The 449,023-nt window shown below is 51.6% G+C and overlaps 7 protein-coding genes and 2 pseudogenes across 40 annotated transcripts; 5 read left to right on the top strand and 4 right to left on the bottom strand.

The window, feature by feature from the left end:
• The first annotated feature begins 31,562 nt into the window (after positions 1-31,562).
• Positions 31,563-235,532, top strand: LOC105489797 (cadherin EGF LAG seven-pass G-type receptor 1). 5 transcript variants are annotated; one of them, XR_011614219.1, is made up of 36 exons: positions 31,563-34,784; positions 116,716-117,354; positions 141,163-141,385; positions 144,630-144,745; positions 147,786-147,874; positions 170,568-170,725; positions 172,635-172,798; positions 173,309-173,434; positions 174,013-174,179; positions 182,994-183,179; positions 184,258-184,371; positions 185,099-185,273; positions 186,159-186,300; positions 188,631-188,751; positions 191,123-191,306; positions 191,654-191,755; positions 192,463-192,557; positions 193,773-193,982; positions 196,835-197,018; positions 198,457-198,600; positions 200,769-200,973; positions 201,838-202,005; positions 204,067-204,193; positions 208,031-208,231; positions 212,094-212,268; positions 215,367-215,479; positions 215,925-216,004; positions 217,355-217,481; positions 218,062-218,187; positions 218,695-218,789; positions 219,166-219,269; positions 219,474-219,623; positions 220,124-220,348; positions 220,603-220,858; positions 221,589-222,660; positions 222,790-223,621. XR_011614219.1 is itself a non-coding variant. In XM_071080762.1 (35 exons), exons 1-35 carry the CDS (start codon positions 31,979-31,981, stop codon positions 233,983-233,985), a joined length of 8,355 nt encoding a protein of 2,784 aa, XP_070936863.1. In that variant the 5' UTR covers positions 31,563-31,978; the 3' UTR covers positions 233,986-235,532. The 5 variants fall into 5 exon arrangements, 4 of the variants coding, with proteins under 4 accessions (XP_070936863.1, XP_011753199.2, XP_011753200.2 ...); XM_071080762.1 differs by lacking the exons at positions 221,589-222,660; positions 222,790-223,621 and adding an exon at positions 233,928-235,532; XM_011754897.2 differs by lacking the exon at positions 221,589-222,660 and having other exon boundaries at positions 222,975-223,621.
• LOC139358965 (protein FAM136A pseudogene) lies at positions 98,899-99,321 on the top strand (annotated as a pseudogene).
• LOC105489796 (tRNA mitochondrial 2-thiouridylase) lies at positions 227,439-250,330 on the bottom strand. 10 transcript variants are annotated; one of them, XM_011754887.2, is made up of 11 exons: positions 250,198-250,330; positions 248,099-248,264; positions 242,000-242,106; positions 238,881-239,003; positions 235,053-235,225; positions 233,392-233,445; positions 233,236-233,302; positions 231,109-231,209; positions 229,151-229,295; positions 228,708-228,790; positions 227,439-227,938 (listed from the first exon to the last, which is right to left on the bottom strand). In XM_011754887.2, exons 1-11 carry the CDS (start codon positions 250,277-250,279, stop codon positions 227,774-227,776), a joined length of 1,266 nt encoding a protein of 421 aa, XP_011753189.1. In that variant the 5' UTR covers positions 250,280-250,330; the 3' UTR covers positions 227,439-227,773. The 10 variants fall into 10 exon arrangements, with proteins under 10 accessions (XP_011753189.1, XP_011753191.1, XP_011753190.1 ...); XM_011754889.3 differs by lacking the exon at positions 250,198-250,330 and adding an exon at positions 249,784-249,905; XM_011754888.3 differs by lacking the exon at positions 250,198-250,330 and adding an exon at positions 249,397-249,743.
• Positions 250,331-255,409: 5,079 nt separating this feature from the next.
• LOC105489802 (G2 and S-phase expressed 1) lies at positions 255,410-290,045 on the bottom strand. 5 transcript variants are annotated; one of them, XM_011754917.3, is made up of 12 exons: positions 289,922-290,045; positions 288,557-288,656; positions 280,634-280,691; positions 279,902-280,526; positions 277,207-277,371; positions 275,518-275,641; positions 273,096-273,476; positions 266,363-266,435; positions 262,559-262,777; positions 257,347-257,548; positions 256,655-256,864; positions 255,410-256,191 (listed from the first exon to the last, which is right to left on the bottom strand). In XM_011754917.3, exons 2-12 carry the CDS (start codon positions 288,633-288,635, stop codon positions 256,108-256,110), a joined length of 2,220 nt encoding a protein of 739 aa, XP_011753219.2. In that variant the 5' UTR covers positions 288,636-288,656; positions 289,922-290,045; the 3' UTR covers positions 255,410-256,107. The 5 variants fall into 5 exon arrangements, with proteins under 5 accessions (XP_011753219.2, XP_024651149.2, XP_011753218.2 ...); XM_024795381.2 differs by lacking the exon at positions 289,922-290,045 and adding an exon at positions 289,105-289,215; XM_011754916.2 differs by lacking the exon at positions 289,922-290,045 and adding an exon at positions 289,027-289,105.
• Positions 264,887-265,188, top strand: LOC112428024 (small ribosomal subunit protein eS27-like; annotated as a pseudogene).
• On the bottom strand, positions 289,922-325,866 carry LOC105489801 (tetratricopeptide repeat domain 38). 4 transcript variants are annotated; one of them, XR_011614218.1, is made up of 15 exons: positions 319,380-319,531; positions 318,861-318,938; positions 315,013-315,094; positions 313,372-313,543; positions 312,038-312,211; positions 309,004-309,079; positions 305,981-306,100; positions 303,668-303,727; positions 302,429-302,467; positions 300,585-300,666; positions 299,167-299,332; positions 298,177-298,336; positions 297,839-297,912; positions 292,802-292,968; positions 289,922-290,046 (listed from the first exon to the last, which is right to left on the bottom strand). XR_011614218.1 is itself a non-coding variant. In XM_071080754.1 (15 exons), exons 5-15 carry the CDS (start codon positions 313,539-313,541, stop codon positions 292,875-292,877), a joined length of 1,215 nt encoding a protein of 404 aa, XP_070936855.1. In that variant the 5' UTR covers positions 313,542-313,543; positions 315,013-315,094; positions 318,861-318,938; positions 325,446-325,534; positions 325,707-325,866; the 3' UTR covers positions 290,988-292,874. The 4 variants fall into 4 exon arrangements, 3 of the variants coding, with proteins under 3 accessions (XP_070936855.1, XP_011753216.2, XP_070936854.1); XM_071080754.1 differs by lacking the exons at positions 289,922-290,046; positions 319,380-319,531 and adding exons at positions 325,446-325,534; positions 325,707-325,866 and having other exon boundaries at positions 290,988-292,968; XM_011754914.3 differs by lacking the exon at positions 289,922-290,046 and having other exon boundaries at positions 290,988-292,968.
• Positions 325,867-331,304: 5,438 nt separating this feature from the next.
• On the top strand, positions 331,305-338,975 carry LOC105489800 (polycystin family receptor for egg jelly). The gene has a single exon (XM_011754912.3). The coding sequence runs from the start codon at positions 331,325-331,327 to the stop codon at positions 338,075-338,077; it is 6,753 nt and encodes a 2,250-aa protein (XP_011753214.2). The 5' UTR covers positions 331,305-331,324; the 3' UTR covers positions 338,078-338,975.
• Positions 338,976-340,522: 1,547 nt separating this feature from the next.
• Positions 340,523-347,012, top strand: LOC105489799 (cysteine rich DPF motif domain containing 1). 11 transcript variants are annotated; one of them, XM_011754907.3, is made up of 4 exons: positions 340,523-340,590; positions 343,264-343,376; positions 344,329-344,444; positions 346,294-347,012. In XM_011754907.3, exons 2-4 carry the CDS (start codon positions 343,264-343,266, stop codon positions 346,716-346,718), a joined length of 654 nt encoding a protein of 217 aa, XP_011753209.2. In that variant the 5' UTR covers positions 340,523-340,590; the 3' UTR covers positions 346,719-347,012. The 11 variants fall into 11 exon arrangements, with proteins under 11 accessions (XP_011753209.2, XP_070936862.1, XP_070936860.1 ...); XM_071080761.1 differs by having other exon boundaries at positions 340,524-340,590; positions 343,264-343,374; positions 344,329-344,440; XM_071080759.1 differs by lacking the exon at positions 340,523-340,590 and adding an exon at positions 341,260-341,415 and having other exon boundaries at positions 343,264-343,374; positions 344,329-344,440.
• A 704-nt stretch (positions 347,013-347,716) lies between these two features.
• Positions 347,717-447,835, bottom strand: LOC105489798 (peroxisome proliferator activated receptor alpha). Of its 4 annotated transcripts, XM_071080757.1 has the most exons (9): positions 447,708-447,835; positions 446,379-446,460; positions 398,803-398,931; positions 391,665-391,911; positions 376,902-377,062; positions 373,836-373,974; positions 371,923-372,125; positions 359,551-359,998; positions 347,717-356,311 (listed from the first exon to the last, which is right to left on the bottom strand). In XM_071080757.1, the coding sequence occupies exons 4-9, from the start codon at positions 391,870-391,872 to the stop codon at positions 356,067-356,069; spliced, it is 1,404 nt and encodes a 467-aa protein (XP_070936858.1). In that variant the 5' UTR covers positions 391,873-391,911; positions 398,803-398,931; positions 446,379-446,460; positions 447,708-447,835; the 3' UTR covers positions 347,717-356,066. The 4 variants fall into 4 exon arrangements, with proteins under 4 accessions (XP_070936858.1, XP_070936856.1, XP_011753203.1 ...); XM_071080755.1 differs by lacking the exon at positions 398,803-398,931 and having other exon boundaries at positions 447,708-447,834; XM_011754901.3 differs by lacking the exons at positions 398,803-398,931; positions 447,708-447,835 and adding an exon at positions 447,197-447,583.
• Between the last annotated feature and the right edge of the window lie 1,188 nt (positions 447,836-449,023).

The raw sequence follows: 449,023 nt of genomic DNA, 5'->3' as shown, positions 1-449,023 counted from the left end.
GATCTCAGACTTTCAGCCTCTGGAAGAATGAGGGAATGAATCTCTGTTGTGTAAGCTGCCTGTCTGTGGTGTTGGTTACACCAGCTCTAGCAAACTCATACAAGGGCACAGGCTCAGAGTGGCCGCCAGACCCTGAGGGTCACATAGCTGGTGATGGCAAGGCCACCGCCGGCTCCCCCCTCCTCTGCTCAAAGCAGAACCGGACACAGGGATGGTGGGACAGGACTGCCTCGAGTGGGCACGGCAGAGCCCTGAGCTTGATGGGTGGCCTGGGAAGGAGGCTTGGAGCCTGCTCACACCTGGGGCCAGCGGGGCCCTCAGACCCCTGCCTCCCGGCCTCAGAGCCTTGAGGGGAATCAGAGGCAAGGTGACAGGACTCGAGAGGAACCAATGACAAGTGGAAGCAGGGGTCTCCATATAGCCTGACACCCCCGCACCGTCCACTGGCTCTTCAAGGCCTTCCTGTTACGTTTGTCTGTGGCGAAAAAAAGGCATGGAAATAAGTCGGTGAGTGGCAGGGGCGTGGCAGGGGCAGGCCAACCTGAGTTCACATCCCAGCCCCCCCCTCACATTCTGAGATGGGACCTGGCACCAAGCAGGTGCACCTGGAAAGTTCATACCTTGGCATGTAGAATCCAGGCTGTCATTCCACACACACACAGAACCACATATTTTATTACACGGGATGCCAAGGCACAGAGGGCTCAGGAACCTGCCCGGGGTCACCAAGGAGAGGTGAGAAGGAAGCACTCCAAGCCCTGGGGTGCATAGACTCTGGGTTCCAGGCCATTCCCCACGTCACCTCGTCACCACCCCCGAGATGGCAGCACCTGGCACCAAATGGCACTGGGAAGTGCCGGCAGTTGCTATTTTCATCCTGATTAGGGGAGAAGGGGTGGGGCCAGGGCTAGGGAGGAAGGCCCCTGGATCTGGAGTGGTGAGAGGTTTGGGCGAAGAGTCCCAGGCTGGGAGTCGGGGTTCCTGTAGGAGACCGAACAGAGCAGCAGCTGGCGGCTCTCAGCTCTGGCCCAGAGATGGCGGTGTCCCAGCCAGACAGCTGAGGGGCCCAGTCCCACTCCTCAACAGTCAGGGCTCCCAGGAGGCAGCCTCACCCTTACCTTTGCTAGCATCACTCCTGGCACCGGGTTGCTGCCAGGAATCATGGGAAAGTGGTGCTTCCTTAACCCCTCCTGAGCTAACACCTGCCTCCCACCCCTGAAAATTCTAGGAGCTAGAAGTGTTTTAGCTCTCAGATGCATCTGGGTCCTTGTGCCCTGGCATGGGAGGGTCAGCGGGCAGTACACCCCCAGTCTCCCCTGCTACAGGCATGTGGGAGGCACCCCATAAGGGTCATGGCTGGGAGAAGGGATCCAGGGCAACCTCATCTTTTTTTTTTTTTTTTTGAGACAAAGTCTTGCTCTGTCACCGAGGCTGGAGTAGTGGCTCAATTTTGGCTCACTGCAACCTCTGCCTTTGAGTGATTCTCCTGCCTCAGCCTTCCCAGTAGCTGGGACCACAGGCATGTGCCGCCATGCCTGACTAATTTTTGTATTTTTAGTAAAGACGGGTTTCACCTTATTGGGCAGGCTGGTCTTGAACTCCTGACCTCAGGTGATCCACCTGCCTCGGCCTCCCTAAGTGCTGGGATTACAGGCCTGAGCCACTGTGCCCAGCCAACCTCATCTTTTTTAGAGAATCGAACTGAGGCTGAGAGCACCCCAAGGACAAACTTATCCTGACCTTTCCTTGGTGCCAGGCCCTACGCTGTTGACATGTGGCAGGGAGGAACACTCAAGATGGTCTCTGGCCTCAGGGAGCTTCTTATCCAACAGACAGACAGAGGCAGGCAGGCAATGAAGTCACAGTGTGGTCAATGATAAGACAGAGAGCCTCAGAAGGCTGGGGAGGGTTTCCTGGAAGTGGTGATACTCCAGGAGAGGCCAAGGAGTGACCAGAGGTTAACTAAGATAAGATCGTAGGAAGAGGCCGGGCACGGTGGCTCAAGCCTGTAATCCCAGCACTTTGGGAGGCCGAGACGGGCAGATCACGAGGTCAGGAGATCGAGACCATCCTGGCTAACACGGTGAAACCCCGTCTCTACTAAAAAATACAAAAAACTAGCCGGGCGAGGTGGCGGGCGCCTGTAGTCCCAGCTACTCGGGAGGCTGAGGCAGGAGAATGGCGTAAACCCGGGAGGCGGAGCTTGCAGTGAGCTGAGATCCGGCCACTGCACTCCAGCCTGGGCGACAGAGCGAGACTCCGTCTCCAAAAAAAAAAGAAAAAAGAAAAAAAGATCGTAGGAAGAGGATTCCAGGCAGAGGGAAGAGCATATGGAAAGGCCTGGTGGGAAGAGAGAGCTCCACTTGCTCTGTTTAGCTGGGAAAAGGCAGGAGCTGCCATGAAAGACAGCCCATATCCCAGGGCAGGAAGGTGCCATGGCCGGGTTTCAAGCAGGAACAACAGGATCCCTTCAGTGCTTTAGGTAGAGAAAGGCTTCTGGGTGTAGACTGGAGGCCTCTGGGTAATAAGCAGGTGGGAAGGGGTGCTATGCTTTGAATATTTGTGTTATATGTGAAATGTTTATTTAGAAACAGAATGCTTGTTCCCTGGTGCTGCAAAGAAATAGCACTCAAACATAAATTTAATTATCTCAGCAAGGTCATTTTTACTTTCTGCAGAAAGGGTGCTCATTGCAGATGGAACAATGGCGAGAGCACACCTGAACAAAGGAGGGAAGCAATTTTTATCCTTTACGCAGTTTGTCCCTGCTACTGTGTCCTGTCTCTATTGGCTGGAGCCAGATCTCACAATCTAAACTACAACCCAATTGGCTAACAGTTTAAAACTTTTCTAAACAGGTAAAAGTAACGGCAAAACAAAGGAAAAGAGGAAGTTGCTTATGCCAAATAGGGAAGGCGCATAGGCTGTGATCTGGAGCGTGCCTGTGAGCAGGTCCAGCACAAATATCTTGGTTAAGGTACAAGGATGTAGAGTGTAGTGGGTGCCTGTGAGCATGTTTAACATCATCTACATAGGATGGGGCTTAACAAAGAGTTGTTAGCACTTTGAAGGAAGTTAGTTTTTCAAAGAAACTATTATTTTTAACACATGATTTATTCTTTAACAAGAAGGGACACTTTGAAGAGAAACTTTTACTTTCTACTTTTGTCCCCTCCAAAACTCATGTTGAAATTTAGTCCTCGGCCGGGCAAGGTGGTAATCCTCGTGCTTTGGGAGGCTGAGATGGGAGGATTGCTTGAGGCCAAGAGTTGGAGGCTGCAGGCCGGGCGCGGTGGCTCAAGCCTGTAATCCCAGCACTTTGGGAGGCCGAGACGGGTGGATCACGAGGTCAGGAGATCGAGACCATCCTGGCTAACACGGTGAAACCCCGTCTCTACTAAAAAATACAAAAAACTAGCCGGGCGAGGTGGCGGGCGCCTGTAGTCCCAGCTACTCGGGAGGCTGAGGCAGGAGAATGGCGTGAACCCGGGAGGCGGAGCTTGCAGTGAGCTGAGATCCGGCCACTGCACTCCAGCCTGGGCGACAGAGCGAGACCCTGTCTTTAAAAAAAAATTGATCTCCAACGTGGGGAGTATCGAGAGGTGGGGCCATAAAGAGGTGATTGGATCATGTGGGCTGTGCCCTCATAAATGGACTAATCCATTCATGGCTTAATGGATTCATGGGTTAAGGGATTAATGGGTTATCATGGGGGGGAACTGGTGGCTTAATAAGAAGGGGGAGAGACACTTGAGCTAGCACGATAGGCCTCTCAGGCCCCTTGCCGTGTGCTGCCCTGCGCTGCCCCAGGACTCTGCAGAGGCCCCCCACTCCCTGGCCAACAGGAAGGCCCTCCCCAGATTCGCCCCTCGGCCTTGCACTTCTCAGCCTTCATAACTGTAATAAATAAATTCCTTTTCTTTATAAACTACTCAGTTTCAGGAATTCTGTTATAAGCAACAGAAAACCTACTGAGGTAGGGATCTGAGCAGCTCTTACAAAGCCCTTCCCACGCCCGGAGATGTGGGGGGGTGCGGAAAGCAAGCCCTCCTCACACTGTGGCTGTTGCTCCCAGGAGAAAAGCCATTCGAGGCTGTGGCAGGGCAGGGTGAGGCCCTGAAGAGCAGCTGAGCTGGGGGAGGGAGCTGTGGGCGCAGGGCAGGTGGGTGTGGGCAGGCCAGGAGGGCCCTGGATTCTCTGCCTGCCACGGAGATCACACAATCCCCATGTGGGCATTGAGGGCCACCCAGGAGCTGGCACACTGATCTCGGCACCCAGCTCTGGAGAGATGGGGAAGATTCAGGGACAGAGAAGGGAGCCCAGGGGCCGGGACTGCTTGGGGCCTGGGTTCCGGGCCATGCCGTGGAGCAGCACCCTGGATCCCCTTCCGTGAGAATGTCCCTGGAACCTTCTAAGGCCCCAGGGCCAAACCCAGGCCTTTGGCAGAACCCAGTTTCCCAGGCTTTGGGATAAAGCACAGACTCCCTCTGCGAGGCCTGCACCATCAGGCCTGATGGACATCCAGCCTCAATCCCAGTGTCCCCTGCCAGGCCCTAGGCTAGGGGAGCACTGGTGCAGGCCCAACCCCACCCCAGTGAGCCCAGAATGTGGGACTGGGAGTTAAAGGAGATTTCGCTCGGGCTTCAGACCTTCCTGTTGTTTTCCCTGTGGGGTTTTGGACTTACTTGGGACCAGCTGCTCTTTTCTTCTTGCCTATTTGTCCCTTTTGGCATGGAAATGCCTGTCCTATGCCTATCCCACCTCTGCACGTTGGAAGCACGAAACCTGTGAATTTCACATGCTCGAAGCTGGAAAGGGATTTGCGTTGGAATGAATCACACCAGTAACAGCCATATCGAATTCTCACATGAGACTCTGGACTTTAAACTTTGAGTTACTACTGGAATGAATTAAGACTTCGGGAACATTGAGCTAGAATAAGTGTATTTTACATATGAAAAGGCATTAATTTGGGAGGCCAGGGACAGAATCCTATGGCTTGAATTCGTCCACTGATGTTCCTGTGCTGGAAACTTAATCCCTGAGGCAACAGCGTTGAGAGGTGGGATCTTTAAGAGTTGATTAGGGACGGGTGCACTGGCTCATGCCTGTAATCCCTTTAGGGGGCCAAGGTGGGTGGATCACATGAGGAGTTTGAGACCAGCCTGACCAACATGGTGAAACCCCCGTCTCTACTAAAAATACAAAAAAGCGAGCCGGGCGTGGTGGCACACACCTGTAATCCCAGCTACTCAGGTGGCTGAGGCAGGAGAATCACTTGAACCCAGGAAGTGGAGGTTGCAGTGAACCAAGATTGCACCATTGCACTCCAGTCTGGGTGACAGAGCAAGACTCTGTCCCCACTCCGCCAAAAAAAAAGTTGATTAGGCCATGAGAGCTCTTCCCTCTTGAGTGGATTAACACTGTTATCTCTGCAGTGAGTTAGTTACCATGGGAGTGGGTTAGTTACCATGGAAGTGGGTTCATTATCATGGGAGTGGGTTAGTTATCTTGGGAGTGGGTTAGTTATCATGAGAGTGGGTTAGTTATCATGGGAGTGGGTTAGTTATCATGGGCATGGGTTATCTTGGGAGTGGGTTAGTTATCATGAGAGTGGGTTAGTTATCATGGGTGTGGGTTAATTATCTTGGAAGTGGGTTAGTTATCATGGATGTGGGTTAGTTATCTTGGGAGTGGGTTAGTCATCTTTGGAGCAGGTTAGTTATGGGAGTGGGTTAGTTATCATGAGAGAGGGTTAGTTATTATGAGAATGGGTTAGTTACCTGGGAGTGGGTTAGTTATCATGGGAGTGGGTTAGTTATCATGCGAGTGGGTTATCTTGGGAGTGGGTTAGTTACGAGAGAGGGTTAGTTATCATGAGAGTGGGTTAGTTATCATGGGTGTGGGTTAACTATCTTGGGAGTGGGTTAGTTATCATGAGAGTAGGTTAGTTATCATGGATGTGGGTTAGTTATCTTGGGAGTGGGTTAATCATCTTTGAAGTGGGTTAGTTATGGGAGTGGGTTAGTTACCATGAGAGAGGGTTAGTTATTATGAGAATGGGTAAGTTACCTGGGAGTAGGTTAGTTATCTTGGGAGTGGGTTAATTATCATGGGAATGGGTTCATTATCATGGCAGTGGATTAGTTACCATGGGAGTGGGTTTATAATCATGGGAGTGGGTTAGTTATCATGGCAGGGGCTAGTTATCTTGGGAGTAGGTTAGTTATCATGGGTGTGAGCTACTTATGGGAGTGGATTAGTTATCATAAGAGTGGGTTAGTTATCTTGGGATGGGTTAGTTATCTTGGGAGTGGGTTAGTTATCATGGTGTGGGTTAGTTATCTTGGGAGTGGGTTAGTTATGACAGTGGGTTATCATGAGAGTGGGTTAGTTATCATGGGAGTGGGTTAGTTATTTTGGGAGTGGGTTAGTTATCATGGGTGTGGGTTAGTTATCTTGGGAGTGGGTTAGTTATCATAAGTGAGTTAGTTATCATGGGAGTGGGTTAGTTATCATGAGAGTGGGTTAGTTATCTCGGGAGTGGGTTAGTTATCATGGGAGTGGGTTAGTTATCTTGGGAGTGGGTTAGTTATCATGAGAATGGGTTAGTTATCATGAGAATGGGTTAGTTATCTTGGGACTGGGTTAGTTATCATGAGAGTGGGTTAGTTATCTCAGGAGTGGGTTAGTTATCATGGGAGTGGGCTCATTATCATGGGAGTGGGTTAATTATTATGGCAGTGGGTTAGTTATGGGCTTGGGTTAATTATCTTTGGAGTGGGTTAGTTATCATGAGAATGGGTTAGTTATCTTGGGACTGGGTTAGTTATCATGAGAGTGGGTTAGTTATCTCAGGAGTGGGTTAGTTATCATGGGAGTGGGCTCATTATCATGGGAGTGGGTTAGTTATTATGGCAGTGGGTTAGTTATGGGCTTGGGTTAATTATCTTTGGAGTGGGTTAGTTATCATGAGAGTGGGTTAGTTATCTTGGGAGTGGGTTAGTTATCTTGGGAGTGGGTTCCTGATAAAAGACTGGGTTCAGTGCACACTCTCTTGCCCTTCTGCCTTCTTCCATGGAGTGTCACACGAAGAAGGCTCTCCCTAGATCCTGGCACCTTGCTATTGGACTTCCAGCCTCCAGAACTATGAGCCGAATAAACTTCCATTGTTTACAAATTACCCAGTCTCAGGTACTCTGTGATAACAGCACAAAATCACCTAATGTACTTTATTTATTTATTAAGATGGAGTCTGGCTCTGTCCCCCAGGCTGGAGTGCAGTGGCACGATCTTGGCTCACTGCAACCTCCGCCTCCTGAATTCAAGCAATTCTCCTGCCTCAGCTTCCTGAGTAGCTGGGATTACAGACGCACGCCACCATGCTGGGCTAATTTTTGTATTTTTAGTAGAGACAAGGTTTCACCGTGTTGGCCAGGCTGGTCTCGAACTCCTGACCTCAAATGATCTGCCCACCTCGGTCTCCCAAAGTGCTGGGATTACAGGCATCAGCCACTGCAACCGGCCACTAATGTACTTTAACAAACACAACAAAAAATAGATATAGTCTTGCCATGTTATCCAGGCTCGAATGCAGTGACTACTCATGGGTGCAATCATAGCTCACTGCAGCCTCGAACTCCTGGGCTCAAATGATCCTCCTGCCTCAGCCTCCCAAGTAGCTGGGACTACAGGTGTGTGCTAACACACCGAGCTACCTAATATGCTTTTGCTGTCTTAGATCCCATGCAGGATCCCGCAGGACATGGATTCATTGTCTCTCCTCAGGCTGCTCCTGGCTGTGAGAGTTTCTTAGGCTTTCCTTGTGTTTGATGACCTGGACAGTTTAAGGAGGATTGGTCAGGAATTTTGTAGATGTCCCTTGATTGCAATGTCTGGTGTTTTTCTCAGAGATAGACTGAGGTTTTGTGGAGGAAGACTGCAGAAGTAAGGGCCCTTCTCATCCCATCTTACAAGGCGATATGCCATCAACATGACTCCTCACTGCTGGTGTTGACCTTGGTCATCTGGCTGAGTTGTGCTTGTCAGTTTCTCCACTGCAGTGCTTCCCTTCCCATTCTGTATGTACAATTCAATGGAAGTCAGAGCCACCTTTGTCTATTAAAATTTTTTTTCTTTTTTCTTTTTTTTTAGATAGAGTCTTGCTCTATCACCCAGGCTGGAATGCAGTGGCTTGATCTCAGCTCACTGCAACCTCCACCTCCCAGGTTCAAGCGATTCTCCTGCCTCAGCCTCCCGAATTGCTGGGACTACAGGTGCGTGCCACCACGCCCGGCTAATTTTTGTATTTTTAGTAGAGACAGAGTTTCACCGTGTTGGGCCAGGCTGGTCTTGATCTCCTGACCTCGTGATTCACCCACCTCAGCCTCCTAAAGTGCTGCGGGCATGAGCCACCATGCCCAGCCTATACCGTGCCCGGCCTATATAGGCAGGAGAATCGCTTGAACCCTGGAGGTGGAGGTTGCAGTGAGCTGAGATCTCACCACTGCAGTCCAGCCTGGGTGATAGAGCGATACTCTGTCTCAATAAATAAATAAAATTTTTATCTATATAAAACACCATGAAAAATTAATGTTATTCTATGCAGCCAATAGTTACTTAGATTTACCCACATATTTAAACATTTACTATCTTAGCCATTTTGAGGTAACATGAAGTACATTCTCATTGCTGGATGCTGATATAGTTTGGATGTTGTCCTCTTCAAATCTGAGGTTGAAATTTGATCCCCAGTGTTGGAGGTGGGGCCTGGTGGGAGGTGTTTGTATCATGAGGGTGGACCCCTCATGAACGGCTTGGTGCTTAATAGTGAGTTCTACCTTTATTAGTTCCCGTGAAAGCTGGTTGTTAAAGACAGCCTGGCACCTCCTTCCCCCACTCCTCCCTCCTTCCTCTCTCCATGGGATGCCTGCTCCCTTTCCCCTTCTGCTATGAATGGAAGCTTCCTGAGGCCTCACCAGAAGCAGATGCTGGTGCCATGCTTCTTTGTAAGAGCCTGAATAACTCTGAGCCAAATAACCATCTTTTCTTTTCTTGTTGAGATGGAGTTTTGCTCTTGTTGCCCAGGCTGGCATGCAATGGCATGATCTCGGCTTACCGCAACCTCTGCCTTCCGGGTTCAAGTGATTCTCCTGCCTCAGCCTCCTGCGTAGCCAGGATTACAGGCATGCACCGCCAAGCCTGGCTAATTTTGTATGTTTAGTAGAGACAGGGTTTCTCCATGTTGGTCAGACTGGTCTCGAACTCCTGACCTCAGGTGATCTGCCCGCCTCAGTCTCCCAAAGTGCTGAGATTACAGGTGTGAGCCACTGCTCCTGGCTACCGTCTTTTCTTTATAAATTGTCCAACCTCCGGTATTCCTTTCTAGCAATGCAGCAAATTAAGACAGGTACCAGCCCCACCATCCATCTCCAGAACTGTCTTGGGCAGGACCTGTGGTCACCTCCACTGGCCTTTGTCATCAGCACCTACACGGTGGGCCTTGGATTGATGTCACTCTCTCCCTTTAGATTCCCCTCTTGGAAGGAAAGGTATCAAGGGCCTGCCCGCCTCTCTGCTCAGGATCCTCCAGACAGCTGGCCTCCAGGTCATCCCCCCGAGCCTGACCTCCGGCCACCTGGTGTCCTGCTGTGCCCCCAGGTTCCTCCTCTGTGGTCAGATGGTTTTCACTTCTCTGGCCTGAGTCAGGGGCTGGTGGGTGGGGCAGTGGCTCACACTGGGTTCACCTGTTAGAGTGCAGGGGTAGGGGTAGCTCCCCAAAAGGAGGGGCAACAAAGATGGACACACAGCAAAGCTGTGGGCGTGTCTGCCACAGGCCAGTGTCCCTGGATGCCTTGGGTGGGGTGGGGCTGAGGCAGGCAGCCTGGCAGGTCAGAATTTCTGAGGACCTGGCCCTGGGCATCTGTCCCTAGAGATGCAGTGAGCACAGGCCTTCCTAGAAGGGGGGCTAGCCCACCAGAAGCCCAGACCTGGCCCCTGCCACCGGCCTGTCCTTCCTCAGCCCCTAGATCCAGCCAGATCCCCAGAGATGAGTGACCCTGATGACCAGCAAGGCTAGCCCCACCGTCCTTCATCTCCCTCCTCTCGCCCGGCCCAGCCTAGAGGAGAAGTGTGGTGTAAGCATAGCCGTGAACAGTCAGCTCCCCTGGGCTGAAGACACAGAAATGCTGCTTCAGGGCCCAGGCAGCCCTGGTCTGCCCCATGTGGCTTCCAGGGGCACAGCCCTCAGCACAGAAGGCTGTAGGTGTGGCCTGCAGCAGGGGGTGGAGGCTGGGAAGGGCTTGGGGGATCCAGGGGATGGGTCAAGGCCTGTTCAGAGCCAGCCTGCAACCACCTGCTCCGAGTCAGCCCTCGGGCCCTGCTCTGCAATAGGTTCAGTTGCCCTGTGTTTGCCTTCCTGGCCCCAACCCAGGTAGGAGGATCCTGGCACACCTGCTGGCTGCAGGCTGCCCTTCCTCCTCCTCAAGTGAAGAGATGCCCACTCGGAGCTGTGCAGCTGGGAGCCAGGGTGAGCTGAGCCCCCACCTGCTGCCCCAGGGGGACCCTGCCACGTCTCTCTTAGCCTAACTTAGCTGTGCAACAACCTCCCACCTGCCCTGCACTGGCCGGCCCCTGGGCTCACTGGGGCCACCTTGTGGCTGCTCACAGCCACAACCCCACAAGTTGGGGCCTGAGTTCCACACCGCCTGCATTTGTCCTCTGTGGACTTTTGTCCTCTGTGCCACCTTCTTGGGTGGCACCCGCCACACGCTGTGCTGAGCTACTTCTAAACCCCACGGGGGGCCAGACGCACTGGCTCATGCATGTAATCCCAGCACTTTGGGAGACTGAGGCAGGTGGATCACCTGAGGTCAGGAGTTCGAGACCAGCCTGGCCAACATGGTGAAACTCCATCTCTACTAAAAATACAAAAAATTAGCCAGGCATGGTGGCGCATGCCTGTAATCCCAGCTACTCGGGAGGCTGAGGCAGGAGAATCACTTGAACTTGGGGGGTGGGAGGTTGCAGTGAGCCGAGATCGCGCCACTGCACTCCAGCCTGGGCTACAGAGCGAGACTCGGTTCCCCCCCCCAAAAAAAACTAAACCCTATGGGGGAAGATACACGTTTTCGTTTATAGGCTCTTCCCGTTTCACATGAGGAGCATCGCAGGACGCATCTGTTCCGACACGAAGGACACCAGGTCGCTGGGGGCAAAAAGAGGGATCCTGAGAAGCCGTCTGGGAAAGAGAGAACCGAAAGACAGTGACAGCAGTGACGATGGCTCACAACTCCTGTGTGCCAGGCACCGTTCTGGGCACTTTATACGAACCCGTGAAGAGAGTGGCTGTCAGCATGAGAGGAGCTCTGGGGACACGAGATGGCTCGCAATGGGGCTCCTTCCTCTACCTCCCCACAAAGCCTTTGGTAGACCCCACAGTCTTATATGCCTTCAGATGAGTTTGTGTGGAAGTGGAGTGTGGGGCATGCAGGCCTGAGAGCCGGGGCAAGGCCTGTCCCCTTGGGGTCACTTCACCCTCACAGGGATGCTGGAGCAGGCCTGGGATCCCCCCATCACGTGGAGGGAATAACCAGGGCTCCCAGAGCTGGAGCACAGTGCCCAGGCTGTGGCCGCAGCATGACCCAGGCCCTCTGGGGGCGTTTCTCCACCCGCCATGGCCCTCCCAGCCCCCCTTGCTTTCCAAGGCTGGCCCAAAGCCCCAGGCCTCTCAAGTCTCCTACATCCCCAGCCCCCTAAGGTCCCAAAGATTTCCCAAGGTCCCTTAGGCCTCTGGAGGTCCCCTAAGGCTCCCCAGGCCCCCAAGGCCCAAAAGATCCTCCAGAGACCCCTCAAAGCCTTCCCAGGCCCCTCAACGATCCCAAGGCCCCCCAGGCCCCTTAGGCCTTCCTAAAGCCCCACAAGGTCTCCTAGGTCCTCTAAATTCCCAAGACTCCCCAAGACCCTAGGTGGCCCTCAAGACCCCCAGACCTCCCTGCATCCTCAGCCCTCCAGGAGACCCTGTCAGCAGCTGCCTTCTGGGATGGTCAGGCGGAAGTTCCCGGGGGTGAATCAACCTGTTCAGCTCCTTGCTTCCTGACACCAGCTATTGGTCCTGGGCTGACCTATGGTATGGTGTCTTGGGATCACATGACCACCAGGCATCATCACATGGTGTCTAACATGGCTGCCTACAGCACCACCATAGGAGAGACGGAAGTGAGTTCTTCTGCAGCACCCCAGAGCCGGCCTGCAGTCAGGGAGGTCTCCCCAGAGGCATCCACGAAGCTGCCTGCCAACCTGGGTGCCCCAGGCATGGGCCCCTGTAAGCCTGCCCTAGGAGGAGAACAGTTTGTGTGACACAGGGGGCCGAGGCTGGGTCTGAATCTTTTTTTTTTTTTTTTTGAGACAGAGTCTCACTCTGTCACCCAGGCTGGAGTGCAGTGGTGCAATCTCATCTCACTGCAACCTCCGCCTCCCAGGTTCAAGCAATTCTCCTGCCTCAGCCTCCCTAGTAGCTGGGATTACAGGTGTGCACCATCACACCTGGCTAATTTTTGTATTTTTAGTAGAGATGGGGTTTCTCCATATTGGGCAGGCTGGTCTGAACTCCTGACCTCAGGTGATTCACCTACCTCAGCCTCTCAAAGTGCTAGGATTACAAGTGTGAGCCACCGTGCCTGGCTGGGTTTGAGTCTTTAACACTTCCCCTCTGCTCCTGGAGCCCCTCCCATAGCCAGCCCTTGCTCACCAAGGGGGAACCAGCAGCCCCTTCCTCACCCCTACATACCCCTCCTGGGGGTTGGGGTCTCTCTCAGCAATACCAGTGCCATGATGCATCCCTCGTCCTCTCTGCTCCTTTCCCTCATCTGGAGGCCTAGGCCCAGTCATCCAGCCAGCCTCCACCCAGCTCCTCTCTCTGCACACAAAGACTGACCTCATCAAGCTGCACTCCTGAAACACACCAACAAACCAGAAACTCAGTCTCCCCTTTGCCCACAGGATGCCCACGGGCAAAACTGTCACCAAGAGGAGGAAGGAGGGGCCCAAACCAGTTCTGTCTCTGTGGAGAAAGAGCCTGCCTGCGGCTGGACCCTGGTTGTGTGGCTTCAGGTATGAGTCCCTTCCCCTTTTGGGCCCCAGTCCCCTCACTGCACACCTAGGGTGATGGCATGTCATGGCCCAGGGTTAAGAGCACAGACTGGAGAAGGACTCCCTGGGTTTGACTTCTGGCTCTGCTGCACACTGGCTGTGCGACTCTGAACAAGTAACCTAGCCTCTCTGTACCTGAATTTTCTTGTCTGTTAACAGGGATCAAACAGAATATACCATTGAGGTCGTTAAGAAGAGTCAGTAAATTAATGTTTATAAAGTATTTATTATTATTATTATTATTATTTTTATTTTTACATAGGGTCTCACTCTGTCACCCAGACTGGAGTGCAGTGGTGCAATCTTGGCTCACTGCAACCTCTGCCTCTCAGATTCAAGTTGAGTCTCATGCCTCAGCCTACTGAGTAGCTGGGATTACGGGCCCTGCCACCACACCCGGCTAATTTTTTATGTTTTTGGTAGAGACAGGGTTTCACCATGTTGGCCAGGCTGATCTCAAACTCCTGACCTCAAGTCATCCACACGCCTTGCCCTCCCAAAGTGCTGGGATTACAGGTATGAGCCACTGTGCCCAGCCAGGATGATTATTTTTTTTTTTCTTGCTGATTTGAGTTCCTTGTAGATCCTGGGTATTAGTCCTTTGTCAGATGCATAGTTTGCAAATATTTTCTCCCATTCTCTAAGCTGTCTGTTTACTTCCGCTGTGTAGAAGCTTTCTAGTTTAAGTAGGTCCTGAATATTTACTTTTGTTTTTGTTACATTTGCCTTTGGAGCCTTCGTCATAAATATTTAGCCTAGGCCAATGTTCATAAGAGTTTTTCCTAGCGTTCCTTCTAGAATTTTTATGATTTCAGGACTTAGATTTAAGTATTTAACCCATTATGAGTTAACTTTTGTATGAGAAATAGGGATCCAGTTCCATTCTTCTACATGTGGCTATCCAATTTTCCCAGCACCATTTATTGAATAGAATGTCATTTCCCCAATTTATGTTTTTGTATACTTTGTGGAAGATCAGTTGGCTGTAAGTATTTGGCTTTATTTCTGGATTCTCTATTCTGTTCTATTGGTCTGTATATCTACCTTGATGCCAGTACATGATACCAGTAGACGCTTCCTTGATACTGTCTTGATAACTATATCCTTATAGTATAATTTGAAGTTGGGTAATGTGATGCCTCCAGATTTGTTTTTTGCTTAGGATTGCTTTGGCTATTCAGGTTCTTTTTTGATGCCATATGAATTTTAAGATTGCTTTTTCTAATTCTCTGAAGAATGACGTTGGTATTTTGGTTGGAATTGCGGTGACTCTGTAGATTGCTTTGGGTGGTATGGTCACTTTCAAAATATTGACTGTTCTAATCCATGAACATGGGATGTATTTCCATGTGTTTTTGTCATCTTGATTTCTTTCAGCAGTGTTTTATAGTTCTTTTTGTGGAGATCTCTCACCTCCTTGATTAAGTATATTCCTAAGCATTTTACTTTTTGTGTCTAGGTACTATAAAAGGGATTGAGTTCAAACTCCTGACCTCAGATGATCCATCCGCCTCGGCCTCCCAAAACACTGGGATTACAGGCATGGACCAACCTGGTGAAACTCCATCTCTACTAAAAATACAAAAATTAGCCAGGCATGGTGGCGGGTGCCTGTAATCCCAGCTACTCAGGAGGCAGAGGCAGGAGAACTGCTGAACCTGGGAGGCAGAGGATGCAGTGAGCCGAGATCGTGCCATTGCACTCCAGCCTGGGCAACAGGAGTGAGACTCCACCTCAAAGGGGAAAAAAAAAAAAGGGATTGATGTATGGCAATGCTACTGATTTGTATACATTGATTTTGTAACTTGAGACTTTATTGAATTTATTTATCAAATCTAGGAGTCTTTTGGAGATTACTCATATCATTGGCAAACAGAGATAGTAAAACTTCCTCTTTTCCAATTTGGATGCCCCTTCTTTCTTTCTCTGGCCTGATTTCTCTGACTAGGACTACCAGGCATTGCTGCCAGGTCCTCGCTAGGCCCTGAGTAGACAGTGATGAACCAAAGGAAAATACAACATACCTACAAGTAACCACATCCCACGGCAGCCTGGGGTCCAGGTTCAAAGGGTTGTTAGAGGCAGAATAGAACATTTATGCCTTGGGTGATTAGGGAAGGGTTCTTGAAGGAGAGGGTATTTAAGCTGGGCATGGGAGCCTGGGCTGGTAGTGACAGAGGCACAGCGCACAGAGACCCATGCAGCCCACTGATCAGCTGATTGATCTGCAAGAGACTGAACATGGGTGGGTGCCAAGTCAGCTGGCAGCAAGAAGCTGAAACGACTTTATTATAGAGCTAAGAGCAGATTCTTGAGCCCACTTGGTTTGGTGCCCTGCACATTGCACCTGCCTGGCAACATGACCTAGGGGTGGCCATGGCACTGGCCATGCTGGGGGCCAGGGAGGGACAGGATGGGCTGGTGACCTCCCGACACAGCTCCTCTCACAAACCTCAGTGGATCCTGAGGTTGGAGGTCCTGACACCGACGTGACTCATGAAATAAGACCCTTGGAGGCTCGCCTGTCCCACCCTATGCAGTGCTTCTGAGTTGTCCCCTCTTTAGGCCTCCTGTTCCTGCTAAACCCTGAGGCCCTCAGAAGCCGCTGCTGAGAGCTGACCTGGGAGCCCAAGGCCTGCCTGGGCAGAGGCTCTGCCCAGGAGCCAGTGAGCTGCCTTGACTCCTGGGAAGGCAGCCAGCACCTGCACCAGCCTGCCCGGGCGCACCTCTTCCCTCCAGCCAACTCTGGTGCAGCTATCAAGACCCAGCCTGGCTATCACCTCCCATAAAAAGCCTCACTGACTCCTAGACTGGGCCAGGTCCTCCCATGGGGTCTCCAGCCTTGGGACTTCCCTCTGTTTCAGGGACAGAGAGCAAGGAATTACACATAACAGAAAAAAAACAGCTCAGACCAGCTCAAACAGAAAAGGAAATCTATTAACTTCTGTAACCATTATGTCCAGGGTATCTTTAGGATACTTGGATCTAGGGCTCAAAGGGGGCCTTTCTTTATGTTGGTTCCATCTCATAGTGGTTCCAGACTAACATTCTCCCCTGTCTGCACCCCTGGGTGAACCAGAGATTTCCTCTGCCCAATGGTTCTACCAAAAGTTTCAGAACTGGACCTCACTGGCTGTGATTAACCTGGTCGAGGTCCCATGTCCATCCCTGAAGCGTGAAGGACTGGGGCTAGCTCTACCTGGGCCATGTGGCCTGAGAGCTGGAGAGGAGAAGTGGTATAGTTAGCAGTTGAAGGGGAAATGGAGTTGGCCAGGCAGTAGCATGGCTGTCCACCTCACTGTGGCTGGCTCCCCACCAGACTGCCTACTGCTCAGGCAGGGACAGTGTTTAAGCCCCATCTGTGCCCCAGCATTGCCCTGCATAAGGCAGCACAGGGCAAGGGCTCTAGCAGAGCAGCTTTGGTTAGGTTCCTCAGGGCCTTGCACATGCTGTTCCCTCTGCCTAGAACAGCCCTGCACTGCACCCCTACCCATTGCCTCCACTTAGTACCACCTCATCCAGGGATGTGGAATTCTAGGAATTCTGATTAGATGTACATTAGACTCACTCATTCTCTCCTCCCAGCCTTCTTACCTTTCTTTCATATTTTCTCTCTTCTCATCTTTCTGTGTTGCATCCTAGGAAATTTCTTCAGATCTGTGTTCCAATTCATTGATTCTCTCTTCAGCTGTTTAATTCATAGTTTCAACATTTGCATTTTTTCACTTGTAAAAGTATATTTGGTTCCTTTTCAAATCTCTCTGGCCTTTGTTTCTCCAATAGACTCTTTTGCCTTTTTGATCACCTTCCTTATTCCATTAAATCTTCCTTAATTGGCTGGGTGCAGTGGCTCATGCCTGTAATCCCAGCACTTTGGGAGGCTGAGGCAGGCAGATCACCTGAGGTTGGGAGTTTGAGACCAGCCTGACCAACATGGAGAAACCCCATCTCTGCTAAAAATACAAAATTAGCTGGGAGTGGTGGTGCATGCCTGTAATCCCAGCTACTTGGTAGGCTGAGGCAGGTGAATCATTTGAACCCGGGAGGCAGAGGTTGCAGTGAGCCGAGATCATGCCATTGCACTCCAGCCTGGGCAACGAGAGCGAAACTCTGTCTCAAAAACAAACAAACAAAAACAAAAAACTTCCTTAATCAGCAGGCAGGTTTAGCTGGAATTCCTTAGATGGAATAAGGAAGATGATCAAAAAGGAAAAAATTGGTAGATGAAGAGACTTCATCTATTTCTTTTCTTTTCCCTCCCTCCCTCCCTTCCTTCCTTTTATTTATTTATTTATTTTTTGACAAGATCTTTCTTACTCTGTCTCCCAGGCTAGAGTGCAGTGGCACTATCACAGCTCACTGCCGCCTAGACTTCCTGAGCTCAAGTGATCCTCCTACCTCAGCCTCCCGAGTAGCTGGGACTACAGGCATGCTCCACCACATCCACTAGTTTTTGCACATTTTTGTAGAGATGGGGTTTTGCCATGTTGCCCAGGCTGGTTATGAACTCCTGGGCTCAAGCAATCTGCCCATGTCGGCCTCCCAAAGTGCTGGGATTACAGTCGTGGAGCCACCACACCTGGCACTTTATTTATTTATTTATTTATTTATTTATTTATTTATATTTTGAGATGGAGTCTCGCTCTGTCGCCCAGGCTGGAGTGCAGTGGCGCCATCTTGGCTCACTGCAAGCTCCACCTCCCGGGTTTACACCACTCTCCTGCCTTAGCCTCCTGAGTAGCTGGGACTATAGGCGCACACCACCATGCCCAGCTAATTTTTTGTATTTTTAGTAGAGATGGGGTTTCACCGTGTTAGCCAGGATGGTCTCGATCTCCCGACCTCGTGATCTGCCCACCTCGGCCTCCCAAAGTGCTGGGATTACAGGCGTGAGCCACCCTGGCTGGCACTTCATTTATTTCAAGCAGTTCTCAGAGGTCTAAATCAGTTTGTTATTTCTATTGAGTCTCACCTTATGGTGGCTTGTCTCTTTGGGTCTGATTGTGTGTGTGTGTGTGAGTTCGTATTTGGTTGTGCTTCATCTGTAGGAATCCTGAAGGCCTAAATTGGGATGCTTTCCTCCAGAAAGAATTTCTGATTGCTTCTACCAGTTTATCACTGACCAGAACCAATTTAATTTAATTTCTTGAGTGGGGATTTTCCTGTTTATGAGGATAATGTAAATTTAACTTCAGCATTGCAGGAGAGCAAATGGTTGCAAATCCTCCAGGGACATTATTATTGTTCTTAAATGTTTTCACCTGGAGCTCTGAAGCAGACACCCAGGTTTCCCAGAGGGATCCCTGTCCTGGCAGGCAGATTTGTTGGAAACACTCTCTCCTTAGGGGGGTAGCCACCTTTGAGGGTCTCAAGTCAGTGTAGGAGTCTTAGGTTCACTCCCCCCACCCACCACTCTGCATTTGGCATTACCTAAGGAAAATGCTTGTTGCTCATCTCTGGTTCCAGATAGTTTGCTTTATTTATTGTTTCTTTCTTTTGTGGAAGGAGGGCTTCCTTGTGATCTTGGCAGTGCAATAATGTTATGTCTGTAGACATTTACTTGCAATCAGATAGCGGATGGCATTTTAGGGTATCTGGTCACTATGCTGCCAGAAGTCAAGTTGACTCAGCTCATTCTGGGAGTTACATCCTTGGCTGCCAACATGGCTCTCATCTTGCTCCAGGGTAGTAATTTGGAGAGAATCAGAGTGTACATTTTCTGGCTAGGCCATGGAATGGGGCCTGGCCCCTGCTGCTTACTCCTCAGCTCTCATGCCTGTTTCCAAGCTTTGGGGCCCTGCAGCAGTCCCCCTTCCTGGTGACCTCATAGGTTCCTCTGAGGGGAGCCAGTGAGATGCTGCGACTCAGTGCAGCTGGAATGCATAGCAGCAACAATGAAGGGGCACCTGTGTGTGTGTGTGTGCTGGGGTGCACTGGGGTGTGTTGAGGGTGTTGGTGGTGGGAGGAGCCCTAGAATTGTTCAAGCCGGTCATCTGGATTGGACGTTACCTAGAAAACTCCCAGATTTCCTCTCCATTTTAGGAATCACAGATACAACCTAATGGGATGCTTTGCACATGGCCAAAGTGAACAGAAACATTTGAGTGCAACAGAAAGCAACCCCACATGCCCTCGGAGACAGGCCTAAGCTCTGCTTATCCTGAGGGCTCTCCAGCCCTCACATCCTCCTCCTCTCCTCTCAGGCACATTCAGACCCATGCTGTCCACATTCACTCATCCCCAGTCCAACCTTGATACCTGTGTCCCTGGTTGGGGGATCTGTCTCCCTAGTAGATGCCGCCCCTCTGAAGGTGGGTGGGTTCTGGTGCCGTGTGTTGTTCTGGGCAGACATCCTTTCAGGATGGAAAGCTGCCTTTTCCCGTGTCCTCTGTGGGCATCTGGTTCTGTGCTCAGCTGGTCTCCTCCCCAACCCCTGCTCCTCCCCAGCCACCCATGCTCTCAGATGCACAGCTGACCTTGTGCCTCCACAGCTGGAAATCCCCAGTGCCTGAAGTACGAAGGCCAGACCCCTTAACCCACCTCTGCCTACCTCTGGCCTCATCTCCCACCCGCCTCTCCACCCCGGCGATTTCACCCCTCAGTATTATTAAATTGCTTATAGTCCCAAACCCTCCCCTGCCACACAGACTCTGTTTGATTCCTCTAGGTCTTTGTATACGCTTTTCCCCTTGGCTGGAATTCCACATTCTTATCTGCCTGGTGAATCTTCAAAACCCAGTTACCCTGGACAGCTTTCACAGACAGCCCCCTTCACTGTCTGTCTAGAGTGACCTGTCCCTTGGTTTTGCTCCACAGTACTTGACCGAGTATGTGTGTATGTCTGTCTCCCCAGCACAGCAGACGGGGCTGACCAAGGGCGGGCCACACATTTCAAAATGAGGTGCCGAGTCCAGCACAGGGCTGGGCACAGGCGGGCCCCCAACAATGAAGCATGACCCAGATGAAATGAAGCAGCCTTCCCCGAGTCTTGGTGGCCCCAGGAAGCATCTCTGAAGTGTGAGGATTTGGGGGTCACAGTGGGTACCCTCAAAGGCCAGCCTTGGGAATGCTCCTGGCTTCCACTCGAACAAATCTCCCCCTTCTCCTCCCAGAACACTCTGGCCAGGAGTGACACTGATGGACCATTCACCCTCCTGCTGACTGTACAGCCCCGTCCTGGGCTCTGGCAGACCGTGAGCACTGCCTTCCCAGCAGAACCTGGCTTGACCCCCACATGGCAGACATTGTGATGTCAGCCCATGTAGAGACAGCCATCTCAGACCGCTGACCTCTGCAACCAGCAGACAATCAGCGTCTTGTTTAAGACTAAGTTAACTTTAAGTTTGTGTGGCCTGGCACAGTGGCTCATACCTGTAATCCCAGCACTTTGGGAGGCCAAGGTGGGTGGATCACCTGAGGTCAGGAGTTCAAGACCAGCCTGGCCAACATGGTGAAACCTCATCTCTACTAAAAACACAAAAATTAGCCGGGCATGGTGGCATATGCCTGTAATCCCAGCTACTCGGGAGGCTGAGGCAGGAGAATCGCTTGAACCTGGGAGGTAAAGGTTGCAGTGAGCTGAGATCGTGCCACTGCACTCCAGCCAAGGTGAGAGAGTAAGACTGTCTCCAAAAAAAAAAAAAAAAAAAAAAAAGACTAAGTTTGTAGGATTTTATTACATCAACCAGAGGAGAAGACTGAGGCCCAGAGAGGAAAACAGACTTGCCCAAGCTCCACCAGGCCTCCTGACTCATCACCCAGTGCTCCCTGCCTGTCCTGCCTGACCTCCTCACATGACAGGCACAGAGGCCCCAGCTCACATGTCCACTGCTGATTCTGCAGAGGCAAAAGATTGGAAAGAGCAAGCCAAGTCCATTTCTCTGGGTGGGCGAGTGAGAAAATTCTGTGGTCAGAGAAGCCCGTGTGCCCTGAATCATGCAAAGGAACCAATGAACCAATTTTAGCAGAAGTTAGAACTTGCAGGAATCAAACACTCTGCCAATAGCTCCTCCTTGTCCCCTGCGTCCCCCGAAGCAGGTGGCGGTGTGCCACGATGTCAAACTGGATTTAGAGTTTGTTAGCTTCGTGAGAACCCAGAACACACACCGCCTGCGTCCCCGAGGCCAGCTGGGTGGCTCTGGCCTATTTATAGTGTCCTCATCCATCTTCTTTTCTTTTGATCAGGGCAGGACCTGATCTCCTCGGAGGAGCTGCAAATCTCGGCATGCTCGACAAATTCCAGCAGGGCGTGAATCATGGGCTCCTGCCTCGTGAGGGCCCCCCACTGCCAATGGGACTGGTGGAGCTCCGGGGCTCGCCTGCTGCCCAGCTTGGAGCCAGAGCCAGGCCTGATGGAGTCCTCCCTGCACATTCCAGAGGAGCTCAAACTAGCTTTCCCTCTGGGGATCTCACCTGACACTGCAAGGCAGAGTGCCCCATGAAGGGAGGGTTTCCTTCGCTTGCCTTTTTGCCCTGGCAAGACTGGCAACCAGGAGTCCATGAGCACTGGTGCCTCCTCAGGGCTGGCACCTCTTTCTGGGAAGCCACACGGGTCTCGGACAGCTGTGCCCTTCCTGTTCCCCTCCAGCTGCCAGATGGCCAGAGTTCCCATGTGCCCTGGAATGTGGGACTCTCTTTGAGACGTCCACTTGGGGACCTGTCCTCAGGCCCTGGGGTCAGCACACAGGTGGCCAGTTTCTTTGGGCTCAGGGTCAGGCTTCCACTGGTGGGTAGAGGCAGCCCTTTGTCCCACGTCCTGCCCCAGCGTTCCTGAGTAGCGGGCTCCCTCCCCCATCCTCTTGGCAGCTGTCCCTCCCTGCTCCCTCCCGGTGACCACAGCCAAGCCAAGAGGCCTGTGCTCTGTTCCCCACACGTCCACATAGAGCGGCTGGACACCGGTGTTGAGTGCTGTGGAGGTGGCTGTGGGGAGTGGACATTCCATTGTAATGACGGCAAAAATAGCCATGATCTTTCAGCCACTGCTGAAACTGCTGGAGTTGGGCCCTTCCCAGGTATGATTTGCCCTCCCCGATGGTGCCTTTGTCTCCCAGATGTGCAGATGTGGAAGCCAAGGTCCTAGGGATCAGGGGAACCTCATGAGGGAGGAGGCAGGGGGCCAGGACTGGCTTCTGAGCTCTGCAATCCCAGTGTTATGGTCTGTCTTTTAATATTTAAAAAGAAGATACAATGATATAATTAGGATGCCGCAATCCCAGCACTTTGGGAGGCCAAGGCGGGCAGATCACTTGAGGTCAGGAGTTTGAGACCAGCCTGGCCAACATGGTGAAATCCCGTCTCTACTAAAAATACAATAAAATTAGCCGGGTGTGATCTCAGCTACTCAGGAGGCTGAGGCAGGAGGATCGCTTGAATCGGGGAGGCAGAGGTTGCTGCACTCCAGCCTGGGTGACACAGCAAAATCTCAAAAAACAAAACAAAACAATAATAATAATTAGGATGCTGACACTGTACCTTTTCTGGGTCTCTCCCATTCCTGTAGAATCGTTCTTGCCCACAATCACCTGCCCATCTCTCTTGCACCCCAGAAAAGTTTTGCCAGTTGAGGAAGAGAAAAAAATAATCTGATACATACTGTCTGTATTCTCCCATGACAATCATCTCTCTATGGGGGGAGGGGGTCCATGTGTCCGTGTCCACCATGGTGTTGAATGAATATTGAACAAATGGCTGAATGTGCATGAAGGAAAGGAGATGGTGGGTGGTTCAAGTATGGTTCTTGCTTCCCCATTCCAGGCAGGACATAAGCGGGGGGCCAGGGAGGACATGGCCAGGCTGGAAGAGTGTCATCAACCCGTGGCTGCTGGGGTGAGTGGCCCTCCTGTCCAGCCACAGTATCAGGCGGTGGGTGAAGGTGTTCGGAGGGGACAGAAAAGCAGGGGCCACTGGCTTCCCCCACCCCCCACTCTGCCAATCCTACCTCAGGGCAGTTTTTTGTTTTTTGTTTTTTTTTTGAGACAGAATCTCGCTGTGTCACCCAGGCTGGAGTGCAGTGGCTTGATCTTGGCTCACTGAAACCTCCGCCTCCCTGATTCAAGCAATTCTCTTGCCTCGGCTTCCTGAGTAGCAGGACTACAGGTGCGCACCACCATGCCCAGCTAATTTTTGTATTTTTAGTAGAGATGGGGGTTTCACCGTGGTGGCCAGGTTGGTCTCGAACTCCTGACCTCAGGTGATCTGCCCGTCTCGGCCTCCCAAAGTGCTGGGATTATGGGCATGAACCACCACACCCGGCCCTCAGGGTAACTTTGGTGCTCCTCCCTACATCCAGCAAGGGCAGAGGAAAGTCCCCAGGGAAAGTCCTCTATGAACCATCGATGACGGCATGGTTAGTAGTAGTTACAATGCCAAAATTAAAAAATAAAATAAAAAGATTTTGTGTGCAATTTTGCAGAGGGAATGTCTTGCCCTTTTTTTTCCACTCAAAAGGAAAGGAGGTTATTCAAAACAGTCAAAAAGTGGGAACAGCCCAAATCCCCACTGGCTGGTGAGTAGATAAACAAACTGTAGTGTATCCATAACGTTACTCAGCCTTCAAAAGAAGGAAGCACTAATTTATGCTCCAATGTGCAGGAACCATGAAACGTGGTGCTAAGAAAGAAGCCAGGCGCAAGAGGCCACATAGTGTGTGATTCCACTGACACAAACCACCCAGGATAGGCCAGTCCACAGAGTCAGGAAGCCAGTTGTCAGTTGCTGGGGGCTGGCAGGGGATTGATGATGACTTTGGGGCTTCTTTTTGGGGTGATTCAATGTTCTAGAATTAGATAGTGGTGGACTGCACAACTCTGTGAATATACTAAAAGCATTGCATTGCACACTTTAAAGTGGGTAATTTTTAAGGTATGTGAAGTGTGTCTCATTTTTTTTTCTTTTTAAATTTAGTTTTTGGGCCAGGTGCAGTGGCTCATGCCTGTAATCCCAGCACTTTGGGAGGTCGAGGTGGGAGGATCACGAGGTCAAGAGATTGAGACCATCCTGGCCAACATGGTGAAACTCCGTCTCCACTAAAAATACAAAAACGAGCTGGGCACGGTGATGCACGCTTGTAGTCCCAGTCACTCAGGAGGCTGAGGCAGGAGAATCGCTTGAACCTGGGAGGTGGAGGTTGCAGTGAGCTGAGATTGTGCCATTGCACTCCAGCCTGGGGACGGAGTGAGACTACGTCTCAAAAAAAAAAAAAAATTTTTTTTTTTAGAGATGAGGTTTCATTATGTTACCCAGGCTGGTCCCGAACTCCTGGGCTCAAGCGATCCACCTACCTTGGCCTCCCAAAGTGTTGGGATTGCAGGCATGTGCCACCGTACCTGGCCCTCGCATCTTATTTTTATTTTTATTTGAGACGGAGTCTTGCTTTGTCACCTAGGCTGGAGTGCAGAGGCACGACCTCAGCTCACTGCAAGCTCCGCCTCCCAGGTTCACGCCATTCTCCTGCCTCAGCCTTCCAAATAGCAGGGGCTACAGGCACCCGCCACCACGCCTGGCTAATTTTTTTGTATTTTTAGTAGAGACAGCATTTCACCGTCTTAGCCAGGATGGTCTCGATCTCCTGACCTCGTGATCCGCCCGTCTCGGCCTCCCAAAGTACTGGGATTATAGGTGTGAGCCACGGCGCCCGGCCTCATCTCATTTTTAAAAGAAGGCCAAGAATGGTGGCACGTGCCTGTAATCCCAGCTACAAGGAAGGCTAAGGCAGGAGAATTGCTTGAACCCGGGAAGCAGAGGTTGCAGGGAAATGTAATAGTTTAACTTAAGAACTTAAAGGTAGATCACTCAGACTTCTCTTAAAGATGGAGATGGCACACAAAAATGCAGGTTTTGCCGGTCGCAGGGGCTCATGCCTGTAATCCTAGCGCTTTGGGAGGCTGAGGCGGGTGGATCACCTGAGGTCAGGAGTTTGAGACTGGCCTGACCAACATGGAGAAACACTGTCTCCACTAAAAATACAAAAAATTAGCTGGGCGGGATGGGGCATGCCTGTAATCTCAACTACTCAGGAGGCTGAGGCAGGAGAATTGCTTGAACCTGAGGTTGGAGGTTGCGGTGAGCCAAGATCATACCACTGCACTCCAGCCTGGGTGACAAGAGTGAAACTCTGTCTCAAAAATAAATAAATAAGGCCAGGCATAGAGGCTTACGCCTGTAATCCCAGCACTCTAGGAAGGCAGAGGAGGGAAGATAGCTTGAGGTTGGGAGTTTGAGACCAGTCTGGGCAATGTAGCAAGACCCTGTCACTACAAACATTAAAAAGAAAAAATTAGCCAAGCATAGTGGTATGTGCCTGTAGTCCCAGCTACTCAGGAGGCTGAGGCAGGAGGATCACTTGGGCCCAGGGGTTTGAGGCTGCCGTGAGCTATGGTCACGCCACTGCCCTCCAGCCTGGGTGACAGAGTGAGCCCCAGTTTCAGGGAAATAAAAGGGAGGGAGGTATGTAAAGAAGAACAGTAATCAAGTGAGACAACATTCCCCTGTATCGGCTCCATGATGACGTTTATGTGCCTCAGGTGTGGGGCCAGGAAACAAGATGGACCACGACCATGGTAGTAATAGTGATAGGAGCAAAGATATCCAGCAGCGTGAACTCAGCAGGTGTGAACCCTCTTCTGGGAGCACTTGGATCCCCCTTCCCTGAACCTGGAGTTAGCAGCCCTCCCAGTCACTGCCCCCAAATGCAGCTCCCGTGCCCTCCTGGGGCTTGTGTGCTCATCTGGGCCCTTCATTCTTGTTCCCTGGGACCAGATGGAGGTGCGGGGCGCGGGGGGAGCCCCACCTCTGCGCTGTGCACTCTGAGCCTCTGTTTGCTGTGCGTCTTGCAGAGCTGGGCATCCTCACCCTGCAGAGAGTGAGGGGCTCGGGAGTCCCAGGAGCAGCGGGCAGTATGACCAGTAGCCTATGTGGCCGGCCACTGCTCGGGGCCAGCAGCATCCTATGTGTGGGTTCGTGCACAGGGTTCACTCTCAGCATGGTAGCCACGGAGCCTGGGGCTCAGGCTGGTCTCTGCTCTGCTCAGGGACAGTGTGGTGGGCACCTGCACAGGGAGCCAGGCAGGCACAGTGGGGTAGAGCCTGTGCTTGGCCACTAGGGGCCAGTGCAGCCCTGAGATGGGCCCAGCGGGCACAGGCAAGGTGGGTGAGCGTGGGGCAAGGGCATGGCCACTGGACCCTGTTGTTCCTCCCCACCCAGGCTGCCCAGGGAGATGCAAGAGCAGCTCTGGACACAAGACCTGAGCCCATCGCCCTGAGCCCATAGCATTTCCAGGCAGGCTGGAGATTCGTCTCGGGCTTTTGTGCATGCCAGCTAACCTTCCTGGAGCTTTCCAGAACCTTCTCAGAGCTAAAGCCTCCCTGGAGCAGGTTGCTCAGATGCTGGCATCTCAGGGAGCACCTGAGGGCGCCGAGCTCCCAGGAGGAGCCTTCACGAGGGGGCCTGGGTAGCTGAACGCGACAGCCCATGGGCAAGAAATCCCAGCATTTGTATTAGACAAGTTCTGGCAACTTCCAAGCAGGAAAACATTTTTTCTTTGTAGTCATAACGTTATCCTGGCCTTCCAGGGAAGCGCTAGTACATAAGAGGTGCTTGATTAGGATCTAAATTCCCTGTAGCCCCTTGCCTCTATTAACTCTATGTCGAGGCTTCATTTTTTTCTGTGTTTTAACTTTCACAATTTTCCATGTGTCAAACCCCACCAACTGTAAGGCACTTGCGGGGAGGGAGGCAGAGGGGTGCAATGGGCCTGTTCCCAAGAAGCTTCCCCCTGAATTCCAAAAACAGGGCAAAATGGAGCTTGGTCTGGACTCACTCGGCTTTTGCCTGTGGGTGATTTCTTGTGGCTCCTTGCTGTTTAACGACTGGCCCAGGAATTTATTGTGTAAGGAGCAGATGCCAGAAGTCATGTAGCTTCTGGTTCCAGCCCCTGGCAAAAAGCATTTTGAAGAGCTTTCTACAGTACGTACAACACTAGAAATCCATCGTGTCTACCTTCTTTTTTTTTTTTTTTTTTCTAAATTCTATTTTTGTTTTAAAAAATGCTCACTTCCCGTGAAGCACCTCCGGGCAAGTGCAAAATATAAACATCAATTACAATCCATTGAGCCCAAGAAAGGCCGCAAGCAGCAATTCTAGGCACAAAAAACTGGTCAGTGGCTCTCAGGGTGACAGGTGCAAGAATGACCCAGTTCACTGTTACTCAACTCCAAGCCCCCTCCCTACCCTGAGAGTCATGAGTGGGCCACTGACCCCCAGAGATGGTGGGCACATGGGGGTCAGGGAGGAGAGACCCTACTCCAAGCCAACCCCAAAGGGGAAGGACATGGGCCGGGCAGTAACCTGTGGGAGCCACAGACTCAGGCAGTGGACGAGCCCACCACATAGGTAGCTCCCCTTTACAAAGCCCCACGTATATCCCTTCCACTCGCCAGGAACCAGTTCCACTTTCTGCAAACACATTGGGTGGACTGGATCAGTGTCTGAGTACAGACCCCTTGTGAAATCAGCTGAAAGCTGCCGCCCCTGCCTCTGCTCCAACACAGAGGTGTGACCACATTCAATTCACATAATGAAGACAGAGAGGATGCAGCCTTGAACTTATGCTAGGAAACAGCAACTGTGATAGTAGTAAATGCTATTCCTGGCAGATCCATGCCTGAGCCAGGCCCTATGCCAACTGCTCCGTGCAGATTGTCTTGTTAATCCTTCAGCAATGCCAGCAGTCTAGGACTATTGCGTCCAGTTAGAAGGAGGAGTTAGGCCTTGGCGAAGGTCACACAACTAGTTAGTGGCAGAATTAAAGCTCAACCCCTCGAAGGTGCCAGTCATTCTAAACTTGTGATTTCTGATGTGGCCGGACCACCAGGCCATCTCAGCATAAGCTGCAGCCTCTGTCTTTTTAGTCCCTCTCCCCTCCCCACGTATTTAAAATTGTAGATTCTAGGCCAGGTGTGGTGGCTCACGCCTGTAATCCCAGCACTTTGGGAGGCTGAGGTGGGCAGATCACCTGAGGTCAGGAGTTCCAGACCAGCCTGGCCAACATGGTGAAACCCTGTCTCTACTAAAAATACACAAATTAGCCAGGACTGGTGGTGTGTGCCTATAATCCCAGCTACTCCAGAGGCTGAGGCAGGAGAACTGCTTAAACCCAGGAGGCGGATGTTGCAGTGAGCCGAGATTGTGCCACTGTCCTCCAGCCTGGGTGAGAGAGCAAAACTCCATCTAAAAAATAAATAAAATAAAATAAAATAAAATAAAATAAAAACTGTGGACTCTAAATAGGGTGCGGTGGCTCATACCTGTAATCCTAGCACTTTGAGACGCTGAAGTGGGAGGATCTATTGAGCCCAGAAGTTTGAGACCAACCTGGGCAACATAGCAAGACCCCATCTATATTTAAAAATAAATAAAAATAAAACTGCATACTCTAGATGCAGGCATAGGGAAAAGTACACAAATTGTGTGTAGAGTTCAATGTATGATCATGAAGCCCACACTTGGGTAACCCTCAGGTCCAGAAGGGGACGCCCCCGCCCCCCAGAGCCATCCTGAATGTGCGCATAGTCACCTCATCGCTTTTCTTCTTTCCTATTTGTGCACACCCCTAAACGTTATGGTGGAGTTAGGCTTGCTGTCGGTCTAAGTGTGAATGGAATGACCTTTTGTCTTTGCTGGACGTCCTGTTAGTGAGATTCATTCATCCTCCCATCCCTAGGACCTGGAAATGGTGCTGGGCAGTCCCTGTGGTTACCTCGCAGCCTGCAGGTGTCTTATTCCAGAAAAGCAGGCCCACACCTGAACGCACTGGCTGCAGCTGAGTTTTGTTTATCCAAACCCAACCCACTCTGCTTAAAGCCTTATTGCAAAATATGCGCTCCTGGGGTTCTCTGGCTTTCCTGCTGCCTGGGTTCCCTTCAGGTCCTCCCAGCAGCCTTCTACTGGGAGGCTCCAGGCTCAGGGACCCGCCCTGCCTTCCTGTCCCAGAACTGTCCTTTCATCCTTCCCCGGACAATTCCAGTGGAAGGGTATATGGGGGGTGGGGAGGTCCTGGACCGGTCACATTAAGGGATGAACTTTTCTCCTTCCTCCTCTCCCTCCACACACACATTTCCCAACAGGACTCTCCAGTGGAAACCCCGAATTAAGAGGTTCCAAAGCAACTCCACCTTTTAGATCAATATAACCTCTTCAAAGCCTTGCTACTGGGAAGAAAATGCTCACGTTGGGCTTCAGCCCAAAGACATTGTTTCAGCAGCTTTGAGCGAAGTTGGCTGAGTGTGCGTGTGACACACACACACACAGATCGCTCCGGGGGAGAAACCCCTCCGGGTCTCCACAGCCGCCCACGGTCCTCGTCGAGACTGGACTCATCTGAGCTCAGCTCAGAGATCTGGCTGCAGGATCCGACCCTCTCTTGCCAAAAAGACCCGCTCTAAGGGTGACTGCGCATTACTTCCACCCCCACCGCTCCGACCGGCCCCAGGAGAAGCCTTTCTAGGAGAGGCGCCTCCCACCTACCATCCCCGACCACTGGGAGGCCTAAGGGTTGCACTGGATTCCCGCGCCGCCAGCGCCTCCGAGGGAGAGTGCGCGCCCTTCCCGGGCTCTGGTTGCACAGTCCCAAAGCCCCGCCCATGCGGGGGTCGCGAAGTCCTAAGCCCCCACCCCCTCCATGGCTGTGCACCATCTGGAGGCAGGTGTACCCGTCACGCAGACCTAAAGCTGTCCCCGGCCCCCGGGGTTCCCTGCAGGAGGCGGGGCTGTGTGTCGCTTTTCTGAACGCTCTAAGGTCTCTGCCCCCGCCCCCCGCTGTCCTCTGTAGGAGGCTGGGCAGGGGCTGTGGCACAGCTCTAAATCCCTGCGGGTGCTTGCTAGCCCCAGGCGGTTTCCAGAGCCCCTGGTTCCCGCTCCCCCGCAACCCGCTTCGGGAGGAGCCGGACTCTCTGGGACTCCGCTACACGTCCGCGAACGCTCGGGCCGGGCCGCACGCGGGACCTGAGCGCGCCTCCGCCGTCCTCTCCAAATCCCTTATGTCAACCGGGGTTTCCTTCTTTCATTTAAAAGTTGCGCTTTAAACCAAGTGGGACGCAGATCCGGTAGCTGCCTATTGGGTTTCAAAGTCCACGGAGTTTTAGTCGGGGTGAAGCATTTTAGCCTCCGTGCGTCTTGCTGTAAAATGGGTAACCCCCTCGACAGCCTCCGCAGTCCTTAATAGGGGGGCTCCCTGGCCCCTCCGCCCCGGTCCTCCGCCCCCGGGTCCTACCCGCGCGGCACTCCTCGCGGCGGCCTCAGTGGATCTTTTTGCCGGGGTGGGGAGCCATGCTCTGAGCCTCGGCCCCGGGCCTGAGGTGCGGAGCCACCGCCCCACGGGTAGCGGCCACCGGGAGCCCGAGCCCCACCTTTCCCGGCCCTGTTCCCTCGGCCCCGCCCCCCGGGAGGTTGGGTGGGGAGGTCTCCGGGGACTAGGCCCCCAGCCCCCGCCCTGGCCGCGCCCTCGCGTCTCCATAGCGATCCTCTCGGCGCGCACCTCCGAGCCGGCTCCCCCGCGGGCCGAACAATACGCGGCTGGGCCGGGGGCGGGGCGGGGCCGGGCCGGGGGCGGGGAGAGCGCGGGTGGAGGGGGTGCGGGCCAAGCGCACCGCCCAGGCAGCAGCCGGCCGCCGGGGTCTACGCGGCGCGGAGCTGCCCAGCCCGCTCCGGGAACTCAGCCCCCGCCCCGCGCCGGGCCCGCCCCGCTTCCCACGCCCGTCCGGCCGAGCCCGCGCCGGAGCCACCTGGAGCTGCCTGGAGCCGCCGCCGCCGCAGGTTGATGCGCGGCGCCCTCCCGGGACGCGCGGAGGAGCCATCTTGAAACCAACTTCGCAAACTTTCGCAAAGTGCTCTCGAAGTGGAAGCTGCGGGGGAGGCCAGGCGCGCGGTCCCCACAGTCCCCGCCAGGGCCCCCGGGGAGGCGGGACGCGGACCGCCCCGAGGGCCGGGCGCCAGGCTCCCGCAAGCCGCTCCCCGGCCGCGCCGGGTGGATGCGGAGGCGCGCCGGGTGCATGGATTGTGTTTGGGCGCCCGGCTCGGGCTCGGGCTCCGGGCCATGGCGCCGCCGCCGCCCGTGCTGCCCATGCTGCTGCTTCTGGCCGCCGCCGCCGCTCTGCCGGCGCTGGGGCTGCGAGCGGCCGCCTGGGAGCCGCACGTACCCGGCGGGGCCCGCGCCTTCGCCCTCGGGCCAGGCTGTACCTACGCGGTGGGAGCCGCGCGCACGTCCTGGGCGCCGCGGGAGCTGCTGGACGTGGGCCGCGATGGGCGGCTGGCAGGACGGCCGCGCGTCTCGGGCGCCGGGCCCCGGGGCTGCGTGCGCCTGGCTGGGCGCCCGCTGCCGCTGCAAGTCCGCTTGGCGGCCCGCGGTGCCCCGACGGCGCTGAGCCGCCGCCTGCGGGCGCGCGCGCACCATCCCGGCTGCGGAGCCCGTGCCCGGCTCTGCGGGGCTTTCTGCTTCCCGGTCCCCGGCGGCGGCGCGGCCGCGCGGCTTTCCGCGCTCGCAGCTCCGACCACCTTACCCGCCTGCAGCTGCCCGCCGCGCCCCGGGCCCCGCTGTCCCGGCCGCCCTATCTGCCTGCCGCCGGGCAGTTCAGTCCGCTTGCGTCTGCTATGCGCCCTTTGGCGCGCGGCTGGCTCCGTACGGGTGAGATTAGAGGTGGAGGCAGCCACCGCGGGGACGCCCTCCGCGTCGCCATCCCCATCACCGCCGCTGCCGCCGAACTTGCCCCAAGCCCGGGTGGGGCCGGCGCGACGGGCCCGGCGGGGCACGAGTGGCAGAGGGAGCCTGAAGTTCCCGATGCCCAACTACCAGGTGGCTTTGTTTGAGAACGAGCCGGCGGGCACCCTCATCCTCCAGCTGCACGCGCACTACACCATCGAGGGCGAGGAGGAGCGAGTGAGCTATTACATGGAGGGGCTGTTCGACGAGCGCTCCCGGGGCTACTTCCGCATCGACTCCGCCACGGGTGCTGTGAGCACGGACAGCGTGCTGGACCGCGAGACCAAGGAGACGCACGTCCTCAGGGTGAAGGCCGTCGACTACAGCACGCCGCCGCGCTCGGCCACCACCTATATCACCGTCTTGGTCAAAGACACCAACGATCACAGCCCGGTCTTCGAGCAGTCGGAGTACCGCGAGCGCGTACGGGAGAACCTGGAGGTGGGCTACGAGGTGCTGACCATCCGCGCCAGCGACCGCGACTCGCCTGTCAACGCCAACTTGCGCTACCGTGTGCTGGGGGGCGCGTGGGACGTCTTCCAGCTCAACGAGAGCTCCGGCGTGGTGAGCACGAGGGCGGTGCTGGACCGGGAGGAGGCGGCCGAGTACCAGCTGCTGGTGGAGGCCAACGACCAGGGGCGCAACCCGGGCCCGCTCAGCGCCACGGCCACCGTGTACATCGAGGTGGAGGACGAGAACGACAACTACCCCCAGTTCAGTGAGCAGAACTACGTGGTCCAGGTGCCAGAGGACGTGGGGCTCAACACCGCTGTGCTGCGAGTGCAGGCCACGGACCGGGACCAGGGCCAGAACGCGGCCATTCACTATAGCATCCTCAGCGGGAACGTGGCCGGCCAGTTCTACCTGCACTCACTGAGCGGGATCCTGGATGTGATCAACCCCCTGGATTTCGAGGATGTCCAGAAGTACTCGCTGAGCATCAAGGCCCAGGATGGGGGCCGGCCCCCGCTCATCAATTCTTCCGGGGTGGTGTCTGTGCAGGTGCTGGATGTCAACGACAACGAGCCTATCTTTGTGAGCAGCCCGTTCCAGGCCACGGTGCTGGAGAATGTGCCCCTGGGCTACCCCGTGGTGCACATTCAGGCGGTGGACGCGGACTCAGGGGAGAACGCCCGGCTGCACTATCGCCTGGTGGACACAGCCTCCGCCTTTCTGGGGGGTGGCAGTGCTGGGCCTAAGAACCCTGCCCCCACCCCTGACTTCCCCTTTCAGATCCACAACAGCTCCGGTTGGATCACGGTGTGTGCCGAGCTGGACCGCGAGGAGGTGGAGCACTACAGCTTCGGGGTGGAGGCGGTGGACCACGGCTCGCCCCCCATGAGCTCCTCCACCAGCGTGTCCATCACGGTGCTGGATGTGAACGACAATGACCCGGTGTTCACGCAGCCCACCTACGAGCTTCGTCTGAATGAGGATGCGGCTGTAGGGAGCAGCGTGCTGACCCTGCAGGCCCGCGACCGTGATGCTAACAGTGTGATTACCTACCAGCTCACGGGGGGCAACACCCGGAACCGCTTTGCACTCAGCAGCCAGAGAGGGGGCGGCCTCATCACCCTGGCGCTACCTCTGGACTACAAACAGGAGCAGCAGTACGTGCTGGCGGTGACGGCCTCTGACGGCACACGGTCACACACTGCGCATGTCCTAATCAATGTCACCGACGCCAACACCCACCGGCCCGTCTTTCAGAGCTCCCATTACACAGTGAGTGTCAGTGAGGACAGGCCTGTGGGCACCTCCATTGCTACCCTCAGTGCCAACGATGAGGACACAGGAGAGAATGCCCGCATCACCTACGTGATTCAGGACCCCGTGCCGCAGTTCCGCATCGACCCCGACAGTGGCACCATGTACACCATGATGGAGTTGGACTATGAAAACCAGGTCGCCTACACACTGACCATCATGGCCCAGGACAACGGCATCCCGCAGAAATCAGACACCACCACCCTAGAGATCCTCATCCTCGATGCCAATGACAATGCGCCCCAGTTCCTGTGGGATTTCTACCAGGGTTCCATCTTTGAGGATGCTCCACCCTCAACCAGCATCCTCCAGGTCTCCGCCACGGACCGGGACTCAGGTCCCAATGGACGTCTGCTGTACACCTTCCAGGGTGGGGACGACGGCGATGGGGACTTCTACATCGAGCCCACGTCTGGTGTGATCCGCACCCAGCGCCGGCTGGACCGGGAGAATGTGGCCGTGTACAACCTTTGGGCTCTGGCTGTGGATCGGGGCAGTCCCACTCCCCTTAGCGCCTCGGTGGAAATCCAGGTGACCATCTTGGACATTAATGACAATGCCCCCATGTTTGAGAAGGATGAGCTGGAGCTGTTTGTTGAGGAGAACAACCCAGTGGGGTCGGTGGTGGCAAAGATTCGTGCCAACGACCCTGATGAAGGCCCCAATGCCCAGATCATGTATCAGATTGTGGAAGGGGATATGCGGCATTTCTTCCAGCTGGACCTGCTCAACGGGGACCTGCGTGCCATGGTGGAGCTGGACTTTGAGGTCCGGCGGGAGTATGTGCTGGTGGTGCAGGCCACATCGGCTCCGCTGGTGAGCCGAGCCACGGTCCACATCCTTCTCGTGGACCAGAATGACAACCCGCCCGTGCTGCCCGACTTCCAGATCCTCTTCAACAACTATGTCACTAACAAGTCCAACAACTTCCCCACCGGGGTGATCGGCCGCATCCCGGCCCATGACCCCGACGTGTCGGACAGCCTCAACTACACCTTCCTGCAGGGCAATGAGCTGCGCCTGTTGCTGTTGGACCCCGCCACGGGTGAGCTGCAGCTCAGCCGTGACCTGGACAACAACCGGCCGCTGGAGGCGCTCATGGAGGTGTCTGTATCTGGTGAGTGGCCGTCGGGGTGGGAGGAGCAGCTCCGGATGGGCCTCCTGGAGAGCCTCAGGAACCCGCCAAGGGCCCCGCCTGGCATGCCGGGGCGCATTTGGGCCGGGCCCGGGCAGCTCTGCAAGGATTTGTTGCCGCTGGTTGGATGCTGGGGGTGAGCACCCCACCTAGGCCCAGCGAGGGGTAGAAAGCACCGCGCCGCTTCCGTCAGCATTTTCCTAGGAGCAGGCCTGTGGTTCTCCAAGTTCAAGACCACGGCTCAGCGCCTTTCTCAGCAGGCTAGTGACTCCTGAGTACAGCTATTAAAATGTGCCCTCCAGGTGATCTGGGTCCCAGGGTTTGCTTGGGGGTGCTCTTTCATCAGCCAGCCACAGGGGTCTCTGGGAAGATCAGAGGTCACTGCCCCTTCCATGTGCCAATTAATTCCAGGGTGGGACCGTTGGAAATTGTCAGATGGGTCCCTGAGTCACCCTATAATGCAGCCGGTGTTCCCTTGGTCTGGTTTTTCTGTCTCCTGCAGATAATAACAGTCGGCCTTACGTGTGTAGGGCTTTGTGCAAGCTCTTTGAAAAGCATAGCCTCATTTGATCTTGGCTTCTGCCCCTGGACGCGGGCTTGTAATTTGGGTGCTGTTGAAGAGGCCTGCCCAGTTAGTGGTGGAGCCAGTGTGGGAACCTTGCTCGCCTGCACTGGGGCTGGAGGTGAACTGAAGGGAGGGGAAGCCTCGGCTCAGCTGTCAGAAGTTTGGCCGGTCCTCCACGCCTCTGACCCTGTGTGCCAGGGCTGGCCCGCAGGGCTGGGGAGGTGTTGGAATTGGGAGACACAGAAGAGACAGAAGAACTTCGCGGGGGTTGGGGGAACAATAAAGGTCCCCTAGTGGCTCTTTGAGGTTTGCCTGACATCCAAGGATGCTATTGCAGGCAGATGACCTTATTTATAAACCCAAACTACTGCCAAGAAGATCTCAGATTGGCGGGCTGTTTGAGTCAGTGTTTCAGAGGAATTGTTTAAACAGTGAGTTATTAGGATACAACATTGCCACAGAAGCCCTGGAAGAATTAAAAAGTTAACTTTCTGATTTGTTTCGTTTCTGAGGTTGGCTGTAATTCTGTAATATAGGAAGGGTTGGATAGCTAACAGCTTCCAGTTACAGTTGTTTGCTTATAAGATGTGAAACTTACAGATTCAGTTTTGATATGATACAAACTTTTGGCACAGTTTTGGCAGTACAGTCTATTTGTTGGTGGATATTTTAGGTTTTGTGAGACTGTAAAAATGTGTGGGGAATGTGGAATAGGCCCTTAAGGGCGAATTAACCGGGGCTATGGATATTCTTAGGAAGTTCTTCTTCTGTACCACTTTATCTGATAGATAAAGCGGGGTGGGAAATTTGGCCTGTTTAAAAATGACTTGGCCCGATAATAGGGTTTAGATTTAACAAGGGACGAGGTAGTGGGAACGGATCCATGCTGGGGGCAGGGATGTTTTGTGTGTCTGTGGTATCAGTAATGTGGGTCCCCCCACTGTTAGCCAGACAGCAGGGTTTAGGATGGATTCCCTTCCAGGGAGGTTGGTTCCTGAGGGCTGTCTCACCTGGGGCGCACAGCTTGGACCACAGTTGAAGATGGGTTGGGGGCTCCATGCTGTGTAGTCACTGTCTCAACCATCCAGTTACTGGCTCTGCTCTTTTGCAGACACGCTCGTACTCTCGTGTAAATCAGGCACTGGGTCCTCATGCATCCACACCACACCTCCCCCACCCACCCAGCTGTCCCAACACACACCCAGATGACAGTGGTTACCTTTGACTGGGTTCCAGCAAGCAGTTTTCTTTAGTCTTTTATTTGCACTGTCATGTGTTTCCCTGGTAACTGGGAGCCGAGTGGTGTCATGCTGCTGCTCATTTTACAGATGCAGACACTGAGGCCCAGGGGTGTTGAGAGACCTTCTCAGGGCTGCACCGCCAGTGGGCAGGGGCACTGGGCGTTAAACCATGATCTGCAGAAAACAGCCTGCCCTTCACATTCCCCTCTCTTCCTTCGGAGAACGTTTTTGACGAATTAGTTGCTGAACTGAATTATTCCAGGGTCAAATGGGTACTCTGCTTTAATGTAGGCATACGACCGGGTGCCGTGGCTCACGCCTGTAATCCCGTGGGAGGCCGAGGTGGGTGGATCCCCTGAGGTCAGGAGTTCGAGACCAGCCTGGCCAACATGGTGAAACTCTGTCTCTACCAAAAATACAAAAATTAACCAGGTGTGGTGGCGAGCACCTGTAGTTCCAGCTGCTCGGGAGGCTGAGGCAGGAAAATCACTTGAATCTGGGAGGCGGAGATTGCAGTGAGCCGAGATCCCACTGCTGTACTCTATCCTGGGTGACGGAGTGAGATTGTCTCCAAATAAATAAACACATAAAAGGACATGTGGAAATCTCAGACCGTTTGACTAGGATTTAATGCTCCAAATAAGCAAATCACTATTGACTAGAAGATCTATGGTTCCAGACGGCAAAGCACTGGGTAGAAAACAGACCAAACAGAAAGATCAGCCCTTAAATTAACTGGAGGTTTTATTAAGGAACAATACAGGGAAGCGGTGGTTTCAAACTCATCCACTGTTTTCAATTGAGTGTTGTTGGTTCCTTAGGATTTACAGCCATGCCCTAAAGCCTTTGATGCAGTATGACTGGCCTGGAAATGCTGTATGGAACAGGCCAGCCATCAACTGGGTTTAGTGGGAGCCATTCCAGGAAGGGCTGCCAGCTTTCAGCAGAGGAGCCCAGGAGGGATGGGCGCACGGAGGGCAGGGCCTGGAAAGGCACGTGTGGTGGAGGCAGTTCATTTAGTCTGGCGTGGGGTTGAACACAATCACTGTGACTGTGACTAGATAATCGTCAGTGGTTTTATATAGCCCACCAAGAACAAAACATTTTTTGAAAACTTTTTGAAGTCAGAATATAGTGAAATTTAAATAGCTGCCAGTTTTGAATGACAGCCAGCGATACAAGATGTTCATTTTTTGCGATGGTTTTTGAATGAGATTTTAAATTCTGGGATAGGGACTTTTTATTATGAGCTTGTATAAAAGCTGTGTTTGCATTTTTCAGAGCAATGTGGCTGATGAGCCAATGGACAACTCAACCTTGAATATGCTCTGTGTTCTTTCTGGACAGTGGTCTTTCAGAAATATTGACATTCTTCATTTTATTTTTATTTTTAATTAAAAAAACAATTTATATATAATGAATTATAATATGTACATTATAATGAATTATGTGTAAGTTATATATACAAACTTGTGTGTGTGTGTGTGTATATATGGCTGTGTGTGTATGAGACAGGGTCTTGCCCTGTTGCCCCAGCTGGCGTGCAGTGGGGCATGATCACGACTCATGTCAGCCTTGATCTCAGCTCATTCCACCACCACACCTGGCTGATTTTTTTTTTAATTTGTAGTAGAGACAAGGGCTCACTATGTTATTCAGTCTGGTCTCCAACTCTTGAGCTCAAGTGATCCATCTGCCTTGGCCTCCCACAGTGCTGAAATTATAGGCATGAGCCACTGTGCCTGGCCAGGTGTATATATTTATGAGGTACATGAGATATTTTGGCACCGGTATGCAATGTATAATGATCACATCATGGAGAACGGGGTCTCCACCCCCTCAAGCATTTATCCTTTGTGTTATAAACAGTCCAATTGTACTGTTTTAGTTATTTTTGAATGTACAATTAAATTATTATTGACTGTAGTCTTGCTGTTGGGCTAAATACTAGGTCTTATTCTTTTTTTTTTTTTTTGAGACGGAGTCTTACTCTGTCTCCCAGCCAGGAGCGCAGTGGCATGATCTTGGCTCACTGCAACCTCTACCTCCCGGGTTCAAGTGATTCTCCTACCTCAGCCTTCTGAGTAGGTGGGATTACAGGTGCACACCACCCCACCCAGCTCATTTTTGTATGTTTAGTGGAGACAACGTTTCACCATGTTGGCCAGCCTGGTCTCCAACTCCTGACCTCAAGTGATCTGCCTGCCTTGGCCTCCCAAAGTGCTGGGATTACAGGCGTGAGCCACTGTACCTGGCCTTATTCATTTTTTTAAACTATTTTTTTGTGCCTGTTGACCATCCACTTTCCTCCCACTACACCCTTCCCAGCCTCTGGTAGCCATTACCTTCCTCCTGCTACCCCCTTCCCAGCCTCTGGTAGCCATTCTTCTGTCCTCTGTCTCCATAAGTTCAATTGCTTTAATTTTTAGATCTCACAAGCAAGTGTGAATTTGGGATATTTGTTTTTCTGTGCCTGGCTTATTTCACTTCACATAATGACCTCCAGTTCCATCCATGTTGTTGCAAATGACAGGATCTCATTCTTTTTTTTTTTTTTTTGAAACGGTGTCTTGCTCTGTCGCCCAGGCTGCAGGGCAGTGGCACGATCTCGGTTCACTGCAAGCTCCACCTCCTGGGTTCATGCCATTCTCCTGCTTCAGCCTCCCGAATAGCTGGGACTACAGGCGCCTGCCACCTCGCCCAGCTAATTTTTTGTATTTTTAGTAGAGACGGGGTTTCACTGTGTTAGCCAGAATGGTCTCGGTCTCCTGACCTCGTGATCCGCCTGCCTCAGCCTCCCAAAGTGCTGGGATTACAGGCATGAGCCACCGTGCCCAGCCCAGGATCTCATTCTTTTTTATAGTGGAATAGTACACCACGGTGTATATGTGCCACATTTCTTTTATCCAGTCATCTGTTGCCGGGCTGCGTTATTTTTAATTCACTTTGAGTGTGTGTCCGTGGGTACAGGGCTGTAGGCCTCTTGTTGCGGAATGAGGCGCTTGGGAGAAAGACGACGTCCCCGCCTCTCCCGCTATGTGTGTTGCAGAGCCATGGATGTGGGAAAGTGGCGTTTGTGGGTGAGAATGATTGGCGGATGAGTCATTCAGGCATGTCAGAAAATCCTGAAACTCGGTGAAATAACAGGATTGAGTAACCTTCTTGCCATTGACTTTGGTGGGGACTGGATGGTATAAAGTTGTCTAGGCTTGATAAAGCTTCCCTAAGTGTTTGCCTGGTTAAATACAGGATATCGCAGTGACTTTTAAACAGACGATTGCAAAGAAGGAAGTAGGGGCGGGCTGCTGTTCAGGCATTGTCTGGATGCACGGCATCGTGCTTTTCTGGAACTCACAGGGTAGAGAAGGATCAGACCTTTTATTTCTTTTTTTTTTTTTTTTTGAGACGGAGTCTCGCTCTGTCGCCCAGGCTGGAGTGCAGTGGCGCGATCTCGGCTCACTGCAAGCTCCGCCTCCCGGGTTCACGCCATTCTCCTGCCTCAGCCTCCCGAGTAGCTGGGACTACAGGTGCCCACAACCGCGCCCGGCTAATTTTTTGTATTTTTAGTAGAGACGGGGTTTCACCGTGGTCTCGATCTCCTGACCTTGTGATCCGCCCGCCTCGGCCTCCCAAAGTGCTGGGATTACAGGCGTGAGCCACCGCGCCCGGCCCAGACCTTTTATTTCTTGAGACAGAGTTTTGCTCTGTCTCCCAGGCTGGAGTGCAATGGCATGATTTGGCTCACTGCAACCTCCGCCTCCCAGGTTCAAGTGATTCTCCTGCCTCAGCTGCCTCGGCTTCCCAAGTAGCTGGAATTACAGGCACCCGCCATCATGCTTGGCTAATTTTTGTATTTTTGTAGAGATGGGGTTTCACTGTGCTGGCCAGGCTGGTCTCCAACTCCTAACCTCAGGCGATCCGCCCGCCTCAGCCTCCCAAAATGCTGGGATTACAGGTGTGAGCCACCGTGCCCAGCCTGGATCGGACCATCTTAAATTGCTTCAGTGGCCAAGCAGGATTCTGCTAGTGTCACACCTTCCCAGGAGAGTTCAGTGCTTTTGGCAATGAGTTAACCGTTTCAGAGCTCTGATAAGTCTGGAGATAGTGGCTTACTCATACCTTGAGAAACACTGCCTCACAAATGAGGAGTGTTGATTCATTTATTGAACACCTGCTGTGTGCGAAATCTTGGAGAGCCATTGTGATCATGACTTCTGCACCTGGGTGGAGATGGACCATCGGATGAGCAAGGGGCCTGAGCTCAGGGGCAGGGTGGTGACGCCAGGTGCAGGCAAGGACGGGCTGGGACCCTTCTGTACCCCCCTAGGCATGTGCAGTGTGTGCCAGGCAGGGAGACCAGGAGTCGGGGGGATCCCCTGGGTTGGGAGAGGGCTGACTGTGGAGGGTTTGCTGGGCCTCCTCGGGAGGATTTAGGCAAGAGCTGGGGCCCGTGTCCCAGCTGCTGGGCGGTAAGAGTGGAGGGGAGGGAAACTGGGGACATCATGCTTGCTCCAGCATGGGGGTGGCTGAGGAGGGATTTGCCAGCTTAGATGGTCAGACATATTCCAAATGACATGCTCCATGTGCCGGGAACCCTCCCAGGCTCTGCCGGCCCCATCATTTGCAGTTCTCCCGCCGCCACCCTATGGCGTGCAAAGTACTGTTGCCACCTCCATCCCAGAGATGAGCAGACCGAAGACAGGGCTCCCAGGGCACCAGCTTGTGGTGGCAACAGTGGGATTTGAACCTGGACCGAGCAGCTCCTGAGGCATGTTCCGTGTCTGTGCCTTCCAGAAAAACCTGGCTCTGGGAAGATGAGAGTGAAACTGAGAGAGGCGTGTTTCCCGAGCCAGAGTCCTTAGTGGGAATCGACTCTGGGGAGAAGACATAAGGCCATTTTTGGCCCCGTGTGGCTGGGCGTCTTTGAGACTGTCCTGAAGTTGATTGTGTGTGCCGGTCTGGACTGGGGAGACCAGCTCAGGTTATGGACACACAAGTGAGGGCGCTGGCAGTTAGGAGGGGACCCAGGCCCAGCCTTGAGGAGCTATGGCCTGAGTAGCCTACTGGGTGGGGAATGGTCTGCTTGGGAGCTGGAGCAGGAATAACCACGTGCAGGGGAGGTCCCACGGGTGAAGGCCCTGGAGGCTGAGGGAGGGTGAGGGTCTCCGAGGGGGTCATCCGTGATGGATGCCATCTGGTGGTTGGAGAGCCTGGGGACAGAGATGTGATGGGTTAGCCAAGGGCAGGTCCTTGGTGGCCTCTGTGAGATCTGAGTGGAGTGGTTTGGGGGTGCCTCTGAGGAGCAGATGACAAGGTCGCTGGCATGAGTGGGGTGGGAACAGGATCCAGCCTCAGAGGGAAGGCGGGGTGTCATGGGGACGGGGCCTGCACAAGGCCGAGCTAAAGGCCCCGCACAGTTGGCAGGTTACAGCACCTATCTGTCCTGCCACCTAGCGTGGGCACCGGCCCCTCGCAGGGGCGTTGGGAGTGGGCAGTGTCAGGTCTTCCTCAGTGTCTCCCAAAGGGCTGCTGTGGCCAAGCTTCGTAGATGGGTTTGCCAGGATAGTAACTTCTGCCTCAGTCTCTGAGTCATCAGACCTGGAGGGGATGGAGCAGCTAGAGGCAGATGGGAAAAGGGGGCCTGGGAGAAAGCAAGGGGCCACAGCCCCAGGGGACATGGACTCACCAGGGCAGGGCACCCCCCTCAGCACCAGCTGCCTGGGGACAAGAGTTCTATGCCTGGCCCCATGTACGGACTGGGGTGTTGAGAGACCATTTGTAAAAGTCCAGGTGAAGCAGCAGGCAGGTGAAACTCCGGGCGAGTTCCTGGAGCCCTGGGCAGGAGCCGGCAGGAGGGGCGGTGCTGGCCGTGCCTGGAACGGGCCCATGTTGCTGGGCATGCGAGAACTCCATGCCGGCCCCAGTGTCACTGCTGACAGTCCCCTTGGGTTTGGGCTGGTGTCTGTGCCTGCACGTTTTGAAACCCGACAGCAGAACCTGTTTAGGAACGGGACAGGTGGGTAGATGGGGGCTGGGACCCCTGGCAGTGGCCACCTTAGCTGGGGTGTGGCCTGTGGCCTGGTGCCACAGGGCTCATCCCTGCCAGCACTTGGATACAAACAGAAGTAGATTTTATCGTGTGGGTGCAGCATGTAGAAAATAATCCTGAGTTTGGCGTGATTTCTTCAGTTCACAGCCTTGGGGGAAATCGTTTTCTAAGTTTTTTTCTTCTTTTCCTGTAACCTGAACGCACAGGTTCATATAAATGCCCCAGATTCCCTAGAATGAAATTCCTGAATGCTGGGAGGGACTGTAGTAAACGACTCCCCCTTTTTTTTTTTTTGAGACGGAGTTTCACTCTTGTTGCCCAGGCTGGAGTGCAGTGGCGCGATCTCAGCTGACTGCAACCTCTGTCCCCCGAGTTCAAGTGATTCTCCTGCCTCAGCCTCCCGAGTAGCTGAGATGACAGGCATGCGCCAACACGCCCAGCTAATTTTGTGTTTTTGGTAGAGATGGGGTTTCTCCATGTTGGTCAGGCTGGTCTTGAACTCCCGACCTCAGGTGATCCGCCCACTTTGGCCTCCCAAAGTGTTGGAATTATAGGCATGAGCCACCGCGGCTGGTCATAAACGACCCTCTTTAATTCAGTGACCCAGGCTTCCTCTTGCTTGTTTTGGGAGGAAATGCAGGTGGAAGTTCAAGCTCTGAGGGTCCAGAGGCCAGTCTTGCATTAGTGGCTGCTCCTCGTGGAGGCCCCTGGGCTTCCCTCTCCTGTGGCCTGTGAGCCTGGGGCCTGGTAGGAGGTGTGGATTATTTCTGGAATGAGCCAGAGGGGACCCTCGGAGGGGTGACGGGAGGGGGCTGCCTGCCAGGTGGAGGGCCCAGTGACTTTACTTGGGGTACAAAGGGAGCCACGCAGAAGCACGGACAGCCCCCAGGAGCTGTTTTCGGTTCCTCCCACACGTGCTGAGGGACTTAGCCCAGGGTGAAGGGATGGGCGTTTTTCAGGAAAACACCAGTGGCTGAATTCTTAGGCTTTTGCTTCAGGTAAGGACTTGTGGATATCTTAGCAATCAGGTCCCCTTTTTGGGCGTGAACATTCCATAGCTGGGAAAAGCTCCACACCAGCCTTTTAGTGGTGTCATCCCTCTAGCGCCTGTTCTCTTGTCCTGGATAAAGGCCAGGGGCTCTTAAACAAACAAAACACACACACACACACACACACAATACACACACACACAACACACACACACACAACGGGGGTGGGGGCCACTTTCAAGGTCATCGTGTGAGGTAACACCTTTCCTTCCAGCCGCCCGACACACCAACTTCGCCCCTTCTAGTTGTCATGGGAAATGTGCAGGGCACAGGGTGTGTCCCTCAGAGCTGCGGGCCTTGTCTGGGGGCTTGAGCGTGTCCCAGGCACAAGGGGCTGGCCTGTAAGAGGGGAATCAGGTAGCCAAGGCAGCTGGCCCAGAGCAGGGGTGATTGAGAAGTGGGCGTGGGGCAAGAGTGCTGTTGCTGGCCCGCCTGAGTCTGTGTGCTTCCCAGCACCCCAGTGCCTGTTTGGGCTGTGCCTGCATCATCTCAGTGAAATCTTACAGGATCCCCATGGTAAGGGCAGAGAAACTGAGGCTAGAGAGCTTGTAGCAGCAGGAAGAGCCAGGCGCAGACTCTGGGGTCTGAGTGCTCTAATCGTGGTACTGGCAGCCACCTTCGGTCCCCTCTGTCTGCCAGTGGCAAGGCCCTGGGACACAAAGCTGGGGATTTCTGAGGACGGAAGCTCAGTGCAAGTGACTGCATTGCCTGAAACAGGATGGCTGAGAGTTGCCTGCACGTGGTGCCTGATTGAGGGGGTGGGCGACGGTAGCAGCCTGCTACAGGATTGTGGGAGGGGCTAAGGCTGAAGAAGGGGCTCCTGGGAGCCTTCTCTGGGTCCCTGTGGGGTCTCTTGTGGTAGAGCTGTCACAAGAAGCTGTGGAGTGCAGGACTGGTGGTCACCAGGTGCAGGGAGACAGGCATGTCACTGGTCAGAACTGGAGGCTCTATTTGGGGAGCCTGGGGAAGGAGATACCAGATAAGGAGGCTGCTTGGAGCAGGGGCTGACGCAAGCCTGTTGAGGGGCCTTCCAGCTCAGAGAAGCGGGATTCTACTGGCCAGGGAGCTGCCTTTCTCCTGCCCTCTCTTTTTCCCTCCCTCTCTCTCTCCCTCCCTCCCTCCCTCTCTCCCTCCCTCCCTCCCTCTCTCCCTCCCTCTATCCCTCTCCTCCCTCCTTCCCTCCATCCCTCCCTCCCTCCATCCCTCCAACTATCCATCCACCCATCAAGCTTTTTCTTTCTTTTAATTTAATTAATTTATTTATTTGAGACAGAGTCTCGCTCAGGCACCCAGGCTGGAGGGCAGTGGTGCAATCTCGACTCACTGCAACCTCTGCCTCACAAGTTCAAGCGATTCTTATGCCTCAGCCCCTTGAGTATCTGGACTACAGGCGCGCGCTACCACACCCAGCTAATTTTTGTATTTTTAGTAGAGACGGGGTTTCACCACGTTGGCCAGGCTGGTCTCGAACTTCTGACCTCAGCTGATCCGCCTGCCTTGGCCTTCCAAAGTGCTGGGATTACAGGCATGAGCCACTGCACCAGGCTAAGATTTTTCTTTCTTAACAGTCTGTTTTTATTCTCAGTTTTGTATCGTCTTTTAAATATTTTTTAGGATTTTTTTTTCATATCTAATCTAAATGACACTTGGTTAAAGTAAACTAACAGCAACTAATTCAAATAAAATCACATGCCCTGTTAGCATTCGGAGATAAGAGTGCTCTTGCAGGGCAATAACCATTTGTCAGTGAGTTGATTGCTGCAGGCCGGTTTTCATTATCAGAATGAAGTTGTTCAGCTGCCCTGCAGTTCCACCGTCGGCCAAGGCCCCAGCGGCTGTTCTGTGATGTGTTGTGATGCCAGGCATGCAATGCAGGCCCACTGAGTGAGTGTTCTCCTGGCATTGGAGACGGCCTGAGATTTCACCAGAGGTGAGGCCTGGGCTGTGCCCCACTCACTGCCCTGTGCAGATTACCTGACGCTAGGTCAGCCTGTCCCCTCTGGACCTCAGAAGGTAGAATGGCCATTGCCTGGGGCCGTTCCCTGCTGCCTCTCACCCTTCTGTAGGTTAGGGATTGGAAAAGCAGAGATCCAGCCTGGAGATCTGACTGTGATTTGGGAAACCTCCTTTTTCTTTTCCATGTGTGTCAGAAGTGCTGAGATATTATCCCATTTAAAAACTTATAAAATATTTGCAAATTATATATATGATAAGGCATTAATATCTGGACCATGTAAAGAACTCCTACAATTTAGCAACAAGAAAACAACGGAATTAAAAAATGAACAAAGAACTTGAGTAGACATTTCTTCCAAAGATACAAATGGCCAATAAGCACAAAAAAAGAGGCTCAGCATCATTAGTCAACAGGGAAATTCAAGTCGAAACCGCAGGCATGGGGACTCCAGCTTATAATCCCGGCACTTTTGGAATCTGAGGCAGGAGGATTGCTTGAGCCCAGGAATTGGCAATTTCTACCAAAAAAATATACAAAATATAAAAAAATTAGCTGGGCGTGGTAGCATGGGCCTGTAGTCTTAGCTACTCAAGAGGCTGAGGCGGGAGGTTTGCCTCAGCCTGGGAGGTGGAGGTTGCAGTGAGCTGAGACTGCATCACTGCATTCCAGCCTGGGCAACAGAGTCAGACCCTGTCTCACACATACACGCTCTTGCAGGGAAATAACCATTTGCCAGTGAGTTGACTGACACACACACACAAAAACCCCAAACCTGCAGGGAGATACTACTACATACCCATTAGGATGACTGTGGTCAAAAAAAACTCAGAAAACACGTGTTGAAGGATGCAGAGAAACCGGAACCCTTTTGCTCTTTTGGTGGGGTATAAAATGGTGCAGCTGCTAGGGAACACAGTATGGAGGTTCTGCAAAATATGAAAAATAGAACTATCAAATACTCCAGCGATCCCACTTCTGGGTATAACCTAATTGAAAACAAGATCTTTATTTTTGTTTTTGTTTTTGAGATGGAGTCTCACTCTCTTGCCCAGACTGGAGTGAGTGCAATGGTGCGATCTCGGCTCACTGCAGCCTCCACCTCCCGGGTTTAAGCGATTCTCCTGCCTCAGCCTCCCAAGTAGCTGGGATTACAGGCGTGTGCCGCCACACCTGGCTAATTTTTATATTTTTAGTAGAGATGGGGTTTCTCCATGTTGGCCAGGATGGTCTCAAATTTCTGACCTCAGGTGACCCGCCTGCCTCAAGCCTCCCAAAGTGTTGGGATTACAGGCGTGAGCCACCACACCCGGCCTGGCTGAAAATAAGATCTTTAAAGAGGTATTTGTACTCCCATGTTCACAGCAGTGTTACTCACAGTAACCAAAAGGTGGAAGCACCCCGGGTGTCCGTGGACAGATGAATGGATAAGCAACATATGTGGTTCATTTGCACGGTGAAATACTACTCAGCCTGGAAAAGGACAGAAGTTCTGACACTTGCTTCAATGTGGGTGAACCTTGAGGACATTAGGACATTATGCTAAGTGAAATGAGCAAGATTCGAAAGCACAAATTTTGTATGATTCCACTGAGGTCCCTAGAGGAATCAAATTCATAGAGACAGGAAGTAGAATGGTGGGTGCCGGGGGTAGGGAGGGGACAGGAGTTGGTATTTAATGGGGACAGAGTTTCACTTTGGGAAGATGAAAGGTTCTGGAGATGGAGGGTGGCGATGGTTGTATAACAGTGTGAGTGTACTTCATGCCCCTAAACTGTGGGTGCGTTTAAAAATGGTTACAGTGGGCCAGGTAACGTGGCTCGAGATCAGCCTGGCCAACCTGGTGAAACCCTGTCTCTACTAAAAATACAAAAAATTAGCCAGGCCTGATGATGGGTGCCTGTAATCCCGGCTACTTGGGAGGCTGAGGTAGGAGAATTGCTTGAACTGGGGAGGTGGAGGTTGCAGTGAGCTGAGATCATGCCATTTTACTCTAGCCTGGGTGACAAGAGCAAGACTCTGTCTCAAAAAAAAGAAAAGTGGTTACCGTGTTAAGTTCCGTGTTATGTACATTTTATTACAAGAAAAAATTGCTAGAAGAACTAATGCAAACTGTTGCAGACACTCAGGTGTGGGAGGCGTGGGAGCAGGTGCCTGTGTCTGTAGTTCGGGGTGTGATTTCCCTGAGAGCTTGAGCACTGAGCGGGTTCCTTTAGTCCTGTCCTGAGGGTTGAGGCCATCCAGAGCCTCCTGCTGGGCTTGGGGTTCTTCTTCCTCCTGTGCCTTTTCCTGCGCTCTCAGCCTGTGTCTTGACATCATAAATGGCAATAGGGGGCCGGGCGCAGTGACCCATGCCTGGAATCTCAGCACTTTGGGAAGCCGAGGCAGGCGGATCACCTGAGGTCAGGAGTTGGAGACCAGCCTGGCCAACCTGGTGAAACCCCATCTCTACTAAAAAAATACAAAAATTAGCTGGGTGGTAGCGGGCACCTATAATCCCACCTACTCGGGTGGGTAAGGCAGGAGAATTGCTTGACCCCAGGAGGCGGAGTTACAGCGAGCCGAGATTGCGCCATTGCACTCCAGCCTGAGTGACAAGAGTGAAACTCTGTCTCAAAAAAAAAAAAAAAAAAAGCAATGGGGTAGGTACTGAAATATAAATCTTGCACCTGGTGTGTGGATCAAATCTCTGGTTATTTGACTGCATATTGACAGCCACACGAACGAACATGTTCCCTGTTTTAGGAGCCCTGAGTGCAAGGAAGGCTCCAGGTTTCTGGAGGCACCTGTGCAGGGTCCAGTGTTTCCTGGTTTTTCTGCAGGTTCTGGGACCTTGCAGCTCAGGGGCATGGGACGGGGTCCCTGGGTATGTGGGTGTCTCAGGCATCTCCCAGCCCCTCCCGGGAAGGGAGACCAGCTGGACATTCAGGCCTGATGCCCAGCCTCCACCTGTTTCCACCAACTCGGACAAGAGGTGAGCTGTAGTGGGCGACTGAGATCACTGCTCCCTGGGCCAACCCAGGGGCTCCCAAATCCTAGCCCTGTGCTCTGCGCGGCCCAGTGCTGGCCCTCAGCCCCCTCTCTTCATGACCAAGCCTTGGGTCCAAAGCCACCAGTACACATGCTGGTTCTAGTGTATTTGTATCAGCATTTGGATACATTGAAGCAATTTGGCTAGATCTCTGTCCTTGTTTGTTTCCAGGGAGGTGAAATTCACAGAAAGTGAAGTTAACCATTTTAATGTAGCCATTTTGTGGCATTTAGAACATCACTGTGGAGTGCAACACCCCCACCCGGTCCAGTTCCAAAACATTCTCATTCCCCCCAAAGGAAAACTCATACCCTCTGGTAGCCCCAACCCGTGGGCTTTTGTGTCTGTCTTCTCCCCGCCAACGTCATGCTTTCCGAGTCGTGCGCAGCGCAGCATGTGTCAGTATTTTCTTGTCTTTATGTTGGTGTTTTTTTGTTTTTTTTTTTTTGTTTTTAATTTTTTGATATGGAGTCTCACTCTGTCACCCAGGCTGGAGTGCAGTGGTGTGATCTTGACTCATTGCAACCTTTGCCTCCCGGGTTTAAGCGATTCTCCTGCCTCAGCCTCCCGAGTAGCTGGGATTACAGGCATGCGCCACCACGTCCAGCTAATTTTTGGATTTTTAGTAGAGATAGGGTTTCACCAGGTTGGCCAGGCTGGTCTCGATCTCCTGACCTCAAGTGATCCACCCACCTCGGCCTCCCAAAGTGCTGAATTGCTGGTGTGAGCCACCGCGCCTGCCACAACTGGAGTCTTTATAAGAGAGAAGACACAGAGACAGACACACAATGAGGAGGCCACAACGTGAAGATGGAGGCAGAGACTGCAGCTACGCTGGGATTACAGGCGTGAGCCACCGTGCCTGGCCCCATCTTAATTTATATCTTAATCTGCAGCCTTTATTTCCAAGTTAGGTCACATCCACAGGTACTGGGTATTAGGGCAGGATAGTGAACCCACGGCCACGCCTGCCTTCATGTTCGTGTGTGTGACTAGTTTTTTTTTTTTTTGAGATGGAGTCTCGCTCTGTCGCCCAGGCTGGAGTGCAGTGGCGCAATCTCAGCTCACTGCAAGCTCCGCCTCCCGAGTTCATGCCATTCTCCTGCCTCAGCCTCCCGAGTAGCTGGGACTACAGGCGCCCACCACCACGCCTGGCTATTTTTTTTGTATTTTTAGTAGAAACGGGGTTTCACCATATTAACCAGGATGGTCTCGATCTCCTGACCTCGTGTTCTGCCCGCCTCGGCCTCCCAAAGTGCTGGGATTACAAGCATGAGCCACCGCGCCCGGCGTGACTGGTTTCTTTGTGTTAAATCAGATAGCCGGGTCTCCCTTCTCGGTGGAATCTGAAGTCTGTCCGCCCGAATGCCCCGAGCACACCGTCGGTTTCCCTTGTCACAGTGCGATGTGGTCTGTGGGAATCCACTCCCTTTGTTCTCCTCTAACGAGACCGAGTGTGGCACGGGCTGAGCGCCGCTTCTGATAGTGCCTCCACGGGCTCTGACTTCTCAGTAAGGTTTGCCGTGATAGCAGCGTCTGGGCTAAGGGGCCGGGCTGTGCTTCGAGATGTCCTTTAGAAAGGGGATGCTGAGGCCAGGTGCGGTGGCTCACGTCTGCAATCCCAGCACTCTGGGAGGCCGAGATGGGCGGATCACATCACCTGAGGTCATGAGTTCGAGACCAGCCTGACCAACATGGAGAAACCCCATCTCTACTAAAAATACAAAAAAATTAGCCGGGTGTGGTGGCACATGCCTGTAATCCCACCTACTTGGGAGGCTGAGGCAGGAGAAATGCTTGAACCCGGGAGGCGGAAGTTGCAGTGAGCCGAGGTCCTGCCATTACACTCTGGCCTGGGCAACAAGAGTGAAACTCTGTCTCAATTAAAAAAAAAAAAAAAAAAAAAAGGGAAAGGGACACCGTGGGAGGTGTGTAGTAAACAGAATATGGGGACACGGGGGGTGGTGGGTGCTTTCAGATGACAGCACGCTCTCCCTTTCCCTCTGGATCTCGATGCCAAGTGCCATAGCCATGGGAGTTGCCTCTTCAATGCAGCCCTTGCTTCTAAGCATGGAAAATTCTAACATGTCATCGCAAGTTTTCCCAATTCTTCAAAGAGGAGAGAATGGAAAATATGAAGGTTTATTGTTCTGTGAGACTTCCTGTCCATCCTGCACGTGGCCGTCAGAGGTCAGGGGTGCGTCTGTGTGTGCAGGACAGGAAGCTCAGGGGCACCTCACTGTGGACAGAGGTACCAAGAGAAGAGCTGGCCTGGGGCGCCAGGACGGTGCACACCAGCCACTGTGGTTCTGCCCTCCAGACACCGCCTTGTGCGCTGTAGAAGATGACAAGTACCAGATGGAGTCTGTTTTGGGGGGAAACCAAGCCGGGATGACCCCGTAGGCAGGAAACCGGTGGCTTTGGTGTTGGGCGGCCGTCTGAGTCTCCGGTTTGGCCTGGGAAACCCATTGCGTTTGCGGCAGGAATTCTCCGTTCCCTCCTGGTTTTCCTGCGGCTCATCAGCCCAGCGTTTTTTGCCCGAGCAAAGGCGGAGCAGTGGGAAAATGGGCCGAGCCTCTTCACGGACCATACTTGCCCCTGGCAACTCCGTGCTCTGCAGCTGGGGACACTGAGGCAGTGGGGGATGCGGAGGTGGTTTTTATACCTCAGGGGAATGATCCATTGGGGCGAGAACCTGCCCCGGCCAGAGCCAGACCCTCTGGATTCTTCCTCCAGAGTCACCAGCCTCAGGAAGTGGATGAGCCCAGCTCATCCCTTATAGGTGATAAGGGTTCCCTTGCTTTAAAACACAAAAAGGGCATCCCATGCCTTTGCCAACCGTGACATGGGTTTAGGTGGGGTTCTGGGCATGGGTCAGTGGGGGTCAGCTGCAGTGGGAAATGGGGAGGGAGTGTGAGGGGACAGCCCTCGGCCGTCTGCCTTCCTGCCAATCCCCACCCCACAGTTTCCTGCCTGGCCCAACACAGGGTGTTGCCTGTGTCCTGAGAGAGTTGTGTGCCTGGGTGAGAAGTGGAGGGAATGGACTTTGTGGTCCGTTGGGCCGGAGGAGCAGCATAACATGAGCTGGTCGAGGAAATTACCCGGGAGGTGTCAAGGTGGCAGAAAATGAGCTTTGAAAAGCATCTGGCTGGGTGTGGTGGCTCATGCTTCTAATCCCAGCACTTTGGGAGTCTGAGGCAGGAGGCTTGTTTGAGGCCAGGAGTTCAAGACCAGCCTGGGCAACATGGCGAGACCCTGTCTCTACAAAAAGTAATTAATTAAAAAAGAAAAAACAACCCAAAAACTGGTGTGGTGGCAAGTGCCACCTTGAGCCCGGAAGTTTGAGGCTGAGTGAGCCATGATTGCACCATTGCACGCCAGCCTGGGCAACAGAGTGAGGCCCCGTCTCAATAAAATAAGGTGAAAGCATGTCCTTTCCTTCTGTTTACTTACAAGACAGCAGCTGCATCATCATTGTCAGAGGGTGTGACCTCCCCGGGCTCTCTTGGTTGGGTTGACATGTTCTTCTAGGGAGGGTAACCTTGGTGCCATCAGCAGCTGGTGACAGGTTACCCCGATTCACACTGCCAGGAATTCTGATTTCTGAGGGAAGCCTTGGTTACCTTTTGTTCTGAATTGTGGTACAGTTCACTGAACCTGAAATTCACTGTCTTAGCCTTTCTGAGGCATGCGATTTAGTGGCAGTTAGTACATTCACATGTTGTGCAGCCATCACCACTGTTTACTGCAGAATCTTTTCATCACCCTGAAATTGTACACTGCTTTCTTTTGTTGTTGTTGAGACGGAGTCTCACTCTGTTGCCCAGGCTGGAGTGCAGTGGCACGATCTTGGCTTACTACAACCTCCACCTCCCAGGTTCAAGCGATTTTCCTGCCTCAGCCTCCTGAGTAGCTGGGATTACAGGTGTGCGCCACCATGCCCGGCTAATTTTTCTATTTTTAGTAGAGACGGGGTTTCGCCATGTTGGCCAGGCTGCTCTTGAACTCCTGACCCCAGGTGATCTGCCTGCCTTGGCCTCCCAAAGTGCTGAGATTACAGGTCTGAGCTACCACGCTTGGCCTGATTTTTGTATTTTTAGTAGAGATGGGGTTTCACCATATTGGCCAGGCTGGTCTTGAACTCCTGACCTCAGGTGATCCGCCTGCCTTGGCCTCCCAAAGTGCTGGGATTACAGGCATGAGCCACTGCGCCCGGCCTGAAATTATACACTTTTTTTTTTTTTTTTTTTTTGAGACGGAGTCTCGCTTTGTCGTCCAGGCTGGAGTGCAGTGGTGCGATCTTGGCTTACTGCAAGCTCTGCCTCCCGGGTTCACGCCATTCTCCTGCCTCAGCCTCTCGAGTAGCTGGGACTACAGGCGCCCGCCACCACGTCTGGCTAATTTTTTTGTATTTTTTTTAGTAGAAATGGGGTTTCACCGTGTTAGCCAGGATGGTCTCGATCTCCTGACCTCATGATCCGCCTGCCTTGTCCTTCGAAAGTGCTGGGATTATAGGTGTGAGCCACCGCACCCGACCCGAAATTGTACACTTCTAAAAGAACATTTTAAAATCAGGTGATATTATTCAAACAGAATATTCAGTGTCATTTTGGGTTTCTTTTTTTTTTTTTTTTTTTTTTTTTTGAGACGGAGTCTCACGCTGTTGCCCAGGCTGGAGTGCAGTGGCGCGATCTCGGCTCACTGCAAGCTCCGCCTCCCGGGTTCCCGCCATTCTCCTGCCTCAGCCTCCTGAGTAGCTGGGACTACAGGCGCCCGCCACCGCGCCCGGCTAATTTTTTTTGTATTTTTAGTAGAGACGGGGTTTCACTGTGGTCTCGATCTTCTGACCTTGTGATCCGCCCGCCTCGGCCTCCCAAAGTGCTGGGATTACAGGCTTGAGCCACCGCGCCCGTCCCATTTTGGGTTTCTTGTATTGATTTTTGGAAAGATACTGTCAACTCACAAGACTTATCTGTGTCACTGAATGGTGGTTGGTTGTTTTCAGTGGAGAGGTCCTGGCAGGGAGGGAGACACCTGGCAGTGTGAGGAGGGGACTGAGGGGCAGGCTGCAGCCCAGGGTCCAGTACCTGCCTGTCTGCGTGGGGACAGAGTGGGGATTCTGCCCAGTGGTGGTTCCCAGTGGCTTCAGGGTCTCGCCTTAATCCTTTCCCTCCCACCTGTAGGCTGGGACTAAAGTCACCAACTGGCCCAGTTTACCTGGGACTGAGGGGTTTTGGGACATGGGACTTTCAGTTATAAAATGGGAAACTCCTGGCTAAACTGGGCCAAGTTGGTCACCTCAGTGTCACCCCTGACTGTCCCTCTCCCATGATGCCTCTCCCATGGCCGCCCTGGACTGCACCTGAGCCCTGGGCCTGTGCCACTTCCACTGGGGCCTATGGTTGGAGCCCTGAGGTTCTCCTGCCTCTGGAGTGGGCGGCTGCCTTATCCATGAGTGTCCTCAGCTGCACTGACCAGGCGGTATTTCTGTATTTATTCAGCCTGCATGCCTGGCTCCTGACTGCAGTTCTGCTCCCCACTCCCCACCCTAGTCTCCCTGCCTCCCAGAGCTTCAGCCACAGCCCTGATAGCACCTGTTCTCAGACACCTGGCCCAGCCATGCGTTATGTCCTGAGAGCTTATTCTGGGTTACCTGGGACTGCTGGGACTTACTTGCTCATGAGATAAATGCTCTGTGGTGGAATTGACCTCAGTGTGTGGCCGCTGTGGCCTCACTGCTTCTGCTTCGAGGATGTTTGTTGTTCATTCTGCCACGTGCTTGCCAGGCTCAGCTCTGTGTCTACCCCACCGCCTTCCCCAGCAGCCCATCCGAGTGATGTGTCCTCCTGTGAACTCCTGGTACCCGTCAGCCACACTGCTGGCTGGCTGCATAAACCTGTGTTCTTGGGAGGTACTGGGACCCCATCAGACTGTGTGTTTCCAGAGAAGCGGGGTTTAATACTTGACACAGAAAAATCTCATGCTCTGAGATTTTCTCTACACTTCCCTGCTTTTAAAACAAGGAATTTTGGCTGGATGTGGTGGCTCACACCTGTAATCCCAGCACTTAGGGAGGCCGAGGCGGGCAGATCACGAGGTCAGGAGTTCGAGACTAGACTGGCCAATATGGTGAAATCCTGTCTCTACTAAAAATACAAAAATTAGCTGCATGTGTTAGTGCATGCCTGTAGTCCCAGCTGCTCAGGAGGCTGAGGCAGAAGAATGGCTTGAACCCAGGAGGCGGAGGTTGCAGTGAACCAAGATCGCGCCACAGCACTCTAGCCTGGGGGACAGAGTGAGACTCCATCTCTAAACAAATAAATAAATAAATAATTTTATTAATCAGATGAACCAGTCAGTGTCCAGTCAGGAAAACAGAAGCCACTCTAGGTATTTCAAGCAGAAAGAGATTTAATACAGGGAATTGGAGCTGGAGGCATAAAAGGGGCCATCTGTTCCCTGCTGCCTCCCACCCACTACGGGAGCCTAGTGAGAACCCACCCTCCTCTGATCCCAGGCAACTCCTCCATGAGTCCTGTGCACCTCACCAGCATGACAGGACCCCGAGAGCCTATTCTCACTTCTGTCCCACTGCCACCGCCCAGAGCAGCATGGGTTCCTCCCTCCTTCTCATGAGCACAAATGCCTCCCTCTGTTAAGACCCCACAGATCAGGGCTTCTAGCCCCCTGCTTTGTAAAGAAGGGCACTGAAGGGCAACGATGGGGCTGAGTACCAAGATAGTACCTGGTGTCATTAATAACATCTTTACTAACCTTTCTGCTCAATATGGTAAGGTAAAAAGAAAGACCCTAAAATCTTACCACCCAGGAATAATAATTTTTTTTTTCTTTTGAGGCAGAGTTTCACCCTGTCACCAGACTGGAGTGCAATGGTGCGATCTCGGCCCACTGCAACCTCCGCTTCCCGGTTTCAAGCGATTCTCCTGCCTCAGCCTCCTAAGTAGCTGGGTTATAGGTATGTGCCACCACGCCTGGCTAATTTTTGTATTTTTAGTAGAGATGGGGTTTCACCATGTTGGCCAGGCTGGTCTTGAACTCCTGACTTCATAATCTGCCCGCCTTGGCCTCCCAAAAGTGCTGGGATTACAGGCGTGAGCCACCAGGCCCAGCCTAATAATTTTGAATGTAGACTATCTTACCAGATATTTTCGTGTACCTCCTATGGTTTGAATGTGTCCTCTGAAGTTCATGTATTAGAACCTTAATCCCCAGTGCAACAGTGTTGGTAGGTGAGGCCTAATGAGAGGTGATTAGATCATCAGAGCTCTGCCCTCACGAATGGATTAGTGCCGTTATCTTGGGAGTGAGCTTGTTATAAAGCAAATTTGGGGCTGGGCGTGGTGGCTCACGCCTGTAAGCCCAGAACTTTGGGAGGCCTATGTGGGCGGATCGCTTGAGGTCAGGAATTTGAGACCAGCCTGGCCAGCATGGTGAAACCCTGTCTCTACAAAAAATACAAAAATTAGCCAGGTGTGGTGGCACATGCCTGTAATCCCAGCTACTCGGGAGGCTGAGGCAGGAGAATCACTTGAACCCGGGAGGCGGAGATTGTGGTGAGCCGAGATCGTGCCACTGCACTCCAGCCTGGGCAACAAGAGCGAAATTCCATCTAAAAAAAAAAAAGGGAATCTGACCCCTTTTGCTGCCTTGTTCTCTTGCCCTTTGCCTTCTGCCTGGGGGTAATACACAAAGCCCTCACCAGCTTCTTGACCTGGGCGTTCCCAGCCTCCAGAACTGTAAAAAACTTCCTTTCTTCTCTCCTTCCTTCCTTCCTTCCTTCCTTCCTTCCTTCCTTCCTTCCTTCCTTCCTTCCTTCCTTCCTTCCTTCCTTCCCTCCCTCCCTCCCTCCCTCCCTCCCTCCCTCCGTCTCTCCTTCCCTCCTTCCCTCCTTCCTTCCTTTCTTCCTTCCTTCCTTCCTTTCTTCCTTCCTTCCTTTCCTCCCTCCCTCCCTCCCTCCCTCCCTCCGTCTTTCCTTCCCTCCTTCCCTCCTTCCTTCCTTCCTGTTTTTTAAAAATAAATTACCCAGTCTGTAGTATTCTGTTATAGTAAATTACCCAGTCTGTAGTATTCTGTTATAGCACCACAAAATGGACTAAGACAGTGTGTGTTCACATGTTCATTTTTCCAAAACGTCACTGTTGAAACATGGTTTGATGACTTGCTGTTTTCAGTAAACTCTATTGTAGGCATATTAATGAATATGTGGCTCCGTTATCCTTTTGAGTGACTGAATAGCATGTTTCTGTATGAGTGTGCTGAGATGTATTTAACTGTTTGCTGGGGTCAGTATTTTCTTTTTCTTTTTGGAATGGAGTCTCGCTCTGTTGCCAGGCTGGAGTGCAGTGGCATGATCTTGGCTCACTGCAACCTCCACCTACCGGGTTCAAGTGTTTCTCCTGCCTCAGCCTCCCAAGTAGCTGGGACTACAGGCACGCACCACCACACCCAGCTAATTTTTGTATTTTTAATAGAGATGGGGTTTCACCGTGTTGGCCAGGATGGTCTTGATCTCCTGACCTTGTGATTCGCCCGCCTCGGCCTCCCAAGGTGCTGGGATTACAGGATTGAGCCACCGCGCCCAGCCGTATTTTCTTTTCTTTTTTTTTCTCTTGAGACAGTATCTCGCTGTGTCACCCAGACTAGAGTGCAGTGGCGCGATCTTGGGTCACTGCAACCCCTGCCACCTGGGTTCAAGCAGTTCTTCTGTCTCAGCTTCCTGAGTAGCTGGTGTTATGCCCAGACCGTTTATTCCCCGAAGAAGACCACCAGAGTCCAGAGTCAAAGCTAAGCAGCAAGGATCTTTATTACAGGTTCGAACCTGGAGCTCTCACTTGCTCGTGAAACGAGACGGGCAGGAGAGCTCCCCCACTGAGCTCCGAACAATGTTATATAGTCTAAGGAAAGTAGGCATAGAATCATTATACAAATTAGAGGTATGATTGGCTGGAGTTTGAACAAAGCGATTTGGCAAACTATGATTGGTTCCCGCCATTTCTGATATTTCAGTACAACCCTTGAGGCGGAAGAGCAGTTTTACACAAAGGCAGTTAATTATATTGCATCAGGTTGCACAACCAATTTATGGCTATCTTGCTTAAACACACCTTGTGACCTGGCTATATTACTTAAACATTCCTTGTGACCTGGCCTCAGAAAGAAAAACATGTACTTACAGAACTTATGAAACCTCTGGTACGTGCAGAGATTAGAAAGCAGAACAAAGAGTTTAGTAACATCGGGGGGAGGAAGGGAGGGTACGCATTTTTGTATCTTTGTGTCCTTTCACTGGGACTACAGTCACCTGTCACCACGCTCGGTGTAGCTGGTACTACAGGCATCCACCACCATGCCTGGCTAATTTTTGTATTTTTAGTAGAGATGGATTTTGCCATGTTGGCCAAGCTGGTCTGGAACTCCTGACCTCAGGTAATCCACCTGTCTCAGCCTCCCAAAGTACTGGGATTACAGGCATCAGCCACTGTGCCTGGCCCTTGGTTTTTCTTTTCTCCCTCCCCTCCCCTCCCCTCCCCTCCCCTCCCCTCCCCTCCCCTCCCCTCCCCTCCCTTCTCCTTTCCTTTTTTTGAGACAGAGTCTCCCACTGTCTCCTGGGCTGGAGTGCAGCGGTAGGATCTCAGCTCACTGCAACCTCTGCCTCCCGGGTTCAAGTGATTCTTGTGCCTCAGCCTCCTGAGTAGCTGGGATTACACGTGTGTGCCACCACGTCCAGCTAATTTTTTGTATTTTTAGTAGAGACGGGGTTTCACTATGTTAGCCAGGCTGGTCTCAAGCGCCTGACCTCATGATCCATCTCAGCCTCCCACAGTGCTGGGATTACAGGCGTGAGCCACGGCACCCGGCTGATTTTTCTAGAGTAACATTCTAGGAGTGGACCGGAGGGTGGGTGGGACCATTCTGAAGGTTTTTCATTCCTTCTTCTTTTTTATTTTTTTTTTGAAACAGAGTCCTACTCTGTTACCAGGCTAGAGTGCAATAGTGTGATCTTGGCTCACTGCAACCTCCGCCTCCTGGGTTCAAGTGAATCCACTGTCTCAGCCTCCCGAGTAGCTGGGACTACAGGCACACGCCACCTTGCCCAGCTAATTTTTTGTGTTTTAGCAGAGTGGGGTTTCACCATGTTGGCCAGGGTGGTCTGAATCTCCTGACCTTGTGATTCACCTGCCTCGGCGTCCCAGAGTGCTGGGATTACAGACGTGAGCTACCACACCTGACTCATTCCTACTTTCTTAACCCCAGCTGACCGTGGTATGGATGCTGGTCAGTGCTGGAGATCTGCAGGACGGGCGGAATGTCCTAGGGTATCCTCCTGCCGGGGCTGCCATCCTACGCTGGCTGCTGGGAGCTTGTTACACAGATAGGAGCCTGCCAGGCTGGGAAGGCCCCAGTGACTTAGTCATCCCCCAGCCCCCCAGCAGGACTTACAAAGCCTCAGCCTCTGTGCCTTTGAGTCCCCAGCCCTGAGCACTGTGTGACTGAGGCCCATCCTATTGGCTGTGTCCTCCACCTGCAGCCCTGGGTGCTCTGCAGCTTGTGCACACCCAGTCTGCATCAGGCTCAGCCCTCCTAGAACTGACCTCACCATGGAGACACAGATTGTCATGCTTTCCTGTTTTCTGTCTAAAGCCTTCGTAGAGTTTGTGTTTAAGGTGAGCTTCTTTCCCTTTATCCTGATGAAACATGTACAAACCTTCCTACCTGGGGGTCATATGACTTGGGAGCATCCACTCACAAACTGGCCACACTGAGACCACTGGGCTGTGGTCCCAGCTGTGCTGCTGACGGCTGTGCAGCTCTCCCCAGGAGGGCCCAGATGGGGGGCCACGTGCCTGGCTGTGGGCTAGGAGTGGTGGGCAGGGCTGTGAGGTCCCAGAGTCTGGCCAGAGGGCTCATCCACGGGTGGAGTGGCTCCTGCCACCCATGCTGTGTCCCATGAGTATCCCCGGGGGGTTGGCTCTGCTGGGACTCTGAGGGGGGTCCACGCTGCCAGATGGCCTTTTCTCAGCCCAGGCCGAAGCTGAAGGGGTGCTGTCTAGAAGGGGCTGGCCAGGGCTAGGCTGGTTGCCAGGGCCCAAGAGGACTGGGGTTTGGACAGAGCCACTTTTGTGGGGAGGCGTGGAGTTTGGAGCAGATGCCAGCAGCAAAGAGCACGTCTGGGGTGCTCATCCCCCAGGCCTGAGGGCTGGATTGACGGTGGGTGCGGACAGGCATCCCTGAGGGTGGGGAGGGGTGGGAGCGCCTGAGCTTTTCCCGCAAAGACTTGTGCTTGCTGACTTGGGAATGACTCAGCGAGGCAGGACAGGGCTGGGCAGTTCATTCAGAAACAACCCTCTTATTCCAGAGCCCGGCCATGAGCTTCGGCCCTGCAGCCCTGGCTCTCTCTTTGATGCTGGGAGGAGGGACCACAGAGTCTGGAGGGGTCTGGGGAGGTGCCGAGAGCGACCGTTGCGTTATCCCTGACTTTCAGCAAGGGTCTGGTGGTGATACGCAGATGCTGTTGAGGTGTCCTCAGGCCACGTCCTTCATGGCCCCACTTCCCACCTCACCAGGACTGGTTCTTACTGGCGGCCAGAGATGTGTAGCCTTGGGCCTCCGGGGATCAGAGTGCAGGGTGGACCTCAGACTCCAGCCCCGACCTGGGTAGACTGTCGGGGCCTGGTTAAACGTCTGGGTGGAAGAGCTTCAGCATCACATAGACCCACAGTTGAGGCGTGGCTTAAATAATCACCTTTCAGAAATGCCGGCCTCATTGTGGGTAGTCTCGCTCACTGGGTTTTTGACACTGTCATCCTGAGGGCCGGGTGAGATTCCCCTGGGGTTGGGGCCCACCTGGGTGGGAAAGACCCACAGTCAAGGTTAGATGATTCTGACCTCAGAAACCTTTCCCCAGTGGGTGCTGGGATGTGAGAAAAGCGTAGGCATGACAAGTACAGAGCTGTGAAAAATTACAGATGAGGGCTGGGCGCCGTGGCTCACGCCTGTAATCCCAGCACTTTGGGAGGCTGAGGCGGGTGGATCACAAGGTCAGGAGTTCGAGACCAGCCTGGCCAACAAGATGAAACCCCTGTCTCTACTAAAAATACAAAAACTAGCTGGGTGTGGCGGTGTGCACCTGTAGTCCCAGCCACTCAGCAGGCTGAGGCAGGAGAATGGCGTGAACCCTGGGAGGCAGAGGCTGCAGTGAGCTGAGATTGCGCCACTGCACTCCAGCCTGGGCAACGTAGCAAGACTCCGTCTCAAAAAAAAAAAAAAGAAAAAAGAAAAAACTATAAAGAATGTGTTAATAAACTTATCTATGGCTTTGAGCTTCTGGGCCATATGCCAACCGGTATTTATTAGGAGGCTGTCTGCGCAGGTGACTGCTGGCTCTGGGGATGTAGTGATGAACTAGACAGAAGTACTGCTGCCCACAGGAAGTGCACACTGCAGGGCTGGGACTCCTATCCCCGGTGGATGAGATAAGGGTCAATTATAACAGTCTACAGGCAGTGTCTCATTATGGTAAACCTAAAGGCCTCCCCAAATTGATCTTGGCTCCTAAGATTTTATAGTTGAGAATATTGCTTGAAATACTCAAGTTGCAACTTGAAGTGTGTGGGATTGCCTCCCTTTTAGTGTACATGTTTTTGTGTAACTGCATTGGACTTCTTGGTATGGTCAGGTATGTGGGCTGGTTTAAGTGTCCTGTAAAACTCAGGACCCCATGTGGGGAATACTTTTGAACTTGCATTTTTAATCCTCTTGCAGACTTAGAGACCGTGTTGCCTCACGTGATCATGAACACTCTTCCCCGTGTTGCCTGATAGTAGAGGAATAAAGGCAGTAGTTGGATACCACCTTGCCTTGAGTGTTTCCTTCATGCGTTCTGGCTCACTGCAGCAGCGTCGAGCCCACATGGCCTAGTTCCCAGGTGTACTGTCCCCAGCCGCGTGATTTTGAGAGGCACCTGTGATGGTGGTCGCGGGTTTGAATCTCGCCCCGGAAGTCACTCACTGGTTAAATGGCCTCCTGTTCACTCCACTGGGGAGGGATGGATTCCCGTGTTAGGAGGGGGATTGCTGCGCACCTGACACTGGACGGATGAGGTCAGCGGCAGGGCGTGAGTAGACAGAGGCACAGCCTGGAGGGCACCGCCTGCCATGCGGGACCGCACGGGACAGCACTCAGGAGCAGAGGACAGCCAGGTGCTATGGGGGGCAGACCCGGTAGGAACAAGAGGGTGGGGGCCTCTGGTTCCTGCAGGGTCACGTGGGTGCCTTGTCTGAATAATTCCTCTGGATGGCAAGGAATGGAAACCTGCTACCCTCTATAAGCAGGAACTGCACCTGATCCCCGTGACAAGAAGGGTTGACTGTGGAGAGATCTTATCTGAAGGAGCAGAGTGGGGTGGGGGACCTGTGGTGAGGCCATTTGAGGCCTCCTGGTTGCAGCAGATGTCAAGACAATGCATAGTATTGGGCCTTGAGTTTTTTTTTTTTTTTTTTTTTTGAGATGGAGTCTCACTCTGTCGCCCAGGCTAGAGTGCGGTGGCGTGATCTCGGCTCACTGAAACCTCCACCTCCTGGGTTCAAGCAATTCTTGTGCCTCAGCCTTCTGAGTAGCTAGGATTACAGGCGTACATCACTACATTGGGCTAATTTTTTGTATTTTACTAGAGATGGGATTTCACCATGTTGGCCAGGATGGTCTCGATGATCTGACCTCATGGCATCCGCTTGCCTTGGCCTCCCAAAGTGCTGGGATTACAGGCATGTGCCACCGCACCTGGCCAGTATTGGGCCTTGATGTGGGGTCTGACATCTCAGTCCCTGAGTGCTTCTTCGTCCTCTTCTGTAAATCTGGAACACCTGCCCCTAGCTGGGAGCCCTCGAGGGCAGCACGCTTAGTAAGGGGTCATGAGCACCGCCATCATTCTCACTGACTGCTGCGGTTGCCACACCCAGAGTGCCTGGCAGCATGGGGGCCACTGGGCTGGGATTTGGGGATGGGCTCGGGGCACTTCAGGACCCCAGGACCTAAATGACTTGCTGCATTTCTCAGAGGCAGCATGAAGGACATCCTGGCAGAATAGTAAGAGCTGACACCAGGAGGAAAGTAAGAGGTGACTGTCATGTCCTCTGGGCAGGGGATGCTCTTACCTAGTCCCTGGGCTGAGCCATAAGCAGAGAGGCGGGCCATTGTGTCTAATGACCGAGGGATGTTTACAGAGCTGGTGGCCCCTGTCACCGGGAAAAGTGGCTTTTCCTGGGGCTGCCCCATACCGTGGCACTGGGGGGGAGCGTGGCACTGGGGAGTGAGTGTGGCACTGGGGGGGAGCGTGGCACTGGGGAGTGAGTGTGGCACTGGGGGGGAGCATGGCACTGGGGGGGAGCATGGCACTGGGGAGTGAGCGTGGCACTGGGGGGAGCATGGCACGGGGGGAGCATGGCACTGGGGAGTGAGCGTGGCACTGGAGGGGAGCGTGGCACTGGGGAGTGAGCGTGGCACTGGGGGAGAGCGTGGCACTGGGGAGTGAGCGTGGCACTGGGGAGTGAGCATGGCACGGGGGGAGCGTGGCACTGGGGGGAGCGTGGCACGGGGGGAGCGTGGCACTGGGGGTGTGTGTGGCACGGGGGAGCATGGCACTGGGGGCAGCATGGCACTGGGGAGTGAGCATGGCACGGGGGGAGCGTGGCACTGGGGGGGAGTGTGGCACTGGGGAGTGAGCATGGCACTGGGGGGAGCGTGGCACTGGGGAGTGAGCGTGGCACTGGGGGGAGCGTGGCATGGGGGGAGCGTGGCACTGGGGAGTGAGCGTGGCATGGGGGGAGCGTGGCACGGGAGTGAGCGTGGCACAGGGGGAGCGTGGCACAGGGGGAGTGTGGCACTGGGGAGTGAGCGTGGCACGGGAGTGAGCGTGGCACTGGGGGGAGTGTGGCACTGGGGAGTGAGTGTGGCACTGGGGAGTGAGCATGGCACGGGGGGAGCGTGGCACTGGGGGTGAGCGTGGCACTGGGGGTAAGCGTGGCACTGGGGAGGGAGCGTGGCACTGGGGAGGGAGTGTGGCACTGGGGGGAGTGTGGCACTGGGGGGGAGTGTGGCACTGGGGGGTAGTGTGGCACTGGGGGGGTGTCGGCTCTGTCAGCCCCACTGACTGCCCTGAGCTTCTCAAGCCCTGGGATCCACAGCTCTCTGAGCTTTGAGTGCCTGGCCCGAGGTCAAGGCATAGTCAGCGTTTGTTGAAGGAATGAACGACAGCATGCCAAAGAAACTCAGCACAGTCACTGTCGTGTTATGAAATAGAGCAGAAGGAAAGTCTGCTCCATGCCATGCTCTGTTTTGGAGTGATGTTTGACACGTGTTGGTCCCCGTGGGGATTCCTGGCCGGGAGGTTGTGGTGGGGACCCTGGGCTGTGGTGAGCGGCCAGCTGTGTAGACTGGAAGAGCTGGGGGCACCGGGAGAGGCGGCTTTGTGTGTGGTCCTCAGGGAGTCTCCAGCTGTGCCCTTGTTGCATGGGATTTTTCTCTGTGTTAATCATATTTCTGTCCCACCTTTGGTGTCCATCTTCTACATAAAAACAAAACCGGAAAAACTGCCCAGGATCTATAATGGGAAGAAAACCAGCACTTTGTGTGTGTGGTATTTTTTCTTTTTTTGAAATGGCGTCTTGCTCTGCCACCCAGGCTGGAGTGTGATGGCGCGATCTCGGCTCACTGCAACCTCCACCTCTCGGGTTCAAGCGATTCTCCCCCCTCAGCCTCCTGGTAGCTGGGATTACAGGTGCCCACCACCATGCCCAGCTAATTTTTCTATTTTTAGTAGAGACAGGGTTTCGTCATGTTGGCCAGGCTGGTCTCGACCTCAGGTGATCCGCCCACCTCAGCCTCCCAAAGTGCTGGAATTGCAGGCGTGAGCCACCACACCCAGCCAGCACTTTGTGTTTTTAAATCTTTAAAGCTTTATCAGGAGCGCTAGAAGTTGCTTTTTGGAATAGGAATCTTTTTGGTTTGTTCACAAAGATACGCACGCCCACTCTAGAACGTTTTGGCTGTACCAAAAGGCATAAAGGAGAAAGGAAAACACCCCGAACCCAAGCCCAGGGGCTTTTCCTTTATGTCTTAATTTTTCTTCCCCTGTGCCCTGACTTTCTGGGCCGTTTGTGAGCCGAGATGGAGGCGGCTCTCGTCCCCCCGGCAGTTACTGCAGCACCTCTCCTGTTGGCAGGGGTTGTCATGGCGATGCGCCCTCCCTGAGCCAAGGGGGCACCTCGTGGGGCCCTTATGGGGCCCTTACATTGAAGAGCGGTCCCTTTGTCCAGGGACAATGGGGCCCTGAAGGGCTATTTGTGTGTCTGGCTCACTTTAATTCCCTCCAAGGGGAAGCCCGGGAAGGGGGTGCGTGCCGGCCTCCGTGGCTTGAGCCGAGCAACTAGATGTTTCCTTTCCTGAAAATGCTTGAGCCTGGATCCCTCGTTTTTAAGAAATCATTTTTTTTTTTTTTTTTAATTTCACACCAGAAGACCGTAGCTGTTATGATCAGAGACAGACTCAGAGGGTGCCACATGGGCCATCCTCGTCTGCTGGATGCAGAGGTTCAGAGCTAGCCCAATTCACTGGTTTTAGAGCCAGCCTTCTGAGCGTGTTCTTGCCTCCTGCCCTGGAAAGGGACATGGTCCGTCGCCCTGCACGGCCTCCAGCCCTGTGGCCAGATGCGGCACAAAGTCCCCAGCCTTGTCACCTGTGCCCTGTGAGTGGAGCTGGGCGGGGGGCACTTCGTGTCTTTCGTGCCTCACTGGATATCATCATGACGCCTTGGAGAAGGGCCCGCCTGTGTGCCAGGTCCCTGGGCTGAGCCCGTGCGTTGTACATGGGTACTGCCCTGCCTCCGCCGCTACCCTGTAGACCCCACCAGCCATCCCCTCATCAGACCCCTCTTCCCAGCTCCCTGAGGCCAGCTGTCCTCAGGAGCCCCACAGACCCTGACACCTCACTCTTGTACTCACTACTTACCTGAGCTGACAGCAGGGTCTCCCCCCGCACCCCTGGCACTGCTGATGTTCAGGACGGGCAGGGCCTCTGTGACGGGACGTCCTGAGCACTGCTGGGTACAGAGCAACGATCTGGCCTTTACCTACAACGTAATGGGAGCCAGTAGCACCCACCGTCCAGATAAGATGACCCAAAATGTTTCAGACCTTGCCAGATGTCCCCTAGTCTCTCTCTCCCACTGAGACAACTGCCATGGAACTGGGCTGCCCTCTGGATGGCCAGTGGCGTGGACTCAGGGCTCCTTACACTGTGGTAGTGCAGTGGCCAACACCGACAGAACAGTAGCCTGTGGGTCCCGGGTAGAGAGGAGGCTGGCTTGGCCCAACCCTGCCCTGCTCAGTGGTTTGGGGTGCCCATCACCCTGTCTGCACCCCATCTCCTCATCTGTAGAAGGCCGTAATGAGAGCTGCCTTGCAGGTCTCACCCGCTCGTCCAGCCCCCGTGGTGCCTGTGTGCCTGGCCATCTTGGGGACTCTCTAGGACTTGGCCATGGGAGCAGAGAAGTGTCCTTGCAGCACCCCAGCCCCTCGCTCAGTGCAGGCCCTGGGCACTGGAGGGGTGCCAGATACAGGGACAGGATGTCTAGGAGGTGTTGTGTTATGATGATGCCTTTAAAATCTAGCAGAGAAAACGGCTGAGTGCTGGGCTGTCCTGCCCAGGTGGAGGCCACTGGTTGGAAAGAGGTGAGGGTCGCAGCTATCCTGGAGCCTTACGGGAGCTCGGGGTTGCTTTGACCATGGTAGCTGCTGGCCTTGGCAGAGAGAACAGCAGGGTCTGACTGCATGGTGGTCCCTGGGGCTCAGTTTCCCAGGTTCACAGACACAGGGAGCGTCTCAGGGCCTCAGAGACCATTCTCACGCGGCAGGGCTTGTCTCGGCAATCCCGTGGGGACTGTGTTATTTATAAACTGTTTAACATGTTCATTCTTAGAAATCTGACATTTCTAAATTCCAGCCAAACTGAGACTCACACAGCCTTGGAAGGTGACGAGCCATGGGGTGGGGGTGGCTCTGGAGAGGCCCCTCCCTGAGCCCTGGACGCCCCAGGCGGTGAGAGGGTGGGAGGCCACTGTGAAGGGGGCTGAGGGACAGCTGGAATTTGGCAAGTAAGTGAGGCCTTTTGGTAGGGAGGGGGCCCAGGCTGTGAGAAATGCCCAGCAACAAAGGGCTCTGGCAGGAGGACAGAGAGGGGACAGCCAGGGGCTGGGGGGCCCACAGGGTGGGGATGACGACCACGAAGAGGACCAGAGGACAGCCGGGGAAACAGGGAGGAAGCAGAGCCCATGTGCCCCTCCCATCCCACCCTCCACCCCCATCACCCCCACTTTCCTCCCGGGGCAGATCCTCCCACACACCTGCTGGGTGTGTGGACGAGCAGGGCTGGCTTCTGTCCTGTGGGGGCCAGTCAGTGCCCGGGGTCTGTTCACCTCTGTGGCCGCGGCAGGGCAGCGAGTGGCGAGAGTGGGTGGGAGGGGTCAGTTGGTGTCCCAGGAGCCATGGGTAGGGGGGGTCTGTGCCTGCAGGGCTGAGTCACAAAGGGACATGTACACGCTGTGCTGGTTTATGGAAGGCCCGTGGGCCTGGACTAGAGCCGGGCAGTGACGGTGACAGTGTTGCTGGCAGCCAGGGCTATCCCGGCGGCACCAAGCCGTCCCCAGCATGGTTATCCCACCTAGGAGCCTGCGGCCTGGGAACAGCCAGACGGGTGGCCTCGGCACAGGACAGCTGAGGTGGGGGGAGGATGGGGGATGTGAGGAGGTGGCCATGCCCTTTCTCCATCCAGCCCCCCCAGTGCCTCCTCTGAGTGCCCGCTGTACTCTGGGCTGTGTTAGGTTCTGGGAGAGAGGCAGGCTCGCTGGCTTCACAGTGCTCACCTGTAGTGGGTCCCCTGCCCCACTGAACAGGCTCCCCAGTACTCTAGGGGCGGGGCTTCGGGCAGCAGAGCCAGCCAGTTTCAGGGATGGGAGAGGGAGTTCAGACGGCAGCCTCTGAGCCCGGACTGCGGGCGAGGCAGGAGGAGGAGGCGGGTCACAGCGGGGGCCCTGGGCTGAGGGGTGCTCGTGGCCTGGTGAGGGGTTGGGGAGGAGTGTTGGGGCTGGGTCTCCACTCACACCGCAGGCTGTTGGGGCCTGGGGCACACCCAGTAGAGCCCACCTGAGCCAGGGCAGGACAGAGGACGGGGAGGGAGGGAGGAGCTGGGGCAGCTGGAGTGTGCTCTGCTGCTTGGGGTGCTGTGGGGGCTGTCATGGGCACCCTGCCTCGGCTGCTGAAGGGGAGGCAGTGATGGTGGTCTTCCTGGAAGTCCAGCAGCTCCCTGGTCCCCCCCGACTTCAGCAGGCATGGTGGCGCTGGACGGAGGCCCCCAGCTGTGGCCTTTCACCTGTGGCCTCTGTGCTCTCTCTGGGGTGCTTGGGGCTGCTGCTGCGGTGCTCCATTGGAATCGGTTTGTTTTTTATTTGTTTTATTTTATTTTATTTTTTTTGAGACGCAGTTTCACTCTTGTTGCCCAGGCTGGAGTGCAGTGGTGCGGTCTCAGCTCACTGCAACCTCTGCCTCCTGGGTTCAAGCGATTCTCCTACCTCAGCCTCCCGAGTAGCTAGGACTATAGGCACACGCCACCGCGCCCGGCTAATTTTTGTATTTTTAGTAGAGACGGGTTTCCCCATGTTGTCCAGGCTCCTGACCTCAGGTGATCCGCCCACCTCAGCCTCCCAAAGTGCTGGGATTACAAACATGAGCCACCACGCCTGGCCTGGAATCGGTTTTTATGTGTTGAAATAGAGGACTTCCTGTGTGTGCAGGCTGTGTCCTGGCAGTGCGGGTGACAGACCGTGGAGAAGATGCACCCGGGCTTGACCTCGGCTTCCTGTTATTGGGCATCTTTCCACAGAGATCTCAGCATCTGTCCACATTTGGATGGTGGCACAGAGATCTTAAAATTAGGACGTAACTCTCGATTTCGGTTTGTCTCAGCGGCTGTGTGTCACTGCGGGTAGGGAGGGTGTGCCCTGAAAACTGTTCCAGAATTTAGATGTTGAAAGTCCTAGAAACATCACCCTAAGGAAGTGGTCTTGGAAATGGGTGACAATTCCAGGAGGTGAGACAGCTCTCTGCACTTGGGAGACTTGGGGGGCTGAAGGGAGACCTGGGGCAGGGCCGAGTGGGCTGGACTCTTGCTGGACTTTGACACATAAAGGGAGGCCTAGTCTGAGGCCTGCGGGGGTTGAGTCCAGGTTTGAGATCTGGGAAACTGAGGGGCTCAGTATGTCTGAGGAGGGAGGAGGGGCCTCCCCAACCCCCCACAGGGCCTGCGGGGCTCTGCTGCTCCCCCACACCAGGCACGGTGGAGGTGCCAGGCTTGGAGGGATCATGGCAGGTACTCTGCACGTCCATCCAGAACCCAGCAGTCCGTCAATAGTTTCTTTTCTTTTCTTTTCTTTTCTTTTCTTTTTTTTTTTTTTTTTTTGAGACAGTCTCTGTTGCCCAGGCTGGAGTGCCGTGATCTCAGCTCACTGCAACCTCTTCCTCCTGGGTTCAAGTGATTCTCTTGCCTCAGCCTCCCGAGTAGCTGGGATTATAGGTGCCCACCACCGTGCCTGGCTAATTTTTGTATTTTTGGTAGAGACAGGGTTTCACCACGTTGGCCAGGCTGGTCTTAAACTCCTGACCTCAAGTGATCCACCTGCCTTGGCCTCCCAAGGTGCTGGGATTACAGGCGTGAGCGACCACGCCCAGCCAGTAGTTTCTTTTTGACGGGAGGGCAAGGATGGGTAGAATAGATTTATTTTTTAAAATCCTTGTGAATGTCATTAATAAAGTAAAACATCATTGTAAAAATTCAAAGAGAAGTGCATCACGTAGCAAATCGATGCTTTGCTTTTTATTTTTATTAACTAATTTATTTTGAGACCAAGTCTCACTGTCACCCAAGCTGGAGTGCAGTGGCATGATCTCAACTCACTGCAGTTAGTTAGATCTCGACTCAGTGCAGCCTCCGCCTCTCAGGCTCAAGCAGTCCTCCCACTTCAGCCTCCCCAGTAGCTGGGACTACAGGTGCATACCCATTTTTGTATTGTTTGTAGAGACCAGGTCTTGCTGTGTTGCCCAGGCTGGTCTCAAACTCCTGGGCTCAAATGATTTTCCCACTTCAGCCTTCCAAAGGGCTGGGATTATGAGTATGAGCCACCGTGCCTGGCTTGCAAGTTGCTTTTTAAGGATGTTTGATTGCACACCTTGCATTCTATCAAATGAAGACCTTCCTTGCTCTTTTTGTGTTTCTTTTTTGAGACAGAGTCTTGCTGTGTCACCCAGGCTGGAATGCAGTGGCGTGATCTCAGCTCATTGCAAACTCTGCTTCCCTGGTTCACGCCATTCTCCTGCCTCAGCCTCCAGAGTAGCTGGGACTACAGGTGCCCGCCACCACGCCCGGCTAATTTTTTGTATTTTTAATAGAGACGGGGTTTCACCGTGTTAGCCAGGATGGTCTCGATCTCCTGACCTCGTGATCCGCCCGCCTTGGCCTCCCAAAATGCTGGGGTTACAGGTGTGAGCCACCCTGCCCGGCTTTTCCTTGTTCTTTTGAGATGGTTTCATTTTCTACTGCGTTGGTGTATTGCGATGTATTCAGCCAGCACTTTTCTCTTTTGTATTTGTCTCCAAGTTTCTTTTTCATATAACGTTTCAGGGAACATTAGTTTGATGTGTGATCTGTGTGTGTAAGTAACTTTTGAGGTTATGCTGAGGAATAAATTTTCAGAAGTGAAATTATTGGTGCGGAGGGTTTGCATTCCTTACATCTGAGAACTGTGGTCAAATGGCCTCGGGAATATTTGTGCTAATTTCTGCTAGAGCCCGCAGTGTGTGAGGATGAAATCTGCCATATTTTCATCCTCACTGGAGAGATTAGATCTTTTAATCTTTTCTAATCCTCTAGGTAAAAATAAATGTCTTCCTTTTTTGATTTGCATATCTCTTTGGGGAAAGTGCAGTTTTTTTATCTTTAGCAGCCATTCCTGTTTTTTTGTTTTTTTTGTTTTTTTTTTTGAGGCAGAGTCTCGCTCTGTTGCCAGGCTGGGATGCAGTGGCGCAATCTCGACTCACTGCAAGCTCCGCCTCCCGGGTTCAAGTGATTCTCCTGCCTCAGCCTCCTGAGTAGCTGGGACTACAGGTGCCCACCACGACACCCAGCTAATTTTTTTGTGTTTTTAGTAGAGATGAGGTTTCAACATATTGGCCAGGCTGATCTCGAACTCCTGACCTTGTGATCCACCTGCCTTGGCCTCCCAAAGTGCTGGGATTACAGGTGTGAGCCACCGCACCTGGCCAGCCATTCCTGTTTTCTCTGTGAATTGCCAGTCTACAGTTTCAGTTAGATTGCTTGTCTTTTATCGATTTACATTTCTTTAACTATTTTGAATTTTTAACTTCTTGCAAGTATCTTTCATAATTTTGAATTTTTTTTTAACTCAATGGTATCGTTTTGCCATGTAGGTTTTAAATGTTTATGTTTTTCTTTTTCTTTTCTTGAGACAAGGTCTTGCTCTGTCGCCCAGGCTGGAGTGCAGTGGTACTGTCATAGCTCACTGTAACCTCAAATCCTGGCCTGAAGCCATCCTCTGGCCTCAGCCTCCGAAGTAACTGGGACTACAGATGCACATCGTCACACCTGGCTGCTTTTTACATTTTTTAGTTTTTGTATGAGGTCTTGCTGTGTTGCCAGGGCTGGTCTCAAACTCCTGGCCTTAAGCAGTTCTCCCGCCTCAGCCTCCCAAAGTGCTAGAATCGCCCAGCCTTAAATATTTTTCATTGTGGGATCTCCGTCTTGTTCATTAGTGGCTTCTGTGTGCCGTTGGACAACTTGCTTAACTTCTTTGGGCCCCGTTTTCTGTTTTTTAAAATAGGGACAGTAATACTGACCCCGTAGGGTTGTGTGAGGCGTAATTGAAGGAACGGGCGGAGCAAGAAGTGCCTGGTCCGACCTCTGGCCTCTTGGCTTCTTCTTGCTGGGATGCAGCTGGTTGAGTTCATAGTGAATTTGGTTCTTTCTGTGTCTCAGTAGCCTCCCGTGGTCACAGTGGGGACGGCTGTAGGGGCCTCCCCGGTGCCCTCACCACCACGAGGTGTGACTGGGAGGGGAGATCAGTGCCCCCAGGTTGGGAACCAGAAGGAAGTACAAGTGGGCTTCCGTCCTGCATGCTCAGCACCCTCTCAGCTGCCCTGGTAGCGTCTGGCACGAAAGGGTGGCTGGAAGCAGAGGCTGAGTCTCCCAGCAAAGGGTCTGCTGCCCTCCTGGCTGGATTGCTGGGGGCTGGCCTCTATTCCAAGGACTCCGAGTCTGCTTGGTTCTTAGGTCCTGTCCCTGTCCTGGGATTATAGCTAAGCTGAGTCTTGTCCATCTGAGGCCACTTACCTCATCAGGGGAGAGCCTTCCCTGACTGTTAAGGGACAAAGCTGCTGCAGAGGGTGGGCACGGAGAAGGGGGGATGTCCTGGAGTTGCCCTTGGAGTGGGCGCTTCCAACTCGAACCTTTGATCTGCTCTCCAAGTACCCTGGCCTGTGGGGACCTGCTCCCAGGGTGCACACTCTTGTGCAGCTTGCTGTCTCCTGGGAATTATGTTAAAGTCATCAGTGGCTGTACCACCTCTTACGGAGCGTGCTTCTTTGAAAACGCCTTGCTGCTGATTTTGGCCGGGGTAGTTTAATAGTTAAGGTTAAGGGGGAACAGTCAGAGAGAGGCAGGAGAGTGTGGGGCTGTGATCGTGGGGTTCATATGTCACTTGCCTGGTGACCTCAGGTTTGTCACTCAGCTTCTGAGAACCTCGATTTCTTCATATGACAGTGAGGTGGTGAGACCAATTTCACAGAGATTTGCAAAGCACAGAGCAAAGTATTAGCCATGCCACTGGGGCTTCGGAAGAGTCATCTTTGTCACTAGTGACTTTGATCACCAATTTCTCAATAACGTCCCTCCCTCCATTCCTCCCTCCCTCCCTCCCTTTCTTCCTCCTTCCCTCCCTCTCTTCCCTCCTCTTTCTCCCTTCCTTCCCCCTTCCTCCCCTCTCCCTTCCTCCCCTCCCCCACCTTCCTCCCCTCCCCTCCCTCCTCTCCCCCTCCCTCCTCCCACCTCCCTCCCCTCCCCCACCTTCCTCCCCTCCCCTCCCTCCTCTCCCCTCCCTCCCCTCCCCCTCCCTCCTCCCACCTTCCTCCCCTTTCCCTTGCCTTCCTTTTTTTTTCTTGAGATGGGGTCTCACTCTGTCACCCAGACTGGAGTGCAGTGGCATGATCATAGCTCACTGCAACCTTGACCTCCTAGGCTCAAGCGATCCTCCCACCTCAACCTCCTGAGTAACTGGGACTGCAGACTTGTGTGCCACTGTGCCCAGCTAATTTATTTTTTCTAGAGATGGGTTCTTGCTACCTTGCCCAGACTGGTCTCCAAATCCTGGGCTCAAGGGATTCTCCTACTTTGGCCTCCCAAAGTGCTGGGGTTACAGGCCTGAACCACCACGCCCAGCCCTGTTTTCCAAACGGCAGTTTTCTGAGTAGTTTATAAAAATGTCATGAACTTCCTCTGCTCCTTCAGAATGAAGTGAGTCACATATCACTCCCTGGAGGGCACAGATCAGATGATTTTTCTTTGTTTTCTCTTCAAGACAAGGAAGCTTATGACTGTGCTGGAGGGGGAGATCTTTGGGAATTCTTTTCGGGGAATTACTCTTGGAGTTCTGGAAAGATCTATTCTGTTATTTCTTATCTGAGATGTCAGTGTTGAAGGGAGTGATGTTTGAAATTTAGAAAAAACATAACATTTCAGGTCTTTGTTGCATTGACTGAAGGAAAAAGGGCACATCATTCAGTGTTTTGGCTCACAGCTTGTTTTCAGCTTTCAGGGCTGGATATTTGCTGTTTCCGTAGGTTCCTATGAGATCCTACTTCACGAAAAGGTCTCCTATTAGCTTCTTTAAATGTCCGTTTAAAATTTTGCTTAGTGGGGACGGGTGCGGTGGCTCACGCCTGTCATCCCAGCACTCTGGGAGGCCGAGGCGGGCGGATCACCTGAGGTCAGGAGTTTGAGACCAGCCTGGCCAACATGGTGAAACCCCGTCTCTACTAAAAATACAAAAGTTAGCCCAGTGTGGTGGTGTGTGCCTGTAATCCCAGCAACTTGGGAGGCTGAGGCAGGAGAATGGCTTGAACCGGGAGACGGAAGTTACAGTGACCTGAGATCACACCACTGCACTCCAGCCCGGGCAACAGAGCAAGACTCTGTCTCAAAAAAAAAAAAAAATTAACCGGGCGTGGTGGCAGTGCCTGTAATCCCAGCTACTTGGGAGGCCAAGGCAGGAGAATTGCTTGGACCTGGGAGGCGGAGGTTGCAGTGAGCTGAGATCGTGCCAATGCACTCTAACCTGGGTGACAGAGCAAGAGTCCGTCTCAAAATAAAATTAAAATAAAATAAATAAATAAATAAATAAATAAATAAATAAACTTTTCTTAGTGGAAACATCTTATTTCAGATCTTTGGATCTTCGGAGGGGTGTTAGAAACAGGATTCTCAGCACTTGGTGTGTAAATGGACAGATTTTCAGGTCCCGTCGACCATGCCTGCTCACAAGGACAGCTCTGCCCGCAGATGGGGGATGTTCTGGGCCTGAGGGACGCAGCGTAGTGGCCTGACCTGCCGCTGGCCTCCTGGGCAGCTCCAGTGGTGGGGACACGGTGGTGAGCTTCATTCTGAAACTGCAGTCGGAGGCTCCCAGGTCACCCAGAAAACAGACCAGATAATTATAATAAAGTAAGAAAAATGGCATCTGACAAAAGGCCTGCGGAGTCATTGTTGTAAACTCCCCCAGAGATCAAAAAACACAGGTGTGGGCTAGCTCAGGCCTCTGTTCTTTTGTGACAAGTTATGAGTGTCATTTACGCCCCCTTTGGAAGCTCCCAGAGCTCCCAGTGGCCTTTGTGCTCAGAGCCCATTCAGCACGCCCCAGTCATCTGAATAAGCCCAGAACCCTGTCATTGTCCCCATGGTTGCCCATCAACCATTCGCCCTCCTGCACTGGCTGCCAGTTTCCATGGTTACCGCCACCGCTGTAAATGTGATCTCTGCACCGTGGGGGAGGGGGCTGTCAGCGGCTCCATATGAAAGGTCATCTCCAGCAGGCGGTTAAAACCCAGCGCAGTGCTGAAAACCGGGCACCAGGGTTTCTCCGCGGTTATGTCCCTTCCCTGAGTCCTGCAGACGCCGTGAGCCCGGCTTTCCTGCTGAGCCATGCTGGGAGGACCGGGGGCTGGGGTGAGATCAGAGCAGAGAGTCCGGACTCACAGAAAACAACCTGTTCGGGAAGATAAGCGGGAGAGATTCCCGCTGAGCCCTGAGCCAGGTGTGGGGTGGAAATGGACGTTCAGGGTGGTGGGGGTGGCCGCCGGGTGATGATGGTCACTCCTGGAGCCTGGCGTGTTCTGGAGGAGAGGAAGAGGCACGGTTCTAGTTTTCGGGAGAGGGATTTGCAGATGGTGGAGGGGTTTCAAGTCTGACGGGTGAGAAGGATCCAGAAGAGGGTCATCCCGGGCCAGCACATAATGGCTTGGGGTTCTGAGGGACGAGAGCAGAGGATGCTGGGAGATGGTGCCCCAAAGGTGGGGGACAGGAGCACACGAGAAGCTGCCTGCAAAATCTCCCATGGTGGGGACAGATGGGGGTGTGGGTCACGTTCCATTTCTTGCTCTTGTGACGCAGTGGTGGCCGTCCTTGGGGCAAGTCTTTGCATACCTGTGCCAGGGCTTCCTGAAAATAGATATATACAATTGGATGGATTTATCATGTTTAAAGCTTGATCACATTACCATGTTGTCCAAAAAAAGTGCTTTGCTGATTGATATTCTCGCCGCTGGCATCTAAGCCTGTTTGTCTATGTCCTCCCAGGCCTGATGTTATCATTGTCTAAGATTTTTGCCAATCTGATGGGTCCTAAGTAGCCTGTGATTTTCACCTTCCTCTGATTCCTTTGCCAGGAAGCTTCTTTTCAGATGTTGGCTGTCTGTCTGTATTTCTTCTGTGGTCTGCCAATTCCTGTCCTGTCTCACTTTTCCTCTGTGGTTTCTGTGTGGGGGTTAGCATTGCTGAGCCCAGGAGTGTAAAACTCTCCCATGTTTTACTTTTTTTTTTCCCCCACATTTGAGACAGAGTCTTACTCTATCGCCCAGACTGGAGTGCAGTGGTGCGATCTCAGCTCACTGCAACCTCCATCTTCTGGGCTCAAGCAATTCTCCTGTCTCAGTCTCCCGAATAGCTGGGATTACAGGTGTGTGCCACCATGCCCGGCTAATTTTTGTATTTTTAATAAAGACGGGGTTTCACCATGTTGGCCAGGCTGATCTTGAACTTCTGACCTCAGGTAATCCGCCCGCCTCGGCCTCCCAAAGTGCTGGGATTACCAAGCCCAGCCCCATGTTTTACTCTAATGGTTTATAGGCTTATCTTCCCATCATGGGTTGCTCTTTAATTTATTGAGTTAATTTTGGGGTAATGGTAGGGGGCAGAGGCTTAGTTTTCCCAGTTGTCTCAGTATCTTTTGTTTGAAGAGTCTCTTCCACTATCCCTGAAATGTCACCTTTATCATAAACCTCATTCCACAGCCGGCTACACAAGAGGGAGCGTCTGTCCCCTCTCTGTCCGTGTTTGTTCTGATCCCATACCACCAGACTTTTTTTTTTTTTTGAGTCTCGCTCTGTCCCCAGGGTACAGTAAAGTGGCACAATCACAGCTCACTGCAACCTCCGCCTCCCGGATTCAAGTGACCCTCCTGCCTCAGCCTCCTGAGTACCTGGGATTACAGTCACCCCGCCACCATGCCCGGCTAATTTTTTGTATTTTTAGTAGAGGTGGAGTTTCACTATGTTGGCCACGCTGGTCTCGAACTCCTGACCTCAGGTGATCCACCTGCCTTGGCCTCCCAAAGTGCTGGGATTACAGGCATGAGCCACTGTGCCTGGCCTCACTGGACTACCTTTTTTTTTTTTTTTTTTTTTTTGAGACAGACTTTTGCTCTTGTTGCCCCTGCTGGAGTGCAATGGCACGATCTCAGCTCTTTGCAACCTCCACCTCCTGGGTTCAAGCGATTGTCCTGCCTCAGCCTCCCAAGTAGCTGGGACTACAGGCATGCACCACCACACCCAGCTAATTTTGTATTTTTATTAGATACGGGGTTTCTCCGTGTTGGTCAGGCTGGTCTCCAACTCCTGACCTCAGGCTATACACCCACCTTGGCCTCCCAAAGTGCTGGGATTACAGGCGTGAGCCACTGCACCTGGCCCCACTGGACTATCTTAATCACAGTTACATTCTAGCATATTCTGAGAGCCGGAGCACATTTTCTTCCATTGTTCTTTTACATAGTTTTCTTAAGTTATTCTAATGAGTACTGTCTTCTGTGTGAGCTCAATAAATACATTATGAAGGTCTGTTGAAACAGAAAAGAAAACCCCATAGGAATTCTGGTGAGAATAACATTGTGTTTAAGGGTTACTTCATGTAGTAGGTTGAACAGTGCACCCCACCCCAAAGGTGGGGGTGGATTGTGCAGAACATATAACATGTGACTTATTTGGAAAAAGCGTCTTTGTAGATGTAACTAAACTAAGGATTTTTGAGATGGGATCATCCTGGATTAGGGGCCCTAAATCCAATGGCAAGTCCTTCTAAAAGAAGAGAGGAGAAGACACAGACATAGAGCAAAGAGAATGTGTGAAGACCAGAGATTAGGATGATGTAGCCCCAACCCAAGGAACTCCTCTGGCTGCTACCAGAGGCCTGGGACAGATTCTCCCAGGGAAAGAGATTCTCCCTGCCTTTGTATTAAGTCCCAGGTATACAACATTGTAATGGAAGTCTTAGCCAATGCAGTAAGACAAGAAAAAGAATTGCTATAAACATTGAAAAAGATGGTATAACATTGCCATTATTCACAGATGATATAGTTACATATAAAGAAAATAAAATAAAACATGCAAATAAAGAGTAAATAATAAGTGCTTTTAGCAGGATTGCTGGATACTCATAGTCAAGCGAGGCATAACGATGTTTCTGTCAAGGATGGGCTGCATATAGGATGGTGGTGTCATGTGATTGTAATGGAGATGAACAATTCTTACTGCCTCCTTACAGTCACAGCCATGGTAATGTTGTAGCAAAACACATTACTGACGTGTTTGTGGTGATGCTGGTGTAAGCAAACCTGTGCTACCAGTCGTATAAAATTCTAGCGCACACGGTTATGTGTACTACATGATAGTTGATCATTATAATAAATGATTATGTTACTGGCCATTTACTGTGTATATTTACTGTACTATACTCTTTATTATTATTTCAGTGTGTACTCCTTCTACTTATATATATATATATATATATATATATATTTTTTTTTTTTTTTTTTTTTTTTTTTTTGAGACGGAGTCTCGCTCTGTCGCCCAGCTGGAGTGCAGTGGCCACATCTCAGCTCACCGCAAGCTCCGCCTTCCGGGTTCACGCCATTCTCCTGCCTCAGCCTCCCGAGTAGCTGGGACTACAGGCGCCCGCCATCTCGCCCGGCTAGTTTTTTGTATTTTGTTTTTTAGTAGAGACGGGGTTTCACTGGGTTAGCCAGGATGGTCTCGATCTCCTGACCTGTGATCCGCCCCTCTCGGCCTCCCAAAGTGCTGGGATTACAGGCTTGAGCCACCGCGCCCGGCCTCTACTTATATTTTTAAAAAGTTAACTGTGAAACAGCCTCAGGCTGGACCTTCAGGTCTTCCAGAAGAAGGTATGAGTAGTATAGATGGTGACAGCTCCGTGTGTACTATTGCCTCAGAAGACTTCCCAGTGGGACAAGATACGGAGGTGGAAGACAGTGATATTGATGATCCTGACCTTACGTAGGCCTAGGCTAAGGTGTGTGTTTATGTCTTGGTTTTTAATACAAAGTAAAGAAAATTTAATAGATAAAAGCTTATAGAATAAGGATATAAAGAAAGAAAAAAAAAATATATTTTTTGAGATAGAGTTTTACTCTGTTACCCAGGCTGGAGTGCAGTGGTGTGATCTTGGCTCGCTGTAATCTCCATCTTCTGGGCTCAAGTGATTCTCCTGCCTCAGCCTCCTGAGTAGCTGGGATTACAGATGCCCACCACCACACCCGGCTAGTTTTTGTATTTTTAGTAGAGACAGGGTTTCACCATGTTGGCCAGGCTGGACTCAAACTCCTGACCTCAGGTGATCCACCTGCCTCGCCTCCCAAAGTGCTGGGATTATAGGTGTGAGCCACTGTGCCTGGCCCAAGAAAATATTTTTGAACAGCTGTACAATGTGCGTTTTAAGCTAAGTGTTGTTACAAAAGAGTCAATTTTTAAATTTTTTTTCTGAAACAGAGTCTCATTCTGTTGCCCAGGCTGAAGTGCAGAGTGCAGTGGTGCCATCTTGGCTCAATGCAACCTCCACCTCCAGAGTTCAAGTGATTCTCCTGCCTCAGTCTCCCGAGTACTTAGGATTACAAGCATGCACCACGTCGTCCAGCTAATTTTTATATTTTTAGTAGGGACAGGGTTTCACCATGTTGGTCAGGCTGGTCTTGAACTCCTGACCTCAGGTGATCCGCCCGCCTCGGCCTCCCAAAGTGCTGGGATTACAGGCAGGAGCCACCGTGCCCAGTCAATAAATTTTTTAAATTAAAAACTTTATTAAGTAAAAGTGTTGTGGTAAGCTGAGGTTAATTCATTATCAAATAAAGAAAAAAATATGTATTTTTTGAGATGGAATTTTCACTCATGTTGCCCGAGCTGGAGTGCAATGGCACGATCTCGGCTCACTGCAACCTCCGCCTCCCAGGTTCAAGCGATTCTCCTGCCTCAGCCTCCAAGTAGCTGGGACTGCAGGTGCCCACCACCATGCCCGGCTAAATGGGATTTCATCATGTTAGCCAGGCTGGTCTTGAACTCCTGACCTCAGGTGATCTGCCTACCTTGGCCTCCCAAAGTGCTGGGATTATGGGTGTGAGCCACCGCGCGCGGCCAAGAAAAGTCTTCTGAATAAACGTAGTGCAGCCTGAGTGTTCAGTGTTTCTGAAGTCCACAGCAGTGGCCTGAGTGTTAAGTGTTGATGAAGTCCACAGCAGTGGCCTGAGTGTTAAGTGTTGATGAAGTCCACAGCAGTGGCCTGAGTGTTAAGTGTTGCTGAAGTCCACAGCAGTGGCCTGAGTGTTAAGTGTTGCTGAAGTCCACAGCAGTGGCCTGAGTGTTCGGTGTTGATGAAGTCCACAGCAGTGGCCTGAGTGTTAAGTGTTGATGAAGTCCACAGCAGTGGCCTGAGTGTTAAGTGTTGATGAAGTCCACAGCAGTGGCCTGAGTGTTAAGTGTTGATGAAGTCCACAGCAGTGGCCTGAGTGTTAAGTGTTGATGAAGTCCACAGCAGTGGCCTGAGTGTTAAGTGTTGATGAAGTCCACAGCAGTGGCCTGAGTGTTCGGTGTTTCTGAAGTCCACAGCAGTGGCCTGAGTGTTAAGTGTTGATGAAGTCCACAGCAGTGGCCTGAGTGTTCGGTGTTTCTGAAGTCCACAGCAGTGGCCTGAGTGTTAAGTGTTGATGAAGTCCACAGCAGTGGCCTGAGTGTTAAGTGTTGATGAAGTCCACAGCAGTGGCCTGAGTGTTCGGTGTTGCTGAAGTCCACAGCAGTGGCCTGAGTGCTAAGTGTTGATGAAGTCCACAGCAGTGGCCTGAATGTTAAGTGTTGATGAAGTCCACAGCAGTGGCCTGAGTGTTAAGTGTTGATGAAGTCCACAGCAGTGGCCTGAGTGTTCGGTGTTTCTGAAGTCCACAGCAGTGGCCTGAGTGTTAAGTGTTGATGAAGTCCACAGTAGTGGCCTGAGTGTTCGGTGTTTCTGAAGTCCACAGCAGTGGCCTGAGTGTTAAGTGTTGATGAAGTCTACAGGAGTGGCCTGAGTGTTAAGTGTTGATGAAGTCCACAGCAGTGGCCTGAGTGTTCGGTGTTTCTGAAGTCCACAGCAGTGGCCTGAGTGTTAAGTGTTGATGAAGTCCACAGCAGTGGCCTGAGTGTTAAGTGTTGATGAAGTCCACAGCAGTGGCCTGAGTGTTAAGTGTTGATGAAGTCCACAGCAGTGGCCTGAGTGTTTGGTGTTTCTGAAGTCCACAGCAGTGGCCTGAGTGTTAAGTGTTGATGAAGTCTACAGGAGTGGCCTGAGTGTTAAGTGTTGATGAAGTCCACAGCAGTGGCCTGAGTGTTAAGTGTTGATGAAGTCCACAGCAGTGGCCTGAGTGTTAAGTGTTGATGAAGTCCACAGCAGTGGCCTGAGTGTTAAGTGTTGATGAAGTCCACAGCAGTGGCCTGAGTGTTCGGTGTTTCTGAAGTCCACAGCAGTGGCCTGAGTGTTAAGTGTTGATGAAGTCCACAGCAGTGGCCTGAGTGTTCGGTGTTTCTGAAGTCCACAGCAGTGGCCTGAGTGTTAAGTGTTGATGAAGTCCACAGCAGTGGCCTGAGTGTTCGGTGTTTCTGAAGTCCACAGCAGTGGCCTGAGTGTTAAGTGTTGATGAAGTCTACAGGAGTGGCCTGAGTGTTAAGTGTTGATGAATTCCACAGCAGTGGCCTGAGTGTTAAGTGTTGATGAAGTCCACAGCAGTGGCCTGAGTGTTAAGTGTTGATGAAGTCCACAGCAGTGGCCTGAGTGTTCGGTGTTTCTGAAGTCCACAGCAGTGGCCTGAGTGTTAAGTGTTGATGAAGTCCACAGCAGTGGCCTGAGTGTTCGGTGTTTCTGAAGTCCACAGCAGTGGCCTGAGTGTTAAGTGTTGATGAAGTCTACAGGAGTGGCCTGAGTGTTAAGTGTTGATGAAGTCCACAGCAGTGGCCTGAGTGTTAAGTGTTGATGAAGTCCACAGCAGTGGCCTGAGTGTTCGGTGTTTCTGAAGTCCACAGCAGTGGCCTGAGTGTTAAGTGTTGATGAAGTCCACAGCAGTGGCCTGAGTGTTAAGTGTTGATGAAGTCCACAGCAGTGGCCTGAGTGTTAAGTGTTTCTGAAGTCCACAGCAGTGGCCTGAGTGTTAAGTGTTGATGAAGTCCACAGCAGTGGCCTGAGTGTTCGGTGTTTCTGAAGTCCACAGCAGTGGCCTGAGTGTTAAGTGTTGATGAAGTCCACAGCAGTGGCCTGAGTGTTAAGTGTTGATGAAGTCCACAGCAGTGGCCTGAGTGTTCGGTGTTTCTGAAGTCCACAGCAGTGGCCTGAGTGTTAAGTGTTGATGAAGTCCACAGCAGTGGCCTGAGTGTTTGGTGTTTCTGAAGTCCACAGCAGTGGCCTGAGTGTTAAGTGTTGATGAAGTCCACAGCAGTGGCCTGAGTGTTAAGTGTTGATGAAGTCCACAGCAGTGGCCTGAGTGTTCGGTGTTTCTGAAGTCCACAGCAGTGGCCTGAGTGTTAAGTGTTGATGAAGTCCACAGCAGTGGCCTGAGTGTTAAGTGTTGATGAAGTCCACAGCAGTGGCCTGAGTGTTCGGTGTTTCTGAAGTCCACAGCAGTGGCCTGAGTGTTAAGTGTTGATGAAGTCCACAGCAGTGGCCTGAGTGTTAAGTGTTGATGAAGTCTACAGGAGTGGCCTGAGTGTTAAGTGTTGATGAAGTCCACAGCAGTGGCCTGAGTGTTCGGTGTTTCTGAAGTCCACAGCAGTGGCCTGAGTGTTAAGTGTTGATGAAGTCCACAGCAGTGGCCTGAGTGTTAAGTGTTGATGAAGTCCACAGCAGTGGCCTGAGTGTTCGGTGTTTCTGAAGTCCACAGCAGTGGCCTGAGTGTTAAGTGTTGATGAAGTCCACAGCAGTGGCCTGAGTGTTCGGTGTTTCTGAAGTCCACAGCAGTGGCCTGAGTGTTAAGTGTTGATGAAGTCCACAGCAGTGGCCTGAGTGTTAAGTGTTGATGAAGTCCACAGCAGTGGCCTGAGTGTTCGGTGTTTCTGAAGTCCACAGCAGTGGCCTGAGTGTTAAGTGTTGATGAAGTCCACAGCAGTGGCCTGAGTGTTCGGTGTTTCTGAAGTCCACAGCAGTGGCCTGAGTGTTAAGTGTTGATGAAGTCCACAGCAGTGGCCTGAGTGTTCGGTGTTTCTGAAGTCCACAGCAGTGGCCTGAGTGTTAAGTGTTGATGAAGTCCACAGCAGTGGCCTGAGTGTTAAGTGTTGATGAAGTCTACAGGAGTGGCCTGAGTGTTAAGTGTTGATGAAGTCCACAGCAGTGGCCTGAGTGTTCGGTGTTTCTGAAGTCCACAGCAGTGGCCTGAGTGTTAAGTGTTGATGAAGTCCACAGCAGTGGCCTGAGTGTTAAGTGTTGATGAAGTCCACAGCAGTGGCCTGAGTGTTCGGTGTTTCTGAAGTCCACAGCAGTGGCCTGAGTGTTCGGTGTTTCTGAAGTCCACAGCAGTGGCCTCAGTGTTCGGTGTTTCTGAAGTCCACAGCAGTGGCCTGAGTGTTCGGTGTTTCTGAAGTCCACAGCAGTGGCCTGAGTGTTAAGTGTTGCTGAAGTCCACAGCAGTGGCCTGAGTGTTAAGTGTTGCTGAAGTCCACAGCAGTGGCCTGAGTGTTAAGTGTTGATGAAGTCCACAGCAGTGGCCTGAGTGTTAAGTGTTGATGAAGTCTACAGGAGTATACAGTCATGTGCTAGGCCTTCACATTCACTCACCACTCACCCACTTACCCAGGGCAACTTCCAGTCCTGAAAGCTTCATTCCTGGCAAGTACCTATACAGGTGTACTGTTTTTAATTTTATACCATGTTCTCACTGTGCCTTTTCTATATTTAGATATGTTTAGATATACAAATATTTACCATTGTGTTACAGTTGCTTGCAGTACTCAGTACAGTAACATGCTGTACAGGTGTGTAGCCTAGAAGCAGTCGGTTATACCACAGCCTAGGTGTGTAGTGGGCTGTACCAGCTGGGTCTAAGCCTGGAAGCCGTTGGTTATACCACAGCCTAGGTGTGTAGTGGGCTGTACCAGCAGGGTCTAAACCTAGAAGCAATTGGTTATACCACAGCCTAGGTGTGTAGTGGGCTGTACCAGCTGGTTCTAAACCTAGAAGCAATCGGTTATACCACAGCCTAGGTGTGTAGTGGGCTGTACCAGCTGGGTCTAACCCTAGAAGCAGTTGGTTATACCACAGCCTAGGTGTGTAGTAGGCTGTACCAGCTGGGTCTAACCCTAGAAGCAGTTGGTTATACCACAGCCTAGGTATGTAGTGGGCTGTACCAGCAGGGTCTAAACCTAGAAGCAATCGGTTATAACACAGCCTAGGTATGTAGTGGGCTGTACCAGCAGGGTCTAAACCTAGAAGCAATCGGTTATACCACAGCCTAGGTGTGTAGTGGGCTGTACCAGCAGAGTCTAAACCTAGAAGCAATCGGTTATACCACAGCCTAGGTATGTAGTGGGCTGTACCAGCAGGGTCTAAACCTAGAAGGAATCGGTTATACCACAGCCTAGGTGTGTAGTGGGCTGTACCAGCAGGGTCTAAACCTAGAAGCAATCGGTTATACCACAGCCTAGGTGTGTAGTGGGCTGTACCAGCAGGGTCTAAACCTAGAAGCAATCGGTTATACCACAGCCTAGGTGTGTAGTGGGCTGTACCAGCAGGGTCTAAACCTAGAAGCAATCGGTTATACCACAGCCTGGGTATGTAGTGGGCTGTACCAGCAGGGTCTAAACCTAGAAGCAATCGGTTATACCACAGCCTAGGTGTGTAGTGGGCTGTACCAGCTAGGTCTAGCTGGGTTGTCTAAGGACACTCTGTGATGCTCACCCAATGGTGAAGTCATCTAACAACGCATTTCTCAGAATGTTTTCCCCAGTCTTTAAGTGATGCATGATTGTACTATTTTTAAAAATGTGTTTCTGTGTGCTGGCAATAAATGAAAAGTGAAATATATAACCTACAATAGTATAAAGAGATAACATACCCAAGAATAAATCTAATGAAAGATGAGCAGAACACCATAAAATGTTACTCAGAGAGATTCAGGGCTGGGCACAGTGGCTCATGTCTGTAATCCCAGTACTTTGGGAGGCTGAGGCTGGTGGACCACTTGAGGTCAGTAGTTCAAGACCAGCCTGGCCAACATGGTGAAACCTCCGTCTCTACTAAAAATACAAAAATTAGCCAGGTGTGGTGGTGCGTGCCTGTAATCCTGGCTACTATGGAAGCTGAGGCATGAGAGTTGCTTGAGCCTGGGAGGCAGAGGTTACAGTGAGCCTAGATCATACCACTGCATTCCAGCCTGGGCGACGTAATGAAACTACATCTCAAAAAAATAAAATAAATTAAGAAGGACTTAAATAAATGGAGGGCTTAACCATGTTTATGGATTAGAAGACTCAATGTTATAAAGATATCATTTCTCCCCAGACTGGTCTGTAGATTCAGTGCAGTACTAATCAAATTGGTATGGAATAATTTAGAGGAAGTTGAAAAAAATTGGCAATCTGATTCTAAAATTTATCTGTAAATAAAATTGGCTGAGAATAGCCAAGGCCATTTTGAGGAAGAGCCGAGGTAGGAGGACTTGGTTGGCTGGATGTCAAGACTTGTTATAGAGCCGCTGTAATTAGGAGAGTGTGTCATTAAGAGTGGCCAAGGACAGCCAGATAGGCCAGCGGAATGGAAGAGAGAGCCCAGAAAACAGGTTCAACATATTTAACAGTGTAGCCAGTCAAGTCACAAGGAATGAAGAAATCATAGAGCTGAATTGTCCTCCAGGAGGGTAGATTCTGTGTCTGCCTTTTTTTCTGAATCTATTTCATTCTTAATATTCTTTTTTGACCTGTTTTCCAGTTTACTAGCTTTCTTAGCTGGGTACAATCTCATCTGTTGAGTTTTTCTTTTTGATTATTGTGTTATTTGGTTCTAGATGGACTCTGACCTGCCATGCTCTTTTCTGTGGTTATCTGGTTGCTAATTGTACTAGTCTGTTCTCAGACATACCTGAGACTGGGTAATTTATAAAGAAAAATGATTTCATTGCCTCACAGTTCCACATGGCTGAGGAGGCCTCATAATCATGGTGAAAAGCAAAGGAGGAGCAAAGTCACGTCTTACATGGTGGCAGGCACGAGAGAGCTTGTGCAGGGGAACTCCTCTATGAAAAGGTCAGATCTCATGAGACTTCTTCACTATCATGAGAATGGCACAGCAAACACCTGCCCCCATAATTCAGTTACCTCGCACTGGGTCCCTGCCACGACACATGGGAATCATGGGAGCTACAATTCAAGAAGAGATTTCGGTGGGGACACAGTCAAACCATATCACTAATGAAATTTTAATCTTTTTTTCTTTTTTTTTTTTGAGACGGAGTCTCGTTCTGTCCCCCAGGTTGGAGTGCAGTGGCACGATGTTGGCTCACTGAAACCTCTGCCTCCCAGGTTCAAGCGATTCTCCTACCTCAGCCACCCAGGTAGCTGGGATTACAGGTGCCCGCCCCCACACCCAGCTAATTTTTGTGTTTTTAGTAGAGACGGGGTTTCACCATGTTTGACAGGCTGGTCTTGGACTCCTGATCTCAGGTGATCCACCTGCCTCAGCCTCCCAAAGTGCTGGGATTATAGGCGTGAGCCACCCCAGGCCAAAATTTTCAATCTTGTCTTTTATTTGTCTGAACATGGTGAGAGCAGCAGTTCTCTGTGTTTTTATAATGTCATTGTTTTTATAACTCCTCTGTGGTTTCCTGTTCTTGCAGTGTCTGTTGATTTTCATTCAGGTTGTCTTGTTGACTTGTATGCCTGGTTATTTTATGTGCTGGACAACATTGCGTTATCATAATAGTAGGAGGAACATGGGGCCTAGGATGCTGTTGTCTTCCTCTAGAGAGATTTGTGTTGGGTTCTGTCGGGTCAGAGTTACTAGCTATCTGAGGTCACCATCATCTATCAGGAATTGACTGCTTGACCAGCAGTGGCTAGCAAATATCAGATCCAGCATGAGCTGTGGTCAGGGGTGCATCAATGCCTGGTCCTTGGTGGGTGCCCCTCCTGTGGGTGAGCCAGGGACATGGAAGTTCTCTGTGTACTGCTGCTCCTCACCCCTTCTCACAAGAATGTGCTGTTTCTTAGCTGGTGGATGTAACCGTCATTGATCACGTTGCTTCCATGGGAAATGTGATCTGAGTTGCAGAACTTTACAACGTGTTTGTGAATGGGAGCTTCCTGCAGGCTTGTTCTGGGGACGTGGATGCAGAATATTTGCTGAGTTACACGTATTGTTAGCCTGTTAGCCAATGAAATAGCCTGTGGGCCTAGGAACTTTCCAGCCAAATAGGATCTTTTCTCTTCCTAACATACTTAGAAGAGATTTGCTAGGAGTGTTAGAGCCTGTGTCACTGTGTAGAATCAGAAAACAGAAATAGACTCACTGTGATGCCATCCATGACTTCCCCCCCTTTTTTTAGAGACAGGAGGTCACTCTGTCACCCAGGCTGAAGTGCAATGACGTGAGCATGGTTCACTGCAGCCTCGACTTCCAGTGCTCAAGTGATCCTCCCACCTCAGCCTTCCGAGTAGCTAGGACTACAGGTGTGCGCCACCATGCCTGGCTCATTAAACTTTTTTTATTTATTCTACTGTTTCACCATGTTGGCCAGGCTTGTCTCGAACTCCTGACCTCAGGTGATCTGCCCTCCTTGGCCTCCCAAAGTGTTAGGATTGCAGGCGTGAGCCACCGTGCCCAGCTGGGTCACTGCTCCTTTCTACGGGGGCTCAGTGGCGCCTCCTTGACCCATGGAGCCCTGCACCCAATGGGTGAGGGCCCTGAACGGTGTTCGCTTGTGGTTCCTGCGGACACCTGGGCACCTAGATGTCAGAGATCACCTCCCCGCCCATTTGTCACCGTCCCTGAACAGGCTCTGGGGACCAATAAACTTCTAGCAGAGCAGCCACCAGGACCTCACACTCCCTGTGGGCGAGAGAGAAACTCACAGAAAAGAGGTGAGGACAGTGCTTCACAGGCCCCCACTGGCTTCAAGCAGGGTTTGGCTTACTCTAGCCGTTTTTGTTTTTATTTTTTGAGTCAGGGTCTTTTTCTGCTGCCCAGGCTGGAGTCCAGTGGTGCCATCACGGCTCACTGCAGCCTCCAACTCCTGGGCTCAACTGGTCTTCCTGCCTCAGCCTCCCAAGTAGCTGGGACCACAAGTGTGAGCCAGCATGCCTGGCTAATTTTTTAACTTTTATTTTTTGTAGAGATAGGATCTGGCTATGTTGCCCAGGCTTATCTGGAATTCCCAGCCTCAAGCGATCTTCCCATCTCGGTTTCCCAAAGCACTGGGATTATAGACACGTGCTTGGCTTAGTCTGTTCTTACATACTTTTTATCTCCCAGAGAAACATTAAATGTTTTCCATGCTCTTTTTGTCTACCTTCTAATATTTCATCCTGTTACCTAGAGCCTGTTTTATTTTTTGAGACGGAGAGTCACTGTCACCCAGGCTGGAGTACAGTGGCGTGATCTTGGCTCATTGCAACCTCCACCTTCCTCCTGGGTTTCGGCTGGGCATGGTGGATCTTGCCTCAAGTGATTCTCCTGCCTCAGCCTCCCAAGTAGCTGGGATTACTTACACGCCCAGCTAATTTTTGTTATTTTTAGTAGAGACGGGGTTTCACCATGTTGGCCAGGCTAGTCTTGAACTCCTGACTTCAGGTGATCTGCCTGCCTCAGCCTCCCAAAGTGCTGGGTTTACAGGTAGGAGCCACTGCACCCGGCTCCAAGAGCCTGTTTCTAATCTGGAAGAATAGATATCCAGGTGAGAATAATAAAAGTTACCAGTTTTTAAAATGAAGGGGTACATTTTTATGGAAAAGAAAAAGGAGATAATTTTTGTCCCTGGTTGAAATTAGGCCAGAAAGACTTTGTGCTGGGAATTAAAGCAGGACTGTGTATCAGTGTGCCCCATGTTGCTAGTGTACATAGATAAGAAACACATAACTGAGACCATTGAAGGCTGACATGTTTTGAAGGAGAATTTTACAGTGAGACGTGGAACTTGCGTTTTGAAATGAGACTAGCCTGCGAACGTGGAGATCTTCTGTCTGGTAGCATCTGGCATGTTGGCCGGCTCCATCCCTGGAGGAATGACTGAGCCTGCAGACCTGCTGGAGCCTGGGAAGCAGCCCCGAGGGAACGTCCTGCTTCTGCTGTTGCAGGTCACAGCACCCTGACCGTTGCCTTCTCGTGACAGTTGGTTCCTTGTGTGTCTTAGCTCAGCCTCACCCAGCCTTTTGCTGGGCACACGTGAGGTACTGGTAAAACAGACGTCACTTACCTGAAAATATTAAAAAGAATAGAGAGGTGGGGCATGGTGGCTCACGCCTATAATCCCCGCACTTCGGGAGGCTGAGACAGGTGGATCACCCGAGGTCAGGAGTTCGAGACCAGCCTGGCCAACATGGTGAAACCCCATCTCTACCAAAAATAGAAAAATTAGCCGGGCGTGGTGGCGCATGCCTATAATCCCAGCTACTTGGGAGGCTGAGGCAGGAGAATTGCTTGAACTCGGGAGGTGGACATTGCAGTGAGCCGAGATTGCGCCACTGCACTCCAGCCTGGGTGACAGAGTGAGACCCTGTCAAAAAAAAAAAAAATAGAGACTTTAAATGTATGTTTCCTTTCTGCTAGTTCACAAGAAAAACTTTTAAAAAGTTAGTTTCTGGCTGGATTTCTTTAGTACAGTGGCACTCAGATGGGGCTGCTTTTCCCCCTAGGAGACATGTGGCCTTGTCTGTAGATGTTTTGGTTGTCACAGTATGGAGGGCGGAGCTACTGGTGTCTGGTAGGTGGAGGTGGGGGGGGATGCTGCTCCATGCTCCGGTGTGCACGGGACAGCCCCACACAGCAGAGAATGATCCCATACGCCATGTCCAAGGGTCCGGGGTGGAGAAGCTGCCTCCGGAGACCTGGCGAGCATGGATGTTGCGGGGCCCTCCCTGCGCGGGCGTCTCCTGACTCCCGAGGTGCTGAACTTGTAGGGGAACACAATCCCCTGCCTGTGGGTGCAGAGGCAGCCCTCAGGTGGCCTTGGGCAAGTCGCTGGACCTCCGGATCCTCTGAGGCCTGGAAAATGACACCTGGCCATTGGGACTGCCTGGAGGATCAGAGTGCAGCACTTGCAGCAGCCCCAGGCCAGCTGGGTGCCTGATGGTGGGTGCGGTTGTCCACAAGAGTGGCAAAACCAGAAACTCACTCTGTGCCTCGGGACGGGTCACTGTGGTGGCTGCAGGAGTTGGTTTTGTAGATTTTTCCGGGATTTTTAAGTGTCTCTCCACACCCAGCACCTTCCTGGGTCTGCAGCTTTGGCGCTCGCAGCCATGCCTGAGGGATACTCTGCGATGCTCACTCTGCTTAGAACATTTCCCTCCCAGGTCCTGCTTGAAAAGTGGGTTTTGGTCATCTCATCCCAACACTTTGGGAGGCCGAGGTGGATGGAAGGTCAGGAGTTTGAGACCAGCCTGACCAACGTGGTAAAATTCCGTCTCTACTAAAAATACAAAAATTAGCCGGACGAGATGGTGGGCGCCTGTAGTCCCAACTACTCAGGAGGCTGAGGGAGGAGAATTGGTGAACTCAGGAGGCGAAAGTTGGAGTGAGCCAAGATTGCGCCAGTGCACTCCAGCCTCGGTGACAGAGCGAGACTGTCTCAGAAATAAAAATAAAATAAAATAAAATAAAATAAAATAAAATAAAACCTCTCCAGGTGACCCTGGGGAATCCCTCTCTTGGCTCCTGTCTCCTGAGATGGAAATTAGAGGGCAGGACCCTGTGTATCTGAGTGTGTCTTGTGGCTGGAGGAGACCAGGACCCACGCACTCCAGGTCGATGTGCCATGTCAACATGTGTGCACTTTGCCCTTGGGAACGTTGGTTCTCAGAAGGCGGCTCGCTGGGTCTGTGTGTAGCCCTGTGGGGTGGCCACGGCAGGTGTTCCCACTGCGGGGTGGATGCTGAGATGGCCAGAAGGATGCTTTCTCACTAACCAGGCTGGGCAGCACATCCGGACCTGGTAGTTTACTGTCCTTGGAACCTGGAGGCCACAGAGTGCAGGAAAGATGGCCTTTTTTTTTTTTTTTTTTTTTTTTTTTTTTTTTTTTTTGAGACGGAGTCTCGCTCTGTCACCCAGGCTGGAGTGCAGTGGCTGGATCTCAGTTCACTGCAAGCTCCACCTCCCAGGTTCACGCCATTCTCCTGCCTCAGCCTCCCGAGTAGCTGGGACTACAGGCGCCCGCCACCTCGCCCGGCTAGTGTTTTGTATTTTTTTTAGTAGAGATGGGGTTTCACCATGTTAGCCAGGATGGTCTGAATCTCCTGACCTCGTGATCTGTCCGTCTTGGCCTTCCAAAGTGCTGGGATCACAGGCTTGAGCCACCGCGCCCGGCCTGGGCTTTTTTTTTTGGGAAGGAGTCTTGATCTGTCGCCAGGCTGGTGGTGATGGGTTAATAGTCAAAAGCACCCTCGTCAGAGAGCATGGCATCCACCTGCCCCGCTGAGCCAGGGGGAAGGTGCCCCAGGACAGTGACCGGCTGGCAGTTTTGGTTGTGATGAGGAATTGGGGATGAGGGCAGTTGGTTGGCTTAGCATTCCAAGCAGAGGAAGAGCACTTCCCTATCCCCAAGCCGGGTTCCAAACGGGAAATAATCATGCATTTGGAAGAGCTGAATTGCAGTTATTCTCTAGGTTAGTCTGGGTGACCAGCAGGAAGGTGGCCCTGCCCTGCCGTGGGGTGTGGGTGCGTCTGGGGGTCTGAGCTGACACGTCCCTTCCTGCCACAGTGACCCCAACTGCTGCATGCTCAAAAGGGCAGGGCTGTGGCACCGGTGTGGTCACTGCTATGCAGTAGAAACTGCTGCTTCTGGGGACTTTCCGCTGTGGCGCCAGGGGTGCATTTGTTCTTTTTGTGTCCCTCAGCCAGGCCTGTGTGACTTCTCTGTGGCCTGTGCCGGGTCCTGCCTTGATGTGGGTTCAAGCCGTGTTCCCGCTGAACCGTCCCACTGAGCTCACCAGCATGCATGCCTAGGTACAAGCTTCATGGCACTATGGTGGCCTTCTGTGCCGCACTTGCTGGCTGTAGGCGAATAGGACAGCTGCGGGCTTAGGAGCAGGAAGGGCTCAGCTCCTTAGCGGGACTCTCATCCCCCAAGACCATCCCCCTGTCCCCAAGAGGGCAGGGCTTCCCGTGTAGCACTGGCTCCGGGGACTATCCAGGGGGCACCTGTACCTCCCACTGTCATGAGTTTCAGTGAGACAATAGGATGGATGCCAGCCTTGAGAAGGTGCTGACCACAGCTGCTTCCTGCTGTCACCCCACTGCTGTCCACCTGCAGAGACCTCCCCTGAAACTGAGGTACAGGGCAGGCCTCTCCCCGTGCCTCCATTGGCACTTGACACCCCTCCCCCATGCCCCCATCAGCTGGTCCTGTCAGCACCCCGGACATCCCTCCCCACACCCCCATCAGCTGGGTGCCCTTCCCATATACCCCCAGTAACTAGACACCCCTCCCCCACCAGCTGGACACCCCTCCCATATATACCCCCATTAGCTGGACACCTGTCCCCACACCCCCATCAGCGGGACGCCCCTCCCCGACAACCTCATCAGCTGGATACCCCTCCCCCACAATCCCCAGTAGAACCCTGCACTCTCCTCTTCCCATCCCCTTCAGAGCCTTGGATACCTTTCCCTCTACTCCTGTCAGTATCCTGGACTCCCCCCCCCGGACACCCCCCACCTGCACCCTGGACTCCCCTCCCCCGCACCCCCCACCTGCACCCTGGATCCCCTCCCCTGCACCCCCCACCTGGACTCCCCTCCCCCGCACCCCCCACCTGCACCCTGGACTCCCCTCCCCGCACCCCCCACCTGCACCCTGGATCCCCTCCCCTGCACCCCCCACCTGGACTCCCCTCCCCCGCACCCCCCACCTGCACCCTGGACTCCCCTCCCCGCACCCCCCACCTGCACCCTGGATCCCCTCCCCTGCACCCCCCACCTGCACCCTGGACTCCCCTCCCCCGCACCCCCCACCTGCACCCTGGACTCCCCTCCCCTGCACCCCCCACCTGGACTCCCCTCCCCTGCACCCTCCACCTAGACTCCCCTCCCCCGCACCCCCCACCTGCACCCTGGACTCCCCTCCCCTGCACCCCCCACCTGGACTCCCCTCCCCTGCACCCTCCACCTGGACTCCCCTCCCCCGCACCCCCCACCTGCACCCTGGACTCCCCTCCCCTGCACCCCCACCTGGACTCCCCTCCCCTGCACCCCCCACCTGGACTCCCCTCCCCCGCACCCCCCACCTGGACTCCCCTCCCCCGCACCCTCCACCTGCACCCTGGATCCCCTCCCCCGCACCCTCCACCTGCACCCTGGACTCCCCTCCCCCGCACCCCCCACCTGCACCCTGGACTCCCCTCCCCTGCACCCCCCACCTGCACCCTGGACTCCCCTCCCCTGCACCCCCCACCTGCACCCTGGACTCCCCTCCCCCGCACCCCCCCACCTGGACTCCCCTCCCCCGCACCCCCCACCTGGACTCCCCTCCCCCATGGGGCTTACCATGCTAATTGGCCCCATTTGTCTTTTCCACCAGGCCAAGGACACCTTGAGGGCAGCACTGTGGTTTTTCCCTCTTGGCATCCCTAGATCTCAGCCTTGCACACACAGGGCCCACAAACGTTTGTTGAATTAATGAGTGATGGCAATTTTAATTAGAGTTTCTTTGAGTTTAGGTTGCAGATTAGAATCTTTAAAAAGATATTATACCAAATAATTTTTGACTATGAATGAATTTCAAACATCGTCAGCTGCAGTAATTAGTGTGAGAACTGAAATCCTCTTTCAGGACCCTTGGGGTCCTCTAAGAGGGAAATCCAGTTTGTTACTTGTAAGTCATCTCTTAATCATGTAATAGCAGGATATGTGATATTAGCGTCAGCTCTTCCATCTGTCCAGACCTGAGCCAAAGACGCCATGGGAAGAATTTGGAGCTGTGGTTCTTGAGACCTTGGGTATGTGGAAGTGGGCGTGGGAGTGGGAGTGAGGGCAGGAAGTGGAGGTGGGCAGGGGGCGGGACCAGACACACAGTAGGTGCTCAGTAAACTTGTAATGAGTGGGGAACAGGGGCCAGAACAGAAACTGTTGGAGAGAGGTGGGGGAATATGGGCCTGGAGGCATCTCAGAAGACATTCTGTGTGAATATGTCCTGATGCATGACTTTATTTTTATTTTTTTGTTTTGAGATGGAGTCGTGCTGTGTCGCCCAGGCTGGAGTGCAGTGGCACGATCTTTGCTCACTGCAGCCTCCACCTACCGGGTTCAAGGATGCTAACACACACACTTTCTCCTGCTGCAGCCTCCCGAGTAGCTGGGATTACAGGTGTGTGCCACCATGCCTGGCTAATTTTTGTATTTTTAGTAGAGAGGGGGTTTCACTATGTTGGCAGGCTGGTCTCAAACTCCTGACCTCAGGTGATCCACCTGCCTTGGCCTCCCAAAGTGCTGGGATTACAGGCATGAGCCCCTGCGTCCAGCCTTTATTTTTTTGAGACAGGGTCTCAGTCTGTTGCCCAGGCCGGAGTACAGGGGCATGATCTTGGCTCACTGCAGCCTCTGCCTTCCGGACTCAAACAATTCTCATGCCTCAGTCTCCCGAGTAGCTGGGATTACAGGCACCCACCACCATGCCTGGCTAATTTTTGTATTTTTAGTAGAGATGGGGTTTCACCATGTTGACCAAGCTGGTCTCGAATTCCTGGCCTCAAGTGATCCGTCTGCCTCACCTCCCAAAGTGCTGGGATTCCCGGCATGAGCCACCGCACCCAGCCTTGATGCATACCTGAAAGGTTAGAGCATGTTAAGAGTAGATTAGTTTGGACCATGACACGTGTCACTGTCATAGACAAACGACACAAGCAAGACATGCTGACCAAAACTGGTTCACGTTTGCAGAACAGGTTCTCTTTCTCCCTCTGCGGGCTCTGATGGTTCCAGGGCACCCATTTCCCCAGACTGTGGGAGGCGCTCTGCAGAACCTGAGCGTCAACGGTCCCCGCCACACAAGCTCCACAGGGCGCAGACAGCGTGTGTGTGGATGGAGAGGTGCATGGAGCCTGCTGGCCACCTGTCTTGGAGATGAGCTCTTTGCTCCTCGGCAATTTGGTGATGCTCAGGCATGGGATGTGTGATGAGCAGGGAGGTGTCAGCCAGCCAGATTTTATTTTCAGCTTTACTTGCAATGTGCACCTCTCTCCCAGCTCCTCCATAATGAGCCAGACAGAATCTGCCTGGTGGCCCCGTGTGCAGCCTGGCGGCCCTGCGTGCAGCCTCCCGGCACATGGGCCTCCTTCCGTCCAAGTGGAGCTTTGAGTCTTTGCTTGAATCTTCTTACTCACTGGCTTCAGAATAGGCATCCGACTCATTAGCTTCAGGGAGAAGGAGTTGGGCGGGGGCCACTCACAAAGGCCTGGGAAGAGGAACCAGAGCCAGGGTCAGGATGGAGGGCTTGTCTTCCAGCAGAACCCATGTGAGGTGAGAGTGAGTTTTTATTCCAGTCTTTGAATACTGGAAATGAATCTCACCATCTGGAGGTGGCAGGGGAGAGGGGCCTGAAAGAAGTAAATTAAAATACTCAACTACAGAAAAACATCGGAGAAAAAAATCAAGACAAAAGCAAGGATGCTAACACACACACTTTCTCTGTTGGCTAAAACAGCGTTTTCACAGGGAGGCCTGCGTCGTCTTTCTCTCAGGTTTCTTCCACGAGAGCCTCTAGTTAATCATCTAAAACCACCCTTTTAATGTCATGCTGAATCAGTCTCTTGAAATTTAGGACTGGAATTTTCTCAGCAAATATTTAACTAGAAAAACGAAATCCCGGCTTTTCTGTTCTCAGCAGTTTCGATGCAAGTTGCAAATTAAGAGACGTCTGGGCCAATATTTGATCTTTTCCCCCAAAGAAAATGATTTGCTTGCCATTCACTACATTGGAGGGAGGGATCCCCGGAAGTAACAAGGATGGTCTCCTTGCTCTTGGAGGGGGACTTTGGTAGTGTTTGGAGACCTCAGGCAGCAGCCAGACCTCCCCAGCACCTGGGCGGGATCCCTGTGAGCGCTGACTTCAGCAACTCTGATGGCCACGGGGTCTCTGGGGCAGAAGCCCCATGCCCAGCCAAAACAGGTGCTGCAGTGAGTGGGCCAGGTAGCCCTCATGGTATATGAGCACAGCTGTCCCTTGCTAGGCTGTCCCGGGCTGCCCCCAGTTCTAACTTGAGGCCCTAACCCCACGAGGGGTCAGTGGCTTAATATAGCCCCTCCATGGTGTTTGCACTTCAAAAGAGGTCTCTGTGAAATTATTCTGGAAGGGATTTCAGGGCCCCTGAGTGGGGATACATTTCAGGGCTAGGAGGAGTGGCTCCTCCAAGTTCCTGGCAGATGCTGCACCCTGCATTTCTGGGGAGGGCTGGGCCTGAGGCAGCTGCCGCCAGGGGCTGGGCTGGGCTGGGCTGGTGGAAGGTGGGACTCTGTCTCCTGCAGGACCCTCCCAGTGGTCTTGCTTGGGACTGAACAGCTGGGGCTGGTGGGCCCTGTGGATGCCACGTTTACTGGTGCCCAGTTCAGACCTTGGACCTGTCCCCACCGTTGTAACGGCTTTCCCCAGCGGCTCCCCTTCTCTTGCCCTGTACCCCTGGATTTCTGGGCGGAAGGCCTGGGGCGTTCCTCCCTACAGGTGAGTCTGAGAGCCAGGGAGGAGTGTGGGAGTGCGTGGGAGCCTGGGAATGTTCTGTGCTCAGTGAAATTGACAGTTGTGCTCCTTTACCTGGAGGCAAGGGATATGGCATCTGAGCCTGTTGGTGCCAGTGCCTTTGTTGTTACACCTTTGCTCTTAAATAGGTACAAATTATTGGTATTAGAGAGCCTTGCAGCTCCATATCCTCATTAAGCCTCTGCAGTTAATAATTATTTTTCTCTTTGAAAGTATTGTTGTGAAAGAGCTGAGTAGACACGTGGAGACTGCAGGCCTCACTCTACCTTGGCAGGAATATGGCGACCTGCACCCCGAACAGACAGCTGTGTGTCCTGGGCACAGTTCCTGAGCCTCTCTGGGACCCACGTCTCTTGTCACTGGGGTAGCAGAATCTGCTCTGCCTCCCTGGGTAGTTGGAGAGGCAATAGCAGATACTGAGAGCAAAGACTTACGTAGCTCTTGCAATCCTCAGTGGTCTCCAGGAGGCAGGAAATCCAGTTACCTGGTTTTAATGATGAGGAAACCAAAGCACATAGAGGTTAAGTGACTTGCCCAAGGTCACAGAGGAAGTGGGTGGCAGAGTGGGATTGTCAGGGAAAGCACCTTGAACGGAAAACCTGTGGGCTGCCACTGTACTCCAGCCTGGGTGACAGAGCGAGACTCCATCTCAAAAAAAAAAAAAAAAAAGTCAGGAAGAGCATGTTTCCATAAAGAGGGTGTGCTCAACTGTGAGGACCACACCCTAGACACCCAGTGAGGCAGGTCTCATAGTTTGTGGCTTATGTTAATGTCTCATCATTAATTTTTTAATAAGGTTCTTTTTAAAGTCCTTGTTTTTAATGTAATCAAAATCATAGTTTTTTTCCTTTATGATAGTGTTTTGTATATCATGTTTAAGAATTGCTTACCTATATCAAGATCATAAACATGATTTTGAATGATCTTTGCTAAAATAGGCTTTGCCTTTCCTGTGTAAGTCCTTAGTTCACCTGGAATTGATGTTTGTGCTTGGCGTGAGGTAGGGATCTAGTTTCACTTTGTCTGCCATGTAGACAGCTAAGTGGCTTGGGACCATGTGTGGGAATGCTTCTCTTTCTCGGTTGCCAACTCTGTGTGTGTGTGTGGACCTGTTTCTGGGCTCCATCTTCTGTCCGTTGGTCTGTTGGTCTGCTCCATGCCAGCACTCCTTTGTCTATATGTTATAAGTCCTGACATCAGATAGAGCTTGTTCCCCTCCCCTGTTCTCCAGGGATGCCTTGGCTATTCTTGACCTATTGGTCTTCTGTAGAGATTAGAGAATCATCTTGTGAGTTCCCTGTGAAGGACCCTGTAGATAATTTTTTTTTTTTTTTTTTTTGAGATGGGGTCTTGTTCTGTCACCCAGGCTGGAGTGCAGTGGCGCAAGCTCAGCTCACTGCAACCTCTGCCCCCTGGGTTCAAGTGATTCTCGTGCCTCAGCCTTTTAAGTAGCTGAGTTTACAGGCGTGTGCAATCCCGCTCTGCCACCCACTTCCTCTGTGACCTTGGGCAAGTCACTTAACCTCTATGTGCTTTGGTTTCCTCATCAGTAAAACTGGGTGATTGGATTTCCTGCCTCCTGGAGTCCCCTGAGGATTGCAAGAGCTATGTAAGTCTTTGTTCTCATTATCTGCTATTGCCTCTCCAACTACCCAGGGAGGCAGAGCAGATTCTGCTGTAGCTCATGGCCCTTCCTCTATCTTCAGGGCCAGCAGCATAGAATCCCCTGACTTCCTCTGTCCCCATAAGCTCTTTCTTCCACTCTTCCTCCCTTCTCTGCTTTTAAGGATCCTGTGGCCACACTGGGCCCACCCAGATCCTCCAGGATATTCTCTTGGGTTAAGGTCACTGGTGAGCCACCGTACCCCTGTGCCATGTGGCATAACACCGTACCCCTGGGGATTGAGACATGGACCTCTTCTCGGGAGGTGAGGGGGAGACATTATTTTGTCTACCACACGTGGCCATGGCCAAGATTTATAAAAGTCAGCTGGGTGCAGTAGCTCATGTCTATAATCCCAACACTTTGGGAGGCCGAGGCTAGTGGATCACCTGAGCTCAGGAGTTTGAGACCAGCCTGTTCAACATGGCGAAACCCCATCTCTACTGAAAATACAAAAATTAGCCAGGCGTGATAGCACATGCCTGTAATCCCAGCTACTTGAGAAGCTGAGGTAGGAGAATCACTTGAACCCAGGAGGCGGAGGCTGCAGTGAGTTGAGATCATGCTACTGCACTCCAGCCTAGGCAAGAGTGAGACTCCGTCTCAAAAAAAAAAAAAAAAAAAAATTTATAAAAGTCCAAATAACTGGGGCAGCATGGGGTTGCCATGGTGGAGCTGCAGCAGCTGCAGGTGCAGGAGGCAGTGGACTCCGTGGTGAAGAGTCCGGAGGGAGAGAACATATGGAAGATGCAGGGTCTCATGTTCCAGTGCAGCACCAGCTGTTATGAGGACAGTCAGGCCTCCATGCAGCAGGTGCACCAGTGCAGTAAGTGCTGCCATGTGCCCCTGGCTCAAGCCCAGGCTTTGGTCACCAGTGAGTTGGAGAAGTTCCAGGACCGCCTGGCCCGGTGCACCATGCATTGCAACGACCAAGCCAAAGATTCAATAGATGCAGGAGTAAGAAGCTTCAGGTGAAGCAGCAGCTGGACCGTTGTGTGACCAAGTGTGTGGATGACCACATGCACCTCATCCCAACTACGACCGAGAAGATGAAGGAGGCTCTCTCATCCATTGGGAAATAAAAGTTTTTGCCAGTGGCCATCGGGGCCGAGGACAAGAATATATTTTTTATAAGGAATTGGGAATTTTAGTCTTTTTTTTTTTTTTTTTTTTTAGACATGCTCTTGCTCTTTTGCCCAGGCTGGAGTGCAATGGTGTGATCTCAGCTCACTGCAACCTCCGCCTCCCAGTTTCAAGCTGTTCTTCTGCCTCAGCCTTCTGAGTGGCTGGGACTGCAGGCGTGCATCACCATGCCCAACTAATTTTTGTATTTTTAGTGGAGACAGGGTTTCACCATGTTGGTCAGGCTGGTCTCAAACTCCTGACCTCGTGATCCACCTGCCTCGGCCTCCCAAAGTGCTGGGATTACAGGCATGAGCCACTGGACCTGGCCGGAATTTTAGTCTTTTAAGCAAAGTTTATGAATGAAGAAATGAAGGATGGCCATAAGTGTAAGGCTTATGTCACTTGCTTCTGGACACTGGTTCTTTTATGTTTTAGTCCTAAAAAATGAAATGGAAAAAAGTGGTACTAAATTGGGTCAGAGATATTACAGGAGAGTTTTAGAGCTTATATTTCCTGGGCCAGTGCTTGTCCTGGCAGTAAGGATCTCCCCTGTAACAAGCCAGAGCCCTCCAAGGTACCGGACTCTTCTTACTACACAGGTACCAACAGGCTGCCAGGTTAGAGTTGGTGGAGTTTGAGGAGAGATATTTCCTCTTCGTTGCCAACATCCTGTTTACCAGGAGTGTCTCCACATCATTTTCCATAAGCTGTGAAACAAAATCCATGAGGTCATTCACTTAGAAGGAAAAAAAGTTTTCTGTGTCTTTGTTTTCCTGATTTTGTGTAATTTATACAAGGTCATACAAGTTGATTTTAAGATGTGGAATTGGGAGGGAGACTCGTTTGGATACGAACTTTGAAAGGTTCCGGCCGGGGGTGGTGGCTCACGCTTATAATCCCAGCACTTTGGGAGGCCAAGGTGGGCAAATCACGAAGTCAGGAGATCGGGACCATCCTGGCTAACACAGCAAAACCCCGTTTCTATTAAAAATACAAAAAGAAATTAGCCAGGCGTGGTGGCGGGCGCCTGTAGTCCCAGCTACTCGGGAGCCTGAGGCAGGAGAATGGCGTGAACTGGGAGGCGGAGCTTGCAGTGAGCCGAGATGGCGCCACTGCACTCTAGCCTGGGCGACAGAGTGAGACTCCATTAAAGAAAAAAAAAAAAAAAAAAAGAAGTTTGAAAGGTTCCTTGTGGATCCCCATTTCTGGTCATCAGGATGTGGATGTACATTTCTTAAAATTATGACGTCTGCATCTTTCAGCCTGGAGACCATACAAAAACATGAGAGGCGATGACACACTAATTATGGGAAGCAGGATTACTGGCTGATGGGCCCTGAGGCTGTATGTAGCAAAATGACAGGACAATCTTTGCAGTAACACTTTGCCCATGAAGAGAAGGGGGTTTTGATTGTGATATATACTAGTATATAGGAGTGAACAGTAAAAGAGGAGCATTTGGCGACTTGATTATAACAGAGTTATGAAGTACTGGATTTGGAAAAACCTGGTTTTTATAGAACAGATGGAATGAAGACCTAAACCTAGCATTGCCTACTTAGCCCTCTGAATTAACAGAGTCCAGTCGAGACAAACCCCTGGCAACAGGAAGTTCAAGGGAGAAAAAGGAAGCGACTTGGGCTAGGATGAGCTGACTCCCTGAGAGCAAAGGAGAGGCAGCCCCCGTTACCAAATGCCATTTCTGCCTGGGGCTTTCGTAGCTTGCAGTGTTCCTGCCCCGGCATGGCACTTTACTGTTTTGATAGCAACCTCATTGTATTTTCACCAGCTTATTACTTGAAATGATAAGACAACCTGTCCATTTGCTGCTTCCCGGCTGTGATATATTTTCCTAGTGGTTTGGCTTTAAAAATAAATAAGGTTTAATTTTCTACGCCTCCCCTCCCCCTCAAAAAAAGTCTAGATAACCACAAAAAGTCTCAGCTCACTATCCGTGGCCCCTGGAACCCGGCATCTCCTGCCCAGTTGTGGTCTCCGGCTCCGTGATGACCTCGCGGGGGACATGGCTGCAGTGCCGGTTCAGCCACCACGGGAAGCTTTTTCCCAAAGACGAGGCGTCTGCTTGAGGCACATGTGGAGTGGCAGGGGCCAGGGCAGGGCCCAGACAGTTTCCCCCTGGCAGCCGCTGCCGCCTTTTTGCACAGGAGGGCCTTCGGACTCAGGGATAGGAGCGGCTTGACGCCAAAAAAACAAAAAAACCAAAACAAGCTTGTTGGTCACTCAGCATCTCCCCACGGGAGTTCCTGGCACTCCCCAACAAGGGGTTCCTGAACAAGGGTTCAGACATTTGGATTCCTGTTCAGCAAACAAATGCCTTCAGATTGTTCTGTGAGGACTTGAAGCAAAGCAGAGACAATGGAAGGTCCCTGATAAACTCCGGGTGTTTGATCCCTGTCCCTAGAGATGAGTCAGCATTGCAGAGGCACTGCTGACAAGCATGGGGGTCGGTACAGACCTGAGTCCAGCAGGTCATGTTGGAGAGAGAGAAGCTCCCAGGATTCAGCAAAACTCTGGGAGCATCTGTCGGCAGATGCTGCACCAGCCGCAGGTGTGAGCGTGCGGGAGTCCGGGCAGCGAGAGGAGGAAGATGGAGAGAATGGCACAGGGACACGCAGACGGGGGCCGAGGGTCACCTGCTGCTCTGGCCACTGAGGTGGCTGGATGAGGAGTGTAGCTGGGTGCTGGATGGCACTTTTAGACCTGGAGCCTGGAATGTTCCAGACTGGCCCTGGTCGTTCCTGACTCCCTGGGCCTACGGTGAGCAGTGGCTGAAAAACCTGAGAGCTCTGAGCAGGACCTGCTGCAGGGCTGGGTTGGGCTGGTTGCTGTGTCTGCTAAAACATCTCATCTTCAGCTGGGCGCAGTGGCTCACACCTATAATCCCAGCGCTTTGGGAGGCCGAGGTGGGTGGATCACAAGGTCAGGAGTTCAAGACCAGCCTGGCTCTACCAAAAATACAAAACAAAACAACAACAAAAAAATTAGCTGGGCATGGTGGCTGGCGCCTGTAATCCCAGTTACTAGGAAGGCTAAGGCAGGAGAATCGCTTGAACCTGGGAGGCGGAGGTTGCAGTGAGCCGAGATTGCGCCACTGCACTCCAGCCTGGGTTACAGTGCGAGACTCCATCTCAAAAAAAAAAAAAAAAGTTCTCATCTTTATTGTCCACAGCTCTCTTCGGCTGGCAGTGGCTCGTGGACACATCGGGCCCGGGAACATATGGTTGTCCCCTGGCAGGTGCTCAGGGCCGTACTGTCGTGCTGGAAGGCATCATTCAGCTCAGAACCAGGCGCCCACTTGTTCTTTTAAATTTGCTTTGTCGTTTAATCTTTGCCTCGGGGAACTTGGCCCATTTTTCCAGGACGGCGACAGAGAGGTGACTTTCTGGTTCTGGCAGGGAAGAGCGAGGCTGGAACGGCTCCCCATTGGCCCAACCCGTGTCGCTCTCGGGGCCCAGCTGGCAGGGGAATGCCCCAGACAGCACTTTTGGGAGGCACAAAGGCCCGAGTGGTCTGGCATAGCCGGGTGCTGAGCCAAGGAGCCTTGAGCTCTGTGCTTCCTGGGCTCCTGGTACCTGCTGAGAGTCTCAGGCCGGAAGCGGTCCAGAGGTTTGGATCATCATTTCCGAGGGCGGGGTTGTCAGCTGGTGCGCTGCTGCCCTGGCAGACGTTGTCTGGAGACGTGTGTGGTCGTCACAGCCTGGGGTGGGGGTGCTGCTGACATCCAGTGGGTGGAGGCCAGGGATGCTGCCCAGCATCCTCCCAGCGGCTGGCACCCCACAGAGAGTTTTCCAGCCCCCACAAGAGTCAACAGTGCTGCCATGGGGAACCTGCCCTGCAAGCCGAAGCCCGGGGGTTCCTCCTTTTCTTATCTTAAAGCAGGCTTGGCCAGGCACCATGGCTCAGGGCTGTAATCCCAGTACTTTGGGAGGTAGAGGCAGGTGGATCATGAGGCCAGGAGATCAAGACCATCCTGTCCAACATGGTGAAACCCCATCTCTACTCTAAAATACAAAAAATCAGCCTGGTGTGGTGGCACACACCTGTAGCCCCAGCTACTCGGGAGGCTGAGGCAGGGGAATCGTTTGAACTTGGGAAGTGGAGGTTGCAGTGAGCCGATTGTGCCACCACGCTCCAGCCTGGTGACAGAGCAAGACTCCGTCTCAAGAAAAAAAGCCAAAAAAACCAAAAAAACCAAAACAGGCTTGTTGGTCACTCAGTGTCTCCCCACGGGAGGTCCTGGCACTCCCCAACAAGGGGTTTCTTGTGGTCAGACGTTTGGATTCCTGTTCAGCAAACGAATGCCTTCAGATTGTTCTGTGAGGACTTGAAGCAAAGCAGAGACAACGGAAGGTCCCTGATCAAACTCCGGGTGTTTGATCCCTGTCGAAGTCCCGGCTGGTGCCTTCGCTGCGGCTCGTGGGCCTCTGTGGGCTTCTCCCATGATATTTAGCTCATGGTGTAAACAGATGGCAACTTTGGCTCTACCCAAGCCATACTCAGCATCTTTAAGGTGGGGGAGTTGGTGTCTCCAGGGTTGGAAAGTGGCTTCCTGCTCTTAGGAGGAGAAGCGGTTCCGCGTCTTAGAACGTCTGTTCATTTCTGACTTCATTGACAGCTTGGTTTGAAGGAAATTGTTCTTGAAATACCCTTTAGAATTGCTTTCTCCTTTTGGACAACCTCACGCCAAAATGAGACAAAGTTTTACTAAGAATCAATTCTTAACTCTTTTTTCCTTTTAAAAAAATTGAGGTGAAACTCACATAAGATAAAATTAACCACTTTATTTATTTATTTATTTATTTATTTATTTAGAGACGGAGTCTTGCTCTGTCACCCAGGCTGGAGTGCAGTGGCGCGATCTTGGCTCACTGCAAGCTCTGCCTCCCAGGTTCACGCCATTCTCCTGCCTCAGCCTCCCGAGTAGCTGGGACTACAGGCGCCCACCACCATGCACGGCTCATTTTTTATATTTTTAGTAGAGACGGGGTTTCACCATGTTAGCCAGGATGGTCTCGATGTCCTGACCTCGTGATCCGCCAGCCTCAGCCTCCCAAAGTGCTGGGATTCCAGGCGTGAGCCACCGCCCCAGCCAGAATTAACCACTTTAAAATGAACACTTCAGTGGCATTTATTACATTCATGATGTTGTGCAACCTCTCCCTCTGTGCAGTTCTAGAACATTCTCATCACCTGAGAAAGCCCCATACCCAGTAAGCTTAATCACTTCCGGTCCATCTTGCCCCTTGCTCTTGGCAACCAGCATGGCTTCTGCCTCTGTGGATTCTGAGTGTTTCCTATCAATGAAACCATGATTATGTGGACTTTTGTGTCTGGCTTCTTTCACTTGGCAGAAGGTGTGTGAGTTTCATGCACGTTGTAGCCTGGTCAGTACTTCCTCTCTCTTTTTTTTTTTGTTTGAGATGGATCTTACTCTGTTGCCCAGGCTGGAGTGAAGTGGCATCATCTCAGTTTACTGCAACCTCTGCCTCCCGGGTTCAAGCGATTCTCCCACCCCAGCCTCCTGAGTAGCTGGGGCCACAGGTGTGCACCACCATGTCCGGCTAATTTTTTGTGTTTTGGTAGAGATGGGGTTTCACCATGTTGCCCAGGCTGGTCTCGAACTCCTGAGCTCAGCAATCAGCCCACCTTGGTCTCTCAAAGTGCTGGGATTGCAGGCATAAGCCATCACGCCCAGCCTACTTCCTCTTTATGGCTGAATAGTATTCCATTGTATTATTGGAAGATACTGGGTTTGTCCATTCATACATTAGTGGATGTTTGGGTTTCCACTTTGGGTTATTGTGAATCATGCTGTGGTGAGCATTTATGTACAAGTTGTGTGGATGTATGTTTTCAATTTTTTTGAATTGCACCTGGGGATAGAATTCTGGGTAATGTGTTAATTCTATGTTGAACTTTCTGAGGAAGCAATCCTTAACTCTTAAATGAAAGTTCTGCCTCCTGACAAGAATGCACTTGCTCAGCGTCTCAGCCCACAACTTCTTTAGGCTGGGGTTGGGCTGGCCATGTTGGTGTGTGAACACACCTTCCTGGGGCACAGTGGGGCCTGTTATGATTTCAGGCTTCCAGAAGGTTCCATCAAGCAGAGACATGATGAGCTGCATTGGAATAACATGGAACAACTTAATAGTATTAAATCCTGAATTAGATTCTAACATCTGCCTTGGGATATGAGCTTTATTTTATACATGAAATCAGGAGAGAACATTTCTTCATCAGTGTTATCGAGGATTATGTGATTTTATCATAAATAATAAATGTGAGAGTGACATTGAGAAGGAGGTTTTAGGTGTCTTCGTAGCTTCATTTCTCCTCCTTTCTTTCCCCCCATTCATTCATTTATTTTTAGTTGCAATAAACCTTATAAAACGACCATCTTGGCCATTTTTAAGTGTGCAGTTTAGTGGCATTAAGTGCATTCACATTGTTGCACAGCTGTCACCACCATCCACCTTGAGAACTTCCTCATCTTCCCAAACTACCTCCTTTCAACACCACCCATTCAACACCACCTCCCCATGGCCCTCCCCTAGTCCCTGGCTCCCACCATCCTACTTTCTGTCTCTGTGGATTTGACTATTCTCGGAACCTCTCGTAAGCGGATGCAGACAGTATTTGTCCTTTTGTGACCGGCCTCTTTCACTCAGTGTGATATCTTCAAGGCTCATCCGTGTTGTAGCATGTGTCAGGGTGTCCATCCTTTTTAAGGCCTCCTTACTTCTTGTGCTACCTGAAGTTGGGTGTTTTCAGTAATAATAATGTGTAATGTTTATCCTGACTCATCTAATGCTGATGGTCTGGGCATGTGGTTCTTTCGTGCTGTCCTCCATATCTTGTGACAGAATAATTCTTGTCATTTCTAGGATTTTATAATTTAGGAGACGAGGAAGGATGTTAAATGAAAAAATGTGCCTTGGAAACAGAATAATGCGGCAAGATAAAATGGTGTATGTATTTGAATGATTGCGTATTTGATGCTCTAGAAGCTTTTCAGAGCTTTTAACATGCTCCTAATTTGCCTGTTGATGGGCTTCCCAGCGCCTGCCTGTGCGTTTCCATTTGGTCTGTGCTTGGCCATGGGAGAAGCGGTTTGCTGTTCTCAGCAGATCCCAGCAGCCTCCCCATCAAGTTAAGTGACTTGCCTGGGACTTGCAGCTTGGGTTCAGGGTGGATGACAGAGTGAGACTCTGTCTAAAAAAAAAAAAAGTAGAGAATAGAATAATGATCACCATAATCCAGGGAGGTGAGGAGGAAGAGGGGGTTGGAGAGAGATTGGTCAAAGAGTGCAAAGTTACAGTAGGATGGCAGGAATAAGTTCTGTTGCTCTATTGTATAGTAGGATAACTACGGTTAATAGTATTGTATATTTCAAAATAGCTAGAGGAAAGGATTTTGAACATTCTCACCACAAAGAAATGATAAATGTACAATTAATGGATATATTAAATACACTTATTTGAGTTTTACACAATGTCTAGGGGTCAGGACCAGGCACTGGGACCAGACACTGGGGCAGGGTCAGGGTGGGTGCTGGCTGCCGGGGGTGCTTGTCTGAGGCTATGACTAGGTGGGACCAACAGGGGAGGACGTGTGAGGACACACCTGCAGCAACCCGAGGGGATGGCAGTGGTGGGGTTACAGGGTGCGGACTTGGATTCCAAAGAGGAGAAACCAAGGAAACCAAGGTGTGGGCTTCCTTGGGGTGTGAGAAGGGCTCCTCCTTCTCCATTGTCTAGCCAATGGCACAGGTGGGGACAAGGAGGAATAAGAGGCTGGCTCTGCCCTCCCCACCCCTAATCCCGGGCAGAGCTGCGCCCTTTACCTTGACTGCAAGGCCAACACAGGACTTTGCTCCCGAGGCATCGTGAGCAGCACCTGGGCTTTTCTACAGTCCAGCTTGCTGGAGACGCTCGTGCTGGTATGAGACTCTGCTCTCCTGGGTCCGAGGCTCACTCCTCCTCTCATGGCTTGACATCCTGCCATGTACTACGCACCCAACCCTGAAAGCACGTGTCCCCTTGTTCCTGTCAAGCGAACCTGCATTCGTGAGACACAGGTCCTAGGTTATTGCCCAGAAAGGAGAAAAGCCAGACGCCCTCAGGTAGCAGGATCAACACATCGCACCTGTTGTCTGACCCCAATCTGGCCTCTAAAACAAAACAAACCAAACCTGGAAGAGGGAGAGATGTACACAACCACTTCAAAGTTCCCTGGCTTTGCATGGGAGCCACCAGGAGCCACCAAGCAGGGCCCTCCCTTCCTGCTGTGAAGGCCTCGGGAAGGACAGGCCCGTACCCTGTGTCTCTTACCGGCTGGACAGCAAGCAACGCCCTGTGGATGTGACCACAGCTGGCCACGGGGGATGACTCTGGACCCTGAGGGCATCATGAGCTGCCCCAGCCAGGCCTCGAGGGGCACTCGTGATGGGAGAGTGGAGGAGCCTCCCAGGCTATGGTGCACGGGGTGGTGACGGAGACCACAGTGAGCCAGTGGGCCCCTGCTTCCCTCCCGGCACTGGCTGCGTCTCCAGCTGCCTGTGGCTCCATCTCACAGGGTCATCCCCAAGGCCCCGGATGTTTTAGAAGCTGGCCTTTCCTCCTCCATGCCCTCAGCAGACCCTCCCATGCCAGGACTAGGGTCCTCTCGGACCATCCCCTCTGTCATCCCGTCCACCATCGGTGGGGACTTGGCCTCAGGTTATTCGGGGCCCTGCCGCTCAGCCCGAGTCACCTTACCAGGCACATTCAGCTTCCTTGTGCCTTGGTGTCCTCACCTGTCAAGGGGCCAGTGATGGTTCCTCGTGGTGCGTGGGTCCTGTCCATGCCTCTGTGGACATTTCCCCTTTAGCCACCCCACCGCCCTGCACCAAGAGCCCACGAGGCTGGCGGCAATCGGAGGTCCACCCACCTCCTGCCTCCATGCCCATATCTCCCTGCTACTCTGCATTCCTGGGGTCGATTTATGTCCCCCCAAAATTCACATCCACCTGGAACCTCAGAGTGGGATGTTATTTGGAAATAGGCCCTTTGCAGCTGTAATTGAGGTGCTGACCTGAGGGCGTACTGGCTTCCGGTGCGGTGAACAGAAGACAGAGGCGTGACAACACAGGGAGAGCCATAGCCACTTGCAGAGGCAAAGGCCAGATGGGTGTGCCTGGGAGCCAAGTAATGCCAAGGACTGCTGGACCCCCAGGGAAGGGGGCCCAAAGCAGACCCTCCCCTGAGCCTCCAGGAGGAACCAGCCCTGCCAACACCTGAATTTCAGATCTCTGGCCTCCAAAACAGAGAGAACGAATGTCCCGTATTGGTGGCGCAGTAGTGGCCTTTTGCTCCCGCGGCCCCGGGAACTGACTCCCCTGCTCCCCACGCCTTGCCGGCCTTGCTGCTTTTCATGTATTGCACTCCCAGGAGAACTGTTCCCTCCACTTGGTGTGGCAAACTCCATTCTTACTAGGAAACCCACTCCCCTGACTCCTGGGGCCGTCCAGCATCGGCTGCGCTGCTCTTCACCCACAGCCGCCGATCACCTGCCACCGAGTCTTGGAACTGTGGCACTCCCCCCTGCCCCCTGAGGGCTGCCTGCTCCTTGAAGGCCATGATATGACCTCTGCCCCCATTGCCCCACAGCATGAGCCCACCATGGGGAACACGATCGCGGATGACCATTATCCAACTGCAAAGTCTTTCACGAATGTGAGGGGGACTGGACAGGTCCCAACCTCCATGAAGACCCAGAAAGTTCCTTCCCATGACGTGGTTCAGGTTTGTGCAGCACCTGCTGAGGAGGGCCCTGCAGCCTCGCGCTCTGCCATCTGCTCTGTCTCCTTCCCACGTCTCAGCCACAATGAGGTGACTCACCCTTCCCGGGAAAGCAGGGGATGGTACTTGATCGCTTTTGAGGTGCTGCAGAGCCGCTCCGGGCCTGGGAGGAATGCCCGGAGCGCGGGCAGAGGGAGTGCTGGGCGGGCTCTGTGCCTGCCAAAATCAAGCAGACCCCAAACTGTGACCCGTACTCACGCACAGAAATAAAACCACGGGCGACAGTGTGAGGCTGAAAGTCATCATCACCTAAAGGCCACAGACCGTAGCCCCTGAAAACTGTACAGGTCCCAGACCCAGGGAAGGCTAGAAGCCACCACGGTGCAGGGGAGCTGTGTGGTGTGGGACAGGAGAGGACAATGGGTGGAAACGAGGGAAATCTGCAGAAGGAACGGGCTTCAGTTAATAACATGTCAATACCGGCTCACTCCTTATGACAAACGCTGAGGCCAGGTGCAACAGCTCACACCCGTGAATCCGAACACTTTGGGAGGCTGAGGTGGGAGGATCGCTTGAGGCCAGGAGTGCGAGACCAGCCTGGGCAACATCACAAGGCCGCACCTCTAGATAAAACAAAAACAGAAAACCCAGCCAGGCATGGTGGCATGCTCCTATAGTCCTAGCTTCTCAGGAGGCTGAGGCAGGAGGACCACTTGAGCCCAGGAGCTCAAGGCTCAAGGTTGCAATAATCACACCCCTGCATTCCAGCCTGGGCAACAGAATGAGACTGTGTCTCAAAACAAGCAAGCAAAAGACCCCCAAACCTACTGTGCTAATGTAATAACATAACTAATAGGGGCCTGGGTGTGGTATCTCTGGGAACCTTCTGTATTAGTAATTTTTTTGTAAATCTAAAACTGTTTCAAAATTAAGTTTAAAAAAAAAAAATCAGCAACGCAGACAGAACTACTGTCAACAGTGCCGATAGCTCTCTTGGCTCACGTAGAAACATTTTTTGTTTTGTTTTGTGTGAAAGAGTAACTCCTTCCTTTTTTATTTTCATTTTTCTTTTTTTTTTTTTTTTTGAGATGGAGTCTTACTCTGTCACCCAGGCTGCAGTGGTGCCATCTTGACTCACTGCAACCTCCGACTCCCAGGTTCAAGTGATTCCCCTGCCTCAGTCTCCCAAGTAGCTGGGATTACAGATGTGCACCACAGTGCCCCACTAATTTTTGTATTTTTAGTAGAGATGGGGTTTCGCCATGTTGGCCAGGCTGGTCTCGAACTCCTGACCTCTGGTGATCCATGCACCTTGGCCTCCCAAAGTGCTGGGATTACAGATGTGAGCCACTGCGCCTGGCCTATTTCTTGTAACCTAACATCATGTTGTTTTGATCTATCTCTGCCAAAAACGGAGGTTTGTGCTACTGTGTGGTTTAGCTGTGTCATATTCCATTGTGGGGATAGGCTGTGCTTGGCTCAGCATTCCTGTACTGGTGGCGTTTAGATGTGTGTGTCTGAAGGCTTAAGCTGCAGGTTGGTTCAAAATCCAACCCAGACTACTTAAGTAAAAAGCAAATTCACCGTGGCCGGGTAACCTGGGCAGGGCCGTAGTCTTGAAGGAAATTGATGTTAGGATTAATATTAAGGCATTCCTCGTGTTCTCTTGCACACTTCACGGTCGTAATATTCAATGCTATTTTCTGTCTGTTGCGTCATCGTTTTGTGCCTGAGTGAAGATAGATGTCCCTAGAATATGGATCCTTGTTCCGGGGTGTTTCTCTGTGCTGTGCCTTCCTGGGCTGCCCCCAGGAAGGCCCCAGTGCTGCAGCCTCCACCCAACGTGTGGGGGTCAGAGTAGCTCAGGGCACCCCAAGAAGGCCTGGGCTTTTAGCTTAAAATCAGTACGGCCTTTACACATTGGTCCAGAACAAACACATCCATGTGTGGTTTAAGATAAAAGCATGTTTCATAACGACTGCCACGAGGAAGTAAACAGTACCCTATCTGTATTATTGTAATGGACATTAGAAAAGAAAAGCAAGCCAAACAGGCACAAAAAAATAGCTTACATGAAAAAATGGAGTCTCATTATGCTGTTTGTGTAAATGTTGATGTTGGAGTTAGAGCGATACCATGCTTCTCTGGCCCCTTTGCCTCTCCCTCCCTCTCTCCCTGCTCCTCCCTCCTTCTGTTTCTTCCACAAATGTTTATCCAGTGGCTCTGAGTGCCAGGAGCTGTTCTAGAGGTGACGAGTGCAGCAGGGACAAGACCTACAGGCTCTGGGTCCTCAGGGACTCATGGGGAAAGAAACAGATGTAGTAAACAAATAAAAAAATCAGAGCCCTAGGCCGGGTGCAGTGGCTCACACCTATAATCCCAGCACTTTGGGAGGCCGAAGTGCGTGGATCACTTGAGGTCAGGAGTTCGAGACCAGCCTGGCCAACGTGGTGAAACCTTGTCTCTACTAAAAATACAAAAATTAGCAGGGCGTGGTGGTGCACGTCCGTAATCCCAGCTACTTGGGAGACTGAAGCAGGAGAATCACTGGAACTCGGGAGGCAGAGGTTGCGGGGAGCCAAGATCATGTCATTGCACTGCAGCCTGGGCAACACAGCGAGACTCCATCTCAAAACAAACACACAAACAAAAAACAACAAAACAAAAACAAACAGAGAGAGCCCTGGCACTCCTGTGCAAGAACTGAAATTGGGATGTGGCAGATGGGAGTGAGGGGTCAGCATGGGGGGTCCTCCAGTGAGGGACCCAGGGGTGAAGCTAGTGTCTGAGAAGGCGGGCAGTGCTCCAGCAAGGGAACGTCCAAAGGCCCTGGGACAGGAAAAGCTGTCACAGGATGACAGGGACAGATCACGTAGACCACAGGACAGAGGGGTGTGGATTTTATGCTGGGTGCCATTAGGGGCCACAAGGAAGCAGGGTGATGAGGTCAATATTTTAGGAAGACCACTCTGGCTGCCACATGAGGATGATGGTGGAGGGAAACTGAGGCTGGCAGACCCCAGGGGTGTTCAGCTTGTGGCCAAGCAATGCCTATGGGTCATAGGCTATTTTTAAGATTTTTCTTGTTTGGAGGGAGACAGGGCCTTGCTCTGTCCCCTAGGCTGGAGTGCAGCGGCGCAATCTCAGCTCATTGCAACCTCCGCCTCCCAGGTTCAAGCGATTCTCATGCCTCAGCCTCCCAAGTAGCTAAGATTACAGGCACGCACCACCACGTCCAGCTAACTTTTGTATTTTTAGTAGAGACATGGTTTCACCACATTACCCAGGCTGATCTCGAACTCCTGACCTCGTGATCCACCCGCCTCAGCCTCCCGAAGTGTTATGATTAGAGGTGTGAGCCACTGCGCCTGGCCGGGCCACATTTTTTTAATCCATTAATCTGTGGGTGGACATAGGTCACTTCTGTGTTTTAGCTCTTGTGAATAGCGCTGCTGTGAACAAAGGTGTGGTTGATTCATCTTTTTATTTTGTTACAAAAAGAATTGCATTTGTAGCAACCCAAATAGTACATGCTAATTGTAAGACATCTGAATAACACAAAACGAGCAGTAGAGAGGCAGTTCTCTCTCTGCCACCCCATCCTTGTGTGTCCTTTGTAGGCGTCGCTGCAGCATCCTTCCAGAGTTTTCTATACATATATAACATGTTCGTGCATAATAAAGCAGCCCCTCACAAAATGGGATCACGCTGTGCATATCCCTTTCATTTTATTTGCACATATTTTAGACACACTGATATTGATGACAGCGTAATAGTCCATTGTGTGGCCCGTCTCATTGGGTTATACGTTTCCCAGCTGATAGGTGTTTAGGTGGTTTCTTTGTCTTTGGTGTGTGTGTTTCGGCTTCCAGAAGGATGATTGCTTAAGCTTAGGGTCGCTGAATGTTTACAATTTATTTTTGGCAAAGGAATATATAAACGGAATGTAGCAAGTTACAGTTATTTATGAGCATTGTGTAAGGCAAAACTATATTAACTTAGGTTAACATTGTATAACACATTGTTTAGCATGTTAATTTATTTTATTTGAATTATGTTAATATATGTCAGTCTGCTAGGGCTGCCATTTAAAAATACCATAGATTGGGTGGCTTAAAAAACAAACATTTGTTTTCTTTTTTTCTTTTTTTTTTTTTTTTGAGACGGAGTCTCGCTCTGTCGCCCAGGCTGGAGTGCAGTGGCCGGATCTCAGCTCACTGCAAGCTCCGCCTCCCGGGTTCACGCCATTCTCCGGCCTCAGCCTCCCGAGTAGCTGGGACTACAGGCGCCCGCCACCTCGCCCGGCTAGTTTTTTGTATTTCTTAATAGAGACGGGGTTTCACCGTGTTAGCCAGGATGGTTTCGATCTCCTGACCTCGTGATCCGCCCGTCTCGGCCTCCCAAAGTGCTGGGATTACAGGCTTGAGCCACCGCGCCCGGCCAACATTTGTTTTCTTACAGTTCTTGAGGCTGCAAGTCCAGAATCAGGAAGGCAGCGCGGCCGGGTTCCCGTGGACTTTGTTCTCCTGGCTGGTAGACGGTGCCTTCTTGCTGCGTCCTAATGTGGAGGAGAGGAGAGAGCTCTCAGCTGTCTCTTCCTGTGAGGATGCAAATCCCCTCGTGAGGCCCCACCATCGTAACCTCATCATTAACCCTCATTACCTCCCAGAGGCCTCATCTCCAAAACCTATCACCTTGGGTTAGAATTTTGAGGAGACACAGTTTGTTTACCAGCAACACGTTAGTATCGTATATGCTGGGCAGTGAGGTTTAATGTTTTAAGTTGATGAGTGGTTGGTCTGTGAGTGGACTGTATTGGTTTTGGTCGTCTGGTGCTGTGTAACAAAGCATCTCAAACCTAGTGGCCTCCAACTCCGGGCGTATTATCTACTCACAGTGTGGCCAGGCTCACTGAGGGGTGGTCTCTGCTCTGTGGTGTCCGGGCCCTCCCTGGGGTGGCTCAAGCCTCAGCAGCCCGGCGGGTCACATCTGGGGTCTGGGGCTTCCGTTGGCCGGGGCCCTGGACGGGAGTGCTGCCTTCTCCGTGACGTGCCCTCTCTAGTGTGGGGTCTGGGCACCAGGAGGAAAGAGGCAGAACCTTCCAGCCCTCTTGGGGCCTGGGCCAGGAACTGGAGGATGTGTTTCCTGCCACATCCTGTGGGATCCAGCCGTCTCAGGGCCCCCCTGCTCCAGGGCAGAGGAGTGGAGGCCCCCCTTCGGAGCGGGAGCCCCTGGGCTCAGGGAGGGAAGGAACGCAGTCTCTGAGGCCGTCTCCCACCATGTCCTTTGCCTCGGACCTTTTGGCCTCATTGTTGTTTTTCCCCACTCCTCCCTACAGCCACCGGTCCTCTGCCTCTGGGCTCTGCGGACACCCTCTGGGCTGCTCCTTCCCGCTCGGAGGTGCTCTGTGGCAGTTGCCAACACAACTGTGTAGCCTCGAAGGGCTCTGGGTTTATGCCAGAGCCAGAGGCAACCTCCCTGCACCGAGGTTGTACAAATATTAATGTCATATTCTGAGTCCTGACTTGCCACACTGTCCTGAGGGCCACCTGGCAGAGCAACAGCACCCAGGGCACGGCTCGGGTGTCGTTACTGGGGTGGGAGGTGGGCACCCCCAGCCGGGTGTCGTTACTGGGGTGGGAGCCGGGCACCCCCAGCCGGGTGTCGTTACTAGGGTGGGAGCCGGGCACCCCCAGCCGGGTGTCGTTACTGGGGTGGGAGCCGGGCACCCCCAGCCGGGTGTCGTTACTGGGGTGGGAGCCGGGCACCCCCAGCCGGGTGTCGTTACTGGGGTGGGAGCCGGGCACCCCCAGCCGGGGGTCGTTACTGGGGTGGGAGCCGGGCACCCCCAGCCGGGGGTCGTTACTGGGGTGGGAGCTGGGCACCCCCAGCCGGGTGTCGTTACTGGGGTGGGAGCTGGGCACCCCCAGCCGGGCCCACGTTCCTGGCTGTGAAATTTGGCTTCCGCCTCTGTTTTCCTCACCTGTGAACCGGGGGTGATGCTGGTTCTGTTATAATCTCTTGGGATCTTGGGTCCACGGCACCTGGACGCCTCTGTGGCTTCTGGAGTGGTTGCATTTCTTTGTTGTTTAGACAAATTACATGACTCTAAGTCCCTCTCATACGTGACTGGTGGCTCCTGGTGCCGGGAAAGTGCCGGGTGTGGAGCCACCTGCTGCTCTCGTTCTGTTTCTTCTTGGGCTCCCCGCGTGCCGCTGTGCTTGTCGGGCACGTTGCTGGGCTCGGGGTGACATGGCGGCCTCTGGGCCTCATCACCCTCCAAAGGCCCGGACACTTCCTCACAGTCCCCAGAACGAGAGGGCGGAGGGCCTGGCCCTCTCCGGCTCCCTGCCCGGCTCCTGTCCTCCTGACTGGAGCAGTTACTGAGGCCCAGGACTCTGAGGGGTGACAGGGGCCCCACACTCCATGGAAACCAGGCTGGGAGCTCTCCAGCCTGTGGGGGCCACAAGCAGGGGCCTCATGGGGTGGGGGCTCCTGGAACACAGAATCTGAGCCAGGCCTGGAAGACCTGGACTTGGCAGGCTATTCTGCAAATCCCACCCCACATCTGAACCTGGCCCTGGAGGTGGCAGGTGAAGGCTCCTGGGCATGGGCCGCTGCTCTGTCCCTGGGAGCCACTGGTACCCATGGCCCGCTCCTTGAACGTCTTGTCCGATTCTGGGCCTGGAACCAGTGATGCATGCGCCTTTGCAAACAAGGTGTTCCACCGTCTTGGCCTCAGACTCCTAAGTACCGCACGTGATGATGTGTTTACTGCTGGCTGAGACGCCGCTGCGTATCTTTGTAAAGCTGTGCTCCTCAGCGCCTCCTGTGTGCTGGGCATGTGGACTTGCATGGGGGGTAGCCGAGCTAAGTGGGACTCTCAGCACAGCACGTCGGTGAGGACATCCCCCGGGCAGGACCAGGGGGGCTTGCCAGGCTCTGCAGAGTTTGAGCTGAGCTGTGAGGACAGGAAGAACTGTTGGGAGGTTGGGCAGGGTAGGATCCCTGGAGGCCAGGGCAGGTGCAGAGGAGGTAAAAGGGGGCTTCACGTCCCCATGTGGCTGGACCAAAGCGTGTGAGGAGTTTTGGGCAGTGAGGGGCTGAATCCCAGTGGTCGTCAGAGTGCCCTGCTGAGCGCTTTGGGGCCCTCTGAGGGCTTCGGAGCCAGAGAAATATGTGATTGGAGCTGTGCTTTAGGAAGCCAGGGTGGGGGCCAGGGTGCTGGAGGAGGGAGGGCCAGGATGGTGATTGTAGGGGCTGGGGGCCAGGGTGCTGGAGGAGGGAGGGTCAGGATGGTGATTGTAGGGGCTGGGGGCCAGGGTGCCAGAGGAGGGAGGGCCAGGGTGGTGATTGTGGGGGGTGGGGGCCAGGGTGCTGGAGGAGGGAGGGTCAAGGTGGTGGTCGTGGGTGGGGAATGGGGAATGGGGAGTGGGGAGTGGGGATGCCCACGCTCTCTCCTTTGGCAAGCATGCCTGAGGCTGCTCCTGGGATGGGGCCTGTAGGACCTGTGACTCCAGCAGCATCTGAATGACCCCGACTTTCCTTGTGTCTGCAGACGGCATCCACAGCGTCACGGCCTTCTGCACCCTGCGTGTCACCATCATCACGGACGACATGCTGACCAACAGCATCACTGTCCGCCTGGAGAACATGTCCCAGGAGAAGTTCCTGTCCCCGCTGCTGGCCCTCTTTGTAGAGGGGGTGGCCGCAGTGCTGTCCACCACCAAGGACGACGTCTTCGTCTTCAACGTCCAGAACGACACCGAGGTCAGTTCCAACATCCTGAACGTGACCTTCTCGGCGCTGCTGCCCGGCGGCGTCCGCGGCCAGTTCTTCCCGTCGGAGGACCTGCAGGAGCAGATCTACCTGAACCGGACGCTGCTGACCACCATCTCCACGCAGCGCGTGCTGCCCTTCGACGACAACATCTGCCTGCGCGAGCCCTGCGAGAACTACATGAAGTGCGTGTCCGTGCTGCGCTTTGACAGCTCGGCGCCCTTCCTCAGCTCCACCACCGTGCTCTTCCGGCCCATCCACCCCATCAACGGCCTGCGCTGCCGCTGCCCGCCCGGCTTCACCGGCGACTACTGCGAGACGGAGATCGACCTCTGCTACTCCAACCCGTGCGGCGCCAACGGCCGCTGCCGCAGCCGTGAGGGCGGCTACACCTGCGAGTGCTTCCAGGACTTCACTGGTAGGTGCCTGGGGCCTGCAGGTGGCTGGGCTCACCCTGGCTTTGTGCACGCGTCCCCAGGTCTCGTGGCAGAGGGTTTCGGGTGGTTTCCTCTGTTTACTTCCGTCCAGGGAAAACAGCTGGAGCAGGGGCGCTGGGCCCAGGTGTGGGCTCCATGAACTTTGAGATGATCTCAGTAACGGTACTTTTTTTTTTTCTTTTTTGAGATGGAGTGCCACTCGGTCGCCCAGGCTGGAGTGCAGTGGCACAGTCTTGGCCCACTGCAACCTCCGCCTGCCGAGTTCAGGCGATTCCCCTGCCTCAGCCCCGCAAGTAGCTGGGATTACAGGCACGTGCCACCACGCTCGGCTAATTTTTGTATTTTTAGTAGAGACGGGGTTTCACCACATTGGTCAGGCTGGTCTTGAACTCCTGACCTCATGTGTTCCACCCGCCTCAGCCTCCCAAAGTGCTGGGATTACAAGCATGAGCCCCCGCACCCGGCCAGCAATGGCACTTTCTTAGCCAGCTCGGGGCTTCCCTGACCGTAGCCCACGGTCACCTCCCCTGCCTGACTTAACTGCCTGCTTTAGGAGAACAGTAGGACAAGGTTACAGGGTGAGATACACTTAAAAGAAAACCTAAACGCATGAAGTGACATGAGTTGCTTTTAAGTGGCTCTCAGGTTAAAGTACTTTATTCCAGATTACAGGCTTAATTGGTTAGCGTAAAACAGTGGAACCGGGTGGAAAGCGTTGAGCCATTAATCATTTGGGTCTTGAAATCCCGTTGTTTCATGCTCCCTGTCACCGTAGAAATTTCGTGACTCATTCCCCCGCTTCTGAAGACGTTCTTTCCTTGATACGTCCTGACTCATCACCAAGATGAATTACTCCAAATGTAGCCAACGGTGTTTTTAAAAAATAAAGAGCCACCCCGAGAGGTACAAAAACACACGTTCTCTGCATCTCAGCCACAAATCTTGCTTTGGTCTTTGATCGTCTGTTCCATAAAATGATGGCTCATTTGAAAAATGAGTTTACAATGGTCCCAGTGGTGAATAGTCTCTCTTTTTTTTTTTTTTTTTCCTGAAAGCTCTCTGGGATTAGGTGGGATTTGGTTCATACCGGAGATAACGTAGAGACTCTTCCATCTACCGAGTCCCCGATTAATCTGTTTAATATAAACACCTGAGCAATCGTTAGCTGCTCGTTAGCAGCACATAGCACAAGTTTATCGAGCTTATAACAAGGGTTTGAGGTATTAGCAGGTATTTATCAGGCAGGAAGAGAGCAGGGGAGCAGAGAGAGGGGAAGGATGGCTTCCAAGGTTCTCTGCATCAGAAGTGGAGGGAAAACCACCAGTGTGGGTGCTGGCAGCCCGATGCAACGGGGCTCCCGGCTCTGACCTCTTGCACCCCAGGTTGGTGGCCCTCTGGTCATACGGCGGGTGGAAGGAAGGCACTGTGGTCACCTGCCCCGTGGTGTTCCCACGCCTGCTAGTCTGTGGCTGTCTGTTGGTGCCGTCTGCATCTGGGGCTCTCGCCCCGCTGTCTCTCACTGAGTGCTAATCCTAGATTCCTGGCTATACCGGGGCTTGGCTGTGGGCAAGGCAGGCAGGCAGAGACGGCGGGAGACCCCCGCCTCCCACAGCCCACACCTGTGTTGGGTTTGGGGGTGGGGATGGCTCCAGGTATGAGCAGGCCTGAACCAGGCCCCCTCCCCTGCTCTGAGTTTCGGTGGATTCCTGTTCTGTATCAGCTTCCCAAGGTGCCCTTCCTCCCCTTTGCCCCTCATGGCCTTGAGCGGGCTGCTCTGCCTCTCTGAAGCGTCAGCTTGGATGTAGCAGCGGCCAGCACAGTAAGTGCCCCTTCCCCGAGCCAGTGCCTGCCATGTGGCCTGGGTGGATGGCGCTTCGCCGACTTTCCTGCTTCAGATGAAGAAGCCATCGCCGCGGGTCCCTGGGAGGGGCCTGTTGCACTCCCAGGAGTTGGCAAGGGCACCATCTTGACTCCGCAGATACTGAGTACCTACTGTATACCAGGCCAGCGCACAAGCCAGACCTCCCCCGGCCCATTCCGGGGGGTGACCAAGTTCATTTGCGCCGTTGGCTCTTTCATGGGTAGAGGGGACCATGTAAGCACCTCCCACCTCTGGCTTTGTCAGACGAGTCAGAAGCCTTAGGGCAACGTCTCACGTGGCTTTGAGACCCGGCATCGGCCTCCCAGGCCGCCAGTCCAGGCTGCAGTAAGTTTGGGGCCGCACTGGGCAGGGGTGGCCGAGGCCTCTGGGGATCCCTGTGCCAGCAGATCCCCTCTGAAGATGATTGACCCATTGGGGGTAATCCACATTCTGAGTTTCTCAGGTTTTCTTTTCATCAGGAGAGTCATTTTTAGAAAACTAATGACTGGGCAACGGCCAAGTCTGTCATCACCAATAAGACCCACTAACATGTAATGATTGGCATGAGACTAATTTGAATCTCTTTGGGTACCAACATTATCATATGTATTTCCCTCGGAGATAAGGCTAATTAAGACTGATTATTTCTACTCCGTCCCTCTTCCTCCCCTTTTCCCTCTTTCCCTTTGAAGCGCTCCTTTTTCTGCATGGAGGTAATTGAGCTCATTTATTCACGATGAAAGTGGCGCTGTCGTCACAGGGGTTTTATTACTTGCTCTCTGGTAAGCCGAGCTCGGGGGCCTCACGGTTGCAAGGCTGGAATCAGCCCAAGTGGCTGCTGAAAGCCCCTAGCTTCCTGTGTTGCGGGACAGGAGACAGCAGGAGCTGGATGAAGGAAGTAGCAATTAATTTCAGGAAAAGCTCAACAAATTTGATGCTGGAGAAAATACTGACAGCTCTCCCATGTCCCTGAAATCCATTTGGGCCTTAGAGAAGTCCAAGGCCCCAGGGTCTGTGGATTGCCCTGATCTTTGCAGGGAAAGGAGGGCTGCCGCCCGCTCACGACGTTGGGACTGTGGTTGGGGTCTGCCGCCATCCCACTCTCCGAAGGGACAAGGATAGGAAGCCTTAAGGCTCCGGCATCTCAGATGTGCCTGGGACGCCCTCCCAGTTTCTCCGCTCCGCAGAGAGTTCTAATCAACCGTGAGAAGCATGGGCTTGTGTTCCTCGGTTCTCAGCCCCTCAGTCTTTTCGTAAACAGTGTAGTTCTGCTTTTTGTTAAATGGCTCAAGGACGTGGGCAGGCTCCGACTTGGCTCCTGTTCCGCCTCCCCTCTGTACCTGCTATCCCTTCATCTGAAACGTGTCTCCTCCCCATCCATCTGCCCATCACGGGCCTCCCTGAAAATCTGCTTCAGCAGCTGTCCTCTGCTGAGAAGGTTCTGGAAGTTTCCCGACCTCCTCGGATGGATCATAGGTTTCCTCCCTTGAAGCTCCCTGGGTGCCTTGTTTATGCTTTTGTCGGTCGACCCCTGTGCTGGGTGTGGTTCACACACTTCCATGTCTCTGTCCCTCAGGATGGCAGGGACTGTAGCTAATGGTCGTGTGTGTGTGTGTGTTTGTGTGTGTGTGTGCGCGCGTGAGCGTGCACATGTTTTGAGACAGAGTCTCACTGTGTCACCCAGGCTGGAGTTCAGTGGTGTGATCTCAGCTCACTGCAACCTCTACTCCCGGGTTCAAGTGATCTCCTGCCTCAGCCTCCTGGGTAGCTGGGACTACAGGCATGCATCACCACGCCCAGCTAATACTTTGTATTTTTAGTAGAGACTGAGTTTTGCCATGTTGGCCAGGCTGGTCTCAAACTCCTGACCTCAGGTGATTTGCGTGCCTTGGCTTCCCAAAGTGCTGGGTTTGCAGGCGTGAGCCACCACGCCTGGCCGGACTATAGCTAATGTTTGGTGAGTGCTCTGCTGTGCTGGTTACTCCTCTAGATGATTCTACACGTATTTTCTCATTTACTTCTCGAGGCAGCTCTAGGACCCCATTTTATAATGGGTACAAGACATCAAAGCCTCTAGCCCGGTGGGTCTCCACTGGGGGTGATTTTGTCCCCAGGGATGTTTGACAAAATCAGACCTTTTTGGTTGTCACAGCTGGGGGCGGGGGTGCTGGAGGGATGAAGCCAGGAATGCTGCTTGGCGTCTGTAGTGCACGGGACCGCTCCACGGCGGAGAACCGGCCTCATTGCTGAGGGCAAGGACCCTGCTGCTGGCCCTGCGGAGGGTGGGGTCAGGACTCAAACCCGGGCATGCTGGCTTCTGAGCTGCAGCTGTAGACCCTCGAGGGTGGAACGGCCGGCCAGATTTACCAGCTTAGATCTTTCCTCTTGCATCATTTCTTTTTATTTTTTTTTTTGAGACGGAGTCTCGCTCTGTCGCCCAGGCTGGAGTGCAGTGGCCGGATCTCAGCTCACTGCAAGCTCCGCCTCCCGGGTTCACGCCATTCTCCTGCCTCAGCCTCCCGAGTAGCTGGGACTACAGGTGCACGCCACCTCGCCCGGCTAGTTTTTTTTTTGTATTTTTTAGTAGAGACGGGGTTTCACCGTGTTAGCCAGGATGGTCTCGATCTCCTGACCTCGTGATCCGCCCGTCTCGGCCTCCCAAAGTGCTGGGATCACAGGCTTGAGCCACCGCGCCCGGCCGCATCATTTCTTTAACAGCGTTTTGTAAAAGGCACCTTCCGTGCTGGTTCAAAGGGCCAGTGTGATGGGCGGTCTGCAGCGGCCCAGGAGGGGCTTTGCAGCTCCCGAGGGGCTGGGAGGACACTGTTCCTTCCCCACAAGAAACCTGACCTCATTAAATCAGGCCTGGCCTTAGAACTCGATTTTGGATCCTGATGTTGCTCTTGGTGTCTCCTCTCCCTAATTAAACAATCACGACCACTCACTCAGTACTAAAATGGGAACAGGCTGGGCGCGGTGGCTCACATCTGTAATCCCAGCACTTTGGGAGGCTGAGGCACGTGGATTACGAGGTCAGGAGATTGAGACCATCCTGGCCAACACGGTGAAACGTTGTCTCTACTAAAAATACAAAAAATTAACCGGGCACGGTGGCCGGGTGCCTGTAGTCCCAGCTACTCAGGAGGCTAAAGCAGGATAATCGCTTGAACCCAGGAGGCGGAAGTTGCAGTGACCCAAGATCACACCACTGCACTCCAGCCTGAGCGACAGAGTGAGACTGTCTCCAAAAAAAAAAAAAAACAAACCTAGGAACAGTACTCTGTACTGGTTACCAAGAACGCAAGTCCTGGGCTCTGCTCTTCCTCTGCCTTTCCCATGTGTCTGTGACAACCCAGGAGGTGGGACAGTTGCCATCCCAGTTCTGTCAACACCCAGGTGCAGCACCGGACGGGTGGGTCTGGATCCGACTCAGGGATCTCTTGTGAGAGGTGAGTTTCACAGCCGCCCCTGGGAGGGTCGGATGCCCCGGACCTCCAGCCTCTCCCCTCTGGTCCCCTGGAGGACGTCCCCAGTACCAACTCCAGATGCTTCCTGCTCTGACCCCGCTTCCTCTCCCTGTCCCTCATTTCAGTCCGCGGGCTCGCGGTGGATGCCCCTTGGCCCCACGTTCAGCCTCTTGCCACAGCCTAATGACTCTGCCTCCCCCGCCCAACTCTTCTCTCTGCTGCCTGTCCCTGTTTTCATGTTATCACCTTGGGCCGCCTCCTGCCCTTCCTGCCACCCTCATCCTGCCCTGACGATCCCCTCTTCACAGAGCGCCCAGAGTGTACACGTTTGTCACATCAGTGTTCAAGCCTTCCTGGGGTGACCGGTGCTCCAGTATAAAGTGCAGTCACTGGGCCTGTGGCACTCAGAGGTCTAGCCTCATCCCCGGCTCCCCATGCTCAGGTCACTCTGGCCTTCGGGACACACACTGGCCCCTCTCACCGTGGCACTTGCCCCTCCAGCGCACCTTCCCCCAGGTCTTTCCTGAATGTTCCCTCCCTGTCCCCACTCCTCTGTCCTCCCTGCAGCCCTCACCCCCATGGCGGTGTTTGCTTGCCATTGTCACCTTTCTCCCTCTGCACTGGATGCAGACAGCAGCGTCCTCTGCCCAACAGAACATGCCCACGGGCCTGCAGCAGGTACCATGTGCAAATGAGACAAGGGCTGGCCATCCCACCCCTCCGGATAGGCCAGAGATAATGCCCTCGGGGCCTGAAGCTCATTCTGTGTGTGGTCCAGGTGCCGCCTGTGCTGCCTTTGATGTTGAGCTGGGAGGAACAGGACCCTCCAAGAACGCACACCTCCCTTCCCTGTCTCCTTTGCCCCTTCCTAGGGGACGCTGAGGTATGTCTGATTTTGTCCCGCCCGTGTGGGCACTGGCTAAGCTCCCACGTGGGTCTGCCCTCGTGCTTATCACAGCCGTGAGCGGGAGCGTGGGCTCCAAGCCTCTGGGCATTCCCGGGAAGCACTTCCCTTCCTCATCTCTCTCCACGCCGTGAACGGGTGATTTGTCCCCACGGTAAGGTCTTCGTCTTCCCATGGGGCGCATTCCCGAGCGGCAGCTCCGATATCACAGGAAAGGCGGGTTTCTCTGCAAGGCTGAACATCTTGGAGGGGGACGGCAACAAGTCACCTTCACTCCCCTCACGTCTGGGTAAAGGCAGACCCGGGTGCCCCTCCTGTATGCATCAGTGGGCCAGGGATTCTTTCTTAGGGTCGAGTTTATTCTTGATCTCCTGCTTTTAGGGCCCCAGGGGCTGTGAGAATAATCTTCTCCCCCCCGCCCCGCCGAGATGAGTCTCACTCTGTCACCCAGGCTGGAGTGCCGTGGCATGACCTTGGCTCGCTGCAACGTCTGCCTCCTGAGTTCAAGTAATTCTCCGGCCTCAGCCTCCCGAGTAGCTGGGATTACAGGCATGCACCACCACACTTGGTTAATTTTTGTATTTTTAGTAGAGACAGAGTTTTACCATGTTGGCCAAGCTGTTCTCGAACTCCTGATCTTCTGATCCGCCCGCCTTTGCCTCCCAAAGTGCTGGGATTACAGGCATGAGCCACCACACTTGGCCAAGAATAGTCTCTACGAGGCTGCTGAGCTCAAAGCCTGCCAGTGGAGGCCATCCCTGGGCCCTGTATGCCCGCGCCACCTGGACTTCCAGGAGTGTTGGGTGCTCCCTAGCTGGGACCTTAGCTTGGTCAGGAACCGAGTAGGTGAGTAGCCACTTGGGAGCACTTCAGTGCTGCTGGCTTTGAGCTTTGTACAAACTCCTTAGGCTGGGACAATAGCAATTGTCCTGTGTGAGGGCCCCCCCCGGCTCCTCCCCTGTCGGGGTCCCAACTGTCCCTGCGAGGGCCTCCTGGGACCAAGGACAATCTATGTAGGTTCAAGGACAGAGAAACTTTTGGTGTAAAAATATAATCACCTGTGTGCTCATGGGAAAATGTTAAAAATAAATTCTGGCCCCTGTCCGATTCTGTTGTAAAATGTGTACGTCACTCTGGCTGTGAGTTTTATTTTGGGTTCTCTTATCAGAGTCATGGGGTTTCCATCTTCCTGTGATCTGCTGGCACACTCATCCATCGCAGCCTGCAGGTTCTGCACTTTTAGACAGGGTCCTCATTCATGGCGAGCTCTGCCATCACCCTTCGGAGTGACGTCTGCTTAGCACAGGCGCACACGTGGGCCGGTGCTCACTGCGGCTTCCAGGATTAAAGCTTCACTTCCAAGTGTGCCTAGTAAAGTCGCAGTTAGTCCTTAAACTTGAGAGTTAATTATCATTCAAAATGAAAATCATTACATAACCTATAATTAAAATCTCAAATAAAGCAGAAACAGAATCCTTTCTTGGGAAAACATGCTTTTCAGATAATTCAGGATTACTTCAAGTTTTTCTCTCCTTGGTGCTTCTCAAGGCTTTCGCATTTGGCTTTTTCTACAGAGTCCACGTTTCGAGATTTGCCATGTCTCTGGTACGTTCCTGGAAAGCTGGGGCATTATTTCATTTCTGGGTAACTCTGTTTTCTATTAAAGTCATGCCGGGGGATTGGGGTGTGGGTAAATTTAGCCAGGTATCTCCTGTTCTCCTCCACACAATTTCTTCCCCAAAGCTGGGGCTTTTGATAAACAGAATTAGTGTCCTGTGCGGGGTGTGTAGGCACAGCCCAGCAGCACTGGGGCCCAGCACGGTCCTCGCACTCACCCTGCAGTCCTCCTTGGGCTTCCATGAGCTTCCTAGGGCTGCTGTAACCAATCCTCACAAACTGAGTGGCTGAAGACAACAGAAATCTGTTGTCTCTAAGCCAAGCGCAGTGGCTCACGCCTGTAATCCCAGCACTTTGGGTGGATGAGGCAGACGGATCACTTGAGGTCAGGAGTTCAAGACTAGAGCCTCTGTAATCCCAGCCCTTTGGGAGGCCGAGGCAGGTGGATCACCTGAGGTCAGGACTTTGAGACTAGCCTGACCAACATGGTGAAACACCGTCTCTACTAAAAACACAAAAATTAGCCAGGTATAGTGGCAGGCACCTGTAATCCCAGCTACTTGGGAGGCTGAGGCAGGAGAATCACTTGAACCTGGGAGGTGGAAGTTATAGTGAGCCGAGATCGCACCACTGCACTCCACCCTGGGTGACAGAGCGAGACTCTGTCTAAAAAAGAAAAAAACAACCTCTTGTCTCACTGTTCTGGAAGCCAGAAGTACAAAACCATGGTCCCTGCAGGGCTGTGCTCTTTCCGAAGGCCTCAGGGGAGGACCCTTCCTGGCCTCTTCCAGCTTCTGGTAGCCCTAGGTGGTGTCTGACTCACGGATGCATCACTGCAGTCTCCGCCTCCGTCCTCACACTGTTCTTCCTGTGCACATCTGTCTCTGTCCAGGTTTCCCTCTCATTGTAAGGACACCGGTCATTGGATTAGGACCCACCCTAATGATCTCATCCTAAGTTGATTACAAAGACCCTATTTCCAAACAAGGTCACTTTCAAGGGTACTGGGAGTTAGGAACTGAGCATATCTGGGGACACAGTTCAGCCTTGAGTGCTCCTTAGCTGGGGAGCTAAGGAGTTTGGGAACCAGGGCTGCTGGCGCTTCTCACTGGCCTGCCTGTCGCGTGTCTGCTAGGGCCACAGGCCACTCTGGGGTGGGAGGTGGGTTTCTGTGGTGTGTTTACCTTTGCGAACGCTAAGCACAGGAGCAGAGGGTTCCCCACGTTCCACCCGGACAGCCTGGAGGTGGGAGAGCTGAACTAGGTGTAGAATGTGAGTCAGTGAGAAACAAACATCTGCCCAGCAGTGTCTGGCCCACAGTTAGAAAAGTGGCCCGAAGACGAGCCGCATGCAGTAGAAACCTCGCTGTGGTTTAAAGCGCACGCCGTTCCCCGTGACTTCGAAGTCGATGGTGTTGAGGGGAGACAAGGCTGCCCGGCCAGGCTGGCTGCAGGCCGTGGGCGTCTGTGCGTGCACTGGAGGGATGCTGCTTCTGCAGAGGGAGTGCGAGCTCCATGAGAGCAGGGCTGGGCTCGGTCGCTCACCCCTGCACGAGTCTCCTGGGGCCGCTGTAACATTTCCACACATGAGGGGTTTAACGCAGCGCAGATTCGTTCTTACTGTTCTGGAGGGCAGTCGGGGGCGTGGGCAGGGCTGCTCCGGGAGGCCCTGGGGAGGGCCCTGCGGTTCTGCCTTCCTCAGCTGCTGGAGGTCACCTGGTCCTCGGCCTCTGGTGCCTTCCTCACCTCACTCCGACCCCTGCTTCCACCACTGTAGCACCTTCTGCCCCTCACCCTCCCACCTCTTATAAGGAGCCTTGTGATGACTTTGGGGCCACACAGTAATCCGGGATGGCCATCCCGTCTCAAGATCCTTAGTGACATCCGCAAAGTCCCTTAGGCCATGTGAGGTCGCACATTCTTGGCTTTCAGAGATGAGGATGTGGACACCTTTTGGGGTCCATTATTTTACTAACCACAACCTCGGCATTTAGCACCCAGTAAATGTTTGTCGGAGGCACGCGTAGCGAGCAGGCCCCACCTTCGGCGTTGTGGTGGGGGTCTGGCAGTCCCTGCTGTTTATAACCGGCTGCGACCTGGACCCAGGGCTGCCGGGAGCTGTTGGGGAATCCGAATTGAGCCTCTGCCCTGAGAGTGGTGACCCAGATGACCTCGGGGGCAAGTGCTGTCTGCTCTCTCACCGCCTTCCGGTCACCACTGTCAAGCCCTTTCTCTGGTGTGGACAGACAAAGCTGCCTCTGTCCTGGGGGCCGGGGGACAGGCTGATCACACGCCTCTGGTCTGCCAGGGCTGGGTGTAGGGGGGTGACACTTATCAGATGAAGCTGGCTGGACATAGTGCGGGTAGACTTCGTATTAGCAGTTCGTTACCCCCAACTCCAAGTGATGAATGAAGAATTCGGGCTCATTTCTTCTGGACGTTGATCTGTCCCTAGGGCACTGTCCTGGCCTGCACTGGTGTGGCCAGGGGAATTTGAACCGTTGGGGTGCTGAGCAGCCTTTTTTCGTGATGAGTGAGGTTTTGGCTGGCATTCCCGCTGAGCCCGGGCACGCTGCTGTTTGTAGTTGGCACGGTCTCCCTGCATGCTGATAATGCACTGGGCACGCCCCTTCCAGCCCACAGCTGCCTGGCTCACCCCCCTCGGTTGTCTTTCCATGTCTAGCAGGAGCGTGACCAGACCCTGGCCCCACATCTTGCCTCCCGCCGAGGCATGGCAGGGCCAGCCCTCTCCCTACCCTCAGGAGCCAAGCGCTCAGTGGGGCGCCAGACTGCACAGTGCCCTCTCCCTGGGTGCAAGACCCAGGCCCATCCCACCCGAATGTCCCCACTCAGCCCTACCCTCCCTGGATGAGGCTGTGTCCAGGCTGTGCCCACCCCCATGGTCCCTGGAGAAAAGCAACTCCCGAGGCCTGCAGGGCACAGGGGAGCCCCGCCTGCCCCACCGTGGCACTGTCTTCTTGCCGTGTGCTGGGCCCCAGGGTGGCGTGAAGACTGCGACCCCCCACTCCAGGACCCGGGGAGTGTTGACTGGGCCCTGTCCGCCCTAGGTAGGACCCACCACCAGGCTCTGCCTCATCTCAGGTCCTGGAGGCCTCCTGAGCTGCCACCAATGTCCTTCTAAAGAGAGCCAAGTCCCTGGCCCACCCCTTGGCTTGGAAGGACCCTGGGTTGGCTTTGAGGGGGTAGGAAGTGCTCTGCAGGGGGAGCCGAGATGGGGTTCTGTACCCCAGGGTGGTGCTGGGGCTGCAGGGACACTCAGGTCCTGGTGATCAGCAGGGCTCACCATCCCCTAAGTGCCAGCTGTGTGTACCCCCGGTGCCAGGGACCAGGTGTGGTGGTATCCAGAGCCCTGTGGTTACCCGTCTCCTACCAGTCTTGGCAACCAGGACTTTCTGAGTCCACTCGGGCCCAGGAGATGCTGTGTGTGTTTGGCGCACCGGGTCCTCATGCCGCTGTCTTCCCGGTGCCACAAGAACCCTGGGAAACAAGGGGTGTTGTATCTCCCGTGCTCCAGGTCTGTGTAGGCTCCAGGAGATGCTGGGAGGTTTCAGGGTGCTGCTTCCTCAGGGGATTGACCCCAGAAGAGGGTTGCTGCTGACTCTGGCTGGTTTCCTCGGTGTGTCCTGGGCCTCATTCTCCTAGGACTTCTGTGATAAGTGATCACAGACGGGGCGCTGAAAACAACAGACATGCCTTCCCTCAGTGCCGCAGCTGGAAGGCTGAAATCGAGGTGTTGGCAGGGCCGGCCGTGCTTCCCGGAGGCTCTAGGAGGAGCCCCCTGCCTCCCAGCGCCTGGTGGCTGCAGGCCTTGGCTTGTGGCTGTCTGGCTGCAGGCTCTGCCTCCCTCTGTACCAGCCCTTCCTCTTGTTTCTAATCTTCCTCTGTGCTCATTTTGTGATAATTCATGTTGTGATTGCATCGAGCCCACCTGCTAATCGGATTGCCTCATCTCAAGATCCTTAACTTAATTGCGCTTTTGCCATATAAGTAAAATTCCTTGTTTTGCTATATAAGGTCACATTCCCAGATTTTAGGAATGACGCTGTGGACACATCCTCTTGGGGCCACCATGTAGCCCGCTGTGGGGTGGGTTATTTCCTAGTCTCCCCTCCATCGTCGGTGTCGTGGAGAGGGAGGTTGTAGGGAGCCCCTCTTCTGAAAGGCTGTGTCCCCAGGGGCGATTCCAGGCTGGGGTCGCCTGGGCCTGCTGGGCCTGTGTGCTGCCGGAGCCTTTGACTTGGAGCTGCTGCAAGCACCCGGAGACCGTCACACGTGTACCCATCCTTCAGGTTCGGCAGGATTTCCAGCCCTCAGTGTGTAGGTAAGAAACAGCAAAGCAGTGGATCAGTGGGAATCATTTTTCTTTGCTGCTGGAATGCGTTTCTTATTTTTTTAAATGGGTGTGTCTGGAGATCTGGGAATTTGCTTCGGAGACACTAATGAAGTCATGCAGAGAAGGCCAGCCCTGGGTAAGCAGCTTCTGCAGTACTGGGCTCCCCTGGCCTCCCCCTTCCCAGCTCCCTCCTTGTGGGGTGGGGATCTGGGTCCCCCTGCTGAGGCCTTTCCTGGTCGCCTTGCCAGGTGGGACGGGGCTGGGCCGCCTGTAGGTGTGACTCAGGAGGGATTCCAGGTGCAGAGCAAGTCACCAAGAGGTGAGAAAGTCAAACAATGCATGAAACCCAAGGGCAGACAGGGGCGCTGACAGGAATGCAGTTCCCGGTGGGAGCTGGGGAGGAGAGGGCGTGGGGCGTGGAGGGGTGAACGGGGTGCCTCCAGTCTCAGGAAGGCAGTGAGGAACAGGAGGAACAGGGACCAGTAATAGTAACCTTGCCCTCGTGCAGGTGTGTAGCTCACAACCGTAGCAAATGAACTGTTTCCCTCACACCAGCCTGTTAGTGCTGGGGAATGCTCCTGGCCAAGAGAGACAGAAATCCCTGCCTCGGGGGATGGATTTATTACAGCTGGGGAAACTGAGGCACCAGCCAAGATCTTGCTCAGGAAAGCTGTGTCCTGACAGCAGTGCCATGGGGGTTTGGAATGGAGTGCTTAGGTCCCTGCAATTCTGCCCCCTGGGCAGCCCCTCCTACCTACAGGGACATTTCAGAGGGGCAGCTGTCCAGGGAAGGTGGTGAGGTGGACTTATTCTCTGGACCCATCCCTGCAAGCCTGTGTGGACACTAAGGCGGATGCAGGCTTAACTCCAGCTCCCACCCATGCAGCTGTGTGACCCAGCACGAGTTACCGCCCTCTCTGAGCCTTCGTGCACTCATCTACCAGCCAGGTGCTGCGGCCTGCCTTGTAGAGAAGGTCATGTGTGGATTATGCTCACCTCTGGAGGAGGTTGCTGTGAGAGTGCTTCTCATGTCCTTGTCCCCAAATGTGGACCTGGGGATAGGCAGGCTCAGAGAGCGTCACCTGAGCTGTTGGGGCACCATGTGGCCCTGCCCTTTGTGTGTGTCGCTCCATCTCTATGTCAGCCTGCCTTGCGGGGCCAAGTTGGTAGCACGTCCTCCCCTACAGCTCTGTTGCTGGACAAAGGCCCTGGTGGCTGGGGGCCTCTGCTGGCCTGGCTTCTGCCTGGGGCTGCATGTCACAGGGGTTCTGAGGTCCCCAGGAAGAGGCATCGTCCTGACTGGCAGTGGACTGCTGTACATGACCCATTGCCTGGGCTGCAGCTGCCTGGCTTTTCTGTGCAGCTCCTGTGCCTGGTGGGGCCTCGCTGGTGTGGGACTGTCATGTTGCAGAACAGGAAAGGTCTGGGGCTTTGCCTCCACTGCCCTGTGGTGGGAACCCCTGTGCGTGCCTGAGGGCATTCAGGTGAGTGTGTGTGAGCACGTGAGCCATGTATGTTGGAGGCTGGAGGTACTTTCTCAGGTTTGATTGGAATCTGGTGGGGTGGAAAGGGCTTGGCCGGGAGCCCCAGCTGTGCCTACCCTTTCTGGTCCTGACCCTACTTTGATGGCTGCCCTGCCTGAATTCTGCAGCCTGACCCCTCCCCTCCCCTCATTTCCCCTCCCCTCCCCTCCTCTCCCTTCCCCTCCCCTCCCCTTCCTTCCCCTCCCCTCCCCTCCCTTCCCCTCCCCTCCCCTTCTCTCCCTTCCTCTCCCCTCCCCTTCTCTCCCTTCCTCTCCCCTCCCCTCCTCTCCCCTCCCCTCAGCCTCCATGCCAGCACCCCTTCAAAGCTTCCCCCTCTGCTTTTTCCATCTGCTATAAGACTCTTCATGTATTTTTGGTTTTTCTGAACATCTGACATTTTTTTACCTAGATGGAAACTCCATGAAGGTAGGATCTGTTTTGTTCATTCTTATAACCCTAGTGCCTAAAGAATGGCCCATGCTGGCAGTTTATTAGATGGATAAGTGGGTGGAGAGACGGGTGGGCAGGTGAGTAGGTGGAAAGGTGGATAGATGGATGAATGATTGATAGTTGGATGGGTGGGTTGATGCATGATAGGTGGTTGGATGACTAGATGGATGTGTGATGGGTGGGTGGTTGGTTGGTTGGATGGATGGATGGATGGATGTGTGATGGTGGTTAGATGGATGAATGATGGATAGTTGGATGGGTGGGTTGATGTGTGATGGGTGGTTGGATGGCTGGATGGATGTGTGATGGGTGGTTGGTTGGTTGGTTGGATGGATGGATGGATGGATGTGTGATGGTGGTTAGATGGATGAATGATGGATAGTTGGATGGGTGGGTTGATGCATGATGGGTGGTTGGATGGCTGGATGGATGTGTGATAGGTGGTTGGATGGCTGGATGGATGTGTGATAGGTGGTTGGATGGATGGATGTGTGATAGGTGGTTGGATGGCTGGATGGATGTGTGATGGGTGGTTGGTTGGTTGGTTGGATGGATGGATGGATGGATGTGTGATGGTGGTTAGATGGATGAATGATGGATAGTTGGATGGGTGGGTTGATGCATGATGGGTGGTTGGATGGCTGGATGGATGTGTGATAGGTGGTTGGATGGCTGGATGGATGTGTGATGGGTGGTTGGATGGAAGCTGGGTGAGTGCTTGGAAGCTGGGTGGGTGGGTGGATGGATGAACAATGGATGGGTGGACGGATTCATGGGTAAATAAGTGGATGGATGGAAGGGTGCAGGGGTGGGTTAATGAGTGGGGGTGGGTGTGTGGAAGGATGGATGGATAAATGAATGGAATAACAGATGGGCAAATTCGTGCGGTGTTTTATCATTTCTGACATACCCGTTTTCTCTTAGAAACCCTGTAGTGTTCCCCTCTTTGCCTCCTATCTGTGTGTTTTCTCTGGTAGTGAAGTTTCTGACACATGAGCCACGCTGCTGGGTTGTGTCTTCAAGACTGTGCTTTCTGCATCCTAGGATCCAGTGTTAGGACTGAGCTCTTTGATGGGGCTCTGAGTTGACTTGAGGTTTTGTGTGTTTGCGTGAAATGACCTGACTTTGAAATTGTCCTATGTTCCTGTTCCTGGGCCCTTCCATTCACTCCTTGTTCTCTGTTCTTGTGTTTCGTGTTGATCATTAATTCTGCATAAACTAAGGCTTCCTCAAGTGCTTGAGTTTTGTGGCCTTTAGAAATTCTAGTTTTTCTAGTTCAAAGCTCTTAGCTGTCTCTTAGGACCAGAAAAGAATTGTCTTTTTATTTATTTAAGAACTTAAGTGGTCAATCTTTACACGCCCTTCCCCTCTTGGAGCACGTTCCCAGCCCTCCCCCAGGTCCTGAGGTTCTCTGCCTGCTGTGTCCCCTCTCTGGGTGAGCCCTGGGACCCTGCGTCTCTCTTCTCCCAGCTCCTGGAGCAGCCCCCCAGGGGTAAGTTCTGGAGCTCCTGAGCCAGGGGTTCACATCAACATCCCCTGGCCTGGGGCCTCTGCACCTGTCCCCATGCCCTCAGTCTTCCCTGGGCTTGTGCCCAGCCCCCTGCCAGAGTCTCCATGTAATGATGCCGAGACCCTCTGGACATCCCCTTCCTTGTTCACAGACCAGCACCTGGCCCCCGCCTGCAGCAGGTGAGCCGTTTGCTGAAGCCCTGTGAAGCTGGGGCTTTTCTGGAAGCCCCTTAGGCCAAGGGTTGATGGCTCTGGTGCTTGGGTCTCTGGGCAGGCCGGGCAGTGCACCAGCGCCAAGCCTGGTGTGGGACAGGTCCCCAGTAGTGGGGCAGGTGCATGAGGCCATGAGGACTGGATGGGCCTTGGCTCCTGGGAGCTTTTATTTTGCCATTAGGAATGCTTTTCTGGCCGGGTGTGGTGGCTCGCGCCTGTAATCCCGGCACTTTGGGAGGCTGAGGCCAGCAGATCACCTGAGGTCAAGAGTTTGAGACCAGCCTGGCCAACATGGTGAAACCCTGTCTCTACTAAAAATACAAAAATTAGCCAGGCGTGGTGGTGTGCACCTGTAATCCCAGCAACTCAGGAGGCTGAGGCAGGAGAATCGCTTGAACCTGGGAGGTAGAGGTTGTGAGCCGAGATCGTACCATTGCACTCCAGCCTGGGTGACAGAGTGAGACTCCGTCTCTATTAAAAAAACAAACAAAAAAAAACACAAACTTTTCTGTACGATAGTCAGGAAGCTGAGCCCTGTGTCCCTCCTACGGGGAAAGGGGGAGCTTTTGGCGAGCTGCATGCGTGATTGAGTATAGCAGTAGGTTTGCCCAGTGGACTCTATCCTTGTCATGAGAGGCGAGGCTGCCATTGTAATGGGGGTGTGCAGAGTACAGGGGAATTTCCCCCAGGTTTGAATGACTCAGCAAGCCTTTGACTCCAAGCAGAATCCTAGAGTGTAAAGGGAACACCAAATTTATTTTGAATCAGAATTCCTGGAAAAGGAAAGATAAAGTTAAACCCTGATAGTGAGCATAGCTGAACATTTATTTTATTAAAATAGTGTGTCTTATAAAAGCTCTATTAGAAAGTAAAAGATACAGAGCTAAAAGACACAGAGCTCACTAAATATGACCTGAATTATTTACCTTCAGATGATTTTAGAATGAAAAACTGTCGTATGACATCTCTTTTCAACCCAGCCGTGGTGGGAGCGTTTACAAATGCCCCCAATTCGGGATTCTCCCTGAGGGTTGGTGGGGAGTGAGCCCTCCACCTACCTATAAACAGCACTGTAATCCACTCACGCTTTGCTTCACTTTATCTTCTGTGCAGTGCTGTGCTGCAAATACTTAACTACCAACCCTTGCGGGGAATCCTGAATTGGCCGCGTTGTAAAGGCTGGAGGTGCTGGGAGTCTGCCCTAAGGAACCCAGAGACGACCTTCCCCGGCTCGCCCAGTTCATCCAGAGCCCAGTTGCTCACAGTTCTCATGGTCCTTTAGTAAAAAAAGAAAAGAAAAGATGTTTTAACTATAAAATTATTTCACCTCATCAACAGCTTTCCTGAACTATTTGAATCAAATACATGAATTATGTGGTTTTGTAACTCATGGATTAAGTGCAGGCATTAATCATTGGCTTGGAACAGGGGAAATCCTGGTATTTTATGACTTCATTTCACAAGCGTCTGTCAGTACCTGCTATGGACCCAGTTTCCCTGCCCCCCACCCCCCCCACCACCGACCCTCCCCCCCCACCGACCCTCCCCCCCCACCGACCCTCCCCCCCACCACCGACCCTCCCCCCCACCACCGACCCGACCCCCCCCACCGACCCGACCCCCCCCCACCGACCCGACCCCCCACACCACCGACCTGACCCCCCCACCACCGACCCTCCCTGCCAGGTGCTCAGCATATCCCCTGCACACACCAGGCATTTATTGGGCACTCACTGTGTGCCTGACAGTCTCAGACTGGCCCCCAAACAGACCCTGTTGTTGCCTGCACAGAGCTGGGGAGAGAAACGTGTGGGGGAACCATCATACAAGCAGGGCTGGATGTGGAGCTGGTGGGGCGATTGCTAGAGAGGGGAGATTTGGAGTCGATGAGAGCCCCCAGGGGCACCCTGAGCAGGCAGGTGGGCCGAGCTTAGGTACTGTGAGGGGATGCGGGTGGCCTCTAGGCACTGGAAAGCCAAGAGAGACCGAGAGAGAGGACGTGGGGCTAGAGGATGGCCTGCAGTGTATGCTCAGGGACATCTGTAGCCGCCCCAGGAGGAGGGAGACAGTGGGGCTGGCACAGGCTCATGAGTGTGGTGTGGAGGGGGCTGGGTGTGTGGCTGGGGGCCAGGCCCTGAGACCCCTTAGGCTGGGGTCTTTATGGAGCAGTGGGATTCTAGCCAGTGGGACTGATACGTGGTGAGTCCAGTGTCATGGAGCACTCTGCCGTCGTGATACAAGGGACAAGTAGGTCTGGAGGCTGTGGGTGGGGCAGGAGCAGGGGCTGTGAGGCGAGGGGGCCTGTGGCTGTGCAGGGGGCTGCTGGAGGCAGGAGGGGCTGCAATGGGGACTCCACCTCTCCCTGGCTGGGTGGGGGAGGATGAGCTGGCAAAGGCCGGGAGCATCATCTCCTGCAAGCAGGGAGAGCAGCACCCGGGGAGTCCTGGACACTTCAACTTCTGAAGTGTCCATGGGAAAGGCTCCGCCAGCCAGGCGCTGCTGCTCTCGGGGCACCGGGTTTGCAGAGGCCAGAATGTACGCGATTGCAATTCCGGGACAAACGCGGAGGCCCGCTGTAGTGAATTCAGCAATGGCTCCCAAATCCGTGTCCACGCACAATCTCAGAATGAGACCTCAGTTGGAAATAGGGTCTTTCCAGATGTAAATGAGTTTGGGTCCTTGAGATTAAGCATCGTGGGTTTAGAGTGGGCCCTTAATCCAATGACTCATGTCTTTTCTTTATTGTTATTATGTTTTGAGACAGCCTCGCTCTGTCACCCAGGCTGGAATGCAGTGGTGCAATTTTTGGCTCACCGCAATCTCCACCTCCTGGGTTGAAGAGATTCTCCTGCCTCAGCCTGCCAAGTAGCCAGGACTACAGGCACGTGCCACCATACCTGGCTAATTTTTTGTATTTTTAGTAGAGACGGGGTTTTGCCATGTTGGCCAGGTTGGTCTCGAACTCCTGGCCTCAGGTGATCCACCTGCCTCGGCCTCCCAAAGTGCTGGGATGACAGGCGTGAGCCACCGCACTCACTCGGCCTTTTTTATTTTTTTATTTTTTTATTTTTTATTTTTTATTTTTTTTATTAATTTTTTTTTTTTGAGACAGAGTCTTACTCTGTCGCCCAGGCTCGAGTGCAGAGGCCGGATCTCAGCTCACTGCAAGCTCCACCTCCCAGGTTCACACCATTATCCTGCCTCAGCCTCCCGAGTAGCTGGGACTACAGGCACCCGCCACGTCGCCCGGCTAGTTTTTGGTATTTTTTAGTAGAGACAGGGTTTCACCATGTTAGCCAGGATGGTCTCGATCTCTTGACCTTGTGATCTGCCCGTCTCGGCCTCCCAGAGTGCTGGGATTACAGGCTTGAGCCACCACGCCCGGCTGTTTTTTATTTTTGAGATGGAGTTTCGCTCTTGTCACCCAGGCTGGACTGTAGTTGTGTGACCTTGGCTCACTGCAAACTCGCCTCCTGGGTTCAAAGGATTCTCCTGCCTCAGCCTCCCGAGTAGCGGAGATTATAGGTGCTTGCCACCACGCTGGGTTAATTTTTGTATTAGAGACGGGGTTTCACCATGTTGGCCAGGCTAGTGAACTCCTGATCTCAGGTGATCCACCCACCTCAGCCTCCCAAAGTGCTGGGATTACAGGCGTCAGCCACGGCTCCCAGCCTGGTGTCTTTAATAACAGGAAGGAGAGGGAGATTTGACGGCCTTGTGAGGACAGAGCAGAGATTGGAATGATGGGATGCTGGGATGCTGGGAGAGGCAGGAGGGATCCACCCTGGAGCCTCCAGAGGGAGCTGGGCCCTGCTGATACCTTGATTTCAGACTCTTGGCCTGTGCGACTCTAAGAGGATGAATTTCAGTTGTTTTAAGCCTCCAGTTTGGGGTCATCAGTTATGGCAGCCACGGGAAACACATACAGCTACTTTCTGAAAATGAAAACAAACAGAAAACAAAGCAAACAGAACTCCGCATTAAAAAAGCAAACCAAACAATTCTATGGAGATTAGTTTTATTTGCAACATGTGTAAAGGAGCAAGACCTTTTCAGGGCGGGGCAAACACCTGTGCTTAGGTTCGCTGTGCTCTCACGGGTGTTAGCAGCCATCTGTTGATCTCCAGTCCCTGCATGGGGGCAGGACAAGCTTGTATCCGTCAGCCTCCCTTTCACAGGGAAGCCTGAGGACGTCGGGGGCCACTAGAAATCAAATTTGGAAGCAGGAATGCCAGTCTGTGAGTTCAAATTCAAACCTTCCAGATACAGACAGAGTGCTGTCTTCACTCAGGGCTGGACCGCCTTTTCCTGGGCCTTTTAAAGGACACCCCAGGCTGGAGGTGAGAAGTTGAGTCTTCCAGCCCTCGGATGAGTGGGGAGTGAATTCCAACCCGGGGCAGGTGGGACTGGGAGGCTGCGTGGGGGTCATGGGCCTGGGCTCCACCTTCCTCTGGGAGAGTTTGAGCCCCGGGCCCAGGCTGGGTTCTTAGTACCTGGAACAGACAGAGGCGGCTGTGGGAAGGGCAGAGCTGGGCCCCACAGGCCTTTGTTTGCCGTCGCGGTTGGGTGAGTACACCCAGCCTCTCCCGGTGGCTTTGTTATTTCAGAGTGTGCTTTGCTTGGCCACTGGCTGGAACTTAGAGAGCAAACACTCCCAAATGTCACGTATTTTAAAAGTAGAAACAAGATAATTTGAAGTGTCCAAAGGAGGAGAAATATACCTTAAGCTTCACACCTCCCGTGAACACACAGGATTTATAAAGGCCAGCCGCCCACCTGTACAGGAAGCCACGAGCACTGACTTGCCCGTGTGAGTGTGCAGGTGGGTGTGCAGGTATGCACCTGTGTGTGACAGGATGTGAGGTGTATATGAGGGTGTGCCAATGTGTGTGTGAACAGGTGTGTATGGGTGTGTGTAGCTGGGGGGACACTGCAAGTGTGAATACATGTGGGAGGTTATAAGCATTGTGCAAACGTGTGTGCAGGTGTGTGTGTGCACATGGCCTGCCTGCAGGGTGGCAGGGTGCGGCATCTGTGGTGGGCTCACCCCCAGTAGCGGGGAGTGGTGGGGAGGTTAGACAGCCTCCACGGGTGCTGGGAGCCTGGATGAGGGCCTAGGACTGCCTCCTCTCCATCTGCTTTAACTCTGAGTGGGGTGGGAAACCCCTCTGTTCCCATTTCCCTGGGGGCAGCCCCTGCCAGTGCAGAACAGGTGGGTGGGATCCTGTCCTGACTCCTGGGGAGGAGGAGAAAGCACCCCCCGGCCTGTGCCTGGCTGTGACCCCTCGTCAGCTCTGGTGCCTGCGAGCCCTTGGGGTTATTGGCATGGAGGCCGTGCATGCTCATGAAATTCAGCAAAAGGTTAGCAATTTCAGCCCTCCTCATATTTGAGAGGGCTCATACTGGAATCTGGAGTCACCTTGGCTTAACCAGTTACACATTCTTCTTTTTTTTCTTTTTTTTTTTTTTGAGATGGAGTCTCACTCTGTTGCCCAGGCTGGAGTGCAGTGGCGTGATCTCGGCTCACTGCAAGCTCCGCCTCCTGGGTTCACGCCATTCTCCTGCCTCAGCCTCCCAAGTAGCTGGGACTACAGGCGCCCACCACCTCGCCCAGCTAATTTTTTGTATTTTTAGTATAGACGGGGTTTCACCGCGTTAGCCAGGATGGTCTTGATTTCCTGACCTCGTGATCCGCCCGCCTTGGCCTCCCAAAGTGCTGGGATTACAGGCGTGAGCCACCGCGCCCGGCCCAGTTACACATTCTTAGGGGTTGCAACCTGGTAATGGAGACTAGGAGATGCCTGGGGGAAGTAGAGGGAGAACTCAGATTTTTCAGAGGTACCATTTACCTCTGATGATTGTTATGCTAATTAGACATCAGTTTCATTTGTTCCTCAAAAGCTCATTTGAAGCATTCTCTAGGAGGAGTGACAGGATTTCCTAAAACTAACAGCTGAACTCACTGAAATCAGCATGTGGTTGAGGTAGGCCTTCCTGAGAAACAGACTCCAAGCCCCAGCTTAGGAGGCAGCAGGTGTGGAGGAGCCTTCAGGAGCCACAGCTGGGGGCAGTGAGGGGCCCTGGCCTGGGCAGAGGGCAGGTCGGACTGCCCTGCAGGTATACAAGGCCTTGACCACCCCACAGCGTGCTGCAGAGCTGGGATGGCCCCCTCAGGGATGGCCTGCGTTGGGCAGTCTGGTCACTGTGTCCTTGCTGACCCGTTGCTGGATGGGGGCTACCTCAGCGAGGGCAAAATCTGAGTGCAGGGTCTCAGCTATGCGCCATCAGCAACCCACACCCCAAAGCCGTCCTGGGGGGGAATGGTGCGGGGTATACCTCAGCACCCTCCCTTGATAGCACCTGATTTCTTTTTTTCCTTGTTGTTGTTGTTTGTTTGAGACAAGTTTCACTCTAGTTGCCCAGGCTGGAGTGCAGTGGTACCATCTCGGCTCACTGCAACCACCACTCTCTGGGTTCAAGCAATTCTGCCTCAGCCTCCCGAGTAGCTGGGATTACAGGCATGTGCCACCACATCCAGCTAATTTTTGTGTCTTTAGTAGAGATGGGGTTTCACCATGTTGGTCAGGCTAGTCTTGAACTCCCGACCTCAGGTGATCCACCCGCCTCGGCCTCCCCAAGTGCTGGGATTACAGGCGTGTGCCACCACACCCAGCTAATTTTTGTATTTTTAGTAGAGACGGGGTTTCCCCAGTTTGGCCAGGCTGGTCTCACACTCCTGATCTCAGGTGATCCATCCACCTTGGCCTCCCAAAGTGCTGGGATTACAGGCATGAGCCACCATGCCTGGCCCACGCCATACTTTTTACACTGTTTTTTTGTTTAGTGTGTGAACATAATTTATTTTAAAATGCATTCATTTAAAATTTTGTAACTGGGAGAGAATGTTGCTGGGAATTTTCTGGTTGTTGGAAGCCCCTAAAGGTCTGTGAGGGGTCTCCGGCCAATGTCCACCCCAGGTAGAGGAGGCAGTATGGGGTGTGCGGGTTGTGGGCCACCATCCCCATCTGGGGGCGGGAGTGTCACCAAGCACACACCTGGCTGCTGGAGGATGCAGTGGCCGGTGCAGGAACAACTTGTTCAAAGCGTGGCGAATGCTGAGACCTCCGAGCAGATGAGGTTCTGAGCGCTCCTGGTCTGAGGGCAGACGGGGAGAGAGGCAGTGTGCTGTGGGCTGCCCGGCTGATTTTCTGGGAAAGCTTCCAGAACCTTCCTGTCACAGAAGAGTTTAAACTCTGAGGAGGACATCAGAGTAGGGTGGTGCCTGCCCTTCAGGAGCTCACAGGCTGGTGATCGAGATGGGCCAGATTAGAACTGAGTTGGAATCCAGGGGTGGCCAGTGTGAGGTGTCTGTGGGAGGGCGGACGGCAGGCAGGGCCGGCGGCCTGCTGAGAAGGTGGCCTTTGGGTCATGTGAGGACAGCACGCTCCGAATCTCTGACGGGACTTTGCCGTGTTCTGCTATCGCACAGGCATAGGTGTGGGGAGAGGGCGTGAGGCCCTCTGGTCTGTTTCTAGGCGTTCCGCTCAGAGGAGTCCAGCCCAGCCGGCAGGGTGCTCTGAACGGGGCTGGAGGCTGGGAAGGACTCACTGCTGCTGTTTCTTTGACCCCAGAGAGAGCTTTCTGGAAACCCCCCAGCCACCATCCTTAGCTTGCCCACCAGGAGCTGGGTGCAGCCGACTCTGGCACGGCTCTGGGCAAGTCCTCAAGAACTCGGGGGTTTCTGTTCATGTCACAGACCTGACCTGGAGTCAGTCAGGTTTTCTTTCAGCAGCTGACTCTGTGGCTGGGGTGTGTCCGGGGTCCGTGACAGGCTCGTTGGCTCTTCCCTGACTAGTTGGTAACCTCTCTGGCGTCTTCCTCTCGCCCCCCAGGAGAGCACTGTGAGGTGGATGCCCGCTCAGGCCGCTGTGCCAACGGGGTGTGCAAGAACGGGGGCACCTGCGTGAACCTGCTCATTGGCGGCTTCCACTGCGTGTGTCCTCCCGGCGAGTACGAGAGACCCTACTGCGAGGTGACCACCAGGAGCTTCCCGCCCCGGTCCTTCGTCACCTTCCGGGGCCTGAGACAGCGCTTCCACTTCACCGTCTCCCTCACGTGAGTGTGTGTCCTGCCGCACCACACGGGTCTCTTCAGGAAAGGGGCGGTCTTCTCTGTGCGCCCCATCCCTCCAGATCGTGACGTCGGTGTCCTCCCTGTGTGGCCTTTGATAGTTGAGTAGCTCCAGGCCAGGCGCGGTGGCTCACGCCTGTAATCCCAGCACTTTGGGAGGTCGAGGCGGGTGAATCACCTGAGGTTGGGAGTTTGAGACCAGCCTGGTCAACATGGCAAAACCCCGTCTCTACTAAAAATACAAAAATTAGCTGGTTGCGGTGGTTTACACCTGTAATCCCAACTACTTGGGAGGCTGAGACGAGAATCGCTTGAACCAGAAGGTGGAGGTTGCAGTGAGCCAAGATTGTGCCACTGCACTCCAACCTGGGCAACAGAGCGAGTACTGCATCTCAAAACACACACACACACACACACACACACACACACAAAACCACTTATTCCTTTTGTGTCTTTCTTTGTACACCTTAACCCACTTCTCTTCAGCCCCTTCCCTGCTCCCTCCCCAGCCTCTGGTGACCACCACTCTCCTCTCCACCTCTGATCATGTTTGATTAAATGTCTGCACAAGGGAATGTTACGCTGCTGCTTGTCAGATTCTGAATTTCTGAGATTATTGCACTGGACAATTATGAACGATTTCCCTTATGTGTGATGGTGGCTAAACAATCAGAGCTGACACTAAATCACTGAGGGTTTTGTAGGGAATGCCTTTAAAAGTAAAATCGTAAGGTCCCTCCCCAAGCTTCCAGGGCAGTTACACTTTGGGAGTGGTGGGGGCTGTAGGCAGAACCCTGTTGAGCCTCTGAGAGCCGCTGTGAGGGGCCAGGTTGGGGGCGCCCAGCTGCTTTTGTTTCAGGTGGGTGCTTTCATGCTCCTTCTCCTCTTTCTAGTTTCTCTTTGCCAAGTGTCCAGGCTCCCAAGTGGGCTCCGGGCTCTGTTCCCAGCTGCCTCTCATCCCCCCAGCCCTTTGTTCTTTCCTCCTCCTCCCCCGGCCCCCTCTCCGGGCCTTGGTTTCTGTTTTCTGGCCTTTCCTCTTTTTGCTTGCATTCTTCCAACCCTCCCCTCGGCTTTGGGTCCCTTCTTTATTGCTCTGTCGCCAGTGGTGTACGTGTGCTTGCCAGGGGAGCTGTGCAGGACTGTTTGACACTGACACCGCCCAACAGCCCCCACCTGGGTCCAAAGGGAACCACACAGAAGTGAAACCGACCAAAGGGAATCAAGTGTGACCCAGGGGCTGAGTCTCGGGAAACAAGGCTGCACTGAGTTGGCCCCGTCGTCATTAAGATCCCTTCTCCCTGCTCATTCCCTGCCCAAGCATCAGCGTGCTGTGTGGGTATTTTTCTTTAGTGTTTGCCGTCAGTTCTTGCTGGCATTCTAAATAGAGGGGGTTTGAGGGACAGCTGGGAACCGTCAGTTTTTTGTTTGTTTTTTGGTTTTTGAGATGGAGTCTCACTTTGTTGCCAGGCTGGAGTGCAGTGGCGGTGTGATCTCGGCTCACTGCAACTTCCGCCTCCCAGGTTCAAGCAATTCTCCTGCCTCAGCCTCCCGAGTTGCTGGGATTACAGGTGCCCACCACCATGCTGGCTAATTTTGTATTTTTAGTAGAGATGGGGTTTTACCATGTTGGCCGGGCTGGTCAACCTGACCTCAGCTGATCCACCCACTTCGGCCTCCCACAGTGCTGGGATTACAGGTGTGAGCCACCGGCTAGCCAAAACCATCAATTTTAACTCAAGAAAAAGGCTGAGGTCAGATGCTCCAGGCTGGCTCAGGCCGACTCCTGCAGGAAAATGGATAAACCAACCTTAAGTCAAAAGGAGTTCCTGCCACTGATCTCTGATGGTGGAGACAGCCAGCTATTTCAGGAACCCGTCCCGAGCTCACTCAGGAGGTTCGCCAAGTTCTCTGAAACCAGGGAGGTGGGGGAGGTGCTATGGTGATTTGGGTCTGAAGACCCCCTGCCTGGGCCCCTGGGTGGGAGAAGGATTTCTGAGAATTCGATGATCTCCTGCCAGAGCAGGTAGTTTTTTGCTCTGCCTGCTCTAAGTTCTGACAGGCCTGTTCATGTTCAGGCGTCTGTTCGTGCCCTTTCCTTTCATTTATTCACACAGCCCATATTAAGCGCTGATATGGACCAGATCCTCTTTGGGCTCTGGAATGCAGCAGGGAATGAGAGCTGCAGTTCCTCCCCTTATGGATCATGCATTCTTATAAACCAGTGAGTCAGCAGCATGATTTCAGAAATTAACCGAGTGATGTCATAGGCTGATGGGAGGTGAGGGCAACTTGGAGTAAAATGAGTCAGGGCAGGTACAGCTGGGTTGACCCCTGAGCAATCTGCAAAGCCTGGGAAGATTGTTTCTGGGGTAGGGCAGCTGTGCTAAGGCCCTGGGGATCTTTTTGACCCGTGTTTGGGCACCAACAGATGCTATTGTGGCTGACTGCGGGGGCGAGCGGGCAGGGGCTAAGAGGGGTCCTTCCACAGCATCATCCCCTCCTGGGAAGGTACCAGGTCCCCATGCCCTGGCGCACACACGAGGGGATCTGTTCACAGCAGCAGAAAATGTACAGTGCATGCTTTGTCCAAACACATCTGTAACAGGTGTCCTGGCTGCTGGTCGTACTTGTAGCATGTTGTGCAAATGGGATATTTTTTGCATTCTACAGGCCATAGTAACCAGATTCCCCATGGATTCTGGTTTGCTACTTCCAGAAAAGAACACTGCTTATCAAGCTTGATGGGCTGTCTGCTCCTATGCGAGGGATGCATGCCTGACACCATTCTTTACTGAATTGTAGCCCCACATGTTTGCCCTCCTCTGACTGGGCTCGTCATTCCTAGGCAACCTTTTTTTTTTTTTTCCCCCCCCGAGATGGAGTCTCACTCTGTCGCCCAGGCTGGAGTACAATGGCGCAATCTCGGCTCACTGCAAGGTCCGCCTCCCAGGTTCATGCCATTCTCCTGCCTCAGCCTCCTGAGTAGCTGGGACTATAGGTGCCTGCCACCACGCCCGGCTAATTTTTTGTATTTTTTTTTTTTTTTTTTAGTAGAGACAGGGTTTCACCATGTTAGCCAGAATGGTCTTGATCTCCTGACCTCGTGATCTGCCCTCCTCGGCCTCCCAAAGTGCTGGGATTACAGGCGTGAGCCACCGCGCCCGGCCCCTAGGCAGCCTTTTGACCCTGGGGTCTTCATCCCGTGATGTGCCTCTGCTTGGCTCCGTAGGTTTGCCACCCAAGAAAGGAACGGCTTGCTGCTCTACAACGGCCGCTTCAACGAGAAGCACGACTTCATTGCCCTGGAGATCGTGGACGAGCAGGTGCAGCTCACCTTCTCTGCAGGTGGGGCCTTCTCCCTAGGAAGGGCAGCTCTGAGCAATTCACAGATGCTTTGTGGGTTAAAACTACCCTTGCCTTGTGCAGCGCCTCCAAGCTGCTTATCCTTTCATCCCTCAATTGTAGGTCTAGGAACCTGTCTTATTGAAGAAATCCAAAGTGCAAAAAGATGTTCACAACAGGCCTGGCGCAGTGGCTCATGCCTGTAATCCCAGCACTTTGGGAGGTCAAGGCAGGCAAATCACGAGGTCACGAGATCGAGACCAGCCTGACCAACATGGTGAAACCCTGTGTCTGCTAAAAACAAAAGAATTAGCTGGGCGAAGTGATGTGTGCCTATAATCCCAGCTACTTGGGAGGGTGAGACAGGAGAATCGCTTGAATCCAGGAGGTCGAGGTTGCAGTGAGCCGAGACTGCACCACTGCACTCCAGCCTGGGTGACAAAGCAAGATTCCGTTAAAAAAATAAATAAATAAATAAAAGGCAGCCTGACAATGTAGTCAATGTAGGAAAAATGATAAGACCATCTCCTAATATGCGAAAACCTTCAAACTCACTAGAAAGGAAACTAGGCGGGGCGCGGTGGCTCACGCCTGTAATCCCAGCACTTTTGGAGGCCAAGGCGGGTGAATCACGAGGTCACGAGATCGAGACCAGCCTGACCAACATAGTGAAACCCCGTCTGTACTAAAAATACAAAAATTAGCTGGGCATGGTGGCAGACACCTGTAATCTCAGCTACTCAGGAGGCTGAGGCAGGAGAATTGCTTGAACCCAGGAAGCAGAGATTGCAGTGAGCCGAGATTGTGCCACTGCACCCCAGCCTGGTGATGGAGCGAGACTCCGTCTCAAAAAATAATAATAATAAAAGATGTTCATAACAGTGTTATTTGTAGTGCTGGAAATGTGGACGATCTGGTTCATGTTTTCAGAAACCAAGGAATCATTACATTGTGGTACATCTCTAGATTAAAAATATTGATGCTGGCTGGGTGCAGTGGCTCACACCTGTAATCCCAGCACTTTGGGAGGCCGAGGTGGGCAGATCACCTGAGGTCAGGAGTTAAGAGACCAGCCTGGCCAACATGGTGAAACCCCGTCTCTACTAAAAATACAAAAATTAGCCGGGTGTGGTGGCACATGCCTCTAAACCCAGCTACTCAGGAGGCTGAGGCAGGAGAATCGCTTGAACCTGGGAGGCGGAGGTTGCAGCGAGCCGAGATCATGCCATTGCACTCCAACCTGGGTGACAGAGTGAGACTCCATGACAAGGCTGGCCAGGCAAAGTGGCTCATGCCTGTAATCCTAGCATTTTGAGAGGCCAAGGCAGGCAGATTGCTTGAGCCCAGAAGTTCAAGACCAGCCTGGGCAACATAGTGAGACCCTGTCTCTTTAAAAAATATATATATATATATTGACAAGGCCATTAAACATAGTATTCCAGTTGTTAGAAAAGAACATTTCTCCAGACTTCCAGCAGGTATATCTGTGTTTTTCTGGTACACATGACTCTTTTTGTTTTTGTTCTTGTTTTGAGACAGTCTCACTCTTTAACCCAGGCTGGAGTACAGTGGTGCAATATTGGCTCACTGCAACCTCCACCTCCTAGGTTCAAGCGATTCCCATGCCTCAGCCTCTCAAGTAGCTGGGATTACAGGCACATTTCACCATGCCTGGCTAATTTTTGTATTTTTAGTAGAGACTGGGTTTCACTGTGTTGGCCAGGCTGGTCTTGAACTCCTGACCTCAAGTGATCCTCCCACCTTGGCCTCCCAAAGTGCTGGGATTACAGGTGTGAGCCACCAGGCTCAGCCTGGCACGCTTGACTTTTAGGAGTGAATTCTGCCATCTCCTCCTTCACCTGGAAGTTCACCACGATGGCTCAGGTGCTTCCATCTCTAGAACCCTGGCCTGTGTTGAATGACGTGTGTGTGATGGTGGAGGATGGAGCTTGGTTTTCTGTACGCAGTAAAGAAAGGGAGGCACCTGTAACAGCAGCCGGCCACTGTGGGAGTGGTGGCCACAGCCCTCCAGGCTCTGTGAGTTGGAATTAGGCTATTCCTCTGGCCGGTGTCTCCCACACCCCTGTTTCCAGAGCTCCTGCTGGTTCCCTTTAGACGGCATTCCCTGCCTGGGACCGTACCCACCGCACCTGTCCTTTGGTGCCCCTGAACCTCCTTCCTCCCAGCTGCTGCTGATTCAGGGTTGTGCTCCAGAATCCCCGAAGGGACTCGCCCACCCCACTGTAGCAGGAGCTCAAGGGGTGAAAGTGACAAACACCCCGAAGCAGAGATGCACAAGAGACGCGTCTGCGACCTCACGGTGGGATGTGTTATGTGGTTTAAGAGTTGTTAAAAACCTGAGATGACATTTATTTGATTAAGTGACCTAAAGGGGAATTGGTTTTGATGATTTTATCTACATCAGTGCAATGCATAGGAAAAAGAATTCGACCGCTGGTGCGGTGTAGGTGTGACTGCTGCTGGTACAGACAGATGGGTTTTCTGTGCTTACCTTTTTTCATATTTAGAAAAGAGGAACAAGGCCAGGTGCAGTGGCTCACGCCTGTAATCCCAGCACTTTGGGAGGCCAAGGCAGGCAGATCACGAGGTCAGGAGTTCGAGACCAGCCTGGCCAACATGGCGAAACCCCATCTCTACTAAAAATACAAAAATTAGCCAGGCATGATGGCAGGCGCCTGTAATCCCAGCTACTCGGGAGGCGGAGGCAGGAGAATCGCTTGAACCCAAGAGGCGGAGGTGACAGTAAGCCGAGATCACGCCACTGCATTCCAGCCTGGGTGACAGAGCGAGACTCCATCTCAAAACAAACAAAACCAGAAAAGAGGAACAAGAATTACTTTTGTAACCAGAAAAGAAAATGGATGGGGAGTGGTGGGCGGCTCCCACCATGGTGCTGTGGGGAGGGGAGGGAGGACGTGGCCATGTGCACCTGTCTCCCCCGATGCCTCACGGCCCGGTCCTTGGTCCCCAGTAGGCCCCGCCAACCTCTGCTTTCTCTCTGGATCTCCCTTCCACCGTGCAGGTGAGACGACGACGACTGTGGCACCGAAGGTTCCCGGTGGTGTAAGTGACGGGCGGTGGCACTCTGTGCAGGTGCAGTACTACAACAAGGTAAGACGGTCCCCACCACTTCCCCCCGGCCCCAGGGTGGCTCAAGAAGGTGCCCTGGAGCAGGGCGCAGCGGCTCATGCCTGTAATCCCAGCACTTTGAGAGGCCGAGGCGGATGGATTACATGAGGTCAGGAGTTTGAGACCAGCTTGGCCAACGTGGTGAAACCCTGTCTCTACCAAAAATACAAAAATTAAAAAATTAGCTGGGTGTGGTGGTGGGTGCCTATAATCCCAGCTACTCAGGAGGCTGAGACAGGAGAATCACTTGAGCCTGGGAGGCGAAAGTTACGGTGAGCCGAGATCGTGCCACTGCGTTCCAGCCTAGGTAACAGAGCAAAACTCCATCTGGAAAAAAAAAAAAAAAGAAAAAGAAAGGAAAAAAGGTGCTCTGGTAGATTTTCTGTCTTAAGACATTTGTGCTCTGAAATTTTTTTTAAACGTGCTATTGGAAAAAGTGGTTTAGGAAATGCACATTTGTGGAGGGTCCGTGTAAATACAGCTGAGCCCTGTGGTGGGGTCATAGTCCTCCCACCTGGAGCTTTGTGTCGGGGAGGGACATGGACCCTGGAGATCACCGTCACTGGGGGAGGGACACAGAAAGGGCTTGTTCATGTGCAGCTGCCTTGGCCAGAGTATTTCCTAGTGGCTGAAATTCTGAGCCGTTCATACACGACTCTGTAGCCAAGATTGTCCGCTCTCCCTGGATGTAAACGGGAAAGCCAGAACGCTCCGGGGAAGTGCCGTGAAGACTGGGTGGTTTTGGTTTCGCTTTATTTTGCTTTTCCTTGGCTTGTAAGGAAACACATTGTTTTTTGCATCAAAATGCCGTGCTTTCCACGGCTGTGACTGTGCAAACCCCTTTTCTCTTCTTGGGAAGCTCCAGGGTGTGCTCCCACGTGCTCATGGTTCTTCAGGGGTCTTACTGGCCCCTCCTGGAGCCCAGTCGCCCCCCTGTGCCCCACTTCCCAGACTTCCACAAGGCCGAGGCCTAAGCTTGGTTGGCAGATGAGAGATCCTCTGTCCTCCAGGAGAATTGAGCCAGTCCTTCTGTGGAGACAGCATCTTCCTTCTTTCACAGCCACTATGCCTGGCTGCGACTCGCCAGCAGTTGGGGTCCAGTCACTGGGCCTGAGGTTGCAGTGCTGCGTCCACCGGCTTTCACTCTCCTTTCCGTGCTGGCCACCGGCGTCCCTCTACCTCCCTGACCCGCCCTTCACATCTGCCTTGAATATCCCATCATCTCCCAGGCATGCCACACAGACTCCAAGTAGTGGTCACCTGCACAGAGACTATGGTTTTTATCCTCTGTCCCATCAGTGCCAGCCCAGGGCAGGTGGAGCTTGAGCCTCATTTGGGAGGAGGACAGATGGGAGGTGCTGGTGGGGTTTGGGGGGATATTGAGAGAAGGCGGCAGGTGTCTGGGCGGGGTCTGGGCTGCCGCACGTTGGATGTCACCCCTAGTGGGGCCTGGCTGATGCATGGAGAACCGTGTGCTCGACAGAGGCGCAGGGGCTGGTGGGGTGAGGGGCTCAGGGCTGAGCAAGAGGAAGAGGGCAGCCCTCACAGACACGGATCCATTTGCTGCCATTGTCCATTTCAAAGACCGAGTCTTTTCTTGATACGGTGCTGTCCTGTGGCTGTGTGGGGCAGTGCTAGCCAGTGTGAAGTGCATTCACGTGGGTGAGCTGCACGGGTGGCCCCTGCGTCCTGCTGCCTGGTGCTGCCTACTCTGACCCTGTGACCCTTCCTGTTGTGCCCTTCCAGCCAGCTGGGGCTGGACATCAGAGCTCGATGCCCCCTGGGGTGGTGCCTCCCAAGGGCTGGGCCACAGGGGACCCTGGAGACTGTGCCCCATCGTCAGGGAAGCGTAGGGCATAGGTGGCACATTTTCCTTCCTGCGCGTGTCAGAAAACAAAGTCCAGGGATGAATGTTTTTTGCTGGGGAGGGGGTGGGCGGGGGGAGGTTGAGTCCGCCTTGGTCTCCCCATCGGTGCCCAACACTCCAGAATCATCATCTGCCTATGGCAGAAGCAATAGTGTGCCCACAGTTGTGGAGGGACTCGCAGCCAGGACACTGCTACGGTCACCTCTGTCCACACTCGGCCCTGGCTCTGAACACAGTGAGTGTTTACCGGGGCCCGCCCGCCTGCCGCCGCCCCCTTCCGGGTGCTCAGAGGAGTAAAGTCACCATGCAGGACGCCACCTGCACTGTCCCGGAGGAGAGGGGCCTCATGTAAGAAGATAAACAGAGGACGGTGGATTACCGGGATCCACGGCTTCCGTGTCTAGGGCCAGGTCCTTTCAGCGGTGCCTGAGCACAGCCCCCCGTGTGGGATTAGGCCTTTCCTGTGAGCGCTGGATGCTTCTCTGTCTTGCCTGAGGTTATTTGATGGAGGAAACCAACCAGTTTTTACTGTGTCTTTAGGCGTCCATTAGGAGGTCTGACGGGGCCACACACTAGGAATGTGTTAGCAGAGATTATGAGCATCTGCCCGAGAAGGAGACGGCACCGCTGCTCCGTGACCTTGTCTCCGAGTGGCAGCTCTGACAAACCCAGGTGCAGCGGTCTCCTCTGGAGTGTGCCTGAGCTGGGGACAGGGCCAGTCAGGTTGTGAGCGGTATGGGGGCCTGGAGGGGTGGCAGGGCCAGCTTGAGGTCAGGAAGACAATCTTCTGGGGGCCGGTTCCTCTCCTCTCTGGGCCTCCACTTTGTCTCCAATGTTACCTCTGGTCCCGTCCTCTGGCAGCCACCTTGGGGGTGACCTTGGGCCACCAGGGAAGGTTTTGGGGAAGAGGACAGGCTCAGGTTGGGAGGGGACCCACACAGGAAGGAGGTGTTGGGGCTAGACAATGAGGGTAGTCTTGAGGGCGGTGGGTGACATGGCCGAGGGAACCCCCCTGCACATGCGTCCCTGCCTGCCTTGGCTGATGCGGAGGGTCGTCCCCCCCACCCCACCCAGCTGTGTCCTTTCCCCAGCACGCTGTATTCACCTGCTGCGCCACCTTGCTGGTTTTGGTTTTTGTATTTTTAGGGATGATTAAGAAAACATATTTGAAAAAATTCAGCATACAACGATGTGGTGAGGGTGGAAGCATTGGTGGGGGCTGCGCCGCTGCCCAGCCCCCTCTCTTCAGTCTCGTTCTCTGTCCCCCGCCCTCCAGGGCGGCTGTGTCTCTGAGGCGTGGGCCACCTGCACCTTAGGTCTGAGCATGACCTCCTGGGTATTGCCTGTCAGTGGCCGCCTGCACTGCATCCATGTGCAAACTGCGGGGACCCTTCCCCCACCTGCCAGTGCACAGGGCCTGGGAGCTGCCAGGCTGGTGGAGCAGTCAGGGTCCTCACAGGAAGCAGATGGGGTGCTCCAGTGGGACCAGCCCTGGAAGAGTTATTTACAAAGGGCTGGGCAGGGCGTAGAGTATCCATGAGGGGCGGTGTGGAACCCACGGCTAGAGGCAGTGTCAGTAGAGCTGTGACAGCCCTTAGTCCTCAGGCATCAAGGGAAATGGCAGATTGGAGCCCAGAGAGAAGGGGTCCTGGTCAGAAGCCACAGGAGAGGGGCACAGGCCACCCCTGTGTTAGAGGCACAGCCAGCCTGGGGCCCTCCTGGTACCCCTCCCCTCCCCTCCCTCACTCTATCCTCCCATGTGGCTTGCCACTGGCCAACACCACCAGAAGCCATGGGATAGGGAACCCTCCCAGGCAGGGAGCAGGCAGAGTCTGTTTATTTTTCCTTTCTGCTTGATGACATTTTAGACTAGAAGGTTTATTGGTCTAATTCACCTTCAGCAAAGCCAAAGGGTGCATTGGAGTCGGACATTCTTCCAGGAAGGTCTTTTCAAAGGCAGACACTTGTGCATTTGTGTGGAGCTCCGCCAAGCACAGATGAAACAACATAGCCCCCACTCGCACAGCCGCCCCGGGAGGTCTGGGGCCGCGTGGAGCAGTTTCAGCCATTGCTTCACCCCCAGCGTGATTGTTTGTTTGTTTTCCCCCAAGGCTGGTTTGAAGGTGTTTCCACCACAACTTCCAAAAGGGCGAAAGTGCCTGACGGAAAAGGAAAACTGTTCTTCCCACTTGAGAATCAGGTTTTGCCCTCATTAGCTTTAAGTGTTTGCTGCTCCCCCATTGCCCTGGGCATCCTGGGCGTTCGGGAGGTGTGGGGAGAAGCTTACTCTTCACAGAGACAGTGCTGGGGAGGGGCCGTCTGTGAGGACGGGGACCCTCAGGGCTGCACTGAGCGCTCATTCCCTGATTGTGCTTCCCTGAGGCTGCCTGCGGGGATCACGTTTAGATGCTACCTTGCTCCAGGAGCTCCTGGCAGAGTCAGGGGCACAGATGTGCCAGCGAGATGTTTAACGGGGCCCTGGGGAAGCAAGGGTGGCTCGTGCCCACCTGGCCCAGGTGTCTTCCAAAGCCAGCTGAGCCTGCCCAGAGCCTGGAGCACAGCCTCCTTGCCAGCTGTGGAGGCAAGGACGTGCTGGGAAGGTAGTGCCTGACATGGACACGAGGCGGTGTGGCCTGCTGGGGACCCGTGAGTGAGCTGTGAGGTGAGGCAGTGAGGTGGGGCGCCAGGAGGCCCGGAGCTGCTGGGAGATCCCGCATGAAGCAGATGTGGGAGGTGGTGAGCAGCCGTGCTGGGATTTCCCGCCTGGGCGCTGCTGCCCCTTGGGGACGATGATCCTTCATTGGGAGGCCTGTTCTGGGCAGCATTGCTGACCTCTGGTCACTAGACTCCAGCTGTTCCCCTAACCCAGTTTTGACAACCAAGAGGTCCTCACCATTGTCAGGCCCCTGAGGTCATGCCCTGGATGAGAACCACTGGGCTAGTGAGACGGGAGCTCAGCTAGGTGGAGTCCTAGCTGAGGTAGCTTCAGGTGGAGATGCAAGACCCTGGATCGGGGCTTGAGGCAGCAGCCTCTACATGGGCGGCAGGTGGTCTTCAAGGGGCACTCGGCATCCATCACCTGGCCGGGGACGGTGCTGTGCTTGTCGCGATTGCCATGCTGGCCACATGTGGCTAGACCACACGCGGTGGAGCCCCATGCCTGAGCTGGCTGCTGCAGTCCTCGAGACCCTGCCCCGGCCCTTTGGCTTCCTCTGGTTCTGGTGATTCTGAGATGGCGCGGGGCTGTCTTTGGCATGCTGCGGAAAGTGCTTTTATAAAGACAGCATGAGGCCAGGTTGCAACAAACCTCCTCTGGACAACCAGCCTCTGCTTCTGTTGAGCCAGAGGATCTAAGTGCTTTGAGATTTCCATGACCTTGAGATGACCCCTCGGTCCTGCTGTCATTAGGGATTGCTCACCTGTTGCTTGTCAGGTCATTCAAAACCTCTTGGGTCTGTGCTGCACATTAAACCCCAAAGTCCCAAGAAGAGTGAGCAATGTGCCCCCAGAGCACCCCTGGGGTCCGGGGAGCTTCTCTGTTTCTGCAAATGTTCTAAAAACTCGAGGGCTTCCACCTAGACACTTGTGTCAGGGTGCGATGTTTTGATGGGACTCTTCCTGGGCTCTACAGATCTGCCATGGTTAGACAGTTGTATGGTCCCCTGGGTGAGGTCACGTGACCCTCTTTTTCCCTCCCTTCCATGTTAATTGAGTGCCGACTACACGCACAGAATCCAACTTACAGAAACGAACTCGGAAGGTATTTAATAGAATAGAAGGTCCTCCAACAGTGGAATGTCAACAACCATTGTCAACAGTGCAGTGGGGTTCCGTGCAGTAAGGTCCTCCCATAGTAGAATGTCAGCAACCATTGCCAACAGTGCACTGGGGTTGTGTGCAGTAAGGTCCTCCGACAGTGGAACATCAATAACCATTGCCAGCAGTGTAGTGGGGTTCTATGCAATAAGGCCCTCCCATAGTAGAACGTCAGCAACCATTGCCAACAGTGCAGTGCGGTTCTGTGCAATAAGGTCCTCTGACAGTGGAACGTCAACAACCATTGCCAGCAGTGCAGTGGGGTTCTGTGCAGTAAGGTCCTCCGACAGTGGAATGTCAACAACCATTGCCAGCAGTGCAGTGGGGTTCTGTGTAGTAAGGTCCTCTGACAGTGGAACGTCAACAACCATTGCCAACAGTGCAGTGGGGTCCTGTGCAGTAAGGTCCTCACAACCTCCTCTGACAGTGGAATGTCAACAACCATTGTCAACAGTGCAGTGGGGTTCTGTGCAGCGATGAGGGGAGGAGCTCCCAGGATATTGTTACTAGATTTTAAAAGCCCTAGTTGTAGGGTGTATCTTATTTTATTTTATTTTATTTTAAGCTGAAGTCCCACTCTGTCGCCCAGGTGCCTCTGTCGCTATCTCAGCTCGCTGCAACCTCAGCCTCCTGGGTTCAAGCAATTCTCCTGCCTCAGCCTCCTGAGTAGCTGGGATTACAGCTGCTCACCACCAGACCTGGTTAATTTTTTTGTATTTTTACTAGAGATCGGGGTTTCACTATGTTGGCCAGGCTGTTCTCGAACTCCTGACCTCAAGTGACCCACCTGCCTTGGCCTCCCAAAGTGTTAGATTACAGGCGTGAGCCACTGCACCCAGCCAAGCCTGGTTCTTTTAGTGGAGTTAGGATTACAGGCGTGAACCACTGCACCGGCCAAGCCTGGTTCTTTTAGTGGAGTTAGGATTACAGGCGTGAGCCACTGCACCAGCCAAGCCTAGTTCTTTTAGTGGAGTTAGGATTACAGGCGTGAACCACTGCACCGGCCAAGCCTAGTTCTTTTAGTGGAGTTAGGATTACAGGCGTGAACCACTGCACCGGCCAAGCCTGGTTCTTTTAGTGGAGTTAGGATTACAGGCGTGAACCACTGCACCGGCCAAGCCTGGTTCTTTTAGTGGAGTTAGGATTACAGGCGTGAGCCACTGCACCGGCCAAGCCTGGTTCTTTTAGTGGAGTTAGGATTACAGGCGTGAACCACTGCACCGGCCAAGCCTGGTTCTTTTAGTGGAGTTAGGATTACAGGCGTGAGCCACTGCACCCGGCCAAGCCTGGTTCTTTTAGTGGAGGGTGGCATTTAGAACTCCAGATCTGGGTGCTTGGTGTGCTCATTGCTTTGGGTTGTCTCACTCCCAGTGTCTCTTACTGGGCAGAACTAGGACATAGACGTCTGTGTAGGTGTGTGTGTGTACACATACACACGCACACACGCTTCATATTGATTCTTTTTTCCTATTTACCTATCACTCCCTATTGGAAGCCATAAACTTCACTGCAGCACTGCCGCGTTTGCCCTGCTCTGCACGTTGACGTCCCCCTGATGCCGTCCCAGCCCATTCATGCTGCTTGGTAACAGAACACCCGAGGCTGGGTACTTACAAACCACAGAGATTGATTTCTCTGAGTCCCGGAGGCTGGAAGCCTGAGCACCTGCAGGTTTGGGGCCTGGCGAAGGCCCATTCCTCATAAATGGCAGCGTCCGGGTGTCCTTGCGTGGCAGAAGACTGCAAGAGGGTGGACCCACGCCTGTGGGCCCTTTTATTGAGGCCTTATCCCATCCTTGAGGGGCCCACCCTCATGACTTTACCACCTCCTAAAGGGCCCATCTCTTGATACCATCCCACTGGCCATGAAGTTTCAACACGTGAGCTTTGGAGGACACTTCAGACCATAGCACCCCCAAATTCATATATTGAAATCCTCACCCCCAAGGTGATAGTATTAAGAAGTGGAGCCTTTGGGAGGTGATCAGGGTCTCCCATGAGTGGAATAAATGTCCTTATAAAAGAGCCCCAAGACTGCCCCTCACCCCTTCTGTCATGTGAGGGTGTGGCAAGAAGGTGCTGGTCTGGGAACCAGGGGGCAGACCCTCCCCAGATGTTGAATAAGCCAGCACCTTGATGTTGGACTCGCAACCTCCAGAACTGCGAGAAACAGATGTGTGTTGTTGACAAGCCACTCAGCCTCTGGTATTTTGTTACAGCAGCCCAAGCAGAGTTAGAGTTCATTCTTGTTGTTTTTCCTCTTCTATATTTGTAAATCTTTATCAGTTAGGAACCTTGTTCTCGTTTTCCTCAGTATAGTTATTGATTTTTCTCAACCTTCCATTATTTAAACAACTTTCCAACCCCACCAGGCCACAGCTTCACTCAGCCCCCTCTCCAGCTGTCCCCTCCCCAGCTGCCCCCTCCCCAGCCTTGCTGCTCTGCCTCACTCAGCCCTGGTGGTACCAGCTGACTCCAGCAATTGGAGATGGGTCTGCATAGAGACTTGACCGAAATATTTCATTATTCAAAAAAGAAGGGAGGAAGGGAAGAAGGAAGGTTTTTAAACAAATTTAAAGGGAATAAAAATCCTAAATATGAAAAGCTGTGGGATGCAGCTAAAGCAGTGCTGAGAGGGAAATGTATAGCACTAAATACTTACATTAGAAAGGGGGATGTCTCAGATCAGTAATCTAAGCTTTTACTTCAAGAACCTAGAATAAGAATAAAATAAACCCAAAGCCGGCAGAAAGAAGGAAATAATAAAGATAAGAGTAGCAGTCAGTGAAATTGAAACAACAAAACAATAGAGAAAATCAATGAAACAAAGAGCTGATTCTTTAAGAAGATTAACAAAATCTATTCAAAGAGGGAAAAACTTCTGGCGTGACTGATAAGGAAAAAAAAGGAAGACAAATTACTAATACCAGGAATAAAATAGGCTCTGTAGACATTAAAAGGGGTAATAAGGGAATAATAAAAACAACTCTACATGTGTACATTTAAAACCCAGATGCACGGACCAACTCCTCAAAAAACTACTCCTCCTCACCCAAGATGAAATCGGTCATTTGAATGACTGTATAACTATTGAGGAAATAGAATTTGTAGTTTAACATTCCCAAAAAGGAAATCTCCAGACCCAGATGGCTTCACAAGAGAATTCTAACAAATATTTAAAGAATTACGTCAATTCTGCAACGTCTCTTCCAGAAAATAGAGAACATTTCCCAGTTCAGTTCATGAAGCATTACCCTGATTCCAATACCAGACGAAGACAGACGAAACCAAACCCCAGACCACTGTTCCTCATGAATATAGATGCAATTCATGTTGACGCAGAAACCTGCACACAAGTGGTACAGCAGCTTTTCATAATATCCCCAAATGGGAAACAGCCCAGATGGCTGTCACTGGGTGAATGGTTAAACAAACTGATATGTCCCTACCATGGAACAGGGACTACATCTTAGCACCAGACAACTTCTCACTCTGCTGAGTGGGAAAAGGCAACCACCAAAGGGACCATACTGTATGATTCCATTTGTATGACATTGTGTTTTTTTGTCTGTGTTTTTTTTTTTTAGACAGAGTTTTGCCTCGTATCCCAGGCTGGAGTGCAGTGGCACGATCTCAGCTCACTGCAACCTCCACATCCTGGGTTCAAGTGATTCTCCTGCCTCAGGCTCCTGAGTAGCTGGGATTACAGGCACGTACCACCACGCTCGGCTAATTTTATATTTTTAGTAGAGAAGGGGTTTCACCACGTTGGTCAGGCTGGTCTCGAACTCCTGACCTCAAGTGATCCATCCACCTTGGGCTCTCAAAGTGTTGCGATTACAGGCGTGAGCCACCGCACCCAGCCTTTATGACATTCTTAATATGACAAAATAACAATGGAAAACAGAGTAGTGGTTGCCTGGTATTGGGCTGGGGACAGGAGGGAAGTGGATGTGGCTATGACAGGACCACAGGCAGGGTCCTTGCAGTGATGGAACGTTCTGTCTCGACTGTGTCAGTGTCTGTACCTGGGTTTGATATTACACTATCTTTTTGCAGGGTGTTTCCATGGATGGAAACTGTAAGGGGTACATGGGATCTCTCTGTATTATTTTTTACAATTGCATGTACATCTGAACTTGTCTCAAAATAGAAAGTTTCATCAAAATAACTTTGAGGCCAGACATGGTGGCTCACGCCTGTAACCCCACCACTTTGGGAGGCTGAGGTGGGAGGATTGCTTGAGCCCAGGAGTTCAAGATCAGCCTGGGCAACATAGAGAGAACACATTTCGTCAAAATATGAAGTAAAAAAATTAGCCGGGTGTGTGGTGCACGTGCCTGTGGTCTTGGGAGGCTGAGGAGGATCACTTAGGCCTGGAAGGTCGAGGCTGCGGTGAGCCATGATTGTACCAGTGCACTCCAACCTGGGTGAAAGAGTGAGACTCTTGTCTCAAAAAAAAAAAAATTTTAAGATTTAAAATATATGCTGGTATATACATATGTTTTTTTCTGAAGGATAACTCTAAGCTCTCTAAAACAACAAACTTGTGTTTTTTTGTTTGTTTTGAGATGGAGTCTCACTCTGTCACCTAGGCTGGTGCGATCTCGGCTCACTGCAACCTCCACCTCCCGGGTTCGAGCGATTCTTCTGCCTCAGCCTCCCGAATGGCTGGGATTACAGGCGGCTACCACCACGCCTGGCTAATTTTTGTATTTTTAGTAGAGATGGGATTTCACCACATTGGCCAGGCTGGTCTCAAACTCCTGACCTCAGGTGATCCACCCGCCTCGGCCTCCCAAAGTGCTGGGATTATAGGCATGAGCCACCGCACCCAGCCCAAACTTGTTAATAGTTCTCATCGGATAGCTGTTTCAAGGTCACAAACTGCCTAAAGCATGCAGTCTTAATCAGGTATTTATTATTCCTCATGATGTAGTGGTTTGGCTGCTGGTTCTTCTGGTCTATGCAATTCAACCAGGGCTGTGTGAAGGCCTCACTCATATGACCTGGCCCTTAGCCATGGCGGCTGGGGCCTCTCATCTTGCAGCAGGCTAGCCTGGCTGTTCACCTGGTGGCAGGGGGTTCCTAGCAGCCAGAGAGGGTGAGTCCCAGTGCACGGCGCTTTCCAGGACTTCTCTCCTGTCCTTGTGCCCTGATGTCCCGTTGCCCAGGTCGTGTGGCCAAGCCCAGCCTCTAGGGTAGAGACATGGACCACTGGTGGCAAGAGCCAGGAGGTGGCATTGCAGAGGCCAGACGTGCAGTGCAGGAGGTATCGTGGCGGCCCTCATGGCAAAGGTGGATACCAAGGGAAGAAGGATGCAAAGCAAGGTGGATTTCATGTTCCTTTTAGGCCCTTCTGTGCCTTCTTACATGCACTTGAGTTATTCTTTGTATTTAAAAAAAAATACAGCAGTTCTCTGGGTCATGGGATTATGAGCCATTTTTGTTTTTTTCTTTTAAATATTCTGTTTAAAAAAATCGGCCGGGCGCGGTGGCTCAAGCCTGTAATCCCAGCACTTTGGGAGGCCGAGACGGGCGGATCACGAGGTCAGGAGATCGAGACCATCCTGGCTAACACGGTGAAACCCCGTCTCTATTAAGAAATACAAAAAACTAGCCGGGCGAGGTGGCGGGCGCCTGTAGTCCCAGCTACTCGGGAGGCTGAGGCCGGAGAATGGTGTAAACCCGGGAGGCGGAGCTTGCAATGAGCTGAGATCCGGCCACTACACTCCAGCCTGGGTGACAGAGCGAGACTCCGTCTCAAAAAAAAAAAAAAAAAAAATCATTGGAGGGCCAGGCATGGTGGCTCATGCCTATAATCCTAGCACTTTGGGAGGCTGAGGCAGGCAGATCACTTGAAGTCAGGAGTTCAAAACTAGCCTGGCCAACATGGTAAAACCCCGTCTCTACTAAAAAATACAAAAAAATTAGCCAGGCGTGGTGGCAGGTGCCTGTAATGTCAGCTACTTGGGAGGCTGAGGCAGGAGAATCACTTGAACCTGGGAGGTGGAGGTTGCAGTGAGCCAAGACCGCACTGCTGCACTCCAGCCTGGGTGACAGAGTGAGACTCCGTCTCAAATATAAAACAAAAAATAATAAAAAGATAATTGGATTTATAGAATATGTAAGATAAAGAAGCTAAACTTTTACAAAGTTAATTAAGCCTTGCAAAGTGTATAAAATCCTTACGATAAAGGAGGCAGCCACGCAGGCTCGTGATTTTGCCCCCCTGTGGCCTTGTTGGCTTTGCTTCTGTCTCATAGGAAGTTGCATGTTTCAGAGGAGGGAATGGGGATACTCCCCAGGTGTTCTGTGGCTGCGTGAAAGGTCACGCCCTCCCTGGCTTCTCCAGCCCCAGCAGGTGTTCCTTAAACCCAGTAGTGGGGCCTCTGCGAAGGCAGTCGGCACATGGTCCCGTCGGGTGGTGAAGTCTGCAGCCACTGCCTTTACTTACCCTGCATCTCGGACTCAGGATGTTCCTGCCTTTTTGGGCCCAAGTAATGGGGGCATAGAAGCTGACAGAGGGGCCTTCGGGTGGCCAGCGAGCCCTGCCAGAAAGGTGGTGCGGGGCCCTGCCTGCAGGCGCTGTGGCAGGTGGGGGTGCCCCGCTGCTGGTGTGCGATGTGACAGAAATAGATAAGTCACTTGGTTTCCGTTCCCAAACACGGGCCTGGTCAGGTGGTAGAAAGTCACTTGTTACGGAAACATGGTGATTCCCAGGGGCAGGCGTCGCCCCACCCTGGGCCTTTGTATTGCAGAACCCTGTTATGGAAAGTCGCCCCAGGGCTGGGGCAGCCCTCAGTTTCACTCCCGGTTGAGGTTGCTTCCTGTCTGGCATCATAGCCACTGTCCTCCAGCCTGTGTCTCACCTGCATCCTTCCCACCCCACCCGGCCCCTCACTGCTGGGGCTCTGGGATGCCCTGCCCCGTGGCTGCCTCCCTCCCCTCTCTGGGCTCCCAGCCCTTCCTGCCTCTGCCCCCCAGCACCTCGGCAGGGAAGGCGGTGGTGGCCGAAGGGTACTGACTGATGTCCTGTCTTGTGCGTGTGTCCCCCACGTGATCCTCATGTCGGCTCCTGGAGGAGGTGCTGTTGCTGTTTCTCAGATGAGGAAACTGAGGCACAGAGTAGATGACGGGAGGGCCAGGGTTAGGCAGAGCCACGGACCCAGCATCTCTCACCCACCTGTGTATTCGCTGCTCTGGGACGTACCATCCCAGGGCTGTCGTGTTTTCCTGCCGTGACCATCCCTGGGCCCCACCTTCTCCCTGTCTTTTCCAAGCACTTCCATGCTCTCTCCCCCAACTCAGCCATCTCCCCACCTTCATCTTATCACATGGATTCTGAGCATGTCACCCCTTAGTGGCTTGCAGACCAGGAGGGAGGAGGCTGGTCAGAAAGGTCATCAGGGCAAGAGGAGGCAGGGGACTGACCACAGGAGGAAGGGGGTCCTGTGGGCCCAGATCAAGGACGGAGAGGGGACTATCAGGTCTTAACAGGAGCAGGCCATGGTTTTGTGTGAGCATGTGTTAGTGTGCAAGCTGCATGTATGCACAAAGTGAGTGTGCACAGTGAGTATATTGTACAAGCAAGCTTGAGCACGAGTGTGGGTGAGCATGTGTGCACACAAGTGTGTGCTAGTATGAATGAGTATGGACATGTGACTGCCCGTGTGTGTGCACATGCAAGTATGAATGACATGTGAGTGGGTGTCCACATGTGAGTGTGCATGTGTGTGAGTGTACCTGGGCGAGTGGGCACCTGGGTGAGTACGCATGTGAGTGCGGATGTGTGCATGTGTGAATAAGCACACGTGTAAATGTGGGTGAGTGCACATTTGAGTGTGGGTGAGCATGGGGTAAATGCATGTGTGCATGAGTAGGTGAGTGCATGAGTGCACACGTGAGTGCGTATGAGTGGCTAGGTGTGCCTATATGAGTGCAGCCGTGTGAGTGGGTGAGTGCACATGTGTGGGTGAGGGCACATTTGGTGTGGGTGAATGTATATGTGAGTGAATGTGGATGAGTATGCACGAGTGTGGGTAAGTGTGCACATATGAGTATGAGTGCGTGTGGGGGAGGGTACATTTGAGTGTGCGGGTGAGTGTATATGTTAATGAATGTGGATGAGTATGCACGAGTGTGGGTAAGTGTGCACATATGAGTATGAGTGCGTGTGGGGGAGGGCACATTTGAGTGTGTGGGTGAGTGTATATGTCAGTGTGAATGTGGATGAGTATGCACGAGTGTGGGTAAGTGCACATGTATGAGTGTGCGTGTGGGTGAGGGCACATTTGAGTGTGAATGTGGGTAACTTAACTGCACGTGGGTTTGAGTATGCACGATTGGGTGAGTGCACGTGTTCGTGGGTGAGTGTGCGTGAGTGTGGGTAAGTGCATGTGTGAGCATATGAATAAGTGCACATGAATGTGAGTGACGGCACGTGTATGGGAGTGTGCATGTGGGTGTGAGTGTGGGTATGGACGTGAGCGTGGGTAAGTGTGCACAAGTATAAGTGCATGTGTATGGGTGAGGGCACACGAGTGTGAGTGGTGAATGTGCACATGTGGGTTTGAGTATGCACGAGTGTGGGTGAGTGAACACATGAGTGTGAGTGGGCAGGTGGGCACGTGGGTTTGAGTATGTACGAGTGTGGGTGAATGAACAGGAGTGTGAGTGGGCGAGTGTGTACATTTCTGGTAAGCGTTTTCTCCTTGCTCAGAAAAGTCGTTTTGGCGGGAACTGTAGCCCACCTGCCATCCTTCCTGAAGCTTTGTCCTGTTTTTCCCGGGACACTCAGGCTACTGTGTTGTGGGGGCTGAGCTCAGAGGCCCCATCCCAGGCACTCTGTCCCGGTGCCCGTGTGGAGGAGGCCCCAGGAGGCTGCAGCTCAGAAGTGTGTTCTCCCCTTGTCTTGCTTGTCAGGATTTCTGCAGCTGGGAGTAGCAGTAGGATTTAGATGCCTCCCGTGCGTAGATGAACATGAATTAGATGAACGTGAATGAGCTGCTCACTGGGTGCTTGAGGGTCGCTCAGTTTGTACCAAGCAATTTTTTGTCTATAAAACCCCCAAGACAGGGAACGTGTTGCTTTCCAATAAGGCGCTGTATCTCGCTGCATGTTGGCCCTTCATTTGTCATTGGCAAGCAGACCCCCCTTGGAGTGAATCCCCATAAATTCCCAGGCTCCCAGAACACCTGGGGGGGCAGCCTGGCTGCAGAGGGGACCTGGTCCCGGTGGCTGAGCCCCAAAGGGGCAGGGCTGAGATGCCCCTGGCTTCCTCCCGCGGAACTGGAGGCTTTGGTCAAGGGTCTGGCTCAGTGGGGGCTGGCACAGTGCCCTGCTGGATCATTTCCAGAACAAAATTAACTACCACGGGGATCATGGAGCCCTGGAGGAGGAGCTTATCTCCGTCCGGCGCTGAGCACGCATGCCCAGAGGACTCCTGCCTCCGGACCCACGGTTCTTGCGTTTCCAAATGTACTGTACGTCCATCAGGAAAGCACAGAGCTTCTCGCTTTTGTCTTTGGCCAGAATCGTCAGGGAAACTGGGGTTAGACCCCCTTGCCTGAGAAATAAAAGGCTTTGGTGTGATTTTTTAAGAATCTGCAGGTGACCAGTTGGTTCTGACCTTTGTCGAAAACTTTTCTGATGCTCCACAATAAGCCTAATAGTACTCTGCATCACTTTGTTGGGTAGTTGAGTAAATGGAGGAAATGACGTGCCAGTGACAGAACTCCGAGCTGCAGGTGACTGTGTGTCTCAGCTCCTGGGGAAGACCCTGCGGGTTCAGCGGAGAGGTTAATTACATGAGCTGCTTAATTGCTTCTTTTTCCTTTAAAAATGTAAAAATCAACTTTATTATTTTATTATTTTTATTTATTTATCTATTTTGAGACGGAATCTTGCTCTGTCACCCAGGCTGGAGTGCAGTGACGCGATCTCAGCTCACTGCAACCTCCGCCTCCCGGGTTCAAGCGATTCTCCATCTCAGCCACCCAGGTAGCTGGGATTGCAGGCCCCCACCACCATGCCTGGCTAATTTTTTTTGTATTTTTTTTTTTAGTAGAGATGGGGTTTCACCTTGTTGGCCAGGCTAGTTTCAAACTCCTGACTGCAAGCGATCCGCCCACCTCGGCTTCCCAAAATGCTAGGATTACAGGCGTGAGCCACTGTGTTCAGCCCCTGTATTATGTTATTTTAATATAGGGAAGTGTTCAAACAGCAAAACTTGAGAGAACCACTTGCACGTCATCTTTTTCGAGAAATAACAATAGCAGCAGACATGGCTGCAGGCACTTCACACATATAGTTCATTTCATCCCATGAGGAAGATGTTATTTTTACCGCCAGTTGTACAGCCAAGTCCTGGCATGTGGGGAAGTCTTGTGACTTTCCCAAGTAGGGGCGGGATATGAACCCTTGGCTTTAAGGAGGTGATGTTCGTTGGAAGCTGTGGTCACTGCTGTCCTGTGAGCCCCTGCCAGCCTTGGGTCCACCCAGCTGGACCCTGAGTTGAGAACGAGGATGATAGTAACATCAGCCACGCCAGTTCAGACAGTGCAAAGAGTTTCAGATCTGTCCTTTCGTTTCATTCCCAAACAGCCCTAGAGATAGCAGCTGTGCACTTACACACTTTCTAGAAGAGCCTGCCTAGGCTCATAGAGTATGTCTTCTGCCCTGGGTCCCTGGCAGGTGAGGGATTCAGGAGCACCTGTCCCACTCAGCTGGAGCTGGGCAGAGGAACTCAAGGTCCCCTTACAACCTGGGATAGTGTGGATCCGCCCTCCCCACCGGGTGGCCCAGTGGCTCAGTTGGGCTTCCAGACGGTTTGCTGCTCGCAGCCCTGGGGGGATGCCGCACCCTTTGAGCCAGGTCATCAAAGGCAGCCGGCAGTCCCTGTGTAGAGGGTGGCTACCGGCGGAACACGGTCCTGTTACCTGCCTGGGGGTATTGGGACCCCCCAGGAAGTAGCAGCTCGGTCTGAGGTTTGCATTCTGGCAAAGTCCTGTCTGAGGCTCCTGGGAGTCCGGCTTGAATTCTGGAAGGTTGCGTGCATCTGCATGAATTTGCTCCTCGTGACCCTTCCCACCACTTTCCCAAGCAGCTTCAGAGAACTGTGGTGACTGCCTCCAAGGGAGGGCTTGTCGTCTCTGTGCCAGAACTGGCACAGGGTCTTGCCCACATTTCCTGGGGCATTTGTCGGCCAGTCAGGCCTGAACCTTGTCATCTTGAGAAATGACAGCATGGACCGTTCAGTGCCGCAGTGTGGCTCTGTGCAGACATTCCTGAGGTCCAGCCATCTGTGAATTCTTTGATATGAAAGTTGGTTAATCATTTCTGACACAGAGCATGAATTCATTCATTTCCTAAGACGTGCCCCTCCCACCCCCACACCGCCTTCCCCTGCCACCTTCCCCAGCGTCGAAACCGTACCCCCACCGGCCTCCCAGTGCAGAATCGTCTGCAGCAGGTTAAAAGGCTGGAGAAATGTGAGCACTTCGTAAGGACCAAACGCTTTTGTGCGCACACAAAAACTCCCTGCACTGCATAGAGCGGCTGAGTGGAAGCCAAGGGGGAGGGCTGCACGCAGGGAAGAAAATACCTTGAAGGAAAAGAAGAGGAGGCTGGACCCCAGGGATGACTCCTGCAGCAGGAATCCGGATCTGCACAGCTTGGTGCCTCTGGGCCACTCCTTGCAGTGCTCAGCGGCACCATAGGTTTTTCCTCAGGTGGCGACAGGAGTGAGATGTGGTCTTTCCTCACTAGCTCTGTTTCTGCCTGCCCCAGGGAGCCTGTGCCGGCCAGGGTGCCCGCTGAGGGGTGTAGAGGCACCATGGGCAGTCCCTGCTTTCTCCAGTTGCTGTGCGCGCTGCCTGCCTTGCTCGGCCTGAGTGACCAGGTCCAGCTACTGAGCTTTACGTCCTGGAATCGAGGCCTGGGAATTGAGGCCTTTCCCACAAGGGGTGTTGGTGCAGGGGTTGGGGGGTCCTCTGGGTCAGGCCGGCTGCTGCGCAGTACCCAGCTGAGCCCTGGGAGGGCGGGTGCCGGGCGCTGGTGCCTCCACCGTGCTGGCCTTGGCCTATCCTGTGCCCGGAGCCTTCCAACACAAGAATTGAGAAAAAACTCAGATACGACCATGTGGCCCTCTTCATTCCCACACTGTCTTTTTCTTTTGTATAAATATGTGGCAGACTTAAAAAATTCCTCTTAGAAATGTGAGGGGGCGGTTCGTCTGTCTTATTCCTTATCTCCCCGACCCGTATCATTCATCATCGGCTGCGACCCAGCCAAGCCACCGAGTGCTTTTCCTGGCCAGATGCTGCCACGCCAGTGCCCTGCGGAAGCTGCTTGAGCCGCTTTCTCCGTGTAAAACTCAGAGGCGGACGCGCTGCCCCACATTCTGGAGCTGTTACCACCACGTAGTCTCTTCTGTGCTGGCGCCTCGTGCTCCACGCCAGCCTTTCAGCGGAGACGCGCTTTGTCTCCCTTTGACAAAAATGGAGGACCTGAGCCCACACACACCTGCTGTTGTCTTCACCTATCCCCATTCAAGCCGTCTGTGTAATTGTCTGCGCACCTCTCCACCCCTCCCGGAGAATGTTCACCTCTCTGCGTTTTATCACTCGTAGCCGCCTGGCAGGAAGGTCAAATAATGCATTTTCTCTCCATGTCAGAGGGAAAAATTGGAAGGATCTTCCCAAAAGTTCTTCAGGTGGAGAGTGGCAGGTGGCTGGGGAGGGGAGGATGCAAACCTAGGAATTTTTTTTTTTTTTTTTTTTGCCTTATTGAGGTGAAGTTCATATAGCATAAAATTAAGTTTTAAAGTGGCATTTAGTATATTCACAGTATTGTGCCATACCGCCTCTATTGAGGTCTAAATTATTTTCATGCCATCAATTGACCAATAGTAACTTTAAAAAAAATAATAAAATATTTTCATCACCCAGGCTGGGTGTGGTGACTCACACCTGTAATCCCAGCACTTTGGGAGGCCGAGGCGGGTGGATCACTTGAGGTCAGGAGTTCGAGACCAGCCTGGCCAACATGGGAAAACCCCGTCTCTACTAAAAATTCAAAAATTAGCCAGGTGTGGTGGTGCATTACCTGTAGTCCCAGTTACTTGGGAGGCTAAGGCGGGAGAATTGTTTGAACCTGGGAGGCGGAGGTTGCAGTGAGCTGAGATCTCACCATGGCACTCCAACCTGAGCAACAGAGCGAGATGCCACCTCAAAAGAAGTATTTTCATCACCCCATACCATTAGCAGTCACCTCCCCATCCTCCTCCCCGAGCCCCTGGTAATACCTGTCTGCTCTGTGTCTGTGGATGTGCCTGTCCTGGACATTGTGTAGAAATGGAGTTGCATGGTGTGTGGGCTTTCGTGTCTGGCTGCTTTCACCGAGTGCGATGTGTTCCGGGACCCCTGTGCCGTCGTGTGTCAGCACTTTGTACCTTTCGGTGGCTGGGATTCCGGTGCAGGGAAGGGGCCCAGTTTGTCCACTCATCTACTGATGGACATCTAGGTGGTTTCCACTTTTTCTGAATTGTAAATAGCAACGCCATTAACACTCATGAACTGGTTTTTGAGTTCCTGTTTTCAGTTCTGTTGGGTATACGCCTGGGGGAGGTGGTGTTGGGTCATGTAGTAGTTCTGCGTTCAATGCTTTGGGGAAGCCTGCCCGTGCATCTCAAGTCACCCACAGCACCGTGTCCATGCACTCCCTGCCGCCCCGTCACTTGCTGGCCTCAACTGCAGAGTGGACGGTCAGACTGCGCGTTAAACCCACACTCACCGAGAGGCGGGAGAGTGGACGGTCAGCCTGCGCGTTAAACCCACACTCACCGAGAGGCGGGAGAGTGGACGGTCAGCCTGCGCTTTAAACCCACACTCACTGAGAGGCGGGCATCTTAAACCAGGGCCCCACTCAGCACCTATCCTGGGGCGGCAGGAGAGGGATGGGCCATCGGGAGTCTGTGATTGCTTCTCCGAGCAGCGGGGACCTCAGACCCCACAAGTCCCCCCGCTCCTCCGTGCAGCCCTCCCGCTGGTTGTTCCAGTCTCCACCTGAGAACATTCGGCTCTTTCATCAAAAGTGCTGTTACTTTTGACCCAGTGGCTGCTGGTGGGTCTCTCTGGGAGTCAGAACCGAGCAGCACTTGCTGGGTGCTGTCTATCAGAGACCATTTCCTAAACGCCCTCTGCCTGCTGCTCTGATTCACGAAGGCCAGACTGAACTCGGGTGTCCTAGCAGTGGGCGTCTCACAGGAGTCCGTGCCACTCGAAAAACAAGCATGGACTGTAGTGGTTTTGTCTTTTGCCTCCAACTTTCTTTATCCTGCTGTTTTTGCTTGAATGCGTAGCTCTGAGCCGTTGATTACTAGCAGCAGTTTACAACAACTGCAGTTTTGTAAACAGCAGCTTAGTTTCATGAAAGCCTTCCCAGTGTAAATGCTACTTATGCCCTTCCTCCAGAAGTCTCACGCCCAGCCCCAAAAATGTAAATTATAAGTTGTAAAGATAATGTGGGGCTCACACAGTGGGGGCAGGTTCTTCTTTCCCTGGGACCGCACCTCACATTTAGGCATCCCATAATGGACACTTCCACGCATTTTCAAAGTGGGCCGAGTTACAGAGTGAGAAAACAGATGATTTTTAATGCACTCACCTATCTGTTACTTAACCAAAAGTGAAATCTTTAAGGAGACAGCTTATCAGACCTTGTGATTTCATCAGCTGATGTAAAAGAAAAATGAAAAAGGTGATCCGGCCGGGCGCGGTGGCTCACGCCTGTAATCCCAGCACTTTGGGAGGCTGAGACGGGCGGATCACGAGGTCAGGAGATCGAGACCATCCTGGCTAACACGGTGAAACCCCGTCTCTACTAAAAATACAAAAAAAAAAAAAAAAAAAAGCCAGGCATAGTGGCGGGTGCCTGTAGTCCCAGCTACTTGGGAGGCTGAGGCAGGAGAATGGCGTGAACCCGGGAGGCGGAGCTTTCAGTGAGCCGAGATCGCTCCACTGCACTCCAGCCTGGGCGACTGAGCAAGACTCCGTCTCAAAAAAAAAAGAAGAGGAAAAAAAAGAAAAAGGTGATCCCTGCACTCAAATACCAGGGGTCATGGTAGAAGCCTCGCTTGGATTGACAGAGAAGGGTGTGTGGGAAACTCGTGTATCTCTGTTGCTATCACCCTCAATTCCCTGTAACACAGACAGGATGTGTGTTCTAATAGTAAATCATTATCTTGCACAAAAAGAAATTGAGGTACGGTGATGGGTCTCATCTGCCTTAGATGATTGGATAAGAGGGAGTAGAAACCTCAGCTGGGGTGGCCACATACAGTCGTGCAGGCTGCCCACTGCACAACTCCAGGCAGGGTGCGTGCTGCCTGGGTGTCCAGGGTCCCCTGAAGTCCTGCAACTTGGCCATCTGGCTGAGCTCCTGTTTCCAGTTCTGTGTGTCCTGCCTTTCTGCCTAGTTTCCCTGATCAAATAGATACTTTGTTCCTATTAAAAACTGAAGATTTATTTTTGAATGAACTATGTGGTGGTGATTTTCCTATTAAAAGGCACTGAGGATGATTTAATTAAATTCCACGTTTTTACAACGATCTATTTCCAAGTTTTATAAAGAAGCATGAGATTGTATCATGCTGTAAACTCAAACTGACCCCAGAACTATCAAGAGGAGGCACTGAACCCATCCTTTAGAGGGGTGGTGGGAGGGACCCTGCTGGGACTGGAAGAAAAGGTTCTCTCTGGGGTGGAGGGGGAGGCTCTGCTGCGCATTGTGTGCCGATTGCGGGGCATGGTGGTGCTTCCCTGGCGATCTCCTGGCTCATCGTCATGGCCACCCGCGGGATGTAGGTCTTGCTATCCAGGTTGCGCAGATGAAGGGCATTCTGTTGCCTGTTCCGGTTGGAGCTGGCACCAACTGGGTTTCTGGAACTTTGAGACCCACATGAGATCTTTGAGATCCATCCGTGGCCGCATGGATCGTGCAGGGCTGGTGCTGCTTTTCCTCCTGGAAGGGCGTCTGAGCTGGCTGGGTGGATATGCTCCATGTCCTGGGAGGGGCTGACCAGGAGGTGAGACCTGTGAGGGCTGCCTGGGGAAAGTGGGCTCATCCCCAGATGGCGAACCACAGTCTCTTCGAGAAGGGAGAGGTTTCACCTGAGGTCACTGATTCAGAAGAACTCTTGTACCCAGCCCTGGAACGTGCTCCTGGCCCAGAGAGGGAGCTCCACGCCTTAGAGGGGAGATGTGGGGCCGTCTGCGGGCCGGGCAGCAGCCTCCTGGTATCTGTACTCCAGGAGCATGAGCCTGGCCAGGCGCCATGGTCAAGAGGACACCCCCAGAAGAGCAGAAGCGGGTGTTCACAGGAGGGGCCCCGGGGCTTGGGTGTTGGCTGCTGTCTTCATTTTCTGGGGCCACCGTCACAAAGTACCATGGATAGGGTGGCTCAAACAACAGACACGATTCTCTCTCAGTCTGGCGCTTAGAAGTCAAGGTGTGGGCAGGGCTGTGCCTCCTCCGAAGGCTCAAGGGGAGGACCCTTCCTGCCTTGTCCTAGGTGTTGGTGGTCCAGGTGGCCCTTGGCTTATAAACAGCTGCTCCAGCAGCTGCCTCCACAGTCACGCGGCTTCTCCCCTGCGTGCCTTTGCGTCTCAGCATCTGTCCTCTTAAGAGGACACCAGTCATCTTGGATCAGGGCCTGCCTACTCCAGGACGTCTGCATCTTAGTTAATTCCATCGGCACCAGCTCTTTGTCCAGACCAGGCCACATTCTGAGATTCTGCGAAGCAGAACTTGAGAGGACACCAAGCAGCCCAGCACAGCTAGTTTAGGAAACTAAAGGCCAGGGGCTCCTCATCCCTTGTCCACCTGCTGCCCACCCAGTGCTGTGTCCTCCCCGCTCTATGAGTGACAGGTACGCCTGCTGAGGGCCCTGGCGGGGAAAGTGCTGATGCTCTCTGTGCTTTCTCTTCTTACAGCCCAACATCGGCCACCTGGGCCTGCCCCACGGGCCATCCGGGGAGAAGATGGCCGTGGTGACGGTGGATGATTGTGACACAACCATGGCTGTGCGCTTTGGAAAGGACATCGGGAACTACAGCTGCGCTGCCCAGGGCACTCAGACCGGCTCCAAGAAGTGAGCATCCCAGGAGGGGCGGCCCTGGGGGTCCGCACCCCCAAACATGTTCACCCTGCAGCCTTCCCAGAGCAGGGCCCCATGCAGGCACTCTGGGTGCAGTACCCTGGTGACCTCAGTCCAGGCTGGAGTCAGACTCCCTCTGCATGGTTGGAGCACCTTCCCTCTGACATGTTAGAACCTTCTAGAATAAGTCTCCCTAAGTATGTGTCAAGATTGGCCAGGCTGACCCCAGGGTTGTGATAGCCAGCTTACAGACCCAGAGACAGTCTCTGGCCCTGTCTCCACGGATCACTGGCTTTGTCCCTGCAAATTCTGGCACCTGGGACTCCAGGAGTCTGTTAAGTGGAGCACTGTGTCAGCCAGCTGGTCCCAGAGGCTTACTTTTTTTTTGTCGTTTTATTTTTTTCTGACATGGGGTCTCACTCTGTTGCCCAGGCTGGAGTGCAGTGGCACAATCCTAGCTCACTGAAGCCTTGACCTTCTGGGCTCAAACCATCCTCCTGCCACAGCCTCCCGAGTAGCTGGGACCACAGGCACACACCACCACACCCAGCTAACTTTTAAAATTTTTTATAGAGACGAGGTCTCCCTGTGTTGCCCAGGCTGGTCTTGAACTCCTGGGCTCAAGCGGTTCTCTGACCCTGGCCTCCTGAAGTGCTGGGATTAAATAACCACAGAATAACGAATCACTGTTTTGAAGATCATATAGATAGCCCTAATACATCCTTTTTTTTTTTTTTCTTTGAGACGGAGTCTCGCCCTGTCGCCGAGGCTGGAGTACAGGGGTGCAATCTCGGCTCACTGCAAGCTCCGCCCCCCGGGTTCACGCCATTCTCCTGCCTCAGCCTCCTGAGTAGCTGGGACTACAGGCGCCCGCCACTACGCCCAGCTAGTTTTTTGTATTTTTAGTAGAGACAGGGTTTCACTGTGTTAGCCAGGATGGTCTCGATCTCCTGACCTTGTGATCCGCCCGCCTCGGCCTCCCAAAGTGCTGGGATTACAGGCGTGAGCCACCGCGCCCGGCCTGATACATCCTTTTTTGAAGATCATATAGATAGCCCTGATGCATCCTGATGGGGGCCCGCGGGCAATCCCTTACCTGTTCTGTTCTGTTCTGTCTGATCCCGCCCGCCTGGGATGGAGGCGGGATGGTGCTCTTTTGCTGGGAAGCAAACTGCACTGGAGAGGTCACAGCCCTTGCCTGAGTTTGCACCGCCTCTGGGGTGCCTCCAGGGTTCTCATTTTCTTTTTTTTGAAACGGAGTCTCACTGTCGCCAGGCTGGAGTGCAGTGGCGTGATCTTGGCTCACTGCAACCTCCACCTCCCGGGTTCAAGCGATTCTCCTGCCTCAGCCTCCCGAGTAGCTGGGGCTAACAGGCATGCGCCACCACGCCCAGCTAATTTTTGTATTTTTAGTAGAGACCATCCTGTTGGCCAGGATGGTATTGATCTCTTGACCTCGTGATCTGCCCACCTCAGCCTCCCAAAGTGCTGGAATTACAGGTGTGAGCCACCACGCCCAGCCAGAGTTCTCATTTTCTTCTGGCCTCCCTTCAAGTCCCTTCCTCTTCCTGGAAGGTCTCAGAGGCCAAAGTAAAGTGTAGTCCCTGCTGGCCTTGACCTGTGCTCCCTGCGCTCACATCTTGTCTAGGTGTGGACCAACCTGGGTGGGCGGGGCTTGGTGGTCACTGGTGAGTGTGAAACACCCAGATCGTCAGGACGGAACGCAAGCGTGAGCAAACACAGCACCAGACACAGGAGCCCCCTCTGATTCTGGCCTCTGCCCTCCTGCCTGCTTGGTTTCTGAAGTAGTTATGGTGGCAGAGGCTACACAGAGGCAACTGCAGAGCCCAGCCCGCTGTGGCGCCGCTGCCCGGACATCACAGAAGATGGTTTACCTCCCCAGGTCCCTGGATCTGACCGGTCCTCTGCTCCTGGGTGGCGTCCCCAACCTACCAGAAGACTTCCCAGTGCACAACCGGCAGTTTGTGGGCTGCATGCGGAACCTGTCAGTCGACGGCAAAAATGTGGACATGGCTGGATTCATCGCCAACAATGGCACCAGGGAAGGTACGGGTGGCCATCAGGGCATTGGGGCCACCACAGAGGCATCTGGCTGCATGTCGGCAGCCACACAGAGGTCACTGCTTGCAGATCCCTGGGGAGCCGTCTTTTTCTTAGAAATGTCTGTGTCCAGCTGTGGGAAGCTCCTGGGATGGAACCCGGAGTCCAGGCTTGCCAGATGTGCAGCTCCGCAGTTTCTGCAGTTTGGAGTTGCCTTGGCTCTGCTGGCCCAGCCAGCTAACCTGAGGCACACATGATCCTAGGGTCTTGCATGTGTCACCAGGTGACCGGGCCAGCTGCCGTGATGGCCTGGAGCCCTCGCGTCTCCAAACGTGGTCAGTGCGTTCAGCACCTTCTCAGTTCCCATGTTCCTGCCGTTGCCAGGGATGTTCAGACCTAGTCTGACTTCTGTCCAGCCCCGTGTCCATTCCATCGTGGTTTCCCACACCACATCTGGCACCGGGGACCCCTGGCGGTTCCTCGAGTCAGGCCCTGCCGCACGCTCTGTGTTGCCAGGCTGTGCCGCTCGGAGGAACTTCTGCGACGGGAGGCGCTGTCAGAACGGGGGCACCTGTGTCAACAGGTGGAACATGTATCTGTGTGAGTGTCCGCTCCGATTTGGCGGGAAGAACTGCGAGCAAGGTGAGTGGCTGGCATCGTCCATCCCCCCGGTCGTGGAGGCCTGGGAAGCATTGCTCCTTGATGTGCCCGGGACCACTGTGAGGGGGTTTCACGTCCGGCTCCGGCAGCCACTGGCAGCGTATGCTGCGTTTACTGTGGACTCACTGCCCTCTCCAAGAGACTGTCCCCTGCAGAGACCCCGTCCCCAGTCCCTCAGGTGTGGGGTGGGACAGGTAGGCTGGGCCAGCAGGGCCCAACCCTAGCACCCCCAGCCACTGAGCCCAGGGATCCTGAACCCGCCCCCATCTGCCTCCTGTCAAGCCTGAGAGCCCCTTGCCGCGCCCATCTGCGGCTGGGAGTCTGTAGGTCTTCATGCTTCCCAGGAGGGAGGTTTATGTCCCAGGGTTGGCTTCTGTGGAGCCCACGTGGCTGACTGCGAGGGCTGGATGCGTCATAGAGGGGAGGCTCAGACCAGCCTTCGTGTTAAAGTGAAAAAGGTCCAGGCCCATCCTGCAGGCCCATCCCCCACCCATGCAGCCAAGAGTCTGCAGCCGCGTGATTTCAGGAGACACCTGAGGTCCCCGGGCCTGTGTCCGCAGCCATGCCCCACCCCCAGCTCTTCAGCGGTGAGAGTGTCGTGTCCTGGAGCGACCTGAACGTCATCATCTCTGTGCCCTGGTACCTGGGGCTCATGTTCCGGACCCGGAAGGAGGACAGCGTTCTGATGGAGGCCACCAGCGGCGGGCCCACCAGCTTTCGCCTCCAGGTGACTGGGGCCCCGTGCCACGAGGCATCTGCTAGGTGGGTGCCCGAGGGAGGGACCCAGGCGCTGGGCTTCCTGGTGCACACTGGGGCACTTGCTGCTCGCCCTTCGTCTGGCGCCCACCCCTGGGGTTCTCTGAAGAGGAGGAGGGGGAGTATGAGCTCTTTCTTTCCTCCGGGAGGCGGAGATGGAGTGAGTGAGCATGGGACTGGACCAACCTCAGGGCCCAGCAGAGCTCAGATGAGGTGCGTGGCAGCTCTGGTCTCCCTCTAGCCTGAGGGTTTGGCTGGAGCGTGGGCACTGCAGAGCTGAGGGAGGTGCCGAACCTTCAGGCGGAAACAATGGGCCTCACCAGTTAAAGTGGCAGCCAGGTGCAGGCCGGGGTGGTGGCTCATGCCTATAATCCCAACACTTTGGGAGGCCGAAGCAGGAGGATCACCTGAGGTCAGGAGTTCAAGACCAGCCTGGCCAACATGGTGAAACTCCGTCTCTACTAAAACTACAAAAAAATTAGCCAGGCGTGCTGGTGGGTGCTTTTTGATCAGGGTCTAACTCTGAAAACTACCCGGGAGGCTGAGGCAGGGGAATCGCTTGAATCTGGGAGGCGGAGGTTGCAGTGACCAGAGAACGTGCCACTGCACTCCAGCCTGGGCGACAAGACTGAGACTCCATCTCAAAAAGAAAAAAAAGAGCTGCGGCCAGGAGGTGGTTGGCACCAATGCACATCCACCGTCTCCCGGAGCTTGGCTCAGCCCGGAGATGCCTAAAGCCCGGCGTGGTCGCTCTCTGCATATTTTCTCTGTCTTGTTGGTCTTTACTGTTTTGTTTGTTTGAAACAGAAGTTTATTTGTTAGATAAAAATTCTGAACAGCTTTTAGAAGGTGATTGGAATGCACTCTTTCCTCCGGTTTCCTGCGCTACACAGTTTCCGCTCGCATCTTCCATGCTCCGTAGACATTTTGTTTGGGAAACAGTTATGAGCCCTGTCTTCTCTCATCGCGCTGCCCTTCTGCCACACCCTGGAGACTCCATCGTGTGAGGCAGCCCCAGGGACCCTCTCCAGGAGGGCGCCTGGCCCTCGGCTTGCCTTCTCGCCCTTCTGCCTGTGCATCTCAAGGTCATTCCCGTCTGTAGTGATGGCGGGGCACGGGCGCTCTCCAGCTGCTGTGACCCTTTCTGATCAGGGTCTAGCTCTGAAAACTCACTGGGCAATTCTGCCTCCTAAAAAGCTCCCTTTATGTCTCTCCTTAGACCTAATTCTCATACCCTGGCACAGGAATGGCCCATGGGAGTCGGGCCTGAGCAGGGCACTCTGTCTTGATTTGACAGATTCGTAACTGGGTTATTCTTTCCTTCTTCCTAGGTTTTTTGTTTTTTGTTTTTGAGATGGAGTTTTGCTCTTGTTGCCCAGGCTGGAGTGCAGTGGTGCAACGTCGGCTCACTGCAACTTCTGCCTCCCAGGTTCAAGCGATTCTCCTGCCTCAGCCTCCACAGTAGCTGGGATTACAGGAGCTTACCACCACACCCGGCTAAATTTGTTGTGTTTTTAGTAGAGATGGGGTTTTGCCATGTTGCTCAGGCTGGTCTCGAACTCCTGACCTCAGGTGATCCACCCACCTCAGCCTCCTAAAGTGCTGAGATTACAGGCGTGACTCCTAGGCTTTTTTTCCAAGTTTGTATACATGTGTGTGTGCGCGTATGTGCAAGTGTGTGTGTGCGTGTCAGTGTGTATGTGCATGTATGCGCATCTATATGTGCGTCTCTCTATGCATGTACATTTGTGCATGTCTCAGTGCATGTGGCTATATATGTATGCATGTGCCTGCATGTGATGAGACCTGGGTGCACACGGTCTCAGAGCAGCACTGATTTCCTTCTGGTTGTTCATTATCTCTGACCAGAGTGAGCCTGGGGCGCCCTCCTGCCCTCCCTTCAGCGCACAGAGACTCTGCCCTTGGGTTAGCCTCCTCTCCTGCCTTGGGGTTGGCGACATGGGAACACTCACCCTGTCCTCCCAGGATGACTCCCCCCCAGGCTCCTGCGGTCAGGAAGTGCCTCCCAAAGTGGGGTCTGCGCCAGCTGCGTGTCCTCTGCTGTCAGCTGTGTGCCGTGCGGAGCCATGCCTTGTTGCCTTTCCTCCTCTGGACTCTGGGCCTTCTTATGCTGCCCAGTGTGTCCTGGACGCCATCCCCCATCAGGGGAGGCTGGGCTGGGGTCAGATGGTGAGAGGTGAGATGGATTTTATGGAGTGCCTGCTCCAAGCTCTCGTTCCACACAGGGGAAACTGGGGCGTAGAGGCTCTTCACTCTGGACCCCATGGTTCTTTTACTGCCCAGGTTCCTGGGACGGCCACAGGCCCCTCTCTGTCACCCCTATGGGCAGCCCATCTAGAAACGGTTCTGTATAGCCAAGATTGGCATGAGGGTTGGTGGGGAGACAGAGGGGCTGCCTGGCACATGCCCTCGCTGCCGTAAGTGCCTGGTTGGAGGGTGGCGGAGGCAGGACCGAGAGTGCTCCCAGCAGGCTGGTGGAGGTCAGTCCCTCGGCAGATCAGTGAGGGCTCAGGAGACAGGTCGGGGCTGGGGCAGGGGCTCAGGTCTGGACAGGGAGCCTCCTGTTCCTCCTGGTCACAGCTCGGGAGCATTTTCCAGCACAGACCGCTCGGATTGCCTGGAAGGTGCGGCCTGCACCAGGGATGATTATAGCTGGCCTGTGGGCTCTTGTTAAACTTGTCATTTCATGAGTCTCCCAGGCAGCCCCAGAAGCTTCCTTCAGGCCAAAACTTGGCAAGCGCAGTGCTGCCCGGGGATGGTATTTTCTATGTGGTGGGTTCACTGTCAGAACAAATTAAATTGGCTGTTTGGATGCAGGTGATGAATTGGAGCTTCCAAGTTGTCATTTGGCAGTGGGGTCTCTGTCGGAAAAACATGCGCTTTCAGTAGGAACGGCACTGGAAGCCACAGACTCTATGCTGTTTGCGTAATTACATCATGGAGAGCTCATCCAAAAATCAGGAGTTTTGCCAGGGACTACAGCCAGCCCTCCCTGTGGAGGTCTGGGTGGCTGGAAGGATGTTACAGACCCCAGTGGGCACCTAGAAGGCCCACAGGGCAGCTCCCAGAGGCCGGTCAGCCGCGTGTTACCGAAGGTTCTGGAGGATTTCTCCTTGCCACCATCAGCTTGCAGGCCTCCTGTGGGCCTGTGAGTCTGTAAAGCAGCGGTTTGGGTGTTCCTCCAAGGATGTGCCCTGCTCCCCTGCCACTGTGGTGTGGGACAAGTAAGACTCCATTGTCATCCCACAGCCCAAGCAATTTGGATAATTGCTCTCGGGCACCCAGAATCCACCCACCTTGTCAGGTGGGTTAACCTTGTAATTGCTGAATGCCTCTCGGACCGAGAGCTGGGGACACGCCTAAGAGAGGAGGCAGTTATCACCCGTGAAACAGGTTCATTCTGTGGATATCACTTTTGTTTGTAGACATAACGCCACTTTTATCGCTGGTCTGCTCACTTTGGAGTTTTTAAAGCAAGAACAATGCAAGAGAATGGCAAAGGAAATTAATAAGCTAACTTCTGTAGAACAAAAGAAAACAAAATGGACGCCAGACGTGGTGGCTCACGCCTGTAATCCCAGCACTTTGGGAGGCCGAGGCGGGTGGATCACCTGAGGTCAGGAGTTCGAGACCAGCCCGGCCAACATGGGGAAACCCTATCTCTACTAAAAATACAAAAATTAGCTGGGCGTGGTGGTGCATACCTGTAGTCCCAGCTACTTGGGAGGCTGAAGCAGGAGAATCACTTGAACCCGGGAGACAGAGGTTGCAGTGAGCCAAGATTGAGCCACGATTGAGCCACGGCACTCCAGCCTGGGCGATGAGAGCGAAACTCTGTCTCAAAAAAAAAAAAAAAAAAATAGAAAAAGGTGAAAAGTTATCTTCTTAAAATAACTATCAGACCAGGTACAGTGGCTCTTGGATGTAATCCCACTACTTTGGGAGGCCAAGGCAGGTGGATCACCTGAGGTCGGGAGTTCAAGACCAGCTTGGCCATCATGGAGAAACCTCGTTTATACTAAAAATACAAAAAGTAGCCAGGTGTGCGGCTAATGTTTTTTTTTTGTGTCCTCCCCCAAACAAAAAACCCCCAAACTATCGATAGAGACCAAAAATTGAAATACAGTTTTAGTTACATAACCTTTACAACTGGTTAAAACCTGTATCCTGTTTTCTCTCATGAATTTATCTTAGACTGATGTGATATTTAGAAGTAGATTTCTAGGTTAGCAAGCATGTAGCATTTTCTTTTTTCTTTTGAGTTGGAGTCTCGCTCTGTCTCTCAGGCTGGAGTGCAGTAGTGTGATCTTTGCTCACTGCAACCTCTGCCTCCCAGTTTCAAGTGATTCTCCTACCTCGGCCTCCCGAGTAGCTGGGATTACAGGTGTGTGCCCCATTAGCCCCATCACCACGCCCGGCTAATTTTTTTATTTTTAGTAGAGACAGGTTTTCACCATATTGGCCAGGCTGGTCTCCAACTCCTGACCTCAGGTGATCTACCTGCCTCGATCTACCAAAGTGCTGGTACTTCAGGCATGAGCCACCGTGCCCAGCCTCATGTAGCATTTTCTAGTAAATCATTTTGGTATTGTTTTTAGCGTAATTGCAGGTCAAAGAACTTATACCATGTGGTTTCAGAACTTCGAAATGTGGTTTACAGCCCAGATCTAGTCGTTTTTTTTTTTTTTCTTTTCGAGGCGGAGTTTCATTCTGTCACCAGGCTGGAGTGCAATGGTGCAATCTCAGCTCACTGCAGCCTCTACCTCCCAGGTTCAAGTGATTCTCCTGCCTCAACCTCCTGAATAGCTGGAATTATAGATGCCTGCCACCACATCCAGATAATTTTTGTATTTTTAGTAGAGACGGGGTTTCACCATGTAGGCCATGCTGGTCTCGATCCCCTGACCTCAGGTGATCTGTCCGCCTCAGCCTCCCAAAGTGTTGGGATTAGAGTCTGGAGCCACCGTGCCCGGCCTCTAGCCAGTTTTGTACACATACCACTATATGCTCTGCAGTTGTTATCCATAATATTCTGTATATATCAAGTAGGTAAAGTTTGTTGACTGTGGTATTCAAATATTCTTTATCATTATTGGTTTTAATTTTTTTTTTGTCTTTGTCTTCTCACTTATTGAGAGAAGTTAGTTACAGGTCTCCTACCTTGACTGTAGATTTGTCTATTACTTCTCTTAGTAATCTTGATTTTTACTATATAGATTTTGAGGCCAGGTTCTTAGGTGCCTACAAATTTAGAGTTGATTTATCTTCAAATCAAATTGACTCGGTTATCATTATGAAATTCCTCTTCCTTCTGTAGTAAGGATTTCTGCCTTAAATCTACTTTGGCTCATATTAACATAGCTATACCATTTTTCTTTTGGTTGGTATTTATATGATGTATTTTCTTCTATCCTTTTACTGTCAACATTTTCTGTATCCTTATATTTCAGGTAGAATATAAGCAGTGTGCTAATAGTTGTTTTTCTAAAATCTAGGCTATTTTTTTTCAGTTATCTTTAAGTATGAGCATCTTAGTTACAACCTTGTTTTCTGATTCTTCTTACATGTATTTAAACATGGCCATTTGACCCTTATCTCTGTAACACCTACACCCAGAAGTAATTCTAATGGTCTCACTGAGTCTGTTTGCTTGAAAGTTTTGTGGTTCCCAGTGTTATTTTTGAGTCTGTGTCTGATGATTTTGTGGTCTGTTGCCACTCTTCCTTGCTTCTCTTGGTTTTCAAGCGTATTACCTTATATCCTCATATACTTGGCTGCTTTTTATTGAGTGCTAGACATTTTATTTAAAACTAGAGAGTATGTGAAACTAGAATGGGGGCCAGGTGCAGTGGCTCATGCCTGTAATCCCAACACTTTGGGAGGCCAAGGAGGCAGATCACCTGGGGTCAGGAGTTTGAGACCAACCTGACCAACATGGAGAAGCCCCATCTCTACTAAAAATATAAACAAATTAGCTGGGTGTGGTAGTGGGTGCCTGTAATCCCAGCTACTCGGGAGGCTGAGGCAGGAGATTCACTTGAACCTGGGAGGTAGAGTTTACAGTGAGCTGAGATTGTGCCATTGCACTCCAGCCTGGGCAACAAGAATGGAACTCTGTCTCAAAACAAACAAAAACAAAAAACAACACACACAAAGAAAAAGAGAAACTAGAATGGGGATGTCATTATCTTCCATGTTTGCTTCTGGCAACCACTGGGAGCACTTGCCCTCCCAGAGCACTTGAATGCAGTCACAGATTTTTTTTTTTTTTTTTTTTTTTTGAGGCACAGTCTGGCTCCGTCACCCAGGATGGAGTGCAGTGGCGTGATCTCTGCTCACTGCAACCCCCGCCTCCCGGGTTCAAGCAATTCTCCTATCTCAGCCTCCCAGGTAGCTGGAACTACAGGCGCCCGCCACCACACCCAGCTAATTTTTTGTATTTTCAGTAGAGATGGGATTTCACCTTGTTGGTCAGGCTAGTCTCGAACTCCTGACCTCAGGTGATCCACCTGCCTCGGCCTCCCAAAGTCACAGACTTTAATGCAGTCACAGACTGAGATGGTTCAAAGCCGGGCTTCCAGTCCTGCAAGGGTGGATCTTTTTCGTTTTTTATTGTTAGTGTAAACCCCTCAGGGTTGCAACCAGAAGCCAAGGAACAACCCTTGGCAGTCCGTGAACCCCAGTTTTTAATCCTCCAGCCCCATGAACCTAGAAAGCTTTGAGGCATCCTGAGACTCTAGGTCACAGGTGACTGATGAGGCACGGCATCACCTGCTGACCGGGCTGAAGAGTGCCAAGGAGGGCAAGGGTTTCAGGTACCTGGCAGCCGTGACCTGACTGCACGCTTAGCCTCCACTGTGTCTTCCAGAACCGGCTGCCGGCCTTGCAGGGAAACACACCACGCTGTTGTGCAGATTCTGTCTTTTCCTTGGTCATGAGCCTGAAACTCTGTTTTGCCTGGAGCCACTTCAGTGCCTTCAAACAGACATTCTTTAATATTTTGTCTCATGTTCGTAGGTGATTTCAAGAGGAGAGTTGGTCCAAATTGCCAAGTCCTTTCTTTTTTTTTTTGAGATGGAGTCTTGCTCAGTCGCCCAGGCTGGAGTGCGGTGGTGCAATCTCGGCTCACTGCAAGCTCCGCCTCCCGGGTTCTCGCCATTCTCCTGCCTCAGCCTCCCAAGTAGCTGGGACTACAGGTGCCCGCCACTACGCCCGGCTAGTTTTTTGTATTTTTAGTAGAGACGGGGTTTCACCATGTTAGCCAGGATGGTCTCGATCTCCTGACCTCGTGATCCGCCCGTCTCGGCCTCCCAAAGTCCTGGGATTACAGGCGTGAGCCACCGCGCCCGGCCGCCAAGTCCTTTCTTAGGAGAACTAAGATTTTGACACTGTCCTTGGCCTACCTTATTTTACAATATGAGCATCTTAGGCCATTCGCAATGCTGATTTTTGTTTTTTTCATGCATGTAATTAAACACAGAGGATTAAATCTTGTCTTATAAAGTATGTTTGCATCCAAAAATAGGAGCCCAATAGTTACCTGAATCGAGCTGGTTCCCAATACTTAAAAGCCTAATGGGGCTTGGTCTTGGCCCTTCGCTTACTTGACCTCCATGAAGCGATTGATGCTTTTTCCCATAGAATAAGACAAGCAGTTCTGATGAGTGTTTTGGCAGCAGCAACAAAGAACAACTTTGCCTACTTTTTTTTTTTTTTTTTGAGACAAGGTCTCGCTCTGTCACCCAAACTGAAGTGTACAGTAGTTGCTATCTTGGCTCACTGCAACCTCCACCTCCTGGGCTTGAGTGATCCTCCCACCTCAGCCTCCCAAGTAACTGGGATTACAGGAACACACCACCATGCCCGGCTAATTTTTGAATTTTTAGTAGACACGAGGTTTTGCCATATTTGCCAGGCTCTCTTTGACCTCCTGGCCTCAAGCAATCCACCCGCCTTGGCTTCCCAAAGTGCTGAAATTACAGGTGTGAGCCACCACACCCAGCCAACTTTGTCTAATTATTATTATTATTTTGAGACAGAGTCTCGCTCTTGTCTCCCAGGCTGGAGTGCAGTGGTGCAATCTCAGCTCACTGCAACCTCTACCTCCCAGGTTCAAGCGATTCTGCTGCCTTAGCCTCCCGAGTAGCTGGGCTTACAGGTGCCCGCCAGCATGCCTGGCTAATTTTAGTATTTTTAGTAGAGACAGGGTGTCACCATGTTGGCTAGGCTGGTCTTGAACTCCTCATCTCAGGTGATTCGCCTGCTGTGGTCTCCCAAAGTGCTGGGATTAAAGGCCTGAGCCACCACAGACAGCCAACTTTGCCTTTTTTTTTTTCTTGATACCAAGTCTCATTCTGTCACCCAGGCTGGAGTGCAATGACACAATCTCAGCTCACTGCAACCTCCACCTCCTGGATTCAAGCAGTTCTCCTGCCTCAGCCTCTGAGTAGCTAGGATTACAGGCACCCGCCACCACACCTAGCTAATTTCTGTATTTTTAGTAAAGATGGGGTTTCACCATGTTGGCCAAGCTGGTCACAAACTTTTGACTTCAGGTGATCCACCCGCCTCAGCCTCCCAGAGTGCTGAGATTACAGGCCTGAGCCACCGCACCCGGCCAACTTTGCCTACTTTTTAAACCCATCTTGTATCTGGTACCACAGCATCAGTCCCCCTTCACAGCTTCCTTGTTTAAGTGACTGCAAAGCGTTGTCTCTTTCATTGTCATTGTACCAATCAGTTGGTGTGGCTCTCCCTGCTCTAGATCCTGAACAACTACCTCCAGTTTGAGGTGTCCCATGGCCCCTCCGACGTGGAGTCCGTGATGCTGTCCAGGTTGCGGGTGACCGACGGGGAGTGGCACCACCTGCTCATCGAGCTGAAGAATGTTAAGGAGGACAGTGAGATGAAGCACCTGGTCACCATGACTTTGGATTATGGGATGGACCAGGTGAGCTGGTACCTGCACCTCCTCTGGGGATGGACCCTCTGGCCCAGGGAAAAACAGAATGACCCCTTGATGTGCCAGGACCCGCCAGAGACCTTGTGGATTTGGGGAGGCACTTTCTGGGCCCCCGCAAGTGGGCTTCTGTTCTGCCGTGTACCGAGGTCACTGGCATGTTCCTCACCTCCTTTACCCAGATGCCCCGCCCCCGGCAGGCAGCAGCTGACTTCCTCCAGCTGCATTTCTCAACATGATGCTGTTGGTGCCTTCAGCAGTGGTTTCTTTTAGCAAAGCCATGTTGAGCAACTTGCGCCTGTAGGCTCAGCACCGTGTCTTTAGGGTACTGAAGTAGCAGTGCCAGGGCCCCTGCCCTCAGAGCATGGATGGGGAGCAAAACTGGGAAAGCAGTGAGACCCAGGCCCTGGACAGGCCTGTGAGACACCCGGGAGCCACGCCTGTCCTAGCAGGCAGATGGCGTCATCCCAGACATTGTTCAGAATACTTACCGAACCAAACTGGCTTTCCACAGTTTGCAGGCGGGTAACTCAAGATGTTGTCTGTGAAATGCCCACACACTTAAGGGGCTACCTGGGATTTCCAAGAGCTCTTGGAGCCAAGGCTCATCTTACAACACAGACCTGGGAGTAAATAGGTGTGTTCTAGGCACCTGCTTTTCTGGGACTGGATCTCAGCCAAGACCCTCTTGGGTTCCCACAGTGTTAATGGGTGAACGAATTTCCGTTCGCTGCCGTCTTCCTGATTCGCCAAACTCTGTCACAGCAGGGCTGGTTTAGCGTTGTGCCCTTGACAGAGGCGGGACAGTTGCCCACATTGACCCCACTGGCCGCTTCGGCTAGGCTGGTACATGGACACCCATCCTCTGGCCTGGTCCCCTCGCCCTTATCATCACAGCCAGCCACGCTGTCCAGCTGGGCCCAGCTCTCTCTTTGGAGGCCCAGATGTCCTCAGGCTCTGGGGAGCTTGTTGAAGCGACTGTTTAGGCTTCCAGCACATTCTTCAGGCTGGAAGACGTTTCTAGGATGGTGGACTCTGCCCCCAGAGCTCCGCCCCTCTCTCCACACAGAACAGGGCAGATATCGGGGGCATGCTTCCCGGGCTGACAATCAGGAGCGTGGTGGTCGGGGGCGCCTCTGAAGACAAGGTCTCCGTGCGCCGTGGATTCCGAGGCTGCATGCAGGTAGGTGGGGGCGGTGGCGGTGGAGTGGGGGGGGCCTGTCCCTCACAGGCGGCTCCGAGGCTGCCAGCACCACCGTTGGTGCCGTTGGTCACCCTGTTAGTTTTCAGTGAGTGAAGAATTTGTCTGATAGACATCCCCACTTTAACAGCTCCTGTTTCCTCTTTAGACCCATCCTTCCCCGCGGTTCCCCTTGGCATCCTGGCCGTCCCTGGCCCCCACAGCTCCCCACTGCCATGCCAGCCACTTGCCCCCTGCCTTTGTGAAGCATCCTGAATTGAGCCCCTTGCTGCCGCCCCCACCCAGTCCAACCACAGACGTCACCCAAGTAGGCCCCGTGCCTGTTCCCTGGAGCCAGGGGTTCCAGCTACAGCCGAGGGAACTGCTCTCAGAGTCGCTCAGCTCTCAGCCCCCTCAGCTCTCAGCCCCCTCGGCTCTCAGCCCCCTCGGCTCTCAGCCCCCTCGGCAGGGATGTCCACTCCTCACACTCCCACCGTGCACCCCAGGAGATCGGGCCGGCGTGCCCTCTGAGCTCCTCACCCAGCCCTCCACTGCACTCCGGCCACCAGGCCATGGGGCGGGAGGAGCAGCCCTGCCCACCACAGCTCTGCAGATAAATGAGGCGTCACAAATGAATGCCTCGCGAGGGACCAGAGAGGTCTCAGGGTTCCCTTAACCCCTACTTACCTTTCCGGGCTCCTGCAGCCCCAATGCCCTTTCCTTAATGCAGGGAGTGAGGATGGGGGGGACGCCCACCAACGTCGCCACCCTGAACATGAACAATGCGCTCAAGGTCAGGGTGAAGGACGGCTGTGATGTGGAGGACCCCTGTACCTCGAGCCCCTGTCCCCCCCACAGCCGCTGCCATGACACCTGGGAGGACTACAGCTGCATCTGTGACAAAGGTGGGACTGTCCTCCTGGGGCCCTTCAGTGACAGGGAGGCCTCTCATGACTGAAACACAGGAGGGGGGCTCAGTTTGGACGTTGGTGTCCCCAGCCGAGTCCCTGTGGTTCTGTGGAGCGCTGAGCTTTATAACAAGTAGGCCCCATCTAGAGAGAGACTCTGAGCCTCTTCCTTACTTGAGGCACAGAGTGCCCCAGGTGCTCTCCTCAGCACATGGGGTGATCAGCAAAGAAATGATGAAAAGTAAGGCTGGGCGCAGTGGATCACACCTGTAATCCCAGCACATTGGGGGGCCAGGGTGGGTGGGTCACTTGAGGCCAGGAGTTCAGGACCAGTCAGGCAACATGGTGAAACCCCATCTCTACCCAAAAAAAAAAAAAGTTCGCCCGGCATGGTGGCATGCACCTGTGGTCCCAGCTACGTGGGAGACTGAGGTGGGAGGATCACTTGAGCCTGTTAGGCAAAGGTTGCAGTGAGCTGAGATCATGCCACTGCACTTCGGCCTGGGCAACAGAGCAAGACTGTGTCTGAATGAATGAATGAATGAATGAGTGAAAAGTACACGTTAAGGAAATCCTCCCTTCAGGGTGGCCTCTGAGATTTGAGGTGCTGAAGTCATCTGCTGGTGGCCATTCCCCATGTGTCCTGGGGCGGCCTGGGCCCCGTGTTCCAAGGCTCTCACAGCCAGGAAGGCCTTCCTCTCTGCATTCACCGAGTCTAACCCGCCTAACGCTGTGTTTTTGGGGACTCTGTGGCAGCCTGTCTCTTCCCTCTGCCGAGTACCAGAGAAAGTCAGATCTCGGGGAGACAGGTTGCTCCAGATATTTTAACGTGGAAGGTCTCATGGATTCTGGGTGGAGGTAATGCTGGCTCTGTCCTTGCAGGGTACCTTGGAATAAACTGTGTGGATGCCTGTCACCTGAACCCCTGCGAGAACATGGGGGCCTGCGTACGCTCCCCCGGCTCCCCGCAGGGCTACGTGTGCGAGTGCGGGCCCAGCCACTACGGGCCGTACTGCGAGAACAAGTAAGAGCAGCCCCGGGACCTCCCTGTGCCTTCAGAGTCCACGTGGCTGTGTTCCCTCTTCAGTGTCTTCTCTTTCTTATTTTGACCCGAAGATATGTGTAATTCTGGATAACAGGGACATATTTTTTTTTTCAAAATTGGCATGAATTAAATGATAATTTTTTTTTTTTTTTTTTTGAGACAGAGTCTTACTCTGTCATCCAGGCTGGAGGGCAATGGTGTGATCTTGGCTCCCTGCAACCTCCGCCTCCTGGGCTCAAGCGATTCTCCTGCCTCAGCCTCCCAAGTAGCTGGTCCTACAGGTGCCTGCTACCATGCCCAGCTAATAATTTTGTATTTTTAGTAGAGATGGGATTTCACCATATTGGTCAGGCTAGTCTCGAACTCCTGACCTCAAGAGATCCACCTGTCTCAGCCTCCTAAAGTACTGGGATTATGGGTGTGAGCCACCACGGCTGGGCAATGAGAATCGATTTGGACATCTCAAACTAACCCCATTGGATCATGTGTCCATGCCAGAAACGTGCAGTATGACTCACCTGGAGTCCTCGCTGTGCCCAGAGCGAACAGACCCCATGAGATGCAGCGAGATGTGTGCGATTTATAGAGAATGCTTTCTCTCTCGAGTCGGTGGGGTTGAGGTCGTGTCTGATGAATGTGGAGATCCTGGTGTGGTTAGGACAGGCAGCAGCATGCTCTTTGGGCTCCCAGAGTGCCCTTTGCATAGGGATCGCTGGGCACAGTGTGTAGTCATTACAAGCATCACTTTGTCCAAGGTGGAGCTGCTTGGTTCTTCATAAACCAAGATTCTAGGCCGCCGTGGAGGTGATGCCCCCATGGCTCATTGTCCTCAGCTGCTGGTGGCCCTCAGGTGTGGGGACACCTGCTACGCTCTGTTCTTTGTCCACCTGAGCCTAGAGCAGGTGCTGTGATCCTGGCTGTGACCCCATGAGTGGGAAGCAGCCTGTGCCCTGGAGCTGGTGACCTCACGAGAAGATGGCACTACGTCATTCTTGGATACCAGCAAGATCGAATGCAAGGGAGAGTTTAGAGGAGGTGCCCTGGGAGTGGAGAGGGAGGTGGGAGCCAGTGAGGCTGAAGCCAGAGGGCTTTCTGGGAACGAAAGCAACAGAGCCAAGCTGGAGAGGGGTAAGGGGATGAGGCTGGTCTAGAGAGGCCTGGGTGGGGACGGGGGTGGGCCCACAAGCCAGGAACAGAGCTTGGCTGTGTGGAGGCCCTGGGGGCCCAGCACTAAAGTGGCAGAACCGGGTGTGGTCTTAAGGAACCCCCAGCTGCCGCATGGAGCACAGCTTGGAGCAGGGCGGGGTTGCTAAGAGGCTGATCCAGTGTCTCCATGCCCAGTGCCTTGGTCACCAGGGCTGCAGGGGGTGAAGGCTCTGGGGCCCCCACACTGCACACATACATCCATAAACACCAGACTCTTATATCTGGCCGGTTGTCTTTGTGACGCTGATTTGTACACAGTCCTTAATACTTGCTCATCAAGTGAGTGAATGCTAGAGCTGGCAGCTGGGTAGAGGGAACTCGGTTAGCCAGGATGGGGAATGCAGGAGCCCGCAGGACACTCGGGCGGGGCCGTTGCAAGCAGGTGGGCCTCCAGGTGACTGCGCAGGTGCAGCCCCTGTCAGGAACAGGTAGGACGACTCATGCACAGCAGCGGCCGGCACCTCGGAGGCCTGGCTTTGTCCCTGCAGTGTTGCTCATCTTCAGTGTCTGTTGCCCTCCGCCGGGGGAGGCTCAGGGAGGCAGGACTGGCTTCTACTGGGTTCTGAGTGCATGGACGTGTGCTGCTGACCTAAGGGGCACGCTACACCAGGGCACGGCTGCCCTGAGCATCTGTGGGGCTGGTGGCCAGGGGACCTGGGGGACAACAAAAGCTGCCACACTCCCTGTTCAGGAGCTTCCCGCGGGCATCTCATGCTGGCACTCACCCCAAGCGCACTTTGAGAAGTTGTGCCAGGCAGCTGAGTTCGGTCTGCCTGTGTGGGGCTGTGTCGTGAAAGGCCAGCTCTTGCAGTAGGGTTCACTGTCATTAAGCCCCAGTGAGCCAGGCGTCATGTGGACGTGGGGCACACAGTGGACGCAGATGCCGTCCCAGTCGCTTTGGGCATGGCGGATCTGTGGGTGGGGGGTGAGGTTGGGAGCCAGTAGAGGGGAGACTGAGGCCACATAATGTGAAAGCGAAGCTCCCAGAGCTGGACCCAGCCAGGCCTCCTGGGCAGCCATCTCCACGCTGCCAGTGGGCCTCTTCTTGTTCCAGAAGGCACAGTTGCATAAACCTTCCAGCTGCCCTCTTATTTTCCCCACAGACTCGACCTTCCGTGCCCCAGAGGCTGGTGGGGGAACCCTGTCTGTGGACCCTGCCACTGTGCTGTCAGCAAAGGCTTTGATCCTGATTGTAATAAGACCAACGGCCAGTGCCAATGCAAGGTGAGGCCCAGCCCCCATGGTCCCTGCACGCCCACCCCAGGCCTTGAGCCCCAGGGAGATGGCTGTGTGTGCTAACACACATGCACAGATGCCCCTACATACACACACGCCTACACACCCTGCCTATACACACCCCCTACATACACACATCCCTACACACACCCTGCCTGTACATACTCACACCTGCACACACACAGCTGTGCCCACTCACACATTTGTGTACAGATGTGGTTTTTGGTTTCCTTGCTGTTCCCCTGTGCTCTGTGACTACTCCATGGCTGTTTTCCACATGTAAACTACGGGTTCAGCCCTGCCAGCCCCCGCCCGTGGAACAGGAATCCCTGCCTGCTCCCAGCCCACTGCCCATGGCTATGGGCAGCCCAGCCTTTTCTGAGGGCTGGCTCATCTCTGGCACCACCCCAGCCCTCCTGGTTGGCCATTTTCCTGGTCTTTTTTTTTTTTAAGATGGAGTCTTGCTGTGTCGCCCAGACTGGAGTGCAGTGGTACAATCTTGGCTTACTGCAGCCTCTGCCTCCCAGGTTCCAGCGATTCTTCTGCCTCAGCCTCCTGAGTAGCTGGGATTATAGGCGCCCACCACCACGCCCAGCTAATTTTTGTATTTTTAGCAGAGACAGGATTTCACCATGTTGGCCAGGCTGGTCTTGAACTCTTGACCTCAGGTGATCCACCCGCCTCAGCCTTCCAAAGTGCTGGGATTACAGGTGTGAGCCACCGTGCCTGGTCATTTTCCTGGTCTTTACCAAGCTGACATCACATGACAACAGCAGTTTTAAAATAGAAAGCGTCACTAAGTGTGTTATGCCCCACCCGTGTCCAGGGCTGTCCGTCCTAACCTGCGTGCAGCACGGAGCTCACATCTCATGTCTCCAGATGTGCACATGTGTTCTCAGTGCAGACTCTAGGGACCCCTCCCCACCCCCTCAGGATACGTCACCTCCTTCAGGATCTTCGTGTACACCACAGCCATAGCACTCATAGTAACTTGAAACCCAGATGTTAGGTCTGAGGGTAACAGGAGCCTGGGCGAGGGACATGAGCTTCCTGCAGATGCGGCCGGCCCTAGGAGGGAAGCTGGCATCAGGGTACCCTTGGATGCCATCCCGTGATGTCAGTAGTGTCCTGAGTGCCTGCAGTGGTTCCAACAGCAAGTGGGACTTGTGTCCTAAAAGGCTCAAATTAAACAGCTCTCCTGGGTCCGGGTTGGTCCACACATGTCACCAGATGGTGGTGGTGGCACAGTGGGTGGCAGAGCACAGGGGACGTTGGAAGTGAATTGGCGAAAACTTGCCTATGATTTTTTTCTCATTCAAAGTTATAGGCAGGGTGTGGTGGCTCATGCTTGTAATCGCAGCTACTCCGGAGGCCGAGGCAGGAGGGATTACTTGAGCCCAGGAATTCAAGACCACCCTGGGCAACATAGTGAGACTCCCACTTCTACAAAAAATAAAAATATTAGCTGAGCGTGCTGGTGCATGCCTGTGATCCCAGCTACTCGGGAGGCTGAGGTGGGAGGATCACTTGAGCCCTGGAGGTTGAGGCTGCAGTGAGCTGTGATTGTACCACTGCATTCCAGCCTGGGCAACAGAGTGAGACCCTATCTCAAAAAAATAGAAAAACAAAGTTATACAAACTGTAATAAAAAAACATAAAGATCGCAGTCACCCCATGTCGCCTCCCAGCTGTGATTGTTAGTGTTTTAGCATCTCTTCTGGGCCTGCCGCTTACCGCCATTTTACACTCAGTTGGAGTCCCCGCCTGTCACACAAGTTTGAACGTTGCTCATGAGTCTCCCCAAGTCACAGCCTGCCCCATTTTCTGGGGCGGGGTTGGGGGTTTGCTACTTGGGCCTGGGGAGGCCCAGTGACCGGCCGGCCCAGGCAGTGTAGCCGGTAAATGGCAAGGGTCAAGCATGAACCCAGGACTTTCTGAATCCAAAGTACAAGCTCTTGATTGTCACCCTGACCCACCCAATGGTGGACGTTCAGGTGGCTTCTAATTTTTCCAAACAACTTTAAAAAAATGCCCAAGGGCTATCCCCACGCGTAAGCCATTTGGATCTCTGATTCTTTTTAGGACAAATGCAAAGGTGCTCGCTGCTGAGATTTGCTAAGACATGAGGGAGGGCATGCTTCCCGAAAGAACTGCTCTCCTGGGTCCGGCCTTGTGGGGCCCTGGGAGGCAGCCCCTGTTGGGTGTGGGATGTGGGCAGAAGGTAGCCATGAGGGGTGAGATGGCTGGCGGCCGACACACGCACCCACGCGGGAGTCTGGACGTTGCTTGGAAAATGCGCTGCAAGGTAGGGCCTTTCCTGGGCATCTGAAGTCACAGGCCCTGCCTCTGGCTTTTGCAGGAGAATTACTATAAGCCCCCAGCCCAGGATACCTGTCTGCCCTGCGACTGCTTCCCTCATGGCTCCCACAGCCGCACTTGCGACATGGCCACCGGTCAGTGTGCCTGCAAGCCCGGCGTCATCGGCCGCCAGTGCAACCGCTGTGACAACCCGTTTGCCGAGGTCACCACATTCGGCTGTGAAGGTCAGTGTTGCCCCTTGACACCCTGCAGGTTACAGCGCAGGGACAGGCTGCTGCCCTGGCGTGCACGTGTGTGCATGCATGCCGGCTGTTTGGGGGAACCCTGGGCTCCCTTGTGTTCTGCTTTCTCTTGACCTTCTAGAAACCTGGTTCTACATGAGGGGGTATGGGTCAGAGCCTGGTCACCCCCTCTCCAGCTCTGACATGGATGGGGGCAGGGGAGATGCTAGGGTTCAGTTCTTGGTGGGAGCAGGGCCTCCTGCAGGGAAGCACACGCAGACAGTGGTGTCTGTTTGTGGTGCTGGGCACGGCATGCCCCGCTGAGCAGCCTTCTCTCCTCTCTACCCCAGTGATCTACAACGGCTGTCCCAAAGCATTTGAGGCCGGCATCTGGTGGCCGCAGACCAAGTTCGGGCAGCCGGCTGCGGTGCCGTGCCCCAAGGGATCCGTCGGTGAGTCCCCGGGGCCTGTGGCATCCACGGGTAGGGAACTGAGGCACGCGTCCTTGTGGGAGAGCCGGTCGAGACGTGGGGACTCACGGAATGTTTCGTGCTGAAGAAACATCAGCAGGCAAAGTGCCGGGGAGAAATCAGATCACCTTTTCCCTACCCGTAAATACACAAAGCAGGCAGAGGACGTAACAGAAACATGAACAGCGTAGTGCATGTGGGGACGCCCGCCAGTCAGGCCCAGCCAGTCCCAGCTGCGTCAGTCAAGCTGCGGCACCTGGACAAATGGCTTCACTGTTTGTAGCATTGGGTTTCCTCTGTGAAATGGGGACAGTGACTTTGTCCCCACTGTGAGGGGCGTCTGGGGAGTGCAGTGAGGCAAAGAAAGGCCTGGCCGAAACAGATTCCTGGCACATGGGATCATGGCCGCCCAGCAGATGGTGTTGCTGATTTCTTTCCTTGCGGACTTGCTCGGAAGCTCTGGCTCCTGTTGGCTGGGCACCCGAAACGTCTGGTTGTCAGTGTCAGAGCAGCTTCGGCGTGGCCCTGACATGAAAGAGGGGCGCTGGTGTTGGCCTTCCGGCCCCCCTGGGGTTCTCACCGCCACGCAGTGTTCTGGGTTTCAGTACATTCGGACTGGGGATTGAAATACACAAGCATTGATCAACAATTTGAGTTTCAGGCTTTGCACACCTGCTCTGCTTCCCTAGGAAATGCGGTCCGACACTGCAGCGGGGAGAAGGGCTGGCTGCCTCCAGAGCTCTTTAACTGCACCACCATCTCCTTCGTGGACCTCAGGGCCATGGTAGGGGCGCCTCGAGGATGCGTGTTCAGCCGGGGCACGTGTGTGTTCATGTGTGCATGCTCAGCCGGGGCACGTGTGTGTTCATGTGTGCATGCAAGGGTTTGTGTGGGCCGAGGCTCCTGGGCTGGGGAGTGTCGGGGCAGCTGTGATGCTGCAGGGACAGCCCCACGGGCCCACAGCCTGGAGCCAGTGGTTCCTGTGGACTTGGGGGCATTGGCACCTGAGCCAGTCACCCCCCACGTGCACTTCTGTCCCCCAGAGGACCCAGCTCTGTGTCTTTCGTTCTGAAAACGCAGGGTCCTTGCATTTGACTCCATTTGCCCCCTGATCCTGCCCTATTTCATAGCGTTTGTTCCCCTGCCTCCAGCTTGCTGTCTTTCTCTGAGCCCTCTTTGGCCCACCAGACCCTTGTTTCCATGTTTTCCATGTCCTAACTGTCAGCGGTGCTCATTTTTTGGGCTTCTGGGTTTTTTTTTGTTTTTTTTTTTGAAGATGAAGTCTCACTCTATCTCCCAAGCTAGAGGGCAGTGTCACGGTGTCAGCTCACTGCAACCTCTGCTTCCCCGATTCAAGCTATTCTCCTGCCTCAGCCTCCCTAGTAGTTGGGACTTACAGGTGCCCACCACCACACCCTGCTAAATTTTTTACTTTTGAAATAGAGACATAGAGTATTTTTTTTTTCTTTTTTGAGACGGAGTCTTGCTCAGTTGGCCAGGCTGGAGTGCGGTGGCGTGATCTTGGCTCACTGCAAGCTCCGTCTCCCGGGTTCACACCATTCTCCTGCCTCAGCCTTCCGAGTAGCTGGGACTACAGGCGCCTGCCACTACGCCCGGCTAGTTTTTTTGTATTTTTGTAGAGACGGGGTTTCACCGTGTTAGCCAGGATGGTCTTGATCTCCTGACCTCGTGATGCGCCCGTCTCAGCCTCCCAAAGTGCGACATAGAGTATTTTTAAAATAGAGAGTAGAGACAGGTTTTCACCATGTTGGCCAGGCTGGTCTCGAACTCCTGACCTCAAATGATCTACCTGCCTCGGCCTCCCAAAGTGCTGGGATTACAGGCATGAGCCACCATGCCCAGCCAGGCTTTTGGATTTTTTTAAGTTCCTTTCTGACAAGGAAACTTGCACCGGACAGTAGTGAGTTGCTGAGTAACCGCAGGAACCGAAAGCAACCAAAGTGGGTTTGCACACATTGCGACCACCTCCCTGTTGCAGAATGAGAAGCTGAGCCGCAACGAGACGCAGGTGGATGGTGCTGGGGCCCTGCGGCTGGTGAGGGCGCTGCGCAACGCTACACAGCACACGGACACGCTCTTTGGCAATGACGTGCGCACGGCCTACCAGCTGCTGGGCCGCGTCCTTCAGCACGAGAGCTGGCAGCAGGGCTTCGACCTGGCAGCCACACAGGATGCCGACTTCCACGAGGTAGGAGGGTGGCTGCCGCCCTGGCTCGGGGACACTCGGGGATGCCCGTGGGCGGGCACTGTGGGGCTGGGCATCCACCTCAGCTCGTGGAAGATGGTTGTGTCCGGGATCCTCGAGGCAACCCCTCATTTCTCAAATGTGAGCCCTGGTGGGTGCAGCACCTGGCTCAACTGACAAGCTCTACAGAATGTTCCGGAAGGAAACTGGCTGGTCACAGCCTTGCCGGTGATCCCAGTAGGGCCTGTAGTGTGATCTAAGTGGCTTCTAAGTGGCCCACCTGAATCAGCCCCTCTCCCTTCCACGCAGCCTGTGATGTAGTATCATCCACCCATTTGACAGGTAAGGAAACAGGCACAGAGAGAGCTAAGGAGTTTGCCCAAAGGCACAGCTCGTAAGGGGCAAGGCCCGGCAGTGGGCCCCCGTGTCCACTCCCACCTGCAGCTCAGAGGTCCTGCTTTCAGAGGGCCGTGCCTCCACCTCAACCCTCCAGCTCTGTGTGTGGAACTTGTCAGCCCCTGAGCGGTGTCTTTTTAGGGTGAATGCAGAGGAGACTCATGCAGCCTGATATTTGGAAACTGCCCTTGGGGACTCCAGAAGTTTCCTTGTGGCTCCACTGCAGGCCTCGTCATCCAGACAGGACCCCAGAGGAGCGCCTGTCCACACAGAGCCCGCGGGGACACCCTGTCCCTCCCACCCATCCGCACAGAGTCTGCAGGGGACACCCTGTCCCTCCCACCCATCCACACAGAGCCCGCGGGGGACACCCTGTCCCTCCCACCCATCCACACAGAGCCCGCGGGGGACACCCTGTCCCTCCCACCCATCCACACAGAGCCCGCGGGGGACACCCTGTCCCTCCCACCCATCCACACGGAGCCCTCAGGGACCTCCTCATCCACAAAGGGCCTCCAGTCCATGCAGGGCCCCCATGGAACCTTCCGGTCTGCATAAGGACGCCAGAGACCAGGCAGGGTCCCTCTGCTGGGATTTGAGTTCCAGCCGGAGAGTTGGGCCAGTGGCGTTTATTCTCCACGCGTGACTCCGCAAACAAGTTTCCTTCCTGGTTTCTGTTTCTTTTCTTTTCTTTTTTTGAGATGGGGTCTTGGGTCTTGTTCTGTTGTCCAGGCTGGAGTGCAGTGGTGCAATCTTAGCTCACTACAACCTCCGCCTTCCAGGTTCCAGCAGTTCTTCTGCTGCAGCCTCCCAAGTAGCTGGGATTACAGGCGCCCACCACCACGCCTGGCTAATTTTTTGTATTTTTGGTAGAGTTGGGGTTTCACCGTGTTGGCCAGGCTGGTCTCAAACTCCTGACTTCAGGTGATCCACCAGTCTCAGCCACCCAAAGTGTCAGGATTACAGGCATGAGCAACGTGCCCAGCCCTGGTTTCTGTCTTGGGTGTGGTCCCCAAGCCCCTGAGCACAGCCTCATGCCTCCACCCAGTTGTTCACATAGACCCTGGGGTGTGCGGAGGCTGAGGGTCACCCTTGGAGGAGCTGCCCACGTGTCCACAGCGGCCTCAGTGTGGGTCCTCTGCTCAGCCTAGGTTGTGGTGGTTCCATCACTACTTTACGTGGTGGGGTTCAGGAGGACTTCTGATATTACCAGGGGCATCTCCACATGTCTTCCCTGCCTTAGCATCTTGGGGTGTACGTGGAAAAAAGCCTGGCAGGGCTCACTCTGACAGTCCCATCCTCTGACATTGAATCCCCCACAGTCCCTGTGGTTTATGTGATGGGATTCAGGATTTATTAAAATCACACGTTAAAAAGTGACTTGTGGCTGGGCGTGGTGGCTCACACCTGTAATCCCAGCACTTTGGGAGGCCGAGATGGGCAGATTGCCTGAGCCCAGGAGTTCGAGACCAGCCTGGGCAACATGGTGAAACCCCGTCTCTTCTAAAATACAAAAAAAATCTGCCGGGCGGGGTGGTGGGCGCCTGTAATCCCAGCTACATGGGAGGCTGAGGCATGAGAATTGCTTGAACCTGGGAGGCGGAGGTTGCAGTGAGCCAAGACCGTGCCACTGTACTCCAGCCTGGGCAACAAAGTGAAACTCTGTCTCAGAAAACAAAAACAAACAAACAGACTTCCTTATCTATTTGAATTCAACTTTGATTAATGTTTGATCCTATTTATAAACTTAGACCATGAAATTCCCCTAAGTATTTTAAATGGAATTAATATATGTTATATATTTGATTTTTCTTTTTGTATTTCAGTTGTTCGGCCAGCAAACAGCCCTTCCAAGCATTTAAACAGTGCTTGTAAATCTAGTAAATTAAGCTAAAAATATGAAGCATCTTTAATTCTCTGGATTTTAATATACTTTATGAGCTTAGTAACATTTTTCTATTCCTCCTAAGATAAACTTTTCGGAAAAAAAATCTGGGAACTAGGCCAGGTGCAGTGGCTCACGCCTGTAACCCCAGCACTTTGGGAGGCCGAGGCGGGTGAATCACCTGAAGTCAGGAGTTCAAGACCAGCCTGGCCAACATGGTGAAACCCCGTCTCTACTAAAAATACAAAAATTAGCCGGGTGTGGTGGCACATGTGTGCCTGTAATCCCAGCTACTCAGAAGACTGAAGCAAGATAATTGCTTGAACCCAGGAGGCAGAGGTTGCAGTGAGCCGAGATCGCACCACTGCACTCCAGCCTGGATGACAAGAGGGGAAGTCTGTCTCAAAACAAACAAACAAAAAAAAAAAACACTAATATTAAAGAGCACAATCTGAAGTGTAGGGCTGGAATGAATGAACCCATTAGGCAAGCAAAGGCTTTCAGGGCTGGTGTCCCTCAGTCCTGCGAGCCAGGCCCCCTCAGGCTGAGTACTGAGCGGTGTCTATCTGACCAGGACATCATCCGCTCGGGCAGCGCCCTCCTGGCCCCGGCCACCAGGGCGGCGTGGGAGCAGATCCAGCGGAGCGAGGGTGGCACGGCACAGCTGCTCCAGCGCCTCGAGGGTTACTTCAGCAACGTGGCACGCAACGTGCGACGGACCTACCTACGGCCCTTCGTCATCGTCACCGCCAACATGAGTAAGGCCCTGGCTGCGTGGGGGGCGGAACCCTGCTACCGTCAGGGGTGTTCCCCAGAGCTGGGCCCCCATGGGGTGAAGCAGGTGGGCTCCTGATCCCCCCTTGGCCATGCTCTTAGAAGAATGATTCTGAGGCCAGGTGCAGTGGCTCATACCTGTAATCCTAGCACTTTGGGAGGCCGAGACAGGCAGATCACGTGAGGTCAGGAGTTGGAGACCAACCTGGGCAAAATGGTGAAACGCCATCTCTACTAAAAATATAAAAAGTAGCCAGGCGTGGTGGTACGTGCCTGTAATCCCAGCTACTCGGGAGGCTGAGGCAGGAGAATCACCTGAACCTGGGAGGCAGAGGTTGCAGTGAACCTAGATTGCGCCATTGCACTCCAGCCTGGGTGACAGAGCAAGACTCCATCTCAAAAAAAAAAAAAAAAAAACTGAAGATTCAGCAGCTAGGCCTCTGTTTCGTCGTCTGTAAGTGGAGCCTTTGGGAAGACAGTCTGCGATGACACACCCATGGCTCCCAGGGGACAGGTCCTGGGCTTGGGAAATGTTGGGCCATGATCTTGGGGGTCCAGCAGGCCTTCCAGACCCTCAAGTGTGAGACTCTAGAAGGATGGATGTCGAGAGCCCCGCCTCACTCCATGCTTACTGTAGACAGGTGTAGGCACAGGTGGGATGCAGGAAGTTGGAAGTCAGTTCTGTTCTAAAGATGGCCAGTCAACTGGGCGTAGTAGTTCACACCCTGTAATCCCAACACTGTGGGAGGCCGAGGTGGGCAGATTGCTTGAGCCCAGGAGTTCGAGACCAGCAGGGTGCCATAGGGAGACCCTGTCTCTATTAAAAAAAATAAATAAAAATTAGCCAGGTGTGGTAGCATGCCCCTGTATTCCCAGCTACTCAGGAGGCAGAGGTGGGAGGATCGCTTGAGCCCAGGAGCATGAGGCTACAGTGAGCTGAGATTCTGCTACTGCACTCCAGCCTGGGTGACCGAGTGAGACCCTGTCTCAGAAAATAAATATAAGTAAATAGTCTGAGTGTGGTGGTTCATGCCTGTAATCCCAGCACTTTGGGAAGCCAGAGCATGCAAATCACTTGAGGTCAGGAGTTTGAGACCAGCCTGGCCAACATGATGAAACCCCATCTACCAAAAATACAAAAAGCCAGGCGTGGTCGTGCCTGCCTGTAGTCCCAGCTACTTGGGAGGCTGAGGCAGGAGAGTTACTTGGACCTGGGAGGCGGAGGTTGCAGTGAGCTGAGATCGCACCACTGCACTCCAGCCTGGGAGACACTGCGAGACTCCACCTCAAAAAAAAATAATAAAATATAAATAAGAAATATGGCCAGCCAGTGTCAGTGTGACAGTTGTGGTCATTTTGAAAACAGCAAGGGTTCAAGAAAGCCCTGGGAATTATGTCTGATTGAAGGAACTGTCCCCCTAGTTCTGGCCGTCGACATCTTTGACAAGTTCAACTTTACGGGAGCCAGGGTCCCGCAGTTCGACGCCATCCGCGAAGAGTTCCCCAGGGAGCTGGAGTCCTCCGTCTCCTTCCCAGCCGACTTCTTCAAACCACCTGAAGAAAAAGGTAGAACCGCTTAGAAACCTGCCGCTTCCCTCGGAGTCCCCAGCATTCAGGGAGGGGAGGGCGCCCTGCTGCGGGAATCACAGGACTGCGCACTGAAGCTCCAGGCCGGAGTGTTCCGAGTGCTCACTGGTGCCAGGTCCTGCTGGTGACAGCAGGGTTGTTTTGTACAAGTGCTTAGGTACAGGCTGAGCATCCTCATCCTCAAACCTGAAATGCTCCAGAACCTGAACCTTCTTGAGCACTTAAAGGAAGTGCTCATTGGAACATAAGTATGAAACGATAAAAAAAATCAAAATCCAGGCTGGGTGCGGTGGCTCACACCTGTAATCCCAGCACTGTGGGAGACCGAGGTGGGCAGATCACCTGAGGTCAGCAGTTCGAGACCAGCCTGACCAACATGGTGTAAAACCGCATGTCTAAAACACAAAAAAAAGAGCCAGCTGTGGTGGCGGGCCTCTGTAATCCCAGCTACTCAGGAGGCTGAGTGCTTGAGAATTGCTTGAGCCTGGGAGGCAGAGGTTGCAGTGAGCCGAGGTGCACCAGCCTGGGCTGCACAGTAAGACTCCCTCTCAAAAAAAAAAAAAAAAATTCCAAAATGTTCCCAAGCATTTCAGCTAAGGGATACTCAGCCACGTAATTGATAATGTGAGAAAAAAGAACTGAAATTTTTATGTGAGCTGGTTATCTTTGATGTGCAGTGAAAAGCTGCTTCTAGCCGGGCGCAATGGCTCACACCTGTAACCCTAACACTTTGGGAGGCCGACTCAAGGAGGATTGCTTGAGCCCAGAAATTCAAGACCAACCTGGACAACATAGAGAAACCCCATCTCTACCAAGAAAGTTTTGTTTAATTACCTGGGCGTGGTGGCGCAGGCCTGTAGTCCCACCTACTTAGGAGGCTGAGGCGGGAGGATTGCTTGAGTCCAGGAGATAGAGGCTGCAGTGAGCTGTGATCATGCCACTACAGCCCAGCCTGGGCAGCAGAGCAAGAACCTGTCTGGTGGGGGGAAAGCTGCTTCTAAATAGAAATAGACATTTTAGAATCACCTTCTCCTCCCCGCAAAAAACAACAAAAAACAAAACAAGCCAGAATGCTGTCTGTGTATGAACAAATCTTCAATCCTGGGTTGAGGTTATAATGCAAAACAGTTTGAACATTTTGAATTTTCTTAAGGTGCTTCTTTACAGATCCGTGACAATTACTAAAAACTTCCCCAAATAAAAAGGACATGAAAAGGTAAACTCCGTAATGGACAGTTTAAAATTGGAAACCTCGTTAGTAAATGGATTTTGTCAGGTATATGGTGTTATCTCGTGTCTTAAAAAGAGGGGTGACTCTGATGTGGGGTCATGCTTGAAACTGAGAGGACGAGGTCCCCGACTCTCCATTGCAGCCAGCTCTCTCTGGAACTAATAGAGTGAGAACTCGCTTATTACCAAGGGCTGGGCACCAAGCCATTCCTGGGGGATCCACACGCATGACCCAAACACCCCCCGCCAGGCCCATTTTCAACTCTGATCACATTTTCACATGAGATTTGGAGGGGACACATCCAGACTGCATCAGATACGTTCGTGTTTAAGGGGTCCATCTCCAGAACTCTTCATCCTGCAGATCTGAAACTCCAGCCCACAAAACACTCACTCCCTCCCCAGCCCCTGGTGCCCACCCGTCTTTCTGTCTTTGAATTTGACTCCTCTAGGGACCTCCTGTAAGAGGAATCGCACAATATTTGTCCTTTTGTGATTGGCTTATTTCACTGAGCGGAACGTCCTGTAGGTTCACCCGCGTTGTAGCAAGTGTCAGACTTGCCCTCCTTTTGAAGGCCGAGTAACATTCCGTTGTGTGGATGGACCACTCTTGGTTTATCCACTCACCAGTCGGCGCATGGCTGGGCTGTTTCCACCTTTTGGCCTGAGTGGATGGTGCTGCTGTGAATGTGGGCATGGAAGTATCTGGGTCCCTGCCTGCAGTTCTTTGGGGTGTATACTCAGAAGTGGGCTTGCTGGGTCACGTGGTAAGTCCTGTTTTTGATTTTTTGAGGATGCGCTCTACTGTTTTCTGTGGGACATCTGTTGGTTTTTGAGAAGCACCTGCTAGCACTGACAGCCATCCTGGGGAACGCAGATGCTCCTGCCGGAGTCCTCACGCTCTGCTCACATTGCAGAAGGTCCCCTGGTGAGGCCGGCCGGCCGGAGGACCAGCCCGCAGAGCCCGCGCCCGGAGCCTGGCACCGAGAGGGAGGCCCTGATCAGCAGGCGGAGGCGACACCCTGATGACGCTGGCCAGTTCGCCGTTGCCCTGGTCATCATTTACCGCACCCTGGGGCAGCTCCTGCCAGAGCGCTATGACCCCGACCGTCGCAGCCTCCGGTGAGGCCTGGACACGGGGCACATGGGGAGGGCCCATTCTGGAGGCCCCTGAGGCTTCCACAAGTCAAAATCCTGATCCTGATCAAGCACAGGTCTTCACAGTGACATTTCACCGTGACCTGGCCCAGAGACAGAGACCGCTGCTTTGTGGTGCTCCTTGGAGGGAGGTTCTGGGGCTGCCACGGGACACTACACCCTAGAACGTTACACACCCTTTGCCTGGGCTTATCCCAGTGTTTCCGCCAGAAATGCCCCCTCCCTCGCATATGCCCCATCTTGTGCCTAGAGGGACCCCATTCTGTCCCCACACACCTGACCGAGGCAGTCGTGGGTAGTGCCTGCTGCTGGCCCCAGGGTTAGGGCTGCTCAGCTAGTCCTGGCTGGAAAGGATGAATGTCCCAGAAACAGCTTTGTGACCTGCTCGGTGGGCGCAGCCCGAGGCTCCACCCTTCTTCCTGCCGTTTCCCAGATACGTCCCTGGCTCTGGGGTCCCGGTGACCCGGTGATTCATCCCCACGAGCTGCCATTATTTTGGTCTTTTGCTGGACAGTTAAGCCATCCCCTATGTTTCTGCCATTAGCTGTTATGGGCTGTGACATCTTTGCATCTGTGCCTTCTCTTGCTTTTTAAATTTCTGAAGTCCCAATTTGACCCAGAGGTGACACATCTCTCTGTGTGCCCTGTCAGTGATAAAACCTGCTCTAGGGACGAAGATACGGTGGGGCCCGTGGATCTGAGCTCTTTGAGTGTGATTCTGTCTCCCCTAGAAACACGATGTGGCGTATCCTCAGGGCATTTGTGCTGGGGTTTAAGCAAATGTTTCCTAACCGTGTCTGTCCCCGTGCTCTGGCTTCTTGACCTCAGGCTGCCTCACCGGCCCGTCATTAATACCCCGATGGTGAGCGCGCTGGTGTACAGCGAGGGGGCTCCGCTCCCGAGACCCCTGCAGAGGCCCGTCCTGGTGGAGTTCGCCCTGCTGGAGGTGGAGGAGCGAACCAAGCCGGTCTGCGTGTTCTGGAACCACTCCCTGGCGTAAGTGTGACTCCGGGAGCCCCGCATCTCCATGTGAGGGCTTTGCCGAGGCGGAGTGCGCCCGCAGGGTTGGGGGCTCCGTGGCAGAGCGCCCCGAGAGGACGGTCTCTTGTGGTCAGTGTTTCCCCTTTTAGCCCCGCCGTGGGGCAGCGAGCCTCCTGCTCTGCTTCTGTGGGAACATCAGAGTCGCCCCGCAGATGCCCACGCACAGATGCACACACAGACCTGCACGTGGAGACACAGACGTGCAGGCACACAGAGAGATCCCTCAAGGCTGACAGCCAGGAAGGGGCCCCTCGCCTGCGGGACTCCCAGGATGCAGCGGCCAACACCAGCGTAGTGCCCAGTTCACTGCCGTATAAGACAGCGGCCTGTTCCGCTCACACACGGGAGACAGAACCCAGAGACTGGCCTAGGAGCCTGTCTGCTGACGGTCTTGCCCGCGAGGCCGACACAGTCCAGCTTTGGGGACTGGCTTTACCCCCAAGAGGCCACACCCGGCCGCAGCACGGTTTATCTGGCCAGTTTCAGAAGTAGCGTTGGAAGTCAGCCGGTAGAGTGGCGCAGGCAGGAGGTGGTGCACAAGAGTCTGTGTTCTAGCATCCGTTCAAGTGAGGCAAAGTCGTTTCGTAGTTAGAAAAATGCAGAATGAGTGATTCTCACCCACACGTGAGACTGTGGATTCGGCGCCGCGGTGTGGCTCCCGTCTGCTGGAGCCAGTAGTGTTTGTGCCTTGGTTTTGCTTTTTAGCGGCGGAGTTGACGTGAGGTGTGGACATGGGAGTTGCTGTGTTTTTACAGGGAGCTTGCTTTTTCTCTGCTGGTCGGTTTTCACCTTTGCTGTCTCTGTTTAGAAGAAAACACTGGAACTGGGGTGTGGTGGGAAGGGGTCTGTGGCCGGGATGGGAGCAGTCAGGGAGGGGAAGACCCACTGGCTCTCCGCACACCAGGAGGGAGTGCCAGGAAGGGGAGACGCCATGCAGGACTCAGTGAGTCAGGCTCGAATCTGCTGAACGTTGTTCATCTAGGGGCGTCTGTGCAGCAGGAACACTCCCCCCATCACAGTTCCCCTGGGCATAGTGGAGAGCCATGAGTGGGGGCTGTGCTGGGGGCTGAGCGAGCCGGTTGAGCCCAGCCTCATTCTTCTCCTGCTTCTGTGCTTTCCAAGTTCTAGTTAATAAGCAACCAGCATGGCACCTGGAATGTAATAGGCACTTGTGGCTTATAAAAGAGAGAAGAAAGGAACCCCTTTCACCACGAGGGGACGTCAGGCCCGGCTGTCTGTGCTGGGCATTCATCTGTGTCCTGCCAATTAGCTGCAGCTCTAATGACCTGCTCTCTGCTTTAAGTTGCACCTATTATTCCCACATTGTAAAGTTGGTGCCAGACGTATTCACGTTCACATCCCATTTTACAGATTAGCAAAGTAAGCATCTGAGAGGTTATGTGATTTTCCCAGAGTGCGCGAGGGCAGGGCCCTGTCGGAAGCCGAGGCACACCTTGTAACAGCTTGTTATTTGGGCCTTCCCATCAGTGAGGCGGCAGTCATAATGGGGCCCTGGCTTCTGGGCAGTTCCCATTAAACATTGTGCAACCTGAAGATGAAAGTGTCAGAGGAAGGTGAGATGTTATTTCTGAAAGATCTACCCTCAGAAAGAGTCAGGAGTGCATCGCAGCTGTGTGAACCCCGGGTGGTGGTTCCAGTGGCGGGGCATGTGGTGGACGCGAGACAGCCCCATTTGAGTTTTGCTGCTAGATGACACGTAGAACTTGAACTTCAGAGGGTGATCTTTGGAGGCCCTGACCAGACACAGAAGGGAAGGGTGATTGTTCCCATGGTCCTGCCTCCACCGCAGCAAGGCTGCTATTCTTACAGCCAGGTGGCTCTTGTCTTCAGTGCAGGGGGCTGGTGCGGAACACGGCGGAGAGCAGCTTGCGAGGGTACCAGGCTTTCAGCACAGGATGGCCTGGGAGCCCCCAGGGCTGGGCAAAGGCTGCCTCCAACAGACTCATGGGTGGAGGGAACCATCTTACCCCTGCCCCTTCTCTCTTCTCTCCACAGCGTCAGTGGGACGGGAGGGTGGTCTGCCCGGGGCTGCGAGCTCCTGTCCAGGAACCGGACACACGTCGCCTGCCAGTGTAGCCACACAGCCAGCTTTGCAGTACTCATGGACATATCCAGGCGTGAGGTGGGCATCCTCCTGTGGCCACTGTGCCTGCTGAGCCTACCCCCAAACCTGCCCCTCCCCGCGGCAAACCTGCCCCTCCCCGCGGCAAACCTGCCCCTCCCCGCGGCAAACCTGCCCCTCCCCGCGGCAAACCTGCCCCTCGTCAAACCCGCTGAGCCTACCCCCAAACCTGCCCCTCGTCAAACCCGCTGAGCCTACCCCCAAACCTGCCCCTCGTCAAACCCGCTGAGCCTACCCCCAAACCTGCCCCTCGTCAAACCCGCTGAGCCTACCCCCAAACCTGCCCCTCCTCACACTAAGTCTTCCATTCTAAGCGCTTTGAACAAAACAAATCAACCGATTAAAACACATATTCCAGGATTGGCCAGAGTCTGCGAGGATTTCCATAACAAAGCCCCATTATAAGGGTTTTCAGAGAGCCCTGGTTATGCATTAAATCCCGGAATGGCAGACCCAAAGCTCAGGCTCCAAGGAGCTCTCGGAACCTGCCCCTCACTTCAGAGCAGGTCTGTTGGACGGTGCGGCTCCCCACTCACTTTGATCCTAAGGGACGTGACAGCTGCTGGGCGCTCTTCCTTGGGGCCACACGCAGGGCCACAGGACAAAAGGCTGGGCGGCTAATGTTTAACCTCTGGCATTTTAAGCGGCCGGGGAATGTGAGCCGGACATTGTGGGCCTGCAGATGAATTGGGGAGTGTTCTGAGGACTGTCCTGGCCTCCCGTTACCCAGACAGGAAGGACGTGGGAGCCAGCCTGGCCTCGGCCTGTGTGGGACCCTGGTGTCTTGGAGTCATAACCCAGAGGCCTGGGTGACCTCCCCCGGCCCCTCCCCAGGGCTGCACTGTGGCTCAAGGGCTCAGGCCACTGTCCTTCCCAAGGGCTTTCTGATGTGAAGTGGCCCTGGTTTCTGTCACATTCTTGGAAGGGTGAGTCAGTCCTCAGGCTGGGCTGGAGGAGGGCAGAGGCCTTCTGTGCAATGTGTAGGTGACGCTGCCCTGCCTCTGCCCCCGTCTCATGGGCAAATGGCACTCCCCAGCAGGACCCAGCCTGGAGAGGGGTCAGTGATTAGTGGACTTTGTCCATATAAGGGCGGGGTTGGGGCTTGTCTCATGGCCAGGACGCCGGGTGATATGTGGGCCAAGGAAACTGAAATGGAGGCAGAAGAAAGGAGGCTGGAGTGAGAGTCCGAGGCTCCCATGGCCTGGGTGCTCCAAAGCCAGAGGTCTCTGAACAGCCCCCAAGCCAGTGGAGGGAGCCTGGGGTGCTGCTGCAGGCCCCAGGGATGCCCAGGGGCCCAGGGCATTGACGGAGCCTCAGGAGGGGCAGTTCCAGACCCAGGGCCATGAGCACTCAGCCTCCCCAGCCCAGCCTGATCCTGGCTTCCCGGCTTGTAGCTCCACTTGGTAAACAACATCTCTCCGAAGTTACTAGAGACCCAGAGCTTGTTTTTCCCCAAATGCAGAAACTCCCCAGGGACCTGGGTCTTAGACAGGTGTCTTGGTTTGTAAAAGCACAGAAAACAATGCGAATATACACACTGCTGAACTGCGCGATTCAAAGTGGCCAAGATGGTAACGTTTTATGGCACGTATATTTTAGCACCATTTTCCTTTTGTTGTTTTTTTTTTTGAGATGGTGTTTGCTCTTGTCTCCCAGGCTGAAGTGCAGTGGTGCAACCTTAGCTCACTGCAACCTCCGCCTCCTAGATTCAAGCGATTCTCCTGTCCCAGCTTCCCAAGTAGCTCAGATTACAGGCTCCTGCCACCACGCCTGGCTAATTTTTTTATTTTTAGTAGAGATGGAGTTTCACCATGTTGGCCAGGCTGGTCTTGAACTCCTGACCCCAGCCTTTTTTTTAAAAAAAGTGTACTACCTGTAAGAAATGCATAATAAGGTTGGGTACAGTGGCTCACACTTATAATCCCAGCACTTTGGGAGGCCGAGGCGGGCAGATCACTTGAGCTTACAAGTTTGAGACCACCCTGAGCAACATTGTGAAACCCTGTCTCTACCAAAAATACAAAAATTAGCCCAGCATAGTGGTGCATGCCTATAGTCCCAGCTACTTGGCAGACTGAGGTAGGAGGATGGCTTGAGCCTAGGAGGCGGAGGCTGCAGTGAGCCTAGATTGTGCCTCTTCACTCCGGCCTGGGCAACAGAGTCAGACCCTGTCTCAGAAAGAAAAAAAGAAATGCATAATAAGGGATCTGGAAATTTGAAAAGTAATTCCGTATAGCAAGCTATGATAGAGACACGTGCAGCTGGGACAGGACATCCATCCACTGATAGAACACATCATATTGAGGGATAAGTAGGTAAAACAGAACAGATAGGAAGGGTACAGGTGCCCAGCGCTGTGGCAGTCTGAAGCATCGGGCCTGCCAGTCCACATAACCGAAACCTGAAGTTCCGCCCCTGCCCAGCTGTGTGACTTCCGGCGGGTTGTTTAGCTTCTGTAAGCACTGGTTTTCTCACCTGGAAGATGAGGGTTGCATTTCACACTCTCCTCATAGCTGTGATCTAAGGATGATATGAAATGATGCCCTTGGAGGCCAGGCGCGGTGGGTCACTCCTGTAATCCCAGCACTTTGGAAGGCCAAGGCGGGCAGATCACCTGAAGTCAGGAGTTTAAGACCAGCCTGGCCAACATGGTGAAACCCTGTCTCTCCTAAAAATAGAAAAATTAGCTGGGCGTGGTGGTGCACGCCTGTAGTCCCAGATACTCAGGAGGCTGAGGCACGAGAATTGCAGTGAGCCGAGATCAGGACACTGCACTCCAGCCTGGGCGACAGAGCAAGACTCCATCTCCAAAAAAAAGAAATGATGCCCTTAGCAGGTCTGTCAGAACCTCTGCCTCACAATAAGTGCTCAGTAAAAGCTTTTGCTGAACAAAGGAAATGACATTCTTGGTATTAACACAGTTACCCAGTTTTCTTTTTAAAGCGGGCATTAAGTCTTTCAGCCAAAAGAATAAGTCCATGATAGGATTAAGTGAAAGTCCAAGAGGTACTGCATGCCCCTGTGGTGGAGACGCCTTTATCTTTTGCGTAAGCTGAGGATCTCTTTGGAAGGTTTCTGCCAGCCCAGAATTTTGGGTGGGCAGGCTGAGCCCCTCCCGACAGCAGGATTTACTTGTGGGGTTGGTTTTGGGTAGACAGGCTGAGCCCCTCCTGACAGCAGGATTTGCCTGTGGGGTTGGTTTTGTTTTTCGCTTTTTGTTTTGTTGTTTTTTGAGATGGAGTCTTGCTCTGTCACCCAGGCTGGGGTGCAGTGGTGCCATCTCAGCTCAATGCAACCTCCGCCTCCTGGGTTCAAGCGATTCTCCTGCCTCAGCCTCCTGGGTAGCTGAGATTACAGGCACACACGCCACCACACCCGGCTAATTTTTGTATTTTTAGTGAAGACAGGGTTTCACCATGTTGGGCAGGCTGGGCTCAAACTCCTGACCTCAGGTGATCTGCCCGCCTCAGCCTCGCAAAGTGCTGGGATTACAAGCATAAGCCACCATGCCTGGCCAGTATGGTTGTTTTGTAATGTGGCAAAATATGCATAACACAATTTCCCATTGAAATGTACAGCCAGTGGCATTAAGCTGGTGGCACAGCCTGTTGCTCTGCCGCCGTCACCACCATCAGCCTCCAGAACCTGTTGTCACCCCACACTGTTCATTGCCACTTTGTGCTTGTTTTGTGCCGCCCTGAGAACCGTATCCTAGTCACGCTGGTTCCTGCCAACCTTTGATCATTTAATAAGCAAGTGTGTAATTTGTCTCTATTATGCAACGACCAGATCTGAGTCTTGGCCCTTCTCTCCTGCCTTTAACCCTCCCACCCACAGAACGGGGAGGTCCTGCCCCTGAAGATCGTCACCTACGCCGCCATGTCCTTGTCGCTGGCGGCCCTGCTGGTGGCCTTCGTCCTCCTGAGCCTGGTCCGCACACTGCGCTCCAACCTGCACAGCATTCACAAGCACCTCGCCACGGCACTGTTCCTCTCTCAGCTGGTGTTCGTGATTGGGATCAACCAGACGGAAAACCCGGTACGGCCACTCTGCTCCCCTCCCCACTGTCTGGGCCGCACCTTGGCGTGGCTACCGTAGTCTTTTCCTGGCCACTCCAAGCACCCTGGCTGGCTCCTCACCACCCCCACCTCCGCTTCACAGATGCCCTTTGAGGAACGTGCCATGTCACAGGCTGTGGGTGGAGACGTGGGATTCACTGGCAGGTCCAAGCACTTCACCACCTTGACTCTATTGGGAGATGAGGGGCCCTTTTCTTTTCTTTTCTTTTTCTTTTTCTTTTTTTTTATGAGATAGAGTCTCGCTCTCTCAACCCAGGCTGGAGTGCAATGGCGCGATCTCAGCTCACTGCAACCTCCACCTCCCGGGTTCAAGCGATTCTTGTGTACATCCCCAGGAAAATACAACTTTTGTCAAAACTGATTTAAGGGCCGGGTGCAGTGGCTCCTACCTGTAAATCCCACCAGGATCCCTTTGGGAGGCTGAGGCAGGCAGATCACTTGAGGTCAGGAAGACCTGGCCAACATGGTAAAACCCCATCTCTACTAAAAATACAAAAATCAGCTGGGCATGGTGCCGGGCACCTGTAATCCCAGCTACTCAGGAGGCTGAGGCAGGAGAATTGCTTGAGCTTGGGAGGCAGAGGTTGCAGTGAGCAGAGATGGAACCACTACACTCCAGCCTGGGCAATAGAGCGAGACTGTCTCAAAACAAAACAAAATGATTTAAGATGTAGAAAGCCTGAATACTCCTATCACCATTAGAGAATTTGCATTGCAGTATAAAAACTATGGCCAGGCTGGGTTTATCTTAGGAATGCAAGGATGGTTTAACATTTAAAAAATCTATGAATGCCATTTACCTCACCAGTACATTTAAGGGAAAAATATTTTTCTCAGAAATGAATGTACAAAAGAATTTTGATTAATGTTATGCTCATTAATGAACAAAGAGAAAGAAACCTTTGAACAGACTGGGCCTAGAGGAAACTTGAACCTAATAAAGACATCTACAGAAAACCTACAGTTGACATAAATAACAATGGGTAGATACTGGAGGCATCCCCTGTAACGTCAGGAGCCCACTCACCGCTCTGTTCATCACTGTGGTGCAGGGCGGCCTTGCCAGTGCGATGAACAAGGAAAACAAAAGCATAGAGATCAGAAAGGAAGAAACAAAGCTGTCATTACTAGGTAACATGAAGGATCTCATGGAAAAATCTAAAATAGTCTGTAGGCATGTTATGAGAAACAATTAGGCTGGCATGTTGGCTCACACTTATTATCCTAGCACTTTGGGAGGCCGAGGCAGGCAGATCACTTGAGGTCAAGGAGTTCGAGGCCTACCTGGCCAACATGGTGAAACCCTGTCTTTACTAAAAATACAAAGATTAGCTGGGCATAGTGGTGCGCACCTGTCATCCCAGCTACTTGGGAGGCTGAAACACGAGAATCGCTTGAAACTGGGAGGCAGAGTTTGCAGTGAGCCAAGATGGCGCCACTGCACTACAGCCTGGGCAATAGAGTGAGACCCTGTCTCCAAAAAAAAAAAGGAAAAAGAAACAGGAGTCTGGCAACAGTGGACTACAGGCAGAAGATCAGAGCAGTCTGATGGTAACGCACAGGCCTGGGAGGGTGGGGTGGAGGCACAAGGAGAAAGGAGGGACAGGACCAACCCATTATGGAGCAGGCAGGGAGGAGGAGTCAGGGGACTTTGATGTCTCCAGAAGGGAGAGGAATGAGTAGATGAAGATACCACCTGTTGACAGGCAAGGTCTGGGTGAGATGGGGCACCTGTGGAGGCCAAGGAAGCTGTGCCACGTGAGCCGGGGAGGCCGCCTCCAACTCGTGGGTGGAGAGGGTGTCTCGGGGGGTGGACAGGCCCTGGGAAGGGAAATGGAATAAAAAGACCAAGCTGGAACTTTCCAGCAAGCTGCTCAGGGCCACGTGCAGACCAGAGCTGCTCCTCCTTTTTTATGGCAAGCAGTGGGACCAGACCCCTCTCACCTCAAGAAGGAAGGCGGGCACCCCCACCTCGCAGGTCACCCTTGAGAAGGCTCCATGGCTTCCCAGCAGCAGTAGGTGGAGTACCAGGCCTGGCCCACAAAGGACGAGCTTCGAGGCGTGTGTCGGACCAGCCAGGGCCAACCTTCCCCGCTGCCTCCCAGGTGTTCCCGGAGGCTGAGGCCCTGGGCTGGCGGGGGCTCTGTGTGCGGGGCGCGAATGGCAGGGTCGCTGCTCCTGCGGAGGGATGCCGTCACACCCGCAGCCAGGCGCATCCGCGCAATGGGCATGTTCTCATCCGCGCATTGGACCGGGAAGGCTCTCGAGAAGTGTGCGATTCATCTCAAAACCCCTCCAGTGTGCTTTTGAGTGGCGTGAACGGGGGAGAGGGGAGTCTGTGCAGGCCACTCCCTGCAACTCAACACCACCAGCAAAACCGAGGCGGTCCCTGGGTTCCAGCACTGACTCATCTCCCGCCGGAGTGAGCCCTGTCCCGGCAGCCACGCACGGCTGAGCACGGAGAAGGAAAGGGCGCCCCGGCAGCCTTCTAGGGGCTTGGCAGCGTGCCTGGGCTTCATGGTTTTTTTGTAAACCCACAATCCTATCTCTGGGCGAGGTTTTTCATCTCTCAGAGCGCTGGCAGGCTGAAATGATTTATTATGCATCCGCTTTGTCTTTGTTGTATTTCTGGAAAAGGTGGTACGTTGGTTACAGAAGCAGGTACAACCCTGCTGCAGCCAGGATGGCACAGTCCTCGCAGTTTCTGTTTTCAGAAGGTGGTTTTGTGGATTTACTTTTCACATTATTTAAAGCAGCCATCCAGCCAACCAACCTTCTCGCCCCCTTCCTTTTCCTAAGCCAGTGTGATTTCCATCCAGGAAACTGGGGTGTTTGGTGTAGGGTTCACCAGCCATATGCTGGCGCCTTGTTTCCTGACGTCGAGCGTGTGGTCTGAGGCAAAGGGCCTGCCTCTGGCATAGCTTGAGCCTGCGTTCTCTGCTTTGGTTCCTGCTCTGTTCTGAAGCTGACAGATATGATGCTGACTTGGGGCCCTTCCCACCTCAGGGGCATTGTTTGTGGAGGGTGGCTGGCCCTTTGAGGCTGATGTGGCAACAGGGGCGCCCTTGGGTTGCCATGACCCGGTGCCTGAGCAAAGTGGCCTTCAGCCTGGGGTTGAGATGGGGGCCCTCCTTCTCCTCCTAAGCTTTTGTGTCTGTTAAAGGCTGTCTCCCTGGGACCCCCTGGTAGGGTGGACTGATGGGATGGTTACTGAGGATTAGACAGTGTGTCCAGAGCAGGCCGGCTGGGAGTGGGGTCGGGGTGGGACCCTCCCAGTGTTCCCAGTGTTCCCAGTGTTCCCATCGTTCCCATCTCCCTCTCTCCCCCATCTCCCATTTGGCTGGTTCAGCCTCCGGGGACCTGGAGGGGAGCCTGCCATCCTCTCCCAGCCAGCGGCAGCTTTGGGAGCACTGACTGGGGCAGCCTCTCCCAGAGCACTGAGTGCAAAGCTGCCCCTCAGCCCTTCCAGAGCACTGGGTGTGAAGCTGCCCTGGGGCCACATTTTCAAGTGCAGTTCCGGGGCGTGTGGGACTGGGTTTGTGTTTGTGGCCTCGGAGGCTGGTCTCTCTGTCATTCTCATGCCGCTTTCTGTGTCCAGACAGGCAGGGCTCGCTCACCTGCTGGCTCAGCTGCCCCGTGATGTTGATTTTCAATTCCTGGCTCTCAGCCATTGGCCAGACACGTAGCCCTGCTCAGCTGAGGACAGACACGTAGGGTGGTCCGAATTGTTAGCTCTCCCACCCCCCACCCCTCACTCATGCCTGTTTGGCCTCAGCCTGGGATGCAGGGGCCCTCACTGAGTCCGGCCCCTCCCTGCGCAGTTCCTGTGCACGGTGGTCGCCATCCTCCTCCACTACATCTACATGAGCACCTTTGCCTGGACCCTCGTGGAGAGCCTGCATGTCTACCGCATGCTGACTGAGGCACGCAACATCGACACGGGGCCCATGCGGTTCTACTACGTCGTGGGCTGGGGCATCCCGGCCATTGTCACAGGTGAGGATGCACAGAGTGGAGTGCATAAAAACACAGATTTCCAAAAGACCCAGCTGTGCAGGAGAGCTGTCCTCCTTTCTCTTCCCTGCCCAGCCCCAATGCTTGTCCAGCCCCCAGCAGAGGAGGCCCCGGCCCTGCATACTTGTCTGCACGCACAGGGGCAATTGCAGACACCTGGGGCAACGTCTTCTGTAAGGTGTGAGCTCCTTGAGAGCTGGGTCCAGGTCTGTTCAGGGTTATTTCTGCAGCACCTAACAGACAAAAGTTCCACGTCTGTGCACGGGAGGGATGGAGGGAAGAGCAAGTGAGTGCATGAGTGGGCAGGTGGATGGATGGGGGGGTGAGTGAGAGGATGAATGGAATGGATGGGTAGGGGGTGAGTAGATGGATGGATGGATGGGGGGTGAGTGGCTGGATGGATTGGGGGTAAGTGAGTGGCTGAATGGATGGCGGGTGAGTGAGTGGCTGAATGGATGGCGGGTGAGTGAGTGGCTGGATGGATGGGGGGTGAATGGATGAATGGATGAGGGGGTGAGTGGATGGATGGATGAGTGAGTGGATGGATAGATGGGGTGAGTGAGTGGATGGATGGATGGATGGATGGGTGAGTGAGTGGATGGATGGGTGAGTGAGTGGCTGGATGGATGGGGGGGTGAATGGATGAATGGATCGGGGGGTGAGTGAGTGGATGGATGGGTGAGTCAGTGGATGGATGGATGGAGGGTGAGTGAGTGTGGATGGATGGATGAGTGAGTGGATGGATAGATGGGGTGAATGAGTGGATGAATGGATGGGGGGTGAGTGAGTGGATGGATGGATGGATGGATGGATGGATGGGTGAGTGAGTGGATAGATGGATGGGTGGGTGGATGGATAGATGAGGAGTGAGTGGATGGATAGATGGATGGGGGTGAGTGAGAGGATGGATGGATGGGTGGAGGGGTGAGTGAGTGGATGGATGGATGGATGGATGGGGTGAGTGGATGGATGGGTAGAGGGGTGAATGAGTGGATAGATGGATGGGGTGAGTGGATGGATGGGTGGATGGAGGGGGTGAGTGGATGGATGAATGGATTGGGGTGAGTGAGTGGATGGGTGGATGGGTGGGGTTTGAGTGAGTGGGTAGATGATGGATGGTTAGGGGTGAGTGGGTGGATGGAGGAATGAGTGAGTGAGCAGATGGATGGGTGGGTGGGTGGATGGAGGGATGGAGAAATAGGTGGATGGATGGATTGCATAAGTGAGTGAATGGATAGGTAGATGGATGGAGGGATGGAGAGGTGAGTGAGTGGATGAGTGGATGGATAGATGGGATAAGTGAGTGGATGAATAGGATGGATGGAGGGATGGATGAAATAGGTGGGTGGATGGATGGGTAGCTAATGGATGACAATGAAATTAAGTGGCTGGGTGGGTGCAGTGCGTGGATGTGATGAGTGAGTGGGTGGATGAATGAATAGTGAATCAGTGAGTAGAACAAACAGTACTTCCTCAGCACACATTTTGCTAAAAATCAAAGTCAGTTTGCTCCCTACTGAGAAAGATCCACCTTTATTCACAAGAAGAAGAACCCCTTTTCCTGGGTAATCCCTGGGTTCTGGGGATTAGACGCAGTCTGAGGCCAGAGTCATTGGGGTGGGGGGAGTTGCCCCCAGGGCAGCACCCAGCAGCCACCCTGGGGCCAGTGCCATGGTCACTTGCTGGACTGTCCTGGTCTCCACAGCAATGTCACTGACTAGCCTCCAACTAGGCAGGCTTCTGGCTAGGGTGTTCCGATGTGACTGATCTCCCTTACTCCAAGGGACCCTGAAGAACATTTTCACCTCCCCCCAGGGCCGCTGAGGTGGGGGCAGGTTGGGCGAGGTAGCAGCTGCCACTTCCTGACGTGACAGGCCATACCTTGCCTAGATTAGGTGCTTACTGTGAGAGACGCTGAGATGAAGAATGTGGCCTAGAAAGGGGCTCGTATGGCTTTGTGTAAAAGCTGCCTCGATGCCCAGGCAAAGCAGGTCTCTGCAATGCCTCTGCCCTTTGGATTCTAAGTCCAGATAGCTCACGTTTCCTACTTGCTTTAAAAACGGGTTTTGGTTTGGTTTGTGGTGTTTAACACTTAGGTCTGTCTCGCACAAGATCTTAAAACAACTCCCGGGGAGCCTCAGACCGAGCTGCAGACGCTGGTCAGTGGCCGCTGCCTCGCCCGGCCATCTGGGGCTTCCCTGACTGTCCTGGGTGGTCCTGGTTAACTGGCTCCTCCAAAGGACAGTGGGAAGTCCTGGAGGGTGTTAAGCAGCAGGGAGCCGGGATCTTTTAAATATTTAAGGAGAATGGGGAGGAGCATAGCCTAGGCCAGGGTGGGGCGAGGGGCACAGAAAGACCAGGTCACACCTGCTGGTTGCTTCTGTCCCAAGTGTCACCTTGATGCTCTGCATGGACAGGTGGATCTGGCTTGTCACACGATGGTTAGGAGTGGCAACTCCTATTTAAACAGGCAGCTCACATAGCAAGCCCAGTGCTGAGGCAGTTTCGGGGGTGTGTGTGGTGTACACATGTGTATGGTATGTATATCTGTGATGCGTGTCTGCACACTGTGTGCATGCATATGTATAGGGTATGTACGTGTGTATGGCATGTGCACATGGTTGGATGTGGTAAGGGGGCGTATGCGTCCCCCACCCGCTCACATATGGCCCCCGTATGTGACGCTGTCCTCCATCTGTTTTGGGGCCTCATCCCTTGCACCTTGGGTCCATCACAGCCTTCTGACCTCTACATGTCCCAGCTGGCAGGGCCGTCCCAAGCACCGTCTGCCTTCATGATCCCTCCTGCACCATCTCATTGCCACCCTCCAGGGTCTCTGGTCTTCCTCAGCAGCCCCCGGCCCAGATAGGCCTCTGCCACCTGGGCTGGTGAGCCTGAGACCCCACACGGAGAGACTGTACTCAGAGGGTCCCTGGGCTGGCTCCCCAAACTCCTTGCTCTTTCCTCTAAGAAGGGACATGCTGAGTCCCCCATTTCACCCCACCCTGGCTGGTCCTTGGCACGGGGTGGCCCACTGGGCACGCGGCCCTCACCCTTCCCTTCCTCCCCGCTGTGTTCAGGACTGGCGGTCGGCCTGGACCCCCAGGGCTACGGAAACCCGGACTTCTGCTGGCTGTCCCTGCAAGACACTCTGATTTGGAGCTTTGCGGGGCCCATCGGAGCAGTTATAATTGTGAGTGTGGGGCCTTCATGGAGTCCGGGTGCTCCGAGCATGCGTCAGCTGGAAGGACTGCTCTGGGCTGGCTGGGGCCGCCAACTCCTCTGAGCAGCCAAAGCGGGGCAGGAAGGGCCATCTTGTGACAGCAAAGCCACCAGGCCCCTCCCCAACCTCGCCCTCTGATCGTGGGTTCAGGTCTCGCGTCGTGTCCACAGGAGACCGTCTGCGTCCAGCACCCAGGAGGGTCCTGCACAGGCAGGCTGGGTGTGGTGGGCCCTGTGGGGCAGTGGGTGGACAGCTGTGCTTGGTCCCACAGGCCAGGGCTCGGGTCCTCCTCACCCAGACACCCCTTCCTGAGATGCAGGGCAAAGGGCTTCAGGTGCTTTTGGCAGTTGAAGGTCTGCAGTGACAAGACTGAAGAGTCTGCCACCTGACATCGATCGGCTTGTTTTGTTTTCAGATCAACACAGTCACTTCTGTCCTATCTGCAAAGGTTTCCTGCCAAAGAAAACACCATTATTATGGGAAAAAAGGGATCGTGTAAGTGGGGCAGAACCTGACCGGCCAGCCATGTCAGCTGGGCCCTGAGACCCCGATGTCCAGTCTCTGTGGGGTGGGGCCCCACGAGGGCATGTGGGCCTCATGGAGGAGGGCTGGGGGCAGCTGGGTGAGCACCAGGGTTTCCCACGTTGCATCTGCAGGGGCTGGGGGAGGTTAGCTGAGGGGAATTGGGGGAGGTTAGCTGAGGGGAGGGGAGTTGGGGGAGGTTAGCTGAGGGGAGGGAGCTGGCAGCCAACCCTGGGCCTCAGTCCCTCCCGCCTGGCACGGAAGCATTGGGCTGCCTGGAATCACCAGGGTGGAGATGGGTGGGGTGGGGGAGATGGAACTTTCTGATGGGTGATGAGGGTGTTGCGGGTGTTGCTGGGGCCACTGGAGTGGAGGCCCCCCCCCAGCCCCACCATCAGAGGGTGCAGCGGAACAGGGGCCCAGCACGGAGGGAACCTCCAGTGTTCTAGGGAGGAGAGGGAACCTATGAGGCCCCCAAAGGAGCAGGTGGCACTGTGGGAGGACTCAGCACAGCGTTCAGGAGCCATGACAGGGTCAGGAGGGGATGACAGGGGCATCTGTCAGACAACCAGGTGGCCCCTGGTGACCTGGCAGCTGCTGGTGACCTGACAGCTGCTGGTGACCTGACAGATGGGACTGAGCCAGGGATGGGCGAAGGGAGAATGCTTGCATGGGGGCTGGGTTGCCAGGAGGAGTGTGAGGCTCCCGGCCCAGGAGGGTGGAGAGGGAGGGGTGGTGAGTGGCCTGGAAGGCCAGATGTGGGGATTACATGGGGGGTCTGGGGCCTTGTCAGTTCCTTATCTTTAGTGCCATCCCTGACCTGTGGACCTGCGGGCTCTGTCACCCTGATTCACTCCATCCCCTCTGAACCCTGGGAGGGGATGCGCCTTTGCCTTCCCCTTTTACAGATGGGGAGACTGAGGCAGAGCTCAGGAAGCTGCTTGCAGTGTCACAGCTCGTCAAGGGCAGGCCCTGGGCTCTTCCTCTCGCCTCTCCACAGGTGTCTCACAGGAGCTAGTGCAGCCATGGGCGTGGCTCAGGCCCCCTGGCCTGGTGTAGTCGTCACGGCTCCTGTTTTGTCATTTATTTGCTTCCTAATTTGTTCCACCACCATCCCCACTAACACAAGCTCTGTCTGGTTCCCGGATGAGTCTGTTCCTGGCTACGGGGGAGGAAGGGAGCAAGGTGGATGATGGCTGGGTGGACAGGCGGATGGACAGATGGGCGGACGCGCGAGAGGGAGGGAGGGAGGGAGGGAGGGAGGGAGGGAGGAAGGGAGCAGGTGGTGGCGGTGGGCACAGGCCTGATCCTGCTCTCCCGCAGCTCCCTGCTGAGGACCGCCTTCCTCCTGCTGCTGCTCATCAGCGCCACCTGGCTGCTGGGGCTGCTGGCTGTGAACCTCGATGCACTGAGCTTCCACTACCTCTTTGCCATCTTCAGTGGCTTACAGGTAGGTGGCGGCTGAGTTGCCTGCGGGGCTGCCGCCTGGCCGCCGTGGCACCGTTGCTGTGATGCAAGGCAGTGGAGGCCTGCGGTCTCAAACCAGCCCTGCCTGGGCCTCATGTGGTATCCTCCTGTGGCTGCAAGGACTTCGCCCCTTTTGCAACCAGCACAGGGCCTGGTGCCTCCTCCCCACTGTGTTTGGGGACGATGACCCCAGTGCCAGGCCAGCACAAGTCCACTTGTGTCTCCAGGGATCAGAAGTGGCCATTTCTGGTCATACTAAGGGCTGGCCAGCAAGTGGACTTACGACACAGCGGGGACACCAGAGGGCCCCGAGGGCTGTGGAAGGAGTGCCCAGAAGACTCTGGTCTGAGCTGGGGCCTTCAATGCCTCCAGCACGCCGGGGGCCCAGCCCAGGCATCTCAGTTTCTGAGCTCCCCAACCTGCCCCCGAGAAAGCAGCAGTCCCTGAGGAGGGGAGGCCTGGCAGTGTGCACTCGAGGCTGTGTGCGCATCTGTGCTGGGGCGCCTAAGGGCAGGTGCCTAGGGAGGCAGCAGCAGGTGCTGACCCCGCCTTCCTCCCTCCAGGGCCCCTTCGTCCTCCTCTTCCACTGCGTGCTTAACCAGGAGGTCCGGAAGCACCTGAAGGGTGTGCTCGGCGGGAGGAAGCTACACCTGGAGGACTCCACCACCACCAGGGCCACCCTGCTGACGGTAAGAGGCACCGGGGACACCGCGGGACTGGAAGCCGGCGGCATCTTGAGTGGTGAGGGAGGAGTATCGCGCGTCAGCCCCAGCCCCTCAGCCCGTGTGCCCCTCATGGTGGGGATAGCAGAGCCACCCACGGAGCACGGTATGGCTGCCAGCATCAGAACCAGAGAGTGATAGAATCGGCCAGATGGGGCCTCGGTCGCGTCCTAGCCCTGCTTTTCCAGGCCTTAGAAAGAGGGGGCCAGGACCACCAAGGACCCTGACCAGAAGCAGTGGCTGTAGGGAGGGCAGCAACCCTGACCACAGTGTGGGCCAGGATGCGCTTCCTTCAGCTGCCAGGAGGCTCTTGTTTGCAGTGAGGGTTGACTGGGGCTGGCTCCTCCTGTGTGCTGGGGAGGGGCCCAGCCAGGGTGTGGGTGTGGGGGGGTTGCCGTGGGGACAGAGCCATCCCCCGTGGTGGTCATGTGGTGGCCTCCACCTGGCAGTGACCAGCCCTTCGCCTCCCCGCAGCGCTCCCTCAACTGCAACACCACCTTCGGCGATGGGCCCGACATGCTGCGCACGGACCTGGGCGAGTCCACCGCCTCGCTGGATAGCACTGTCAGGTCAGGCTGCAGATCCAGGTTCGGGGAGGTAGCTCTCGAGCTCCCTCAGGCTTTGGCGCCACCCCCATCTATGTCCTGCCATTCAACCAACATCACATTTCTCCCACCACCTTCCCCCTGCCGACCTTCCCCCCGCCGACCTTCTCCCCCGCCGACCTTCTCCCCCACAACCTTTCCCCCACCGCCTTCCCCCCGCCAACCTTCTCCCCCGCAACCTTTCCCCTACCACCTTCCCCCACACACTGGGAGCCTCTTTTGTCTGTGCTCTTGATGGTAACACAGAAGGGTGGGGGCAGAGAATCTTCCGGAGAACTTTCCAGCACTTCCTGTCCCCTGAGGGATGATACTGAGCCCCACCTTTCCCCGGCCTCTCTAGGGATGAAGGAGTCCAGAAGCTCAGCGTGTCCTCTGGGCTGGTGCGGGGCAGCCACGGAGAGCCAGACGCATCCTTCGTGCCCAGGAGCTCCAAGGACCCCCCTGGTATGGCTTCCCCGGAGGGGGAGGATCCCCGGGGTTGTTTTTCCCACATCCTTTTGGTCACTGGAGACTCCGCCCCTGAAGAAGCACTAGCAGCCTCGCCATGCGCAGTGTCAGCATGCCAGGGGCCCAGTGGCTCTACCTGGCCTCGGTGGGACCCCTGCACCTCCCAGGGCCTGAGCCTCCCTGTTCCCCGCTCATCCACAGGCCATGATTCCGACTCAGATAGCGAGCTGTCCCTGGATGAGCAGAGCAGCTCTTATGCCTCCTCACACTCGTCAGACAGCGAGGACGACGGGGTGGGGGCTGAGGAAAAATGGGACCCGACCAGGGGCGCCATCCATAGCACCCCTAAAGGTGAGCGTGTGGGGCACACTGGGCCAGGCTGGGCTGTGGACAGCAGGCTCGGGGCAGGTCTTGGCCATGGCTGGGTCCCTTCCTCCCAAGATATGCCCAGCAGCACTGCAGCCACATGAAAGGACAGCCTGGGGTGGGGGGGACTCTGGCTGGGTTCCCCCACAGCCTCTGCTCCTCCATGCCAATCCCTGGAGCAGAGGCAGGAAATCTCGGGGGTTCTCTGTGGACCGTCACTGCAAGGTCCAGGTGAGGCTGCCGGGGGTGGATAGCCATGTGTGGTTACTGGTACAGATGCAGCGGGGGATCCCAGCAAGGGCCCTGCTGCCAGGACTCTCCCTCCTGGGCCTCAGTTTCCCCACCTTTAGGGTTCAGCCCTACCAGGCCTACAGGTTGGGGAGAGGTGGGTCAGAGCCACCTGGGACCTGCCAGAGCCATGGCTCTCAGGGGCGCAGCTCGAGTGGCAGTGTTGCTGTCTGCTGAGCACCGCTCTCATGCCTCAGGGGATGCCGTGGCCAACCACATTCTGGCCACCTGGCCTGACCAGAGCCTGGCTGAGAGTGACAGTGAGGACCCAGGCGGCCAGCCCCGCCTGAAGGTGGAGACCAAGGTCAGCGTGGAGCTGCATCGCGAGGAGCAGGGCAGTCACCGTGGAGAGAATCCCCCAGACCAGGAGAGCGGGGGCACGGCCAGGCCTGCTAGCTGCCAGCCTCCAGAGCAGAGGAAAGGTGCCTGGGGAAGCCGGGGCTGCAGTGAAAGGCTGGAGGACCCAGAAGGGCCAGTCCCTGGTTCAGAGGTGGGGGTGGGGCTGGTGGGGCAGGTCAGGGCCTGGGCAGAACAGACGTGGCCTTCCAGCCTAGCCCTGGGACCTGGGAAACCAGGAGGAAGGACAGGGGCTGAGGCTGGCTCCGATGCACGCAGCCCAGCAGCTGTCCCTGGCAGCATCACCCGGATGTGACCTTGTTGCGCCTCCTCCTCCCAGGCATCTTGAAAAATAAAGTCACCTACCCACCGCCGCTGATGCTGACAGAGCAGACGCTGAAGGGCCGGCTCCGGGAGAAGCTGGCCGACTGTGAGCAGAGCCCCACATCCTCGCGCACGTCCTCCCTGGGCTCTGGCGGCCCCGACTGCACCATCACCGTCAAGAACCCCGGGAGGGAGCCGGGGCGTGAGCACCTCAACGGGGTGGCCATGAACGTGCGCACCGGGAGCGTCCAGGCCGACGGCTCAGACTCCGAGTGAGTAGCCCGGGCCTCCAGAGCGGGGGTCACCCACTTCCCCCTTGTCCTGAGTCAGGAGAGAAAGGGGGCAGCGGTCAGGGACCTGGCACCCATCTCACCTGGAGCCCTGAGTGCAGAGGAAGCCCAGGCAGGGATGCGGGGTTGTAGGGGGGCGTGCTGCAGCTGAGGTCAGGGGGATCCCCCGGAGATGAGCAGACCCCCTATCCTGGGGGCACATCTCAGGCCTCTGGGACTCTGAAGCCCTGGCCAGCCCCGAAATGCTAGGACCTAAAGTGCTGGGCTCTGCATTTGATCAGCACTGTCTCTGCTCTGGACCACTGCCACCCACCTTGCAACTAAGGATACTGAGGGTCCCGGAATGCCCGGGGTGAAGGGGGCGGGCTGGAGCTGGGGTCCTGGCCCCTCCTCCCTCCTTCCAAACTTACAAGGGAGAAGCCAGGTCTTCAGGATGCCCCTCCCAAAAGTCACCGTAGAGATGGCTGGTTTCTAACACTGATTCCTTGTGCTCTGCTGAGAGACCGGCAGCAGAGAAGCCCATGGGCTAGTCCTGGTCCCCTCTCCTGCCTCCCAAAGGCAGCAACATCCAACATGAGCTTGCCCTCCCTGGAGCCCCTAGACGCCCCCTCTACCCTGATGGGGGGATCCTGCCCCTGTGTGACCTTGGGCCCCACCCAGCCACTACCCTCACTGACCCTTCACCTGCTTGATGGCTTCTTCCCATGCGCAGAGGCAGTAATGAAACTTCAATTTGAACCATCAGGAAACCGTGAGGCAAGCCCGTCACCCCCACACAGGCTGCGGCATCACTGAGCCCTCAGAGCTTGGAGCCCGAGGGGCCACTGCCCTTGAAGTGGAGTGGGCCCAGAGTGTGGCGGTCCCCACGGTGGCAGCCCCCGGACTGGTCATCCAGACACAAAGGTCTTGGCTCTCCCAGGAGCTCAGGGCCTGTCAGACCTGGTGACAAGTGCCAAAGGCCACAGGCATGAGGGAGGCGCAGACCACTGGGCCAGCACCGCTGGATCCTAAGACTGCAGCCAGAGCCAGATCTGCGAGGGGACCCCAGACAGGGCCCAGAGGCTGCCCAGAGTTCAGGGACGCCAGGCACAGACCAAAGACTGTGGTCCAGCCCCGCCCAGGTGGGCATCTCATGGCAGTGCAGACGCCTGGCTGGAAGCCCGGCAGCCCTTTGCAAAGGCACCCCTTGTCTTAAAATCACTATGTGGGAAAGCTGTAGATACTTTTATATATTTGTATTGGACTCTGAGGAGGTGAAACCTGTATATATTTTGCATTCGTGCTGACTTTGTTATCCCAGGAGATCCATGCGATGATCCCTTGCTGTCTTCCGTGTAAAGATTGCACAGTTGTACTTGAATCTGGCATGTGTTGACGAAACTGGTACCCCAGCAGATCAAAGGTGGAAAATATGTCAGCAGTGGGGCTAAAACCAAGCAGTTAGAAGCCCTATAGCTGCCTTTGGCCAGGAAGCGAGGATGGCATGGGCCCTCCCCGCCGGCCCCCTGGGTCCCTGGTATTCGCTGTGCATGCGTTTGCCCTCTGCCCTGGCTGTGTGAATTTAAGACGGGGCAGTGCAGGACTAGGCAGGTGTGAGAAGCCTTGCTGAGGTCACTGTGGGGCATGGTTGCCACACGGCTGTCATTTTTCACCTGGTCATTCCCTGACCACCACCCCCTCCCAGGTGGCCTGGCAGCTGCAGGTGGGGATGGATTTCTCCTTTGCTCCTGCTTCCCGTGGGACCTGGGACCTTAAAGTCTTGCAGGTTCCTGATTTGGACAGAGGTATGGGGCCCTCCAGGCCATTACATCCCTCCTGCCAGTTCTCTAGCTCTTTGAGACTCCGAGGATCTCCCGGGGCAGGGGTTCCCACCCCATGCCCGGCGTCTGACCAGTTACTTCATTTTGCTTCAGATGGCCAATTGTGCAGAGGGACAAAGCCACAGCCTTCAACGGTTACCAAACTGTTTTTGGAAACTCACACCAAGGTCGGGCCCACTGCAGGCAGGCAGCTGGCACAGTGTGGCCCGAGGGACTGTGGAACGGCCGGAACTGTCAGACATGTTTGATTTTAGCGTTTCTTTTGTTCTTCAAATCAGGCGCCCAAATAAGTGATCAGCACAGCTGCTTCCAAATAGGAGAAACCATAAAATAGGATGAACATCAAGTAAAATGCAAAGATATCCACACTAAGTTTTAAACCTGACCCTGATGAAAATGTGAGCACTGTTAGCAGATGCCTGTGAGAGGAAAAGCGTATCTGAAAATGGTCCAGACAGGAGGATGAAATGAGATCCCCAAGTCCTCACACCTGAATGAATTATACATGTGCCTTACCAGGTGAGTGGTCTTTCGAAGATACAAAACTCTAGTCCCTTTAAACGTTTGCCACTGGTGTTTCCTAAGTACGAAAAGGTCTTGAAGTCTTCGAACAGTCTGCTTTCATGACTTTAACAGGATTCCACCCCCTGAGGTGTAATTTTTTGTTTTGTTCTATTTTTTTTTTTTTTTTCACATACTCCACAGCCAACATCATGAGGTGTAATTTTTAATTTGGTCAGAACTGTTACCAAAAAACAACTGTCAGTTTTATTGAGACAGGAAAAATGTAAACTTATTTTTATTAAGACTTTATGGGAGAGATTAGACACTGGAGGTTTTTAACAGATGTGTATTTATTAATGTTCAAAACACTGGAATTACAAATGAGAAGAGTCTACAATAAATTAAGATTTTTGAATTTGTACTTCTGCAGTGCTGGTTTTTCTCCACAAACACCCCCGCCCCTCCCCGTGCCCAAGGTGGCCGTGGAAGGGATGGTTTACAGATGTGCAGCTGAGCTGTCCACGTCCCATGCTCCCTCAGCCAGTGGAATGTTGTGCTGGAACTTTCCACTCCCTGGTAGGCCTGCCACAGCCTAGATGGGCAGTTTTTGTCTTTCACCAAATTTCAGGAATTTTTTGCCATTATTTCTTTTCTTGTACTGATCTTTCTCCTCTCCTTCTGTGACTCCAGTGACTCGGATGTTAGACCTCTTGACGTTTTCCCACTGGTCCCTGAGGCTCTGTTCATCTTTCTTCGTTCTTTTCTATCTGTCCTTCATTTGGTGATTTCTGGTGCTCCATCTTCAAGTTCACTGATTTTTCTCTTCTGTCATCTTAATTCTGATACTGAACTCACCCAGTGAATTTATTTCAAATACTCGATGAGTTTTAAAATTTCCATTAGGTTCCTTTTTATTTCTCTGCTGGGCACTTCGTTTTCCACTCATTCCAAGAGTGTTCACCTTTACTTCATGAAGCATGGCTGTAACTAGGGCTGCTGTGAATTCTGGGATAATCTGAACATTTGAGCATCTTGGGGCTGAAATCACTTTTCTGTTTGCGTTTTCCTGGTTCTGTGTGTGCTGAGTAACTGCAGGTTGAACCCTCACTCGTCATGTGGAATGTGAGGTTAGACTCTGGGTTGTTCACACCGTTGCTGTAAGTGTCATTTCATGTGTTTCAGCAGCAGGCAACCTGGTTAGGTTCTGACCACTGGTTCTCTCTTTCCACGAGCAGCAGGTCCACCCCCAGGTCAGCCCTCGGCCTTGGCTATGCTGTTTTGGGTTGTTGGCTGCACTCACAGGTGGGGTGGGGCAGGGGTGTGTTTCAACACACGTGGAGAATTTGGGGGTCCCCCTTCTCCAGCTCTCTCCTTGCTGGAACTTGCCTTGCATTTTCTCACTTATGGGGTCCTTTTCTTGTTTTCTCTGTCCAGAAAGATGGGTTTCTCCCACCGCTCTAGCCACCTGCACTGTCTCACGCTTCCACCCAACAGGGCCCACCTTAAGGAAAAGTAGTGACAGCAAAGAGAGAAAAATGGGAACCCCAACCCTCTCTGGTCCACAGTGCCCCCATTTCCCAGGCCTCTCTGGAGTTGTTGTCCTGGTGCTGGCTGCACAGCACCGCAGATTAGGGCCACCCTAATCTCAAATCTGAGATAGAAAAAACAACCCATGAACGCCCCCGCGCCTGAGGTCATTTTTCAAGTTGCTTTCTCCTCAGTTCACCTGCTAATGTTTACATCCCAGAATGCTTGGTGGCTAACGTGATAGAATATTTCTACCTCAGCCCCAAAGCCACGATTAACAGGAAAATACTAGAAGCATCTGAGAGAGAGAAAGCAGTCCAGGCAGCCCAGAGCAGGCCTGTCAGCCAGACCAGGATGTCCACGTGAGGACCACGAAGTGCTCCGTAGAGCCTCCGCAGCAGACCGCGATGGATGAGGGCAGAGCAAGCCCCTCTGTGATCGTGTCTGAACAGATAACAGCACAAACACCGTCCAAGCCACGGGACGTCGACTCCCCCAGCCCAGGTAACGGGTGACTACAGCTGCTTCAGTCACAGCTTCAGCCTCGCCCTGGGCTCCCCAACCTGGAGACATGGCTTGTTAAGATCCCCTAGGAGAGTCAGGCAGTGGTTCATGTCTGTAATCCCAACACTGGCTGGCTGAGGCAGGAGTTCAAGACCAGACTGGGCAACACAGCAGGACCCCATCTCTACAGTTTTTAAAAATTAGCTGCTAAAAATTAGCACAGTGGCTCATGCCTGTAGTCCCAGTGCTTTGGGAGGCTGAGGCAAGATCACCTGAGGCCAGGAGTTCAAGACTAGCCTAGACAACATAGCAAGACTGTTTCTAAAACAAAATTAAAATTAGCTGGGTGTGGTGGTGTATGCCTGTTGTCCCAGCTACTTGGGAGGTCAGGGCAGGAGTGCTTGGGCCCAGGTCAAGGCTCCAGTGAGCTGTGATCACACGACTGTGCTCCAGACGGGGTAACAGAGCAAGACCTTGTCTCTTGAAAAGAAAACAAAAGAAACATCCCCAAGAAGGGGCTTGGGCCCAGGCAAGGTTCCGGCACAGGACAACATGGGAGCCAGGGACTGGGGAGAAGCCAGGCTCAAGGTGTTTGAAACCGGCTCAGGGCCTTGGGAAGGAGCCTCCCAGGTGTGAGGTGAGGGGACACTGTCCTAGGACCTGTGTGTCACAGATTATCCTGGAACAACATGGGGGAGAGGAGAGCGAGGGCTTTGCTTTCATTTGTATTACAAGCAGGGAGTAGGTATACAAGCATCCAGCTCTTGGCCCGGAAGATGTTCCCCCACCATCTTCATGGACAGGTGTGGCAAGTGGCTAAGGCCAGGCCACTGGGGGTGCCTGTGCTGGCAGGAGGGGCTACCTGCCTGCCTGCGCTCCTGGGGACCCCCAGGTCTTCAAAAGGTCATCTGAGGGGCACAGCCTCTGGAGTGTGCCAGCCTTGGGTGCTGGGGAGGGTAGGAAAGAGGCCAGAAGAGCAGCCCAGAGACTTGGCCCCCTGGCCAGCAGTTTCTGCTGAATCTCTGAGGCATTGCACCAAAGCCCTCCAGAGTTGGCCAGTGGCCTTATGGGGGTGCAGGGCAGGCAACTGTGCATGCTACAGAGAGGGGAGCACTGCCAGTCAGGAAGCGGTCGCCATGGAACCTGGGGACCCAAGGGGCAGAGGCAGGTTTGTGCCCCTGCTTCCTCCACTGGCCGACACATAGGCCCTGAGGCTGGCAGGACGGCAGAGCCCGCTAGAGACTGGAGAGGGCAGCCTTACCCCTGCTGGCCTGGTGCCCACACCACCTTCTGCTTGGCTGCCCCTCCTCCCTCCTGCTCATGTTTCTGTGACCTGGGAGGGTTCGCCTAGGGCAGAGCAGTAGGCCCCGCAGGGGCTCTCCCACCCTCAGTTCCCAGGATGGAGGCCCGGCCACAGCCATAAATCAGGGAAACCCTGAGCCCAGGGAGGCTCCGTGCCGGGCTGAGCCAGCAGAACAAAGGCGGCGCTTTTAGCTCAGCCTCCATGCCCAGCTGGGCCAAGGATCCCCAGGAGCCTGTCTGGTCCCACCAGCCAGCGTTCTGCCTGCCTGGTAGAGCTGGGGCCTGCCCCTGGCCAGGGCAGCACTGACCCCGCGCCCCCTGCCTCCCCGCCCCAGCCCAGCAAGGGCCGCCGCTCCACCTCAGGCCCCGTTTCCTCACCTGGCCTGTGGAGTTCTGGCCCACTCCTCACCCTCAGGACACTCTCTGCTGCGTGGGGGGCCTAGGCTAGAAGGAAGGGTGCCCCAGGTCAGGGGACACCCAGTGGGGAGCTGGGAGGGAAGGGGTCAGGATGGACAGTGGGTCCCGTGGCAGCCCCCACCCTGACGCACCAGCAAGAACTCGGGGCATCTGGGCAAGGCCCTCAAGACGCACCACCTGGCTGCCTCTGGAACCTTCCCACCCAGAGAAGGGGAATGCACCTCTGGTCCCCGCAGGAACCTGTCTCGAGGCACCAGCAACACGCTAAGGCTCCAGCCCAGCAAGAGGAAGGGAGCCAAGGACACTGGTCAGTGTCCAGGACCAGGGACCCCAGCCCCAGATACAGGGGCAGAGGATGGAGCCGCTGGGACCTCAGGGAAAGGAGCGCAGGTTGCCGTGGCAGCGTCTGCAGTCCACCTGCCTTTCCACACCAGGGGGTCAGTGATGTGGAGCCCCCGGGCCCCAGCAGAGGCAGCGGTCAGACTCTGTGTCCTTGAAAGAATGTTTATTCCACGCTGTCCCTGCAGCTCCCCCTGCAGGTCCCCTCGGTGTGCTCTGAGGTGGGAAACCCTCCCTGGGGGTGGTGAAGGAGAACTCGGGCCACCCCACCAGCCAGCAGATGCTCTGGCAGCCAGAGCCGCAGCCTGGAGGTGAGGCTCTTCCTGGGGCTCGCCGAGGCCCCTGCAGGCTTTTCGGACCCTTAACCAGCCTGGCTTCCTCTGCTTTGGGCAGCAGTAAGCTGGGCCCTTGGGGACCTGGACTGCTCACCAGCCACCCAGCCCTGGGCCTGCTCTCCAGGTTCCTTCTAGCAGCTCCGTCTCTGTCAGGGCAAGGGACGCAGGCCTGGGCCGTCTTCTGGGCCATCACTGGGGTTCTCGATGGCCACCCCACCTCTGTGCTGGCCCTTCTGGAGTGTGTAGGCGGACGGCCCCAGCCGCAGGATCTTCCCGCTGCCCAGGCACTCGTCCCCCTTGTAGAACACAGCAAACTGTAGGGAAGAGAGACCCTGGCGTTAGGGGTGCCACAGGGAGCCAGCCCAGGGCAGGCAGGGGCAGAGTGGTCCCCTCTGGGCCTCGGCCCGTGCTCGGAGCGCCAGGCGGCGGAGCTGCCGGGGGAGCAGGGGGTTTGCCGCTGCTGAACAGGAGAGGAGGGGCCTGGGGCACCCAGCAGCTTCACCAGGGAGGGTCTTTAGGGTCAGGGTACCTCTCCCGAGTGGGACAGTCACAGGGGCCACTCCAGGGACTGGCAGGTCTCTGAAGCCTTTGGGAATGTGGAGCTATGACAGGAGGTAGCATGGTGGCAGCCAGAGGATGCTTCTGCTCCCCTCAACCCAGGTTCTCTCCCGCCACCTGCCCCTGGAGAGCCCTCAGGCCTGCATACGCCAGGCGCCCATCCTTAGAGCTCCTACACACTCAGCCCACAGGGGCCCCAACCCTCTGCCTCTTTGAGCGCAGTCCTCATGCCCCTTCCATTTTCTGTCCTCGCTTCTAGGGCCCGGGCAGCAGCTGAGCCTCTCAGGGCCCGAGCAGGAACTGGCTGGTTGGTGACATCAGAGTGGAAATCCTCTCACAGTTGTCACTGCGGGAGGAGCCCCCAGGGCAGGTCTGGTCGCACTCTGCCGTCACCAGCTGTGTGACCCGAGCACACCCTACTTCTGGGCCTCAGGCCCTTCCTCTGTAACCCAGGTGCCCTGGTATGGTGAAGAGCAGTGCAGTCCTCCTGGAGCACAGTGAGAGCTGGGCTCACCCCCCACTCACCTGTCCTGTGGTAAGGGCATGCACAGCCTGCACAGCTGTCACCCACACGGTGCCATCTTGATTGAGGGTCAGCACGCAGGGCACTGGGTAGAAGAGAGGGGCCCTTGGAGGGTGCACAGGCCTTGCCTGGTCGACCTCAGACCTCGGGGCCCCAGGGAAAAAGGAGTACCAGCCTGGACTCTGGGCGCAGCAGGACACTGCGGGACAGTGTACACTCTTGCTTCAGCCCCACACACTGGGGCCTGCCTGCATCTGCTCCCAGCACCCCCAGGCCTCGCTCAGGGCAGGCACAGAACACGGGAGTTCTGAATATTTTAGGTAATCACCAAATAATCTCCACAACGGGACTTTCCTACCCCAGTGTCTCCCATCCCTGGCCCAAATCTGGCCTCGGGAAGCTCAGCTTCAAGGGGCCCGTCCTCAGGAGCCCTCCTGTCAGTCACCTAGTGCCATCTGGTGGCGGAATCGGAAGTGGCACTCCATCATCTTGTCCCGGACCAGCGCTGCAGGCGGCTCCTCCGTGATCCAGTGCACGCGGCTGGTCCTTAGCAGGTCCCTGTACAGGGCTGGGTGGTCCCTCCGGGGGGCCTGCAGAGTGGAATGCAAAGGTGGGGACACCGAGGGGTACCTCACCCCAAGGCCGGCCTCGGTGTGGTCCCTGGGAACAACAGTCCTACCAGCACACACAGGTAACGGTGCCGGCACCACTCGCAGCGCTCCACCACAGAAACCCATCACCGGCTGGGTCTTTGAATCCCCATTTCACAGATGAGAGACTAAGAGGCAGGGGTGAGATCCGAGCCCGTGACAGTGAACGCTGCAGGTTCAAGTCTGACTCAGGCCCTCCACCTGCAACCACCTGTGGGGCACTACCACGGCCACCCTTGAGGACTAGATTCTCTATTCACAGGGCCACAGCGGCCAGCCACACCTCAGGCTTTTCTTTCAAGAAGGCTACCCCAGGAATCCCACCACCCCCCAAATAGCTGAGGAGGAAGGAGGGACTGGTAGGTGCGGGCTTCCCGCAGCTACCCTGGGACTGGCCCTGGTATGGAGGGTGCCAGCCACCCTAGGTTGGTTCTGAGGCCCCTGCTCCCTGTCACCTCCTGGGATTGCGCCAAGCCCCGCCCCTGAAGCAGGACAAGGAGCATGAAGTTAAGGGCTTTGGGTTCTAGGCAGGCACTGAGACCTGTCCAGGGACAGGAGGCCATTGGTAACCCTTCTGGTCTTCTCATAGCAAACTGAAATCTAGATCATTTAATTCACTGGCAGCCAGGCTTTTCACCCCACAGTCTTCCTAGAAGGAGATGTCTTGGAATCGGCGGGTTGGGCCTACTGGCCCCCCCTGCGTCTAAGAGAAGGCGCCCCAGCGTTCGTATCAGAACACGCGCCGGCAGCCAGGGCGCTGAGAGTGGGTCTTCTCAGCTCTGCGCGCCAAGGTGGAGGCTGGGCCATTCAGGGAAGAGGCTGTGCTGAACACCGCCAGCAGCATCCCTGGCCTGACCCACAGATGCAGCAGCACCCGTGCCCCTGCCTTTCCACCCAAGCCGTGACAACCAAAAATGCCTCCAGACACTGGCAAGGTCCCCTGCGGGTGGGGTGAGCCTGCCCCTGCTGAGCGGCCCCGCTTTAAGGCCAGGGTCACAGTGGTAAGGGCCCCGCTGTGGTGGAAGGCTCAGTTTGATCCTGGCTTGGCCATCTGCACCTGGCTCATGACAACTCACTGGATCCTACCACGGCGGGCACTGTCCTTGGCACTGAGGCCATGCCCTCTCCACCGGATGAGCCACCCAAGCTCCGGGTCTCGCTGTCCTCTTTTGTCAAATTGGATAAACTTTGTGTACAAAGGTTCAGTGATGATTAAGAGGCCAGCACACAACAGGGCCTAATGAATACCTTAAAACCCTCCTGCCGGCCGGGCGCGGTGGCTCAAGCCTGTAATCCCAGCACTTTGGGAGGCCGAGACGGGCGGATCACGAGGTCAGGAGATCGAGACCATCCTGGCTAACCCAGTGAAACCCCGTCTCTACTAAAAAAAAAATACAAAAAACTAGCCAGGCGAGGTGGCGGGCACCTGTAGTCCCAGATACTCGGGAGGCTGAGGCAGGAGAATGGCGTAAACCCAGGAGGCGGAGCTTGCAGTGAGCTGAGATCCAGCCACTGCACTCCAGCCTGGGCGACAGAGCGAGACTCCGTCTCAAAAAAAAAAAAAAAACCCTCCTGCCACCATGGCCAGTCCCAGGAGGATGCAGCAGGAAGGCAGGGGACCAAGGACAGGAACAGTTAGTCATAGGCTCCATGAAGCCACGGCTGCTGGAGGCCTTCCCAAGCCCTGGTCCGTAAGCACTGCTGGCCCTGCCAGAACTAGCCCCAGTGCTGTCTCAAGGGCCGGCCCACTCACCACAAACACATTGCCCTTGACGCCGTCCTTCTCTACCACATACCAGGGCTCTCTCAGGCCACCGATGTTCGCTCTCTGGCCCAAGGTATACAGGAACCAACCTACAGAAAGACAGTTTCTCCATGAGGCTGGGCAACAAGTTCCATCCCACATGGCACGCCTCTCATGAAGGCAGATGCTGGGAGGGCAGCCCAGAGCAAGCCCAGCTCACTAGGAAGCTATGATTCTCCAGCCACCAAGGCCAGCCCTGACCAAGCACCTGGGCACCTCTCATCACTGTCCAGGCCTGGGCTGGACACAGGAGCCAGTGGCCACCGAGCAGGTACTTTGTACCCTAGAAGGTACAGGTTCCAGCTGTAGGAGCCCCTGACTCTAGGCCCAGGCTGTGGCTGGGTGCTCTGTGTGACTCTAGGCCCAGGATGTGGCCGGGTGCTCTGTGTGTGACTCTAGGCCCAGGATGTGGCCGGGTGCTCCGTGTGTGACTCTAGGCCCAGGCTGTGGCTGGGTGCTCTGTGTGTGACTCTAGGCCCAGGCTGTGGCTGGGTGCTCCGTGTGTGACTCTAGGCCCAGGCTGTGGCTGGGTGCTCCGTGTGTGACTCTAGGCTCAGGATGTGGCTGGGTGCTGTGGGTGACTCTAGGCCCAGGATGTGGCTGGGTGCTCCGTGTGTGACTCTAGGCCCAGGCTGTGGCTGGGTGCTCCGTGTGTGACTCTAGGCCCAGGCTGTGGCTGGGTGCTCCGTGTGTGACTCTAGGCCCAGGCTGTGGCTGGGTGCTCCGTGTGTGACTCTAGGCCCAGGCTGTGGCTGGGTGCTCCGTGTGTGACTCTAGGCCCAGGATGTGGCTGGGTGCTCCGTGTGTGACTCTAGGCCCAGGCTGTGGCTGGGTGCTCCGTGTGTGACTCTAGGCCCAGGCTGTGGCTGGGTGCTCCGTGTGTGACTCTAGGCCCAGGATGTGGCTGGGTGCTCCGTGTGTGACTCTAGGCCCAGGATGTGGCTGGGTGCTCTGTGTGATGCCAGGGTCCCTTCTTGCTGAGCCCATGACATAGCTGCGTGTCTAACAGTGTCCATCTCATATTAGCAGTAACTGCATCAGGGCTACCCCCAGCCCCTCTGTGCACCCTCACAATGTCACAGAGCAGATGGCAAACTCACTGCCTCCCTCCCCTGCCATGGTGCACACAGGCAGAGAGAACCTCATGGGATTTACCACGTGGCCTAGGCCGGCAGCCTTCTTCAGTGAACTGAACTGCAGGTGGAAACCATGAGTCATCCAACTGGCTCCTGCTGGGGCCAGGACTGGCAGATACATGGGCAGTTCTGCCTTGCAGTTCTGTCCCAGGCAAGGCTGTTACCTCAACCTGTCTCAGGAACGCCTAGCCCCGGCTCAGCTTGCCCTCTCCCTTCCACAAGAGGTGGAAGATCTCCAAGTGCAATTCGCTGCGAGGCACCACCTACACCCGCTCCCCTGGCCAGTCCCACAGCTCAGGCCTGCGCTGCGTCAAGACTTGCCTGATCATCACGCCGGCTGGCACATCCCCGCCACTGTACTAACCCAACAATGGCTGCACTCTGTCCCCACAACAGGACTGCACACTGCTGACTAACTCAGAGCCTGTCCCCTGACACCAGGCACAGCATAAGCTCATGCAGGCCTCACCGCAGTAAGGGTCTGCACGTGAGCCAGCAGCACCCCAGCCAGCGCGGGACGCCTGATCCCATCACTGCATGTGGTCCTTAATCATTCAGATCATGCCATGACATCCCCCTTACTCCCTGAATCAGAGTGGAGTTTTGTGTAGTTTAACTTAATTTTCCTTACACAGTAAGGAAATCATTCTTTTTACAGGGATTTGATACGTAACTCACAGAGTATAGTCCTTCCAAGTCAGAGGTGCGCTTTTCATGAACTCCAGCATTTCAGCTGAGGCCACATCTTGAAATGCAAGCCCTCATCAAGGCAACTGTTCCACCCTAGGCCATGCCTGCCTACCCCCGGCCACCCCACAGAGCCTTCTACGATTCACCAGCCAAGTGAAAGGGACGACGGGCACCCTGGTCTAGTCTCCCAGAGCTGAAACCCCACAGCTCCAGGCATTTCAGTTGACAAGTGGCAGAGTCTGCACCTCACCTTTATGTGTTCCCAGAACCTTATTGTCTTCTATGGAAATAAAGTGACCAGGTCGAGGCTGCAAATACTGGAAAACAAACATTTCATTATCGACGGAGATCCAGGCCCAGGGCAGAGACGCAGCCCCATCGCTTTGTGTCAAAGACCAGCACTGACCTGAAGGAGGAAATGTTCAAAATTCCTCTTCCCGATGAAACACATGCCCATGCTCTGAAATGAGAAGATGGCAGCCGTGAGAGGACCAGAAGTGGGGGTGGCCCACACTGTACCCAGACATCCTGAGCGGGCCCTGGGGCTTCCCGGCCTCACCCCACACCTTGCTTCCAGGGTAGGGGCCCAGCTGCCCACCAGCACCCTTGGCCACCAGTCACAGCCGGCGCACACAAGGCCAGGACCTTAGAGGACACCTCACTGTCTCAGCCTGCAGGGTATGACCCCGCGAGGCAGAACCTCACACCAGCTGCCCCGGGGAAGAAAGAAGGACCTGGGGAGAGACAGGGAGCAGAGGAGGGGCAGAAAGCAGAAAAGCCAGGCCCGAAGCTAAGGCCTCAGGGTAGGGCTCCAGGGGAGTCAGAGGAGAGGTGCCTTCCTCAAGTACATCTGCCCCAGCTGGGGAGCCTGGGCGGCGTGCACTCTCCACCGTGGCCCCAGCAGGGGCTGCATCGTTTACTCTCGGGTTTGTGTCTCTCCAGACTGCCCCTCCATCCCTGCAGCTCCCACCACAGAGCAACAATGGAAACGGAAGACTAGAGAGGAGAACGGGGGTGGGCATGCTCTTCAGGGAAGATGGCTCTGATGAAAGGTATGGCCGTTCCATTACCAGGGAGACAAGAAGGAGCGACAGCTCCCACCGCACCAGCCCCGGAAGAGGTGAGGCTCATCCCACAGCACCCTCGCCCTCCATCCCCAAGTTCCTCCCACGGACTTCATCCTAGTTCCGCCAGTGCTCTCTTTTTAAGACAAGTTTCGCTATGTTGCCCAGGGTGTCCTCACACTCCTGGGTGCACTCGATCCTACCGAGGAGCTGGGGCTACACACAGGCACCCCCATGCCATCCTCCTGGCTTCTCCTCGCCTCAAGGCCTTTGCACTGCCATTCCCTCATCTGGACTTTCCCAGCCCTCTCTGGGACACTGGATCCCCTCATCCTACAGGTCTCAGGTTCCATGTAACTTCTTTTGAGGCTGTTTTTGGCATCTCCATTCCCTACTCTCAGACCCCACTGGTGCTTCCCGCCCAGGATCCTACACCTCCCTCCGTAGACATTTTCTAGGTTTACACTGATTGGCCTCCTGTCTGTGTCCCCCACTCGCGGGTGAGCTCCATGGAGGCAAAGATGGAGCTCTGTGCACGTCACCATATCCTCGAGGCCCAGCAGCACAGCGCCTGGAACAGATGGCACCGAACGAGTCTGTGCCGGGCGAGTGGATGACAGGGCACATCAGCGTGCAGACGGTGGCAAAGCACCTGCCCCTCCAGGGGTCTCGGTGCTGCGTCACACTGCCTGGCACTCACCTGGCAGGCAGGCCATCCTAAGAGCACCCCACCAGCTGCGAAGGCTGCGGGGAAAGCTGCCTATCACAAGGGTCAGAGGAGAGGAAAAAAGCAAGGAGTCTCCTGTAGGCTGCTCCCGGATGTCAGCAGAGCCCTGTACCGTGCGCCTGAGCAAACTCCTCCATCTATTGCTCCAAGGTTGGCCTTTGGTGTTAGGTCCTGGAGAAGGGGAAGTGGTACCGGACCCACAGGCCCAGCTGCTCCGCGGCCGTGCAGGCGGGAAAGGGAAACAGGCACTAATCAAAGGAAACTGCTCACTCATACCTCTTTCTTCTGAAGCACATGATGAAGTCTATTCTCAGCAGCGATTTTCTTCACAAACTCTTTTGTTAATCCCCCCAGAGGGAAGATGGTTCTCCTCAGGGCATCCTGGGAAACCTGGCTGAGAAAGAAGGTCTGGTCTTTAAAGCTGTCAGCTGCCTGGAGGAGTTTTACCGCTGCCAAGAATAAAGAACAAAAGACGTTGCAGGAATAAAAAAAATGATACTTCACTTTCAACAATGTCCTTCTGTTCCCTTAGACAGACTATCCCTAGCCTGTCAGAAGCAGACAACAACATTCAATAGCAACTACTAGGGAAAAGACCGCCACTGGGTTAATGTAAGAAAAATTTGTACCTCCAAAAAAAACAAGGATTTTATATGACAAAGAAATTATTCCAGCTCATACTTCAGAATATAATATTTTCAAAGATGAAACATCACATGAAAAAATGTTCTGAAGTGATAAGAAAAAAAAACAAAACACCTAAAATAAATTCAGCCAAATCTTGGAAAATGGAGTAAGCTAGCCGCTTGCAGAAAATACTACTGACAGCGTCAGCTGTGGTTTCTTCCAACAACCACAGGATGTGTTCATGCCACGGTGGTTTCAAGAACTCTACACTCTCCAGGTTCACTGCTGGGCCAGCACCAGCAGCGTTCTACCTGTGAACACATTAGCTTTCTTGGTAAAAACATTTTTTGCTTAGAGTCTCAGCTGACATCTGTTAGGTGCCCCTGCAGTTCCTCCAACATTCCCTATGTGATTGTAAAGAGCCATTTCTGGCTTTAAGGCAATGGAGCAGAGGTGTGAGTAAACCTGGCCAGAACTGTCCAGTTCTCCACTTTCAAGTTCAGTGATCAATGGCAAAAAACTAAGACGAATGTCAGTTTTCTGGCTTCTTTCAATCTTTCTCATGAACTTCTCCTTTCGAGTTACACTCAGAGCACGCCACATGCCGTAACGGTCAGACAGCACACGTACCCTTCCTGGCTTGGCAGAGCCACGCGTACAGCACACACACTGTGTAGCTAGGGTTGTCCGTCTGCTGAATCCCACGTTAGCCATGAGAGGGAGAATTCTCCTCACGTTACAGAGGGGAAACTGGAACCAGCCCGGTTCATTATACATGACTCGCCCAAAGTGATGCAGGTGGAGGCGGCGCGAATGGAGGCTGCCCAGCCTCCCAAGTCCCACTCCCTTACTTGGCAGGTACAAACAGCAGAACTGAGCGACAAGCGAGACTAAGTTCAGCCAACCAGTCGCCACGGAAGTAGGGCGCTTTCCAGAGTCCACTTTTTCTTTTCTTTCTTGAGACGGAGTCTCGCTCTGTCGCCCAGGCTGGAGTGCAGTGGTACATCTTGCTCACCGCAATCTCCACCTCCTGGGTTCAAGTGATTCTCCTGTCTCAGCCTCCAGAGTAGCTGGGACTACAGGCACGTGCCGCCACGCCCGGCTCATTATTTTTTGGTATTTGTAGTGGAGACGCGGTTTCACCATGTTGGCCAGGCTGGTCGAACTGCTGACCTCGTGATCTGCACCTGCCTCGGCTTCCCAAAGTGCTGGGATTACAGGCATGAGCCACCGCAACTGGCCTCAGAGTCCACTTTCAATCCCAAACTAACTGCAGTCAAACACTGCATGTGTGTAAAAGCCTCAGAAAACTAGGAGCCATTTGCATTTTCTTCTAGTTCTGAGTCATTTTAAAACAAACTAAAAATCTATGATTTTCAAAAAAGCAAGCTGGTGACCCTAACTGAACTACTGTAGAGGAAAAGCACAGAAAGGAATGAACAACATTTGGAGGAGGCTGCCTGTGCTCGAGCCTCACTGACAAGCCGGTGCCCGTGCTGGCTCTGCCAGGCCGGTGGTAGGACGCTGTGCGGGGGAAAATCGGTCTAGTCACAGGCTGGGCCTAGGAGCGCCAGTCTCAGGTGCTGACCAACCCTGAGCCCAAGCCCTCCACTGCCCCTGCAGGTGCTCTCCCCAGAGACCCAGGCCAAGCCAGGGCAACTGAAGAAGAATGAAATGGAAACCTTGAGTGTGCCTACCAAACCAAGTGAAGGCCAAGACATTGTGGCATCATCAGAACTCCCACACGCCAAACGCACTCAACAAAATGCATCCATCAGTACTATCAGACATTTCCTAGGGCATGTGGCCTATAATAAAGGTCGATGGCTCTGCAAGGCACACAGTGTTCTAGGAGGTAAGCAGACACATCTATTCAACATGGAAATTAACCCTCCATCTCCTCAGGTCCCATAAATGCACAATTACTTGGTGAATTCCACCCCGGAGTTCCCAAGTGGCAGGACTCTGCATTCAAACCCATGTCTTCCTGAAATGGGGGGCTGTCTTAGGGGAGTGGGCTGCTATTCTCTGGGCTCAAGTTAGTACAGTTACCTGATCACCCTCTGGCATAAGGAAGGAAGGAGAGGAGGGAACAGAGGGTGGCAGACGACTGTTGGCACACTCAGGGCTCCCTTGACCAAGCACAGCCCCGCCCCATCGCTGCAGCCTTCAGGATAGGCTCAGCAACGCTGAGGAAAGAACTCAGCTGGGGCCTGACCCAGCAGAAACAGCAGGGGCTGGGGAGTGAGCAGAAGTGCACTGCAATCCAGCTCTGCCGCCCGAGATACCTAGGTCAGGTGGCTTCATCCAGGCCTCGGTTTCCTCATCTGTGAAACGGGATGAGAGCACACACCTCATGGACTGCTAAGAGGGGCGATGTGAAATGTGTGAGGCCAGGCTTGATGGCTCACACCTGTAATCCCAACACTTTGAGAGGCCAAGGTGGGAGGATCGCTTAAGCCCAGGAGTTCAAGACCAGCATGGACAACATAGCGAGACCTCATCTCTCCAAAAAAATGAAAAAGTTAGCCAAGTGTGGTGGGGTACACCTCTGGTCCCAGCTACTTGGTGGGACTCAGGTGGGAGGATCACTTGAGCCCAGGAGGTGGAGGCTGCAGTGAGCCAAGATTGGGCCACTGTCCTCTAGCCTTGTTGACAGAGACCTTATCTCAAAAAAAAATAAAAATTTAAAAAAGAAATGTGTGCATGTAAAGCCCTGCCCCAGCCCCAGCCCCAAATACCCCTGTTCCCTAGATGGCAGGACAAGGCTCCCTCCAACATCTGAATTTCTGGACAGAGGAGCAATGCTGCCCTACAGGGGTCCTACACTGATGGATGCTCCCTGCAGAAACACGGCTCTGAGCTCCACTTGGTTTTTCACTCAACAATGCAGGGAATTCCTCTTTTCTACATACACATGTACACCAGAACAAGCCAACAGCTTCCCAGCTCACTGTCTGCTATTGACTTTTTTCTAAAAAGGTGAAACCTGGCTCCCTAACACACATATGGCTACAAAGCCTGACTGCTGAGCCTCTGCAATCCACAGCAGATCCTGTGCTCACAGCACATTAAAAGTCTGCCTGAACCGCATGCCCTTGAGAACTTATTGCTAAGTACAGGGCCTTGGCTAGACTGACAGCACCCCGATTATCACTGTCAAATATTTACCCAAATATTTTTGGAACATTCAAATCACCAACGCACAGTGTCTAGAGCTGGATTATCAATATCTGATGTCATTTTCCACCAGCCCTCGCCATAGCCGGCAGGGACATCTCTTACTACCCAATCACAGGCCCTGAGGGGAAATGCCCTCTTGGTAACTGCACCTTTTCAAATGTGAATCCCATACAAGCTACTCCGGAGCACAGAGGGAGGGGTGGCCGTGATCCTCAGGCACAACCCACTGTCATTCCTCAAAAGATTTCACTCTATTCACAAGAATTCAGCTCTGATCTGGGCACTTTAACTTACCATTTCTAACTTCAAACCGATTTCGGAAAAGCCCTTCTGGCCTCTTAATGTGCTTCTGCTGAAAAACTTCTTCATCTTCCAGTGAAGTTCTTGCGTAGTGGCCTGTGGCAATGGCATCTGCCCCTGTGAGGTTTTTAGAACACAAGGATCGGGTTTTAGACTCAAACTTGCAGGCCTTGATCAGCATAAACCAAGGCACAAAAGAAGAGTACAGACCCCAAGTCTTTAGGCTGACGGGCTGCGCAATCCACTTTGCCCCCAAACATGGAGATCCCAGGGAACAGAGGCACACATCCAATTCCATCAAACAAGCAGCCTTGGACTCTGAAGCTGACACAATCTTGCTACTTGAAGTGTTACTGCACTTTTAAGAGCCTTTCCAAAGTTAACTTCTAGCTTAAGGAAACTGTATGAAATGCACAGAAAGATTTAAATACAAAATATTCATTTCAGGGTTTGTTATAATACTAAGGGAGGCCAGGCGCAGTGGCTCATGCCTGTCATCCTAGCACTCTGGGAGGCCAAGGTGGGCAGATGATTGCTTGTGCTCAGGAGTTCAAGACCAGTCTGGGCTGGTGAAATCCCATCTTTACAAAAAATACAAAAATTAGCCAGGCGTGGTGGCGCACACCTGTAGTCCCAGCCTCTTGGGAGGCTGAGGTGGGAGGATTGCTTCAACCTGGGAAGTCGAGGCTGCAGGAAGCTGAGACTGCACCACAACACTCTAGTCTGGGCAACAGAGTAAGATGCTGTCTCAGAAAATATATAAAATAAAATAAATAAATAAATAAGCACCAAAATGGACCAAAATGTTCACCACTGGGAGAATGTGAAGTGAATGACAATGCACTGCCGTAACAACGGGGGTCCTTACGGAGAATGTTTACTAACACAGGAAAACGCCTGGCACTGTTCAGCAGGGTGATGATGTAACACCATGATTCCACTGTTTTTACTGCAGAGAAACAATTGAAGAAAAATCTCAGGTCTATTCCTTTGATTCTGAGAGTGAAATTGTAGGTGTCATTTCTCCTCTTTTAAATTTTCTGTAATAAATATGTACTGTTTTCATCAGAGTGAAGAATCATATGCACACTGTTTCTTCTTTTCATATTACACAAAGCCAAAGAGCCTAACAAGGCGCATACGAGTCCAGAACCTTTTCATTGTGTAAAAATTCCAGATATTTGGGCCAGGTGCGGCGGCTCATGCCTGTCATCCCAGCACTTTTAGGAGGCCGATGTGGGTGGATCACTTGAGATCAGGAGTTTGAGACCAGCCTGGCCAATATGGTGAAACCCCATCTCTACAAAAAAAGTACAAAAATCAGCTAGACGTGTTGGTGGGCACCTGTAATCCCAGTTACTTGGGAGGCTGAGGCAGGAGAATTGCTTGAACTCTGGAGGTGGAGGTTGCAGTGAGCTGAGATCGCACCACTGCACTCCAGCCTGGGTGACAGAGTGAGACTCCATCTCAAAAAAAGAAAAAATTACAGATACTTAGTTTGGGAGAGACTTTTATGAAAGGTGCAGCAAAATGGATTCCATCCTTAACCAACCACACTAGCTCACTGTAAACAGAAGACACAGCAAGAATTAACTGCTGCATATTAACGACCTGAAAAAGGCACTTTAGAAACACATGATCTCATCTTGACTGAGTTTCTCATAGAGAAAACAATCCACTTTAAATCTATGTCCTTAAAGAACAGCCCTTATACTAGAAAAAGTGCAGGATGCCCCTGAGAAGTGCGGTGAGTTCAGAAGTCCGGGTGTCATGTCCCGTCATCCTGTGTTGCATGGTTCATGCCTTTCATCCAGGTGTGGAAATATTCACTACAGCAGTTCCTTCCACAGCGTGCCTGACAGCCAGTCACCTAGGGGCTCCCTAAAAAGCTTTTGTGACAGACAGCTCAGTGCTTCCATTCCTGAACAGCTGCCTGCGCCTCCACCCCAGGAAACTCTTCCTCCTGCCAGTCCTAACTCTGTCCTCTGGTCACACAAAGAATGTCATCCTAACTCACACACTTGACCACTGCCACTATGACCCAAAGTAATCTCAACAGTTCAGGGAGGACATATTTCCGGATACCCTGAAAATAAAAATCAATTCACATTCTATCAGTCTGTCACTCTTTTCCTGAATAACGGACACGGTCTAACCAGGACAGACCATGGTGGACGCGTCACTCCTTCCCAGACATTCTCTGATCATCAGGGTGAGCTCAGTCTGTGCTGACTTTGACTAAAGACATCACACTACTGGCTCAGTCAGCCTGGGGGCACCCAAATCCCCCAGATTTTCTGCACATTCAATGGCAACCAAGCTAGGTCTTTCCAATCTTGTACTAGGAGAATGAGTGAACCTAGTTAGCAAACTGCATTTATCTCTATTGAGTTTCATGTTTTTGGTGTTAGCCCAGTGTGGAAATTTAAGATTTTTCTTTTTGATTTTTTTGTTTTTGTAGGCATTTGTTTATTCCTAACTCCACAAACTTTCATGATCATCATCAACTCAGCTTTAGGTTGCTCGTATACTGAGTCTGCAAGCCTCATCTACATCATTGCTAAAAGCGCCGACGCTACTGGGCCCCTGGCTTACAATGGTATCTCGTAGCCACACACAGCAGGGTGAGCTGCAGTGGAACACAGCAAACCAAGAAGCCCGAGCCAGAACGTCAGAAACTCGTTATGGTGACTCCAATGGCAGGCGACAGGAAAAAGAACCTAAAATTCATAAATCATAGCCACAGACATCAAGAGGTGGTCTACGCAAGCTATTCAGTATCAGGAGTTTCCACAAGAAGAAAGTGGCTAGGCACAGAGGCTCACGCCTGGAATCCCAGCACTTTGGGAGGCCAAGTCAGGAGGATTGCTTGAGGCCAGGAATCTGAGAACAGCCTGGGCAATACAGTTGTGACACCATCTCCACAAAAAATTAGCCACGATGGTGGCACGCCTGTGATGCAGGCTACTCAGGAGCCTGGGGTGGGAGAATCTCTTGAGCCCAGGAGGTCAAGGCTGCAGTGAGTCATGATCGCACCACTATAATCCAACCTGGGTGACAGAGTGAGACCCTGTCTCTAAAAAAAAAAGAAGTTTTAAACCCATATTACTTACCAAGATTATCCACAGCATAATGAAAAAAGCAACTGAATTTGATGTGCTTGTTGCAAACTATGTCAGGATTGGGAGTCCTTCCTTTTTCATACTCATTCAAAAAATCACTAGAATAAAAGAAAATGACTTCAGTTCCAAGTGTGAAACATTCCTCAAAAAAACAACAAAAAAAAGTTCACTAAATTGCTTAATGTAGAATTTCTCCTTGTCATACCAAAACTGTAATTTTCTGCAAAACAGGAGAGCTTCAGTATAAAGCCACTGTCTTCGAACATTTGTTTATAACCTGCTGCATGGGCCACCGGACAAGGTGTTATTCTCTGCCGGCTCAGGAGCCACCGTCTCCGTGCAGACTCACAGGGCCTATGGGGTCAGGAGTGGGGAGTGCCCCTGCCTCTGGGACTCCTCCAACACAGCAGGGCTTAGGTGAGGAAGAGAAGATGCCTGAGTGACAGTAGAAATGAAATCCTCTAGACTTCTGCTGCAGGGCTGTGGTGCTATGCTACTATACATTGGCTTTCATCCACAGTTCCTGGCTTGCAACTCCCTTAGCCTGTTACTGTTTTGTTGTCATGCTAGGTGCGGTGGGCCTCAGGGACGGGCCTCACGGATGGGCCTCTGACCTCACCCGTTAGTCCTTTGCTGTCATGCTGGGTGCGGTGGGCCTCAGGGACGGGCCTCATGGACAGGCCTCTGACCTCCTGCCCTCCTTTCACTGCATCTTTCTTTTTTTTTTTTTTTTTTTGAGACGGAGTCTTGCTCTGTCATTCAGGCTGAAGTGCAGTGGTGTGATCTCAGCTCACTGCAACCTTCACCTCCCGGGTTCAAGCGATTCTCCCACCTCGGCCTCCAGAGTAGCTGTGATTACAGGTGTGCAGCACCATGCCTGGCTAATTTTTGTATTTTTAGTAGAGACGGGGTTTCACCATGTTGGACAGTCTGGTCTCCAACTCCTGGCCTCAAGTGATCTGCCCTCCTCAGCCTCCCAAAATGCTGGAATTAGAGGCATGAGCCACCGCGCCCGGCCCACTGCATCCTTTTCTTTTTTTGTAGAGATGAGGTCTTGCCATGGTGCCCAGGCTGATACTGAACTCCAGGCCTCAAGCAATTCTCCTGCCCCAGCCTCCTCAAGTGCTAGAATTACAAGCACCTACCTTTCTGACTGTGGGTCTTAAGACCCTCCCCAGAGACAGTCCCACTCTGTATCCCGGGAGAAGGAATGGCGATGTCATGAAGCCTCCATAAAAACCCAAGAGTACTGGGTTCAGAGAGCTTCTGCACAGCTGCACTTGTGGAGGCTCCTGGAGGGTGGCCCGAGGGAGGGTGTGGACACCCTTTCCCTATACCTCACCCGGCCCGACTCTTCATCTGTATCCTTTGCAACATCCTTTATAATAAACTGGTAAATGTGTTTTTCTGAGTTCTGTGAACCACTCCAGCAAATTATTAATAATCGAACCCAAAGAGGAAGTTACGGGAATCCCAACGGGAAGCCAGTGGGTGGTAAGTTCTACAGGCCCACACTTTCCACTGCTGTAGAGGGAGAGTCCATCTTGGGGACGGAACCCCCAACCTTTGGCATCCAGCACTATCTCCAGGTAGATGGTATCGGAACTGAATCAGAGGACACCCAGTTGTGTCCACGGCTTGGTGTATGGAGACAACCCCCCACACCTTTGTCACAGAAGCCTTCTTCTGTGAGGATGCGGCCATGGTATGAGCAGAGGAGAAACCAGTCAGAGGTTTCCCCGCACCAGGGCTCCATGAGCCATTCTGCAATCTCAGCCTGGGATGCTGCGCCACTGGGCAAATACACCAAAAATACTTTCCTCGCGTGACAAACACACTTCTGAGAACAAGCAACCTCTTGGGTGCTTAAAGTGGATCAGGCCATCCTAATTCAGTGAATTTCTGCTCTAACAGACTGACTGAACATGAGAAAAAGATGCCGTGATACCAGCAAGACTTACATAGTCTTCGAGGATTCACTTCAAGAGGGTTATGACGCCTATTTTGGGAGTTTAAAAATGGGTGTATTTTTGGTATAAGTGATTTTTTTCATTTAACCTAAAACTCTCTATTAATCAACAAGGGTTAAAAAAAAAAACCAAGGCTGATCAAGAGGGTTGTTATGCAGACAGATCATGGATCTGCACAAGGTCAGAGGTTCCTTGGATATTTTCCACTGTAGCGGGTACCAAACTGTTTTCCTACTTCTCGCTCCCCCTAGAAGTTCATAAAAGCTCATGTTGTTCCACGTTTGCAACAACACTTGATGCTATTACACTCTTTCCATTTTGCTTTAATTATTAGAAAGTTGTCAGGAAGCTCATTAAACTATAAACTACTTAAGGTACAGTCTGTGTCTCTCTATGTCCTAGACCCAACAAGCTTTCTATATAACAGTCATCAATAAATATTGAAGAGGTCGAACATTTAAATCAGTTTCTGAAAAGACATACTGTTAACCCTTTCCTAAACAGCGGACGGGAAGGTGTGTCATCTGGCATTAGCAAAAACAATGGAGTAGCCTGGCCTCTTCTCTCACTGGAAAGAAGAGAAGCCTTTCCTGCACTTCGGGAGGGAGACAGCAGTTTAAAAGACTCAGCAGCTAAAACGTATCTGGACTCTGATCCGTGAAGGCCAGTGGGTCTTGAATGAAAGAATACGAAAGAAATTTCTGAGCTTGGCCGGGCGCGGTGGCTCAAGCCTGTAATCCCAGCACTTTGGGAGGCCGAGACGGGCGGATCACAAGGTCAGGAGATCGAGACCATCCTGGCTAACACAGCGAAACCCCGTCTCTACTAAAAACACAAAAAACTAGCCGGGCGAGGTGGCGGCGCCTGTGGTCCCAGCTACTCGGGAGGCTGAGGCAGGAGAATGGCGGGAACCCGGGAGGCGGAGCTTGCAGTGAGCTGAGATCCGGCCACTGCACTCCAGCTTGGGTGACAGAGCGAGACTCCGTCTCAAAAAAAAAAAAAAAAAAAAAAAGAAATTTCTGAGCTAGAGAGCCCTACGGGAGGAGTGAGTGTTCAGCAGGAAGACAGTGCCTCCACGGGCAGCTGGTACTGGGTGAGGACAGAGGGCAGGCTGGCTAGAGCCTGGGGCGAGCTCGGGGGCAGCCCCAGAGATGGGAAAAGAATTGCCTCCTCCTTTCAGTCTCTATCAAGCAGCGCCAGAAGGCGGCAACAAGCACTAGCCTGGAAAGCTGGGTTTTAATCCCAGCACTGCTCCTCATTTGCCATAGTATTCAAGTCACTCTTCCTATCTGGCCTCAGCTGAGCTAAACTTCAAAAACCACATCCACACGTACACTTTGAAAAAGCGGTGCTAGCAGGTGAAGTGTAAGCTCACTTGGATTCCCTGTTGTCACCTCAAACTCTACAGTACTCATGAGGAATCCCCTAAACCGGCTTTCCCCAGCCACCCAGCCTTGATCTTGAAACTACTGCTCCAGCCTTGATCTTGAAACTACTGCTGATTGGCCGGGCGCGGTGGCTCAAGCCTGTAATCCCAGCACTTTGGGAGGCCGAGACGGGCGGATCACAAGGTCAGGAGATCGAGACCATCCTGGCTAACCCGGTGAAACCCCGTCTCTACTAAAAAATACAAAAAACTAGCCGGGCGAGGTGGCGGCGCCTGTAGTCCCAGCTACTCGGGAGGCTGAGGCAGGAGAATGGCGTAAACCCGGGAGGCGGAGCTTGCAGTGAGCTGAGATTCGGCCACTGCACTCCAGCCTGGGCGACAGGGCGAGACTCCGTCTCAAAAAAAAAAAAAGAAACTACTGCTGACTCCTCTCCTCTCGGGTCTCCCACACACATCAGTCCCTAAGCCTCATCACACCTTTTCTCAAAGGAAGACCCTGACAACGCCCCAACACAAGCACAGCTGAAGTACTTATTAAAGCAGATTCCAGGGCCACACCCAGACCTCGGTCCAGGTCTGTGTTTAACAAGCACCTCAGATCTACTGCCCGGTGGACTTGTCCTCTGGGTCCAACAAGCCAGCCCTCACCTTCCACCCCCACAGTCCCTCCCCATGAAGTCCAAATCTGCAGCAACAGCACTTCCTGAGACTCTCTGCCTTTGGTCTTCTCCCATATTTATCCTATATTTGGCTGCCACACTCTTTTTCTTATGTCCCCGAGGAAACTGCAGATGTTTTTAATGCATTTATCATGCATTCTAAAGATAACTTCCCCCAGGAAAATTCAGCCATCAGTTTTGCCCATGTTGTTAACATATACGGCACCCATATGTCATAGCATAGAGTCACAGAGGTTTCATGTTCAAGCTCTTCTGTTGATTCCTTAGGTGACTATAGTCAATTTACTGAATCTAAATTTCTTTTTATTGTTATTTGAATAGTTTTGGGGGAACAGGTAGAGTTTGGTTACATGGATAAGTTCTTCAGTGGTGATTTCTGAGATTTTGGTGCATCCGTCACCCAAGCAGTGGACATTGTACCCAATGTGTAGTCTTTTATCCTTCACCCCAGAGTCCATTATATCATTTTTATGCCTTTGCATCCTCACAGCTTAGCTCCCCAGACTCATCTTTTTAATAATGAAAATAAAAATAGCAGGCTGGCGTGGTGGCTCACGCCTGTAATCCCAGCACTTTGGGAGGCTAAGACGAGTGGATCTTCTGAGGTCAGGAGTTTGAGACTAACCTGGCCAACATGGGGAAACCCTGTCTCTACTAAAAATACAAAAATTATCTGGGCGTGGTGGTGCACGCCTACAATCCCAGCTACTTGGGAGGCTGAGGCATGAGAATCGCTTGAACCTGGGAGGCAGAGGTTGCAGTGAGCCAAGATCGCACCACTGCACTCTAGCCTGGGCGACTGAGCAAAACTCCATCTCAAAAAAAAAAAAAAAAAAAAAAAAGAAAAGAAAAACAGCTATGTTTATTGACTGCTTACTAATATACCAGGCATACATACTATAACCTAATCTCAATTCTTACACTGAGGCATCAGTGTTATCCTCATTTTAAAGGTGAGAAAATTGAGGCTTAGAAAAGTCAAGAATCTCTTCTGGGTCTTTGTTAGCAGGAAAGAAAAAGAATTTTTTTCAACTAAAGAAACAAAGTCAAGTAAATTGCCCAGGGTCATATAATAAGCTACAGTCAGGACTCAACCCAAGGCTTTTCTGCCCCTAAAGGCCACTGAGGCAGGGGCAGCCTGTCCTGCCACATGGCCTGCTATGTCAGACGCCTTCAACAACCGCCCGACATTCATCGCAGTCAGGGCTCACCGGAGGACAAGCCCTACACTCCTTCCACTGCAGGAACAAAAGTCCAGCCAAATTTTACAACGGTCCTGAAATACACAATTGGCATTTCTTCTCCTCTTCATGCTGCTCTCAATACCCCATTTGGAGTGCCTTCTTTACTCCTTTGTTTCCAACCCCTCCACTGGCATGAAGCCTTCTTGATTACTCCTCTCTGCAAATTTCTCTCTCCTCTGGGTTCAGTGATTGACAGCATCACTGGTACTTCCCGCGTGCCACGCATCACTATCACCTCTTGTGAAGATAATGTCCTCCCAACTAGACCGCAAACTCCTACAGACCCAGGTCACAGTGCAGACACCTTAATGTTCCTAGATGTGGCACGCACCTAGCACACAGCACTTAATTATTGGGATTGTATTAGGTTTTATAAAAGTTTTTGTTTGTTTTTTGTTTTCAGAGGCACAGGCCATGTATCACCTAACTCTTTCTCAGAACCCCCTTAATGGCTGACCCACATAGCACACAGGCATTGGTGCTCACCTTCCAGGGGAGCCCTCAGCCTTAGCTCCCCTGCCCTACCCTAACTGGGCAACAGAAACAGCTCAAGGCCCAAGAAAGCATTAAAGAGACTTCAGGCAAGTGGCAAAATGACAGGAGTGAGACAGCTGGGTGTGCTGTGGGGTCCAGGCCTCGCTGCTAACACAGAGCCCCCAGGGTGGCTGAGGCCTCCTGCAGTCTTCAGCACCACCCTGGAGGGAGAGCGCTGGGCTGCACAGGCGTCTGGCTGGCTGACTACCGCGATCCTTTCATTGCAAGCACCCACAGTGTGAGGAGGCCTTCTTTGTGCTGTGACCTGCACTCACCTGAACACGTCGTTCCAATACTCCTTTATGTAGGACACTTGATGGAAAGGGATGTCTAAGATCTGGCAAACTCTGTAAGCGTCTTCACAGTCTTTGTCGGCAGTACACACCCCATGTTCATCCAGCGAGTCCCAGTTCTTCATAAACACCCCTGTCACCTGGTAACCTGGGGGCGGGAAGAAGGTCAATTAAAGAAAATACATTAATCAACCTTCGGTAAAACGGCAGTGATTTCTGAGCTCTGAGAAGTTCCCCCTACGCTGTGCTCCTGTGCCTCTGTGCCTGGCCTGCCTGGCAGTCCCTGCTTTGCCATGTGGCTTCAGGGATCTGGTTTCCGTCTTGGTGCTTGCGTCCCCAAGATAAGAGAGGTGGTAATTTCTCATCTTTGTGTCCCCATCGATGTATCACCACAATGCCTAGCAGGAGGGGCTTGGCCAGTGTGTGTGGAATACACGAAGGAATAGTCAAAACTCAACAGAATTTTTCAAAGCACCATTCGGTTATCAGAAAAGGAAACTCTTCAAAAGTTATTTCTAGTTACCACCTAAGACTTAGATTCTAAGTCATCAGATATAAAGATAATTAAAAGTTTCCATATTTTGTAAGAGCTGTACCACTTAGTTTATGACCTACTTTCTACCTTTTCAATTGTAACAAAATAGTCACCCAAATATTGGAAAGGCTAACTTTAGCCTTACACCACCTTAGCAAACTACACAGGTGCTGACCCCGTATGAGAAAGCTGGTTCTTTTCGGCAGGCTGAATGTAATGAAAGGGCAAATGACTGCTGAAGGAAGCTTTATATAGTACCCGAAGCAACAGAAATTTGATGACAAAGCTTTGCCAAAACTGCACCGTCACACGCAAAAGACCACCCCCATCCCAGATCAACCAGACCAATGTTGTCTACCTAACAGTCCAAAGCCCCTGGCATAGCATCTTCCATAATCAGGGCTAAACGTGCTCCAGGCTCCTCTCCTTCCATCTCCATCTGGCCAGAAACAGCCAACACTTGGAGGCCTCTGTGATTCTGCTCTAACTGCTGACTCTGCCGGGAGGGCCGCCTCCACCTCCAAGTCTCTGCTTAGTGACATCCTATTCTTCTTTCGACTTAGCTGAACACTTCCACCTCTAGGATGCTTTCCTCCACTCTCCCTTCCTCACAACTAGTTCTGCTTGTGGTCTGCCTACGCTTCTCTTTGGCACTTACTACCTACGATAATAACCATGGTTATTAACAACATAAACTAATAGCCACTTCTGTTTTCTGAGTACCTCGTATGTGCTGGGCACTTACTCATCAATACGTATTATGTCATCTAATCCCTCCAGTCACCCCGTGAGGCGGGAGTTAGCCGAATTTTCCAGGGGACGGCTTAATTCACTCGCCCAAGGTCAGGAACCAAAGATGGCGCAAAGCAGAGCTCCACAAACGTTACTAAGTGAATGAGGCCTCCCGCGGGGAGCCACACAGGTGAAGTTAAACAAGCGCTCATTTCAGCGCTGGGCCCGAGGAATCCTAAGCACCCGTGGGGCTCCGTTTAGATGCCGGAAGAAATGGAAATACTTCTGGAGAAAACTTTGTCCTCCAGCGAGCAGAGAACACAAGAGACACTGAACAAGCAGACCCGCCGCGCGGCAGCTGTCCGTCTGCTGCTGACTGGGCAGGACAAGGACCTCCCACCTGGCGGCCACGGCGTGTGCAGAGGTCAGGCCTCCGGCCCGGCGATCCCAGCTCCCGTAACCAATGTCCCCGGCCTCACAGGCGAATGTAGACGCCGCAGACCCGTGAGAAGCCCTCCCCTCCCCTCCCCACTCCACCCCGGCCCGCCGGCTTCTCACTGGGGGTGGGCGCGGGTGGAGAGGGGCGCTGAACTGCTCCCAGGTAGTCGGAGCTGCCGTCGCGCACACCTCCGACTACACAGGTGGAGGGCGAGGAGCCTCGGAACCGAAGTCAGAGGACGGGGTGTCCTCCTGCTGACCCCCGCGCAACCAGGGGCCCAGGGAGGGAGGCGATCTGCCCAACGCCACGAGGGACGGGGACAGGTTTTCGCGGACACATTCGCTAGGGGGCGGGCGGGGGTCTCGGCCGCCTCACCTCTTCGCCTCAGCAGCAGCGCGGCCACGGCGCTGTCCACGCCGCCGGACAGGGCACACACGACGTGCCTCACCGCCTGCATCCGTCAGCCACACAACTTTTCCACTTGCCACTACCGCCGCTTCCGCGCCTTGCCGGAAGTCCCGCCCCGGTCGTAGGGTCCGCGCTAGTGGCCCGGCCGGAAGCCGCGGCTACGCGCTTGTGTTCCGTCCGGCCCTCCCTTGCCCGGCGTCTGTGTTTCCCGAGCACCCGCCTGCGCTCGCCACTGAGGCTCCACCGACCCGCGGGGTGCGGAGACTCTGTCGGGCCGCGAGGGGCTGGCTTTTCTTGGAGCCGCCGCCTTGCACCCCCCACCCGCGCCCCTTCCTCACTGCTCTTCTTCTGTGCTGTAAACCAAAAATAAAATTCTAAGCCCCGCAGCCAGCCGTTGGACCCTCCTCTAGGCCAGGGGCGTCCTAAAGGGAACCTGAACCGCGAGTTCAGACTCTGATGGGAAAAGCGGGGTGGGACCCGCCTCAGTAGACCCTCCTCCCTTTGGAATTCGGACCAGCATTAACGTCAAAACAGACTTAAGACTGTCTAGGCAGTAGGATACCGACGTGACAGATGGCAGGCCCTGAAAGATATCCAAGTATAGTGTGATCTCGGCTCACTGCAACCTCTACCTCCAAGATTCAAGCGATTCTCCTGCCTCAGCCTCCCTAGTAGCTGGGATAACAGGCGCCCGCCACCATGCCCAGCTAATTTTTGTATTTTTAGTACAGACGGGGTTTCACCATATTGGCCGGGCTGGTCTCGCCCTCCTGACCTCAAGGGATCTGCCCACCTCCGCCTCCCGAAGTGGCGGGATTACAGGCGTGAGTCCCTGCCCCAGGCCCAGAAAATCTTTGAATTCATGTATGACCTGGAAGCCCCACCCCACCTTCGAGTTGTCCCACCTTTCGGGAACCAATGTTATATCTTACATGTACTGGTTTATGGCTTATGTCTCCCTGAAATGTACTAAACCAAAAGCTGTAGCACGACCACTTTGAGCACGTGTTCTCAGGGTCTCCTGGGACTAGGTCATGGGCCGCCCTCACTCATATTTGGCTCAGAATAAATATCTTCAAATCTTTTAGTTTGACCCCAAGCATGCTCAGCACTCAATCCTTTAATGCCTGTGAGCTGCGTGGGGCAGGGGTTTTGTGTTCTGTCCACTTCTACTTCATGCCCAGAAGAGCCCCTGGCCCAGGGCAGGTGCTTCATAAACTCACTGAATAAAGGAAGGAGGAGAGAACGGAGGTCATCCCCCAGGGGTGATTGAAGCTGAGTTCTTCTCTAAGAGCACCTAGACACGCTCTACCTAAAGCACATGGAGACTTTCTGGACAAAGATGTTCATTTGTGAATAGGGCATTGCAATGGGAATATGCATGCCACATTAAGCTATGTGTGTATTCAGGGGGTAAAGGAAGACAAACGTTTTTTTTTTTTTTTTTTTGAGACGGAGTTTTGCCCTGTTGCCCAGGCTGGAGTGCAGTGGCGTGATCTTGGCTCACTGCAAGTTCTGCCTCCCGGGTTCACTCTATTCTCCTGCCTCAGCCTCCCGAGTAGCTGGGACTAGAGGCGCCCGCCACCACACCTGGCTAATTTTTGGTGTTTTTCTTAGTAGAGATGGGGTTTCACCATGTTAGCCAGGATGGTCTCGATCTCCCGACCTTGTGATCTGCCTGCCTCGGCCTCCCAAAGTGCTGGGATTACAGGCATGAGCCACCATGCCTGGCCTAGTTATTTATTTTTTTGAGACGGAGTCTCGCTCGGTCACCAGGCTGGAGTGCAGTGGCACAATCTCAGCTCACTGCAACCTCCGCCTCATGGGTTTAAGTGATTCTCCTGCCTCAGCCTCCCGAGTAGCTGAGATTACAGGCACACGCCACCATGCCCAGCTAATTTTTGTATTTTTAGTAGAGACGGCATTTCACCATGTTGGCCAGGATGGTCTCGATCTCTTGACCTTGTGATCTGCCCGCCTCGGCCTCCCAAAGTGCTAGGATTACAGGCGTGAGCCACCGTGCCCAGCCTAGGAAGACAAAGGTTTTTAAAGGGAAAATGAGGATCACATCATTGTTTTGAGATAATTCTTTGGCTACAAGATTCAATAAGGGTGACACCAGTCCAGGGTTGGACAGGCAGTTGCCGGGCAGATGTCCTTGCAACAGAAGTTTGTTTTTGTTTTTGTTTTTGAGTAAGGTTGCAATAGCCTTTGTGTAAAGGTTGTGGTTTTTGCAGTCCTCTGTGATAGTTGTTATTATTAGGCACATATGCATGAGACCCCTTCCTTGTGGTGCGAACCCAAAGTACCTGAGACGGTCTCAATTTAGAAACTTTATTTTGCCAAGGTTAAGGACGTGCCTGTGACACAGCCTCAGGATGATGTCCTGAGGACATGTGCCCAAGGTGGTCGAGGCACAGCTTGCTTTGATATTAGGGAGACACAAGACATCGATTAATAACATGTAAGATGTACCCTGGTTCTCTCTGAAAAGGCAGAGCAACTAGGGGCGGTGGGCAGCTCCCAGGTCATAGGTAGATAAGATATAAACTGTTGCAGTATTTTGGGTCTTTGATCAGCCTTTCACTGAATACACAATTTCCATGTGAGAGGCAACTAGAGGAACAGTCATTTATGCCTTAGTCTGGCTCAGTGAATCTGCATTTTTACATAAATAGGGCAGAGGAAGCAATCAGACATGCATTTGTCTCAGGTGAGCAGAGGGCTGATGGTGAGATCTGTCCTTTGTCTGGCATCTGTGAAGATAAGCTATCGATTTACATTGCCAGGGTGAAATTCAACAGAACTGTTATAAGGTAAAGATCTCGAGGCCCATGAGGAATTTCCAAGAAGAAAAGCAGGAACTACCAACAGGAGAGCCCTGGGCACTGGTGCCAGGAGGAGGTGCACAGTGAGCTGCAAGACAGGAGGAAGAGGTCACAGGGCCTGTGGGGAAAAGGATGACCACTTTTTCAGAATAAAGGATCAGGAAAGTACCCAACAGGAAAGCAATTTCATTTTGCATTTCCCGGAAGAGATAAGGAAATCCAGTATCTGGGCACCTGAGCTTGTGCAGATTTAGAGGTACACGTTTAGGCTGTGTCTAAACTTGAGTCTGGGTGTAGGGGCAGGCCCTCCTTGGGTGTGGCAGGCTGACCTAAGGTTATGGCAGGTTGAGTCCCAGTTGCAACCAACCCACAGTGGCTGAGATCCATGCTCACATATTTTCTGCTTTCTCGTGAACTATATGGTATTTTGGTTACTCTGTAGCTCCGAGAGGCCCCTGTGCGTCACTCAGGTCTGATACAGGCCAGCTATAGGCAGGATGACGACATCCCAGGTGCCGCCTGCCGACAGCAATGTCAGAGACGTGGATTTCAGAGCTATAAAATGGGAAGACATTTGCTCCACAAAATTAATGAAATGTGGTAAAAATCCCATGAAGTTGGACCTCTTGAACCTGGAAGGGTGGCCCTCCAGCGGCAGCCGAGGTGGAGAAAGGGGTTGGCCCTCCTGGGGTCATGGAGTCCTTCAGTCCCCAGCTAACTGCATCTTCCCACCCGGAGCTCTCTGAGGGTTGAACCAAGGGCCTGGGCACTAGGTGAGGAAGGGAGTGGGGGTGCTGAGACAGAGCGGCTTCGGCAGGAAAAGCCCAGTGGAAAGACCCAGACAGAAAGGAACAGGCCTGGAGCTTCAGGACAGGAGCAGCTCTGCTCTGTCCAGCTCCTGCTCCTAGGGCCCTCTTCCCGTCTGTCTGAAGAGAGTTAAAGTCAGATCACTCTGTCCGGCCTGGGGACCAAGGAGAGCCTGGCTGCACCGAGGCTGCAGCGGGGAGGGGAAGGGCACAGTGGGGAGGAGCCCCAGCAGCAGGATTGGGGCCACAGGCCAAAGGCTCGGCTCACCCCCAGGGCCTGAATGGAGGCAACCAAGGCACAGCTTGGTTACAGATGGGCTGGAAGCTGAACATCTCCTTCCTCTACCAAGCGGGAAGCCCCAAGAGGGAAGGGGTACCTGAGCGCTGCCCCCCAGCAGAAAACAGCCTGACCCATAGCAGAGCCTCAGTAAATATTTGCTGCATGGTTTAATCCGATTTCAGATTTCCTTTTCTACTCCTGGGAAATGAGGGCCAGACCAGAGGCTCCCTGAGGACCTTGCTGTGTCACTACCGGGCCCCTGGGATTCCCTGCTGCCCTGGAAACGTGGAGCCACCAAGATTCCTACAGGCCCTGTGGCTCTGGCCAGCGCAGCACTGGCTGCAAGTCTTGCCTGGGAAGTCACTGCTCGTGGAGCAGGGCTTCTCCGGCTTCATGACTCACTCGTCCGAGTAGCCCTGCCTGTGGAGGGCTTCTGTCTGCAGGGGCAGCAACTCAGCCGTGACAAGCGCGCCACCTTCCCACCACGGCAGTTTCCACCGAGACGCCTTTCCACGGCGTCACCTGGCCACCTGACCCCTTCCTGCTCTCGACACCATAGGACTCGCTGTTCTGAGTGGCAGCTTTAGCCTCACACGGTAACCACGGGAAGTAGAGACACAGCACAGTCATCATTTTCCCTTGTCTTTGTGGACAGAGGCAGATCCTGGTATGATCCAGGGAGCACTGGAGCGGGGTCCGAAATACAGAGTCCGGCTGATGGCTTGCTGTGTCGGCCGTGAAGCTGCTCAACCAAGATGGTGAGAAGTTTCCTCAGGAGAAATGGACACAAAGTAGTGGCTTCCTGGCCAGCTCGTTTTTTAAGTAAAGGGAATGGGCTTTCCAGTGGCACTCAGTTCCTGCCACTGCCCACCGAGCCTCTCCAGCCCCTGCTGAGAGCAAAGCTGAGGGGTCCTCCCCGAGGCCTGCCCAGCAGACGCCGCCCATCACCTTAGTGTCCAGGTAAGCCCGGCCTCCTCGCCCATCCTCTTTCCACTCATACCTTCGTCTCCCCAGAGCAGCCTCTTCTTAAGGTGTGCGTCTCAGGCCATCGAGTCAGAATCACCTGTGTGCCTAGTAACAGTGCCACTTCCAGGGCTGGCCCCAGACCTAGCGACCAGTGTATCTGGGGGCGGGTCTGGGTCTGCACTGACACCAATTTTTATTGACTATTTTTTGAAACTCACTTGTATGAAAGCATTCGAGTCTAGATAGTAGCCTTACTGATTAGAGTGATAAAAATAGTCATGTATGCTTGAAAATCACGATAAGCTTAAAAATCAAGATATGCTTCAATAAATCCATTTATTTTACAATTTAATGTAAAACTAGAATATTTAACTTTTTACACAAACTTAACTTTAAAAATAGCTACTTGCTATTTTACATACAAAACATTCAAAAGAAAATTCTTCATTTAGAGTGACTGAGGCTTCACATTCCAGCCCAGAGAGTGGCAGCAAGAAGGGCAGAGGCGGCAGCAGAGGCCTTGGGTGGTTAGCGCTGGCCCCAGTTCCTCAGCCCACCCTCTCCAGCACTGGGAATATCTTTCGGCTTATTTTTCTTTTTCGAATACAATTTCTACTAAAACATGTTTCTTTTTTTTTTTTCCCCCAAGATAGGCTCTCACATTGTTGCCCAGGCTAGAGTACAGTGGCACAATCAGAGCTCACTGCAGCCTCCACCTCCTTGAGCGCAGGCCATCCTCCCACTTCAGCCTCCTAAGTAGTTGGGACTACATGCGTGCACTACCACACCTGGCTAATTTTTTATTTTTTGTAGGGACAGGGGTCTCACTATATTGCCCAGGCTTGTCTCGAACTCCTGGGCTCAAGTAATCCGCCCACCTCGGCCTCAAAAGTTCTAGGATTACAAGTGTAAGCCACTGTGCCCAGCCTACAGCTTGTTTCTGAGGGTTGAAAACCACTTTAGGGCTGTTCTTTCAAGGCAAAGGATTTGGTTCTGCTTAGAACTTGAGGAGTGGGGAATCCACGTTCTCCTTGTCAGCCTCGGGGCTCAGCTGGATCAGAGGGGAGCTCAGGTCTATGAGCTGGAAGACAGCAGAGGGGAGGAGGTGAGCGCGGATCTGGCCGGGGCCTCCCTTCCCCTCCCCACACAGAGCACTGGCTGCCTGGGCCATCACAACAGCTCGGTCATCCTGGCTCGGGTGCACTGAAAAGTACTCTGGGCCACCACGTCTAAGAAGCTGGAAGGAGACAGGACACACACGGAGAAACCCAAGCCCCCACCATGCACACTCCTCTGTCCCACATCTGGCCCTGGGGTCTATGGGCAGGAGAGAGGCGGTCCCTGCCCAACAAGAGCTGGCAGGGTCCTGGCAGGGCACCTCAGAGGCAGCTGATCTTTGAGAAGCTCAGGCTGCCCTGAGGTGAGTAGCTGAGAAGACTCAACAGCCACTCTCAAGGGTCCCACGATGGCCCTGGGGGGACGAACCAACCCAGAACTGAGGACAGCGAGGGCTGAGTCAACACAAATCACCTGCCACTTCTCACCTGTCCCACCACCGGTGAAGGTTTGGCCACATTTTTATTCATGTCTGGAGTGTTTATCATGAGGTCGATCAGAGGCCTGCTTTCAGATCCCACAGCCACGTTTGCTTCTGGGGTATTGCAGAAGTCAATGAGAGGGGGGTCAACGAGGGGCTGGCTTGCAGCATCTGGAGTGACTGCGAGTGGGTCCAGTTTGATATCTACAAGAAGAGCCTGGGTACAAAACCAAGGTTAAGAGCAGAGTCCAGCATCTTGCTGGCAATCATCTTGGGAGAACGTGTGCTTTGCTCATGTTCCAGGTGGGCTGGAGGTTTGGAAAGCCAAGGAATCAGGTGGGGCCTTGGTGGAAGGAGGCCCTGTATGGGGCAGGCTGTGCCTCTCTGACTGCCGCCCACCTCCCTGTCCATACCCGCCCACCAGCAGCTACCAGCTCCTGCCACCCTGCTTCCCGCTTCCTCAGCTTCGATCCCTGACCCTTGCCTTAGTCAAATACAGGGCAAAGGTGTCACTTTTTCCTCCCCTGGAGGCCTGGAAGTCCTGACTGCCTCCCTTTGGGTTGGTTGGCACAGAGGCACTGGCCCCAGGATGAAGCATGGCAGGGAACTCCGCCAGCCACAGCCCTGGGTTCCAGGGGCTTCCCGAGCAGCCTCCAGGAATCTCAGCTAATAGAACCAAGCTGCGCCTGCTCTGCCCACCTCACTAGGGGCTGCGTCTCCACCCGGCTTGGTTTCCTCCCGAGCTGCTTCTGTGGTGGTGCTTTTGGAGAAAACAGTATCGCTTTCCTCTGGAGAAAAGTTAAGTGCCTGAGGCACACAGGAAGGAGGAGAACCCCCGTCAGGGGACACGTCCACCGGCCTGGAATCTGCCTTTCTATTGCTCTCCATTGTTGGTTCAGTTCTGTGGGAAGGAAAAAAATCTTATGAGGAAATGTATCTAAAATGCTCGTTCACTTGGCTGATCCCGGAATCGGGTCACTCAGGAGGAACAGTGTCCTGGGTGGAGTGTGTTCCCGCTCTAGGGCCTTCACCCTCCAGACCCCGAGTTTCCTGCGTATGTTCGGGGTTCAGTGATCTGTCCAGTTCCTCCCAGCTCACAAGTCTTACCTGTCCAGCATCACCAGGGCCTGCTGTTAGCCCTTTTCTTTCCAGTTACTAAACATGAGGTAATGCGCATGCCCGTCACCTCCTGAAGGGAGCCCAGACCACACACAGGGACCCCTCCTTGAGCCACGGCAGCTCCTTCTCACATGCAGCCAGTGGGGGGCTCCTCCTAGGCCTAGGTGGGTATGCAGCCGGCTCCTTCGGCCCCAGATGCCCCCTCCCCTGCTGCCCAGTGCCCTGATCAGGGCTGAGGCCCCAGGTGCAGGCTGCCCACACCTGCTCTCCAATGGTGTCTCCTGCAGGACCCCGCATGGGCGCTGCTGGGCTTGCCTGCTGCCCACAGGTCCTTGAGTACCTGCCACACAAAACTGAATTCCTCCCGGAAACCCAGCAAAGCAGCAGGTCCATCAACTAACAGAGAGTACCTTCTTTTTAATACTTCAGAGGTTTCGTAAGAGTCCAAAACAAGCAGAAGTTTGTTTCTACATTTACACTTACAAACATACAAGACAGTTAAACACATATTCCTATTTACATATCAGATCTGGTGTTTTTAGTGAGGCCTTGTTTCTCATTTTCTCTTGGGTATTCCAGGCCTTTCCATCTCCCTCTGTAACATACACACATGCCAGCATTTTTTCTTCCAGAGTCTTCTACATTCTCATAAAACTACATAGATAGACACAGGGTCAACACCTACTGTTAGTAGATGTACATACATAGAAACGTACAAGATATATAAAAATATGTAATTTGTGTATAAATACGTGGATATTATATATGGTGTTTGTTTATTTTTTTTTTTTGAGACCGGGTCTCTGTCACACAGGCTGGAGTGCAGTGGTGCGATCTTGGCTCACCCCAACCTCTGCCTCCCAGGATCAAGCGATTCTCCTGCCTCAGCCTCCCAAGTAACTGGGACTACAGGCGCCTGCCACCACGCCCAGCGTGGTATTTTTAGTAGAGACGGTCTCACCGTGTTTGCCAGGCTGCTCTCAAACTCCTGATCTCGTGATCTGCCTGCCTCGGCCTCCCAAAGTGGTGGGATTACAGGCGTGAGCCACCGCACTCAGCCTATATGTATATTTTTAACAGACAAAGGGCTTTTATTCTCAGCCACAGTTTCGTTTGTAAAGTGGAATTGTACTTACGAAACTCTCTTTTCTGCATCCTTTCTCAAGAATTCTTCCGGAAATGCATCCACATCAGCTGGTGCAAGCTAATGCATGCCCCAAAGGCTACCTGGTCATTTACTTCCATCTTTGTTTTCTCTTGAGATGGAGTCTGACCCTGTCATCCAGGCTGGAGTGCAATGGCACGATCCCGGCTCACTGCAACCTCTGCCTCCTGGGTTCAAATGACTCTCCTGCCTCAGCCTCCCGAGTAGCTGGGATTACAGGTGCCTGCCACCACGCCCGGCTATATATTTTTAGTAGAGATGGGGTTTCATCATGTTGGCCAGGCTGGTCTCGAACTCCTGACCTCATGATCGGCCAACCTTGGCCTCCCAAAGTGCTGGGATTACAGGTGTGAGCCACTGCGCCCAGCTGACTTCCAGTCTTTGTCACCATGAACATCTCTGCACGTGAACTGTAGTCTCCCACCTGTGGCAGCTCAGAGGTATGTGTAATTAACAGAGGTATAGGCCGGGCGCGGCAGCTCACGCCTGTCATCCCAGCACTTTGGGAGGCCGAAGCAGATGGATCACAAAGTCAGGAGATCAAGACCATCCTGGCTAACACGGTGAAACCCCATCTGTACTAAAAATACAATAAATTAGCCAGGCGTGGTGGCGAGTGCCTGTAGTCCCAGCTACTCAGGAGGCTGAGGCGGCAGAATGGCGTGAACCCGGGAGGTGGAGCTTGTAGTGAGCCAAGATCGTGCCACTGCACTCCAGCCTGGGCGACGGAGTGAGACTCCATCTCAAAAAAAAGAAAAACAAAACAGAAAACAAACAAACAAACAAACAAAAAGGTATATGTGTAGTTAAATTTTGACATGTTAAGACTACTGTCAGGGCTCATTTCTGTATAGTTTGTTACTAGAGCAGTTTCTCTGAACATGTAAAGCAAAAAAAAAAAAAGAAAAATTTCACATATCAGCCAATGGCTTTTTTTTTTTTTTGAAACGGAGTCTTGCTCTGTCTTCCAGGTTGGAGTGCAGTGGCATGATCTTGGCTCACTGCAACCTCCACCTCCCGGTTTCAAGCGATTCTCCTGCCTCAGCCTCCCTTGTAGCTGGAATTACAGGCACCGACCAGCATGCCTGGCTAATTTTTATATTTTTAGTAGAGACAGGGTTTCACCACGTTGGCCAGGCTGATCTTCAACTCCTGACCTCAAGTGATCCGCCAGCCTCGGCCTCCCAAAGTGCTGGGATTACAGGTGTGAGCCACCACGCCTGGCCAACAAATGCCTTTCTACAAAATACGATCACAATGCACATTTCTACTAGCAATGTTCAGATTCCCCCTCCCGCCTCCTGCCCGGACAGTGTGAACGTGGATGCGTCTATCAAAACCTTTGCACAGTTACTATAAACTGCATTTCCCTGACACTAGTGAATTTGGGTCTCTCCCCAGGGGTTGTTGACCATTTGAGCTTATTCATATCCTTTGCCTGCGATGTTGTTTCATAGTCGACCATTTGTCTATTGACTTCATTTATGGTCATTTTAGCCATAAATAAAAACGGGGGATTTAAATGTCAATACTCTTGGTGGTGGCAGGTGGCTCTTCACTCCCTGGCTTTTAGCAGTGACAAAGGTCTCCTGCACTTAGCGTGTTCACACAGTCTCCCAGTGTTTAACTTTTTTCTTCTTTTGTTTGTTATATATAAGTATCTAAGTCATCTGAATTTTTTTTCCATGATGTAAGTTAGGTCATATTTAATTTTCTTCCAGATAGATAACAATTTATTTGTGTGTGTTTTTTGTGGGTTTTTTTTGAGACGGAGTCTTGCTCTGTCACCCAGGCTGGAGTGCAGGGGCGCAATCTCAGTTCACTGCAAGCTCTGCCTCCCAGGTTCACGGCATTCTCCTGCCTCAGCCTCCTGAGTAGCTGGGACTACAGGCGCCCGCCACCACACCCAGCTAATTTTTTTTGTATTTTTAGTAGAGATGGGCTTTCACCATCTTGGCCCAGCTGGTCTTGAACTCCTGACCTCGTGATCTACCCGCTTCGGCCTCCCAAAGTGCTGGGATTATAGGCGTGAGCCACCGCGCCCAGTCTATTTGTGTTTTTAAAATATATCTTTCTTAGCCGGGCGCGGTGGCTCAAGCCTGTAATCCCAGCACTTTGGGAGGCCGAGACGGGCGGATCACGAGGTCAGGAGATCAAGACCATCCTGGCTAACATGGTGAAATCCCGTCTCTACTTAAAAAAATACAAAAAACTAGCCGGGCGAGGCGGCAGGCGCCTGTAGTCCCAGCTACTTGGGAGGCTGAGGCAGGAGAATGGCGTGAACCCAGGAGGCGGAGCTTGCAGTGAGCCCAGATCGTGCCACTGCACTCCAGCCTGGGCGACAGAGCGAGACTCCGTCTCAAAAAAAAAAAAAAAAAAAATATATATATATATATATATATATATATATATATATCTTTCTTAGAAATAAAAACTTCATAAAAATAAATCTATATTCATGAGTGAAATCAGTCTACAATTTCCTCTTATTGGTATTATCATTACCTACTATGTTTGGCTATTAAAATGAACTGAGAAACTTTCCATCTTTATTTATGTGTAGCCTGAGATAGTTAACTTTTGCTTTTTTTTGAGGCAGAGTCTTGCTCTGTCACCCAGGCTGGAGTGCAATGGCGCGATCTCAGCTCACTGCAAGCTCTGCCTCCTGGGTTCACACCATTCTCCAGCCTCAGCCTCCCGAGTAGCTGGGATTATAAGCGCCCGCCACCACACCCGGCTAATTTTTTATATTTTTAGTAAAGACGGGGTTTCACCGTATTAGCCAGGATGGTCTCCATCTCCTAACCTCGTGATCCGCCCGCCTTGGCCTCCCAAAGTGCTGGGATTACAGGCGTGAGCCACCGTGCCCAGCTGAGATATTTAACTTTACACACCAGCATGATCTGTTTCAAAAGTTATACACGACTGAGGTGTGACTTCATCAGAGTCAGGTGCCTTTTTCAGTCTTTAATTATTTCTGAGCTGCAGCTATGGCTTACTTCATGTGTCCTTGGGTCAATTTAGATAAATTTTATTTTATTTTATTCTATTTTATTTTATTTTACTTTATTAATTTTTTAGAGATGGGGTCTCACTCTGTCCCCCAGGCTGGAGTGCAACGGGGCAATCTCAGCTCACTGCAGCCTCAACCTCCTGGGCTCAAGTGATCCTCCCACCTCAGCCCCCTAAACAGCTGGGACTACAGTGCATGCCACCACACCTGGCTAATTTTGTATTTTTTGTAGCGATGGGGTTTTGCCATGTTACCCAGGTTGATCTCAAACTCCTGAGCTCGGGCAATTTGCCTGCTTCAGCCTCCCAAAGTGCTGGGATTATAGGCGTGAGTCACCACACTCAGCCAATAATTTGCAAATTTTAGAAAAGCATTAGGTTTTCAGATTGATTATCAGATAATTACAGGCAGTATTTCCTTGTAATACCTTTAATTTTCCTCTATGCTCATGTCTATTGCATTTTCTCTTTGCAATTAAAAAAAAAGAAAACAAAACTTTCCAAATATTATTTACTTCACTAAACCCTGGAGCAAGGCAAGAAAAAGGTATGTCAATGTCTAGGACACCAAGCCTAGGAATTTGAGACCAACTTATTATCACCTTCATCTCTTACCTCATCGCAGAGTTCTTGCGGGGCTCAGAGGAAAGTCTCTGGGCCGGCACACACAGGGGAGACGCCACGGCCCTGGGCATCATTTTGGGGGTCATCGGTGGAAGGCCAGAGAAGCGCCGCCTGGCGGGTGTGGGCAAGGCTGACGCACGCCGTGCGCTCAACAGGCTTTGTGGTGCTGGCCCAGATGAGCGTCTAACTGGGGTGCTGTGGACGGGGACCCTGGCAAACACAACATCAATGTCGTCAGCTGAGATGACATAAAAAAAGTGAAACCTAATCATTCAGCCTGTGCCAATGCCGCGCCGAGTGCTTCGGTCCCAGCCGAGAAGAGCCGAGCCCGCGAGCCTGTGTGAGCTCTGCTCTCCCGGGACACGCCCCAAGGCGGGCAGGGCTCCGAGCTGCTACCAACCCGCCCTGGCGTGGGCTTCGGGCTCCCAGTGGGAATGCCTTCACTGCCCTTCCTCACAGGCGACTCAAAGAAAATTGATCAAATGTGACTGCACTTTACGGATGCTACCATTGAATGTCACTTCACAGGAAGTTCTGAAGAGACTGAGCAAATCATCTTTTGGCGGTGTCATAGATATTGCCATAAGGAAGTCAGAGCCGCAGCCTGTCTGGTGGGCCAGCGAATGGGGGAGCAGGTCTCGCTGCACGCCCACTCATTCCCAGGCTTAAGGTTGCCTGAATCAAATGTGAACACAAATGAGTGAAGAGGGAGCTGGGCACTTGGTCCTCACACCCCTCACATCCCTGGCAATACCTGTGGCTCGGGCTACCCATGGGTCTTGCCTAACTGTTGCTTTCTTATGTTGCTGTTGATGAAGAGGAGGCTGAGTCAACTGTCATTTGCTGTGGACTGAATGTCTGTGTCCCCAGATTCATGTGCTGAAATCCTAGCCCCTAAGGTAATGGCATTAGAAGGTGGGGCCTTTAGGAGGAGATCAGGTCATGGAGCCAGAGCCCTCAGGAATGAGATCTGTGCCCTTAGAAAAGAGGGCACACTTGTGCATACCTGTGGTCCAAGCTACTCAGGAGGCTGGGGTGTGAGGATCACTTGAACCCAGGAGGTGGAGGCTATAGTGAGCCATGATTGCACTACTGCACTCCAGCCTGGGCAACAGAGCAAGACCCTGTCTCAGAAAAATAAACAAACATAGGCCAGGAGCAGTGGCTCATGCCTGTAATCCCAGCACTTTGAGAGGCCGAGGCAGGTGGATCACGAGGTCAGGAGATCGAGACCATCCTGGCTAACATGGTGAAACCCTGTCTCTACTAAAAATACAAAAAATTAGCCAAGTGTGGTGGCATGTGCCTGTGGTCCCAGCTACTCGGGAAGCTGAGGCAGAAGAATCGCTTGAACCTAGAAGGTGGAGGTTGCAGTGAGCTGAGATCGTGCCACTGCACTCCAGCCCAGGTGACAGAGCGAGACTCCATCCAAAATAAACAAATAAATAAATAAACATAAAAGAGACTTGTTCACCCCTACTCCAGTGAGGACAGAGAGAAGGAGGCATCTGTCAATCAGGAAACAGGCCCTCACCCGACACCAAATCTGCAGGTACCTTGATCTTGGATTTCTAGCCTCCAGAACTGTGAGAAACAAATGTTTGTTGTTCAAGCTACACAGCCGATAGAACGTTTGTTATAGTAACCCAAAAAGGACAAAGACATTATTTTAAAATAAAATGAGTCAAGGACATCCCACCACGTGGCCCCCACAGGAGACCAGGGAGACCTGTCTGTTGCTCTATTCTGGGCAATTGTTAACATACTTCAAAAGGAGCCTGAAAACAGACTGACTCTAGCCTATTTAAATGGAAAAAAAGCAAAGAGGCTGAAATCAAGAGAAAAACAGAATCACTCCAGAGAGCAACTGCTGTCACCCCCAGCCGCTGCTCTCTGCCACGTTCTGGGATTCCCCACCCTCCTCCCTTTATTGCTAAGTTCTGGAAGCCCCACCACAAATTCCAGTGAAAATAAAAATTTCAGCTGGGCGCGGTGGCTCACGCCTGTAATCCAGCACTTTGGGAGGCCAAGGCGGGTGGATCATGAGGCCAGGAGATGGAGACCATCCTGGCTAACACGGTGAAACCCCGTCTTTACTAAAAATACAAAAAATTAGCCGTGCGTGGTGGTGTGCACCTGTAGTCCCAGCTACTTGGGAGGCTGAGGCAGGAGAATGGTGTGAACCCGGGAGGCGGAGCTTGCAGTGAGCTGAGATCCGGCCACTGCACTCCAGCCTGGACGACAGAGCGAGACTCTGGTCTCAAAAAAAAAAAAAAAAGAAAGAAAAGAAAAATTGGCTCCTTTCTGGCAGTGACGACCTACCCATACGAGAACATGTCTCTCGCAAAGGATCTCCTTCATCCCTTCCCAGAAGAGAAGAGGAAACAAAGAAGAAACGCCTGGTGCAGAGCCCCAATTCCTACTTCATGGATGTGAAATGCCCAGGATGCTATAAAATCACCACGATCTTTAGCCATGCACAAACGGTAGTTTTGTGTGTTGGCTGCTCCACTGTCCTCTGCCAGCCTACAGGAGGAAAAGCAAGGCTTACAGAAGGATGTTCCTTTAGGAGGAAGCGGCACTAAAAGCACTCTGAATCAAGATGAGTGGGAAACCATCTCAGTAAACACATTTTGGATTAAAAAAAAAAAAAGAAAAAATTCTGACAAATGTAATCCTCAAAGTAATCCTGGGTGAGTTGAGGAAACTGAGGCACAGAGAGGCAAGTGAGGTGACCAGTGGCTGCCTGGGTCTGGTCTTTGCTCTTCACCACCATGCGTGGGAGGGACAGCAGCTTAGCACTGTACCACATGCACCACGTGAGGGACTGGCTGGTTCGACCTTGCAAAGCGTGTCCTGAGCTCACACAGTAGGAAACTAAAGCCCAGAGTCATTAAAAGACTTGCAAGCGGCCCCAGGCTGGTCTGTGGCAGAGCCAGTGGCACCCTCTCCGGTGTCCTAGCCCAGGCTTACTCTGCCCACTCCACCTCAGCAAGGCCCAGAGCAGTGCCCGCCTGGTCACACACTGGCACCAGGACCCCATGCTGGTCCGGGGGGGTCTGAGTGTCCTTCCTGCTGCCCGGCTCCACACAGGAGACTCTGAGGTGCACACAGGCTAAAGGGCACCAGTACGAGCTCTCCTGTGCTGTGCCAGGGTCCACAGAGCTGCACTGGGGCTCAGGGGACGGTAGGGGTGGGGCTGCTACCTGAGCAACTCCTGCGTGTGCATCTGCACATTTTCTTACTGTCTGCGGTACCTGCTATGCTAAGCTTGGGCCATCCCTACTCGACATGAGGAAAAAGGCCAGCAACATTTGGGAACTTATACTGGATCAAAGACCAGGAAGTGGTGGAGCCGGGATTCAAAGCCAAGTCAGAATCACGGTGCCACGCCAGTGCTCTTCGACTGCGAGACAAGTCACAGTCACCCAGGAGCTTTAGGAAATCCAGCTGCTGGCCTCCAGGCTAGATGAACCGAATCAGAACCCCTGGAGCGGGCTGGGCGTGGGCAGTCCTAAGAGTGCTGGAGGGGCTTCTGCTATGCAGCCTGGAGTGGCAACCACACCAGTTCAGGGCTGGGAAACGCCGTACTGCATCGCGGAAGTCTCAGATGTCTTAAGTCTGCAGTGGATCTAAAAGGGGCTGGTACAGGTCAGGAGCTCAGCCTGCACCCAAGAGACTGGCACTGAAGCCAGATGTGCAGGCCAGGCTGCAGGGTTACCAAATGCTTGAGGGTAGCGGATGCACGAGTCACTCTACAGCAATAAAGAGAGGAAGCGGACCAGCGTCACTCACCTGCCAACTGACGTGCACAACTGCGGCCGCTGCGCCCGTGAGAGCTTTGGTGTTGCGCCGTCCGGGGAGTCACCTAAGACCAAGAAAGGAAGAGTGCAGTCAGGCAAAGCGATCAGGGGAGAACTACTGTTGGGGGATCTTCACCAAATGGGCAATTCTCCGAGTATCTCCACTGTCCCAAGTTGCAGTGTAGGTGGCACTGGTCCACAAAGGGCCACCCTGCCGCAGGCAGGAGCATGAGAGGCACTCACCCCTACACGGGGACCCTGGCCCAGGCCAAGGCTGCGGTCTGACGGATGGACGTGGGGGCGAAAGGTAAGAGCCCTCTTCACTGCGCCGCCCCACCCTGGCCGTTGATCCCATCAGGGCAGAGCACGACTTTCACACAGTGAAGTCGACTTGTCAGACGGCACCTGCACGTGCTAGACACTTGCCCACAGGAACGACACCGCAGGGGTTTAGGTTCCCAGGCACGCCCAACAGAGCCCACATACCTCATTTCCCGAACCATGACATTAATGGGATAATAATAATTCATTACATTGTGTTTGTGCTGTTTTAGTTGACAAGCATTTCCATGTGTATGATCTCATCTGATATTCACAACGGGATGAAAAGTAGGCTCAGAGGGCAAAGGGGTCACCAGTTACTGAGCTAAGGCCCACCACAGGCCCCAGAGGTCCAGTCCCGCCACCGCCCCCTCCAAACACTGGCTCCGTGGTTCCTCCTCCACTATACTGGCTCCTTGAAAATCCCAGTGTGCACCTGAGTATTAGCACACGTGCTCTGGGGCCTCCAAAGCCTCAGGCACCAGGACCCCCTTCGAACACCTTGCTATGTCTGGGAAGCCATGGGGAAAGAGGCTGTCCCTCAGAGCCCCTTACCCCAGCACTAAGAGGGAAGGGTGGGGCCCGGAGCTGAGATCTCCTCTGCAGGTGCTTCCAGGAGGCCAGGCAACGGTCCAGGCTGCTGCCCCCACAGACAGCCCCACTCTCTGGCAATATCACAGCTGCTGCTGGCCCCTCCATCTTAAAAAGCTCACGCTTGCCCTCCTGCCCCTGCACCCAAGCTCCTGTCCCACGTCCCTGCCCCTCTTTAAAGCCAGATCTCCTCAAAAAGGCTGCCTGCACTTACATTTCCTCTCTCCTGTCCTTTTTTTTTTTTTGAGACAGAGTGTCTGTCTGTCACCTAGGCTGGAGGGCAGTGGCGTGATCTTGGCTCACTGTAACCTCTGACCCCTGGGTTCAAGTGATGCTCGTGCCTCAGCCTCCAGAGTAGCTGGACTTATAGGTGCCTGCTACCACGCCCGGCTAATTTTTGTATTGTTAGTAGAGACAGCATTTTGCCATGTTGGCCAGGTTGGTCTTGAACTCCTGACCTCAAGTGATTGCCCACCTCGGCCTCCCAAAGTGCTGGGATTACAGGTGTGAGCCACCGCCCCAGCCTCTCCTGTTCTTTTAAAAATCACCTCCATCAAAGTGATTCATGCACAGAGTTTTTAAAAATGAAGGTTAAAATTTTATGAGACAAACAAGTCTCCCACCACACCCAGCTCTGCTTCCAACTTGCTGGCAGCTTCTTATGACGTCTATCTTCACACATTTCCAAATCACACACCCACACTGCTACCTCCACATTCTTCAAAAACTCCATTTGTTACAAGAGTTAAAAATCTGCCCCTCACACCTTCCCACCGCCCCCACCTGTGAGTTCACCAGGCCTCCAGTGTGCACCCCAGCACTGGAGAGGTGTGCAGCTTGCACACAGCTGAGCCAAACGTGCTCCCATCCTCTCTCCACCTCCGTTTTCGGTTTGTTTGTTTCTTTTCTTTCTTACAAGAAACAAGGTCTTGCTCTGTCACCCAGGCTGGAGTGCAGTGGTGTGATCACAGCTCACTGCAGCCTTGAACTCCTGGGCTCAAGTGATTTTCCTGCCTCAGCCTCCCAAGTAGCTGGGACTACAGGTGCCCAGCACCATGCCTGGCTAAATTTTTTTGAAAATTTTTTCAAAATTTGAATTGGGGTCTTACTGTGTTGCCCAGCCTAGTGTTTGTTTTCTTTTATGGAGTGGGATGGTCTGTGACTGAATCATCCTATCATCCCTGTCTTTTGGGAACATTCTTGAGTCCCTGACCCTGCACCATTCACAGAGGTCTTTGTGAGACCCAAGTTGGTCACACCTGGCGGGTGCGGAGGCAAGCCTGCCTCCCTCTCCCTCGCCGCCTCCCTCTCTCCCGGCCCCTTCCTCTTGGTTGTCCTCTCCCTCAGCGGGGTGGAGTACACTCTTCATCAGCTTCCACGGTGGCACAGGAAGGTCATTCTTCTTATGAAACAGAACACGAACAAGCCATCTCCTGACACCCTCAAGACTGCCCTAGGGAAGCATGCGCACACGCGCCTCCCAGACCCACATCAGCTCTTCCCTAAACCCGGACAGCGCAGCTCCACTGCAGCTCCCAGTACCCAGAATTCCAAGTCTCAGTGCTCTGGGTGACCCGGCAGCGTGGACTCAGAGTGAACAGCAACATTTGTCATTGGACTGTTTTACAATGAATGCTCTTGTCTTGAGTATTTTGAGAAAATGCACGTATGAAAGGCTCCACTATAGGGCACCGCTCATGTGGTCCCATGCTATGAGTGCCCTCAGCCCTCACCTCTCCTCCACAGTGACAGCTGGTGTCACAGCCAACGAGCAACACCACCAGTGCTCTCAGCCAAAGAGTGTGCACCACCACGTGCCTCCCAGAGCTGTGTGTTCCCAACAGCGTGGCCACTCCCTTGGGGCCTCTCTTCCGGCCAGTGCTGAGTTTGTGGGACCAGTTTTGACCCTGATGAATGACCAAAGGCGTGCAAGAGACAGCCCTGTTCCCAGCATCGTGGAGAGAGGAGGAACCGCCTGCTGAAGGTGAAATGCACATCTGAGAGGTGCCTAAGGAGCCCCCAGGGGCACGGTCTGGGAAACAGGGTAAAGTCAACAGGGAATTTGGGATTAGCAGAAGTCCTGTGGCATCAAGCAGCCTGACAGCCAGCCGACATTTGTGGAGACCAGCCAACATTTGTGCCAATGTGGTCAGGAGAAACATGGCAGACACATGTCCCGGCTCCAGGCATTCAGGCAGAAGAGAAGCAAGCACTACTGAACAAACCTCCACGTGACCTGGGCCATAGGGTGTCCCTGAAGAACCCACCCAATCCTAGCTCCCATTTCTTTTCTTTCTTTCTTTTTTTTTTTTTTTTTGAGACAGTCTCATTCTGTCGCCCAGGCTGGAGTGCAGTGACACCATCTCGGCTCACTACAACCTCTGCCTCCTGGCTCAAGTGATTCTCCTGCCTCAGCTTCCCAAGTAGCTGGGATTACAGGCATGTGCCACCATGCCTGGCTAATTTTTGTATTTTTAGTAGAGATAGGGTTTCACCATATTGACCAGGCTGGTCTCGAACTCCTGACCTCAGGTGATCCACTCACTTTGGCCTCCCAAAGTGCTGGGATTACAGGCGTGAGCCACCGTGCCCAGCCCACAGCTCCCATCTCTATAAACTCAGCTCTCTGCTGTTGAAACCTACACTGAGGTCTCCAGCTGTGGCTTCTCTGAGTTCTCAGCCTGCTCCACCCCTCAGTGGCAGCCCAAGTGGCCTCTCACCCTCACTACTTCCAAAATGGGGCCATGGAGTCTGCCCGCTGCCTCTTCCAGCCCTCCTGTCACATGAGCGGCAGCACCCAGGTTCCGCCAGAACCTCAGGGCCACTCGAGTCCCTCTCTACACTGCCACATGGGCCCTAAGCTACCAGAATGTCAGGCGGACCACAGCGCCCCAGCCTCCTTCCCCAGCACTAGCCTCCTCCCCAACACAGTGAGGACGAGGTCTGCATTACCCTCCCCACCTCGCTCCGGCCCAGAGACTCTGCTCTTCCCTCTATGGAGGGATCTTCTGAAGGTCAAGTCGCTCTGCTCTAATCTCTTGCATGCACATCCTCCTGCACTGACGGTACTCCAGGGCCCGCTCTGGTCACGAGGCGCTCTGCGAGCCGGCCTCGGGCTGCCCCTCTGTCTTCATCTCTTCTTACCCTGCCCCTCGGTCACTGACTGGCTGAGATTGCTAATTTTTGTTCGACAGCTACTTTCCTCCTCTTCTCAGTAAGACATTTCAGCTGTGTGCAGAATAAAGACAACGTGTCCTAGCATCCTGTGCAGGGAAGCATGGTGACCAACGGGACACAAATGGAGTGACAGAGACAACTTGCAGTGAGAGTCCTTGAAAGGTGGGGATTTGCTCTTCTTCACCTAAACAGGCTTTCTGCCGGGAGGTATGAGGGCCAGAGTCGGTGCAGCCACACTAGACCACGAGGACGAGAAGCTCATCACAGCAACGCAGGATGGAAGAAGTCTGGGTCCCTCACACCAAGGACTACCGACCAGCTGTCGCACATCTATGCGGAATCCGGACCACAGTGGCTGCGTTCCCATCCTCCAGCGCCTGAGCTGCTCCTGGAGCGCGCCCCGTGCCTTCCTGCTCCAGGACCTCTGTACTCGCCGTTGCCTCTGCCTGGAGTGCTCCCCCTTGCACTTTCCTACCAGCTGCCTCGGTGTCCTGGTTCAGATCTCAGTCCCGTGTCGCCTCCTGACCATCTTTGCCAAAGAACCACCTAAACCACCTGATGCAAATTCCTTCCCAAACACGCCAGCCCCAGGACACCATCTTCTCTTAGTCGCTTCGTTATGCTAGGATCTGAAGGCCTGCTCATCTGATAACATTTCGTGTCTTTTCCTATTAAACAGAAATTCCGTGAGAGTAGCTCTGTCTTACCATGATGTCCCTTGTCCCCCAAAGCATTCCAGCACAGAGAAGACACTCAGCAGAACAGCTTGTTCCTACAGCAGGACTCAGAGTGTGGTTTCTGGGAGTTACAGGCTGCCTGTGCTGGCTGGCACTGCCAGAACTAAAATCCTCAAGCACCCAGACGGCAGAAAGATCTACCTGACAGAGGAGGCCAGGACGCTCCTCTCACCTTAAGTCAGCTCCGAGAACTTTCTGCATTGCACACAATTGTTCGAGTAATTCATGGAAACTTTACAAACACCTACCCACTACTGGCCAGACACCTGCTGGGGCTGGTGGCCTCAGTGACTGGAGAGGGCAGTGGCTGGCGCTTAGAAGGCTGAGGTGGCTGCAACGTGAGGGCCAGAAACTAGAGAGGAGGGGGCTACTCCGACAGAACGAGCTCTAGGAACCCAAGGGAATCTCGCGTCTCTGGCTGAGCACCAGGCAGTGCACAGGTGCAGGGGAGGAGTCCTCAAGGTCAAGAGAAGAGCAACTACCAGGGACAACGAGCGGAGCTCACAGGGCCGCGAAGCCGCCATCTTGTAGCAGCCGGAGTGCAGGGGCCTCACGGGACACACGGGCATGCAGCTGAGGCCTTGGGAAGGCGCCGGTGGCAGGAGGCGGAAAGACTATTCTAGACCCACCACTTCAAAGCATAAAAAGCCTCAGAAGGATGATCTGCACCTTCACTGCCTGCCAAGCCCAACCCAACTCCTCAGAGAAAGACAACAAAATCCAGACATTCAAAAGTCTACACCTGACAATATCCAACAACCAAGAAAAACCTGTAAAAAACGTAGAGGCAGGAAAATGAGGCCAAAATCCGGAAACAAAATTAGTCAACAGAAACAGACCCCAAAATGATGTGGAAGATGGTGTGAGAAGAATCGTAGACCTTAAAACGATTATCAATTTGCTCACAAGGATGTAAAAGAAAACCCAAGTACCATGAGGAGGAATAAGGGGAAACTATTATGTTAGAAACGAAAAGTTAACTGGATGGGCGTCACAGCTATTAGGCACTGCAGAAGAAATGGTATCTGACAACAGAAATGACCCAAACCGCAGCTCAATGGAAAAGGCTGGGCCGGGTGTGGCAGTTCACGCCTGTAATCCCAACAGTTTGGGATGCCGAGGTGGGTGGGTCAGGAGTTAGAGACCAGCCTGGCCAACATGGTGAATCCCCGTCTCTACCAAAAATACAAAAAAAAATTAATAGGGCATGGTGGCGGGCACCTGTAATCCCAACTACTCGGGAGGCTGAGGCAGGAGAATTGCTTGAACTTAGTAGGTGGAAGTTGCAGTGAGCCGGGATCATGCCAATGCATTCCAGCCTGGGTGACAGAGCAAGACTCCGTCTCAAAAAACAAAAAATAAAAAACAAAACAAAAAAAAAAGAAAAAGAAAAAAGGCTGAAATTAAAAAAAAAGAACAGAGCTTCGGTATCCTGTAAGACAACGTCAAGAGGCCTGAAACAGATGTGATTAGAGTTCTAGGAAATAAAGTGGAAAGATGCAAAGATAGCTGAAGAAATAATGGCCAAGGTTTTCCAAATTTGATGAAAAAAACCAACCTACAGATCAAAGAAGCTTAAGAAACTCCAAGCAGGATAAAGGCAAAGAAAGCCACCTCAAAGCACATAATAATCAAATTGCTGACAGTAACAGTAAAGAGAAAACCTTACAAGCAGCCTAAGAGTTCTGGGGTGTCACACTCACAAGAACGAACGTAAGACATTCTGGGGGCCTACACTGAGCCCCCAAAACAGTGGGCGAGAAGACAGCAGGTCACACTTGAAAGCACTGTTGGAGGAAAGAACTAAAAACACCGTCACTGCCATCAATAATTGTTTAAAACTTTAAATGGAATTTCTTCAATATTTGAAAGATACATTAAAATGTATCTATTACTCACCAATACAAAACTTAGGAATTTTAAATTGATTTGTAGGAGTAGGCATAATCTTTGTCTTGGAATTTAGATAGGAATCTCGCCGTCTGATACTTCTAGTCTTATTCAATTGAGAAGATTCTGACCAAGTGGAACTGGAGTTCGGCCACTGGCCTCCACCTTCCGGAGTCTGGGGTTGGGTGGGGGACACTGAGGGGGGCGCTGTGGACTGCTCCGCTGCCAGCCCAGAAACATCGACCTGCTTGGCTTGCTGGGAGGATGCCCCCACAGGGCCTGCAGGCAGAGCGGGCCGCAGCAGGGTGGGTCCTATTCCGCCTGACTTGCTGATGTTTGACAGAGGCCGGGAGCTGTTTGCAGGAATACTTGCAAATTCACTTGATTTAGCTAGAAGGGTATACACACAAAAATCACATTATAAAATTAGGCAGCTATTTAACAAACACACAGAAGTTATGCTGTCTTTAGCTCATCTACCTTAAACATATGACACATTAAAAATATTCCATAAGCCCATCAGGCAACATCATCAAACACAGCACGGCCCAGGCAGCTTTTAGCTTAGCTGAGTGTATTCTAAGGTACTTATTCTCAAAATCATTACTAACATGTACAAAAGCATGCATAAATTCAAGCTCTCCTATCTTCGTTGATTATGTTGGCAGGAGAAATCTACGTTAGTTGAGCAGATGGAAGGGGATAGTCTAGTCACATGTCTCATCTGTCTGGTCACAGAGGTGGACAGGGAACAGGGAAAAAAGACGCAATTGTTACTGGTTGATTCCTTTAAAATTACAAGGAGTCTGGGTCATATTAACCATAAGCACTATTTAAAATAGAACACCAGATAAACTAGAATAATAAATACTGAGCTACCAATATACACAGATGATCTGGTAAAGGATTCTTAAAGAAAAACTTTAGGAACAGGAGTGGTGGCTCATGCCTATAATCCAAACACTTTGGGAGGCCAAGGCAGGAGATCACTCGAGGCCAGGAGTTCGAGATCAGCCTGGCTAATATAGTGAGACCGTCCTCACTACAAAAAACACAAAAATGTGGGCCAGGCGTGGTGGCTCATGCCTGTAATCCCAGCACTTTGGGAGGCCGAAGCGGGCGGGTCATGAGGTCAAGAGATCGAGACCATCTTGGCCAACATGGTGAAACCCCATCTCTACTGAAAATACAAAAATTAGTCAGGTGTAGTGGCGGGCACCTGTAGTCCCAGTTACTCGGGAGGCTGAGGCAGGAGAATCACTTGAACCCGGGAGGCAGAGGTTGCAATGAGCCAAGACTGCGCCACTGCACTCCAACCTGGCAACAGAGCGAGACTGCATCTCAAAACACACACACACACACACACACACACACACACAAATTAGCTGGGTGTGGTGGCATGTGGCTATAGTCCCAGCTATTCAGGAGGCTGAGGTAGGAGGACTGCTTGAGCTCAGGAGGTCGTCACCTCAGTCTATAAAGATAAGGACACAAACCTCTATTAATCACAGAATGGCAGAGTCAGGATTCCAGATCAGATCAATCTGATTAGAGTTCACACTTTTTTTTTTTTGAGACGGAGTCTCACTGTCGCCCAGGCTGGAGTGCAGTGACACAGTCTCGGCTCACCGCAACCTCCGCCTCCCGGGTTCAAGCAACTCTTGTGCCCCAGTCTCCTGAGTAGCTGGGACTACAGGCACCCGCCACCATGCCCGGCTAGTTTTTGTGTTTTTAGTAGTGACAGGGTTTCACCATGTTGGCCAGGCTGGTCTCAAACTCCAGGACTCAAGCGATCCACCCATCTCGGCCTCCCAAAGTGCTGGGATCACAGGTGTGAGCGACTGCACCAGGCCCACTTTTTACATTTTGTGAACACAATCCACACCGTGCTGCCCTGAACGACCCCGAGACTCCACACGGCCAATGCACCTTCAAGAGGATTTCGCTCTGAAGAGCAGAAAGGCGAAGGCTTTCCCTTACCACTAGATGGCAGCCGTGGCTCGGCAAGGTTGAAATGTGGCTTGACCTCAAACAGGTGTGGGAGCATGGATTTAAACAGGCACCCAGGAGTTATGGGGGCCATATGCCATAAATTATCTGGAATAGTCCTATTTTAAAACTGGTGTCTCATGGCATTGACATGAGCCTGATTCCTTCTGTGTTCTCAGACACGGGATATCATACACGCTTTCTGGCTGTGTGTACCCCCTAGACTGAAGCCACCCATCTGACTGTGCCCTCCTCATGGGACAGATGCACTGAGGGCAAGCACAGCGACTCAGCCGACAGCCTGGTCCACCGCACAGAGCACGCCCTCCGGGACGTCCTGCTGAGCCTAAGTGGTTCTGTAGAAACAGTCTCCGAGGCCTCAGCAGCACTCCAGGCCTCACCTGGCCAGATGTGGGTCCAAGCACGATGCCGGCTGCCTCACCTTTGCCCGCTGCTGGGGATGTGCACACACTGGATGCCCCGCTCCAAACAGGCCCTGAGGAGGACTTCCTTGCGAGATTGCTGGTAGAGCCAGGTGCTTTTAACAGGGTCTTCTTCAGCCCCAACTGGGGCAAAATGTGAAAAAGCAGAATCAGCAAAGATCTCACTATTTACCTGTAACTTATGTCTGCAAAAGTAAGGGGCTTGTGGCCGGGCGCGGTGGCTCACGCTTGTCATCCCAGCATTTTGGGAGGCCGAAGCGGGTGGGTCACAAGGTCAGGAGTTTGAGACCAGCCTGGCCAATATGGTGAAACCCCGTCTCTACTAAAAATATAAAAATTAGCCTGGCATGGTGGTAGGCACCTGAAGTCCCAGCTACTTGGGAGGCTGAGGCAGGAGAGTCGCTTGAACCCAGGAGGTGGAGGTTGCAGTGAGCTGAGCTCATGCCGTTGCACTCCAGCCTGAGCGGGGAGGAAAAAAAAAAAAAAAAAAAAGTAGGGGTTTTTAATATTTTAAAATAATCTAATAATTATCATCTTGAATTTAAAGAAGAAAAAAGTCAAGCAGCACTTCACAAAGCATAGTCTTCAAGCTCCTGCGTGAGGATCACATTAGGGAGCTATAGCGGAAATGCAGATTTGGGGCCCCAGCCCAAACCCCATGAGTCAGCAGCTGTAGGGCCCAGCTTTGGGCAGTTTTAACAAGAACTGCCAGTACTCTTAACGCCCAGTTCGGTTTACCGCCAATGCCAGAAAGATGTGGCATGTGTTCCTCTCCATGCCTGTGAGGAGCTGCAGTTTTTTTCTTTCAGAAAGGGTCTCACTCTGTTGCCCAGGCTGGAATGGAATGCGGTGGCATGATCACAGCTCACTGAAGCCTTGACCTCCTGGGTTCAAGCAATCCTCCCACCTCAGCCTCCCAAATAGCTGGGACCACAGGCATGCACCACCGTGCCTGGCTATTTTTATTTTTTAGTAGAGATGGGGGTCTCACTATGTTGCCCAGGCTGGTCTCAAACTCCTGGGCTCAAGTGATCCTCCCGCCTCAGCCTCCCAAAGTGCTGAGATTACATGTGTGAGCCACCACACCCAGCCACTGTTTTCAAAACATCAACATCTCATGTCATCTGTTCAAGGACCCTACATGAGGGAAACGGAATATCCCTACCTACAAACTAGGGCTCTGAGACGCTGACTTTTCCCAACCCACACAGCTCCCAGGGCAGAGGCCAGCCATCAGTGCATACTGCGAAGCCAGTATTCTTTGCATGTATTTTGCAGGCTGCCTCTCGTGGGTGTATTTTCAACTTTTCCACCTCTATTTTTTTTTTTTTTTTTTGAGACACGGTCTCGTTCTGTCACCCAACCTGGAGTGCAGTGCATGATTATGACTCACTGCAGCCTCGACCTCCTGGGCTCAAGCAATCATCCCACCTCAGCCTCCCGAGTAGCTGGGACTACAGGTGCGTACCACCATGCCCAGCTAATTTTTGTATTTTTTGGAGAGATGGGTTTCACCATGTTGCTCAGGATGGTCTTGAACTCTCGGGCTCAAGTGATCCTCCCATCTTGGCCTCCCAAAATGCTGGGATCATAGGTATGAGCCACTGATTTTAATCCAAAGCACTTGTACACACAGCTGCCACCTCATTCCCAGCAACCACAAGTCTGGGCCCCAGCAGCCAACTCACCTTATTTGGAACAGGGATCGCCCGCTTGCCCTGGCCCAAGTGGCTTCCAGCGGCCGGCACACTGACAGCACCTGGGGCAGATTTCTCAGGGAGAACATCCCGGTGGAATTCCTTCTCGGCTGGGATTTTTGTCCTGGAAGGACTAGCTGGAATCTCTTTCTTGGGCTGAAAAATTTAATTTGAACTGTGAGAACTGTCTAGTCCTTAACAATGTACAGAGATACTCAGGCTTCAATTTAAAGCAAGCCCAGGCACTATCATCCCAAATGCTACACATGCTCCTCCATTCATCAGCTAGATTGAAGGGAATAGAGCAAGCAGTTCACATCCTCCACCAAATCACTGTGGACAAAAGTGATGATGGATTTTGCTTCCTCATTAAAAACAGCATCAAATGATACCGACACAGGTCATTAATAGGAAAGCGGTCCTCTAAAGCTGTTCCCCAGTCAAGATCCTTATTTAAGAATGATAATGAGAGAGCTGCTCTAGTTACACAAATTTTAAACCGCTGTACAGAAAAGACTCATCCATTAAATGGTCATCTCTACCAGAGAAGCTGCACAATTGCAATATATCTTCTTGGTCTAGTATTGAAAGCCATTTTCTTTGGCCAGAAGAGTCAAAAAATAAGTTCCTGACATATTTAGGGACAAGGGCATTCATGGAACGAATTCATACTTACATAAATAGCCCCTTATAACAGCAGGGGTAATAAGGTAACAGCAATAGAAGCTCAGAGTGGTAAAGATGCAGCAGTAACTTTTTCCCTTTACAGCATTTCTAAAACCTGAGATACTTCTCATAACGTAAAATTCACTATTTTAAACAGTACACTTCAGTGGTTTTTAGTAGAACTGTTATGTTGTACAACCAGCACAAGCTAATCTTAAAATATGTTCCTAAAAAGAATCTGTTTCCAGCCGGGCATGGTGGCTCACACCTGTAATCCCAGCACCCGGCAGTGTTCCTTCTTGTTGCCAAAAATAAACCATTGTCTGGATAGACCCCCTTTTCTTTACCCATTCATCATTTGCTGGATGCCTGGGTTGGTCCTACTTTTTTGGCTGTTATGAACAATGCTGCTTTGAACATCTGCATGTGGATTCTTCTGTGGATATGACTTCAATTCTCTCAGGTCTGTGTACTAAGGAGTGGAACTGCTGGGTCCCATGGGACCTCTAAATTTAGTTTTCTAGGAGCTGCCAAACTGTTTCCACAACAGCTGCACCGTTTCACGGTCCCGCCAGCAGTGCGTGAGCTTCCAACTTCTCCACATCCTCAACCTTCTCCTCATCCTCCACATCCTCATCCTCAAAATAACACTGGTTATTTTCTTTTTCTTCTTCCTTTAGGCATCCTAGCAGTTGTCTGTGAAGCACACTTTTAAGTAGGTGTTACAATCGAGTGGTCCACCCATTGCTAATGACTCCTCACAGGAGTGAGCATGGGCCATGAGCCACTCTAGGAGTGACTTCTCCCAGAGAAGCATGCAGGAAGTGGTGGGGCTCCCATGTGTGCGTCAGTGCATCTCAGCTGTGCGCACAGTGCCCTGTCCACCGGGAACAAGCTCTCTGGACGCCAGTTCACCACCCAGGACCAGGAGATCAAAGGAGGTGCTTCAGTGGGTCTGGAGCACCCCAAATCACACCACCTCTCTCCCCGAGTCCACGCATGCTACATGCACAATCCCTGTCCCGAGTCCATGTGTGCTCCACACAGCAAGACCCATCCCCCTGTCATTCTAGAAACATCACGGTAGGAATTTACATCCAAAAGGGCTCCAATAAAAGGAGTTTGCAGGACCAAGGGACAGGCCCCAGCTATTCGGGGTGGCAGTGCCGGACATACCTCCTTGTCAAGGGCAGTGTGTGGCAGCTGCACCTCGGCTGGCTTCCATTCTTGGCTCTCACTACAGGGAGTCACGTGGCTCAGGAGATGGGCTTGGTGGGGGTAAAGGAATTTCTGGGCCCTTGCTGAGCATTCTGCATTTGCCTGTACCTCCTAATGGCCCCACCCAGGGTCTTCCTCTGTAAGTGCTGCCCAGGGGAGGGGGCAGAGTTGGGAACGGGCTGCAGGGTGAGCCCCGGGGCTCCCACCCGCCCTGTCCTCCTCTCTGCAGCCTCTCCCACAGGAGGAGCAGCCTCCCTCTCCCAAGCAAGAGCCAGATCGGGCAGCCCTGGCAGCAAGCCCTGTGCTCACCCCCACCTTTTCCCCAGACCTCCAGGACCCTCAGTGTCCCAGAGTTGGCAGACTGCACCCAAAGGCACCCCTGTCAACTGCCACCTCCCAGGAAAGCTCACCTCACTTAATGCCCATGAGGAACGCAGTGTAAACTGAGGCACGGTCAAGGAGGCTGACTAGCAGCTATCACAGAGGAGGGGGAGTTTTTGGAAGAGGTTGCTTGTTAAAGCAAATGAAATCCGTACTGTGTGGTATATCCAGCATTGTAACAAAACAAAAGGAACAACTTCAGATAGAATTTAGGAGGAAGTATTAAGTCACCCCAGCCCTACCTAAGCCGCCCCCACATCAGCTTCCTATTGGCGACTGCTTTTCCTGGACTCCCCATTCCTGTGCCTCGGAGGCCTCAGAGCCTCGCCACCTCCGGGGCTTTCCCCATGTGGGTTCTGTGAGAGGGCTGAGGGGCAAGGAGTGGCGGCTCCCCAGACAGGTGCTCTGCTGAGGCATTTACCTTCTCCGCAGCCCCAGGGATGCTTCTTCCTCTAACAGAGGCCACTCGAGGCAGCAGCAATTTGCTCCCAGGCTTCCTCTGAGTCGCTGCCTGACTTGGAGCAGGAGCAGTGCATGACTCCTTGGGCAAAGCATGAGCAGAGTTTGGAGGCCCCAGCGCCCGGGCAAGGCTGGCCTGGGCACCAGAGCTGGGCAGGGCCGGGGAGGAGGCCAAGAACCGAGGCTTGCCCACAGAGGGCCTCAGCAAGGGGCTGTCTGACAGGTAGTATGTCTCCCTTTTAAGAGACGTGGGGCTTTTCTTCATTTCCTTTTCTTTCTCAAAGAGGTTTATTTTTAATTTTGACTCCTGTATGAATCTTTCGACGCCCTGGCTCTGAGGGTCTTCAGGCTTGGCAGCTTGGGCCGTCTGGTTCCGGCTGCTGCTCTCAATCTGTAAAGCCAGTAAGTGAGCTTCTTTGTACACTTCCACGAACTTCTCCCCGGCCAGAGGGCTCCAGGCAAAGGGACTCTCAGACACGGGCAACGAAGGCTGCTCGGGAACCGGATTATTTAATTCCAAGCTGGCAGCAATACATCTTTCTTTATGTCCAACGGGTCCGAAGAAGACTTCATCATCTTCATTTGCACTATTTAAAAAAAAAAACAATTATTAATAACTCATAACACTGGCATTTAAAGGACTTTACTGAATGTGGTTATGCCCAAGGCAAGGGAAGAAAACTTATTTGTTTACCTTGAAGAAGACAATGAAAGATCGAAGTCAAATTTTTCATCAGCCAAAAGAAGAATGTCTAGGGGGAAAAATCCACTGTTATTTTAGTGCCACAGCTGATAAAGAGAAAAATATTACCAGGCTCTATAGCTTAGAACTAAATAAAGGTACCGTGAAATTTCACTCCCCTAAGTGTATCCTGTCATTATGTTAATTTAGTTTTTCATAGAGGGCTCTAAGTTAGATCTTTTCCTTTTTTTTTTTTTTTTTTTTTTTTTTTTTTTTTTTTTTTGAGACGGAGTCTCGCTCTGTCACCCAGGCTGGAGTGCAGTGGCGCTATCTCGGCTCAATGCAAGCTCCGCCTCCCGGGTTTACGCCATTCTCCTGCCTCAGCCTCCCGAGTAGCTGGGACTACAGGCGCCCGCCACCTCGCCCGGCTAATTTTTTTGTATTTTTAGTAGAGACGGGGTTTCATTGTGTTAGCCAGGATGGTCTCGATCTCCTGACCTCGTGATCCGCCCGTCTCGGCCTCCCAAAGTGCTGGGATTACAGGCTTGAGCCACCGCGCCCGGCCAGATCTTTTCCTTTTTAAAAAAATTTTTAGGCTGGGCGCGGCGGCTCACACCTGTAATCCCAGCACTTTGGGAGGCCAAGGCGGGCGGATCACGAGGTCAGGAGATCGAGACCGTCCTGGCTAACACAGTGAAACCCCGTCTCTACTAAAAATACAAAAAAATTAGTCGGGTGTGGTGGCGGGCACCTGTACTCCCAGCTACTCCGGAGGCTGAGGCAGGAGAATGGTGTGAACCTGGGAGGCGGAGCTTGCAGTGAGCCGAGATTGCACTACTGCACTCCAACCTGGGCGACAGAGTGAGACTCCGTCTCAAAAAAGAAAAAAAAAATTTTTTTTAATTTTTTCTAGTGATGAAGTCTTGCTATGTTGACCAGGCTGGTCTCGAACTCCTGGCCTCAAGTGATCCTCCTGGCATGGCCTCCCAAAGTGTTGGGGTTATAGGTGTGAGCCACCACACGTGGACACTTTTTTTTTTTTTTAATTGCAACAGCCGGCTGGGCGCGGTGGCTTACGCCTGTAACCTCAGCACTTTGGGAGGTTGAGGCGGGCAGATCACGAGGTCAAGAGATCGAGAGCAGCCTGGTCAACATGTGAAACCCCGTCTCTACTAAAAATACAAACATTAGCTCGGCGTGACAGCGCACACCTGTAGTCCCAGCTACTTGGAGGCAGAGGCAGGAAAATCGCTTGAACCTAGGAGGTGGAAGTTGCAGTGAGCCGAGATGGCGCCACTGCATTCCAGCCTAGGTGAGAGAGAGACTCCGTCTTAAAAAAAAAGAAAAAGAAATTGCATCAGCCATTCTGTTCGCTAAGCCACCCAAAAGCTTAGGTCCTTACTTTTAAGATATAATCTAAAATGCATTCACTGACTCATTCAACTAGCTTTTCAAGAAGAGATAAGTCATTTCCAGGTATAGAACATTTTCAAAGGACCACCTGCCTCAGCTCCCCTAGAATTAAATTCCCCTCTTACGAGATACAAAACATCTATTTATAGTTCAACAATGATTTTAATATCACTCAAATGCACAGAGTAGGGACTCAATAAGAGTGCATTGACCGCCATTGCTTCTTGGAGTCCTTCCTGAACCCTCAGACAAAATGTACTCTGTACCCCACCCCATCCATAATTCTATTATCACAGCTGGCAAGGACCTCTCTGTCCAGGTCCCTCTAAAACAGATCACAGGCTCCAGGTTAGTGGGTCCTTCTGCAGGGGCACCTGCTCCCTGCTCCAGCTCCCCGCAAGGCTCCCGCAGTGCCTGGACCTCCTTTCTACCACTGCACTAGCCTCTGTGAGTGCCTCTTGACCCTTCTCTGGCCCCAAATAGACTATAAGCTCCTCCAAGATAACAATGTCGAACACTAACCCAAATTCCTAAATGTCTAGCTAAGGGCCTGGACACTTAGCAAATATGTATCAAAATGCACTGAAATACAGTATGTACTCAATACTGTAAAGCTTATAAAGTTCTCTCACAAATATTTTTATCTTAATAAACACTGCAGGCTGGTCAAGGTGGCTCACGCCTATAATCCCAGCACTTTGGGAGGCTAAGGCGGGTGGATCACTTGTGGTCAGGAGTTCGAGACCAGCCCGGCCAACGTGGCAAAATCCCGTCTCTACTAAAAGAAAAACAATTAGCCAGGCGTGGTGGTGGGCACCTGTAATCCCAGCTACTGGGGAGGCTGAGGCAGGAGAATCGCTTGAACCTGGGAGGCAGAGGTTGCAGTGAGCCAAGATTGTGCCATTGTACACCAGCCTGGGTGACAGAGCGAGACCCTGTCTCAAAAAACAAAACAAAACTGGCCGGGTGCGGTGGCTCACATCTATAATCCCAGCACTTTGGGAGGCCGAAGCGGGCAGATAATGAGGTCAGGAGACGGAGAGACCATCCTGGCCAACATGGTGAAACCCCGTCTCTACTAAAAAATACAAAAAATTAGCCAGGCAAGGTGGCGGGCACCTGTAGTCCCAGCTACTCGGGAGGCTGAGGCGGGAGAATGGCGTGAATCCAGGAGGTGGAGCTTGCAGTGAGCGGAAATCACGCCACTGCACTCCAGCCTGGGCGACGGAGCGAGACTCCGTCTCAAAAAACAAAAACAAAAAACAAAAACAAAAACAAAAAAAAGAGGGAAAGTGAAAAAATGGTATGGAGATAAACTATATAATCATCGGAAAAATACCAACTACGTTTGGTCCATGCCTCATACCACACCAGGCCAAATTCCAAATAAATCAAGGACTTAATGAAAAGAAAACAAAGCCCTAAACAAACAAGAAGCCGCTATGAGGAAGTTTTTATAACGTGGGAATGTGGACATCTAACTATGACACAAAACCGGAAGCTACCAAAGATTGATTGGTTGGGCCCAGTGGCTCACATCTGTAATCCCAGCACTTTGGGAGGCTGAAGTGGGAGGGACGCTTGAGCCCAGAAGTTTGAGACCAGCCGAGGCAACATAGGGAGACCTCGTCTGTAAAAAAATACAAAAATTAGCTGGGCGTGGTAGTCTCCCCTGCTAGGGAGGCTTAGGAGAGAGGATCGCATGAGCCCAGGAGGTCAAAGCTGCAGTGAGCCATAATCTTGCCACTGCACGCAGGCCCAAGCAACAGAACGAGAACCTGCCTCAAAAAATAAATAAATAAAAAATAAAAGATTGACCTTCAAACATTAAAATTTGTAACATCTGTGTGGCAAAAATCACAATAAGTTAAACAAGAAATGGGGAAAAAATATTTGCAACTCAATTCATAAAGGGCTAACTCATGAAGTGTATCTACAAAGTAATAAAAAAATTAACAATCTAATAAAGATAGAAAAAGAATACAAACAGATAAAGTTCACAGAAAATAAAACAAAACATTCTTTTTTTTCTTTTTTTGAGACAGAGTTTCGCTCTTGTCGCTCAGGCTGGAGTGCAATGGCGCTATCTCGGTTCTCCACAACCTCCGCCTCCCGGGTTCAAGTGATTCTCCACCCTCAGCCTCTCGAGTATCTGGGATTGCAGGTATGCACCAGCATGTCTGGCTAATTTTGTATTTTTAGTAGAGACGGGGTTTCTCCACGTTGGTCAGGCTGGTCTCGAACTTCCGACCTCAAAACTCAAAGATTTATGAGCTGTAGGCAAGGTTGTGGGGAAAGAGACAATTCCTACACTGCCAGGGAAGGTGTAAAGTATCACAGCTCTCTAGAGGGCCTGGCAGTACCTATCAAAGTAAGAAATACACACCCTCTTCGACCCAGCAAGTCTACTTTTGTGAGTGTATCCTACAGACACTAGCAGGTGTGGAAAGCAATGTGTCGTGCAGTTATGCGGTGTCCACAGTTATTTACAGCAGCATCACTGGTAACAGCAAGACACTAGGCACAAACTAAACGTTCACCCACAGCAGATGAGATGAGTAACACATCCCCATGGTGGAACCCTATATAGGTACAAAAACTAGTAACGCTCTTCATGTGTTGATACACAATATTCATCAAGATAAATTAAGCCTGAAAAACAAGACACAGGACAGGGCTCTCCATGCTATATGGAAAGGGGGGCGCAACACTCTGTGTGTGTTGGCTTGCACTTGCACAGATTGTGTCTGGAAGGACACCCAAGAGACTGATGACATCGATGGCCCTTGGAGGGGGCAACTAAGTGACTAAGATATAGAGAGGGAGACGTTTCACTTTTTACACCTCTGAATTAGGAAGTCAATTTCAGAAACTTCCAACTGTCTGGCGTGGAAAAAGAATCCAGGACTAGAACTCAGGGAAGCAGTCTTCTGCTCCAGACTCTGTGACTGGCTCCAAGGGGCCCCGGGCTGGCTGACTTGCTCAGCCTGCAAACACGTGAGCACCCACAACAGACCACATCCTCCACCAGGTGCCAGGCAGACTTGGGGTACATGCAGCCTGCCCTGGAGGGTGCCCCAGGCAGTGCGGTGAGAGATATGTAGAGGTGGGAACACCTCTGAGAAAACACCAAAGTGCGTGTGTGAGATGAAGGGGTCAGAAGAAGTCAGAGTGGCTGGAAGAGGTGAAAACACAAGTTGGCTCAGATCACAGAGGGTTTGCAAGCCACGGCAAGGGGCTTTCATTTTCTCCAAAATGGGACAGGAAACTATTACAGGGCTTTAAGAAAAGAGCTTTAGGCCTGGTGTGGTGGCTCACGCCTGTAATCCCAGTACAGTGGGAGGCTGAGGCAGGTGGATCACTTGAGGTCAGGAGTTCGAGACCATCCTGACCAACATAGTGAAATGCCGTCTCTACTAAAAATACAAAAATTAGTCACGCGTGGTGGCACATGCCTGTAATCTCAGCTACTCGGGAGGCTGAGGCAGGAGAATCACTCGAACCCAGGAGACAGAGGTTGCAGTGAGCCAAGATCGTGCCACTGCACTCCAGCCTGGTGACAGAACGAGACTCCATCTCAAAAAAAAAAAAAAAAAAAAATTCTGGGTGCAGTGGCTCACGCCTGTAATCCCAGCACTTTGGGAGGCCCAGGTGGGTGGATCACAAGGTCAGGAGATCAAGACCATCCTGGCTAACATGGTGAAATCCCATCTCTACTAAAAATACAAAAAAAAATTAGCCGGGTGTGGTGGCGGGTGCCTGTAGTCCCAGGTACTTGGGAGGCTGAGGCAGGAGAATCGCTTGAATCCAAGAGGTGGAGGTTGTAGTAAGCCAAGATGGCGCCATTGCACTTCTGCCTGGCCGACAGTGAGACTGTCTCAAAAAAAAAAAAAAAAAAGAAAGAAAGAAAAAAAAGAGAAGAGCTTTATAATCTAACTTGTGTTTTTAAAAGGTAACGTTTCTGTGTAGAAAGTATATCTGAAAGGAAGCATTACAAATGAACATACTAGCCAATGGGAATCATATATAAGTAGGAGCAGGTGAGACAGCATGGCTGAGACCCAGAGAGCAGCATCTGGATGTAGATGGAGAGTCTGTAGACAGATCCAGGATATATTCTGAAGGTGGAGATGATGGTAGCTGGTGATGGCATGAATGTAGGAGGTTCTCAGTTTGGACAGCTGGGTGAAATGGAGAAATAAAATAGGTAAGAACAGGGCGTGTGGATGCAGACGGGGTATGCCGAGTTTGAGATGAGACGTGTGTGTGAAGACACCAAATAGGCAGGTGAATATATAAGCCCAGAGCTCAGAGGAGAGGCTGCGCTCAACACAAAACTTGGGCGCCACAGACAGCAGATGTGCTGTGCAGCCATGGGAATGCTGAGGGTGAAAGCACAAAGCTGTCCCAGAGCAGGTCTTGGGGAAATCAGCCTCAGAAGATGGCAGAGGAGGAGGAGCCCACACAGAGACGAGATACACCAGCCAGAGAGGCAGGAGGAAAACCAAGAGCGCCTTGGACTCCAAGCAAGGGAAGTTTCCAGAAGGACGAATGTTACTGAAAAGCTGACTGAAGATAGAAAAATGACAAGAGATTTGGCAATGTGAAAGTCGTCAGCGACTGATGAAAGCAGCTTGAATGGAGTGGTAAGGATGGAAGCCGGAACAGGAGGGATTGAGAGGTGGAAAAAAATGGCAGAACAAAAGTGAGAAAGCTCTCGAAGTTTGGCTTGGAAGGGGAAACACAGCAATGGAGAGGTAACAGAGGACACGTGGCAACAAGTGAGACAAGGGAACATATCTGTATGTGGATGAGCATGATCCAGTGGACAGGGGAAAAGTAAGGAAATGAAGCCAGGTCAACGGAAGTGGGGAAGGCCTCAAGAAGGAGCAGGGGGTGCAGTATGCATGTGGAAGGGACATATTTGAAAGGAAGGGCACATGACAGGAAGGAGGAGAGGGGTGCATAGGCAAGCGCCTTTCTAGACATGAAGAAGATGCAACATTGATTTGTAAAGTCTCCTTTATCTTGTAAAGTATCCTTTAAAGTTCCTGCAAAATGGAGGCATTGAGGATGCTTGGGGCCAGGAGCGGTGGTTCACCCCTGTAATCCCAGTACTTTGCAAGGCCCAGGAAGGTGGATCAGGAGTTTGAGACCAGCCTGGCCAATATGGTAAAACCCCATCTCTACTAAAAAAAACAAAAATCAGACAGGCATGGTGGCGGGTGCCTGTAATTCCAGCTACTCCGGAGGCTGAGGCAGGAGAATCACTTGAACCTGAGAGGCAGAGGATGCAGTGAGCCAAGATCATGCCATTGCACTCCAGCCTGGTAGGCAGCATGAGACTCAGTCTCAAAAAGAAAGGATCCTTGGGTAGTGTGAGAACCGAAGGATAAAGCGATGTCAAAATGCTTTGTGAGGCTGGGTGAGGTGGCTCACACCTATAATCCTAGCACTTTGGGAGGCTGAGGCAGGCAGATTGCCTGAGCTCAGGAATTCAAGACCAGCCTGGGCAACATGGCAAAACCCCGTCTCTGCTAAAATTACAAAAACTAGCCAGGTGTGGCAGCGGGTACCTGTAATCCTAGTTACTAGGGAGGCCGAGGGAGGAGAATCCCTTCAACTCAGGAGGCAGAGGTTGTAGTGAGTACAGATCACGCCTTTGCACTCCAGCCTGGGTGACAGAGCGAAAACTCCGTCAATAAATAAATAAATACATAAAAACGCTTTCAGAAGCCGGGCGCGGTGGCTCAAGCCTGTAATCCCAGCACTTTGGGAGGCCGAGATGGGCGGATCACGAGGTCAGGAGATCGAGACCATCCTGGCTAACACGGTGAAAACCCCATCTCTACTAAAAAATACAAAAAACTAGCTAGCTGGGTGTGGTGGCAGGCGCCTATAGTCCCAGCTACTCCGGAGGCTGAGGCAGGAGAATGGCGTAAACCCGGGAGGCGGAGCTTGCAGTGAGCTGAGATCCGGCCACTGCACTCCAGCCTGGGCGACAGAGCGAGACTCAGTCTCAAAAACAAAAACAAAAAAACTCTTTCAGAGAAAAAGAGGGTGTGGCCTGTAACTCATTCTGTGAAGCCGTACCCTCACCTTGATACCCAAACCGGACAAACACACAAGAAGAAAGGAGTTTTGGGCCAGGCTCACTCATTAACATGGTCTCAAAGATCCTAAACAAGTCTTAGCAAACAGAAACCAGCGACAAACAAAAAAGGAAACATCGAATTCAATACAATAAACATTTGAGCGCCCACAAAGTGTCAGGTACTGTTCAGGGCATGGGGGCACTGCGCTAAATAAAACTGATGAGAATCCTGGCTGTGATGAAACTTAAAATGGGGAGGAGGTGAAAGAAAACCAGAAAATAAAAGCAAATGTCATGTGTCTCACAGGTGCAGAGTGAGTACAGACGAGCACTTGAGAAAGAAAGAATGTCTCATGGAAACATTAAATCAACCTCCATCGCTACTGAACGTCCTGAACAACAACAGCGCTGCAGCAGCTAGGACTTGCCTTCCTTCTTAGGGTTATCCATGTTCGCATCCCCTGCCCGGCAGGCTGAAGGCTCATCACGGCCGCCGCCTCCTTCCATGGAGAGAGTTGTCAGAAGTCACTGCAGGGTGGAACGGGGCCAGAAGGTGAGTGCATGTCAGGGCCCAGAGCTCCTGGTTCCTTCAGCCCTCGGCATACAGGGGCAGAGAGAGCTGAAGGCCGCGGCCAGGTCTGGGAGAGGCGGCGCGGAGGCCGCTCTGAAATGATCGCATCCCAGGGGACCCCAGGGGTCGGGTGCTGCCAGGCCGGGAGTCAGCCCGAACGCTATCGGACGAGATAACGGAATTCTCGGCTCGTGGGCCAGAGTGCTGAGGGCTCTGGTTGCCTGGGGGGCAGCCCTGGACCTCCCGGCATCCCCGACCACAGCGCGAGGGGCCCCGGTGACCCCTGCTCGAGCCCAGGCCCGGCTCCTGGCGGCGCGCGGCCCCTACCCGTCCAGAGAACAGCGGGCACCGCGCCGCACCTGGCCCACCGCGAAAGCCTCGCCCCCGACTCTGACCCCACCTTACCCAAAGCGGCCGATGCAGGACGCGCCTCCGGCACGGATTTAAACGCGGCGCCGGGCGACGCGGGCTGCCGATTGGTCGGTTTGAAAAGGGCTCCGAGAGGCGGCGGGCCCGGTGCATCCTGGGTATTGTAGTCGGGACGCTGGTAAGAAGCGTCCAGGGCGCATGCGCACTACTCCAGCACAGCGATTGGCTCCGCACGGCACCAGGGCGCATCCACACGGAAGTCTGCCCGGCCTGGCCGCTACGTGTCACCTAGCTATCCGCGTCAAGCCGGAACCATATATAGCAGTTCCTTGTGTGTAGGGAGAAAGTTAAAACTGCCACCTAAGGGTTTCCATGGGAAGACTAAAAGTAGGCTCACCCACCTGCTGTGAAGCAGCGCGCGCCAGCTGTTACTAACAGTAATGAAAAGGCGGGGTCCCTGCCCGAGGCGCGCACGGGGGCGCCGGCTGACCCAGCGACCAGAGGGAGACTCATGGCCGGAGCTGCACAGCCTGTGGGGCCGGAGGGGAACCGTCGCCCTTGGCGGGCTTCCCCAACTGCCACGGCCTGAGGACGGCCGAGAACCTGACGGGAGCCTGTCCTGGGTTTTACAGGCCGGTTGGGGAGCTGCGCTGGAGGAGAGAGGCAGGGGCTGGGGCCCGGTGATGGAGCCTGCCTTGGGGAATCCATGTGTTGGAGAGGATGGGAAGCAGATATGATAACCCTGACCTGAGCCATGGAGACGCAAGGACAGGACTGGTAGACGGGTCAGTGGGCAGCAACTTAAGGCTGACCTCGCTTGAGCCTTTGCCTGCGAACGAAGTATAATACCCACCTCGGGGGCTTGAGGATCAAATGAGGGGCTCCACCCACGGCAAAGTGTCACTAAGCGGGAGCTCTGATTATCCAGGACTGATGGATGGAGGAGGATGCAGGAAGAGGAGCCTGGGAGGACCCGCTCTGGAAAGGATGGAAATCGAGAGCACCATTCTCAGGGACGAAGATAAGCTGTTTACTTGGGGCAGGCTGCGGGGAGAGCTGTCCAGCAAGCAGCCACGGTGGGGGGGGGGGGGGGGGGTGGGGCGTGGGGGACCCAAGGTAGAGGCCTTCCAGGTTGGCTGAGGCCACCTCTGGGTCCCATGTCCCTGGTTTTGCATCATCCACACCAATCACTCCATGTTGCTGTGTTCATTCACTAGAAGACTGTGGGCTCATAAAGGGCAGGGCAGCCCTCACTCACCAGTCTCCCCAGCCTCACCCAGCCCAGCACAGGGCACCAGGCAGGGACAGAGAGTGCTGGGGTAGGTGGGTGTGGTCAAACAGCTTGGAAAGAGTTTGGCCTGCTCATTGCATTCCCCTCAGCTCATCCTGGGGATGTCTGCTGGGAGAATGGCAGAGAGATCCCCAATATTCATTCCTGATACTCCTCTCCCTGTATCATATCAACATATAGTAGGTGTGGCCTATCTATGGCAGATTCATTTCTGCCCCTGATAGGATTTGCTGTAGTTTGGATGTGTGTCCCCTCCAAATCTCATGTTGAAATGTGATCCCAATGTTGGAAGTGGGGCCTGGTGGGAAGTAATTGGGTCGTGAGGGCAGATCCCTTACGAATGGTTTAGCACCATCCCCTTGGTGATGAGTTCTTGCTTAGTTCACACAAGATCTGGTTATTTAAGAGTCCAAGACCTCCCCTTCTCTCTCTTACTCCTGCTCTCACTATGTGATACACTGGCTCCCTGTCACCCTATGTCATGATCTTAAGCTTCCTGAGGTTAGACCAGAAGCAGATGCCAGCACCATGCTTCCTGAAAAGCCCATGGAACTGTGAGCCAATTAAACCTCTTTATAAATTACCTAGCCTCAGGCATTTCTCCATAGCAATGCAAGAAGGCCGAATACAGAGTTGACTTCATTTATTTATGCATTCATTCACCAACTTTCACTGACAGCTACTCACTGCAGGCCCTGTGCCAGGTGATGGATGCTGTCCCTGACCTGGAGAGGTCACAGCAGGGGTGCAATAGCAAGGACACATGCCAAGGGCTGAGGGGCACAGAGGCAGCACCCTCACCAGCCTGCAGTGGGGGTTGGGGGGTAGAAGGCTTCCTGGAGGAGGGACCAGGGTTCCCAATTGCACAGCTAAGTCATGTCTTGCTTGGAACCAGGAGAGGGGAGGGAGGCTCCCCTTAGGACATGTCCCTAGTTCCTGGGTAGAGAAGGCGACTCTCTGGAAGTCCTACTATAATTACCCATTTTCTTGACTAGATGCCCCACCTACTTTTTTTTTTTCCCCCTTGAGATGGGAGTCTGGCTCTGTTGCCCAGACTGCAGTGCAATGGCATGATCTTGGCTCACTGCAATCGCTGCCTCCCAGGTTCAAGCAATTCTCCTGCCTCAGCCTCCCAAGCAGCTGGGATTAGATGTACGCCACCATGCTCAGCTAATTTTTGTATTTTTAGTAGAAACAGGGTTTCACCATGTTGGCCAGGCTGGTCTCGAACTCCTGACATCAGGGGATCCACTCGCCTCGGCCTCCCAAAGTGCTGGGATTACAGGTGTGAGCCACTGCGCCTGGCCTGGCCTGCCCCGCCCCACCTACCTTAAGTTCAGGGAGAAGCCACCTCCCCAGGACCCAGCCCCAGGCCTGCACCATAGATGCTCAAAGACTTGAAGGAACTGATTAATAATTCATTTTAACCACAGAAATTTGCCTAGGCTTGAGCACACTGTGGGGACTCAATAGATTTGGAGGCCTCCTCTCTTCTAGGAGGCCTGCTTCCTGCCCTGATGAATCCCTACCTAATTTCAGTACAAACTGAGGAACTTGAAAAACATCTGTGCACTGGGACCTCCCCTCACAGGAAGGCTGAAAGAGCATAACTCAGTCAGCAGCACATTCAGGAGGTGCTCAGTGGGGAAGCAGGAGACAGAGGCGGCACTAACAGGGCCCACTCCAGGCTTGTCACAGCCACACATCACAGCACTTTGCATTTTGCCACAGCAGAGAAGCTCTGAGCTCAATCCCTGCATCTCAAAAGTGCATTTATGATTAAAATCATGCTCAACATGAAGCCTTATGATGTGCAGTTTAAAAAGAGAAACGGGTCCAAATCAGCACCAACAGAGCCCCCCAGGGGGCTCCAAGACGCCCCAGAGATAGCAGGAGGACCCCATGTGCACGTTCATCCGTAAGGAGGGCGGTGGATGCAGCAGCAGGGGGCTGAGCCCAAAGGCAGCAGGTGGGGCCTCTCGTTGTGTGACCCTGGGCAGGCCACTCCCCTACCCCCGTACCCTCACCTGAAAAATGGGACAGCAACACAATGAGATGACAGAACCTGTCTAGAATATAAGGGAAAGAATGAAAAGGTCCATCCCAAGGGCAGCCTGGAAGGGGACAGGCAGTGGTGGGAGGCTGGCTGCCTCTGGAAGACCTGTCCTAGTGGAATCAGCTCCCACCCCTGCCCTGCCTTCCAACCCTTGAACCACCAGGCAGTAGACACATTCCCCTGGGAAACAGAATTTGCAAGGCAGGTGGAAAGAGCAGCACTCGCACTGGCTGTGACTGCTGAAAAATGCACATTGGCCCTTCTCAAGCACTGAAAGGAGATTTAGAATCACATTTAAAATTAACCTCTGACCCCCTTCCCGTAAAACTGAAGATCACCCTCTAACAGCCCTAACAAACAGGCTCCAGCCGTCTCCTGACCCTAACCTGGTGCAGCACGCTGACTGGACGCAGCGAGGCCATCACCGAGGTTCCGCATGGTGGAGGCGGCCAGGCTGGCTCACTGCATGAGGTGGACGCTTGCCGCCTTGCGGATGAGCCGCTCAGTCAGGGGCGAGTTGGGCTTCAAGGCATCACGCTCCATCAGAAGGCTCCTGTGGAAACAGACATGGAGGTTCTCTTGCAGAACATTCTAGAGGGATGTGGGGCCTGGTGGTCCCTTGGTCCCAAGGCAGAACACAGGCAGGCTGGACTGCGGCACTGAGGGAATAGCAAGGGCCAAGGCCCAGGGGCAGGAGGCCTGGTCTCAGTTTGGAGAGAGGTAAGGATGGGAGGGCACAGACCTCCAGTGCAGGAAGCCACACTCAAGATGGGGCAGAACAGGTATGAGTGGGGAAAACCCAGGTTGAAAGAGAGAAAGCCCAGGTACACTTTGAGGTAAAGACCCTGCTGTGAACTGAATGTCTGTGTCCAGGCTGAATGTATTATATGTTGAAGCCCAAATGCCCAAGGTGATGGTATTAGGAACAAGGCCCTTGGAGGTGATTAAGTCATGAGGGTGGGGCCCTTGTGAATGGGATTAGTGCCCTTATAAGAAGAGGTGTATGTGGTGGCTCACCCCTGTAATCCCAGCACTATGGAAGGATGAAGCAGGAAGATTCCTTGAGCCCAAGAGTTTGAGTTTACAGTGAACTGTGATCACACCACTGCATTCCAACCTGGGTGACCAAGACTTTGCCTCTAAAAATATTTTAAAAATTTAAAAAGAAAGAAGAGACGTGAAAGAACTGGCACTCAAAGGAAAGGTCATGTGAGGACACAAGAAAATAGCTGTCCACAAGCCAGGAAGAGAGGCCTCAGCAGCAACCGAACCCAGCCAGACCTTGGTCCTGGACATTCCAGCCTCCAGAACCGTGATACAATGCATGCCTACTGTGCAAGTCGCCCAGTCCGTGGCACTGTTTTTTTTTTTTTTTTTTTTTTGAGATAGAGTCTCCCTCTCACATTCAGGCTAGAGTGCAGTGGTACAATCTCAGCTCACTGCACCCTCCACCTCCCAGGTTCAAGTGATTCTCCTGCCCCAGGCTCCTGATTACCTGGGATTACAGGCACCCACCACCATGCCTGGCTAATTTTTTGTATTTTTAGTAGAGGCAGGGTTTCACCATATTAGCCAGGCTGGTCTTGAACTCCTGACCTCGGGTGATCCACCCGCCTTGGCCTCCCAAAGTGCTGGGATTACACGCATGAGCCACCACGCCCGGCCTGTCTGTGGCACTTTTAAAGTAACAGCCCAAACTGACTAAGACAGTCCCCAAACATCTGACAACAGTGGTTCTGTAGGGCGTGGGTGGTGTGAAAGGGCTGGGGCCAGGCACTCAGTGTGTGGGGGCACCATGGCTGGGGGTGGAAGGTTTCCCACCCTGGGGGCTGGTGACCTGTGCTGATGGCCCCATGGATGCTGCCTGGTGGCAGGACAGGACTTGGAGAGAAGGCACCCCCCACACCTACTGCGGTCCGCTCCCCGTGCAGCCTGCTCTCCCCCACTGGGCCTTGGGGAAGGCTACATCAGCACCGCCGCATTGCCCCCCAGATGCTCACCCCAGCTCCACCCTCAGTCCTCCTGTCCACACAGCCACTTTCCCCACTGCTGCTGCCAGAGGCACCAACTCCCACCCACACCACAGCTTGAGCTCCCCAAGGGGCTTAACCACTAAAGAAACATGCATAGTTTTGTCTATGGCCATGTAAGGCAGAGTGGGGAGCATGTGTCCAAGACATTTTACAGTTTTAGGCGGTTCAAGTGCTGCCAGCTAGACCTGTTTCATCAGTACCACAGAACCTGCACGGCTCAATTTGGGTAACCCTGCCTAGACGGAGCTGCGCTGGTGCACCTGCACCTAAACCACTGGGCTTGTCACCAGCCAAGGGCCTCCTGTGGCCCCGGACTGCCACCTGCTCTCACAGCACACCTTCCCCACCAGGCACCCCATGGCTCCTCTATTCCTTCCACCTATGTCTGAGGGTCATGGGGGACCTGGGCAAGGAGAGGTGTCGAAGTTGCTCGTCAGGCGCACAGGGGCTATACGGCGCCGGCCAGGGCCCAGAAGCCTGAGTGGAGGGAGGCCAGCCGGGCCATGGAAGCACCAAGGCTGCTGGCAATGGTGGGGGCTCCTTGGAGTTCCCCTACCCTCTCATCTGCCAGCTATGCCACCCTCCTGACACTCACCTGCCAGCCACACCACCCTAACACTCAACTGCTAGCCACACCACCCTAACACACTCACCCTCCAGTCACGCTACCCTCCTAACACACTCACCCTCCAGCCACACCACCCTCCTAACACACTCACCCTCCAGCCACGCCACCCTCCTAACACTCACCCTCCAGCCACACCACCCTCCTAACACACTCACCCTCCAGCCACGCCACCCTCCTAACACACTCACCCTCCAGCCACGCCACCCTAACACACTCACCCTCCAGCCACGCCACCCTCCTAACACACTCACCCTCCAGCCACGCCACCCTAACACACTCACCCTCCAGCCACACCACCCTCCTAACAGTCACCCTCCAGCCACGCCACCCTCCTAACACACTCACCCTCCAGCCACGCCACCCTTCTAACACTCACCCTCCAGCCACGCCACCCTCCTAACACACTCACCCTCCAGCCACGCCACCCTCCTAACACTCACCCTCCAGCCATGCCACCCTCCAGCCACGCCACCCTCCAGCCATGCCACCCTCCTAACACTCACCCTCCAGCCACGCCACCCTCCTAACACTCACCCTCCAGCCACGCCACCCTCCTAACACTCACCCTCCAGCCACGCCACCCTCCTAACACTCATCCTCCAGCCACGCCACCCTCCTAACACACTCACCCTCCAGCCACGCCACCCTCCGAACACACCCTCCAGCCATGCCACCCTCCTAACACACCCTCCAGCCACGCCACCCTCCTAACACACTCACCCTCCAGCCACACCACCCTCCTAATACTCACCCTCCAGCCACGCCACCCTCCTAACACACTCACCCTCCAGCCACGCCACCCTCCTAACACGCTCCAGCCATGCCACCCTCCGAACACACTCACCCTCCAGCCACGCCACCCTCCTAACACACTCACCCTCCAGCCACACCACCCTCCTAACACACCCTCCATCCATGCCACCCTCCGAACACACTCACCCTCCAGCCACGCCACCCTCCTAACACACTCACCCTCCAGCCACGCCACCCTCCTAACACTCACCCTCCAGCCACGCCACCCTCCAGCCACGCCACCCTCCTAACACTCACCCTCCAGCCACGCCACCCTAACACTCACCCTCCAGCCACGCCACCCTTCTAACACTCACCCTCCAGCCACGCCACCCTCCTAACACTCACCCTCCAGCCACGCCACCCTCCTAACACTCACCCTCCAGCCACGCCACCCTCCTAACACACTCACCCTCCAGCCACGCCACCCTCCGAACACACCCTCCAGCCACGCCACCCTCCTAACACACCCTCCAGCCACGCCACCCTCCTAACACACTCACCCTCCAGTCACACCACCCTCCTAATACTCACCCTCCAGCCACGCCACCCTCCTAACACGCTCCAGCCATGCCACCCTCCGAACACACTCACCCTCTAGCCACGCCACCCTCCTAACACACTCACCCTCCAGCCACACCACCCTCCTAACACACCCTCCATCCATGCCACCCTCCGAACACACTCACCCTCCAGCCACGCCACCCTCCTAACACACACACCCTCCAGCCACGCCACCCTCCTAACACTCACCCTCCAGCCACGCCACCCTCCTAACACTCACCTCCAGCCACGCCACCCTCCTAACACTCACCCTCCAGCCACGCCACCCTCCTAACACTCACCCTCCAGCCACGCCACCCTCCTAACACTCACCCTCCAGCCACGCCACCCTCCTAACACACTCACCCTCCAGCCACGCCACCCTCCTAACACACTCACCCTCCAGCCACGCCACCCTCCTAACACACTCACCCTCCAGCCACGCCACCCTCCTAACACACTCACCCTCCAGCCACGCCACCCTCCTGACACTCACCCTCCAGCCACGCCACCATCCTAACACACCCTCCAGCCAAGCCACCCTCCTGACACTCACCCTCCAGCCACGCCACCCTCCTGACACTCACCCTCCAGCCACGCCACCCTCCTGACACACTCACCCTCCAGCCACGCCACCCTCCTGACACCCTCCAGCCACGCCACCCTCCTAACACACTCACCCTCCAGCCACGCCACCCTCCTAACACACTCACCCTCCAGCCACGCCACCCTCCTAACACACTCACCCTCCAGCCACGCCACCCTCCTAACACACTCACCCTCCAGCCACGCCACCCTCCTGACACTCACCCTCCAGCCACGCCACCCTCCTAACACTCACCCTCCAGCTATGCCACCCTCCTACCAGCCCCATGCCTGGCCTGGCTAAACCCACTGCACTTTCGGGTGTGCCCTCAGCTGCTGCTCCCTCAGTGTGAGTTTACGTGTGTCTGTGGGACTGACTGCTCCCTGTCGCTCCCCCAACTACAGATGGGCTCCTGGTAGCCAGTGCCTGGTGTGCCTGCTCACTGCTGCCTCTCGGCACCCAGCACAGGCAGGCAGGAGAAATGAGCTGAGGTCTGAGCGTTAGGTGTCGGCCAGGTGCAAAAGGAGAAAGGGTGTTCCAAGCGTGCAAAGGCCCAGAAGCCTGAAAGAGCAGGACATATTTGCGTACTCAGGTAGCTTAGCATGGCTAAAAGGGAGTGGGCTGGGGAGGGTGGGAGGTTGGGCCCGGGGTCGAGCTGGCTCCACTTGGTCAAATTGAGCCCGCTAACAAAGGAGAACCAAATTCCCCACAGCCTCCCAACCTCACAGCCTCAGAAGCAGGAGCATCTCAGGCCAAGGGTGGTGGGGCTTCCAGGCACTCCCGAGGTCTGCAGGGAGAGCCTATGAAAGTCGGGAGTGCTGGGCAGGGGCCAGGAGCTCACCGGGCCACATTCTTATGGACGCTGGAGGTGCAGTTTAAGGCCGCATGAATCAGCAGCTGGTTGAAGACGTCTCTCTGAAATATCAATTGGGCATGTGAGGCTCCTGTACCTCGGGATGGGGGAGGTGAGCCCCCGCCCACCGAGGGCTGCCTGCTCTCCAGGGAGACAGTGGTGTTGATGCCACACCCTCGATGACCAACTTACAGGGCGGGAGCGTGAGAGACACATTCACATCCACATTGTGGACACCACCACCACGGGAGAGACTTGGGGGCTGCAGGGCACCCAGACTCCCTGGCCCAGTCCCCAGGCGCCCCGGCTGGCAGCCATCGGCTCACCTGGGCATTGCTCCCACCGAGCTGGACGATCCGGTAGCGGATGGGCAGAAGCAGCTCCAGGACGCGGTCAGGGTTCCCGTCCTCAGCCTCCACCAGGGCCTGGCACAGGGGCAGCCCCACGTCTCGGGCCAGGAGGTGCTGGCAGTTCTCCCCTGGAGATCTGCGAACCCGAGACAGTGCCCTCAGCTGTCTGCCCATCACAGGACATCCGGGAGGGGCAGGGCCATTTCTTCCTCAGCGAGGTGTCCCTGGCCCAGTGCCTGACACATGCCACGCTGATGAGGTGAGGTGACAGGCGGGGCAGCCCATCAAGGGGACGGGACAGGGCACTAAGCTCAGACCTGGGTTGGAGTTCACGCATTTCCAGCTATCTGGTCCCCAACCTTCCAGCCTCAGTTTGCTCACTTGTGAAGCAGGCATAACAGTGCCAGTCTAACAGAACTGTCAGGATTGCTGACAAGACAGGCAAAGGCCTGGCACTGCAAGTCAAGGCAATCACCACCCCCCGAAGGGAATGGGCAGGGCAGCCCAGGTCCCCCAGGTCAGCCCTCACCAGCTCTTGCCAGGCACTATCCCTGATTTAGATAGGGAAACTGATGTTCAGACCAGAGAAGCACCTCGTCCAGGACCTCAGGGCCTGTAAGCAGCAGGTGTCTCTGGTTTCAGGGCTTCGCTGTGTCCTCTCCATGGGAGGCAGCCCTGTGACCCTGAGGATCTCATACCCACGATGGGGATGGAGGCAGCTCTGTGTCTTGGGGCAACCAGTTGTAGAGCTGTGGGCCACACACTTGTGGGTGCACACGCCTCGGGAGTCTGCACCAGGGGACACATATCTATAGCGGTGCACACTGGGGAGCAGCCTCCATGGGCATCCCCCTGCTGCACTCACAGGCAGGGCAGGCACTGAACAGGTCTCAGCATGGCCCTAGCACCCCGTCACCCTCTTGGCAGGGTGAGGACCCCCACCCCAAGAAGGTACCCTCTGCATACTCGCTGGCGTCCCGCAGGGTGGTCAGCAGCTCCTGTGTGGTCTGGCGGTCATGTGCACCCAGGGATGCCATCAGGAAGTGTGCGTCATTGAACAGCAGGATGTGGTCTCGGCTGTGCTTCCGGGTCACAGGCAGGACATCCTGCCACCGCTGGCCCACAGACACCCCTGAGGACATGGGGAGGAGACCCAGGGCCTGGAATGAGGCTCTGGGATGTGTCCTGTGCAAGGGCCTCCCCCACAGCGCTTCCCTTGGAGGCCCTGATGACCTTGTCCCAGGTGAGAGGCCGGGGAGGTAGGCAGGGCCATGGGCAGTGTCTGGCCTTGTGCTTAGGCCTCTGTTAGGACTGTTTAATTATAGAAGCCATAGACACGTTAAGTAGGAAGCACATTTTAAAAAGTGTCAAAGGTTATTAAACAAAACCTCTGTCTGCTTTGACAAACCCCAGGCCTCTTGGATCCCCTGGCCTTCCCACACAACCCCCAGCTTCCCCATGGATGCCCCGGGCTCCCCACTTTTCTCTGGGTCTCCAGCCTCAGCCTGCCCTTCCCACGGGTGGGCTCCCTGGCTCTTGCACCCCTCAGCCTGCTGTTGCCTGATCTGACCACATCGAGCCCGCCCTCTGGCCTCTTGTTCTGCAGCAGGCTGCTGGCTTCTACGTCCCGGTAGCTTTGGATGGTCTGCTTTCTCTGAGTGTAACTCTTTCCCTTGTCTGCCCAGCAAGCCCCACACATGCTTCTGGGGCTCACATTTCACCTCCATTAGGAAGCCTTCTGAATCTCTAGACACAGCCTGTCATGCACTCCCTCGGGTTCCTGAATTGCTCAGCCCAGGCCTGCACCCCTCATGGTACTGCTGACCCAGGGCCTAGCCCAGGCCTCTGTGGTTCCAGATGGCTCTGCTGAGCCTGAGGTAAGGGGAGAACCATCTGGCACCCCAGTGGTTGGCTGGAGCCCTCGACAGCCCCCAGAGCTGTGGCTGATCCCTCCAGGCTACCTGCAGAGCATGACAAGGTTGAGAAACCTGTCTACAATCCCAGGGAGTTGAGAAACTCATGTTTCAGGAAAAGAGGTGGCATTGAGACAGGTGGCCAGGTGCCACCAGTGCCCCGAAGGCTTGGCAGGCTGGCAGTGGGAACAGCACAGCAGGTGCTGCCCTGGGTGCAGAGCTGGAGGCTTCCACATCGAGGAGCGGTAGGAACTGTTAGAAAGGGCAGTGTGGCCTGGGCACCCCCTCCAGCTTTGGGCCAGCTGGGAGGCAGCTGCAGAGCGGTACCCAAGGCAGCGGCCAGGTCTGCAGAGGGGTCTGGAGCGGCTCACCCATGAGCTCTTGCCCAGCCCTGGGCCTAGGCCACAGCACCCTCTTTCTCATGATGTGGGAGGAAGAGGCAGAAGCCAGTGGGGCTGCAGGGGTGGCTACCTTCCATCTGCAGGCGGTAGAGCATGGAGCAGCTATCCACCACGTCCAGCATGGTACCACTGGCCTGCAGGCTGGGAAGGATCTGGAAGACAGGGCGCCAAGGCGGGCTCAGCTGGTGGGCCAGATGAGGGGGCTGCAGGCACAGCTAGGGTCAGCCTGTCTAGGTGGGGTGGGGCCTGTATAGAGCAAGCCCTCTGCCACTGTCCCCATCACCCCAACTAACAGGCCAATCACCCTTGCCTGGGGTGTAGACTGCTCCAAGCACTAGAGGGGTCACCAGGCAGACCTGAAAAAAGAGCCCACTGCATTGCATATCCAGGGCCCAGACCAGGCCCAAAGCATCGGCCACCTCCCACCCCCGGGCCTCAGACCACACCGGTGGGAGGGTTGTCTGCCTGATCACGTTTCTAGACTCAGCTTTGCTGAGCAGGCCACTTCGAGTTCTTGGAGTATGTCACCCATCACTTCTTTTTTTTTTTTTTTTTTAAGATAGAGTCTCCTTCTGTCGCCCAGGCTGGGGTGCAAATGGCGCAATCTCGGCTCACTGCAACCTCCACCTCCTGGGTTCAAGCAATTCTCCTGCCTCAACCTCCTAAGTAGCTGGGATTGCAGGCACCCACCACCACACCTAGCTAGTTTCTGTATTTTTAGTAGAAACGTGTTTCACCATGTTGGCCAGGCTTGTCTCCAACTCCTGACCTCAGGTGATTCACCAGCCTCAGCCTCCCAAAGTGCTTGGGATTACAGGCATGAGCCACCACACCCGGCCCACCCTTCATTTCTTACTACAACTTCCTGACCAAGGGAAATTATTGTGTGCTTTTCTCTGATGTTTAGATCCCCAGATCACAAGCATTTCTGTGGTTCCAGGCTTTTAGGATGAAGCCATCCCTGGGGTCCTTGGAGCTGTGAGTCAGGCTTTTTTCCCCCTCTCAAAAGAATGTCTGGGCCCAGGGAGGAGGAATGGAGAGTTAGTGTTTCATGGGTATAGGGTTTCAGTTTGGGAAGATGAAGAATGTTCTCAAAATGGAGGGTGGTGATGGTTGCACAATGTGAATGCACTTAATGCCACAGAGCTGTACCCTTCTTTTTTCTTTTTTCTTTTTTTGAGATAGGGTCTCGCTCTGTCACCCAGGCTGGAGTGCAGTAGCGTGATCTTGGCTCACTATAACCTCTGCCTCCTGGGTTCAAGCGATTCTCGTGCCTCATCCTCCCGAGTAGCTGGGATTACAGGTGCCCACCACCATGCCCAGCTCATTTTTTGTATTTTTAGTAGAGACAGGGTTTCGCCACGTTGGCCAGGCTGGTCTTGGATTCCTGACCTCAAATGATCCACTCGCCTCAGCCTCCCAAAGTATTGGGATTACAGGCGTGAGTCACCACACCCAGCCTTGTACACGTAATTTTATGTTATTTTTATTTTATTATAGTGAAGAAAATTCCAGCCGATTGCCCCATTGCACTCCAGCGTGGATAACAAGAGCGAAACTCTGTCTCAAAAAAAAAAAAAAAAAAAATTCCTATGGGTAGACCAGTTGTCTTACCAAAGAAAAGTGATCTGAAAGGGCTGGAGGAGAGCCCACCATTGCAGAGGCGAGGCCCTTAGATGTGTAAATCTACCAGCACCCTCGGGGTGAGCAGGGCCAACCGCTGTCCCCAGCATAGGCAGGGTTACAACATTGCTCTGGGCAAAATTAACCCCATCAGGCCTTACACAAGAAACATGTTCTTGCTCCAGCTGTTTTTCTGGCTGGGACAATCCTGAAGAACTCAAAGATCTGGTCTCTTTGAGACTCAAAGGCAAAATGCTGCAACAAATTGAACACGGTGTGAGCGCAACTTACGTGAGTATCAAAGATGGTCAGTGCGGCCTCATATTCGCCCTGGAAGAATAAAGTTCTCCTGATTAAACTCTGGAGAAAGCAAAGTGTAATACTGGGACGTGAACTGAAAACGGCCAGGCCAAAGCCCCCTAAGCACATGGCCTCAGGCCTCCACCTCCTCTCAGAGGGGGACGGGCAGTGTCTTGGTGGCACTGGGATGGGAGAAGGTGAACCTGCTTTCAACCGGACCTTTGGTTCCCCAGTGTAGAAAGGACAGCAGTACCTGTGCTGCCACCACTGAAGAAACAGTTGCTGTGGAAGCATTCTCTCTCCTAGTGGAAAAGTTAATATAGGTATTGCTCATACTAACTGCTGCAAGCTTTTTCATGTATTTCTTTCTAGTCTTTTTCTCTTTTTTTCTTTTTTTTTGAGATGGGGTCTCACTCTGTCACCCAGGCTGGAGTGCAGTGGCACAATCTGGGCTCACTGTAACCTCCGTGTCCCAGGTTCAAGTGATTCTCATGCCTCAGCCTCAGGATTACAGGGAGGGGCCACCACGCCCAGCTAATTTTTGTATTTTTAGTAGAGAACGGGTTTTACCATGTTGCCCAGGCTGGTCTCAAACTCTTGACCTCAGGTGATTTGCCTGCCTTGGCCTCTCAAAGTGCTGGGATTACAGGCGTGAGCACTGCGCCCAGCCGCCTTTTTCTTTTCTGCATGTTTCCTCTCCTGTACATTTAGCTGGGTTCTGTGCTGTCTTCCAGACACTTTATCATCACATTCTTATGTCATGACAGGGCCCTCACGTTCTCAGCATTTCTCACTTTTTGGACATTCAGGGAGCTTCTAGCTTTTGTGCAGGATAAAGAGCACCGGAAGTGACAGTCTGGCACACGGAACCCTGTGGCGGAATCACTGGGGTCAAGGGTGTCACAAGCAGATGCCCCATACCCTGGCTCCCGCTGCAAGATCTCATGGCCCAGGCAGGTACACCCTGCGGGGTGGGCGTCTGGCTCTCCGCTCCAGCCACAGGCACTTGCTCTGAATGATCTCTACAAGTTATACACCACAGACGGGATTTCCAGGCCTCTACAGTGAAAAATCCCTACAACAGGTCAAGCCTGGAACGCTCTTTGGAAACATTAATGCTCCACTGCATCAGGGCTCCACGGGATGTGAATACACAACAAAAGCTAGAAAAATCTTTTTCCCTCTGGAATCTCTACAGGATAAGACAGGGCAAACAGACGGCCACCTTACCTTCTCAATCAGATATAAAGCCCAGTGCCAATAGTTATGACAAGCCAACATATCCGAGTCCTGGAGGAGAAAAAAAAAAAGAATGTATGAAAAGTCTGAAGGCCTATGGGAAAAAAAAAATGTTGTTTTGTGCTAATGCAGAAACCATCTTTTTTTTTTTTTTTTTTTTTTGAGACAAAGTCTGGATCTGTCCCCCAGGCTGGAGTGCAGTGGCACGATCTTGGCTCACAGCAACCTCTGCCTCCTGGGTTCAAGCGATTCTCCTGCCTCAGCCTCCTGAGTAGCTGGGATTATAAGTGTGCACCACCATACCTAGGTAATTTTTGTGTCTTTGGTAGAGACAGGGTTTCACCATCTTGGCCAGGGTGGTCTCAAACCTCTGACCTCAAGTGATCCGCCCACCTCAGCCTCCCAAAGTGCTGGGATTACAGGTGTGAGCCACCGCACCCAGCCACAGAAACCATCATCTTTGAGCGCAGGAAACAATATTCTGTGTCTGTGCTGGGCGCCTCCGGCCACATAATCTCTTCCACTTGGAAGGGCAGTGACTATTATGCTGCCTTTACCAAGGAGGAAACGGAGGCCAGGGGAGGTTCCCAACCTGCTTGCCTGAGCTGGGGAGCAGCAGCCCCAGGACTGGTGCAGAGGAAGTTACTTCAGCAACTCCAGCTTTGCCTTCGTTACATGTGAAGTTGAGAAAAGGAATCACAGAGCCACTCCACAGGGAGTGGCCCAAGGCCCATGGGTGCCCGAACAGCTCAGGGCACTTGGATAAACTCCGGGCACGGTGGCTCATGCCTCCCAAAAGTAATCCCAGCACTTTTGGGAGGCTGAGGCAGAAGGATCAATTGAGCCCAAGAGTCCAGGACCCACCTGGGCAACACAGGGAGGAGACCTTGTCTCTCTAAAAAAAAAAAAATTTAAATTAGCCAGGTGTGGTGGCACATGCCGGTAGTCCCAGCTATTTGGGAGGCCAAGGTGGGAGGATCGCTTGAGCCCAGAAGGTCGAGGCTGCAGTGAGCCCTGATTGTGCCATTGCACTCCAGCTTGGGTGACAGAGAGAGAACTTGTCTCAAAAAACAACAGCAACAAAAAAAAACCAAACCAAACCAAAAAAACCTGCAGAGATCAGCAGGCCCAGGGCCAAACTCCAACAGGTGCTGGCAAAGCCCCGAGAGCCGGGGCGGGGGGGCGGCGCATGTCAGTGGCTTCCTTAGGCCGCCCTCAGTATGAAGCAGTGTTAAAGCAGGGCCTGTGCTGGGCTCAGAGCTGGCCCCTGCTAGGGTATTTCCAAGCTCGGGAGACAGGACTCGTGATCCTCAACAAGTGACAGTGCCCAGCACTCAAAAACCCCAAACAAACCTCACTGTCCCTGAGAAGGGAACCTGACAGCTGCCCCCTTGACAGAGCTGAATCTGGAGGCCCGAGGGTCCTCTGCCGCATGGCTCAGACCGCACGGCCCCTGCTTGGGAGCCAAGTGCTCATCCTTCCCTGATTTCTTGCTGACCCCAAATACAAAGCGGGTATTCAATCAGCACTGAGTGAGCGACCCTGTGTCCCTGTTCCGAGGAGGTCCCATCTCCCTTGAGCCCAACAGGCTCACCTGACGCAGCCCCATCTGTCCAGAGGGCCCACCTCCACCATGGCGCTAGCCTTTCCTTCTCTGAGGCCTCTGCAGGCATTTCTGCCTCTGCCTGGACACCACCTTGCCTCCCATGGAAAGAGGGACTGACAAAGCCTCCTGCATGGCCCATGTCTGCCTTGTACCTGGGCTCTAGGACACCAAACTGTGCAGCTCTCCTCTCCCTCACAGGCCACTGTAGGCCTTGGAAGCGTTGCTCAAGCTGGTGACGGTTGGGATGCTCTCCATCTTCCCCCTCTGTGTGGCACACACCTGCTCATCCTTCAGTAGCCAACTCAGAGGTTGCCTCCTCCAGGACACCTTCCCTGGCCACTGTCCCCCCAAGTCCAGTTGAGTTTAATGCTTCCTCTGGGTTTCCACATCCCACAGAGGGTCCCTGTCATGGTGTAGCTCATGTGCTTCTAGGAGGCTAATCGTTCCTCTTGACTAGGCCCTGTGAGGGCAGAGAAGTCTGGGCTGGACCCTCAGTGGAGTCCCTAGGGCAAGGTATAGGCCTGGGGTGGGGACTAGAATCTTGACTGTGCTCTGCTCAGCAGCCAAACACCTGAGGCAGGTGCAGGAGAAGGAGGAGAGGGAACCAAGCCCCATAACTCTTGTCCATAAAGCCTCAGCCTAACTCAAGGGGACGCACTGCATTTCCCAGGGAGGTGAGCCACCGACAAGCATCGTACCTTCCAGTGGGTCTCTGAGTGCTGCATGAATTCCAACCCATCCTTGATCTCTGCTTTCATCTCGTGGATGTGAGCGATGGTGTGCACCGACCATGCGTCTGTCGGGTTAATAGATAAAGCCTACACAGGGTGCGGGGAAGAGGATTCCAGATAAAGCAGATCAGTCAGGCTGCCAGGGCAGGCGATGACAGGGGCAGGCGTCTCTAAGGGGCAAGAGGGGCCTGGGCTGAACGGGGTGGAGCAAGTGGGGGGATGGGGCTCCGACTCAAAACACTGACAATCAGCACCACTTCCCGCCTGCCTGGGCACACCAGCTCATGGGCCTCACTGCCCGGTTCACAGACGAGGAAGCTGAGACTTAGGGAGGCTATGCAACTTCACCCAGCGGGACAGCGGCAGGATCTTTCCAAAGCCAGGGCTCAGACCCAAGCCCACAGCATTCTGCACACAGCCGAGGCACCTGCAAAACATGCCCGCCCTCTCTGGGCCTCAGTTGCTGCCAGGAAGGCCACGGATGCTGCCTTCCTCTTAGAGAAGCAGTTACTGCCCACCTGAACACGGTGTGAACTGTCAAGTCCTCCAGTGGCTGTGGCTGCCTCTTCCCACTACCATATATGTGAGGACACGTGGCTTTCTGGGTGCAGAAACAGCTGGCTTTAAGGTTATCACAGTTCATGACAACAGCCGCTCCCATGACCTGTGAGCTTGACAGCGACCAGAGAGGCAGGCTGGGCTCAGGGAATGATCCTCCCCCGCTAGCTGTTTCTTTCTTCTATTTATGTGTTCAGCTCATGTTTGCTGAGCATCTACTCAGTCCCAGGCAGAGCTTAGAAAACGGAGCAGTAAACTGAGGCTGACAGAAGTCCCATTGCCTGGCTTGCGCCCAGGTCCCCCATGCCAAATCATGAATTCCCGCCAGCCCCACTGCCTCAGTCTCCCCACACCTTTCATAGGGGTCCAGAAGCCCCACGCTCCTCTGCCCTGGCCCAGCACCCGCTGAGAGGCTTTTGGCAGGAGGTCGGCCCCAGCAAGCCCTGCCTCTCTGCCCACCTCTCAGCTTTCGTGGGCCCGGCCCACTCCATGTGGGAACGGAGGGAAAGGAAGCGTGTCTGTAGGGGACTGTGGGCACCCCCGGAGCAGGGGCTCTGAGCACGGGGCACTTGGGCACAGTCTAAGCAGGCTGGGCGCGGGGTCCTGAGATGGGACCCTGCTAAGCATGCTGCTTTCATGCATGGAGGGAGTGAAGGGTGGTGGCTGTCACCAGCTCTGATGGGCTGACCGGCTTCCTTCCTCTCTTGGAGTCCCACCATGGTTCCCTGGGAAGGAGTCCAAACTGCATTCCCAGGCTACAAGGCCCAGCAGAATCCAGTCCTCACCTGCCCCTCTACAGTCCTGGCTCCTGGCTCCCCGGCTTGCTGCGTCCTCCCTAAGCCTCCACCCATCGAGCTACTTGGAGCTCCAGGTCCCCAAGCTCTGTGGCTGTGCCTGTGCCTGCTGCCTGCCTGCTCCTGCCCTGGCTCCTCCTACCCTCACCAGCCTGGGGCTGCAGACACATGGCCCATGTGTTACCACCCCTGGCCCCATCACAGCCCCCTTTTCCTGCCCAGTAGTTGCCTGTGGGATGCTGGTGTTAAAGTCAAAGAGTTGGTGCCTGCAAGACAAGGGACAGGAGGCGAAAGGGGATCAACGGAGCAGGAATGGACCCTAACCACCGCTTCTTCCTCCTTGCAAGGCATGGAGGGGACTTGCCACATCTGGTTTGCCACAGCTACTCTTGTCCAGAGCTTCTCCAACTGTCTCAGGAGCTCTCAGGTGCCCAGATGGATGCCACCCATAGGAGGGCCCAGCTGCCATGGTCTCCAAGGGACTTTCCTACAGCTGATCCCTGGATGTGGTGTCTGGTCACCCAGGCCATAGAACCAAGACTGCCAGAAAGCCACTCGGGTCCCCCACCAGCCCTGACTCAGAGTTAAAGCAAAGAACATATCACTCAAGACACAATTCTCAGATTCTATAATCAGAGCAGTCTTCAGAGAGCCCAGGGACCCATGGGCCCCAATGCTGTCTCCTGGGGAGGGTGCTGCAGGCCGACTAGGGCAACTACTGGGGGAAGAACCCCAGCCAGGATGTTGGGAGGCGCGGCCTAGAGCAGGCAGCTGAAAGGACAGCCGTTGCCAGGTGGCCTGGGTGGAATCCGGCTCTGCCATCTCTGAGCCATGTGGCCTTAGGCAGGCTCTAGCCTTGGCCTCTGAGCCTCGGGCTCCTCATCTGGGCAACAAGGAGTTGAACATCACGTGGGCAGGGCTGTGTGGACACAAGTAGACACATATAAAGTGCCGCACAGAGCCGGGCACAGGAGCAGCTGTCACTCCCTTGTGCATGGCAGCCCCTCCATGGGCCTCAGTTTCCAATCTTGCAAGAAGAGAAGTACAGGAGAGGGACCCCCAGAGCATGAGACCACCCGTGCCCCATGCCTGACAGCTTAAGCCTGCCCTCTGGCCCTGGGCCCAGTTACGCATGGGCACCCAGCAATCATCACGACTGGCCATCATCACTCAGGTCCCTGAACCTCTGGTGCCGTGAGTGATGCTTAGAAATGCGAAGTTCAGGAAGGAAGAGCCAACGTTTATTTACACTTCACCTCCTACAAACTCCTGTCCCTGCAGGGCGGTGTGGGCTCTGGAGCCAGGCAGAGCTGGTGGGAGCCCAGACCTGCCACTCAGTGCAACCCCAAGTGAGTGGGCTGACCCCAGCTCCCTGTACCCCATCAACCTCATCTGTAGACGGGGAACCAGTGTTAGCCAAGGAACGTGGCTCTGGGGACCTCGGGGGGCCACAGGTGAATGACAGCCCCTGGCAGGCGGCAGCTGCTCACACTAACATGAGCTCCCCAATCTCTCTGAGGAAGTGAGAGTGGGGATGGGGTTCACCAGGGTCACACATGAATGGTGCCCCTCACATGCCCTGGTCCACCCGACAGCTGCTCCCCGAGGGGTCAGGCACCTTGGGAAGGACCCACTTACCTCTTTGGCAAGTTTTTCTGCCCGGTCGTAGAAGTTGGTTTCCATCAAGCCAAAAGAGTAGATGCCTTTCACATAGCTAAACACAGAAAAAATATCTCAGAATACAAAACGATGGACAGGTAGCAGTTTAAATTGTGTCCCCACAAAGATACACTGAGGTCCTAACCGCCAGTACTGGGAATGTGACCTTTTTTGGAAACAGGGTCTTTGCAGAGGTAATCAAGTTTAGAGGAGGTCATACGGGATTAGGGTGGGTCCTAACGCAATGACTGGTGTCCTTATAAGAGGGCCGTGGGAAGACACAGATGCAGAGGGAAGGAGGTAGGTAAAGACCAAGGCAGAGTGATGCAGCTGCGAACCAAGGGACTTCAAGGCAACTCCGGACACCACCAGGCACTGGAAGAGGCAGGAAGGACCCACTCCTGAGGCTTTGAGGGCACTGGCCCTGCTGACATCTTGGATGGGACTCTTGGCCCTCAAAGCTGTACCTATGTGCTACTCCAAACCACCTAGTCTGCAGCCCTTTGCTATAGCAGCCACAGGAGACGGACACAACCTCCAACTCCATGCCAAGCTCTGTGCTTTTCAGCAATTCCGTGCTTCAGACTGGTGAGGGGCAAGATGAACATTACATCCGCACAATCATCCCCAAACCCGGCACAGAGAGCGGCCCTGCTCCTCAATTAGCATCCCACCTTCTAAGAATCAACATAGGTCTCCACTGAGAATAACAAGGGTCCTTTCCCTCCTGTCTGCATGGTGACATCCACCCAGAGGCATGACCCAGGGGCACCTCCCTGGGAAGCCTCCGTGACCTGTGGGCTGTCAACAGCTCCTCCTTGGCTTCCTCAGTGCTGTACACGGTCCCCTGCCTGGCCTGGAATGCACTCAGTGGACAGCCGGGTCCTCCTCAGACCCGGAGCTCCTACAGGCTGGGACCTGTCTGTCCAATTCACCCTCAGCCCAGGCCCAGTCCAGGATGGGCTGGAAGACACTACTGAATAATTGCACACTTCCAATCTCTCTCTCTCTTTTTTTTTTTTGGAGACAGAATCTCGCTCTGTCACCCAAGCTGGAGTGCAGTGGCACAATCTCAGCTCACTGCAACCTCCGTCTCCTGGGTTCAAGCGATTCTCCTTCCTCAGCCTCCTGAGTAGCTGGGATTACAGGCACATGTCATCACACCCAGCTAATTTTGGTATTTTTAGTAGAGACGAGGTTTCACCATGTTGGCCAGGCTGGCCTCAAACTCCTGACCTCAGGTGATCCACCTGCCTCGGCCTCCCAAAGTGCTGGCATTACAGGCATGAGCCACCGCGCCCAGCCCACACTTCCAATCTCATCTGCAACTGCCCACCCGAGTATCTAGGGTGGTCATACATGAAACAGGTTTCTTTCCTGTGATTTCTTGGGGTTAAGTTAAAACAAAATAGGGCAATGGGGCTTCTGTCTGAGACTAAGATGTTAGCTTCACTACTGTGCAAGAAGATTGATTCTAGTTTTTGTTATTCATTGAAGCAATGTTCTTAAGCACCGGCTTCCAGAGTTATCTTTAAAATATATATATATATATATATATATGCATCGTGTGTTTACTGGGGTCATTTAATCCTCAAGACTTAAGCTATTTCTTGTAGGCTTACTGTGTGACAGGTACTACTAGGTTCTTGTGATGGTTAATTTTTTATGTGTCAATTTGACTGGGCCATGGTGCCAGTTGTTTGGTCAAACACCAGTCTAGATGTTGCTGTGAAATATATATTCTTTTAGAGATGGAGTCTTGCTCTGCCGCCCAGGCCGAGTGCAGTGGCATGATTGCCAGCTCACTGCAGCCTCAAACTCCTGGGCTCAAGAGATCCTCCTGTCACAGCCTCCTGAGTAGCTGGAACTACAGGCACATGCCACCGTGCCTGGCTAACTTTTTTCATTTATTTTTTCTTTTTGTAGAGACAGGGTCTTGCCATGTTGACCAAGCTTATCTCGAACTCCTGGCCTCATGCAATCCTACAGCCTCAGCTTCCCAAAGAGCTGGGATTACAGGCATAAGCCACTGTGCCCAGTCCTGTGAAGCTATTTCTAGATGTGATTTGAGTAAAGCAGATTACCCTCCATGTGGGTGGGCCTCATCCAATCAGTGGTCTTAAGAGAAAGACTGAGGCCCCTAGAAGAAATTCTGCCTGCAGACTGCCTCCAGATGCGAGGCTAATGCTGACTCCTGCAGGAATTTCCAGCTTGCTGCCCTGCCCTACAGATTTTGAACTTGCCAGCCCTCACACTCACATGAGTCGATTCCTTAAAATAAATCTCTATCTCTCTGTCTCAGAGCTCTCTGGGCTTCTCTGGAGGGTGCTGACTAAATAATACAGCTTGTTAACCTCTCTGAACCTCACGACTGTCCTGTAATGAAGCTGCAGTGAAGTCATTCCTGTGTGGTGGTCACTGGGGCTGTTCATGCACATTCCAGGCCTCCTTCTCTTCCCAAGCACAAGGTAGAACTGTACTTCCTGGTCTCCTGTGGGTGGGCAAGGTCATGTGATCAGTTCTGGCCAATGACTTGGGAGTGGCAGGGTATCCTTTTCATTCTAAACCTTTAATTGCCACTGTAAGCCCCGCCAGGAAAGCTTGCTTTTCCCTCTTAGTGACAGGTGTGTCCAGAGGGCACCTGCTTCATCAGCTGGGATACTGGATGCAGACAAGGACATGGCAGCAGAGCCCTCATCCCTCCTAAGGTGCCATGTAGTATGAGTAAAAAATAAACCTTTGCTGTAATAAGCTTTGGGGAAGAAGAACCAGGGGATGTTTGTTACTGCAGCAAAAACAATCCCATACTGATCGATACCTAATGGTACTACCTCATCCACAGGTGGGATGAAAATCAAATGAAGAAAGTGAAGCCTTTGAACTTTAAGGAACTAGGAGAATAGCAACAATGGTCCCATTATTTTTAGGACAGGCCCAAGAGAGTCACCATATTTTTAGGGCAGAAGAAAGAGATTAAGAAACAGAAACAATGTGATTTCCAGTTGGCACATACCTGCTTAGGGGGATGTCAGGTGTCCAGAAGGGGTAAACTCGAGCAACAGAATCTCGCATCTGTTCCTGACAACCCAGGTAAAAATAAACATCATGGGAAAATTTCAGGGCCAACATGTCTGTTGGGTGGTCCCGGAGAATCTGTTCCCATAGTTCACTGGCTTTCAGAAAGTTCCTGGAAACCGAGAAAGATTTCTCACCGACACTGAACACACAGTCCACCCACACAGGGAATGTAAGAGGCGTCGTTTCTCACCAATGTCATGGTCTGCATGGACGTCTTTTTTTAAAAATCAGTTTCTGGCCAGGCGTGGTGGCTCCTGCCTGTAATCCCAGCACTTTGGGAGGCCAAGGCAGGTGGATCATGAGGTCAGGAGTTCAAGACCAGCCTGGCCAAGATGATGTAACCCCGTCTCTACTAAAAATATAAAAGTGAGCCAGGTGTGGTGATATGTGCCTGTAATCCCAGCTACCTGGTAGGCTGAGGCAGGAGAATCGCTTGAACCCAGCAGGCAGAGGTTGCAGTGAGCCGAGATCGTGCCATTGCACTCCAGCCTGGGTGACAAGAGCAAAACTCTGTCTAAATAAATAAATAAATATCAATTTCTGTGTTAGGTTATGAACAGAAAACTGAAAACCCAGTGGGAAATTTTACTCTTCAGTTCAATTGAAAAAAAAAAAAAACAACAGGTTTAACAAATTGCCAAGGATAATCCCACTGGAGATGGTCAGATACCTACAGGAAGTCTCCGAGGTGGAACCACACCTGGGATGACTCACAAGGAAGACCAGGCAGCACCTCCCCAGTCTCAGGATCCCTGTACAATCGGCTAAGATCATCTAACTCTGCAGGGCATCTCGCCTGCCTGAGCAGACATGGGGGCCGTCCCAGAGAACAAGGGAACCAGTGTGGGAACGGCGGGGGGATGATGTGAAAGCCAGTGCAAGAGCAAGGAACATATGGGCGAAGATTTGATTTGATTGTTTATTTCCCACTAGAAGAAGCATGTTTTCTTCTCTCTTCTCTAACCTAGTAATTTCTGTAGAGTGACCCTATTATTTTTGTAAGGAAAATAATATACAATTTACTTAATGAAACAAAGTAAGTTACTTTTAACACTAAGTTGGGAATCTTCACCAACTGCTTCCTCACTCAGCACTCCACCAAGGACGGGGAAGCAGAGGATGTGATTTTCCATGAGAGCATCTCAGGAGGCAAGGAGAGAATCACTCTCCCACCCCGCCCTGCTCCCAAGGGCGTCGGGAAAGGGATACCCTGCCACTCCCCCAGCACAGCCTCAGGGTGCCAGCTCCCGGCCCAGGAAGGCCCCTCACCCCTTGGCAAATGTCTCTACTGCAGACACGTGCAACTGCTCCCGCCTTGTCAGCGGCTGGGTTCTTGAAATCTCCACCATTGTCTTCACAGCCAGGTCCAGCTCTTTGTCCAGTTTCACGGAGCTTCCAGTGCCAATCAGTACAAGGCCAGTAGAGATGGCGTGGCCCATTGCTGGTGGAGGTTAGAGAACAGCTGGTGGTTCAGCCCAGCCCAGCCCAGACTCCACATGTCACAGAGACAGCCCATGTCCCAGGAGGGGCCAGCCAGGCAGCAGTAGGCTGTGCACTGTGGCCCTGCCGACTGTCCAGAACTCAGCCTCGGCACTTGTCAAGCATGGAGCAAACAGCAAGCCTAAAGGCACCCTTGAATATTTGTCTAGTGAGGGCATTGTGCTGAGTGCCAGTGTCTAAAGCACCTTCCCCTTCACTGGATGAGCCACTCAGCGGCTGCCTGCAGGCTCATCAGCGGCCACTATCACACGGCCAGCACACGGCTCCCGGGAGCCATCAGTGGAAGCTGCTCATGACGGGCTGGACCAAGGAGGCCCCGGAGCGCAGAAGTCGCGATCCCGTCTGTGCTGCTCACACATGCTAAAAGTTAGGGTGGGGGTGTGTGCCTTGTGGCCCTCGCAGCAGCCTTGCTGGCAGGAGTGCAGGCCCCCAGGCCACACTCTGGGAGAGCCAGCGTGTCCACTGGCATTTGGAACTTGGTCACTGGCTCAGGCCTGGGATCTAGGACCCAACCATAGTGCTAGGACCACCCATGTGGCCCCTGGAAAACAGCTGGTGATTCCGATGGTCGAGCCCAGCCCAGCCCAGCCCAGCTGATGATTCAGGTGGTTGAAGGCCCCTGATCAGGGCTCAAGGTCTGCTCAGAGTCCGAGCCCACCCCTGGCTCCTGGCTCCCCATGACTGGGTTTGGCTCTCTGTTCTCCCCCAGTTATTTCCTTGTTTGTCCTCTCCAGGGCAGTACAAGCCCCTGCCTTAAATCTGACCAGGCTGCAGCAGGGTGAGAAGGGGGTCCCTGCCACCCTGACAAGACTCTGTCCCCTCATCAGCCGTTCCCCCAGGCCCGGAACCTTGCTGCACCCTGGAACCACCCACCGTCAATGCACTATGCTGGCTTCCCATGCCCGCTGTACACATGGCTTGCCTGGATGCCAGCCTCTGTCACCCATCGGTGATCACCTCACCCTGGCCACTTAGATGAGGTCTCACTGGTCCCCTGACGGAGGCTGCAGCAGCCACCTCTCACGTTCCAGCGGCCTGGGCCTTGGATTCAGGAAGCTTATCTAATCCCAGTTGTCAACCACCAGCTGGGTGGCTTTAAGTACGGTCTTACTCTTGCCAACCCTCAGTTTCCTCATCTGAGAAACGAGATCAGCATCTTTATTCAATAATTGATGGTAATCAGAGAAAAGGCAAGAAAAATGCCTGTTAGAATCTAGCATCTTTATGGGAGTGACTGTTTTTCCAAATACAAAGGCAGCTGTCATCTTCTCTCCCTCTGTGCAAATGCCACCCTGGTTACTGCCACCCAACCTGCCTTCCCCATCCCAACTGTGTGCCTGTGATAAAGGAAAGAGAGAGGGGCTGGCTGTGTCAAGCGGGGCTCCTCCACCCAGGGAAGGTGTTACTCACCGAAGGTCGGATCTGCTGCTTTGAGCTTTGACAGGCAGCCCTCGATGCCACCGAGACTCTTGTCATTGGTCCATTTTACATACTAAAATGGGAAAAGCAAAACAAGTCCTCACGGAGCCCTTGGATCATTTAGCAAAGGTGTGGCTCTAAATCCAGGTTCACACTCTGGGAGGCCAAGGCAGGCAGATCGTTTGAGGTCAGGAGTTCAAGACCAGCCTGACCAACATGCTGAAACCCCCATCTCTACTAAAAATACAAAAATTAGTGGGGCATAGTGGTGCACACCTGTAGTCCCAGCCACTTGGTAGGCAGAGGCATGAGAATCACTTGAACCCAGGGGCCAAGGCTGCAGTGAGCCAAGATCGCGCCACTGCACTCCAGCCTGGATGACAGAGAGACTCTGTCTCAAAAAACAAAAAATAAAAATAAATCCAGATTTGTTTTTCTTTGTAGAACACTGAGTGTTTTCTGGACTCTAATCCAAAGAAGGCATAACCTGGCTGACAACTTTCTTTATATGAAGAAATGAAATACGCATCACCCGAGGCGCACTTTCTAGGGCTAGGAATGCTGCATTTCCAAAAAAGAAACATCAAAAGGCAGGTTCTGGCCAGGTGCGACGGCTCACGCCTGTAATTCTAACACTCTGGAAGTGGGTGGACCACTTGAGGGCAGGAGTTTGAGACCAGCCTGGCCAACATGGCGAAACTCTGTCTCTACAAATAATACAAAAATTAGTCAGGCATCGTGGCACGTGTCTGTAGTCCTAGCGACTTGGGCAGCTGAGACTTGGGAGGCTGAGGCAAGAGAATCGCCTGAACCTGGGAGGTTGCAGTGAGCCAAGATAGCACCACTGCACTCCAGCCTGCATGACAGAGAGAAGAAAAAAAAAAAAAAAGGGCAAATTCCTCCTGACAGGTGACCTGCTACACATCGGCTTCTTCGGCCCTAAGAGGAGCCTTGAAGTTGGTCACGACAGGAACATTCCTGCTTCTTATTCATTCGTTTTAAAAATAGTCACAGTAGGCCGGGCGCGGTGGCTCAAGCCTGTAATCCCAGCACTTTGGGAGGCCGAGACGGGTGGATCACAAGGTCAGGAGATCGAGTCCATCCTGGCTAACACGGTGAAACCCCGTCTCTACTAAAAAATACAAAAAACTAGCCGGGAGAGGTGGTGGGCGCCTGTAGTCCCAGCTACTCCGGAGGCTGAGGCAGGAGAATGGCGTGAACCTGGGAGGCAGAGCTTGCAGTGAGTGGAGATTGCGCCACTGCACTCCAGCCTGGGCAACAGAGCGAGACTCCCATCTCAAAAAAAAAAAAAAATAGTCACAGTAAACATTCATTTTAGAGAGTCAGAAAGACACAAAAGCTGAAAGATAAATCTTTTTTTTTTTTTTTAATTGAGACAGAATCTCACCCTGTCGCCCAGGCTGGAGTACAATGGCACGATCTTAGCTTACTGCAACCTCTGCCTCCAGGGTTCAAGCAATTCTCCTGCCTCAGCCTCCTTAGTAGCCAGGATTACAGGTGTGCACACTGCGCCTAGGTAATTTTTTTTTTTTTTTTTTTTTGAGACAGAGTCTCGCTCTGTTGCCCAGGCTGGAGGGCAGTGGTGCTATCTTGACTCACTGCAACCTCCACCTCCCTGGTTCAAATAATTCCCCTGCCTCAGCCTCCCAAGTAGCTGGGATTACAGGTGCACACCACCATGCCCGGCTAATTTTTTTTGTATCTTTAGTACAGATGGGGTTTCACCATGTTGGCCAGACTGGTTTCGAACTCCTGACCTCAGATGATCCACCTGCCTCAGCCTCCCAAAGTGCTGGGATTACAGGCGTGAGTCACCGTGCCCAGCCCATCGTCATTTTAAACAATTTGGTGTATTGGTACCTGGTCCTTTATTCAAATGCCTCTTTTTTAAAAAAAGTCCTAGACCTATAATCATGCATTGAATTTTAAAATATGCCCTTTCAGTTATCTAACCTACATCTACACAGAATTAGTACGTGTGTGTGTGTGTGTGTGTGTGTGTGTGTGTATATATATATATATATTTTTTTAAGACGGGGTTCACTGTGTTGCCCAGGCTGGAGTACAGTGGCACAATCAGAGCTCACTTCAGCCTCAACCTCCTGGGCTCAAGCAGTCCTCCTGCCTCAGCCTCCCAAGTAGCTGGGACTATAGGCTACACAAGCATTTTGACAAGATAGAGGAGGGTTGGCACAGAGATTTAAAGAATCGAAGTTCTAACACAGGACAGTACAGAGACACCAATACACGGGACAAAATATGCACAGGCTGGGAGGATGAGCTACCACTGACTGGGGATGTGGTGTGTAACAAATCGAGTACTAGGGGCCAGCCGTGGTGGCTCACGCCTGTAATCCCAGCACTTTGGGAGGCCAAGGCCGGGGGATCACAAGGTCAGGAGTTTGTGACCAGCCCGACCAACATGGTGAAACCCCGTCTCTACTAAATATACAAAAAATTAGCCAGGCGTGGTGGCGCGTGCCTGTAATCCCAGCTACTCCGGAAGCTGAGACAGGACAATCACTTGAACCCGGGAGGCGGAGGTTGCAGTGAGCCAAGATTGCGCCATTGTACTCCAGTCTGGGCGAGAGGGCAAGAGTCCATCTCAAACAAAAAACAAATCGAGTACTCTAAAGAAGCCAGCGAGGTACAGGAAGGGCAAGTGAGGCAGGTCAAACACAAAATAAACAACTCAGATGCCCACAGCAGAGTCCCTCTGCAGGGCAGACTGGGAACAGCAGGGCAGGCTGGGAACAGCAGGGCAGGCTGGGAACAGGAGGGGCGCCCATGGCGCAGCTCACAGCATTCCATCAGTCCTCTCTTGTTCAGCCGGTAGGCTTCTAAGAGCTCCCTGGGTCCTCATGTTATGTGGATGAAGTCAGTATGCAGGGGCCTCACTGCCCATGCCAAGGCCAGCTTTAGTTTTCCATCAGTGTAGTTAGGCCCAGGTTCACCCTGGTTCTGCCTCTAATTCATGGACAACCTTCAAGTCAAGTAGGTTCAACTCTCTGAGCCTCAGTTCTCCTATCTGTCAAACAAACTAGTTGGATCTTCTGAGACTTAGTTATAAAACTATAGGACCCTTCATGGGTAGAGAAATGACTGGTAATGTGGCAGGAGGTCTTGGCACAGCCTAGGTGAAGACAGTATATTCACAGATGCATCCCAGGACAGGATACCATGTCCTAAGTAGCCGAGCCCTGCATCAGACCCTCAGCAGGCCACAAGGGGAGGCCCAAGGAGGCCAGCACCCTCAAAAAACATCCCCATGGCGCCCACTGCTGTCCACCCACCAGTCAGAGTCCTGGGGAAGGAGGGTGAGTGCAGAGGCGCTCTCAGGACTCTGTGGGCGGCAGAGATATGTCCCCACATCCTCCAGTACAGAGTGCACAGATGTACTGCCATCTATTGCTAAGGTCATGGCGCAATTTAAAAAGCATTCCCCAATTTAAAAACCTTCCCAGGCCAGGCACGGTGGCTTACGCCTGTAATCACAGCACTTTGGGAGGCCGAGGCGGGCGGATCACAAGGTCAGGAGAACGAGACCATCCTGTGAACGGTGAAATCCCATTTCTACTAAAAATACAAAAAATTAGCCGGGCGCGGTGGTGGGCGCCTGTAGTCCCAGCTGCTCAGGAGGCTGAGGCAGGATAATGGCGTGAACCCGGGAGGCGGAGCTTGCAGTGAGCCGAGATTGCGCCACTGAACTCCAGCCTGGGCGACAGAGTGAGGCTCCGTCTCAAAAACAAAAGCAAACAAACAAAAACCTTCCCCTAGACCTCCACAGAAGGGGCCGCGGCCTCTCTAGGCAGGCATACCTGGGTCAGCGTGGCATCAAACAGCTTGCAAGCTTCATTGCTTGTGGTGGAGAGCGGGAGCCTCGCATCCTTCCAGGCCTACAGACAGCAAGGAGGGAATAGCAGGGCTTTCTTCCCAGGAGCCCTTCAAACTTCAACACACACAAGTCACCTGGCCCCTCTGACCTCCACCTTCCTCATCTGCAAGATGGGCTCAGGTTCCCTGTCCTGGGCTGATTTCAAGGAGCCCCTCACCTTTGCAGGCTTCTCTACGTCCCACGCCACGCCCAGTGAGCTACGATTTTTAGGAGGTCTTGGGGTATCCCGAGTACCCTGACAGGCGCCCCTTATTTCCCTCGGTGGGGACTCCACAAAAAGCGCCTCGGGTGCCTTCTAGGTGTTGCCGCGCACGCGCCCGTGCGTCCAGGGCTCACCCTACGCCCGGCGCCCAGGCCATGTCTCCCACCATTCCGCCAGCACCAGGCCACTCCCAACACCCGGGGCTCGAGGGGGACCTGGCCGGGGGCAGCCTCCGTGTACCTGGCAGTCGCGCAGAGGTGAGAACGCGGCCATGTTGCCCCGGGTCGGAGTCCACTGGGAGCTGCGGGCACCCGCGCCTTCCGGGGAGGGGGCGGGGCGGGCGCGGAAGGGGCGGGGCGGGGTGGCCGCGCTCTCCCGCTTGCTCACTGGTGGGTTTCGGACAGACCCGCCGTGGTCCAAGATCCGGGCGCGCCCTGGAGGCCCGGCCGGACTCTCTGTAACGCGACGGGTGCGCGGCCTCCCCTGCCATTGGGCTGCAGGAATCCGGGCCAGGCTGGAGGGGCGCGTTGGTGTGAGCCCCCAGTGCACGCGCCTGCCCTGAAAGGACTGGAGCCTTGGGCAAGAGGGCGGGGACGCGGACCTGGAGATGCCCGCACCGCGGTCCAACCCCCTCCCCTCGCCAGGGGCTTCTCCCTGCAGGGGACCCTCCCGGGGAGGCGGCTGCTGTCAGGGTCCCTTGAGAGCAGGGAGCCCCGGGACAGCGGTCACTTTCAAGATTATGCCGTCGCGGTCGGCAGCCACACGCGCGCGCACGGCACACATTCATTTGGCGTTCGGGGCAGGCTTCACTGAGTCGTCCCGCCGCCTCCCATCCTCCCTTCTCAAGGATTTGCCGCAGAAAAATCGCTGTCTCCTGCAGTAGCGGTTTCTCGCTCTGGGCTGGCCCGGTCCAGCCCGAACTCTGCCATCAGCCACACACCAGCCCCAGCCTAATGGGCTCCCCTAGTTTAATCTGCCCCCGCCCCAGGGTGCACGAACGAAGGGCGTAGACCAAGTGCAGGGGCAGATCTGGCCTTTATTTAAAATGTTGATATTTTGTTCATCATGGACTTTTTGCATTAGTTTTGATTTTTGAAATATTTCATTGAAATATTTGTTTTATGTGAGAGCTGAAAAGATAAAACTCTTAGAAGAAAACAAGTAAATCTTCATGGCCTTGGATTTAGCAATGGATTCTTAGATGTAACACCAAAAGGACAAGCAACAACAACAAAATAGGTAAGTTGGACTTTGTCAAAATTAAAAACTTTTCTGTATTCAAGGACACTACTCAGGAAACCAAAAAGATTAACACAATGGGAATAAATATTTGTAAATCATATATTGGATAAGAGTCTAGAATCCCAAATATATAAAGAATTCTTGGCCGGGCACAGCGGCTCACGCTTGTAATCCCAGCACTTTGGGAGGCTGAGGCAGGAGGGTCACCTGAAGTCAGGAGTTCAAGACCAGCCTGGCCAACATGGAGAAACTTCATCTCTATTAAAACTACAAAAATAGGCCGGGCACGGTGGCTCACGCTTGTAATTTCAGCACTTTGGGAGGCCGAGGTGGGCGGATCACGAGGTCAGGATATCGAGACCATCCTGGCTAACACGGTGAAACCCCGTCTCTACTAAAAATACAAAAAATTAGCTGGGCATAGCGGCGGACACCTGTCATCCTAGCTCCTTGGGCGGCTGAGGCAGGAGAATGGCATGAACCCCGGGGGCAGAGCTTGCAGTGAGCCGAGATCACGCCACTGCACTCCAGCCTGGACGACACAGCCAGACTCCATCTCATTTAAAAAAAAAAAAAAAAAAGTACAAAAATAGCCAGGCATGGTGGTGCATGCCTATAATCCCAACTACTTGGGTGGCTGAGGCAGGAGAATTGCTTGAACCCGGAAGGTGGAGGTTGGAGTGGGCCGAGATTGTGCCACTGCACTCCAGTCTGGGCAACAGAGCCAGACTCCGTCTGAAAAAAACAAAAAACAAAAAGAATTCTTACAACTCAACAGCGAAATGACAAACAGCCCAAATTTAAAGTGGGCAAATAATTTGAGGTGACAGTTCTCCAAAGAAGACACAGCTTTCACAGTGTTTTCAAGGTTCATTCATACTGAAGGAAGGCAGACACAAAAGGTCACACCTGTATGACTGCATTTACATGCATGTCCAGAATAGGCAAGCATAGAGACAGAAAGAAGATTGGTGGTGACCAGGGACTGGGCAGACGGGGATGGTAACTCACTGAAGCCTTGAACTCCTGGCTCCAGCAATCCTCCTGCTTCAGCCTCCCATAAATGGTTACTTTTATGTGAACTTTACCTCAATAAAAGAGAATTTGTCTTGATTATTGAGTTTTTGGTGCCCCTCCACCCTTAAATTTTGCACTTGAGCTGAGTACCTCCCTGCTCCCCCACCTGGTTGGTGAAAGTGAAGGTGGCCAATCCTCAAGCCTCTGATATTCCACTCCTGCAAAACCAAGGGGCCCCAAGGGGCCAAGAATAAGGGTGGCAAGGAAGCCTTGCAAAGAGCCCAGTGAGGGCCCCAGGCACTTGCCAGGCACCTCCTCCAGGTTACCACAGGGTGGAAGTTGCAGAGGCCAGCAGGGACAATGTCTTTGGAGACCATTGCAGGGGTCAGGTATGATGTGACAATTTCCCTCCCCTTCCGCTCACCACTGCTGCGTGGCAGGGCCTTCCTGGGAGCACCTGACCTGTGCTCCTGGAGGCCAGGGACCCAGAAGCTGGTGTCCGCCTGTGGCAGCGGCTCTGAGGGACAAAGGGGTGCAGAAGCTGCGGTGGGGAAGGCCACACTCCCGGCTGGTCAGGAGGAAGGGTGCCGATGCTTCCTCTGGCCTAGGTGTGGCCTTACAGGGGGGAAAGAGAGCAGGAAGCAGGACTTTGCCCAAAAGGGTTGTGTGGAGGGTGGTGGGCTGTTGCAGGTGGACCAAAGATCTGCAAACCCTGGGCTGAAGGATGTCTGGGAAGCCCCTAAATGCGAGACCACAGATGAGAGGCCTTCAGTGAGACCCTCAGAGTGGCCCTCTGAAGAGCCTAACACGCCCTCCAGGGAAGGGTCAGTCCTGCAGGTGAGTGCAGCCAGACGCCAGCAGCAACACAAGTGTCAGCCAGGTCAGATCTCTCCTCGCCCCCACCCCCTTCCTCTACCACTTCCAGCCTGGCGGCCAGAGGCAGCCTGGGGAGAGGGCAAAGGCCCTGGCTGAGGAGGGGAGAAGTTAATGAACAAGGATGTATTCACTTCACTGTGTATTAGTCAATAGAATTCTGACTAGTACATGGATTCAACTAGTACATGGGCTGAAGAAAACTTTATTTATTTTTATTTTTTGAGACAGAATCTCACTCTGTCACCCAGGTTGGAGTACAGTGGTGCAACCTCGGCTCACTGCAACCTCTGCCTCCCAGGTTCAAGCGATTCTCCTGCCTCAGCCTCAGAGTAGCTGGAGTAGAGGCGCACGCCACCACACCCGGCTAATTTTTGTATTTTTAGTAGATGGGTTGTCACCATGTTGGCCAGGCTGGTCTGGAACTCCTGACCTAAGGTGATCCACCCACCTCAGCCTCCCAAAGTGCTAGGATTACAGGCGTAAGCCACCGTGCCCAGCCAAGGAAACTTTATTTTAATCAAACGTGAACCAAGAACTTTTTAGCCAAGGAGTGGGAAAGAACTAGGCTGAGGCAATGCATGTGCCTGAGCAGGGGTTTGTGGGGGATACATAAATTCTTTTCATTAAAATGTAACATCTGTTTACCCAACATACTGGTTACAAGAGTGAGAAAACCAGTCCCAGGGTGCTTAGCACCATTATTTGTAATGGAAAAATATAGACAGCAACTTTGACAACCACCAGTAGGAGAACAGATGAACTCTAGTGTACAGCCTTAGTAAAATACTCAACAGTCATGAAAATGAATAAACCAAAGCTACATGAATCAATGTGATCTTTATAGCCTGTAGAAGAATATATGCAATATGATGGCATTATGGAAAGTCTAGTAACGTGCAAAACAGTATACTGCTAATAAACTTGTCCCTACGTAATAAAACAATAAAGAAATGCAAGAGAATAAAAACTAGACCTATGTTAATAGTTACTCCTGGGAGGAGGCTGGGGATCCTCCCTTGAAGGATACACTGAGGCTTACAGTCCTATTGGAATTGTTTTATTTCTCTAGCTGGGGTATGGGCATATGAGTAGTCTTTATTCTTTTTTATATCTTTTTGTAAATCTTAGATAGTTTATCATCAGTAAGAAATACCCTTTGCTCCTCCCATTTCTCCCTGGCTACTGCCACACCATGTTGGCAGAACTTACCCAAAGAATTGTATGTGGTCATCTCCACCTCCCTATCTTCTTCCCATTTCCCCCTCAGTTCACTCCACTCAAACTTTTGCCCCACCACACCACTGACACTGCTCTTGTCCAGGACACCAAAGATGCCCTGTTCCCAAATTCAGTGGCCATTCATCTCTCTGACCTCAGCCACATCGGACATGGCCAGCCATGCCCTCTTTCTTGAAACCCTCTGGCCCTGGCTTCCAGGACTGCCCCCCACCACCTCCCTGCTCTCCTGCCTTACTGCCCTCCTCCTCCAGCTCCACTCTGGTTGGAGCTTTAAATATAGGACTCCAGGGTCTGTCCGCTTCTCCATAGTGCCTCCTCCCTATGTGACCACTGAGAACGCTAATCTGTCTTCAGTCCAGGCATTTATTTCCCCTACCCTAGTCTGCTCTGGCTGCCATTACAAAATACCACAGACTGAGTGGCTTAAACAATTTATTTCTTATGCTCTGGAAGCTGGAATCCAAGATCAGGGTGACAGCACGGTCCAGTTCTTGGAGAAGGCCTTCTTCCTGGTTTGCTGACTGCTGCCTATTTATTTATTTATTTATTTATTTATTATTATTTGAGATGGTGTCTTGCTCTGTCACCAGGCTGGAGTGCAATGGCACGATCTCGGCTCACTGCAACCTCTGCTTCCTGGATTCAAGCAATTCTCCTGCCTCAGCCTCCTGAGTAGCTGGGACTACAGGCGCACACCACCAGGCCCAGCTAATTGTTTGTATTTTTAGTAGAGACGGGGTTTCACCATGTTGGCCAGGATGGTCTTGATCTCTTGACCTCTTGATCCACCCACCTCGGCCTTCCAAAGTGCTGGGATTACAGGCATGAGCCACTGTGCCTGGCCAGACTGCTGCCTTATGTTTTCACATGGTCTTTGTCTGGCATATGCATGTGCATGGTGGTAGAGGGGGGATGTTTCTCCTCTTCTTATAAGGCTGCTGATATAGTTTGGCTGTGTCCCCACCCAAATCACATCTTGAATTCCCAGGTATTGTGGGAGGGACCCAGTAGGAGGTAATTGAATCATGGGGGCAGGTCTTTCCCATGCTGTTCCTGTGATTGTGCATAGGTCTCATGAGATCTGATGGTTTTAAAAAGGGGAAGTTTCCCTGCACAAGCTCTCTTCTCTTGTCTGCTGCCATGTGAGACATGCCTTCCACCTTCCACCATGATTGTGAGACCTTCCTAGCCACGCGGAACTATAAGTCCAATAAACCTCTTTCTTTTGTAAATTGCCCAGTCTGAGGAATGTCTTTATCAGCAGTGTGAAAATGGACTAATACACCCACCATAAGTGCCCCACCCTCATGACCTAATTAACTCTAATTATTATACCACCCAAAGGGTACACCTCCAAATACCATCACGTTGGCAATTAGGGCTTTGGTATATGAATTCGGGGGGGCACATTCACTCCATGGCACCCCTAAATACCAGACTTGGATCAGAATGACCAACAGGAAACTGCTGACATGTGACCATGTTTGATCTATCAAAGCAGCAACTTCCTGAGATCACACCTAATAAAGAGCTCTTCCTGACAGGCACAGGGAGTCGTCCTCGTTTGCTCTTTTTCACTCACATCTGGTGTGCAGGGCCGGTTTCATGGGTGTGCACCCGGGCAGTCACATTCGGTCTCACACATAAAAGGGCCCTGTGCTTGCTTTAATGCTCTGCTGTAGCTGTCCAGATATTCTAAATAACGCTCGAATGAGGAACAATGCATTTTCCATTGGCAGAGGGCCCCCAAAATTACATAGCTGGTCCTTCTGACATCTAATCCATTAACCAGTGCTGTCTTTTCCACACACAAACCCAAACCAAGCCAAGATCAGCTCATGGACGCACCAGCTGACCCTCCAACACCCAGGCCTGCCCCTTCCACTTCACTGGGCCCTCCTCATTGGCCTACCTTCTTCCCCTCTTGCTTACCTTCAGTCTGTTTCCCGACAGCACGGTGATGCTTGCAAGATGGAAATCAGGTCAGGCCCCTTTGCTGCTCAAAACCCTCCAAAGGCTTCCTAGTCCACATGAGACAAAATCCAACCGTGTTAGTTACCATGTCCTACAAGCCCCTGCCTACTTTGTCTTTGGCCATCTCTCCAATTACATTTCCCCCACTCACTATCCTCCCCCTAACCCCAGACACACTACTAATCTCTCTCCTGCCTGTCTCAATGCTTTTGCACGTACAATTCCCCCTGCTAGTGAGAGGTGACAACGTGGTAGCAGCCCTCGGCGCCTCCTCGGCCTCTGCGTCCACTCTGGCAGGGCTTGAGGAACCCTTCAGCCCGCCGCTGCACTGTGACAGCCCCTCTCTGGGCCAGCGGAGGCCGGAGCCGGCTCCCTCTGCTTGCGGGGAGGTGTGGAGGGAGACGCCGAGCGGTAAACGGTGCTGCGCGCGGCGCTCGCGGGCCAACGCGAGTTCCGGGTGGGCGCGGGCTCGGCGGGTCCTTTGCTGGGAGCCCCCGGCCGGCGCCGCCGGCCCGGGCAGAGGGGCTTAGCACTGGGGCCAGCAGCTGCAGAGGGTGCGCCCTGTCCCCCAGCACTGCCGGCCCGCCCGCGCCACGCTCAAATTCTGGCCGGGCCTCAGCCGCCTCCCCGCGGGGCAGGGCTTGGGACCTGCAGCCACCATGCCCGAACCCCGCTCGCCGCGCCGTGGGCTCCGCGCGGCCCAAGCCTCCCCGACGGGCGCCGCCCCCTGCTCCACGGCGCGAGGTCCCATCGACCGCCCAAGGGCTGGGGAACGCTGGCGGGCGGTGCGGGACTGGCAGGCAGCTCCTCCCGCGGCCCTGGTGCGTGATCCACTAGGCGAAGCCAGCTGGGCTCTTGAGTAGGGTGGGGACTTGGAGAACTGTTAGGTCTAGCTGGAGGATTGTATATGCACCAATCAGCACTCTGTGTCTAGCTCAGAGTTCGTAGATGCACCAATCAGCACTCTGTATCTAGCTAATCTGGTGGGAACTTGGAGAACTTTAATGTCTAGCTGGAGAACTGTAAAGGCACCAATCAGCACTTTGTGTCTAGCTCAAGGTTTGTAAATGCACCAATCAGCCCTCTGTGTCTAGCTCAAGGTTTGTAAACACACCAATCAGCACCCTGTCAAAAACGGACCAATCAGCTCTCTGTAAAATGGGCCAATCAGCTCTCTGCAAAGTAGACCAATCAGCAGGATGTGGGTGGGGTCAGATAAGGGAATATCTGATAAGGGAATAAAAGCAGCCTCCCCCCCACCAAGCCGCAGCTGCAACTACGGGGGCAACCTGCTTGGGTCAGTTTCCAGGGAAGGGTTGTTCTTTTGTTCTGGGTATGTGCTGCCTTTATAAGCTGTAACACAGTGAAGATCTGCAGCTTCACTCTTGAAGTCGGTGAGACCACGAACAACTCCAAACCAGGAATGAACAACTTGGATGTGCCACCTTTATGAACTGTAACACTCACTGTGAAGGTCTGCAGCTTTACTCCTGAAGTCAGGGAGACCATGAGACCACTGGAAGGAATTAACTTTGGATATGTCCAAACATCAGAAGGAACAAACTGTGGGACACACCATCTTTAAGAACTGTAACACTCACTGTGAGGGTCTGCGGCTTCATTCTTGAAGTCAGCATAGACCAAGAACCTACCAACTGACCAATTCTGGACACACTAGGAATGCTATTCCTTATCTCTTTTCACAGCTTGCTCCCTCACTTCATGCAGATCTGTGGGCTCAGACAGCATCTCCCCAGAGGCCTATCCTGACTCTCATAGCTCATTCCTATTCCTTATTTCTTACCCTGCCTTACTTTTCTTAATACCACATTTCACAGCTGAAATCACACACATTATGTCTTGGCCTAATTACTTCTGATCACTCCCACTATAATAGAAAACTCTGTAAGGACTGGGGCCAATGCCTAGAAAAATGTGTAGCATGTAATAGGTGCTGAAGAAATGTATGGAATAGGCTGGGCACAGTAGGCTCACACCTGTAATTCGGCACTTCAGGTGGCTGAGGGGGGAGGATTACTTGAAGCCGAGTTCAAGACCAGCCTGGACAACATACGGAGACTCTATCTACCAAAATAAATAAAGTTAGCTGGAAGTAGTGGTGTGTACCTGTAGTCCCAGCTACTCAGGAGGTTGAGGCAGGAGAATCACTTGAGCTCAGGAATTGGCAGCTGCTGCAGTGAGCTGTGATGGTGCCACTGAACTCCAAACTGGGTGATAGAGGAAGACCCTGTCTCAAAAAAAAAAAAAAAAAAAAAAAAAAAAAAAAAGAACAGGGGACACTAAGAAAACAAAGTGGTAGACCTAAATCCAACCATATCAATAATCATGTTAAATGGTGATGGTACAAATACTTCAATTAAAAGGCAGAGATTGACTGGATTTAAAAAAAAAAAAATCTATTACATGTTGCCTACAAAAGACCACTTTAAATATAAAGAAATGAGTAAGTTGAAAGTAAATGAATGAAAAAAAAATGCCATATAGACAGTAAGCAAAAGAAGGTTAGTGTGGCTATTTTAACTAATATCAGGTAAATTAGACTCTGAAACAAAGATTACTACCAGAGATAATGAGAGAAATTTCATGCCCAGATACGGTGGCTTACGCCTATAATCCCAGCACTTTGGGAGGCTGAGGTGGGTGGATCACTTGAGCTCAGGAGTTCGAGACCAGAGTGAGTAACATGGCAAAACCTCATCTCTACAAAAAATACAAAAATCTGCCAGGCGTGGTGGCACATGCCTGTAGTACCAGCTACTTGGGAAACTGAGGTGGATCACTTGAGCCCAGGGAGGTTCAGGCTGCAGTGAGCCGTGACCACATCATTGCATTCCAGCCTGGGCAGCAGAGTGAGACTCTGTCTCAAAAAAAACAAAAAACAAAACAACAAAAAGAGAGACATTTCATAATGATAAAAGGAGCAACTCATCAAGAAGACAACCACGAATGTGTATACATTTAATAAACAGAAGGCCAGGTGAGGTGGCTCATGTCTGCAAACCCAGTACTTTGGGAGGTGGAGGGGGGATGATATGGTTTGGCTCTGTGTCCCCACCCAGATCTCATCTTGAATAGTACTCCCATAATTCCCATGTGTTGTGTCAGGGGATTCAGTGGGAGATAACTGAATCATGGGTTAGTTTTCCCCATATTGTTCTCATGGCAGTGAGTAAGTCTCAGAAGATCTGATGGTTTTATCAGGGATTTCTGCTTTTGCATCTTCCTCATTTTCTCTTGCCACTGCCATGTAAGAAGTGCCTTTCGGCCAGGCGCGGTGGCTCACTCCTGTAATCCCAGCACTTTGGGAGGCCGAGGCAGGCAGATCACAAGGTCAGGAGATCGAGATCATCCTGGCTAACATGGTGAAACCCCGTCTCTACTAAAAATACAAAAAATTAGCTGGGCAGCGCCTGTAGTCCCAGCTACTTGGGATGCTGAGGCAGGAGAATGCCGTGAACCTGGGAGGTGGAGCTTGCAGTGAGCTGAGATCGCGCCACTGCACTCCAGCCTGGGCGACAGAGTGAGACTCTGTCTCAAAAAAAAAAAAAAAAAAAAAAAAAAAGAAGTGCCTTTTGCCTCCTGCCATGATTCTGAGGCCTCCCTAGCCATATGGAACTGTAAGTCCAATTAAACATCTTTTTCTTCCCAGTCCTAGGTATGTCTTTATCAGCAGCATGAAAACAGACTAATACAGTAAATTGGTAGTATTAGACTGGGGCATTGCAAAAATATACCTGAAAATGTGGAAGCAATTTTGGAACTGGGTAACAGGCAGAGGTTGGAACAGTTTGGAGGGCTCAGAAGAAGACAGGAAAATGTGGGAAAGTTTGGAACTTCCTAGAGACTTGTTGAATGGCTTTGCCCAAAATGCTGATAGTGATATGGACAATAAGGTCCAGGCTGAGGTGGTCTCAGATGGAGATGAGGAGCTTGTTGGGAACTGGAGCAAAGGTGACTCTTGTTATGTTTTAGCTAAGAGACTGGCAGCATTTTGCCCCTGCCCTAGAGATTTGTGGGACTTTGAACTTGAGAGAGATCATTTAGGGTATCTAGTGGAAGAAATTTCTAAGCAGCAAAACATTCAATAAGTGACTTAGGAGCTGTTAAAAGCATTCAGTTTTAAAAGGGAAACAGAGCATAGAAGTTTGAAAAATTTGCATCCTGATAATGTGATAGAAAATTCCATTTTCTGAGAATTCAAACCAGCTGCAAAAATTTGTATAAGTAACAAGGAGCCAAATGTTAATCCCCAAGACAATGGGGAAAGGTCTCCAGGGCATGTCAGAGGTCTTCATGGCAGCCCCTCCCATTACAGGCCTGGAGGCCTAGGAGGAAAAAGCGGTTTTGTGGGCTGGGCCCAGGGTCCCCAAGCTGTGTGCAGCCTAGGGACTTGGTGCCGTGTGTGTGTCCCAGCTGCTCCAGCTGTGGCTGAAAAAGGCCAATGTAGAGCTCGGGCTATGGCTTCAGATGATGCAAGCCCCAAGCCTTGGAAGCTTCCACGTGGTGTTGAGCCTGTGGTTGCACAGAAGTCAATAATTGAGGTTTGGGCACCTCTGCCTAGATTTCAGAAGATGTATGGAAACACCTGGATGCCAGGCAGAAGTTTACTGTAGGGGGAGGGTTCTCATGGAGAACTTGTGCTAGGGCAGTGCAGAAGGGAAATGTGGGGTCAGAGCCCCCACACAGAGTCCCTACTGGGGCACCGCCTAGTGGAGCTGTGAGAAGAAGGCCACTATCCTCCAGACCCCAGAATGGTAGATTCACCAACAGCTTGCACCATGAGTCTAGAAAAGCTGTAGACACTCAACACCAGCCCATAAAGGCAACCACGAGGGAGGCTGTACCCTGCAAAGTCACAGGGGTAGAGCTGCCCAAGACTATGGGAACCTCTTGCATCAGCATGACCTGGATGTGAGATATAAAGTCAAAAGAGGTAATTTTGGAGCTTAGGATTTGACTGCCCCACTGGATTTCGGTCTTGCATGGGCCATATAGCCCCTTTGTTTTGGCCAATTTCTCCCATTTGGAATGGTTGTATTTACCCAATGTCTGTACCCCATTGTATCTAGGAAATAACTAACTTGTTTTTGATTTTTTTTTTCTTTTTTTTGAGACAGAGTTTCATTCTTGTTGCCCAGGCTGGAGTGCAATGGCGTGATCTTGACTCACCGCAACCTCCACTTCCCGGGTCCAAGCGATTCTCCTGCCTCAGCCTCCCGAGTAGCTGGGATTACAGGCATGCACCACCACGCCTGGATAATTTTGTATTTTTAGTAGAGATGGAGTGTCACCGCACTCCAGCTTGGGTGACAGAGAGACTCCATCTCAAAAAACAAGCAAGCAAACAAACAAAACAAAACAAAACACAAACCCAAGCCAACTAGAAAGAAAAGAGCAAAGCAAACCCAAAAAAAGAAACCGAAAGTCAGACCTTCCTGTGCACCCAGGGATCTCGCAGTTCCCTCCTGATCTCCCACGCTGTGACTGGCTTTCCCAAGGGTTCCTGCTGAAGCCCCTTGTCTGTGGTCTGCACGGGGCTGAACTGCCCTCCTGAGCCATCCTGACCCTCGGCCTGCACACACTTGGGGACGGAGAGGGGAGGGGTACCCGCAAAGCCCCCAGTGCCGACTGACCCCCAGCTCCGAGGTCACAGCTGCTCTCTCGGACTCTCTGTACGTGGGACCCCTCCGTCCGTGACCTTCGACGCCCGAGACCCCCACTGTCCCCAAGACCCCCACTGTCCCCGCGACCCCCGCGGCAGTTGGGCGCGCCTCGCGGCCTCCACGGCGCCTCCTGGCTTCTCCCGGATCGGCGCCATGAGGCCTGGGCCCGCTCTCCTCCTTCTGGGCCTGGGCCTGGGCCTGAGCCTCGGCCGCCTCCCGCTGCCGCCGGCTCCTCGCGAGGCGCAAGCCGCCGTCTCCGGGGCGCCCAGAGGCCTCCTCCGGGGCGCCCAGGGCCTCGGGGTGCGCGGCGGCCGCGCCCTCCTCAGTTTGCGGCCCAGCGCGGTGCGGGCGGGCGGCGTGGTCCTGAGCGGCCGCGGCAGCCTCTGCTTCCCCCGTGGAGGGGCCAGGTGGCGCTGGTACTGCCTTGTGTTGCGCGTCCTGCTCAGCGCCCAACGCCTGCCCCGGCCCGCCGCGCCCACGCTCGTCGATCTGCAGCTCACGGCGCGCGGCGGTCGCCTCTCCCTGACGTGGTCCGCGCCGCTACCGCGCTGGCCCCGGCGCTTGGCCTGGGCCTTCCGCCTGCGGCTGCTCGGACCCGGCGCCGCCCGCCCGGGCTCCCCCGCGATCCGCGTCTTCCCGCGCTCCGCCGCGCCGGGCCCGCGGCCCCAACCGGGCTTCGTGGCCCGCACCGAGTGCCCCACAGACGGTCCCGCGCGCCTGATGTTGCAGGCCGTCAACTCGTCCCGCCACAGAGCCGTCGAGTCGTCCGTGTCCTGTCAGATAAACACCTGCGTCATCCAGCGCGTGAGGATCAACACGGACCAGAGGGGCGCCCCCGTGCGCCTGAGCATGAAGGCGGAGGCCACCCTCAACGCCTCGGTGCAGCTGGACTGCCCGGCCGCGCTTGCCATCTCCCAGTACTGGCAGGTGTTCTCAGTACCCGCCGTGGGCGACGCACCCGACTGGACGCAGCCCTTGGATGTGCCCCAGCTCGAGATCAGGAAGAGCCCCATGTTCATTCACATCCCCAGCAATTCGTTACAGTGGGGAGTGTATGTGTTTAATTTCACGGTGTCCATCACCACAAGGAACCCCAAGATGCCCGAGGTGAAAGACTCGGACGCCGTCTATGTCTGGATTGTCAGGAGTTCCCTGCAGGCGGTGATGCTTGGCGATGTCAACATAACAGCTAATTTCACAGAGCAGCTGATTTTGGACGGGTCCACATCCTCGGACCCGGATGCGGACAGCCCGTTACAGGGACTCCAGTTCTTTTGGTACTGTACCACAGATCCCAGAAACTACCGTGGGGATGGAATAATCCTGGGGAGCAAGGAAGTCTGTCACCCCGAGCAAGCCACTCTGAAGTGGCCCTGGGCCACCGGCCCTGTACTGACACTTTTGCCAGAAACACTTAAAGGCGACCACGTGTATTTCTTCAGAATGGTGATTCAGAAGGACTCTAGGACAGCTTTTTCTGATAAGAGGGTCCACGTGCTCCAAGGACCAAAAGCCACAGCCCACATCACATGTATCGAAAATTGTGAGAGAACCTTCATTGTCTCTGATAGATTTTCTTTGTTTCTAAATTGCACAAATTGTGCAAGCCGTGATTTCTATACATGGTCAATTTTGTCTTCTTCAGGTGGTGAGATGCTATTTGATTGGATGGGGGAAACTGTAACAGGAAGGAATAGTGCTTATCTGTCTATAAAAGCTTTTGCTTTTCAGCATTTTTTGGAAGCTGAGTTTTCAATTTCTCTACATCTAGCAAGTTGGAGTGGAGTTACCTCAGTCTTCAGGCATTATTTTATTATTAACCATGGCCCTCAAATCGGAGAATGCAAAATTAATCCAGCTAAAGGAATTGCACTTATTACTAAATTTGTTGTACAGTGTAGTAATTTTAGGGATAAGCACGTCCCTCTTACATATAAAATAATTGTTTCTGATTTGCACAGTGTTGGTGAAATAAGTTCAGTAAAAGAGAACACCCTGGGGACCATCCTGTACTTGGGGCCTCAGTCCACATCACCCCCTTCCTTTCTCCCTGTTGGTATGGTGGCTAATCAATATGCCTTGAAGATATATGTCCAAGTCTATGACTCTCTAGGAGCTTTTTCTCAGGTGACTTTGCATGCCACTGCACAAGCTCCCACCGACAAAAATTCATCAAAGACTGTGTTGAATCAGTTACTCAGTTTCACCATGGGACCAAGTTCATTGCTGTCTACTTTGATTCAAAAGCAGGATTTTTTACCTGCAGGTTACTTACTGTATATAGTAGCTTCCGTTTTGAATAACATGAGAACTGAATTACCTCTACAAAATGACAGAGTCAATCTCCGAAAACACCTCATCAATCAGTCTTTCCTTCTTCCTGTAAGCACTGTGGTAGAAATTGGCCAGGTAGTCATGACTATTACCAAATTAACCCAGAAACCCTCTGAATTCACTTGGGATGCTCAGAAACGTGCCACCATGAGGATATGGCAAGCAAATCAAGCCCTACAAGAGTATCAACAAAAAGATAAACGCTTTCGATCTGAACAAATAGAAATCGTGAGCACTGGAATATTAATGAGTTTGTCTAATATTCTTAAAATGACTTCTCACCAAGTGGTTAAAGATCCTTTCTATGTAATAGAATCTTTATCAGACACAATACTGGCTAATAAAGTGCCAGGGAACAAAACCACCTCAATGAGAACCCCCAATTTCAACATGTATGTCAAGAAAGTTGAAAAGTGGGGTGTTACCCAGGTCTTCAGAAATGAGAAACACTGCAGAAATTGTTTTTATCCAACACTCAATGTGAGCAGTGTTCCTGGTCTCTCTGTGAATGCTCCCATTTCCACAATGTTTTGTGATTTCACAAATGACCCCTTTCCTTGGTTAAATGATCAGGAAAACACTTCGGTACAGGTGTTTGGATTCAGAATGACAGGAGTTGCAGATAATGGTAGTGTGCTAGAGATCACACCTGATGTAGCGGAAGTGTACCTCGTCAGGAAAAACTTGACCTTTGCAGCTTTTAATCTCACAGTGGGACCCAACGGAGATGTTGATGGGTCCTCAAAGACGACGACAGGTGGGTTTAGCTTTCAAGTGGACAGCAGAGTGCTTAGGGAGGTGCTGGTCCACATAGTGACAGAAGTGATGGTGCTGTTCATGGTGTTGGTGTACACAGGCAGTCAGATCACTCCCACAGCACTGGTCGCCACCTTCCTGGTGCCTCATGACATCCCTCCAGTTGCCAGCCAGAGTGCCCTGTTTGACCCGGCCTGCACAGTGAAGAAGGCCCGTGTAGTCTGTCTCCCCATGTCCCTGCTGCAACTCATAGCTCAGCACAGCCACTCTCCCCACTGTACTGTATCCATAGTTCTGCAGGCACCTCATTTTGTCATGAAGCCTAATGACAAGCTAGTGAGAATTTCTATTTTCAGCATCCAGTGCTTGGACATGTATGGGATCCAGAGTGAATGGAGAGAGGGTTACTGCATTCTTGGTGAGAAGACCAGCTGGCATGACGTGCACTGCATCTGCAAGAACATAGTGAGGGCCAGACGACAGCTGGGCACAGTCGGACTCACCAACATTCACCTGCATACCCACTATGTGATGGCCAAGGTGATTGTGATCCCTAATCCTGTGGATCTACGGTTAAACATCATCAAGAGCCTTCACCGAAACCCTGTGACCCTCTTCACTGTGCTTTCCATTATTCTCTTATACGTGATCCTAGCTTTTTGGGCCTTATACAGGGATGAAATTGACGAGCATCTTCGGGGACATGTGATAGTTCTACCAGATAATGACCCTTATGATAATTTATGCTACTTGGTGACTATTTTTACAGGAAGTCGTTGGGGGTCTGGGACCAGGGCCAATGTCTTTGTGCAACTTAGAGGAACTGTGAGTACCAGTGATGTGCATTGTTTAAGCCATCCACATTTTACAACTCTCTACCGAGGTAGCATCAACACTTTCCTCCTAACGACAAAAAGTGACTTGGGGGACATCCATTCCATCCGTGTGTGGCACAACAACGAGGGTCATTCGCCTAGCTGGTATTTAAGTAGAATCAAGGTGGAAAATCTGTTTAGCAGGCACATTTGGCTGTTCATATGCCAGAAATGGCTTTCTATTGATACCACTTTGGACAGAACATTTCACGTTACCCATCCAGATGAGCCTCTGACCAGAAAAGACTTTTTCTTTATAGATGTGAGTAGTAATCTCCAGAAAAACCACATGTGGTTCTCTATTTTTGCTAGTGTTGTTGCTAAAACATTCAATAGGCTCCAGAGATTGTCCTGTTGTTTAGCAATGTTGCTAAGCTCTCTTCTTTGTAACATTATGTTCTTTAATCTAAATAGACAAGAACAAACTGAGTCAAGAGAGAGGAGGTACATGAGATCAATGATGATAGGAATTGAAAGTGTCTTAATTACAATCCCTGTGCAATTATTAATAACTTTTTTGTTCACCTATTCCCAGAGGAAACCTCAAGCGGATCTAAAGGAGGTATCTCCTCAAAAGCATCCTCTAATGTCAGAAGCAAGTGAGCACTGGGAAGAATGCTTAACAAAATGGCATGCTTATGAAACTGCTAAGGCACACCCCAGGGAGGTTGCAAAACCTGCATCTAAAGGAAAGCCCAGGCTTCCAAAGGCTTCTCCTAAGGCAACCTCCAAACCCAAGCACAGGCATAGGAAAGCACAAATCAAGACCCCAGAGACCCCCAGGCCAAATACAAATTCCAATAACAACATAGAAGACAATCAGGATGTCCACTCCGAAGAGCATCCTTCCCAACAGGTTCTCCAGCAGCTTAAGAAAAAATCCCGGATCGTCCTGCCTTGGTGGTGTGTTTATGTTGCATGGTTTTTGGTTTTTGCTACTTCTAGCATATCCTCATTCTTCATCGTATTTTATGGACTGACTTACGGCTATGACAAGTCAATGGAATGGCTCTTTGCATCTTTTTGTTCATTCTGTCAGTCAGTTTTTCTGGTGCAGCCATCTAAAATTATACTCTTGTCAGGCTTCAGAACAAATAAACTCAAGTATTGCAAAAACCTTTCGTGGTCAACCAAGTATAAATATACTGAGATCAGGTTGGATGGAATGAGAATGCATCCAGAAGAAATGCAGAGGATACATGACCAGATTGTCCGAATCCGAGGCACGAGGATGTACCAACCCCTTACAGAAGATGAAATCAGAATATTCAAAAGAAAGAAGAGGATCAAGAGAAGAGCACTCCTGTTTCTGAGTTACATTCTAACTCACTTTATCTTTCTAGCCCTTCTGTTGATCCTTATCGTCCTACTACGTCACACTGACAGCTTTTACTATAACCAGTTTATTCGTGATCGGTTCTCTATGGATCTTGCTAATGTGACTAAGCTAGAAGACATCTATAGATGGCTAAACAGCGTGCTGTTGCCTTTGTTACACAATGACCTGAATCCAACATTTCTTCCTGAAAGCTCATCTAAAATCCTTGGCCTTCCATTGATGAGGCAAGTGAGAGCAAAATCTAGTGAAAAAATGTGTCTACCTGCCGAAAAGTTTGTGCAAAACAGCATCAGAAGAGAAATTCATTGTCATCCCAAATATGGCATTGACCCAGAAGACACAAAAAACTATTCTGGCTTTTGGAATGAAGTTGATAAGCAGGCTATAGATGAGAGTACCAATGGATTTACTTATAAGCCTCAAGGAAAGCAATGGTTGTATTATTCCTATGGACTACTACACACCTATGGATCTGGAGGATATGCACTCTATTTTTTTCCAAAACAGCAGCAGTTTAATTCCACACTGAGACTCAAAGAACTTCAAGAAAGCAATTGGCTGGATGAGAAGACATGGGCTGTGGTTTTGGAATTAACGACTTTTAATCCAGATGTAAATCTGTTCTGTAGCATTTCAGTCATATTTGAGGTCTCTCAGTTAGGAGTTGTCAACACAAGCATATCTCTGCACTCTTTTTCACTTGCTGATTTTGACAGAAAAACTTCAGCAGAAATCTACTTGTATGTGGCCATTCTCATTTTTTTCTTAGCCTACGTTGTGGATGAGGGTTATATCATTATGCAAGAAAGAGCCTCCTATGTGAGAAGTGTGTATAATTTGCTCAACTTTGCTTTAAAATGCATATTTACTGTGTTGATTGTGCTCTTTCTCAGGAAACATTTCCTGGCCACTGGCATAATTCAGTTTTACTTGTCGAACCCTGAAGACTTCATTCCCTTTCATGCAGTTTCTCAGGTAGATCACATCATGAGGATAATTTTGGGTTTCCTGTTATTTCTGACAATTTTGAAGACCCTCAGGTATTCCAGATTCTTCTACGATGTGCGCCTGGCTCAGAGGGCCATCCAGGCTGCCCTCCCTGGCATCTGCCACATGGCATTTGTTGTGTCTGTGTATTTCTTTGTATATATGGCTTTTGGTTACCTGGTGTTTGGTCAGCATGAATGGAACTACAGTAACTTGGTTCATTCCACTCAGACAGTATTTTCCTATTGTGTCTCAGCTTTCCAGAACACTGAATTTTCCAATAACAGGATTCTGGGGGTCCTGTTCCTCTCATCTTTCATGCTGGTGATGATCTGTGTCTTGATCAACTTATTTCAGGCTGTAATTCTGTCTGCATACGAGGAAATGAAGCAGCCTGTGTATGAAGAGCCATCAGATGAAGTGGAAGCAATGACCTATTTGTGCCGTAAGCTGAGAACCATGTTCAGCTTTCTGACCTCACAATCTAAGGCCAAAGATGAGCCTGAGTTCTTTACTGACATGCTGTATGGGCAGCCAGAGAAGAACAGCCGCCGTTATCTGGGGCTGAAGACCAGAAACATCAACGGGAAGAAAATGGTTTACCTTGTTGTTTGATAGATGATGGTTTCATGAGTCACAAGCGTTTCCCCAAATGCTGAGTCTGTGGGATTAAGGGAATTAGGGAGTGTCAGTGGCTTAGTCATGCTTTCTATTCATGTCCTTCACAAGGCACATCCCCTACATTTGGAAGAATCCCCAATCTTGGCCTCTGCTCTTGGGAATGTAAAAGTTGGTGTGGTGTAGCATCTGGGGAGACAGCAGGATCACAGTGTGCGATTCCTGGACTGATTTCCTTTTAGAGGGGAGTTATGTGACTCCCTGTACAAGGGCAACCCTGTTTCTTTGGTGCCTGCAATTTAGCGAAGGCAGAGCCACTGGTTTTGAGAACCAGATTTGAGAGAGGGACCTGGCCAGGGTGGAGCATTGTCTGGGTGTTTCTGTGCTTGACCCACGTTGGAAGCCGATGGCCTGTTGCTCCTGACAGAGCCCCAAACTCCTTGGCCTTGCTGGGAGGCCCCTTTGTAGATCAGGGCTGCCGAGCCTCCCCTCCTCTTGGTCCATCTGGGCTTAGGGCCTCATGGGGAGTTCCAGGGCTTGCTTCATGCTTGGGAATGCAGAAGTGGTGCTTCTCATTTATTCTTAAAGCTACTGGTAGTTAAAGTAAAATTCAGTAACATTTTCTGACCAAGACACATGTTTTGTTAAACAACAAAAAGGTGTATATGGGTTCACATTGAAATATGTCTATATGTTGAATATAGCAACATATGCATCTAGGATTTGGGCATTTGGTTATTTATGGTGTGCCAGACTATTTAGGAATAAGGAAAATGTGGTTTATCACTTCAGGGAAACAAGGGCCGGTAGCTGTACTATTTTCACTCAGAAGCATGTTCATTTATGTAGATGCCACTAGGCTTTATCAGAATTAAATGTGAGATTTCTTCTTTGAGCCTTGCAGTGATTTCTGTGTGAGGGGCATATACACATATAGCTCCTGCCCTCAAAGTGGAGGCCTAGAAAAGGGGGACAACCAAATGAGATGGGTGGCTGCTTTGTACCCACTTCGGTGTCCCTGTCATCTTCAGCTGCACTGAAAGAGCCATACCACACTAGGCCCCTGCAGACACACATAGACTCCTTTCGTCGTTTCCTTCGAGGGGACGCCTAGACCTGGGCAGAATGTAGTTCTGTCTCACTTGTTGCCAGGTGGGAAGATGAAAAGGTCTCATGATTCACCCAAGGCCTCACACAGTTAGCAAGGGTCAGAAGGTCACATGGGGGCTGGGCGCAGTGGCTCACACCTGTAATCCCAGCACTTTGGGAGGCTGAGGTGGGTGGATCACTTGAGGTCAGGAGTTCAAGACCAGCCTGGCCAACATGGCGAAACCCTGTATCTACTAAAAATACAAATATCAGCCGGGTATGGTGGTGGGCACCTGTAGTCCCAGGTACTCAAGAGACTGAGGTAGGAGAATCACCTGAACCCAGGAGACAGAGGTTGCAGTGAGCCGAGATCTCGCCACTGCACTCCAGACTGGGCAACAGGGCGAGACTCTATCTCAAAACAAACAACAAAAAAGGAGGTCAGATGGGGATTTTCTAACTTCCCTGGTGGGAAGGCCATGGGAGTGGTCTGGCCCACACTGGCCCACTGCTTCCGACTGGGGCACATGTTCTTGAGATAGTGCCTCTCTTAACCACCTGACTTCTGAATGGATTGAGAAAAAGGGTCAGCAGGTGTCCACATGATTACTTTTTACTGATAGAGGCTGGTTGCAGTCGGGTCAAATGCACTTGCCCACTGAACTACAGAATGAGGGAGCTCGAGACCCAGTTTTTTCTGGGTTTAAAGTTTAAAGTTTTTTCTAATTGTAATAACTGGACAGCTCAAATACAAAATTAACTGTTTTCTGCCAAAGACCACGATTTGCTCTTTGAATGCTGCCCACTATTTCACTTAACTCTTCTAATGCATCTAATGTTAACCTGTCTAACATAAGTCAAATTGCTTTAACGGCACTTATGGGGTAGTTACCATCATTGTATCTGAGGGTAGTCACAGGTCAAATTCAAAATGCTTCAAGATGTTCCTAGAAACCAAAACAAAAACAACCTAGTATGTCACCTTTGAAACGATCCAACGAATCGAATGCCATTGCACTAAGCACAGTGGAGGTCATCGAAATCCAGCGCTTGCTAATTGCTTGCTAATTCCTGGGGCCCCTCTTGCCCAGGTCTAAGAGTGGTTCTGGTTTCCATTACTGCTAAAATGCCTTCTACATCCTTACTTCGCAATTCGCCAAAGGAGCAAGTCCCAGACCCCAGCCTGCTGCAACTTGGCAGCGTTCCTACAAATGTGTCTTGACAAGCCAAGAATAAATTCTGGTCTCTCAGGAACAGAGACGAAGCACCCCTCGACATAGGGAAAGGTCACAGAGGGCCCTGTAACGCAACAGCATGTGAAAGGCTGCGGGCTGCTGGCACAGGCAGACCTCCCGCGTGGAGCAAAACCCTCAAATCTTTGGGGGAAGGAGGGCGGCCACCCTGTCGTCCCCAAAGCACAGGTGAAGGCCCGCTGCGGCTGGGGCGAGGGACTCCAGCTGGGAGGACTGGGGCTCACAGGCAAAGCCAGCCCGGTTTCAGAGTCCGGGCCCCTGGCCCCAGGGAAAGGTGCCTCTCACACACCGGAGGCTCCAGGAGTAGGGCGGGCATTTTGGGTCTAGGGCACGGTGTGTCAGAGGCCACGGGCGGGAACAGAGGCAAGCAGGTGTGCCTGGTGCCTGGGGGCGAGGGGCAGCAGAGAGGCCCGGGAGGCTAAAGGAGAACGCGGCGCAGACCCGAGGGGCGCCGCAGGCCACGTGGGCTTTGGAGGAGCAAGGATAGGTCCTGAGACCCCGGTTTGGCCGACACATCCCCTCCTGCGTACGGGGGCAGACGTCCCGTGGGATAGACGGGCAGCCTAGCCCGCAGCGCCGGAGAGCGGGTGGGAGACTGGAGGCGCCCTCGCGCCCCTCAGCTATCCGGGGGCCTCGCGCCGGCGACCTCGACCCTGTCGAACCCGGTGGAACACTCAGAAAGAAGCTGAGCGCCTCGCAGCGGCCAGGACAGCAGGCCAGGCCTGCGCGCTCCCGCAACGCACGGCCAGACGCGATGGCCCTCAGCACGGAGCCCAGCCCCGCAGACGGCCTCGAAGCTTAGAACCAGAAACAGCGCAGGGGACCGCCCTACCAGAAAAGCAAGGCGGAGGCGGAAAACCACCTCGAGGTCCTGCCTGCCGCTCCGCGCCTGCGTCTGCGTCTGCGTCTACGACTGCACCGGGGTTGGTCGGGCCGCCGTGGGGTGGGGCCGCGCAGGCGCGTTGGACGCGAAGCCGTGCGGCGCTGGCGGTGGTGAGTTCCAGGAGGCGGCCTGGCGGGGGCGAGCGCGCTGTGGGTCGGCCCTGCGCTGCTTCAGGGCCCCTCCCGCTCGCCGGGACTGAGTTCCGCGCCGGCGTGGCCTGCTGGGTTCTAAGCGCCAGGGGTCGGCTCTGCAGCTCTTAGCTTTGGGGACGGGACCGAGGAGCGGGGTGTGGGCCTCACGGAACTGTCCCCCCTGACCTCAGGCAGCGCTGGGGCGAGAGAGGGCACGCGGAGGCTCGCGGGGACCAGCAGCAACCCCCGGACCAACTCAGCCGTCCCTGCTCACAGGCGCCGCCCCCAGGAGCCTCGGCCGGGGCTTAGGACGCCCCGGTGTGCAGAAGAGAAGCGGGATCAGGTTCACGCACACCCGCGACGGGATCGTAACTTTTGTTTTCTTTTGTTTTGAGACAGAGTCTCACTCTGTCGCCCGGGCTGGAATGCAGTGGCGCGATCTCGGCTCACCGCAGCCGAGAAGGAGTTTCGCTCTGTAGTCCAGCTGGAGTTCAGTGGCACAATCTCTGCTCACTGTAACTTCCGCCTCCTGGGTTCAGGTGATACCTCTGCCTCAGCTTCCTAAGTAGCTGGGATTGCAGGCGCCCACCACTATGCTCGGCTAATTTTTGTACTTCTAGTAGAGATGGGGTTTCACCATTCTGGCCAGGTTGATCTCGAACTCCTGACCTTAGGTAATCCGCCCGCCTCTGCCTCCCAGAGTGCTGGGATTACAGGCATGAGCAACCGCGCCTGGGAAGATTGTAACTTTTTTTTTTTTTTTTTTTTTTTTTTGAGACGGAGTCTCGCTCTGTTGCCCAGGCTGGAGTGCAGTGGCCAGATCTCAGCTCACTGCAAGCTCCGCCTCCCGGGTTCCCGCCATTCTCCTGCCTCAGCCTCTCGAGTAGCTGGGACCACAGGCGCCGCCACCTCGCCCGGCTAATTTTTTGTGTTTTTAGTAGAGACGGGGTTTCGCCGTGTTAGCCAGGATGGTCTCGATCTCCTGACCTTGTGATCCGCCCGTCTCGGCCTCCCAAAGTGCTGGGATTACAGGCTTGAGCCACCGCGCCCGGCCGAAGATTGTAACTTTTAAAGTCATTGGCAACCCATGCTTCCTGGAGTTGCATCTGGGATCACCCAGCGGAGAATCCCATCGCATTTGATATGCCTTTATACACCACGCTCAGTTCAGGCGAGGGGAGTTCACAGCCAAGAGCTAGGGGCCAGCTGATAATGTCCTACTTGATTCCATAGTCAAGGAACTGGGTAATCAGCAAAATCGTAACTTTTGATGAACCCATCAGATGGCAGCCATTTAGCCAGAAATCTAAGGAAAGAGAGGCCTCCAAGACCCAACCATGAACATGAGAAGGGGGTTCCATACAAGCAGATAAGAAAACAGTTTTAATGAAATGCTGTATACCAAGTGTGGACTAGTGTGAGGGCATAGAGCAGCTGGGAGCAGCAGAAACAGGAGAGTTTGCACCCACTCTGGCCTCTTCTCCACCAGCGCTCACTGGGGGCTTGTGGTTAAGAATGGGGCAGAGCGGGAGACTAGAAAGCTTTTACTGTGGTGCAGACCTGGAGGAAGAGATGGCTGCCTCTGGCTGGATGCTGTCTGGATCCTTCTCTCTAGTACAAAAACCTTAAACCACTGGAATATGGACAGCAAATCCTGTCACTCTGGGCACCGGTGAAAACCTGTTTCAGCTGGGTATAGAGAGAAGGGTATGGTGGGGAGGCAGGAAACTCCTAGGACTATATCATTAGGGTCTTCATAGCTGGGAAAGGTGCAGGATTTCTGAGAAAGCCTGTGACCCAGGGACAACCCATCTCTTGATCTTGCAGATGGCGTCCCATGCAGAGTGCCGGCCTCTGGGAGTGTTTGAGTGTGAACTCTGTGCCTTGACAGCTCCGTACAGCTATGTGGGACAGAAGCCCCCCAACACGCAGTCGATGGTGTGAGTCCATGCCTTTTGGGCCAGAGCCCGGGAGGCCTGTGCCCAGTGCTGGTTGGTGGGTGCTACGCCTAGGTCTGACAACTGGCTCGGGTGTGGAGCTTTAGGCCCCAGCCTGGCCAGGCTCTGGATGCTTCCGGTGTAATCTCTGGAGGCCTGGGCAAGGCTTGGGGTCTGACTCTTCCAGAACCTTCCTCCACACCCTAGCCCAGAGTCCAACACCTGCTCTAGCTGTGGGGGAGCAGCTCAGCAGCTGGGGGACCTATGGTGGCCTCCCACTTTGGGGCTGCGCCCTTGCCGTGACACTGTAATGGGAGGCGTTTCTCCCTTGCAGACTGGACTAGAGCCAGTGGGTCCAGGGGCTTATCTCTTGACCTCCAGCTTGTCCTTCATCAAATGCCACTTTGTTGGAAAGCCGGCCAGTGTGTTACTCACATGGGATGCAGTGGGGCGGCGGGGAGCATGGCTTTTTCCTTCTGGCTGTGGTCCCTCTGCTGACCAGGAGCCTGAGTGTCATCATGTCACCCTGTGGTCTCATTGTGATGTGTAGCGTGAGGCCAGCTGGCTGCCAGCGGCTGTGAGGGTGTGGCTTGGGGGTAGGGAGGCCTGGGGTATTCAGATGGCGGCCTTGTGCCCGCACCCCAGTGAACCAGTCAGGGTCTGGGGACCCATGTTGCAGCAGCCCTGCTTTTGGCTGAAAACAAGGGGTTCTCTCTACCATAGCTGTTACAGAGGTGAGAGCAGGTTCAATTTCAATGCCAGTGTGGCCCCCAATTGCTGATCCTTTCTGTCACTGCCCTGCAGCGCGGGTGGCCTAGTCTCCTGCCCTGATGAGCCCACGCAGGTGTACAGGCCCTGCGGAGGTCCAGGCGGCTGCTGCCCGGCCATAGCTCATGGCTGATTTTCCGACAGCAGAGATTTGGGTTGTTCTGACGCTGGCATCACTCTCCTGCAGCCTCCTGGAGGAAAGCTATGTCATGAAGGATCCCTTCACCTCCCACAAGGACAGATTCGTGGTCCTCGGCTCGCGCTGCAGTTTGTGCAGCAGGCTGGTGTGTGTGGGCCCGGTAGGTAAGCAGCGTGGGCTGGGGCCGCCTGTCCTTGCTGTGGTTATCCTGGAGCTCTCCCTGGGTAGGGAGGACTGAGAGGGAGGGACCAGCTGGTTCACCCCATTATAGATGGGGCCCCCCAGCTGATGAAAGGGAGAGGTGAGAGGGCAAGCTAGGGTCAGTTAGAGGGTTTCAGCCTGGTGTAGGAATGGAAGTCGGTTCTTGGTGGCTCTGCACCCACCCCAGTGGCCCCTCAGGGTTCCTCTCCTTCCCACCAACCGTGCAGACAGTCCTTGTGCTCCCTCTCACCAGGATGGTGACTTACTTTCTAGATGTTCTTGGAGGGATCTCCCAGGAGAAGGGACTGTCCTTTCTTGAGCACTTGTTGTGTGCCAGGTCCTGTGCTTGGGACCTGTTTTCCTGCGGAGGCTTCATTCAGTCCTGCCCCTAACTTAGTTAGGTAAAGCAGTATTATATTCCACCCATTTTATAGATGAGGGAACTGAGCTTCAGAGAGGCTGGGTGGGCCAGGTTCACCTGGGTAGCTGAAAACCCAAGGACGGATGGAAGTGGAGCAGTGTGGCTTTTCCAGCGTGACCAGTGTACTCAGAGTGACCCTGGAGTCTGAGAAGTCCCTGAGCATCTGCCACAGGGCGACACGCACAAAGGGGAGCTGTATCAACAGCCAGGGGGACGAGATGGGCCAGGGTGGGAGGAACCTCCGCAGTGTGGCATGGGAGTATCTGAGGCTTATGGAGGAGCTGGCAGTCCAGGAGAAGCTGGGAAAGGAAGACTGCAGAGGTGTGTGGGCCAGGTGAGGAGGTGGAGGTCTTGAATGCAACACCTTGGCCTTGGGCTGCTCTTCGTGAGCAGCGGGGTGGCGGGGTGGGGGGCCCACGCAGGTACCACGAGTCTGCAGCTTTCTTTGTTAAAACAGTAAGTTGTTAGTGAGCGATCTGCATGGCAAAGGGTCTTTTCTAAGAACTGCAGGAGGGCAGCCTTATGTTTGCGAGCACACTAAGCTTTAAGAACAGACAGACACCAAAAATAAGAGTGGCCTAAGTAAAGCAAATAGTTATTTACTCATTTTCTCCCTTATAATGGTGGCCTTGGCTGGAAGGGCACCCCTGCTGTCTTCAGCAGAGTCTCCATTTGGGTCCCTTTTGGCTGTGGCAGCTCCCACCATTGTATCTGCATCCCAAGCAGCAGGAAGAGATGTGAGAGCACAGTCCATTCCTTCAAAGGGCATGAGCAGGAGGTGGCACACACAGTTGCTGACACCCCGAGCAGCCTGACTCACATGCCCAGTTACAGAGGGGGCTGAGGAATGTCATCCTTAGCCATGTGCTGTGCACCGTGATGAATCTCGGGAGTTCTAGTGTGTAAGAGAGAGGAGAGAGGACATGGCTGGACAGTTCTGGCCTCCTGCCCAGACTAGCTGGTTCGTCCATGGCCTCTTTGGTCTGTGGGGCTGTCCTTCCTGTCCCTTGCCGCTCCCAGCACCAGGTGTCCACTGTTCCTGCTGTGATAGCTGGGAGGGGAGGACTCTGGGATTTTCTGGGCATGGCCTGTGCTCCAGCTTTCCATTATTATCGCTGCCCCGTGATGGAGCAGAGCATGCCCCAGAGCCTTTCTGTCTCATCCCAGCTGTTCCCACCCAGGGTAGCCCAGGCCTGCATTGCTTTTCTCCTGGATACCCTGCCAGGCCCTCAGGCCTGGCTCTCCCTCTTGCTGGTCTAGCTCTGGCCACCTGTCCACACTGTGCATGCTGGAGCCCTAGCTCAGCTCCTCAAGTGTGGTAAGGGCTGGACCCTGGGAGGAGCTGCACCGTGTTCCCAGGATACTCAGTCTCCATCCTTGTCCCCTTTCAGGAGTGCAGCTTATTCTACTCCAAGAGATTCTGCCTCCCTTGTGTCCAGGAGAACATCAGTGCTTTTCCTCAGGAAATTCGGCAAGACTTGGAGAAAAGGAAAGCTCCATCAAAGAGGACCCCCAGCCAGCCCGGTTCTCGGATGTGAGTGCAGCCAGGGCTGGGTCATCGGGCAGCACCCTGCACAGAGCTCCTGGGCCAGCCTGCGCCGGGGATGCTGCCGAGCTGGGAGCTGCCATGCCTGGCCTTGTTTCTGGACCACTGGGAGCAGCACTGCAGCCCAGGGGAGCTGGAGTCCAGTTTGGAGCAGCCACAGGCCCAGGGAGCTGTAGCAAGAGGGTAGCCCAAAGGCAGATGCCAGACAAGACACAGCCAGGAACCTGGCCAGGTGTCCCCACATGCCCCTCAGGGCCCAGGCCTGAATGAGTGCTGCTCAGATGTGACTGAGAGGGATGACCTCCTTCAGTGGGGCAGCTCCTAAGAGGCCACGTGCAGGTGCATGTCAGGGGAGATGCCACACTGTATCGTGGCCATGATGCATGGTAGGTGGCTGCAATGGTCTCTCTGTAAGGAAAATCACTGACAGCAGCTGCCTTCTGGAGCCAGTCTGGAAGGTCTAGAGGGGGATAGAATTTTTACTTCATATCCTTATGTGATGCTTGGAAAATGTTTTTAACCTTGACCATGTATTATATTTATAATTAAAAACCCAAATAACCAGCTCATGTATGGAAAGGAATCTTCCACTGAAACATTTGGATACCCGACTTTCTCCCTGGGCACTTCACCCGGCAGTGGTTGGGGTCTCCTGGGAAGCTGAGTGCTGGCTTCTAGCCTTTCCAGTTCCCTCAGGCTCTGGCTTCAGCTCTGGCCCCTCCATTCTGTCTTCCCTGACCCCAAGTCAGGAATGCCGTGGGCTTCCTGCCCTCACCCCACACCTCAAGACCATCCCGCTGCCTGCCTGTCTGCTTGCCCCCTGCCATCTCAAACTCAGCCCTGGGTGCCTGTGCAGCCTGACCCCATTGCCTGCCAGGGGTTCCTGCAGCACCCCCTCCTCTGGAATGTCTGCTTAGAGTTCGGAGAGGCAGAAGCTGCTCTGTCTTTGTAACTACTCAAGGCCAACTGTCACATGAAGGAATGAATAAAGAGTTTTTGCTGACTTGTACACTGATGGATTTTAAGATGCCCACTGCTTTCAAAGTTCCTGTTGTATGTGACTTCAGACAAAAGGATGTCATGTTCTGGAGCCACATCGTACTCGATCCATTCTGTATGCTGACGGACACAAAAGGGATTCTGCAGGTGGAGACAGCCTCCATGAGGGGCGCAGGGACTGTTCTGGCGGAGGGCGGACCCCACAGCTGAGGACTTGGTTCTTTTAGACCAAACAGTCCTTCTCGCAGCATCACTCAAAACTCACCAAAAAATTTTAAAAAATAGTTTATTTTTCAAAACCATTAAGGCAAAACTGTACCCTGAAATTAACTCTGTACATTCATCAGTCTTACAGTAGGACATCCCAAACACAGAAGTTCCCATATATTCAGGATATAAATCAATACCTGTGGTCAGTTCAGTCTCCTAATAGGAAAATGAAGACCCAAAATTAAGGTTATTTTATAGCCATTTTCTAATTGCCTGGAACCAATCAGTTCATGTGACTAGAAAAATTACTTTCACCCTTCTCTGCACACCCTTGATTCCAGAGGTCCTGGATGCCCGCTCCCCCCACCAGGAGAGAGGTATGAAGTTGGAGAGAGGATGCTGGGGCCTGTGTGGCAGTTCCTACTTTGGAACTGCACCTGTTTAGCACAAATAAGAAGCTGTAAGCCCCAAAATACTGAGAGTATAAGGCACTCACTAATAGAGCACACATGGAGAGACTGGGCCCAGTCCTTGCTCTGGGGTCTGCTCCATTGTCGCGTGTGTGTCTGTCAGCCCTCTCCCCTAGGGTTTTAGCCTAATGGCATTATGGATCCCAGAGGGTGCAACCAATATGTACCGAGAAGTTTTGCCAAGGTATTGGAAACGGTATGGGGAGACTCACGGGGTCTGGGGAGACTCACGGGGTCTGTGGTTTCTGCTTTATGCTTTGGGTTGGGCCACCTGGAGGATGCCAGAGAACTGGCACGTGCAAAGAATTTCCAACAGGACATTTCCAATTGCCAAAGTTCTTTGGTAATAACCCATAGGTAACGGTTCCCTGAAGAGCAGACAGCTATTTACTAAACAGGAACAGTGAAGGGTCTTTAGCGAAACACTGTTGTATGAACTCGGCCTCTAACCTGGAGTCTAAGGCCTCGCTGGTGGAAGTTTCTAAAGATAGCCTCTCTTGTGCTCTGTGCATATACAGCGTGGTAATGGGAAGAGATTTCCACATTGAAAGTAAATTCTGCGTGGCTCAAGAGAAATGAAAACGTGTGTACGTGTGCATACACACGTGTGCGCAGTGTATTTTAGTTGTTTGATTTCAGCTTCCTTTGTGTTTCCAATAGGGTCAAGAGCCAGGCTTTTAAGAATATGAGTCAACACTGATTTCAGAAGAATCCAAATATTTGTTATTAGATGAATGATTGTAAGTTAGTAAAATATTTGTATTAGGATATTTTTTAAAAACTCAAATCACAGTATTTAAGATATAGCTATTAACATAGTTCTTTTTACCACACAATGTAGAAAAAATAGTGATATTTAACATGAACACTGTAATCTTACCAAAAAGAGTACTGCATGGTCTTCATCTTTTGTGAGGTACATGAAAAAGGAACTGACTGTGCCTTAAAAAAAAGTGAAGTTGCCAAAAGTGAGTGATTTTATTGTGAAACGATCGGCCAGTTGCTCCCCTCCAGGGCCTGAAGGCTGACCCTCTCTGACTTGAGGCACAGCCAAGGCCTGGGGGTCCAGGGAAGGTGCCCGACTATCTCCCAGGCCTGCAGCATGCCCCCCGCACCCGGGTCACCACTTTTCCTAGGAGCCAGGGTGCGTGGGCGGGGGCCTGCTTGTGCGCCAGTTTGCGTGGCACTTTATCCGTTCATTAAACGAATGGATTTTTAATGCTGGATGTGGGCGGAAGAGGGGCAAGAGAAGAGGTGGCAGGTAGACTCCCTTCTTCTCACATTTGACCCAACTAGCAAACTTAAAAAAAAACTGACCCCCTCCCCAGGTTTTAGTTTGCTGTCTATGATGTAAAAATCAATTATTTCTTCTCCTTTTTTTTTTTTTTTTTTTTTTGCAAATAATCCATCTAATAACCATGAGACCACTCATGTACTTGAGGTCATCAGCTGCGAGTCCATCAAGACATGACATTGAACATGGACACGATCTGGTCTGTTGGTCTGGTTTTGTTGGCAAAGGACTCCAAAAGGATGCAGTTGTATGTGTTTCAGCTGAACCACATTCCATAGCTCCTCTCCCCTCACAAAAGGGGTTCTCTGTGGAGAGAAAAGTAACTGATTATACGTCTCATGTCTCAAACTGAAATTCTGAGAAGCAAATGGTCAGTTGATGGCCCCATTCCAGATCTGCAGGGACGTCCTCAGATGTCCAGAGCTGACAAAGGTGGAGCAGGTAGCAGCCTTGGGCACCAGCCTCTCTCTTTCAGTTCTAATAAGAAGGCCACACACATGGCTTTTTGTGATAAGCTTCCAGCCCATGCCACTGAAATAACGTTTAAGAACCTGCTGCATTTCACAGAAATAGTGTAATGGAAATCATTATGTAATTAAAGCATGAAGCTCATTATCTTTTTCTTTTTAACAAAACCTTCAGTTTCACATTTTAGTGCGTACTGTGGTTTCCAGAGAAATATATGGATCTCCTATATTCTGAGTCAGACCAAATTTATTGCCTTTATTCTTACCCTAGTCTATGGGGTCAAGGACCGTTTTCCTGAATGCTGTCAAAATGGCACTTGAAAATATGTAAATCCCAGCAAAAACCTAGACCTCAACCGTTAGAAGCCAGTCTTAGATCTTTCTAGGCAGAAGGCCTCTCAGAGGAGTACATGCCCTGGGCAAAGGCCATGGACTCGGAAGCAGGAAGTTCACGGGATGATTTAATGGCATCGAGTAATCCTTTGGTGAGATGGCCTTGGTTGGCCTCAGCACAGTGGAGGCAGGTTAATCATTTATTTGCCACAACCCTTCCTTGCTCTGTAAAGCTGCCTCACAGCTGGGTGGTCCTTACAGCCGTTTCTGCCGCAGATATTTGTGGACATTTCACTTCCAGACTGTGACGTCTGAAGGTAGGCTTGAATGACAGCTGCCATCATCCCTGCCATTAGGGAGGTGTGCACAGCCCCCTTTGCTCCATGCAAATATTTGATTGGTAAGAAGTTCCAGTGCGACTGAACAAGTCAGCTTGGACCGAGTTAAGAGAAGCTGGGCCACTTTTAACATGAGAAGAGCGGATACTTCCCCATGCTTGGCAATGCCAGTGCCGTAAAAATGAGCAGTGTTGAGACAAACCTCCTGTGGATGAGAGGTTCCCGTGGACACTTTCTAATAATCATGAGCCCTCAGGTGGTGGCATCAGTCTTCATGGCTGACTTCTATGGACAGCATAATTTCCTTGCCTCTCCTGAATCTATACCACTGTTCTGAACATGAAAGAAGGTCTAAAAAGTAATCCCTTAGGACCCCTGCATCAGGCCAACCATGCTAATTGCAGAGGGCGAGGCTGGCAGTCCAGGAGATGGGAGCTGAGGACAAGGCTGCAGCCCCCTGGGTCACCTGTCCTTGCACTCACCAGGTGTAAGTGTCTCTAAACAACAGGGAGGCTGCAGGAGGTGGAGAAAGTGCACCGTGCCTGGGGCCCAGCGGCTAGCAACACCCAGCAGGCCCTACATCTGGAGGCTGGTGCTTTCATTTTAAAATGGAGGCTGATTTGCTGTTAACCCTTCAGACAGCTGAGGAGACCACAGGAACCTGCCTTGAAAGCTGCCCAGAGCCATGGCATCCATAGGTGGTGAGCTGTGGGCACCTGGCACGTTCTCCTGGTGGCATCTGCATTTTGAAAGGCTACACTGTTGAAGAGGTACCAGCTGTTGAAGGTAGCCAGCTTTTCCCAGGCCCCAGGAAGCCCCCCACCAAAGGCCAGGCTGTCGGTCAAGTCAGTCTTAGCTGGGTGCATTGGGCTTGCTGGGTTGAAACAATGAATCCATTTTAAAACTGGAGTTGAGTGAGACATTCCAGAGACAGGTGTGGCCACTGGATCAGGACCAAAAAACCCTCCATCGTATATACAGCTGGTAAGTATCGAAAGTGCCCAGAGCTACAGTGGTTTGAAAATGGCAGTTCGAGGTGGGAAGTGCTTGGAACCAAACACAGAGAGTCACAGGTGCAAGTTCAGAGGAGACACACCTTAGGAGGTCACGGTTTCATCGAGGCTTGCTTTGATGCATCTGTTTCCATCCGCATCTGGTAGGGTCTCTCTGGGGAAGCGGCTTCTGCATGGCCGGCAGGAAGAGGTGAAGAGGAGAGGGGGTGCTGGGGGCGGTGGGGGCTGTGTGTCACTGCAGGCCAGGACCATCGGCCGCTTCTCCTAAGCCCAGGATGTGCCCAATGTCAGTTTCACCAAATTGGGGTAGCACCTTTTGCACATATCTTCAAGGCTCCCTTTACACAACCGAAGTTCCTGCCAGATGTCATACGAGATGCTGCTCCCCTGTGTGTGGGCAGGCTCAGGTGTGCGCACTAGAGGAGTCTCCATCCCACCTGCCCTAACTACAGACGCCACGGTGTGTGCACCTCAGCTCTAGCACTCTCGCAGGGCCTGCTGAGGTATTTGTTTCGTGGTCCGTTGCGGGGAAGTGGTGGCTAAGTTGTTGACTTTTCATGGTGTAGCAAATCTCTCATTTGTGCCTTGAGCTCTTGCTCAGCTCTGGGAGGCTGCCCTGTCCCTGTCCCTGGAACCTCCAGACAATGCACGCTCCAGGAAGGCTGTTTCCCTTGGGGTCTTAAATGGCCCAGTGTAAGAAATGCGTCAGCACAGCAGAAAGGTACCTTCTCTGCTCTTCAAATGCAAAACAAAACAAAACAAAACACAGCTCTTTAAAACATGGACAGCTCTCCTGGGTATCCTTGAATGCCGAGTTCTGGGTTTCTGCCCCACTTCACGTCCGTTATGTTTGTATAGCAAACACACCCGTTAGGAAGATGCTTTATACTCTTCTCATCAGAGATGGAGGAAAGGTCAACGGGAAACAGGCAAGCGAGACGGAAAGAAAGGCACCAGCAACCGTCAGGCCGTGCTCCGGGCCCACTCCTGCTGCTGTAACTGGAAGCATCTTGTTTTGACAATTTATCCAAAGGGCCTTAGGCCTGCGCAGTTCTCCAGCCTCTGGAAGTGTGGTAGGGACAGAATCCAGCATGTAGGACACCCCGCTGGAAGTGCCAGGAGGTGGGAAAGGAGGGGTGCGCCGCCAGGCTCCCCTGGACAGTGGAGAGTCCTGCGTCTGCTCCTGAGCCACAGCCGGCTGGCACACGAGAGGCACATCTGGGAGGAGCCCCGTGCCATGCCTTCACCCTGGTCAGCAAGGTAGACCAAGGCTGTTTGGTCTCTGAGGACTTTGGCACTTTTTGCTATTAAAAGTTGAGAAAATGAAGAACTGTGTTTAAATAATGACTTGTTGAAGTCTGGGTAAAGTTGCAACTTCCTGCATTCACTGCCAGGGGGAGCGGGTGCCACACATGCGCTTCAACACTCCGGAATCTGTCCTGACATCTCTTTTGTTCTTTTGGCTGATGTCTGTTGAAACCCAGCAAGCAAGAAATGCACTCTGTTAATAGTTCCCATTTGAACTGGGGCATAATCAGCCTATATTTGAGTATTGACGCCCTGAGAAATCTATGATTAGGTGACCCAAAATATTCTAGCATTGAGTGGCAATTAGTGGTTTTGTTATTTAAAAAAATAGGAATGTGTGATTTCCTTCCCTATCAACACAAGAGACCAGTGTTGAGTGACTTTCAGCCTGAGGTCACCGGTGTCTCCATTCTGGCTTCATCAGAGATGTCCCTGGAAGTCTTGCTGGGCCTTAAGAAAACCAAATGCTCACCATCGCTGCTGAGAGTCCCGGGAGCTAACATTGAACGTGCCAGTCAGCTTACTGTTACTGCTGAAAGTCTGAGACAGGGGGCTATTTTGAACAGGTTTTATGAAAATGTAAACAGAAACAATGACTTCTCTGAAAAACATGAGGCTCACTTTCCTGGGCCACGTCTCTTTGAATGACACAGGGCACATCAGAGCGAGCAGCTGCAGGGTCGCAGTGGATAACACAAGTGTGGCATTGGCCTCCAGCCCCTGGGTCTCATCAACACAGGGGCTTCTCATTTTAGGATATAATATTGAAACGGATGGACCATGCCACTCAAAGGCTAGCTTCTTTCTGAATTACGATGGCCACTTGGCTGGTGGCATATATGGAAACACTTTTATTTGCTTCTGGTTCCTAAGACACTTGGGCAGACTGCCCGCCGCTGCTGCTGCCATTGCTGGCCAACAGGCCCTTTGATTGCATCTTTTTTTTTTTTTTTTTTTTGCAGGGATTGGAGGGGTAGAATCTAACTCTGTCACCAAGGCTGGAATGCAGTGTTGAGATCACAACTCACTGCAGCCTCAACCTCCTGGGCTCAAGCAATCCTCCCACCTCAGCCTGCAGAGTAGCTGGGACTATAGGTGTATGCCACCACGATGAACTAATTTTTAAATTTCGTATACAGACCAGATCTTGCTATGTTGCCTAGGCTGGTCTCGAACTCCTGGGCTCAAGTGATCCTCCTACCTCGGCCTCCCAAAGTGCTGGGATTCCATGTGTGAGCCACTGCGTCTGGCCTGATTGCAAAAACCAAAACAGGACTAAATTTGTAATTTTTAAAAAGGATGTGCTGATCCTAACTTTCACTTTTTTCTAGAGGAAGTCTCACACTGTGTCCTTCCCACTCTTGCATTTCCATATTGCTGGTCATGGGACCTTTAACAATCCTAATCATTCTTAAAATAATAATGACCTCAGAAGAGCCAAATTTTCTAACGATGGGGGGAGAGGCATCGACGATACCTCCAGGTGGCACAGCGACTCCCTGGAGGCGGTGGTCCTGGCACTTCCAGTCCAGATCTGAAAATTCTCGACGGGACAATTTATCTACCACGTAGACAGAGAGAAAAAGCGTTTCCAGGTCCATGTATTCTTGACAAACTGCCATAATCAACGCTGCCTTCGCAGCTGGACTGAGGTTGTTAAGTTGGTTTTGATGGCTAAAACAAATATTTTAGATGTTGAAAAAACTACCTTACATACAAAGGAGACTTAACAAGCTAAACCGTTGTAAAAAATAACCAACTCTTATGAAATCTGCCATTTGAAGTAAAACTGCCATTTGAAGGAGACCCTACCCCCTCTCTCGATCCCCAGGGTGACCAGCTCCCACCCAGCCCAGGCCATGAAGTCACATGTGCCTCTTCTCCGTTCCAGAGAGCATCTACTCTCACCAAGAGTTAAAACAATAAAGCATCATCTATTTAAAAGCAACATAACAAAAGATATGGGAGCTGCCAAATGGGGTCTGGAGGAACATTGACAAATAAGGTGTAAGTCTTTCCGTAAGAACGCCACCATTCCCACAGACAGCCGGACTGGGTGGGTTCAGGTCGACTGGATGGAGCCGAGTGGAGCAGGAAGCTGGTGGGCTTCGGGAGCTTGTCTCGTCCCGCTTACCACGGGCGCTAGCTTATGACAGTCCAGAGCGGGGGTCTTGAGACTCCGTTTTCCGGGCTCTTCTACACAAACCTGGAAATGGGCCTTTCCACATATTAGTTACAACCATGAAAACAGTGAACCAAAAACAAAACAACAGCTGCATTTTGATAGCTTATCCAACAGTTCTTTTTTTTTTTTTTTTTTTTTTAAGACAGAGTCTCATTCTGCCACCAGGCTGGAGCACAGTGGTGCGATCTTAGCTCACTGCAACCTCCAACTCCCTGGTTCAAGCGATTCTCCTGCCTCAGCCTCCCGAGTAGCTGGGATTACAGGCACGCGCCACCACACCCGGCTAATTTTTGTATTTTTAGTAGAGACGGGGTTTCACCATGTTGGTCAGGATGGTCTCAATCTCCTGACCTCGTGATCCACCTGCCTCAGCCTCCCAAAGTGCTGGGATTACCGGCATGAGCCACTGTGCCTGCCCCAACAGGTCTTTAAAATTCTCCATCCTATGATTAAAAAGCAGCATGTTGTCTTTCTTTAGATTCAGGAAACAGAAGTGAAGTCTTTGAAATAAATATTTTGCTGCTTTTTACATACTTCGCCTTTGGATACATCTAGACTTATAGGATTATAAAACGTTAAAAAGTGCTGATTAGTTTTCCGAATTATAAAGGAGCACAATAGTCAAAAGCAGGGTGTAGGGGAAGACAGACCATGAATTTGGAGGTTACCAGTTAATTAAACGGTAAATCACGAATGTGATCTAAAGCCATGTGCATTGATTAACATCGGGTGAGTTAAAATCAGCCGATTGAGCATCACTCTCCTTAATCTTCCCAGTCCTGAGATTAGCTGCCTACCCCCAACATTTGAGTTCTACGCGCTCAGAAGTACTGGTTAAAACAAAGACGTGGAATAATATGCCGGTTACCTACAGCTCAGACTGTCCAAGCTCTAAGATTAAAGTGGTGGATATTTGTGCAAAATTGTGCTGCTCCCCTGTCTCCTTTGTAGTGCTGTCAGCTTCAGAACTCCTGGAAAAGGTGTGGCTGGTCTGAAGGAACTCAGTACATGTCCCTGTAGATCTCCTGCAGCAGCGGGTGCAACGCAGCATCCGACTCTGTCTTGATGATCTGCACCAGCTGCGCATGCTCCGTGACCAGTTGCCGGAGGTCTGCCATTTTTTGAAGAAGTTTTGGGAAGAGAAAGATATCGTCCGGGTGGTTGCTCTGCAGGTGGAGTCTGAGCACATGCACAATACCCTCCTGCATTTTTTCAATGTGTCCTACGTTTAGAAGGCCAGGGCGATCTAGTCTCGAAAGAAGAGAGAGAGGTTTCAGTGTGGTAATCACCTAAGAACTGCTTATCAGTTTCAGTAACCAAACATGCCTATTTTACGTGGCCTTTCTTAGAAAAAAAACTGAGCTGCCTTTGGATGTTGTCAACTTGACTGGAAGATAGACATGGGTTTTTCCAAAGTCAATAGGTGAAGAAGGGACAGACACAGGACCAGTACTCTTTTCTAAATATTAATACTACGAGGCGGCAATAGCGCCCTAAGTACATCTTATGGTATGGCCCTTTCACTTGTGATTTGCCTTATGACCACCTGTCAGGAAAGAACATTAGAGCTATTAGGAGGAACAGTACATTCTGGAGATAACAACCACCAGTTTTGCATAATATGGGAAATGAAGCTCTTGAGTCGAAACTAGATATTCAGCTTCAAGTGTTCCACCATATTTAAGGAGTGTGATTGTGTTAGAACTAGGTTTTGTAGGCCGGGCACGGTGGCTCATGCCTGTAATACCAGATACTCGGGAGGCTGAGGTCAGAGAATCGCTTGAACTTGGGAGACGGAGGTTGCACTGAGCCAAGATCACACCACTGCACTCTAGCCTGGGTGACAGAGCGAGACTCCGTCTTAAAAAAATAAATAAAAAATAAAAAAGAACTAGGTTTTGTGGTGTATATAGCTCTGTTACAGAGCCTTCTAATATGAGTCAGGTGAAAAGAAAGTAGAGTGAGAAATGAAGGGGGGACGGGATGGAGGTGCGTCCTGGCTGGAAAGGACGCTCAGGAGACCCTGGAGTGGGAAATGAAGCGGGGACGGGATTGAGGGTGTGTACTGGCTGGAAAGGACGCTCAGGAGACCCTGGAGTGGGAAATGAAGCGGGGACGGGATTGAGGGTGTGTACTGGCTGGAAAGGATACTCAGGAGACCCTGGAGTGGGGAGGAGGATGGGGCAGGTCTGAGACTTGGTGCAGGAAGAGTCAGCGTTCACACCAGATGACCTGCCTGGGGTAGCTGGCACTAGATTTCTTGGGACAGTCTCACAGCATGAGACCTGATTCTTGGTCCAGAAAATACTGCCCCAAGCCGTATTCAGCAGGTGGTGCTCCCTTACAGACCCAACCACTGCTATGATTCTTAACAGTGTTGCTAGTGATGAAGATTTTTAAATCTTCATTGTTTTTGGTCGTAAATATAATTATTAAGTTTTTATTCCTAAAATTCTTGTTTTTGTGTTGTTTTAGTGATGGGGTCTTGCTATGTTGCCTAGGCTGGACTGGAACTCCTAGGCTCAAGCAATCCTCCTGCTGGGGCCTCCAGAGTGGCTAGGGCTATAACTATTAAGTCTCTAAAGAGAGGAATTATTGCCAGGTGCGGTGGCTCATGCCTGTAATCCCAGCACTATGGGAGGCCAAGGTGGGTGGGTCACCTTGAGTCAGGAGTTTGAGACCAGCCTGGCCAATATGGTGAAACCCCATCTTTACTAAAAATACAAAAATTAGCCAGGTGTGGTGGCATGGTCCTGTAATCCCAGCTACTCAGGAGCTGAGGCAGGCGAATCACTTGAACCCAGGAGGCAGAAGTTGCAGTGACCTGAGATCGTGCCACTGCACTCCAGGGTGACCAAGACTCTGTCTCAAAAAAAAAAAAAAAAGGAATTTTTTGAAAATTAGAAATAAATCCCCCCTCATAATTTTAATCCCACCATAATAGGCTTAACATCTATCTCACTGGACATTTTTCTATATACCTAGGATTGACATAGGATTATAATTTCCTTTATAAAACTGTGATCATGCTACATATAAATAGTTCTGCAATTGCATATTCCCCACAATGCTACATCCTGACCATACTAAAGGACAAATTATGCGTGACTGCTTTGTCCTTGTACACTTTACGCCAGAGCGCAAGGACTTCCTTCATCTGACTTGTGCCCAGCCAGACGGTAACAGGCATGGCTGGTAGGGCTGAGTCAGCTCCATGCTGACAGTGAGTGAATCCCCGGGGCGCAGTATGGCTGCAGGCAGTGTGGGAGACCCCATCCGTCTCCACCAAGCCTGGGCAAGGTCAGCCGAGTTTACAAGAGATGGATGACCTTCCTAGACCCGAGACGGGGCTATTTAAAGGAACGTGCCACCGAGCCAAAAATGTGGGGGCTGCAGAGCCAGCTTCCACACAGAGGACCAGATTGGCCTTCCCTGGGATCTGCTTCCTCAGGCAAAGCAACCCTTGCAGTCACTGCCACTTGGCTACTGACTGATATTATACTTTGCATTAGGAAATATACTTTTCATCAACATAACCGATTATGACAGCAACTATACTGACATCTGTATTGAACTTCATACAATATTGTCTATAATATGAATACAACATCATTATATAATACATACAGGAATATAATATATAAATTATATCTGCTTATAATATTAGACATAATTATAATATAAATGAAATATGTGTGTGTGTGTATATATATATATATAAATTTTTTTTTTTTTTTCCCCTGAGACAGGGTCTTCCTCCATCGCCCAGGCTGGAGTGCAATGGCGCGACCTCAGCTCACTGCAACCCTTGTCTCCTGGGCTCAAGTAATCCTCCCACCTCAGCCTCCCAGGCAGCTGGGACTACAGGTACATGCCACCATACAAGACTAATTTTTTGTATTTTTTTTTTTGTAGAGACGGGGTCTTGCCATGTTGCCCAGGCTGGTCTCAAACTCCTGGGCTCAAGTAATCCACCCACCTTGGCCTCCCAAAGTGCTGAGATTACAGGCCCATGTCCGACCTCTTTTCTCTATATATATATTTGTGCAAAATATATAATTTTTTTTTTAAAGACATAGGGTCTTGTTCTGTTGCCCAGGCTAGAGTGCAGTGATGCATTCATAACTCATTGCAACCTTGAACTCCTGGACTCAAGGCATCTTTTGGCCTCAGTCTACTGAGTAGCTGGGACTAAAGGTGTGCACCACCACACCTGGCTAATATTATAATTAAAGTGTCATACATTTACATAATATTAAATATGTCTTTATAGATAATAACAATATATACTATAATATGATACAATATTGATATAATTCCCACTGAATTCTACTCAGCAATGACTGGAGGTCAGATGTCTTCCCACCCTGGGAGTGTCCCCTCCACTGGGACAGCTCAAGCTGGTACTGCATTTCCCGTTGTCAAAATTTTCAAGACAGGAGCCTGTCAGTGACATGATACCAGCAGATTAAATCAACCACTCACCTCCACAGCAAATGATAGCAGCCACGAAAAGGGAGATATCGCTGTCATCCAGTTCCAGTGCATTGAACTTCATGGCAAAATCAAACTTGGGTTCCATGATATCACAAAACGGTTTCCTTAGACTTTTTAGGAATTCACGAGTTATAAACCCATTTCCATATGCTACCAGCATCCCGTCTTTGTTCATCACCGAAGACAGCATGGCAAATATGGCCTCGTAAACTCCGTATTTTAGCAGTGTCACTTGATCGTTCAGGTCCAAGTTTGCGAAGCCTGGGATGGCCTTGGCGAATTCCGTGAGCTCCGTGACGGTCTCCACCGATGTGCACTGGCAGCAGTGAAAGATGCGGACCTCCGCCTCCTTGTTCTGGATGCCATTGGCCACCAGCTTGGCCACCAGTGTCTTCTCAGCCATACACAGTGTCTCCATATCGTGTATGACAAAAGGCTACAAAGGAGGACACCAAGGTAAGTCAGGTGATGTGGGATGCGCCACGCTCCCAGCCATCAGTTCACTAACGAGCAGCTCCTAACGAGCAGCTCCTGTGTCCACATCACCAAGTTCGGTGCCTCAGAGGACTCAAGAAACCCGCAGAACACAGTCCTCACTCAACTTCAAAATCGGCTGGGGAAAATAAGACATTAATAGAGAACGAACAGTATAAATCAGTAAAATAATAATCATCATCGCCTGACATTCGGTGGATTTCATTGCTAAGAAACTGAAGTACTGGGCTGGGCACGGTGGCTCATGCCTGTAATCCCAGCACTTTGGGAGGCCAAGGTGGGCGGATCACGAGGTCAGGAGATGGAGACCATCCTGCCTAACATGATGAAACCCCGTCTCTACTAAAAATACAAAAAATTAGCCGAGTGTGGTGGCGGGTGCCTGTAGTTCCAGCTACTTGGGAGGCTGAGGCAGGAGAATGGCATGAATCCAGGAGGCGGAGCTTGCAGTGAGCCGAGATGGCGCCACTGCACTCCAGCCTGGGTGACAGAGCAAGACTCCGTCTCAAAAACAAAACAAAACAAAATTAGCCAGGCATGGTGTGTGCCTGTAACCCCAGTAACTTGGGAGGCTGAGGCAGGAGAATCGTTTGAACCCGGGAGGCGGAGGTTGCAGTGAGCCGAGATCGTGCCACTGCACTCCAGTCTGGGTGACAGAGCAAGACTCCATCTCAAAAAAAAAAAGAAACAAGAAACTGAAGTACTGATTTTGTCCACAAAACTAACAAGGATATTAGCAAAGCACCTTTAATATTCTTAAATATTCTCTGAACTCTTAACAACTACTGCAAGAGGCTTAATTACAATAATTGTTAATTTTACCAGTATATGCGCTTTAGAGGTGAACACCATTATTTAACGCTGATCAATGAATAAATCTGGCATGTAAATACATACAACTCATAAAGTTGGCATCTATGTAGAAATCAGCAAACAAGCATTGTTAAACTCTTTAGGGATAAAGTGGAAAAGCCTCAGAATGCCCTTGTTTCTCTCAGTGCAGGAGACTGAAACCTTCACTCAGTGCTCCACGTTCTGGAGCAAGTGCCAAGTCCCCACAGCCGTGCCTTGTGTGGTCCCATGCCCTCTGCATCTAAACCCAGTGGCCTGCCATTTCCTGAAGATCTTGTGGTGGAAGAGGTGGCTGGTCATATTATTTGAAGCCAACATGCTCAGAAGGGATTACATGTGTGGGAGGGCCGGGGAGAATGAGCACAAACACTGCTGTTGGCTGAAATTTACGTGTGGGCAGAGCAGGAAAGTGACAGCATCTGAGGGATCTCTCTGTTTATAATGTGGTCCATGGCTTATGCAGACAAGGTCAATAATGCAGTGGGCTAAGGTGTTATTTCTTTTCTTTTTCTTTTTTTTTTTTGAGATGGAGTTTTGCTCTTGTTGCCCAGGCTGGAGTGCAATGACACAATCTCGGCTCACTGTGACCTCGGCCTCCCGGGTTCAAGCGATTCTCCTGCCTCAGCCTCCTGAGTAGCTGGGATTACAGGCAGGCGCCACCACGCCCAGTTAATTTTGTAGTTTTAGTAGAGACAGGGTTACACCATGTTGGTCAGGCTGGTGTCGAACTCCTGACCTCAGGTAATCTGCCCACCTCAGCCTCCCAAAGTGCTGGGATTACAGGGGTGAGCCACTGCGCCCAGCCTAAAGCATTATTTCTTTTTTTTTTCTTTTTTTTTTTTTGAGACGGAGTCTCGCTCTGTCGCCCAGGCTGGAGTGCAGTGGCTGGATCTCAGCTCACTGCAAGCTCCGCCTCCCGGGTTTACACCATTCTCCTGCCTCAGCCTCCCAAGTAGCTGGGACTACAGGCACCCGCCACCTCGCCCGGCTAGTTTTTTGTACTTTTTAGTAGAGACGGGGTTTCACCGTGTTCGCCAGGATGGTCTCAATCTCCTGACCTTGTGATCCGCCCGACTCGGCCTCCCAAAGTGCTGGGATAACAGGCTTGAGCCATCGCGTCCGGCCGTAAAGCATTATTTCTAATCGCTGCTGGAACAGTGGAGCCCAGAGTGCAGAAGCATCCCAGGGATTTAAAGAATGCCCCCTGCCAGTGGGCAAAACACAACCACTGACAATGCTTCTGATCCACAGCGTGAAGTGTTTCCTGTTTCTGGGCTCACAGCACAAAACTGTCTTCAGGGCACCGGTGGAGGTGCCGATAACCATCACACAGATTGTATGGAATGTTTCAACAGAACCAGGACTTGCAACATAATGCTGGATTAAAAACCCTGATTCTGCATCTGAGGAAAGGGGATATTTTAAAAATTACTCACAAATGAGTGAAAACATTCTGAATACAATATTCAGAGCCAAGTTTCTAAATAATCTGAAGTCTGATTAACAAAGACTGAAAATGATCTCTCTCTAAAGACCTTAAAAACAGTTCAGATGACCATTGTTTGTTAAAGTTTGGAGATAATTCTGCTTCACAGAAAGTTGAAGCTCAGATTTGAGGAATTAACATTTCTAGGAGGGGCCAAATTTTTTTTTTTTTTTTTTTTGAGACGGAGTCTTGCTCTGTCATGTCGCCCAGGCTGGAATGCAGTGGTGCAATCCCGGCTTATTGCATCCTCTGCCTCTGCCTCCTGGGTTCAAGTGATTCTCCTGCCTCAGCCTCCCAAGTAGCTGGGATTACAAGCGCAGACCACCACGTCCAGCTAATTTTTTGTATTTTAGTAGAGACAGGGTTTCACCGTGTTACCCAGGCTGGTCTTGAACTCCTGAGCTCAGGCAATCTGTCCGCTTCGGCCTCCCAAAGTGCCAGGATTACATGTGTGAGCCACTGCGCCCAGCCTCTAGGAGGGACTACGTAAATATTTTTAAAGGATCAATAGCAGTATTCCCTCAATTCCAGAAAATAGACTGTTAGGCCACCATCACTTTATTCAAATCACTAGATCTGTCTAAAGTACATTCAGCAGAAATAAAGGTGTTGAATACTTTTTTTAAAAAATGAGTTGTTTAAAAAATATAAGAAACACTGAGTTAAATGAAGTTGGGTCTCCCCAACTGAGTCTTTAACATGATAAATGTGCAGTGTTCCAGAATGAGAATGAGGCTAGGATAAGCAGGGGTTCCTACGGTGTTCAATTACAGAATGCTTGGTGTTACTTATTGTTTTTTGGTAGAGCATCTTCTAGGACAAATGCAGGCCTGGCTACATAATTTGCGGGACCCAGAGCAAAAACGCAAATGTGGGACCCCTTGGTTTTTCTTTTTTGAGACGGAGTCTCGCTCTGTTGCCCAGGCTGGAGTGCAGTGGTATGATCTCGACTCACTGCAACCTCCACCTCCCAGGTTCGAGTGATTCTCCTGCCTCAGCCTCCCGAGTAGCTGGGATTACAGGCACCTGCCACCATGCCTGGTTAATTTCTGTATTTTTAGTAGAGATGGGGTTTCACCATGTTGGCCAGGCTGGTCTCGAACTCCTGACCTCAGGTGATCCACCCACTTCAGCCTCCCAAAGTGTTGGGATGACAGGTGTGAGTCACTGCACCCTGTGGGACCCCTTGTTCAAAGATGATTATGAATTTCAAGAAGGCAACAGCGGAGCGTGAACACCCAAGCCTGGGCCTTTCTAGGCTTGGGGCATCGTGAAACAGCTTGCATGCCCCTGAGGCCCGCCCTGGACTAGTTTTATGGGGGATGTACTCTCATAAATGAGGACTTATATGGTAACAAATGTCTCATTTCATTTTTATAAAATTATCACTTTGGTTTTAGAAAGTGGGCCTCATTGAACAGGGAAAACTGGAGACCACTGAATTCAAAATGAGTGCTACCATGAAGAAACCAATGTTTATTAAAGCTAAAGAGAAATGGTGTAAAACACATTTGCAAATTCGCTAAACTTCATTGACAAGCATTCTTGGTAAGATCATTTTACAAAAAATCTATGCAGCAGCTTATAACTTTGGAATATGCCTTTTATACTCAAGTTTGACTATGAATATATCTGACATGACAGGCAGTCATTTCAAGTAAATGAAATAAAGCACATTATAAAGACTTTAAACAGCGTGAGGCAGGAAGCTGCCTAGATTTTCCCCAATCACTCCATGCCGAGAGCAGAATGCCCCGCTTGCTGCCACACTGGTCCCTGCAGACACTCGTACGGCCTATGATGCTCAATGATATCTTTCATGAGAATTCATCTCTGTTAGCAGCTGTCATCTTTTAGCAAAAAATTAAATGTGGACCAGGCGCAGTAGCTCAGGCCTGCAATTCCAGCACTTTGGGAGGCCGAGGTAGGTGGATCACCTGAGGTCAGGAGTTCGACACCAGCCTGGCCAACATGGCAAAACCCCGTCTCTACTAAAAATACAAAAATTAGCCAGGCGTGGTGGCGGGCACCTGTAATCCCAGCTACTTGGGAGGCGGAAGCAGGAGAATTGCTTGAACCCAGGAGTGGGAGGTTGCAGTGAGCCGAGATCATGTCACTGCAATCCAGCCTGGGTGACAGAGTGAGACTCAGTCTCAAAAAAAAAAAAAAAAAAGTGAATCAGTAGTAGAGCTGTTTTGGATGACATTATTTAATAAGCTCTCTTGGTTATGTTTTACTATACATTTGTTGAAGTGGCACAAAATATGAAGCACATTTTTTAATCTAAAGACAACTTAAGTAGTAGGTATAATATTGGACTATCACACGGCAGGCAACACCCCAAGACATGGTATAAGGTCATAGCTGTTGAAAGGAGCAGTCCTATTATAACACGGCACCCTGGAGGTCACCCTCATTCCCGAGCGTCTGAAATGTTAAGAATAATGTTGGAATTCCTCTTTCGAAACTGGTCTTAAAAACATGCTCAGGTGCATGTCACAAATTAGCTTCCTTGCCTAACTTTTTTTTCTTTTTTCTTTTTTTTTTTTTTTTGAGACAGGGTCTTGCTCTGTCACCCAGGCTGGAGTAGTGGCGCAATCACAGTCCACTGCAGTCTTGACCTCATCCTCCTGCCTCAGCCTCGTGAATAGCTGGAACCACAGGCGCACACCACCATGCCCAACTAACTTTTCATAGAGGGGTCTCACTATGTTGCCCAAGCGGGCCTTTCTTGTTTTTTCAAACAAGACATTTTACTCTGTTTAATCCCAACTTGCCTGCCAGACTAGCTACAATGGACTCATGGTTTGTCTAAAATTCAGTTATATTCTCAGAGGGTAAAATCTTCCATAACTGAAGCTATTCAAAGACTCTAAAGATAATCCCCAACAATTTGGAGCAATAGGAGAATCTTTGAAATAAACACATGATACACCCAATTCCTGCTTTCTTCATTTGAACTGAATGTCAGTTCTGATACGTTTGTTAGAGTAAAAAGTAGCAGTACACCGTTATTATCACCTTATACTTTGAATTTCTAAAGTCCGCATATTCAGTGCTAAGAATTGTTTGGTTGTTTAACTGAACACCTCACTCATTTTTTGGAAGGTGCAGTTTGCTTCTTAAGCCCAAAGCAGCTTCTTAAGCCCAAAACAGTAAGAGTGTGAGTGTGAGAGCAAGCGTGTGCACATGTGTGTATGTGTATGAGCATATGTATACACATGTGAGTGTGGGTATGTGTGCAAGCAGTGTATATACATGTGTACATGTGTGCATGTGTGTGGGTACATGTGTGCATAATGTGAGGGTACATATGTGTGCATATGCATGCATGTGAGCATGTATATGTACATATGTGCAGTAAGTGCATGTCTGTATACATGTGTGAATGCATGGGTTTGTAGTGTGTGTGGATGCATGTGTGTGAGCATGCATGTGTATGTGTGTGTACACAGGTGTGGGTACATGTGTGAGTGTGCATGTATCCATGTGTGGGTGCATGTGTGTGTGCAGGTGGAGGTGCGTCTGTGTACACATGTGGGGTGCATGTGTATGTGTGAGTGTGTGTGTACATGTGCATGCATGGATGTGTGAGTGTGGGTGCATGTGTGTGAGCATGCATATTAGTGCATGTGTGTGTGTACCTGTGTGAGCATGGATGGATGTGTGAGTGTGGGTGCATGTGTGTGTCCATGTGCATGTATGGGGGTGGAGGTGCATCTGTGTACACGTGTGGGTGCATGTGTATGTGTGGGTGTGTTTGTGTACACATGCATGCATGGATGTGTGAGTGTGGGTGCATGTGTGTGAGCATGCATGTGGGTGCACATGTGTATGTTTGTGTACCCGTGTGCGCATGGATGTGTGAGTGTGGGTGCGTGTGTGTGTGCGTTTGTACATGAGCATGCTGCATGTTGGGGGCTGAACTCTCGGCTGCAGGGGAATGAGGAAACAATCATCACACAGAGGGCACTGACTCTGTCCAAGCCCCTCAGTCTCATTTTCTGTTGCTTCCTCCAAAGTCTTCTGATGACATTCTCAACCCCTGACAGATCAGCATCTTACCTTTTTAGACGCTGTTGAAAAGCACCCATTTTTTTTGCCTCCCTCAGGCCCCTGGCTCTGCTTCCATCCCTGTCACCCTCAAATCAAGGGGCAGTGAGTTCCTCAGAGGCGCTCTGCCCCATCACCAAGGGCCCTGACCATTTTCTGGCCCACGGTTCTGAAATCTCTGGGGCTCAAACAGTCCCAGTGTCCAGATGGACAGAGACATTCTCCATCCACCCCTCACTCCTCCCCTCAGCTAAACCCACCTCTCCTCAATCAACGGCATCTACGTTCCGCTCCATGCAGCGGCCTCCCCCTGCCCCCACAGCCTCCTCCATGCACCCTGGCCAGTTCCAGCCCCGACCCAAGCCTCCTGGCCGATTCTAGGCCCCCCACAACTCCCCCACCGGCTTCAGGCCCCCCAGCATTCTAGCCCATTCCAGCTCAGTCACGGGGCTTTGTGTCATCTGATCTGAAGACCATGAGCTGCTCTTGACAGAAGAAAGGCATTGGCCACGGCAAAGAGAAATTCAGTTCCCCTCTTCTAGCAAACCAGAGGGCTGCTTTAAAATTAAAATCTAGGCTGGGCGCAGTGGCTCATGCCTGTAATCCCAGCACTTTGGGAGGCCGAGGCGGGCAGATCACCTGAGGTCAGGAGTTCGAGACCAGCCTCAACATGAAGAAACCCCGTCTCTACTAAAAATGCAAAATTAGCCGGGCATGGTGGTGCATGCCTGTAGTCCCAGCTACTTGGGAGGCTGAGGCAGGAGAATTGCTTGAACTTGGGAGGCGGAGGTTGCGGTGAGCCGAGATTGCACCACTGCACTCCAGCCTGGGCAACAAGAGCAAAACTCCATCTCAAAAAAAATAAAATAAAATAAAAAGTAAAATAAATAAAATTAAATTAAAATCTATCCATCCCCTGTGCTTCCCCATCAAGGCTTTGAACATTTCAGGGTTGCTTTCACCCCAGCGGCCCCTGCAGGGAGGAGGCGAGCCTGCCTTTCTCAGCACATAGCCCATTATGGTTCGTGTGAATCCATCAGTTTACCAGCCTGGACAATTCACTGTGCCGCCTCTCATCCCCAAACAGAAATGAAGTCCGCAGCCAGCCCTGAGGTCATTGTGCCTTCCTGAGGCTCTGTGGGGCGTGGCTGGGGCTGTGAGATCACCCAGGCTGGAAAGTGATGAAACAGGGACTGGATGTGGGCCACTGGCCAGAGATCAAGGTGAGTGCTTCCAGCCCGATGCTTGGTCTCCCTAACAGATTTCTCACCCACAGATGGGGCTGCTTTCTGAGATGTGTAAGGGACACAGGCTATGGTCTTCCAATACCTACCATGGCTACAAAACCAGAGCTTGGCCAAGAGATTCGGGCTGTGTGGCCTGGTGGTGGGCATCCTGCCAATGGGCCTTTTCCCAGACTAAGCAGAGAGGGTATCCTGCATTGGAAGGAGCCAGCTCTGGAAAGCCCGTCAGCAGGCCAAGCAGAGAGGAGGGGGCCATGCCTCCAATGTCCTGCGTGCAGACAAGGACACGGGGTGGGACCCTGGCTTGGAGCAAACAGTGTGATCAAACACAAAGAGTTACATGAAGGTTGGAGGTTGTCTTGAAAACTGGTACCTATGGTGCTCTGGCTTTGGGGGTGTGGGTGGAAGGAGGCATCTGACTCTTAGAAGAGTGCACGGTTCTCTTTTTCTACAGAAAACCAAATTGTGAAGCCCAATCCTAGACTATTCATCTATCATTTCTTTCTTTTTTTTTTGAGACGGAGTCTCGCTCTGTCGCCCAGGCTGGAGTGCAGTGGTGCGATCTCAGCTCCCTGCAACCTCCACGTCCCAGGTTCAAGCAATTCTCCTGCCTCAGCCTTCCGCATAGCTGGGACTACAGGCACATGCTGCCATGCCCAGCTAAATTTTTGTATTTTGGTAGAGACAGGGTTTCACCGTGTTGCCAAGGCTGGTCTCGAACTCCTGAGCTCAGGCAATCTGCCCTCCTCTGCCTCCCAAAGTGCTGGGATTACAGGCGTGAGCAACCATGCCCTGCCCTCTTATTTTGTTTTTTTTTTTTGAGACAGAGTCACCCAGGCTGGAGTGCAGTGGTGCTATCTCGGTTCACTGCAACCTCCGCCTCGCATGTTCAAACAATTCTCCTGTCTCAGCCTCCCGAGTAGCTGGGGTTACAGGTGCCCACCACCATGCCTGGATAATTTTTGTATTTTTAGTAGAGACGGGGTTTTACCATATTGGTCAGGCTGGTCTCCAACTCCTGACCTCAGGTGATCCACCTGCCTCAGCCTCCCAAAGTGCTGGGATTACAGCCGTGAGCCCCCACACCTGGCCTATTATTTATTTCTTTAAGGTTAAAATGCAAACAGATTCCTGCCTGCAGGTTGCTACATGTGACCCTCAGCTGAGGGTGATGGGGTTCCTAGAGCTTGGGGGTCTCCAAGGGCAGGTGCAGGAGGATGCCAGGAGTACCGTTTGCACTCAATGCTGGGGGCAGGTCATTAGGGAGAAAGACAACTTAACTCTGCTTTGAATTATTTAGAGAGTCCCCTCTGTCGCCCAGGCTGGAGTGCAGTGGCGCAATCATGGCTCGCTGCAGCCTTGAACTCCTGGCCTCAAGGCATCCTCCTGCCTCAAACTCCCAAGTCGCAGGGACTACAGGCGTGTGCCACCATGCCTGGCTAATGTTTTTATTTTGTGTAGAGATGTGGTCTTGCCATGTTGCCCAGGTTGGTCTTGAACTCCTGGGCTCAAGCCATCCTCCCGCCTCAGCTTCCCAAGTAGCTGGGACCACAGGCACACGCCACCATGCCCAGCTAGTTTAAAAAAAAAAAAAAAATCATTTTTTGTAGAGACGAGGTCTCCTTGTGTTGCCTGGTCTCGAACTCTTGGATTGCCTCAAGTGATCCTCCTGCCTCAGCCTCCCAAAGTGCTGGGATTACAGTGTGAGCCACCGTGCCCAGCCTGCTTTCAATTCTTAAATCCAAGGGAGAAATATAAGCTGGCATACAAAGTAAGTCTTCCCAATTTTGGGTTGTACTAATCATCTCCAGGATAGAGACTCCAAGCTCAAAGTTACATTTTCTTTCACTCTCATGATCCAGGAAGGGTCTAATTGGGAGAAGCCTCTGGGGCTGCCTAGCGTGGGTGTCTGCTGGAAACTTCTCAAATGTCTCAGCCTATTTAACTGGAGAATTCACTGAAGAATTAAAGGACTCAGTAAAGAAGAGGTTTGGTTTGTTCATGAAAGTAAGTAGCTTGTGAAATGCTTTATTTTCCTGTGACTAAAATTCCACCTTGTAATTCCCAGTAAGGATTGCTTCAAGCTATTCATTAATACAAATTAAACCTGTTTCACCACGTTCATAGGAAAATGGAAAAAAAAAAAAAAAAGGATCTTCATTCACCAACTGAGGGCTGGCTCTTCTTTGAAGGTAGCTCTGAGATTTTTTTTGTAATGGAGACAAAGGCTTATTTAACTGTTGGGGAGGGGGAAGGAAGACTTAGGCCAGGCAGGTGGGGACATGGAGGATGAGCCATGAGGGGCAATTTAGGTGCCTCTGAAAAGGTCCAGAGCTACCTTAAAAGACAGGGTTTCTATAACAAGTGGTCCTTTCTTTTCCTTTCTTTCTTTTTTTTGGAGACAGTCTCACTCTGTTGCCCAGGCTGGAGTGCAGTGGTGCGATCTTAGCTTACTGCCACCTCTAGCTCCCAGGTTCAAGCAATTCTGCCTCAGCCTCGCAAGTATCTGGGATTACAGGCAACTACCACCATGCCTGGCTAATTTTTTGTGTTTTTAGTGGAGATGGGGTTTCACTGTGTCAGCCAGGATGGTCTCAATCTCTTGACCTCATAATCCGCCCGTTTTGGCCTCCCAAAGTGCTGGGATTACAGGCATGAGCCACCACACCCGGCTTACAGGTGGCCCTTTCTAAGCCCCGAGATGTCACTGCCTTTTCACCGAAGGCAGAAAAGGAATGTAGGCATGTTTGTCTGAGAGGGAGGGATAGTTTTAGGAGAAAGGACCATGAGCACATTTTGAGTGGGAAGTGAGTGGTTTCATTTTCTAGCCTTACAACATGGTTTGGCTCTGTGTCCCCACTCAAATGTCATGGTGAACTGTAATCCCCAGTGCTGGAGGTGGGGCCTGGGGGGAGGGATTGCATCATGGGGGTGATCTTCACGAATGGTTTAGCACCATCCTCTTGGTGCTACTCTAGTGATGGCGTTCTCACAAGATCTGGTCGGTGAAAAGTGTGCAGCACCTCCCATCTCTTGTTTCTGCTCCTGCCATGTAAGACGCCTGCTCCCACTTCACCTTCTGCTATGAGTGAAAGTTCCCTGAGGCCTCCCCAGAAGCAGAAGCTTCCTGTACAGCCTGTGGGCCACGAGCCAATTAAACCTCTTTTCTTTATAAATTACCCAGCCTCAGGTATTTCTTTATAGCAGTGTGAGAACAGACTAATACACCTTAAAATAGGGATTTACTTTACTATTCTATTTTATGTTTTTGAGATAGGGTCTCGATCTGTCACCCAGGCTGGAGTGCCGTGGCATGATCTCAGCTTACTGCAACCTCTGCCTCCTGTGTTGAAGCGATTCTCATGCCTCAGCCACCCAAGTAGCTGGAATTACAGGCGTGTGCCACCCTGCTCAGCTAATTTTTATATTTTTAGTAGAGATGGGGTTTCTCCATGTTGGCCAGGCTGGTATCGAACTCCTGGACTCAAGCGATCTGCCCACCTTGGCCTCCCCAGAGTGCTAGGATTACAGGCGTGACCCACCCTGCCTGGTCAGGTTTTTTGGGTTTTTTTTTTGTTTGTTTTTGTTTTAAATCCAGTTAATGCTGGGTGCCATGACTCGCACCTTTAATCCCAGTGCTTTGGGAGGCCAAGGTGGGAAGATCACTTGAGGCCAGGAGTTTGAGACCAGCCTGGGAAACATCTCCTCTCTACCAAAAAACAAAAACAAAAACAAAACAACAACAAAAAAACAGCCAGGTGTGGTGGTGCACATCTGTAGTCCCAGCTCCTTGGGAGGCTGAGGCAGGAGGATTGCTTGAGCCCAGGAGTTCAAGGCTGCAGTGAACTATGATTGCACCACTGCACTCCAGCCTGGGTGACAGAGCAAGACCCTATCTCTATTTAAGAAAAATGCACCTAAGAAATCACCTTAGTGCTTGGATAAGCTATTAAGGTTTTTGTGATTTTTCTTCCCTAAGTGTATTAATTACATAGCCAATATAATAACTTGGTGGCTAAGATCTTTGAGGTGATTCCAAGCAAGAAGAAAGGAGTTGTTATTAAGCTACAGCTCAGAGTCTCAGAATGAACTATTTCTATTGTCGCTGTCCTTTGCTTAACTGTGGGATAAATATAATTTTTTCAACATTCAACACATGTGTCCTTAATCATTCTCTACGACACTGGTTCCATGTTGCCAAGAGAACCCAGAGCGGCCGCAAACACCTACTGGATTGTTACTGGCCTTTCCTGAGAGGATGACCCGGGCTTTGACTTTGTTCATGTTGAAGTTCTTCAAGTAGGCCTCGTAGATTCTCTTGGCCAGAGATTTGAGATCTGCGGTTTCAGAATCTTCTATGTCATGTTCGCAGGTAAGAATTTCTGCTTTCAGTTTTGCTTTTTCAGATCTTGGCATTCGTCCAAAACGAATCGCTAGGGTTTGGAGGGGGAAACAGGCATGAGCAGTGAGGTCATGACTGCGCGGACAGGGCTGGACGAGGGGCTCCCCCAGGACTTAAACCAGGAATGAAAATTCACAGGCAGTTCAGACCCATCCTTGATTACTATTCGGCTTTCCACTATGGAGAGATGAAAAATTCAAACTCCACGCACTGTAGACTTTTTTTTTTTTTTTGAGACGGAGTCTCGCTCTGTCGCCCAGGCTGGAGTGCAGTGGCCAGATCACAGCTCACTGCAAGCTCCGCCTCCCGGGTTTACACCATTCTCCTGCCTCAGCCTCCCGAGTAGCTGGGACTACAGGCGCCTGCCACCTCGCCCGGCTAGTTTTTTGTATTTTTTAGTAGAGACGGGGTTTCACCGTGTTAGCCAGAATGGTCTTGATCTCCTGACCTCGTGATCCACCCGTCTCGGCCTCCCAAAGTGCTGGGATTACAGGCTTGCGCCACCGCGCCCGGCCCACTGTAGACTTTTAAACAGGTGCAGGCTGAAGGTGACACCATTGTTTGTCTCATCAGTAGGGTGCACACCACCATCAGGTGCATCATCAACCTTTGAGTGAATGAGGTGAACGGGGCTTCAGGGTGAGTTTATATAATAACTGCTTCTTTTTCCAGAAGGTAGACATGCAAGTCTTACGAACGACTTACTTTAGTTACATTCACATCACAATTAGCATGTTCTAAAACTATTACATGATTGGCTAGAAGGAAATTCATAATGTGGCAAGATGTTTGGGGTGGCACACCCTTCCTATGGACGAGGCGAACATTCTGTCATTTTGGTGCCTTCCACTTGGTTTTTCGATTCTGTATCAAAGTCTTACCATTTGAAGTTTCTAACAGCGAGTCCAATGTGCCACTGAATCTCAGCTATTTGAGAATTTTCTTTTCTTTTTTTTTAATTTTTGAGACGGGGTCTTACTCTGTCGCCCAGACTGGAGTGCAGTGGTACGATCTCAGCTCACTGCAACCTCCACCTCCCGGGTTCAAGCAATTCTCCTGTCTCAGCCTCCCAAGTAGCTGGGATTACAGGTGTGCACTACTACACCCAGCTAATTTTTGTATTTTTAGTAGAGATGGGGGTTTTGCCATGTTGGCTGGGCTGGTCTCAAACTCCTGACCTCAAGTGATCCACTCACCTCAGCCTCCCAAAGTGCTAGGATCACAGGTGTGAATCACCAAGCCTGGGAGACTTTTATTTTCTTTCTTTCTTTCTCTCTTTCTCTCTCTCTCTCTCTTTTTTTTTTTTTTGATGGAATCTCCTCCCTCTGTCACCCAGGCTGCAGTGCAGTGGCGCAATCTCGACTCACTGCAACCTCCGCCTCCCAGGTTCAAGCGATTCTTCTGCCTCAGCCTCCCGAGTAGCTGGAACTACAGGTGCACACCACCACGCCCAGTTAATTTTTGTATTCTTAGTAGAGACAGGGTTTCACCATATTGGCCAGGCTGGTCTCAAACTCCTGACCTGAAGTGATCCACCCGCCTCAGCCTCCCAAAGTGCTGGGATTACAGGTGTGAACCACCACACCTGGGCAACTTTTATTTTCTTAGGCCACTCTGATTACAAAATGACTTGGGTGTGAAATGTTGAAGCACGTTCATCCATAGCTTGGTCTGTTCCCTTGGAACAAAGAAGGAGAACCGAGGAACGAACTGGGAAAATGTGTGGGGCCACCTTACCTACCGTTGTGTGACATCCCGACGGAAAGGCACTTGTGAAAGCGACAATACTGGCATTTGTTTCTATTCTTTTTCTGGATCTTGCAGCTGCGGTCGCACTTGTCATACACCAGCTTGAGTCGAATCGTTCGCCGAAAGAAGCCCTGTGAGGGTAACACGCAGTGGATTTAAAGACCCGGGCCACTGAGAAACCAGCACACTTGCTTTACTCACCTTTGTTGTTGCTCATTTATTGTTTCTTTTTAAATGAACGAAATTTAGGGAAAAGTTATTCTAGGCCAGGCGTGGTGATCACGACTGTAATCCCAGCACTTTGGGAGGCCAAGGCAGGTGGATCACTTGAGGTCAGGAGTTCGAGACCAGCCTGGCCAACATGGTGAAACTCTGTCTCTACTAAAAATACAAAAATTAGTCTAGTGTGGTGGCACGTGCCTGTAATCCCAGCTACTCCCGAGGCTGAGGCAGGAGAATTGCTTGAACCCGGGAGGCAGAGGTTGCAGTGAGCTGAGATCACCCCACTGCACTTTAGCCTGGGCGACAGAGTGAGACTCTGTCTCAAAAAAAAAAAAAAAAGAAAAGAAAAAAAGAAAAATAGTTCTTCTTCTAAAAAGTCTGAAATGATTGGGACAAATACAGAACTTTAAATATCATTACATTTAATGTGAAAAACAAAAAATGAGGCAGCATTCAAAGTCATTTCAAAATGCCCTTATCTGACTTGGGAAAACACAATTACCGTTTTCCAAAGAGTTACTCAGCCTTGTTACAATGTATATGAATGTAACTATCCCCAGCATTGTGACATTTCCATATTTGTGACTAAAGAGTTTCTAGGAATTTTTGTAAGAGTATATTAACTCCCTCAAAGACAAAAATTATAATAAAAGCCAGCTGTTTGTAAACAATTTTCTTGCTTTGTAAAAGCATCTTAAACTCTACCCAGCAAGAAACAATGTTACTAAATAGTCCATAAAAAGCAAAACTAAATGAGTAATTAATCATGGCCCTAAGGAAAAGGCCACTTTATACGGAGCTTTTTCAAAGGTATGTGGTTAGAAAACTTGCGAAGGAGTGCATTTTTGCTTTGGGTTCTTTTTCCTCTTTGCTTTTAAGTCATTCTTCTATATTTTTGCCACAGTGGGGTATGCTTGGCCCGCAGGAGAGGGACAGCAGTGTGCCGGGGAATGTGAGAGGCAGGCTGACATCTTTTCAATGTCCTTACCTAGGCTTGCACAGTGGGGAGGCTAAGGAACGCATGGGGTTAGAATGAGAAGGGTGGGGAGAGGGTTCTAGACGGCAGAGTGCTACAATGTTCTGGCTGTGAGGTTCTCCCTGTGGCCCAGGCCTCTGAGGCCAGGCCTGGCTCTGGGCAGAATGCTGGTGTTCCAAGATCATACATTGTGCTGGAAAGGCGGTGGCATTTTCCAAGTTAGTCAACACCTGCAGTGTGCACCATGAGAAGGGATTTCTGATTCAAACCAAACATTCAGATGATGATATCCCACATATCATGTACATAAGGTGCCAGACTTGAGCACGGCTGTGCAACCCTAAAGGGACGCTGCTGCAGGAGCTCTCCTCATCACTACACTGGCAAACACGGAAGGGCCACCAGTCCAGCTGGCAGCACGCGGGACAACAGGGCCTGCCTTACACGCACTCCTGGCCCGGGTCACATCTGTTTAGGGCAGGCTGAGCCAGCAGGAGGATGAAGATACACAGGGGGTTCCTGTGGCTCGAATGGGGTGGAGAAGCCCCTGATGTGCAGGAAGGAACTGCCAGGGGGCAGGAGCAGCCAGTCTCTGGTTCCAGTCTCTGCTTCTGGGAGCTAGGGGACCCTAAGCAAGATACTCTGTGTTTCTGATGGCCAATTCCCCCGGCAGGAGCATGAGAACACCTGCCCCACCTGGCCTTCAGGGAGGGTCCAGAGATCAACGGTAATGGCTCTCTGTCTTGTATTAGAATGAAGTGATGTTCTTAATGTGGCTTATTTTCTTTTCTCTTTTTTTTTTTTTTGAGACGAAGTTTTACTCTTGTCTCCCAGGTTGGAGTGCAATGGCTTGATCTTGGCTTACTGCAACCTCCACCTCCTGGGTTCAAGCAGTTCTCCTGCCTCAGCCTCCCAAGTAGCTGGGACTACAGGCATGTGCCACCACACCTGGCTAATTTTTGTATTTTTAGTAGAGACAGGGTTTCTCCATGTTGGCCAGGCTGGTCTTGAACTCCCGACCTCAGGTGATCCAGCCACCTTGGCCTCCCAAAGTGCTGGGATCACAGGCATGAGCCACCGCGCCCAGCCCAATGTGGCTTATTTTCTTTTAAAGAACACACTTCTCTAAGTATTTACAAAGCACAGAGCAACCATTTGTCCTAGACTCTCTAAAGCAGCAATTCCCAACCTTTTTGGCACCAGGGACTGGTTTTGTATAAGACAATTTTTCCACAGATGGGGGATGAGGAGGGATGGTTTCAGGAAGAAACTGTTCTACCTTGGAACATCAGGTATTAGATTCTCATAAGGGGCATACAAGCTAGATCCCTCAAATGTGCAGTTCACAATAGGGTTCACGCTCTTGGGGGTTCTGTGCTCTAAAGAGAGAGGCTAATCTATTACTGAGGTCAGTTTCTTTTCTTCTTTTCTTTTTTTTTTTTTTTTTTTTTTTGAGACGGAGTCTTACTCTTGTTGTCCAGGCTGGAGTGCAGTGGCGCAATCTTGGCTCACTGCAACCTCTGGCTCCTGGGTTCAAGCGATTCTCCTGCCCCGGCCTCCCAAGTAGCTGGGATTACAGGCACCCACCACCATGCCTGGCTAATGTTTTTGTATTTTTAGTAGAGACAGCGTTTCACCATGTTGACCAGGCCGGTTTCGAACTCCTGATCTCAGGTGATCCACTCGCCTTGGCTTCCCAAAGTGCTGGAATTATAGGTGTGAGATACCGCGCCTGGCCTGAGGTCAGTTTCTTATCCGGGACTTTCTGCAATCTCTCAGTAATGACTGCCATTTGCTATAAAAGTAACCACAAGTGGTTGATGGTGGCAGCCACCGGGCCCTGTTCCAGGTCCCCTCTACCTTGCAGCCTTCACACGCGTGGACTCCGTAATGGTAGCCTGAGGCCTTGTCCCCGCAGATTCTACATTCGATGTTCAATGCTCCACTGGGAGACTCGTCCACGCTGCCGGGGACCACAGGATAAGTCACCGAGGAGGGGCTCGAAGCTGGTGAAAGCGTGTCTGGGGAAAAAGAGGAGAGACAGATGAATAGTCCAGGCATCACTATCCTGTGTCTGAACCGGGTCTACGAGGATGTGATTTAGCATATGAGGCATCTAATGCTGAGGCGTAAACCTCAGAATACCCATGCAGGGCCGGGCCCTGCCTCTGGGTCACACCCTCTTGCACTCCTACAGCTGCCGTTGTGCTGTGCTCCCAAAGCCAGCATGCTCGCTCCGACTGCTGCTGAGCTGACCCCGAGCTCCGGACCCACACATCTCAGATCACGCATCCCTAGACCCACGCATCTCCGCCCCGCATATCTCCGGACTCGAGTGTCTCCAATCCACACATCTCCGCCCTGCACATCTCCTCATTCCGACATCTTCGATCTGAGCATCTCTGATCCGAGCATCTCCAATCAGCGCATCGCCGCCCCGCGCATCTCCGGACCTGCACATCTCCCATCCACACATCTTCAGATTCTCATCTCCGGACCTGCGCATCTCCGGACCCGTGCATCTCCGGAACCGCAGATCTCTGGACCCGTGGATCTCTGGACCCGTGGATCTCTGGACCCGTGCATTTCCGATCTGCTCATCTCTGTTCTGCATATCTCCAGACCCACTATCTCCGGACCCCCGCATCTCTGGACCCGTGCATCTCCTGACCCCCTACAGCTCCTGATTCGCCCATCTCCGCTCCGCACATTTCTGGACCCACGTATCTCCGATTCGCCCATCTCCTGATCTGCGCATCTCCGGACCCGCGTATCTCCTGGCCCTCCACATCTCCTGATCCCCACATCTCCGCTCCGCACATCTCCGGACTCCCTCATCTCCTGCTCCATACATCTTGGGACCCTCACCTCTCCGGATCCACACATCTCGGGACCTCTACATCTCTGATCCGCACATCTCGGGACTGGCACATCTCCTGATCCGCCTATCTCCGGACCCCCACATCTCCGATCTGCACCTCTGGGTACCCGCACATCTCCGGACCGCACATCTTGGGAACCGCACTTCTCCAGACCCGTACATCAGACCCACACATCTCCTGATCTGCACATCTGGGGACCGCACATCTCCGCTGCACACATCACCAGACCATCTCGCCCATACCTCACCCTGCAGGACTCCCCGTGCCCCCGCGCTGACAGTGCCACACAGAACTCTTTTTGTTTGCTTCCTTCCTTCCAGTTCTTCCACAATTGCCAACTCAGTAAATGGCACCAGAATACAGTATAAAAATCTGTGTGGGTAACACCAAATGCATAATCCATGAAAGAGAAAATATAAGTTGGAATTTATGAAAGCTAATTAAACCTTCTGCTCTGCAAAACACATTGCTAAGAAAATTAAAGACAAGCCACAGACTGGGAGAAAATATTTTCAATACACATGTGGTAATATACAAAGAGGTCTTAAAACAACAATAAGAAAACAAACAACTCAATTGAAAAATGGGGGCTGCGTGTGGCGGCCAGGTGTGGTGGCTCACGCCTGTAATCCCAGCACTTTGGGAGGCCAAGGTGGGCAGTCACTAAGTCAGGAGATGGAGACCATCCTGACTAACACGGTGAAACCCCGTCTCTACTAAAAATAACAAAAATTAGGCGGGCGTGGTGTCGTGCGCCTGTAGTCCCAGCTACTTGGGAGGCTGAGGCAGGTGAATCGCTTGAACCCGGGAGGCGGAGGCTGCAGTGAGCTGAGATCATGCCACTGCACTCCAACCTGGTGACAGAGCAAGACTACGTCTCAAAAGGAAAAAAAAAAATGGGCAAAAGATCTGAACAGTCACTTCAGCAAAGATGATATACAGATGGCAATTAAGCATATGAAACGATGCTCAGCATCATATGTCATTGGGGCATTGAGAATGAGAACAACAATGTGGTGTCACCACACACCTACTAGGATGACCAAAATCTACAAAACTGACATCATCAAATTTGGTGAGGACGTGGAGCAACAGGAACCCCCATTCATTGCTGGTGGGAGTGCAACATGAGACAGCCCCCTTGGAGGACATTCTGGCAGCCTCTGACAAAGCAAAGCAGTTTTACTGTATGATGGACTCACACTCGTAGGTATTTGTCCAGTTGATTTGGAAACTTCTGTCCACACAAAACCTACACAAGTTTAGAGCAGCTTTTTTTTTTTTTTTTTTTTTTTGAGACAGAGTCTCACTCTGTCACCCAGGCTGGAGTGCAGTGGCACAATCTCAGCTCACTGCAACCTCTGCCTCCAGGTTTAAGTGATTCTCCTGCCTCAGCCTTCCAAGTAGCTGGGATTACAGGCACCCATCACCATGCCCAGCTAATTTCTGTATTTTTAGTAGAGACAGGGTTTCACCATGTTGGCCAGGCTGGTCTCAAACTCCTGACCTCAAGTGATCTGCCCCCCTTGGCCTCCCAAAGTGCTGGGATTATAGGTGTGAGCCACTGCGCCCAGCCAGCTTTATTCTTAATTGCCAAAAATTGGAAGCAACCAAGATGCCCTTAAATAGGTGAATAGATATACAAACTGTGGTACAAACAGACAGTGGGACTTCATTCAGTGTAAAAAGAAATGAGGTATCAAGCCATGGAAAGACATGAATGACTCTTAAATGCATATTGTTATAAAAGAAATCAGTCTGAAAAGGCTACATACTATATGACTTCAAATTCATGGCATTCTGGAAAAGGCAAAATTATAGCAATGGTAAAAGGAACCATTTCTGAGCTGGCTAGGGGTGGGAGAGGCAGGGTTGAATAGGTGAAGCATGGGGTTTTTTGATGTGGTGAGACTATTCATATGAAAATGTAACAGTGGTCTGGGTGCGGTGGGTCATGCCTGTCATCCCAGCACTTTGGGAGGCTGAGGTCGGCAGATCACTTGAGCTCAGGAGTTTGAGACCAGCCTGGGCAACATGGTCAAACCTTGTCTTTACAAAAAATACATAAATTTGCTGGGCGTGGCAGTGTGCACCTCTAATCCCAGCTGCTTGGGAAGCTGAGGTGGGAGGATCACCTGAGCCCTGGGAGGCTGAGGCTGCAGGGAGCTGAGATTGTGCTGCCACTGTACTCCAGCCTGGGTGTCACAGTGAGACCTCCATCTAAAAAAAGAGTAGAGTAGAGTAGAGTAGAGTAGAGTAGAGTAGAGTAGAGTAGAGTAGAGTAGAATAGAATAGAATAGAATAGAATAGAATAGAATAGAATAGAAAAAGAAAGAGAGAAAGAGAGAAAGAGAGAAAGAGAAAAAGAACGAAGGAAAGAAAGAAAAAGAAAGAGAGACCGGGCATGGTGGCTCACGCCTGTAATCTCAGCGCTTTGGGAAGCCGAAGTGGGTGGATCATGAGGTCAGGAGTTTGAGACCAGCCTGGCCCATATAGCGAAACGTCATCTCTACTAAAAATACAAAAAAATTAGCCAGGTATGGTGGTGCGTGCCTGTAGTCCCAGCTACTCGGGAAGCTGAGGCAGCAGAATGACTTGAACCCGGGAGGTGGAGGTTGCAGTGAGCCGAGATTGTGCCACTGCACTCCAGCCTGGGTGACAGAGTGAGACAAGAATGCAAGAAAGAGAGAGAAGGAAAATGTAGTGGTGGATATATGACACTATGCATTTGTGAAAACCCACAGAACTTTATAGTTCAGATTGAACCTAACGTGTGCAAATGAAACAAAACTAATTTAGGAGGTTGGAGGATCCCAGGGTGGAATGCAGAAGGTAACAAAACAATCTCACTGTGCTACGAATGTAGGAAACAATCTCAGGGGAAAAAGTGGGGGCAGGTACGGAAAGGCGCTGCACTGAATAATTTAGAATGACTGGAATCTATAAGACTAAAGGCAAAAGGATCTGCTCATCAACACTGTGCTCTAGCTGAAGTTTTTTTCCCACAGGGTGTGGGTTAACAATTCTGATGCCACTGTACAGGTATACGGAAAATGAACAACGAATTCAAGGAATGGTGAAGTTGACAGGTAGGCAAGTGGAGGAGGCTAGAACAATCCATCTGATAACAGATGAGGGCTGAGACATCAGCACACACTCATGTTTGGCTTACTACAGCTATAGATGGCCACGGACTGAAATACTGATAGATTCCTGTATACACATAGGTTAGTATGTACACGTATATGTATTTGCTTTGTCAACTGAGAGAGCCTAAAAAAGGGATACTTCAGTAGCATCCTGAAATGATGATAGTGAACGCTGCCTGGGACCCACAAGGAGCTGGATACAGTCCTGTTCTCACCTCTCACAGTGGAAGATCACTGAAGTCATGGAGCATCAGGCAAAGAGCTCAGAGTGGTTTTGCCTCAGCAGTGGGGCAAAGTTATCTCTAAAATAAACACTGCAATGGTCCCATCTAATGAAGCTGAAAAACAGGACCTGGAAGGATCGAACATTTTCCAAGTCACTTAACTGCATCCCAGAACAAAGTTCAGGAATATTTATAGGAAATCAAAAATATCCATCACCCAATAAAGTTCCCAACATATGGCATCCAATGAAAACAATTGGCCGGGCGCGGTGGCTCACACCTGTAATCCTAGCACTTTGCGAGGCCAAGGTGGGCGGATCACTTGAGGTCAGGAGTTCAAAATCAGCTTGGCCGTCATGGTGAAACTCTGTCTCTGCTAAAAATACAAAAAATTATCTGGGCATGGTGGTTAGCGCCTGTAATCCCAGCTACTTGGGAGGCTGAAGCAGGAGAATTGCTTGAACCTGGGAGGCGGAGGTTGCAGTGAGCTGAGATTGTGCCACCGCACTCCAGCCTGGGTGACAGAGCAAGACTCCATCTCCAAGGAAAAGAAAAAAAAAGAAAGAAAAAGAAAAAGAAAAAAAAATTGCAGGACACATGAAGAATCAGAAAAATATGACCCATGACGAGGAGAAAAATGAATGGAAAGGGACTCAGAAGTGACACAGATGACAGAAATTGTGGCTAAGAGTTTTTTTTTGTTGTTGTTTTTGTTTTGTTTTGTTTTGTTTTGTTTTGTTTTGTTTTGTGTGTGTGTGTGTGTGTGTGTGTGTGTGTTTGAGATGGAGTTTCGCTCTTGATGCCCAGGCCGGAGTGGTGTGATCTCGGCTCACCGCAACCTCCACCTCCCGGGTTCAAGCGATTCTCTTGCCTTAGCTTCCCTAGTAGCTGGGATTACAGGCACATGCCACCATGCCTGGCTAACTTGGTATTTTTAGTAGAGGTGGGGTTTCTCCATGTTAGTCAGGCTGGTCTCGAACTCCTGACCTCAGATGATCTGCCCACCTCAGCCTCAAGACATTTTTAAAAAGTTATTCTGGGCTGGGCTCATGCCTGTAATCCCAACACTTTGGGAGGCCAAGGCGGGAGAATTGCTTGAACCCAGGAGTTTGAGACCAGTCTGGGCAACAAAGTGAGATCCCTGTCTCTACAAAAAATTTAAAAATTAGCCAGGTGTGGTGGTGTGTGCCTGTGGTCCCAGCTATATAGGAGGCTAAGGTGGGAGCATTCCTTGAGCCCAGGAGGTCGGGGCTGCAGTGAGCTGTGATCACACCACTGCACTCCAGCCTGGGCAACAAAGTGAGACCCTGTCTCTAAAACAAAACAGCAAAAAAAGTTATTCTGACCATATTCTAAATGTTTAAGAAGCTGAGTGAAAGACTGGACATGTTATATAGATACATGGGTGAAAACAGAACCAAATCATGCTTTTAGTGATGAAAACTATAATATCTAATATGGAAAATACACTGGATGGGATTAGGAGAAGATTAGATATTGCAGAAGAAAAAATTAGTAAATTTGAAGATGTAGCAATAGAAACTGTCCAAAGTGAAACACAGAAACAAGACTTAAAAAAAGAACTTAGCATTAGTGAACTGTATGACAACTTGAAGTGGCCTAACATATATATAACTGGAGCTCCCAAAGGTAGAGAGAGACGGACAAAAAAAATTTGAAGAAATAATGGCCTAACCTTCTGAATTTGATGAAAACAATAAATGCACTGATCCCAGATGCTCAATGAACCTCAAGCACAAGAAGCATAAAGGAAGAAACCATCAAATGGTTCAGAATTGGTGAGAAAGAAAAAAATGTAGAAGCAGCCAGATACATAAAAAGGTAAAAGATAACAAGAGGTTGGCAAGGATGTAGAGAAAAAAGAACCCATGTCCAATGTTGGTAGTATTGTGAATTAGAAGAGCATTATGGAAAATAAGTATGGAGGTTCCTCAAAAAAACAAAAATAGCACTACGTATGATCCAGCAATCCCACTTCCAGGTTTATATCCAAGGAGATTGGATCCATTACACTGAAGAGATGTCTACACCTCCACGTTCACTGTGGCACCATACACAGTAGCCTGATGCGGAATCATCCTAAATGATCATTAATGAATAAAGAGATAAAGAAAATGTGACACACACACACGCACACACACACACATACACACAGATACTATTCAGCCTTAAAAAAGAAGGAAATTTCATTTGCAACAACATGGGTAAATCTGGAAAGTATTACGCTAAGTAAAATAAGCCAGGCACAGTAAGACAAATACCATGTGATCTCGTATGTGAAATCTAAAAAGGTCAAACTCACAGCAGTAGAGAGTGCAATGGTGGTTATCAGGGGCTAAGGCTGCCGGGGGGAATGGGGGGATGTTGGTCAAAAGGAACAAGGTTTTAGTTACACAGGAAGAATAAGATTTAGTGATCTACTACCCAGTATGGTGACCATAATTAACAATGATGTGTTGTATATTTCAAAATTGCTCAAGAAATACTTTTTTTTTTTTTTGAGACGGAGTCTTGCTCTGTTGCCCAGGCTGGAGTGCAGTAGCATGATCTCAGCTCACTGCAGCCTCTGCCTCTTGGGTTCAAGTGATTCTCCTGCCTCAGCCTCCTGAGTAGCTAGGACTACAGGTGTGTACCACCATGCCTGGCTAATTTTTGTGTTTTTAGTAGGTACAGGGTTTCACCATGTTGGCCAGGCTGGTCTGAAACTCCCGACCTCAAGCGATCCACCCGCCTCAGCCTCCCGAAGTGCTGGGATTGGGCCTGGCCTCAAGGAGCAGCCTTTAAGTGTTCTCACCACACACAAAAAATGGTAAGTTGGTGAGGTGGTGGATATGTTCATTAGCTTGATTTACACATTCCCCAATGTAAACATAGACCAAAACATCACATTGTGCCCCATAAAAATACAATTATTATTTGTCAATTAAAAATTAAAACTAAAATTAATCTCAGTGAGCTGAGATTACACAACTGCACTGCAGCCTGGGCAACAGAGTGAGACTCTGTCTCAAAAATAGATATAAATATAAATATACATATATATAAATATACATATATAAACAACCATATATATATGTGTGTGTGTGTATATATATATATGGCTGGGTATGGTGGCTCACGCCTGTAATCCCAGCACTTCGGAAGGCTGAGACGGGTGGATCGCTTGAGCCCAGAAGTTTGAGACCAACCTGGGCAACATGGTGAAACCCCGTCTCTACAAAAAATACAAGAAATTTACCTGGGCATGGTGGCGGGTACCTATAGTCTCAGCTACTTGGGAGGCTGAGGTAGGAGGATTACCTGGGCCTGGGAGGTTGAGGCTGCAGTGAGCTGAGATCATGCCACTGAATTCCAGCCTGGGCTCAGAGTGAGACCCTCTCTCAAATAAATAAATAAATAAAAATATGAAGTATCCATAAAAAAAGGACATTGATAAATTGGACTTCATCAAAATTAAGAACTGGTCTGGCATGATGGCTCATACCTATAATCCCAGCACTTTGGGAGGCAGAGGTGGGAGGGTCGCTTGAGTGCAGGAGTTCAAGACCAACCCTGGCCACATAATGAGTCTCCATATCCACACACAAAAAAGAAAAACTTAGCCAAACATGGTGGTACACACCTGTGGTCCCAGCTACTCAGGAGGCTGAGGTCGGAGGGTCTCCTGAGCCCAAGAGGTCAAGGCCGCAGTAAGCCATGATCATAACACTGCACTCTAGCCTGGGCAACAGATTGAGACCCTATCTCAAAAACAAAACAAAATAAACAAAAAAACTATTTTTTTTTTAAAGATACTATTAGTAGAAAGAAAAGAAAGACAAACCACACACTGGGGAAAATATTGTAGATCACATGTCTGGTAAAGTATTTGTATTCAAAATATATAAATAATGTTCAATAGTGAATAGTGGAAAAACAAGTAACTCAATTAAAAAATAAGCAAAAGATTTGAATAGAAATGTCAACAAAGAAGATATATGGTAAATAAGCATACGAAAAGATGCTCAACATCACCAGGGAAGTGCAAATAAAAACCACCACAGTGAGAGACCATCACACACCTACTGACATGGTTAAAATTAAAAAGATTGATCATGTCTCATGCTGATGAGGGTATGGAGGAACTGGAACTCCCCCATATACTGCCAGTGGGAATATAAAATAGTATAGCATTTTCTAAGATTTTTCCGAAATGTTGGAAAAGATTTTGGCAGTTTCTTAAAAAGTTACACAAACACCTACCATCTGTTGCAGCCATCACACTCCTAGGTATTTATTCAAGAGAAATGAAAGCAGAGGTCTATACAGACTTGTACATGAATGTTCATAGCAGCTTTATTTGTAATAGCCACAAGCTAGAAACAAACTCAATGCTCATCAACAGGTGCGTGAATCAGCAAACTGTGCTATGTTCACACGATGGATGAAGAAGAATGAACTACTGATGCTTGCTGCAATGCAGATGAGTCTCACAGCCATTCTGCAGAGCGAAAGAAGCCAGCCTAGAAAGAGTACATGCTGTATGATTCCATTTATATAAAATTCTAGGAAATATAAAGCAACCTAGAATGATAGAAAGTGGATCAGTGGTTTACTGGGGGAGGGAGGCAGGGAGGTATAGGGCTGGGGAAAGAGTAATTAGAAAACAGCACAAGTGGCCGGGCGCAGTGGCTCACACCTGTAATCCCAGCACTTTGGGAGGCCGAGGCGGGCAGATCACGAAATCAGGAGATCGAGACCATCCTGGCTAACCCGGTGAAACCCTGTCTCTACCAAAAACACAAAAAATTAGCTGGGCGTTGTGGTAGGCGCCTGTAGTCCCAGCTACTCGGCAGGAGAATGGAGTGAACCTGGGAGGCGGAGGTTGCAGTGAGTCAAGATCGCACCACTGCACTCCAGCCTGGGCGACAGATAGAGGCTCCATCTCAAAAAAAAAAGAAAAAGAAAACAGCACAAGTAAACTTCAGGGGTGACAGACAGAGGCACTACTGATAGATGCAGGAGGCAGATAAGGGGGGAGTCCCCAGAGAATCTGCAACCTGCCCCATAAGTGTTTACATCAGATGCTTTTGTGCAGATGAGGGAACCTGCCCAGGGTTCCCTTGTCTGGACAGGCCCGCAAGGGACGGGGACCCAGCTGGGCACTGGGAGAATGGGGTGGAGCCACGGGAAGTTCTCACCTTGCGCATTGGGGAGGAGCCTGGCCTCCAGCTCATGTGTGGTGGCCTGGTTATCAGTCTGTGAGCTGGGAACCCACTAGCAGGATCCCCTCTAGCATTGCTGAGAGTTTTTCTCTTTTTTCCTTTTCACCCAATATTGCTCTCCTCACCCTTCTATGTGTCCACGTGCCTAATTTTTCCTGGTCATGACACGAGAACCCAGATTTAGTTGAACTAAGGAGCAAAAATTCTGCATCACGATTTTGAGTGTGATGATGGTTTCACAGGTGCGTGTGCATGTACACGTATCAGACTGTAACCTTTAAGGATGTGCAGTTTATTGTATGTCAATTATGGCAATAAAGCCGGGAAGAAAAACCAGGGGTAAAAAAGTACGTTGGCTGAGTGAACCAGCCTCACCCATCCGGTCTCCTGGGTGTAAAGTTTAAAGTAAGTGCATTTAATATTCAGCCCTTCTGAAAGACCAGTCTACCTAACTAGGAATATTACCCAAAAGAGCAGATTAGATACAAAGATGAAAGATCTAATTTACAAATAAGAAATAATCTTAAATAACCTCATCTCTCAGACTTCGCAGTAACAGTACAGTAAAACCCGGAAAGAAGCAAAGAGGTTTTAAGGATTGTGAGATGAGTACAAATGACCACATGTATGAATAAGAGCGAGGAAATGCTGGGAGGGAAATAAAAACGGGTTATCACCCCACTCGCTACTTCAAAGGCTAGTGGTCAAAACCAGGGATGTGTGTCCAGGACAATTCAGTGTGGTCACTTTTTATAAGTTCTCCTTTTTTTTCTTTTTGCCATAAAGTTCCTTGGAATTGGTTCAAAACAAATTTGGAACCCTCTCTCTCCTCCCCTGAACCCTTGTTATTTATTTATTTATTTAAAAACGGAGTCTCACTCTGTTGCCCAGGCTGGAGTGCAGTGGTGTGATCTTGGCTCACTGCAATCTCCGCCTCCCGGGTTCAAGTGACTCTGCTGCCTCAGCCTCCAGAGTAGTTGGGATGACAGACCGAGATTGCACCACTGCACTCCAGCCTGGGCAACAAGAGTGAAACTCTGTCTCAAAATATAAAAAAATAAAATAAAATAAAATATTTTATATTAATTGGATCATAAGAAATATGTCCTTAAGCTTAAGAGGTGCATGCCTCCATGCCCAGGTAATTTTTTTGCATTTTTAGTAGAGATGAGGTTTCACCATGTTGGCCAGGTTGGTCTAAACTCCTGACCTCAGGTGATCCACCCGCCTTGACCTCCCAAAGTGCTGGGATTACAGGAGTGACCACCGTGCCCCACCTGCTCTTAATTTATTTAGGTAGGAAGCACAGTTCAGTCTGTGGAATTGGGCTAAATGTGGCTTTTAATGGATTATACAGACCACAAGGCTAGTATGCAGGAAATTCTCAAGCCTTACCTCTGTCAGAACTTTCAGATGAGTTAAAAATACGTTTTAGATTATAACTCTTAACAATGACCTAAAATACGCTACTCTTAGAAAAGGATCCCTGCATCTAATTAGAAGAACAGGGTTCCCTCCTGCATGAGGACCAGGGGTCAGAAGAGAGCACAGAATAAGGGGTCCTGTGTTTAAGCTGCCGGGGGAGGCGAGAGGGGACTGGGCAGCCCTCCTAGCCGCTGCCGGGAAAGAACTTTCCAGAGCTAGAGCCACACACCCACCCACTCCCGCAGCTCACACTAATTCCATATTTCAGAACAAGCTCTAGAGTATATTTTATCCAGAGAAAAAAGCGTATCTTTGAACTCTTTTACTAGACAATGAACTATATTTTTCACCCTGGGGGTGGGGCTGGGGGAGCCTGCCTTCCTTAAAGAAGAAAGGCAAAAAAGAAAAACAAACAAAAGCAAAATAAATCTTTTCAAACCCATAAAGAAAAAGTTTTTCTGATAAATAGCACAAATAGTCAGTGAACAGTGAACCAGCATGGGGTGTGTCTGTGATGGGTGAAGAAAGGTCGCACATTGTGGGGTTAAGGGCTGGGTTCTGGGCTGGTGATCTCCGGCCAGTCAGGATGTCCTGGGGCCTGCCTGCTTTCCTCCTTCCTTAAATAAACATAGCAATGACCTCACAAGGCTGCTCTTGGGCTTAGGCAAGCCGAGGTGAGAGGTGTGTGGGCAGCCTGCAGTGCTCAGGAAGCAATGGCGGTCATTGTCAAAGCCATTAACCTGGGTTTGCTGCAAGCAACCTACCCAGGCCACTCAAGGCGCCACCTGATGCGGAGCCTTTTCCTTGCTCTCCTCCAGCCTCCCTGTCCCCTCCTGCACTGCTCTGGGGGCCATCATCTCCCTAAACCTTCACTCTCTCCACAGTGCTTATCCTCTGCTTAATGCGCCAGAAGAAAGGGAGTCAAAACTTGCACCATCTGTAAAGATCTGCCAGGGTCACTCCCAAAGCTGCTCAGTCACAAAGGCCCCCCAGAGTCCTCAAGGGCTCACTAGCCTCTTGCAATTCCTGATTGACTAAGCTGAGAACACTGCCACCTTTTACAAGGCACGATCACGCCAGCATGCAGAGAACAGCCCTCTAGAGCCAGCTGAGAGGCAGGGTCCAGGCCCGGGCGCTGTGTCTTTCTGGCTGTATGAACAGTGGCAAGTTACTCAATTTGCCTTGTTTGTTTTTTTTTTTTTTTTGAGACGGCGTCTTGCTCTGTTGCCCAGGCATTACAGGTGTACACCACCACGCCTGGCTAATTTTTATATTTTCAGTAGAGATGGGGTTTCACCGTGTTGGCCAGACTGGTCTTTAACTCCTGACCTCAAGTGATCTGCCTGCCTCAGCCTCCCAAAGTGCTGGGATTACAGGTGTGAGCCACCACACCTGGACTTTTTTGTTTTTTTTTTAAGACGGAGTCTCACTCTGTGGCCAAAGCTAGAATGCAGTGGTATGATCTCCGCTCACTGCAACCTCTGCCACCTGGGTTCAAACGATTCTCCTGCCTCAGCCTCCTGAGAAGAGTAGCTGGGATTACAGGTGCCCGCCACCACACCTGGGTAATTTTTTGTATTCTTTAGTAGAGACGGTGTTTCGCCATGTTGGTTAGACTGGTTTTGAACTCCTGACCTCAGATGATCTGCCCGCCTCAGTCTCCCAAAGTGTTGGGATTACAGGCATGAGCCACCACGCCCAGCCAAGTTACTTAATTTCTTTGAGCTTATTTCTGTATAGTCACGCACTACACAGTGACATTTGGTCAACAACAGACCGTAAGTTCAACTGTGGTATCATGGTCCCATAAGATGATAATACTGTATTTTTGCTGTCGCCTTTTCTATTATATGTTTTGGTATGTGTAGACACACAAATACTTACCACTGTGTCACAGGGGCCTATGCTATTCAGTACAGTAACACGCTGTACAGTTGTGTGGCCTGGGAACAACAGGCTGCACTGCAGAGCCTCGGTGTGCAGCAGGCTGTTCCATCTGGGTTTGTTTAAGTGTACTCTATGACTTTCACACAATGATGAAATCGCTAAGGATGCATTTCTCACAACCTGTCCCTGTCATTAAGCAACATGACTGTAATACCCATGTACACACCACCCAGGTTTATCAAATATACAACCTAGAGAGAATTGGAGTCCCCAAGGGAGCCCTCCCCAATTCTCCCTCCGTCTCGTTCAGGAGGCGACTGAGTCCTTAAAGCTTGCAATATATGTATGTCTGTTTCCAACAGTGATGTACTAGATTGTTTAGTGTTAAAGATTTTACGTGGGCCAGATGCGGTGGCTCAGGCCTGTAATTCCTGCACTTTGGGAGGCTGAGGCGGGCGGACCACCTGAGGTCAGGAGTTTGAGACCAGCCTGGCCAACATGGTGAAACCCCATCTCTACTAAAAATACAAAAATTAGCCAGGTGTGGTGACAGACACCTGTAATCCCAGCTACTAGGGAGGCTGAGGCAGAAGAACTGCTTGAACCCGGGAGATGGAGGTTGCAGGTGGGCTGAGATCATACCACTGCACTCCAGCCTGGGCAACAAGAGCAAAACTCTGTCTCAAAAAATAAAAAAAGTAAATAAAAGATTTTACATTAATTGGATCTTAAATATATCATTAAGCTGGTTTATTTTCATTTGATGTTTCTTTTTTTTTTTTTTTTTTTTTTGAGACGGAGTCTCGCTCTGTCGCCCAAGCTGGAGTGCAGTGGCGCTATCCTGGCTCACTGCAAGCTCCGCCTCGCGGGTTCATGCCATTCTCCTGCCTCAGCCTCCCGAGTAGCTGGAACTACAGGCGCCCGCCACCGTGCCCGGCTCATTTTTTGTATTTTTAGTAGAGACGGGGTTTCACCATGGTCTCGATCTCCTGACCTTGTGATCCGCCCGCCTCGGCCTCCCAAAGTGCTGGGATTACAGGCGTGAGCCACCGCGCCCGGCCCATTTGATGTTTCTTAATTTTTTTGTTTGTTTGTTTTAAAGACAGGGTCTCACTGTCACCCAGGCTGGAGTGTAGTGGCAATCATAGCTCATGGCAGCCTCGAGCTCCTGGGCTCAAATGGTCCTCCTGCCTCAGCATCCTGAGTAGCTAGGACCACAGGCATGCGCCACCATGCCTGGCTAATTTTTTTTTTATTAAAAAATGTTTTTGTATAGATGGGGCCTCACCATGTTGGTTAGGCTGGTCTCGAACTCCTGACCTCAAGTGATCCACCTGCCTCAGCCTTCCAAAGTGCTGGGATTATAGGCGTGAGCCACCACGCCTGGCGTAGTCTGTTCTTTTAAATTGCTATGAAGTATGTCACTGTATAAACGCATCCCAATTTATCTGTTTCCCTTTGACGCACGTCCAGCTTGTTTCCCATCCTTCCCTCTTACCAACAGTGCCTCCATGCAGACCCTTGCACACGTCTCCTCTTAAAAATGTCTAGCTGTCCCCCGTGGGCTTGCTGGGGTTAGGGTCTGTGTACTTTAGCTGCTCCCTGTGACTGAATCTCAAGCATTGTTTGATGCATGCATGGTTTTCACAAGAGGTTGCACCGTGAGCCGTGACACGTGCCTTCCAGGGCCCAGTGGCACTGGAGGTAATGCCTTTACCACCTCTGAAGGTTTCCTTGCAAAAAAGTGTGACTTATTTTCCAGCTAAAAAGAACAGCTTTCTTTAGGAAGAAACATTTCTAAATAAAACTTTCTAGGAAACAGCACACTTACCCGTGATGACCGAGCCGTCTGAGCCAGGACAGCTTCCTAAATACTGGTATTCTGTAAAACCGAAGCTTCCAGAACTATCCTCGCCGATGGACTGCGAAATCTCTTGGATGTTTCCCATTTCTTGCAGGAATTCTTCAGATAACGGGCTCTCTAGATCGCCAGCCTCGAGTGGGGAGAGGGGGCAGAGCGGGCTTTCTGTGTCCACCATCGTGACTGGATGGTGTTGGTTGCGCAGCCGAGCTCCAAGCTACCGGGAGGAAAGAGGAACAATTGATAAGGTTGACGTATAACAACATTCACTTGTTTGTTTGATTGATTGATTGATTGATTGTGTTTGGCGGAGTCTCGCTCTGTCGCCCAGGCTGGAGTGCAGTGGTGCAATCTCGGCTCACTGCAAGCTCCACCTCCTGGGTTCATGCCATTCTCCTGCCTCAGCCTCCTGAGTGGCTGGGACTACAGGAGCCCGCCAGCACGCCTGGCTAATTTTTTTGTATTATTAGTAGAGATGGGCTTTCACCACATTGGCCAGGCTGGTCTCGAACTTCTGACGTCAGGTGATCCGCCTGCCTTGGCCTTCTAAAGTGCTTTGATTAGAGGTGTGAGCCACTGCACCTGGCCACTTGCTTGTTTTGAAATGTAACGTCATTTATCATCGAAGATACGCCTGAATTCATCATCTAAACAGGAACAGTGCTGAGCCTCTCCTCTGGGCTTGGCTATTAATCAGCACGCTGTGAAAGTGAAAACCTTTAAACAAAATGTTGTAGGAGCCGCAGACCGAGGGCCAGGACTCACTCAGCCATCACTGACTCAGCAGCTGTGCGGAGCTCCATACAATGTGTTTGAGGTGCTGGGGACACAGCGGAGACACAGATCCCTGGGCTGGGCACAGTGGCTCGCGCCTGTAATCCCAGCACTTTGGAAGGCCAAGGCGGGTGGATCACTTGAGGTCAGGAGTTTGAGACCAGCCTGGCCAACATGGCGAAAGCCCGTCTCTACTAAAAATACAAAAATTAGCTGGGTGTGGTGGCAGGCGCCTGTAATTCCAGCTACTCAGGAGGCTGAGGCAGGAGAATCGCTTGAACCTGGGAGGTGGAGGTTGCAGTGAGCCAAGATCGTGCCATCACACTCTAGCCTGGACAACAGAGTGAGACTGTGTCTCAAAAACAAACAAACCAATAAACAAAACAAAACAAAAAAAAACAGGGCCGGGTGCGGTGGCTCATGCCTGTAATCCCAGCACTTTGGGAGGCCGAGGCAGGCGGATCACGAGGTCAGGAGTTGGAGAGTAGCCTGACCAACACAATGAAACCCCATCTCTACTAAAAATACAAAAATTAGCCCGACTTGGTGGCGGGTGCCTGTAATTCCAGCTACTCAGGAGGCTGAGGCAGGAGAATCCCTTGAACATGGGAGGTGGAGGTTGCGGTGAGCTGAGATTGCACCACTGCACTCCAGCCTGGGCGACAGAGTGAGACTCCACCTCAAAACGACGACGACAACAACAACAAACAAAAACCAGATCCCTGCTCTCAGGGAGCATCCCTTGTAACTGGGACACAGACGGTGAACAAAGAAATGAATGCACATGTGGAGTGTCCGGGGTGAGGCCAGGGAAGTTCACACTGATTAGGGGGCAGGAGATAACCTCAGGGAATGAGGAGGCAAGCTGTGTAAATGTCTTGGGGGAGAATGTTCCAGCAAAGAGAACACCAAGTGCAAAGGCTCCAGCCAGGACTGAAACATGCTGGCACACTCCAGGAACAACAGGCAGCCAGTGTGGCTCAGGCTGCCCATGGGGCGCAGGGAGCAGGGCCAAGCCGGTGGCATGTGTGCTGGGTGTGACATCCACTTGGGTGTGCTCTCCCTGTAGCCATGAAGGCAGCTCATGCAGGGGGTCCTCGACTGTGATGGTATGGTCAAGAATACTTTGTGGAGTCCAAATAAATCTAACTGGGTGAGTCTCAGACAATAGTGGGCTGTTTCAACTAGCAAAGCGAACAGCATTTCCATAGGGGTACAGTGACAAAGCAGCGGTTCTTCCCAGGTTGGTCTGTATCATGCTCTCGCTGAAACATCTTAAACCACTTCCTGGGACCTCCAGATTGAAGCTCAGTCTCCTGAGCACACTGTTCCAGCCCTTCCATATCTGTCCCTACCTGATGGTGCACTTGTCACCATTCTTCTACCTCCTGGAAACCCAGCAGCACCGAGAATTGCTTTCAGGATTTCACGTCTGCACCTTTGCCCAGGTGCCACCTGCCTGAACCGCCCTGCCCACCACTGCCTTGTAGAGGCTCTGCCTTGGGTCCACCTCCCTGAACCCAGCTGAGTCATCAATCGCCCAACGAGGCTGACTAGGTGACCTTTAGCTTCCAGAACTATCTTCCCTTCTGAAAATGGTCACATGATGCCCACAGATCACATCACGGAGAGGCTCAGGGGGCATGTGCTGCCACCAGCCACTGTCAGGGCAGCCGTCATCACATGGTGATTACGGAACGCCAGACTCTCCAGATGGAGTGAAGAATACTGTCCCAAAGACAATATTAATCCATTAAATGCATTTGCGTAAAAATACGTTCACATCTGAGGTTTGCTTAATGTAAACAACAGCTTTTAGTGCGGTGAAGAAGGGATGCTTTGGCTTCCTCTACCAATGAAAAATAGATACCTTTCATCCATTTTTGTGAAATTCACATCTTATGTTTGGAATTCTGGCAATAAATCATCAGAGTTCACAGGGAAATCATCAAATAGCACACAGGGAAAAATAACAGAGAACTGTTAACCTTTCATAGGGTTTAGAAGACTTTCTTTCTCTATAACCTATTAACTTAAATCAGGTTGTGAATCTGTACAGATTTTCTGTCGTATTTTATTCTGCATTCTGTCTGAAGGGAGATTTTTTTTTCAAATGGCAAGAAACATAATGGGGTAAGCATTACTTAAAATGTTTTTCACTATGAACAAAAAGTTCAAAAGTTGCAGTCACTAACTGACTATTAACCATGAAGTTCATTCCAATAGAAAGCAAGTAGCTGGGGCTGGGCATGGTGGCTCATGCCTGTAATCCCAGCACTTTGGAAGGCTGAGGTGGGCAGATCACTTAAGGTCAGGAGTTCGAAACCAGCCTGGCCAACATTGTGAAACCCCGTCTCTACTAAAAATACAAAAATTAGCCGGGAGTGATGGTAGGTGCCTGTAATCCCAGCTACTCAGGAGACTGAGGCAAGAGAATTGCTTGAACCCAGGAGGCGGAGGTTACAGCGAGCCAAGATCGTGCTGTCACACTCCAGGCTAGGTTAAGAACAAGACTTTGTCGAAAGAAAGAAAAGAAAGGAAAGAAAGGAAAGAAAGGAAAGAAAGGAAAGAAAGGAAAGGAAGGAAGGAAGGAAGGAAGGAAGGAAGGAAGGAAGGAAGGAAGGAAGGAAGGAAGGAAGGAAGGAAGGAAGGAAGGAAAGAAAGAAAGAAAGAAAGAAAGAAAGAAAGAAAGAAAGAAAGAAAGAAAGAAAAGAAAGAAAGAGAAAGAAAGAAAGAGAGAGAGAAAAAAGAAAAGAAAAGAAAGAAGGAAGGAAGGAAGGAAAGAAAAGAAAGAAGGAAAAGAAAGAAGGAAAGAAGGAAGAAAGAAGAAGGAAGGAAGGGAGGAAGGGAGGAAGGAAAGAGAGAGAGAAGGAAGGAAGGAAGGGAGGGAGGGAGGGAAGGAAGGAAGGAAGGAAGGAAGGAAGTTACTGGGGCCAGGAGTGGTGGCTCGCACCTGTAATCCCAGCACTTTGGGAGGCTGAGGCGGGCGGATCACTTAAGGTCAGGAGTTCAAAACCAGCCTGGCCAACATGGTGAAACCCCATCTCTACTAAAAATACAAACAAATTAGCTGCGCTTGGTGGCAGGTGCCTGTAATCCCAGCTACTCTGGAGGCTGAGGCAGGAGAATCGCTTGAACCTGGGAGGTGGCGGTTGCAATGAGCTGAGATCACACTTTTGCACTCCAGCCTGGGTGACAGAGCAAGACTCTGTCTCAAAAAAAAAAAAAAAAAAAGTAGCTTGGCAGAGACTGTGTGGGCTGTGGCCACCTCCCTTTTTCCCCCATCGTGTTCTCAGCACTGGGGTGGAAAATGCGTGTGGCCTATCCCTTTTATCCCTGCTAATATTCTCTCTTCTGGCCAGGAGCATCAACCAATATAACAATGTTAGTTTCCTTGTCATTACATTCAGGGAGTTTCAAAGTTTCACAATTTCGTCATTTTTAGTTGCTTTTAAACAATACCTGGGATTAATTTAGAGAAACACTGATCTTGCCAGGAATGAAGAGCTAACCAAGATACAATCTCTATATAGAGTGAAGCAACTCTGGCCAGAGGGACTGGCTTTGTACAGATCATTGAACAAATTGGCCCTTCCTTGCTCCCAACAAGAGCAGATAAGGAACAGTTGCCTTTGGATGCATTCCCCAGATAGACAGCAGAGGCCAAACGGGCACCTGCCCCACCCTGCACACCCTCCCAGCATGCTCCTCCGACACCACTGGAGCTTCCGATCAGGAGCAGAATATCCCGGGGAAGTCCCCACCCCTTCCTATTACCCACATGACAGGCCACTGCCCAGCTCATCTACAAGAGTGAACCAGGCTGGCCAGTTCCTGTGTCCTGTGCCCCAAATGCTCAAGGGGAGGCGGGGGCGGGGGATCAAGACATAACCAACCATCTCTTTTCTCAACAACTGCAAACCCTGGTCCAGGAGGCAAGACCATGCAAACAGCACTGAATTAGATCTTCAGTTTCATAGCACAGATAGAGTCTCACATAAGCTGAGGGGTGAGGGACAGGTGGAGTGGATAGGGTGTTGGGAAAAGGTAGGGCTTCTCTTCTCGTCCCAGCAATGATGGAAGGTTCTGCCTGATCCTCTCATGCCTTCCTTACCTGAGACCTTTTACATTTCTAAATTCATAATTTTCTTTCCCTTACAATTTATTTTTTATTTTAAAAACTATTTAAAATATTTGTGGTATACACTAGGTGTATATATGTATGGGGTACATGAGATGTTTTAGTATAGGCATGTAATGTGAACTAAGCACGTCATGGGGAATGGGGTAGCCGTGCCCTCAGGCATTGATCCTTTCAGTTACAAACAATCCAATTATACTCTTTATTTAAAAATATACAATTAAGTTATTATTGACTATAGTCACCCTATTATGCTATCAAATAGTGGCCAGGCACAGTGGCTCATGCCTGTAATCTGAACACTTTGGGAGGCCAAGGCAGGTGGATCACTTGAGGTCAGGAGTTCGAGACCAGTCTGGTCAACATGGTGAAACCCGGTCTCTACTAAAAATACAAACATTAGCCGGGTATGGTGGCGCGTGCCTATAATCCCAGCTATTCGAGAGGCTGAGGCAGGAGAATCACTTGAACCCAGGAGGCGGAGGTTGCAGTGAACCGAGATCATGCCACTGTGCTCCAACCTGGGCGACAGAGTGAGACTCTCTCTCAAAACAACAACAACAACAACAAAAACCTAGTGGGTCTTATTCATTCTTTCTAGTTTTTCATACCTATTACCTATTTTTCATACCATCTTCACTGCCCCCTAACCCCTCACCACCCTTTCCAGCCCCTGGACCGATTTGATTTTTAGAGCCCACAAATAAGTGAGAACATGTGAAGTTTGTCTTTCTGTGCCTGGCTTATTTCACTTAACATAATGATCTCCAGTTCCACCCATATTGTTGTAAATGACAGGATCTCATTCGTTTTTACGGCTGAATAGTACCACATTGTGTATATATATCACATTTTCTTTATCTATTTGTCTGGTGATGGACACTTAGGTTGCTTCCAAATCTTAGCTATTGTAAACAGTGTTGCAACAAACATAGGAGTGCAGATATCTTTTTGATATTTCCCTTCCAATTTAAATGTTAGAGCTGCATCTTGTATATATCATAAGCTCCAACTACTGAGATTCTATTTTTAGGTCTTACTAACTAAACATTTATCAATCAAAATATTCCTTTGAGAACTATGAAACAGAGTATATGAAAATTGTAGAACATTTAAAAATAGACAAATACAAGAAGAAGTAGACATCAAATTATATCACTGTTTTATGTTACCTGAGCACAGGACAGGTGCAAACACTGGAAGGATTCTAACAGTAACTCATAACTAACACCAAGGTATTTTCTGTATCACCAGCTCTTAGATGCATGACTGTTTGGAAGATTAGGCTAAAATGAGTTATAAATGGGAGAAGAAGCTCCCCTTTCATGAAACCCTTTCACCTCTAGATTCCCACAGCATCTTGGGCCCAATTCTGGTGTAGTCCTGATTATCTGTGCTGTTGAAACTTTTTACATGCCTGTCTCTCCTACTAGACTGTACGCTTTGTGAAGCAAGGGAATGTATTTGCCTAATCTTTGCATCCATACTTCTAGCACAATCCCTGCTATGTAGCAGGTGTTCAATATCTATTTCTCTCTTTTTTTGCTTTTGAGATGGAGTCTCGTTCTGTTGCCAGGCTGGAGTGCAGTGGCATGATCTCGGCTCACTCGGGTTCAAGTGATTCTGTTGCCATTTCATGGGTACAAGTGATTCTGCTGCCTCAGCCTCCTGAGTAGCTGGGACTACTGGCGCGTGCCACCACACCCGGCTAATTTTTTTTTTTTTGAGACGGGGTCTCACTCTGTCGCCCAGGCTGGAGTGCAGTGGCACGATCTTGGCTCACTGCAAGCTCTGCCTTTCCAGTTCACACCATTCTTCTGCCTCAGCCTCCTGAGTAGCTGGGACTACAGGCGTCCACCACCATGCCCAGCTAATTTTTTCTATTTTTTAGTAGAGATGGGGTTTCACCGTGTTAGCCAGGATAGTCTCAATCTCCTGATCTCATGATCCGCTCGCTTTGGCCTCCCAAAGTGCTGGGATTACAGACGTGAGCCACCGTGCCCGGCCAATTTTTGTATTTTTAGTAGAGACAAGGTTTCACCGTGTTGGCCAGGATGGTCTCGATCTCTTGACTTCATGATCTGCCCGCCTCAGCCTCCCAAAGTGCTGGGTTTACAGGCATGAGCCACCGCACCTGGCCTCAATATCTATTTCTAACGATCGGCACAGAAGGAGCTCTCGGGAATTACTTACTCCAGGAGTAACCTGGTGACAGTCCGTGAGAATTCACCTCGGCTCTGTCTCCGCAGCCACAGCCTTGTCACCCAGAGGGCAAAGCGGCACACACAGTGTGTCCAAAGACTACAAAAATGTAATGGATATCTAGAAGAGAAGTCAAAGGGATTCTGCATGGGAAAGGTGATCCAATTTGCAGAGTGAATTATAATCATCATAGGGACAGGAAAACACAGCCAGCAAAAGGGGAAAAAAAAAACCCTCTGAATACAATAGGGAGGAACAGATTATCAGTTTTACTCCCTTCCTCAGGAGCAACAGTTGCAGAGCTTGGGAAGTGTCCTGTGCTAAAAGGAAGTGGTTCGTATTAAGAGTAATGTAGTTTTGCCACTTGCTTGGAATAAAAGAAGCCTGAAGGGACCCCTCCGCTGTGGGCTCCCGGAGGGCAGCTGCTGTGTCTCACCCACGTGTGCACCCCTCTATTGGACATGGAGGTTCTTGGATCCAGAAGGTCCTTTGGAAATATTTTGTTGTTGTTGTTGTTTTTTAGATGCAGTCTCACTCTGTCACCCAGGCTGGAGTGCAGTGGCACGATCTCGGCTCACTGAAACCTCACGCCTCCCGGGTTCAAGTGATTCTCCTGCCTCAGCCTCCTGAGTAGCTAGACTACAGGCACACACCACCATGTCCGGCTAATTTTTTGTATTTTTAGTAGAGATGTGGTTTGGCCATGTTTGGCCAGGCTGGTTTTGAACTCCTGACCTCAGGTGATCTGCCCACCTCAGCCTCCCAAAGTGCTGGGATTACAGGCATGAGCCACCATGCCCGGCCCCCTTTGTAAATATTTTCTGAAATAACGTATTAAATAGCAGGTAGTTGAATACTGTCCCAACTATCAAAACATCTTTATATTCTATGTGATCAGACACTCAAGACAACCAACAAATGGAATTGAGCTTGAATTTTCACACTCATAACTTTTTTATTTTTGAGACAGTCTCTCTCTGTCACTCAGGCTGGAGTGCAATGGCAAGATCATGGCTCACTGCAGCCTTGATCTCCCAGGCTCAGGTGATCCTCTCACCTCAGGCTCCCAAGTGGCTTGGACTACAGGCGCTAACACCACCTCCAGCTAATTTTTGTATTTTTTGTAGAGATAGGTTTCGCTATGTTGCCCAGCCTGGTCTCGAAATCCTGGGCTCAAGTGATCCACCTGGCTTGGCCTCTAAGTTTTGGGATTACTGGTGTGAGCCATCATACCCAGCCTGGAACTTATATTTGACACAAAAGCCTCCAGAACAATAGTTACAAACATTAGACTTTCACTTTTTTGACTGCTTATGCCTCTGTACTACTCACTCTAATTTACTGTATTGTAACCACTTAATATGCTTAATAATGCCACACTACAGAAATCTACTTACATCTTCCTTTGCTAAATGAGGTCTGATCCAACTTCATGGAGCACTTTCAGGGCAAAGGATGGAAGTCTTCTCAAAGGAGTAGCGTTGCTGTGGCAGGTGACTATCAGACAACAGATTTTTCTCTTTCCCACCAATTCTAAGTCATCACCTTGTCTTTATAGTTTTTGAATATCATATTTAACATCTAGGAGTCTTTTAGCTAAATTTGTTGGGCTAAGATTTAAAATAACATTTCAGAATAAACAAACACAGAAGCTAGAAAGCCCTCTGTACGTTCACCTAGCATCGGTTCACAGAAATAGATTAACACGGCCAGGTGCCATGGCTCTGCCTGTAATCCCAGCACTTTGGGAGGCCAAGCGGGCGGATCACAAGGTCAAGGGATTGAGACCATCCTGGCCAACATGGTGAAACCCCATCTCTATTAAAAATACAAAAATTAGCTGGGTGTGGTGGCACGTGCCTGTAGTACTTAGCTACTTGGGAGGCTGAGGCAGGAGAATCGCTTGAACCCGGGAGGCAGAGGTTGCAGTGAGCTGAGATTGTGCCACTACACTCCAGCCTGGTGACAGAGCAAAACTCTGTCTCAAAAAAAAAAAAAAGAAAAAGAAAGAAAGAAACAGATTAATCATTATCAGTGCCCAGTGATTAACACGTTAACAAAGTCAGTATAGAAAATGCCTACGGAAACACATTTAAAACAGAAGGAAAAGGCCCAGACTATAACGGTGGTAAAGACATTCTATCTTAATGAATTTAAATCAAATGCATCATAAAGAGTTTGCATATCACCTACATTTAACTAGACACATCTAGATATTGCCCAACAATTCCTAAAGCATTAAACTTAAAATTTTGTAATCAAAGGAATTTGGCACATAAAAAAGAGTGACAAGCCCAACATGGCACAAGAGCTGTGAGCTCCTCCACCTTTATCTTCAAAGGTGCAAAAAGAATATTCCCAGTCATTTCCAAGAAAACTCCCTACAGACTTTACACGAAGTTCACACTACATGACTTCCATTTAAAACCCAGCACTTCATTATAATTTTCAGAAAGTTTGTAGTTGTTTTAAAATATCTTACCTTTGTGGATGGTGATATCAAAATAAGAGAAGAAAAGCTGCAAGTTTGGACACATTTTGTGTCTGTTGCAATCAAATTTGAGTAAGCCGAGAGGCCTGCCACAAGAATAAAAAGTCAACTAAAATGAAATTCGTATTCACCACTCAAGAGCGCTAACCTGATACAGGATGGGACACACAGCAAGGCGGGTAAGGTTGAAACATTTAGCAGCCAGATGACGAGGAAGCAGCCCGGACGCAGTGGCCTGTCCAGTTACAAAACTGAAGTGACACACAACTAACGATGACATTTCAGAACAAGGAAGGCCTAATGGGTTTTAGCAGAAATATATCAGATACATGGCAGGCCAACTTTATAGGGTTGAGGCTTGAACTTCATGCAACACATGAGCACACACCTGAGCTAACGACTGTGCTTAACACTGGAGACCACAGACAGGCAATCTTAGCTTTGAGGGATGCAAGCCCCAGTGCATGGGGACAGGGGGGTGTGGCACTGGCACAGGAAAGAAAACAAGGAGAAATAATATTATTGAACATCGCACTTGGGCCAGGCCCTCAATGGCAGCTGCATGTATTTTTTTTTCTTTAATCTATCCATGCCAGGGCAGGGTAGGTATTATTGGTCCCATTTATAGAGAAGAAAAATGCAGAGGTTGACAGAGGTGAGTAACTTGCCCAACTAGTAGGTGAGAGGTACAAATAAGCAAATGGTTGCAAAGGCAGCGTGATGAGGGCTGTTACTAGGGGAATCCTGGAGGGCCAGGGAGCCTACATACAGGAAGGGACACCCAAGATGAATCCTAAAGGCTGACTAGATATTCCATAGGAAAACCCAACAGAAAGGAGAGAAACGACCATTTCAAGGAAAAGGGAACAGCACATCTGCATATATGACCCCAAACATCATTGAATAAGTGGTTGAAAATGGCTGGACAACTGGCTCTAAGAGTTATATCAGTTACATGTTACTGTGTAACAAACTCTGAAACTTAATGGCTTATAACTACAACCATTTTACTTGTTCACAATTCTGTGGGTCAGCAAATTCGGCTGAGCTCAGCCAGGCGGCTCTTCTGCTGGTCTGACCTGGGATAATTCACATAGCTGTGGTCATTTGGTGGCTCAGCTATGGCTGGATGGCCTCAGCCATATGCCTGGTGGCTGGTGCCAGGCTGCTGGTTAGGCACTTCTCACCATGAAGTCTTTCATCCTCACAGAGGCCACCTCAGGCTTCTCAGATGGTGGCAGCATTCCAAGACGGTGAATGTGGAATCTGCAAGGTCTCTTAAGGTAGACCTCATTTGTAAGTTAGGCAGTGTCCTTTCTGTTACATTCTCTGAGTCAAAGCAAGTCACAAGGCAAGCCCAGATCCAAGGGGTGGGGAAACAAACTCTACCTCTTGATGGGAAGAGCCTCAAAGAACTTGTGATCATTTTTGATCCACCTCAAGGGAGAAGTGGCAAGAGGTGAGTCTGCAGAGGTAGGAGAGGCCAGCAGTGCCAATCATGGTGCGCTGTTAATCCCCATGTTTAGGAGTTTCAATTTCATCCTAAAACAATGAGGAGCCACGGAAAACTATTGAGGGGAAGTGTGACGTGATCAGATTTGCATCAGGATTGTCTGGATGGCAAGGAGGAATCCAGACTCAAAGGGAACAAGATTAGAAGCAGCAAAACTCCTTACGGGGCTGTTGTAACTGTCCCAATAAGAGATGATGACAGCCCTGGGGACTGACACAAGAGGCAGGAGGACTGCGAGATGAAGAGCTGACCCTGACAACTGGCAGCTGCCTGGACCAGGGACCTGGGACAGAGTCTAGGATGAATGTATGCTCTGGCTTGGGTCACTGGGCAGAGGAGGTGGTACCCACGAAATTCGGAATATAAAGAGAAGGAGGGCAGGTTTTGAGCTTGGAGAGAAGGGATTACAGGCATGAGCCACTGCACCTGGCCATGAGTTCAGCTTTAAACAGGTGTTTAAGGTACCTAAGGCTTGGCCTCTGTAAGCCGGGTCTTCTCTTCTGAGAAGCAATGATGATGCTCACAGTGTTCACCTCATAGGAGTTCTTAGCAGCAGCAGCAGCAGCAGTGCCTAGAGAGGCTGCAAGGCCAACCTCGGGGGAAGGCAGTGCTATGACCTTGAAAACTCCAGCATATACAGTAGATATCCCTTATCCATGATTTCACTTTCCTTGGTTTTAGTTACCCCCAGTACAGTACAATAAGATATTCTGAGAGAGAGAGAGGAAGACACCCTTTTGTTACAGTGTATGTTATAATTGTTCTATTTTATTATCATTGTTGTTAGTCTCCTACTGTGCCTAATTTATAGATTAACTTTATCATAGGTATGCATATATAGGGAAAAACATAGCATATATAGGGTTTGATACTATCTGAGGCTTCAGGTATCCACTGTGGGGACTTGGAATGTATCCTCCTTGGATAAGGGGGAAAGCACTGTACATTTCTTTGAACCTCAGTTTCTTTCTTTTCTTTTTTCTTTTTTTTTCTTTCTTTTTTTTTTTTTTTTTTTTTTTTTTTTTGAGACAGAGTCTTGCTCTCTCGCCTACCCTGGAGTGCAGTGGCGTGATCTCGGCTCACTGAAACCTCCGCCTCCTGGGTTCAGGCGTGAGCCACTATACCCGGCTGAACCTCAGTTTCAATAACTGTAAACTAAGGTTAATGACGGCTACATGGCCAGGTGGTTCGAGATGTCTATAGAGTAATGGGCACATGGTGCTGCCCCTTCCTCCCTCCTTGCTCTCCCAGCCCCAGCCCACGCCTTCATCCTTGAATCACACTCTTCTCCCTGTCCAGCTGGTCTTCTTAAACTATAACATCTACAAAGGCAGGACCACACCTTATTCAAGTGTGTTACACAAATACACCCTTGAATAAATTGAGCTGAACCAGAAAGCGCAGAGGAAGAGGAAAATTAGACTTATGTGAGACCTCACAAGTAATCAAGACAATGTCTGGGACATGTCAAGGACTTCGCATTACTTAAAACAAAATGATGCAACGTGCTGCAAATTATTCAAGGTTGGTCGATGGCATCCGGTCTACGAATGTAAGTCTACACTGTCAATCCTGTGGTATCTAAATTCTCAACAAATATGCCACATTGGTTTTAAAGGAAAGAGAAAAGGCCCTTTCCCTTTAACTTCTAGGGACCAACTCAAGGAAGTCAAAATTTCCTCAAGACCAAGAGGAACCAACCAAGTAGAAAGATAATCCCTTCTGCAATAGTCCTATATGCTGAAGGTTAGTTTTGTTTTATGGTTTCAGGAATAAGAGATGGAGATAGATAGATAGATAGATAGATAGATAGATAGATAGATAGATAGATATACTTTTTTTTTGTTTTTTTTTTTTGTGAGACGGAGACACACTTTGTTGCCCAGGCTGTAGTGTAGTGGCATGATCTCAGCTTACTGCAACCTCTGCCTCCTGGGTTCAAGTGATTCTCCTGCCTCAGCCTCCCAAGTAGCTGGCATTACAGGCAGCCACCACCATACCTGGCTGATTTTTGTATTTTTAGTAGAGACGGGGTTTTACCATGTTGGTTAGGCTGGTCTTGAACTGCTGACCTCAGGTGATCCACCCGCCTCAGCCTCCCAAAGTGCCGGAATTACAGATGTGAGCCACCGCGCCTGGCCAGAGATGGTATATTTTTAAACCTCTCTCCTTGAGCTTTCTTGTTCAGTTTTTAGATTAAGCCAACAGTATCGTCTTTTGCCAGAGCAGACAAGTTCTGAACGTACTTCGGCTTCTTCAAAGTCTGGTGAAAAGCAGCAACAAAAGAGGGGAACAGGGTCAACCACAGAGTTTTAAAATGAGGGCACTCCAAGTTCAAATGGTCCTCACTCTAGAAAGTTACGAGAAATGGGAGACATTAGCACGCTCTGATGAGAGTCATGTACTCATGACTCATGTACTCATACTGCACTCATGAAAAAGGAACAGTATGCTATCAAAAGAGACATTCAGAGAACAAGAACTTTTCTAGGGGATTACAAAACCAATTGCAAACCTAATAGAAGGGTTGGAAGATAATGGCCCCGATCTCACAGAAAGTAGAGTGAAAACAAATGGAACATGGGAGAAGCAAGAGAAGTAAGAGAGGACCAGTCCAGGAGGCAAACTCATCCAAGTAACAAGAGCTCCAAAGAGCAGGAAGCAAGAACACGGAGCAGGGGAAACCACCAACCAATGCATTCAAGATAATTTCTCAGAAACGATGGGCATGAATTTCCAGGTTGCAAGCGCCCACCAGGGGCTCAACAGAATGAATGAATACACACACACATATGGTCACTCACTGGGAAATTCCAGACGATGCTGGAGACAAAGAGAAGATCCTACAAGCTTTCTGAGAGGGAAAAACATGTTGCACACAAAGGATCCAATAGAAAACTTTTTTTTTTTTTTTTTTTTTGAGATGGAGTCTTGCTGTCACTTAGGCTGGAGTACGGTGACATAATCTCAGCTCATTGCAACCTCCGCCTCTCAGGTTCAAGCAATTCTCATGCCTCAGCCTCCCCAGTAGCTGGGACTACAGGCATGCACCACCACACCCGGCTAATTTTTGTGTTTTTTGTAGAGAAGGGGTTTCACCATATTGGCCAGGCTGGTCTCGAACTCCTGACCTCAGGTAACCCACCTGCCTCGGCCTCCCAAATTGCTGAGATTACAGGTGAGAGCCACCGTGCCTAGCCGAATAGAATACTTTTGGATTTGCCAACAGCAACATGGGAAGTGAAAGACAACAGTTGGAAACCTTCTAAATGTGAGAGGAAACTGGCTTCTGACCCCATAGACCGATATTCAGAGAGGCCCTCCATCAGGTGCAAGGGTAGCAAAGCTCCTGTTTTCCCCATTAGTGTAACTAAAAGGTAACTGTGTCTCTCTCTGAGATTCTGGACTCTGTCTCCCCATGGTACTCAGTACTTCTCTCCTATTGTGGTAATTATTGGTGAACATGGTTTCTTATGATGTTTTAGTAGGTAACTCATGGCACCTTTTCTAGACATCCAACTTGCAGTGGTGTGTTACAGGTTGCTTGTATTTAATTTGCACTGCAATATTATTGGTTTATAACAAGGAAGTCATCATCAGCCATTTTTCAGATCCAACCCTGCAATAAATTAGATATTGATAATGATAGTGGTGCCAGCTAACACTTTTTGAGCCCTTATCATATGCCAGGAACTGTCATAAATAAGCACCTAATGCGCATTAACTCACTTCCTGGTAACAGCAACCCCATGAGGCAGGCATTACCATTATGTTTACTTTACAGATGAGAAAACTGAAGCACAGACAGGTTACCACAACATGCCCTGGGGCACAGAACCACTGGAACCAGGTTTTGACCTCAGGCAGCAAGCCTCTAGTTTCTGCTTCTAACTACCACGTTATAATCCTCTGTGTGGTTTACTGTGTGTCATCTCCCAGTGTGAACATTTCTCACATTTCTCAACTTTACATCCAACCATCAGTGATCTAGACATTTGATAATTTAGCTTTTTTTTCTTTTTTTTTTTTGAGACAGGGTTTCACTCTTTCACTCAGGCTGGAGGGCCGTGGTGCAATCACAGCTCAATGCAATATTGACCTCCCAGGCTCAGGTGATCCTCCCACCTCAGCCTCCTGGGTAACTGGGACTACAGGCACACACTACCACGCCCAGCTAATTTTTCTATTTTTTGTATAGACAGGGTTTCACTGTGTTGCCCAGGCTGGTCTCAAACTCGTGAACTCAAGTGATCTGCCCTCCTTGGCCCCCCAAAGTGCTGGGACCACAGGCATGAACCATTGCGCCTGACACGATAATCCAGATTCTGAATTACCCACAAGTTGTTGTTTTTCCTTCCCAGTTTATCTGTGTTGAGTAGATGCTCCTCTCAGTGAATATAACTCTCTGTTGGAGTCTTTAGTAAAGTTTAGAGATGAGGGAAAATGTAGTATTATTCTAATGTGTTTTTAAAGCAAAGACTAGAAGTTTAAACTAATGACAAATTGAAATATGAGGATTTCCTGAACTCTTGCTGCTCATGCTGCTAAACGAGTGTGTGTTCAGTGGAGAATTACCTGTCTACTCATTTAGCAGATGGAGTCATTTCTGTAAGCATCGCCGCATTGGGGCACCAGAGTCTGGATCCTCAGATGAGGATCTCAGAGCCAAGGCCCCAGTTCTAGTGCTTATTCCAAGCCAACTTTTTTTCATTTAAAAAACAGCTTTATGGGCCCAGTGCGGTGGCTCATGCCTGTAATCCCAACACTTTGGGAGGCCAAGGTGGGTGGATCACCTGAGGTCAGGAGTTCGAGACCAGCCTGGCCATCATGGCGAAATCCCATCTTTACTAAAAATACAAAAATTAGCTGGGCATGGTGGCGTATGCCTGTAGTCTCAGCTACTTGGTAGGCTGAGGCACGAGAATCACTTGAACCCAGGAGGCAGAGGTTGCAGTGAGCTGAGATTGTGCCACTGCACTCCAGCCTGGACGACAGAGCGAGACTCTGTCTCAAAAAAGAAAATAAAAATAAAACAACAAAAGAAACAGCTTTATGGACATGTAACTAGCATACAATGATCTGTACGTATTTAAAATGTACAATTTGATTTTTTTTTGCCATATGTATAAACCTGTGAAACCACCATCATAGCCAAGACAGTACACAGACCCACCGTCCTCAAAGAGCTCCTGTGCCCATCTAATCTCTCCCTCTTGCCCCTCCATGCCCACTGTCAGTGGTCTGCTTCCTGTCATTACAGATTAGTTTGTATATAAATAGAATAGTTTGTATATATAAATAGTTTTATATAAATAGAATCAAGCAGTATGTATTATACTTGTTTATCCTGGCTTCTTTCACTTCTCACAATTATTTCAGCATTCATCCATGTTGTTATCATTCCTTTTAATTGCAAAGTAATACTCCATTGTATAGATAACCACAGTTTGAGAATGTATTCACCTATTAATGGCATCTGAATTGTTTCCCAGTCTGGGCTATTATAAATAAAGCAGTTATAGACATTCAGGACTAGGTTCTGTATGGAATATATGCTTTCTTTTTTCTTGGCCAAATACTTAGGAGTGGGATTGCCAGATCTCACAGTAGGCGTTTGTTTAACTTTATAAGAAACTGCCTGCTGGGCATGGTGGTTCACGCCTGGAATCCCAGCACTTTGGGAGGCTGAGGTGGGCGGATCATCTGAGGTCAGGAGTTCGAGACCAGCCTGGCCAACGTGGCAAAACCCCATCTCTACTAAAAGTTAAAAAAAAAAATTAGCCAGGTGTGGTGGTACACACTTGTAGTCCCAGCTACTCAGGAGGCTGAGGCAGGAGAATCACTTGATCCCGGTGAAGTAGAACAGGCTTTTCCTAATTTTCCTGTGGCTTTTTCTTTCCACCTGAGGTGTCTGGTGAAGGGGTCCCTCTAACTGCCTTAGGTTCGGCTCGGGTCACTAGAGTCTTACAGTAAGTTGCCAGACAAGGCTGGAACCATTTGGGGCATGTTTGGACTGCGATCATCCAGGAACTGATGTATAGGAACTGATCTGGATGCCCAGGCTGTCCTCCAACTGTGGTCACTACCCTAAATACATGGCCAATCATTTCCCTATCTATTGTCCCGTTGGCCGGCCACCCAACATTAAAAGAAGGCCATTCCACTTCACACAGAATCCTCAATCTTTGGGGGGACAACTTAATTCCATAATCCCCAGCAAAACCTTTCTTAAAATTCTTTAACATGCACTCCAGTTTCTATGCTTTTCCTCCCATCCCACCCTTTGTGATGCACACTCACTCTCACTTTCGTTCCAGACTGACCAGACTGGGTCCTATTACGGGAGTTTCAGGTGCTGCTTAGCTAGGAGAGTACCTTATTCCCGCCACAGCCTGCTGCAGCCATGGGGCAGCTCCTGTCAGCCGTATGCAATGCCCTAGTTCTGGTCAATCCCACACTTGCCTCAGAGCACACAGTCCATGCTAAGAGATCTGTCTCCCCATGTCATGCCCCGTATTGGTCCCTCCCAGAACCATCTCTTTCACACTCTTTCACACCCCTGCCTGCTCCCAGTTCCCAATCCTTAGTCAAGGCAGCAAGCCACTCTTGCCACTTTTGGTTTCTTTCCTGACCAACTTAGCAAGTCATTCTCACATCCTGCATTGGCTAAGGTGTAAGTTTCATCCGAATCGGTTAGCTACTCTCACTGTCCCCAGCCCCTCTGGGTCTAGGCAACATGGTGAAACCCTGTCATCCAAATTGGTGAGCTACTCTCGCCATCCCCAGCCCCTGCTGGAACCATCCTGCAACCCCTTTATAGGTTCCATTGCGCTGTCTGGGAAAGACACCAGGACGCAGGAAAGCCGATCTCCTTTCCGGGCTGAAGTCCTCCTGTTGGTACCAAGGGTCCCAGGCCTCCCTCGACCTGGGGCTCCAGTCCCACAGGCAAGGCAGACAGAAAATCTGCCATCTCCAATCCTGGACGAGCCCCCAGAAAATGTAGTGGGAAATCAGAGAACTGGAATGATCGATGGGGTTCAGGAGGATTTAGTTAAGGTGTACACTGGCTCAGTGGACTTGCATCCAGAAAATCTCAGCACCAAACAAAGAAGGCAAGCGCCTTTTATGCATCTTGAGGTGGTAAATATGTGAGGCAGGAAGCAAGCATACAGAAGTGAGAATAAAGGCCATTACCATCTTGTGATATTCTTCTGACATGCCTTACATCTTAAGAAAAACATGTTTTGCAGCTTAAGCTTACCTGCCTTGTGAACTTGCAGCTGTGTGGGAAAAACAGGAATTTACAGAATTTACAAAATATGTGGAGGTTAGATAAGGTTAATGTTTCACACAAGGAAAATTAATATTCTTTCTTAACTCTAACTTCAGTCGAGGGTGGTTACTTAAAGCCTTTCAGTCTGAGCCTAAACAGCATTCTTATTAAAGAAACTATCATTATTTCTATTATTATTAATGCTATTGTTACCTTTATTATTTTTCTACTTCACTGGGAGGCAGACGTTGCAGTGAGCTGAGATCGTGACGAAAGGAAGGAAGGAAGGAAGGAAGGAGGGAGGGAGGGAAGGAAGGAAGGAAGGGGAAGAAAAGAAAGAAAGAAAGAAAGAAAGAAAGAGAGAAAGAGAGAAAGAGAGAAAGAGAGAAAGAGAGAAAGAGAGAAAGAGAGAAAGAGAGAAAGAGAGAAAGAGAGAAGGAGAGAAGGAGAGAAGGAGAGAAGGAGAGAAAGAGAGAGAGAGAGAGAGAGAAAGAAAGAAAGAAAGAAAGAAAGAAAGAAAGAAAGAAAGAAAGAAACTGCCAACCTGTTTTTCAATGTGTTTGTATCATTTTACCTTCCTATCAGCAGGGATGAGAGTTCTAGTTCCTGCACATCATGGCTAATGTTTGGTATGGTCAACCTTTCTAATTTTGGCATGTACTGGTATCATACCACCACTGTGTAAGTTGTAGAACATTAGCATGGGGACTGCAGGTTTCATCTGCATTGCCCTGATGACTGATAACATTGAGAATTTTTCACATGCTTATTTGCTATTCATCTGTCTTCTTTGATGATGTGTTTGTTCAGATCTCTTGCCCATTTTTAAAACTGGGTTATTTTCTTTCAGGTGAGTTTTGAGACTTCTTTCTGTCTTCCAGCTACAATACCTTTATCAGGCAAATGCTTTTCGAATATTTCTTCCCAATGTGTAACTTGTGTTTTCATTCTCCTAAAACTGTCTTTTAAACCGTAAAAGTTTCATTTTGATGAAGTTCAATTTATTGATTTTTTTCTTTATACATAGATTGTGTTCTTGGTGTCCTATCTATAAAATCTTTGCCTAACCCAAGGTCACAAAGATTTTTCTCCTGTGTTTTCTTCTAGAAGTTTTATAATTTTACGTTTTACCTTTAGATCTCTGATCTATTTTGAGTTAATTTTTGTGTACGACATGAGGCATGGGTCTAAGTTCATTTGGGGCACATGGATAATCAATTGCACCAGCACCATTTATTGAAAAGACTGTCCTTTCTCTACCAAATTGCCTTTGTACCTCTGTCAAAATCCAGTTGTTTTCTTAAGTAAGAAATGAATGTGGGGTGGCCGGGCGCAGTGGCTCATTCCTATAATCCCAGCACTTTGGGAGGCCGAGATGGGCAGATCACGAGGTCAGGAGATTGAGACCGTCCTGGCTAACACAGTGAAACCCTGACTCTACTGAAAAAAATACAAAGAAAATTATCCGGGTGTGGTGGCGGGCATCTGTAGTCCCAGCTGATCAGGAGGCTGAGGCAGGAGAATGGCATGAATCTGGAAGGCGGAGCTTGTAGTGAGCCGAGATCAAGCTGCTGCACTCCAGCCTGGGCGACAGAGCGAGACTCCGTCTCAAAAAAAAAAAAAAAAAAGAATGTGGGATTTAATCAAATGCTTTTTCTGCATCTACTAAGATGATCATATGGTTTTTCTTTTTCATCCTGTTAACATGGTGAGTTGCATTAATTTTTGATTATCAAGCCATTTGGCATTTCCTGGGATGAACCCTACTGGTTATGTGTAATATATGCTGTACTTTGAATGTGTCCCCCAAATTTCATGTGCTGGAAACTTAGTTTCCAAATTCACATGTTGACAGCATTTGAAGGTAGCCTTTGGGAGGATTATAAGATTATCAGGGTGGGGTCCCCATGATAGGACTGGTAACTTTATAAGAAGAGGAAGACAGCCCTGAGCTGACAGGCTCTTTGCCTTGCTTCATGTCACGATCCAGCAGGAAGGCCCTAACCGGATGCCAGCACCATGCTCTCGGACTCATTAGGTATATACCTGAAATTCCGATCTATCTCACTGTATATACATCTGAGATTCTGATCTATCTTGCTGTGTATACACCTGAGCTTCTGATCTATCTCATTGGTACATACCTGATATTCTGATATGGCTTCTTGTGTTTATGCCCAAGATTCTGATATACCTTCCTCTCCTAACACACACTCAAATTCCTGCACTGTTCCTGGCTCTGTGTGAGCACCAGGCACCCTTCTTGGCTGGCACAAGTGCCGGGCACTGTTCCTTCTAATCCTCTCAGATGCTTCTTTTCCTGGCCTCAAGTAGTTTTGCTCACATGCATGCACCAAGCAGTACTTTGGTAGATCTCTGGAGTCCCTCTGTATATGGCTTGCACCTCTAATACTTTGCCTTGGATAATCTACACACCATGGTCTCCCTGGACTCTCAGCTCTATTTTGTCAACTGAGGAAGTCTGCCAAGATCTGCCTCAGTTTCCCCTCTCCCTGCACTGCAGTCTGGAAACGCTCTCAAGCCACACCTCTCACCTTGTTTGTCTTACAACCATCAGTGCCCTTCACTGCCTGATATCCAGCATCTTGAAGAACACTGTTTCATGTATTTGTATGGAGGTATGGTTGTCTCAGATGAGAAGGTAAGTCAGTACCTGTTATTCTATCCTGGACAAGGGAGTCTGTAATTTCTATAGGCATAATAAATTGGTTACAAGGCCACAGACAGTATATTTCTTAATCGTTTAAAACTCATGTCACCTTCTGACAGATAGAAATATTTCATGTTTTCCTTTAATATTGTTTTAAATTTCAAAGCAGATGAACTGTTAGACTATACTTTTGAAATCTACCACCTCCTTACGAGTCCTAAAATGCCTCTTTGGGTATGTGCCTGAGGTTCTGATACAGCTCCTTGGCTATATGCCCTAGACTGTGATAGACCTCCTTAGATCTATACCCAAAATTCTGCTATACCTCCCTGGGTATAAACCTGAGATCCTGATATAAATCCTTAGCTAGATACTTGAAGCCCTAATATGCCTTCTTGAGTATGTACCTGAGACTCTGCTATACCTCTTTGGGTAAATACCCGAGATTCTGATATACCTCACTGGTAACATACCTGAGGTTCTCATCTGTCTCACTGGGTACACACCTGAGGTTCTGACCTGTCTCACCAGGTACATGCCTAAGGTTCTGATCTATCTCATTGGTGTACACCTGAGGTTCTGATATGGCTCCTTAGTTTATGCCCAAGATTCTGATACACTGCTCTCTCTTCACAAAAACTCAAATCCCTGCTGCAACTCAATACTGGGATGCATTCCAAAACTAAGACCATATAAGACTGTTTGAAGTTCACTTTGAATCTTGGAGGATATGATACTTTTTTTTTTTTTTTTTTTTGAGGTGGATTCTTGTTCTGTTGTCCAGGCTGGACTGCAGTGGCATGATCTCGGCTCACTGCAACTTCTGCCTCCCGGGTTCAAGCAATTCTCCTACCTCAGCTTCCAATACTATCAAATTTTCACACAAAATATTGTCATCAGTCCTGACATAGACATAATGTTAGGATTAATTAATGCTCAATAAAATAGTAAAGGAAGAACTCTAATAGGCTACTAAACAGATTCTTTTTAAAAGTGTTAAAAGGATCACCTAATGATAACAGAATTCATCCACTAGGAAGACATGATGGTCCTAAATGTGTATGTACCTCTTATCTATGAAGCAGGAAGTAAGTCCTCACCTGACACTGAATCTGCTGGCACTTTGGTCTTGAACTTCCCAGTCTCCAGAACTGAGAGAAATTTCTGTTGTTTATAAATCACCCAGTTTATGGTATTTTGTTATAGCAGCTTGAATGGACTAAGACACCACTCAACAACCGGAATATACTTTTTTCCCTAAAAGCCCATGGAACATTCACCTAGACAGACCACGTCTTTGGCCATTAAACAAACCTCAACAAATAAAATAATTTTCAATTTAAAAGAATTGAAGCCATACAGAGTATATAATCTAATAACAATGAACTTAAATGATAATAACAGAAAAACAATAGGACCATCTCTAAATGTTTTAAAATTCAACAATACACTTCTAAATAATCCATGGGTCAAGAGTAAGTCTCAAGGAAAATTTAAAATACATAGAACTGGGCTGGCAATGGTAGCTCACACCTGTAATCCAAATACTTTGGGAGGCTGAGGCGGGTGGATCACCTGAGATCAGGAGTTTGAGACCAGCCTGGCTAACATGGTGAAACTCCGTCTCTACTAAAAATACAAAAATTAACCAGGTGTGGCGGTGCACACCTGTAATCCCAGTTACCTGGGAGGCTGAGACAGGAGGATTGTTTGAACCCAGGAGGCAGACATTGCAGTGAGTTGAGATTGCGCCGTTGCACTTCAGCCTGGGTGACACAGCGAGACTGTCTCAAAAAAAAAAAAAAAAAAAAAACACCAAAAAAAAAAAACCCCTGAAACAAAAAACATCAAAAAACAAAAAACAGAACTGAATGAAAATAAAGCTACAACATACAACAATATATGGGATGTGGCAAGAGCAGTACCGAGAGAGAAATTTGTATTACTAAATGTTTGCAATAGAGAAGATGAACAATCTCAAAACAATAATCTAAATTCCTACATCAAGAAACTAGAAAAATAATAGCAAAATAGACCAAAGCAAACAGAAGGAAGGAAATAATAAAGAAGAACAATCAATGAAATGGAAATCGAGAGAACAATCGAGAGAATAAATGAAACGAAAAGCTGGTTTTTTGGAAAAAAAAAAATTAAAATTGATAAAACTGCAGCAAAACTGACAAAAATAAAAACAGACAAGACATAAATCACCAACATCAAGAATGAAACAGGATATTACTACAGATCCTGCAATCAGTATAAGAAACTATACAAACAAATTTGAGCTAGTGAATTCTACAAATAAGAAATAGATCAGTTACTCAAAAGCTACTAACTACCCAATTTAACCAAGATAAAATAGTTTTAATAGCTTTATAACCATTTAAAAGTTGAATCTGTGATTTTAAAATCTCTTAAAAAATAAATTCCCAGGCCCAGACGGAAGAATTCTACCAAACACATAAAGAAGAAATACCACCACACCAGTTGTATATAATCTCTTCCAAAGAAAAGTGGAAGAGGAGGAAATACTTCCCAATTTATTTTCATGAAACTAATATTACTCTGACAACAAAATTCGACAAAGCCAATAGAAAATAGAGAAAACTACAGACCAATTTTGCTCAAGAACTTAGACATGAAAGTATTCAACAAAATATGAACAAATCAAATCCAACAATGTATAAAAAGAATTATTTACCATGACCAACTAAGACTCATTCCAGGTATGCAAGGCTACTTTAACATTGGAAAATCAATCCATGTAATCCACCATGTCAACAGGCTATAGAAGAAAAATCATTTGATCATACTCATTGACACAGAAAAGGTATTTGACAAACTATAATACCCACTCATGACAAAAACTCTCAACATGTTTGGAAAAGCTTTCTCTCAACTAGAAAAAGAACATCTGCAAAAACCTACAGCTAACGTATCCTCAACGAAGAAAGACTGAATGTTTTCCCAGTAAGATCAGGAGCAGGGCCAGGATATCCACCTTCACCACTCTTCCTCAACATAGTGATGGAAGTTTTAACTACTGTAATAAGGCAGGAATAAAAGGCACATCGATAAGAAGAAAGAAATGAAAGTCCCTACTGGCAATGACATGAAAATCCTTAGGAATCTACAAAAACCCTCTTGGAACTAAGAAATGAATACAGCAAGACTGTAAGATCAGCATGCAAAAATAAATTGCATTTCTGTCTACTAACAACAAACATGCAGACATAAAAGTTAAAAACAACAATGTCATTTGCAATCACTCCAAAGAAAATGAAATACTTAGGTATTTATTACCTAACAAAACATATAGGCCGGGCGCGGTGGCTCAAGCCTGTAATCCCAGCACTTTGGGAGGCCGAGGCGGGCGGATCATGAGGTGAGGAGATCGAGACCATCCTCAACACGGTGAAACCCCGTCTCTACTAAAAAATACAAAAAAAAAAAAAAAAACTAGCCCGGCGAGGTGGCAGGCGCCTGTAGTCCCAGCTGCTCGGGAGGCTGAGGGAGGAGAATGGCATGAACCCAGGAGGCGGAGCTTCCAGTGAGCCGAGATCCGGTCACTGAACTCCAGCCTGGGCGACAGAGCGAGACTCCGTCTCAAAAAAAAAAAAAAAAAAAATATATATATATATAGGGATCTGTATACTGAAAATTACAAAATGCTGAAAAAATTACAAAATGCTGGAAAAAAATAAAAGAAAGCTGGGTGTGATGGCTCATGCCTATAATCCCAGCACTTTGGGAGGATCCCTTAAGGCCATGAGTTTAAGACCAGCTTGGCCGGGCGCGGTGGCTCACGCCTGTAATCCCAGCACTTTGGGAGGCCGAGGCGGGCGGATCACAAGGTCAGGAGATCGAGACCACGGTGAAACCCCGTCTCTACTACAAATACAAAAAATTAGCCGGGCGCGGTTGTGGGCGCCTGTAGTCCCAGCTACTCGGGAGGCTGAGGCAGGAGAATGGCGTGAACCCGGGAGGCGGAGCTTGCAGTGAGCCGAGATCGCGCCACTGCACTCCAGCCTGGGCGACAGAGCAAGACTCCGTCTCAAAAAAAAAAAAAAAAAAAAAAAAAAAAAAAAACAGAATGAAACACCACTTCACACCCACTGGAATGGCTATAATTCAGACTCCATCTCAAAATAAATAAATTAATTAATTAACTAATTAAAAAGACAGACAATAACAAGTGCTGACAGAGATGTGGAGAAATTAGAACCGTCACATGGGCCGGGCGCGGTGGCTCAAGCCTGTAATCCCAGCACTTTGGGAGGCCGAGACGGGCGGATCACGAGGTCAGGAGATCGAGACCATCCTGGCTAATATGGTGAAACCCCGTCTCTACTAAAAATACAAAAAACTAGCCGGGCGAGGTGGTGGGCGCCTGTAGTCCCAGCTACTCGGGAGGCTGAGGCAGGAGAATGGCCTAAACCCGGGAGGCGGAGCTTGCAGTGAGCTGAGATCCGGCCACTGCACTCCAGCCTGGGCGACAAAGCGAGACTCCGTCTCAAAAAAAAAAAAAAAAAAAAAAAAAAAAGAACCGTCACATGTTGCCAGTGGGAAATGGTATAGGCTTTTGGAACAGTCTGGCAGCCCTCAAGAAGTTAAACATAGATTCACTATATGACCCGTAATTCCACTCCTAAAGAAATGAAACAGGCCGGGTGCAGTGGCTCACGCCTATAATCCCAGCACTTTGGGAGTCTGAGGCGGGTGGATCACTTGAGGTCAGAAATTCGAGACCAGCCTGGTCAACATGGTGAAACCTTATCTCTACTAAAAAGACAAAAAATTAGTTGGGCGTGGTGGCATGTGCCTGTAATCCCAGCTATTGGGGAGGCTAAGGGAGAAGAATCACTCAAACCTGGGAGGTGGAGATTGCAGTGAGCCGAGATCACGACACTGCACTCCAGCCTGGGTGACAGAATGAGAGACCCTGTCTCAGAAAGAAAGAAAATAAGAAAGAGAGAGAGAGAGAGAGAAAGAAAGAAATGAAAACACACATCTACACAAAAACTTGTATGTGAATGTTCATAGAAGCATTCTTCGTAATAACCAGAAAGTTAAAACACAATGTCCACAACTAAAAATTGGATAAATAATATGTGTTATATCCATACAATAGAATGTTTTTGGCAATAAAAAGAAATAAAGTACTGATACATGCTACAACATGGATGACCCTTGAAAACATTATGCAAAATGAAAAAAAGGTAGTCACAAAAGACTACATATTGTATGATTCCATTATATGAAATGTCCGGAATAGGCAAATTGTAGAGACAGAAAGTAGATGAGTGGTTGTCTAGGGCTAGATGGGGGAAGGGAGGAGATTTGGAAGGAACAGGCAGTGATTACTAATGGCTACGGGGTTTCTTTCAGAGGCAATGAATATGTTTGCATCCATTGGAGGACATCTAAGTTGCAGTGATGGTTTGGTTACACACTCTTGTGAGTATACCAAAAGCTATGGCATATACATTGTAAATCAATGTCATATCGTATACAATCTACATATCTCTTCTTTCTTTCTTTCTTTTTTCTTTCTTTCTTTCTTTCTCTTTCTTTCTTTCCTTCCTTCCTTCTTTCTTGTCTTCCTTCCCTCCTTCCCCTCCTTCCCTCCCTCCCTCCTTCTTCCTTCTTTCCTTCGTTCCTCCCTCCCTCCCTCCTTCCTTCCTTTCTTTTTCTTTCTTTCTTTCTTTCTTTCTTTCTTTCTTTCTTTCTTTCTTTCTTTCTTTCTTTCTTTCTTTCTCCTTCCTTCCTTCCTTCCTTCCCCTCCCTCCCTCCCTCCCTCCCTCCCTCCCTCCCTCCCTCCCTCCCTCCCTCCCTCCCTCCCTCCCTCCTTTCTTTCTTTCTTTCTTTCTTTCTTTCTTTCTTTCTTTCTTTCTTTCTTTCTTTCTTTCTTTCTTTCTTTCTTTCTTTCTTTCTTTCTTTCTTTCCAGACGGAGTCTCACTCTGTGGCCCAGGCTGCAGTGCCGTGGCATGATCTTGGCGCATTGTAACCTCCACCTCCTGGGTTCAAGTGATTCTCCTGCCTCAGCCTCCAGAGTAGCTGGGATTGCAGGCGCATGCCAACATGCTTGGCTAATTTTTGTATTTTTAGTAGAGACGGGGTTTTGCCATGTTGGCCAGGCTGGTCTCAAACTGCTGACTTCCAGTGATCCACCTGCCTTGGCCTCCCAAAGTGCTGAGATTACAGGCATGAGCCACTGAGCGTGACCCTGTAATTTACATTTCTATCTATCTATCTATCTATCTATCTATCTATCTATCTATCTATCTATCTATCTATGAATGAATGAATCTATCCGTCTGTCCATCCGTCTATCCATCCACCTACCTATCTATGAATGACAGGGTCTTGCTCTGTTGCCCAGGCTGGAGACAGTGGCACAATCTCGGCTGCTTGCAACCTCTGCCTCCTAGGATCAAGCAGACCTCCTACCTCAACCTCTCAAGTACCTAGGATTACAGGCGCACATCACCATGCAGGGCCAATTTTTAAATTTTTGTTGTAGAGTCAGAGTCTCGCTTTGTTACCCAGGCTGGTCTAAAACTTCTGAGCTCAAACAATCCTCCTGCCTCAGCCTTCCAAAGTGTTAGGATTACAGGCGTGAGCCACCGCGCCTGGCTAGAACTGTTGAAAACAAACCAGAAAACCAAGAAACCTGTAAACAAATGTTCACAGCAGCTTGATTCACAGTAACTCCAAACTGGAAACAAGCTAGATGTCCTCCAGTGGGGTGAACAGTTAAACCATGGCTCCTCCACACCATGGAAATTACTCAGCAATAGAAAGGAATAAACTATTGATGCACCAACAACCTGGATCAATCTCATGAGAATTACCCTGAGTCCCGAAAGGTTATATGCCATATGATTCATTATGTGAAATTCTTTTCTTTTTTTTTTGAGACGGAGTCTGGCCCTGTCGTCCAGGCTGGAGTGCAGTGGCCGGATCTCAGCTCACTGCAAGCTCTGTCTCCCGGGTTCACACCATTCTCCTGTCTCAGCCTCCCGAGTAGCTGGGACTACAGGCGCCCGCCACCTCGCCCGGCTAGTTTTTTGTATTTTTTAGTAGAGCCGGGGTTTCACCGTGTTAGCCAGGATGGTCTCAATCTCCTGACCTCATGATCCGCCCGCCTCGGCCTCCCAAAGTGCTGGGATTACAAGCGTGAGCCACCACGCCCGGCCCTCTTTTTTTTTTTTTTTTTAAGATGGAGTCTCGCTCTGTCACCCAGGCTGGAGTGCAGTGGCATGATTTTGGCTCACTACAAGCTCCGCCTCCTGGGTTCACGCCATTCTCCCGCCTCAGCCTCCCGAGTAGCTGGCACTACAGGCGCCCGCCACCATGCCCAGCTAATTTTTTGTATTTTTTAGTAGAGACGGGGTTTCACCATGTTGGCCAGGATGGTCTTGATCTCCTGACCTCGTCGTGATCCACCCGCCTCAGCCTCCCAAAGTGCTGGGATTACAGGCGTGAGCCACCTCACCCGGCCTATGTGACATTCGTAAAATGACAGAAATGGACAACAGATTAATGACTGGAAAATTAAAAAAGGGATGGGAAGGTAGGAGAGAAGTGGGTTTGGCTATAAAAGGCACCATGACAGCTGATTGGTGATGGAAACATTCTGCATCTTGATGGTATCAATGTCAGTCTCCTGACTGTGATATCGTCCTCTTGCTTTGCAAGATGTTACCCTTGGGGAAAAGTGGAAAGAGTGCTGGGGATCTCTGTAGTATTTCCTAAAACTGCATGTGAGGCCAAGGCAGGCAGATCACTTGAAGTCAGGAGTTTGAGACCAGCCTGGCCAACAAGGTGAAACCCCATCTCTACTAAAAATATAAAAATAACCCAGGCATGGTGCACGTCTGTAATCCCAGCTACTCAGGAGGCTGAGGCAGGAGAATCACTTGGATCCAGGAGACAGCGGTTGCAGAGACCTGAGATTGCACCAGTGCACTCCAGCCTGGGTGACAGAATGAGACTCTGTCTCGAAAAAACAAAACAAAACAAAACAAACAAAAAAAAACTACAATTATCAAAAAAATGTTTTAAGTTAATTTTTTTAAAGTACTAAAAGGGAGGCAAATTAGGAGTGATTTTTTGTTTGTTTGTTTGTTTTGAGACAGGGTCTCGCTGTGTTGCCCAGGCTAGAGTACAGTAGTGTGATCATGGCTCACTGAAGCCTCAAACTCCCAGGCTCAAGCAAGCCTCCTACCTCAGCCTTCTGAATAGCTAGGACTACATGCATGAACCATGATGCCTGGCTAATTTTTTAAATTTCTGTAGAGACAGGGTCTCACTGTGTTTCCCAGGCTGTTCTCGAACTCCTGAGCTCAGGTGATCCTACCCCCCTCAGCTTCCCAAAGTGCTGGGATTACAGGAATGGGTTACTATGTCTGGCCACCAGTGGTACTTTAAGAACAGGTGATCTGTTCTTCATGTTTTCTGCTCTGCATCTTTCAGAATCCAAACATGGTAAACATAGCTAGGATATAGAATATATAGAAACTGTCTCTTTTATTTATTTGCTTGCCTTTTAACTTTTTATTTGGAAGTACTTTCACTTACAGAAAAGTTGTACCCCAAAAACAGTATAAAGAACACCACAACTTTACCCATATTCACTGGTAGTTACCTATTTAACCATTTGCTTTACTATAACTTCTTTCTTTTTTTTCCGAGATGGAGTATCGCTCTGTTGCCAAGCTGCAGTGCAGTGGCACGATCTCGGCTCACTGTAACCTCCACCTCCTGGGTTCAAGTAATTCTCCTGCCTCAGCTTCCTGAGTAGCTGGGACTACAGACATGCACCACCATGCCCAGCTAACTTTTTGTATTTTAGTAGAGACGGGGTTTCACCATGTTGGCCAGGATGGTATCGATCTCCTGACCTCGTAATCTGCCCGCCTTGGCCTCCCAAAGTGCTGGTATTACAGGCATGAGCCACTGTACCTAGCCCCCAATTTCTTTCTTTATAGGGATGTATGTATATATGTGTGTGTGTGTAGTTGAGGGTGAGTTGCATACATCATGGCCCATTCTCCTAAATACTAAACTACGTGTTTGAGAATGGCAGTGTGCTCTTACACAGCACAGAACACTTCACTTCCATAAATTTATCAGATACACTTCAATCTATGATTCATATTCAAATTTTGTTAGTTGACCCAATAAGGTCCTTGATGGCATTTTTCCTCCTTCAGTACAAGATGCTGTTTAGAGTCAGGTATTACATTTTGTTGTCTTTTCTCTTTTAATCTGAAACATCTCCACAGCTTTTGTCTTTTATGATACTGACATTTTTATGGAATACCATTTCCAAGCTGTCCTCCTCCCTTTTCAAATAGAATGTAGCAGCTGCCTTAGTACAGACGTAGAGTAACGTATATTATGACAGATATCTGCATAGAAAAATCCACACTTAATAAGAACCTCTAACTCGAGGTATATCCCATGTCCCATCCTGAAGCTGGGTTCTTAAATAGGCTCCCAGCCTGTCTAGCAACTTGCGTGCCCTCCATTTTGCCAGTTTGCCAGCTGGAAATGTGTCCAAGGCTTTCCTATTTGGAACTAGAGGTTCCCACAGCTACATTCCTATTCAACACAACAAATAAAAGAAAACTAAAAACATAACTGTTTTGTAAATCCCCAAATAAGAGAGTGAAAAGAACAGCCACAACGTCTACCTGATAGCATGACTTTAAGCAACTCAACATAATTCAGACATTCAGCAAATGCCGGTAACCATAAACCAAGTACCTTCTGCAAGCGCTGGTTGTAGAACAAATCCTTTTCTGAAGGGACAAAGATGAATGTAACTTAAAGTGACAAGAACACTAAGGGAACAGAAGCAAGCCATTTAAGGGTAAAAATGGAATTTTCTGCTATAAAGTAAAGCTCTGCATAAAAATAAGACAAAACAGGAGATCTAGTAAGAGTTTATTCATAAGACCCCATGCTGAGGATTTCAAGGAGACAGTCACGTTTCTGGGGTAACTGACTATGGGATTGTCCCTCATGGGGCCAAGTAACCTGTCAAAGCAACAAGGCTTCCTACTCAACATGCCCTGTGGCCACCCTGCCAGCCGGAGGGGCTATCTGAAGCCTTGAACAGCTGTCAACATGCCTTGAATCCAACAGGTCCCGACGTGACCTCGGTCTTTTACCTCTGCACAAAGTTACGGCTTATGGTTGTGTTTGGACAGTCTGGTTTGTTTGTTGATCCTTTGGTCTGAAAGACTGTTTTTTTCTTTTTTTGAGATGGGGTCTTGCTCTCTCACCCAAGCTGGAGTGCAGTGGCACGATCTCAGCTCACTGCAACCTCCACCTCCCAGGTTCAAGTGATTCTCCTGCCTCAGCTTCCTGAGTAGCTGGGACTATAGGCGCACGCCACCATACCCAGCTAATTTTTGTATTTTCAGTTTCACCATGTTGGCCAGGCTGGTCTCCAACTCCTGACTTCAGGTGATCCGCCTGCCTTGGCATCCCAAAGTGCTGGGATTGCAGGCGTGAGCCACCGCACCCGGCCCAAGGCTGTTTTTTGTTTTGTTTTGTTTTGTTTTTTTAATTACTTGCATTCATCCTGTGGTTTCCATCCCAGCTCATGGCATCCTGCCCAGGGCATCACTCCCTCCCTCCTCACCTCCTGCCACAGCCTCCTCCCTCTCCCTTTTCCAAGGTTCTCACGCACGGCTGCCAGGTTCCTCACCTGGAGGAGAGCCCTGATCACCTCCTGTGGATGGGCTCTTCTCGAGCATGGCTTCCAAGTACCCAGATTCACAGGTAGGGAAACCGACCAGGGACAGGTATCACCCAAGGCCACACGGCTGCTCAGTGGCTGGCTGGAGCTAAGGTCAAGGTCTTCCTACCCCCCAGTGCGGTGGAGCCTTTCCCACTTAGCCAGCTTGCTTGGCTGGGCCGCACCCCTTCAGGCCCCTCTGCAAACCTCAGAGCCACCTATAGCTTCTGCCTGGGCCCTGAAAGCTGTCTGAGGGGAACTTTTAGCAGCTAGGTCAGAGCATATCCAGTCCCCTAAGAAGCCCCCACTGGTCCCCATCCCATGGCCTTTCACACACAACACAAACCAGAGTCCTCACAATGGCCCCGGCCTCCACGAGACTGGTCCTGCCTCTCCCCTGGGACCTCCTGACCTCCTTCTCCTCCTCTCCAGGACACTGCTCCAGTCACACTTCCTGGCTGCTCCTCCCATGAGCCCACCCTGCCGTCCTCCCTGTCAGGATGCTCCCATCCTGATGTCTGCTCCACCTGTTCTCACCTGTTTCCAGCCCTTCCTCAGATGCTAGGTCCTGGCCACCACCTCAGGGAGGCCAGCCTGGACCAGCCTCCTGGCACCCTCGCCCCTTCTGGCACCCCTGACCCACTTGCTCACTCTGGGCTTGCTCCTCCTACTGTACCTGGAGGCAGCTAACTCACCAGGCCAGCTGCTCCATCACTCCACTCATGACCTGTCTGTCCCTGCCACAGCATCAGCTCTCACAGACGAGGGTGTCATGGGTTTTGTTCATTATGTATCTTAGAACAATGCCTGGTACAGAGAAGGAGCTCAATAAATATCTGATGGAGTTTGAACCAGAATGCATGAATCTTCTCTTCATGTCCCCTTGTAGGCCCTGGACCCTGGCCAAAATAGATGACTTGGCATCTGCCAGCCCCACCCCAGGCTTCCTGGACTCTGTACTTTTTTTTTTTTCCTTTACGAGACAGAGTCTCACTCTGTTGCCCAGGCTGGAGTGCAGTGGCACAATCTCGGCTCACTGCAACCTCTGCCTCCTGGGCTCAAGCAATTCTCCTGCCTCACCCTCCCAAATAGCTGGGATTACAGGCACCTGCCACCGTGCCTGGCTAATTTTTGTATTTTTAGTACAGACAGGGTTTTGCCATGTTGGCCAGGCTGGTCTTGAACTCCTGACCTCAGGTGATCCGCCTGTCTTGGCCTCCCAAACTGCTGGGATTACAGGTATGAGCCATTGCACCAGGCCCTGGCCTCTGTACTTTATCCTACTTCTTTCTGCCAGGAATGCATCCCCATTCTACACATTTGGGGGGCGGTACAGATGCCTTTCCTCCTCAAAGTGCTCAGGATCCCTCCAGGGGAAGGACTTCATCTCTCTTCTGAATCACCACAGCTCTCATTGTGGGTATTGATATATGCCTTTTCTGCTCAACTGACCTGTACCTCTTGGAGGAAGAATTCTTGTCTGTCATCTTCCTCTCCTACACAAGGCAGATGTTCAGTGAAAATTTACAGAATGAATCTGACATTGGTGCTAAATTCCGAACATTGTTCCCTGTCTTACAAAAACTCAAATCATGACCAGTGCAGTGGCTCACGCCTGTAATCCCAGCACTTTGGGAGGCTGAGACAGGCTGATCCCTTGAGTCCAGGAGTTTGAGACCAGCCTGGGTGATATGACAAAACCCAGTCTCTACAGAAAAAAAAAAAATTAGCCGGGCATGGTTATGCATGCCTGTGGTCCCAGCTGCTTAGGAAGCCGAGGTAGGTGAATCACTCAAGGCCAGGAGTGAGCCAAAATCATGCCACTGCACTCCAGCCTGGGTGACAGAGTAAGACCCTGTCTCAACAAAACGAAACAACTCCCAACCCCCTGCCACCAAAAACACACTTAAATCATTTTAAGTAACGAACCTATGAAAAGAGCCTGCATATAGTACAAGTATTTAAAGGACAAGGCTGGTTGCAGAACAAATGTTTTTCTAAAAAAAAAAACAAAGATGAATGCAACTTAAAGTGATGAGAATGCTAATGGAACAGAAGCAAGCTGTTTAAGAGAAAAACTGAATTTTCTTGTTAAAAAGTAAAGTTCCTGAAGTGCATCCCGTGACAGCCTGGGAGAGAGTGCACTGAACAGTTTTCGGGCCATTTAAATTGTCTATAAGTCAGCTCTGTAAAGTCCACATCATTCAAGTAAACATAATCAGGATGCCTACATGTGCTCGGTGTCAGATGTCAGTATCCCTTGTGTGACACATGAGGCCTTTCTTAAGACGACTGACACCTTCCCAATACTGAGTTGTACCTTCCATGAACATAGTATATCCATCTATTTATTTGGGCTATATTTAAGCTCTCTTAATAACATAATCAGTTTTCTGAGTAGAGACCTTACATATCTTTTTCAGATTTATTCCTAGAATAGATACATTATAAATGTAACTTTTAATTAATAAACTTTCTTATTTAGAGCAGTTTTGGGCTTACAGAAAAATTGAGTGGAAAGGACAAAGAAGTCTCATATTCCACCTCACTCCCACCACAGTTTCCCTGTTATTAACATCTTGCATTGGTGAGGTAATTTGTTGCCATTGATGAGCCAATATTGACATATTATTGCTAACTGAAGTCCACAGTTTTCATTTTCACTCTTTGTGTTGTACATTTTATGGGTATTGACAAATGCCTAATAACACGTATTCATCATTACAATACCATACAGAATAGTTTGACTGCCCTAAAAATGCCCTGTGTTCCACTTACTCATTCCTCTTTCCCTCCCCGTGAGCCCCTGGCAACCACTGACGCATCTTTTAACTGTCTCCATAGTTTTGCCTTTCCCATAAAGTCTAGCGTTGGAAGCAGACAGTATATAGCTTTTTCACTTTGAGTTCTTTCAGGTATATAATATTTTTGATAATAAGTGGTATTATTTATTATTTGCCAAAATGTTTTCCAAACTGGCTGCTATCATTTTACATTCTCATCAGCAGTGTATGAGAGTTCTTATTCCACATTCTTATGCATATGTGGTCAGACTGCTAAATTACAGCCAGTATTGTGGGTGTGTAGTGATATCTTTCTACCAAAAGAGATGTCGATTAACTTGCATCTCCCTAATGACTAATGAGGGAAAGGCACACGAACATCTTTTCATGTGCTTGCTTAACATCCATTCAAACGGACATGCCCTTTGTTGAAGAGTTAGTTCAACTTTTGCCCATTTTTAACTGGGCTGCTTGACATCTTATTGAATTATAATAGTTCTTTATATAACCCATATCCAAGTCCTTTGTCAGATATATGTTTTGCAAATATTTTCTCTAAGTCTATGGCTTGACTTTTTATTTTATTAAGTGTTTTCTGATGAGTAAATGTTTCTAATTTTGAGGATGGCTAATTTATTAATTTTTTCTTTTATAGTTTATGCTTTCTTCTTTAAGCGACTGAGTCTTACTCTGTGGCCCAGGCTGGAGTCATAATTCACTGCAAGCTTCAACTCCTGGGCTCAAGTGATCCTCCTGCTGCAACCTCCTGAGTAGCTAGGACTACAGACATGTGCCACTGTGCCTGGAACAGTTTTTTCTTTTCTTTTTTTTTGTAGAGACCCACTCATATTGCCCAAGCTGCTCTTGGACTCCTGTCCTCAAGCTATCCTCCCACCTCAGTCCCTCAAAGCATTGGGATGACAGGTGTAAGCCAGCATACCTGACCTGGTTAATGCTTTTTAAATCATGTTTAAGAAATCTTTGCCAAACTCCAAATCACAAGAATTTTCCCATATTTTTTCTTCTGGAGGTTTTATAGTTTTAACTCTTTTTTTTAACATAGGGTCTCACTTTGTCACCCACTCTGGAGTGCAGTGGTACAATCATGGCTCACTGTAGCCTTGACCTCTCTGGGCTCAGGTGATCCTCCCACCTCAGACTTTTGTGTAGCTGGGACTACAGGTGAGTACCATCAAGCTCAGCTAATTTTTTGATTTTTTTGTAGAGATGGTGTTTTGCTATGTTGCCCATGCTGGTCTTGAACTCCTGGACCCAAGTGATCCACCCACCTTGGCCTCTCAAAATGCAAGATTACAGGCATGAGCCACTGCACCTGGCCAGTTTTAACTCTTACAACTAGGTGTGTGACCCATTTCAATAATAATCATTATATGACAATATAATACACTATCATATAATATGATATATATTACATAATATATATTATATATACTATTATTACATAATAGTATAATATGATAATAATTATGAGTTTGTAGTGCTGTGAACTGAGGGTTAAGGTTCTTTTTTTTTTGTTTTTATTTGGACGGAGTCTCACTCTGTTGCCCAGACTAGAGTGCAGTGGCACGATCTTGGCTCACTGCAAGCTCTGCCTCCTGGGTTCATGCCATTCTCCTGCCTCAGCCTCCTGAGTAGCTGGGACTACAGGCGCCCACCACCATGCCTGGCTAATTTTTTGCATTTTTAGTAGAAACGGGGTTTCACCGTGCTAGCCAGGATGGTCTCGATCTCCTGACCTCGTGATCCACCCGCCTTGGCCTCCCATAGTGCTGGGATTACAGGCGTGAGCCACCGCGCCCGGCTGGGTTGAGGTTCTTTTGCATATGGCTATCCAGTTGTTCCAGTATCATTTGTTGAAAAGATTATCCTTTCCCCACTTAAATGACTTGGCACTTTGCTGAAAATCAATTGATCCTATATGTGTGGATCTATTTCTGGACTTGCTATTCTGCTCCATTCATCTAATTGTCTATTTTCATATCAATACCATACTGTCTTGATTACTATAGCTTTATAATAATTCTTGAAATCATGTAGTCTAAGTCCTTCAATTGTGTTGTTCTTTTTCAAAGTTATTTTAGCAACTCAAGGTCCTTTGCATTTCCATATAAACTTTAGAATCAGGTTATCAAATTCTACAAGTAGGCATGCTGAGGTCTGATTCTGATTGCTTTGAATCTCTAGATCATTTTGGGAAGAATCGCCATCCTAATGATACTGAGTCTTCTGATCCAAGAGCATGTTATAACTTGCCATTTATTTAGATCTTTTAAAATTTCTCTCAGTAGTGTTTTGTAGATTACAGTGTACAGGCCTCGCATATTTTATCTCTGAGCATTTCATAATTTTCATGTTTACTTTTTTTTTTTTGAGATGGTAGTCTTGCTGTGTCACCCAGGCTGGAGTGTAGTGGCACAATCTCGGCTCACTGCAACCTCTGCCTCCTGGGTTCAAGCGATTCTCCTGTCTCAGCCTCCCCAGTAGCTGGGATTACAGGCGCCCGCCACCACAACCAGCTAAGTTTTGTATTTTTAATAGAGATGGGGTTTCACCATGTTGGCCAGACTGGTCTTAAACTCCTAACCCCAAATGATCCACCTGCCTCAGCCTCCCAAAGTGCTAGGATTACAGGTATGAGCCACTGCACCCAGCCTGGTATATCCACTTTTTATAAAATGCCATGTGGGTTTATCACTGAGAGACAAGGAGGCGACACAACCACACACTTTGCAGTCTGTGCATGAAACTGACCGACAGATGCTCAGGGACCAATCACAGACCGACTTTGAGAGACGTGATGCAACTGGTCAGTGATCATCATGCACATCTGTTATCTACACTGTGATTTGTAGGCTGAAGAACTGGCGGCAGAGCTTGTACTTCATACGGCACTCACAGTGCACACACCATGGGAGCTGGGATCTGATCTGTATTGTTGGGAGACCACTATAATTTAACTAAACGGTGACAATTTTTTTATTTTTAAAAACAGAGATAGGGTTTCACTATGTTGCCCAGGCTGGTGTCAAACTCCCAGACTCAAGCAATTCACCTACCTTGGCCTCCCAAAGTGTTGGGATTACACGCATGAGCCACTGCAGCGAGTCACTGACTGAAATTTATGCATAATGGAACTGTGCAAAGGGAGGAAAGCCTGCGTTTGAAAAATTGTCCTTAAAAATTAGAGGCCTAGGATGAGGCTCTGTTCCTCCAGAAGGATATTCACTTGCTTCTGCCAGATATTTGAGGTCCTTGCAATCTGAGATCACCTTAATCCAGTCTCAAGGATTGGGCGTAGCTAGAACTGGACTTTAGTCCTTGATTAAGCTGATCTGCTTCCAGGTCACCTGTACTCCTAGGATGGAGTTTTTTTGGGTCCCAATCCAAAGTTTGGGATGTTTACCAGGTTCTTCCCTTCTTAATAGGCTTTATGTATGAGTGTTTGACTCTAGCCCCTCAAAAGTGCCACTCAGGCCTTAACTGATTCTTTCATAAATTGGCCAACACCCCAGGGACACAATGGCCCCAAATGTCAAGTTTCCATCTTCTCCAGACCATGACCTGGCAGTTCTTCACTATCTTGTAAACTCTCCAATTCCTCCACATATGTTTAAAGATTCCATCCACTTTTGCCAGTTAACTTCCAAACTACTGAGCCATTGTCAGAAATGGAGTTCCCTGGCTGGGTGCGGTGGCTCACACATGTAATCCCACCACTTTGGGAGGCCAAGGCGGGAGGATCACCTGAGGTCAGGAATTCGAGGCCAGCCTGGCCAACATGATGAAATCCCATCTCTACTAAAAACACAAAAACTAGCCAGGTATGGTGGTGGGCACCTGTAGTCCCCATTCCTCAGGAGGCTGATGTGGGAGAACCACTTGTGACCAGGAGGTGGAGGTTGCAGTGAGCTGAGATTACGCCACTGCACTCCAGCCTGGGCAACAGAGTGAAACTCTGTCTCAAAAAAATTAAATAAACAAATGAAAATAAATGAAAATTTTAAAAAGAAATGGAGTTCCCCATCTTAACTTTCTCAAACCATCCCAAATTTATCAGCCCTACATTTTGAAATAGCTACTTGTCTCATTATTTTTTTTACTTCCATGGCTACAAAGAAGTAATTCTGTAAACTTCAATAAAATCTGATTAGGCGTGGTGGCTCACACCTATAATCCCAGCACTTTGGGAGGCCGAGGTGGGCGGATCACGATGGCAGGAGATCGAGACCATCCTGGCTAACACGGTGAAACCCTGTCTCTATTAAAAATACAAAAAATTAGCAGGGGCCGGGCGCGGTGGCTCAAGCCTGTAATCCCAGCACTTTGGGAGGCCGAGACGGGCGGATCACGAGGTCAGGAGATCGAGACCATCCTGGCTAACACGGTGAAACCCCGTCTCTACTAAAAATACAAAAAAACTAGCCGGGCGAGGTGGCGGGCGTCTGTAGTCCCAGCTACTTGGGAGGCTGAGGCAGGAGAATGGCGTGAACCCGGGAGGTGGAGCTTGCAGTGAGCTGAGATCCGGCCACTGCACTCCAGCCTGGGTGACAGAGCAAGACTCTGTCTCAAAAAAAAAAAAAAAAAAAAATTAGCAGGGTGTGGTGGTGGGTGCCTGTAGTCCAAGCTACTCAGGAGGCTGAGGCAGGAGAATGGTGTGAACCTGGGAGGCGGAGCTGGCAGTGAGCCAAGATCGCGCCACTGCACTCTAGCCTGGGCGACAGAGCGAGACTCAGTCTTAAAAAATAATAATAATAATAAATAAAGTAAAATAAATAAATAAAATCCATAGACTGGAATAGGAAAACAATTACATTTCTATCCTTAATGTTTTCCTCATATTCAGACAACATTACCCAAATAACTTTCTCATTAAAACACTAATACAATTTTCAAACAGAAAGCTGTCACCTTTTAATAAGCACAAGAGTACAGATTTAAGTGGAGAGGAAGGCTTCACTAAATACCTCCTATGCTGGGCCACCTTCTAGCAGCTGAGGGTGCAGCTGTGGAGAAAACAGAGAAACATCTCTGGTGTCATGGAACCGCCATTCTAAGGAGGGGAGACAGACGGGAAACAGACAAATCAAGAAAGCATGTACCGACCAGGTGCAGTGGCTCGTGCCTGTAATCCCAGCACTTTGGGATGCTGAGGCCAGCGGATCACCTGAGGTCAGGAGTTCAAGATCAGCTTGGCCAACATAGCAAAACCCCATCTCTACTAAGAATACAAAAATTAGCCAGGCATGGTGGCGGGCGCCTGTAATCTCAGCTACTCAGGAAGCTGAGGCAGGAGAATGGCTTGTACCCAGGAGGTGGAGGTTGCAGTGAGCCGAGATCGCACCACTGCACTCCAGCATGGGTGACAGAGTAAGACTGTCTCAAAAAAAAAAAAAAAAGAAGAAAGCATGTACTACATGGTGACAGGTAGAGGGAAGGGCTGAAAGTATAAATAAGGTGTTCAGGGAGGGTCTCTGCACAGGGGGCAGGGGGAATGGGGTGCAGTCATGATAGCCTTCCCACCTATAAACAGCGCACCGAGCTGTGATGGTCCCATGAGGCCCGCTGCCTCCCGGTACTCCCAGCTCACTTGGACCCTGGGCAGCCATGAACACGGCTTTCCCCCCAACACCATCCTAATGCAGGGAAAAGGAGGCAGCTGCCACACTCAGCCACTCACACGCTGTGTGTCAGACGTATCACTCCCCTACACACTCACCCATGGCATGAGGCCAGCACTCCAGCCCTACGCCAGCTGCCTAACGTCCCGGGCAACTAGGCACGGCTGCTCATCCTGGGTGTTACAGAGCCATCCTTGATTGACACAGCTGGATGCTGACCAGCTGCTCACATTTGAGCATGAACAGGCCACACACAGTTACCTCCATGCACCACAATTCACTGAGCAAGTGTGAGTTGCTACTAGACTGTGGACTTCCTCATGTGGAAGCCAGATCATGGCCCCCAGAGATGTCCACTCCCCAGTCCTGGGGCTGGTGGATGTGTTACCTGATGTGCAAAAGGAGCTCTACAGATTTAATAGAGGGTACTGCTGTGGGTTGACTTGTGTCCCCTCAAAAGATGTGTTGAAGCCCTACCCCTCCCCACACCTCAGATTATGAGCTTATTTGGAAACAGGGTCACTGCAGATGTGAGCAGTTGAGATGAGGTCATGGAGTGGGCTGGGCCCTAAGCCAATATGACTGGTGCCCTTATCAAAAGGAAATTTGGATGCAGACACAGACACACAGGGAGCAGGCCACATGAAGACGAAGGCAGAGCTTGGAGGGATGTGGCCACAAGCCAAGGAGAGCCAACAACTGACGGCCACAACCAGAAGCCAGGAAAGGCAAGGAAGGCTACCAGAGCCTTTGGAGGGAGTGTGGCTGTGGTGACGCCTTGATTATGAACTGCTATCCTCCTGAAGAGGGAATAAATGCCTGTTGTTGAAGCTACCCAGTTCATGGTACTTTGTTATAGCAGCCCTGGGACATAGGTGAGGGTACAGGCTCTGGGAGGGGAGAGCACCCTGGGTGATCCAGGTGGGCCCAGTGTGATACCTGAGCTCTTACAAGCAGAGAACTTTCTCTGGCTGGCGTCAGAGAGACGCAGCAAAAGAAATGGCAGGAGTGAGGTGGTGAAGGCGAGGTCAGAGATCAGACGCAAGAGGACTCTACCTGCGCGGCTGCAGGCCAGGGAATGCACACAACTCCTGGCAGCTGAGAATGGCCAGGAGACGGGACTGCATATTTTCAAAACTAGTAAAACTGTATGCCTGAAAAAATGAATTTTAGGCCGGATGCTGTGGCTCACACCTGTAATCCCAGCACTTTGGGAGGCCAAGGTGGGTGGATCACCTGAGGTCAGGAGTTCGAGACCAACCTGGCCAACATGGCAAAACCCCATCTCTACTAAAAATACAAAAATTAGCTCAGCATGGTGGCGCATACCTATAGTCCCAGCTACTGGAGAGGCTGAGGCAGGAGAATCGCTTGAACCCAGGAGGCGGAGGTTGCAGTGAGCCAAGATTGTGCCATTGCACTCCAGCCTGGGCAAGAGTGAGACTCTGTCTCAAAAAAAAAAAAAAAAAAAAAAAAAAAAAAAAAGAATTTTACTGTATGTAAATTATATCTTAATAAACCCAACTTTATTTATTCATTTATTTTGAGGCAGAATTGCACTCTTGTCACCCAGGCTGGAGTGGCACGATCTCGGCTCACTGCAACCTCCCTAGTTCAAGGGGTTCTCTGTCTCAGCCTCCTGAGTAGCTGGGATTACAGGCGCCCACCACTACGCCCAGCTAATTTTTTTGTAGTTTTAGTACAGACAGGGTTTCACCATGGTGGCCAGGCTGGTCTTAAAACTCCTGACCTCATGTAATCCGCCCGCCACAGCCTCCCAAAGTGCTGGGATTACAAGCGTGAACCACTGCACTCGGCCAACTCGACTTTAAAAAACACCAATACAAACCCTCAAACCCACCTCCACGGCCTGGTTTCTTAGGAATTAATAGAGTGGGGAGTCAGTCGTGGAAGGCTGGCAGGACACATCGTCATCACTCCCACAGGGGAAGGCAGTGTGGACAACTTCTCCAAGGACATCAGGGAGGCAGCCCTGCTCCCACCTGATGTAGCGGGGCCCAGGAGCCCCGGGCAGGATGCGGCTTCTCTCTCCCCACCGCCTTGGCTTGGCAAAGCAGGACATGGCTGCCCTGGAAGGCACAGACCACACATGTCACATCACCCTGGGAAAGGGGCTTCGAGAAAGGCCTGCATTTGTCTAGGGAATCATCTACCTCTCATTTCTATCAGACCAAATGGAGTCAAGCTCGCAACAGCAGGAGCCTGCTCTTCCTGCTCCACGGCTGGTTTTCAGGGAACCACTGTCCCGCTTATGTGATTGCGGTGGAATCGTGGCTGTGAGGGCTCATCTGCTTTTCAGGCTGGAACCATCAGTGACAGAGCAAAGGCTGAGGCCACAACTAAGCAGGCAGTGTGTCTTCAATACAGGTCATTAGATGCATGATTAGAGTTAATAATCACCTAGGATTTAAATTCTGCTAACCTATGTGGGTCAAAAAGAGTTTAACTTGAGCACTTAATGCCTTTAAGATCATAATCAGAACTAAAATGAGCTCTCAAGTTTCTTGGATAATTTGTATTCACTCTTTCCTCTCTCTGGACTTGGTTCTTTAGTGAAAGGAAATTCTGAAGTTTAAAGACAACCACATCTGGAGCCGCACGTTCCGTTCACTGGCAGATGCAGCACACATGCCCCGGTGACCCCGTGACCCTCTGTCCCCGCTCTTTCCACGCTGTGGGCTGCTCTCAGTTTCCCTCCGTGCCTCTCCTTGAAGCTGGGAGTCTGCCAGTTATGCGAGGCCATGGTTGGTAGTGGCAGGGAATCGTGCCCGCTGTTTTACACGGCAGGACAGCGCATGGCATGCAGTAGGTGCTCAGTAAATATTTGCTGAATAAATGAACTCAGGAATGAATGACTGACGAATGCCCCTAATAGCTGCTCAAGTGAAAGCAGAACTCATCAAATCAGAGTGACTCAAATGCCATAGGGTGTCTGAAGGACAAAACTCCTGTCTCTAGTTTGGGGGAGCAGCAAGGAAGGCTTCAGGAAGGAGGTGGCATTTAAGACTTGAGGAAACTCAAGTGGTGGGTGCCCGGCAGGAGCCGCAGGCTCCCATAGCCAGTCCTGAAGCACCTACCAGCAAGAGGCTCCGGGTTCAACCATGAGTGATGAGCCAAGGATTCTGGCCTCGCGGGGTCTTAGGGAGAGCCACTGTCACCAAGCCACCACCTGAATAAACACTGCCTGAGTGCATTGGAGGAAAAGCACCAGGTGTAACAAGTACCTGCCTCAGCATACAACCCCGGCAGGTGGTTCAGGGAGCCTTCCCTAAGAGTGAGTTTAAGCTGAGGTCTCAAAGGTAGAGGTCATGGGGGTGCGGTGGGGTATGAGGGTAAGGGCGTGTGTCTCCGGCACGCCTAGTTCACGAGAAGAACCGGAAGGGGCTTGCGTAGAAAGCGTGTCGATTGGTCCCTGGAATGTCAGTGCCCTTCTATCAACCTCTCATCCCATAAACATTGGATGGACGGGACAACATTAAGATGGAAGAGGCAATGATAAGCAAGGAAGCACCTACCAAGCCCACACTACCTGCCAGGTGCAGCAATCCAGAGAAACACTAGTATGCACCCCTCTTGCAGCTGAGGGAAACTGAGCCGCAGGCTAGCTGAAAAACCCATCCGCGTCTGAGAGCTGCTAAGTGGTGGGTCAGGACCCTGCACCTTGTCCTGCCTTTGATGTCCCCTGCCCCAGCCCTAGCAGGAGGCTGGCAACTGAGACCAAAAAGGGTCGCCAGGGTCAGGGGAGGGGAAAACGCAGGACAGCTCAGAATCAGACACACTGAGCGCGAGGGCCTCCGGGAGGGCCCAGGTGACATCTGGAAGGCGGGTGGGTGACAGGTTTGAAGCTCACAAGGGTGATGGTGAGGTGCAGGGGGCCTTGTGGAGCCAGAGGGGCTGGGGTCATCCAGAAAAGCAAAGGGATCGAATGCTAGCGCGGAAAAGGGAACGCCGCTGAGGGCTCCGAGGAAAGCACGCACGCACAGTGGGAAAGTCCATGTCTGCTCGCCTGGGCCTGCGGTCATTTAACGTCATGTGTATAAAAATAACACCTGCTGGATGGATGTGTTACACCTTAGGCTAGAATCTCATCTTTTTGTCTCTCGGAAGAATTAATTCCTTTTCTGAGTTCTAATTTTATTTATTTATTTGTTATTTTTGAGTCGGAGTCTCGCTGTTGCCGGGCTGGAGTGCACTGGCGCAATGTCGGCTCACTGCAGCCTCTGCCTCCCGGGTTTAAGCGATTCTCCTGCCTCAGCCTTCTGAGTAGCTGCGATTACAGCCACACCACACCCAGCTAAATTTTGTATTTTTAGTAGAGACGGGGTTTCACCATGTTGGCCAGGATGGTCTCAATCTCTTGACCTTGCGATCCACTCACCTGAGTTCTAATTTTTAATTGTTCCTTCTTGTCTTTCAGAGGCTTCCTCCTTGAAGAGTCTACAGCAGACCTGATACCATAATTGGGCATACATCCTTCTGAAATCCCTTCTAGAATATGATTTAACCTACTAAGAAAGCCCACATTTGAATTCATTCATTCCAAAAAAAGTCTCGGTCCACTTCCTAGGTTTTGAGCTTTTTTTTATGAGTCCACGGAAGCTGCCATGGTTTTCTCTGCGTCCATGGCCATGTTTTCCTTCTGGGTTCTTGTTTCTTTTAAGTCTTATACCTCTATTAGTATTAAAGATCATCGGCTGTGCTTCAGTGTGGTTAAATATTCACTTTCACTTAGACTTCTGACCTAGACACTAACAGCTAACAGCTAACCTTGCTAGATTCATCTAAGTAAAGAGAATGCAGCAGGGCAAAAAAGCCAATAATTTCTGGTTTCCAGAGTGAAAGAAAAATACTGGGCTGGACATGATGAATCACACCTGTAATCCCAGGACTTTGGGAGGTCGAGGCAGGCAGATCACTTGAGCCCAGGAGTTTGAGACGAGCTGAACATGGCTAAACCCCATCTCTACAAAAAACACAAAACCTAGTTGGGTGTGGGGGTGCACACCTGTAGTCCCAGCTACTTAGGAGGCTGAGGTGGGAGGATTGCTTGAGCCCAAGAGGTGGAGGTTGCAGTGAGCTGAGATCGCGCCACTGCACTCCAGCCTGGCAACAGAGTGAGACCTTGTCTATAAATAAATAAATAAAAATACGATATTGGGCCAGATGCCACCGCACCTGTAATCTCAGCAGTTTGGGAGGTGCAGCGGTCGGATCATGAGGTCAGGAGTTTGAGACCAGCCTGGCCAATATGGTGAAACCCCATCTCTACTAAATATACAAAAAATTAGCCGGGTGTGGTGTAGTACCTTGAACCCAGGAGGCAAAGATTGCAGTGACAGAGCGAGACTTCACCTCAAAAACAAACACACACACACCAATACAGATTTCTTATACTGGCACTCTGCTAAATACTCTTCACATTTCTCTGTTCCCACGTGAAGCCTGGGACTTTGAAGGCATTGCTACTGCTCTGAATTGAAAGCTTCCACTTACAACTTTCTCCTGGAAGGATCCCCACCGGCTGCCATCCTTAGCTGGGAATGGGAGCCTGCTCCTCTGGGTTCAGTGCACCAGCCCTGGATCCACACTTCCCAGCCCTTCACTGGCGGTTCCAAACTGTGGTTTTCAGGCTGCTACAGCGGTGGCTGGCATCTTCTATTCACAGCTTGTGATCGGAATCTCTGTCCCTACAGTACTTCTGGGTGTACATACTTTCTTCCCTTCTTCCCTGGGTCTGGGATCCTCTATCTTGGCTTTGGAGGAATTCACTAAGCACCCACAACCCACCCTCGGTGTCATTAGTCATCACTTGTCACGCCAGTTCTTTGAACCCTGTTAGTGCCAGCTTTTTCTCTCAAGGATCCTTGGCTTCAGACACATTTAAATACCCTATCCCCTTCATGCCTCTCATTTTCCAAAGCCCTCGTCCCAGCATAGCACTCTCCCTTGAGTCCCACCTTCAAGATCTTCCCATAATTGAACTTAAAAAAAAAAAAAAAATTCCCTCTTTCAGAACACCTCGCTGAATAGACTAGATTAGGCTTATTTTTATGATTTGAAAATTACAACAATAGAGTGCCTTCCTTTCTGGAAAAGGCTCTCAACAAAGTGAGTTTTTCTAAAGGAAGAAGAGAATGAAAATCGTGTTCTAAACTTTTGTGCACTTCTGATCGCTCGCTTGTGAATCACAGCAGAGCGGCGCAAAGATGGGAAGCCCACGCTCCCTTGCCTGTATCTGGTGACAGGTTCTGTAACATGTGTCAAAGTTGGGGGAAGAAAAAGACAATTGTACTACTCAAGCAAAATACTCTGCTTCACAAATTGTAAAGTCCAAGGACACTGTCAACAGGGCAAATACCGCCCTGTTTGTTTCTGTTACAAGTAACTTTCACATACTCAGAGATGATTCCAATTTAAAGCAAATTTCTAACTTCTCTGAACATTTTTTTTCTTTAAACATCATTTGTGTTACTTTCATCCCCAATGCACAGATAGAAAAACAGAAGCCGGGTGTGGTGGCTCACGCCTGTAATCCCAGCACTTTAGGTGGCTGAGGCAGGTGGATCACTTCAGGTCAGGAGTTTGAGACCAGCCCGGCCAACATGGTGAAAGCCCGTCTCTACTAAAAATACAAAAATTAGCAGTGTGTGGTGGCACATGCCTGTAATCCCAGCTACTCAGGAGGCTGAGGTAGGAGAATCACTGGAACCTGGGGGGCCGAGGTTGCAGTAAGCCGAGACCATGCCAGTGCACTCCAGCCTGGGCAGCAGAGTGAGACTCCAGCTCCAAGCCCGCCCCCCCGCAAAAAAAGAGACACTACCCCAGTTATCAAGCTGTCTCATAAAATGAGCTAAAATAAGACTGCAATCTAGAATTTATCAAATTTACTCATAATCCTAGGCAGAAGGTAATATGTTCCTCATGTTAGCAGCCCACTCGATGTTATTTTATTCCATGTGGAAAGCTGTCTGAAAATGCTTCAAAAAATTCATCCTATTTAAACATCCCTATAACCATTTCTTCCATAGATAATAGAAGAAAACTTGTTTCAGATCAAGAATTACATATCACTTGATTGGACAATCTGTATTTTACAAGCCATATTGCTGAATTATAAACATGCATTTAAATACTCATGTAAAGCTGACGATGAACTTCTTAGAAAGTGACATATCCATGTGTCAACCTCTAAATAACTGGGTCTCTTTTACTGAAAGTTGGCAATTTGTCACCTTGGTGTGGTTATCACATAACCACAGACGTATTCAGTTACAAATAGATGCAAAAAAACATGGGGCCTCACTCACTCTTTTTTTGTCTGAGATGTGTAGTGGTGCGATCTCAGCTCACTGCAACCTCCGCCTCCTGGGTTCAAGCAATGTTCCTGCCTCAGCCTCCCAAGTAACTGGGATTACAAGCACCTGACCCCACGCCTGGCTAATTTTTGTATTTTTAGTAGAGACAGGGTTTCACCATGATGGCCAGGCTGGTCTCAAACTCCTGATCTTGTGATCCGCCCACCTTGGCCTCCCAAAGTGCTGGGATTACAGGTATGAGCCTCCACGCCTGGCCTCGCTCACTCTTAAAAATGAAAAATGAAAAATGAAAAGGGTGGGGGAGCTTCAATATTCTGCTTTACTATATAGCCTCATCTCAAACCATTCCTATGAAGCTCATAATCTTGGAAGCCATTAGTCCTGTATTTGCCTTCCTAACTCTTACTCTTCAAAATGATGCTCTTTTGAAGGTTGGCTTGTGGTCTATAAGTTAAAAGTATAAAGCAAGTAAATCTGAATAGAAATCTTCACTCCTCTTTATCTGCAAATCTCTTAAAATGAAGCAAAATAAAAGCAGTCCGACGAGTCCTACCTCCTGGAACACAAACAATATTTCATCTGAGTTTTCTCTAATTTCTCCTGGGAATATTTTAGCTTCACAATCAGAGCGGGAGAAGGACCCTCGCCTTGTTAAATATCAGTGTTGCCCAAATCACTTCCCTTTCGTCATATCCCTTCCCTATGAAGTCAGTTGTTTGGAATTTAAATCCATGATCTTGCAGAAAGAAAGAGGATTTTATCTAAATAGATCCTCAGGCCATCTTATAAAAATTCTATTTAATCCATAATATACACCAAACCTAGTGGTGATTACGAAGAGGACCATTTCAGTGGCAGCCCTCACCTTCCTAACACCGTTGTAATGGGAAGTACATATTGGACATCTGGAGGGAACACCCTGTCAATACAGAAGGAAGAAGAGCTCTCTCAGTCTAGGTGTGGGGGAAGCTGCAGGGGCCTGGGGCAATTTTGCTGCGGTGGGATGGAGCGGGCCACCATCTGTAGGGGCTGCTGTCTGCACTCCTGTTTAGGTGCCCCCCCATCCAGCCAGCTCCCACCCACATCTCAGTACTGTGGTGACCACAGACGCCCATCAATACATTCTTCTAGAATTAAATCCTGTTAATCATGTACTTATTCCATGAACATTTACAAGTACCTACTCAGTTTATAGGTCTAGCAGGGCAGAAAGAAGTAAGACAACCTGTCTGCCCTCAAGGAATTAGTCTCAGTGTGGACAGTCAGACTAACCAGGAACCAGGGTGCCGGCAGCACCAGGCCATGGTTTGACGGAACTGTGTCTGGGCACGGGGAGATTCACTGGGCCTGCATTTCAGCAGATCCCTCTTCAAGATGAAGAGGCCTGGTTCAGGTATGCCATGGAGTTGGAGTAAAAGCAAATGCAAGGTGTAGCCCCACCAAAATCTGAGGTCACAATCACCTTCAAAACACACAGGAGGCCGGGTGCGGTGGGGCTCACGCCTGTAATCCCGAGACTCTGGGAGGCTCAAGTGGGTGGATCACCTGAGGTCAGGAGTTCAAAACCAGCCTGGCCAACATGGTGAAACCCCATCTCTACTAAAAATACAAAACTTAGCTGGGCATGGTGGCAGGTGCCTATAGTGCCAGCTACTTAGGAGGCTGAGGCAGGAGAATTGCCTGAACCTGGGAGGCAGAGGTTGCAGTGAGCCAAGATTGCGCCACTGCACTCCAGCCTGGGTGACAGAGCAAGACTCTGTCCCAAAAAAAAAAAAAATCACATAGGAACCACTGGTAACAACTTTATTGTACTAGTGGAGAACTCTCAATTGTATATTCCAAAATGAAAAACAATTTTGGTGTGTAAGAGGCGATGGTAGTATGTTGCTTTCTGAAAGCCTTTGAAAAATCCTAAAATGGCCAGAGTGAAAACAACACAGGTATCAGACCTGGCTAAGTGAGAAATGCAGGAGCCAGCGGTATGTCCTTGTGGGGAAAAGAAAGAAAGATCAGCCTGTTACTGTGTCTATATAGGAAGAAGAAGACATAAGAGACTCCATTTTGTTCTGTATTTGAGATGCTGTTAATCTGTGACCCTGCCCCCAACCTTGTCCTTGCAAGAGACATGTGCTGTGGTGACTCAAGGTTTAATGGATTTTGGGCTGTGCAGGATGTGTCTTTGTTAAACAAGTGCCTGAAGGCAGCTTGCTGGTTAAAAATCCTGCTGGTCCCTGGGCAATGGAACATCTCGGTGTGAGACTCGATTGTATGCTCTGTTTACTGAGATAGGAGAAAACCGCCTTACGGCATAAGGCGAGACTTGCTGGCGCAATGCTGCTAAGAGGTTTATGGAGATGTTTGCATATGCATATCAAGGCATAGCATTTTTCCTTTAAACTTATTCATGTCACAGAGATCTTTATCCATCCATATGTCTTACTGCTAATTTTCTCCCTTCGATGATCCTATTGTCCTGCCACTCCCTTATCTTTAAGATGGTAAAGATAATTATCAATAAATACTAAGGGAACTCAGAGACCGGTGCAGGGCGTGGGTCCTCTGTATGCTGAGCGCGGGTCCCCTGGGCCCACTTTTTCTTTGTCTGTGTCTCATTTCTTTTCTCAAGTCTCTCCTTCCACCTAACGAGAAACGCCCACAGGTGTGGAGGGGCAGGCCACCCCTTCACTCCTTCTTAAGACACCTCCTGAGATGGGCAGTTTTTTAAGCCACCACTTTGAGCTTCACAACCCTTCAGAGAGGTGGCATGGAGAGGAACTTCATTTTCTGATGAGAAAACAGCAGTTTAAAGAAGGGAACAAAGGTCTCCAGGCCTGGCAGGCAGCAGCTAAGGGGCTAGAATCCAAATCTCATGATTAATGACCTAATACCTTTTCCACTATATCAAGCTGCTTTGCTGATACAAAGCAAAATTTCCAAATTTTCAACCACTTTTACCACATGTGAGCCTCAAAACAAATGCAGCTTAGCTGCAAAGATAACCATGACAGGGTGAGACCTAGCAAGGAGTAAGTTATTTTCTTTTCAAATGCATAAACTTTCAAGACACCATAATATCACTATTAAAAGACGCTAATTAAATATCCTAAAAGCAAAGAATGCACACACCTCTGGGTAACAAGCAAATCTGGTCCTGTCTGGAAAACATGCCTGCATGGTGCTCCTTTCCACAGAAGCTCAGTGCATGCAAGCGGCAGAAATACTTGGAAAAAGAAATACATTCTTTTAAACATGGGCCACTGGAACAGCTAAGGCTTTTTCCTGTTTGATTCTTACCTTAAACTCATCTTATCACCAAGCTGGAAATGTAAATTTTGTGCCCAAGTTTCCCTAACCACATGGCCTTAAAGGTGATCTAGCTTATTCTATGCAATTCATAAGACATAGCACATTTCTACCCCATAATCAGAAACTATACCTTTTTAAAAAGTATCTAGAGCTGGGCGCAGTGGCTCACACCTGTAATCCCAGCACTTTGGGAGGCCGAGGCAGGTGGATCACCTGAGGTCAGGAGTTCAAGACCAGCCTGGCCAACATGGCAAAACCCTGTTTCTACTAAAAATACAAAAATTAGCCGGGCGTGGTGGCATGCACCTGTAATCCCAGCTACTTGGGAGGCTGAGGCAAGAGAATCGCGTGAACCCGGAAGGCGGAGGTTGCAGTGAGCTGAGATTGCACCACTGCATGCCAGCCTGGGCAACAAGAGCTAAACTCCATCTCAAAAAAAAAAAAAAGAAAGAAAGAAAAAGAAAAAGAAAAAGAAAAATGGACTCTATGCCAAGCTACCAAAAACAAATAAAAACAGCGACTCTCAAGTTCCAAAAAAGCAGAAATTAGGCCACAACCTCTAACTGCAATGTAACAAAATTAGTACAAACATTAAAGAAAAACACTGGCTGCTTAGAAGTGAAGACACTCATCCTATTTGCCATTAAAAATATATCCATCCACACACAGAAACCAAGAGAGCAAAAAAAAAAAAAAAAAAGAGAGAGAAAAAAATTGGCACATTTCAAATATATTTATAATGAGCAAATAAATATTTTAATTAATGTTTTTTTTTTTTTCTAAAAGACCACTTAGGCCTGGTGCAATGGTTCATGGCTATAGTCCCAGCACTATGGGAGGCTGAGGCAGGAGGATGGCTTGAGCCCAGGAGTTTGAGACAGGCCTGAACAACATAGCAAGACCCCGTCTCTGCAAAAAATACAAAAATTAGTCAGGCATGGTGGCGTGTGCCTGTGGTCCTAGCTGCTTGGGAGGCTGAGGTGGGAGGATCACCAGAGCCCAGGGAGGTCGAGGCTGCATCAGGCCATGATCACGCACCTGTGCTCTAGCCTAGGTGACACAGTGAGATTCTGTCTCAAAAATAAGTAAATAAATAAAATTTAAAAGACTGCTTAATGATGACTACATAAATATTTATTTATTTTTTGAGACCAGGTCTCACTCTGTCACCCAGGCCGGAGTGCAGTGGCGCCATCTCAGTCACTGCAACCTCCACTTCCCAGGCTCAAGGGATCCTCCCACCTCAGCCTCCCAAGTAGATGGGGCCACAGGCACACGCCACTACACCCGGCTAATTTTTGTATTTTTAGCAGAGGCGGGGTTTCGCCAGGTTGCCCAGGCTGGTCCTGAACTCCTGGGCTCAAGCAATCCATCTCCTTCGGCCTCACAAAGTGCTGAAATCACAGGCGTGAGCCACTATGCCTGGGCTACTTAAATATTTATTACAAAAACAGACTCTCCAAAACAGCACACAAGAAAATGAACACTGACCACCAATTACTAAAGAGTAAGATGTCCTGGCAAAAATAGGTTCTTCATCTTTTACCATGAGGAGGATTATCTTTACGTTTCCTTTTTATTTCTGGTGTGAAAATCAGTTTCATGGATCCATGCTTGTCTTGTTCAGCATTTGGGACAGTAGCCTACAGCAGCTACTCAGTAAATATTTATAGAATGACTGCATTAAATATATACACATATATAAAGAGATTGGTTAAATATTATTGTATCTAAACACAATAGGATATTATATATACATTTCAAATGATGCAGAAATGTTTTCCACATATAAAGATTTTTCATAACCTAGTCAATAAAAAGTTATAAAATAGTTTATAAAGAAGACAGGTTTTCTCTTTCTTCTCTCTAGTTCTCTCTCTCTCACATACAATTTTTTTTTTTTTTCTGGAGACGGAGTCTCACTCTGTCACCCAGGCCGGAGTGCTGTGGTACCATCTCAGCTCACTGCAACCTCCCTCCCGGGTTCAAGCAATTCTCCTGCCTCAGTCTCCTGAGTAGCTGGGACTACAGGCGCCTGCTACCATGTCCAGCTTAATTTTCATATTTTTTGTAGAGACAGGGTTTCACCATATTGGCCAGGCCGGTCTCAAACTCCTGATCTTGTCATCTGCCCACCTCAGCCTCCCAAAGTGTTGGGATTACAGGTATGAGCCAAGGCGCCTGGCTGATACACTATTTTTAAAACTCTGTTCATAAGTTTGATAAATAGGAGCTGGTGAAAACCACTGCAGTATTTGATGATTATGGCATGTCTCTTACTTTGTGTTTAAGACGTCGGAAAAGGGCCCGGCACGGTGGCTCGCGCCTGTAATCCCAGCACTTCGGGAGGCCGAGGCGGGCGGTTCACCTGAGGTCAGGAGTTTGAGAACAGCCTGGCCAACATGGCAAAACCCTGTCTCTACTAAAACTACAAAAATTAGCTGGGTGTGGTGGTGAGTACCTGTAATACCAGCTATTCGAGAGGCTGAGGCAGGAGTATCACTTGAATCCGTGAGGCAGAGGTTGCAGTGAGCCAAGATCGTGCCACTGCACTCCAGCCTGGGTGACAAGAGCAAAACTCCATCTCAGAAAACAAACAAAACAAAACAGATGTGGGAAAAGAAAGAAAAAACATTTTTTCCTACTGTCGGTTAATTAATTTTATTTTATTCATTTGTTTTTGAGATGGAGTCTTGCCCTGTCACCCATCCTGGAGTGTAGTGGCACAATCTCAGTTCACTAAAACCTTCACTTCCCAGGCTCAAGCAATTCTCCTGCCTCAGCTTCTTGAGTAGCTGGGATTACAGGTGTCCGCCACCACGCCCAGCTAATTTTTCTATTTTTTTTGTAGAGATGGGGTTTCACCATGTTGGCCAGGCTGGTCTCAAACTCCTGGCCTCAAGTGATCTGCCCACTCCGGTTTCCAAAGTGCTGGGATTACAGGAGTGAGCCACCGCACCCAGCTTGCCAATTAATTTACTTTTCTTCAGAGTTACACAGATCATCATCAGCCCCAGTGTCCCTGGTCTCTCATGAATGGTGACCACACAAATTCATATAATCTGGCCGTTTCTTCAGCCTATCCTTGGCATGTTCTGGCATTGGCCTATCTCAACAAGCCATCTACTTAATATTCAAATCAAAATGAAAACAGCTCAGAGACGGTATACTGCTCGGTACCAGTCAGTGTGGACATCCCAAGGGTCTGCTAAGCACTCACATTTCTCAAAGTTAATGTTACCAAGTTTTAAATTATACAAAACATGCCTGCCATGAAGCAATGAAGTTCCCAGCAAAACTCACACAATAACTCAGAACTTAAAAGTGAATCCTAGGCCGGGCACGGTGACTCACGCCTGTAATCCCAGCACTTTGGGAGGCTGAGGCAGGTGGATCGCGAGGTCAGGAGTTCAAGACCAGCCTGGCCAACATGGTGAAACCCCATCTCTACTAAAACTGCAAAAATTAGCTGGGAGTGGTGGCAGGCGCCTGTAATCCTAGCTACTCTGGAGGCTGAGGCAGGAGAATCGCTTGAACCCCAGCAGCAGAGGTTGCTGTGAGCTGAGATCAGGCCACTGCACTCCAGCCTGGGCGACAGAGGGAGGCTCCGTCTCAAAAAAAAAAAAAGAAAAAAAAAGGGAATCCATGCACATGTATCTTACTTTCAGTCTGAAAATGTATCTAACCTTGCATCACAAAGTAATAACCCCCAGATTGCTGGTCTGTAGTACAACAATAGTAAACACTGAAAACACTTAAATATTTCCATCTGGAAACAGTAAATTAAATCTTCTACTTACCTGTGGTGACAGCTTCTCAGTTCTGAGCTTGTCTTGCCACAAACTGTGAGTCCACAGAGCAGACGGGGCCCTGAGCTTCAGCCTGGCAGTAAGAAGGTGAAGGAGGAAGTGATTACACTATGCTCTCTGGATGCCCCCCAACTCTTCACCTTGGAAGAGGAAAGTCATCCCGACCCTGCCCAGCAACGACAGGGGTGTCGCAGGGTCCTTCTCAGGAAAACCCCGTGTCCTTGCCCTGACCCAGTTCCTCAAGCCACCCTTATCCCAAGGAGGCTGGGAGAGGAGGGGCCTCCCTGGTTTCCTGGCAGGGGTCGGCGGGGGTGGCGGGGGCTGACGTGGGCGTGCAGCCCCGGAGGTCCCACGAAGCCCAGGGCGTTGGACAACTGTGGGTTTTTCTTGGAAGGAATCCTGACACTTGGAGCACACTTCCTCTCTTTTAACTTTTAAAAAAGGCTTCAGAAAAGCACAGGCGTGCAGTTGTGCCCTGTTAGTTGGGGTGAGTGAGGGGACAGAGCCGACCCTCCGGACTTCCACTAGCACCACCCCGCGCCCCTCCGGCTTCACCCGCACCACGCTGGCCGCGCAGCGCGGGACTCCGGAAAGACCTGGGCGCCCGACCCGCAGCCCGACCCGCAGCGGCCCCGACCGGCAGCGACGTGGCGCGGCTTCCGCAGAGAAGCCACCCGGCCCAGCACAGCCTGTCCGGGGTCGCCCTGCCGCGTTGGGGCACAAAGTGGGAACCGTTCCTCAAAGGTGGCCGCAGCTGGAAGAACAAACACGCGCGTCTCCGTCCGACGGCAGCAGCCGGGCGCACCCACCCAGGGTCGGTCTGTCCGGGGCCCGGGTTTCCTCGCCTCGGGGATCCCTGGAGGTCTCGGAAAGCACCCTCTGAGTCGGGGACGCCCCAGCTCCACCGCGCCGAGGGAAGGGCAAGCCCCGATGTCCCTGCCCGTGGGCCCTCCCTCCCAGGGGACAACCCGAAGACCCAGAGTCGCTGCGGTCCCCAGACCCGACCTCCGCGCAGCGCCAAGCCCCAGGGACAGCCGCGGACTCTGGGGTTCCGGGCAGGCCCCCAGCGCTAGGAGGGAGGCCGAGCTGGGCCCCGGGATCCCTTGCACGAGTCCTCGGTGTGTGTCCTCGCTCCTAGCCCTCAGGTCTCCAGCCGCGCACCCCGGGCCCTCAGGTCCCCGGGACCCCGAGACCCCTGGCCCCGCGCATGCGCCGCCCACCCTCTGCCCTTCCCCCGTCCGCCGCCCTCCGGGTCCCGGGACCGGGAACGCACGGCCCGCGGACCCCTGCGCGCGTGCCCGCCCGCCCGCCCCCGGGCACCTGGGCCGCGGTCCGCCGCCTGCCGGTCCGTGGGGCGAACGCCGAAGGAGGCGGCGCCGGGCAGGGCGCTAGCGGCCGCCTCCGCCCCCGCCGCCCGCTGCCCCCGCCGCGGGGCCGCCGCGTCCACGGCCCATGCCCGGCGCCGCCTCCGCGCGTCCGTGCCAGCCGCGCCCCCGCGACACGCACCGCCCCTTGGCCCGCCCCCCGCCCCGGTCCGCTCGGGCGAGTGTCCCGAGGCCCGACCCGGAAGCCCCGCCCGCCCAGCGCGCCCTCCGGGCCCCAGGCCGCGGCCCCGGGACACACCCCCCGGACGGCGGCGCCCGATTGGCTGCTCGAGGTGGGCGGGGCCCCGGGAGCGCTCAGCGGCTCCCACCTAGCGCCTCGCGGTCGCTGCAGCCAAGGGAAACTGAGGCCGGAGAGGTGGAGGGGCTGTCCAAGGTGACCGACGGGACACCGCTGAGCGTCGGCGCCCCTCCAGCCCGAGGCACCAGGGTGGGGCTGAATTCTAGGCGTGGACACGCCGCGGGGCGGGTGGAGGTTCTCGCCGGTCGCCCGTGCCACGCTGGCGAGCCCCTCCTGCCTTCTCGATGAGCCCGGCTCTGCCGCTCTGTGCGATAAGCCGGTCTAGACCCGGGACCCGGGACCGGGTGCTCTTGAGTCTCAGAAGTGCGTGGGGTGGGAGGCGGCCCGGGAAGGACCTTGTCCCTGGAACCCCAGGATGCAAAATAAGGAGAAGGGGAAGGCGAGCTGGGAGGACAAGGAAACAGGTGGCGAGAGGTGCCAGGGCGGTGTGGCGGGCGGGGGAACGAGGAGGGTGAAGGGCAACGCGGACGGGCTCGGGGAGGCGCCGCCAGCTCCGACCCCACAACCCCACCCCTCTCCAGCAACCCGAGACCCATGCCCGCCCCCTACTCCATGCGCTGGGGGGTGAGGGACTGACTTTGTGCCCACGTAAGGCACTGGGACTCTGCCAGCGCAGGGGGAGGTCGCGGCCTGGCGGCCAATGGCGAGGAGTAGGAGAGCGCCCTGCAAAGCCGCTTTGTTCGCGCCGTGACGCCCGAGCTCCCCGCGCGGAATGCACAAACCCCCTGGGTGCCGGCACATCAGGGCGCCCCTCCTTGGGAACGCAATGTGTGCTATGCCCGCCCCACTGCCTGCCCTCCACTGCCAGCTGCGCCTGCCCCTGTGCTATTTGTGGCAGCCGGCGCCCAGGAGGACCCACTCCGGAAAGGAAACACAAATCTCATTAGGCAGGGGAACTGGAGACCAGGCGGGAACTGGCCCTTTCACAAACTTCTCTTAAACTCACCCTAGTT

This window comes from Macaca nemestrina, chromosome 15, assembly GCF_043159975.1.
Source record: "Macaca nemestrina isolate mMacNem1 chromosome 15, mMacNem.hap1, whole genome shotgun sequence".
Lineage (NCBI taxonomy): Eukaryota > Metazoa > Chordata > Mammalia > Primates > Cercopithecidae > Macaca > Macaca nemestrina.
The sequence above is the reverse complement of the archived record's forward strand: the minus strand, read 5'-3'. Positions and strand labels throughout refer to the sequence as shown.

What these genes read in the sequence shown, in the direction of transcription:
- LOC105489797 (XM_071080762.1), top strand. Translation starts at nt 31,979, where the DNA reads ATGCCCAACTACCAGGTGGCTTTGTTTGAGAACGAGCCGGCGGGCACC. An exon ending in GCAGCTCACCTTCTCTGCAG is followed by an intron (nt 144,746 to 147,785) that starts GTGGGGCCTTCT and finishes TCCACCGTGCAG; the next exon opens with GTGAGACGACGACGACTGTG. An exon ending in TGGATTATGGGATGGACCAG is followed by an intron (nt 183,180 to 184,257) that starts GTGAGCTGGTAC and finishes CTCTCCACACAG; the next exon opens with AACAGGGCAGATATCGGGGG.
- LOC105489796 (XM_011754887.2), bottom strand. Translation starts at nt 250,279, where the DNA reads ATGCAGGCGGTGAGGCACGTCGTGTGTGCCCTGTCCGGCGGCGTGGAC. An exon ending in TATTGGAACGACGTGTTCAG is followed by an intron (nt 242,107 to 248,098) that starts GTGAGTGCAGGT and finishes CTTTTATTCTAG; the next exon opens with TGATTTTTTGAATGAGTATG. An exon ending in TCGGTTTGAAGTTAGAAATG is followed by an intron (nt 235,226 to 238,880) that starts GTAAGTTAAAGT and finishes TATTCTTGGCAG; the next exon opens with CGGTAAAACTCCTCCAGGCA.
- LOC105489802 (XM_011754917.3), bottom strand. Translation starts at nt 288,635, where the DNA reads ATGGAAGGAGGCGGCGGCCGTGATGAGCCTTCAGCCTGCCGGGCAGGG. An exon ending in GGATAACCCTAAGAAGGAAG is followed by an intron (nt 280,692 to 288,556) that starts GCAAGTCCTAGC and finishes TTTTCCCCCTAG; the next exon opens with ACATTCTTCTTTTGGCTGAT. An exon ending in GAGACGCAGCCCCTAGTGAG is followed by an intron (nt 256,865 to 257,346) that starts GTGGGCAGAGCA and finishes TTTTGTACCCAG; the next exon opens with GCTCTTCTTGTAGATATCAA.
- LOC105489801 (XM_011754914.3), bottom strand. Translation starts at nt 319,412, where the DNA reads ATGGCCGCGTTCTCACCTCTGCGCGACTGCCAG. An exon ending in CTTTATATCTGATTGAGAAG is followed by an intron (nt 302,468 to 303,667) that starts GTAAGGTGGCCG and finishes TTATTCTTCCAG; the next exon opens with GGCGAATATGAGGCCGCACT. An exon ending in TGACCATCTTTGATACTCAC is followed by an intron (nt 300,667 to 302,428) that starts GTAAGTTGCGCT and finishes CCTGTCTTCCAG; the next exon opens with ATCCTTCCCAGCCTGCAGGC.
- LOC105489800 (XM_011754912.3), top strand. Translation starts at nt 331,325, where the DNA reads ATGAGGCCTGGGCCCGCTCTCCTCCTTCTGGGCCTGGGCCTGGGCCTG.
- LOC105489799 (XM_011754907.3), top strand. Translation starts at nt 343,264, where the DNA reads ATGGCGTCCCATGCAGAGTGCCGGCCTCTGGGAGTGTTTGAGTGTGAA. An exon ending in CCCAACACGCAGTCGATGGT is followed by an intron (nt 343,377 to 344,328) that starts GTGAGTCCATGC and finishes ACTCTCCTGCAG; the next exon opens with CCTCCTGGAGGAAAGCTATG. An exon ending in GGTGTGTGTGGGCCCGGTAG is followed by an intron (nt 344,445 to 346,293) that starts GTAAGCAGCGTG and finishes GTCCCCTTTCAG; the next exon opens with GAGTGCAGCTTATTCTACTC.
- LOC105489798 (XM_071080757.1), bottom strand. Translation starts at nt 391,872, where the DNA reads ATGGTGGACACAGAAAGCCCGCTCTGCCCCCTCTCCCCACTCGAGGCT. An exon ending in AGACGGCTCGGTCATCACGG is followed by an intron (nt 377,063 to 391,664) that starts GTAAGTGTGCTG and finishes CTTTTTCCCCAG; the next exon opens with ACACGCTTTCACCAGCTTCG. An exon ending in TGCTATCATTTGCTGTGGAG is followed by an intron (nt 356,312 to 359,550) that starts GTGAGTGGTTGA and finishes TTTCGAGACTAG; the next exon opens with ATCGCCCTGGCCTTCTAAAC.